The 571402-nt window shown below is 48.1% G+C and overlaps 8 protein-coding genes across 18 annotated transcripts; 4 read left to right on the top strand and 4 right to left on the bottom strand.

The window, feature by feature from the left end:
* Positions 1-12821: 12821 nt before the first annotated feature.
* On the bottom strand, positions 12822-26595 carry TEKT4 (tektin 4). The gene is made up of 6 exons (XM_054212588.1): positions 26062-26595; positions 18554-18624; positions 16892-17035; positions 15782-16004; positions 14541-14695; positions 12822-13038 (listed from the first exon to the last, which is right to left on the bottom strand). Exons 1-6 carry the CDS (start codon positions 26593-26595, stop codon positions 12822-12824), a joined length of 1344 nt encoding a protein of 447 aa, XP_054068563.1.
* Positions 26596-161323: 134728 nt separating this feature from the next.
* Positions 161324-414223, top strand: CACNA1H (calcium voltage-gated channel subunit alpha1 H). Of its 3 annotated transcripts, none has more exons than XM_054211965.1 (35): positions 161324-161683; positions 161970-162262; positions 288543-288654; positions 291698-291831; positions 296601-296698; positions 301910-302069; positions 311375-311690; positions 324431-324523; positions 326443-327232; positions 331401-331813; positions 359523-359674; positions 360702-360887; positions 361557-361674; positions 363279-363434; positions 368030-368120; positions 370289-370497; positions 372216-372650; positions 373349-373449; positions 373845-373968; positions 374111-374179; positions 374289-374473; positions 376656-376782; positions 377397-377522; positions 378233-378322; positions 379187-379379; positions 387389-387540; positions 389508-389617; positions 390773-390906; positions 391485-391555; positions 399670-399748; positions 401865-401986; positions 402472-402810; positions 408877-409060; positions 412028-412206; positions 412815-414223. In XM_054211965.1, the coding sequence occupies exons 2-35, from the start codon at positions 161985-161987 to the stop codon at positions 413991-413993; spliced, it is 7305 nt and encodes a 2434-aa protein (XP_054067940.1). In that variant the 5' UTR covers positions 161324-161683; positions 161970-161984; the 3' UTR covers positions 413994-414223. The 3 variants fall into 3 exon arrangements, with proteins under 3 accessions (XP_054067940.1, XP_054067939.1, XP_054067938.1); XM_054211964.1 differs by having other exon boundaries at positions 379187-379400; positions 402472-402792; XM_054211963.1 differs by having other exon boundaries at positions 379187-379400.
* A 9960-nt stretch (positions 414224-424183) lies between these two features.
* On the top strand, positions 424184-428896 carry B9D1 (B9 domain containing 1). The gene is made up of 7 exons (XM_054213052.1): positions 424184-424281; positions 424572-424640; positions 424753-424864; positions 424934-425030; positions 425481-425543; positions 426764-426831; positions 427018-428896. The coding sequence occupies exons 1-7, from the start codon at positions 424216-424218 to the stop codon at positions 427161-427163; spliced, it is 621 nt and encodes a 206-aa protein (XP_054069027.1). The 5' UTR covers positions 424184-424215; the 3' UTR covers positions 427164-428896.
* A 6781-nt stretch (positions 428897-435677) lies between these two features.
* On the bottom strand, positions 435678-482535 carry EPN2 (epsin 2). Of its 2 annotated transcripts, XM_054211627.1 has the most exons (9): positions 482377-482535; positions 460142-460915; positions 449713-449825; positions 448117-448209; positions 447694-447850; positions 444388-444561; positions 442689-442781; positions 441536-441751; positions 435678-439938 (listed from the first exon to the last, which is right to left on the bottom strand). In XM_054211627.1, exons 2-9 carry the CDS (start codon positions 460734-460736, stop codon positions 439601-439603), a joined length of 1779 nt encoding a protein of 592 aa, XP_054067602.1. In that variant the 5' UTR covers positions 460737-460915; positions 482377-482535; the 3' UTR covers positions 435678-439600. The 2 variants fall into 2 exon arrangements, with proteins under 2 accessions (XP_054067602.1, XP_054067604.1); XM_054211629.1 differs by lacking the exon at positions 442689-442781.
* A 17312-nt stretch (positions 482536-499847) lies between these two features.
* Positions 499848-506262, top strand: GRAP (GRB2 related adaptor protein). The gene is made up of 5 exons (XM_054213247.1): positions 499848-500043; positions 501228-501325; positions 502599-502721; positions 504036-504204; positions 505466-506262. Exons 1-5 carry the CDS (start codon positions 499966-499968, stop codon positions 505649-505651), a joined length of 654 nt encoding a protein of 217 aa, XP_054069222.1. The 5' UTR covers positions 499848-499965; the 3' UTR covers positions 505652-506262.
* Positions 506263-506623: 361 nt separating this feature from the next.
* SLC5A10 (solute carrier family 5 member 10) lies at positions 506624-547291 on the bottom strand. 4 transcript variants are annotated; one of them, XM_054213077.1, is made up of 15 exons: positions 547181-547291; positions 546465-546536; positions 545536-545640; positions 544868-544927; positions 544574-544678; positions 538318-538423; positions 536631-536711; positions 532802-533007; positions 530319-530454; positions 510874-510981; positions 510341-510491; positions 507889-508057; positions 507238-507453; positions 506978-507059; positions 506624-506790 (listed from the first exon to the last, which is right to left on the bottom strand). In XM_054213077.1, exons 1-15 carry the CDS (start codon positions 547289-547291, stop codon positions 506624-506626), a joined length of 1875 nt encoding a protein of 624 aa, XP_054069052.1. The 4 variants fall into 4 exon arrangements, with proteins under 4 accessions (XP_054069052.1, XP_054069053.1, XP_054069054.1 ...); XM_054213078.1 differs by having other exon boundaries at positions 507889-508027; XM_054213079.1 differs by lacking the exon at positions 536631-536711.
* Positions 515084-532697, top strand: FAM83G (family with sequence similarity 83 member G). The gene is made up of 5 exons (XM_054213076.1): positions 515084-515732; positions 522442-522609; positions 526320-526444; positions 527261-528707; positions 532278-532697. The coding sequence occupies exons 1-5, from the start codon at positions 515238-515240 to the stop codon at positions 532695-532697; spliced, it is 2655 nt and encodes an 884-aa protein (XP_054069051.1). The 5' UTR covers positions 515084-515237.
* Positions 547292-549816: 2525 nt separating the features above from the next.
* Positions 549817-571088, bottom strand: PRPSAP2 (phosphoribosyl pyrophosphate synthetase associated protein 2). Of its 5 annotated transcripts, XM_054212552.1 has the most exons (13): positions 567927-571080; positions 566695-566739; positions 562955-566133; positions 562190-562340; positions 561005-561057; positions 560812-560878; positions 559729-559901; positions 558631-558746; positions 555034-555089; positions 552552-552700; positions 551750-551820; positions 551058-551204; positions 549817-550535 (listed from the first exon to the last, which is right to left on the bottom strand). In XM_054212552.1, exons 4-13 carry the CDS (start codon positions 562306-562308, stop codon positions 550377-550379), a joined length of 1110 nt encoding a protein of 369 aa, XP_054068527.1. In that variant the 5' UTR covers positions 562309-562340; positions 562955-566133; positions 566695-566739; positions 567927-571080; the 3' UTR covers positions 549817-550376. The 5 variants fall into 5 exon arrangements, with proteins under 5 accessions (XP_054068527.1, XP_054068525.1, XP_054068524.1 ...); XM_054212550.1 differs by having other exon boundaries at positions 566695-571088; XM_054212549.1 differs by having other exon boundaries at positions 562955-563074; positions 565505-571058.
* Positions 571089-571402: the final 314 nt, after the last annotated feature.

Below are 571402 nucleotides of genomic sequence, written 5' to 3'. Positions count from 1 at the left end.
TTCCAGAAAGCTTTTATTTCAGGTATAAGTGGAGCTGAGCATTCATCAGCGTGAAAAATAATAGCTGAATCGAGTCAGCCTTTAGGCTGGAGGGTAATGAGCCAGGGTCAAACGCTTAGGGAAGCATTGCATCCATTTTGGTGTAATGCTTCTTAAACTTCTCAGAGCTACAGGAATTATTTGGTTCAAACTTAGGGTAAAACTCCATCTCCATCTTTCTTTGTTTCCCTTGAAGCCATTTGCTAAAGAAAAATATTGTTTGTCTAAACCCCACTTTCATTTGCAAGATGATTTTTAGCTTTTTGCACTTACCACGTCACTCTATGAAAAGTGTTAGCGGCGATTTTGATTTCAAGAAATATTTCTTTTTCCTGCTAAATGGAGTGGTTTGAACCTGGGGAAAAAAAAAAAAATGGCTGTGAGCACTCAGAAGTCTCCCTCCCCTACGGTAAAAGCTGACCGGCAGTGCGCAGAGATGGAAAGATAGCGGGCAAGTCAGTAATGAGGATTTGAAGACAGTCTCTACAAAGATCCTATTCTAGACAATCCCAAAGCTGACATTTATTTACATAAAACATATAATTGAAATGTCAGAAGAGAACAATTAAAAGCATCAACTGACATGAATGTCAATGGAAGCCGTACTGTGACTCTCTGCTTTCTGTGGAAGGGGAAAGATGGGTTTGGGCTGGTTTTCCCTTTTCATTCATTTCCCTAATCTCTTTTCAATGCATTGAATGTCGTGATCTACTAAATACAATGTGTGGCAGAAGAAAAAGGTTTTAGCCTCCAACATGTCAATAGACCTTCCTCCAGCAGCGTGGCTAAGGTCTCATACTTGTTAGGCAGGGATGGCTTTTTTAGAGTGTAAATGACATTTTCCCACGTGTTCGCAAAGGACAGGAGGCATCAGGGTGATGATGGTCCATGGGATGCCCTGTCATCTGCAGCCCCGCAGGTGGCCAGGGCAGGGTCTTGCACAGCAGCAGTAGTTAACCGTTTATTAAAAAAAAAATTTGCAAAGTGTTAAAGCCAGAGCTGGGTCCCTCCAAGCAGGATTTCTGCAGCCCGAGGCCAGTGCAAGGGCTGCTCCAGCCCAACCTGGGGCTGCACACCCAGAGAAGGTCCGAGAAGTGGAAGACAAGCAGCTAGGACTGCAGTGAAGAGGGCTGCACGTTCCCTGTGGGATTTTCACCCAGTGGAGGTGTTTTCAGGTTTCTCCTGGATTTTTGCGGTTCCCCCTCAGTTTATTCCCTCCTCCATAGCTGGAAGATCCTCACCTGGTCTCGCTGCAGCTCGTCAGACAAGGTCATGTAAAATAATTGCAGCCTGTACTCAGTCCCTGGTCTCCAGCCCATTTCTTTGCTGTAGAACATCCTTTTATTGTACCTGACCTTCAGGACGCGGTTGCAATTCTATGGCAATGATAACAATATTCAAGAGATGATCCTTTTGGCATTTCTGCTTGGTTTTTCACAGATTTCAGAAAAAAAGAAGGAAAAAAAGAAAAGCCTTTCTTATACCCAGCATCGTGTTTTCCCAAAGAGGCACCTAATGAGACCATTAGCATGAGTGATCTGTTTGTTTGCTGTATCACGTAGCTCCACACCATCGCCCTCCAGTTGTTATTCTGGTTTCCCTTATCGTCACAAGGAGATTTGCACCAGGCTGATCATCAGAGGGCAGTAAATTGGGCCAAAAGCGGATGTTTCTCACAAAACCCTTCGTTCATCGCAGCGTGCGACAAGCTGCAAGGAGAACATGACGGTAATCAGAGCTGGCAGCAAGCAGTGGAAAATGTATTTGTAAGAGCTTCGATTAAACTGTCAGCTGGAATTTTGGAGCAGATGCAAGGCATTTAAACGTAGGCCGTTTAGTGGGGGGAGGCCTAATTCTTTTAATTTAAATGTTGGCGTAGGGGAAAAGCTATGGAATGTATTTACCTCTCAGTGCGTACACACATCTTGTGCTGTGACACAAACAGAGAATTAGGAGGCTGTGTGTATAACCGCAGAGGCTTGCGGCTCGTGTTTCTGAAGGATGCTCTCTTGCATGCATTGAAAAGTTACCCTTTCTTCAGCTCCAGAGTACGGCCACGGGGAAGCATTAGGGTAAGAGGAGGAGGTGACATTTGTGACAAACCCAGGCGGTGGCTCAGCCTGGGCTCGCCCCCAGCCCGTGGACCAGCCTGGGTTCAAGGTTGGAGCGAGGTGTGAACTAAGCTGCGGAAAAACTCGCACCAAGCAATGAGGAAGGTAATTAGAAATCGTAAATGATTTCAGAAGGGTTTAGCCAGGTGGTGTCCCAAGGAAAGGCCAAAATTAGAGATGATGCTTCCAAACATTGGGGCTTGCAGCTGGAGCAAGGCTGATGCCTCTGCAGGGGGGTCCCTGGGCTGCAAGTGGCCAGCGTGGCTGGTATCCCCAAGGCCAGTTGCCTCTTTGCACCCAAAAAAGAATGGTGGGATGCCAATTTAAAGGGTTATATTAGTGGAAATGAACAGTGATGACTACCAACTTGTTGGCACATAAGGTTGGAAATAAGTGTCCTGTTTTGAGCACCCTTAGAACAAATATCCTCTCCCCCTCTGCCTTCACAGATGTGCCCCACGCATCCCAGGCTGGGCACATTAGATCATTCAGTCTGGCCACTACTTTATAAATAAAAAGAGAAATGGGAAGTGTCATCTCCCTGCTAAACAAGGTTAATTCCAAACTTTTCTGCTTTCTCAGTGTATGCGGATTTTTGACGCTGTTTTCACCTTACAGGGAAATCATTAGAAGAAGGACACTGAAATAATCCCCCGTTGCTGCAGCGTTTCACAGGAGGTGCCGTGCCGCTGCCAGCTCTCCTGCTCTCCTCCCTTGGCTGAGCACCTCGGCTGGGCTGCAGCTCCCATGTCTCCCGCCGGATGGGATCTTCAAAATTCAGGAAAGCACTTAATTCCCGGTGATTTCGGTGGGACTTCAGTGCATGGTAAGAACTAAGCCCATGTTAACGGACACTCCAGATAATGCCACATAATGCAGTAAATTTACTTACATTAGAGGGATCCAGCCTAGAAGGGGATGCTGATGTGGATGGGAGACATTTGCTGGGTACCTGGGCTGGCCCAAGGTAAGGAGGGGAGGGCGCAGCACAAGGCACACAGGAAATCGGGATACGGCACTGGCAGAGTCAATTCGAGCTGCATTTGCCGGGTGCCTGCCTGCCCTGTCACAGGCTGCAGCTTGGAAAAGCATCAGATTTGCCTATCGTCAATTCTTTCTTTTATTGAAGGAGACAGCTGGAAACAGTTTTGCACCATCAGCTCCAGAGACACAGAGACCTTGTAAAAACCGTTCTTGCCTGTGAAGCAAACTGAGCGTGTAATAACTACAGTGACCAAACAGCATTGTCACAGCCCGGACGAGGACAGAGTAAGGGGTGCAGGAGGGGGGTGAGGTTTGATCCTTCCCTGCACAGGTTTCAGGCAGGGAGCACAGACCCTGGGGAAGCTTCCATTTTAGACCCACGAATGCCATGAAGCAGGAAGCAAGAATTTGAAATTAATTAAAGATAAGAGCTTGCTTTCTCAGCTTTACCATCTCTCAGCACAAGCTGAGCTGCACAGGCAAAGCTCTGCCCTCCTCTTCTTTGGAAGCTGGTAGATACTTAACACAAGGTCTTATAGCTGCTCACTTGTTTTTACATGAAGCTTTCCACATTTGTTTGGCCAGGGGACTTGAATGAGGCTGGTCTCCTGGGAGGACAAGCCCTGTTTGTGTTATGTGAGCGATGAGGGAGTTCGCTGACTCCCCCGCACGCTGCCTGCAGCCCGTTCCCGAGCAGAGCTGCCACTGAGCAGTTCAGTAGTGACGGTCCATGGAAAGCAAAATTGCCCCTCCTGTGCTTTGGGCAGCTCTCATTAAGTTGCTCTGAGAATATCCTTGTCCTCGGTGCCCCTCAGTCCATCTTCTGCTGTGGAGCCTCCTTGCAAACTCCGCTGTAACCCAGCGCTGTTCCCTGTGCCAGAAATAGCATGAGGATGCTGTCCTGAGAACAAGCAATCCTCTGCTGAAAGCGTAAAAAAGCTGTTTGCTGCATTCGTCGGTCGTGTAGACGCTACAGTGAACCTGCCAGCTCTCTGATTTTTGGCGACAGACTTTGGTCAGCTTTTCAAGGTAACCTACTGCCAGGTTTCCAGACAAGTGACCACTGTGCATGGGCAGAGAAAGTCTTCCCAGACTTTCACAGAAAGTACAGAGCAGTTTTACAACCAAACTGGCCTTCACAAAAATAAATTGGAATTTGCAGACTGAGATAGATGCATGCAGCCCCGCATTAATCTCTTGCACGCTTGAACCCATTCGGATTTTAAAAGCCTCTCCTATGAAGAGCTCATACACTGCAGCAATCATAAAAATGATCCTCTATTTACAAAGCCTGAAGGCAATCCTTAATCATGAGCTCACATCTGAACAAGGCACTCCATCATTATGGGATAAGTGTATGAAATGGAAATACAGCCAAGGACTTCGGTGGATTTCAATTTATTCGACGTGTAATCCCGCTCTGCGGTTCTCAGCGCAGGGGATGCTTCCACATCTGCACGCCAAAAGCTGCCACAGGCAGCTCAGTGTATTGCCCACAGCCAGGACCACACGTGCCATCACCCGGGATGGGCTGTCCCCAGAGCACTGGGGACACTGGGCAGCTCAGGGACCACTGCTGAGTGCTCCGCCTCCACCAGATGTGCCCCACTGGGGACCAAGAACACCCAGTCGCTTGTAAGTGGGTGAAAAAGGACTTTGAGCTGCTTTGGTGGGCTTGTACTGCAGCAGGTAATGTCACTGCCTGGTAGAAGAAATGGTCCCAAAATGAACAGATCGCTCCATATTCCTGAATAGCGATGTCTCTGACCAGCCTTCTCCTCTGGAAAAAGCAGCTACGGATTAAAGTTGTAGCCTCTCCCTTTTGCTCTCTGCATCCCACCTCCCCTGAGCTGCTGAGTAGCCTTGACTCACTTCTGGCTGATTTAATTCCCTCCAGTAATGATTCACCCAGCTAACAGGTTCTCGAAAGGAGCTGGTTAAGGATGGAGAAACTGCAAACATTTCCAAATAAAGAAAAGCTCTTACATTTAGTCTCAGTGGTTTTGTCACTTTCTTCTGCCATTCCATGTCTGGGACGAACCCCATGTTTTTGCTCAATCTGTGAACACAGTTCAAACGAGCTGTCTGATATTTGGAAAAAAACCAACCATCCTGTTGTCCCCCTTTCCATTTTCTCTCCTAAACAGACATGAAATGAAAGACTTGGGTGGTAATTCATGGGCTAGACACTGTGTTGCCACAACACGCAGCTAACGCTGAGCTCCGCAAGAGTCCTGCTGGCTCGAAGCTTGATTGTGCCGTTTCCTCTGTGACTCCTAACGGGTTTTGAAAAATGTCTACGTAGTGAGAATCGCTCCAGCTAAGTGCAGCCACAGCTAAGCAAGAGTTGATTACAGCCCTACAACTGTCAGGGACCATATCTTTTTTCCCTGCCATGCCGATAAACCCTTCACCCTGGCAGCACGGATGGGCAGGAGTGGTCACAGTCCCCCCTGGAGCAAAGCCCCTGCCTTGGAGGAAACTTCTTTCAAACGTCTTGAAAACTCAGAAAGAAAGGTGGGAAGTTCATTAATGCCGCAGCAGCAGAAAGCTCATCATCTAGGCAGGCTTCCACCTGGTGTGCAAGGGGTAACAGAGAGGTTTGCTCGCAGAGAGGGAAAGGTTGCGAGAAGACCAGGTGGCAGCAATCCCGGCTCCCCGTAGCCCCATTTTGCCTCACACCATCCAGGAGGCAAATTCTCACAGATCCAGCAGCCAGGGAGTGTCCGCAGATGGCCCACCTGGGAAGGACATGTTGGCCAAATGCTGCCCAGAGTCCTTTGGGTGCCCAAGGGGCATGGTGGTGGTTCCCCACCTCCTCATCCCGAACTGAACACAACACAACAACATCCCTCTGCCTTCACCCACTCTGCCAGTCTGTCTTCTCCCCAACTGGTGGGTCGGGACTTTTCAACATGTGCATTGATGCCTCTCATCCCTCTGGAGGGGGCCTGGCTTTGATCCAGAGAGCTTTAGGGTAACAATTTTACAGTTCTTGGCTGCTCTCTGCTCCATCCACCTCCTGCCTGTCCTTTGGTGGCAAAGCCAAAAACATGTGACTTGCAGGTTGGGTTCGTTTTGCTGGTACAACGTGTTTTGTTTACAGCTCTCGCAATGCGTATACAGAGACCTAAGAGCTCTTTCTTGATTGCAGCCTGTGACTGATTCATATGGACGGGGGTTACAAGGCTTTATGATCCTTTCCTCAGTTTTACAGATTTGAATTTATCCTTGGGCAAAAACTGGTGTTGTAAAACGCCAAGAATCTTGGCTCAGGAGAGCCCACGTCCTGTACCCTCTCGTCCTGCAATTACCGGGCAGATAATGTTCTCAGCCAGGGAACGTCCATGGGAGCGCGACGTGGCCTGACTAAATGCCAACAGAGCTGATGTAATCGTTCACATGCTGGGGCTGCACTAGTAAAATGTGCTACAGTCTTGTGCACGTCGTATCTATATAATCCCAAACCAAGGAGCAGGAGGGAGAGCTGGGGGAGTGACAGCTCACTGGCTCATTGACATTCTCCTGGAGTCTGGTGACCCATTTCCTGGCTCTCTGTGTTTCCTGATACATAGGCTGGTGGAAAAAGTGTGAAATATTGAAAAGACGAGGGTGAAAGAGTCATTAAAGCTCGGGGAGAGGAAAGCTCCCCGTGCTGCGAAGGGCAGAGGCATTAGCACTGATTTCAATCTGCAAAACCCAGACATTTTCTGTCTGTGGGGCACTTGGAAGTGCTGGTCTTGCTCCAGTTTGTGTAACAACACACGAGGCAGGCTGAGCCGGGAAAGGGATGGATTCCTACAGCCTTGGCTTCTCAGCGCCTCGAGCCTGAATCAGAGCTGTTCGCTGCTGCCTGTGAACCTCCAGCTCTCCATAAGGCATCAGGAACCGCTACCGGCTCCTGTCAGTGCCCACAAGAAAGCCAGGAGGAATAAGCAGGAACTGGGAATATTTAATAATAATAATTAGTAAAATTTGGGTTCGTTTTTTCCAGTAGCAAGTAATGTTCCCTTCCAGGCTACCTGCGTTTCAGCCTTTGCTATTCTGCAGTTTCCTGCTTCCCTGACCACTGAGCAACAGAAACAGGGTGTTTTCTGGACATCGCAGGTGGTTTGGGGCTACTTTAGTTTAAAGAAATTAAAAGCCATTGATCTGAAAGACATCTTTGTCCTTTAGCATGCAAGGTCACTGGCAACATTATGAATTTTGAAAGGATAAAACTATATTTTAAAGAAATAAGTGAAATTTCTCCCCATCTTCAGATTTATTTCCTTTCTGGAAGATTTTTCTTTAAATCTCCCAAATTACCCTATGATGGACATTTCGGTCTTCTTGATTAACTGTGCATGTGAAAAGGTCATTCAATTTTTCTTCCCTGTCATTATGTTTATATCAATCCTCTAAGAATCAGCAATGAAATACTTCACCTTCCTATTTCTTTTAAAAATAAATCTTTTTTTTTACCCTATTTCCCTAGAAGATTTCATCCTTTCTTGCTGCTGTTTTACTTTCGGAGGGGCCGGGCTTGTTGAAACTTTGGTCACACTTGAAGCAGATGTTGGTGCAGCATTTGAGAGGAGCATAGATGTTCTTCCACGGAGACTTGACTTACAGTCCGGCTCCTTTTTCTTTTCATTCTCCAAATAGATAATGAAAGACATTTAAAGAGAAAAGATAAAGTTTATCTCCATAGATGAAGAAGCGTCACAAGCAGAAACATAGCATGTTCGATATGACAGAATCGCAAGGCGTAAGGGAAAGGAGAAAATGGGGGAACCAAAGAGGACTAATTCTCCAGCAACTTGCCACGCTTCCCCATTTCCAAGCAACAGGCTCCAGGCAAACAGGCTAACTCCTGCAACTGTGTCCAAAACCAAGCGTCTCCTAGTGCGGTCTGCATGTTAGGCCAGCTGGGGCACGCTTCCGTAACCCCTGTTTGGAGCTGTTACCATTGTAAGTGTTTGGGCTAAAATCCATCTCTGCAGGAGTGTGTGTTACTGCAGCAGCTCATTTGCCTCACAACACAACAGTAGTATGGATGATGCAAAAGTATAATTTCCCTAATTCCTATCAAAACCCATGCGACTGAAATATTGTCTTAGGAGCCAGGTGTCTAAAAAGGTTTGTCAACATGGGCTTGCTTTAAATAGGAGTTTTCTTACTGCCTAGTCATCCTAAATACTCAGCTTGCTTACTCTTCCCGTCCTTTTTTCTTCTAAATAAAGCTTGCAAGGGACTTTTAGGACTGAAGCGCGTGTGCCTGGCACATGTAACAGGTAGTAGTAAGCAGAGTATCCCCCTATACACATGTTTTTTTGAAAGAAGGATGCGGTAGTGGGGTTGTCCTAGCAACAACTGCATTCATCACCCACAGCACGGTAAGAACAGACTGTTGTTCCCCATTCAGAGAGGAATGCAGCTGGGATGTGATCCTGAGGGGCCGTCACTCCTCCTGAGACAACAGGGACTAGTGGGAATTAAAGGCACTCAGCATCTCAGAGGATGAGCTCTCATTCCGGTGCATCCTGAGTGTTTCGGTCTGGATGAAGACATTAGAAGGCTTGATGCTGGTTCCCCTGACCAGACTAAATGTAGGAGTCCCATTGAACCCTGTCTTCAGGCAAACTTTCCTTGCAGGAACTGGATGCAAAAGCTTTCCATGAGATAAACTAGTTCTCATGCACTTGGTGATGAGCATGTTCCCAGAGAAGGGAGAGCACAAAGCTTCTAGTAACAAAGGAGCTTGGAGTGAGCAGGTGCTGCAAAGTTGTGTGTTGAAGGCAGCCTTCCTTGCAGGCTTTCATAACCCCTCTGCTTAATTGTGGGCTTAAGAATTGGTTTAATGGCTTGAAAGACAACAGATCAAAGTACAGTTTGCTCACAATTGTGGGTTGGTCAAAGTCTGCTTGGGTAGCTGGGCATGTGAAATATTTTTTATCTGTTAACATCATATATATAAACTCTGAACAGAAGGACAAATGACAAATAGCGGATAGCTATTTTCCAAACAAACTTTAAGAAACTTTGAAGATGAATATGTTTATCAAATGCTACTGAGTTACTAAGTAACATCCAATGAAGTTATTAATGGCAAGTCCAGCTCAGGTTGGTTGTTCATGGACATATTGGCCACACTGACCTTTCACTATTCAGCCAGTTCTCCTCATTCCTGTTCAGCTGGGATTTGTTTCTCAGTGCTATGAAGATCATCCTGCCACTTTGGACATGGAAAAGGGGATCTAATATATGGGTCTAATATATGGCCTTGCAAACAACCTGCAATGATCCTGCAAACGACCCTTGCGCAAGGAATTTTTGGATCTGCTTTAAAGGTTCTTCATTGCTCCTGTTCTCAGCCTGCCGTGGACCCAGGGTGCGACCTAGCTATCGGATACCTCCTAGGAACAACACAGGCCACTAATGAGCACTGTACATGGCCATAAAGTTGTTACTGTGACTTTTATTACTGCTAAGACTGATGTTGGGATGCAGTTTACTTCGAGGGGCCAGCAGAACTAAAAGACTACCCAGAAATTACTTGGAAAGATTGCTCAGGAAAAGATCTACTTCTCTGCGTGTTATTTGGTAATTACGCTGCAAATTACCTCAAACAGGATCTTGAAGAACAATAGAAAAAAACGCCCACGTTCAGATCTCTTCTTTAAGACACAGCTGGTGTTACTGGCTGTCCTTGTGGCTATTTACCATGTAGATGGAATTAAAGATCAATATTTGAAGCGGGTATTGTTTGTATCGTGTGTCAGGGGTCCAAAGGCAGAGACGAAGTTTTCTAAAAATTCTCAGCTGGGCATCTCAGCGCTGGTGTCTGCCACTTCGGTACTAATTTTTTTAGTGACCTGTGACAGGGGACAAGAACAAAATTATTAGACAGTCGTTCAAAGCTTCAGACTTAGAGAAAATCTATTATTAATGATAAAAACACCACACAACTATTATCTCCCATTTCTCTGCAACTTTCTTTGTTCCCCTTGCAGAATGTTATCTGCTTTTAAGTAACAAATAAGATTTTAATGGGTCTTCATTCCTGGTTTTTCCCGAAGTCCCTGTACCAGGCATTACGAAGGTATCATTTATCACACCACTAATTCCTTCCTCTACCTATAAGCAGATGAGAAAACTCACAGACTTTCCAGAAATTAAACCTTGTCTTCATAACCTCTCAGGATAATACACAAAAAAAATCCTAATGAAGTCAAGAAAATCCACACTTTTCATACAGATTAGCAGGTAGAGTTCAAGACAATTGGAAGCTACAGCTCACATGAGAGCCAGCTAAAACATCTTTTAGAATATTTCCCGGTAAAGCCTCAGCTTAAAAATGAATTATGAAAAAATAATGCAAAAACATATTTATATGCTAGAGCAGTGGCTTTAATTACTTTTAAAAAATCAATAATGAAAGAAAAAAATAATTACTGAAACTTGAAGCTATTCCATCTGATTCTCACTCTTCTCACTCTTACAACTCGCTTGTATTCATCTATTACCATGTGAATAGGGCAGTGATTACACTCCTACTAACCCTATTAGGTTTACCGGAGCAGAATCTTCCTTGATTGTCCTAAAGCAAGGGCAGACTAATTTAATTCACAAAGGTAAATTAAACTGATAGGCTTTAATTAGGGAAAGCTCCATTTACAACCCAATATGGGGCACAAGGTTATTTGTGCTCAGCACAGTCTCAGGGAAGATGACAGCACTTTTCTTTTCCTCTCTCTAATGCAAAACTCTTGAATTAAAAAAATAATTTTAGGTCCTGGAGACTGCATATTCTCCTCATCCCGTCTGCCATAATCGTAAGCGAAATTCCACTTTGATTCCACTTTTTTTTTTCTTTAGTGGGTGAGTGAGGTAAATCCGAACATGTTGCTCCTTCCTGTACTTTCTGAAAGGTTTCTGTGAATATTCCCATTAGCCTAAAGCCTGTTCACTGTCTTATTTTTCCCTCTGTTTTATGCATACACCTAGAGACGTACATGCGACCAAACAAGCAGCACTGTCTAGAGGATGGGACTAAATGACCAAAACTCTTTTAACACCACAGCTGTGAATATTGGAACACCCTTTAAATTGTTTTATTCTTCTGGTGCAGCTAAAATCAGTTTTAAACACAGCCGTGCAGTGACGTAGCTGCATACAAGTGTGTGATCCACCGATTAGGCTGTAAGGTTTGAGCATGAAGAACAGGCTCTAGAATACGCTCCCGAGAAGAAAGGTGCTGCAAGCGTTTTCAGAAAGGCAGAATGAAGGAGAATGTTTCCAGTCTAAAAAATAATCTTTAGTAACCGTTTCAAGTTCTGTGCACAGAAAAGCATAATAGAGCCACATTTATTTTTTTCGATCGACACGCCGTTTCTAACAAGGATTCAACATCTGGACTATAAAAATATAATCATGAAGAGAAAATCTATTACAAATGCAAAACAAAACTCTCGAACACAGAGCCTGTAACATAGAGGCTGGGGTCAAAAGCCCTCACTGACGCAGCTGGTTTTCAAAGAACTGGTAGTAGCTTTTAGCAGGAGGGCAATTGCCTAATAGTGCTCTGCACATCCTGAGTTAAGATAATACAAATAGCTGCCTGTGAGAAAAACAGATAGGCTAATGGCCTCTCCTGCTCTGGTTAACAGAGCAGGGCTATTCACAGATGTACGTTGGCTAGGGGGTTTTTTGTGTGTGTTTTGCCTTTTTTTTTTTTTTTCATCCTCCTTGATCAGCTCCTTTTTACAAGTGAAAGACCGTAATGCAGGAAACCATAATGGAATTGTGTTCTATGTCATCTTTTCCCCCTTTTTGACACATGTCACCTCTTCAACCAAGTGGCCTACTAAGCTAACGGATGAATGACATTTGTTACATGGCTCTACTGGAGTAGATGAATCTGATGTGTTCTCCATTACGGGTAATAGTTCAAACACATACCTTGCTTCCAGGGAATAGCTGGAACAGATCAAGAGCTCAATTCAACACCCAAGTGCTTAAGTTGAAAGTCACGGTTGCTATTCACAAGCTGTTTAGGTAATTTTTTTTTCTGCAAAAAACCTAAATTTATTGACTTGAAGGTTAAAAACCCGTGGACTCATTTTCAGATTAAATAAGCAGACGTCATGGACTGGGAGTGCTTTTGCCAATAGTCAGATTGTCATCGAACCTGTGCAAACTTTTTTTTAACTAATAATGTTTGAGCAGCTTAAAAGTCTATCATCTGTTTCCTTGCCGATCATGTGATCTTCTGTCAGACAAGCAGTTTTATTGCTCTCATTTCAGGCTGTCCGAAAATGATAGAAAGCTATAAATGTTATACCTACATTTCTGTATATTATTATTATAGCTCACAATAAATATTAACATATTCACTTATTAGGGTGAAAACCCCAAATATCACATACTGTGCAAATTATGTAGATATGATACAGATAAACTCTAGATGTAATGAATTACCTTTGAGCTGTGTTTTAAACTCACTATAAACATCCGTACTCAGACTGAACTTTTAAAGGCACGACTCAAAGCCCACCATGATACATTACTAATGCATTTTAAACCAAATAGAGGAAAATAACAGTGAACACAGTACTTCTGTGTATAATATTATCCATGTATTTTATACGAAAGATTCTAGATCTCATTTTTCTTCCAGACTTCGCATAGTTAGTACAGAGATTACTACTGGTAACCTGCTAATTTAACAACAACAGGGTAGCGAGTGCGCTGGGCCATGCACTTTTGCCTATCGATAAAAATACTGTTTGTTTTCACAGCTATTTCTTTTTCTAAATTCATCCGTGTGTCTTCCAGGTTCCTCAGAGCCTGTTCAGATTCCAGCAGTTTTTTCTTCAGGGAATTAATGGACTCAGTTAGTTCTTCAACTTCACGGATCAACCTGAACAGAATTACATTAAGTAATAAAAAAAATAAGTAGAAGCCAGTCTGTGTTCAAAAAAGACATACGAACTGTAATGAGAATAAAGATCAACAGCTATAGAATCCTAATACTCAACAACGAAGGAGCTCGGAGATACTTGGTCAAAAGCAGAGTTACTTTCACAGCTTCTGTACAGAAGTCTCCCGTGATTTAGGTAGTACCAAGAATGTCCTTTGCCACTGAGCACAGTGGAACCATCCATCCTCACCTTCTCCCACTCTGTAGGACACTTGTACCAAGAATTATAGGATGAAAATTGTTAGGTAAATCACCCAGTTCGACTGGATCAGCATTTTGTCAAGCCTGTTTTGTGATATCTGTTCACTGGTATAAAACTTCAGTATTAAAGATGATGCTTGCGCCAGAGATCAGAAAACAGTCTTTACTTTAAAACCATATAAGCTTTTAAAGATGCAGTAATGCATCATTTTAAAAAAGCAACGAACCATTTGTAAAGCAGCACATCATTCCGACTGAAAGTCAGTGAAGGTTAGGTGCTTTACTGCAATCTACCTGCAGAGGAGGCACATATTTACTTCCTGGGAAAACAAGATCCCTGTGTGCTATGCAAACGGAGTAACTACAAACAGTGTAAATCTGGCAATTAAACACGTGCCCATTCAGCAAAGGACTTGCATGTGTCCCTCAATCCCGTTAAAGGCAATGTACATACTGCAGAGCTTTCACAGGGATGGTTTGCTGAATCAGGACCTTAAGTGAGTGTGCCTGAGATGGTATAAAGCGTTTGGATTAACTATAACTTCTTCCCCACTGTATAAAGAACAGCATATTGGCTTTACATGGTAGGCAGCTTTGCTACAAGGATGTTGTAAGCCTGCAAAAGCTGATTCCCCACTTTTCCTAAGGGTAGGAAAATGTGAAGGAGGAGAATCAATTACAAAGCTTATAATGAGATCAAAACTGGCAAATGTGACATTCAGACCTTTAATTCGAAAGGATTTGTTGATCGCCAGTTTTAAAGAGGATTATTACTGAAAATCAAATGCCACCAGCCCAATGGTTGGTAGTACTGAGGACTTGTCTCAGACTATGAATATGTGCAGCCTATTTACATTCTCAGCACTTGAAGCATAATTCATTCAGCACATAGTCCACCTTGTGGGGAACTGCTAACAGCAAAAGGGTTGCAAATGATTCACATGCTGTCGGTTTTTTCTGGGATCATCTAAATCAAAAAGAAACCACACAGTTCAGAGAAGAAAGAATAGAGAAAAAAAGCAGCGTCGAGTCTATAGATTTTTGATTTGTCAATACATTATGTTAAAACGGTATTTTCCGCACAATGATTTCAGTCAATTGAATTATTTCTGACTTATATCAGAATCAAACCCAGTAATAAAAGCCAGAGGCCGTGTGTTGCTAATAAAAACTGGAAAAGTTGTCTAACCTCACTTCTGGGTAGGATGGACACCTTGGAGGACCTGTTTAATTGTGTTTACCTGAATTGTGCTTCATCTCTGCAGAGGTCTAAGTTGGGCCTAAAAGACCTGTCATACAGCCTTGTTTGAGCAACTTTCATCGGGGCTTCTTTGTCTTTGATAGCTTGTTTGAGAGCAGCAATGTTAGCTTCTTGATATCCAATCTCCTTAAGGATCTAAAGAGCACACCCAAGAAAAAGAACTGTTTTAAAAAAAATACACATTGTCTCTCTGTGTGCTATACATCTGTTCATGGTCCCAGTGAGCCAGTTAGAATCACAGAATCATAGAATCTTCATGGTTGAAAGGACCTTTGAGATCATCAAGTCCAACCATACGCACACAAAAACCCCCTACAGTCTCTGCCACTAGAGCACGCCCTGAAGTGCCAAATCTACACGTTTCTTAAATACCTCTAGGGATGGTGACTCACCCACCTCCCTGGGCAGGCTGTTCCAGTGCCTGACCACTCTTTCAGTAAAGTAATTCTTCCTAATATCTAATCTAAACCTCCCCTGCCGCAGCTTCAGACCATTTCCTCTGGTCCTGTCCTTATTCACCTGGAAGAAGAGGCCAACACCCACCTCTCTGCAACCTCCTTTCAGGTGGTTGTAGAGGGCAATGAGGTCTCCCCTCAGCCTCCTCTTCTCCAAGCTAAACATGCCCAGCTCCCTCAGCCTCTCCTCATATGACCTGGTCTCCAGACCCCTCACCAGCCTGGTAGCTCTCCTCTGGACACGCTCCAGCACTTCAATGTCCCTCTTGTACAGCGGGGCCCAGAACTGAACACAGCACTCGAGGTGAGACCTCACCAGTGCCAAGTACAGGGGCATGGTCACTTCCCTGCTCCTGCTGGCCACGCTGTTCCTGACACAAGCCAGAATGCTGTTGGCCTTCTTGGCCACCTGGGCACACTGCTGGCTCATGTTAAGCTGGCCGTCCACCAGCACCCCCAGGTCCTTTTCTGCCGGGCAGCTTTCCAGCCACTCTTCCCCAAGCCTGTAGCGTTGCTTGGGGTTGTTGTGACCGAAATGCAGGACCTGGCACTTGGACGGTTCTTGGTTCATAGTTTCGATCTCCTATTTGGCCAGAATATAGAAAAAATAAAAGTACAGAAATAGAACAACTCTTATCAGATACTAAGCTGACGTGAAATAGCGTTCTGTATCTGACACAGATTAAGACATTTTTCCTAGAGGATAATTCTGCTTCTCGGAAGAGGCTGTCATAACTGTAGCCAGCATTTCAAGAATAACACTTACTTTTTTCAAATGATGTTCTAGTTCGTGTTTTGTATCGTCCAGCTCCTCACAGTGTTTGGCGAAAGCCTCATTAACAGCAGCACATTGCTTCCTCATGTCCTCAGATGTGTCACGAAGAATATTGTCAATCAAGGCACGAAGATTGATGGAAGCCAGTTTTTCTCGTTCTGCCCTGTAGATGTTGTCATGACTGAACTTGGCCCATGTCTCCGGTGTTGAGGCACTGGAAGAAGAGGTGAATGGTATACAAATAGCAACCTGGATCTTTGGTTCAAGTTGCACTTAAGAAGACAATCTGAAGCTGGTTCTCTCCCTGCAAAAGTGTTGTCAACCTCTATTTGTTTTTGCTGTTGCATGCAGTCTAGGCTTACCACGAAGGAGGAAGACTAATCCTTTATAAAATTAATAAACTCTTGTTCATCTTTTGGGTTCTGATACAGATACATGACACAAAATCATCCAAAGTTCTTCCATCTTTAGCTAATACTACCAAGGCAAAAAAAGTATACATACACTTTTTTGTGCAAGCACAAGCAGTTAAGTTACCAGCAAATAAACACATGAATATATTCAAGCTTTAAAGTCTCTGTCTACTTTGAAACAAAAAGAAACAAGATCTCCGCTTACACTTTGCCATGTTGAGCAGCAGAAGGAACTACATAGCACTTGGGACACTGTGCCATACGAGCACTGCCTGGAAGGGGAGGGGGAAGCAGTGAGATTTATTGCAAGTAATAGTAATCCTCTCTGTGTAGAGGAAGCAGCACAGGCCTTTCCTGAAAGAATGACATGCCTGCCGATGTCAAACAGTAAGTCTTAATAGGATTTAGATCAGGTTTTAAAAGTATAAAGCAAATTATTTCTGAGAAAAGCTAGTACAAACTCAGTCTGCATACAGTGAACCAACTTTGCCATCAGTGGTGTGCCATGCCGAGATGGTAGCACTACCTTTACTATCCATATAGCTATTTTAAAGCTATGACATTGTATGTTCAAAGCAGCAGCAATAACACCTTTAATTCAGAGCAGCGTTACAGCTTTCACTGATGCAAAGGATGTACTGTATCTTGCCAGGATTATTTGTGGAGGATAACGACAGTAACTGCTCACCTCTCTTCAAACTTCACTGAGCTAGGATGGAACTGGATGTTGGTGCTCTGGTTACTGTATTTTCCACATTTATCATCAATGTTGTAGGTTTCAACTTTGTCTGACCAGTCCATTTCACAAAACTCTTTGTGATCTCGATTTAATCTGAAAAGTCATCAGTATCACACATCGTTAGTGCAAAACAATACAATTAACAAAACTATCACAAACATTTGTGAAGCTAGGCTCTGAGCCTTTGTCTTTCAAAGAACAATGAGAACATAAACTTTCATTTTTGTCCTGAAAATCCTAACCAAACACTCGCACAAATATCCGCCTCTGACAGGAAGCCTAATGTGTTAACCACTACCCCAGACCTTCTGTGCTGTTCTGTGCCTGCTGAAGGCTTAGAGCTCTTACAGCCTGAGACAATGGAGTTGTCGGACTTCGGATTTTACATAATAATCCTAAACCACAGAGGATTTCTTCAGTAGCGGCTACAGCTGCAGTTATTATGGGGAGCATAGGTGGGAGGTTCGCCCAACAGAACACTCTTCCCATGGTAACTCATCAGGTAGTGCTAAGAGAAGACCCATCCTCCTCTTTTGCTGCTATATTGAGCCCTACTCAAACTTAAGACCTTCATAAAGTGACCCTGTATCATTCTCTGAGCCCTCTTATCTACCTTTTCAAAGACTGTAGCATGTAGACAGCGTAAATTGTCCTTGGAAGAAACAGGTACAATGATATTCAGAGTTAAAACTGCTGTTTTGTTGTCAATTTAATGAGTCACATGTCACCAAATTAATTAGAATGACTTCAGGTTACAAAAGACAGCGGGTCGTTATCAACTGTTAACACCAGATGTCACTGTCACCTAAGGAATTAAAAAGACTGTGCTGGCCAACAACAGCACTAAGACGACCTTAAAACAATTACAAAAAGCGAAGCCTAAACTCAGTAGATTATTCTCATACTCTAATTGACATAACAGAACTACTTTAAATTATTCTGCATTTATAGACATTCTTTCTAAAAACGATATTTCATTTTATCTGGTGTAATAGCACAAATTGGACCAGATTAAAAAAAATTAAAAAACTAAAATATCAAGGTTTCTGGCAGTTAACTCCTTCATATCGATGCACCTTAGGATTCGGGTAAAATCTTTCCAAAGGGCTTGTTATAAATTAAAAGCAAATATTCCTTTTGAAATGCAACGAACATTCATACTGATACAGAAGATAGAGTGAAGTTTCATATTTTAAGTTCATACTGACATCTGGTGGCAAAAAAACTCATCTTGAAAAGGTCCTTTGATCAGATAAATTATTTTAAAAGCTTCTATACTACAAATAAATCATCAGGTGCAACAAGGTAGAGTGATATCCAGATATGCACTCAAGGTTAGTGTTGGAAAATCGGAGAACCCAATATACATACTGGAAATCAGGGCTGAAAGTCTACCGCATGGCTTTAGGGTATGGCTCTTCTCTTACCGTACCCTTCTTGAAAATCATGACGTTTCATCGCTGAATACCTCTTTTCAGGTTTAACTGAAATTCATGTGGCTCATAAACCTGGCATGGCTACGAGCATATCCACTCGGCGCTGTGCCCCTGTATGTCAGGAATTATTTGGCTATATAAATTAGCTGTTAAGGTATCGTGAAAAATGTCTTACCGCATCTGGTTGCTAGCTTGCATCAAAGTTCTTTTCAAGAGCTCCTGGATATTTCTGATGAGTTCAGCTTCCTAGATAAAAACATTGAGAATTCTGTGATATCCAGTGCAGTACATGCTACCCTGCAGAGCAATTTGATTTCAATGTTGTGGATAAAAACTTAAGTTTTCCACCCTTCACCCACTCTTACCATATTATTGCAAGACAAAATCTTCTGAGGAGTTAGCAGATATGGAGGTAACTCAGCTCTAAGTCTAAGGCAGCAGCAATACTTTGAATATTTCTAAAGCCTGGGGATTCATTATTTTCCTATTGCGTGTATATTCTATGAAAAAAAGATCTATGTTCTATCAGATTAAACAGAATATCTGAATTACTTGCACAGCCTTGAAGTAGGGGAAAAAAGGCACCAGCACCACGCTCAGGAGGAGACCAGAGTCACTGCCTCACACAGACACAAAGTGCCATTTTAACCCTGAGCAGGACAGTCTCTGTCCCGCAGGCACAACCTCAGAGGTCAGAGGCTGATGCCTTGCACAGGGATGTGATGCAGCAGATCAGCTCCTCTGGCAAGACACTGGCTTCCAGAACCTGCTGAGTCCTTGCAGATACCTTCAGAGCCAGCTGCCTTGTTCTGCAGTAAGCGTTTTATCTGTCTGCAAGGCAGAGGCTTCCCATCAGATTCCTGCAGATCTCCAAAAACAGTTTGTCTGAATATACGGTGACAAGGTGCTGTTTAACAGAAAGGAGTGGCAGTATCATAATCTTCTGTTGGTCTGACTCCTTTGAATGCTTTGTATTAACTAAAAATAAAAGTTACAACTCTGATTTAAACAGTCACCGTCTGCTTCAGCAGGTATAGGAAAGCTGTCATAATATTAAACCCAATGACACTTACAGCTTTCATTTTTTTACTAGATCTATTTATTCCAGAGCTCATTTTGCCGCTGATGATGGACAGTATCAAGGACTGCAGAATTATCTCAAATATGCAATGTTGTTCGAGGGGTTAATTTCCGCTTGGTTGCAAGACATGACTCCGCAAAATCACAAAGCTTTGCCTCACCTTGATAAGGGATCCGATGTCTGAAGTTTCAGCTCAAGCTGGTTTTAGCAGGAATGTTCATTTCAACACAAACGTGATCAAACCAAAAAAGACCATACTTTCTAATAATCTCTTGTTGAACAAAAAGTACTGGTGCTCATTTCTGACTGCAATAACGCTGCTTTAGGGATTAACTATCAACGGTCTATGAAGTGACTTTACTGACCTGGTGATTACATATTATTATATAAAAGCCAGTCCCACAAGCATTTTCTTTTTTAAAGAAATTTAATATTTGAGGCTCGATATGAAAAAGAGCTTTTGTATATGAAAATCTCGTAATTATTTTGCTGGTTTACATCAATGACAGTCATCCAATGACAGCTAAGGGAGCATATACTTACTAATAAACTTTATTCCCAGAATACTGCTGGCGCTCGTTTATCCTTGTACTGTTTTTGATAAATAAATGAGTGCGTGTGTCCCTGCAGTGTCAGTTTCTCCATCGTAAGAAACCAACAGGGACCATAAAATAATCATTTTATTCTAAATGGAAAAAGACAATCATGATTGGAAAGAAAATATTATTTTTGAGGCTCTAAAAGAGAATAATTAAAATAATTACATAACTGAAGATATCCTTTTACAAACTGTGAGAACACCAAAACTGACTTTCTGCAGGGAGAAAGTATTACAATAGCTGAGTTGTCAAAGTAAAAATTCAAAAGGATTTCAAAGGGTTAGAAAGATCCAGCACTCGAAATTACATTTGTAGTTACTGATACTATTTTGTGTTTGGTAGTCAGTTTCCATGTAAATAAAGAGACAACCAGTTTCCTGTGAGTAATGTGCACAATTTTAAATGAGAAAAGTCTTCCTTTAGCAATGAAGGTCTCTCACACGGAAAGAGTGAAATAATGCAAAAATAAAGAACTCCCTTGCTGAATGACCTAAAATAAAATTTAAAAATGGATTCCCCATTGAGGAGATACGCATTCATATATGACATTTAAAACTGAAGATACAGTTCTCATAATCAGTGCCAGTCTAAGACTAGTTAAACTGAATAAGCAGGGATAAATGATGATGAATTTTCAATGCTTATCTTCTAAATGATTTCTCATAACTTTTAAAAAAGTAAAGAAGTCAGATTGTGTGGCTGGGAGGAGCTGTGGCACTAGGCTGAAGATGAAGATCCTTTCGTCTGGGTTCCTCGCTCCTAGCTGTGCTGTTAAGACATCGCAGGACAATCCAGCCTGTTGCCTACCCATAGCTGTGGCTGGCTCGTGGATTCAACGTAGGAGAAGGTCCACTCTGCATGAATGTCTGCCAGGTAGCGCTACCTGGTGAGGAGCAGGAGCTGGGAATCTCATACTCCACGGGGAGGACTTACAAAATGCTCTATCTGCTCCTTCACATTTTCTTTGCAGAGTAAATTCCATCAACACCTATGGCAGAGAGAGCTGCAACCGGGAGCACACCTCTCCCGGGCTTTGTGATTTCAGCCATAAAAATGGGGGTGAATCCACATTAAAATCCTGGGGGTAGGTCTGGGTTCTACCAAGTGGCAGAATGGATGACCTTTATTTCATCTGTCCACAGAATTCTGCTGGCCATTCATTTGAAGGCCAAGACTGTATTAAGAGAGTAAAAGCATGTGAAAGAGGTTTAGTAGCTAGTAGCATCTCTGGTTCAGATGACAACATTAACTTAGATTTGCATTTCTTCAGTTCATGAGAGGACTTGGTGGATGAAATGTCTTTTTTTTTCTCCTTATTTTTCCCATCTATGTCTTCATGTGCTGTCTATTAAAATGAAATACTGTCAAATCTGAAGTGATCTTGGCTTCTCTTCAGCTGTCTTCTCCACGGTTAATACCAATAATAAACCTCTGTTGTTATAAATGGTTGTCAATTAACAGGGAGAGAACATTTTATAGTTTAGATGCCATTTATTTTTATTACAGTATTTAATGTTTATGATGCAAAAGTTGGATTTTCCTCAACTCCAGTGATAAAACCATCCCAGTTCACGACTTTGTAAGTGTGTAACTAATGGTGCAAAGAAAATGTTTAAGAGCAGATGTTTGTGCCTTCCATGAATTTACAAATCCTTTTTTTTTTTTTTTTGCAGCCTGTCTTTTTACATCAGTGACTTGCAGATGTCAGGAATGTCTAAATACAGCGCCCAGGGCCAGAATAACACAGTGCGAGAGCAGCTAAGAGGAACTGGTAGAACCCCGTGAGAGAGGCTGTGCAGTCGCCCTTGATTACAAATCCAGCTGCATCCATCCATCAGTAACAACATGACACCAGATGTCCACACATCAGCACAGCAAATAAAAGCAAGTTAGCTTACAGATCTCACCAGATTTAGACCCCCAAACAGCATGTAACGGGAAGACTGTTATTCATTACAGCTGGGAGTGAAAGCAGGTAACAGTCTTCAGAATCTCATCTCTGTGAGTGGCCTTTTCCCTGATGGTCTCCAAGAGTCATTTCAAAATCGACCATCTGCAGATGTTGAAAATAAGCACCGCACTCTTAACTGAGTTGTCTATGTACGGGACTGCCCTATTCTGCACTGGTTCACTTGGCGAAACTACAGATCACAGTGTTTGGAAACGGTATTCTGTTGTTTTCCTTGCCCCATTATTGCAGCTAGCAGGAATACATACATATGTATAGTTTTCCACTTTTTTAAACTTTAATTTTACACAGTTGACAGGATCTTGGCTAATGCCTTTGTCTTCAGCATCGGGGAATAGCTGGGGCTGACTTCATTGTTGAAGCAAACACACCACAAATCAACACTCTGAGTCAAATACAGTTCTAGGGTAAAAAAAAGGCATAAATACAAGTACATCTGCTTATGCCACAGTCGTATCTCTGTTAATGAATCTGGACACCGGACATGCAGAAATAACCTTGAAATGCAGAATATATGCAGTTGAAACATAATCTATTTACAGTATAGCACCATGTGGCAAGTCCTTTGCTAGGGCTTACGTTTTCAATATTAAATGTGTGCACATAAACATACTAAACTGTCATTAAACTGATGCAAAGGGGATTCAGAGGAGATGTCATACAGGTTAGGAAAGTCAAACCTCACACAAAACAGATGCATGTACTGCTTTTTCTGCATTCAGTTATTTTCAATGCAGCAGCGCAAATAAATAAAATTATTCTACTTGAGAGATTATATCTTCTTTTTAGTCATCAAAGATCCTTCTTTATTGGAAAAAAACAATTGTGTCCTTCAGCTTCTCTTTCTTAACCAGAACTGCATAAAGAAAAGATTAATATGCTGTTAAGTGGAGTCAATGAACTTGTGAGTAACAGCTGATTTTACTATGCATGTGAGGAGCTTTCACTTAAATACCCTCATCCCTCATTCCAGCAGTAGCTAGATAGAATCACAGAATCATAGAATCTTCATGGTTGAAAGGACCTTTGAGATCATCGAGTCCAACCATACGCACACAAAAAAACCCCTACAATCTCTGCCACTAGAGCACGCCCTGAAGTGCCAAATCTACACGTTTCTTAAATACCTCTAGGGATGGTGACTCACCCACCTCCCTGGGCAGGCTGTTCCAGTGCCTGACCACTCTTTCAGTAAAGTAATTCTTCCTAATATCTAATCTAAACCTCCCCTGCCGCAGCTTCAGACCATTTCCTCTGGTCCTGTCCTTATTCACCTGGGAGAAGAGGCCAACACCCACCTCTCTGCAACCTCCTTTCAGGTGGTTGTAGAGGGCAATGAGGTCTCCCTTATTAATGGTGGTATCACAACAGATGAACTAAACACGATTCCATGCTGCAAAGCAAATAGGAGAGATGAGTTGGAGCCCAGACTCCTTAAAAAAAATAGATGTTTTGTCAAAAAATAGGAAAACCCCAAATCTTATCTGGATGCATAAAGCCTTCGTCAGAGATAGTTCTGTTTTCTTTGTGAATCATCTGAAGTGATTCCTACTGACCAGATAATAAAAGTGCAATTACATCCAGAGATTCAAAACTGCTTGTGTTTGATGTTGTCTCTTTAAATGTCATCTGCCAAGGGGCTGCTGAAAGGTGGTTATCTTAGCAGGCTGCTCCGGGAACTGGAAAATTTCTTCATTGCTGCAGAAAGTTGAAAGCAGGAACAAAAGCTATGTCCTATGAAAAGCTTTTCCGTGACTATGTGAAAGGCAGTCCCTTGTCCAGATACGCTCTTCCCCCACTTGCAGGTTCCCCCATGCTCCTGTCCATGGGAGCTGGCAGGAACATGGCAAAGATACCAGAGAATGATACCAGCGCGAGCCTGGGCTGCTAGTAGGAGAGGAATAATTTCAAAGGAAGGACAATGCCCTAGAATATCAATTAACTGTGTAATTAAAACTGCAAGGAAAATAATGTCTGTTTCCTCACACAGCTGACTTGTGGAAACTATTTCTTCTTTTTCTCAGTTTTCGCATGGGAAGAGAATAAATTACTCCTGATCTCCCTTGAATTTCTTAAGAGAGTTAAGATTAGAAAGTGACTGGACAAGTAAGCAACATTCAGAAAAAGTATGTCAGTGCTTTAGTGATAAAATTTGCATAAGTCCTCCAAGTAAGCAAATGTCGTAACACAGAGCTACCAGTGAACTGGGCCATTAACTTGGAAATCTGCGCAGTGAACAGTCAGAATTCATGGCAGAGCAGCTCCAAGCATCAAGAATTATTAGTTGGTTTTGGAGAACCGAAGAAATACAACGTACCATCTGATTTCTTGCAGTGAAAGGGGTATGGAGTATATTGCATCTTAAAGAGACGGCAAAGCTATTTGCCGGCTATTTTCTATTTAAAAGCTATTTGCAAACATTCATGCCATAAAATCTATTCCTCTGTGAAAATGGGAAGGATTTCCTCTGATATTATGTAGTCTTCCTTCTGCACTGCAAAGGTCATTGGCATGGCAACAAAATCTTCATTTCTCAAGAGTCCATCTGCTGCTGGTATACACGCCTCATCTGAACTCACATCATTCTTTTTTGATGACATCCCGCTTGGCTGTTGACGGTCTGTCGTCACATGCAGAGAACCACAATTTCAGGTGAAGAATTAGCAGCAGCAGCAGCAGATGGACTTCTGAGCAAGGAACAAACTATTCTCTGAATTCAGGAGAAAAGAAATACAGGAGAGAGATCCTGACAGAAAATGTAAATTGTACATTTCACAGACTTCTCTAAAACATCAGTGGCCAATGAAAATAATTTATTTTCTGTAATCTAAATCTCACAAGAATTCACACACTGAAATATCCTGTACACTAACTCTCACATGTTTATATTTTTGACTGGAACAACCTCTTAAATATTGATTACAATTCAGCAATTGTACACAATTCCTATTAAAAATATTGCTAAATACTATCATCCCATCAACTATATAAGTCTCTCCAATATTTTTCTAACAACAAATATTAATCATCTGGTTTAATCAGTAACTCATCATGAATCAACTTTCACAGTATATTGGAGGCTGCAGGCAAATAATCATTAATTTATTTGTGGGACACTAGAATACGCACCATTCCAGAATGAAAAATAACGCAGAATCTGTTCTCTGTAACACGTGCAGCCAAAATAATTACATTAGGTTTGAAGGCAATGTCCGTGCAATGCTGGATCTCAGTGACAGATAACAAAGTGTAAAGTAAAGAGTCCTCTCTGCGAGGAAAAGGATCAAGCAAATTTCAGGAGTCTCGGGCTTGTTGAAGTCACACTGTCAGAAATACCATCTGTCTGTGCCCCCCTGCTTGCCTGGAGCTGTCATCTCATGCAGGCGTCGCACGACTACATTGTACAGTTCAGAGAGCCGTGCTGCTGTCCTGCAGGACATTTAAAATGATGGTTTGTGTTGAGACACTGTAGTTCAGTGTTGGATCACCACCTTGTTGTAAACCTTGGCAAGACTACAGCATCAGACTCCGTAGTAAAAGCTAATGGCAGAGACTGCCAGATTTGGACCGCCTGAGCATGGAAACAGGCAAGGAGTATTTCACTGGTCACGAATAGTCTGCTCATGGGGTACTGCATTTTTAAAGTGTAACCTGCAGAGATGAGGGGACTTTAAGCCAACTAGAGGCTGGAAGAATTTTAATGCCAGAATAGGGTGCCCATCTTGGTTCAGGAAACCTGTTTTGATTTTGTTTTGATCTGGTCTGAGAGAGGGGATCTGGCCTCCTCTAGTCATACTCGTGATTTTAAATACTTTTTAAACAGAGGAAGAATTTTAAACAATCCTTCTTAAATCTAGGAGTGACATACGAGTCCAGGCTGCCAGGAAGGGGCACTAGGCCTCTGTGCACTGCCAGAAGATACTTTCACGAGCTGCAGTTACCACCTACTGATCAAGCTTTTAACCATTTTAGAGACTAAGGCAGCGCTACGAGAGGGCTGCCAACAACGCTTAACATCCTAACGTCCTGCTCACCTTCAGCAATTCTCTCTCCACCTCATCAGAGACCAGGTCTGGGGCTTGCCTCCTTTCCCGACACTGCAGGTTATCGGTGGCAATGGCATAGGGCACCTCGGTGGCATCGAGCGCCCTTTCCAGCCGCAGCTTCTGGGCTGCCAGCAGGCAGGTCTCAGCATCAAGGTCCTGAATCTCCCTCTGGAGCTCAGCCTTCCAGAAGTGTATGTCTTGCAGGCGCTGGCTCACAGCGGCCGTGGAGTCCTGCTGGGCACGCTGGGCGGCAGCAGCAGCATACTCAGCCAGCTCCTTGGCCTCTGCCCGGCCATGCTCGGCCTGCTCGCAGCCGGCGAAGGCTTTGTGGTACAGCTCAGAGTTGTGCAGGTGCCACTCGGCGGGCAGGTACTTGGCAGTGCGGAAGCCAGCAGTGGCCAGGCCACTGGAGGAGTCGGTCCCCGTGTTCAGCCCCACCTCGTACACCTTCATGGGTAGGTCGGAAGCGGGCACCGTCTGTGGCGCCGGCTCCTTGGTCAGCAGGACCCTGGGCTGGGCCATGGCGCCGGGGCCTCCCGCAGAGTCAGCCATGGCTCCCGGCTGGGCCGCGCCGCGTCGTCCCGTCGCCGGGGCAACGGCAGCAGCCAATGAGGAGGCGGGTCCCCCCATCGCGAAGGGAAACCCGGGGCGGTAGCGGGGGAAAAGCCCGCCCCTCGCCACCGCACGGCGGCAGCCGCCAATCAGAGCGCGGATTCGCCCCGAGGGCACGTTGGATAGGGCAACGCCGGCTGCCCCCAGCCGCCTCCAAGCTGCTTGTTGCTATGGCGACGGGGACAGCCAATGACGAAGGAGCGGGGCTTGGCGGGGGTGTCATGGCGGCGCCGGGCGGCCGCGCTGCCCGGGGTAAGAGGATTTCCCGACACGGGCCCTGGTGCCTGTTGTAACGCTTCTCATTCGTATGTGCGACTGTGTCGGTGAGAACAAAGGTACGCCGCAGCCTCTACGTTGCATCCTTTGTGGCTCCCCTTTGTGCTGAGGAACTTCTTGTTTCCAACCGCCGCCTGTGCGCAGTAACGCCTTTTCCTGGTTGTTTCGGAAATACAAGAGGATCCTGACAGGACTTCAGCCCGATTCCTGCCCAGCGAGCGGTGGAGGCGAGGGGGAAGCCCTGCGTGCCCCTCCACACTTGCCCCCAGCCCAGTGAGCCCTTCGGTCAGGGGTGAGGCCCTGTCGAGGCCTCGGGGCCCTGCGCGGGGCCTGCAGTATCTGCTGGTCTTCGGACATTCAATTTAATACATTTTTGCACCTCACTCCATTTTTATACCCCATCTTCATTCTTAAGGCAATTTGTGTGACTCAGGCCTCGTTATAGATCAGATGCATATGAAATCCAGCTGCAGCAGCACCCCCTATTTAATTTTCACCTGAGGAGATACAGACTTGCATATGCTTGAATATGCTTGACTTATATTAAATTTTGGGGGGTTAGCTGTGCAACAAGGCAAGGAAATGAAAGGAGAGGCTGCGAGGGAGAGGCTTCTCTTGAGAGCCCTTGGAGAAAGGAGGGGAAGGTGCTGGAGAGCACGGGGACAATAGAGGGCACTGTCGTCCTTGCACTGCGACAGATCGTCTGTCTTCAATGTCATTTTGATTTAGAAAATCAAAAGGAAGAAAAAGCCACGTGCACTGCAGCCCGCCCGGTGTCATCCAGGCTAATCGGCTCCTTGGGTGTGGAGGAGAGGGATGCCTGAACTGCGTCGAGATGAGCTCGGCAGGTAACACACACACACCGTGGGCCTGGAGTAATGACTCCCCGGCTGCTGAGAGGTGCCGTTTGCACCACACAAACTTCTGTAGAAAACACTTTGCTTTATAAGAGCTTGCTCTAAACCCACAGAAAGTCAATAGTAATTTTTCGTACGGGGTCTTGCACTCTTTAGAAAGATCAAGTGGTTGTCCCTGATGGAGAGCCTGCATTCGAAAGATGCATCATGCATGGGCTGCCAGCTGCTGCCTGCCAGCCCTGTGCCGCAGCTGGCAGCACATGCCCAGCAAAGGCTCCCTTCCACAGAGACAGTGTTGAAAAAGGACACTCAATCCCAGCAGAGATAAGAAATCCTTCATTTTCCCTTTTGCAAATATTATAATATAATTGGCCCTCCAGTTAAACAGCAGTGGTCGATTATTGCTTTGCCCTGCTGGTCACTGGAATGACACCCTTTGCTTTCCCTTTGCACTTCATTTCTGTTTCCTTTTTCATGCATCTTTCCTCTACCTGTAACTGCCCTATCTGTTCCTTTCCTTACGTCACCCCCAGCCTGTACCTTTCTTTCTCTTTCCTCTGCTTGTGGCCTTCTCTGCATGATGATCTATGCAAATTTTGCATTTTTAAAGTACAATAAGTCTACAGGAAAAGCCCTGCTGAGCTATTCAGAGTGAAAGTCCTTGGTATGGAAAATACATTTTTTGAAAATAAGGGCAGCAACAATTCGCTATTAAATAGCATTTTTCTCTGAAGGTTTCAAAAGAGCTTTTATTAATGTCATCTTATCACAGCCCATTCCGTGTCACCTAAGCAGTTTTGAAGGTGGGTCAGTTAGGACCACGACAGGATGTCGCTGAGGTTGCAAACTTAGCAGATGAGTGCTAGGCCCTAAATATGACTAGTAACTTACAATCTTTTCCAACAGGGAAACACTGCACAAAAATAGGGAAAGTCTTCCTGATCCAGTGCAAGGATTACTTCAGTAAGCAGTTTTAGGGTTGTTATCCCAACTGGTCAATGTTTCCAAAGACCAGACAGATTTTGGAGAGTATACACATCAGGCTGTGTTTTGTTTGGGTTTTTTTTTATTTCGTCACTCAGCCTGCTTTCAAGTGCCCACAGATGCATCATGTCCTAACAGGCTGCATATCACATTGTTAGAAGAAATAAAAGCAAAATCTATTGGCACCTGGAAGATGCAGGAGTTCCCTTCATTATCCAGGACAGACCCAGGGACCCTGTGTTTCAAAGCCATTCTGACAGCCAAGTGATTTAGTATGCCACTGTTAGATATAAATTATTAACAGCTATTCGAGATGTTCTTAGAGCACAAGATGACAAAACATACTGGAATAAAAGAACAGAAATGTTTTTCAGCTCAAATCTTTTGACATGCAATAGATGTAAGATTTCTCGTGGCTGCAATCCTTTTTACAGGAAACTGGTTCCCCTTCCCACAACAAATGCTCCTGTTTATGTCAGGTGCCCCGTGAGCTTTTTGGTCTGCTGATGCTGTTTCTTTTTCCCTTCTTTCTTTCTTTTGTTTGATTTTTTTAAATTAGCATGAGTGGCCAAGGCAATGTTGTCACCTGGATCCAGTCTTCATGTTTGCAACCTAATTCCTTCTGTGCTGCTGTCTGTAGGACAGACTGCAAACTGCTCGGTGGAGTAGTATAGGTCTTGTGTATGGAGAAAGGAAAGGTTTCCTCTCACACCCCAGCGTCTGGGAGGTTCACGTCTTGCCTACAGGACAGAAGTACTGGAAACACTTTGCCCAAAGAAGGTCTGGGTCCTTTAATGTATCCTTCCTCCTTGTAAAGGAAATCAAAAGCTTGAAAATGTGACCCACTGCCATCCATATATCTCTGAAAGCAGAGGCCAGTGCATGATACAGTATTCTGAAAATTTGCTTTTCAAGCTATGTTGATGCTTTGGGGGCTGCACGTGGGGACCTGCTGAAGGGAGGAACCCAACTTTCTTGTTCTAAGCTTAACAAAATCTCAGCACAGAGCAGCTATATCATGGCTGCTTTCTTGTAATTAATATGCATAATTACTAATTAAATGTTGTCCCATCAGCAGAGAAACCAGAAACAAGACCAACAAGACCACCTGCCATATATTTTCTTGGAAGAGGGAGCTTTGTTCTCATATTTAATGTAGGGAAACCTTGCTAAGAACGGAGAAAACATCATAAACCTTCTTTAGTTGGCCAGGTATAAAGAGTTCTATCGCAAACAGGCTACAGACTGATCACCTGGGATAAATACAACTTACTCCCCTTCCCCTCCCAGCTCTGTCCCAATTTCCACGGAGAAAATGGCTAGATGTGCTGACTGGCAGGGAGACGTGGTGCCTCTGCATCAAAAGCAGCGCAGTCACTTTTCATATCTCTGTTGTGAAGTGCCAAAAGATGTTTCCTCTCTCTTAACTAACGTAGTGCGGTGGGCAAAGAGAGCTGAACCACTTTCCTGGGCGTCTGGACTGGCTGTTAGGCTTTGAAGTGCTTGCTGCTAACAAATAACCAGCCATGCACAAAGGCAAGCAATCAGTCCCACAGTCAGGAAATACCATCTAGCATTTAACTGTAATTCAGCATTTTGCAATGAGGGGAAAAAAAAATAGCTGAAATGGAGTGGTAGTACATTAAAGTTTATATGGTACATTAGAGGGGCATTGGCCTGAGCTGCCCATTCTCAGGACAGACTTGCTTAAAAAATTGATCTCCCTTTTTTTCTTCACAATGGACATTCTTATGATGAATTGTCTGCGAAGCAGCCAGGGGTTGCTTTCACTGTATTTTGGATCCCAGACACCAGTCCTGCAGTTCGGACTACTCCCATCACATAAAAATTCACACCAACGACCCTAACCGGTGCACCATTTTACATCCAAGAAACACTGCATCCAAGGATCCTGATTTGCTTTTCTTAGCTCTCTATCAGGCAGATATTCACAAAACCTGTTCAATTTATGTAGTTTTGTCGTATTTGCAGCTGTTTGAATGCTCCAGTTTCTTGAGACATTTAATAGCCCTTGAAACTGTGGGTCTGCCTCTCTGAAATGCAGCTTTTAACCCAGGCTGACCGAGGAGAACTTGCTGGCAAACACTAGCCAGGTCCGAGCCATTAAAGGCACAGAAGCTAGACGCCAGGCTCTTAAATCTCATGGCTTTCATGTCTTCTCTTGGCTCACCTGAGTGCAGCACCTGATTCTCCATGTCCACACTGACCAGGACAAGAAATCTTGGGCTCAAACTGGGCATTGGCAAGGAGGGCTGTGTGAGCTCCAACAAGGAGGGCTGGGGCAGAGGGAGGACAAGGGATGAACCCTGTCTTTCCCAGGGCATATGGCATTGCAAGGAAAAGCCTGTGAATATCATGGGCTGGGAGAGCTGCTTCAGAAGAGCCCTCTGCTTGAAACAGAGGGCCAAATTCTCCTCATGGCGACTCACGTGTTACAATTTGGCTCGGTTTTACTGAGAGTAGTATATCGATATTCTTTATTTAATATAGCATCACTATCCTTTTTATCTGCTGGCTGCATACCCCAGCGATGAGTACCTTAGCAGGGTGATAGATAGAAAACACAGTGCATTCATCTAGATGATAGATAGGGAGAAAATGCGGTGAATTAGTTCAGAGAAGAGAAAATACAGAGAAAATACAGTCAATTATTTTACATAAGGCAGAGTCTGGTACTCACAATCTCTGCCTAAGAGCGACAGAACACATGAATAAAAAGATTAAAGAGTTCGGAAGTGAAATTTTTGTTTTAATATCAACATATGGGCAAAATGTTACATTTCAGCTGAAGAAATAAACATACGCTAGCCTCAGGAGCACTGATGTTCAGCAAAAGACTGAGACCAAAGGTTATCTAAGAACACAGGCATCATTTTTATATTGTCTCATATCATTGAGATTAGAAATATCTCTACTGTTTTGAATCTAATCACCCCCTCCTCGAGTTTGATAGATTCAGATAACATTAATTATTTGTAGCAGTATTAGCATTTCTTTTTAGAAAGCAGTTATTTCACAAACAAAACAAAGCATAAATTGAGCCATTTCATCATGGATGAAAACACCATTTAAAGATTCATTTCCCAGCCTTATATCTTGGAGGCAGACTGTGTTTGATTAGATCCTTCCAGCGGGTGAGATCAGTTTGAGTGACACCTATCTACGCCAGATTGACGCTGTTTTTATTTGCATTTTCCACCATCTTTGGGAGTTTGCACTTTCTCCTTCCTGAAATCCATCTTCATGGGGCAGCATTAGACAAATCATTTTAATTATGCAGGGACTGAAGGCTTTTCAGAAGGTCAGGGACTCCGTGCCGACAGGTTTGATTAAAACCAGACACGGGTAAAGAGACCAGAGTTAGATGGAGAGCGGCGAGCCTGGGCCAAAGGGGAGAGGGAGGGCAAGTAGAGATTGTCTCACCTCCGCGCCCCCCTGACGTGTCCATCTTCCTGGAGGTGGCAAGCCAGGACTGTGTGGCAATGAGAAAAGTGAGGACATTTCTGCTTACACCACAGCAGGCAGGGATGTCAAACTGACAACGCACATTGTAGAAAGACTTGGAGATTGAGGATAATTAGCTAAAATCCCTGCCTTCTCCTCTCCCACCCCAGTCAGAGCTGCCACATCTTCTACAGCAGTAAGGAGCTGATCTGCAAGTTGGGATCTGCTGCCCTCCCATTATGCCAGGCTGGTCAATGAGGAAATTCAGTAGCAGCGTTGGTCCAAATCTGTGCCGTGGTGTGACCTGTTTTGGCAAGGAGCTGCGTGCCGTGTGCTGCCAGCCATGAGGACTGCAAGTGGGAGCTGGCGAGTGCCTGGTCGGGGTCTGGCTTGGCAACACGGGCACCGAGCTGCTGAAACAAAACCGATACCGTCGTTACCCAGTTCTGCCAGGCCCCTTCCTGCTGCTGGCAGCTCCATGTATAGGCATGGGTGGAAATGGCTCTTGTGTTATTTAAAAAGAGAAAGCAGTCTGGTTGTCCAGACCTTCACTGGAATAAACTGGTTTAGTTCCAGTAGGTAAATGAAATTACATTGACGTTTACCAGCTGAAAATCTGATCTCATGCTTATAGCAAGACAAGGCATTGTCTCTTTAAAAACTTCTCAGCTTTTGACTTTCAAATTCCACTTAGCTATTTTCTTTTGATACAATTTTTTCTTATTAGACTCCCTTATGTTCATCCAAACATCATCTTGGTGTCTATTTTTGGAGCATGTCTTCCTTCCACATCAAACACCTGGCACGTGAGTGTGGGTCCCATTGGTAAGTGTGTGGGTGTGGGAGCACAGCACTGAGTCATGATTAAGTCTTTTGAGTTTGTTGAGTCTCCTTCACCAAACTGCCTTCCCACGTGAAGGGTATGGTGCTCTGTCCCCTAGACCTGCATGAACGATGAGTCACACATATTTATTTTTGCTTTCCAACAATTGCTATCAGTCAGGGAAGTGTGTCCTGTGATTCTCCAAAATTGAAATCCATGTGCGGTTGCACCAAGCTCTTCTGCAGAGAGCAAGTCTTGGGCTGTCTTTTTGGTGGTTTTTTTTTTCTCTTTTTCTAATTTATTCTGCTTAAAGGAGCCACGTGGTGATAATCAGACAGTGTACTGCTGACCTTACAGAGTTCAGCAGCCATCTGTTTAAAATGGAGAAGTAAAGAATTTCCAGAGAAGCCTTTTGTTATTCTCTTGGTTCAAGGGAATAACAGGAGTCCTGCTCAGCATGGACAGCAGTTTTACAGCACTAACAAATTCCACAGCTAACAGGAAAACAATCAATTTATCACCCAAGGCCGCTGCTTTCTCTGCATGGAGCCCGGAGGTTTGCTGCGGTTTGGAACGATAGGCCATCAGTTTTAGTTAGCTTCATTTTCCCAGCTTTTTCCAACTTTGTAGTTGAAAACAAAGTCTCCCCTTCAGCTTCATTCTCTTTCTGCAGCCAAAATGTACATCTGCAGGCAAAGCAGAAAGCAGGGATTTTGTTTGAACATGCTCAGGCCTGTTTAGGATTTTGTCTGGTACAAACCAGGGCCTTGATCCTGCACTGAGACGTCCTGGGAAGATCCTTGTTCTGGCACAGAGGCCCATCAGAACCATCCGCTCTCCTTATGGGCTCCATGCGGCCAGCCGGTGCCTGAGATTTACGATGAATGGCTAGAGTCTGTCAACATCATGGGATACATTAGCATGAATTGTGCATAAATGATTGCATAAATTAGCTGAGGACTTTGTATTTTAGCTAAATAATTTCCCTCGTGAGCCTTTCTGTACTTCCTTCAGAGCCCCCTCAATGGTGAGTGTGGTTATCTCCGCGACTACTCCATGGTTTGATCCTGGCAGGCTCAAATAGCAAAACTATGCCAGTTAAAACAGCCAGGGAGATGATGCTAAAGGTTTAATTGTTTTTCTCAGCATGTCTAAACGTGGTGTTAATCATTTGTTAGTAAATAAGGAATGTTCCTCATCTGCTGCATCAGTACTTGAGAGAAATTCACTGAAGCCCCAGTGATGGTGTTAAGTTTTGCCCCACAAAGAAGGGATATTTAAGAAGTGAAGCTGCTACTTTTTTTTTCTTGCAAGATATAAAACGTGCAGATATATAAAAAGTATAAAAGCCCGAGCCTGAAGGTCTTTGCAAATGGAAGTTGGAAAATGTTTGATTTCTTTTTTAAACTTGAGATGAGGTTGCTCTCCATGCTGTTCACATGGGTTTGTGTCTTTGTGATCTGCTGCCAGAGTCTGGACACGTTGCTGCTTTCCATATCTCTGGCAGCACTAATCAAAAGCACAATATGGTCTGAGAATTTCACTTCATACCAGGGAATTAGTCAACAGGAGAGAAAGCTGATAATCTGCACTGTGCAAGTTCTCACCTCCTGCAGCACCTTGCAGTGAGTCACTTGGAAATGGCTTTTGCTGAGCTGCCACACTTTCCTGAGCCGTTGTTTCCTATCAGAAATGTTCAGAGCTCGAAGCCTGTGTGAAAAGGCAGCTTTGAGCAGAGGGGACCTGAGCTAGGTGACAGCAAACGAGCACTCAGGGTGACACGAGAGCGTGACTTAGGCTGTGGTGGCGGGACATGGTGGGGACAACACCACTAAATATTTGCACAAATAATCTCAATTTCAGATTATGGTTGGTACTTTTTCCAGAATTTAAGTCTCAGACTGTCTAACCGAAACAGCAACCCTGCTCAGTTCAACCCGTCTAGCTGTTTACTTTTATTCTCCTTTTCTGAAAAAAAAAAAAAAAAAAAAAAAAAAATGAAGCCCCATAAAACTTCCAGATATGGAGGATGAAGCCCCCAAATGTTCTCAGGAAAACCAGGCCCAGACAGAAACATAAGTGATGGGGAATTAGAAATGAAAAGCTGGAGTGTGAATGTGAAGAGGGATCTGAAAGTAATTTTCTTAAACACATAGAAAAATCTAGAAACCAGGCTTCCTTTTAGGGAGCTGAGCATTACTGATCTATTACTTCAGTGTGCATTTCACTTGCTAGAAGGTATTTAGTATGAAAATTCACAGGGATATGGCAGGACCTTCATAGTCACTAAGTGAAAGAGAGCTTTAATGAAAATGACATTTATATCAGCACTAAAAGCATTTTTTTCCCTGTCTTTTGTGGGTGGCTGATTATATTTGGGTGGCCAGGCTCCAGCTCCATCAGGCCGCTGTCTAGGAGGTGAGAAGCGGTGGGGTTCAATATGCGGTTAAAATTAATGAGTGTTTTGGGTTAAATGACAACTTAAAATTTCTGGAGTGTGTTTATCTTCTAAGATTCTTCTCATCTCAGCCATTGAGTTTATCTTCACAAACTACAAGGAAAATGGAAAATTAATGTCCTTGTCTTAGGAAGGAATTTATTAAAATTTTTAATTTTGAGTAATATTTATAGTATATATTACTCTCTTCTTATTATTAGCAAATCTGACATTAACAGATCTTATGCAAAGCTATTAGTAGTTGGTAAATATTTACTTAGCAGCATCAGGACATTTCAGCTTTCTTTTCTCATGAATCATTTGTTCATAATATCTTTCTATTATTATTCTTGATGCCTAATCAGTCCCCTGAATTGCCAACGCTGTCTCTGCTCCCCGTTTCCTGGCTGACACCAGCAGCTGACTTTCTGGCACATTGTTTTGGGTAGTAAAACTGTGGTTCTAGAAGCCCTGAACACAGAAGACAGTGAATATTCTCCATAACTTCCAGATACTTATGACAAAACATTAATAATATAATGTTCCCTTAGGAAAGAGCAAACAAAAAGTGGTGTGTTTCCATATCAGCTTATTTTCTCAGACGCTCTAAAGCAGGGGCAATCAGAAATGAAGTTATTCAACAAATGCCGGGACCAAACTAACTGTAATTCTTTGGAGAAATGTGGGTGTATCTCTGCTGGGAAAGTGAAAATTACAGATGAGTACATTGGGTTCAGCAAAGCTCAAGGTCTCTTTTCAAACAACAAGTCATGTGTATATGAGCTAACCCAGAATGATGCTATTTGCCTCTCTCCGTCCGCTAATGACACCCAGTCAGCTCCGTCTTGAGTTGGCTCAGCAGCTTGAAAAGCTGCTGTAGATGGCAGGGGAAAAGAACCCGAGTCTTGGATGCTCTGGGGAAGCCAGTGTGCTCCTTCAGGATTTACAAAGCCATGTGGACGACACCGGGCTGTGTTCCCAGTGGGAATGGTGAGAGGCAAGACAGGCCCAATACCAGGCCTGCCTCTGTAATTCACTGGCCCTACATATTCCCTGGAATATATCTTATTTATCATACCTGGCTCGTTTCCTAGGACTGAGTCCAAAACTGCTTCTGATCTTGACTGCTGGAGTATCAGTGTAAATACAGCATGCTGTACGCCCTCCAAGAGCAGTCCCCAGCGAGTTGACTGTGGTTATCCCAGACAACAGCCTGATATTAAGATCCCCCATTATCAATGGTTTGACTTTTAGAAAGCCGTCTACATAAACAAAGCCTATTTAGCTTGTGATTGTGCCCTGGAGAGTGTCCTACAATCACTTTCATTTCCCCTTTTGCCTTCAAGCGAAGAGTCTGTCCTAGCGATGAGAGCAGAGACCAGGAGCCACAGCTTGGATCCGCTCCCAGCTGAGTTACTGCGTTGCTGTGTGGCCCTGGCCATGGCGCGGCATTTTTGTGTTTCAGCCCATTCAACTAAATAATGAATATTCTGTCTGGAAATGGTTGAGAGAGACTCTTGTCCCTACAGAAAACTGCACAAGAACGGCTCAATAAATGGTAATACAAGAGAAATGAAAATTTAATGGAAATTAATTGAAAACAAAACAAAAACCAAACTTAAATTCTTAAGAAAATGTTGTACATGGTTTTGAGATCTTTGCTTATTGATAACAGACACCAATGTTTTTTGCTAACCATCCATAAGATAGATTCTGCTTTTTTCCTCTTTGTTCTCCTATGAAAATTACATTTGACCAGGACTTCCCATGCCAATTTTTGCTTCCACAACAGAAGAGTTTTATATGAAAAAGCATTCTGATAGAAAAGTTTTCTCTCTTCTTTATTATATCATTCTCTTCCATCTTTAACAATGGATCAGTATATTTTACAGTACATAGGTGATATCATTAAGTGTTTGTATCCTTTGTTTATTTTCTGAAGGCCCTAAAGGCTCTTTCTCCATGTGACACGTGCTGGTGAAGAGCATCCTCAGCCCCGCTGGATCTGCGTCCCTGAGTTCGCTCACCTGCTGTTCTGACTGGCAGCGGGTCTCCAAGGCGCCTTCCCTCTTTTAGCAGAGATGGGCTTCTCAAAGTGATACCCATGACTGCTAGCCAGAATTTCATTAGAAGATTTTCTCAAATGAGTGGACAAGTGCCAAATTAACACTTTTCCTGGGACCATCACTATATGTGGGGACCCATTTTGTAGCAAGAGGCTTTGGCAGTTTTTTCCCCTCATTAGCAGTGATAGTTAATTTGCTGTTCCACTTTAGTCACTACTGCTGTCAGATTTGTTTCATCTTCCTGTTATTGCTCTTGTAATGGGCTGAGCCCCACGAGGAACATGCTGTCTCACATGTACCCCTTCCATTTCCCAACCTGGGACATGATGTGCCCGCCTCCCAAGTGGTCTGCAGTGCCTCTGTGCTCACACCTGTGTCTCTTTAGGAAACCCTAGTTATTTTTACAGTCCATTTATTTCTCTCCTAAGGCAAGAGAAAGATTTCAGAGCTGTTAAGTTTGTTTGTAGTGCTCCCGCAGAGGAAGGGGATTTCCCGCTTCACTCCTGGTACACGTCTCCTTCGGATCGCGCAGTTATCATTTCCAGGCAATGCCGCTTTCCCATGTCTGCTCTAACACTTGTGTTTTCTGGCACCTGAAGTCGCAGGAAGGTTTCTGCATGACAGATCTGCCAACCTTGCCGCTGCTTTTGGCTTGGAGCTGCTCTGAAGCAGGTGAAGTGACAGTCTGGACATACCATCGAGAGAGCAGGCAGCGCTGTTGGAGACTCCCTGCCCCTCGGGCATATCCCATTCTGTAAAAGAGAACATGGGACACAGCCTCCCAGATCTGCAGATTTCAAAGCTGAGAATATCACCGCCATAACTCAACTGGGGTTTGTGTCTTCTATTTTTAATTCTTTAATGTAGGGCTTGTTTACATTGGAAAATTAACCTGGACTAACCAAAGGCTGGAATTTAAAGTGGATTCATTCAGCTACATTTGCTTGTATTTGGACGGAATTACAGAGACCTTTACTTGGTTTGTTGTGATTTGTCTCCAAAATGCATTAAGATAAACTAAATTAAGTCCATTATTGTTCAAAAGAAATATTTTATATATGCTCATTCATTTTAAAAGTTCTTAGATTAATTTTGCAGAAAATGTCCCTGTGTAGACACATCAACATTCCTAATAATATTTGGCTGAAATGCAAGATAATAGCAAAGTCCGGGCTCAAATAAAAGGGATGAATCATCTCTAAATCACATGTTACGATATAATAGGATAAAGGACAATTGTTTTGCTGGAGAGAAGCTGCCATGCACAGACCAGCTGTAGGGGCATTTCAGCCTCTGAGACAAGTGCAGCGCGAGTCTGAGGATCATCCCCTGTGCATCCACGGAGGGTAACGCAGCCTGATTTCCAGAGCACGCGTCAACCACAGTTCTCACCGCCACCCTGGATGCTCACCTGCAAATGCAACAGTGGCAGCATTTGATTCATCAGGATTTGTCTCTTGGGACCCCAAAAATGAGCACAGGATTGAATCAGACCTCATCCAGGGACATGAGGGTGAAGGTGTCCTGTCCCCCACTGGACTGGAAGGTACCCAAGTCCCACAGTGTTGTCCAGCATCCTGTAGGCCATCATAAGAGCCACGGAGTTACACGGTTATCCCATGCACACAGCTTTAAAACTGCGGGCACTCTATGGAAGCCAAAAAAAGTTACTTCATGTTTGCATTAGTATATCCCAGAATAGGAGGTGACTTCCTCTGCCAGCAAAAAAAATTAAAGACTGAAATGCCTACCCATTACTTAAGCACACATGGACCTATTTTTATAGCCTTCATCTCCTGTGCCCCTGGAAAAACTGTTCCTTGGAAATTACAGTAATTGTTTTATTCTCTTTGATCTCCACTAATAAAGCTATGGACTATCACTCAGCAGGAGCTGTTTCTCTTAGTTAGAATCTTTCCAATGGTACTTACATTAGAAAGGCTCTGGGGAAATTTCAGTAAATGCACTTGAAAAGAGCTCTGCAAAACTGCTTAGACTTTCTGTAAAAAAATATTTCCCCCGCATTTGCTCAGCACACTTCTCAGCTTGTTTGTTTTTCTCTTTATTGCAGTTATTGTTGGACTGAGGTGAAACCTAGAGAAAAGAGTTGTGACTCCTTGTCAGGAGATCTTACGGCAGCTGGAGAACAGAGCGAAAGATTTCTGAATCCCAGGCAAGTCACTGTAGAAATCACACTTGAGCATAACACTGTCTTGCTGTTCATATTTTACTTTCTGACCTTAGTTAGGAAGATGGAGGGGTGAGGGATATCCATTGGTCTTCCAGCAGGGATCCTTTCATGTCCAAAGCGTGGACCAAAGCGTGACATAAGCGTGACATAAGAGCCCCCAGCATCCCTAGGTACCTCACTCTCGTGGAGATCAGTGTAAATTGGGCCTGCTACATTTAAAAGTCCTAATCCCCAGTTTCATCATGTATGCAGGTGATGGGAACTGTGGCCCTCTGGTATGGTAGCGATGTCATTGCCAAGCACTGAGAGACCTGGTGGGTCGATCCGTTCAGAACTGGTGCTGCATAAGGACAGCAGCGTCTCAGTTCTCCAGCCCCTTGGACAGCAAGTGGCTTGTTTAGGAATTTGGGAAGTTGTTAGATTTTACTTTTTAGTCCTCAGGCTTTAAACACCACAGCCAGAGCTGAAGATCAGCTTGGCAGGTCGGGTCAGCAAGCCAAATATCAGCCTGCCTCTGGCACACACAGGAGTGACAGTCGTGTTGTGCATGGGCAAGTTCTCACACATGGCTCTTGGTGAGCTACAACACACTGCAGTCACTCTGTAGAGCTGACAAATGTATGAATGGTTGTCAGAAGATGCAAAGAGAAACCCAAATGTCAGAACCGCTGGGCACTGATGGAATAAATCTGACCCTTTAAAAGCAATTCTCCATTTCAAATGAAGCAACCAGTGAGTTCCCCAACCTGTGACATCTTTTGGCCTCTTCTTGCTGTTTTAAGATGAAGGTGGCAGTGGCCTTCACACCAAATAGGAAGGGTCTAAAGCATATCCATGTACCTGTCTGTTGCAAAACTGGCAATTGAAAACAAGACTAATTGCACCAGCTGGTCTCTTTTTTTCTTTTTCCCCTCCAGCTAGAAACTGTAAAAGCTCAAAAGACCAACTGCACAACCTTAAAGTCATATTTACTGTGTTTGGCATCCTGCCACAGGCGATGGGAATATGGTTCTGTAGATGTTGCTAGCTGACTGCTGCTTTATACTTAATGATCTCATGGATGTGCAAAGTGAAGAAATATAATCCCCAGTGAAGACAGGGGGCAGGGTTGGTAAGGAATAAAAAGCCTCTTCCTCTAAACTGTTTTTGATCTTTCTATGGGCTGGAAATGAAGAACAGTAATTAAAGCTTAACTGGAAGAGATCAGAAAGCTTTTAAAATTAATAAAACTTGTAACAGGCATCAAGGATGATCATATTTAAAGACTATGCAGGCTGCTGTGTCAGTCAGCTCTCAGAGTGAGCACAAGCTCTCTCTATAGGTGTGCCAGCCCTGGGAGTGCTGGTGTGCACATGGGAGCAGGAGCTGTGCTCCCAGCCACGCTGCGAACAGCACCTTCTTCATCTCCTGCTGGGTTTTCCCTGCTGTAATTTTGCGGACCACACCAGGATTATTCCAGATTTACTCTGGTTTGTCAGGCCTTACCTACAAGGGTGCCAGCAGGTAATGCATGGGAGCCTTATTCCCAACTCAGTCCCTCACCTGGAGCTTGCATTTTATTTTTCACCACACAGTTATTTTTTAATGATGAGACCATCACTACAGGATGTGCCTCCAGCAGCTGATCCTTTACATGAAGAACCTCAAGCTGCATGAATCTGCAACATTGAAAAAAAATAATAAAATAAAGACACATCATTCTCTCCTGATCCTTTAAAGGCAAGGACATCCTGTGTATTATTTGTAAAGATAATAGATCAATTGTTCAGCTTGGCATTTTAATTTAGCCATTGTCCTTTTTAACACAAATGTGCTTTATATCAGGAGAGAGGCAGACAGACTGACCAGTGCCTCAGAGACTTTGAAAGCAGTCATTTTACAACAGTTTTGCTCCATGCTGGTAATATTTTCTCACAGGAGATGAATGTTCTTGTTCTGGTCCTGTAGTGCTCACGCCAGAAGAGCCAGGCTCCCTCTCTGCAGGGACAACAGCTCAGAGCAGGGGACAGAGACCTTCATGGCTACAAGTATCTCAAAGGTCTGTGCCAAATGTCTGTTTTACATTTTCTTTATCCCCCTGTTTGAAGGACTGTGAAACACATAAATAGCTGATGCATGTGGGCACCAACAGCGGGTCTCCTGAAAGGGGCGAGCAAAAGATTCACCACGGACATCAGAGAACTTGCCCAGGAAGAAAACACCTTTCTGCAGTACTCTGACATCTGCTTAGGGCACTGCCACGTGGGGCGCAGATCTCTAGGTTGGGATTTTTTTCCAATTTATAGAAGTCTTGGACAAAATTAATACAGTTTTCTCAGCTCTGGAGCTGACCTTTGGAAGAGTGAAGAGAGGGAGATGTTCCAGCTCTTCCCTTTCACCACCTGGATGCCAATGAGAGCTTAAACTCCTTCTGGATGAAAGCGCCATGCAAGGAAAGGACAGATAGCAGCTGCTATCTCTGGCTATGCTACATCGAGAGAGGAGGATGGGGAGGGAGAGGATGTTTCAGCCCTTGGCTGCCATTTATTCCATCACTAAAAGAAAATGCTGAAATACTTATTAAAAAGAGTACTAAACTACGGCAGAAGAGTGTCTGGGAGATAGGGCTTTTTGGATTAACCCAGCTGATTTTTTTGATTTTTTTTTACTGCAAATGAACTCTCACTGGCTTTCTTTAAAGGTCACCTGTTTTAAAAAAAAACTACTGTGCTGGGAAAACACTTTTAAGTTTCATCTGCTTTGTGTGTGTGCATTTTCTAAGCCCTGGGTTTATATCTTATTGGAAAATGGTCTTGGATCATCTCTGAGTTGGAAATTGTATTTTATTTATCAGGTGCATGTGAGAAAGAGAATTTTTAACCCTTTAGACCCTTTTTTATTGATTGCTCAGCACCATGTTTTTGGATCTCAAACTGTGAACCAAATCCTACCTGCTGCATGTTTTCTTCACCCGACCACCCATCCTCTGCCCACCAGAGGCCCTGAAGCTCCCTTTCTCATCTCCTTGTGTCTCTGCCTTGATGCACTGAAGGGGTTAAACGGGCTCTCTCAGTTTTGCTTGATTGCTTACGAGCTGTTATTACCTCCTCCTGGCACTGTCAATACCAACAGTTGCAGAAGGAGAGGCTGTTTTTCCTGCAACACCCTCCATAGTTGGTGGAGAGGTCTGGAGTTGTCTGAGAGATGCAGACATTTTTGCCTCTTGTGCTCCTGACTATAATCAATCCATAGACTATGGATGTTCGTGGGTAAAGTAAAGCTTTCAAAAATTTGACTGCAAATCTAAAATGTTATCACATCCTTCTACGCTTCAGTATCTCTCTCAAGAAAAAGCTGTGCTGACAAGTAACACCGAGAGGAGAATATTCACGTAGGGATGTACCAGCTCACTTTGCAACCTTAAATCCTTATTAGGGATTAACTTTCTGGCCAAAACCTGTTGCCTGAGGATTACTAACAGACAAATAGATTTTCAAAGGGTGCCCAAGTCAGTTCATATTATCCAGTCCTTGTCCATCCTCAGCCAAACCTTAAAATGCTAATTCTCATGAGATGTCTCAGTTTTAGATGGCTCAGGAAGAAACACAGCAGGACAAATGCCCATGTGAAAAACATCAGTTACTCTTTCTTTTCTCCCAGGAGATCACTATTGCCCCAAACCCATTTGCTTTGCCAGAGCCCTAGGCTAGACCGAGAGTTGCTCCCCTCCGCAGGATGTTTCTTATGCTCTTGTGCAGAATTTTCCCTTAAAAAAAGCCATATGAAGTGGCTTCCCTGAACATATTGCACAAATTATGTTTTTATTGATTACAAAGCAGCACCGGCTCGAAAGGACACTCCCAGGATGCTCCGTATGCACGTATCTCACATAATTCTTTTAAATTTATCAACTTCCATCTTCAAACTAGTTAGATTTTTGCTTCGTTAATCACATTAAAAGGCTGTTCCTGAACCTCATGCCTCTGATGGTTAGAATTACACTTCTGATTTCCATCTTAATTTATTTATAGCCAGCTGATTCATGTTGCCACATAAGTAATACTAGAAATACAAAAATTAAAAAAATGATATTTAACAATCTGTCTAGACTGAGGACAGAGAACAAGTCAAAAATCTCTATTTTTATTATTAACTAAGCATATGATGGTATGTTTTACTAATAGGAATTTGCATTTCAAGAGCAGATGAGCAGCCAATATAGATGTTGGTTTACTGAAACCAAACCACTTCCCAGTCAGTAAGGTCACATACAATTTGTAGCTCAATGGAAATAGAAAACATTGCCGTTAAACCCTGCTCTTCCAAAAGGCCTGGCTCTTCTTTGAAGGCTCGGCTGGCTGTGCTGTCTGGTGAGCGCTCGGGCTCAGGGGCTGCCTATCCGAGCTGAACTGATCCTCCTGCCGTCTCTGCCTCTTTCGACACTCCTATCTCCAAGGCATCAAATTTCCATCATACCACTATTTTTCATTGCATGAGTAGAAATCAGAAAGCCGCTGATTTCACTAAAGGTATCTTCTTTATCGGCTGAGTGTTTTGCCTTGGAGGGGCCAGAAGTTGCCATAAGTGCAGCCTTCTTTATTCATATGCTTATAAGAACAGATCGGCTCTTATATACTGGATGGTACAGCAATAAAATCCATCTTCCTTGCGGAATAAAGTTCATGTTAAAGCCAAATTCCAGATGCACAGAAACTCCTGTTGTCTCCAGGGGATATTGTCCATCCCAGCAACTTGAAAGCCAATAGGCTACATCTGCAACTATTTCATCTTCAAAAGTCTGCCTTACACAAGATTATGCCTATTTGCAGCTACGAGAAGATAGTTACTTGTTATTGTTTCCTAGCAATAGCATGTTAGAAATGTTGAAGAATTTTATTCCACAAAGACACGTTTGAGAGGATGTATTATCCCTCTCCTCTAGAGGAGTAAATGCAGTATAAAACTGCATAGTTTTCTTGCTTTGCCAGCACTAACAAGTTGCAATCAAGCTATCATCATCCATGTGATTCAAAGGGTTTCTTGTTATTTGAACTTCCTCAGGGAATCGTTTACTCCTTGCACTGTTTTGCCATCTCATGGTCCCACCTGCAGCAGTAGGATGTGTCACAAACAGGAGGTGTCATCCACAAACCAGCGCATCGCCAACGGCTCCTTAAACCCGGGTTGGACCTGGCACAGCTCATTGTGCTGGAGCAAGTTGAAAGCTGGTGATGCCCAGCAAGGGCTGGTGGTGGCCAGGCACTGGTTCATCTGGATGTGGAAGAAAACATCACCACATTCATGTTCCCTTTGTTGAGAAGAGGTACCAGCAAAGACTTCTTCTGTGCGTGACTTCTGAGGCGTATGATCTTTGCAGGGCAAGGCTGGCCCTTTGTGCTGCCAGGAGTATCTCTTTGCTGCTTGGCCATATCTCCTTGCAGAGCTTGGTCAGGTGGCTCAGCTGCAGCTTGGGACACAGGCGTGCTCATGGGCTGTTTCAGAGTCCCGGGGAGCACACGAGGGCTGAAGGTTGCTGCTGTGCTGTGTGCCATGCTGCAGGTCACAGGGGCTTAGGAAACCCAATTTTTTCCAAGCCAGCACAGCCAGGCTTGTCCTTCTGCTTGGATTGCCTTAGCATCATGACTGTTGCTTAAAAATCTTTAATGCTTTGCCCCCTGTGCTGAGCCAGCTGGCTTCCCACCTACTCAATGTGCCATTGCTGTGTTTATCATGGTCACGGGCTCTGTACCGCCCTTTTGGCTTATCACCATTGCACGGGAGAATGCAGGGAACAGCTGCCAGGCCCAAGCGTGCAGCCAGCACCCAGGCAGGCATTGAGACTGCCATCTGCTTCCCCACGGGCCCCTGGGTGGGAGCGCTGCTTCACAGGGTGTCACACATGGCCAAGGGCTTATCTCTCTCACTGGCAATACCACGGTCACCTGGCCCACAGGCATGAGTCTAAAAGCTGGCACCCTCCTGCTGGAAAGGCTGCAGCATCTCACACACACTGCATTTTTTTCCTTGGCACGTGTACGTATCTATAATCTGGCACATGTTTCTTTTTCATTTGATAACAAGAGACATCAAAAGATGTATATTGATTTATTGCTTACAGAAATGCACACTGTAGTATGGCTGCAAGATCCCACTGAATCTGCTAAGTCAATAGTTCCAGCCCTGTCGCAATGAGCAAATGGAGAAGGCTGTGAATTAATAACTTCCCTGACCTCCAGCCTCTGTGAGGCCGAACAGCCAACAGAGGAGTTAATCCAGTAATCCATTTTAGCATCTGGAAGGCAGCACACTCCCTGCCTGAGCCTGGACCTACAAAAAAAAAAAAAAAAAAGTGAAGAGAAGGAAAAGCAAACAAATCTTAGGGCTGTGGAGGACTGCAACAGGGGAGGAGAAGGAAGGATTGCAACCCAGCAAGGAAAGCAGCAGGCTCATTCGCAGTCCCTGGCTGCGCGATGCCTTCATCTTGCAAAAGAGGTTTGGGGCTTTATTTTTTCCACCAGGATCAGCTGGGCTTTGTGAGCACTCACTGCTGTTTTTTTGCATTGCTCAATGCTCAGGGGAAACTAAAGCTTCTTGCAGTGACCTCAGACCAAATTGCTTCTCACCTCCAGAATGAAGTCCCTGACCTTTTCCTGCCAGCTCAGCCAAGGGCACGGTGAAGTTCCCGCCTGTCCTAGGACCTCGGAACGCTTCGGCAGCCACACAACTGCCGCCGATTTGGGAATTCTGCTTTCATACGCTATTCTCAGTCACTTTATTACTTTACCAGACTCTAACTAATCAGCTTGAAATTTCCTCTGTAAGATTTAAATTAAAAAAAAAAGAGGAAAGAAACTGGGTAACATATTCCAGCTGCTAAAAAAAGAGAAGAGCGGTTAAAAAATATGTTATATTCCTCATTTTAAAAGCAAGGCAATGCTTTGCTTTGCTGTGAACACTAACAGCCCAGCTTTCAAATCCCAGTGTGAGGCTCAGAGGGGGTCAAGGATTTGCTGTTCTCCCCCCTGTGAAATTTGCCTGTGTTGGGACAGAGCATGAGCTGCTGGCAGACAGCTCTGCGCTGGGCTGGAGCACTCCCCACGGGCAGCAGTCGATTTTGCTCTTTTAAGTTGCACCCCTCAGACCAGCCATTGCTGGGACACGAATAGACACCCCTCCCACTGCACAGCACATAAAAGCACTTAAAGGAGGGGGGGAAATCACCTTTTTGGGGTGACTTCCAATGAGATGCTTAGAAATTGTGGAATAGCCGCTACCACCTCTTCATAAAGCCATCTGCTGAGCATACACAAATGTGAGCTGGTGAATTCAGTATCATAGATTTTATTAAAAATCCAGTCAGTATACGGAGTTGGACAGAAGCTGTTAACAGCATGAATGGACTTTCAGTAGCAGACAGAGCCCAGCTGCTTTAAGGAAAACCCACTCCATGTGCTGGGCATCAACTTGTATTATTTTGATTTTGGATTACGGTACTCTTTAATTAAAGGTCCTGACTTTATAATCCAATCAATCTAGATAAATAACAACTCTCTCTTGCAGATAAAGTTGTAGGCTTATCACTGCCCAACAGCCATATTTTAAAGACGATCCATAAAATTACACAGCAAATCAGCTTACATAGCATCTGGTCGCCACAGCTGCGTGCAGGCAGAGCTCTGCGCTTGTGCTGACAACTGTATTTCAGCGACACCGTGCCATCCTGGGCATATGTCCTACCCAGCCCTTCTTCTATTACCACCATAACAAAGTTACTGCTTCCTCAGCAGTTTTATACTCTCTACTGCTTGTCCCATTCATCCCACGAAACCTCTGTCTCAGAGTTATTGTAATTATAAGGGGGAAGTTTCAGTGCTGGAGGATGAGATGTAATACAATTAGTAGACTATTTTACCCGTTCTTCACCTTTTCCTGCCAAATAGCTTTGTTCTAATGAAGGGTATCAAACAACCATTTAATTGTGATCTAATTGAGCGGTTACTTGTGCCACACAGACATCAAGGAACGGTTAGGGGAATGCTTTTCAGGGATGAGTGGAAAATGCAGCATGCTGGATTAGCATACATATTTGTAAGGGATGAATCGTGCCAGCCCTACCTTTAACGCCTGCTTGTTTGCATGAGCCTCGCTAGACTCAGCCTTTCTCCAGTCCATGTAAAAGTTTAGAGCCAATTACAAAAGCAGCACAGGGGGATGCGACACCTTTCCTTGGGCTGGCTGGGCTCGAGGGGTGCAGGGGAGCGATCAGGACAGGAGCCACTGTGCTGAGGGAGACACTGAAGCAATAATGCAAAGAGCTTAGGACTGATCCCAGACCTTGTTTCCACTCCTGCATGTGGGCAACCCTTTTCCCACACCTTGCAAAACTGCATTTTCTCCATACAGCTTTGCAAGGAATTCGGCAGAGATGAAAGCAAGGGCAAGTCAGGCAGCGGAGGCAGGGCTGAGTATGAAACTCCAGAGGGTATCCGTAGAGATGAGACAAAAGGCCTGTGCAGACCTATCTAAGCTAAACTTGCCCCCAGATAGCACCGCTGTCTCATTTCCTGGAATATATTACCTAGACATAGCTGACAAAAATAAACAGAGGAAAAAAGACCATTCTGTAATGCAATCAAACCTCAATTGCCCATTTGTTTTTGTCCTTTAAAAGAGCTAATAACATGGTAATTGGTGGAGATATCTCCAGGGCTCCGTAAGTGCAAGCAAGAGAGAGATTTCCCCACCATGAAATAGCGGCATATTTTTCTAAAGAAGAGAGGGAGGTATTACCCAAATTAAAGGAATCTGTATAGATTTCTACCTGCTGTCCAAACCAGTGAAACCTTTTTCCTTCGAGTGTTTTGGCTTTTAATGGCTCAGAGATTTTTGGTGTGATCATGGTAGAAAAGCATCCCTGGAATTCACTTCTTGGCAAGGAAGGATCCAAGCCCACAGGAGCGTATCAAGGGTCAAAAATATATGGAAGCAATATCTCCACCATGGCTACTCTTGCTTATATGATATCTAGCTTTGCCCCATGACACACCAAAGTGGGAAGCACTGCTTTTATGTCCCAAACCCTGTAAAGTGAAGAGACAACCAAGTGGAGAATATTCAGGTAAAGCGCATTTTTTCTTTTAAAATAATGTTCCTGAGCTCCCTTGTCTCCCTACTCCTGTCATCAAATTTGCATTCACCTGCTTTAATAACCAGCCATTGTCACCCAAAAGACACGCAAAATTTTGGGACACAAACAGCAAAATTGCTTTCATCTTTCTCAAAATGTCCAAAGCAGACTCTGATTTTTTGAAATATCTGTTCATTTACTGAGCCTTATTTTATTTTGTAATTCTCACATCTCTAGCTGGGGTCCAAAAAATATAGAAACACCTGGAAAACAGGTCCAAAAGTTCAGTTCTTGCATTGTTTGGGATCTGACTTGGAGTTTCTTTTGGCTCTTGCAGACTGAAGGACTCCAGGGGAAAGACGACACCCTGTAGATGAACGGGGCGGCAATCCTGAGAGTTGAAGGTACGTGCCCAAATTCCAGCAAGTGTCTCTGAATCTTAATCTCAAAAGCCTTTGACAAAATCACAGCCTAAAATTGTGGAGGGCTTGAATAATCCCCCCCCCACCAGCAAATGTGTCTGTGAAGCACTGCTGTCTTGCAGTGCCAGTGCCAGGAAGACCCCGAGGTATATGGGAAGCATAAACTTTTAGTTCTCCATTATCTTGCACATTAATTAATATTATTTAGAGCCTGATCTATGCTGCTTTTATCCTTTGCAAAGTACTTATGGTTTCATCAGGATCCAGGAGCTATAGAACAGTAAATTATCATTTTATTGAAGTGATTGGCTTTATCCTAAAGCAGGTTCTTAAAGAACAGGCTTTAAAGGTTAAACTCTGTGCCAGGGTAATATGTATATCACATTCCCGGGTGCCTTTTGTGTTTAAAAATCGACAGTTTCCATCTGTGAAAAGAGGAATTTAGACATGCTGATACTCTGACATTTAAATGTGAGCAGTGGAAGATAAACACAGTCTGACATAAAGTAAATGGGGTGATATTAGGCAAAGTTAAATTTCAAATATTCATGCTCCTGCTTCTACCTGCTGGGGTACCGTGTACCAGAGGAGCATTACCATGCATTAACACTGTCGTGTCTCTGGGGTTCGTTACAGCAGGTCAGCACAACACACTAGCGAGCATGATCTTTTCAAAGCAAAGGCCGTAAGCTCGTTCAAAACCTTTTCTGGTTAGTGATGAGTCTTACATCCCGACTTTGCAGCTAGCAAAGCTAGGCTCAGAAGAGATTTAGGATGCAGGTCTCCATCATGATCTCAGCTGCAAATAGTTTTACAGCAGTTCTGGATTTGCAAGGAGCGACAAGCGCAACTTTTAGCACTAAGCTTCCCTGCTCCAGACTGTGCCTGTACCTGCAACCCAAGCAGGTCGCTGTCTAGACGCAGACACCCGCTGTGCCATTCTCCAGCCGAGGGAAAGTGCAAGTCTGAGTGGCAGTGAATACCTTAGAGGGCTGGCTGTGACGGGCTGTGGACATAAACAAGGTCTGTAGGGAGATGTAGTATCTTTTTTCCTTAAAAAAGAGTGGGTTCCATCACTTGATATAGCAGTTTCTGTAGTAAGTAGTATTTTACAAGTGAAATGCAAGCATGGAAAGATGTTAAATGTGCTAAAAAAGGTGGGCTAGGGAAACAGTAAAGTGGTAAGGGGACAGCTGGATATAACATCCCTTTGGAGTAGTCCCAGCCTGGACTGCTTTTGGCGTTGACACTGTCTTCTACCCAGATGGCCTTGAACTAACCCAGGAAAACTTGCATTTGTGAATATTTTTTAAATCTCTGGCCCCTTCAGTAACCTGATCCCCCACACAACTGTGTGTGACAAAACAGCTCTTTCGGATCTTGTCTGACTTTCTCTCTTCAGAGCCCCAAGGGTGTGTAGGCAGGTTAAATAATGCAAAAGCAGCTGTAATTATGCTGTGCAGTTTCTCTGGAAACATTTGAAAAATATTAGCACATTGTTCTTTTTTTGTTCTTTCCCCCCCTCCCCGCCCCGGCCTCTTTTTAAGGGGTCTAGAACAAATCTAATGGTTTAATGAGATATATGACAACATACGACATGAAAGAGATTTTTAGTGACTTTCATTACCCAAACTCAATTAGAGGAGAGTAATCAGTAAGTCCCCTGCCGTGAGAAGTGTAGAATGAAACCTTGGCAAGATGGGACAGATGCAAGAAGAGAAACTCATCGCGAAACGTGCACAGAGATATTCACTGCACCCCCCAAAGCACACAATGAATGCTGAAACATATAGATTGCAGCATTAGCAACTTGTCTCGACTGTTTTCTTCCTCTAAGCTGGATAATTAAACATAAATAGTCCCTCAATCTATTCTTTTAAAAACTATTATTTTAATGCCGGATAAAGGCCTTTGTTTGCTTGTTTCTTGCGAGGAGGAGGAAGAGAAATAAAGGCTTGTTCAGCTTTTGTTCTCTTTCTTTTGGTCCCACTGTAAGATACTCTTGGATTTCGCTGTGTGTTATAACAGTGCTGTTCGATGCTTGGCCCAGGAATTTCACAAAATCTATGAAATCTAGGTCTGCTGTGGCTGGTTCACACACATAGTGGGGGTCCCAGGCTTAATGTTGGGAGGAGAGGGAGCACGTCGGGTTGTTACATACTTCTCCATTTCTGATCATGCCAGAGTTATCCACTGCAAGCTGCTAAAACCAAAACACATGTTCATTTATCCAACTGAGGCCCAGAGCCCGCATGTTGCAGTGACAGAGGACACAGAAAAACTCCACAGATTTGCGGAAAGTGATGTCACAAGCATTTCTATGGTTGGTGTAGGAACTCAGCAGCTCAAAAGAGGGAACAAAGGTAGCTTTAAACCATCTCTGCTCCTCTTCCTCCTTTCTTCTTGTGTCTTTTGTGCCTGTTCATGTAACACAGGCTGAATAATAACAGGTGGGCAAACCATGTATCTAAAGCTCAGATGATCTCAAAGACAACCGTTTACAGCAATTCTGCATTCCAGATGGGCTGGCCAGTCAAGTGCACCCACGCTGACCCTCCAGTGTCTCTTCTCAAAGGGCTTCTCACATCAAATCCCTTGCAAGGGGCTCTTGGCAGCTGGTTTCCACTCTCCTCTCCTCTCCTCTCCTCTCCTCTCCTCTCCTCTCCTCTCCTCCCCTCTCCTCTCCTTTCCTCCCCTCTCCTCCCCTCTCCTTCCTCATGTCTGTGCCCAGCCTGTGGGATGGTGCTCTCCTGGCCTATTGTTCAGATGCATGGCTTCTTTTGACTCTTCTCCAGTAAACAAGGCAGGGGTGAAGGTTCTGTGCTTCCCTCTTTCCAGTCCCACCCCCATTGGTGTGGCTGAGCTGCCTGCCAGCTCCTATGCTCCAGTTTCATCTCTGCTCTTGCAGATATACCACAGCCTCTTGGACAGTGCACGTTTTGCCATTGCTTTGTTTGGCTATTTGGTGGCTGGAGCTGTGCCTGCCCAGCTGTGCGCTGGCCTCAGATCCAGGGCTCTGTCATAGCAGGCAGCCTGCTTGGCCTGGCCTGTTTTAACTGTTGTTAACTTGTGTCCTCTCCATCTTTCCTTTACTGGATTTTAGCAGACAGCCCCCTCTGGAGAAGCAGCCCATCAGTCCTTCTAGCAGGCTCCTGTCTTGTGCTATGAAGGATGCATTGCAATGATCCCACAATACAAGGATTCCCCGTCAGTCGCCTGTCTTTACATCTTATTCAGCTGTGTGAGCACCAGGGGAAGGCATCAAATCCCCACCTCCTCCAGACCCATTTCAATGCTGCTACAGCTCATTGCATGCTATGGAGTACACTTCCAAAACCGGGGCTGCCCAGGGCTCCTAGGGTTCCGGGAATGCCAGCATTGGGCTGTATGACACAGGAAGAACCGAGGGCCATTAGAGGGATTGTGCCAGTGCATTGGGTCACACGACAGCCAGAGCCCCCAGCACATCTCCTCGCCTGGCAGGCAAGAGCCCACGTTACCACACTGCCAGATCTGTGCTTTCTTACAGCAATCCTCCCAGGCAGCCCCTCGTCCTGCAGGTCTCTGCACTGAAAGAGCTGTGCAAGAGCAAGGGAGAGGCACCACGACAGGGAATGGTACTGGGGGACATCCCCTCCTCTGCCTCTGAAACTGGAGAACTGAGTTTTGGTAGGCTGTTTTCATTCATTAGACACTCCGAACTATTTTGCTGTCTGATGATGGCTGGAGGCTGATGCCTGGCCAGACAGTACAGTCTCCAATTTGTCTCTGGCACACCTCTCTCATAAATCTAATTCTCTTCACGAATGAAAAGCAATACACTACTGCTAACAGAGGTAACCAGGTAAAGTACTTTGAAGAGGCATATGATGAGTGAATTCCCCCAAACAGCTCAGTCAGTGATGGCTATACACGCTGGCTCACACTCAGATATACTACAATTTTACTCATGTTCAAGGATAATCTCCATTAGCAAAATGCATTCATGTCTACAGCATAAATTATTTTAGTGGTTACATGTCAGTCCGCAGTCAGACGGTTTTGCTGGCTTCTGCAGGGTTGGCTCAAGCAGTTTCCCAAATGGGAGTGAAGAGAGATCAATTTAGACATGTCCTTGCATTATTGCAGGAGGGCAATAACACAACATCATGTTGTTCGCCACCACTTCCAGGGAGCAGAATGTAATCCCTGCTACAAATCACTGCTTCTCACTGGGGTAGGGGGAGAAAAAACTGTCAGCTGCTGGGAAATAAATGGCTATTACTTTCTGATCCATTTATGTCTGGAGATTCCTTAAATGCTGTAGATTTAATTCTGCCCAAATGAGGAAAGCACATGCAGGTTACAAGAGAGACAGATAACTATTAATTTAAAATTCCAGGCAAGACTTTTGCTTTTATTACCCTCATTATATTTTAAAGACATTACCAACAGCATATGTAAATTAGCACCTTAGATTATTATCAGGGAAAACCCTACTGCATATATGAATGCATAAATGCAGCCAGCACACTAAGGATATTGTACGTGGTCACTGACATCCATTTAAAGGCTTCCAGATCACTGAATTAGTTTCATGGGGCTGACTGTAACTGGAGTTTGGCTGAGTTGTGCCTTCAAAGTGATCTCAGGGCTCACTGTTGTTGAAAGGGGCAATTCTGGTGCTCCCTCTGTCCCCATACTCTTCCCCCAGGGCTGCCTACAGGCTCCTGCCTCCTCTACAGATCAGACCTTTCACTGGAAAAGCCAGTGAAGTTTTTTGCTAGTTTAGTGAGATGAACCAGCTCAGTGAAAGGTCTCAGGAGTGCAGGATCAGGCATAGGAGGAAGATGCTAGAGCTTCCCTTGGCAGCAGTGAGATATTAGATCAGCTCAGTCGTGATATCAAATTAAGTCTTTCTGTCTGAGTTCTGGGGCCTAATGACCTGTGCAAATACATACAGCCCTCCCTGCCTTTAGCCTGCACCTTGCAGTCTCCCTGCCTACCATGTGGACTTGTAGGAAAGCACAAACTGAAAGCACAGAGACAGGCACACAAGGAGCGTTAGCCCTGCAGAAGGGCATTACAAAGCATCCTGCATTCCCTAAGAAGTGACTTCAACTTTTTCCCGTAATGTTCCTCGACAAGATAATTTAGACATCTTAGCGAGCAATGACATCCATCCCAGCACTCACCCCGCATCCTGGGTTCATCTGACACAGCAGTCTTCCTTCAGGATGTCTAATTCAATAAGTAACAACACAAAAGAGTGGATGCTACGGAAGAAGATGGTATACTCAGCAATGCTGACAGATACAGCAAGACAAAGGGGAGTCTTTTGATGGCAAAGCTGACTATCAGCTGTGCTATGCAAGTTTTTCAGCAAAGAAAAAATACTACTATTCAAAATTTTTACTATAGAACAATCTATTTCCATTAAATTCTTTTGGACTTTTGGAAATTGTTCTAGTGGAATTACATTAATTATTGCATAAAGAACAATGTACAGAAATAATAAGATATTCTTCAGCAAGTATCATATCCTTAAAGCGTTGTGATAGAACGGTCTGCACAACATTGTGGCTGAAGTGCCAAAGGTTAAAAGCTGCAAATGCTGGTCCCAAGTGCAGGATGTTGGGTAAGCCATCTTGGGGCAGAAAGGAGATGAATTGGGTACTTAGGTCTTTTGCTAGCATGTGAGGTGTTTTTTGGATAATATAAATAGAGTGTATTCCTATGACATCTAGCATTCATCTGTCAATGGGATATACTGTGATAAAACTGATGAAATAAAAATCTCTGTGTAAGATATGATTACAACAAAGTGAATTTCATTAGTTTTCCTGGGATTAAACACGGAGCAGCTCCCAAGACCCTGTCCCTGCAGACCTAGCGTGGGCCACGCCATTTGACTACAAGGCAGGCTGCTCCCACGGAGAGCCTAAGCCAGGGGTAGCCCCTGTGCAGCAGGATATTAGCAGGTGAAATACCAAGTGAATGTCCTTCAGTTCATCTCCGAGCAAGTGCTGCTCATGAAGGCACTGCTCACGAAGCTGGTGGTTTAGCAGCACACCCGGCATCTGCTCACTGGCACTGATTGCTGCACAATGACATCTATCTTGAGAGGCGACAGGAAATTTATCTCCCAGCACCTCATCAAATCAAGTGTAATTCCTGACCATTTGCCAAATGGGAGTGATAACTGTGCTAAGTGCCTTGCAGGAGAGTCTTCTCTGAATCACGTGTGTGGATCATGAGCTCCTGTCAGCTGCAGTTATATATGACTTGATTAAGCCCTTGCATAGAGGAGCTCTGCTGACCTGCTGAGAAAGGTCAGAGCTGTCTCTATTGCACTACGGACATTTTCTACACATGGCACATTAACTTCCTGGATATTAAGTAGCTACATCACGCCTTCAGGTTGCCAAACACAGGCCACTTGGCTCCTATTAGCTAATTTCCCCTGGGCTTTGTGATCTAGAAGAATTTGGTACTTTGCTGCTGCCCAAAAACATCTCTCTCCTATTGTACAGGGCTTTTCCCAGAAGTCTTAAGGGGGGGGAAGCTCAATAATAACGTCTTTCACATACTCCTAGGGCCAATCTGTAAGTTCTCTACTCCTCATCCTTTATCCCTGAAAGGGCCCAAAGACAGTCAGTCGATCCATCCCAGCCTTTGCATTCAGGGACTGCAAAGGACTTCGCAAAGCCACTCTGGATAATGGGGGAGGGAAGAAACTTCATCTACCAAGACAGCTGTGCTTTAGCTGCAATGAAACACCTACTTTAAAAATGCTCGTCTGGCCGTGCAGTTTGCCCACTGCTTTATGATTAATCACGGGACTTCAAGCCAAAGTGATTACTTACAATACAGTGCAACATGGCTGACTCTTTGCAAAGCCAGCATACAATGCTTGGAGATTTTCCAAAAGAGGTGAATCCTTTTAAAATGAATGTTGTGTATCTAAAGGGGTGCATGTAAAATTCTCATAAATATATGCACTTACAAAAACTAGTTAGTGCGTTGCCACGAGCTCAGCTTTCCATTGGTGCCCTTAAGCTCTCGCCAGAGACTTGCTAAATAGCACTGAATTCATAGTTGACATTCTCTAGCTATTCCCTTTAGCAACTAGAGGGATGTAAAGACAGTATTGCAAGGTAATCCCAACTAGTTGGTTAATGCATACCTGGCAAGCTCTCAAAGCTAGTCAAGATATAATGAACAGGTGGAAAACATTGGCAGACTGGTATATTTTCTTCCTCTGCGGGAGTACAATGGCAGCATTATCCTTGCAAGGTCTGGTACAATTCCCTTCCACGTGCCTAGGAATCCTTTCTGTAATTGCAATAGGAGCTGGAATGGAGCCTTTGTAGCAAAGCCCAAGGAATAAACACGGGCCCTCATCTTGGGCTTTGTGGGATGGCGGAGCATATGGGGTCCCATTAAGAATGTCATATTCTAGCTTCAGTGTTGCCAAGAAATCCAGGTGATATTTGTTTGCACTTTGGCTTTTGGCTTTTGGATGGGAAGAGCAAATCCAGTCTTTTGAAAACAGTTGGTATTTTTATCTGTCACTTCTACAAGCAGATCTAGCATTTGTCAAAAATATGTAACAAAATACTTATTAAAAATGTCAGGTAAAGTAAGCTTTTCCTTGTTAATGTGGATGGAGACTTACATATATGAGGGAGTGGAGGAGTTGTGTTTTTCAGGGGCAGGTATATTTCAAATATGGTTTTGTTTCTGGTTCTGCTAATTCACCATGCCTTTGGGACATGTTTTCTATATTTCCTTCGTTTCCCATCTTTTCAATTTAGACCATAAAATGTTCAGGGAAAGGATTGCTTTGCCTTGTATGTACTGAATACCCAGTGCTCACCTGAAACTCTTCATGATTACTGTGGATCAAGTATGTAGATCTACTCTTGTGTCGGCAACAAACTGCCAGGGGTTGTACAGCACTGAGCACAAGGGTCCTGCGTCTTGATGAGGTACCCACAAACCATAATCGTGCAAGAGATAAGACTATTTTAAATCTGGATTTTAAGAGGTCAGGATTTGACAATGCTTTGCTATATATCCACAGTAATGGAACAACAAACACTAGTGAAATATTTCAGAGTCCTCGTTTGCATAAAATTAGATGCTTCCCCTTCCCTCCCTGTCAAAACTTCAGTGAAGAGGGAAATCTCTGTGCCTTAGGAAACTTAGCTGCGAGTGCTTTGAGTTATTCTAGCTTTTGTGTTATAGCTTTGTGCCTACAGTCACAATTAATTAATATGTGTATGCATTATCTCCTACCAGGCTGGCTGGAAAAACACTTTCTAGCTTGTTATGTATTTCTGCTTCATTTGCAGTGGCTTCCAGCCTCACAATCCTTCTCTAAATATTATATCTACTGATTTAATTTATTTACAGTTAGTTCAGCTGCCAAACTGATGGAAGATGACAGAGTGGCCTGGTAAAACCAGTGGAGAAGCTAGTCCTCCTAGCAATTACTTACCCATGCCACAACAACACTGAAACATGGGTATCAAGTTTATACAGAGGTGGCATTTAGACCTTAAGGTAATAGTTGCCTTTATAAAGGCAGTGAATTAAATTAGATGATTGACTGGATCAGACTGATAAATGATAGATGATGGTACACAGATTTGGCAGACCGTCCCTGAATTCTCTTTCACAGCTTTAAGTGTCACTGTAAATTGTTTTTAACATAATTTTGAACCTCCAAATCTGGCAATGGGTAATAAATCAGCTTGAATCCATTAGCAACTGGCCTTATGCGTGCATTCTGTCACTCTTTTTTTGTGCCCCTCTGGTTTGAATATAGCTACAATTCTGTGAAATCCAGAAGGAAACTTAGACATGATAGAGAAGGGGAAGCATTTAAGTGACTCAAATACAGTTATGAGAAAAAAAACATGTAAGTGGCAAGAAATAGGCATGAAAATCTGCCAGGAAGACAAAGTCAACAACAATATATTAGGATATTGTTTATTGATAAAGAGCAAAATTTGGAAACTGTTTTGATTCCGAGTTTTTGGCCCATCCTCTTGCCCACATTTTTTTCTTTATCCTGTGCCTCCAGGCTCCAGCTCCCATGCAGTGAAGGCAGGTGATGTACAGTGTGAACTCGCAAATCCCTCACTCCCAGCCCCACACGTTGGCCACATCTCAGAGTCAGAAGTGTGGCACACGCCTCTGAATATCAGCCATGTCCTACTGCAAACCACCTTCACTGGCTTCTGGCTATGGAAAAGCATCCTCCAGTGCAGGTGGAAAGTCATGTCCCAAGAGGTAGCATCTGTGTTCACTAGGACTTGTCTAGCAGAGCTATGATACCCTGGATGAATTCATCTCACCAGCTGCAGGTGCCCAGTTAAAGTCTATCCAAAAGACTCCTCCCAGAGTGTTTGCAGAGAGAAGTAGGTCCATGGAGTAATTAATTTGGCCCTAGAAGGTGTCCAGAACTGGTGGGTTGGATCTCCTTCAGGAGATGTTGATCTTTATGAGCTTCTGTGGAAGCCTCTAGCTAGCTGGCTTAGATGAGACACTTGAGTTACAGATGGCAGAATTTAGGCAAGAAACTGCCAGGTGACATTAAGGCAGGTATGTGGGCAGGTTTTCTGAACTACACAGGCACTGACGGATTCAGATACTCGGTGTGAATTTTAAAAACACCTCCCCATTCAGCACCCATTCCTGCGATTTAGTCTTGCCTGGCTTTGGGGGATTACTCATACTTTTGAAAAACCGTAGATCATACAAAAAAAGGATCCTTCGGTCTGCAGCGATAATCGTTGCTCAGTCTCATACTTGCTATCTGTCCCAGCTTGTTCCAGTGCCTCTGAGTTTTAGGGTAACACCACAGAAAGGATTAGAGATATCCCTTCTCATTACAAAAGTACTAGTAGAATTTCAGGCATCAATCATGCTTGCTCCAGAGTCTCTTTATGCTCTGAAGCTGATTAGCTGTTGAAATAATCCAGCTTTGATGGCAAGCAATGCTTTATTAATACTGCAACTGACTGCTTTGCTCCCATCATTTGCTTTTAATGGATCCCATGCTTCCTTATTCCTCCTTCTGCCTGTGGAGCTCTCAGAAAGGTTTGGTGACTAACCACATGCTTGGATGCACGTTCGTTGCGTCAAAACAAAGCCTAAAATGCAAATGCTGCTGGTTGTGTTCTGGTCTTAGGATCTCCTTCAAAGCGTAAGCATGATCTGACAGTCGTTCTTCTGCAACTAGGCACTACACAGGGATTTGCTGTATTCATCTGCGTAGGGATGTGCTGGGTCCTTCACATGGTCTCCATCTGTTCCATCTTGCAGAAGAAGGACTATCCCCAGTGCTGGTACTCCTCTCTCGTGGACTCCGGAAGGTTCTGTGCCCACAACTTATGATCTCAAGAAGAGATAAGAGGATCAACAATAACCCTACTTCAACTAGAGGGGATTGATTTCTGCAATGGTAATGAGCACACCAGAGAGCCAGAGAGACACAGCTAATAAAGACGCACCAAGCAATTAGCAGCACTAACATGTAGCCCCTCACCAAGCCTTTTCCCTGTCCACACCCCTAGCAATAAGCCACAGGTAAATGAGAGGGATAACATGAAAAGATTAGATCCGCAGCCATTAAAAAAAATCTTTTGTCCTGCATTAAGTTCTTTCATCTTACATGAGTTGCCTCAAAGATTTCCTTTAGATGTAGCAAAATCAGGGTTTTTTTCCTATGTTAGTTAAGTAGCACCTAAATGGCAAAATTTGTTGCTGAACACTAAGCAATAGATGTTAAATGACTTTAAATTAGCCTAAACCATTGCTGCAACTGACAAACTTGCCTTCTCCTGGACCTGCCAGTTGCTGGGCAGGATCTGTTGCAGACCCCAGGTTTCATTTGATGTGGGCAGAACTGGGCCCAGGGAGGGGTTCCCCTTGAAACTTCACTGGACCCTACAATAGTTTTGCCTTCCAGTTGTGAGACATAACAGCACTTCGGTACAGGTTACCGCATCACAGAGGAGGCTCTGCTGTCACCGTCTTATATTTGGGGAAGCTGTGGAGAAAGGTGACTGCCGCTTTGTCAGGCAGACCAGTAGCCATAGTGGGAACCTCCTGGGCTATAGCTCTGCTGTGCTGCCTGTCCTCAAAGCGCTCACCATATCTTTAAATCAGTTCCCTCTTAAACCAAATGACGAATTATGTGTTTAGTGAAAATATTTAATTTAAGAGTCTCAAAACTTTGTCAACATACTTGAGAGTGTTTTGGAGAAATAAAACTACCCAGTGCTATGATGTCTCGTTTATATGTAAATTGTGAAGAAATTAGGGAAAGCAGAGGACTGCCATTACAAACATTACATAGATAACAAATATTTTGTCTATATGCTTTCCTAAAATTGTTTTGTCGTGTTTCAGCTGGGTTTATAAAAAGAAACAAGTGTTTGGGGTGTGTAACTTGCTGGCCTGATTCTCAGAGCTCAGCGTGGCTTCAAAATCAGGTTCCTTTCATGTGCCTCAAAGCTGGGCAGGTAGAATCATCGGTCTTTTTTTTTTAAATATAAGCCTTTGATATTAAATATGTATTCAAACCTCCCACTGATACCAAGAAGAGCTACATGCATATATTCCAAGGTAAAAGAAAGCTCTCAGCTACAGCATGCCCAGTTGTTCTGGTTCTGAAATGAGACATTTTTGCAATGTTAAAAAAAAAGGGGGATGGGGATCGAGAGATCAAACCAGCTCAACACTTCATCTGTGGTGGAACTGGAAGGTGTGTTTGCAGAGGTGAGAGGGGGGTGTGTTCTACGCCAGAAAGACAACCTGTGTAACTCCTGAGGCATGAGTTGCGAGTCTTGGAATAGCTCCTGACGGAGACTAGTGAAATCTGTAGGACACAGATAATATGTGAAAGCACTACCTGAGGGCAATCATACCAGAGAAAAAATGGCCATAGAAAACATGGTGGGTTTGTCAACTGTCACCATCAGTAGCTTTCCAGGGTTGTCTGTCTGAGCAAAACAAACGTTTCCAGATTGCAGGAGTGGAAAACTCATAATAGATTCAGGTTATTGTGCAGGGCGATGCCAGGCTGGGCTATTTTCATTTTCATCTTCAGATGAAATAGAGTAGAGAACAAGTCTCTGCCAATTTAACTTCATCATAATCCTATTCAGTTACTCCTAGTACATATGGGAGGCTGAAGATCGCAGCCGTCAGTGGGGTGATCTGTTGCCAAGAGCAATTGTCTCTTCGTATCTGGTTCCAAAGGCCAGAAAGGTTAGCAAGTCCTTTAAACGATCACTGCAGCATGATGGCTCTGAAGTTAATTTCAGAGATTATAATCACACCAGGGAAATACTCAAAAACTGGGCATGCCTGTAACCTTACTATGCTATTCTGGCATTGCCTCAAAATGGGGCTTGTTATGGTAAGATTCGGTACAGAGCGCACAGATGAGCCGTCCTGCCCTGGGTATACAAAAGAACCCATTATCTCTTAAAAAAAAAAGACAAACAGCTTGAATTGATCGGCTGAGTGACTACCGTCTCACCAATTAACTGTATGCTGGTACCAATCAATCTTTGGCAGAAAGCTGCCAGTTCGTTTCAAGTGTTGCTAACACAGAGGGCCATTTTAGAAAGGTGGTGACACAAATGCACAATCAGAAGTCACTGATTTTTGTTGCAACTGGAATGTGAAACAAGAAGGGTAATGTGCACCCTTAGTTCTGTTCCGAAGAGAGCAGGAGCAAGAGGAAACACATCTCATACCAGGATTTTTTAATATACTGTTAATAAATGGAAAGAAAAATTTTAATGTGGTAAATAAATGGTATAAATGAAAAACCAACATATTCCTACTTAGTGGGAGATCACAAACAATCCTGTAAAGATGCAGTAAACACCAGAAAGGTGAAAAGCAATACAGTGCTGTAACTTTATATATGTATACAGATAGCCATCACTGATTATTTATTAAAACATCTCTTAATCTCTGATTAACATGTTATAAACTATTTATAAGCACCTTTGCAAACACTGGTGCAATCGATGATGATTTGCAATTATTTATCCATTTGTTATAAGAGTTGTCATCATTTTTAACCCTGCATGTGCTATCCATAGATGCAATGTTAACAAAAAAGATGGCCAAAAGAAAAACAAAGGCTAAAGATTGTAAAAGCAAGTAATGAACATACTGTAGTACTATAGGTGAAGGATGTAGGGAAAGAACGCATGTACAGCCTGTCTTTGGACAAAGTTACCAGACACAGGTAATGCCGTTACAGATGCCCAGGTGATGCAAAGCCCCATAAAGCAGTTATGGACCCAAACCCAACCCAAGTCACCCTTGCCCATGATTGTGGCTGCAGGACAAACCCAAGACAAAGTGGCAGGGATCTCTCCAGTGGTGTTCCCCAGGGCTCAGTATTGGGGCAGTTCTGTTTAATATCTCATCAACGATCTGAACGAGGGGATCAAGTGCGCCGTCACTAAGTTTGCAGATGATACCAAGTTGGGTGGGAGTGTTGATCTGCTTGAGGGAAGGAAAGCTCTACAGAAGGATCTGGACAGGTTGGATCAATGAGCCGAGGCCAGTGGTATGAGGTTCAACAAGGCCAAGTGCCGGGTCCTGCACTTGGGTCACAACAACCCCATGCAGTGCTACAGGCTTGGGGCAGAGCGGCTGGAGAGCTGCCCAGCAGAAAAGGACCTGAGGGCGTTGGTCAACAGCCGGCTGAATATGAGCCAGCAGTGTGCCCAGGTGGCCAAGAAGGCAAACAGCATCCTAGCCTGTATCAGCCATAGTGTGGCCAGCAGGACTAGGGAAGTGATCATCCTGCTGTACTTGGCACTGGTGAGGCCCCACCTTGAGTACCATATACAGTTTTGGGCCCCTACTACAGGAAAGACATTGAGGTGCTGGAGCGTGTCCAGAGAAGGGCAACAAAGCTGGTGAGGGGTCTAGAGAACAAGTCTTGTGAGGAGCGGCTGAGGGAGCTGGGGGAGTTCAGCCTGGAGAAAAGGAGGCTGAGGGGAGACCTTCTTGCTCTCTACAACTGCCTGAAAGGAGAGTGTAGTGAGGTGGGGTCGGTCCCTTCTCCCAAGTAACAGGCGATAGGACAAGAGGAAACGGTCTCAAGTAGCACCAGGGGAGGTTTAGATTGGATATTAGGAAAAATTTCTTCACTGAAAGGGTTGTAAAGCATTGGAACAGGCTGCCCAGGGAAATCGTTGCATCTCCATCCCAGGAGGTACTTAAAAGATGTGTAGATGTGGTGCTGAGGGACGTGGTTTAGTGGTGGACTTGGCAGTGCTAGATTAATGGTTGGAGTTGATCATCTTAAAGGTCTTTTCTAACCTAAAGGATTCTATGAATCTATAAAGGATCTAGTATTTGCCTGGGGAATGAAAATACTGCACTTGTGACTTTGGCCTCTGGCTTTCTACATAAGTGAGTCTCAGTTTCTCCTGAATGTCCCTAATGGTATTGATTTCCTTATAAATATTGCCTTAGATTTTTATTTTTATTTAATTCAGGTATATGCTGTGTGTTCTGAAAATCAAGAGTCTGTTACTACCTGCTTTTGCCCCGTGCTCCGGGATTGCATAGATATTACTAATGACCCCAACTATCTCTGGAAAGGCAACAGGTATTTAACAATCCTACACAGGTTATGCGAGTAGCATTTTTCTATTGAAGGGTGGTGATTTTAGTAAGGACTTATATTTTAAAAAAACAATAGAAGACTGTTTTATTCTGGTGATCTTCAGCACAATAAAGTTCTCTGTAACACAGAGGATGTATTAATTATGTAACCTGATCTGGAAAAGTATTAAAGTACTAAATTAAGAATCAGGTGAAGGCAATCCCCACTGAGATGCTGACATAATGTCTAAGCATATTAACACTGGATATCTTACTTTTTCCCCTAATATCTTGAGAGGATCCTATTTCACATTTTCTTTACGTGGAAATGTAGAGTAGGGGAAGTAACAAAGACTGCAGCAGTATCAGCAGGATTCAATTGATCCAACTGGCATGATGAAGAGGCTCTTGTCAAGCCAATGCAGGAGAAATCTTTCTGAGCTATTAGAGAAAAAAAAACCCAAATCAATAGGTGACCCGTAGTTTCAGGTAGCCGAGAACAGGTGATCAAGACAAGTTTGACTCTGGGAGTGTATGCAACCAAGCAGTTCTCAACAGGCCGGAGATTTGTCTCAGTCTTTTTGTTATGTCTTTGAAACCATCGAAGTGTTTAAGCATGAGATGGGTCCTGACCACGTTAATGCGCAAGTCACTGTGGTTATTGGCCAATAGACTGTCCTTGGCCTACTTTGGAGCAGAAGTCACTCACTCACATTCTGGTCACAGCAAGTTATCTCTGTCCAGACAAAAAGGAGTGACCCAGGTGCAGTTTTCCATAAGCAGCACTTAAATCCCTCTGAAGACAACAAGGCAGTTATTCGTGTTTCTCAACGTAATGAGGATCCCACTTAGGTATCGTTTTATCTCAAGTGTTTAAGGGCTTTAGTGAGTCTTTAATAACAGGCAGTCTTTAAATGGGTCTCATAGGGAAGCCTCAATTGCATTCCCCAGTACAGACAGCAAATCCAAAAATCGCTATATTGTTTAAAGCATTTGTAAAGCCCTCACACAAGAGTTTAAATGGTGCACAGGTGATGGAGGGGGCTTTGGACAAAGCTTGAATTTCATCCGCAGGTAACCATAGCATTGACTCTCCCGTGGTGAGGTTTGCCCCTGAGGAGAGCAGCAGCGTGAACAAGGCTGGAGCCCCACTGTACGAGGGTGCAGTAACACGGCTATCTCCTTGCCTGCCTTATTTCTGCTTTCATGGGATGTTTTTTTCTCTTCACACTTTTTTTTTCTTCATTTAATTGTATGTATTTTAAGGAAAACAAAACACTAGTGTGAATCTAATTACAAGGAGTTTATTGACTTGAACCTCATTCACAGCAGACTCCTAACCCCCGTCATCTTTCTGACGAGCCAGACGAGGTTGAGAACTGTTTCTCCCCGTTCTGAGACACTGTGACCCCGATTTGATTTAATTGGTCTCTTGCAATAATTGAGTACTTGCCAAGAGCCAATTTAAAGGTGCTACCATCTGATTTTTTCCCCAATAGAAGGATTAACCCCATTAGCAATGAACTCTGTGCTGCGTGTCCGTAACCTTACAAAAGAACATAATCCTGTCTCACTTCATCAGCTCATTTTTTCTTCTGCAGTAAATACAAATCATTAAGAATCTCCGCATCCTTCATCACCGTTTGGACCTGTTTTTACCCTGGGTGGTCAGAAGCAGGTGATGATCCCAAACAGGGATGGGCCGGGATTTGAACCGCTGGAAAGACTTGCCAATTCCTTCTGGTTTCTCTTTTTAAAATGGCACGGGTATTATTTCATTGCTCCTGGCTTCAGGTTGTGGTTTGATGCTCGGCCCTGAGGGGGGCTGAGAGGCAGCAGGGCAGCCATTTTGCAGGGACACTGCGAGATGTGGATTTCAGTCACCGTTTGGGTTATTTCCTCTCCCTCTGGATTACTGCCTCTTCCTCCCCAGCCTGTCTATGGGACGGGAGAACAAAAACCACGTTTTCCTTTCAAAGTCTCTCAGAAATTGGCTTTGCATGTTTTAAGAGAGCGGGTGTGGAACAGCTCTTTGCTCTGTTCCCCTCAGACCAACCTGAGAAACATCCCCAGCTCCCCACGTCAGCCTGGCGCTGCCTCCGTCCCCGTCAGCAGCTGTCCTCCTCAGTCATGGCTTCGGAGGGTGCCCTGGGGACACCGGTGTGCGGCCGCGATTTGCTTAGGCGGCTCTTTTCCTGTGGCTTAAAAATAAATATTGAGATTTCAGTTGACAGGTTGCTCTCCGGCCAGGTCGCAGCTGGCTGCGCTGCTTAGCGCTGCGGTGCCAGTGGAGCCGGAGGGCCATGGCGAAGGGAGGGAGCGGTAGGGGTGACCCGGCTGTGGGGTTTACTGAGCAAGTTTTTAAACATCTAAGTTGGTTTTTCTAAAAGCTATAAGAAATAATGAATAATTAGGAGAGATGGAGATATTCCAATTTACTAATGAAATTATATGCTTTGTAGATAAGAAGACACATAAGGATGTCACACTGTATAAGGAACAGAAGGTAGATGTCTCCAGCAGGCTAATTTTACACACTATAATGCCTTCCTTATCATTAATAACACCATGCTACATTTAGAAAGCGCTTCTCTCCCCAAAGGACCCCAGACTGCATTATAACTGTCAGCCCAGTCCTGAGGGCAGGTACATTGATACCACTTTTAATAAGAAATTTGTCAGATTCAAGCCAGAAGAGAGTAATGCCTTCTCCCAGGACTGAAAGCAACCTCTGCCAGGGTGGGGGAAAGCAGCAGCTCAGTCCCAACATCTCACAGCCAGTGAGAGGAAGCTGGCTTGGAAAAGGGCTGATGGAAAGGAAAAGCCTTGTGCAGAAGAAGCATGCCGGACTTGCTGCTGGGCTCCTGGGATGGTGGCAGGGCCCTGCGCTTTGCTGGCTCTCGGCTCGTAGGATCAATTAGCAGTTTGGTTGATCTCAGCTTGCCTGTGCTGAGGAAAGGAAGGTGTTGTTGATAAATATTATCTAACAGGAACCTGGTACCGATGAGGATCACACTTGTGATCTGACAGGGGGATGTGAGTGGAGAGGCAGCACATGGGAGGTGACACATGAAGGTCCACCTGCTCTCTGTGATGTGAAGTGCCAGAACCCCCGCTGCGGCCAGCCCGCAAGGAGCTAGAAGTGTGAAGATTTTGTTCTTGAATCCCAAGAATGTCCATTCAGTAAGCTTATTCTCAAATTACAGACTTCTTGTTTGCTGGAGAGGGCATGGGGTCATGAAGTGTGGTTGTGATGCCACCGGGATCTTATGTGGGATTCTGCTGCTTTCAGTACGCCGAAGCTGAGCGGCTACACTGAGTGTGAAAGTCTGCCAAGGTCCAACTGAAATCCTGCCTCTGTTAAACCTGAGCATTTTTGCCATTGATTTTAGTGAGGCCACAGTTTTCACTCCTGGCCCTTTTAGTTATTGGAGCAAAACACAGTAGAAGACCCTAACTACTGCTGGGTGGAAAGAAAAAAATCATGTATTGGTTTTGGCTTGAAAGTTCCAACATTTGCTTGTGAATTTAAAATAGAAAATCTATTTGCCATATGTTCGATTCCAGAGGAACTACGTCTCTGGAGAACCTGCTTCCTTGGGTTGCTTTGGATGGAAGGGGACTGCTTACAAATTTCTTTGCTTTTCCCTCTTCTGTTTTACTTCTCACATTTGCCATTAAACTAGCATTGACATTTCTGTGCCATCTGGCTTTTTTTGTTGGGTTTTTTTTTTTTTTTAAGGGACCGAGGGAAGAAAGATTCAGGGTAAAACCAGAGTTTGTGTTGCTAGACCAGAAGTCAAGGAAGTGAACAGGGGGAACCTACGCTGAAATACTTTGCCAAGGGAGTCCGGGTTTCAAGGGGAGGTTTTAAGTCTTGCAAAAAGGAGAGGAAATCTCCACACGTCTGAAAGGTGAGTTGGTTCTGGCACAGCTAGACATACTCTCCACAACGGCTGCTTCAGCAAAGAGGCACAGTGGTAGACAGCCCAGGAATTGCTGACATGCAGGTTACTGTTTTATTCATCTCTCTAGAGACCAAGAAATATTCAGACAAATGAGGCTGTCCATTTTAAGGACTAGAAGGAAGTCTGAAGTCCCTCTGGACTTGCAACCTCACATGTTTTAAGGTAGAGGTTGGTATGTTTGAAAAAGGCTACCGTGAAGGGAGAGAATTGAACTTGCTGGCTAGGAGATTTCCCCCTGCTCCTATTGGATTCATCGGTTCTCGTTAGGGTTTGGACAAGCCTGGGAGAGGCTATTTCCAATTAGAAGGAGTTCTCAGCCTGGAAAACAATGAAATAGGGTTTCTTGTGAACACTTCATGCAAATAGTTTGTGGCATTCATAATCTTATCACACAGTTTCTTGCAACATCTCACATTTCCCAGACAACTGGGGTTTTTTTCCTAACTTACACCAAACAGCTTAAAAATTCAGTCTGCCCTTGCTGACCTTGTGCAGCTGAGAAAAGAGGTCATGGCTGACATTGTCAGCTGCAGTGATTTCGGACACAGTGTCCGAGTGTTGTGTAAGCAGAAATTTATACTTTTTTAATTTGGTTAGAAGAGTGTGTTAAATGCCCAGAGAAAAAGCCTGCGTTGGACCCTGGCCAACTGGTACACATTCAAAGTGTCTTCGGCAGGGGCAGAGCTGGGGGCTGACATCAGCCTGGCCAGACAAGAGCGTGCATGCATTGACACACAGATCACCCCCTGCCTCACTGCTGGGGTGACAGGAGAAGAAGACAGGTGAGCCATGAATAAGATCGTATATTGATCCTTCACAGCATGTAATTTATGTAAATTGCACTTAATGTATGTAGATAGAACTGACATTTTCTCCTGGACTGTCTATCTCCAAAGTCTTTTGCAGAATGATCAGATTATGACTCTGCATAGCAAGAACATCTCTTCTCAGCCCTGCAGACCAGATATTTGTTTGTCGTCGGTGCGAGCAATTTAGTTACTAATTCCCAGGGTTAATATACAATATCAGGCCATTACACCGCACTGTATCACATTGACTGAATAACATTACATGTGGTTTATATTTAATTTCAACTCCATTACTAATTTTGCTGTGGTGGAGTTACATGACTGAACAGCGCTGTGGATGTTATCTATCTGCTGTGTTTGTATTTCACTGAGTGGCTTCTAGTTCATCCTTTGCCTGTCTTTTTCCCCCCTAACTCCACTATTACTCTTGTGTCCACATAACTATCTCCAGGTAAATATTTGGTAATCGATGTTCTTTGTCTATTACAGGCCAGAATGAGACTTCTTATTCAACTGTTTCACAAGTAATTAAACTACATAACAATGCAGGAATTTAATCTTTTTCTACATATTACTGTTCAGTTGCCGTATAATGCTTCCTGAAGAGATGTTGTGGTCTGAGGCTTAACCTGGTGTTAAGAAAAAGAGCTGTAGACCTACATGGGGCATGGCACTAACCAAGCTCTTTAGGATCTAAAGGACTACACGGAGATTTAGAGGACCTGAATGAATGCCTAGCTGTACGACAGGCTTTTCTTCATGGCCTTGGTCAAGTCACTCAAACTATAAAGTCCTGCAGCAATTTGGGAGCACTTTCAAAAGTGATGTCAACACTTAAGAGTTCACTGAAGCCTCACTGGAAGTCAGTGGGATTCATTACCCTAATCCTTCATAGACAGACATCTGAATTTCATCCATATTTCTGTATTCGTCTCTGGACATAAGGATCTTGCTATCCAAGTTGCATGGGGGCTTGTTGAGCAAGGCTAACAGCAGGTTTGCTGGTAGTGGGCAGGGAAGAGTGGCTGCAAGATGCTCATCCAGGGTCTTCTGCCCACCACTGGCAAGAATGAAACAAGACAAATTTTCCCTGGCAGCACTGAAAAGCCAAACCCTCCCCTGCAGTTCTGGTGCATGAAATCCAGCGAGTGAAATGAAGCGAGCTTGTCTCTCCTATGAAAATCAAACCTAAAATATGTAACAAAGCACAATAAATAGGGAAAAAACAGGGCAAGGGTAAAGTTCTGCAAGCTCAGCACTGCAAGACAGGGATTGGAGGGGGTGTCTGCACTCAGATTAGGCAGTTCTGGGTTTTCAGCCTTTTAAAAGTTCTTTCAGACTTCACAGTCCTAATGAAACCAGTTATTTCTATCTTATCTGAGTCCCTTTTAATTCATGTTGTTTCCAGTCTTCAATGCTAGGGAGAGTGTTTGTACTGGACTGGGCAGGAGCAGGGCAATTGCTGAAAAGGCTCCTGTACGTATTAACAATAATAATGTGCACTTTATAACCGTGGTTAGTACTAAAAGACATTTGACAAACACTGGACTTGGAATGAAAGGCTTTTAAAGCCCCAGCCAAGCTATTTGCAATTAGAACACAGTAATGTACATTCATTTTGTATGTAAGTTGAGCTCACAAAAATCTCCTTTTTTGTCCATTAACAAAACCACAGTATCCCCATGAACAAGTCCCCTTAATCTCACAGCGCATAGTCTGTGATCTTATCCTTAGAAAAGCTGTGCAATGTCATGCAGCTCCAAGAGAAACAAAAGCAAAGTCCAAAGTAAAGTGGACTCTCTCCCAGAATAAATAGCACTGATTTGGGGGCACACCAATATTTGAGGGTTGTTGCAGCTTGAATGGAGTGTACGATGTATTTAGATCCCAGAAAAGTGCAGAGAGCTCAAATTCCTCCTGCTCCTGTATAAAAATGAACAGAAGTCAGAAATAAAGGAGTTGAGCATGAGCAGAGCAGTGACTCCATTACCTCTCCCTGTCTTGAGTGTCTGTTCATGTAGGCTCAAAAATAGAGAGCAAGAGGCAGAGTGCACAGAGAATAAGTGTATCTGGCAAGGCTTACTGCCTGCTTTGCCTTTGTTTCACTGTCCTTATTACAGGATTGATGATTTTTTCTGATCTCAGAAGTATGTATGAAAGATGCAGGAGGCAATCTCTACTCCCCAAGCAGATCACCCTGGAGGGACCAGGGACTGTGTTTAGACAGTCTCCTCGGGCTCCCTCCCACCGGCGCAGGACATGTAAGCCATAAGAGTCCTCCTGGGTTGTGGTGACCAACCCCGGCTGTGTTACATACACCTGGCCATAAATGCATCTGCAGCCTGCTCTCATTATTGCTGTGAAGAGACTCTCCAAAAAGCTGCTCCTCTGATCACTAAAAACTTTCTATTTTCCAAGTCTGTCCTCGTTGGATCTTATGTCCATTAATTCTTCTTACACAAGGTCCACCATGCAGCCATCATAGTACAGGGAACAGTTATACTCTGCCTTGCCTTTCCCTTTTGACATTTCCAGTGTTTTTCTTCTCTTGAAAAGCATGCTGTCCATACTCCCTGGTCATGCAGTAGCAGCTTTGCAGGACTGGAAGCAAATGTTCCAATCTGACTAACTTTCCTGAATGGAGCCTTATTTCATTTTCTGGTGGCTGGGCCACTGTGAAGGCTTAGAGCCAGCCAGAATGAAGCTCTGGGTGATAGAAATCAGGCAAGCTTTCAGCTGTTTAAATACAGTTCGTCCTGCTCTTTTGGATAAGCTGTGTTGACTCCTTTTCATAAACTAATGTGCCTGGATGTAACCAAGTGAAGAGTTGCCCAGGTAGCCTTTGGTCACAGTCATTGTATCCCCAACCCCAGGCTGACCTCCAAGTGTGTGCTTGCAGAGATTGTTACTTCTGTAATAAGTAGCCAAAGACAGATTGCAAAGAAAGCAGAGAAGAACCTGACTCATCCCCCTCCTTAAGCAAAACATCTGTCTTGCTGTTGTCAGATGAAATCAAGTATTTATTTTTGCACATTAGGAAATTTAGAAAAAAAGTCCTTGTGGGGAGGGCTGTCAGCTCCCCGAGGAAGTTATTAGGTTGGACTTAAAGGATTTATGGGAAAAAGTGTTTTAGCTGCCCCCAGAGCACCATACCAGCCCTAGTGTCGTTTCAGCTATTTTATCTGACTGTCCTTACAGGTATTTTGGGTAATTTACCTGCACAGCCAGACTCAGAACTGCTCTTCTGAATGCAACTGCTGTTATCTGTGAAAGCATTTCTCTCAAAAGCAATATTTCATCATTACTGTAAAACATCCCTGCAATTATCGGAGAGAGTGTCTGTGGGAATCTTATGGGAAGCATGGTGATGCCAGAAGCAAGCCCCAAACCCTAAACTTGGTCTCATTAGCGCCTGGTGTGACATGACACCGTCTTACCCCAGCACGAAAGGAATGAAAATTTGGCCTTTACACTGTCATGTGTGCGGGCACTGGATTAGCTCAGATGAGTCTGGCTTCTTAAAGGCACATTGCTTTTGGACGAACAACACTACTTTATTTCCAGTGTAACTCCAAAGAAAGAGTAGGACCCGATGAGGAATTTCCCCTGCGTTGGAGCTAGCTCTTACACTGCCTTCCCTCCAGCCCTTTTCCCACCAGCCACCAGCTCCAGCACTCTGCAGAAGGTTTTCCAGACTCACTGGGAATTTAGGCTTGTGTCGCAGATGATCCCTGTATAACCCACCTGGCAACGAAAGGGCGGCAGCTTTAGAGACATCATAAGGGAAAAAACAGGGAAAGGTGATCTTCAGTTGTCCGTGTGTAATCACATCAAACACCACATTTGTTCAGCAGATCTCCCTGTCATAGTAACGTTGTCAAAGCTGGTAACAATTTACAGGTAACAGAGGTTGGGGGGGTGGGATCTTAATCACAAATATATGTCTTCCTTTTGTAAATTGTGATTTAAAGAATAAAATTATTCATTTGGTTTTAGTCAGCTGTCCCCCTTGTCCTCTGGAAACAGTGAAGAGAAAAAAAAACAGGAATGGGGGGAGGCAATATCTAAAAAAGAAATCAGAAAATGAGAAAACATCCATCAGAATGGAAACATCTGACTTCAGGAGGGAAAAAAAATAACATTTAAAGTTGGAAAATCACCTTGACAAATTTCAACCTTCCGCAGCTCCTGCCTAAGGAAGGAGTTTGCAGGAAATCCTTTGCTCGCTGTTAGGTACATGCACGGAGATGTAAAATCAGTTAAAGACTGTTACCCTTATCTGTTTACTACCCAGAAGTGTTAGCTGCAAAAGGGCTCCATCTGCTTAGACTCGGAGTTGACCTTCCCTAAAGAAAAGGCTTTTAGATATGGAGATTTTGTTTCCAGATTTCTTCTCATTTAATTTTACAGAATGACTTTACCAAATGGGAAGTGCGTACGACGGTTTGACCAAATGAGAAACCCAGGTAGTGATGGCTGTTCTGGCGTCTTGTATTATATAGTGCAGGCGCACACAATGCGGGGGAAGGAAGGTTATCGGTGTTATCAAGACATCACTGACGAGTACAGCAATCACAGCAAAGCCTGACTGACATTTTCAGCAGCTCCTGTACTTAAATGAGCACAGATGTAGATTTGGTAAAAGCACATAAGCAAAGGTAGCTCCAGCTCAAATCTTGGCAGCATTGCAGACAGGTTGACTGACTGTGCCCAGTCGTCTTCAGGCAGGTGGCTTACTTGCTAATTGTATGCAAAACTGTCAAAATTAAAGCCATCCGAAGTTACTAAGAGCAGGATGAAATGTAAAGCTTCCTGTGACATTTATTCAGAGGAGGATATTGTTTTCCGGGGCTGCTTGGTTCACGTATCTCATTTTTGAACGAACTGCGCTGCGCTGTGTCACCCGCTGAGTTAACAATTTGTGACAATTACAGTAATTATTCTGCTAGAGTAGCAATGCCATTGCCCAAATATGTTCGAGGAATGGCTTTACTTAAACGAACAAGAATACCACGAACCTGCAAAAACACCTGTGGACTGAATCATTTAATACTCTGATTCTGCTAATTCACAGTATTGAAATTAAAGGAGCAACAGAAAGCTGTTCATTAGAGGAGCAGTAGAAAAGTAGGAGACGATTGATACTGTGCTAATGAAACAAAAGCTTCGCAGTCACTGTGGGAGAAGTCAGTTGCACAATATGTGAATGTATGTCTTCTCTGCATCCTGGAAATTTCCCAAGGTCAAGAACCAAACGCAAAGGCAGCCCTAAGGCTGGCTCTAGCATAGAGCCAGGAGTAGGGCACTGCCGTTCTTGCATCAGCAGAGTGAGCCTGCACAGTCACACCTTGCTTTGGCTTCCATCCCAACGCCTGGGTTTGTGTCCCGCTGGAGAAGAGCCTGAGTGGAGGCTGTCCACAACTGCCCACCAGACTGTGTGCGCACAGTCCGACTCCTTTTGTATTTCTTATGTCCGCGAAACACTGACTAAGACATTCCTTCAAAGGCAGCAGTGGGAAAGTGCTTCTCTTAATAACCAGATTATTATATGTGCCACTTTTTGTTGTGTAGCACTCTTCCATCCTTATCACAGCACTTTTCCATCTCTGAGCACAGTCTGTATGACTCCTCAGTTGGCAGATGTTTATTCTTGAGGTCATGATCTTTCAGCCAGGATTTTACACAGCGCCTTTTTCTTCCATTCCACCTTTGTATTTTAACAAGAAGTTGTGGCATGAAAAGGAGAGGACGATACTGAATACTCCACTTAATAAATGGAAACTCAGCAAGGGCACTAGAGGATGTGACTACTTCATAACTTCCAAATTATGCTGGATGTGAAGCAGGGAGATTATTCTGGATGGGTCCACTTGATTTCTTGCCAAGGTCAGGACTGTGGCATTCTGATGAGGAAGTGGTTGCTTGAGTTGCTTTGTCAACTATTTACTTCAGGTTTAATGACATCTCATTGTTATTTTTCCTCTGTTCTTGGGTCGTTTGCTGTTTGTCACACTATTTGCAGCTGCGGAGGTCACCCATGAAATTCTATGAAAGGCAGCATATATCCAGAGTTCTGTCAAGGCTGCACCATGTTTTGCCTCTTCATCTTAGTTAGCATTACTTTGCAATTTTAAAGTAATTATTTCTCACCCTCAGTGGTGACTGCCCTCTGATTCCTTGTAGAGTGGGTCCCTTCTGGTCCTGAGCTACAAAAAAAAACAACTGTCAAGAATAGGTTCTGTGAGGAGTCTGTCCTTTACAAGATCCTATTTTTTTTTAACGCCTGTATTTCTCTCCTCTGCAAAATATTAACCAGTTATACTGTGGGTCCCACCTCCATTCTTACGCTAGATTTTAGGTCCTATCTGGCATTGACTGTTTTCATGATAGTGATTTTTATGGAGTTGTAACTTGTTGTAATTTGTGGTTTTTTCATTAAAAATCCAACCCATTTTCAATAGGGAGACAACAAAATGGGGATTCCTGGATCTCTACTGGCTGCTGGTTTATCCCCAAACGAGCAGTGATGTTTGTGGAAGATGCACAAAAAATGCCAGAGAGGGGCACTGCAGCAGTTGGGTGTTGTGGAAGAGGCTGTGGAAGAGTTAAAGCAACACAGTGACAAAGGATTGAAATGAAAGGTGCTATCTTACCACCCGCGAGTTCTCCCTGCCCTTAATCACCAGGCTGCCTGATATTGGCTGAAATTGTCTTGTGTTCCCTCCTGGAGTCTTTCCGTGGACTGAACAGCCAATTGAGAAACATTACAGCCCCGTTTATAGCAGAGCCCTTTTATAAACCTAGAGAAAAAGGGCTGGGAGGGACCCTGAGACATCTCTAGATGACCCTACCCCCTGCCCGAGGGCAGAATCAGCCATCCCTAAGGATGGGAGGAGCCTGATACAAAGAACCCTGGGGACAGATGCCGCAGTGCTCCAGGCAGATCCTGTCACACCTTCCCCCTGGACAGCCGTCATTCCTACACTTTTGCCTAAGTTTTCCATGCACAAGATTCATTATTTCTTGACCTGTGCCCAAGTGACAAGCAGAGCAGATCAGTCTCTTCCTCTCCTCAATGAGAGGCACCAGTAGTTTCTCCTGAGGGGTCCCTCGAGGACCAGCCCTATATTGGCTGCTACTGACTTCACCTATGTGCCCTGATAACAAAACAATGACATCTTGACTTAGCTTGCAGTTTTCCTCTGTGACAGAAAACACAAGTTTGTTTTTCCTAAGTAAATATTTTTTTCATTTCTTTGTCAGGCATGGAATCACTTCCACAGAGTATTTACAATGCCATGCTGTGCATGGCAGAGTGCTCTAAAAGATGTTTTCCTCCAGGCTCCCTGGGAGAGGACTGAACAGTGAGGTTGAGCAGTGCCCTTCCCTGCCCGGGAGCTATCTCCTCCGATGCTCTGTGCACCGCAGGGCAAGTACGGTGTTAGAAGTCACAGCCTTGGAATATTCATTTGTTCTCCACATGGCTGACAAAATATAAATGGGGCAAGAAGTGGGGCTGGATGCAGAACCACACTTTTGTTGCTGAAGAGCTCAGGACTTTCAAACTGATTTCATTCTGCTTGGAATGAAAATGAGAGCGCAGGAATTTCTGGAGAAAAATAAACCATTCAAGACCCTCTCTGCCTCTGACCCTAGCTGCTAACCCAGCGCCCAGCTCACAGATGTCTGAGTCTGTCCAGTGAACCACATCCTCTGCAGAGCTCATCCAGCAGTGCGTCCTTTCTAGGTAGCTTCTTACCTCCTCTGTCTTCTTTCCCACCTGCACCACCGCTGGACCCAGCTCTGCTAAATATTATTGCCCTCATTGCACAGATGGGGAGAGTGAGGCACACCGAACTTGGCCAAGAGAGTCTTCATCCAGATCCCTGTGATGTTTACATGCATTTTCCTAGTCTTTTCACTCTTTTTGTGAAACCTGTGGCCAGGTCACTCAAACCTTCATTCTTCTGCCCCAAGATAATTCAAGTTCCTAGATCAAGAACTGGTCACTGGTCAGGATTTTTTTTTTTTTTGAATTTTTATGAAATGTTAGTTGTTGCGGTCTCTTTCCCTTTAGGAGAGTATAATTTATTAAAGCCAAAATCGTTGATGGGAGCTGATTTGACAAATTTCTCAGTTCAAAATCATTTCCTTCAGGGGGAAGCATTGAAACTGTTGAAAACAAGCATGTCTGTATTTTTAAAACAAAAAATGTTTTGATTTAGGGTTCAAAATAAGTTCAAAATATGTAGGACAAAGGAAAGAGTCCATTTTAGCTTAAAAAAGAAAGGACAAAACCATCTAAATCAAAATGAACCCTACTTTCGTATCACTTACATATAGTGGTTTTATAGCCCCAAATTATTTATTTAACATTTATTTTCATTCTCAGGCCATGAAAAATCTCTAGTTTTGGTACTTATCTTAAGTGGAAAGGGATATTTTTTTAGCGGCTGTAGTTTGGAAAGCTCCTCAGGTCACTAAAGCCATTTCTTCCCCTCTAGCATTCAGAGCTTCTCAGTTTGCAGACTCGTCTCTTCTCATCTGAAATGGGGGAAATCCTTCGTGGGTGTGGAGACAAAAGCCTCGGTGGGTGATACTGGCTCCAGGAGAGGACATGGCACAAGCACCCAGGAGCAGTTCTCCCTCCTGCCCTGCGGCTGTACTTACTTTGCAAGAGTACCTGACCCTGCAGCTTAGCCCATGAGGCTTTGCCCATACATGCAAAGCAACCACGTTTTTGCAGCAGTTTGGACCATGCTGCTGTCACATCTCCAGAACACCAACCCAACGTATGAGACCCCCTAGCTCTTCCGTGTCCATGAAGAGGAGGGAGGATGGGATGCCTTGGCGATGGTCATGGCATCCCAAAGTGGCTGTGTTTGAGTCTGGGGGGGGCGGTGAAAACCCACTCTTGATTCCCCTTTGCAGGGAACAAAAGACAAGCAGACGTTGGTCCTGAATATGGGGAGTAACAAAATAAAAGCTGGGTCATCTGTGGAGAGTTCAGTGCCTGTCACCTCGCCAGACAGGAGGGCACTGGGAGGTGATCTCACTACATCCAGGAAAGGGTGATTTGGAAGTGAGCTAGGGATGAGGCAGCATCGGGGCTCTGACTGCAGAAATGTTCTGGGACTCTTGTCTGTGCTGCAGAAGAGGACGGAATTTGTGCTTGATCCTTGGAGGAGTGGGACAGCCTTTGCATTTGCCTTCACTTTCCCAGTGAGCTCCCCTCAAAGATGTCTCTGGTTTCCTCTGACTTGCCTTTTTTCTTTCAGCATAGCTTGGTATCCACTCCAGGTGTTATCCAGGAGTGATTAAAATGAACCAGATGAGAAGATTTTTCTGATACTGAAATGACTTTGGAACAGGCACCATCAACTTCTGCCTTAATAATACTAATCTGTATTGAGTGTGCAATCCAAGACCTTCCAGGAACAGTCCCACTGACTTGGTGACTTCAATGAGGTTTGAATAAGGCTTGTAAGGCTGGATGAAAAATGTTCCTTTCCACCAAAATGTGGCGTGCTTTGTGTTGTACCATGTCAATAAATCTGCCTCCAAATTAGCCGCATCACTCAGGCTTTCTTCAGATGAAGGATGTGCCTATCTACTTCTTCACTCATTTCCAAATTCCTGGCAGTCCCTGAGAAGGGGAGCAGAGGATGGTGATGCTGGGCAGGTGGCAAGGGAAGCAAAAAGGCTAATTTGGTGTCATAGTTTAGGAACCAATAGTCTATTAAGAAACTGTGAATAAACTTTGCTTCTAAATATTACTTTAAATGTTGCTTTACTTGAATTCAATAAGGACAATGTATTGACCTTCTCAAGGTTAATGGCTCAATGATTTACTAAGAAGAAGCATATGCAAGGCCAAATTGATTCTTGTCTTAATTATTTCTCCGGACAATAGAAAATGTATTTTGATACATTTTCCATGATACCTGGAAAGATATTTCAACTCATCAGGTTGTAGGTGTTCCAGGCAATGACAAGGATGCTGGGAGTGTGCTCATTGCTTAAACTACATTCCTTATACATGAGCATTTCTTCCACTGCAAAAACCCACTAAAAGGAGTAAATTTCCCGTGAAATTAGATGAGGCCTGTTTGTTTCTGCCCTGCCTTACCTCCAATGCAAAATCTTGGCAGTTGAGCAAAAACTCAACACAATCCAATTTATGGAATCAATTGTGACAACTCGCATGGGTCTGAGCTTTACCTCCCCTGAAATCCTTGGCAAAACATCTGCAGCTCCTCGTTAGCGTATGCAAATAGATCTCTGGATATAATCGCTGATAGAGAGGCAGCACTGAGTGAGGGTGTGCCCAGTGCTGGCCTTCAGGGATGGCTCCTCATCCCAGTGCCTTGTCAATACTTGTATCAATGACCTGGAGGAAAATTACTGGAATCATTACTAATAAAGAATGCAGATGACTCCGATTGGGAGAGTGGTAAATAACGACGACAACAAGCCGTAGATGCAAGTGAGCTCGATCACTCAACAAATCAGATGCAATCAAAGTATGTCTCTTTTAATACAGCTAAATATATAGGCATGGGTACCTAGATGAACATATGCATATACTCATGAGAAATCAGTGTGACTTGTAAATGCTCCATATGGGTAAATTATGCATTTTGCAAGCATAAATACTTTATTGCTGACAGACCGGTAGGTTAGTACAGCTTGAAGGAGAATTATCCTGATGTGTTACCAACATAATAAAGACATTGAACTGCCTGCGCAGTGCTCTCTTACACTGTCTCCTGCTGCAGCCCAGTGAGGCTCGAGAGTTCTGACAGTGAAACTGGTTCTGAGTACAGGTTACATGAAGTTGTTACCATCACCTTGAGAGAGCGGGCACTAAGGTTCCAGTTTTCCATGCTTTACCCCTGGGAATTCAGCATTTAGGACAGTAGGGCGGGTGGCAAGTGGGGATTAAATCTTCATGCATGTGCAGGGCACCTTATCAGCTCCATCCAGTGCAACTGTCTTTTTCTAATAATCTTTTTGCTCGTTACAAAATGAAGCCATCCCCTAACTTTCACCAGAACCAGGGAGCTGCTGCGTTTGCAGAGTCCCTTGCAGATGCCTTTCCTATCTGTGGCTCTTTCTTCCCCAGGGCTGTTATTCCCCTCAGTAACAGAAGTGGGTCTCTGGAGTAGTGCTCTCGGTGCTGACAGCTCTCTGATTAATGGCAGTGACAGCTTGGTCTCCCTGTGCGTGCCGGGGAAGGCTGCATAGGGCTTTCCTCTCCCTCCTTTTGGCTCAGCCTTTACCTCTGTGGAAATCTATCCATCACAGCGACCACCTGGCAGGTAAATTCAAAACACGCAAACTCCTGCCAACTGAGCTAAAAAAAAAAAGAGCAACATCAGCACAGCAGAAACTGTATTGTTGGAGGTACGAGGATAAAATGCGGCAAGGCTTGTAGGGAGTGGCAGCATCATTTGTTAGACCAAGTACATACTTGCAGGGGGAAAAGTGGGACAAGCTTTTGGACACAGAACGAAATCTTTAGTCTAAAATCAAAGCAGCCACCTCCCAAGGTGAACAGAGGTTGAGACTGACTGCTCTGAGGTTACATTATGTTCATCTGTTAGGCAGTGTGGGAGAAAATGGGGTTGGTACCTGGAGATCATCTGAGCAAGTGCAGGAATAAAGTCACAAAGCTTCTTTGAACAGAGGCAACTGGATAGTTTTCACTGCCCTGCTGATGGATTAACCAGGGATGGAAAAATTTACAATATATCATTACACTAGCAACTCTGTTAGTCCTTGATTTTTAGCAGCCAGCAGAGTTATGAATTTTAATTGGAAGGTTTAAATGCAGAAGATATCTACCAAGGTCTTGTTGTGCTCTTTGACTCTGGGAAAAAGCATGGAAATCAAAGCTCTGAGAGCTCTGAGGACGTGACAGAGGACAGGGGCTGCGTGCAGTGCACAGAGGGGAGGGGGCTCCCAGCCCTGCTCCTGCCGCTAGCTTGGCTGGTGAGCTGAAAGGACAAACAGGCAGAGGCTTGGAATTAATATTCCCTCCTAACACAATAAAAAAGTTAAACTTTGCAAGCAGAATCCCAGTTCTACCAAGTGGGAACATGGAAATGGGGAGAGAGCAGGAACATCAGGGGCAGAGAGCCAGGCAGACGAGACTGGGATCCAAGAGCCTGAACTCAGCCTGCGCGGGCCCACCGAGCATCCACAGCTCTCCCTGCCGGCATCTGAGGCTAAAAAACGGGGCTGTTCAGAGCTTCGTGCATTTAGAAGACGACACTCAGCGAGCTCGTGTCAAGCCACAACAAACCCAAGGGCTGGGTTTGCATCGGAGCTGCAGGAGCATAGCTGGAAATAAACTTTTTGGCCGTAATGGCTCTACAGCAGAAGCCACCGTTACCGCAAAAGAACGTGCAGCAGGGATAAACCTTACAGTGATTTATTCCTTATTGCCAGGGCCCAGGAAAGAGAGACCGGGGCAGGAGGGGGGGCTGTGAAGTTTGAGGCAGACCATCCTAATCCCCTCTTAGGCAGAAAGCATTAGCACAGCCTTGGAGAGAATTTGTTGGACTCAATGGGGTGTGTCGGGCGAGCAAAGTGCTCGGCAGAGCGGCTGCTCTGCACAGGCCAGTAGCACCCTGATCCTTTGCCATCTCGTAAATAGAGGGAAGGGAAATCAGTTTAATCCAAGCTCAGCGTGTATTGGAATATAACCTAAAGAAAACAGCCTGAAAGCCCAAGAATAAATTAGCAAGGAAAGAAATCTCCTCGTGCTGTGTGCCGTCTGCTGAAACTTCCCACTTTGGAGCTGGAAAAACCCTTTTTGTCTCTCGCTTTGGATCTGTTTCTTCATTTCCTTTTACACACGCAACTGAACTACAGTGTCTGCTGCCCTCACGTCCCAGCCGCCTTCCCCCATGAACATCAAAGCTGGGGCCCACGTGAAAGGGAGCACGCGGTAAACCGGGAAGATCCCTTAATCGAAAGATTTTTCAAAAGCCGGTTAAAAAATTAATTGCAGCCGTGTGATCTCTGTCTGCAGATGCTTCCTAGAGCCACTGAGGCAGTGTCAGGAGGGTAACAAAGAAGAATTCTTTGGGAAGGCTCTAATTCTCAAACTACCAGGGCCTAAGGCAATTTTGGTATTTATCAAAGGACTCAGACTTCCAGTGGAGTTAGGGATTGAAAACCTGGGTTTTCAGTCGATATTTCAAGAGGCAGACCCTGGCTGGTACACAGCAGCAGCTCTGCCCCCCGGCATGACTCCCGGCCAGGCTCTCTCACGAGCTCTGTCCCTCTTATGCATATTTTATGCACATGGTCCCTGTATAAATACTTCACACTCTTTATTTTCTATTACACAATGCTGTCAGGGCAACCGGTCTCCCTTGTGCAGTCAGGTCATTTTGTGCATATTTTCTGATGTCTACAGTGGGGTTAAGCTCTCCCTGGTTCAGGCTCTTTCTCAGCCGGGATGCAAATGCCATGGTTTTACTCTCAATGCAGCCTGTTTGCATGAAAATACTATCTATAGAAGATACTATCTCTAATTTTGCTGCCTAATTTGGGTGCAACTGCCCGACAGGTTTAAAAGTTATTAAAAAGAGACTAATTCTCTTTCTCTCTCATGCACAAACACAGGATAATCACGTAAGCCTTGTTTCCTTGGGAAACCAACTGAAAAAATAGCACTCGCGCAGAAACATACTGTAAGATGTGAAAACAGACCAACAGCCCTTCCAGTTGGGGAACGTGAGAAAAGCCACCGGCGAAGTCCCCTGAGCTAGCAAGGTCAGCGCAAGTAGGCTGCAGCTTCGAAAGGGGAGCCGGCAAGCACCTTTCCGCAGGCTGCAAACGCAGCATATGAATGTGTGAATGCTTCACTAGCTGCTCTCTTTGAGCTCGAATGAAGGCAAAATTGCTGTTAATTAACGCTTCACATAGCAGTATAAATCAGAGTCTGCCATGGCAAAGAGAGGTTCACAAACTGCCAATCGCGTGTGAAAGTAAACTGTGGGGAATGGCAAGTCCCCTCCTCAGCGAGGGGCCGGGAAGCAGCTGCCCCAGCAGATGACCCGTGTGAGCTCCCCGTGTTTGTGTAGCCGTCACCGGTCCTGTGTACACGTCACCTGGAGAATTCCCGTGGGACACCCCAGAGTAAATATGGCCCAGTGCGTTTGGACTGCTGGGAAAACAGCACTGCAGGATTGGCAGAGCCGGTCCATCCACTCTCCTGCAATTGTTTCGTGCCCATGACACAGAGTGATCAAAGAGGAGAAAACCTCCATCTGCGACTCCGCTCCAGTCACAGTTCTCGTGTTGACTAGATAAAACGATTGAGACAGTGAGCACCAGGCTGGATCCCTCTGCTGGGATGCAGCAGTGAGTGATGCTCACAGGGACTGCCCGAGGTGTGAAACTCCTTGAGGGGAGCGTGCCCATTACTATCGCGTTGGTCTTGCTGTAAGGCACCGAACATGCTGTGTAACACGTGCTCATTTTCAGCTGGGTTGTGTTGACCTGGACAAGTCATGCTAAAGCTAAAAGTTTTGACATCGCGCTCCTTGAATTCCGCCTGCCGTGTAATTAATCCCAGTGAGAAAAAAAATAAAATGACTAGCTGCCTGCCAACTGGTGAGGTGAAGCTGCCTCAAAGGGAATCCTTCAAACACCGTGCTCTGGCCTCTTTATTTTCCTTTCATCATTTATTTGGCTATCTCAGTGCTCCGCACACACACGCACACACACCACATCCTGTTCGAATGCACACTGCATCTTCCTCAGGAAAGGATGACAGAAATCACTATCCACGATCAAAGCAAAGGACAGCTTATAAACAAGCTGAGACTGAAAAAAAGGCAAAAGTGTTCCTCAGATGTTTCATCTGCGATGTTGCTTCATTGTGCAAGGGAGTGGGAGGAGCTTCACTGGAGATTGTGTGAGGTCCTGGGATCTGGCTCTCAAGGGGAATTTCAGGCTGAAGCAATACACAGAAGGTCAGCCAGGGCCAGGCCTGCCTGACTGCCAGGAATTGATAAAGAGACACCTTTCCTACCAAAATGAGCACTGAGGAGACACCGTTGCTCATAATAGAAGACGTTGGGAGTAAGTGCCAAGAAAGGTGAAGAACTTTGTAAAGAGCAATGATGTGGGAGAAGCTGGTTTGTGATTTAGGCTGGACATTAAATGAATGTTTCTAACCATGGGAAGAACAAGACTTTAGATTAACCTTCGTGTGGAAATAGGGAGACCAAGATGCCCATCTAGTTTTGTAATAGAGCTTGGTACATTTATGACCAGGGATCTGTGAACTGTGCTTGTGCAGGACTGGTGATTATGTCCAACGGCTGGAATATTTTGCTCGTTGTGTTTCAGTAATAAAAAGCTTTCACCTTTGGCCACATGAGAGATGGGAGGAAGTTGTCAAGGCTTCAAAAGTAGTGTGTAAGTGAGAACTGCAAAATCACTCTTGCAAGGAAGAGGGAAAGATATAGCAAGATCTACATAAGGGCAAATAAAGCACTGTGGACTCTGCACCCCCTAAGCTCTTGATTTAATTGGCTCACAAACATCCTCTCTGGATGCCAGTCATTTCTGAGCTGAGGGCTGGATGCAGCCATGATGGTGGTGAGAAGAAAAGGAAACCTACATCAAACCAGATGTTACCAAGGAGAAAGGGAAGAGAGGTTACCTCCTCCTGAAGTCCTCAGATGCTACCAGCCCAGAAAGAGGTGAGCAGCTGGACAAGTGGCAGGACAGTAAAGAAAACCAAAAGCAGAAGTGGTGTCCTAAAAGGGTCAACAGGACTTCTTGGTGATTAATAGCTCCTTGAACTGAATGGAATAAAGACTAGATGGGCAGTGTCTGTGGCAGACCGGGATAAAGGCCAGGAGGAACTGCAGGTGCACCTCTCTCTGGTCTCCTGAAGACACTCAGCACCTCTAAGGGAGCATAAGGGCACCAAGCGGGTGAAGTATCACCTAGCAGCCAAAACCACTTTGTACCCAAGTAGAGAAAATCTATAAAGGAGAGTGGTGTGGAACCAAATCCTTCATGTCTCCTTCCCACCAGCTGCCTGAGGACAGCAGCACTGCCTGTCTCCCTCGAGGAGCTGCGCTTAGCCCTGCACCATGGGCGAGGAGGCACTCCAGCACTCAAACCATGATGCCTTAAATACACTCATGTAGGGTTACAAGATTAGACCCCAGGAGGATAAAGCGAATAAATCTTGCCAAGAGAACTTGATTGCTTTTATGTGTTGTAATTACAGAGTGAAGCGAAGGAAGGGAAGAGAGTGGCTGTACTTGGGTATATGCTGGGCTGTGAGTAAAGGCACTTGGTTCTGTGCCTCATTAAAAATAGCACATTCAGATTTTCCAGCTAAGTGACGGCTAATTTTGTAGGAAGATGAGTTTGTTCCCATGAGAAGCCCACCAGAGGCACAAGGAAAGGTACAATCCATGTAGGAGAAATCCATCACCCTCCAAGAGAAGCACCACTTAACGTCTTGCCTCCAACAAGCTCTTGGTGGTAGGTAGAACCCTTAGCACCACACATTGGAGTTAAAAACCTGCCTGCTATTTTCACACTGACTGAAATGAAACGCTTCTTGAGGGAAAATGTGGGTCAGCTGCTACGAATCAACAGGGCTCCATGGAAGTCCATGGATTCCTGCTGATTTACCCCAGATGGATAATCCAGCCGGTTCTGATTTGCACCAGTTTTGCCACTTACGTTTTCATTCGTAGTCCTTCCAGGATAGTTTATGTAATCTATTAGGATCCACCCACTGATCTCCAAATAGTTTTCAAAAGCCAAAGGTGCTGTTTGTGTTTTGAGATTGATATCTTGCTGGCAGCATGATTCAGGTTTCCGGCAGCAGGTATGAGGTTTAACTGCAGGAAATGAGCTTATTTTTAGCTGAAGCATTCGCTGGAGGTTTGTGTAAATGGATTTTTGCTGGGTGTCCTGTTTCTTAGGTAATTGAGTATAAAATTTTAACTCTTGCTTTTAATATAGAACCTAGTCTGAGGAAATAGTTACTGGGTGGATCCAGGCAAGTTCATACCCAGATAAATACCTAAGGCTGGGAGGGACGCGTGAACTGACAGTCCCGGAGACTGGCAAATTAGGATGTCCATGAGGTTTCCAAGCAGCAAATGAGTGTTGGGCTAAAGAGAAAAACACTGGTTTTGATTCAGGTTTAACTTCACCCTGTGGAAATTGTCTTCTTTTGATCTTTCTGATGGGACCTTGAAAAACAGATGGAAAAGCCTAAATATTCTTATGGAAATTTTGCGTTCCACAGAGGCTGAATTTCCAGCTCGAAAATCAAAATAAAATCATGATGACAGAAAAACACCAATCAGCCCTAAGCAACTATCCACTTGTCTCCAGAAATCTGGGCCCGTGATTGATTTAAGTATGCGTAGAAATGAACAGCCGGGGGGTTTTAGCCTTTCCTTCTCCTCTGTGGGACCAGGTATCCATTTTGTGAGTGGGTTCAAGCTGTCTGTCTCCTCCCGTCCCTGACATGATAAATTCAGCGTGATTAGAGTGCCAACGCCTCCTCTCTGAGGTCCTCAGTGGGTGCTGCGTGCCCGTGATGGAAGGTCTGAGACCTGCCCAGCTCATTTCACATGGTGCAGGGTTCATCTCCCCAGCCTGCCTGGGGGAAGAAGAGCAGATTAGCACTGAGAAGCAGCTTTTATCGGGGAGCAAAGCGGCAAGAAATGATGTGTCACTTACATCAGCTTTGGGTGCAGATTTCTGTGAGTCCGTAACTTGCTCCCAGCCTGGTATTGCTAGTGCTCAAGCATCCAAAAGGCTTTTCGCTGCTGCTCCTTTTAGGGTGCTTTTGTGGAGGGGGAGGATAGAGGACTGGCAGCGTGTTGGTAGAGATCTGGGAGGGGGAAAGGAGGGTTAAAGCTTGAATCCTATCAAGTTCATTCCTCTGACAGCTCAAGGAAGGGGAAGAGACAACCCACTCCCCTTCTGCACAGCTATTCCAGCGTGCAAAAGCCTAATAAAGAGGATAACGGATTGATTTAACCTTTAAGGGAGGAGAGCGCAGCTGTGCATCGGCTGCTGTGTGTGCACGGTCCCCAGCTCGGCGTGAGCCCGTCCGGCACCCATGCATGCACATCCCCTCATGGTGCACCCATCACGTGCCTCGATCCATGTGAGGGTAGATCTGACACGGTGCAGGAGACATTCGCCCACGCAGATCTCATTAGTTGTCTCGAGCAGAGAAGGAAAGAAACATGACTGGAGAAGTCCTAGCCCTCCTTTCTGTCTCTCTTACGCACCCAGGCAGAGGGAGGGGAGAGAAGGGAGAGAGGGGGCAGAGACAAAATGCTTTGGGGGGAGATAAATGAGTGTGGCTGTGCTACGGCGATGAATTTTTCATCGGTGTGATTGTAACGCAGGGATTAGTGCTCTGGGGAGTTGCTTGGCTGTTGCTGTCAGGTGTTTCTTAGCTATTGATGCACAGGGGGGAAAGGCAAAAGTTGGTTGTGCTGCGCTTTGGGGGGAAGCAGGCAAAGCAAAGGTGTCCGGAGTGGGCTTTGGGGCAATAGCAGGAGGATTTTGAACATCCCAGGTCCAGCTTGCTGCTGCTGACTTCGATCCCGGGGCCAAGCTGTCTGTGACGCTTTCGGTGGGGATAGCTCTGCATCAGGACATTGCTGTACCCCACGGCTCTGGGGGTGCCAGGGCTCTGAGAGGGGGGAAAAAGGCCACGCTGCCCTCCTCCCTGCCCTGACCCTGTCTTTTGTCACAGCAGGGGCTGGATGGCAGTGGGGAGTCCCCAGGGAGCCTGGGACACTAGGATGGTCCCTCGGTGTGTTTCTGTGCCTTTCTCAAGTGCACAGGCTCCGAGAGTCCCACAGGGCTGGCTTCACCCAGGGCATTGTGGTGGCTCCCACAGCAAAATCCAACCCTGCCATGCATTTCTGGCCCATCGTGTTGACTGTGGGCTTAGTGAAGAGGCCACATCTGCTGAAAGCTCTTGAAGCTGTAAGTCTGCCCATATGGTGTTGCTGGAGCAGCAGAAGGGGGGTACATCCAACAGGAGTCCAGGCCAAAATGGATGGCAGCTGGAGATGGAAACCATGGGGGAAACCCAGTGGGGATGAGGATGGACGGAAAAATTCACTCCCTACTAGTGCTTAGTTATTATTCATAATCAGTAAAGAAGAGATGCTGCAAGTATGAAGAGGCTTGCTAAGATGCCGTCTCTTCATAATCTGTGCATATGTATGTCGGTGTAAAGTGTTTTACAGTCAGGCGTGATGCCTTCTCCTCCACTGGCAACTCTTCAGTCTCGCTCAGAAAGCTGTGCCGTAAACTTACAGGAGTTTACAGGGATTCAGTCTGCATTCACAGATCAAACCATTTCTCTGCTTTGCAACCTCACAGCTTCCAAATCTCCTCCCTAACATAAAAGCACACTGTACTGAGCAAGTGCCCGTAGCTGAAAGGAAAAAGCTGGGTGTTCTTTTTTATTTTATTTAATCCACATTAGAGCCAACCCATGGGAAATCCTGTTAAAAGATCAGTGCAGATTTTCTGAGTTGAGGGGAATGTTACATCTCAGTCAGAGACTCCTTTGGATCGGCTGGGCTTCAGGAGGACAGGACCGCTGCAAAAATCCCCGAACAAAAGGCAGAGGGGCCACACACTGATCAACTCGTTGGCCCAGTTCCTTCTTTCCTTAGTATTCTTCAAACAAAAAAAGGAAAAAAAAAAAATCCTTTTCAGCGCAGTGAAAACATTGTGTGCTTCTTGCAATTGCTGATTTTATGTTGTTCGTTTCCTAGGTGCCTTGTTGCTAAGGGGGGAAACACCTGCCCTGGCAAAGGGACAAAAATCAGGTGAGACAGGACTGCTGCCAACTCCGGGGCATCCCCAGGGCTGGGATTTCGTGTGCTGAAATATTGAGGGAGAGCAAATGAAGGTAAAACATCTGAGGAGCCTAAAAGTTGACGGATTAAGCAGGGCACAGACAATGAGAAGGTGAGCTCCAGTCTGCTGAACTGAAATGCACTCTCAGCCGTGCAGGCAGGGATGAAGCAGGTTTTCCTACCAAGTGGTGGCAGCCCCGTGGGGCTGACCAGGTGTCTCACCCCACTGCTTCACGCAGTTGCTTGGTGCATAACATCCTCCCTCCCTTGGGAAACGGAACAAAAGGTAGGCAGGATCATGCCCAGAGTGGTCAGTGTTGGTCTGCAGGTGTCAGCCTGGGGAAAAGCCAGGCAGGTCGGGAGAGGGGGAGGTGGTGATTCCCCAGAGATGTTCTCCTTTTTGCTATCAGAGAGAACACAAGAATGAGCAGGGCTGTGCCAGCCTGAGGGCTTATTCCAGACGTGCCTTCCAAGGAGCTGGGAACAGATCTGGGAGAGGGAATAGGAGGTCCCAGGGCGCACAGTGCGAGATGCTGGATCATGTACCAGGGACCCACCACTACTGGTCTATACTTTTCCCCAGACTCCCGCTGCTGGGCAGGGTTCAAGTGGACCCTTGGTCCGAATCCTTACATCCTTCTGGGAAGATGGAGAAGCTTGTCTGAGCTTCCAGTGGGGAAACTGAGATCTGCATGCTCTCCCCCAGCCTTGTGGTTTGGATGCAGCAGGGGTTCTGTGTGGACTCCGGGTCCATTCCCCTCCCCAGCGCCTGTTGGCAGCTACTTACAGTGAAGAGGCTTTTTCCAGCCACATGCAGGAGCCCTCATGTGCTCCCCCAGCCAAGCCCCGGCCTTGAAGCTGCTGCTGAATACTGAGGCATCAGGGCACATGCCAGAATTCCAATTTATAGCCCGTTCTTTGTGCTGGATGCTTATAAGACCCTTCTATTTCTTTCACTAACAGTGAGCGGGGCAGGGAAAGGGCTGCCTGAGCTCCTCGGTGCTGTTTCCCCTCCAGCCCTGCTCAGCACCTCGCGTTCCCGTGTCCAGCACCACCCTCGCAACCTGCCTGGCTCCAGGTGTTTTCTATTACAGCTGCAAATGCCTTCTGTATTTTTTTTCAACCTTGCTTTTGGGAAAAGAGCTGAAAGATTTCCAAGCGACTTAAATTTGGGAGGCTGGAGTATTTCTTCCTCCTCTTCTTTCCCTCTTATTCTTTGCCTCTAATTCTTTGTCTGCCATCTAAACAATTTTAAATCCTCAGTAGCTGCTTCCCCTGTCTCTTATTTTCCGAGCCTGTGTGCGTGGGGTGGGCTAGCGCAGGGGTGATTAATGGGCACGTGGGACATAGGGCAGGCTAGAGGACAAATAGAAGGCACTGTGTTGTCCCCACCTGCCGGGGACGGCTCCTGCCACATCCCCAGCCCTGTCCTTGACCACATCATGTGGGGCCACCCCACAGACCCAGTATGACACACTTGCCAGGTCGTTGCACAGACCCCTTTTCCAGCGACAGCTGTCCCCTGCTATCAGATGGGAGCCAAAATGCTTTTCCCAGTCATCCAGGGAACATCCCTTGTTTTCCACGCAGGGCCCCATAAGGCTAAAATTAGCAGTGTTTCCCTCTACAAAGCAAGTAATTAGTTCAGGAGAGGGCACAAGGAGAAGCGTGAAAAGAAAGGGAGCTCCCCTTATAAAATATTTACCTCCTCAGCCTCAGCAAGCACCTCCTGAGAAATTTTGGAGAACGGTCTAATTAGGCTCAGAGCTCTGCTTCTGTTTCCTGCGTCTTCTGCCCTCCTCTTCGCTCATCCCTTATTAATGGAGCCTTTGCATGACATAACAGGATGTTTGTTTCCTAAGGGGCTTTTTATCCCTTTGTTCTTGCACAAGAAGGGAAAATACCATTACATCTAACAGAAGGGAGTTTTCTTAAAAGATGTGCAAAAAAGTATTTGTAGGGGGGTTTTTTTAATATATGTGTGTGGGGAGATATATATATATATTTATATACATACACACACACACGCTCCTGAAACACAAGTGAGCCTTTTTTCTGTTGACCTGTAAGCCCTTTTGCTGATACTTACCCTAGACATACCTTACCCTTTTTAACTTAAGGAATTCATTTCTAGCGACACCATAGCTCCATGATAGAGGATCAGTTTCAAAACGAAACACGTAGGGTCTGAAAAAGTATCCAGCGACATCTTATTTGACTTAGACTCTTTCTAATGTCAGAATTCCGTAATTGTTTTATAGAACTCGAATTTGCTTGAAGGGCTTAATGCATTTTTTAGTAGGACTGAGTATTAAAGTAATTGTAGATTTATTGCTCTTAACACTAGGGAAAAGATACACCGTTCCGCTTGGGACCACTTAAGCATATAGTGTTTTAAAGGATACAATTGGGCAGCACAGATTTATTAATATTTGGAGAAGTGTTGATTCACCTCCTTTTTTTTCTTTTTTTCATTTGTACTTTGGGGAAGAAGTGGAAGCGTGGCTCTGCAATGCCTTCCCCGCAGCCTTTAGGGACAGACATTGGCTTGTAAAGTGTAGCAAAAGACTGCTCTGAATTTCTTCATATAGTGAGCAAGCTGCTGAAATAATATTGCCTGGCAAGCCATTATGTATTTTTTATTACAAAGATAGTAAAATATTGAAATGACTTCCGACAGAAAGAGAAGAGCAAAGGAAAACACCCAGGAGAAGTGATTTTATCTCAGAGGCTTTAATTGAATGGTGTAAAACATTTTTATGGCAAAAGAAAGATGATTTATTTTGCTCTTACGATCATCTATACTGTAAAAGAATGCCTCCTTCAAAAAGCTTTCACACTCCTGCTTTTACCTGACATTGTGTATTTGGGGGTTTCTGCTGCATAGATGACTCTTGAGGATAGTTTTATTTTTTTCCTCTCCACCTTTTTTTTTTTTTTTTTTTCTTACCACTGCCTAAAATCTTGTTTGTTTATGTGATTGACTCCGCAATGGCTTTGCATCCCCCGGAGAGAGCAGAGAAAGGCGGTGGTGAGCCTGGCATGCTCATTAGCAAACCTGAGCCTCATCTTTTCCAGGGGCCGAGCCGGAGCCCTGTGCACACCGTGGGACCATGCCGGGGACGAGGGTGGCAGAAGCGTCTCCCGCTGTCCCCAGGAGCCAGTCCCTTCCTTTGCTCCATCGCAGAGACCAGACCTCTAAGAAAGGCATTCACTCGGGGCTGATTTTTGTAGCATTCAGCAAACTCCCCAGTGAATGGGATTTGCCATCTGGCGACAGTTCATTACACAATTTGATTGTTTCCTGGAGAATCCTAGAGATACTGTAATTTAGCAAATGATTCTTGCAAAAGAGCCAGTTAGCCCTGTTTTTGTTCCCTCTGAGTGGCCATGCCCATGGTTGGAAAGCAGATTTCATTTGCAAGTTCAGACTAGACAATCCTTTCCAGCTCCTCGTGTGTGCTGTGCCCAGGGAGGGGACCTTGGTGCCACACGAAGGCTGTGACACCGACTGTGAGCTTGGGGGAGCGGCTGGAGCAAGACGGTCCCATTTGCTGGTGCTGCATGTTGGAGGGCCTGGGATGGGAGCTTCTCTGGGTCATGGGAAGGGAAGAGCTTTGCTGAAACAAGGCGGAAACCAGCCATGCCCTGAGAAACTTTCAGGTCTTTATTTTATCTGTGGTTGCCAGAGGGAGAGGCTCCCTTCTCCAGCTCTCAGTGAGGGCGCAGGGTATCACAGTGTGGGTTTGTGGGGATTACCCAAAAGCAAACACGGCCCAGGAGCAATTCAAAATACAGCAAACACTGTTGATGTGCCCTATGCCAAGGGGATTCAACCACCAAGAAGGATCGGGGTAGACACAAGAACAAGCCCCCTCATTTTCAGGGGGTAGATGGGAGCATGGTGGCTTTGATGATGATGGCCAGTCTGGCTGGTCCCATCTCCTCCCCCTGCCCAGTGAGAAGCAATTTGGGGCTGGAACTTTTCCATGCTGGCCCAGGACGGGGGTGGGGGGAGAAAAGGAGCAGGTAGGTGGCACTTAGTCCCATGTGGAGCCACCCAGCTCCTGCCAGGGACCCCGAGGGGACACATGGGCAGGTTGGTGGGTGTCCCTTGCCCAGTGCCCATCCTTGGGAGCCATGCTGAGCGCTGCCTCTGCTCCGGGGCTCTGGCAGCGCTCACTTCGCTGACACTTTCAAAGAGGGCAGCTGTTCTCCTTTTGCTGAGGCAGCCTCCTATTGCTAAGGCAAGATGATTGCATTTCATACCTTCCCAGCTCTAATTTGCACTTCTTTGGGGAAGATGATAGGACAAGTTACATCAGAGCAGCTGCTGTCTCACTAGGGTTTAAAGGAAAATGAAAGAAAACCCTCTATATTTCTTTTAAATTGTTCTAGTACTTGCGAAGTGTGCCTGGCTGACCTCTTGGAAGGCTGAACATCTGTGTCAACAGAAATGGGGATGTTATAAGTCATCAAGAGGCAAGGCTTTTAGGCTCCTCCTTCCTGCCGTTCTGGTATATGCCCCCAGATGGGGGGCTGCAATAGCATTGCCTGCTCAATTAGTTCCTACCTGGTACCCCAAAGTACCTGGTGCTGCCTCCTGAAAGAGCACAGCTCCTCCTGGGTAGGAGCCAGTGGATCAAGGGACTGTCCCTCCCTAACTGAAGGGACAACCTGGTCTCCGTGACCAGGTCAGGGTTGACCCATCTGCTCAGATGTCATCAGCTCAAAAGCTGTTTCAATTTTATCATCTTGCCTGAAGTGCAAATACGGACGCCACAGATGGTTTCCTTAGCAGCCTGGTGAGGGTGAGTCCCCCCAAGGACTGAAAAAAAAGAATCCCGTGGTGAAATTATACAGAAAAAAATGTGTGCTGACTTTTTAAGAATATGTACGCTACAGAGCAAGTGAAACCACAGGCATTGTTTTGAGTAATTTCTGATTTTTTTTTATTGTTTTCTATTATTTTTTATTTTCCATTGTGCTGGAGCAGACTGCTGACACAGTAGGGAAATCGTGGGGCGCACACGTGATAAGGATTCCCTCACTGTATTTCTATTGGGTTTTTTATTAAACGCCGACATTAAAACTTGTCCATTTAATGTGTTAAATCCTGTCTCAGTGTTTCTATAGAAACCAGCTGGCTGTTCATTACAGCATGAGGAATCCCAGGCTGACCTCATCAGAGTCTCCCTTGGCGGCGTCTCTCCCGCTCTCCGGTCACACTGTTATCTCTGTCACATGCCTCCGGATCCCACCTCCCCTCGTGTCACTGCTCACCCGTAATCCCCTCTTCCATCCCCTGCCACCCAGTTGCCCCCCATCACCCCAAGTATCTGAGGATGGAAGAGGGTTCCCCACACAAAGGGGCCACATAAGACCATATAAGGCTGGCGTTTGCAAAAAAGCTCCATCGCCATGGCAGGAATGATTTGTATTTCCTTTCTTCCTCTGACAGTTCTTTGCCGTTTACTTGATGCTGAAGGAAAGCTACCCTCTTAAAATGCTCCAGGAAGGATTATCATTTAAATATTCCACTGGAGGATTCACGTACATGCATTCTATGACCAATAAAAAGAGAATCCCCTTGACTACATTTGACTTCCAAGTGTAAAATCTGCACATTTTGCAAGCGCGCTGCCTCTTAATTGGCAGGAAGCATCTGCATAAATCATAACACGCCTATTCCTGCCACGGCTCAGCACGTGGATCGGGGACCGCTGCAACGGGCTGAACTGACAGCTGCCATCGCAGCATCCTGCACTTCTCCAGGCACTGTTGTCGCTTGTCTTTCCCCCGTGGTACTTTGATACAGCACGCTGTTTCCCTGCTTTTGGCAATGTGTTTGCCCCGGTGAGCAAAAGGCTCGCTCCTACCAGCCTTTGTGCACAGCAAACTGTTTCCTCCTCCCCATCTCTCTCTATAAAGGAGGCCAGACTCAAAGCTGAAGCAGGAGCAGATCACGCATCCAACATCCCTGCAGCCTGTCCCTGGGGAGGCAGGGACATGAGCTTTTGTGTCTGTGCGTTGTGCAGCATCCCTCCATCCCTCCTTGCAGTGTCTGCAAAGCAAAAGCCCTAATGCAGCGCTGGGGCAGCAGCTGGGGGTGCAGTCCTGGTGCTTCACCCCATCAGAAAGTCCTTGCTTGCTTGACCTGGGCACTGGGGATTCAGAGGAACATGCTATGGATACACACCCAAAATGGGGGGTATTTTAGCGGGATGGGGGCAAGCTCATCACCCTTAGGTGAGCTGGGAGTGCTCCTCTTTGTCCTTGGCACAAAGGGCATGGCCAACCTTGCCGCACAGAAGGCAGCACGTTCCAGAGCAGGTGTCACTCGCTGCCACTGCCTTTCCCCTCTTCAGAGCTTTTACCTGCTTCTTTTAGACCATCTTGTTTTGCCAAAGATTGTTGCAGAGGGCAAAGTAAAGGGCAGCATCCCTCTTTCAAGCCGATTGACAGGATTATTGTCACTTTAGCCTGAGCACTTGGTCGGCCTTTGGGGCCCGACTGGATTCTTTCCTCAATCAGGAGAAGCAGATGAAACAAATCAGGAATACTTAAGAGATGCAACGTGGGATATTTCTTCAGAACATCCATACACCCCCGTTTCCTCAAAAAAGCAGATGAAAGTTCTCTCAGTCCCATCTCCAGGGCCATCTTGAAGCATCTGCTGAACTGTTAAGTCACATTCTTCAACTAATTTTCCCAATTAGCCATCCCCCAACTCTCCCATATTTCCTCCAGCCTACCCACGTGTAACAGACCCAGGACACTCCTACCAGCTTCTGCCTTCACCAGGTGCCCTCGGTTAGTAGTTTTGAGTGTCTCCAGGTCCCTCTCCTATAAAAGGAGAGGCTTAATGGTTTGCTCTCTAGCCTGCAAGAGTGATAATTAGCATCTTCTTCATCTCCAGCCTAGTGTGTGCTTGATGGAGCCACTAGCACCCCAGGCTGCAGCAGGGGGGTTTGGGGTGTGCTCCCTGCTCCAGGCAGGTTGTGTTGGAAGGGATAAGGTTGCCAGCGAGGAGGCAATGCCTGAGGAGAAAGGTAAGCGGGGATCATGGTGGATTGCTAAGGAGCTTGGGTTAACTTGTTTTCTGCTATTGAGATGTCTGGATTTAGGTTAATATTTGGCAATTGAGCTCTGAACTTTGGCAATTGGTGTTTGGTTTTTTTTTTCCTCCCTTTAACCCAGTGCAAGGGGGAAATAAAGTTCTTGTGTGTGTGTCTGGAGACACCTAATTCAAGCAGTATTATCATGATCTGTTAGTCTGGGACAGATCTGCTAGACCCTTACTGCAGACAGGTTGCTAGACAGTGAGAGATACTGAAGGAGACCCCATGAGGGTAGGGCTGCTGCTTGGTGTAGGTGGACGGTGTGTTCTTCTACCTGCATCTGGCCGTCTACCAGCCTTTCTTAGCGTTATTCCCAGTAACGGAAGAGTAAGAATTCCCTTTACCTATTGAACAACCACCTACTCCTATAGTTTAGGAGAGTGGATGAAAAAGGACTTAACAGTAAAGCAAGGGAGACCATAAACACCTGAAGAAGAGTGTTGCATTTTGAAAACCTTTGAGGAATTATCAGCTTTTCCAGTTTTCCTATTCCAGATAAAGTAACAATACTGAAAGCTCTTTGTTGCTTTTTCAATGCCATATACTAACATAAAGCTAGCAGAAAGCATTGGACAGGCACGCAAATGAAGAATGATGCTGAGATCAATACTGAGCTGAGTAATTGCCAGGAGATAGTCAAATGACCTTCCAGAATAAGGAGCGCTTTGTATGATGAAGCCAACCAGGAAGGACAGCTAATATGGATCGGTTGGTACGCAAGACCTAGTTGTCTTAATTGTGCTGAGAGTTATTACTACTGTGAGAGAACAGAATAATGAGAAGGGAAGAAAAATAATATATGGGTAGCCTAGGTATATGGGCAGGGAAGAAAAATGAAAGGCAAGGGATGAAGGGAAATTTTGCAGGGAGGTGACATGTCTCATGGGGTAAATACATATCTAGGTGATACATATTTTGGGGACTCATCTTGACTATGAACATCAACGGTATTTCAAACAATGTGAAAGAAGGTTTAAGAGGGCATAAAAAGCATTGGCCTCTCAAGAAAGGGCAGAAAAACGGTTGAAACTGTAGACTTTAAATACCTCAGCCATGAGATGAGAAGTAAACCAATTGGGAAAGCAGCGCTTCATAATCGAGTGGCAAATTGGAAATAAAGCTGCTTCCTCTGCTGTGATTTAAGGCTGCCTTATCATTCCCTGCTGTAGTAGGGGTTTGTGTGTGCTTGGTGTAATAACGCGAAACTCCCTCCCAGGTTGCACAGGGAGGGACGCGTGCTGTGTGGCTCTGTGGAAATAGGCACATTTAAATGGAGAAAAGCAGAGTTCATAATAACTAAGCCATAAATAAAAGGCTTTCTACGCAGGAGTCCTTTTATCAAGCAAGAGAAATGCAGTGCGCCTCCTTTATCTTGGCTTCTGCCTGCCCTGAAACTTCTAAGGATGCCCTCAGAGCTGAAAGCCACCGTGACCCGCAGAGGAGCAAAGCCAGGGTCCCCTGAACTGCCTTTCCGAGGGGTTTTGTTGGGAGCGCATCACCGAGCATCTGAGCGCTACCTGCTGCCTTCCCGCTCAGCCGCTGCAGAGCTCCACCTGACCTGTGGCACTTGAAAGTCCCTTGATTTTTTTTTTTTTTGGTTTGTGTTTGTTTTTTTTTTTTTTTCAAAAAGGGATTTGCTTTCCTTTTTGTTCCTCTGTGCAGCAAACCCAGCTGTAGAAATGCTGAAAAATTAGCATCTTATCACATCTGCACACATGAAAGCTCTTGGAAATGCTCTCATCAGCAGGCCGTGGGCCAGCCACAGGCGCTAATAGGCAGGAACAGCCAAATACGTTTTGCCCATATTCCACCAACTGTGCTGTAGCAAAATATGCCAGCCTAGTGCCAGTTTTCTCTTGCATTTCAGATCTGCTGGAATCCTGTGCAGAACACCAATCAGCAGAACACGGTAGAGAGCGCAAAAAAAAAAAAATAATCCTGTTTGTGTAAATAGTCCATTAGGCTGCATCACACCAGGCAGTGGTTTTGCTTTTGCAAAAATCCCTGGGTAGTTGGAAACTGCTCACCTGCTGAGCTTCTCCAACTGTGGCCACAGTTATGCAGGCTCTTAACACCCATCTCGATGCCCCTGCGCCTCACATCGTCTCTGACAAAGCTCGTAACACCATAAGCTGAGTCCTGACAGCTGGGTTGTGTGTCCGAGAGCTGGGAGAACTGGTATCTCTAGCCCAAAGCTGTGGTTTGTAAGGTGTTGGTTTCATGGAACACGTAACTTTGATTCTTATCCAGTTTTTAACCTGGATCTACTCCCACCCCTACAAAAGAGTCTCCCAACCCAAATCTGGGTGTGATTTCAGTCTGCTTTCAGCCCGAGCTGTGGCTCCAGCTACCTGCTTGCCTGTAGCCACGTGGGCAATATGATTCACGGGTGAATTGCCTTCCTGCAGCTTTTCCCCGTTTCATGAAGGACAGGCAGGTTGTAACATCTTCCCATTCCTTCTCTGCCCAGGCTGATGCGTGTTTTTTTTAATGTATTGGTCCCTCAGCATCGAGTCTCACAGGTTCTTTAAACACAACATATTTTCTTCCCCTCTTAAGCATTTGCTGTCTAATTTATGAAACAAAACTGATTTTCTACCAAATCCCGTTTGACTCAGAAGAAGGGATGCACAGGAGATGCTCCTGGATTAGGAACCAGAGAGCTCCAGATCTCCCAGTGCTGGATGCTCCTGGGCTGGGATTGAAATTCTTCCCCAGGCTGGCGAGAGGAGAGGATCTAGCACAAGCTGAATGGGAGAAGAAGCCAGGACTTGCCAGGCGCAAGTTGCTCAACATCATCATATTTCAATATTTATAGAATGCTGTTGCCTCTCAAATGTAAAATTGTGCTGTTATCTCCGTATGTGCAGATTTTCTACGAATGCAGATATACTCAATTCATATGAGAACTCTTTCAATCCCTTCCATTATTTTGTTCATGTTCAAAGCAAAGTCTTTAAGAGCTTGTCTTCGTTTTCCTTCTTGCATAATAAGGATGGATAATTTTTTTCTACAGTATGCAAAATCCCAGGCAACGCACCCCGAAAGCACTGCATTTTGGAGGTACCATTTCCTGGGTTTGGGGACTTGAACTCCCCAGAACCATCACCATCTCTTATAACCTGGGAGCTTCACATCTTTACAAATTTGCAGGGTCTAATGATGCCTCTGTCTTGACAGATCTACCACAGGTTAACGAGAATTTCCACCTGAAAAGCTGAGTTTCTGAAAATTACAGTTTCCAAAACTGCGACTACAGGGGAAAGTAAGTTTGGCAGGAAAAAAACGTTACCTTATTGTGCTCTAATCATCATTTCTGCAAATGCTGTCTTCAGGGATGCCTTTAAAAGATGAAAAGGGCCCTTTTTCTCCCCCCAGGTAACATCACTAAAACCAGAAAAGCCTCACCGCTGGAAAAGCATTGCAAGTTTGAAGTGAAATAGGCACCACCCACCCCAAATGCACTTACCTGCCTGCTGATAAGGAACCTGGTGTTTCCTCCCCTGCCCCAGCCAAGGATTTTTCTCATTTTAATGCAAAATTATGCGGATCTGCCCTCTACATTTTGTGATGTGGAAGATGTACCTCCGCTTAATTATTTACCCTGTGAAAACACATTTCACTCCAGGCGAGATGGCTGCTGGCTGGGACAATTTCTCATTTTTTGGCAACCTCAAGACCTATAGGGACCGTATGTTGTACCATATAGATTATGCTATGGCTGTGCAGCCCCAATCAATCTTGCCTTGTGGGAACAGATCTGATTTTTGATAGCGTCCCTGTCCTTGTTTTATCAGGGACTGTCAACAGCATAAAGGAATGCCTTAATAAATAGTGATACATAAATGCTGAAACCCTGTATTTACCACATTCAGTGCGCTTGCAGAGCTGTTCATCATCTAATGTTACTGGTGTTGCATGGCAACCAGTGTTTAAAGGTTTGCTGACTCAAAGAGCCTCTGTACTTTAAAAGGTTTGGGGTATTTATTTGACAACCTCTAACTTCAATGGGTCCTTTTTCATCTTTATGCGTAGCCGACACTTATAATGATTATGAAAACAACTTAATTTTGGTTTCTGTAAAGATAGGCATTTAGTATTTTTTTATTATTATTATTACTACTTTGGAAAAAGACTTGGGCCCGTCAACAAAGAGGACCCAGCATGTTTGTGACTTTCGAGGTGTGTTTTTTATCACCTGCCATTGCGCCATGTCCATCGATGGGGGCCTCAGCGGAGGCACCAGCCCTGATCACCGTCTCACCAAGGTGTTATTTTGGTGATGCTCCACAGGTACCCCGTTGCTGCCCGATGGCTGGACCAGGCAGAGGGAAGGTGGGCGCTGTGGGATGGTGTGGACGGTGATGCCGCGTACCCCTCGGGCAGCCCGGTGTGGGGTCTGCAGCCCGTCCCCTTGGTCGTGGAGCTGGGCTCGGCGCTGAGCTGAGGCGCTGCCGGCCGTGCGGGCTATGGGGGATGCTTTCCCCTTTGTAGCCAGGCTGGAGAAAATGCAGGCAGCAGCCAGGCCTCTGCTCTTCTTTGGTTGTTTGCCTGAAATGGAAATGGCCTTCAGTTTTATTCAGAACAGAGCAGAACCTCACCCCGAGACTGTCGGCATAAAACCGTAATTAGTCGTTAAACACAAACCCAGGCAGGTTTCGGTGGGGTTGAGGTTTCAGAGCATAGGTTTTTATTATAGTGAAAACACCACTGCGTAGCGTATAGAATTACAAATTCCTGATCAAAAGGCACCAAAATCCTGTATAACACCACAGCGTTTTCCAAAAAGTCCTCCAGAGGCCTCTGGCATTCCCAGCATGTGCAGTGCTGTAGGTACGACGCTCAGATGTGTTACAGGGCTTGGCAGCCATTTCGTTTCAGTACGTTGCATTATATTATTAAATCCCAATGCTGTGGCTAGCAATGCATTTATTTGTGTCTATTAATGGAATGAATATTTGATTGATACTAATTTCTGAAGTTTGTCCTTCACTTCTGCGTGAGTTTGCTGAAGGGTATTAGTAGTTTCCCGTCCGTGTATTCAGATATTACGAGAGGGCCAGACTTCAGTGAATCTTTGCTTATTCAGCCTCCTGTTTTGAGTTTCCAGTTTGCAGCATTGAGGGAGTTTTCCATTGGCTTCAGCCAGTTTTAGCTACAGCCTTTGGAGAGAGGCAATAAACTCCATGATTTTTTTTATGCAAGTCGGACTTTAGGGGAGGTGCTCTCTAAGATGGGAGATGAGGCATCTCATCAGGGGAGATGGAGAAGAAGGAAAAATTCTTTCTTTCCTGGAAAGCCACAGGGATGAAGGGCATTTCCTCAGCAGGAAAGCAACAGAGTGATGCACAGCCCGCCATGCGGGTCTGGTGGTAAGGGCTGGGTGGCTCAGGCTGCCAGGGCATGGGGTTGCTCATGGAAAACAACCTTTAGAGAGTATCATGAGTGAAGCTACAGGTGAGAACTCTGCAAAAGTGAGTGAATGCTCTTGTGTGTCTGCCACAGAGGTGCTGCTGCACCTCCCCTGGGAGGCTGAAGTCCCTTCTCTTCCCTCCTGCACACCCTGGCAGAGGCAAGTCCCGGTCAGCTCATGGTCACGCTGCTCCTCCAACCTGCTGAACCCCTCATAGATGAAACAAGGGTTAATCAGTCACCGATGTCTTGTTCATGCCGCTAGAAAATTAAGCAGCAGCCACAGGTTGTGTGTTCTGGGGTGTTTTTTCATTGCATGTTTGTTTTGTAAATGACGTGGCAGCAGAACTTCAAAAAAGAAAAAAAAAAAAAGATGCTGGAAGTCGTGGTAACTGGGAATCTGGGTTCACAGTTGGCCTTTTCAGGCATTGTCGAGGCGTATTTTGCCTCCTGCTGCCAGCTTGATGTGTTGTCAAAGGATGCCATGTTTAATTAATACTATGTGCAAAGGTTGCTGGAGAGGACACTGTGAGCTTTGCTTATTAAAAGGAGATTAGTTTTTCAAAGCAAGTATATTTTAATTAAAGGAAAAGTTACCCTGATGTTCTTCACAGGCAGGGGGAAGCAGTCACATGTGGAATCCTTCTACAGGTGCTTCATTTGTGTGGATTTCACAGCATCTGAACGCTGTGGAGGTTTTCTGCCAATAGTGGGGTTTTTTCCAGATTTCACTCTTCAGTGCTCTTGTTTCACTTATGGTCTGAGGAGGACTCTGTGTACTGGAAACACCTTCCATTGTCTGTATTCTTGACTATCAGAGTGTTCGATGTAGCAGTTGCTGTGAAGCAGCCATGCAGTGCAGGTCCTTCCCCTTACCTGGGTAGTGACTTTTGGCACCACCAGTAGTGGAAAAGCGGCCCAGTATCTCGGACCTTCTCTTGCCCGCGTCATTGCAAGATGCATGTTGAGCTAGAAGAGCATCTCCCATACACAGTTCCCTGCCATGCAAACCAAATGCTCCAGCATGGAGAGGTGCCTCAGCAAACCAGATGCTGCCCGGAAAACTGGAGAAGCCTCCACTCCCCATCCCACGGCTGGCTACTGCCCAGCCCTTCCGTGGTGAATGGCACAGCTGCCCCAAAAAGCCTGGGCACCTCCTTGGCTCCATGCAGGAAAGAGCACTTGACCTTTATTTTTCCTTCAAGCTGACGGGGTCGATCAACATAAATATTTAGGAGTGGCGCACACTTCTAGGGAGCTGATCACAGCTATCATGCTCTGCAGGTTTTCTAGGGTTTCCATTCAAGAGGGTTTTGAAATCACTTCTCCTTCAGACTAATCAGTGGTGTGTCGCCCAATACCGAGGAGCCCTTTGTAAGGCATTGAGATAAATAAAGAAAAAAAGAGGAGCACGGAGGTCAGGAATCTGCCGAGCAGCCTCATCATTATTTTCTTCTTCAGATGCAATATTAGTAGTCCTTTTTGAAAAAAGAAATGACTCTTAATTATGCTGCCCTGTAACACACGGCACTTCTGCATCCTACATACACCTTGACAATACTTCATCGTTAACCCACATAAAAGCACTCAAGCAAATGAAAAGGTTGCTATAGGCAACCTCCTTTCGACATTGCAACATTAATTGTAGGACTCCCTGAGTGGATCAGGGATTCCCTACCCATTAACTAACCACACTGACAAGAAGGCAACAGCAGTTAAAATTAAGGAACTGAGCTGAACTTTGCCTTAAAATGGCAGTAAAAAAAAAAAAGTAAAAAAAATCACGTTTTAGCTATTGCAAACCATAAAGGACTTCAACTGTGTGAAAAGAACAAGGGTTGCTTTTATAGAATGCAATGCAATGAGTAGAAACAGTAATTGAACAAATCTATTCCAATAGAGGCATAATTGATACTTGAAAACTCAAATAATAATCTACTAATCTATGTTACTTGCAATAACTTACAGGAAGGAATTACAATGCTTTCTAAGAGGTAGTCTTGGTCAGGTTCTCATCTCTGAATAAGTCTCTTGCTTTAGAAAAAATAAATTGTATTTTAGAAATTAATGAATTCTACCACTTGAGTTTATCCTCAAGAGTTAACCAAATTCTGCCAAATCTATAAAGTGAACTACATTCTCTTTATTGAGTCTGGCAAAGGATGACATTTATGTTGTGGATGTGCTTTGTGCTTGTCCCTATCAAAATCATCTTGTATTTTACCAAGTTATAATCTTCAGAAAAATTGCCATTTTCATATATTCTGTAAAGGCACACTGGAACATTGCAGAGAAACCCCTGAAGGTCATCTATGCAACGACCCTTGTTGGAAGTCTGCAAGTGGCCGAGAAATTCCTAAGCCTGGGTTAAAAGATGAACCCAGGCAGCAGAACTGAAAGGACCGAGCCTTGCCTCCACCAGCAGCGCTCCTCCTGCTGATGTCCCAAAAGGGAAATGGAGAAAGTGGGTGGACTCATTTCAAGAGGAACAAGAGCTGAATCTGGTGAAGAGGTGGGGGGAACTGTGGGACCAGTGGGAAATGAGACAGGGAGCCTTTGGAGATCTCTGGAAATTACGTCAGTAGTGAATTCAAGGTGGTGGAGAAGCACACGCTTTCTGTGGGTTACTGCTTTCTGCCATACAGCCCACGAGCGCCTGGGTCCTGGACGGGAGCACAAACCGAAAAGCCTGCTCTTACCCCTGAAGTATTTGCTGTTGAAGGTATACTTGTGTGATTCCCAGGGATCTCCTTTCCCATCTGTTTGCAAAATTGGCTTTACACACCTCAGAGGCGCAGGACAAACCACCTGCCTGGACTTGCTGTGAGGCTCCTGAAATCAATTTCTGCTAGGGCAAACTTTTTGTTTTTAAAAATGCATCCCTGGGCAGCTGTAAGCACAGCATACGTGAGAATATCCATTCAGAAGATACTGAACTTCTTCCTTTTAAATGCACTCCCATAGCTGTTGCCAGCAAGAAGGACAAAATTCATTATAAGCCAAATTTCCACAAAGTTCTATAAGCTACTGACAAAACCCATATTTGACAAACCCCCTTTTTTTCGCCTTCATCTTTCTAATTAAAAAGTAAATTTAATCTTACTGGAATTAAAACCGGGATTTCCACCACACCACCACCCCCCTCGCCTGGGATCATTCTGGAATAAGGACACCCACGTTCCTCTTATTCATGTTATGCTGATTGCTAAATCAGCTTATTATTAGCTGCCCCTAGCTTTAATTTCAAAGAGGTGGAGAGGGCGGCTCTGTGCGACGCCGAGGCCAGCCGCAGTGGGTATCTGCAAACCAGGGGCTGTGCTGTCCCTGCTCCTCCCGTTGCTCCTGTAGTCAGTGTTTCGGTGTGCAAGAAGGCGTCTGTCAAACACCCCACCTGCGCAGAGAATATACTGACCTTACAGTGGCCTTCCAGTAGCTGAAGGGGGCCGACGGGAAAGCTGGAGAGAAGCTTTTTACAAGGGCGTGTAGCGATAGGATGAGGGGTAACGGTTTCAAACTGAAAGGGGGGAGATTTAGATTAGGTATCGGGAAGAAATTTTTCACTCTGAGGGTGGTGAGCCCCTGGCCCAGGTTGCCCAGAGAAGCTGTGGCTGCCCCATCCCTGCAGGGGTTCAAGGCCAGGTTGGACGGGGCTTGGAGCCACCTGGTCTGGTGGGAGGTGTCGCTGCCCAGGGCAGGGGGGTTGGAACGAGATGATTTTTAATGTCCCTTCTAACCCGAACCATTCTATGCTTTCTAATATGATGAGCGAGTTTTCATGGGGCAGAAACTCTCCGGTGCTTGGACAACCGTTTCCATGGGCCGGGCAGTGAGATGTTCCCCCTTCCCGGTGCAGGCACAGCCCCTGTCTTCCGCTGATTTCAGCAGTCAACTTCTGTCCCCGGTCCTCCAGCCCCAGACTTAGATGTTCACCCAGAGGAAGAGCAGAGCCACAGCCCAACCAGGCCAGCTGCAAAGCATGTTTCGAGCTCAGCATCATAAATATGGCCTAAACTAAGTCTCATTTTACTTAAGTCAGAAACATTGAAAAAGAATGAAAACTGATTTACTCAAAAGCTTTTTAAAATCTTGTCTTTATTATAAGCTTCTTGGGCGTTCTGCCAGAAAAAATACCACTGATTATTGTTTACGCCCTTGCCCATACTGAAGGTTTCAGCATCAGTAGCTTTTGAGAGATACTGAACTCGCCCAATAATCATCCTAATGGACTGTAGCTTTCAATACTAGTTAAGAACAACTATATATTAGAAAAATCAAACCAAAGTCACAGTGAAGTATATTTGGGCAGAGCGTTTTACTGGAATGAGGGAAAAAAATCACACATCTTTTTCTAATGCTATTCTTTGCGTAGAGTCAAATTGTGAAAGCCTTTCCTTGGCGATCAGCTGTTAGCACAGGTAAGGTTATGCAATTTGCTTGAAGAGTGGAATAAGGCTTGTTTCGGAATAATTGTGGGCATAAACCGCAATGCAGGTCTATCCCTTACGTGTTCAGCTTGGCCGCTTTCTCTCACGTTAGTCACAATAATTACCCCATGGGATTGAATGAGAATCTTTGCAAACTGAGGTACTGTGAAGTGAATAGTAGGCAGGGTGGAAGAATCTGGCTTTTTTTTTTTTCCCCCAATTTTTTCTCAACCCTGTGTCATGAAAACCTCTGAAGAACAAGGAATTAATATTTCCAGATGATGTTTTTGGTGAGGATGGGAAGGGGGGAGGAGAGGATTGGGTGACTAGCCAGAGCAAATAGGTTTGAAAAAGGGAAACATTTTCAAAATGGGAAACATTTTCAAAATGTCACCAGCAAAACAGAGGAAACAAGCAAAAAAACCAAACCTGCCCACAGGAAAAAATAACGGATTTTGGTCAAAAAGTCTCAGCATGAATGAGATACGGTGGATAATATACAGCTTTCCAGTTTTCACTGTTCTCGGGAGAAATGTTATGGGAGCAATAAAAACTAGGACAGCGATCCCACATGTGCCTTGCTTCACAGACAGCATCCAGAAATGCCCAGTTTTCCCATTTTTTTTTCTTGCTTTGGGAGGGCATCCCTGGACACGTGTTCCCGGGGTGGGTCTGTCCCGCTCGGCAGCGCAGAGCTCGTCTTAATCATCTCCCGCCGCATTTCCCCGGGACCTGCTAATGAAAGACAGAGAGAAAAACCCCATCCTGGCAAAATCCACGTGATGAAATATGACTGAGCTAATGTGTACTGCCACCAATTTCCCAACTTAACGCCTGTGAGCAGCCTCACGCGACACATCAGTTGGCAGCACTGTATTAAGTGTTACTTCTTCAAATCGCGCAGCAAAGGGACTTGTCACTTCCATTTCCTTCACGGGTGCAATATTTGCTTTATAATCACGTAAAATAAGGGAAGCAATTTTTGCTTTATTCCATTTAACTGTTAGGCTGGTTACTCGGTGTTTCCACCAGCTTTAGGACTTAGCGGAAGCGTGAGGGCCATGGCAGGAGCAGCTATTTCCCTCGCTCACACGCGCGGCACTGACCCCATCAGCGCTTTAGCAGCTGCCGCAAACATGACATATAATATTTTTTTTTGCTTGTGTGAAGCTCCCTGCCCACCTCATCGCGGGAGGGGGAGAGGGAGAACCGGCTTAGAGCTGGTTCTGTATCCAGAACCAGCTATGTATCTGCAATGAGCCAAGCTTTGAAAAAAATTGCCTTAATTAAAGCCTGGGGAATGCTTTCCCCTCTGCAATTGCTGGCAAAGAGCCTGGGCACAGGCTGGTCCTCAACATGCGGCTCTGAAGCCAGATTCACCCTCTGCAATGGCTGGAAGCCTCCAACTGGGATTGGGTTGGCCTTGCTTAGTGGTTTCTTGCTATTCTGCCTTCTTCGCAACTTTGCCATCGAGAGTGAAATCTCTTGTTTTGCTGGAAGAAACCCCATAACTTCATGGCAAGTGAGTCTGCACAGTCCCAGTGCTTCTCCAGGGGCAGCGGTCTGTTGGGAGGCCGAGCAGCTCACAAGCCCTTGGGTGCTGGCCATCTGAGACCCGACGGGGTGCCCCAGGGCGCAGGGTGTAGGCTCAGCGAGGGTGTCCCAGGGTGCCCGGCTCAGTCAGGCATCGATGGAATCACGTGCCCGAGCGAAGGGATGCTCTTTCCCACCATGACATGTCCCAGCCCGTGGCACCAGGCAAACCCTTCCCCTCCCAGTGCGTTTCCCCGTGCCGAGCTGCGTGCGCTGGGTACTGCAGTCAGGTTCTGATGTCTACACATTTCTCTGACAAAGAAAATATGCAAGTGCTTTTACTTCCTCTGATTGACACGCTATTGCGTGAAACAGCAATGACAGAAGCACGGCTTAGCTCCAGCAACCGACTGCGTAAACAAATCTGTGCCCAGGACGTGTTGTCCATCAAAACCAGCCTTTAACACCAATTTCCCAGCTTTTCCTTGTGCCAAGGCTATTGCAGTAAGAAAGCTGTTGTAACAAACCTTTCTTGACCTGCCAAACTGGGGAGAATTATTATTTAAAAGGAAAAGTAACAGGAACCCCACTGGGCAAAGGGATGGATGATGGGGTTGTGCAGGAAGGACTTCATGGGCATGAGGAGGGCTGAAGCTGTAATCCCTGTGCCAGGGCTAAATTATAACATCTCTGTTATTTTCTGGTTTGATCACTGTTCAACGCAGAAGACGATACTCCCTCAGTTGTTAGCATTTCCTGCTAATGAATTCGTATTTCTCCTCTGGAAGGTGGTAGGTGTTATGGATGCAAGTAGCATTTGATTAAAATGAACATTCAGGCAAGACTTGAACCCAACCTTGGAGGAGTGAGTTTGGAAACCTGAAGCTTAATATGAGCTCTCGCGCAGCTCTATCTGTAAATACCTCTTCTGCCTTCATTCTCTTCACTGACGGGGGCTGGAAGCACTAAAATACCCAAGGAAAAGCTGGTTGCAACCTCTCCAACTTGGCCAGATGTACCAAGCAGGAGGAACTCACCAGAAAAGCTGTTTGCATTCAATTTCCAGCCCAGTTTTGCAAATTCAGGTGGCAGAACCACCATTCAAAGAGCAGCCTGGCAACTTTAGGTGCTCATCTCACACCAAGAGAGAAGGGGGGACAGTCCAACATGTTTGATGTGTTCTAAGAGCACTCACAGACCGAAACACCCAGCAAGCCCCTGTGCTGGCCGCAGTGCAGACGGGGAGATCCCAGTTCACACATGGACTGGGGAGAGGAGTGGACGTGGAGAGGGGAGCCTATTTGCACCCCCTTTTGCAGATGAGATGGGGCTGCAGCAGACTTTAGGGCTGCTCTAACCTGCCCCTGCCATGGGGATGCCAAAGGGCCCCATGTGCAACACTCATCACACCTCCCTTTCATGGTTTACGATGTAGATGCCTTTGACTGCACTAGTCATCCAGACTCCCTGTGAATGGAGAGAAGTAGGCACCCAAGAAGGTGATTCATCTTGTCCTTATGGAGCTGTCTAAAATAGGTCAATGAATCATGCTCTAAAAATGCCTTTTTCTCCTACAGACTAGCAAGACAATTTCAAGGATGAGCTCAGATGTACATGCTGTGGACATCTAAGGATGCATTTGCCATCCTACCTCTCTATTTCTTATTTTTGTGTGGGCTGGCCCAGGGAAGGCTTTTCAGAAGCTTGCCGGGAAGGAGCAGCTTTGCTACAGAGAAAGCTTGTAGGTTCTATGAAGCGTCCTGGTATCACCTATCAGCTGAGTCTGTCCATCCAGCTCCATGGACAGTGACACCTTCCTACAAGGGCACCACAGCTTGGTGGTGCATCTTCAGACTTCCTGCCAGGTATAGACAGTGGCTTGGACTTGCAGACAGTGGGTAGCAGCACCCAGAGGACTTACCGTCTGTACCATTCTCCGAGATGCTGTTGGTTGGGGTAGCACGGCCTGAGGGAAGCAAGTGGACCATTGAATAACCTTCTGCATCCACATGCACACACATATGGAGTTACAGCTTTTATTCTGACCAAGCACGTGAAAGGTTCATTCCTTGGTCAGCCTTTTTCTTCCAGCCAGTCCAACGTCTCTTCCCCCTGCCAAGGGGGCTCCGGATCCGGGCAGCTGCCCCTCAGCTCCCTTGCAGACTCCATTCGGTTCCTGACGCCAATCCTGGCCACGCTTCTGGTGCTGTACCTGACTGGTCAAACCAGATCCATCTTTATCAGTCCCAATCATTCTCACGCTCTGTCACAATCACCATTTATCTCAGCATGCAAATGTGCCGTGCAGATCGCTCTGAGCTTGATGAGCTCCCTCTAATGAATTGCACAGGAAGGGTGGAAACGGATCAGCCCTTTCCATGAACGAGAACAGCCAAGGGCGTCGTAAACAAACAAGAATAATCTGTTTACAGCCCTGTTGCTCCAACCTTTCTGGAAAGCTGTCACTTTGGCTCTTCTGATGTTGCCACCTCACAGCTCAGACTGTGCAGCCTCAGGCATGTGAGTCAGGTCTTCAGCTGGGAGATGTCAGCTGGAGGCAGATCTCAACCTGGCCCTGGATTTCATTGGAACTGCCTTTCCAAAGCCAAACAGGGAACACTTCATATGGTGGCATCCAGATGACGTCATACCTAGGCCATCCCAACATGATCAGACCTCGTTAACAACCAGCATAGTAACGAGGAGAAGATCATTTCGGGGGCTCTCTTGGGCCTGGCAAGTGAGCAGCAGACACTTGGCAATATAATCGATGTGTTCCTCGGCACTTGAAAAAGCTGTAACTGGTGTAAATTATTGTACCTGCGCTGGCTTCAGTGGAGTGTCAGAGCTGAAACCTTATTACAATGTTTATTCATTTATTTTCAGGGTTTAGTCAACCCAGACATCTGTCTTTAACGCGGCATATTAACGATACTGCCAATGGGTTGGAATTTAATTTTATGCATACATGAGAAGCGTAACTTCAGTCGTGCCGCACGCTCCTGATTTACAGACAAAATGAATAGCAGCTCTACCAATTTACAACTGCCTGATGGATGCCGCGATGTCTGTAACGTAAAATTAAATTGAAGGGCATTATCTCCGGGAGGAGGCGAGGCAGGCGGGAAGTGCCTTCCCCCGCGGCCGGCGGTGGGAAGCGGAGAGGGCATCCAGCCGTGGCAGCTCTCCTGCCCGAGCGGAGTCTCCTTTCATGGCTGCTTTATCTTTTCCTTTGCGCATCTTGGAGCGCTCAAGTGCTTGTTTTTAAGAGCTTCAGAACACAATTATGATTAACAGCCCCATTCGCTTGCTCAGCCGGTGTATCTGCTTATCAGGAGAGTCATCTTCTGCAGATGATTATGGGATTACCGCCCGTCGCTGCGCTCTGCACCTTAAACTGCAATGAGCACACCATGGAGGTTTTGAGTCAATCATGTTCTGCAAAGCTTCCAGAGCTTCCCCGGGGCCACCTCACAGTGGGGGACACCAACCCAGCCCCTCCGGTCACCCAGGGCTGTTTCTCTTCCACCTCGGTGCATGGAATAACATGATAATGGGATCCTCAGGGAAGCCAGGCGGGGTTCAACTATGGGAATGTGAAAGCATCTCTACCTTTAATTTTTAATTGTGTCTTATCAGCTGGCATCGGGGAGGATGAAGTTTCCTGAAATTTTAATTGTCAAACCCATTGACCCATTTCCTCTGCGTCCCTGGGTGGCAGCACAGAATACATGTTGGGTTGGCAAGAGGATGTGCTTCATGCCAGGCCTGGGGGTCTGGGGCAGAGAAAAAACCCAAATCCTTTTCCGGGAGGGTATTTGGCCGCTAGCAAGTACAGATCTTGCAAGGGCCGATTGCACTTGGTGGGTCTCTGCAGTTGCAGGGATGCTGACGCAGAGCTGGAGACATTGCCCTGACAGCCAGGGACCTCCTCTTGTCCTGGCAGAAACCTCCCAAGAACGGTTTCCCCTGATGGATCTGGTCCCTCCAGTCAGCCCGGAACCACTGGAGATTTCTCGTGAATCGATGGCACCCCTCTTCCACCCAGCAACTGGAAAAGTACTGAAAAATGGGGGAAATCAGAGAGAAAGGTGTTTTCCCTTAAATCCAAACCAAGCAACCAAACCTTTCCAGAAAGGGTCAGTTTGGGTGAAGCTGTTGGGTGAGAAGTCACAAAGTTCATGTAAGTCTCCTCTATTCCACCCACCCAAAGCATGTTGTGGCAGCTGAGGATCTGCCCTGGGCCACTGAATATTTTAAAGAAGGCTCTGAGCAGCAGGTCTCAGCCCTCCGGGAAGATGGCAGAACCAGAAATCCTTTTTGGAGGGGGGAAACCAGGAGGAAATCCTGCCAGATGAGATTCCTGACATTGCTGTGCAGACTCAGAATGCTCCAATGTTTTGGATAATCACAAGAATTTGGAGCTGGGTGCGGAGGCGGTGCCAAATGGGCTGTGCAGGCCTGGGGAACGGACTCCAGGGCTTTCCCTGGGGATCATTTAATCCGGAGTAGAGAGTCCCGGTACGTAGCTTGTACAACGCGTGTCCTTGACAACACTTGGAAAATTGTGTCAACCTGACACCATGTCGATGCTTCATTTTCATAGTATATACATTATTGTTTAACAGTGAGGAAAATTCTCCTAGAAAGAGAAAAGGGCTTGAAATCCTCTTATATTTGAATATGAATTCAGAGTCATATATAAAATAACATCTTTGTCAATCAGGAGCCATGTTATAGACACAAACCTGACGTCAAATCCAAGCATAACAAGGGAGCTGACTGAATGACAGATTGTGTGGAAGCCTTCCAGAAATGGGCTTTAAAATGCAGTTGGCCAGACACTGCATTCGACAGCGTTTAGAGATGAACTCACCATTTAAAGTTTCAAGTTTCATTTTTAAGGAAAACAACGTGCTCTGTTACCCAGATGGAGGTTTGCTTTGAAAAGATGTCATTAACTTTTAAATCGCCTGATGTCATCCGCCATTGATACATACACACACCTACGCAGGGGGGGCAGGCAAAGAAGCTCACAGCAATCCCCTTCAAGGTGACACATAATGCCTTCACAGAAAAAAAACCAAAACCCACAACCCAAAACACCCAAACCCAGAGAACTCCCAAAAGCTGCTTGGGTATATAAATGCAGTTTTTAACCTGCACACAAAATTCAGTGACAACGCAGCATTTCCCAGGGGAGAGCAATCACGGGAAATGGGAGAAATATAGCCAGCGCAATCCTCAAATTGGGACTTCCTACCAAAAATAAAAATAATAATAAAAAAAAATATTAATCAGATAAAATCCATACTGTGTGGAGCAGCTGGGAAAACATTCATAATTCAAAAAGGCAGATGCTGCCTTGAGCTGCGCGGAGGTACGACCAGGGGAAGGGAGAGCAAAGCGTTGCACGCAGTCGATACAGCGAGAGAGCGAGACTCCAGCTTGGCTACCTCCCCGCCGGCGAGCGACACCGGAGCACGCTTGGCCAAGCAGCAGCAGCAGCGCCGCTATTAATAAGGGTCGCGTTAAGCAGCTTTTCCAGGAAGCAGCACTGTGCGTTGCCCTCTAGATGACAGCAACGCCACCTAACAGCGCACCCTCTACGGAGATGCTCGCTTTTCTCAGCCCACCTTCTACGGAGATGCTCGCTTTTCTCAGCCCACCTCCGGCACTAATGCTTTGTCCGCTTAGCCCTCGTCGCTTCGGAAATTAAGATTTAATGGGGATTCTTAAGGTGGGTTCTTTATGCCAGTTTAATGCTAATCAATTATTCAGGGTATTGTTGAGAGCCAACCTGGAAAAAATAGGCTGGCATTTCAGTACTATGCAAAAAGCACCACTATTATTTGCAAATAGATGCATCTCCTTAGATTCAAAATGACAGCTCATTCCTCTATGTTAAACACCAATTGAGATTATTAAAAACAACTATTGAGCCTTTAGCATCTCTTCAGCATCTCTGCAGTTCCAGCTTGTTAGGGCTCGAAAGAGCAGATATATTTTTAATAATCAGTTGCCATTTAAAATACCGTAACATTCCAATTAGATGGAAATTAAACTTAAATGTCCCAAATAAATTAACTTTGCGCTTAAAGTGTTAATTGAATAAAAATGTTTGTGGCTTTGAAATATTGTTCCTTCAATTCTCGTTTGAATAAAGGTGTGTCACGCAACGTGAAATGTGAGTTTAAATGCTCATTCTTTCCGCTGGGGCTGCGCCTGTGCTCCTCCACAGACTGTTTGCACAGCAAATGAAATTGCCACACACCAAGAAATCAGGCCCATTAACTAAATACTTAACCAAAGAGAAAGTGTTAAAATCTCCTTTCGCCGTAAGACTTTTCCGCAACACTAGATTTTAACCTAAAACGCCCTTCAGCTCCGTATTCTCGCTCTGTGTTTCACTGTGTTTTGGTAGTGCCTGTAGAAGGGAGCCTTCTCTGGTGCCGAGGTCTCAACGCCCAGCCGTTCTGCAACTCGTCTCCAGCCAAATTTTACCTCCTTCCCTTGTAAATATGGATTAACATCCCTCACTGCATCTTCTCGTCATCAAAATAATCTCGCCTACACCTAGCCAGAAGGCAGGCAGACAATAGCAATTCTTTTTTGTGCGATAGACGCGCTCCGCTTCGTGTTGGAGGCTGCTCAACCCAAGTGGACTGAACGTTTAAAAGATGAGGAAAAACTGACACGTACAGAGTAGCTTCACGTTGCTTGAAGGAGGCAAGTCAGAGGCCAAGCTTAAAATAAGGTCTTGGTGCTCACCTGTGAATAGGTAACGGTCGCAGCATCTCAAACTCCATTATTCCTCCTCAGTCCCTCAGGACTTGCACAGGTCTGAAGGAGCCAGAGATACATATTGCATCCTCTGGAACTGGCTGCCAAAAAGGTGACAGTTTCCCCATCCAGGATTGTTTGTTCACCACCACAATTAGCAGAAAGGAGCAGAAAATACAACAGCCCACTTGAAGCGATACACCAAAAGCCAGGGGCTTGACTGCCTCTTTTGTTTGTCTGGGATTATCCTTATTGTTACGTTATAATCCTCTGAGTGCATCTTCTTGCAGAGAGAGGCACTTTCACAATGCCGACACGGAGCCATCAGCAATGATCTATCTGGAGAGCGGGATTAGAGGTCGCATCATTGCAACTAAAGAAATCAACTGAGATTCATTGGATGCCTTGCTGCTCCGCGTTCTTTTTATTGTTATTTTTCATGATTGTCACGCTTTTTTCAAAGCTTCCTGGAAATTCGAGATGGAAAAAGCCTATTAAGACATCCAGCCTCCCTCGCCAGGGGCGGATCAGGAACAAGCGTAGTTTGCCTGGTTCGAGATGTGCCAACCAGCCAAGCTCCCACCACTTCTCCAGCGCCGTCCTGAGCACGGGGGGCGTCTCCTTTATTCCACCTGTGCGCGCCTCTGAGGTTTGGGAAGCGAGCAACCTCGGCGCGGGATCAACTCCTTCAACCCCTTGAGTGAGCCGAGGCCTTGCCGGAGGGCAGCGTGAGGACGTGGGATTTGGCAGGGGAAGAAGGAATATTTGGGGATTGTATTTTTTTGAAGGAGCTGGCTTGCAGCAAAAAATCCGTGCCTGGCTGAACATTTCCCATCAAAACTGGCTTTGGGGGGTACGCGCACTTTTCTCCGTGGAAAAAGAATTCGTGGCCAGCTGTGTTGGAAGTTCACGGTGCCTCCAAAGCACATCAGGCTCTTATTGCCGGACCCCTATTTGGGTCTGAGTGAGGAATAAGGCTAGGCCAGGAGCGCTCATTTCTTTTAATGCACTTTATTTGGCAGCCCAGCAGTTAACAAAGCATAAAATGCTGTACAAGAGGGTAATGCCCTGCTTGCAAAACACTGCCACGTGCAAGGCGTCCCCTTGCTGATAAGGCTGCAGATAAGACTCCGGCAAAGCGGCTCGGTCTTTGTCAGGTGAAACCTGTAAGGTTGTTTTAAATGAGATTATTTTTGTTTTGCATTTCATCTTTTTGCATTTAACGGCGTACGGGTCCGGATCAGTTGCTAAGCAACATCCCCACCGGGCCCTGGGTTTCCTTCCTCCTACAAATGGGAAAAAACCACCACCAACAAAAAAAAATCCCTCTGGGTTCACCGAGACGAGGTGAAATCCTACGATTTAGTGATCTTAATTGCATACCCCCCTCGAAGGGCTTGGTCCCGCTGAGAAGGGAATAAGACACGTAACTCCCATCTCGACGAACAGGGCTTCAAGCGGTGAAAGGAGAATGTACCTCTGGTGGGGAAAGCACCGTAAAGGTGCACGGAAATAGCACAAACCGCCCTGCCGCGAGTAGAAATCAGCGTGGACACCCACGCCCGCCTGCCCGACGAGAACCAGGCCGTTATAATTAGCGCATAACGGGCACGGTAGACTTGGCTTGGCTTGAATAGACTTTTATAACCTCTCTCGCCCGCTGCAGGGCAGCAGGGAGGCTTTCTGGGGGGCTCGGAAGCGGCGTTTTCGCACCTCAGCTCTGAAGGAGGGGTTCTGTGTTAGACTCGCCGCTCCGTTTCTTGGAGACGTGTTTGGTTTTGCCCAAGCCCCGCGCCACATCTCCGCTGTTTGCGGCTCATACGAACTTCAGGCTGTTCCAACAGAGTTTGCTCCCTTAGGACTTTATTTTTTTTTTTTTTTTAAAGCAAAAATTATAGCCGTGAGCAAAAAACTCCAAGTATTTGTGTTATCATATAACGTTTCTAGTGATAAAGAAAGCAGAGACAATAAAGATAAAGAAGCTCAAGACAATCTTCCCACGCCTTTAGCTGTCGGATGCATTTCTAACGGGACTCCTGGTTTCGAAGAGCCTCCCTTCCGCTGCAGCCATCTCCAAAGGCTTTTGAAGTGCTGGAGATCTGCAGCTCCTGTCGTCTTCAAGCGAAGGAGCGACTTTTCCCCCCTCTACAGCCCCAGGACAGACCTCTCCCGGCAGACAAACAACCCTCAAATACCCAAAATCGGAAGCCGGAGGGCCCCGATGCCTTTATCTTGCATCTGACTGTGCAAATGTTAGAAGAGAAAAAGGCTGTTGTAGAAATACCAGATATATCTGTATTCCTTCAGAAAGCTTCCTGGCTAATTAGCAGGACTCAAGGCCGATTAGGCTGAGATGAATGAAGGGCTCCTAAATCTTTTCTTTCCCTGTGGATGGAGCACCCCTGCCCGGCACGGCCACCCTGCTTTGCGTTAGACTTTTTGCCTACGTTTTCCCTAAAGACAGCAGCTTGAGGAGCTCTCCGGGAGCCGAGGGCGATGTGACGATGTGCGGGGCAGGTGGCCCATCCCGTTGCCCAGGCGAATGCGATTTGCACCCCCCTGCATCCCACCGGCCCGGCAGGCGCGAGGCGAGCGGCAGAGAGGAGGAGGGAAGCAGCAGCAGCGCTTTTAACTCGGTGAGTTCAAAATACAGCTATTCGCACGGCCTGATCCCAGCCTCATCACGGTGTCTGCGGGGCGGCCAACGCGTACCGGCACGCTGTGATCTTGCTGCCAGGAAAACAGCCCCGCAAAAACAAAACAAAACAAAACAACACAAAAAAATACAACCAGAAAGGAGCGAAGGTGAAAAGCGGGGAGCGAGGATTTGTTTGTGCTACCGCGCGTACAGCCGGCGGAAGATAAAACCTTTCAGGAGCGCCTTTGATGAAGCTGTTTTCGCAGGAAAACATGACGAATTACAGACTCAGCTGAGAATATTAACTTGTCGCAGGCGGCAGCGCTGGGGCTGCCTGCTCTGGCGGCAGGGGATGGTTTGCGGGCGGCCGGATGGCTCGGGGCTCTCCCAGCAAAGCCGCCTCCATCCCACGAGTGGGACTAATGCCCCCGGATGCCCACAGGGAAGCGGGAAAGGCTTATTTTTTTGTGTTGTTTTGTTTGGGGTGTTAAATGGCTCCCGTCCCACTCCTAGTCCCCCTAAATAATCCCGGTCAGGGAAATTCGGAGGCGCGTGCTGATGTCCGTCCAGCTGGAGACAGCGCCTGCGCTGGACTCAGCTTGCAAAATGATGTTAAACTTTAAGTTTCCCCGAACTGGGCCATTTAACACCCCAATTAGTTAGCAGAAGTATTATTCTTATTAAGATTATCATCCATTATAGTTCGTATTGCAGCCAGGCGGGCTGTCACAGGAGGTGCTGCACTGAGCCCCAGCAGGTAACGTTCCTCTTCCCGCGGTTTTCGCATGCATTAATTATTTCTTTGGTTTTTATAACACACTTGTAGGGTTAGGCTAATAGATGGAAAACAACTCCAGATTGTCTAAAAGTTACAGATATCATTAGGTAATGAATAGGCATAATTTCTTTTAATGATTTTAATTAATTTTCCTTAGTGGCATTTTCAATAACTGCGCCACGTCCACGCTCACTGTTCCTCCCCACCGCTTGGGATTTTTGCCAGTGGCTTCATTACTTTCAGGTTCCTCTCAGCCTGTCTGTCTCAGGAGCGACGGTGCTATCAAAATGAGGACGTGGAGCTGCCATCTGTACGGCAGGAAGCCGTTAGCAGCTCGTCATTTAATAACATACATGGTCTGCAGACACAGAGCCAAGGTTGGCAGGTTCCCCCACGTTCCAGGAATGCAAGCAGGGCAAATTTAGCCACGTTTAGGTTCTTGTAAAACAAGCTTTTACAGCACTTCAAAAAAATAAATGTTTCCATAAAACGTAAGCACAATAGGAAAAAAAAAAGTGTCGTTTTGTTTTTTTTTTTCCTAAGCCAACGTTTTCCTGCCTGTCTTGCAGCTGAGATATTGCCATTTTATGCTAGTGCATGTGGCCAGAGGACGATGCTGAATAGGAACAGATGGGCAATGTATGCAAATCGCTCCAATGAAATGGAGACTAACGAGTTCGCGGTGACCCAGGAATCCCAGCACGGGAAGGCGCGGGGGTGGCAGGGCGCCCGGCGAAGCTTTCCTCGCTGCCACGTGCCGCCTCGCTAATGGATGGATGTGGGAGAAAAAGACTCCTCGGGAGGCTTTGCATGGAACTCATTGGTACCCCAACGTCACTGCGCTGCTCCAGATGCAGCGAGGACCCTCTTGGGTGAAAACCAAAATGAAATGTTAGTGTTCCTCTGGCTTGTGGAGACTGTCACCACTCCCAGCACATGCCAACCACAGGCTTGTAAAGCAGAGCACCCTGCAAGTGCGCTCAGAGGCATCAGGATTTAACCCTGTATGATATTTGTATTAAGAAAAGTCCCATCTTGACAAGCTGAGGGTCAGCATCACCTGTAGAATTGCCTGGTGTTTTTCTTAAAATGCCCAGCTGGGACACCTTGTCCTTGTTCTGCATCGCTGTTGGCAGCCGGTCCCCACCCACCCTGCCCCAGCCCTTTACACGATTCGGCATCTGGCTCCGAGGAGACCGTCCCAGGTCTGAAGCTCCTTCCCAAGGAGTTTGTTCCCCATAGCAGTAGGATGGCAATGGCACTGCTGACTTCCACCTGACACCCTGAGCCAGCTTCTGCTGCAAACAACAGCAATTCCCCCCCCTAATTACAAAGGGAATTTGAGTAGCAAAGAGCTGATAACCTAGAGAAAGCCATAAAGGCTGTCTTATCAGGTGGTGAATCTCCATTTAAATCAGTCGGACCCTGCCAATTTGCATCAGCTGAGGATCTGACCTCCACGTTCATGCCACCAGTGTCAGGACTGAGCTGTACAAAGTGGAGATCGTCTCTACCAAGAGGAAACAATTGTTTTTCAAAAGGCTGTCCATTGATTTAGCCATAAAAGAGAACAAATTTTTAAACTGCATATGAATTGGGACTTTATTATTCCTTATCTACTTTGTGATATGGTTGGTAAATTTGTTTGAGCCAAAATGTTATAAAAATGCACTTTAAAGGCCTAATAAAACTGGAGTTAACATTATGCACAGCTTGAAACCTTGGGAATTGACTATAAGGCAAAGCAAACCTGCTCCAGCTCTCGCTCTAAAAAACTGCTAGAATTAAACAGAGCCTTCAACTTCTCCGCAAGGCAACCTTGTGCGCACAAACAGCCCGTGCTGCCGAGAGGAGCAGGGCCTGGCACGCACGGCTGGCACCACCGGTCCCCTCTCCCAGGGAAGGCTGTCCATGCCCCGCCACCAAAAACGCTGTTCCCAGGAGCACGGAGCCGCCTCCGGCACAACTAACTTTCTGCTGAAAGAGTGCGGGATGGATGCTGGGCCGGAGCACGGGGAAGAAAAGGAGATATAAAGCAGATAAAAGCAAGAATCTCTAAGTGCCCTTGTGATATGGGAATGGGAGTGGAAGGAGCCTGCTGGGCCTTGAAAGCCAGCTCCCTGTTGCTGTGTCCGACAGTTCCCTTCGCATCCCATATTAACCCCCATTATCAGTCTGGTTCGGTTGTTTTTCCCTATCCCCACCACTGAATGGCTGGTCTAGAAATTCCCTTCTGTGGAGAATGAAAACATCCTTTTAGCCTCTAGATAGTTTATACTTATTTGTTCTCATGCCAAAATTGTCCATTAGCTTAAATAGCACTACTGTCTCTAATGTTTACCTCTCCAATGTATTCATAGCGAACAATCATCTCCCTGCCTTTGCTGCATCTGAACATGTCTTTTTTTATGTCTGATACCACAGCAAATGCTTAATGTTCCACTGTTTTCTTTATCGCTATAATTGCTCTGCAGGTTTGAAACGCGCACACTCATCATTCAAACCTCTGGATGAATATCCATCATTATCGTCTTTTCCAATCTTGTCTCTCATGACACGGCTTGCCGGAAAATCTGGCAGCCCTTCCATGGCGAGCTGCGTGACCTCGCAGGAGCTTGTAGGACAGGACATTGGACATCTGGGGCTTCTGCTCCCAATTTCACATGAATCTTTGGTCAGCGTTGAGCATGGAGTCGTGAATGTTTGACCTTTAGAGCAGTTTCCACTTTCAACTAGCGTTTCAGTTGCTACTGTCCTAATACCAGATTAAAACATACCGTGAGAAATAAAAGGTCACTAAATCTGAACCTTTCATCTTTATGCCCAGAGGACCAGAAACAACACGTTGAGTGACACAGTTGCCAAGTTGCTTTTAAACGTCTTTTAGTCCCAAGGAAGCTTTTGGGACCTCCAATATGCCTAAATGATAGAGTTTTATGGGTAAAAATGTTTCTGTCAGCATTTCTCACCGTGTACACAACCTTTGCCATCTCTGTGCACAGGAGGAGCCCCAGCTAAAGAAGGACCCCATGTGCTACCAACAGCTGTAGGGATAAAAACTTGAGAAGCTCAGTTGGAGAGGAAAGGGAACACATGAAACCACACTGTGGGGCTGCCAGGGGGCTGACGATGCCCATTTGGACATTAATGGAGTAGCAATGAGGAGCCCAAGGAAGCAACCAAAGAGGGTGCAGAAGTTGCACCACCATTGTGGGCCAGTTGGACCTCACAGAGGCTGGAGACAGAGACCATCAACAACTGCAGGGGGAAGAGGGCTCAGATAGATAGACTCAGCATTGAATATTTTTTTAAATGTCTGTATTTAGTAACTTTCTTCAGAGCCCTGCGATCCCCCCGTACCATGGGGCTTGATGTCTCCCTCTCCAATGGGGCTGTGAGCACATGACGGGAGGGAACAGAGCCTTGGCTGAAACGCGAGCACAAAGGCCAGGAATGAGTGGAAATACCTCTGGCAACCAAAGGAGCCATTCCCAAGGGCCTGCTTGTGGTGAGGAGATAAAGTTTCTTGCTATATAACAACAATACAAGTATCAAATTGCACAGAGAAAAAGAAATATCCCAGCCCGAACCTGAGCCTGCAAATGAAAATACGGTGAAAATTTAAAGTAGCCTTTGCAAGGTGTCCAAACCAGAGCCACTGGGAATGCAGGCTGGTGAGGAAGCAGCACGGTGCAAACGCTGTGGCCAGTGCTTTGCTTTTCCAGTCTGCCTTCAAGGGCAAAGCAATGTCTTCACGTGCCGGGCCCAGAAGAAAAGCAGTGGGAGGACGTGGAGGATGTTCAGGCAACGATACAACCTCTCCCATCCTTGTAGCATTCGGACATCTCACTTCTGTCTTGCAGACTTTGATCAGAAAGCCAAACCTGGGTTTTTTTGACAGATGCCCACAAAGTCCTTGAAAGCGCTGCTTTCCTTCCCAGTCCTTCCCATGCATTTTTTTCATTAACTTTAAGAAGAGGCCCGGGTAACCTTGAGATACCTCCAGCACTGCCTTCCAGTACATCCCCCATGGCATCGTGCTGGTGTGGAGCCCCTGAACATCAGGTCTTCACGTGCACTGGAGTATCCTGGCACTCACGTCCCAGTCAGGAAGACTCTGCAGCAGGACAGCCGTGATCAAAATATATTCATGACATAAATGCCCCCTTCACGGGTACTCTCTGGCCTCTCTTAAATGTGAAGAGTAACACACTCCGACAGCTGCAGAAATGAGATGAAGAAGAGGAGCTGATCCTCCGCTGCCTTCCCATCGGAAGAGGACGCCGAGACGTCACCACGTGCAGACCCCCAGACAGCGTAGCGCCGTGCGAAGGCAGCCCATCGCACAGCTGATTCACACCAGCTGAGGACATTTGGCCTTAAACTAAGACTCAGGGAAGAAAAGGCTCACTTGCAGATATAACAAGTCTAAAAATGCCAAGCTAATGATCCTTGTGACTCCCACCAAAGAGTCTGCACCGTTGGTAAGATGAAGCACCTTTCATTCGCCCCCAGCTCTTTAGTACAGAAGAGATTTTTGCTGAAACCTGCCACGGCCAGGAATTTCATGCACCCTTTTGCGAGGAGAGCACCATACCTCTGCTGTGATGTGGGAGGACTGCATTTAAAATTAATAAATAATCCTTCAGAGGCAGATTTTCTCCAGCCTCTTTTTGTAACCCGATGGCTTGTACAGCCATTTACACCTACGCAGGGCAAGAGAAAGCAGTGGAGGTAAAACACTGGTAGGAAGGGTGGTTTTGCAGCCGCTTTACATGACTTTAATACCGACAAGAAGGCACTTGGTGATGCTGAGCTGGCCCTTTAGTATTCACAGCCTTTGCTGTTTGTGGGTTCTTGGCTCCAGGCTAATGCATGGACAGTATTTTGGCAGCCTGGGGAGAGTAATGACTGTCCCTCTGCCTGAAAACCACCCAGTCTCTATGCATTGCCCTTAGTTTGCTTGCCAACAACCACTTCAATCTCGAGGTTTCAGGCTACCAGGATTCCAGGTTCATTGCCCACTCTGACCTTGGGCGACCCTCTGCGCCTCAGTTTCCCCACCAGTAAAACAGAAACGGTGCTTCCGTCCTTCTCTGGAGCCCGCTGAGACATGCGGTAGAAAAGCACTGCTTAAGTGCACTTACGATGACAATGGTTTATTTATTATTCCCCCAGGAAGGTGTTCCTCAGCCTGGTACGTCTCTTTGTTAAAAAGCTATTCTTGATATTCAGTATGATTTCTCTCCTTCCCCAATTCCATCCCATTACTCATAGTAATATCCCTTCTCTTGCTTCCTTTCCCAAGGGGAAAGAAGAGGCTTGCATTTTTAAGAAGTAACATTTTGTGGCTTGTTTTTATACCCAATAAACCTTTCCTGAACACAACTGCTGAGCACCTCCAGTGGCTTTGAAAATGATAGTGAAACCCATTCTGTGCAAGCCACTCTGGCCACAAAAGTAATTAACTGGAGGGATTAGAAAAGAACACAATGCACAAAAATTCATTTGCTTCTTTCTTCGTTTTGTTTGAACACAAAAATGATCCACCTCCAAGGTCCTCTAACGTTATTACACATCCTCCTCCGTCTGTTAAAAAGTGGCAAGGACTTTGGATGAATTGTACTGACACTTCTTTAATAAAAATAATATTAAGAGTAAACGTTAATGTATTCCTTAAATAAACCCTCAACTGCTTCCCTTTCTGTTATCTTTTTTAACACGCTTTGCATTCATGTCACCGTGGCTGAGTTTCAAATGCTCACCCTGTAAAACTCAGTGGAGATCAGCAAACTGAACAGACATTTATTTTCCTCTGGGACAACACGTATAAAATTTGCCATGGCAAAAGCAGGACTGTACAGTACAAAATATGCCTCTTAGAGGTCAAAAAGGATCCAATGAGAGATAAATTGCCATACTGAGGAGGAAGGACATTTCTCTTGCCCCTTGATGCTCATCACCAACTTTTCAGCCTTTCTCCAGGACCCTTCCCAGCTTGATCTGCCTCTCAATGAGACGTGAGGCTGCAAGTTGAGGGTCTAATCCTGCCAGCAGGTTCAAAGGGCTGAACTCCTGCTCCCACACTTTCCCAGTGACACAGGGACAGACCACCGTTAGCAATACCCATCACCGTGTATGTGTTGTGTGTAGTGGCGCAGGTTCATAGAATCATAGAATCATGGAATGTGTTGGGTTGGAAGGGACCTTCAAAGGCCATCTAGTCCAACCCCCCTGCAGTCAGCAGGGACATCTTTAACTAGAGCAGATTGCTCAGAGCCTCATCAAGCCCGACCTTGAATGTCTCCAGGGATAGGGCCTCCACCACCTCTCTGGGCAACCTGTTCCACGGAGATGGTCATCTGTAATGGGGGAATTCAACTCATGCATGGGGACTTTCCCAAAGGGCAGGAGAATTCCCAGCTGGGGAAAGTGTTCAGGTCTTCCAACATAACCTAAACAAGATGTGTCTCCCACAGGTCCTGCTCCACGGGGAGAAGCTCGGTTGTGGAGACTACAGGAGATTTGCTGAAAACACTCACGCTTGAAAAATTGTTCGGAGAACCAAATACCAGCTGCAAGTTTCTCACCTAAATCTGGTCAATATTTCGATTACCAAGTCCCACAAGCAAATTACCACGGGCAGGTGATCCTTTCAGGCCTTCTAGTCAAATGCTCTCAGAAGCCAGAGAAACCCGATGCCTTCTTTTTCTCTCTTTTTTCTTTTAATGTGAAATGGCTGTCAAGGAATACTGCATTACTATATTTATTTGGGGTTATTATAGTAGCACCTAAAATCCTGCCAGCAGTAGGACCTGCAGCAGCTTGGGCGTGACTGAGACTCTGTAGTGTCAAGCGCTTTGAAAACACAACCCCTTGCCTGGACCAGCTTAAGGCGTAAATCATTAGGGCAGGCAGCAGAGTGACTGAGAGCGCTCTCAGTTCCTGTCAAGAAAATCGAGGGGAAGTTCTCCACCGTCAATGGGGAGAACCATCGCTGCCTCGGGTACCATATGGCACCAGGGGCTCGGGTCCATTGTCCTTCTTCTACCTCCCACGTGCCCCATCCAGATGCTGCCATTTGATGGCTTTGGAACAGAAGGCAACATATACGGACTTTGGGAAAGTCTGAAATCCAGATATGGTGTCTGGGCTAAGAGGAACACAGGAGTTATTAATGCTTTTTCTCTCCTTTTCTACATACAGTTGGACAGTGGCAGCCTGGGATTATTTTAACTGACTAATGTGCCTGGAAATCCTTTCATTATAGGGAAGAACCTGTATAGGGAAGTGAGTTTGGAAAAACACAGAGACACCTGGGCCATTCCTGCACCCTCCAAATAGTGCAGAGGGGGAAGGGAGACAGGGAGGAGAAGCCAGGAGGGGACGTTACGGAAGGATTAGTGCTCCTCTGAAACAGCAAACAAAATTAAAATGGAAATAGAGAAGGAGGTTGAAAAGTCAGCTGCAAAATGCTGTGCAAGTAAATGTTGTTAAATATTTAAATTTCACAATCAAGCACATTTTTTGTTTATTAAAAAAAAAAAAAAAAGATAGAGAAAGAAAGAGAAATGCCCAGGAGGGCTCCGTGGTTGAGTCATTAAGCAGGATAATGACATTTCCACCTCCCTCCTCCCTTCTACAAATACTTATAAGTGAATTATGTACAATGGAGGAATTTCAATTGCTCATCCGGAGTCGTGCAGGTACGTGATGGACTCATCTCCCTCTCGCAGCTCCAGCCAGGCACCGTTCCGTCCCCCCCGGCAGCAGCAGCTCAAACCTGGGGCACCAAGCTCAGGCCACGTAAAATGACGGAGTTTTACGGGAAGGAGAAAAGCTGCTTGTCCCCACTCAGATTTGCAAGGATTCATTTTAAGATGCTCGTTCAGTATGATCCTGTTAAACCTTGTAGCTTATTCCAATTTATTTCTTTAAGAGACGAACGAAAGTAAGTCACTCTGCAAGAAAGCGTGCCCATTTGGGGCAAGGCCATGATTTATCGTAAGCTGTTTTATTTCAGGAAATTGAACGTATCTACACCCGATCACAAGCAGGTGGGTTCGTGCATCTTCCCATCCCGTGGAAGCAAGTGCTGCGTGTACTTGTTGTCTGATGCAAACCCAGAATAAACCAGGTATATTTTAATCACCAGGAAGGGGCTTTCACCTCCACGAGTATTTCTAAGGAGCTGCCAAGGCCCGAATTGTCATCACTGCCTGGTTGTTGGGAGCTGACGGAGGAAGCACCTTCCAGGAGGGATTTCTGCTCTTTCAACGGTTGTTGTTCATCTCAGCTGAGAATGAAGTTACAAATACATATAAAAATGAGTAATGAACAAGGCTGAAACATCTTGTTTCAATATTTTCAATTAAAACAAAACGCCTGGGGCTGCCCTGAAATTTGTTTTCTCTTTTTATATTCCTGCCATTTCCCAGTGGAGATTTCAGTGGAGCTGATAGGATCGGATAGGCCAGCAGCAACAGGGATTTTTTTTTTTTTTTTTTTTTTTTCCACACAGCTTGACTGTTAATTTGAAATGTTTATTCTGAGGTGCTATAAAAGGCTCCTAATTTTTAGTGTTCTGAAGTTTCCACAAACACCAAGCCGTTCTCAAGTCTCTCAAAGCAGATGCTCAACCCTGAAGAATTCATAGCGAGCAGATCTCCCGCACCACCCTGGCCTGCGCCCACCACGGGTGGGTGTTAGGAAGAGTTGTGCCTTCCCTGGATTCCAACAAAAGCAATAGCAACACTGATATAAGCAAACACTAAAACAAAATTGCTCATAAACAGTGAATTCCTCAACCCAGGCTCCACTCAAATCATCATTTAAATACAAATCTCCAAACCTATCTCCTGCCAAAAAATAAATGCATTTAAACAGTCCTGAGACGTACGTACAATAATGCCTTTTTCACCCACTCTAATGAGCCTGGAATGGAGATAAAACTCAGCAAACATCCCAAATTTCTCTTCCATGCTGATATTAACAAAGACCTGAATCAAAGGAGGGAGAAAGAGTGGAAAAGTGATTTCTCCTTTGAAGATTTTAACACTTTGGGCTGGATCAGAGAAAGGGCTTGAGCAGGGGGGATGGACTTTCACGTCTCCATCCTACCGAAGCGCTGCTTGAACCTGAGAAGCGCCTGAGATCTGCATCACGCTGTTTGACATTAAAGTATTTTAAGCATGGATTTATGGTGGAAAGTTTGGCTTCAAGCCTCCCCGCTGGCCTCCAGACTCCCCGCTGGCCTCCAGACTTAGGTACGCAGGTGCTCACCGTGCAAGGTGACGGTGCAAAGCCATCGAAAGCAAATCCCTCTTTGCCCCAGATCAGGGCTATGGGCCTTCCTACCCCCATGGCACGATGCTCTGCTCTAGTGAACGCCAAAACAGCTCCAGCCTGAGCAGGGGCTCAAGAAGAAATCGCTGGGGTCTCTTCCTGCTACCGTCCCCCTCCGTCCGCCTCTTCTGCTGCAGACAGGTGCTCGGGGCGGGATGGCTTCTATGATTCGATGATCCTCTGACTTTGAAAGGCTCCAAATGGAGGGGGTTTCATCCCAAGCTCCCACTGAACGGGCTCCAGGAATTTGTAGCTGCTTTTGAAAACCCCGCTCTGTGCCTTTTTAGTAATAAAGCTTTTCTTAAAGCAGGTATGTGCCATAAGACATGCAGTGGGAGAGTGGCTAGCACTCAGGAAAGGCTCAGGTGCCCCTAAACATCCCTGGGATTGCTGAGATTACGCCGGGAGCGGGATGTACCAAGGGCTGGAGACCCCACACCACTGGGTGGGCTCTGCACAGCCAGCTCGTTCGGCAAACCCACCTCTCTGTCCCTCCGGTTCCCTCAGGCTCCCTAGGGAAGTAATTTGTTGGGAACTCGGTGAGCAAAGAGCATCCTGACGCCCTGGAGGGAGAAGAGCTGGCTGGGCTGTGCACGCTTCTCCCGTCATCCCTCCTAGGGTAGGAAACGCTCCCTTTCTCTCTGACTACACTTCAGGGTGGTTTTGTGCATTAACATTATTATTTGTGCGTGATGCGGAAAATGTAATCTACAGAATAACTGGCTGCATTTAATAACGTTTTCCGAGCTACACTGGTAACATTATTTTGTTCTGAGTGACAGCTTAGTTGTACAGAGAGAACACTCCGTTCCTTCACTCACCGACACAGAATAAAACCAGGGCGTTTTGCAGGGATCTGGTGGTGCGTGAATGAATTTGTTCCAACCTCTTGAGCATGTCTCCCATGGGCAGTATTTTATTTTCCACACGGAAGCAACTTCTCTCTTTGGAGATGAGCAGGCCACCGACGTAACAGAGCTATCCTGCTCATGACGAGAGAGAACTGCCTGGAGGGGTTGCACGCTGTCAATACAGAAATCAATACAGGAGCGACTCCATCCCATGGGCGGCCGAGCACGGCGACACAGAAGATGTTGCCCGCACGTAGGGATGGATGTGGAACCAATGTTAATGCTTGAGGACAGAGGAGGGCTTCTTTGGGGGGCGTTTGTCACTGAACAGGCATATTCTTGTTGAACTAAAACGTTTGCCACTTTTTGGTGAGATTTCACCTCTGTTGGCTGTCTCAGGGTGGAGTCATTCATTTAGGTCAAGCGGGAGAGGTGAGTGCAAAGGTTGCTGGTACATTTTTGATGCGCTGTGGGACACACAGCATTTACCGTCCATGGGCAAGTCCTCCCATCAGTGTTTCCCATTTAACTCTTCTAAATCTGCCCATTTTCTCTGACCAGGCTGACGCTGGCCCTGTGCATCTCGCGGGAAGAAGCCAACCCATCTGCTGTAGCTGGTGGGCTCAGAGCCAGGGTAGCGACTGTGATTTCAGCACTCATCAGTGCTATAACAATGCCTCCTTTGTTAGCGTTTTCTTAGGGAAAAGCTGCTAAAGGAACTCCAATATTGCATGCCATAGGGGAAAGTTTAGAAACACGGCATAATTAGGAATAGAAAAAGCTTTCTGGCTTTCCTTACATTAGGGATTTGCCACAGTTAGTTTCTCCTGAACCACAGAAATTTACTTCCTGGAACTGAGTGAATGGTAGAAACAATTTTCCACAATGAGGCACACACTTGACACCCCAGGGCTCATAAACAACAATTCTTATACGATAAACCTATTTCCAGGGTCCGCTAACTCCTCCCTCCAGCTGGCAGAGCCCTGATTTTCCATTTTGTGATTGAGATCTTCGGTAAGCTCCTTGGTGCGTGTTACGTGTTAAAGACCCTTTCAATGAAAATGAAGGAATATGGAAGGCAGGAATAGGGGACCTCTGCAAAAAAAAATCCCATATCTGCCTGGAAAGGGGTGCTTGGGCGAGTTGGAGCTGGTCCCCAGACATCAGGATTGCAAATCGTACCGGTCAGGCACTGTGGGAGCTGTGGTTTCCCAGGAGCAGGGACCAGTGGGCTGCTGGGAGAGGTGGGTGGGTATATAAGGGATGGCATGTGGGGCAGGAAGAGGTTTGCAGGTGGTGTGTTGCCTCTGAGGTGGCTGTTTATGGGCTGGCTTGCGCTGTGGAGCAGAGGGATTTCACGTTCACGGCCTTGGAGAAGCAGTGCCTGTTCTTGTCCGGTGTCTTTGCATTAATGGGAAGAAACATTGTTTTGCCTCTTAAATTAGGAGAGCACGAAGAGGATGACGGTGTCCTGAGGGGAAACCCAGGTTGGTGTGGCACCTCCATGGCCAGAGGGGAAGGCGCAACAGGGAGTGGTGAAGAGATGCTTGTAAAAGCTGCCCATGGATGGGAGGTCTGGCTCAGCAGCACCCCCAGGTGTGGGGAGGAAGGGGATTAGAGCCCCAGGTGCCTCTGATCTGGGGCTGGGTGAGGCTGCTTCCCTCCTTCAAAAAGGTTTGATGAAATGCTCAGAGGAGACCTCAAACAAGGGATACTAATGGTGCGTGCACAGGCTCAACGGTGAGAGCTTTCTGTGCGCCTACGGACCCCAAACCTGCACCAAGAAATCTGAGAAGTAATCTGCGTCTGGGATGCTCCAGTTCTTGCCCTCTGGTAAGGGAATTTGGGGGTCTTTGTGGCAGCAGGCTTCCCACGCAAAATGGGTCGCTGCAAATCCCTTCTTTATCCACATCCAAAATACTCCGGCATGAGAATCTTGAGAGAGGCCACAGTTTGGCCATTCCTAGACCTGCCTCTGGTGCTTCCTGCTGCAGCTGGGCTGGAGCCAGGCACTGGGGACACCCACAGTTGTGGTTCACACGTGCTTCAGCTTTCAGCTGTGGTACCTCAGCAAGCCTGAGAAACTCAGGGTTTCCACAAATCCTGCCCGTCAGGTGGCCATACCCAAGCGCTGCTGTGCGTATAGCACCAATCCATGGGCTGGGGTTCTTCATAAAACACTCCTGTGGTCATGTTTGCCTCTGGTTTTCTGCACGTTACCATAAAGACAGATGTTTCTTGCAACACTGGTGAGATGGTGGTGGGCTGCGGTGTCTGGCTGCCCTGTGCTGTGCCCGGGGAGGCTGTAGGTTGTGGCTAGGAGGAAAGTGGCCAAACAAAGAATAGTAGGAGCTCATCTTGCTTGTGGCGTGTAAACACGTTAGGTGTCTCTCCAGGGCACGTTTCTGTCTCGGTGCCTTTGAAAACTGAGAGCCTTTACAAACGGACCCTGCTTACCTCACTCTGAGTGTTTTCCTGGCTTACAGAGCTCACAAATGTGAGAAGCTTAGATTTTTTTTAAGCATTTGCAACCAGTTTTCTTCCTATCATCTGCCAGCTAACTTGGAGCCAGATGTAACCGGGCTCAAAGAGACTGGAGTGCATTTTCCTGTTCAGCATTTGGAAAATGGTTTTGTTCAGGTCACTGATGGCTCTTTGAACAGAGTAAATATTTGACGATGGCTAGTGCTGCAAAAACACATGCTGTGTTCTGGTTGTGAAAAACAATTTTATTAAAAGTGTGCAAGCTACTAATGTATGAGCTGTCTGCTGGACGTGTGTTTCGTTAATGGCCGAAAAGGTCAATGGCAGAACTAGAAAAACAGGAGTCTCCTGAGACTTGAGCTGCCTGGCAATAGCTATGGACCTTCTATTTCAAATGCTAAGGACCACCTCCAGTCACCTGCATACCAGGTTAGCTGGCTCCAGCAGCTTCTCATCCATCACCTCCTGCAGACACTCACCAGCAGAGGACCCAGTGCTCTCTGCCCAGCGGGTACCGGAGCTGGGGCACAGCTCCAGATTGCACTGTACGGTGCACATCAAAGAAGCAGGTTTCTATTATCAGGCTCTTCTCTTGACAGTGGTCTGCTGTGCTCCAAAATTCCCCCAGGATGTTCCTCTGGGACAATGCCGGCGGGGCTTGGAGCAGCAGAGGAGTTCAGTGTTCCTGCTAATGGAGTTCACGCACCTCTAATGCCTTTCCCAGCCTCTCGCGCGACCCCGTTGGTCCTGAGGGGGCTGCGCCAAAACCCTCCCGCTCTGAGCACTGGTCATGAGCACCCCTGTCTGCCATCAGCAGAGCAAGGTGCAGCCCTGGCGCTCCTTCCCTTCCCTTGCCGCTTGGGAAAACCTCTCTGGCCATTGCACAAAGACTCATCAGTGGTGGCAAATAATACGATGTTTCTTCCTTCAAATGTGAACTTGTCTCTCATGAGAAGGTACCCAGGTGCTGTCTGAATGCCTCTTCTGTAGTATGTTAGACAGGCTGTTCTTACCTCACCCTTTGACCCTTTAAAGCTGTTCTAGGTGCCTGTGTCATCTTGATGCTCCCTAGTTTGGGAACAGTATCCTGGTTTTTGAACTGAGGATCTCAGACATCCTTTAGTTTCCCACTACTAAAACACAGTCTAGAAACCAATGAGCAATCAGTCTTCTCTCCTTACTGAACCATCTTGCTGTTTCAAGAGCCTTTCTCCTTTACAACTTTAGAACCAATTTGCTGCAGCTGGAGCTTAATGCTGCATTAAATGAGGTTTAAAGGTAGAGAAAGTGCTAAATGAAGTCTAATCTTTCCCTAGCATATATAAATTTTTTTAAGTAGCTGAGTGTTTGTAGCAAACTGCTTCGCTGGAGACTTTCTCCAGGACCACAGGCACATACGCACTTCAAAGGCTTCTGATATCAGCTGAACACAAGGAGAACTACCTGTGCGGTGGGGGATACCATGACGCTTAAACTTAACCCACTGCTCCAGATTCCAAACCTGGATGGGTGCTGCCTGCTTGAGCCTCGCTAGCCATTGATCCAGCGTCTGTTGCAAAGAGGTTGGTAACCAAGGCGAAATCAGGGGTGTAAGAGCAGAGTAGAAAGACACCCAAGTGTCACTTGCCGTAGCATGCAGTGACACTAGCGTCTACCTGTTGCTTCAGCTGCCTGGAGCGAGTGAAACGTAACCACGGGGATTGCTCTGACTGCACTGGCGTGACGGATTGCCTAAGACTGCCATCCCTTCCAAAAACATTTCTGCTGCATCTCTAATGGTTACAGCAGCCTCTTACCTGTGGCATTTGTCAGTTCCCATGAGATGAGGACACTGTGCTGTTTAGCCCAGGAGCAGGCTTGCTCCTCAGCAGAGAGAACTTCGTTAAACTCTGCTAAACTCTCTCTAAAGCTATTCTGCTGCAGAAACCAGAAGAAATGTTTTGCAGTTGTAAATGGAGCAGTAGCGGATCGGATAGACGGCACACTCCGGCTGCTGGAGAAGAGCAAGCCGCTTCCCAAGGCATAGGGAGAAGAGCCACGTGTCCCCGCGACTTGGGCAGGAGCAGCTCCGGGGAGAACGGCGCAGTGGCGGAGACCCTGATGATGCATAGCAGAAGAGCAAATGATGCTTTCAGAAATTGGTGCGCGCTGAACTGAGGTTGAACCTGAAGAATTGTTCTCGGGAAGGCTTTTTCTGAAAAGCGACCGCAGTCGGAGTCATACGCAGTTCGCAGCCCTACTTGAGGAACGAAGATCCAGCACATCTGTTCCGGGGCTGTGAAGAGCTCACTGCAGCTGGCTGGGGCTTCTTTCCTTTGGGGACTGTCTCCGACTCCCGCTGTCGAGATGCGTGAGAGGGTTTTCATGCAGCCTCCTCTTGCTGCACAAGAGGCGTGCAGAGGTCTATGCCAGGAGGGCCGAGATCCCCCTGGTGTGTCAGTAGCTGGACGGTGGGTTGCTTTCCAGGGAAGAAACCAGCGTTGCGAGGATGCGGGGAGGGGAGACGTGCCTCTTCACACTCACCATGGTGAATGCTCTCTACAAATGATTTTGAAAAAGGCCTTGTGAAGCAATTCCACATAAGCTACAGAGAACTTCATTACAAAAATCTCTGCTTGCACTGAAGTGACTGGTAGCTCGGATGTTATTTTTGCTTGCAACTCCTGGGGACAGTTCTCAGCTTGTAGAAATGAGCGCTGCTTTCATGGGAGCGGCGTGCATCTGTTTTAGGTGACGAGCTGTGTGTAACTGCAGGGTGTAGAGAACCTTGAGAAAGAAAACAACAGCCCTAGACCAACATGGACCAGCATGGGCACGCTGCTTCTGTTCTTTCTGGTAGGATGTCCATGATGGTCTGCCTGCTCATGGAGGATGCTGGGGACTGTAGTCCTTGGCTCCTGAGCTGGCTCTGCTCCTGGCAACCTCCTCCATCAGCCCAGGGGGAAGAACCACGGCTGGAATCATCAGTTTAGTCTTCAATTTCTTTCTCCAGCTGACCACTGACACGAGGAAGGATGTAAGGATTGTTGGCCAAGGTCAATGACTCTGTTATCAGGTCTCATAGCTATCTGGTCTGGAGAAGGCTTGCTTTGTAGAGAGGTGTGGCACTGTTATAAACTGGTCTAACCACTAGCCTTAGTAGCTATTAATCTGTTAGCCTGATACGTGGGGGTTTTATTCTTTCCATTTTAGAGTCTCTCAGACTACAAAGGAATCTGGAACGATTTTATAGCTGAGGCTTTTCTTGTCGCAAGAACAAAGGGTAAGTAGCTATCTCTTTCAGCAGCCTAGAGAGGCTTCTAGCCAAGACCGAGAGATTAAGAGAAGCTACCTGGCAGGCAAGTTGGCTTTTAAAGGGAAAAAGCAGCTTTTAAGCTATCGAGACAAGGGAGAGCTGAACTGAACACACAGGGAGCAGCGAGCAAAGCAGAGGTGTTTAATATGCTTTCCCGGTTGCGAGGGTAATGGAGTAGGAAAGAATTAGCAAACACCCTTTGTTTTGCTTTTTGGACTCTTGTAGGCTAACAAGTAAATGTTATGTAGTACAGGCATGTCCTAATTGCTCTTGATCATTTCAGGCTTACTCGCTGTCTCAGCTATTTCACTCGCAGTGAGGAGTTTACCTCCCTAAGCGACCTCAAAGGCTCCTCTGGCTTCACCGTTATTAGCACATAAATATTTTAGGCAGAAGGGAGCACAAAGACCAGGCACCTTACAGTTGCTGGGATGGATATATTCTCAGAAGTGCCCGAGTAACTTTTCCGTAAGCCTTGTTTGCTTTCATCTGGCTTTGTGCTGCAAAGTCACTTGGATGCTGTCGGGACTTCAGCGCCCAGCTCAGTAATGTCCCGTGCACAAGGTTGGAGGCTCCCTGGGGAAAGCTGGCTCTGGAGTGAAAAATGCAGGTTGTTCAGCATTGTCGTAGCAAAATGCTCCTTTTTTTTTTTTTTTTTTTTTCCTTTCTGTGAGTTCTGATCAGCCGTGACTCTGTTCCTGTGGGGGTTGGAGACTTCTGTTTCAGATAGGTGATTGCGAAGGGAGTTCCCTGACTTTGCAGCACTGTCAGTCTGCAGCCTGGCGGGGCTGGCGTCGGGCTTGGCCGGCCAAGTGAGAAAGCTGGCCCTGCTCGAGAAATCCCCCTGCCCTCTCTCACCATGCTCACTCCGTTTCCCGTGATCCTGAGCTACCAGGATTAGCTGCCGTACGGGGTTAAAGCGCTGCCCCTCCAGCTGATTTCCCTCTTGTAGGAGGGTGCAAGGAAACCAAAGCAGTTGAAATCCAGACAACTGTGTCCTCTTGCTGTTCAGTCACCTTCCAGGATGCTTTTCCTTTTGCCTCCCCTGTCCTGGCTGTGTTCCCACCGGAGCAGGGAGCGCAGAAACGCCGCTGTGCGTTCCTGACCTGTTATCTCTTGCTTTTGGGGTCCTTCTCCCTTGGCTGGGAAAAGGACCCAGTGGAGAAGCCGTCACACTGGAAGTGCCGTGCTGCGGTCGGGTCAACGCTCAGAGATTTCTGTGCAGAGATGGACTGACATAAGCGGGGATGGAGGGGGATCTCTTCGCAACAATGACCCGCGGTTCGACGAAGCCGCTGCGAGGTGGTGTGGCCACTGCAACCCTGCCTCCGAAGAGCACAGCCTGAGCGCTGTGACATTGAAAGCCTGTTGAGAGCAGGGCTTTGAGCAGCAACGCAGGTGTCCCTAAGCTGATGTGAGCGTAAACTCGGTGCTGCACCCAGCGTCTGCCTGATCTTGTCAGAGCTCAGCTTGAGATCTGGCCTGAGGTTACTCCACCTCATACTGGGGGGGGGGGGGGGGGGGGGTGCAGACTTGGGGGAGTGTATCTCGTCTCTGTCCTGTGCTGCCCCTGAGACTTTTGCTGCTGTTAATCCAAGTGACACCGTGGATGCTGCAGACCATCCTTTGGCTTTTCTAGGGCAGTCTTGATTTGTGACAAAACACTTATTTGCTGTCCATTGGTGCCTCGGAAAACAAGCTGTGCCAAGACTGTGGGTACCAATAACCTTCAATCAGGCTGTAATTGCTTGTTGCAGCTCTCAAGAACATAGGTTTGAACTCTTTATTTAAAGAGTTATTGCCTGAGGCAAGCAGACTCCCCCCCACACCCGTCCCTCTTGTGCCTTTGGGGCAGGAGAGGGCAAGGTCTCCAACCCGAACTCCTCAGCGATGAGATAAACCCACATAAGGTACCGCAAACCGCCAGGTGAGACCTGAAAGAAGCTGTCGCATCAATTTATATCAAAACACAACCCTCCTCCCTTCCTCTTCTGGAGAAACCAGGAGTCCTGCTAGACCTGGGGACTTGGGTGGGAGCTACAACAGCCCGTCCCCAAAGAGAAGGGGCCCTTGCTGTTTCTGTGAAACCGCTCTGTTCTTCGGTGCCGGCCCTGACAGGGACCACTGCAAAGCTCTGTTCTGTGCTACCTCCTCTGCTGGCTGAGCAAGGGGGTTGCTGGAGCAACCTGGGCAGCTCTTGTGTCTTGGTGAACTCCAAAATGACTCTTCTCACCCGCTTCACTCAAAAAAAGAAGGGAATAAATCTTGTAGGTAGCTAACTCTGGGGTTCACAAATGGTGAAGTGAAGTCTGTAAGCTGCTCACTGGTGGGTATTTAGGAAATAAAGAAATTGGCTTTTGCTATTACATGAGAATCTTCCGGGGTTTGTGCAATCAGGTCTCCCTTGGCAGCGAGTGCTGCACGGGCTTCTTGCTCTCATGGCCACCTAATTAGACTACTCTGCAAATCGTGTTTGCTTCAGAATCATTTACATTATGTCCAACACGGCTAGTCAGTTTGGGGAACACTTATTAGGATTTAAAACAATAAGCTACTAATTATCTCTTGCTCCGGGGCTGAGTGGGGAATGCAACCTTTTGTCTCTTTCCCTAAATGAGGAAGTGGAGGAGCCGTGCCGGGAGCTGAGCTCTGCTGCCTGCGAAGCCGCCTTACCCTCTCCTGGGACATCCTTTATTTATGCTTTGCTGCTCTCTCTCCTCTGCTGAGCAAGTGGTGGCTCTGATGCCTCTTCCACTGCAGAAATGCTTGCTCAGAAGGAGTCCTGTGCCTCTGAGCAGGAGGAACGAGCACAACAGCCATCCTAACCCAGGAGTCCAGCCTGTCTCGTTAGACGTGTCCACTTTGGACTTGGTACAGCAGGTTGACTCATCTCTGGTCAATGACAAGTCCTCTGGTATCATGTGCTGTGGCCTCCAGACTGCTGCCTAGGTGACTCTGACATGTTTTAAATGGTGCTTCTCTGAGAGTCCAACCCACCTGCTCATGACTGGTTTCTCCCAGCTGTGAAATGAAGCATGGCAGCATGAGGGGCTCTTCTCAGGTAGGGCCCAACCCACCTGTCCTCTGGGCAACCAAAGATCTCTTTGGGAACATCACCTGGGCTCTGTGGGTCCTCCATGCTCCTCTCTGTGCTTTGTAATCCTATGGGAACTGACTTTTGAAATACCTCAACCTTGTGCTCAATATCTGTATTCAGCTTCTACTGGGATAGTCAGAGGCCGAGTCAGCCGCTTCACGCGTTCCAGCACATCCCTTGGGTAGCTATTTGGTGTTTTTTAAGGTGCCGTATCACAAGGCTATTGGTCTTTCTCGTTCACACACCATCAGTTGGGGGCAGCAGAGAAGCGTGTCCGAATCTCTGCAATGACAAGTGTCTCCGGAGTCAAGCCCTGCAGAGCTGGCTGGTGTCCCTACCAGCGTTGCTTGTGACCGTCAGTTAACGTGTCTTTTGGTGGGCAGCAGACTGTAAACGGTCTGATCTAAAGAGCCTGGGTTCTGCAGTAAAACTACAAATCGTGAGTGGTTTAATGTTCTTGCTTCTCTGGGATCCTCACAGTTTGCTAGGTGGACAAAACTCTGATATTTTTTGTGCACTTAAACTGGGGGGGTGGATGTAGGCTCCCGTGACTGACCCGGGGAAAAGCAGGGATCGCAGGAGGAGTGCATCTCACTCATGAAGAAATCAAAGCTCAGAGGCCAGCTGGCATGTCATGAGCACCATCCTGCCTGCAATTTTAGTGACCTGTCCTGGGTGTTTTACTCTTTAGGGTAAACAGTAGCCTTTGGAGCAATCTTCAAAGCCACAAGGAGCTGGTAGCGAACCTTGGCAATGCTGCTAAAGGTACACCGTGCTCTATGGGCCTGAGCATGTGAACTCACTTGCTAATTGGGCTTGTTCCAAAATCGGAGTTAGTTTGATATTAAACTTATTCAAATACTGAGGTATCTTCCATTGAAACAGATTTACGTATGTCGTTCTGTTCTGCCAGTCCGGAATCTCTCAGGATGCTCTTGCTGCAGTCATGTTTCCCCCCTTGCCACAGTCTTTCCAGCTGAAAATGGCAACCCTAAATCCACACAGATTTGTCTCACCTGAGACCATCAAGTGGTGACCTTGTATAGCATAAGAGCAGCGTTGCATGAACACCACGGTCCTGGGAGATGCAATGCTGCTGTTAGATTGCGCTTGGCTGAGGCGACTCCTGGCCCATGTCAAGGATGCACGTTGGCATCTAACACACCTAATAAAAACAACAGGCTTTTTTTTGCATGAAAAGGTCATGGAAATGTGGTAGAGAAGGTGGTGCTTATGTCTTTTCTTATAATGAGGTACGGGTTTACTATGAGCTCAGGAAGGTGCTGTGATTTTGAAAGGAGCAGCAGAAAATCCCCTTTTTACCCCTCATTCTCTTCATTCTCTTCCGCCAAACTGATTTTTGTGTTGCTGAGAGCCTTAGCTGGGTGCCCAAAGAGAGCAGAGAGTCTTTGAGTTGCTCCTTACCGTTGTCTCCTTTTCTTGGTAAAGCCGTAGCTTAGACGTGCTGCTTATTGATCCCCTCCTGGAGCCCGAGAGTTAATGGTGCGTTGTGGCCTGCAGGTGTTGAGCATGGGAGCTCATTTGGTAACGGGGCTTTGTGCTGGAGGAGTTCAGGTAAAGATCATCTAGTTCCAGCCCCCAAGATGTGACTTGCCGCCGGCTTCACAGGGCTGCTGGGCCACCTTACAGCTTGTGATGGACGCGAGCTCCTGCCTCGTGGGCAGCTCTGCCCAGCTCAGGGCTGTGACTGCCCTCATGCAGGAGCAAAGTCTTGCCCCTTGCTGGTTTTAGGAGGGATTGGATGCTTCTCTTGCTGCCTGCGCAGAAAGCCCCCAAATCACCATAAGGACCATCTTGTCCATGAGATGCTTCAGCCAGAGTCAAGATAAGAGCATTACTCATCGTTAGCCCTGTGAAATAGGAGTGGTTGGGGAAACTTCAGCCAGATTGATGTCTTTATTTATGCTGAGTGGTACTTTATACCAGGCTGCTGAAGCAAATCACCATGATTAAATGTCAGAAGCTGCTTTCTTGTAACCTTTGGTAGGAAAACTTTCCTGTCTAGGAGGAGTATTTCAAGGATGAAATACTCTCCAGTGCGGTGTGTGAGTTTAAACCCTCTTGAAATAAAATGCCCTCAGAATAGGCTTTAAATACAAGTTAGATGACATGCAGACAAGTACGTGTCTCCTGTCTGGAAAAAACTTCATCTCAGATGGGTAACTAAGCTCATTTCGTGCTGAAAATCCTTCCTCCACCTGCGACTGGCACGGCTAGGAATTTCTCTGATAGTGATCAGAGATAGAGATCAAAAAGAAAAAGGCAGCTTTGTGGTCCTTTTCTCATTGTCCTTGATGTCCAGAGAAGATGCCTGGTTCTCCCAGCTTCATCTTCCCCTGCCTCACCAGTCAGCAGCTCAGGGGTGCGGAGGCTGCTGTAGATGCAAGAAGTTTCTCTGTGGTTGCGGTGGAGCAATTACAGGCGTAAAGCTCTTCCTGCACCGCTGCGTGGATGCAGATCTGTTAACGCCAAAGGTGCTGACTCGCGCTGGGCTGTCTGACTCTTTGAAGTGGCTGGTGGACCATTCGTGATGCCTCGGCCACAATTTGGGACCCCTGTCCGCAGTGCCACAGGGCTTTGTTGGGGGTGATGAGATCATGCTGCCGTTAGGAGTTGTTGTAAAGTCTGATCAATGAAAAGTGTCCCTGCCTGTCAACCTCATCATCACAGCCCCTGCTGAGCCACTTAAGAAATGGCTGATTTGTGAGCTATTGCTTTGGATTGTCACCTCTTTTTCTCTGCCTTGTTTTTCACCTTGGACATTAGAGACATTAAGCTTTATCACATCCACCCTGGTGAGTCTGTTCCTACATGTAGCACCTCCCTAACATTGTACAAATGTTCTCCAAGTCAGCCAAAATCTCCTTTGCCACTTAACTTTCTGTGATTAACGGCTAATAGGTTACAATTCCTTGGTAACTGGAAATCGTAAATCTACCTTCTCTTGTCCTTTCTGTAGTCTTCCAGGAATCAAAAGCTATATCCTCAGGTACCATAAATCTGCGCACCTGCTTTAGCCCCATGTAGGAAAAGCAAACAGCCCAGTTCCTTACCTATTCTCTGGATCTAAGTAACAAGAAGACTCAAAGCCTGTCTTTACTTTGCAGGTCACGCTTAAAAAATAGCTCTTCTAGTCTCTCCAGGAGACTAATACTTAGGAGAGAGGCACAAAAGCATTGCCACCTTCTAAGGAATTACAAAGACGTAATAGAAGTTGTCTACTGGGGACATCTTATTCCTAGGATTTATGACACATCTGAAGCAAGGTGTCTTATTGGGAAAGAGCTGTCTTAACAGAGGATCCAGTGTGTGGCCCAAAAAGGCCCCTCAAATCTGTCATGTTTGAGTTACAGGCAGTATTTGCTTTAGATGGCTTATTTCCCATTTTTGACCTATTGGTGATGGTGATCGATATTTAAAGATCATTACTTGAGAACAAGTGTAATCGGAGCGTGCCAGGCTGTTTCCAGGAGCAAGGATTGAATAGGGAAGAAAAGACGGTGGAGAAGCAGTGACAAAATGCTGTGGGGAACACCTACATCAGAGGACGTGTTACCTGTCAGTGTGTCTTCAGGCAGGTATATGTCTGTGCAAACCTACCTTGGCCGCCCTCCTTTCCCAGCAAATGATGCTGCAGTGACAATTCCCAGGGCGCTGCGGGGCCAGGGTGTTCCCACGGCACATCTCGCCGAGCCAGCTGCCGACTGCCTTCCTGCCGAGCTCGGACGTGAAAATCCAGGGGGACCTCCCCATGGGTCTGTGAAGGTTTAACTCGTTCAGCTGAGCGACCTCCCTTAGTCTGCAGGACTAATCAGTGAATTTAACCAGAAGCAAAACAAGCCAGGAAGGCAATTAAGCTATTGATTCAAGATGCTGTTGGGAAGGAACCTGCAGTCAGGCTATGCTAATAAAGCGACATGGATTGATCAATTGCTGTCAGTAACTTCGGTTTATGCAGGAGCTTGATGTTTTCTCTTATTCAAGTCCGCTTGGTTTTGAAGCATTTCCTTATTATCCGTTTGTGGGCCCTGGAGTTGTGTGTGGATATTGGGAATCACACCCTGTGTCAGTCAAGGGGGGTGTGTGCGTATGTACAAGTAGTTGCGAAAATATTAGGATCCCAGCATGATTCCAGCGTTGTACAATCACTTATCACTTAATGATTCTGGTCTCCCCACTGCCTCCCCGTTTCCAGGAGGCTCTGCTTGGACAACTGCAGTGTCTGACAAGCTGTAAATCTCGCGTGACTGTCGGAGCGAGGGTTTGTCAGGTTGTCACTGAAGAGCAGAGGGAGAGGCAGCGGATGTCCGCAGCCTTGACGTGGCGTCTGAGTGGCATTGGTGCAGAAGGTGGCAAAGAGAGGAGCACGGACGCTGGCTGAGGAGGAAGGGTAGGTACAAGCCGTGCTGAGATCCTGGGAGTTCCTTGGTTACAACTGCTCCTAAAAGTACCTGCACTAATTCCTTGGGGCTGGAGGATGGGAACAAAGCTGTTTGGGTGTGCAGTCCCTGGGCCAAGTTAAGACCCTCTTGAATTAAAAATAACAAGTCCTGTGGACAATAGGGTGGCCTAATGCCCATAAAGACCTTGAGGGATGCGGGATTTCTCTAGCTTTGGGGGTAAAAAAAAAAAAAAAAAGCCTTTTATTGTCTGTTTTATCACTCATCAGGCTTCTCTTGTTGAGCAAGTCATTGAATCCCCTGGAACCTCAATTCTTTAGGGCTTTGAAGAACCATCACCCTCCCTTCCTAGAGGCCAGCAGCGTGTGCTGAATGCCGAGGCTCTCCTGGGGCAGGGCTTTTCCCCATCTAAGCTGGTGCATTTGTTTGCATGAAAATGCATCATAAAACCACCTTGATTTATACTGCAATGCAACTTTTTGACAGCTGAGCTCTCTGTTTGGACTCTATAAGGTCTTCTCGTACATATTCTGACAGCTGTGAGAGCTGGCATGTCTGTTACTGAATTGAGACTTTTGATGGGAAACCTTAGTGTGGGGCTTTGTTCCAAATTAGGGCTAAAGGGGATTTCTTTTAACAGTAACCTGGGTTTCCTCTGGAGTGGAAACTCTGATGTTCAACCAGTGCTGATGAATAAGTTGTTGGAAGTTCAGCACAGCGGGTCAGGTTTTTTTTTTCAGCATTCACAGGGGTGTAATGCACAGTATTGTAAAGTAAATCCCTTGACTGCTCAAACTAATGTGCTCCAATTCCGCTGGCATTTGGCCTACTATTTCAGAAAGGAAAATGTCACTGCTGACCTAAATAAGATTTGCTTCTAAGAGGCTCTGGGGTGAAAACCTGCCTCCATCAAAATCTAGAGGCAGTCCTTGCGTGGATTATAGCGGAGCTAGCTCCATGTTTTCAATGCAGCTCTGCGCCAATTAAAGGTAATAGGCTTCCAGGATGGTGCAGTCAGTAATGAAGGGTGAGCCTCCAAGTTTCAGAAGTTGTGTTTTTAATGAGCCCCTCGCAACGTGGATGTGTCGTGGAACACCCTGTGTCTGGGCTGGGACTGTGACGGGAACAGGTTTTATTCTGGATTTTCCTACCTGAGCCAGAAAAACCTTGGGAGCAGATGCTGCCTTTCAGCTCTTCCAGCTGAAGTCAGAACCCCCAAATGTGAAAGTGGAGAAAAATTGTGGAATTGATCAGAAAACTAAACAAGGGGAGAAGCAAGGATGAATTTCTCTAATCCTTCTGAGCAAGCATGGGAAGAAACATTCACTCATTTATCATTGCTTAATATAAATATGTCTTTTTCTAGAAGATCTGTTTAGGATAAAATATTCCATACCTTTGCTATGAGGCTTTGTTTCAAAAACTAGTTGGCCCTTTTAAGCGTAGATGTGGGAACCAGGACACCAGGCTCAGCCCTTGACAGGCCAAGCGGAGGACTCGAATATCCCTGTAGATCTCTGGTCCTCTAACACTGCGGCAAGAAAACCTGCTCCAGAGTAGTAAGCAAAAAAGAAATTAGGCTAGGAGGGCTTTTGAAATGTGACTTGTGGAGCAAGAAAGCTTTGGGATTATTTGGTGCGTGTTCTTTCTTAGGCTAAGGCTGTGAAGTTGCGTTTTGATGGGGAAAAAATATACTCCTCTGCCTGAAAGCCAGCTCTTCAGGTCTGGGCACAGTGTCAGGTGGCAAAAGAACGGAGAAAACAAGGACTTTGGGTGCCTTAAAAGAAAAAATACTCAAATAAAATGCTTTTCGGGCACAGTTAAAAGAAAGAAATGGGGAGGGAAAGGGGTAAAAATGGGCCAGACCTTCATTTACCAGAAACGTTTGAGACTTCAATTTGCACCTGTGCAAGCCTGCTGTTGTCTTACAGCTGGTGGCTCTGGTGCCCCTCCTGCTGCTCGGGGGGATGGAATCCCCAAACAGCCAGAGCGCGCGGCTACGTGGAGCGGCAGGGGCATGAAGCACGGAAAGGAAGTAAAAATGAGGCTGGTTTGGGAGGGAAAGCGTGACGGCTCCTCTCCAGGTGTGACAGAAAGGGGCCAGGCACACACCGCTGCACGTAACCCTTTTTATTGGCTGGAACGAGTATTTCTCCTATGTGTGCTGCATTTCCTTTTTTTTTTTTTTTCACCTACCCTATGAATAATGCCTTGACCATTTTAAAAGCTGACATACTAATAAAAGACTATTAAATCCTGCCACTTCCTCTGTAGAGCAGGAATAAGTCAAGATAGACGCGACCGGAGAGAGAGAAAGAAGGCTCCAAATGTGATGGTTTATTAAGCATTTCACCCTCAATATATTTAATAGGTATGAGGCTTCTGTCACTGTCCTACTAACGCTCCTGGAGACCACGGTGGCAATAGAAAGGAGACTTAAAGCAGAGTGAAATGTGTCCCTGGCAAGGCCAGCTGCGTGGGAGGCTTCTCTGGCTGTTGCAATGCCAGAAAAAGGGATGGGGAGCAGCTCAGGCAACTCCAAACCCACGGCCAGCGGCATCGGGAACTCCATTTGGTCCCAGGCGATGCCTTGTCTCACCGCAGGTGGGTCTAATGCTGCAGCTCCTCCGTTCTGTGCCGTCGTTACCTGAAGCAAAAGGATGCCTTGGCCAAGAACCAGAGCCCTTCCGCATCCACAGACTGTGTAGCAGAAGCGGGTACAGCCTTGCAGGTCTCTCACCCCATTTCTTAGGGTCACAAAACGATTGTGCCTCATTTGACCCACTCTTGCCCCCACTGTTTCAAGCACCAGATAAGTGTGGTGAGGCGCCTATCTGTGGAACAGATTTTTTTATTTTTTTTTCTTGTTGCCGGCCTAACGCTTTGCAGATATTTTCTTGTAGCCCTGAAGAAATGATAATGCAGGCCAATAGCAGAGGCAGACGAATTTGCCGGCTAACAAAGATAAATTCAAATCAAATTATGCTCGACTGGCCATCTCGCCGCAACAAGAAGAATTCCACCCTGAACTCCTCAGCCTTGCAGATTATCTGGAATAAACACAAAGTTGCCCAGGGCTGCTAACCCAGCTAAAAAGGTTCTGTGACCCCATTTCAGGTTGAAAACCCTAGTTTGAGAAATGCTGAGCTTTCTGGAAAAATGACAGCCCTGCTTATAGTGGTCTGAGGTGGAGCTCCGCCTAGGAAGATGGAGGCACAGAGCTTTCTCTGAGGTTACGTAAATGCGAAGTTTGGATGAGTGAAGGCGACCGCCTCCATCACCTGCGCCGCGTTGCAGGTGTGCTGCAGGGGAGAGGGAGACATTTTAATTTTGGTTGCTGTGATGAGTTTCTGGCGGTCCTGGGGATTCAGATGCGCTCTGGCTTTTTCCTGCTTGCAAAAGCACTTCAGTGGAAGATGTTGAGGCAGTATTTCTTTATTCCAGCAGTACCAGGTCTTTGCTGTCTCTGCTCCGTTATCCCTTGGAAAGCCTCTGTCTCTGCTGCGTTATCACTTGGAAAGCCATCCAAACATCCCCAGAAGGCAACTGTGGGGAGCTGGAGGGAGGGAGCCCCTTCAATCCCAGGGTCCCCTTCAGGTTTTTTTTTTTATGATTGTAAAAGAAATAGGAGGGTGGAAAATGATGGAAAATAGGTGTGCTTTTTAAATGCATCCTTCCTCCCGCCGTGGAGCAAGAAGAACCTGAAGGGAGAGCACAGGGAGTTAAACTCTACCTGCAGCTCAGGGCATGGGGGGTAACCCCACCTGGCCGGGTCTCTGCTGCCGAAAACCACCGTTCGGAGCATCACTACCAGGGAGAGCAGCTGATGGTTTGAGCTCAGACTTCTCCTGGGGTTTTAATCCTCGCTTAGGCTGACTGGCGCGTGAAGGGGCTGGGGCAGAGCACCACAGAGCCGGCAGGAGGAGGAGAAGCTAGGTCTTAACTGAAACAACCAAAAATCTGATGTCCACCATAGAAAGGTGCATGTTGGGAAGCTCGTATAGGTGGCAGGAGGTCTTTTGCTTTTGTCTCCTGGACTCCTCTCTCTGCTGCCTCTTTCTTCCTCTCCTTTCAACCTCTGGGTTCAGCTGGTGCGGTTCAGGAGATCGCAGGCGCAGAAAGAGGGAGAGACCTCTGGGGTGGCTGGCACTCCTCTTCACCTCCGGATGACCTCTCCAATGTGTTGTGTGGGGTGTTTTTGGTTTTTTTTTTATTCAGCTGAAGTTTTTAAATAGACGTGGCTGAATTATTCATAGTGCATAAATTAGCTGATGGGCACTGTCTTTTTGCGACTGTTCATCACGGACATTTCCTTTTTCAGGCGGGAGGTTCACTGCAGAGAAATTCCAGCCAAATTTGACAGCAGCTTCCAGCAATTTCCTCAGACCACTTGTTTAAGGTAGGGGTTGGCCTTGGTGGTCTGCTCGGGATGTTTTTTTCTCTCCCAGAGGGTGACTTGTGCTCTCGGCTGGATAACGGCACACAGCAAATGCTCTTCCTGCAGGTTTCAAGCAAAAATAGCTATTGTGGACCGAAGAATTTCTTACCTCATCCTTGTGAGAAAAAACAGCTGTAAAAGTGGCTACCAGTAGCAAACGGCCAGGGAGTGCTCTTGGGGAGAGGTAAGAGCACGTGCCCCTGTGCAGAAACTTGACGGTGCTTTTGCAACCTCTACTACGCCACCCTTTTGCAGGTGCACAAAGGAAGCTTGTAGTTATTTCCGTAGCCCTTGGTTTATCAAATTTAAGCAGTTAGTAGAGAAGACTTAAAAAGTTATCGTGTGTGTGTGTCTTGCTCTTGGTTTTTCTCTAATATTCAAAGTTCTCTTAAACTGAATTCCTAGAAAATGTTGTCATTGCCCCCCTCCATCCCTTCAAGTTACCTTCAAATTCTCTCTCCCTTGGTTTTCCCACATTTGGAGACCGGTGTAACCATGCCTGCTGTGAGTCTGCAGACCTTTCCAATGTCTGCTCTTTCTATACCCTGGTAGCTCCAAGGTGTCCCGTGTAAAAGCTCTCAGGAAGATGCAGTTCTCTGTGGGCATTGCGAAGATATAACTGCGAACGCTTGCTGTAAGCATGCTTTAGCTTTTGGGATTCGCTAAGTGATGTCCCGCATTGCCTGTTCCCGGGAGCTACTGGGCACCTGCTGCTCTCAGTGGGGACCGAGGACACGTGGCACTTTGCCGGGCTCCGTCCCCAACGTGCTGGAAGTCAGCACAGAGGCGCTCTCGGCCCCAGCTGCTCCTCTCCTCCCTCCGCCACAAAGCTCTCGGGTTAATTTCTCTGTCTCCTTTTGATTATTTTTTTTTTTCCATCAAATGATCTTGTTGCTGCACTGCCCATACTTGTTAAAGGTCGCAAAATAAATACTGTGCCGCTGTCTTGTGTATCAAAGCTGCTTTCCACGTTAGCTTTTCGTGCGTTTTCAGACCATTAAAACTGTCTTCTTGCTCTTTGCTTTTGTGATCAAAGCATCATTCATGCAGTAATCTCATGCTGAATGTGCTTTATCTCCCCCAGCAACTACTGCCTCCTCCTGCGATGCTGCTTGTGGAGGATGTTTCTTTTCCTCCAAATGCTTTTCCCCTTCTCCCTCCGCTCTGGCTCTGGTTGTGTAGCGCTCCAGTGGACCAGCTGGGGAGGGAAAGAGTTAAATTTTTTAAAAGAGGGAAGGGAAAATGGTAAAATGGACCTTATTTGTTCTATAATGAGACTCCTGGTACCATCGTAAGCAGTTACTGACTGTGTGTCAGTAAGCCTAGCAAACAGAAAATTGTCTTATAAACTGTTTTTAAAGGCTGAAAGGTCATAAAAAGGATTTAGCACTATCGCAGGAGACAACTTTGTTTAAACAGTGTCATTAGTCTCTTTGTAGGCCTTTTTGTAGGGCTTTCTCCCTTGTTCGTTGCTCTCTTCTCTTGTTTGTTTGGTTTTTTTTTTGGGGGGGGGGTTTCCTTTTTCCTTGTTCAATATTGATGTTGTTATAATCTCCTGAAAGCCACCTCCAGGAGCGAGGGGCTGGTGGGGAAGCCCAGGACAGGTCTGTGCTGTGCAGCTGCTGGGAAAACGGGGTCTTCAAGGAAAATGGAAAGGGAAACCCAGATACATAAGGGACAGAAGGTGATGTGCTCGGGGCGAGGATGCTCCTTGTCTTTTTTTGGACCGTGTTTCTCAGTCAGAAACCCCAAAAGCTTTGTGAAAGGACGCGATGTGGCAGAGACCCCCGTGGTGTTCACGGGAGCTTGAACAACCAAAAACCTTCAGAGTTCACATGAACTCCCCCCGTTTTCAATAGCAAACAGTCCAAAAGGTGCAGGAAGCACAGGGGGGTTCAACTGTATGAAAATAATTCAAGTTGGAAGCAGACCTTGGGGTGCTGCAGGCCAGGAAATGGGGGAATCTCTGCAGAGGGATCCTGAAGGGTTGGAGCTGGCAAAAAAAAAAAAAAAATTAAAGAAAAAAAAAAAGAGTATAAGAAGAGTCTGTTGGCAAAGTATTTTCACAGATGTGTCATTCAGGAGTGGTTCATATAACTGAAGAATGGCAAACAGAGTACTCTGTATGAAAAGAGGAGGAAAAGCAATCCCGGCAGCGACTGGCCTTTCACAGTCTGCAAAGCTTTAGACAAATTGTGAAGGAAAGAATAATGGGATGAAAATAGGACCGAGTCCAATCCAGACTTACAAAGGCACATTGAACCTGCTTGTCTTGATAGTTTTTTGGGGTTTTTTTTTTTGTTGGTAGGGGAACTGGCTTCCTCCACAAAAGAAAAATGCATTTCTTCTTCAGCTGGCCTTTGGTTAAGTAATGTTTCAGGGATATTTCAGTGGATGAGGAGAAATGAATCATCTGTGCTAAAAGACAATGCTGGTGCATGAAGCAGTATTAATAGGTGACAAAAAAAAAATAAAATTCAGCCTGGAAAAGAGGTTCTTAGCAGTCAGAAGAGAGGCTTTTGCTGGGGCTGAAGATCCTGTTGGCCATCAGTCTGGGGAGAGCCGAGGGGTGCCATGGTCACAGCCAGGGCTGGAGCAGCGGCGGGGGTCTGTGCGCGGCTGGAGGTCCCTCCATCCCTCCAGGTACCACCAGCGCGATGTCAGAGCCCAAAGGGACGGCGAGGGAGAATTAGCAGGATGGAGCAAAGCAAAAAGCTTCTGGAATGGCACAGGTTTTCACGCAAATCCAATCGAAGTGCCCAAATATTCATAGTGCAAAGCTGAGGCGGTGACCATGGCTGAAATAACCTCCGTAAAGACCGGGGCTGCTTGCTGCAGGCGATGTGTGCTCCTCCGCCAGCTCTGTCCCCCCACAGCCATGGGTGTTTCCATCTGATCTGTGCTTTGCATCAACAGATCTGGGATATTTGCTGTGACGCTGCCAAACTTGGGCATCACCTGATAGGTAACGGGATGAATCACTCAAATATCCCCTTTGCCCTCATTTATTTCGGGGATGTGGTTATATTAGAAGAGTCCTCCTTGGCAGCAAAGTCTGCCGAGCGTTTGGTCGGCGCGAGGTGCCACAGGGCTGCTGGGATGCGGAGGCTCCTGCAGGAACCAGCCTGGCCCAAGGACCATCAGAAATGGCATCACCTCATGACCCGCGACCCTGCGATGCGCAGAAGGAAATTCCCATTTCGATTGCTACTGCTGTGGCTCCTGGAAAATCAGGCTGCCAGCAGAGGGCACACAATATATGAATATGCAGATCGTATATAGGTCCTGATAGTAACTGCCTCCTCATGCTTGTCAGCACAGCCTGAGCTCCTTTTCTGAAAGGAGGAACAGAGGCAGGGAGCAGAGTGACTCGCTCAAGGTTGGAGAACATCAGGAGCAGAATGCGCATCCTGCATGGCAAAACCAGATACTCGCTTAACTCACCACAAGCGGGCTTTGATTTGGTTTCGTTTCCTCCCCTCGGGCTCTATTTTTGGTGTTTGGGGCTGCTTCTTGGGTTTCTCCTTTTGCCTGACTGGAGGGGACCAAGGACCCATGCTGAGGCCTTTAGAGACTAAATTTTCAACGGCCAGTAGGGATTTTTTTGGCTGTTCCCCTGGTTGCCCCAGAGCTGTCCCGGTGGAGAGCTGGAGCCTTGCTTGCATCCCTATCGAAGGAGGGTGCAAGTGTGAGTGTGTAGGGTCAAACAGGAGGATCTGCTGACTTCCTTCATCCTCTGCCAGGATCTAGGGGTCCTTGGCCAGGAGCTAGGATGTGGCGCTTACCCTGGTACCCAAAATATGGATGCTTAACTAACCCTTCTACAACTTGGATGCCTTCATGTCCTCTCTTAGCGCACGCACCAAATTGCTTTTTGCCCTTAGTGGTGAAGGTGTCCCTGAGCTGCGTGTGTTTGTCAGCTCTCACCTCCTTTCTAGACAGCTCGCCTCAAAAAGCAGTTTAGTGCACTTCAACCTTCGCAAATGGAAATTTTCCCCCACCTCCTTCCAGGTCCTTAGGGTTTCCAAATGTCAAGTCGTCAACTGCAAATGCTATTTGAAAATGCTTAGCAAGTTGTAGTCTGTTGGCATCAGTCAGTCACCAAAGATAACCAGCTTGTTTTCTTGCTCTTCTCTTTAATATTCCCTCCCAGCAAAGCTCTGGAGACGTCATTAGGAGCAGTGAGCTCTTTGGAGCCGGGCTAACAACTGCCGAGTAGGTCATTCCTGTGTAAATAATTTGCTTCTCGGTTTCTCTCCACGCCATGAGCGCGGCGAGTCCTGCCTCGGCATCAGTGGCTCAGCGACGGAAAAGGTTCTGGCTCGGAGCGCGTGGAAACGGTGCTGCTCCTTTTGCACCGGCGGGTTCTGGAGGGGAAGCAGCAAGTGGGTGGACCTGGGAGTGACCCCAAAATGTCTCGAGCCATTCTCCAGGGATGGATATGCCAAAAGAGTGGTGAGAGGAGAGGGAGGGAATAATGATGCTTGTGGCTCTACCACACATGGAGCCTCAAAGCTGACACAAATGAAGCTGTGATGGGGGTCTGAGCCCTGTTCTCCCCCCCACCCTGGTCAATACGAGAAGTTGTGCACAATGAAGTGACCATGCTGGGTCAGAAATTGCTTGTGTGGCAGCTCTCAGTGCAGTATAATCAGGCCCTGTCATTAATGTCCTTCTGTTTACTTATCCACCTAGAATTTCTCAGCGGGGTCTAGTTTTCCTTCTCTTCCAACTACAACCGCTCTCCCAGATTCTCTGCATTATTACAAAGATCCACCCCATTAAATAATTTCAGAAAATAACCCTGAAAATTTTACCTCAGCCTTAAAACGAAAGGCTGAAAATGTCCCTGGGAGGTCCTTATACTTGTCATCTGAAAATAATAATTCTAATTAGCTTCCATGCCTGCACTTGGGTCCAGCCTAGTAAATCCTAATGAACAGTAGCTGATTGAAATATATCCGTGTGAGTTATTTAAAGCAATAAGCGTGCTTCGCTCCAAGGGAACGGTTAACGATGTTGGCGGGTCACCGGCAGATCCCCTTGCAATGAAAGAGAAGGGAGGTTGAAAGAGCAGAGGTCTGATGTTTTCCCAGGGGCTCTGGGGAACGTGAAATGCTGACTTGTAGACGGTCATGGAAGCCTTAACTGATAGAAATGTCTCTGTCTGCAAATCTTCAGGGCTTTTGGTGGTTGGTTACCAAGTGATCTGACTCTGCTTGAAACAGCAGCATGGACGAGGTAACTTGGGTTTGAAGTCATCTTAGTGGCACAGTTAGAAACTGGAGGGAGCCAGGACGCGTCCACTTCTCTCCCCATGACAGGCACAGGCCAGGGGAGAACAAACCGCTGTAACTGGCACGATGGGAGTGAGAAAAGTTATTGATTTCAGTGGGATAAGAGGTGGCTTTATTCTTGTGAATTACCCAGATGGCAGCAAATGTGAAAGCAAATCTTTCCGCATTTCAGCTGCTTTGCAAAGGACCTTCCTCCCCACCCCCTTGCAAAATCTACGTTGCACCCCTTGTCCTATAAACCGCCCCCTCTTTTGAATTGACAAATATTCGGCAAACTGGATTTCCCTTAACAGAAGCGAGATTTTGTTGGTAAAAATATCTGCTGTTTGTCCTTCCCTGCCTTAGCGTACAAAGGCTGGAGCAGCTTCAGGTGACACCACCAGTAAGAGGGACTGAAAGGCGACCAGAAGACCCTGGTTGCACCCGGGGGCAGAGCTGCCCAGAGGGACCTGCCTGCAGAAACAGCTCACAGGCCGCGATGCATTTGCTAAATTGGCACCCCTGCACTTAAACACAAAAACTGGGCTCTTCCTCGTGGTGCTGCTGTGCATCCCGACTGTATTACTCAAAATATGTGTTTTCCCATGCATCCTGATGTCTGTTTAGCTGCCTCCACCAAGCTGTTCTTTGTCCTGCGGATATGTTTAACCTATCGCATCTAGCTTGTTTGCACCTTTGTTTACTTGCCTGCCTCCGTAGGTCTATAAATAAGAACACTTTCACATACAGAGCTAATGAAAGGGCAAAGGTGAGCTGGAGTTGGACTTTTAACATTCATTTGTCTTTGGTTTGCAGAAGACTTGTACTCCTCCTAAATTTTTGACCCAGATTGAGCTGCGTGGCTCCCACTCGGGCTAGCCAGAGCCTGGTTTCTATAAGCGTGCTCTGTCTTTTTGAGCTTCATATCCCCTTCTGTGTCTGTCCCCCACATCTCTTGGTTGTAACGTGCGGAAAATGGGTGATGGAAAACTCCAGCCACTGGTCTGTACACGGCCATCAGAGGGTTGCCCCATAAGTGAAACCCTGGAGCGTTTACGCTTGTCCCCAGTTCTAAATTACCCAGCAAGAGGATTTTACATCTTCCCTTTTAGGATTACCTTAAATAATTCCTATTTCCTTAAGTATCAAGACTAGCAAAGCAAAGGGACGGTTGCACAGATTTCAGCTGGCAACCCCTAAGTACTTGGGCGCGTGGAGGATTTGCTCACTGGTTGCTAAAAACCTGCCAGTGCCTTTTCCAGCAGCTCCTCTTTGATGTGGGCAGCACAGGTCCCCGGGAGCAGCCCGGCTGTTCAAACACACGCTCCGCGCGCACCTTTGCCTGGCGGTGTGGGTGTCTCTCTGTTCCTGCTTATCTACAGCTTGTTGCTGTGCACAGCATGTGACACTGATGGAAACGCTGGTTGACAGCAGACAGGGGGAGATCTTTTGGAGCCAGTTTTGTCATCCGTAGGCTTCTTTATGGCAAAAGTATGTCATCCCTAAGGCTATAGCAATTCTGGATTTTCTCAGGAGCTTTATTTGGGCATGACCTCAAAGCTGCATCTCCAGCAGGACTGCCCTGCTAAAATCAGCCCTGGAGTTTGCGGCAGCAGCATGTTGTGTCCGTGTAAGGTTCCCATCCAACCTTGGACCCACGTTCACCTGCATCTGCCTGGGAAACTCTGGGGGTCGGCGAGCAGAAATAACTTTGACTCTGCCTTGCATGTTTCTCCCCTATAGCTGTCACTCAGATCTTCTGGGTCTTGCAAGTCTTGGAGAAGATGATGTAGAGTGGGTGTCCTTTGCCCTCCACCAGGTCGGCAGAGCTCTGCACCCCTCTGTGGCGTTGGCCGTCCATCCCAGCCCGGTACGGTGCCGTGGCTCGGCGGGGGAGGAGAAGGCCAGGTGTTTTAGGCAAGGTTTACAAAGGGGGACGTGACTGCGCCTGGCTGGGGCCCGGCACGTGCAGCTGTTGGGTGTCTACTGCCTGGGATTAAAATAGCCAACATGCTCCTCGTGTCCCACCGCGCTCCGGTTGGCGTGTGTGAAGCAGGGCACTGCAGCAGTGCCCGGGACGCAGCCCCGCGGCGGGGTGGGTGTGGGACAAGCCCTCGCCACGGGCGCCACGGCGGCTCTTTCATGCAGACGTGCTCAGTGGGGCAAGCAGTTGGACGGGCACCTACTGAGCTCTGCGGTACGACTGGTGCCACAGTCCCCGTTATTTTGTATATATATTTTAGGGGGGGCAGTTAACAGATTTTCACGAGAACAGTTTATACTTTTGCCGTGCGTTTGGTCCGACTCTTTCTAAACCAATTACTCGTTTAACTCGGTTTGTGTAAAGAGATTTTGATAGACTGAAATTTTTGGCCTTGCAGCAATAAAATCTTTTTAAACACTGCCCAAGCTGAAATATTTATTTTTGGCTTTGTTAGCTGTCTGAAGTGATGAAAGGATTATTTCGGGCAGCTGTTCCTCACTTCTTTTATCGTCGGCTGCCCCACAGAAAGGGAGGAAAAGATGCTCTCCTGACTTCCAGATGCTCTCTATGGGTTTGCAGTAGTCCGGTGCCTCCTCTCGCTTACCTCCTTGGAGCTGGAGATCGCTTGGGTGTCACCAGCGTCGACTGTCACCTTGCAACGTGCCCTAATATCCAAGGAGGGAGATGCTAATTTTGTAATTAAGTCTTGGGGAGGGCTGGATCTGCTCTTGGCTCTGCCACAGGCTTCCTCTGTGACCCCCCAGGTAAATTCTGGGGGTAAAATGTTGTTGTCTCTCTGAGGATGGTAATACTTTTGTTTTTCTCTGATCTCTGCCTCACCAGGCTGCCAGCTTTTTGAGGAATATGGACTCTCTGTGCCAGGGACTGTACAGACAGCTGCGGGACCGCGATCTCACCAAGATCTGTAGGAGCCACCGTGGAACAGCAAGGTAAACGGGAGCGGGCAGACGGGCGAGGGGACTCGTTGTCCCCCCGCCAAAGCCATGTGGAGACCAAATCCCAGGGCTGTGCGGCGTGGTCCTCAGTGCGTTGTCCTGGCAGTGCTGGATCACGGTGGGCTGCGACAGGAGGAGAGGAGCGGGGCAGCGCTGGCCCCTGCCCGTGTCCGTGCGGTGCCCTGGGCTCGGGCCACAGCACGTGGGTTCGCAGGACGCCGAGCATCACATGGGGACTCCGGCTATGGGAACCCTCAGCCACGGGCTGCGAACTACGGGTTTTTGGGCTTTGATTAAAGACCATAAAGCCACGGCTGTTGCCTTGCCGTGCAGGGTGGCAATGCAATAAATCAGGATAAATCAGCGGAGTGTTAAACGAGCCATGAGTGATTTACAATAAATTGTGTAAAGAACATTATATGACTTTCATAGCACGAGGAAATTACTGCTGGAGAAGGACGCGGCACTGCTTAGTTTTTGTTTGCTGTCGCATTTAGAGTGAGCTCTCGCTCGTCTCCGCACCGTCCTCTGCACGGCAGCGAGCCCGGAGCAGGGCAGGGTGGCCGGTACATCGCTCGGGCTACCTGCACGTGTCCCAGCCGAACGGTTTCCTGCTCAACAGCCAAACCTCTAGAGCAATGCAATTTGGAGAAGTATTTTGCCTCCTTGGGTACACTCCCTTACCTTGCATTTGCTGTACAACAGTTGGCTTTGACGATCAGAAGAGAAATGTCAAACAATTTAGCATGGAGAAGAGGTATCTGCTTGTTTCCCCTCTATGGACACGTAACAGCAGAAGCCTGGGGGTCCCAAATTAAGTTATTTCTCATGCGAAGTATCCTCTAATATATTCAGCCCATACATATTCTGTATATATCCCCAACTACGTCAAGTCCTCTAATACATTCAGCTCTTCGACATTGTTTTCTTGGGTAATTCATTTAAACTATCAGCAGCTATTTAAAAGACTTCTGTCCCCGTAAGATTTGATTCTTAGTGCAACAAAGGTCATTTTGTCCAGTAAATTAGCTAATCTGCACCTTCAGCAGTTTGCCTCGGTGATTTCAAATACTCTGTCACACCATAAATGCATTTACCACCAATATAATCAATTAGAATAATTTTACCTCTGAAGGGCCCTGACCTACAGCAAAGTCCTTTAAATGAAAAAATTCATTTTAAATTATTTTAAAACTGCTGTGGTGCCTCTTTGGTTAAATTGTATTTTATTTATCTTTAATTTTCTGTTGTCCTCTCAAGTAAAAGAGACATAAATTTTCAGCAAGAAATCAGCTTGGTGCAGCCTTTGTGGTTTTAGATCTCCACCAAAACTGTTTTTGATACTGGCAGCAAACTGAAAATTCATTATTTTTGTCTTGTCTTGCCCAGCTAATAAACAAGTGGGAATGCACCAGGCACCAGCAAAAGTGAAACTCCCCTCATTCTCACTGAAGACGACTACAGAGCAATCAATGAAATCAAAGGACATGAAATTCCAGCTCTGTGAAAGGGGAAATCACGGCCAGGGTGAATTCTTGCCGCAAGCAGCGTTAGTCACAATGCAGTCAGGAAATTTGCCTCACCGGGACCTGCAGGGCTGTCAGAAGAGGTGCTGGGAAAGTTGCTGGTACATGGTGCGCAGTTGCTCAAATCGCAAACCTAAGTATGGACCAACACTAATGTCCCAGGGACTTCAAGGGGGCAACAACCTGCACTTGAGGCTCTTCCTTGAGGAGAGATGCTCCAGTCTGTGGGTCCATGAGTGAAAGAGGAGAGGTGCCAGTGAGTCATGTGAAGGCAGGGAAATGAAATATCAAGCCACAAGCTGACATGACTTTGCTGTCTTCTCGCTGAGCAGGTGTCCGCATCGAGGAGACGAGGAGGAGGTGAGGCAAAGTGGGGATGGGGAGACCAAACTTGTCTTCCCCACTCACAGAGTCACAGAACCGTAGGGTTGGAAGGGACCTCTGGAGATCATCTAGTCCAACCCCTGCCAGAGCAGGGTCACCCAGAGTAGGTGGCACAGGAACGCGTCCAGGCGGGGTTTGAATGTCTCCTGAGACGGAGACTCCACCACCTCCCTGGGCAACCTGTGCCAGGGCTCTGCCACCCTCGCAGTAAAGAAGTCCCTCCTCACGTTGAGATGGAGCTTCCTATGGTCAAGTTTGTGCCCATTATCCCTTGTCCACTCAAGGTGGTTTCTTCCAATACGCTTGGGGAACTTTTTCAGGAATGCATGGAATGTTGCTGCCAACCCGGTAGCTCCTCTTCTGCCTTTCTAGGGCTGTTGGCTTAGAACTAACTTCACGTGGAAATTATTTTTATCAAATATTTATTATGGAAATATTCTATTTACAACATGTGCTAAAACCATAAAACATGAGAAGGCAGATCTGAGCAATGTAGTTTTATTTTTTTCCTCAAGGACTCGGAGAATATTTTGCACAGTTATTTTGAACAGTTTTTATATTTAGCAAGTCTAAACATGATATGAGAAGTAAATAAATCAAAGCAGCAAACACAACAGAAAAAAGAGAGAAGCCACAATGCAGTTTTTTGAGCCTGTCCAAAACGCGTGGGTTTGAAATACGCTCACTCAGTGATGTATTTGGAAATGCTGCACATTCAGCCGTGAGACTGGAAACGCAGCGTGAGGTGGGTGAAGGGTTTTGAAGATGGATAGCCTTGCGCTTCTCTAACACAACGCCAGAAGTTGTTAGGGGATGATTCCTCCTGAAAAATTGATGTTTTTCCGGAGGATAAAACATCAGTGGTAGACCTGATCTCAAAAGCATCATATTGGTTGAGGCATCGTCCCAGTTTTCCTCAGGATTTAGGTGGGACTTAAAGCCTTTGTACTCCTTGTGTAGACTTCGTGGTGGATTTCTCCAGGCTTGGCTACAGAGAACCTCAACATTGCTAAGGAATAGGATGGAGGACTGCACATGGCAAAATCTGTGGAGAAGGAAGGGAAAGGATTGAGATGGGAGGAAGGAAAAATGAGAGGAGAAGAAGGAGGGATGAAGGAGCAAAATATTTGGGGTTTTGTCAGGAAAAGAAAAGGTGCGGATTCCCGGTGGGAAGGGAGGAAGGGATTGTCTGGCAATCTGTAGTGAGTGGTTGATGGAGGTACGCTGAGTGCAGTGGAAGAACGAGCCCCGGAGTAGATAAATGTTTTCTTGTACTGAGGAAACGACAAATTATGGGTGAATTTGGAAATCATGAAAGTAAAAATATAATTTTGGCTGGGGACCTATTTATCTATCTATTTAAAAATGCATTTTAACATCATGTATTTTAATTAAAAATACATTTTAGCACCAGCACAGCCAAACTGCCATGGCGCCAATCTCCTTTTTTGGAAATTTCTCCTTAACGTTTTGAATTTATTATAAATTCATTGTTTCTAATACAATTTTTCCCTTCTCTCGTCAATTTATTATCTGTTTTTCATTTCCCTTCTCTTTTGTTAATCTTTCTAAATAACTTTAAAGTGGTCCTCCATCTATTTAGCTAAATGAATTCACTCCACAGATACTCATTATTTTGAGGATGATTTATGCAAGCACTATTAGCTAGATTGTTCCTTGTTTGAAGGTTTTTCTGCAATCAGAAAAACCCAGATTTGAGTCAGCTAGAATTAGATCCAGTAAAAAAAGAAAAAAAAAAAATTATTACATAAACCATTCGGCACCTCTGTCAGGCTTCATATATAAGAGGTCAGCTTAGTAGGCATAAAAACACAAAGAAGGTTTAAACTATGGGGCTGACCTACTGATCTCATCTTAGCCTGGGAAACGCTGTAGTATCAAACCCCGAAAGGCAAATCGGATTTTTAATTTTTTTTTTTTTTTATTATTATCCCCGCCCCCAGCTGATCCTCGCGACTCCGTGGGAAGAGGCTGTGCCTCACGTATGATCACAGACCAGGGCGTTAAGCTGTGCTGCGCCGCTTGGTTTACTGTCTGGGTTTCACCTGAGAGTACGCTACCATGGCACACCCGGCACATTTCATAGACGTTGGCAAAGGCTCCTCTTCGAGCCCCGCTAGCGAGCCGGGCGAGTCGTGCAGGACCCCGCTCTCACCATGCCCGTGACCTTGAGAAATTGTTTGTTTGTTTGTTTGTTTGTTTTCATTTTTTTTATTTAAATCCCGGTGGGGTGTCACCTTGGCAGCGGCTCTCCATCGGGCAGGCCGCGGGGATGGAGGCGCTGCTGCCGCCTCCAGCGGGGGCGATTGGGAGGCTTCCAGCCTTTGAGGGGTTGTAGGCAAGTTCGGAGGAGGAATATTAAATAGAATTGGCTGCTTTACGAAAAACACCTGAGACAACCGGGGATTTTCTTGTGAAGTCCTATCTCGTCTTTCTGTGACAGTTTGCAAATGGCTGCTACGCGCTAAATAACATCAAATGGGGAAGAGCAGGGAGAAGCCAAGTGTTGAGAGATATTAGTTGTTTAGCTTAAATAAGTAAGTTTTAATTAGAATAAATTACTTTGGGTTATAATATGGTGTGATTTATGCTGTTTGCCTGGCTTTCCTTAACATGAGCAGCGAGATTTGCTGAAGCCTTTAGGCCGCAATAATTTTCTTAGTAATTTTCCTAGCAGCTGGTACAGTGCTGCGTTTAGTCTTTTAGTACGAGGAAAATGTCGGTAACACCCTGATGTTTCGGTAGTGTTTTCCCCAAGTCTGGGACTTCTCAGTTCCCCACGTTCTGCCAGCGAGCGCAGGTGCAGGAGAAGTGTCAACCAGAAGATAAGGAGGGGACAACCCTCAGCAGAGACTGCGAATCATCCAGATATGAGCAGTCACTGGCCGGCCTGCCTGGACACAGAAGAAGAATCCAAGAAGGTGTGAGAAGACCCCAGACCAAAAATCACCATTGGACCAAAAGACGCATGAAGAGCGTGTGAGGGGCGGGTGTAGAGATCACAAGGGTATCGTTGCCCGGGGATTTCTGTGTTCAGCATCCCTCTCTGGAGGCACCCAGCCCAGGCTGACCCTGCCGATGAACGTTTCAAGAAAATTACTTATTTTTACAAAATCCGACGCCTGACACTCTGCTGTGGGAAGCCTAGGGTCAAGCTTGAAGGAGGGAGCGCACCCGAGCGTGTGTGTGTGTGAGGAGTGGAAAGGGGCACCCGTGGGCTCCCTGGCGTCGCCCGCTGGGAAGGGACCCTGGTCGGAGCAGTGACAAACTGGGGTGGTGTGCGCGACTCCCTGGATGGGGTGGGAATGCTCGGGCAGCGGCTTCTCCTTCCACAGCGAGGTTAGGTGTCCAAAGTCCCTGTGCTGCCTGTCATGGCCAGAGCAGATCTGGTTTCTGAGCTGTTGAGACTGTCGTGGCTCTGGTAACTTTAGGAGCCCCATGAGTTTATCCTGCTGAGCTCCCACCCCAGGCAGCACCTGGGACGGGTGATGTCTCCCATGACGGGACCCAGCACCTCACTTGTAAGACTGGGACAGGGATCCCAGCTCTCCTCTCCAGCCCATAGGATTTTGGGGGCAGATGTGCACATCTCCAGCCTGTCCACCTTGCCTGCGGACTGGAATACACCCAGGTGGGTGCCAGTGGGGGAAGATTTATTAAGGCCAGCTAAGAGCATTACACATCCCATTATGTCAGCTGTGATTTTGCAACCCATTCAGGGTATGCTGTGTATCCTCAGATTGGTATTGATCTTAAAATTTCTGGTGGTTTATTAATGACAGAAACACTGCGGCCAGATCCTTCGGACTCCTGTAAACCTGAAGAAGTGTTACTGCTGTCGGTGCCATCAGCTGGAGACAAATCTGGAGTAAAAGGAGCAGAATCTGGCCTATTCCTCCCAACGACTGCATGTAGGTTAAGCAGGAACTACGGGAGGAAGCAAACGCTTTTGCCAATAAAATGCTGTCTCTCTTCACTAATGGCCACCTTTGGAATTAATCCTGATCCTTGCAGAAGGAGCCAAAAATTCCCACTGGGGCCAGGGCTGGGCCTATTCTTTGCCAGGCTTCTTCAAAATCCTCCCTTTTACAATAAAAGTCCTTCTCAGCCGCCATCGTTGCGCGGGGTTTATTAATAAGGCTCTTGGCTTTAAATACTCTCCATCAGGCAACAGGTTGAGACCTCGAAAATGTCAGGCTCCCCGCGCTGTGTCTGGCTGCGGAAGGGATTGTCTGCAGCCGCGGCGGCTCTGGGCTTCCACCCAGCTTCTGCCTGGGGAAGGGCAGGAGCCACCAGTGCTCATGGACAGCTGGTGGGGGAAGAGCTCTGAAGATGAGCCCGTTAGTCACGGCAGCAGCATCCCGCTCTCCTGACATGGAGCTGGAGGGGAGGAACGGAGGAAAGTTTATTGCCTGGGCAGCTTCTGCCTTTGGGAGAGGGTCAAGAGGCACCGCTTGCTCTCCAGGCTTGGCCTCTCCTTCTCCCCATTCCCATTTTAGTAAACCTCCTTTTCTTCCTGTAAAGGTCATTTTCCTGAGCCAGATAATTTATGAGTAGAAGATGGTTTGCTCAAGGAGAGCTCCACGAACTCCCATACAAATCTTCCCTTCCCACAGTAATTTACGATTTGCCCTAATTAGCTTGTATAAATGTGTGGAAACTCCAAGTGCAAGCTCTTCTTTGCGCAGTTCACGTTCCTTTTGCAGGCTGTGTCCTGCTTGTCAGAGGCATTGTTTGTTCAATAATAAAATTGCCACATACTGTTAATCACAACCTGCAAACATCTAATAAAACAACCATTGAAAGTGTGTATGTAAAACCATCTCTTCACTAGCCCCATTAGGCTCGGCTTTTTCTGCTTTGAAAGCTGCATGACCTCCCTTTTCAATCAATTCCCAGTTATTAACCATGAAGAATAGCATTGGGAACTGCATTTGCAAATTGAATGTGGTGGTATATAATGAACTCACTCTTTAAAACATTCCAGTTGAGGGGAATGTATCTAGCTAACGTTTTTTAATCTTTCTTCCCCCACCCCCCCCACCCCTCCCCGGAATACATTCGGATATAATTCACAAAATTTGAAATAACTCAAAAGAATAAAACTTCCTAAGCAGAGTTTAAGGGGACGGTGCCTGTAACGACTTTCTATTATCTGTTTATTCCGATCCCTCCAAGCTAAGCCCTTGAGAAGATTAGCTACTCAGCTAAAAATCGCTGCAGTTTAAGAGCCGATCTTTATTTATTAAAATGCTCCGACCTCTAACTTGGGCATATACATTTATTTATTAAAACTAACGAACTAACGCCCCGGTGGCAAGCAGGGTTTCCAGGGGCTGTGGCAGCCTCGCAGCCCGCCCCCCCCCCGTGGGAGCGGCGCCGGGCGCCTTCCCACGCAGCATCCCGCGGGGGGGGGGGAGTACATGGGACGGGCCCTCCCGCCCCCTCAGCGCCCTATTGGGGGTCGGGGGGTGGGGGTGCAGCCCCCCCTTTGTGGGTGCACGGTCACGGAGGTGGAGCTACGGCAAGGAGGGGGGCACAAACCCTGTGTTTCCCCCCCTCTACCGGCTTTGCAAAGTCCTTTCCGCCTGCCCTGGAGGTGGAGGGGGGGAGCGGAGGTGGACCCCCCCTCCCCACCACCTTCTTCCACTCGTGAGAGCGGCTCCCCGAGAGGGCCTGGGCGACCTGCCCTTCGCCGCGCATCGCCCGCAGCCTGAACAAAGGCAGGGGGAAGGCAGGGCCACCGGGGGTGGGGGCCATACAGGCGGCGGCCGCCCCGCTCCTCCGACCCCCCGGGGCTGCCCCGGCTCCTCCCGGCTGCCCGCCCCCGCCCTGCCCCGCCGGGCTCCCAGCCCCCTCCGCCTCCGCTTCTCTCCTCCCCTCTCCTCTCCCTCCTCCCCCGGTAAATCCGAAGTTTCCTGTTAAGCACAGGGCGAAGCTTTTTTGCAAAGCGGCTGCCGAGCTGCCTGTTCCCTCCTTGGGATTACCGTCGGGAGAGGCTCCGCCGGGCTCGGCACGGCTCGGAAAGGGCCCCCGCCCCCGCCGCCACCTCTTCTTCTCCTCCTCCTCCTCCTCCCCAGCCCTCCTCCATCCCCGCCGGCGCCGCACGCCGAGCTCCCCCCCCCCCCCCCCAACTCCTCCCCGCTGGATTTACGGGGTGGTGGCGGTGTGTGTGTGTTCGGGGGAGGGGGGCGAGAAGGATCCGGCGCCCCGATTGCTGCTTGGTCCCATGTGAACTGGAAGGCACGGCTATGCTCCTAGGGACACCGCGCTCCGCCAAACTAAGGTAGGACCTCCCCCCCCGCCCCCCGCCACACACACACACGCATATACACGCCCCCCCATCAATTTTCCATCCCCGAAAATGGAATGGTGGGGGCACCTCGGGGAGGGTGGAAGAAAGGGGGGGAGGAAAGACTCGGCTTCCCCGGGGGGCGGGAGCGGCCGCGCCCGGGAAGGCGGCTCGACCCCCATCGCCCGTCTTTGTTGCGGCTGGAGGTGGGAGCGGTGCCGGGGTGCGCCCCGCCGCCGGGGGGGGCGGCCGCCCCTGACCCCCTGCCCTTGCCCCGCAGGTCCTGGCCGCTACCATGACTGATGGCGAGAGCCGAGAGCCGCTGCCGCGCCCGGCCGGCGGCGAGGTGCGGGTGCCCATCGCCGCGCCGCCCCGCCGCCCCGCCGAGCAGCCGCCGGAGGATGCCGGCTCCGGCTCCGGCCCCGGCGGCTCCCCCGGCCGCGACCCGCCGCCCGACTTGGCCTCCGAGGAGGAGGAGCAGGTGCCTTACCCGGCGCTGGCACCCACCGCCTTCTTCTGCCTCAAGCAAACCACCCGCCCGCGCAGCTGGTGCCTCAGGCTGGTCTGTAACCCATATCCTTTCCCCCGGGGACCCCCGGCCGATTGGGACACCACCCCCCCTCCCTCCGGGAGCCCTCCCCGAGCCCGGAGCACCCCGTCGGGGCTCTCGGTCCCCGAGGCTCACGGCTCCCTCCAGCGCACGGGGATGCCACGAAGCCTCCGGGGTCCCCTGAGTGCGTCCCCCCTGCTCCGTGGTGTCCCGTTCCCCGACCTCGGGGAGGGGGATGTGGGGCTTTGCAGGAGCGGGACGAGCAGAGAGCGTGTCCCCTTCTCGCGTGCTCATCCCGCTGGCTGCAGCTGGGGGGACACACACCAAGGTCCCCTTGGCTCCACCAGCATCATCCGACTGTCCGGTGTGGGGGCGAGAGGGACGGGGCAGGACAAGGTGTCCGGTGGAGGATGCTGAGCCGCAGCCCCCCCCAGCCCCAGGACCCGCAGAGGGGAGAAACCCCTCAACTTCCCTCATGTCTGGGTGGGGCGGGAAGGAGCGAAGTTTAAAGACAACCTGGTATTTATTTTAGCGGCGGTGGGGAATTTCAGACAGGCGCGGACCCCCTGGCTGTTTATATAAGAGAGCTCGGAGTGCATGTGCGTTTTCCCGTCACAGAAAAATGGAGCGGGTTGGAGTTGGTCTGGGGAAGGCACATGCCGCACTCGCCTCGGGTCCCCAAAAACTCCCTTTTGCTTTTGTTCTTTTGTAACTTGCAGGCAGGGAAGGAAGAGGAGAGTCAAGCCTCTAAATCTCCCCCCCTCCCCTGTGTCCTTTACCCAGTTTATTAATGTTAAGTGAAAAAAAAAAAAAAAAGCACCTTGTTCCTCTCAGTTGTGACATCCAGAAAATTGAATTTTACCCGAAATGCTTGTGTGCAAGCAGAGAGTTGTCAGTCTGTCTTGATAATCTTCAGAAAGTGAGCTTTTAGCTTTGCTCTGCACGTCGGCTCAGAAGCATTGCCATCGTGCAGATAATTAATGCTTTTACCTACCCCTGATACCTGCCTGCAGTTTTGCTGCCTATATCCTGCCGCTGCTATTAAAAGCATTATTTATTAATACGGTTATTATTGATCTCGCTTCAGTTAACCAAAGAAACCCGTGTGCATCTGAGATCACTGTTTTCTCCAGCAACACCACCAAGTCGAGCGCTGTCGTTAGGAGGAATTGCACAATCCTCCCCGGAATGCTGCCTTGGTCTGTTATTAGGAGAAATACTTGGAGGGGAAACCCACAATTTTTACGGCCTCGGGTCTCCCCTCGTTTGAACTGGGTTTACATGAACTATTGACTTTGGCAGAGCTATTTCTGCTTTACGCTGGTGCGAGGGGGGAACCGGGCTCCTGTATACGCGCGGGTGGACGGGAGAAGTAAACAAGTAGTTGATCTCCGCAGCGATGCTTTAGCCATATAAATATTCGATGTAAATGATGGTTCCATAAAAAAAAAAAAGTGATATACCTGGTTCTGGAAGGGTTTGGGGAGGGCACTGTGTTCCTGTGACAGCTGAGAGTGAGTCGAGGCAGATCTCATCCCTTTAACGCAGGTTATCGTCCTTCAAAACTTTGGGGGCAGGAGGGAGGGAGAAGCCTTCTCCTTCGGCTGTAGTGGGATCTCGCTCGGGGTTTCGGCATCCCTAAAGCTGGTACTGCTGCCAAATTAACCTGCAATTAACCCCAGGAAAACAAAGCAGCGTCGTCACCTGAGCACGGGAGGTTTGTGTGGAAGAGGGTTCAGGTGTGCTCGTGCCGCCCTGGGGTGAGGCTGTGCTTTCCCTTTTGCCTTTCAGCATCACTCCTCAGAATTCACAGGAGAGCGAGTTCCTTTGCGGAACGTGCCCGCCTGATAGAATATTAGATGGAAATTGCGACGGTTGGTTAATAGCGAGGCAGAAATTTAATAAAACTACATAAGCCCTGTGTTGTAGCATTATTGCTGTCAGAGCCGGTCTGTTTTGGTTGTAGCAGAATAAAGCTCGTGGCATATCGCAGCAGGAGGGACAAGCTCCTTGCTGGGATTTTTTTTTCTTTTCCCCCCTTCTCCCGATGGCCAGTGGTCCCAGGCATCGTAGTGAGAATAATCCTTTGGGATCGGCTCTTAAGTTTCTTGGCGGTTGTGATTTCCGAAGCTGTGTCGAGCAACCTCGGAGCGAGGAGACGCGTGTCTTGCTCAGGAGCTGGGGCTGTGCCCGGGAGCGTGTCGGACCGCAGGCAGCCGGAGGTCGGGCAGCTTTGGGGACGAGTGCCACCGCCACGGGGCTGGGACACTTGGAAAGCAGCTCGGTGGGGAGACTGCTCGAGGAGAAGCGCGGGCGGATCACTGTGACAAGGGCTGAGATTCCCCAAATGCCTGTCCTGCGGGAAGAGTAACTTGAAAGAGAAGGTGGCAACACAAAGGTGGTTTCTGGCCAGTTGTGCAGTTCTGGTGACTCTTCCTGCCCGCCCAGAAGCACGGATCCATAAAGCACAATAATGGGCTTTATATTTGTGTTAAAATCTCCCTCTGTCACAGAAGGAAGAGATGTGACTGTGAAGTTTCCTAAAATCTGAGCCCAAAGAGCTTCACTGAGGTTCTTGCTCACCTGGGAAGCACGAATCCCTTCTGAAAAGCAGCCTCTCTCCCTCAGTGGTGCTTTTTCTTGTCGGGGGAGTTGCCCTTTGCTCTTTTTGGTGTTTATTTTGGGGGGAGGAAGAGATGGGCTCCCTCTGTGCCCCCCAGTGCCCGCGTCCCTCCTCTCCCCATGCTCACGGAGCGTTTCCCGGTGTGGGAGCGCATCCCCGTGCGTCTCCCCTGCGGTGTTTCAGCTCCAAAACTTGTGCAGGCTTCCCCCTGCCGCCGAGCAGAAAGACTTCTCCCCTGTGTCCCCGGGCTGGCCGGAGTCGTCTGTCTGTCCAACATGCCTGGAAAAGCAAAGATGTCCCATCCTGCGCATTCAGGGTCCGGTTCCCGGCGGGTCCCTGTTGATTCTTGGGGGTGGTCCCAAAGGATGCTCCCGGCGAAGGCAGGGACCTGCATCCCGCCGTGCCACGGGGTTTGCACCACAGATTTGGGCACATCAGCATCCAAAACGCCAAATACCAGCGCAGTTTGGGGAGTGCCGGCAAACCCCTCTCAGTACAGATCTCCTGAACCACCAAAGCCGCCCGGCCGCTCCGAATATTTGTCGGTAGCAGAGATAGCCCGGACCTGTGGCCTGGAGCAGGTGGAAATCCTCCGCGGCTGGGCCAAAAGCATGGTTTGCCTCTGCGGCTTAAGCAGGGGGGGGTTACAGCCAGGCTTAGAAATGGCTAAAAAAAGCAGTTGCCTGGTTCTCGGGGGGACAGGTGGGGGGGGGATCAGCTTACGGGGCCGGGAGCCTGCCTGGCCGGAGGCACGCGACCGCCCAAAGGGCTGCGCATCGGAGGGAAAACGGGGGAGTGGGCAGATGTAGTCGATGCACGTTTGTGTTTTTAATAGCTGTACTGCCTTTGGGAATGTTAAGAACAACCTGGAAAAAATCCTGCCCTAAACATCCCCCGCCCCGCATTTGCCTGGTTTTGTATTTATAAAGCCAACGAAGTCGTGCATTCTCAAACAACAGAAAGGGAAGGATCTGCAAGGAGCTGATTTTCAGGCGTGGGAGCAATAGTCGGAGAGTCGTGTCCGTTAAAGTTTGATCAAAGGAGCAGAAAGTGTTGGGTCTGGCTCTGGGTCTGATTTTTCATGGCTGGCTGTTGTCGAGCCGTTTGCTGTGGAGTGTCGTTCTTCAGCTTTCCAAAGTGATGGCCCCAGCACAGGAGTCTCCTGCCCAGCTTCAGGGTTACCTCCGAACCCAAATCCAACCGGAAAGTTACTTGGATGTGACAGTTTAGAGCAAATAAACAGCCCAAATATAGTTCTTATGATACTGGCAATGGTTGAAATTGAATTTTCACTGTCAAGTGGTGTTGTGTTTCCCTCTGATATTACTGCTTTCCATTTAATTGGCCTTTTTAAAAAAAAAAGATAGAGAGATATATATAGATATAGATATATATATATAACTGGAAGCAAACTTACTTATTTCTTCAGTCCTGGATCTCCTACGTGGGTTTATTTATAGAGGTCTGTGGGTGGGACTTTGTGTACTGGGTGTGCACGTTGGGTGCTATAGAGCAGGATTTGGGTTTTCACGATCCTGCCAGGTCCTTTCCCGGCTCTTCCCAAGTGCTGCCATTAATTAACGGCTCTAGAGAAACACGGAGCTATGCCCGTGCGGTGGTTTCTTTAATATTTTAAATTTTTTTTTTTTTTTTTTTGCTGTTGCTAACATTTTGATCGACGAAGCGTTGAGTCGCTTTTGTGTCAATCCCTCAATGTCCCTGTGCCTTGCCGGGGGGGGGCGGGATTTGGAAGCGTCTCCTGGCCCACGTTGGTTCACGCAGGTGGATCCCGGCGATGGGCTGAGGCAGCAGTTGGCAGCCGGCACCATCCACATGCCCGAGGTGGAGGAGTTGGGAGGAATCCCGACTTTGTGTCCCTCACCAGCACCTTGCCTTGCTGCGGGGGGTTTTTATTGTACGACCGGCTGGAGAAATGGGCTGGAACCGGCAACGTAACGTTAATCGTGCAGCGGTGATTAAACTTGCTTCCCATCACGGCGCCGAGTGTCAGCTTTGCAGCACGGCTTTGATAAGGCTCGAGCAACTTTGCTGCTTATTTAGTGATTCATAAAAACACGCAGTGATTCATTATAGGTTGAATTCTCTGTGCCTTAGTCAGAAAAAACCTTCCGCTGATTTATTTTCTCAAGTGGCTACAGGACTTGTTGGTGCCAGCTGATTTCTGTGGGACTTGGCTCTGTTCGCCCGTTTGGGTAGAGTCTCTGCTTGCATCAAATCTGGGTTTTATTTTCTTAATATTTTTTTTTTTTTTTCTGAAGCGCTTCTGGTAGCGCTTGCTAGTTGCCCTTACAAGCACTTTGGGGCAGAACTAACATCCGCAAAAACATCCCGCCTGGTATTTCCAAGCGTTAACTTGGTATAGGTGTCTCTAAGTACGCTTAGATGGTGAAAAACGGTATTTCATGCAAAAATGGTGTTATCTGATCTCTTTCGAATGCCCTGGTCTTCATTCCGTCTCCCTGTTCTTCGTACTGGGCTAAGCTGTTTGCCCGGCGGTGTTATAAATTGCTCTCTGACACGGGGCTTGCAGTTCTCTTCGTTCCTTATTGCACAATTGATGTGTTCTGGCTCCCGTGTCTGTGGGAGCGTTTCCCATTTGGGGTGTAGGGGGGGGTTATACTGAAAGACACGGAGGTGTGGATGTAAGTGACCAGGTCTGGGCTCCCATCAGTTTAACAAACTTTCTTTGATTGCTCTCTGATAAGCGTATATCAGATTTGAGGAGCTTTATCAGAAAGCCTTTGCCTTTTAATCTGTTCTTATTCAGGCTGTATCCTGATGAGTGCAATGGGGAGGGTTTGACCGAATCATAATTTGTCATCTCCGAATATAAATATTGCCGTTAAAATATTTAGTGTGCTGTGGAAAAACCCGTTAGCGGATAAATGTATTTTTGGCCTCATCCTGGGAGCTGCTGAGCATCCACGACGCCCACTGAATCTGGGGAGAGGCGCAGGTGCTGTGCACCCAGCAGCATCTCCCGCTGAATGACAAGCAATTAGGCAACATAAGGAAGAAAAGCCTTGTAAATTTGTAACTCGTCTAAAAATATGTTGTCCACATGTGTGTTATCTCCTTTCATTTCAGCGTTCTGTGTTGGCTCAATACATCTAATCAAGAGTTTAGCCCCCGAGTTTCGTCTTTAATCCCGACCGGCAAGGATGTCGGCTTGTCGTGATCCCTGCATCCCTGGCACCACCAAACCCCATCATCTCTGACCTCTTGTAGGGCACCTACAAGAAAGCTGGGGACTGTCGGCAAGGGCATGTAGCGACAGGACGAGGGGCAATGGTTTAAACTAGAGCAGGGTGGGTTTAGATCAGCCATCGGGAAGAAGTTCTTTGCAATGAGGGTGGTGAGACACTGGCCCAGGTTGCCCAGAGAGGTGGTGGAGGCCCCATCCCTGGAGACACTCAAGGCCAGGCTGGATGAGGCTCTGAGCAACCTGGTCTAGTTGAAGATGTCCCTGCTGACTGCAGGGGGGTTGGGCTAGGTGGCCTTTGAAGGTCCCTTCCAACCCAACACATTCCACGATTCTTCACTGCACCCTGAGTTCCTTAAGCACCGCTCATAGGCTGTACCTCTGTGAAATGCCTTTTATTCCTGTCTTCTAGCCAAACTCGGGAGTATGGAGCCGTGCTGGAAATCCCTGTCCTATGGCAAAACTGCCGGAGTCTGTGATATTTAGGAAAAATGTCAGCGTAAGCGGCAGCGTGGGCGGGGGGGGCCGGGTGGGAGGCTGGTTGCTGAGAGCAAGGTGTTGAGCTCTCTGCAGACTCGAGCCGGCATTAGTCGGCGCGTGGCTCCTGTTTTCAAAATGACTTTTGCAACCAAAAAAAAAAAAAAAAGGCTAGAAAGCTAATTACAAAAATACTTTGGCAGCGGATGAGGTTTTGCCGTAGCTCTTTGCAGCAGGGACTGACGGTGCACAGCAATACCTGTCCGCGTTCAGAGGAGCCAGCGTAGGGAAACCATAAAAAACGGTACGATGCTGGTGCCCGAGAATGGAAATGTGAAATTCTCTGTTGAAATGAAGTTGACTCATAACAACAACAACAAAAAGTCCGTCTGAGCAAAGCGTACAAAGTAAATCAGATGTATAAATAATGAAAATAGGTCTTTGACTTTAATGAAATATTATATTCAGTGAATAGAATCCTATTTAACCCTTCCTCACCCCCAGTTCTGATCTTTCCCTTACGCCGTTGAGACCGACCGTGTCGCTGGCACTGGTTGGAGCCCCCGACACTCCGTTCGTCTCGGTCCCTGTCGCGTTTGTGTTTGAATTCCCAGCCGAGTCTGCAGCTCCTCAGAGTTCTAAGGATTTATCTCGATATTTTCCCAAGTCAGGATTGCAGCAGGTATCTCTGAGCAGGTTTAATTTGCTAACGCACTTAGAAAAGTTTTGTCTACCTAGTTCTTCCCCACGCTTTTACCTAGTTAAAGCTTTTATTGCCAGTGGATTCCAAAGTTAACTCTCTCTGCATCCACATATCCAAATTTGCTATATGCATGGTTTCACTGAAGATAATAGTTAAAATTATTTTAGGATGTCTTTGTGTGTGCTTTTCCTTTTGTACTGATTTTTTTTCTTTTTTTTAAATTGTTCTGTACTGGATATTCCCCTCCAGTGAGAAACCGAGAGATGTCAACTTGTTGCGTCAGATTTTACTAAAGATAACTCGTAATCTCTGCGAAACAGCTACAATTTACTTGTTATTTTCAGACTGTAATTTATAGCCCTTCAGAGCCATTAATTTGCCACTTTTCAAGGCATTTACAAGATGCATCCCAGACTCCACTTTGTAAAGTTTTTCCAGTTGCCTTCAGTTTTCTCACCTCTCAAAATCTGGTGGGAACCGATAGAAGCGGTTGCAAGTTGCCGTTTGTTTACAAGTTTGGGTTTATGTATTGAGTCCATATGTATTTTCTTCCAACGTGTCTGGCTGGCAAATCCCTTAGGAACTTAAAACAACGTTATCGCACAAGTTGAACTGCCCTGATTAATGGGAGCAGAAGATCAGAGCCAATAGCTAATCTCTTCTTTATGCTACAGATGAATTTGATGCAGTGTAACCCCAAGTTGGATATAGATACTTTCTGAATTATCGTACAGCTGTCTCTAAGATGCTTTGCTGTATTTTAGTGAGGTTTTTTGTTGTTTTTTTGTTTTTTTTTTTTTTAAATACAAAAGAAATTTTAGATTTATTCTAATTGAGTTTAAGCTTACCTTTTCCTTGGCTTTTGTTACTTGGTGTTTTGGGGCTGGGGCTGGCTCCCGCGGGGCCGGTCGGCAGCATCCACCCGGGTTTACTTGGATGCAAAACCTCAGCTTTATCTGCCATGCTTTGTCTAAATGACATGTTTGGAGTCACTCCATTAGAGCAACGGGGATCACATTAGTTTACAGTGAACGAACTCTGAATCATGTTTTTCTCTGTGTGCTCGTGCGTCGTCATTTCTTGTTTGTTTGTTTTTTTTAATTTATTTTTATTTTTTTTTTTAAATTGCTTCTGCAGACAAGAAGCATTGAGCTGCCTACTTACAGAGCTCTGATTAATTTTCCACTGGATTATGCACGTAGCTTGTGGTCTGCCGTTTCTTTACGCTGGTGTAAATCAGGAGGAGTGCCCGGGGTACAGCCAAGGCACACGCAGGTGTGTTTTACTTTTCTCACCCATCGCATTGGGAATTCAACCTTGTTGGGCATCCGACCTGCGCAGCAGCAACCTTCGCCACCAGCATTAAAACTCATGCAAGAAATATGTTACCTCTATTTACACAGATGTTTTAAGAGAACTTGAGCTCCGATTTTGCCCTTAATTCTTAAGGTAGCATCTGGCATTTGTGTCCAATCCGTTAATCCAGCCGGCGAAGCAGTCTTGTGATTTTAAGTAAGGTACGCTTTTAACTGAATATTTAGTTGCCTGGGATAGGAGGAGAGTTAGTGCGCGATCTCCCCTAATAGTTAATTCTAAGATAACTTGGGCCAACTTAAAATCATCAGGGTATGTGCTGTACTTCTGAACCAGCAATTAGGAGTCGTCAGCCTGCGCAGAGACAAATTGGAAGTGAATTAGAGGCTGATGAGCTCCGGACAGGGCTTCCAGGGCCGTTCCCAGCCTCCTGCCGCAGGGAAATCTCAGAGCGGTCACTCCAGAGCTGGCCGGCCGGGCCGGGGGCGGAGGAGGGGAGCTTTGACAAGATGCAGCTGTAAAAGACAATTTTCCTCTTTCTTTCCCTTAATAAAAAAATCCGTTCTGAGCGCCGTACCAGGCAGACTAGTTTGGCAATGGATTAAATGCGCAGCTTCGAGATCTAATTTTGCCCATTTCAATTGACAGATGGAAATTGTGTGCTTTCACAATGCTACTAGTATCTCGCAATTTTGCTCAGAAGCAGTGCTTCCGAAAGCCATCCGGAGAAAGAAGATGACTTTGTATGTGTGTACGTCTGTTTGTGGTGGCGGTTCCTTCAGAGGGTGAATTCGAGCTGCCCAACTCCTCCCGGCCCCTTTCCTCCATCCCTGTGGCGCGGGGTAGGAAGAGGATTTGCCTGAATATCTAATATTCTGGTAGATCTTGCCGCAGAAAGTAAACCACAAGTTCTCATACGGGGTGTTTGGGACATCTGTCATGTTCCAGAAGGCTGGAGCGTCACATTAGCTGGGATGTTGGATGAACGTTACAGACAGGGATGTTTTGGGGGGCAGCATCCCCCGGGACCCTCGTGAAGCTTGGCGTACCCAAACTCTTCCATCCCCATCGCTCTCCTCTCTGCTCGCGTGTTTGTTTTGATTTTTTTTTTTTCCTGTTGTTCGATTAAACCCTCTGTGATTTGCGATGGGTACGCGGGTATTCGCGTAGAGATCCGTTCCTGTCTCGGAGGAGCTGCAGCCCAGGCTGCTGCTTGACGTGGATAAGGAGAGAAAGCGTGAACTGACGCCTCCTTCATTGGGGATGGCAGAGAGAGGAAAGGACAAAGAGCTCACCGGGAGGCAAAGCAAACCATGGGTTTTGGTGCCGCAAATAGAAACTTTTTGGGCTTAGGTTTCTGGCACAGCTGATAGGAGAGCAGAGGAACACAGAAATGCGGTATTTGCGCGTACATACTTAATACCTGTATGGTTTTATATATTTTTATGCGTGCCCATGCTGTTGTTTCTAGCAGAATGGACTTCACTTTGTTTGCGGAGGAATGAAACCTATCTCACGGAGGTTGATAGCAAGCAAGTATATGCCTTGGTTGGGTTTGTCCGGGAGGATGCTGTGAGTGTTGGAGGTGCTGACTGAAGTCCTGGGGTGAAATAACGAATCCACGAGATCTTTGTCACTGCCTTTGGGTTTCCACCTGTGGAGGACGCATCAGTTTGGGTTAGGAAAAGAAACCAAGACCCTGTTCTTCAGCCACGTGTTCCAGGTCGGGTAACTTCAATGCCAGCAAAGCTGATGGGTCCAGGAGCGGGAGTTAGCCCTAAACGCATTGTATATCCCCAATCTCTTATTACCAGGCCCTTTTGTAAGTGTGTTTGTGCGGAGCCTGTAATGGTATAATGTACACTGTAATTTTGTTGTTAAATCTGAGCTACTTTGGCATGGTGGGGACTAGGCGGCTTGTAGCGATTGGAACATTATGGCTTATTGAATTTCATAGCCTGGAGGACTGAACCGTACAGAGCAACTCTTGAGGAAGGGAGAAGAAAAAAAAAAATATAAAATGTGTCACCTATTTCTCCTGAATATTTTTTTTTTCGGGATGATATTTACCAGACTTGGGCTTCTGGGCATGGGCAGAGGGGCGGGAGAGATGCCAGTGATGGGAAGCAAACCCTAGGAACGCTGCTGTCCTATTAAGCAGGCTCCCAAGGAAAGAGCTTTGGATCCCTTCCCAAGGGCACTGGTAAATGCCACTTCTGTAAATACGCTGGGATTTCCTTCATCTCGCTTCCCGCGAAGGATTTTAATTTCATCTCTCTCAACATTGGTAACGGAAGAGCAGAAGTTGGAAGGGCGTTCTGGTTCAGACGTCGTCGTGGTGTTTCCCCTGATCCTGAATATTGTTTCTGCAATTCCAAGCGTATGCCCATGCTGTAAACGCTGTTATTGCAGCCACAACCGCTGGCGCGGGTCTCCCGGCTGCTCCACCACAAACCTCCACCTCACAGGGGTTCATAAGGCAACAGCAAAAATCCACTCGACGCCGAATCATGTGTCTCTTACGCGGAGAGGCTCGTGAAGGGCTTGATTGACCACTACGGTCCCTTAAATCTCTTATCAAGGCACAAAGCGAGCGCAGGGTAAGCTTTTGCACATCATTTCGCAGCCGGCTCCTGAGGGCACGGCTCTGCCGGGCAAAAGTTGGTGTAATTTCTGCGTGGTGGCGTTCTTTACTTTTCTGATGAGGATCAGGAAAATGTTCGCTTGCGAGAGTGCGTGCTTTCAGTGTCTGTATGGTCAGGAACTTGCCTGCTCTGGAGAGAAAAAAGTGCGACATCTCATGCAGGCTTTGAAGAAGTTTTCTTATTTCCACTATTAAATACGAACCTGTTCTTGAACTGATAATTTGATATTTAAATGGGGAGCTCTGGACCAGCTGAAGTTGGGAGTAACTCTGTTGTTGAGACCAGGATGAGGGATAAAGAGGGATTTCACAGCTGGGGTCCTGGCCAGATGCTCCTCTCCCATGTCCTAGGCTAACCCCGTTGTTCTGACCCCGTCCCGGTGTTTGTCACACGTACGAGTCCTGCTCTGATGGCTCCTTCTCCAACCTACAGCTTGATGCCCATGTTACGATGAACTGAAATGTTACCCCATTGCTGGAGCAGGGTGTGCTGGGACTGGAAAAAATCAATGCTCAGCCATAGCAAAATGGAAAGTCTTCTTAAGGCTGTATTTATCCTCTTTTTACATTTTTTAAATTTTTTTTTTTTTTTTAAAAAAAAAACATGTCTCTCATTGAAATTTCCCAGGCCCTGCTGAGTCATGGCTGGTTTCTTTGTAGCTCTGTTGAGTTTTTGACAAGTACCTACAAGGCTTTCCCCTGTATGTTTGTCAAGGGATGAAGCTTGCAGAGCTGCTTCTTCTCTGCACGGGCAACCAATTATGGAGCCCATTTGCGTTATTAGCGTTTCCATCGGGGCAGCACTTAGACTGAGCCCAGAGTCGCAGAGCTCAAAGGAGGAGACCATCTGGGGTTGGGATTGCTTCGAAGAAAGTGAGTTGGGTTCTTGCAGAGAGCGAGAAGGGAACCATGCCAAGGAGCAGGGAGGCGACTTGCAAGGGGTCGTGCAGGCGAGAGGTGGAGATGGGGGAGAGGCCACGACTTGGGCACCTCCAATTCTTTGTGAGAAGCATCCTCAAAATAGATCACGTGAGCAGAGCAGAACTTCATCTGAGAAACGGGTGCCGGAGACTAGGACTAATTTATAAAGCCGTGCAGTGCATGCGGTCAGTGCTCGCAAGATGCTCCAGAAGAACCTTTGCTTGAGGAGGGACAGGCAGAGGTTGTGGATGAGGGGAAGGGAATAACTTTCAGCTAAATGGTGTAAAGCTTTGGATGCTACACGGACATCAGCGGCCCCATCTTGCCGTGAGCTTATCTGGTATTTTGCTGTTGCTGCTTATCTGAGACTGGGTTTTGCACATGGGCTCCGTGGGCACAGAGCTTTCACCACGGAAAGATGGTTATTTCTTACTGCGCTTGAGCATTCCCGTAGTCCCGTTGTGACCCAGTGGGACTGTTCATTTCGGTAAGGGCTGTGGAGTTTGCCCTTAAGCAAGACAGGAGGGATCAGTTAGGCAAAATCAGTCCCCTGCCTGCTCCGTATCACTTTGTCCTGATAAGCTGTCAGTTTAGCTCTAAATGCTGTGTTTGAAAGCACATCTCTGCTCTCCAGGATGGGTCGATGTCAGCAGCAGTATTAGTTGAAGGATGGACTTAAGCCACCAGCTCATCACAAGAAAGGGGAGCTACATCTGAGGCACCTTTTCTTGGCAGCCTGTGATCTTTCATAGGTTGGAGAGAAATTCGGTAGGATAAAATATCCTCGGCTACCTCTGAGTCAGCCCTGCAGTTTAATGTCAGCCCTGATACCGGGTTGTAGCAGCGAGGAGCCGGCGGTGGCCATGCGGCTGGGTGGGATGGAGCTGTTTGCTTGCTGGCCAGGCGTGGTCTGACCTGTGTCCATCGGCCTGAGGAAAGGGGGGAAAACGTGAAGGGGACCCCCGAATCCTTCTGCAACCTCTGCTGGGGAAGAGCCAAGGGCAGAGGAAGCACAATCCACCCCTCGAGGTAGTGGTGCTGCTGGAGTCGTGTCAGGGGGTCACTTAAGGACCAAGTTCAAGCTGGCCTTAACCCTGCGTTTCCTGGCTTTTCCTGATGGAAGCCAGACCCGCCGCCTTGTTTGAACACCGGCTTTGCAGCAGGGGTGATGGATTGCAGCGTGAGCTTTACCACCCTTCATCGCTGCTTCCTCTGCTCTTTTGGCCCTTTGTGTTCAGTTCAGTCAGAGTTTATTATAAATAACTTCAGATAGCAAGCTGAAATATCCCGGGCTCGCTTTTTTTTTTTTCTTTTTCCCTTGGCAGTTGCAGAGCATGAATCGGCTTCAAGGCAGTTGAGGTATTTTAACGTAACATTTACAGCCCATATCTATACAAAATGTGACTTGTGTTTATAGGAGTGTGCCTTTAACAGTCTCTTATCAAAACATACGGGACTCTACAGCTGGATGCTGAGGTTCCTCTGAAGCATTCCCCAGACAATACAGTTCCACTTTAGATTGTCTTATGATGTCTGTAGACTTAACCGAGTCTGTTGTTCCACGCAGACGGTTGTGCGTCTTCCCTGTCTGGCCTGCGGCGCTCGCGTCTCCTCCTCCGAGCTCCTTCTGAGAGCCCTTTGAAACTCCTTTATCGCCGAGTCCTCCCTGTGCCCGCGCGTGTCCTTGGCAGGCAAGGCAATGTCACCCCGCAGAAAAGCACATCGCGCAAAACAGGACAAGGTATCAGCAAAACGGAGTGACGGGCTGACAGGGCGGTATGGTCGGGAGCAGGCAGTGGTGAACAGGTCCTGAGAAGCGAGGCTTGACTTTTTCCCTGCTGTAGATCCCGCGGAGGTCTCGTTCCAGAGCAATCGCTCCTTGTTTTGCATGACTTGCCCTCGCCAGAGGCTGGGGTCAGGCTGGGCTCCCTGTCATCGGACCGTGAAACAGGGAGACGCATCCTCCCCCGAAGACGTTGGTGCGTCAAGGAATGCGTTTGGCCCCGTCAGCGTGTCCTGATCCAATCTCACGTTGGATGCTGTCCAGGTTTTCTGCAAATTCAAATGGCTCTTGGTGCAATCCATTACTGAACAACCATTGCTTTGCCTGCCCTAGCGAGACGACCAGACACCCACTGGATGCTCTCTGCCTTAGAATGCCTGGACCAGCATCCTTAAAAAGGGACGCAGTCCTGTTTTGTTTAATAGGGTTGCCAAGAAGAACAAGATCTACTGGGCTCTGGGCTGCTGGTGCATCCCGTGGTATTGATTTCTCTGGTACGCTGGGATGTGCTGCCCTTTCTGGAGGGCTGGAGAGCCAGGAGCCTTCCAAAAGCTTCAGTTTCTCATTCGGAGCCCATCTGAGCTTCCATCCCAAGCTGCTTTAGTCTGTAAATTGGAAAGAAAGTTTGAGCAAAAACTGGCCTTCCCATGGAAGTTCTTGTCCTCTCCAGCCCATAAATTTTAAGGGGAATTGGGCACACCGAATCTCTAGGCAGCTGTGCAGATCTCAGCCTCTTGTGAAATAAATCACCCTTAATCAGTCCTGGAGAAGGCTCCTTGTTTATCCAGGTATCTGGGATGGCCCCTAATGCATGGGTTTATATCCTGTGCCTATTTGACAAAAGGGTGATTGATCCGTTTATTTCCGGATGTTGTTTGGAGAGGGCTGTGGAGAGTTCAGGAGGATAATGCTCTGTCTGAGCAGTATGGCCTAAATTAACTAAGAAAGTCATCTGGCTGTGGGCAGGGTCTGGTTTGCCTTTCTGGTGGGTGGAAGTGCTTTGGTTTATCCAAGTTCACAAGCTGGTGGCCCAGGTCACCCTGCAGCTCCCAGCATAGACCCAGCAGCTCCTACCAGTCTTTGGAAGGGCTGATAATGGATGACTTTCCTGAGCTGCCACTTTTGGACCCAAATCCTTTGGGTCTGATGGGACTACACAGCCCCTCGGGTGCCCCAGTTTCCTAGCAGCGCCTCTTGGGCATCAGGGAGACAGCAGCTTGCTTGCAGCACTTCAAAAATAGAGACGTATGGCTCTTGGGTTTGCTTGGTGTCCAAGCATTGCCCACCTTGATCTTGCTTGTATCTCCTGCCAGTGCTGAGCCTGGATAACTCTCCCACCAGCCTGGCCTGAGTTTTCTAGTTCTGGTGCTGCTTGGCCTCTTTTGGCTGGAGGAACACCCTGGTTGGTGCGTGTTTTTCCACGGGTGCCTGGTGAGCCCCTGCTCCTCAGGTCCTCTCCTGCTGGGTGGGTGACTTGGCACCGATGTCCCCTTGCTGCACAGTGACAGCTTCTCAGGAGCCGTCTGTCCACTAGATGTCAAACCTCTGCTGCAAAAGGGGTGCTCCGGCTCGCAGGGAAGGTTGCAACCACAGATGACGTGTAGGGAGCAAAGTGGGATTTGAAGTTTGACGTGGGCAGATGTCCACCGATTACCTCACTTCCCATCTGGGGAGAGTGTGGGATTTCAGCTGGCTTTCCCTGTTGAAATACTTCAAATTAAAGCAGGATGGGAATGGAATGTGTTTTTTTTTTTTTTTCCCCTCCTTTTTTTTCCTGGAAGTATATGAATTATTTGAAGTGAAATGTTTCGAGGGTTTGGGTGTCCTTCAGCTGAAGGCTTCAGACGTGCTGCCAAAGGGACTTCCAGCTTTAGAAATAAATTTAGAGGGACCTAATTCTAATCTCATGATTTTACTTTTACACCAGTTTTCATGGGAAGCACCTGCTTTAACGTGAATAGCTACTGATCATCACGAGCATAATTTGAAGCGGAACCTCCCCCTTGAGATATTGCTGGACGTTGGTGGGGTCGGAGTATGGTCAGGACCTCTTCTCGTACAGCTTGGATGTCTCTGGTGCCATTGCTTGGTAAAATGATATTTAACAACGTATAGCGGGAACCTGGTACTTCTTTTGTAAAGTCAGGAAGTTTTTCATTGTGTTTTACTTATTTTATTGACTTTTGGATCAAGAGATCCCCACCGGTTGCTGAATACGGGCAAGGTTATTGCTTTACTCTCCCTTGGTTTTGTGTTCTTTTCCTCTTGTCTATTTGCACTGCCAAGGACAAGGAGGTGGAGAAACCTTTGGGCTGACCCAGTTGCGTTCCTTTGGTGGAACCAGTCACGAAGGTATGGACATAGTTTAGGGTGTTGTAGCTGTTCCCCTGTGCGTGTCTGTGCCCTGAAGGCTTGGCTGGGCTCCCGCGCTTGGGTGCCCCAAAGGAGGGAAATTGTAAGTAGTCCAAAGTCTGCTGTGATCCCCCCAGGCCGGGGAGCTGAAAGCATCCATCCAGCCCTTGGCACGTGCTGCTCAACTTGGGTCTCAAAACTCCCATCAATCAGGGTCGCCTTTTTGTCTTAATTAAGAAAAAAAAACCCAAAAGAGATACATACTTGTATGTTCCTTAGTTCGAGTGCAAAGAGAAGATTCCTGTTTGGGATTATTTTTAGTCTCTGAAATTATTCATGAGGCTGCTTTCCCTGATTTATGACAATACCCAGCACATCGCCATGTAAATGGCTTTTAAATGGAATGTTTCAGCAGTTTTATAAGAATTCCTCATGTGAGGGGAAAATAAACAGTTTGTCATTTACCAGACTGTATTTGATTATTAGATTTGTTACTATAAACATTAGGCTACGCTTCCTTAAGCTGAGACTGCTGGGGATATATGACTTCAGAGAGCCATACCGTTAAATAAAAACTAATCTGACGTGAGAAATCAGCACGGGATTGATCAGACCTGTTTCCCTGCTGGACAGGTAGATGTTTATTGGCCAAAAACGAAACTCTGATGTTGAGATTAACGTGACTCCAGTCTTTCAGATCTCATTCAAAGAGCAGACCCGCTAGGAGAGGTGAAGTAAATGGGTTTGGCATCCTGGGGTCCTGGACGAGCACCAGGCTGTGCCACACGTCTGTGGTGCTCCATCTCTGTGCTCGTTACTGGCCTTGTCTGGTGTTTGAAGAAGTCAATGCAAAGTGATGAGCAAGAAAATAAATGTAGAGTGGTACGGTGAAACCTTGCAGTTCTGATGAGGGGACTGGATGGGCAGAGCATCGCTGATGTACGCTGATGCCTTTTGTACGCAGGCACCAGAATGGAAGGACTGTCACGTGAGTGGAAATATAGCTACGGAAATTCATCAATCCATTGCCAAAGGGGTGTAAAATATCTCTCAGGCCCTTGGGGATCAGGCCTGGAGAGTAAAACCTTAACCCGATAACTGCATGGCAGCTTAGGAGCTTCTTAGAGGACTCATCCTTTTCCCTTGAGCTAAAATGCATCCTGCGTGGAAAGGAGTTTTCCATAAGCCCAGTGATTTGGAGGAACATCTTGGCTGTAAGGACCACAAAAAGCATTTGGGAAGTGGCTGGACTTTGGTGTTGGGCTGGCTGAGTTTCCAGGGCACGGTTTGGTGAATGGCAGGTCGTGAAGTGCAGCGTCAGGTGCCTTCAGACCCCGGTGGCTGCAGTTACCGATCTCACGCACCGAGGGGTCTCCTGCACTGGATTTGCAGATGCCGTCCCCATGCGCACATGGCACTGGCATGTCTCTGCTACACTTGGGAGGAAATTACTCCTGCACTGGGACGCAGACAGGCAGCGACACGTGTCCCATCACAAGGCTCCAGGCAGCTCTTTGAACCCCCGAACGTCCCCGCTGCAGTGCACCCTCTCACCGGGAAGCGTGGGGGATGCGAGAGTTACAGGCAGAAACAAGCAGAGAGAAAAATCAACCATGAAATTGGTAATTTTCGAAGCTCTACGAGGGAAGAAAATGCTTGTTGTTAGACACCATGTAATTGCACCGTGCTGCTCTGGGTTACCGGTTTGCTCAGGAATGGTCCTTACGCTTTCTGACTCCGGTCTGCGAGGACCAGGGAAGAGGACAGATGATAACAGTGAGACGTCACCATGGCATGGACCAAGGCTGCACATTTGGGTCCCAGGGTGCGCTGGGCTTATACTCACAAAGGCTGTAACCCCCTTGGCTGTGTTGCTGTGGGTTATTCAAAGGAGGTGGAGATGGACCCTCATCCCGTAGCACAATTCCCGCGTGCACCGTGGCTGGGACAGCAAGTGTCACCGAGCCCCCACTTCTCCTCCCTTGCACATGGATGCAGGACTTGCTTAAGGTGTATGATTTTGGGTGCTCACCTGGGCTGGCTTGTGATAAATCGTATCAGGTCCCTGAATTTTGTGATCACAGCCTCCTTGTTTTGCAGAAGTTCAGTTTTCATTCAGCCCCTCTCCTCCCCCGAAGCCTCCCATGGTAAGCTAAAACATAGTTGATAAGGATTAAAAAACTTGCTTGGAGCCAGACAAACTGCCTCTTCTCCTTGCAAAGGGTGGCTCGTGCCTCCGTGGGCCTCGAGCGCTCCCCTTCTGAGGCGCTACGGCTGACATGGCATTTCCCAGGGTGTGTTTCTGGGTGTCCCTGGGATGGCAATGAGCTGAATGTCCACAATGCTGACGCTTTTGCTGCTGGGCACACAGACAGGATGAGACCTGGAGGATGTACAAAAGGGTAAATGGTCTGAAAAGCCATGGTGGTAGATGAGTGGGTGAGATTAGGGTTAGGGGGGCCTGGAGGCACGTGGCCCTTTTCCCACTGCAACAGGTTTGGCTGCAATTCCCCAGATCCCAAATTCATCCTCCATCCCCATTCCTGAGCAGCGCTCGGGTTGGCAAGGTCACGAGCCAGGGAGGGCATGGCCAGGAGCTCGTGCTTTGTCCGTCACGGGAATTAAACTGGAATTTAGCAGCAGAGCTGAGCCTTATGGGCTCGGCAATAAATCCTTCTGGGAATATGGTGTTTGTCTGGGCTCCACCGGGTGCGCTGTCACGGGGACGGGCCCCTCGGAGGGGATGATGAGATGCAGGACAACCCGGCTGCGGAGCGAGAGCTGCGTGGGGAGGAGGTGCCGTCCCCCAAAGCCACATCTACTCTTGGGCTTTTGCCATCCCCGAGGGACACGCAGCCACGCCGGGGCACCTGCAGCCAGGGGTCGTGGAAAGCAGGAGGAGCAGGGGCTTGGTGCTACCACCGCACCCCAACTGGGATGTCTTCCATCACTTTGGATTGCTTCTATCAGTGCCAGTTCCCTGGCTTAGGCACCGTCCCTGGCTGGGGACGATGCCATCCTTGCTGCTCTGAGGTCCAACGCACATCTCGGTCTCTTACAGAGTACCTGGTCCCTGGCACCGCTCTGCTCGAAGGGATATAAATTGTGATTTTTACATGCGTAGGTTGTTTTGCTGATCCTTTTTCTTTTTATTCTGCCGTGAAAAGCTAACGCTCTGTTGTAAAAATAAATCTCTGGCCTTTTGCTTTCCGAATAGCAAAGGGCCGACGTGTTAATAGGAGGGAGGGATGGGGTGGCGAGCTGCCAGCGGGATGTGCTTCTTCCCTGGGGCTCCGCTTGCCAAGATGCCATCAGCCCGGCTCCGGGAAGGCTTTCCTGCGGCCGCACGTTCTGTCCGGACAGAGTTTTCTCATCTCCAGCCTGATGCAAGTTAATCACACGCAGATGCCTGAGAGCGGGGGATTTACGAGGAGGGAGGTTTTGCTTGGAGCAGGGGGGGCCTGCAGTGCCTGCTCCCATGGGACATCCCATGGCACACACGCTCGCCCTCCCCTCCTCCCACACCCCTGTCGCTGCTCTTCTCACCAAGGGGAACTATTTAATTAGTATTTCTGGGTGCAGAAAAGGCCTTTTTCTCCCCTTGGGCTGCAAATGAGTCTTTTCATGGGCATCTTTTGGTGCGTTTTTCCTATTCTTTTTCAACACAACAGAAGTTTAGAAGTTTTCTTCCCCTTTACTTTTGGCAAGGAAAAAGGCACATCTCTGCATCTTTATCCTTTTTACAACTTTGGATGTTTAGAGCTGTGCTGAAACTGATTCCAGGTTCAGGTGCGTGTTTCCGTGCGTGGTTTGGGTTTGGCGTGGGGGCAGCATGACGTGGGATGCGGCCGTTCCATGAATTCAGAGCCCTTGGTGTTCATCCATAGCGACCCATCACAAAGGGATTATTCCATGTTGGTTTAAGATGAGCAACAAAAGTGTCACAATCCTACTAATGCCCTTCTTAGGCTTGGCTCATTTTGACGTGCACGTGGTGGCAGCCCGTGCACGGCTGCGAAGCGAGCGAGCCGCTGCGGCGAGCTCAGGTTTGCTCTTCCCGAAGGTTGGTTCCCGGCAGCAGCCATTTCTGCTGGTGCGTATTCGCTTCCCGGGAGACTGCAACAGGCTGAGGCTTCTTTTTAAGAAAGTACTGCTTATTACTGCTTAAAAACTTGTTTATCCCCATCTTTCCTTAAAATTAACGGCTCGGTGTGATGCACGCGGTAGCTGCTGATAGGGGTCTGGTGGAGCTTCGCTGGACTGAAGGACCACACCGGGCTTGGTCGGGACTAATAGGGAAAACCGACATATTGACAGTAAAACCAAAAAAAAGCCAGGTTGAAAAATGGGACCTATTCAGTGCCTAATGACCATCTATTATTTCCCTTTCCCCGTACTGTTTTAAAAACAACGTATGAAACTCCTAATGCTCAAAGGATCACTTTCTGCTCTGCAGCTGTGCCGTAGATAATATGCAGCACACGTTCATGCTCAGAAACCCAATAAAACTGGTAATTAGCCCCTGAAACAAATTGGAACAGAAGATACAATTTTATTTTGCATAGTGCCTTTTCTGCAAACTGTGTCTCAAAACACGTTGGAGAGTTAAGTAATGCAGAGCTTAAATAATAAGCGCACTGGGAGAGCAAATTAATAGAAAAGGATGTATATTGCTGCAAAGCGGGGAAAATCGAGGTTGGGAAGAGCCGAGGTCGCTTGTGTGCGGGTACCACGTGGAGCTCAGGTCGAGCCTTGGCTCTCCTTGCGCATTTGCCCCTCCGTGGTTTGGTCCCTGTGGGTCTTAAGGAAGGGATGCGTCTGTCTGAGCGGGCGACGGAGGGCTCCGGGAAGGCAGCGTGGGCTGAGCGAGCTGAGCCGCGAGATGGATGAGGTATGTACAGCAGGCTATAAAATTAAGGAGGGCAATTTTAAGCCAATTTGTTCATCTTTCCCTTTCATGGCTGAAGACGGAGTAGTTATTGCACTGCAGCTCCCTCTTCCACTCCCTCTCTGCCTCATTGACTCAGCAGCTCGCTTTAAATCTCAGCTGAAAGCATAACTTTTTCTGCTTCCCTATAACTCTTCCTCTCTTTCTCCATGCTATTATTTTTAATGCGAACTTTGCAGCTGTATTTAACGCTGGGCAGTGCCGAGGGCATACGGGGTGTGAAATACGGCTGGACTGCAGCGTGCCGCAACGCCGTGGGCAGGAGAGGCAAGGGCTGTTGCCCCTCTTCTCCTTATTCCCCGTCCTTGGAGCCAGGGCTGCTGGTAAATCTTCCAGCTTTTGCTTAACGCCCTGGGGAAACTTGAAGATTGTGTGAAAAAAGTTTGAAAAATATCCATGGGGCTAATCTTGGACGCATTGAAATCACTGACAGTTTGAGCTTTAGGGGTCTGTGCTTTACCTTACTAGAACGGAGCTCAAATTTGGGCCAGGCTGTCTTAGCGTCACAAGAAGAAAGAGGTAAAATCGGGAGAAACCAAAAAAAACAAAAAAAAAGGAGTTTCTGAACCAGGGGCGAGCACCAGTGCTCAGAGAAACCTCGTGTCACGGGCAGAAGAGAGCTGCCACAGATCCCAATGCTTTTGGGATGCTCGCGTGATGATGGTCTCCTTCCTCCCCTGTCCCCGCAGGGGTCAGCCTGTCCCTCCCCTCCGAGCTGTCCCCATGCCTGCTGGGAATTCACACGCCGAGAGTCCATCGCGAGCCTCTTTGGTGGACGTGTCTGCAAGAGCAGCACAACACACCATTGATTTTCCTTGGAGTTAGGCGGTTTCAGAAGTGGACATCGGCCAGCCCACAGCCCGCCTTCGCTAAATCTCCAAGCCTGGTATGAGCTGTACAGTTCTGTTTGTTCTTCTTAAATTGATGTTGCATTTACGATTTCTCAGTTTGTATTTTTTTTTTTTTTTTTTAAGCACATTGACCTGAATGGTTGGTTGCTTTGAGAAAGCCAGGCTGGTTTAGTGAATGGAAATGTGGGTGCCGGTGTCATGGTCCAAGGATAGAAGCAAGCCTTTCCTCAGGCCAAGTGATATATCAATGGGAAAAAAAACCAAACCATACCCGGGTTTTTGGGTTCAGAGTCGCGTCTTGAGCAAGACATGCAACTCGCGACGTGGAAGCTGACGATTTTTGTCCTCGTGCATGGGAGGAGATGTTAGCTCCTGCATGCAAATTCCCCAGGCAGATGCTGAGAAGAACGCCTCCGCGCCTGAATTACAGCAGGGGTTGCAGTAGAAGGGAGCTTTGCTCACAGCAAGCAGAGCTACTGTGTGACTGTTCCCTTCACCGGGCCAATCTCGGCCACTAAAAGTCTGCGGTGACTCCAGTAACTCCATTATTGGGATTAAAGTAGTAGCCTGAGGAAGAAAGAGTGTTTTTCAGGAAGGAAGAAGCAGGTTTTATTGTGGGGTTTACGCCTGACTCAAGATGAGACATGGCACGCTGCTGCAGGGAGGACGTGGTGGTGACCTTGCAGGAGTCTGGGTTTGTGTCAGTTTTGGCAGACTTCGGGCTTTTAAAAGCTATAAACGAATGATGAATGTCAAAGCCAGAAGTTTTAATAGGAGTGAATGATTTTTAGGTGCCTATTTCAGCCAGCCGGGGCTAGTTGGCCTCTGGTTTAATCAAGGGCCATTGAGCACCTTGATGTCTGCAGAAGTTGTTGACTTGCAGAAGTTCAGGGCTGCTGAAAATTGGATACAGAGACTCTTGAGCTAAATACCTCGGGGTCTCCAGCTGGAGAGCTTTGGGCTCATAATGTCATTATTGCCGTTCTTCTAGAAAGATTGTTGGAAGAGATCCGTAACCCTCTTCTGAATGATCTCGAGGTTGGGTGTGTTTCCTCATGCCAGCCACGTATTGAACTGAAGGTACGGCATACATTCATGGCTTTGCTTAAAAAGAAGTGGGAATACTTGGACTTCTTCACATTTAAAACAATCTTAAAGGTGATAATACAGTTTGGTGAGCTGTCCTGCCCTGGAGCAGTCGTTCCTCCGCACACACAGAAGGAATCGTCTTCCCTCATCTCCGCGCGCTTATTTCCTGTTGTTTTGGTGTTCTGGAAAATCTTCCTCGTTGAGATCATTAATGAAGTCAGATATGCGAGAGCTGGGGAGGAATGTGGCTTTCCCTATGTTTTTAGGCCATTTATATACCGAAAGAGGCCTGCAGGGCTTTTATATGCTGAAAGATGAAACCATCTCCTGAAGCCCCACTGTAGAGATTCAGAGTGATTTCGGGGAACCTGGAGCGGTTTTTGCAGTGCTTTTAACTCTTGCTTTAGTCTGATGGGATTTCTTCATCTCATTATGCAGCAGATAAAATACTGTCCTTGAGGAAAGGAACTACTGTTTTATACAAAGTCTTGGAATACCTTGATTTTTCTTTTCTCTAGAAGCCTGCTTATTTAAAGTGAATTTTGGCAGTGGCGATAGGTACCAGAATGGTGGCCTTGACACAGAAGTCTTTATCTTATAGGAAAAAGCACAGCTTGGGTAGAAACGGTGCGCGGCGTCTTATCAGTTTGCCAGGGTGTCTCAAATTCTACCCTTGAGGAGGGAGCATCCGAAAAGGACAGGTCCTCTGCGATTCGAAGTCTGTGCAAATGGAGGTAATTGCAGCATAGGTATCCTGGGAAGCTTAGGTCTTCCAGGCCATGGTAGCGTTACGATACCACAATTTCTAAAGACCTACATTAACCCAACAGCAGTATTTAATAGGACATAACAAGTAGCATTTAAAATCCTTAGTCTAATCCTACCCAGGGTAAGTTGTTTTAAATTCCGCCTGTTATGCCAATTAAACACCAGTATCAGAGTAATACTTTAGGTCCAAGCTATAGACGTTTCTAAAACCATCTTGCAATTCTACACGTCGTTTTTTCCTGCAGAACGTGTTCTGGTAGGTGGTATTTATTGTGTGCCTCAACAGCACGTGCACATCAGAGCTGAGAGAGATGTGGAGACCTGATTGACGGGAGTATTTCACCTTTCTCTGCCGTCTTCTAAAGTGCAAACTCTGTGTCCTGGAGGCCTGAGGGGGTCATTGCTGCCGGTCGCTGGATGTGTGACAGGAGAGAGGAGGACAGTCATCTCCCTTGTCTCTCTTGTAGCAGTGGGTGTCTCACGTTTGCATGTTTCCCTGTAAAGGATCCGGGCTTCCTAACGAGGATGCTGCAAGTCCAGTCCCACCGGGTACCGGGGGCTTCTTGCTCTGCAGAGCATCCCCCGTGGCGCAGAGCATCCCTCGCGATGTTGGGTGGCCCTGCGCACCCGCAGCCCGTGCCGCTTGTCCCCGTCCTGCCTTCATACAGCACAGCCGGACTGTCCGCAGCACCGAGCCAAGCAACTCCCGCCTGAGTCCTATTAATATCTTTCTTCTACAAGTCTCACAGTCTTATTATGGCGAATAATGAAAGCATATTCCCTGACCTTTGCTCCTTCTATCCAAATTGCGTTCTAACAAGTATATGTATTTTTGACCCATCACATGATGGGAAAAAGGACTCCGTCCTGTTCAGGCAGAATGAAAAGAAAGTCAGATTTGAGACCACGTTGAGATGAAGGCTTTCCTGTTGGCAGCTGGGTAATTTGCTGACCGCCGTCTCTCTCTTTTCAGCCCCTGTGTTGTGATGAACTTTAGCAGCATCCCAAGCAGCTGCAGTAAAGGGAGACTCTGAACGAGCTTCTTGCCTTTGTCGTTTAATCGCTACAAGGAAAAACAGTTATGATGCCAGGCTTTACGCTGTCTGGGGCTAGATTTATTAAAATTGAAATAACAAGTAATTTTAGGTTGCGAGCTCTTTGCAGGAAGGACTGTCTTTCTAGTCTGTTTGTGCAACCCCTAGTGTGACGGGATCCCCTTCTGTCTTGGCCTTGGGGGTACGTCCGCATTATGAACATGTCATTGTTCAGTTAATTTGTTTACGGCTGTTGCTGTTCAGAGAATTTTTTTTAATGCTGGAGGATTTTATTTGTAACTTAGGAACCTTGTAACAGCTGTGTGTTAGACGTGCATCCGCTGCTGCGGCATGGAGATTCCCAAAAGGAGGGATCTCCTCGTCCAGAGGAGAGGCTGCAGAGGGAGAAGTTTGGAAGCATTGCCCTAACATTAACAAGTGGAGGCAGACAGCCGTAGGCCTGAATATTTATTGATTTTATCAGATTTCTGTCTTGTATCAGCGGTCTCGCGTGGTGAACACGTTTTGCTCTTTATGCAAACAAAAGAACTCAGATATATATGTGTGTGTATATATATATATGAAATATATGTATCTCCTAAATGTGTTAATCTGCAGTATCTGACAGTTTCTCTGATGTGGGGAGGCTCTTTCAGCCAAAATGTCAGTGTTACCGTTTGGCATCTAGCTGAGAGATTAGGCTGGAGGTCTAGGAAATAAACCCCCTCCTGGAAGTTTGACAGCAGGAGGCTGGGATCTGGTATTTGCATGTGAAATGTATTTGGTTAATATTACCTGAGACTTTTTATTGTAACTGCAGAGGATAAAAACCATGGAGATGGTGTGATTTGTTTGATATTTGTATTAGTTTATCGTAAGAGATTAGATCTCATTTATGTAAAGCAAGCAAACGTGAAAAAATAGAAGCCATACGTTCTTCCCCCAGGCTTGTTCAGTTATTATACTATTATTACAGTTAATTCAATATTATTTGGCTTTGAGAGGAATAGCTGTTGTTATAGAAGTGCTCCAGAACACTTAACACTACAAACACTGCCTAATTGTCCTGTGAGCAGTCTCATTGAAATCCATAGGAAAAAAAAAAAATCGTAGGAATAGGTTTGATATTAGCTCTGTTTTCAGCTATGGATTTGGGACAGGTTTTCAAATGCCAGGGCTCTCGTTTTGAGAAAACACGTGCAGAATATCAGCAAAACGAAGGGACGCAAATGCTTTTCCGCTCCCTTTTCCAGCTGGGTGGTGAGTTGAGCACCAGCTCCGTGCGTTGGAGTATGCTCGGGGTTTGGGGGACGGAAAGAGGCACTGAGGTGTAAAAGCAGACATCTTCCCCCAGGAATATTTGTACTGTAGGGATCAAGTATTGCCATCCCTTAAACTTTTGTTGCTCCGCAAAAGAGAACAACAGATGGAAATGGAGGAAACCTCAATTCGGCTGGGAAAAAAAGGGAATGTTTATGAAAAGAAACGGGAGTTCTTCTATGCTGCCTGACCCCGCGGCGTGTATTCTGCAGGTGCTCACAGGGGATGCTCTTTCTGGTCCGGATGATTTAGCGCTTCCCTTTTGCAGCTCCCGGCAGCGTTACACTACAGGTGTTTCCTCCTTCGCAGTAAATTTGCTGTTACAGCAGAGAAGGTAGAGCTTTTCCGCGGTTTTATCTCATCCCTCTTAACGTTTGCAGCTCCTTGCCTGTCCTCGCCCAAGTCAGACTCGCGCTGACTTGTCTCCCTGACACCTGAACTGGGATGTGCGTAGCACAGCGAGATTTCCTGGAAGTGCTATAAAAACTCCAAGCTGGGGTATTCCCTGCCCAGACAGGGGATTTTTCAGGAGCGAGGGAGCACGTCGTGTTTCCTGGGAAAGCCGTGAGGGAGGGAAGGACGGAGCGGTGCTGGAGTCTGGGTCTTGTTCTCCCTGCTCTGACTTTGCCCATATTTTCCACCTTCTGCTCCTCTCTCGCACGTAGTAACACTTTTTGCAGCCCAGCTGTGTTTTTAGGACGAGGAGGGAATTGCGGTCTCGAATCTGGGGCGAACAAATTTAGCAAGCAGAAAGCGGGTGTCGGTGGCAGGAGGATGAACAGAGGGGACATGGGGGACATGGCAGCACCCGTTGGGGTGGGCAGGAGGAAGAAAGTGTCTGGATTTGAGCCGCATCGGGCCTGCTTTTTTCTCTTTCTTCATTTTAATGGAGAAGTCTTCTTATTTTTACCCTTCGCAGCAGCTCTTGGGCCGCAGCATATCCCTTAGCGTGATGCTGCCCTGCAAATGGGGTCCATCCATCCCAACCGCTTGCTTTTATTTTATATCGTGGGTTAAAAAGGCAAGTTCTGGAGGTGGGCGATGGATGGGGAGGTGTGTGTGGGGGACGGGACGTGGCTGTGCCGCTCCTCGCACGCGTGTGCCTCTTCCCTTCCCGTTGATCAGCCTTCCCGCAGGATTTTCACACCCACGCTCAGAAAGAAGTTTTTTTTCTTTTTTTTTGGGGGGGGGGGGGGGGGGGAGAAGATGGGGGGAGGAGGGAGAATTATTAATGAGTTTGGAGCGGTTGCCATGGGAACCTGTTGCTAATGAATCTCTGGGGTTTCCTCTCCACCTTGAGCCACGTTTCCTGGTAATAGCGTTCCCATGGCAACGAATGTCACTGATACCCTGGCTGGCTCCTGGGCCACCTGGGCAGATAAAGCTCCTTATTATGTCAGCCAAGGGGATTTATATCCTGTAAGCAGCTATCAAACCCCACCGTCCCTTCTCCTATACCTCCTGCAAGTTTGGAGACTTTTTTTTTTTCTTTTTTTTTTTTTTTTCCCCCCCCAAAAACAGTTTTAACATTTCCCCAAGGTTCCAAACCCGATCCCTTTCTCCCTGCTAGCTTTTTTTTTTGCCTAAGACCCGGCATTGCAGCAACCTTTGCCTCCCACGCCGGTGCTTGCTATCTCCTAGGCTGCCTCCTCTTCCTCGCGTCTCCCCTCTGCTGACTCACTGTCTGGCCCCGCGCCGGGGCGAGCCGGTGCCGAGCATTGCGGGAGGAAAGCCTGGGAAAATGGGGGAATTTCTCCCCAGCTCTTTGGTGGTGGGCTCGGTTGCCGAGGGCGGGATAATTAGCAGCCCTGTGGGGTTTTTTTTGGTTGGTTTGTTTGGGTTTTTTTGGTTTTTTTTCAAAGGGTGGTGCTCCCTTTGAGCTGGCGATGCGCGTAGCTGGGATGCTTGGGCTCTCTGTGGGTCTTTGAGCAGTTACACACGTGTAGCTGATGGAGGTTGAGAAGTTAAAATGTGCTTTGTCTGTCTCGTCTCCAGCCCTTGCAAATGGGGCGGGAGCTCCCAGTGTGGGGGGACAGGGGCAGTGCCTGGCATAGGGGCGGTGGCAGAGAGGAACGTCAGGAGAGTCATCGAATGGTTCGGGTTGGAAGGGACCTTAAAGACCATCCAGTTCCCACCCCCCTGCCCTGGGCAGGGACACCTCCCACCAGACCAGGTTGCTCAGAGCCCCGTCCAACCTGGCCTTAAAAACTTCCAGGGATGGGGCTTCCACCACCTCTCTGGGCAACCTGTTCCAGTGTCTCGCCACCCTCATGGTGAAGAACTTCTTCCTAACGTCCAGTCTGAATCGTCCCATCTCTAGTTTTAATCCATTCCCTCTAGTCCTACCATTACCCGACTTCCTAAAAAGTCCCTCCCCAGCTTTCTTGTAGGCCCCCTTGAGATACTGGTAGGACACTATAAGGTCTCCTCAGAGCCTTCTTTTCTCCAGACTGAACAACCCCAGCTCTCCCTCCAACTGCAGCCAAAAGCAGGGCTTGAACCTCCTCATGGAGGGATTTTGGGAACAGTTCAGGGTTCTGATTCCCAGGATTTTCCTGGCAGTCCTTGCGGGGATGTTTGAGTCCCATGTGTAACCGACATGCTGGGTACCCCCAAAACTTTGTGCACCTCCTAAAGGGGACTTTCAGCTGTGAAAATCAGCTGGACCTGGTGCTGCTGTTTTAGCTGATGGGCCGATTGTGGGGGCGGGAAGCGCTGGCACAAGGAGCTGGCTTTTCCAGGACAATGGGGGACAAAGGAGGGTGCCCGAGTGACAGCTCACACAGGGAGCCGGATCCCACTGGGCAGTCGGCTTGTCGGACTGACACCGAATTTTTGTGTGTGTCTACTTGGTCATGGTTCTCTGCAAAAAAACCTATGTCTTTGGTTTACTGTATTAATTACCCGCGCGAGGACTGATGTTGGGTCAGCACCAGCCCCATACAAACTGCGTATGTGAGAAAGGCAGTTTAAGGCAAGAAAAACCACATTTGCATCCCTGTTTAATCCCAACTTTCTGGTACTACTTGTAAATGAGGTGCATTTCATTAACGGAGAATGTGCCTCTGTGTAATTGCCTGGTAGCCGCTGTCCTCCGGAGCACCCAGCAAAGCCTGGCGCCATCAGCTCATTATGTAGCGTAAATTCATTAGGAGAGACCACGGCTCTAATGGCAATCTTTGAGAGAGGTTTGCCTGGGAGTCACGGACGTGGCATTGCTTGGATTGATAAGTCTAGTCAACAGCTTTCCAGCCATCTGAAAGCTGGTTTTCAGCAGGAAAATTGGGCGTTTGAACAAAAACGGAGCAATCGAGAAGACCCGATAATGTACAGTAACAAAACAAAACAAAAAAAAGAAAAAGGTGTTTTTTCTTTAATTTATGGGATGAATGCAACAGGACAAAAAAAATCTCCTCTGTATCAGCAACGTCTCATTGGCAAGCAATGGAAAAGAGTATAATAGATGATTAGTATCTCAGGGGCCTGGCAGTTTATCTACTCATGCCAGCTATCTTCCAGCCACTAGCCCTGGTTGTAAATTGCCGACGAAGGGAGCAGCAGACTGCGTAAGCATTAAGTGCTTTTGCTGTTCAAGGCAGAGCAGACACTGAAATCCATCAGAAGGTCTATTTTTCACCAGGCAGTATTGACTAATCTGTTAAAGCCAAGTCGCCTCTCATCATGGGCTTTAGGCATGATGATATTTTTTCCTCTCATAGCACCTTTCATTCGGGAATTTTTTTTTTTTTTTTTTTGGTAGCACTTTGTAGGCGTGAATAAATCAAACCTCAGGAACTGAGGTGGAAAAACTGAGGCACAAGAGGGATAGAGTACTACGGGAGTGCAAGAACAGGACTGGTAGTGCTGAGAAATGCCAAATCCTTATTCCACAAGCAGACTTTGGCTCCTTAATAAAGTTAGGATTGCAGAGGGCGTTTCTCCCAGGATCGCTATCACTGAGATGAAAGCTATCGAGCATTAACGGTGATCATCTATGTGTGTGCATTCCCAGGTATGAAAGAGCATGGCTAATGATACCTTGTAAAACGATGAATAATTTATCTACTGATTGATGGTAGCTCTGAAGTAGATATGAGATCCTGTACCCATCTCACAGATGAGTAAACTGAAGCTAATTGAGTCTTTGAGAGATCATAAATAAATTGAATGTGTTGTAATACAGGATGTTGCTGTTGATATTGTTTATCTGAAAGAGAAGGTAGGGTCTCGGCAGCATGAAATTACCACGGTGCAGGGAAAGGAAAATTAAGGCAATGCAACCCACCAAGCGATTGGCAGGAGGAGTGACATTTGGCAGAGCGAGTCAGCCTTTGTTCGTCTCTGTCCACGTTCCCTACAGTTAGGTGGAAGTAGTTGTACCATAGTTGCATGCAATGATGTATGATTAGAGGATGGACAGACACACGGACAAAAACTCCTCATGGGAAAGACATGCTCTAGCTCCGTGCCGTTCATTGTCTTGTTTCACCTCGGTGAATGGGTGGTGCAAATACAACGCGTTGCGAGCACCGCACCTTTATTTTCCTTGTGTCATGGTACACAAGGCACCACGGGACCGCCTGGGCCATGGGGGGCTGGGGGGCTGTCACCCTTGTCCCGTGCACCCTGGTGGCGCTCAGAGCTTTGGAAAACCTGCCTCTGAGAATGGAAGATGCGGAAGGAGGTCGGTGTCTTGCTGACGTCCCTTGGAACTGAAATCTTTCCAGTTTGGGTCATCAGTCTTAGGGTGGCGGAGAAAAAGGCCTCAGTGGAAAGCCCATAGTCGCCTTTGATGCCTCTCTGTGTAAAAAAGCCTCTTTCTCCACCAGCTATTTCAGAAGAGCATCAGCTCTGAGAGCCCCTGGGAGGGAAGAGGTTTATGGAGTTTGGAGGAGGACTTTGTGGCCAGACTGACCATCGCCACATGCTTTCCCCATGGTCCACAAAGGGAGTGAGACCTGACAGCTGGTCATCAGCCTGTCTGAACTCAGCCGCACACCCATGCTATCAGGTGTGATTATATCTCTTGAATGCTTTAGTCAGCGGTGTGAAAAAGGTTATTTGAATCCGTGGCACCTCAGGGGAGGATCTGTAGGCAAAAATGATTCCCCTTCATTTCTCCTGGAGGCTGTTCATTGCCTCCTGCCCTCTGGTGTGCACCAGGCGTCTCTCCCCATCCCACGCACTCATCTCTCCTGGCTCTGTGCAGAATTCCTTCAGTATTAAAAAAATCTCATCTCGTCATTAGGCAGGTGTTGGGCCGGTGCTGGAATCTTCTCATCTGCTCTGATGTTCCTACCAGATGCAACGGGTGGAAGAGAGATGATCTCCCTGCTCCCACCCTTTGCAGGAACTCCTGGCTGTGGTGAGGACCACACGGGTGATGGGTGATGTCCTCCCCACCCCTCCTGGGTGTTTGCTGCCGAGCTTTCCACGCACTGCCATAGGAAATGGCAGTGGGGTAGCTGTAAGGAGAAGGGGCTGGTCCCTGCCGCTGAGGTCTCGTCTGCCTCCCCATCCACTGCCGTTACTTGTTATGCCTCACAGATAGGTTTTGGTTGTTCCCAGCGTTCTTCCTCAGAACTGCGCATTGCAAAGAAGCCTTTTTAAAAAGACACTTCCCCTCTTGTTGTTGTTTCGTTGGTTTTGAATGATAAATATTTCATCAAATGCCTGCCTTCTAGCCTGTGCTCTTCAGTGCTTTCCAGTTCAGTATATGCAGTGAGCTAAATAGATTTATTTAGATGAGAAGCACTCAAAAGAGCTGCCTGCTTTTCCAAAGAGAGTTGAGTTTTGGAGTAAATCAGTCATTTTGTGTTTAAATCTGTGGAAGTCCACTTGGAGTCACCGTAAAATGTTTTGATGTCCTGTGGCCATCTCCGGTAGACGCCCTGCTTTCCAAGGGCTTCTCCAAAACGGATGGCTTTGCTAGGGAGCCTGGAATGTTTTGCTGCTTAATTTAGACTGTTTATCTCAAGAGGTCCTGGAGTTCAAAGACTACGAGATGCACTGAAGCTGTTCTCTCTCTCCTAAGCAGCTGCCTTTTCACGGCACCCATCCATGCTGCAGGTTGAACCATCTTGGAATGCCTGTGCAGACCGGAGCACGCTAACCCATCTGCAGTAGGACTTCTACTTCTTAGTACTTTGATAACCCAACCTGACTGATGCTTCTTGCTCCTCTGTTCTTCTGGGACTCCAAAATTTGCACGGAAAACCACACCAGCCAATGCGATGTTGCCGTTCCCTTTGCGTTTGCAACTCCAACTAGTCCGTTGCTGGCTTCCAATCAATGCCCGGAGAAGAAAGGTTGGCTTTGAGGAAGATTTATTGAATCTGGCAGCCTTTCTCCAAGGCTGTCGTTCCAGTTCTGCCATCCTTGACCTTGGATGAGAGGCTGATGGGCAGGACCGCAGGTTGCCAGTTGGCTCATTGGCGTGAGGTCCCCAGCCTGTCAAGCTCAGTAGAAATGCTGATGTTTTCAGTGAGCTTCAGATTTCAATTTAGCGGGTGTGATTTCATCTCACCCGGAGTGTTATAAATCCAGGGTAATTACAGTGGAATTATATCATTGCATGGGAGAGGCTGTTCACAGCTGGTTCTTCTTAATCTGAGGGATTGATTTAGGCTTTATTCACAATTTCTACTAGTATTGTTTAAAGTTTAAAAACACACACAGAAAAAGAAAAAAGCCCGCTGTTCAATTAAAAGAGGATGTAAGTATTGCATTTCGATCAAAGACCAGACCATTATTAAATCCTTCAGTTGCAAGAAAGTAACCATTTCTACACCAAAATGTGAAGTGGTCACGCTCTGATAAATGCCACCTTTTATGAATTTAATTAGAAAACATTTATTTCATCCAGTAATCTTGGAGCGCTGGAAAGGTATGCCAGTTGCCAGGACAACCCTTTTTTTATATATTTTTTTTTTTTTAAATCTTTATTTTTCCTCCCCCCTTTATTTCTCTTATGTCACTTTCGATCACATCAGCTTGAAAGGAGATTTTGTTATTTAGGTATTCAGGCTAGCTTGATTGAAAGGCAGTTTTTTTTGTTTTTTTTTTTTGTTAAAGCTAATGTAGTTTGTGAAGCTCTTCTTGCAGAGTCCCTCTGCGTTTGTGCCCGTCCTCTACGGAAAGTCACAGTGAGATGAGCGGAGCAGGGGGAATGACAGGGAACGCTGCAAAATCGGAGCAGAAGCAAACAAGCGGCATGTCTCCCGTCTTCCCCCAAACGCCTCCGCTTTCCTGCGGATCTCAGCTGTGCAAGTCCTTGAGCTGTCTGCCTGAGTTAGTTTTGTGACACGGGACACGGCGTGAGATCCGGGAGCACACGCGGCAGCAAAACTCCCGTGGCAAAATGGGTGAGGGTGGCTCAGAAAGTCTGTCTGCTTCGGGCCAGTTTCCTGGAAAACCTCTTTTCTCCCACCCATGCTTCCCTCTCCCCACCGAAAAAGTCTGAATTTCGGGTTGGGATTTATTTTTAATTACTTAAGAAGCAATAAACCCGAAAGAAGTCGTGCACGCAAAGCTTTGCTTTCCCGACCAACGCTGATTAAGCCCAACTCGTCATCTTGCAGCGGCTCGGTGCCACCTGCAGCCCTTGCTCAAGCCCCGTGGAAGAAGAGTTATTTGTGGCAGGTCCATCCACCTGCCGTGGGAGCGGGGCGGTTGGTGGGGCTCGATAAATACCAAAAAATCTGAAGTCTTCAGTGCAGCCATCCTAAACCAGGTCAAGCCCTGGAAAGCTGTGTTTGGTCCTTACTAGGGCAGCCCTTGGATCAACACCACAGATTTCCTACGTGTTTGAGAGAAGAGGGTCATCCATCACTCCGCGCGTGGGATGCGGCCGTCGCTGGGGCGAAGCTCGGAGTGTTTTGCAGGGGACAGGTTGACGGATTGATTTACGCCAGCAGAGGAAGAATGATCTCTCCGGTCCACGGGTTCAGAGGCTGTGGGTAGCCAGGGTGAGTTATGCAGGGATTCAGGCAAGGTGCACGGACGAAACACCTTTACATGGAAAAAAACCCTTATTTAATCCACAGTTACGGGGATTTCACTTTGCAGTCATGAGAAGATGAGGTGTGTTGTCTAATTCAGTGCCAGGATTTTTGTACCTCCCCAAATTCTTCTTGACTTTAGGAGGGCAGACTGCAATCCTTCAAGCAGTAACTGTGATTTAACCCCCCTGCAAGGTCAGGTCCTGGCTCTCTCCGGGAGCTCCGGCTGTCACCGTTTCCCCACCAAGCTCGTGAAAGGAGCAGCAGCAGGAAAATTCCTCGCTCGCTGCAGACGGTGGGAGATGCTCCATTAGTATTCATGGGCTGCGGTGTCAATGCTAATGTTGTTTTGTGTTTAGTTTTTGGGGCTTTTTTTGTTTTTTTTTTTGTTTGTTTTTTTTTTTTTAAATGTGAATTGCATGCACACACAAACTTGCAAGGAAATGTTCCAAGCGTATTATTTACATACAAAAATGCAACGGTGTGGTGCGAGGAGATTCAGGTTGGTCTCTACTGGTGTGGGGGTTTTTCTGTCCCCTCCAGTGTAACTGCGGCTTTGGATTACAAAGATATGTGTTTCTTATTCAACTTAGCTGAGAAAAAATGGAAAAAAACTACAGAATATATAAAAGAATTGTAGCTGTGGACTGCAGTGATTTACAGGGAGATAATTTTGTTGATTAGTTTTGGTGCTGTTCCCACGTTACACAATGTCACACAAATCCCAGTGCGCAACCAGCCCAGATGTTTGATTTTTATTGCTTTTACGTAAGATTGGGAATCAGGAACGGGTTCTGATCGCATTTCCTTTTTTGTGAAGTATTTGGGAAGCCCAAATGGTCTCCTGTCAGATGATGTATTGCCTCCGCCTGGGTTAATACCGCTTTGCATCAGGCCTCGTAGACACACTCGATGGAACTGATGTACTTTTCACTCCTTTCTTTCCTAATTTGAAGTAATTACAATAGCTGTGTCATCTTCGATAATGGTACAATGTGGTTGTGTTTAACAAAGCACCGTTGACTCAAAAACTCAACTGAGGTTCATATTTGCTTTTATTGCTAGGCGAGCTGCGAGGAGAAAACGGGTGGAAATGTTGAAAGCAAAGACGCAGGGTTGGCCATGCTGGAGGAGGCTGTGACTCGGGCTTGGTGCTTCCGAGTTGTTTGCATGGGGAAAAGCAGAAGATAATCAGATTTTCAATTCAGACGTCTCAAAACAGAACCGTATGGTTTCTGTTCTTTGCATCTACTTTGGATTTTAAAATTTCCATCAGCCTTGCTTTACAGTAGAGCACTTTTTCACTAAAAAAAAAAAAAGAAAAAAAAATTAAAAAAATTCAAATTTGAAATTAAGCCCTGAGCTGATAACAGTTTACTTTGACCTGCAAAAGCTGGAAGAGGATAAAAGGAGATGGATTACAAAAAGTCTCCCAGGGCTCAGGGCTGGAAATACTGGACCAGTGGGTATCAAAAGACTTGAATTTTGAATCCCGCCTTTGCACAGACTTGCTGTATGATCCTGGGGAAATCACTTACTAACTCCTCCTGGATTTTAGACCCTCTAGAAGAGTCTAAAAGAACTTGGAGCTACTATGATACAAAGCTATATATGTGTCTCCAAAGCTTTATTGATTGCACTGACAAGTCCACTGCGGGTGGGCAGTGCCGTGTCATTGGCTCCTCCGGAAAATCCGTTTGCTGCAGAGGTGACATCTGGACGTGGCACTTGGGGAAGGTATTTGAGAGGTCAGAGCTCTCCTGAAGCGGACGTGACTGGGTGGAGAGGGAGAAGTCTGGCTCTGGGAGGTAAAAGCAGGAGAAAACAAGTGACGGAGCTGAGAGTCGGTGGCCCAAAGGGCTGGTAGACGCGGCTGGGAAGAGCTGAAAGGCAAACCACCATGTGTCCTGGTGGAGGGCGGGAGCATCCTGAGGGACGGCGCTGGGCAGGGATGAGAGGCAGCGGCCAAGCAGAGAGGGTGGCTGGGAAGGACAGACAGATGACAGGCGTGCGGGGCTTGGGATTACAGAGATATTTGTATTTGGATTGTGAAGATATTTGTGACGATCGTGGGCTTTTGTGGGGAAAAAAAGCTGAGCCCGTAGGAGGGCTGAGATCCCCCGCTGGGATCTCGACTCGCCCGTGGTGATCTGGCCCCAGATCAATGGGGATTTTCAGTTCCTTACCCTGGAAGAAGGAACCTCCTACAGATAAGCCCAGTTGGATTTGTGGGTCAATGGCATTACTAGGGATGATCTTGATTGGCATGATCCAGATTTTACAAGTTTTTCACTTCAACTTCTGTCAAAACATATGAATGAGTTGGAACTCAAAGCCTGTCTCCAAAATGCGGAAAATATAATTAAAAAGGGACTTTGCATGTATTTCAGAGAACATTTAAATGCTGAGGGCGTTTCAGTCTTTCATTTCAAATTTAATAGTGCTGAATTGGGTGAGACTAAGAATGTGGAGTTTTTTGTTCCTTGATGGGGGCAAACCTGTTAATGGACTTTGTAAATTGATTTTTGTGTTGTACTTTCTCTAATCAAACAAAAACTAACTATAAAGTCCTTTGACGAACTTCTGCGCGACCGGTGTTTGAATTGGCAGCGCATCCTCCTGTGTTATAGAGCCAGCGTTTGTCGTTTAATGAGAGAAGCCGTAAAACCAAATGTTAATAGAAATATTTTCATGAACTGTTAATTTTATGCAGACCTTCGGCCCAACTAAACTAAAGACCGTGGCTCTTTGTTTGGCTTTTGGGGGCAACCCAGATGTTACAGAAAGATGCCCGAGCGTGGGGACCAGGCACTGAACGCGGCAGGGACCGAGGCTGGTTGAGCCATCTGCTTTTATTGCTCACGAGCAGTAGAAAGAGAACAGGAAAATGTAAAATCACTAAATGGCATGCTGAATTTAAAGCTTTCCCATTTTAAGAGACCTGGAAATGTTTCCTATATGTCTTTCATGGCCAAAATCATGAAACTGGCTTCAAAATGATAACCTAAAAAAACCCCTCAACCTTTCCCACCCCCAAAAGCTAACCCCGGGGAGGGTTTTCACCTCCTGACCTCGAGCTATTAAGATATTAAGATGTTCCTTTTCATCTCTGGCTTTCTGGCTTAGCCTGGCCTGCATCCACTTTTGGGTGAATAAGGCTATGTGGACTGGAGCTTTTTGAAAAAGGAAAGCAAGCCGATTTCTAGACAGACACCTGACTTCAGAAGTTACGCTGCAAAAGAAAAGCCTCAGAAAAGGTTATTCCCATAAAATTATGATAAACGGCTGGGATCCTTTGAAATCCCAGTGCCTGCCGGGCTCCTGCTGGTGCTGTGGTGTATGTGCTGCTGGAGGTGGCTCCGCGCTCCTGAAGTTGTCTGGTGCCGGCAGTGTTCACGAGGTTGTCCCAGGGATTTCAGAAAGATGGTGGCTCGCCAGTCCTCCGCCTTAGAGGGACGGCAGATAAATAAGCCAAATAATTAAGCCAGCAGCTTCTGCCACCCCAGTCGCAGGCTCGTGAGAGGTGTCGGGAACGATGCTGAACGGGATGGTGATTCCAGAGCACTGTGAAAGCAGGAACCTGCTTGTGACGCCAGGTTTTTTTTTATCATCATCATCATTTTTTATTTTAACTCTTCCGCTTAACTCTTTTGCATGCTCTTGACCTACTGTAGTCTTTTGCCCCGAGGCCAGCTGTTGACCTTTAGTGTCTCTAAGCACTGGTTGTCCTGTCCCGATTCCCAGGAGACTTGTGATGTTTTCCCAGTGCACTGGCTGCTCCGCGGTGCTTGTGGCCATTGCCTCTTGTTATCCGGAAGGAATGTCTCCCCGGGTCAGGGGAGAAAAATCTTCTCTCTTAGTTTTGACAGCAAGCCGTTACTGAATTTGATTGCACAGGGCTGGCCAACAGAAGAGAGAGGAAGCCATTGGCGTGCTCAGAAGCAACAAAAAAGAAGTGGTGGTAATGGTTTATAGCTTACTTCAAAATGAGATTAGCAGTTCCTGCTGCCTCTTTGTCCTTCTGGTTTCCCTTATAATTTAATCAATAGCATTGATTGGTCAGTAATGGCATGTGCAATGCTTGGGAGCTTTAGTTTTGGCCGGAAAGCCTGTGATGGAGATGAGGGGCTTGTTGCTGTTTGGTGTGTGCAGGGGGATGGGGAAGCCCCGCTGGAGGAAAGCCACCAGCCCGCTCTTGGAGGTGATGGAGGAGGACGTCTGCTTGCTGCCACCAAACCCTCTTGAGCTTTGTACCTCCACAGTTGCACCCTGGGGGTTCACCATGCACCCCAGTGGGCAAAGGGAATGAGGATGATGGGACGGAGGGTGAAACCCTGAGCTCTGTGGTGGTTGCAGCCACAAAATCTGGAGGGCTTGTAAGCATAGCAGGCGTCTGAGACATGTTCTGGGTACACCTGCACCTCTTGCATCTTCTAAACCCCACGTAGGTGAGGATGTGAAGCACATCTTCAGGTTGGCACCTGCAGGGGACAACGTCCTGGCCAGGGCTTTATTACTGCTTAAGGAAAGGCCAGGCTAAGCTAAGCTCCAGGCTGAGGAGCTAATGGGAAGGAAAAGCAAGTGGAACTGTACAGCCGCTGTTTAATTGATAGCAACGTTGATTTTTCTAACTGACGTTTCAAGAGCAGATATGACAGGCTCTCCACAGAGCCCGTCCCCCACTGTCACTTCTCTCTGCTCGCCCGGTTTGTTTGCTTTCTGCAAGAGAGGATTTTGTCAACCCCTGCCCACGGGCCACGTGGTCCCGCTGCTGGAATTCCGCAGAGGGTTTCCTAATGGCAAATACTTGCTTCGGGAAGGTTCAGACTGAAAAATCAAAGTCTGTTGTATTCCCGCGCAGCAATCGGGTGTTGCCATGCTTTGCATCCGTACCTCGGTGTGGGGGTTTCTCTGACACAGGAAGTCATAGAATTGTTAGGGTTGGAAGGGACCTTAAAGATCATCTAGTTCCAACCCCCCTGCCGTGGGTAGGGACACCTCCCACTAGATCAGGTTGCTCAGAGCTCCATCCAGCCTGGCCTTAAAGACTTCCAGGGATGGGGCTTCCACCACCTCTCTGGGCAACCTGTTCCAGTGTCTCACCACCCTCATGGTGAAGAACTTCCCTCTGGCTCTTGGCCATGTGTCTCATGGGGGTCCTTGGGGACGCGGGGACCTGGCCATGCTCAGCAGCACGGCAAAGCCAGCACTGCACCACCCCATGTTTTCAACAAGCAGCAGCTTTGAGAAGTGGCTTCACGAATGAGAAAAGCCATTACCTCAACTCGGGCAGGGCTGGGACTGACCTGGCTGTGAATGTCAAACTTGGAGCCCTTTTTTGGGGCGGAAAATAGCGGTGTTTGTTTCTAGGAGTCCTGCCACCTTTTTGTTCCCATTCGTTGCCACTTTGCTCATCTCAGTCCTGGCTTTGTGCGGATTTTCTTGGGGATTTTGTTTGGTCTACATCAAGTTCTCAGGCCAAAGACTTGTTCTTCTGAGATGTCTCACCCAAGCTGGAGACCCTGGACCCTGGCAGGCTACAGCAGGGGCTCGGCTGAACGGCAAAGAACTGATCCTCCTCTCACCCATCGCACCAGGTCGGGGGCTTTCAGCCCTGTCTTTGCCCTTTTCGGTAGTTTCTGCAGTGGAATTGGGGTGAAGTAACCCTCATCTCGGGACATCAGGGGACACCCCGGGGTTTGAGACCTTGCTGCAATGAAGAAGTGAGGTTCCTTAGCAAGGAGCGCTCAGGAACCTCTCGTATGGCCCAGCCAGTAGAAAGAGGCAAAGCTTCCCGGTGGATTATGGAGGGATTAACCAGTTTGGGGTTTCCTGATGTGTTTGGGTGCGAAATGCTAATTATTGACTCCTCCCAGCCTTCGTCGCCGCCGCCTCTTGTAGAGCTCATTGGTGCTGAGGGTATAAATCTATTTACTCCAGCCCCGTCTCCTGATTCATTATTTATCGTTCAACATTTACTTTGTAAAACATCTTGGTGTAGTCGGCTGCCAGCGTCGGCTGCCAGAACCAAACAGACCTTTTGATCCCCAATTTGGGGTTTGTCTGTTGAACTGGATCTCAGGGGGGGCAGGGAAGGGGGGGTTCGAGGGGAGGCTGGGAGGGGGAGACGTTAAATGAAGCAGCTGATCTCTGCTTCAGGTTTGTGGGTTTTTTTTTTTTTGTTTTGTTTTTTTTGTTTTTTGCTGCCATCAGTTGTTCCAGTTTTGTAGACGATATCCTCCCAAGGAGTGAGATCAAAGCAAGAGGGAAAATAAATACACGCTGAGACACACGGCGCCGGGGTGGAACTGCCACTTGTTGCGCTCTCCCCTTGGAAACGCCTAAATTGCAGCTTTGCCGTTCCACATACTAATTACCCATTGTTTGATTTTTTGCATTTAATTAGGAAAATAAACCATTTTTTAAAGTTAGAATTTTTTTTTTTTTTGAAAGAAAGGTGATTTTAAAACTTTCTGGAGGCACATTGCTCTATTCTGCAGGCTGGGCTTTGCCTGGGGTGGTTTGGAGAGTTGATCTGTCCCATCCCAAGGACGCTCCCGGGTTTGGAGAGTTGATCTGTCCCATCCCAAGGATGCTCCCGGGTTTGGAGAGTTGATCCGTCCCATTCCAAGGATGCTCCCGTGTATCTGCACCCTGCTCCCCTCCCACAACGGTTGGTGCCGGACCCGCCGGGCGTTTGGGAGTCTTGTTGCATTAATCTTCTCTAAAGTAATAGGATGATTTATTTTCCATTTGCAAAAATATGAAATAATCCATATCCATGTAAGTCTAGACTCTAATCCCTCTTCTTTTTCCCCAGGGTGATTGCATTTGGTGTGGGGTTTGTTTTTTTTAAAGCCTTTTTCCCAGAGTTGCCTGATTTCCATTAAAAATAAGAGTGGCTCAAAAACCGCTCTGTAAATACAAAATGAACATACGCTGGAATTTTTTATTAGGTTTGTCCTTTCCCCATGACTTCATTTTATATTTTTTTTTTTTAAATCTTGAAATTGCCCCCACCATCCTTCATCCAACTTCCTTACCCAAGGATTAAAAATTACAAATCCTTAAAAACCCAGAGGACTCACTGCAGCTTCCTGGCTCACCACCCGGCTCCGTCCCCTCCCATCCCAGGCATCGCATCCTATATAAACTCTTCCATAAACTTAATGGACTGCAAAGGATTCAGATTTCCCTCTCTTGCTAATTTGGGAGCGAGCGAACCGGCCAGGCTCGCACGGGACACGGTACGTCATGGAAAAGGCTGCTTTTACCCCTTGAATGGAGGCAAAAAAAATAAAACAATAAATCAGAGGAACGCGGCCGCTGCCATTAGCGGGCACAATATTTCCAGCAGGCCCTGATTGTCGGAGGGTGCAGTTCTCCGCTTGCGGTGCGGCGGCGGGGGGGGGCATGACAGCAGTGTCTCGTCTGTTGCAGCATCATTGGTTCCCATCAATAAATTAACAGTGGTTGAGATCACTTGATGCTGTTCTGCGTGCCAAAGCGAACGCTGCTCATCCCTCCGTGTAGGTACCAACTCAGACCATCTCGGGTAGCCTCCTGCCCTCTGTAGATGTTGATTTTGACTATCAAAAGGCTTTCGTATTGGTTGTATTTTGTGACAGAACCAGCTGCCCTTTTTTTTTTTTCCCCACTGCATTCATTTAATTGCCAGATGTGGTTTTTGGATTTTATTTTTTTTTTATATTTTTGTTTGGGTTGAGCTTTTTTTTTTTTGGTTCATGAATTTTTATGATTGGAAATACATTCTCCTGTGTAGCAAGCATGAAAGATTTATGTTGGAATAAATGGATCAGCTTGGCATATGTACAGTGGCCGCACAAATTACTCTTTTTAAGCTCGGTGGAGATAATTAAAAGTAGCTGCGTGGGCGTGAGAGAAACAACAGACAAAATTCTGTCTCGGTTGCACCGGGTCACCCCGTTCCCTCCTGCCCAGCTGAGGCTGGTGATCAGGAGCAGATCCAGGGCGTTCTGTGATCTCCTGTTTCATATTAATTAATTAAATTTTGCACTCATGAAAACGCTTACGGCTTTTAATGGGAAAATTGAAGCCGATGTACGGAGCCTCAGTGAGTGACTGAGATTGCGGCACGTTGTCACCAGGGAATTGGTGCTGAACCTTTGAGAGAAATACAGTGACAACAGAGGGTGTAAATGGAATTAGTGGAAGAGAAATTGCTCAGTGGAGATAGCAAGAGGAAGACAGCAGGAGCTGCCCGTAGTCCACCAAGGAGGTGAGGGAAGAGCTGATTTTTGGAAACATTTTGAACCAGTTTGGGTTACGGACAGGTCGCCAGAGGAGATGGGACTGAGAAGGGTGATGGTTTTGCCACGCGCACCAAGCTGATCGCCTCCAAATCTGTGAATGTATTTCTGATCGGTAGGAAACACACAGCAGAGAACAGGTTTGTGGTGGCTTTGGATAAGCAAGAAAACCTCAAATATTGCTTTCTTCTTCCCTGTTTTTTCTTATTCTGTCAAATACAGACTGTGTATGGCTGAAATGATTTTTTAAATTTTTTTTTCTTAGCTTCTTTAGCTTGAAATCCAGATTTGATCTGGTGGTAAAGTAGGCAGCTAAATCCCAGTTTCCCTTTTTTAATTAAAAGTAATATGGTGAGTTGTGTGGCTCTGCGCAGCGGTGAGCAAAGCGATCCCCGCGGTCCCCTCCGGCTGACGAAGCGTCGCCTCTGGAAATCCAACCGGCTTTTCTGAGACATGGGAAAACCCCTCCACAGTGAAACAGTGCAGTAATTTGTTTTTTAATATTGCTCTGTTGCTACACTGGCTAGGAGGGCTCTTCTTGGGCACTGCCGACAGCAGTTTTAGGCTGGGGGAAGTCCATTTTTTTTTAGTAATAATTTAGGACGTGAGTATAAAATTCCATTTTTTTTCCTGCTTTTTGTGTGCATTTGGGGATTTTTGACCTAAGAATAGTTAAGAACAAGGAATGGTCCGGGTGGAGGAGGTCAGATGTTTCTCTCCTCTGCATCCCTCTTGCATGATGTTATCAGTAACCTGCAGCTGATCTGGGATCTCCTGCTCTATAGATCTAAGAGAGCTCTAAAAGTTGTGTTTTCCGTCCATAATTCTGGACTGAAAGTTACGTAATTGAAATAGGAGTTGTGTTTTCTTCTGTATCTTGGCTAGGGAGGCTATTTTGGCTGATACGTTGGGGCTGGTCGTACCTGTTTCAGACCTAAAAGTATGAGCTGCCGTGGTTTAAAGGATTGGGGATGCGTGGGACATCCTTCCTCCTCCAGAACTGGTCCTGTGCCAGGCAAAGGGATCCCGAGATGGCTGCCACATGTTGCCGTGGCCACAGATGGGTCTATCTAGGCCAGTTCCTGAGTGTTTCCGCTCTGCTGGAGAAAACACTTGGAATGCTCAGGAGATTTGGTGGAGCAATGCCTTTGTTTGCCCTCACTCCTTCCTGCAGCCAGGGTTGGAGTTGGTCCTCTCGCTCCTGCCAGGATTCGGCATGGATGATTTGATCGATCTGCAGGACCCGAGTTGCCTGCTCTACTCTAAGCATGGATGAGCTAGAGGAGATGTTCAACCCAAATCTTTGCTCTCACGAGCTTTTTGTGGGGTCCCCCTTTCCCCTCCGAACCCCATGTGAAATGATCTAGCCTGATTTATATCCACGGACTGTGCGATGAAGCAGGTCACCATGCGATTTCTGGTGGGAGAGGGGTTGGATTATATGGAATATCTGGAGAAATGTCAAAAAATCAGGACTTTTTTTCTTTCTCTGATCTGTCCCCACGATCCAGAACTGGGTGAATCCTGGTTCATAGTTTGCAGTTTCAGCTGGTCGGCTGCTGTGTGAGCTGAGCTGGATGGTGTCCAGGAGGTTTCCCCAGTGCGTGGTTCAGTGGTCCATGCCTGTTGCTCCTCCACCGAAGCCCTGACCGGCCTTGCTGTGCCGTGCCTGAAATAAATGATGGGATGGGGGCAAATACGCCTGGAAAGAGCAATGCAAGTCATTTAAACCCTCTTGCCTTTGTTTGAGAAGCAGGGCTGGACTTTGTGCCCCTCTTCTATGAACATCTTTCCTTGAAGTCCTTTGAGCTGGCTTTCCCAACATGTCATTTTAGTCCCCTGTACTTAATGGTTTCTAAATACAGTAGTTTTTTTGTTGGCTTTTTTTCTTACTCTCAGCGAGTCTGGTGGGTTCTTCCAACAGGAGTGGAGCACGTTTCACCCGCTAAACAAAAATAATGTGACATTTGCAATATTTGCGCTGGCACCGTCTGCGCCAGACACTTAGAGCAGCAATTAACACCTGATCCAAAACGTGAATTGGCTGGTTGAGCGCCTTATAAAAATTAAACCGCTTTTTATCTGATCCTCTCCTTCCATTGTCTTCCGCTATGTGGTGGCAGACAAGTATTCAGCGCCGAGAAGAGAATGGTCCCGGGGCAAGGCTGCCATTCAGGGCTGCATCTGGTTTTGATTGCTGCCTCCAGATCATATCCTGCAAGCGCCCGGCACGGACCATGCGGCTCGGAAATTGATGGGTGCTGCCAGTAGCCTGCAGTCGCCGTCTGGGTGGGTCCCCATGGCACCCCGCAGCATCCTTGGTCTCCCCAAAGCTTTGCGCATGCAGAGAAACAGGCTAGGAGTCTTGGCAGAGAATTTTATGAAAATAACAAAATATGTCACAGGGCGGAGGTTTTAATTTATAAAAAACCGTATACATACATTATCTACACATACATTCTACGTGTATATAAATTATATAAATTTATACGATATACAAATACTCTGTTGGAGCTAATCTTTAAAATTAATTGGGTCGGTTTGCCGCACCATGGTATTAAAAAAAAAAATAAATAAAAAGAATTGCAGCCTGGGTTACAGGTATGAGATTTCTGAGTTTTTAGTTCTGGAGATTGCTGGAATAAGGCAGTTGATGTCCGTGATCTTTTCTTCTTGATGAGATACGAGATGAGGCGCAGCCGTTTGGATGCTTGACTGCGGATTGGTACCTGTGCTTATGCTCGTGTGTAGAGAAAGCTCCAGTAAGTGCTGATGTATAGGCAAAGAAAGGGAGCGTGTGTACTTTTGGTGATGCCACTTATCGCCTCTGACCAAGAGAGGTGCCTTTGACGTATGTGAGGAACAGAGGCTGCAATTTAAAGCCCGGAAAGTCCTTTAAAATCAATGCATTCAGCTCCCACTGTGTCAGTAACAACACGCACCGACTACAGTTATTCTGTGTCTAAGGTCAAGTTTAGAGCAAAAAAGAGCCCGAGAGCTATTTATACAGTCCCCACTGACACCGTATCTCACAATTTTTAATGTATTTATCTTCACAGCACCCCGGGGAGGGGGAGTCCTACTGTCCTTTCTTGGCAGGTTGGAGGCTTGAGAGAGTTAGTAATTTATCTGAGGTCGAAAGTAGCGGCGCAGGGAGCGGAGCTGCGCTCTGCGGTCCCGGGCGCAAGGCATTAATCACCAGCCGGCGGTTTTCCCTCTGGAAGCGAAGGTTCCCCAACCTATGGATGGAGTCTGGAGAGTTTCAAAGTGTCGCGGCAGCACTAATAACGAAGTCCGCTGCTAATAAACTCCGCCAGAAATCCGGGTGATTTTTTTGGTTGTTGTTTGCTGAGGAAGACGCGTGAATGGGTGCCCTTGTTCCTGGCCGTGGGTTTTAGGAAGAGGGGGATGTTGGAACGGGATCCATAGATGCGCCTGGGAGCAACCCCAGTCCCCGCTGGCTCGGTGCCCACCTGGCTCCGGGTGCTGGGGACACTCCAAAAGCCACTGCAGAGTGGGATCACGTCACCTGCAGACCCAGCAGGGCTTTGCTGTGTGGCGCTTGCTGTTAACGTTAAAGTTAAAAAAGTTGAAAAAAAATAAAATTAGATGAATTCCTTCCTTTGCAAGGAAATCGTAGTGCCGCAGGTTCCCAGCGCTGCCCACCTGCAAGTGTGGGGAACGCTGGGAGTAAAGGGGCAGCATTAACGGCTTGTAGAGACCCAAAAAAGAGTTTAATAGTGAGCCCCACGCTGGGAAAGCCTGTTAGATGCCCAAATACCTCTGCTTAAAGCTGGCTGTTAGCTACGACAGCAGGAGGGACAAAGTAAAAAAGAACTTGATGAAAGTTTCATTTTTTTTCCCCCCCTCTTCAGTAAAATTCCTCCAAACCCAAATAAATTTCTAATCAAGCCACGTGCTCAAACCTTGTCCTTTCCCTCCACGCGAGGTCTCGAGCTGCAGGAGGTGTTGCCTGGGGGAAGAGCGTCACTGACCACGGCAGGGGTTTGTAAAGAGCGTGGAGATGTCCGGGCTTGCTCCTGTGGAAGGTGAAAAATGCACCGAAGCCTTCCGTGTGCCTGAGGTTTGTCAGGAAATCGTTTCTAATGACTTCACTCCGGCGTCTGCTCTTAACTTCAAGTTTAGACAGTGTTTAGAGGGGAGGACATCTGTAAAGATGAATAACAATGATAATTTAACAAGGAGTCCGGCCAATTTTACTTTTAAATCCAATTTCAACAAGGCAGGCTGTACCACTATAAATGCCAGGGCTATTTATAGTTCAAGCGGAGACCAGGGATGAAGGGAAGATTTAGAAAACTTTGGTATTTCAGCAGCTCGTTATCAGAATGCAGTTTGTAAAGAGGCAGAAGCCATTAATACCGCCTCAGACCACGATGGGACTTATCTGGAGGGAGGTGTTGTGTTTTGAAAGCCCTGTGCTTTGAGAAGGCTGCGGGGCAGAGCCTCCTGGCCGGTGCTCCGGTTCCTTTTCCGAGGAACCAAGGAAACCAAAGGAGGCATCAGCAAGGGCTGGCCGTGTGAGACCTCCTGCCCGTGCACCCTCCACGCGTTGGCTGCCTTCAAGGACAGGGGAGCTCTGGGGTGGGCTTCGGTCACTTGGCCCTGATGTCGTGTAGGATGAGCAGATGCATCCTTGTTTCTCCTATGCCTCAGAAAGGCGATTACAGAGGTCTTATTTGGGGAAAACCACTGCATTTTCTCCTCAGAATGGGCTTTGCCTGGCATTGTTTGGGCTTTTCTTGTTTCCCTCCGATGGGCTGAGGAACCACCGTGAGCCCAAGTACTCGAAAGCATTTGACCTGATCAGTCAATTCAACGTTGAGTCTGGTTTTGGCAGGAATGTGAGACAGCCTGGATCCTAGGGTGAGTTGGGTAAGAGATATTAAACAATGTTCTGCCAAAGCAAATAACGTCGGGCCGTAAGGGAGATGTCTCTGGTTGAGCTGAGGATCTGGAGGCTTCGCAAAGTGGGTCTTTCCATAGCGGTGGAGATGTGCTATGGATTCGCAGTGCAGGATCTGGCCCTGGGCTGCCAGAGTTCACGGACCATGCGAGTAGAGGAGTTTATCCACTCCGATTCGTGCTCCTTCCAAATGATTGACACATTAAAAAGGGAAATTTCTGTTTGTACGTGGATGGATTGCTTTAAAAACCGGAGTGGCAAATGTTGACTTCTCCTTTTGGAGATGTGATCCAGAATAATGCAGGAGAACAGAGGGATGGTCCAGGGAATTGCACGTCACAAGTCTTGACTTTTAAGAGCAAACTCAGTGTTTGGGAATCAGGCAACAGGTTTTTATCAGAGGGAACAGTGTTTCCTTCCATCGGGCAGAGTAAAAGTGACAAGAAAATGAAATCTAGGTAAAGTCATCCAACTTGTGGCACAATCTCCACGTATTTTATTGTGCTGAACTGTCAAGTAATCAAATTACCAGGTGGGAAGAGAGAGGAAGGACATGTTTTCAACCCCACTTGAACCCTCTAATTCTTCCCGGTAGCACTTATGAGGTCGCTCCCAGCTCCATCTTCCTCCACGGGCGGTGATTGCCAGATCTCACTTCTGACTCGGAGGTCGGTCAGGACGCTGAGACATCACAGGAGAGGTTTGCTAGAGAATAGCAAAGAATTGCCCTAATTTGTCTCCGGCTTCTTCCTCAGCAGTTGTCCCCGGAGCCCCATTCCAGCAAGCAGGACCTCGCAGCCTCTGCTCTGCTCCCAGCTCCGGGAACCCACCCAGGACACCAGCCGGCAGCAAACCCCGCCAGCGGGGCCAGGAGGGTTCTTGCGGCTGCCCGGTCCAAAATACTGCTCCCTTCTTGCTTTTTGTTCTCCTTGTGAAATCCATATATGGGGTGTTTCCAGGAGAAACCTCCCAGTAGGGCTCTAATCTAAACAGTGGCAGCATCCCAGAACTTCTGCCTAAATGTGCAACTCCACCCTCCCGCTCGCAGCAGCAGGGAACAGGCTGGAACTCAAATTAAGAGATTATTAGGAATACCGAGCAGTACTCGCTTCATATAAAAACCCCACCTGGAAATTGGCTTTTAAGTAGCTGTGACATTATTAGAAACCTGAAAGGAAGAAACCTCTGTCTACTTGATGTGCAGGAGCCGGTGCGCTTTGAGCGAATATACTGCGTGTTCATATTTAAGGGTTTTCTCTTTTTTTTTTTTCTTTGCTGTACAAAGCTCTGCACCCACCTCCGGTAAATGAAGCTAACTAGCCGTATCTAGTTTTATGCAATGCAACCAGCACCCTGCATCTGCAGAGATTCCATTTTAGCGTTTACGCCGTTAGATTCATAACAAAAGCGTGCCGCATCCAGAATTCACTGAATTTCTCTGGCCAGACCACAAAGGATGCATAGGTGGGGGTGGGGGGAAAGAGGACTATCCCCTCTCCCCCGTGCTTGTGCACCCGCGTGTCGGCAGGGCAGGCTGTATCTGTGCTACCTCCCTGCGGCAGCATCGCTGAACAAAGGGTGAAAGAAGTTTCTGAAAATCATGGCTGTGTTGGTGTAGTGCGGCTGCGAATATTTTCCTGCTGAAACTCAGGCCCGTGGTAGCCTGGGGACCACATTTTGCAGGTCTCCGTCTGCCGCCAGCTGGAAGGAGAGGCCGGGGAGAGCATCCCCATGGACTGACGGTCCCGTAATGCAAATAAGCCATGAAACTGTATTTGGAGATGGATGGCGGTGTTACAGTGGGATGAATGCAGAGCTCTGGTTCATATCCATCAAAGGAAATGCAGAAACAGATTTTATTACTGCAAAAATCTTCTGACTTCATCAAAATTGGGTTTTATCCTTTTGTTTTGGTTTGGGGGTTGTGCTTTTGGGGGGCGGAGCGGCAAGCTGTGGAGAAAAGCAGGCCCTTGGTATGAACGCTTTCATGTAGCAATCCCCCACCATCTAAATACTCGATGGGAAATGTGTGATCAGCCCCAGGAATTTGTCATTTTGAAAACCAGCAGCACCCTCCGCCGTGCTCTGGAGCCACTGACGGTTTTGTGCATCACTGTGAGAACTCCAGGATATTTTATATGTTCACAGCGTATGTGTATCATGAATGAATTCATTTGTCTGGGAGCGAGTCGATGGCAGCAATTAAATTGGCTCCGTAGCTGCCAACGTGTCTCTAACTGGCACGAACCTTGCAGGGCACTGGGACAAAAACTTTAAAGCTTATAGAGAAGAAAGGGGTAGGCATCGCTCTCTGTTGTTCGTGTACCAGGGATGTCCTTGGGGACAGTATGTTTCACATTAAAGCACTTGGAAGGGCTCGAATAAGGTCCTTATTGCCATATTCGATGCCAAACTAGCTGCATGGTGCAGGGCAAGGTTTTCTCAGCCGTGTGTGCCTCCACGTCCCATCGCGTTGTTAATACCACGCAGGGTTTGTGGGGTTTTTGGGGGCTCTCCCAGCCAGTGCCCAAATAATCCCACCCTTATTTTGGGGGTGAGGTAGGGGGATATGTCTGCATGTATACGTGATTGTGTGTGTGTGAATTATAAGGCATATAAATGCCTGTAGGGAGGTGGGAGCCCGCAGAGCCCCTGGGACAGAGGGGACACCCCGGTGCCGTGGGGGGACATCTCCTCCCGGGGCTGGCGGGGATCCCCCCCAGCTCCGCTCTGCTCTCACGGGTCCCACCTGCAGCATCTTTAAATAAATAATGCTAGAGTTGATGCTGTTGATAAGTAACTTTACATGCTGCGGCTCGTCTCCTCGGTAGCTTGATGGGGCTGTGGATATTTCAAGTTTGTTGCCGTGGCAAATGGAATATGGCGGGGGGGGGGGGAACCAAAATAAAAGCCAGGTCCCCTCTGTGTGAGTTGTGGAGACTGAGCTTTTCAGGGCTAACGGTGGCATTGGATGTTTTTCTCACCTGCAGTAGATCGGGACTCACTCTGCTCTGCCCATCCCTCCCAAGGGACAGCGAGAGATCAGGGAGGAAGATCTTCAGCCCACACTGCACCAAAACCAGGGCAAATAATCCAGTGAGGGAACGATAACGCTGGTTCTGTTCCCTTGTCTTCCTGCTGTTGGGTGTTAATTAAAGTAACAGATAAGAATGGGCTGGGAATTGTGGAGACTGTGGCTTTTTCGTAGACTTAAACTTGGCCAGTGATGCCATAATCTTGAATTTGTGACATAGGAATTCACGCCCTGACAGCAGAGAAGGTTCACGGTGTTGTGCCAGAGGCTTTGGGTTTGGATGGGGAGAAGCAGGGAGGCACTTCTAAATAGTTATAAATAGCCCTTTTACCTAATAAGGGCTAGAGAAAAAAAAAATCCCATCCTGATTTTGGCTTCTCTTTCCCCTTGCAGCCAGCCAGCTTGAAATTTCCCATTCATATATATTTCTTAAAAATATTTCTGCAAGATCTTATTTATTTTTTTTCTTCTGTGCCTTAATAAATGTTAAGCACAAACTGCTTTCGCCCCAGCCCGCTTGACATGTGATGTGAACAAAGGTATTAAGGTACCTGATGCAGCAGCAGTGCTGCAGTTTTCCAGGTAACTGGGATTCGGGGCTGGGACCAGCAGCTCCCAAGCTCCTGTGCAGCATCTCCGTCTCACTGTGATCCAGAGAAGCTCATTTATTTTCCTGGTATATCATAGAATCATGGAATGTGTTGGGTTGGAAGGGACCTTCAAAGGCCACCTAGTCCAACCCCCCTGCAGTCAGCAGGGACATCTTCAACTAGACCAGGTTGCTCAGAGCCTCATCCAGCCTGGCCTTGAGTGTCTCCAGGGATGGGGCCTCCACCACCTCTCTGGGCAACCTGGGCCAGTGTCTCACCACCCTCACTGCAAAGAACTTCTTCCCAATGTCTGATCTAAACCCACCCTGCTCTAGTTTAAAACCATTGCCCCTCGTCCTGTCGCTACATGCCCTTGCCAACAGTCCCCAGCTTTCTTGTAGGCCTCTTCAGGTACTGGAAGGGGCTCTAAGGTCTCCCCAGAGCCTTCTCTTCTCCAGGCTGAACAACCCCAACTCTCTCAGCCTGTCCTCATAGGAGAGGTGCTCCAGCCCTTGGGTGATCTTCATTGTCTTCGTTGTTATAAGATCAGGCTATTTTGAAAAATTATGACCTGATGCCAAACCATAGGAGTTTATGGGATTTTTTTGGTCTCTTCGTGAGACTTTGGATTGACCCATGACGTGACTAAAAGCAGGCGTCGAGAGAAAGAGGTGGTTTGCCATGAAAATTCACTGAGTAGGGGTTGATTAGAGCAGGTTGGATGCTGATCCCCAGGCTCGGAGCAGCCGGCTGCCTCTTTGGCAAGCGCTGGGCCTTGGGTGGAGGTAGCCTTTAACCAGTGGACATATGGAAACAAGGATCCTCAAGCTGAATATTTTATTTTATATTTTTTTTAATGATGGTGTTTCATTTAGCTGGCAGCTCTCCCTGCGAGTGGAGCAAAGAGCTGCCACCTTTATTACTTGCAGGAGTAAGGAGGAGGGGAAAAATGCAGCGACTTCGTGCAAATATTGCCAGGCAGCAGAGGCGAGCCAGATGAATTTGTTGTTTATTGAGCTGGGTTGCCTGACAGATATGAAATTCTTCGCGTGAACTGTGTCGGGATTTCTCTGGAGAGCAGCTGTTCCCTTTTCCGCCCCCCCCCACCCCCCCCCCCCCTTTCTCTGCTTCTGTGTGTAGTCACTAAGCGATTTAGGAGGACCTGGGATGGGGGGCTAGAGAGGACATACTGTAAATAAAAAAATTAATGGGATTTGCGTGGCTAGGGGAAAAAAAAAATAATAGCTGCAAAGCCTGGATAAATGAGTTTGTGTTTTATTTTGGGGTTTTTTTAGTAAGTGCTTTCCTGTAGCCAACTGCTTTGCAAAGTGAATGGACCTTCTCTAGCTACCAGTAAATAATGAGATATTCCTTTTGTCTGTTTATTTTAGTTGGGCTGTGTTTTCAAGTGAAGTAAACACTTTTTACAATATCTGGCGCTGTGAAATGTAAAGCGTAGCACGCGTTAGGAAAAATAAATGCCTAAATAAATGCACTAAAGTGGGGTGAGACATGATTTTGAACGTGAGGGAAAGCGCTGACCCACCTGGCGAGATGCTCCTCTGGTCTTCAGCTTCAACGGGAGGTTACGTTGTTAACACCAGTTAGGAACTTGGAAATGAGAAGCATCCCAGCTCAGGAGGGGCTGGAGTCAGCAGTGAGATGCAGGCTGACCCGCGTAAGATGTGCCTTCTCCCCTATTTCAAAGAAATAACGTCCCTGGGAGCAAAGAGCGAATTGAGCATTTGTAGTACCGTAAAAACTCTTCATAAAAAGAGCAGAGATGCTGGCAAAGCTCCCGCGGGGTAAATACGTCCCCATTTGTATCCCCATTTTCCTCCACTGCGTTAAGAAGTTGTGTCCCTTCTTGCAAATACAACGAAGAGCGTGGGAAGACCCAGCAGCAGCCCCTGTGTTGCCGTGAGCTCCGGCACCCCCCGCTTTCAGATGATGTTTTTCAACATCAAGCCATTTTAAATGACCTTTAAGGTTCCTGAAACCCAACAGCTCGGTTCTGCTGTGTGTTTGCGGAGCTCCATGCCCTGGGGTGCATGCTGAGGGTGAGGAGGGCCAGGGGGTTGAACACAGTATAAATAATCGTGCTGCATTATTGGCGTTGCCGTGCAGGGAGGATGGAGGCTCTCCCAAGGTTTGCTCCTCTCTAATAATCTTCGTGGCCACAAAAGTTTTAGCTGTCTTGGGATTTTTTTTTTTTCGCCTGTGGAACAGATAGCAAAGCTTGTTGGACGCTGGTTGTTCCCTAGTCAGCTGATAAAACAAATAGACGGAAATTGTACTGTGCACAGATTCAGGAATTTTTTGTTTGGGTTTGGGGGAGTCTGCGGCTGTTTTGGTTTTGCAGATCACTCCGATTTCACCTGAGAATTAATTTCTGCCTGGTTTTTGCTTACCACAAGCAATTGTGTAGATTATAATTTCCTAAGACAGACTCCTCAACTGATTTTTATTTCCTCTTCCCCCTCTTCAGTACCAGGGGACTATCAGCAATAGTAATTTCCTTTTTGCTGATTTTATTAAAATGTGCTACAATGAATTGCCTCAACACCAAATGGTGTAGATATTTTAGACCGTGCAAGTGCTTCCCAGGCAGAGTCTTTGCTCAGATGGCTCAGCTGCTGTAGGGACAACGCTCTTGCTTGCGTGAAGGGCATTGTCACCATGGGCCAGGAGGCAGATAGCAACAGCAAAACTGTCTAGCTTTGTGGCATGGACGCGGGTGTGCTCTGACCTGGACTTTGCATGGCCAAGACTTGTTATCTTTGGCTGGATAAGAGCAGTTGACCAAAAAGCCAAGGGAGGTGCCCAAATCTGTTGGCCGCGTCTTTCCATGGGAGGGGGCAAAATCCCCAAGCGTTCCATCCACCTCATGTTTAATGGCTTTCAGAGTACGTTTTTTATTCTCGGGGCACAAAACAGTATTTGATGCTGCCCCAAAGCTTTGCCAGTGCGGAGCATGATGCTCCTGGAGAGCACCTGAGCCAGGGCAGAGGTGGTGGACGCCCCTTCGGTGGACTTGATAGGAGCTGGGCAGGTTCAAAGCCAACGTGTCATTCCTCGAGCTGGGACTGTAGAAAGCCTGGAATATCCCAGCCAGGGTCTCTCCTGCTGTATGAAACAATTTATTGTGCCTGTCCCCTTATCCCAAATCACTCTTGTTGAGAGATTAAACCATTGCCATCTTGTAGCGGTAGTTCAACATGGAACGAATCCAAGCAAAGATCTTCCATCTAAAAGATGCTCTGCTCAAAACTCTCTGTTTCCAGAGGGGATGAGCAGAAACTCCTCAAATTGTTGCCGTTTGAGCGTGAGGGAGAGGCCGGGAGTGTGGCCAGCTCGAGCTACACCATTAATTAGCAGAGATCGATGGTACCGTATGAAGCTTCCCAATTCAAATGATATTATCTTCGGGTTGTGTAGGGCTTGTGTGATGGGCTGGTACCAGGCAGCTTTATGACAATTAGAACAGCATACAATATTGCATGGGACAGTGCTTATATCTCTTAACATCAGCGGCTGATGTCCTAAGGAAGAAGATGAAAAGCTGGAAGAGAAGTGTCAAAATCAGTGCTTTTATATTCTGCATCCTCTCTCTGTCTTCATAGGTTGGTAATATCCTACCCAAACCCATAAATCCGATTCCTGGCTATCTGCGGTGGAGAGTTTTCTCCACCCTGTGAAATGTAATTTCAGGCGCTATGTGCCGTGCATAACCTGGCAACCCACCTACACACGCAGCCGAACGGAGGCAAAGTTATCTAATAACAATTGAATATTTGACTTGAAGCAACTTACTTTGCAGCCTTGAACTATTGACTTGCCGTGGTACCTGCGAATTACAAATACAAACAAGAAAAAGCAAATTGGTATCTTAAAAAGTGACTCTGACGTGGGCGATCTGTTCTGCCGTAATGAGGTTTTCTTTTCTATTTCCTACGGCAGCGAAGACAAAGCCACCTGCCTTAAGTCAGGGCTAATACCCATCACTGATGTGGACGTTGCATTTGGTATTATCTGGAACTGGAGAAGGCCCAGCCAGGTCCCCTGGCTTCACATGCAGCCCTCCTGCTCTCCAGAAACCTCACGTCACTTCCCAAAGCCTTCAGAGATGCTGGTGACTGAAGTGAAGCTGACGCTGGGGTGGCGCGTGTTGGCTGCTTCATAATACCCAGGCACGCAATATAAAGTTCAGCCAGGAGCAGGCACTGAAAATAAGTATTTGCTTAAAACTGTCTGGGGATTCCACCCCAAGTTAAAATCTAGTTAAACAACTCCAGTTCTCAGGAGCTGTCGAACGACTAGTTTTGGAAAGGAAAAGCAACAAGAAGAAAACATCTTACAAGCAACTGGCACAACTCTGGCTGAGCTCATGCCTCTTTTTCGGAAGGAAAATTCTTGCGCTATTAGGGATGTTTACACATTGGGATACAGGGAGCATACTGGAGTAATGCAATTCTCCATGTAGTTAGTCACTAAATTAATTCCTGCGTTTCTTTGTCAGAAACTTGGCAACGCATCCCGTCATTGTGAGCAGCGGGGTTAATGAGCACATTCTTCAATATTAATCTTATAATCAAATTCTATTGACTCATCATCTCGTACGCATCCTACAAAAATCTTCCTTCGTGAAAAGCTAGAGGGTTTGTGCTTGGCGGGAGGGAATGGTTCGGTCGGAAAGGCGCCGGCTTTGGGCTCTGCAGTTCGTGCCGGGGTGGGTCCCATCTCCCCTGGGGTACGTGTGCTGTGGGTGCCTCATCGGTACCGATGATTTACGGAATATTTTGGCTATGACGGGATAGATGTCCGCACGCCAGGACTGTTTGCAGCTTTGGTTTCGGAGCTTCCCACTGATAGCGGATTCTGTTGGGGGTAACTCGCTCTTGGGAAGCCAAAATAAAAGGGTTGAGTTGATACATGTCGGTAAACAGAGTTTGGCCATTGAGGTGCCGGGTTTGGATGATTCCTCCTAGAGAGGTGATATTTACGCCTGAAGATAAGCCCAGGCGCCGTGGGTAGGTTTTGGGCTCTCATTTTCCTTTTCCATGGTGGTTTTCCTAAACTGTGTCCATTGGGCCCCAGACAAACTCCTCACTGAACAACCACGGCACTTCCGTGCGGTTTTTCCTTTATTCTTTCATCCCCTCTCCTGTCTTTCACCCTGCTCCGCTTTTCCCAAACCCTCCGAGTTCAAACCCTGGTCGCAGTCAAGTTTGAACAGGGCTGAAACGAGGCCAGACAAACCCGCTCCGTCCCCATTAGAAGACAAGGAACATTTTTGATGTTGAAAAATACATTTGCAGCGTCACTTTGCATTAGGCGCGAAGCCAAAGCCGGTACAGCCTCGCGTCGGTCGGGTCTGAGACATCGCTCGATAGCCGTGTTTATAGCGGATGTACATCTTTTGGCATTTTCAAAGACAAATCAGGTACTGGGCCGTCAGGAATGTCGCCTTTAGTGCTTTTACATATCATTTATCATGTCAGTGAGTAATGGGAGGGCCCCTCTGCCTTGATGTGAATATGGATGCTGAAACGAGTGTTTAAAATGACGGTGTGTGGTGTAACTCAAGGGTTTGGTGTTCAGAGGCTGCTGTCACCAGCGGATCTAAATCCTGCTTTCTGCCTAATGGTTGTTGGAAATAATCTAAGCTCTCAAGGGAATTTAAAACTCAGGAGGGTGAACGGAGAGAGCTAATGAGCGCGGCAGGGTGTGGATGCAAGCGTGGGACCTGCTTTGCTTGGTTGGGACCAAAGGTTGGTGGCAACAGTCACTGCGTAGCCTGGGCATTGGGCATGGGTCATTGTGTCCCCCAAGAGTCCCCAAAGCCCTGAGCAGCCCCAGGGGGTGGGTCAGGGTCTGAGGAGATGCCGTTCCGCCAAGTTATTTTGCCAGGGTGCTGCGTCTTCCAGCATTTCCTGGTGAAGCTCGGTTCAGAAGTGACAAAATCTGCTTTTCCACTCCAAAACTGCCAGCCCTGCTGACCTCATCTGGGCTCGCAGCTGAACGGGATTTTCCCCTCTGTACGTGGTGGCTGCCAAGGGCTGTGTTGGCGCCAGAGCTGACAGCCCTCCGTCCCCTGGCGAGCCCCTCTGCCCGGCATCGTGCCTGCTGCCCCGCACTGCGTCACCCCAGCACAGGGCATCAAACCATTCTCTTGCCGATCTGCCACCCCCTGCGTGGCTGAAGGGGTTGGAAAACAGCAGAAAGGCTCGTTTTTATCCCCAAAGCCAGGGCTGGACACCAAGCACCCGCAGGGAGATGCATCTTTAGGAGGAAGCAGCAGTTCTAGAGCCGTTTCTCAGAGCAGCATCGGGATGGGTCTGCCTGCGGCTGCCCCAGACCAAGATTGTTTGGGCATGATTTGGTGATAATTAATTCCCAGTCCATGCACTTCCAGACCCCCCAGCAGTTCAAACTGGGTCTGGATCCGGTGTGCACATCTGGGGGAATTTCTATCCGACTGACCAGAGCTGTAAATACAGAGTTTGTGTCAGCTTTATACTTTTGTGTTGGCATCTTGCAGACCGCAGAGGACCGAAAATGCCTGATCCAGCATTTATATGATAGGAAAAGCGCTAAAGCCAGAGTTATTGTGTGACAGAAGAGCTTTGGCTCCCCAGGCTGTCATTTTGATGTCTCCTGTCTTTCCTTTCCAAATGGAAAAGCGTGAGCGCGCCCTGAAAAGCTGGGAGGTGCCAGAAAAATGCCGTAGGAAAAAAACCTGCCTTTGCCACCCTCCTGGAGAATTTTTTAAAAAATAATTTGTGAGAATTTTTTATTATTGAGTTTGAGGGGGGTTCTTTGAGGCTGTGAGGAGTATACATGCCCTTGCTCTGCAGCGTGGCTCTTGGGGTGCACCGGGGCATGGCGGGGGGGGGACCCTGGGAGTGGGAGGAAGCAGCAAGTCCCCGCGTTTGCTCCCGCGCAGCTTAAAAGTGGTTAATGGAGGGGAAAGGGAGAAAAATCCAGATGAGAGTATGTCTGTTTGCTGCCGAGCTATAAACTTCTTGAAAATACGGACTTATAAGGCAACACTTAAAAGAATCTCATTTTGAGCCTCGTTGAATTAATGGGTGGTGGGTCTATTTTTAAATAAATTTACAAGAGGAGAAAACTCCCATTTTGTGAAATGGAGCGAAAAGAGAAGTGTTGTGAACCCCATCGTTTTAAACGGAGCGTCCTCGCTTTAGCAGCCCAGCAGCTAGTTATGGAAAGTCGCTGGTTTTCTTGCATTTCCCATCTCTCCCGGTAAAATAAGGGGTCGGGGAAGGAAGTGATGGGCGTGGAACGGGGCAGTGACGCGGAGGGCGATGGTGGCGCGGGGTGGGCACTGGGCCTGGGATGAGCCTCCGATAACCCAGGCGTTAGCCGTGCCGGCTCCCACCGTAGTTGCCGTCTTTGCCCTGTCTCTTAACAGTTGCTTCCAGTTGCAAATGTCAAATTTGGCTTCAAAGGGGGGGTTTGAAGGAGAGAGAGGAGCAGGAAGCTCGTGCCTCGGCGTCTGCGGGTTCATCCGTGAAGGTCTCAGAGATGCGCGCGTATTTCATTGATGAATTTATGTTAGTTGTACTGTATTGGGTAAGAAGAAACTTAAGCCTATGCCTGAGTTTAAGTACAGGTATGACTCCCACCTTCAGGAATCACCTATGGTAATTAGCTGGCATTAACGAGCAATGGGCAGGAAAAGCGGTGCGTGCAGATGGGTCATCAGAGCAGGGCCAGGCTCTCCGAGGCAGCTCATGGGGAGGCTGGGCTGGAAAAGCTCTTTCCCCACCCTGATTTGGGCTCGCTTTGAGCCACCCCCAGATCCTCCCGCCTCAGCTCAGCGAAACAGCAGCTCTCGGCTGCGGAGGAAGCGAAGGGGCCATTTCTGCGTTGTCCCACCCGCTGGCCCCTCCCGGGTAAAGGTGGGAGAGCCGGCTGTTACCATCTACAGTACATCATTTGGGTCTTACTGTTTTCCCAAAGGAAGACTGGCGGAGGCGAAAGCGGGCTTGGATCTTAGAATTTCAAAATATCTAAAATGTTTTTTTTCTGTTTCGACTTCTCCAGTTGCCCTTCCAGGGGCACAGAAAGTCTCGTGCAGCAGCGTTTCTCCCGCTGCGGTGTGATGTGCCGGGGCGGCTGGAGGAAGGCGCAGAGAAGGGAACGTTACGGGATGGGAAAGTTGCATCCCCAGCATGTTTTTTTGGCCACTGTGAAATTGCAGGTGATAATGCCCTCACCCCCAATGCCAAAGCTGGCTCCAAGCTCCGCCTGAGCTGCCTTTGCAGTCGGAGCAGCCCCGGTTTGCTCCCTTTGGGATGCCCGCTGCACATCAGGTGACTGCGGTGACTGCGGGTCCAACCTCAGTGGCCACGGCAGGAGACAGTGAGGCATCAGCCAGCAGCAAGGCTTGCACCGGGAGGGAGTTTCTTGGATATAATTCCTGGATGTTTGGAGGCGCAGTTCACGTTACTGCAGCCTTGTCCCGGGGAAGCATCTCTCCGTCCCCATCCTGCTCTCCGCAGGGAAGGGCTCTCTCTAACCCCGCAAAGCGCCCAGACTCAGGCAGCCCAGGCGGTGCGGCCCGGAGGTGGTCGCTGCATGTGTGGGGCTGAGCTCGGCTAACCAACGGCCCCCTAAAAGCCGCCGTGGGGCTGCCAACCCAAAATGCAGAGAGGTTTTTCTCCTCGTCGCCGCTGACATCTGCACAGACATCCTACACCCCAGCGCGGCTCGAGCTCAAGACACTGGAGCTCTCCCGGGCAGAGGAACCCGATAGGAGAGTTTAATCCTTGGCTGCGACAGTGAAAATATCAAGGTCAAATGTGCACCGTCACGAAGGTTTCGGTTTTCCCCCCCACTCCTCTAACCTTTCCTTTTATACGAGATAGATATGTCAGCATGCCTCCTCCCCAGCTGGTGGGGCTCAGCTGATGTTTCGGTCCCCCTTGCACGTGTGATGGTCGGGTGGGGTGAAGCCTCCTCTCCTCCATCCCCCCAGCCGGGCATCGCCGCTCCCCACGATGGTCTCCAAAGGCATGTGCTTGGGATGGGGGGGGGGGATGCAGCAGTGTTGGGCCACCCGGCTCCCCCTTTGCACGGCCAAGAAACTCTTGCGGAGGCTGGGGAGAGGCTGGAGCACAGGGGACTCCTGCGTGCCGGGGTCTCCAGCTGCATCCCATCACGGCCAGAAACAATGGAGCAATCCCAAAGGGTCTGCGTAGCCCTTGCCAAGGGTGAATGCTCGGCAGCGGAGAGGGGCTGCGCTGCGTCGGCAGAGCCTTGCTCTCCTACGGAGCGTTACGAGCTGCCCTGTCCCTTGCTACGTGCCTGCTTCCAGCCGTGGCTTTGCAGGGGGATGGTATCCTGGGCAGGGACAGCTGCGCCATGGGAGGTTTGGCACGTCGCCATCGGTCCCGACAGGAGGAATGCGTCCTCCTTCTCCTCCTCGGAATGCCGGGCGGGCCACACTTCCCGCTCCCACCCCAGCGGGGAGCCCCCGTCACCCACAATCCCAACGTGGGACTGGGGGCAGGTGGATTTGAAGCCACCAAGGTCCTGCCAAACCCCCCTGGGGCGTCCCCAAGCCCCTTCTGTGGGGTCTCCGTTGGGAAAGCCCGCAGCCACCTCTGAAGCCACGAAAGCCATCGTGGCTACCTGTTCGGATGCCATTGCCTGTGCTGACACTTGTTCTGTCTGAGGCCGAAAGCGGAGGTTTTGCACAAGGTGGTACTTTTACTCTCGGTCTGTGGTCAGGGAGGAGGAGCAGGAGCTGGAGGGGGTTTGGCCTTTGGAGTTTTTCTGCGTTTTTAGGTAGTGGTTTGAATGCATGAAACCATCTCTCTTTGAAACCATTCCCTTTCCCAAGGAAAGCGGTAGCATATGCTGCTCTTTCGCTGGTGTAAAGCCTGGTGTGAGGGTGGTTTGCCCCCACCCAGGTGTGCCTGGACATGGGGAGACGGGACACCGGGCTCCATGTCACCCCGGTGCTGCCCCCGTGCTCGCCCTCTCCTTAGTGCGGCACCAGCAGGCGTTTCCACCCGCCGAATGATCCAGATGTATTTGTAATTTAATAGGATTTAGGAAGGCAGTGGGGAGCGTACGCGCCCGGGATGTGGGAAATCTATTGGTGTTGAACGGGAGGAGATTCTGTTGAGCAAACCTGGTCACCGGGCTGCAGGGCGGTGAATCAGCCGCAGCACGGCGGGGAGGGGAGAAGGGGGTGCGGGATGCGAGGCTCATGTTTGCAGCTGAGACAGGGGCAGCTTGGATGGGAAGCACCTCTCCTGGGTACGCCATCCCCCCGAACCCCACGTCCTCTGTGAAGGCACTGCCTTGGGGCCTCTGGTCGGTTCCTCAGGGCTGTGACGTGCTGCGGGGTCCCCTGCGGCCACCGGGATGGCTGAGCATTGCCATACGCTCACCGTAACGTTTTGCTTTTCTTTATGCGTTTGCCAGCAGTTGAAATAGCAGTTCATCACACCAACAGCTCGTTTAGCATCGCCCCACGGTTGCACGTCTCATCCAGGTACGTTAACCACGCTGCACTGGCGCGTAATTATTCTCCATCAGGTAGTGAACTTCCTGGTTAAATGAATTAGGAGTAATTATAGGTATCACGGTGTAATTGCGATGTGGCTGCTGTTTGCAGGATGACTAATTGCCGTACCCCGTGCCGCGGCTCTGCCGTGTGTACACACACGCCGGGGTCGGGGAGCTTGCGTCTCGCTTCACCTCTCGCACTCGGAAGCGGTGGGGTTCAGCTGGCTGTTCCACCGTGGGGAAGCAGCGCAGCGACTCGTCTTGATGGTGGGAATACGGACTTTTTCCAAGAGCTTCCTTTCTCCCGTGTCTTCTGCCTGCTTTGGGGCTTGGGTCTGGGTTCAACGCCCGGGGACCGGCTGGGCTGGGGGAGGCTGGCTGCCGGTCCTTGCCCTCACCGGCATCTCCACCTCTGCCCAGCTGTGGAGGAGCAGGGACCCCACGCAGGAAAGGCACAGTTCTGGCTTTAACCTCAGCCCAAAATATCTCCCTGATGTTTGCACGAGTTGTATTTGTGCTCGTGGGGTGATGCACTGGAAGAGCATTTTCGGGCTGAGGGGTTTCTCCCAGCAGCGAAGAAAATCGCAGTCCTAATTCCTTGGGTGAATTCATGTTTTGCTGTGTGTCGCTCCGTCCCGTCTCCCCGTGCCCCGACCCGCTGTCCTCCCCCTGCCAGCCGGGATGTGCGTCGCACCAGAAATGATGCTGAGTCTGTAGCTGCCATTTGCTGCTTGCTATAATTATCCTACCTGAGTTTTCCGTGACTTGGAGCCAAAAGTTTGCTGCTGAGCTTGGCTCGCTGGGAGCCGTGTGTTGGTGGGACGGGGATGACGTGAGCTCAGGTCACGAGTCCTGGTGCAGGAGAGCAGTGGCTGCAGCTCAGGAGACAGCTGTTTAAGTGATGCACAACATCTGGCCTGGCTAAAGAGAACAAATAATCACATTGTAATCGGCCAACCTGTGAAATACCTGCTTCTGTTGGGAGAGTGCTCTTTAGGGAAAGGAAAAATGTCGCTGGGGTTATTTTTGCGCCCGGGTCCACTGCGCTTTGCCGCGCTCTCCCTTCTGCTTCCTCGGACCGCTGGTAACATCCAGTAGCCAGCAAGCTTAATCACAAGAAAACGTTTTCTATAGATCTTTCAGAATATCTACTTCAGCCTGAATTTCAAATAAACATTGCCATGTTTGGAAATCTCCCTGGTGTGTCCCCCCCCTTTCCCCCCCCCCCCCCCCCCCTCTCTGCGTGAACTTTTGCTGAAGGGTGACTCATCATAATCCCTTCCCTAACAACAGAAATACCAGGCGGAGCTGCCTTTTGGGATCTGGAGGGTCTGCGCTTGGGTTTGGGATCCAACAAAAGACAAGCCACTCGCACGCCCTCGGCCACCAGATGGATTTTCCCCATTTTTCAACTCCCCCCCCCCCCCCAATTTTCCAGTTTTGCTGCACCGTTTGAGCTCCTTCGCAAGCAGCAGGAACGATGCCCTGGGATGGATGTGCTGTGCTGATGCCGATGCGCTCCCCGGTGCTTCCAGAGCAGGGGGCATCTTTCCCTTGGGAGCTCATTAAACACGGCCCAAGGCACGACCAGGATGTATTTATTCCCCCCTCCCTGCCCTCTCTCCTCTGCGCAGTGGATTTAAATGTAAATGTTAACTTATGGCTTTAATCCTCCCGGGCAGTGGCTTTGGGAGGTGGATGAGCATAAAAATTAGCGGAGGCTATTCTGCTCGTTGCCCGGGCTCTTCAATTAATGCTCTGCAAAATTGCACTTTGATGAGGGATAACTTTAAAGGTATAATTATAGCGGTGCAACAATTAGCTAGGCTGGCGTGGATGTGAGTATTTCCAATTTACAGCCAACAAAAAGCTCACTCTTCGGCAACAATCGATAGGTACAAATCTATGAACTCCGGCGCATCAAAGGGCACCGAATCAGTCAAATACATCCCCAAACCCCTTATTTGTTTCTCAAAAAAAAAAAAAAAAAAAAAAAGAGAGAGAGAAATGAAATGCTGCCGACCCACCGGTGATGAAGGCGTGTTTCCTTCGGCAGTGGGCTTCTTAATTAAGTTACGTGTTAAGTGTTAGAAAAATCCGACATTTAGGACTGCAGGGAGCATTTCCAGGGGAGCTGGTTTAGTTAAACCTTGACAGCAGCGCCCCAGGATGAAACCGATCCCAGCAAAGCGCAGGTGGCAGGGACGCTTCCCGAGGCCTATTTACCTTTTGATAAAAGTCACTAAAAATTACCCCAAAAGCCCAGAACAAGAGCACCGATTTGTTACGCACGCAATACGCAGTCAATTTTATCTGAATTAAATCACTTCCCTCCTCTTCCCTGGCGCCGTCCCCATCCCCGCTTCATCTTCTAAGGATGGTTCATTAGAAAACTGCTTTTCTTTTTGGGGTGTTTTGCGCAAACACACCCATGCGTGTCGAGAGACCTGGCCCGCAGCACGGCTTTAATGCTTCTCTGCTCCCTGGAAAATACCCAGCGAGGAGAAAAATGTGGAAAAGGGAAGAAAGAAAGAAACGCTGTGCCGCCTTTACCATAGCTTATATTTCTTAATTTATTTTGCAAGACAGAATATCCAAAAATTCCAGCTGCCAACTTTTTCTCTTTGATGGCCTCGTAAATCCTTTAAATTAAAATTCAGCGTTTTCCCCCAAATTGAAGTTAAAATCTATTGATTTAGTTGAGCGGATGAAGCGCAGTGTCTATTTGGATGTATGTCCGAACACTCTACTTAAAACCATTTGGGGAAAGGCCTTTAAATGAAATCGTTTTGTGTTCATCCTTCCTGTTTCTTGGTGATTCTCTGCTCAGTGGTAACACCGAGCTCTCCAGGTGGAAAACTCCATTGCTGCCTGGAAAATCATAGCTCCAAATGTAGGCAATTGCAGAGATATACATAAAATAAATGGCTTTGCAAGAAGTGCGTGAGACTACCTCCGGTTCCGATGCACAACAGCACAAGGCCTTTTATCAAAATTCAGCTTTGTATTTAGGCTTGTGAGGTTAAATTTATCTTTGGGAAGGGGAAAAACCCTTCCCACAGGACTTGCAAAATACTGACTACGAGAGCACGGCTGCCAGCTGCACGGGGAATCGAGAGGTGGTCCTGAAATTGGGGCTGAAAGGGGTTTTTTGCAGGGATTTTGCGGGCAGCTGGGAGGAATTGTCATGAATTCCTCATTCGGTAATCGAGAAAAGTGGCCGGCCTGGTGAGCGCGGGGATGGAGGATGCTTCCGTCGAGCCGCTGCCAAAACGGCCGCTGCCGGAGGTGCTGCTGTCATGGGAGAGGATTTTCCACGTGTGTGTTCATTTCCCTGGGCTTTGCCAGCTGCGGAGACCTGCTGGGCTCTTGCAGAAGGACTTGCCCAGCGCTGGCAGAGCCGTACGTAGCCACCGAGCCCCAAAAAATAGGTGGGCTCAGCGCTAAAATACAGGGCTTGTAACTGCTGCCTGTCTTTGGGTTCGTCTCGGTTTTTTGGGGGGTGATTCCTGGCTGTCACCTCGTCCCGGCGCATTCCCTAATTGCTCGCCTGGCTCCCTACGGTTGTTTTAAGATTAGCTCCTCTGTCAAAACCTGACACGCTGGAAAAGCGTTGGTTGTTTTAGTTCCTTTCTTAATTTCTCTGGGCTGGTTTCAGCCAGGCAGTCGTCTGTTAGTCAGATCCGAGACTGGAAGGGAAACAAGAATTTGTGTCTCCCGAGGCGGCGGGCGGGAGGGAGGGAGCCCTGGGAGCTCCCGGCCGAGCCTCGCGTCTCCCGTGTCCCCGCCTGCACCCCATCCCCATCCTCGCCCCCGCCAAAAGGGTGGGCTCCTTCCTCCGCCCACAGCCAGTTTTTCATCAGAATTTAAAAAAAAAAAAAAAAAAAAAAAAGAAAGAAGAATTATTTCGATTAAGTTGCATTTTCCAATGGGAATCATAGCAGCACAAACAAAGAAGATCCCAATTTGTTTTCATCCGTGCCAGTCCTGGTGCCCCCGCCCCGTCCTGTTGAGATTGATTCGTGTTTGCTTTTACGCCCATAAATAGCCCTGCTGAATGCGTGGGGACCGAACGCACGTGCCCGTGAGGTGGGGAGGGGGCTCCGCAGGAGCGGTGATCACAAACCAGGGCACTAACACAGGACTCACATGAATCGCGTGGCAGCTCTGATTTCCATGAGCTTTTACCTTTCCCTGCCTCGATTTGCGGTGAAGGGGATGGTGGTGGTGTAACTTAAAAAAAAAAAAAGAAAAACGCGGCGATATTTCATTTTTAGATCTTTTCTCCCACTTTTCCCCTCACTTCCTCATTATTTAAGGACTAGAACCTATAAATATGCATATGGAGGTATATACATACGCAGATATATGCGTATCCGTATGGATGTGCGTCTTGCTGGGTATATATCTCCCCCCACTCCCGAGCTGGGTCAAAACTATATTGTCCTCTGAGTTCAAAATGCCATGGCTTTTTTCCCAGTGGATTTGGCATTCCTCTCGGAGCCAGCGGGATGTTATAGGCAGGGAGCCACAAATAATACGAAAAAGCAAAGCCAGGACCGGGACTTTGTTTTTGGGCTTTGCTTATAGATCATTGCCATGGAGGAGGCTGCAGCACAGGGATGCAGCGGTTTCGGGGGGATGGAGAGATAACGGGAGCGGGGGGGGGGGCGTTTCGGAGCCGGGCTCTTAATTTAATTTTCCCAATTGCTCCAGTGATTGCACTTCACCTGCCCCCGTGCTGACAGGTCGAGAGCAAGTGCGTACCTCCCTTTCCAGAGCAATTAGAAACCTTCTGGGAACGTATTTAATTGGGCTCTAAATAAAATGGGAACTTCATAGATTGTTATGCATATGTGGCTTTTTTTTTTTTCTTTTTTTTCTTTTATACCTTGTCAGCAGCTTGCAACTATGGTAACAACACAAAGATGAAACAGAAACTTGATTAAATCAATACATCAGACAAGTATCTAACATACACTCAACTTCTTCACCCCCGAACAGACAAAACTGCTGAAGAGCGAGATTGCGCTAGACTGTAGGGTGGGTTTTCTCCCCCCGGCCCCGGCAGATCGCTTGGGATCACTATATTTATTTTTCCAACTCTTGCTTTTTCATTTTTCCCCCCTTTTTAACAAAATTGGGCCTGTCGTTTAGATTGCAATGTTTTGCATACTTTGAAAGTCACAGGGCAGAGAAGAAACGTGAAATACGAGTTGTTTGGTTTTGTTCAATTTTTTTTTTTTTTTTTTTTTGGTGCTTGGGAAACTAGATGATGGTCCTTCAAGCAATTTAAACACGGTGTTTTTGCAAAGCTCTACCTGTGCGAGGAGGAGCACGCAGGACTTGGTCCCAAGTCCCTTTGCAGGGATTTTTCACGTCGCAAAGCGGGTGGGAACGCCGCATCCACCCTTTATGCTGTATTTCCCCGGAGTCTTTGCACGAGGGGCACAAAGTGCTTTGAAAATACCTCTCCAGCCCCGCGATAAACGTGTCGGGGAGGGTGTCAGGGATTTCCGAGGTGGGGGCTGTGCAGCCCCGTTCCTCCAGCCTGCGGTGAAGAGGTGCTGCCCCTCCAGCCGCAGCTCCCGGGATGCTCCGCGGATGCTGTTGTTCCAGTTTCACCCCGTGACTCAGCCGTTGAAGCAGGAATTGCATTCGGCCCTCTGCTTCCCATCCCGATGGCATGCGTAAACAATTACTGTCATCTTAAACCTCCCTTTTAATTTGTAAAAGCCCACTTTTAGTGGGGCTTGACTTTCCCGGGCTGACAGGCGGATAAACGCCGGGGAGAGCCAGCCGGGATGCGCACGGCAAGGACGGAAGCCCGGTGCGGCGTTCCTCGCGTGCCGGGCTGGGGAGAGGGATAAATCCAGCCAGCAAATATCGCTCCATACTTAGCCCATGCTCTGGTGCAGAAGGAATGCAGGATGCGGCCCACAGGACCGATGAACAAAGCAAAGCACCAGAGTTTGTGAACCCTTAAAATAAACACGTGGGTTCTTGGTTGATTTTTTCTTTTTCTTTTTTTTCTTTTTTCTTTTTTTTTTTTTTTTTTTTTCAGCACGCGAACTAATTTTTACTGAGTTTAATTATTTTCACGGAGAAATTTGAACTGACAAGGGTATGCAACTGCAAGGAGCCTTAGCAACCCGAGTAACAAAGAATCTCGGATGAATGTAATTCCTGCTCTGTTTCTACCGGGAGACTAAATAAGAAGTGCCGAGAAGCAGACTTCTCACTTGCTAGAAGCAGACAGGATTGGGGCCCCAAATTGAAAGCACGCTCTTAAATCATGTTAATGGCCCTGGGATGTGGTTCCTCATTCAAGCTCCATTGTCAGCCATGGGAAGGCTCCTTCTCTGGGTTGGGCTGGAGACAGTTTGTTCCTGTTTGGTAGAACCAGCTGGTAAAATCACAGCCAGTTCCCAAAATCGCCTATTTAAAAAATTGCCGCCGGCAAGTTGCACTCCTGGCCTCTCCTGCGCCCACCCCCTGGGAGCAAACTCAGCCGGTGTCTCCTCTTGGGCTTCTCCTGCCTGTCCAGCCGCAGACGGGGAGCATCCTCATCCCTCCATCCTTACGGGGGCAGATGGAGAAGAACCAACCCCTTGCCAACCCCATTGCGGGTCCCGCTGCGTTGCCCTGCAGCTCAGGGGGAGAGGTGCTCGAGGAGCCGCGGGGTCTGCACGGTTGGGTGATGCTCGTGTGAAACCTCACTGGGGTTGTTGAGATTTTGTGTTGCTGTAAGCGAGGCGGCAGTTTGCATCGTAGCGGATCGGGGTCTTCCCTCTGCCTTAACGCTGTAGTTGGCTCCAGAAATGTGAATGCTCCCGTGCCCTCTGCCGGGCTGAGATGAGTGTCTCGCTTGCTCGTGCCTTTTCTCTTTGGATGCTTACATGAAGTTAGAGACAATTTGGGGGTTCTCTGAATCACAGGCTGTTGTAGAATAAGGGAGTCATAGAACGGTTTGGGTCAGAAGGGACCTTTAAAGATCACGTAGTCCAAACCCCCACCACAGGCAGGGACGTTTTCCATTAGATCAGGTTGTTCAAAGCCCTGACCAACCAGGCCTTGAACACTTCCAGGGATGGGACATCCACCATTTTGCTGGGCAACCTGGTCCAGTGTCTTCCCACCCTCACCGTAAAGAATTTATTTCTTATATCTAATCTAAATCTCCCCTTTTTTAGTTTAAAAACATTAGCCCTTGTCCTATTGCTATAGGCCCTGGTAAAAAGGCTCTCTCCGTCATCCATTATGGTTAGAGAGTCATGATTTTAGAAGTGCTGTTCCCGTGGTATCTGTGAGCAAAACTGCCTCAGATGATGTGATCTCCTTGGTAGTGGCTGGCATAAGGTTAAATCTCTTTTATACATTTGTATTCTTGTGAAACATGGTTTTTAAAGTCTCAGTAAATGCATTCGGGCAGTCTCTTTAAATAACCAGGGATGATAAAACGTTATCGGTGGAAAGGCCATCTGTTCCCCTTGCATTGTCAGAGGAGTGGAAGCGCAGCTTCTCTCCACGCATCCCTTCCTCCCTCCAGCCCTCCCGGGGTCTCCAGCTCAGGCACCGGTGTCTGTCGTACCCATTTTTAGGCCTCTTCTTTCGGCATGCTTTTTCCAGCTATTTGTGTGCCCCAAACCCAGGTCTCCTTGGAGGAAAGGTCGCGCTCTCTGCAGCTGGCTGAGGTACCCAGAGCTCTTCCTCCCTTTGAATTTCTCTGTCGTTTGACACCGCTCACGTGTGTGTGTTTGGCCCAGACCAGGGGGACCAGTTAACCTTAATCAAGGAAGGCAAATGAAAGGCTGGGAAATAATCTTGTTGAAGTGTTTAGATTTAAAGATCTGACATTAGAGAGAGTAAATGTCAAATTGAGTTTAAACAACAGAATAACACTTGAAGGGCCAAATTTTTCTCTGGTGTATATGGCTGCGGATCCACTTACTTCCCACAAAGAATGTGGCTGTGTTTCTAAGCAAGCCTTGCGTTCCTCTTCTGAATCGTGGGGCTGCTGAAGGTCACGGCAGCCACCCGCTAACTGACCTGCGGAGCTCCAGCCCCTTGGCCGCGGGGGCTCTCCGCGGCCCAGGCAGATGCCGGCAGGAGCTGCTGCCTCTCACGTCTCCCACGTGCTGTCAGACCAGCAAGGAGCTTTTTTTTGCTCTTCCTTATCCTATAATCTTCCTTTCATTTGGATAGCCCCATATTTTCCCTGCTGTTTCCACCATACCTTGCTTTCTGTGTTGTCTGGGTCCTTGTCCAGTGCGTTTTCCACCAGCCAGGGTCCCCCTCAAGCGGTCCAGGATCTCCAGTGTCATTTCCCACCCGCCCTCACCCTTTGAGCATGAGCAGGGATGAGCTGCAAATTGAAAGCCCCCATTTTGAATCTATTCGTGTTTCTCCTGAAGGGCTTTTGGTTCCCATGCAGATGCTGTGCTCAGGAAACGATGTTTAATCATCTCTTGATTGAACAGAAAACCAGCGAATGTGCTCGCATTTGGGTTTTTCTCAGAAGCTGTTAGACAACCGATCAAATGATGAGAAACCTCATTTGGCTCAGTGGGAGCATGGTCTTCAGTTGGGAACTTATTTATGAGGTCCTCTAATGAAGACAGATGATGCTTATGGCACCTGGAATAGAAAGCACAGCTTGTAATTGAGAATGCAGGAAGGTAGAGGTTGTATTGTTAAGTACAAGCCCCAAGAAAGCACCTGAAGAGATATCGGGACCCTGATGCTGCCTTCAGGTGCACGTGCTTGAGATTATTTCCAAATGCTTTCAACCAGAATTATTCCATGTAGCCGTACCCACCAGGAGCCTGTGGAAGGCAGCGGTCCTTGCAGCTCTACGGAGGGTGAGTGGCAGGAGCAGCATGGAAGGAACATTAATTAAAGAGCGCTTATGAAGTAATTGGCATTAAACATCACTGGAGCCGCCTTGCTGAAGAGTTGTAATTATTGCAGAACACGGTTGCCGGAGGCTATACACAAAATATGTTGTCAGAGAGCGCAGGCGCGGCCCAGAGAAATAGCACATGGATGGCTCGTCTGGTGGGATGGAGAGTGGGTGAGATAGCACCCAGCGGGCTCCGGGGTGCTGCCGCTGCTGCTCACCTCGCTGGGCTGCTCCTGAGGCCACCAAAGCCTGCCATGACAGCAAAGTAATGTCCTTACATCTCCCTAATGACCAAGTTCTCGTGGGCAGAGGTGGGGGGCACAGCTCACGGGGCTTTCCTTTGGCTCTCTGTGGCCAACGGATGTTGAGGAATGGGAGAAAATCCATGGGATCTTGTTAAGAAGACAGCAGGGAAGGCTCAGGAGGGTTTGGTTCTGAGAGCTTGACAAAGCGGTGGCAGGGAACCTATGAAAGGTGCAGACATGTTGGGAAAATATTAATATTGCTGGTCGGGAGGGGGGGGTTGTGTGTGTGGATCACAAGGATGAGCTTGACTGGATGAACTGAAGATGCAGTAGGACAGTGCGTGACTATCAGATAAAATCATAACCTTGTCAAAAGGGGGGGCTGGGCATAGTCCAAACTGCAACGGATTTTCGGCTCTGTTTGTGCGTTCTCTTTTTGGAGGCAGGTGGTTTGTTTTTCCAAGGGTTATGTTTTGTGGTTGGGATTCCCTGAAGAAATTTAGGGATGGCTTAAATTTCGCACACCCCTCTCAGCCCAGTAAATCCGTATTGGATTCTCCATCATCTGAAGTCAGGCAGCCGGCTGGACGGGCAGCTCTGGCTGACATTTGTAGCCTTGTGGTAGGTCTCTTAGGATGCTGAGGGAGATGGTTCTTCTGTGACTGCAGTTAGCACGGAATAAAAAATTTGGTTTGCATAAAGAGAAGACCACCATCGTAAGAGCGGGCTGGTTCTGGTTAGCTCACCGGTGGCTCTGCAGCACCCTGCTCCCCGGCACTTCATTTCTCCGTGGCCGCTTTCAGAATAACGTGTTATTAGGGAATAACAACACACGACTCAGCGCGAATCAGGCTGTCGACGTTCGCAAATTAGGTTCTGCAAGCTTATAATTTGGGATGATTTAACAGCAACGTGCTGTCCTCCAGGAGCAGCGCTCACGTCACGTGCGCCGGATTCCCACTCCCGTATTATCTTCCAGGGCTTTCCCCTGCCGCGGCTCCCCGTCCCCCGTCCCTTCGCCAGGCAATTACTCAGCTGTTTCTCAGCTGTTCCTTGTAGCGTGTTGCTGTCGGGGATGAGAAGGCAGTACCGCTGCTCCGTGGGTAGAGGTATCGCTTCTATTTTTTTCCCTTTCTTTATGGCTGGGATAAGCTGCCCCCAAGGTGCCGGAACAGCTGTGCGTCGGGGACAGCCGAGTGCCGGGCGTAGCCATGCCCGGCTCCGGAGGGAGCGGTGAATTGAAGGGCTCGAGGTGGTTATTTATGTTTCCTGAGCCTGTCATTGCTCGTGTTCGTAAGAGACTGATTCCCCAGCTTTAGAAAATGAGGCTCTTCAGAGGTGTGTAATTAGGGAAGGGCCGGTAAAATAAAACTGATCTCCTTAGGCTCAAGTCCTAACAAATCCTCGTGCTCCCTGAGCGGTTGCTGGTTTTCACGCTCTGTTCGGCCCGAGGCTGATGAATGAGGACCTGCTTCCCTTCCTCACCCCTTTAATCTACCGGGAAGCCCGTTTGCAGTTACTGTTAGATTTGTTTTTAACTGGCGTTTCTCTTTTTTTTCCCATATCTGAGGGCATCCCACCCTCGGCCGCACACGCTAACAGCCTGTTATTCCTGCTGCTTATCAGGCTGTGCCCCTGCGGCTCCACGAGTCGATGCTTTTCTTTTCCTGATGGAGACACAAACCTGGGTTTTTCTGAGAGGATTCTTGATATCGCAAGGTTTTCCAAAACCTGCAACCTCCTTATCCTCTGCGAGGGGGAACAGGGATAAAGCCGTGGCACAAGGGGGATGCTCCGCCTTGGGAAGGAGATAGTGTCACTTGGGCACGCCTCACGAGTTGGTCTTAGTTTGATTTTGAGGCAGTAAAGCCTTGTTTAACCAGAGAAAGAAAAGCATCAGCAATAATTATTGTCATCTGGCTGTACGCGAGATTTTAATTAAATACCCATCGTTATTCCTATTAGTTGCTTTTACAAACCTGGCACCTGCGGAGCGGCTTTCACGTGCTCTCAGGAGGAAAAACTTCATCAGGCTGGACCCACTTGTTTTTTCCCGGCTTCTCTTGTTAGTTCATTTGTCTTCAAAGGCTGCTGTCAGCGCTTCTCCCTGCCGGCACTGAAGGTGCTCACCCGTGTTTCTGGAGCTCCTGGGAGATTCAAGCAGAGCCACAAGGTTCTCTGTCCCATTTGCGTCTTCCAAGCCCTGTACCCCAGCGCAAAGCCCTTTGCTTCTCTCGCTCTGCAGCTTTGTGCGTGGTTTCACGGGTGCCTCCCTGGGACCTCTGCCTGGTGGTGCTCAGCTGGCCAGGGCACGGGCAGGGCGATGGCAGTGGAGACCTGGCAGCAGAGGGAGTTGCTGGGCAGGGTCCACCCTTGGTCTTGGTCCATCTCTTCGTGTTTTGAGGTTGTCTTTCTGCTCCAGTGCCCTTTGGGAAAAGAGGTCCCAATATCTTGAAAGCAAAAATTACTCCATTCTCCCTTGGTCCTTTCACATCCCCTCTCCTGAACACCACTGAGATGTGAAACCTCAGAAGCAGGACCCTGCAGCCCCGTGCCCTCATGTCCATATCAAGGCAAGGGATCATGGATTAATACCCAAAATCTGAACCCGACCAATGTATCCATAGACGTGTAATACCTTAAACAGCTTTGCGACCTAAGGAAACAACTGGAAAGTAATGTGTTAATAACGTTCTGCCGTTTCCTAATCTTGCTTGCTGGATCCTTTTCCATGTTTCTCCTGACCTCAGAGTTATGCTCGTTCATTCGTTGTGTGGTGTGGCCGATCGCAGCTCCCTGCCGCAGCCTGCGTTTCTCCCAGGCTTGGTGGGAGAGGTTTCGGCACTGAATTGTTTCCCAATGCGCCCGTTGAGTTTCTCTTAAGGAAAAAGTGATGCTGGGGGGTCCTGAAAAAAATTCCTAGTTTCAAAATAACAAATCGATTTGTGGAAGACACATTGTGTTTGTGCATGTTTCCTGAGCTGTGCAGAGGGAACCGCTCGACTTGGCTTTGCCTGCTTTGCGTGTTCGTGGGAAACAAAAACGTGTGTGTGTGTGTGTGTAAGGAGAGGAACCCAAACTCATGCCTCCGAAGCGCCAGTTGCTTTTCACAGATCCAGCCGTCTGTTGATTATCACAAGAGCGAGTTGTTATCTCGCTGTTACGTGTGGAGTTCGGAGAGTAAAGGGAGCGTAAGTTGTGCGGCGCCTTGTAGCGTTCCCACCCTCGGCGGTGGCTGGAGGGAGCTGCTCACCCAACGTGTCGTGGCATTTGCTGACGTTTTCCCTCGCTATGGCTTAGGGCAAGATGTGCTTTTTTCTTGGATGGGGAAATCAGGGTTTTCCTGGGGATTTATGGTGGATTTGGCTTTGGTGACCCATCTTCATGACCCTTAGATGGAGCATCTTCATGACCCTTAGATGGAGCATCTTCATGGCCCTTTAATGGGGCATCCTTGTGACCCAAGAGGTCCCTCCTTGTCCTGTCATCGCCACTATGCCCCAGCCGCAGTGGTGGGGGAGAGCTGGAGCATCTGAACCCCCTGGGGAGATGGCTGGTGGAGCTCAGTAAAGCAGCAGCTGCCCCTGGGGCCAGCTCGCTGCCGTCACTGAGAGGCACAGCCCATGTAATCCACACTGTCCCCTGAACTCCAGTTTCTTTCCCACATCCGCAGCTGCTGCGAGAGTTGTGCTTGCTCGGGGCTTTTCCAGCGCGCTGCATTTTTATGCGGTGTTCAGTTTTTCCGAGCTGCTTCAGCCTAGAATTTTTTCTTTATTTGCATATAAAGTGAGTGTCGGCTCCTGGAGCCACCCTGCGCCTCAGAGAACTCTTGATCCCCCTCATCGCGATGCCCCAGACAGGACAGAGTTGGTCACGGTGGTTTTTCTTCTGGCAGAAATTTGCAGCTCAAAGGAAAAAAGTCGATGGAATGAACATTTCATGTTTTCAGGAAAAAAAAGGTTGTCTGTAGGAAACCTGAGCCTCCAAACATGACAAAAAACCAACTGAAAATGGCTTCACCTTTTTAAATGGGAAACGGGGAAGAGGGAACTCTACAAGGATGGTTTTGTTTCATTCACGAGCCCACTTTCTCCTTGTTCGGAAAAAAATTCCCTCAGATAATTTATGACCTTTGCTATGGTGGGAGCGGAGCTACTGAAGGACAATCCCCCACATAATAGGGAAAGAGGGGAAATAAGGCGGCAAATAATGAAATATGTCAGTTTATCGTATGTCATAGGACAGCCAGAAGAAGTCTGTCCTGAAGACTTAGGTACGCAGGTGGGCTATATATGTAATTGAGGTTTGTGGCCCACAATGTAACCAAAATGCAGAAGATTCCCTGGCCTGCCACTGTGCCGGGTTCTCCCAGGCTGGCATTTCGAAGGGGGAAATTATTCATCCATCGCTGCTGCTGCTTTTCTGCCACCGAGCACATTCGCATTCCCGGTGTCGCACACGGAGATAACTGAAAAGCTGTTCTGGGCTTGTTTAGCAAAATGAAATTGTATCTCCTTCAGCCTTTAAGGAAAAGTCATGTCACCAGTCAAGTATAAAGAATTGCTGACCCTTGTTGCTGAGATAAGGGTATAATATCAGGCTTTTTTCTTCCCTCTTCTCCCTGCTCGATAGACGTTAGGAGTGTGCCTGCCTAAAGACACAAATCAAAGCCCATCGCTTTTACCTTGAGTGAGATAATGCCGTCAAGAACAGAAAGACGCAGAAGCGCGGCTGGTTTGCAGAAGCTGGTGGGACCCCATCCCAACGTCTCCGGCACCGGGACCCCTGTGCATGGCGGGAGCCGCCCTGCTGGGGCGGCTGCCCGAGACATCCAGATTGAAGCCCAGTGCTCGGGTGGAGGGTGGCTAAATCCCGGCTCCTGCGGTTTTCCGCCTGCTGGGTTCTGCTGCCATTCCAGCGGGTGGAAAGAATTCCCTGAGCCTGGCGGGAGCTGCTTTTATCTGCGCAGATACCGGGGCCCCTTTTGGAAACTCCACTGGGCAGAGGAAGATAATATAATAAGAATGTGACAGTGAGAAGGAAAGGTAAAGCAATGAGAAAAGACGACGCCTGACAGCCCGGGATGGAAAGAGATACTTACAGGAGGAGATAATTCCTATCTTTATGCCCAGGGAGGTTTCTGTCCATTAGTCACTTTAACATTAATAAGAGTTGTGTGGCCAAGTCCTAAAGAGTGGCTTATTATGAAGAGTGCAGCCCACTATAAAACATGTCATCCGGAGTGATAGACTTGCCTCGCAGCTCCGTTATCCCAGAAATGTGATGATAGAGAGAAATGAGGGCTGCAGCCTGCTGCAGCTGCTCCCCGGGGAGAGCCGGCTGGCTCGCGCTCGGCTGCCGGTGGCACTCCGCTGCCCCGTGCTCTCTGCTCGCACCCCGGGCCACCTCGCTGACATTAGCCCCGCTGCTGGCTACGTTTTGGAAGAAGCTATGGCGCTCTGCGGCATGACTGGAGAAGTGGGAATTTTGAATTCTTCATCCCAGGACTTGGATGCTGAAAGGGCCGTTGTGGAGTAGGATGAAGACCTCTGTGCTGTTGGGCTCACTTGCTCAAGCTCATTATCTCTGGTAGCACCCAGCCGTCACCCTCCGACAGCCCGATGAGCTGGTGCCCTCCATCCAAGTCCTGCAGACCACTCGCTGCACACATCCATGGGGCTCATTAGTTCCCTTAGAGGGGACAGGAGAAGTCAAAAGCCAGGTCGTGCTATAGGTGCTGGACTTCACTTTGCACGTGTGCACAGTCAAGTGAGACACAAGGCTGTTTGGTGGGTCTCTGCTCCGGCTTCCTGCCTTTACCAGGACCAGCAACTCATCTACTACGTGTTCCTGTCCAGCCTGCTCTAGGTGAACCTGCTTTGCCAGGGGGGGTGGACCAGATAATCTCCGAAGGTCCCTTCCAACCTCTACCATTCTGTGATTCTGTTGCTGAAATGCCTCTTGGAGAGAAACCTCACTGCTGCCCATGCCGCCTTTGGCTCGGGGGAAGCTGCTATCGGGTGCGGAGGGCAAGGTCCAAGCTGCGCTGGCAAGCTGGCTTCCAGCGCCGTCGGTGACGGTGACATTCCTGAATTAATAAGAGCGTTTCAAGTCCACGCTCTGTGTGGTTGCCAGCCTTGGGAGTTTTGCCAGCTCTGTTTTAATAACGATGCCAGGCCGTTTTATTGCAGAATTATTCAGAGGAGAAAGCTGGGCAAGGAGAGGAGGCCATGGAGCCATTTTGCGTTGGGAAGGCCTGTCGCATGGTGAGCTTGGGGGGGAATGGGACACTCTGACAGCAATAGCAGATTTTATTCAGCCCTTTCAGCTGTGGGTCTCCCAGTGCTTCATGAAGGAAATAAGCATCGTTGCTTTCGCTTTTCCCAGCGGATAGAATTGAGCAGGAGACTTTCATTGAATGGTTTGAGGGGACGGGCCCGTGTCGGCCGCTTTTGAATGGACTCGCCAACAGGGCCAAGTGGAGGAGAACAGAATTTGGGGGACGGGAGGCAGTGGGTGAGTTGGGTTGGCGTTGAAGAAATAAAACAAGGGGCTGCCTGTGAGTGGAAGGCGGATGATCCCTGATTATCTGGGCTTGTTCTCAGTGCTTTGGAGTCAATAGCTCATTCCTCGCCATGCGAGGGTGGAGCAAGACAGACGTGTGTTTCGTTTAACAACCATAAAAGAGGAGCCAAGAGGGAGAGTCCACAGCCGGATGCTTTCCAAGGTGACGACCGCCTCCTCCAGCAGTTTATGGGGTGATTTGATGGTGCAAAGAGCCACCTGATAAGGCTCAGGCGAGGCTCGCCTGAAGGATGCTCAGGTGCCCGCCGGCGGCTCTTGCCCGCGCACCTTTGGGGGAGACCCGCAGCGGCAGCAGCCGCCTCATCTCACCCACGTACGCAGGTTGCCCTTTCCAATTTGGCAGCTGCCAGGTACTTTTTAAATGCTTCAGCGGTGTTCCCTTGGTAACACTTGCAGATGCGGATCGCAACGTGTGTGGGAGAAATATTGAACTCTACATCCAGCCACTTAATTACACGGTGAGCACCGTCCCGTTAGCGCATTAAATGCACGGCTATTGCTATTTCTCAAATGCTGATGTTATTTTTAGCTCTGACACGTTGCAAGGATCAAGTAACGGGCAGGATCGGGTGCTCTCAACGCGGTGCCGGGGAATTCGCACGGGGGAACCCTTGGGATTTACCGTGTAAGTTAAGACCGGCCCCGGCTGCCAAGGATGAGGCTGGATTTCCCCAGCCGTCCCGATCGGCTGTCACTATGTGCCTGGTGGGCTTGGATTTGCTCCGGTGTTGGGATGGATCGGTCCCGGTGTCTGCTGTGGCTCTGCCCGGTGTTGGGGGGTCCACCCAGCATCACTTGCAGTGAACTTGGTGCCACCTCCAACATGTGCCTGTGGGTGCAACAAGGCTCCTCTCCCGCTGCTCCGGGCAGCATTCCCCATCCTGAGGAATGACCGACACAACGTGCAAAATTACTTATGCCAAAGGCTTGAAAGCAAAGGGGGGAAAAAAAAAAAAAAAGAACTTCGTGTTCAATCCATGGCAATCTGGGTTCATTATAGCTCCCTGCCAGCTCTGGTCTCCTTCTACCAGCCGCTTGTTTTATTAATTTGTCCATCTGCTTTGAGGGAAAGTGAGTGAAGTGGTACAGGGGGTTTTCTCTTCCCTTTTTCAGTCCAGGAAACAGAAGGAAAAAAAAATCAGCTGGGAAATCTAGGCCATCCCATTGTGGCTCGATCTGGGTCTTGAAACCATCAAGCTGAGCTTATTCGAAAGTGGTCATTTCTTTCTCGGTCTCACTCTTTTGATTTTATTTTTATTTTATTTTATTCAGTCATCTGGAACAAGCAGGCACAGAGGGGAGGTGAAAGCAGGGAACGCTGATAATAGTTCTTCAGCAGCAAGTTGGGCACAAAATAGCTTTATCTGTGGGTTTTGTCCTTTTTTTGCTCCCATTTGCAGCAGATGAAAGGCTTTCGCAGAGGGGCCAGGGCAGGCGGGCGCGGGCGCCGTAGGAAGGCTGGTTATCCCCGGGCTTTGCAAAGAGGATGTGCTGGCAGGAGCTGTGCCGTGTGAGCCAAGCGACCCACCCCGATAGTTGATGTATTGCTGGAAATCTCTGTCCTTTCTGCACATGGAGCATCGTGGGGAGGTCATTGGCGATTGCTCCCGTGTGCCTTCCTCCGACCTCGGCTGCGGGGCAGCGGTGCTGGCATCCACCCCGCTCCTGTGCCCACCGCGGCCCCAGTAGCATGCCTAGTCTTAGCATAAACACATCAGTAAGTTGAAGGCTTGCGTGTTCAGACTGTGGGGTTTTTTTGGCCCACATATCCCAGCCGACAGCCACCCTGCCTTGGCTTTTTACCCCCAGAGGGTTTCCGTTGGGTTTTGCTGCCTGCAAACCCAGAACTTGCTGCTTTGATGCAAACTCGTTCCCTGCAGTCTCTGAATCCGGCACTCGCAACCTCTGGCTCGTTCAGTTTAATCCTGTCATTAACCCAAAACTTCGCAGTTCCCTGCTGTCGCGGCGCGCGGGATGCTCAGAGGTGGGCACCGCAGTCGGCGCGGGATGCCTGCTCATGGTTTCCCACGGGAGAGAGAGACGCGCATCCCCTGTGCTCCGCGTATTGCCTTATGCCCTCTCCTGCCTTAATTCACCTTCTTCTGTCTGAACCTTTCTTTAAACCCGTCATGTGGATTTTTCCTCCTTCCCCCAGCCTGTCTGTTATCCCTGCAAGGTCTCACAAGGTGGCAGTGTTATTGCTAGTCCGCCAGCCGGTTGCTTGCTGTTTGTTCAGCGCAGTAAATACACGCGTTTAAAGTCAGCTTTGATATCGGTTGCGATGCTGTGGAATGTGTTTTATAATATCGGAGGAAACATTGGGCGCAGGTGGCCGAGAGCAGCCCGGCCCCGTGCCCACCACAGAGGGTTTGTCCCGCAGCATCCGCTGGAGAACATGGGACACGGGACATCGCCAGTGCCTCCGGGGACCGGGAGCCACTTGAAAGAGCAGACATTAAAGCAGCCAGAAATATTTTCATCAACTAGGAAGCAAAAACTCGTCTGCGCCGCCATAGCAAGGTCCCCGACCATTAACGCAGGCAATCTTTGGTGCTGTTGTCTGGTTTCTATGTTCTTTTGTTTCCCTGGTTTTCCGAAGGGGCTGGTGAGCAGCAACCGCAGCAACAGAAGTGCACTTCGGTGAGCGCAGGCGACGTGTTTGCTCAGAGCGCGTTGCCTGGGGCTGCTGCTGGCTCCCCCGCGGGGAGAAACGGGTTTGGGGAAGCAAAATGGAGACGGGGATGGGATGTGCGAGGCCGGGACCGTGCCGCTCTTTGCGTTAGCACCGCAGGTCAGCGCTTGGCAGAGGTGGAGGTCAGCCCGGAGTAGGGGGTGCAGGCAGAGCTGCCCCAGGGTCTGCCCCGCGGCTTCCCGCGCCCACCACAGTAACTCGGTACCAACGTGGAAATCCATTATTAACAGGCGGAACCAGAGACAAATATCAGCTCAGGCTCTGGGAGCTAAGAGAAAGCCCAAACTCTGCCCATGTTTTCCATAAACTGCCCCTGTCCCTCTGCTGCTCCCCGGTGCTTTGAAGCAAAGCCCTGGGCTAGAGGACGGGCACAAGGGCATTTTCCTGGGCAGTATTTCCTGCATTTATCTGCTTTGCCTCCCACATTGCTGTCTCGTCAATGCTTGGATTTCCTACTGCGTGGGCGCAAGGGGCTCTCAGAGCCAAAGCCCCAGGAATACCAGGGGGGTTCGGTGGCAGACGTGGGACATCAGAGTGGGAGGGAGCTGAGATGCGTCGAACGCGGAGGCTGCGTTGCTGCTGGACGCACAAACGCCATCCCAGCGCTGCCATGTGGCCGGGCAAGTCCTTCCGCTCCTCCTGCGCCATTGGAGACCCCTGTAAAATCCCAAGGGGGAGAGCAGTAAATCCCAGCTGGTGCGGAGCTGCGTGCGTCACCGGATGGGGTGTCCTCTCTGCCACCCCAAATCTGGGCGAGAGGGCGCATCACGCAACGGCGAGCTTTGCTCCAGCGTTGCTGCTGGTGAAATCAGAGCCAAAGGTGCTCTGGTGGGTCCCCCTTTTGCTGGTCACCCCAAACCACGCATCAGGCAGCACCCGGCGGTGGGGAGCTGGGCCGTGCACCCTCAGCTGCCTGCACGCTGCCGCTCCCCGGCGATAACGAGCTTTATGGCTCGCAAATGTGACTTCCCATCTCTGCGGCTCCATCTGCATCGCTTATTGATGGAGCAGAGATGAGGTAGCCGGGCACCACCGTTATTTACTTTATTGAAAAGCTTCTGTGTGTCTCTGTTGCTATAGTATGGCAGGATTACGGTTTCAGAAAGCGCTTAGCTTATCGTGTGCCCGGCCAGGCAGATTTTAGCCTAAAATGCTTAACGTTGCGCACGTGCTTAAGTGCTTGGCTGAACGGGAACCCATAGGATTGTGTAAGCGCTGAAATGTTTTAGGTAGAAATCGTCACAAACGCTGAGCTGATCTCCAAATCCTCACTCTTGCTGAATATCGATGGAAGTAAGTGCCATCTTGAATGGCTGAGCCTGCGCCGCGGTGTGGTTGGGGGTCCATCGGAAGGGCTGGAGAGGGGTTTATTAATTGTACAAGCTCCATCAGGCAGCAGAGGCAGAAGAGATGGGGGCTGTGGGACTCCCCTGCGAACCCGCGTTAAAACAAGCAGGGCCAGAGCTCGGTGGTGGCAGCGATGCTCTGCTCAGCGGCCGCAGGCACGCACACATCTGCCGGCCAGAGCTCTTGGCTCTTCTCTGAGTTTCTCGTCTCTTTGGTGTGAAAGCAGCTTGTGAAACCCAGGGGACTCCTCGCGAGCGAAGGGGTGACCGGGATCTCTGAACAACAAACGCTTTTCTGAAGAGCGAGCTCTAGGCTTTGTAGTTTGCACCCTATCCCCCCCGCTCTTCCCATGGGTGAGGGGGGACGGATTTAGAGCACCGCCCCCCAACATTCCCGCCGGAGCAATGGCCACACGAGGCATAGGCAGATGAAGGGCTCGACCCAAAGCATTAGAGTCCCTGTGAGGAGCAGGGAATTGGACTTCTTGATAGGACAAGGGGTAATGGTTTTAAACTAAAAGAGAGTAGATTCAGACTAGATATAAGGAAGACATTTTTTGCAATGAGGGTGGAGAAACACTGGCCCATGTTGCCCAGAGAGGTGGGAGATGCCCCATTCCTGGAAACATTCAAGGTTAGGTTGGTTGGGGCTCTGAACAACTTGAACTAGTTGAAGATGTCCCTGCTCATTGCAGGGGGGTTGGACTAGATGGCCTTTAAAGGTCCCTTCCACCCCAAACCATTCTATGATCCTTTTTGGGCCCCTTCCAACTTGACATATTCTATGATATACAAGAAGGAATTTAATACCTTCTCCTTTTATACTGAAGAATTAAAAAATCCTCTCTCTGCGGGTTCCCATCATTTAGCAGCATCCAGAGGAGCAGGTCTTGTCTTCGGCATCGTGCTGCGATGCTGCGGTCATTGGGGCGAGCCTTCGGGGAAGAGCCCGGTGCCGCTGCCCGGCTGCAGCGAGGACCGGAGCACTTCACTCCTGCCCGTCATGTAAACAACCGGGGACCCCGAGAGCAGGATTAAATTGCGATGGAGTTGGGCATTCTCCAAGCCTCAGCTTTAGGCTTATATCCCAGCCATATGGCCAAGGACGCCACTAACTTCCCTCCAGCCTCCCTGCAGGAGGCATCCTGCGATGCCTCGCGTGCCTCGCCGTAGGGCTTTCAGCGTCGTTACGCTCGTTGCTGATAAGAGTAATATATAATATTGATGTAGATCATCTGGCAGTCTTAAAGTGCTTTTAAATTGATGATCTGAGCATCAGAACAAGTGTTGGTTGTAAAATGAAACCGCTGCCGTGCTGCGGTATTGCAGGCACAGGCTGAGCCAAGATCTTGAAGTAAAAGGCAATTTTGGGGACTGCAGGACCAGTGAGAGTTTTTTCATCAACCTCTTTTGAATAAAATTGGTTTGTTTGCCCTCAATTAATATATATGCTTTTCCAAAATACGTCAATTAAAAAAAATCGTGAAGGGGACGTAAACGCTTTTGCTTCTCTGAATTTGGGGTATTTCAAAGCTTTCCATTAAGAATTTGAAGGTTTTTGTTGGGAATTTTCTGCAGAGGGTTTTTTGCCCGCATTTCTTCGTGCTGTTTCGTAGCATGTTAGAAGTGGCAGAGCACAGAGTCCGACTGTTTTGTTATTGCCCAAAGATAAGGTGTTGCTCCAAACCGTTTCAGTCTGTCCCCTATGGCATCTACCCATAATGATTTTTAAAAAGTAAATAAAAAAAATAATGCTTCAGTTCGTGCATCAGTAGCACATGTCAGTAGTGACTAATTCCATATTGCTATTAGCACTGCACCAGGGAACTACGGAAACCTCGTCAAAATAACCTACAAAACTACAAGGGAAAAAAAAGAAATAATTGACATTTCTGGCTTCCTGGCTTTTTTTCACTCTGCTGTGTTTTTTCAGAAATGCTTTTGGCATTGGCCAAAATGCATTGGCCACAGCCCCTCGCTGGGGACCGCAAGGGCTGTGTGATTCGAGGTGTCCTGGGAGCGGGGCGCAGGCTCGAGGAGAAGGTGGTGGTAATTTGGGATGCTGGTGGTATTTCTGTTGGGGCGGGAAGGGCGATCCATCCTGGGCAAATGCTGAGTACGGTGTTTGCCCGTATGCCCCTTTGGAGCAGGGCACAGGAAAGGAGGCAGGCAAGTGAAAATCCAAGCTTGACCAAAATTTTCAATTTTGGCGGAGGAGACAAGAGTTCAGGTTTGCAAACTCAGCCCATAGCAAGAAAATAGGACATTCCTAATTACCGATCTGGAAATGTATCCCTAAAAGATGCGACACCATGAGCCCAGCTTTGTGGCAAGGAAAATCTGTGATTTAAATTCTAATTCCAAAGGCGCTGGATAAAAAACAGGAAATCTGGAAATGGAGGAGGGCACAGGGAGGTCTGAGGAACACGGGGCACAAAGTGTCTTCAGGAAGATTAAACCCAATATTGCTGCTTTAGCTTTCGGAGGATTGCGCAAGAGAATTGTTATGAAAATATGGAGCTAATAATTCTATTATCCTCTAATATTAAATGCAAACAAAAGCCTGTTATGGTTTTGTATCTGACAGAACTTTGGGATCTGGGCTGTAAAGTCCGGCGCACGTGGGTTCCTGCTGCAAATTCATCATCTCTCGAGGTGCCTTTGTCAGGGCTGGAGGAATTTTTCTCCGTCTGGTCTTGCTCACCCAGGGAAGGGACGGGACCAGTGACATGAGGACAGGCTGGGTGTCACCTGTAGTGACCTGGGAACGTCGGGTGCGTGGCTTGACCCAGCGATGCTCCGTGTCTTTGGTGTCGTTACTGGTTGTGGCTGGGGCATCGCAGGCTGCTCCCAGCCCCGCTCATGCAGGAGGGTTTTTTGTAGGGCATTAATTGTCCCCTTGTCCTCGTCAGCCGGGGCCCGGGGGAGATGTCACACGACCTGTACATCTTTGTGCAGACACGGGGAAAATTTTGGCTTGGCACAGGTCTGGCTTTCCAGGGGGTATTTCTGCAACGTAGAGCTCAATGAGTAGAAATATAAGCTCAGGGGCATCAAGCACGAGCAGAGGGAGCCAGCAAATCAGGCTTTGTCCTTTGCTCTGCCTTGAAACAGTGAGAAAACCTCCCCGCGGTTCATCTTTGGCTCCGTCTCGGCATCTCCCTGTAGCATGGACATCCCCTGTCTCATTAACCTGGCCAGGAGCTCAGCAAGGACAGCTTTCCCAAAGCTGTAGGAGGTGGATGATGCTTCGCCCTGAAGCTTTCTCTGCACATGTGGTCATGTCAGGAAACCTCCCTCCAGTGCCCGAGAGCCCATCAGGGTGGCAGGTCCCAAAGAAAGTTTCCAGAGCAACTCTTGGAGCTTCACAGCATGGCATGGAGGCACCCGGGCCACCCGCCTGTAGCAGAAGAGCCAGCTCCCGGCGCCGTGCACAAAACCATATGGACGAAGCAGCATTTCTCTCCCACGCTTCTCCCCAAGAGGCCCTTCTGAGAGATGACATTTTTTCTTTAATCCCCTGATTTTTTTCCGGGGTCTGAAATTAATGTGTGAAGCCCGCAAATGAGGATGCTTTTTTATTCTCCCTTCCTTTTTATTTTTTTCTTTCACTAAAGGCTCCGGCGTGGGGATGTGATTCAAGGAATGGGCTGCTCGGCGTATTTTAGTCATTTGGGTATCCAGAAAAAGGCAACCTAATGGCTTCTCTGCGCGGGGCGGGCTCACTCAATGCCCCATTAAGTGGATCTCTAGGAAAAGACCAGAGATGAGGGGAAATAATGTCAGCACTGCATCCCAGCCTCGCAGGGGTGGGATGCAACTGCGTGTGTCACCTCCAGCCAAGGCTTGGCATCCTAAATCCCCCGACAGTTTGAAAACGTCACCCTTCGTCTTCATCCTGTCCGTCAAGTTTCCTTTTACCAGGGAATGGCCCCAAAAAGTGACGAAGGGTGCTGGATTATGAGACTTTCCAGGGTGTAGCGTTGTATGGAGGACGAACGTCCCTGGAAGTATATAAACTTCTGCTGCTTCATCCCTTGCCTGCTAAGTCCCAAAGCTTGTTACATCCAAAGGTTTTTAGCAATGTTTAATGTCTTAAGCGTTGACCCAAATTACCTGCTATCTGTCCTATAAGTGATTAGAAACGCTGCAGCGTGGGGAAAGATCGTCTCTTCCACAAGCCTTCCCATGGCCCGACAGTTCCGCGTTTGCAAGTTTTATTGGTTTAGAGTGCATTTGATAGCAACAATTTGACTTTTACTTATTGTAATGCTTTTTTTGTAAGCAGATTGGTTTGGTTTTTGAGTTTGTTTTTAAAAGCCTTATTCATCCCTAATCCAGAATAATACTATCTCCGTGGCTTTTAACATGATTAAATAAGGACAGCCTATGACGACACTGGGCAATTCGGTTTCCCAAAGTGTATTGGATTTAGCACCGAGTGAGGCTGCTGGGCCATAAAAGGAAGAATTTTGGTGGGCTGGTTTGGGCAGTCCTTAGTTCAACCCCCCATGTTCTCCCTGAAGGTCACTGTAGTGCAAGTGCTCCGTAATTAAAGGGTGGAAAAGGAGAGCCTTTTTCAATCGGTTTTAGCCCCGTCTCTGGGTCTGTTACGCTAAGCTGCGCCGCGTTCCCCGCCCGTGATGCGGGAGCTCTTAACGTCACAGGATTTCCTTAAAAGCTTGTTGGTGAGCACTGGTGGGAGAAGGAGTGAGGTGACCTCTGCATTGCCATGGCCGTGGAGTTGTCCACCATTCAGTAACGGCTCTGCAAAGCTCTTGGGATCATCGCATCTCCTGTCCTCCCTCCATCACCCTCATGCACGTGCCCCGCTCGGGAAGGGAGATGCGGAAGCATCCAGGCAGGACCCGGGAGCGATTAGTTCCCTGTGTGATCTTGTGCCAGTCACTCAACCTCATTATGTCCCGCTTCCTTTGTGCTTAACCAGCGGATAATCTCTGGCAAAGTAGCTTTCCATAAGGTGCTATAGGATAAACCCGTTGGCGGTTCCGGGGTCCTCGGCGGTGCTGCGCTGCAGGGATGTGCCAGCGGCTGAGCCCACGGCATGGATGGGCAATGAATCCGCTGAGCATGCCAGAAACCTGTAAATACGGCAGAGAAAAGAAGTTACTAGGGAAAATAAAGTGCCTGCTTCTTATTATTGGCACTCCTCGTGATAGCAGGGTGCTGTAAAAGTAAGTTGCGATTCACAGGCAAGGGGAAGCCACAGGCCAAAATCCTCTACTGGTGGAAAGTAATCTAGGGATTGGGCTTCTTATGTCTGCTTGCGTAAACTCACACGTCTCTCTTGATACAATCTTAAAGCTCTTCAAATCCAAATGCCTCAGGTATCTGTAAAAATGTGCAATTTTTCAGGTCTTTTTTTTACCCCAATCCTGCCAATCCCTAAAAAAGATGGTGCTTGCCTTCAGCTGCAAGGCATCAGGTGAGGGTGTGTGTGTCTTCCAGGCTTGGGACCAGGACTCTCAACCCGCGTCCCCAAAGCTCACTGTCAGTTTGGAACCAGAGACATGACTCCCATCAAACCATGTCTCATTGCCGTGTCTGCCACCAGCTCACAAAACCAAAGGGAAATATTGTGGCACGTCTTCAGCTTCCTATTTTCCTGGCTCCCTGGAAGATGGTTCGTAATTATGGGGCAGTTTCTCCATGTCTGTGGTGTCATTAGTAGCTGTCAGAGATAATGGAAGGTGATGGTGGTGGGATGAAAGCAAAGCCACTTCTTCTTCTCTGAGTGGAGTTGCCCTTTAGGTAAATGATAGTCCCTTCCACAGCAATTAGTGCTTTCTGAAGTGTGTTTGATTAAATTAGATATCCCTCTTCCAAAAGTAGGAATAATTAATCTATCAGTGACTTGAGTGCTGGCAACTTTGTCGCTTTGCTGTCAACTTTCAAAGACATCTCCGAGTAGTTGGGGAAGGGAGAAATTATTTTCAAGTCCTTATTTATATAAATTCTGATTCTGCCCATTGGGGCCTTTTCTCTTGAACATATGTTTGATTTTTGAAGCCTTGGCTTAGCGTGCGGTCAGGTGGATGGCACATCATTGAGCGCTGAAATGAGGCATATGTCTTGTGTTTTGTTGAACCGAGACCACATCTCGTGGTTGGTAGGTCTGGACACTAGATTCCCTTTTTTAGCAGAAATAGAGGGGTTGCGGGGAAGCATGAAAAGAAAGTCTTCCCGGCGAGCAAAGTGCAGGACGGGTCCCTGCGCCCATTCATCTCCCAGCGTTTCTGAGCCGGGAAACGCCAGTGGCTGCCAACGGTGGGAGGATGCTGGCCCCAGTCCAGGAGCTCGTTTCAGAGCTTCGTCACCGCCGTGGCCGCAGAAGCCGCTCCTGGCACCGAAACGGCGCCATGGGCTGCCAGGACCCTACCGGCAGGGCAGCCTCGGTGGCCTTGGCCAAGGCTACATGGCGGTGACCACCATGCACGCCAACCTCCACGTGCCCCAGGGATGTGCCGGTTTGCCTCGGCACTGCTTTGTGTGCCAGGCTCCGTCAGCAGCCGGGGCTTTGCTCTCTGCCCTCCCTACAGGGGCTCTGCCGGCGAGGTCCGCTCATGGCACACCGGTCTGCTGACAACGAGGGAAGTAGGCATGAAGTATAATTAAATTGAAAGCATATTTAAACTGTTTTCTGAGCACTACTTATGAAGGAGCATGGATATTCAGAGCATATTAAACTGTCAAATTTAATAAATCTTAAGCAGCATGGCCGTAGGCCAACACCAATGCATATTTTTTTGCAGCACCATTTAATTAAGAGTGAGTATTGTTCTTTAAGCTTATTCATTGTTCATCTGTAGCAGAGTGCACAGTAAGAGCCATGGAAATGAGTTGGTTCAATAAATTAGACCTGGCTGCCGTTTTTTTTTTTTTCATTCGGTAGCGTTGAATCTTAACGCAGAAAAAGGAAACACCAGGGAAAAGATAAGGGCATTACAGGGAGAACATAGCCGCGGTGACGCGATGGAGGACTGGGTGCTGCTCGCTCCATCCAAACACAGTCTGATCACCAGGGCCGCGTTTAACACGTTCATCGAGATGAGTTAAAACGGCAACAGGTCCGGGCTGGAGCAGGCCTTAAAATCGGTCATTGCTTTTATTCCCGTGACACAGCCGGCTGGTGACATGCTCTGCCGTGAGCCAGGAGGAGTGTGCTGAGCTGGAGCGTAGCTGTTAGAACTTCTCGTGGCCTCCTTTGGACCCGCTCCAACAGGTCCGTGTCCTTGAGAAATGCGTACAGCTAACGATGCCCCGTAGTGCCAGTTGGCTAACAGCGCCGCAGTCCACCCGTCCTCGGCCAAAACGACAATCAGGCAGGTCGCTTGGTCGCTTTGGGTCTTGCCTGGAAGCCACAGGACCTCGGGTCAGCGCCCACTGGGGCAAGACACGGGGCGAAAGTCCCTGGGCAGCCGCAGCCTTGGCCAGGGGCCGGGAATACGGGGTGTGCTGCGGGAGAGCTCTGGCCCTCCTGCTAGCCCAACATGGAAATTTACTCCGGTTTTGCTGGAACTGCTCAAAGATCTTAATGAATTTTGAAGCCCTGCAGTTTGAGGAACCTGGCGCAGCAAATCCATCCGTGTAATTAAACGGCACAATCCGGCCAGGCGCGGGGGCTGATAAGTGCCTGAGACCAAGGACCGCAGTTGCAGCCCTATTTCCTATGGCTAATGCCAAATCTGGCCCCTTGCAGAACGGACATCCCTGCGTGGTTCGAGAGCTGGACAGGGAGGAGGCAGCTGCTGCGTTGGGGCAGAGTTCCTTAATTTTCCTAAGGCACTTCGAGCTCTGGTGAAGTCCTGCTGAAGCCCAAAACTCCTGTAAATGGCATTTGAACTGTGCTCTACAAGGCTGCTGATAGCAGGTTTGGGGACACAAGGGTGGCTTTTGCTATTTAGGTCTGCCAGCGAGGCTCTTTTTCACCCATTCCCATCCTTCTGAGGTCTCTACAAATTAGAGTGATTGCTGTAACACTCCAGATGTTGCTCTTTGGGGGGAAAAAAAAAAAAAGAGTGAAGTCAGAATAATTTACTAAGGAACTTCAAATGCAAACAAGGGAAGCTTTCCCAAGATCAGGCAAAATAAAACATTAAAATTCACACCCGCCGCTTCTGTCACACTTTCTTAGGCTCTGAGAACGAGGAGGCCAACATTTGGCAATGTCAGCCATTTGGAGCTGTCAGCCTGTAACCTTCAATTTAGATGAAACACCAGAGACATGGAAGTCCCCTTCTCCGTGTCGCCTCCTCCCAACCCTAACAAAACCCAGGGGCTCCTGCCCTTTTGTCCTTCCCAAATTTTAGGACCGATGAGAGCAGGGAGGCTGCAGTGTTGCCATTTCCCCTCCCGTGTGCTGCATTTGAGACCCTCGTCCCACAATTTCGAAGAAACTCCAGACAGTGAGTGCCAGGCTCTAATAATCTCTGCCAATTCCGAGATGAGATGTCCTTCTGTGGCGTTGGGGCACAGCGTGTCCCCTCCTGCCCGTGGGGCTTCAGCTCCCCTGCGCTTCAGGTTGTCATTTGCAAATCTGTTTTCAAAAGCTCGTTGAGCCCTTGTAGTTTGCAACTGGATCCCCCCCCGATGGGGGGGGACGGGGCACGCGGCAGGAGAGATGCTGAACATGGTGCGAAGCCACAAACCGTGTTTGAAAGGTTTTCTCGGTGGTGAAACGTTCCATTTTCATGAAAATCGGCTGCTTTTAGTGAGGTACAGGGAACAGCAAGAACACAGACAGGGTCGGGCTTTGGGTGCTCACCGCAGCCACGCTCAGCATCTCAGGGTGCAAAGCCCCTTTGCTGCATCCGACTCTGTCTCTATCTGCGCGGGCGTTAATTTTTGCGGCTGAGCTTTAATTGAGTTGGTGATGCGCTGTGGAGGGGGAACAAAAAAAAAAAAAAAAAAAAAAAACCAAACAAACCAAAAGGGGAAGAAAAAACTGTCACTTAAAGATGACAAGTGATTAGGCAGTGATGGGTAGATTGTCAGAAGCGATTAAGCAGAAGATGGGCAGTGCCAGCGCACGGGGATGTGGGGGCCGCGCGGTGGGACGCAGGGCACAGTGCAGGCAGGGGAAGGCGCCGCGTTGATAAAACCAAATGAGGTGACGGGGGAAATCCTCCTCTTGCGGTTAGTCACTTTTAATTGCTAAGACGTTTCCAGAATTACATGTTCTGTTGCCAATAACCTCCCCAGAAGTTTGCGAAAATGCTATTTTAAAGCGTGTTCTCCACCCCCAACCTCCCAGCCCGGCTTTTGGAGAAGACCTTGAAATGGAGCGTAGCATATGCTTCCCTCCTTACGCTGCGGACGGGGTGTATTTCTGGCACCATTCAATGTCAAAACACTCCCAGTATTTTTAGTAAAATTTGCTCAGTAGGCACGAGCTTCTTGCAAACCAAGGAAAAACAGAGCTCCCTTGCAAATATTCTTGGGATTCCTTGAAAGGGTACCAGCCTCTTGCTTTCCTCACGCCACGATGGAGCAATCCCGCTTTAATTAAGGAAATAACGAGGGTAGAAACGCAGCGAGAGCAGCAGACGGGATTGCTTCAGCCAGGCCCGCGGGTTTGCGGGGTTTATAGACGGTTTAATTTACGCCCTATTCATGAGCATCGTAGACAAGTGGCTTTGAGAGGTTTCTTTGGGTTTTCTGCGACCGATCAGATCTTAAACGCAAAGATTTTCCATGTCTGAGGAGGAAGAGGTCTGGAGGCCTTTGCAGTGACTCTGACCTGGAATGCAAATATTTTTCGGTTCAACCTCTGTCTCCAGCTGGAGAGACAGAGCAAACAAACAAGCAAACAGATTAAAGCAATGCGAAGGGCAGATAAGAGCTGCGGAGAGGGAGAGACCAAAGTCATTCCCTTCTGATGCTGCTGCTGATAAAACATCTCAAGTAGGACAACGTGAGGACTCGGTGGGTTCAGCTTCAGCCGCTGTGTGTACCATTGGTTTTGGAGACTGCTTTTCCCTGTGGTTGGGCCAGATCCGCTGTCTTTTCGGCGCAGAAGGGATTATCTTGCTGGTTGGTTTTTAAATGCATGGCGTACGCTGGTTTTTTGAACCAGTAGCGTGGTGCCCAAGGAGGTCTGAGCACGTAGCCTGTGTTTTCTGGAGACTAGAAAGAGGGAGACGGACTTTGAAATGCTGATCCGGCCCAGGCACAGCAGACGCCTGACCCACACCGACTGTCTTGCAGTGATTTAGTCCAAGTCTGTTCTTACTGTTTCGAGCTATTTCTTCAAATCAGAGGGAAACAACAGAAAACCCCATTCTTCCCTGACCACCCCCGTGCCCCAAAACAACCACAGCTCCTTTGGCACTTACTTTCTGCGGCTTCAAAATGTTCTTCCCCACCGTGGCCTTCATCTCAGCTATAATATGCTGCGTTCAGTTGGTAGGGAAAAAACTTCAGATTTTTCCCTTACTTTTAATCCTTCAAGGGACTGTTGAGTCACGATTCAAAGTAGACTTGTATTTCTGTGGTTTGTGAAAGATGCAACTTTGTCATTGCAAAACAACTGTGTGGAGAATGTGAAAACAGAATAAATCATGAGGTGGATAAAGGAAGGGGTGGGATGCTTTTATCTATTTACTTAGATGTTGTCCCGAAGTATTAACATTTTATGTCACTCACATTCACTTTCAAATCTGCAAGACAAGGAAGTTGCACTGAAGGGGATGAGAAGAGATAATGCAGTGGAACACAGTTAATTATTAATATTCATATTTCAAAAGATTTTATGGTGGCTGTGGAGGGCTCTGGGCCACGTGTTTATCTCGGCAACGTTTTCTGCTTCGTGCCTGCAAACTGTGGGGTGCAAAAGTCAGGTTTTGCAGAGCAGGGCTCTGCATTTGGTCTTGTGCTAAATCCACGTTGGCAAATTGAACTTGAGGCTTTTAATGAGAGCGACGGAGAGCTTGAGTTGGTCACTGAGGTATCAGGCACGTGTACGCAGGGCAACGGATCCCTGGGCAAAAGCTCCTGAGCCAGGACTCCTCTTCCATGGTGCAGCCACATCTTCTTCGCAGTCCCTCACCAGGGTTTCTGGGTTGATGGAAACCGTCACCGTCCTGGTGACGATAAGGGGGGCAACGTGACCTTCAGGGCCAGCTCTTGTGAGATCCAGGATTTGAGCAGTTTGTCCTTCTTCTATCCTCTTCTCTTTGTGGTCTCCAGGGTTTCAAGAAGCATAGGCAGATATTTATGTTTCATTGCCAGTGGGTATCTCCTAAGCTCCCCTCCATGAGCCATCGCTGTGTCCTTATAAAAGACGGGAAAGCGAGATAAATTGTTACCGCTTAGCTCCCGGAGCCTTCAGCAAATTTATCTCCGACTGCTCTAGCGAGGCATGGGAGATGAGAAGAGGATACATATGCACATGCCCTTGCTGTCACTGCTACGCTGCAAATGCAGTTTCATCAAATCCTAATTTCATTCATATTCTGACACTTTGATTGAGCTGTTCGCCGGTGCTGTCCAGGGCTGCCACATTAGCGGGGGTTAATATAGATTTGGAGGCAGTTCTGCGTTTGCTGCTCCGCAGGATTGATGGGCTCTGCCGTGAAGCGAGGTGAAAGGGATGCTCCTCCATCAGCCTTCCCCAGGCATCGTTTTCCAGCCTCCCTCCGTGGGTTGTTTCAGCAAGCCGGGGGATCTGATTCACGCGTACGCCAGCTCACTGGCATCGCGGCGGGGGGGGGGGGCAAACACACGGGGTCAGGTTCTGCACCAGGCTGGAAACCCCCAAACGTGACGTTCGTCAAAACCATCCATCCGTGAGTCGACAAAGCTGGGCTAGAAACACGGGGGCCGGGAGGTCCCACTCTGCCAGCGTTTGCTCTTCACTCGGTTTGTGACTTAACCTCAACCAGATAATATAAATACAGAAAATTCAGTGCACGTAGGATTTCTGGGTCTACGTTTTTGTTCGATTTTAATATGAGGGTCTTTCATGCCGCCGGGCATCCCCAGCCCTCAGACTTGACACCACATTTTAGCAAAGTGCCTGCGGTGCGAGTTGGATGTCATGTGCAAAAGCGGCTTCTTTTGTCCGGGTAAATTGGGACTGTTCCTCGCAGCCGCCCCTCGGCCCCGGGCAAGAAACACGGGGACATTTCCAGCACGTGCTGGAAGTCGGGAGGCTCCCACCCGAGGAACCTCAGCACAATTCCTGACTGCGGAAAAGCTCCGGCAAGAAATTTCTTCTACTGTATTCCTCCCATTTCGGGCCGTACAAATATCACATCAGCCTGCTGGTGCTCCATACTTCCCTAACCAATTACCAGGGCGCTAATTAGCGAAGGCAGCGCTGCTGCTGAAACTGAAAGCTGTCTGACGCTGGTCGTTACCGGCGGTGCCTCCTGCGCAGATCGGTGCCAGACCAGTGCGCCCTTGGCTGAATCGTGCTCCTTGCTACCCTGTCGTTTGCTGGGACAACTGTCTCCAGGAGACCTGTTTCTGAGGGAATAACACATGACTTTTAGTTCCCAGATGAAGCAGGGCAAGTTTGGTGCTGTAATACCCGATAGAGCGTTTTTTAAGTCCCAGAGAGACCATATGTGATGCTTTGGTGCCGTGCAGGTCCTGTGCTGGGCTATGACTGATTGCTGGTTAATGATTTCACAATTAACATCTGGCTTTTTTATGACCCTTCCTTGTCTGTAAGTCCCGCTCGGCCGCGCTGGGAAACCTCTCGCCGGTGCCGGTGTCTCCATGCACACGGAGAACCGGCTTACTTATTTCTAAACAGCAAATGACAGCCCGGCTCAGGAGCTGCTCTTCTCAGCTGTGAAAGCCGTTTGCATCATTTTAATGCCTTTTCTTTCCCTGGTTTGATTGCCCCGTGTAGAAACCCTTCCTGCAAGGAAAAGCAAACGGCAACAGAAATGGCCAGGGGTCCCCAGAAGCGGCGGGGCTGCCTTCTCCGTCGGGTGGGCTCGGCCGTCAGGGCCAAATTACGGGTGCCGCTTCGGTCCTCTTCGCTCGGGGAACGAAACAGCATTAAAATGCCATTTGGCATCCGGGCTCAGACACGGCCCACCCCTCCCTCCAAAGGCAAAATGCCCTCCTCAGAGAAATGATGGAGGGAAAGAAGTTTTGCAACGCGGAAGCGGCTCTGATGAGTCTCCTGCCCGGTGTCTCCCTTCGCTTCCCTGAACCCTCTCTCCGTCTCTCAGCGCAAATGGCTTGGAGCCAATTGCTACCGTCTGCAGGTATTTCCCGTTTCTCTTTCGCGCGGAAGGCAGCCGTCAGCGTTTCAGCCAGCTCCCCTGCTCTTACAAATTGTTTGTTTGTTTTCAGAGGAGTTTGCGATAAAGACTCATAAAAACTCGGGTTACAAAATAGCTGGAAATTTGGCTTGCTCCTCTCTCGCCCCGGCCAAAGGAAGACGCTGCAATTCTCCGGATAATTGAATTGAAAATGACCCGAGTGCTGGGACTTTCCTGGGTGATCCTGGCAGGGAGGCAATGCCCGTGCCCCGCCTCACCCTCCCTTCGCTCTGGCCCCGTCCTCTCCAAGGAGCTGCAAAAATTGGTGTTGTCCTCTTGGAACACCCAGCCAACAGTTACGGGGGCGGCCTGGGGATCGGAGAGACCTTGGAGATAAACGCCAGGAGCTTTTTTTGTTTTTAAAAGCTCTTAACTGTTGTCGGTGTAATCTTACGGTTCTCCGAAATCTAAAAGGTCAGAAGTTGGCTCCCGAGCGGTGGTTGGGATAAAGAGCAACCGGCCCAGCACAGGATGTCGGTGGCCACGGGGTTTGTCCCTTCTGTGCAAGTGGCCTTCGTAGACAAATTTTCCAGAGAGGGAAAAAGCGCCACAAATCAGCAGAATGAAACCGGGATGAAATGGTTGGGATCTGACGGAAAATTCCCACCGAAGTATCTCACGATTCCCAGTCACCGACTGATGGGAATCTTTTTACTTTCATCTTGCTCTTTTTGCAGCCCAGATTTTGTTATTGTTACCGAAACGGCCGTCTTCGGTGGAAACTTGTTTTGCCAAATAAGAAACGGGGGAAAGGAGAAAAGTTTGAGCAGGGAAATGTCAGTGGACTCTGCTGCTTGTTCTCGCTGCGTCTGCAGGTCCCTCTTAGCAAACAGGGGCGGAGGGACGCACCAGCCATTAATTTCAAGAACTCGAACCCAGTTTTGATTTCCCAGAAGGAGATGAGAACCTCGAGGTAGGACCAGGTCCAGCGGCACGGGCAGCGCCTGCAGCTGAGCTGCGACGCAGCAGCAGCGTTTGGGATGTCCCTGAGAGAAAGGCACAGCAGGTCTTTTAAGTGAAGTGAAGTGATTTGTTTCCTCAGGCTTGCTAAAAATAATAAATGATAAAAACGATCTAGTAGAATGATGAATTGTCATCAGTAAAGCGAGGAGGAGCTGTGTCTGGCGACTGCCCGGGTGGCTCCTGGGAGCTCGGCTCGGGGGACTCTGCACAGGGGCGAGCAGAGCCCCTGTTTGCACCCTGGTCTTTATAGGCGTATCCCAAATTTGCCTCTGGAAAGGAAGTAAAATCGGTTGCTTGTGCAGGATTCATTCGCGGGCCAGGGGCCTTTGTGGGAGTAAAAAGCTTGAGAGGAGCAGGGCTGTCTGCAACCAGTCCCTGCAGTGGGAATTTTTGGTTTCCAGGTGAGGTGGGAGCCTGTTCTCCCCTGCTTCATCCAGGCCGGGCTGCAGCTCCGTCGGGATGCGGGGATGGTTCCTGATGGATTCCCTCAGCTCCAAACACAACCGTCATTGCCCGCTGCCCGCGCTGCAGGGCTCGGACGTGCCAGGCTCCTTACGCAGAAAAAAAAAACCCAAAACTTTGGAGTTTCACCTGGTGAAAACCTATCCGGAAGTAACTTTCTTGCGCAACTGGTGGCTCAGCCTTCCCTGCGCAGCCTCTCCTTTCCCAGCTCTTGGGATGCCGCAGGTTTCCCTTCCTGACCGTGTTTTATCGTCCGTGGGGTTTTCCTGCTCCTGCTCGAGCTGGGGTCCCGTGGGGCTGAGCCCCCCTTGCTGCCAGCTCCCCGGGGGGTGCAGCCTTGCCTAAGTGTTTGCAGGCTGAAGGTGTCGAACGGGCTGAAATGAATTCCTTAAAGCTGCACGTGGTTATGCTCAGCAGCGTTACAAGCTCTGATATGTGTTTTTATTGCAGCTTATTAAAGCATCAGTGGCTGAGAGTTTATTTTTGATGTATTTTATTGCATGATGATTTACAATAAGCTCTTAAAGAATGCACAGTCATTGCTTCTAATAATCATTTAATACATATTCATAAAGCGTTTCTAAATGGTACCTTCATTCAGAATGTTTTATCGGAAGCGACACACAGGCTGGAGTCTCCCGAGCTGCGCAAGACCCACACGAGGTGTGATAAAGCGAAATAGTTTTTTTGCTCCTCTCACGGTGCAGTGCTGTAACCCTCCAGGTAACCTTTCACTTCTTCGGAGATGCAGTTCTCCAGGCCAAAAAAAAAAAAAAAAAAAGGGAAAAAATGGGAAGAAAAAGGCTGTGTTTAAGGTGTCTCAGGGGTCAGGCAGCTTCAGCCAGGGCTTTGCATTGAGACCTGGGGCAGCTGGTTTGGGGGGGGGCGAAACCCATCGGCTGGATGCCCTAGAGAGCTAGAATAACTTCAGGCAGAGTTAAAATAACTTGGGTTTGGTTTGGTTATTTAAGTGCTTGCTTGACGGTTGAGTGCGCGAGTGTTAGTGCTGGCAATAGGATCCCCAAGCCTGGCACGGTCGTTTGTCTGTCTGGAAACGGAGTCTCTAATCACAGCGAGAATCCCTGAGACTCTGTAACAGGAGAAACCCCTGGAGAAAGCCCTTACAATACAGACAGGTTGCCTTGCTACCCGGACGTCAGGAGACGGGATCACACTTTGTCTGAAACCCTGGTGTAACCCCAAAATGGGGTTTCTCATTGTGGCAGCAATGGATCACCACTTGGTCCTGGTGGTGATCGTCGTTCGTCGTAATGTTGACTTTATCATATGTTTGGACAAATCCAGGGAGAAGAGTTGGGCTAAATGACTTTGATGGTCTGGTACAAGACTGGTAAAGGTGGGGACAAGGGGGAAGGTCAGAACTTTTAGGGGTAAATTGCTGAAGTTTAAGCAACTATGGTATCTAGGCTTTACTTACTTTTTCTTACCAGTCGAGCTCAAAGCACTTTGAAAAAAGAAGTCGTTTACTTCCTCCTGGTTCTAGAGATGGGGAAACGGAGGCGCAAAATGGCAAAGTGTTTTTCCCAAACCTGACTCTAAGGCAGAGCCCCATCGGCTGCGTCCTGAGCTGGTCCTGTGCCCGTCGACTCCAATTCTCCGTACAGAGAAAAGCAGCAGCGCCGGGCGGAGGAAAACGCACTTCGGACAGGGTTACATGGGCAGGTGCTCCGTCTGGGAAAAATTAAGTTGGTTAGACGCGAGGTTTCTTTATGAAATGAATGAATGAGAAGCGGAGGAGAAATTCGCAGCGAAATAATGGGTGTTCGACGCTTTGCTCACCCCGAACGGAGCTCCTGCGTTTTCCTCTTTGAATCTGGGCACGGTGCCGTGCCGGGGTGCTGGATTAACGTGTGCTGGGCGAGTACTTCCAGTAGCTTTGTGGAACGTCGGCGTGTGATCTGAATGTCTGCGGCCACCGCCAGTCTCCGGATAGAGGGGACTTTCTTTGCTTTAGCTATCCTGCTCTGCCTGGTGTGCTAATAGGGAATAATGAAACCTTTAATTGGATGCTGGGGAAAGATTTGTCCTTGGAGCTCCTACCTCTCTCGGTAGAGAGGGTTTTTATCCTTTTTGCCGGTGTTCCTTTGCAGGGGAATGGTGGATTGCTGTCAGTTTGGGTGTTTCGGTCCAGGTGGGAAGGATCTCCCAGGGCTGCTGCGGGACTCAGCATCCGCCCCCAGCCCCGGTTCCTGGTGCCAGCTCAGACCTGGATCCCGGGAGGCTGCCGTTTGCATTTTGTGCCAGCTTTGTCACCCCGCACTGAAACCCTGGGGGCCTGAGCAGCCGAGCTTCTTGCCTTTATCTGCACAGAGCCGTGGGCTCCTTTCCTCGAGCGGGGAGCCCCAAGCGCAGCAATTTGCTCCTTCCCCCAACGCACCGACACCTCCGCTGGCGAGAGCGACGTGCATTCGCACGTACAGAAGCAAGGCTTGTGTGCAAATACCGCTGGCAGTTGTGTAGCGTGGAGCCATTAACATTTAGGAAGCTGTGATTATATAAGAAAACAAGAAAATAAATCAGCAGATACTTTGTCTTCCTGCTTAAATGTCCATCGTGGGATCCAGCGGAATGGTTTTGCTTAAAAGGCGCATCGAGTGCTGGTTTGAGCAGGGGCTGCTCTTGGGTGGTTAATCACAAAGGCAGTAATTGACTGTCATACCGCTTTCTTTCGCATTTTTATTCTCATTATTCATCGCCCAAGAGAGGGGGGGGGGAAGAGACAACAGCCAGAGAGAATAGAGCCGAGCGCTGCTGTAGGGCTCCCCGGGAGCCAGCGTGGGTGTCACCTCCTCCGCGTGGCTTAGTGCCACCCAGGGGGACGCAGCCACACGGGGAGCCGCGCAGCGGCAGGGCGGCTGCATGCGGGTGGACGGTGCCGATGTGCCTCTCCGCGATGGGCAGGGGAGATTTTCTCCATCAATTCTTTGGTTAAATATTTGCCGACAGTTTGTTGGGTGAGGAAGCGCAATTCCCAAATTTAAGTCTGTTGCAATTAATGAATTCTAATCCGCAAGCAAATGCTTTTTTTTTCTTCTTGGTTTTTTTTGTTGTTGTTGTTGGTTTTTTTAAGTTAAATACATTTCTCCACGTACCTTAGAGCTAGAGCATCTTCTGAATTTTCAGCCTTGCCCTTTCCGAAGCAGGTTGTAAAGCTCTGCACCCCACGTCTGCTCCGGTCCCGATCACCCACACTATGGCCTAGAGCTTTCCCTTCCTCTGCAAGCTCTTTCTCTCCCGTTTTTCCCCAAAATCCTTCTTCCCTCCCGCTGCAGACCCCACTGGATGGGCTGCCCCGTTGTCCCTGTCCTGGCTGCCCTCCCGCAGGGACCAGCCCCGGCGCGGTGCCCTGCGGTACCAGGGGACTGGTGGGGACTGAGCCGCTTTCTCAGAGATAATTTGAGGGAAGAAAGGCACAATTAGATGCACATTTCAGCCCTTCGTGACGGTCAACTAATTGAGAGGGGAATTGAGAGTTATTTTTACTCAGTGCAGAATCTGGAGACGGCAAAATATTTTTCTTTCTGGAAAAGTTGTTTGGCTGTTCAGAACAGCCCAGCGAATTTCGCTGTCGCCGCAGCCCCGCGACGGCCACCACGAGGCACCCATTATCCAACGCAGTCAGGAGGGGAACAATACTAAAAATTACAGCTCTCAGCACCGAACCGTCCTGACCCGAGGAGAGGGATCCTTTCCAGCAGCCGGGAACCATCAGGTCACGGCGGGGACCGAGGGCTACCGCGAGGCTGTCGTGCCGAGTCTGGTGTTACAGACAGTGCAACATCTTGGGTGGCGGAAAGCGGATTGCGGGATCTAACTCATGGATAGAAGGGGTGGCAAGTTCCCTTCCAAGGCTGAGAAGTTTCTGCTGCTTATAGCCAGATAACGAGCAATTTTTTAAAAGAATTCTGGTTTTCTCGCTGGGGATGGCACTATTATTGTATGGTTTGGTTTTTGCTTGCAAACAGACTGAGAGCTTCCTAATGGTTTCATGGTGAAAAGTGGGTTTAACAAGAGCATCTGCTTATTGGCAATGGTGTCCTGTGCGCGGTATGAAGCTGTAGGAGAACTGGACACAACTGGGCTGTGGAGTGAAGCCATTGAGAGGCAGAGGTGCACAGGAGATGTTGAGCTCCTGGTCCCCAAACTGGTATTTACAATGAGAAACATGGAACCCTCCGGTCCTGAGGTTAAAATCAAAAGAATATCGCCGTTCTCCCCTTGTTCAGTGTGTGGAGAAGGGGACAGAAGTCTTCTAGGGGACAGGTTTGCTTCAATAGCAGCGGTTGAACTCAAGGAAACACTGTAGGAGGTCAGTGGAGCGAGTCTCCCAGATGATTTTGAGAATCTGTGCTGCACTCAAGATTCTACAGATGCGGGTAACTTCGTAACTGGGGAACTCTGTCTTTGCTGTCAACAGAAATAGCGGATTCTTCCTGGTGCAGGTGCTGAGCCGCTGGCACGATGGGAGGTAGTAGGATGTAGAAATGCATCACCCCGGGGCAGGGTGAGGGATGCAACGCACTGCGCCCGTCTCATTTACCACCCATGAGCAGGACTGCCATGGACCAGCGGGAGAGAGAGGAGATTGCCTTGTAGCATCACACCCAACCGCAGAGAAGTCTCTTGGGTACAACACAGGGCGAGTCTGGGACATCCTATCCAGAGTCTCTCAATGAGAACAGGTAGAGAAAGCAATCATGTTGAAACCACAGGGGTGCAAGATCTAGGCTCATTAGGGCTGCAATTAACTACACTAAATGAGTTGTGGTACCACCAGTTCTTAAGGGTTTTCATCGGGTTAAGAGCGCTGCAGCTCGGTCTCTTAAGCAGGTTGGATGTGTGCTGATGGCTGGAGCTTCCAGGAAATCCCCAGACGAGGAGACACACAAGGAAAACTTAAGAAGAACCTGAAGTGCCAGTGTTTGCACCTTCAAATGTCCTCTTTTTTGGGAGAAGTGAGGCCAATGAAAGTTCTCTGGGCAGCTCAGAAAGCAGCACGGCCGACTCGGGGCTGGAGGTCAGACGTTGCATTAGCTCCTTAAGGGACAACTCAGGCACCGTCTCTCTCTGCCGGCACTCTCTAAACCTTTGACCCGTTCAGTCACACCAAATGTTAAAAAGGCCCAGAATTAACCCAGAGAAACGGATTTAGGTATTTCCCTGGATTTATTATGCACGTTTAATGACTTGAACATCAAGTACATTGGTATTAAACCCATGAGACAAGTTCTCCCGGAGGCGCATTGCAAAGTCTTTTCATAAGAATTGCCCACGCTGCTTCATGTGAGTGTCTTCTCTCATTTTTCCCAGCCTGTCTGTGCTTGGAAATGAATTGCTACCTGTCTTACGTTTGGTTTTATATCCACGTCACGACGGAAAATTCTCTCATGCAAGAAAAGGAGGTTGGCACATACAGCCCAGAACACCTCCAGAAGAGTTCAGCCCAAGGTGGGAATCACTGCATTGGGCTTCTATTAATTGCTTTCCAGCTTCTGTGCTGAGCCTGGAAACATTTCTGCAGCTGTGTGCTTCCTATGATGCCTTTAGCTTTTATTTGAACACCATGTTTTATCTTTGTTCTGTTATTGAATGGGAGAAACACCAGATGTGGGCTGTTTTTCGCTCAGCCCTGCCGTCCTGCCTACACAAGATGCCAACTTCTCGTTGCCACAGAATTGCCCGATTAAAGCTGAAAGCCCTGGGTTCATTCGCTATTGGAAAATAAACCCAAGGTAGTACTTTTTAGAAGACGAAAATTGAGACGAAGAAAACTGCACGGGCAGAACTTGAGAAATTCGGGTTAATCATCTGCGTGCCGCCAATTACCGTCATTATATGCTTCCTTGGTCCTGACTTTGCCTCTGAAATATGTGTAAATAATACCATGGGTGATCTCCTGGGAGTTCCCCTCCTGCCCCATCGCTCGCTGCCGGCCCCATCCCTCTCCCTGCCCTCAGGCGCCATCGCATCCTCCCCATCCTCCCCTCCTGGTGCGTCAGGCTCGCCCTCCATTTACTGCCCTGCCCGCTCTTCCAGCCCGGGCGCAATCCGCACGAGAAAGGCACGTTTAAGTGCTTTGCTGGACTGGGGCCAGAGCTGGTGGAGTTTACAGCCGTGCTTGACCCAAGTACTGCACCCTGAACGCCGTCGATCACTGCTGCAGCTTAACGTCAAAATGTCCGTCACCGCTCTGAGCAAAAAGCCTCTTCCCTGCAGCACCCTCAGGAGGAAAACACAGAAAGGAAACGGTTCAAATCCAGATGATTTCCACCAAAATTTAAAGCCCGGTTCGCAGATGCTCTCGGCAGCCTTCACTCGCTCTGGCTGGCAGCTGTCGCTCTCCATTGCAAACATCCCCTGAATTTTATAACCATTTAGCCCGAGTGAAAAGCAGCTCGCAGCCAAAAAAGCCTCCGCAAGCTCATTTCAGCATCCAGGTCAATATTTGTTCTCCTTTGGCTCGCTGCGATCCTGCCCGGGTCGGGAGGAGTCTCTCCACAGACAGCAGCGGGCTGGGGGTCAGACCCCAAACACCCCGGGCAGTCGGTGTTCCCCCGGGGAGCCCCCGCCGGGACCCCGACACCCCCGCGCTGCTTCTGCTTTGAGCCCCGGTCTGACATCCGAGAGCCTCTCCCGGCCCTGCTTTCCCAGCCGGCTCCTCTCCGCTGGCTGTAAGGCTTGGAAAGGGCCCGGCTTGGGCACGTGTGCTCCCAGAAAAACGCGCTTGGGATTTCCCACACGGGGAAGCGGATGGAGTAAGTCGGAGCATCCTCGGTGCTGTGCCCAGCCCGGAGCCTCTCTGCCCACTGCAGGCATTGCGGGTCTTCTTCATGTCTGTGCGCACTGAAAAAAATCCGAGAGGTTGAGTTTTCAGCGTTTTCCCCAAAGCTTTGCTAACATCCTTGAGCATCCCAGGGCTGTGAGCGTTTTTTCCCGGTGATTTGCCGACGTGCTCTTTTGAAAGCTGTAAGTGGTGCTGGGGAGGGGCCTCGTTAATTCTGAAGTGTGTTTCTTAGACGGGGAACCAGATGAGTAATTGTCTCTCAAGGAAAGACCACAGTTTGCTGCAATCTTTCCAAAGAGCTTTAACTGATCTTTTTTCCTCTATTAGCAAGACATTGCTGAATAATTGTCCTCTTGGAGACCTGGTGCTTCGGGAGATAAGCTGGTGGGCTGCAGCTCTGTTTCCCCAGCCCAAACTCCGCCGTTCCCTGCGGGCACATCCCTCCCTGGGGGCTTGCACGGGTCGGCGCTGGGGACACGGCCACTGCCCTACTCGGGTCAGGCCCGCGGCTGATGAGCCGTTGGATATAATCGCATCCTCTGGTCCTGTAAGTCTTCTTCAGGCCAGTGAAATCCAGCGCAGAGAGCGGCATCGTGCCCTTCCCCGTTGCATCGTGGCTACCAGCAGCACCTGAACTTGCCCATGGGCAGCCCTCAGAAACCTCCTGCGTTTGCCAATGTCGCCAGTTTTCTCCAGATAACTAGAGAGGGAGGTAATGAATTTCAGCTGTTTACCTCTTTAAAAAACTCATTTCTGTTTAGACATAATTATCGAGCCACTTGTGAGAAAGGCACCATTGATTGCGGAGCTGAATTAGCATTTCGTTGCGTTGGCTCTGACAACCGCCTGCACCGATACGAGAGCACTTCATGAACATTAACTCATTGAAAGCGTAAATTGCAATTCCTTTTTCATTTTCCAGCATGGGACCCGGCTGGGCAAAGCTTTCCTTGTGGCTTCTCCGAGCGTCTCCCTTGCCGGTACATCACGGGAGAGCTGGGGCTGCCGGCAGGTGGAAGGGGGGCAGCGAGGCCTCCTTGGTTTTGGGAGGAATTTCGGGTGCTCCCAGCTCCAGGCAGCGATGCTGCGGGGTGAGGATTGCGAGGACAGGTTAGAAACGTGGCTGTGGTGGCGGTGACACCACCTCGGGGCAGTAAAGACACTGCAAATCAGGGATTTTTCAGGTTTGCTGTTATGGACCTGCCCTGCTGCAGGCAGCCCGGGCAGGGTGGGATCGCTGCCCTCGGCATCAGTGGGTACCAAATTTGGCGAAACGGCTGGAGGAGCATCACTGCCCGGTGCGGGAGCCGGCAGTGGGATGGCAGGGGCAGGTCCCTTCACCCCTCCCTCATTGTGCCCTCACCCAAGCCGCTGCACCCGCGTTGATTTCCACTAGTTACAAAATACGACTGCTAATCTTTCCCTCCTTTGCAAAACTTATTAAAGCCCAAGGATGTAAAGGTTTATACAGCAGCAGAGTAATATTATTAGTTTAATCTCCAATTTTATGAAAAACAAGCCTGGTTTTAATAAAACCCCAGCCCTTCCCAGCTAGCCCCCGGTGCCAGCATCAACCCAAGGTAAGCAATTGAGAGACCTTGGGCTGGCCAAGGTTAACGCCGGCCGTGGTTATCTCCTCAAGAGCTGCGCTTCCCAAGATGGGGTGGGCACTGCCGGTCCAGATGTGGGGCACGGCTGGACTGATGTGCTTCCACCCCTGACGCTGCATTGGGATCCGCTGCACCATCAAGGCACAATCCCACAGCTCTTAAATTGCTCCTGGAGCCAGTCGGTCTTTTTCGAGCGGGTTTAATCCCAAAGGATATATCGTCCGTCTGTCGTTGCAGCCATCGGTGCCCCGTTTTGCAACGGCGGAGAGGGCGCAGAGGGCTCCCCGTGCTCGAGCGCCCCGAGAAATCCATCACCGCTTTACCCCTTCCTTTATTAACAGAGGGGTTGCGGGTAGCTGCAAGCAGGCTCCAGCGTGCACAAAGCAGAGCCCAAGTGAGTCGCTTTATAGAAAGCCTCACGATAAATACTGTGCTCTTTTTTTCTAACTCTTTGCAGAAGCTCCTGCCCATCGCCTTGCCTGCTGTGGCAGATTTTCCCTTTAACCTTGCAGGGACTTGGGGGGGGGTCAGTGCCTTGGGAAGGACTTTGCAGTGGAAAGCAGCGTTGGCACGCGTTCGTCACGGGGCATCTCTGCTGTTCATTTTAGCGCAGTTCGGGAAAATTAAGAAAAGACAGTAATAATTTGGCCGCCCCGGCACACTTGGCTTGAAGTTTTCCCATTCCCATTCGGAACGGTTGGGAAGCGAGGCGCTGCGATGCGGAGATCCTCTCAAAACAGAGGGTCCAGGCGCCCCACCTTGCAGCAGACTGGGTTAACTTCCCTGTATTTTTTTCAGGTTTTTTCCCTTCTTTTGTCCCTCAGCGGGTTGTGCGGCTCAGGAACGAGCTGCTCTTACTTTGTCCCTCGCTCAGGCTTGAAACGTGTCGTGGCTTGGGCCGGGCTGGCCACGAACCAGGACAAAACGTGTCAGTTTTACCGGGATGGAGAGCGGAGCGGTGCCTGCGCTGGGCGCTGCTGGCCCCTGGGGCAGTTTTGCTGCGAAACGCTGACTTTCCAGGTGAAATTCAATAGGGGTTCAGTTGGTTTGGGTTTTTTTTTGCAATACCAAGCTGGACTTTTTAGGGCTTGCACCCAAGCAGATATTCAGGTGTTTGCCCATTGCCAAAGCACCCGGGGCTCGTGCATGGGTCAGGATTTGGGAATGGCTTTGCTGGTCCATCCTAGGGCAGCCCCAGGCTTCCATCGCCTCCCGGCCCGGAGGAGCCACTGTGCGGAGATGCCACATCCCCATCATCAGCACCATTTTCCTCTCACCCCCTTCCTCTCCATCCCACATTCCCAAGAGCCGTATCCCGAGTAATGCCGGCCCTAACCCCTCCCAACCCTCCGCTGCAGGAGCGGAGCTGCTCTGCGCAGCCCCTGACAGCGTGAGCCCTGGGCGATCCCAGCGTTTGTGAGGGTTTTGCCCCAGTTTGGGCCAACGAGCCCGGCCTGCCAGCATCCCCCCGAGCACCGCCCTGAGGAAAGACCTACCCAGCCCCTCAGCTGGTCCTCTCTGCCAGGTGCAGCCATCAGTACCCATCACAAAGGGTCAGGGGGCTTAACGGAACGTGAGGCAGCTGGCTGCTCTCCAACCTGGCCTGCTCAGGAGGGAGAGGGAGAAGCTGCACCGATGTTTCTCGTGGTTGCAAGCTCAAATTTCTTTGCTCGTCCCTGCCCTGGGCTCCGCTTCTCGGGTTTGCAGCCAGCGCCGGGACCCCTGCGAGGGACAGGGGGGGTCTCCGCACCCAGACGGGAGCATCCTCCCGGGGAGCCCTGCCAATGCCAGGGGGTCTCCAGACCATGAGAGCACTCGGGTCTGCCGAGCTGAGGTAGGAGAGCTTGGGGACGAGGGTGAAAAGTGGGGGGACAAGGGGGTTAAAGCTTTTCATCACCTCTCCCAGAGCTGCCTTCCGAGTGCCTTCTCTGCAGCTCCCACTCCTCCCGGGGCTCGTTTCTCATCTCTCAGAATAAAGCTGTTTTGTTTGGGTGGCAAACACTGCAGGGGGAATTTTTAAAAAGCTTTTTTTTTTTTTTTTTATTGCTGTGTGAAGAAAAAAAAAAGGCAGCCCAATAACTTTTCTATTAATATCAAGCTTTGTAAGTCTTTTGTTTGGTTGGTTTGTTTACAAAATCTCTCATTTTGGATCTAAACTACTTGACAGTGTCCCTTTGAATATGTGTTAAAATAGATCTGGGTTTCATTCCGCGCATTTTGGAGGAGGATATGAAGCAATTTCACTTGTCAGCCATGAGCGGGAGATGGATGGGGCCATTCCCCGACGGGTCGCCATCCGGGGAGGGGGAGCGGGAGGCTCGGGAGGAGCCGTGTCGCCGCTCGGTGGGGGAGGGTCTGACTGGGTGATAGGTTTTAAATGGAAAAATAATGTAGAAAGAAGAGCCTGGTTGGGGACCCAGGTGAGTTACGCACTGACCGCACTCCTTGCCTGCCACGCTGCCTGCGTCTGTCTGAAGGGCTCTCCAGCCTGCACAGATATTCGGGGATTGCGGCCTGGGGCTGGATGAAGCTGGAGTGGAAAGTCCATCTCCAGCAGCATCCTTACCTCGAGGCCGGCTGGACCGTGCCAAGGGGAGGGAAGGATCAGGCCCTCGGTGGGACGCGTGCCCACAGGGGAGAAATGTGAGCATCGTTTTTTTGCTCACTGCTGTCAGCCAGGCTTTTGTGGAGCGGCTTCCCAGACACAGACCTGACCCCCCCCCAATACCATGGGCCCCCCGTGGTGCCGCCGCAGCCCCCGTGCTCAGCGCTTCCTCCCCACCTGTAGCTCTGGGATAGGTGGGAGATGGACTTGGCTCGTGCAGCATCTGCTGTCACCCGGCCGGCTGTCCTAGCTGGCCGTGCCAGCTTTTGCAAGCCAGAAAAAGATAACTCTGAGATAACGCAGCAATGCGTCTCCCTTCCTTCAGGATGCCGCTGGAGCCCCAGGCCGACCCGATTCTCCGTATTCCCCTCACCCCATCCTGCACCATACCCTCAGGGTCCGCGTCTCCTTCCCGCTCCCTTTGCCTCTGTCCCTCTTGACCCTGTTGCTTCCTTAGTAGTGTGGGTGTTAATCAGCGTTACGGTAATGAGGAGCCTCAGCAGTGCTCCCAGTGTCGGGATGCAAAGGATTCACGGTCCCCATTCCGGGCACACCACGGTCCCGCCTGCGGCGCTGAGCGGCACGGAGCAGCATTAGCAGATGCAATATGGGGCTCTGCTCATCAACGCAGGGGTTAAAAGGAAGAAAAAGAGAAGAAAAGAAAAAAAAAAAAAGAAGCCCCAAAAAACTAATCCACAAAACCGAAACTATTTTGCACCAAAACTTTAAAAAAAAAAAAAAAAAAAAAAAGTAGTAATAATTTGAGGCAGCAGAAAAATCTAGCTCTCCGTCAAACTCGGCCGGGCAAAGGGGTGGTGGTGGAGGTCTGGGCTAGAGACTGCACGTCTGAACCTTTGTGTGGCCTGAAAAATCTGCTGAGAATTGGCTCGTGTTCCCTCAGTTTGACAGGGATGGCCAGCGCTCCTTCTTTTTTTCTGTCAGCTGCATCTTAAGATCCACTGTTTGTTTATTTTGATAATATTCCAGTTGGAGGCAGAAGCAAGAGAGAGCAGAGGCGAGCAGGGAGAAAAATTAAGGCTGTTAGGGGCTTTTCCTGGCTTGCGAGAGCCCGGCTGTGCTGGCGTGGCCGGCTGGGACAGCTGTTAGGGTCACGGCTGGTTGCAGACGGCTGCAAAAGTCACTTCCAGGGACCTTTGCCCCTTCCCGTTGCAGCATCCTCATCCCAGAGCCACCGGGCGTCCCCTTGCCGTGGCCCTCTGGTCCCCACTGTGGGATTTCAGCCCCTGGCCGGGCGGGAGCAAGCATCCGGAGGACTGTGCACGTGGAGATTGGTTGAAGCTCCCAGGATTTGGCTTGTTGGCCTTTGCACTTGAGCAGAATTACCAGTTTTTTAGCATTTTTCTAGCATGGTCCAGTTGTCAGGCATGGAGCGGTAAGTCCCGCTCTCACCAGGATGCTGGCACAGCTCCCAGCCTTGATCCCTAGCAAAGGTGGGGTTCGGACGCTGCGTTGCTTTTATTGTGCTGGAGACTGGCTTGTCTTCAGGGCAGATAAAGACATTTGCAGACGTGCCTGGAAATCAGCTTCTAACCTAGAGATTCCCTCCCATGGCCAGATACTTTCTGCAAGGAAAAAAAGAGTCGAGATTTCCAACGCAACCACTGCGGCTGGGTAAAACGTGTTTCCTGGCTCCCCGGTTTTTCCATCAGTCAGAGCAATAGGACGGTCCAAGCCAGAGGCAGCACGACCTGGGGCAAGGCAACGCTTGTTTCTGCATCGTCTGGTGTTTTTAGGCACCGCTTATAGGAGCATCGAATAAGTCTGACCCCAGTGAGAGCCAGCGGTGGGTCCCATGTAGAGGGACCTGGGCACCGTTGTGAGGACAATAACCAGGCACTTGCATGTTGGTTTTGTCATGGGTGATGCAATGCATACATCACCATGGACGGGAATAACTGGACTTCTTCCTGTCCCCCTCTTCCATGCCCTTTGTGGTAGCTGGTCGGGAGAGAGAGGCAGTGGGTATTTCCCATTGAGCCTGGAGATGACCAGCGAGCTTTGCCAAAATGCTGATAGTGAGACGTTTTCATCAGAGCAGGCTGTAGAGCAGAGAAATGGAGGAATCGATAGACTTTTCATGTTGACATAGTTACTAAATGCATGCGTGATCGATGAGCGCGGCGTAGCTGGAGGTACTGGGACTGGAGGATCCAGACCTGGAGGTGGATGCTTTATATCCCATAACCTCAAGACGTTTGTTATAAAATCATCCCACTCCTCAGTTTTACTATATTAACACGCCGTTCATCCCTTCAAAACCTGCCGAAGCTCCGGGTTCAGCTCCAACAAGCTGTGCTGAAATACAGGGACCTGCGATGGCTAAAGGAGCCGGGACCTGCTGGTCCCAGTGCCATTGCTGCCTGCAATTGTCCCCCTGATTTCTGTAGCCGGTCCCTGTGGGGCAGCCCGCAGGCTCCTGGGAGGACAGGTGGGGCCATTTCCTCGGTTTTTTTGGGTTAGGCGCATCTGGGACCCGTTGTCGTCTCAGAAGTGCTGCATCCGAAATGTGCCTCGTTTCCTTTGCCATTAAGGGCTGCGTTTGTCATCCCAGCACAGGCTACGGCTCAGCTAAAAGGGAATAAAACTGGAGAGTTGTGCCAAGGAAGAAAAGCACATAGAGAGCATGAAAGAGCATTTTGGGTGAGACGCATGTAAATGCATTACTCACGCAAAGAAGCCATTAAAGATCGTAAGGCTCTCGGATACCACAACAGCGAGGCTGGTAAGTCCCTGGATAGAAAACCCACAAAGAACGTCTTTGTGAAAGGAGGGGGAATGTATTTATATTTGCCTTATAACTGTTAAACCGCAGGGAGAGCAGATGATATGTCACAGCTCTCGGATGAATTCAGCCATCCAGAAATGCGTGTCCCCCTGTGTCAGCCCCAGGGAAGGGCTAAGGACCGATGCAGCCCTGGGAGGCGACGGGAAATGTTTGTCCAGGCATCCAAACCTGCATCAGGGACAAATGTGGCTTGTTCACCAGGAACAAACCCTCAGGAGGGATTTCCAGTTGGTTTCGCTCCAGGCTGGCAGCTCCCTAGTAAAGTCCTTTTCTCGGCGGCGCTGCGGGTGTTGCTGGCCGAGGGTGCGCAGGGCACCGCGCAAGGGACCGCGTGACATCCCTGGGACGCAGCGGTTCAGGTTCAGCTCCCATCTGGGGCAAAGGTTCAGGTTTCAGCTGCTCTCTTATCATTTCCCTGGGGTTTCTTCAAGCTTGGTTAGGTGCCGGTGGGATGTATCCAGACCCCACCATTCTCCAGCCAGCCCAGGACAGGAAAGCAGGGAGGAAGCACGGAAGCCTCCAGCCAAACGCAAGTTTGTCAGAGGAAACCTAAACACCCGACGTCAATGCTACTATAGCGATACGAGGGTTTGGGGGACGGTGAGAGGGTTCAGAGAGGAAGGGGAACTCCAACGTCCCTCAAACCGCACTGTGCCGCTTCCATGACCAGCAGCATCCTGCACTGGGATGCTGCGATGTGTCTCCTCTGGCACCGTAATGTCCTCGGCTGCTCGGGGCCCCCGCGCTGCTGCCTGGCGTCCCCATCACCTGCCTGAACCCAGAGCACTTCCCGTGACAAAGCAGGTCACTTCAGTCATTAAGGTCCTTTGCCTCCTGAGACTGTTGTAATTTGGGGGGTTATTACATTGCAAACGTGGGACACGGAGTTATTTAAAGCAGTAAGTAGAAAATTACTAGCTGATAACACAGCGCAGTTTAAATTCGAGCTCATTTAAATGTCAGTCTAAACTGGCCCTTGAATCAAAGCTGCTTAAATTATTCTGAAAAATAATTGCCTCTATTCATCACAAGAATGTGCCACGGATCCAAGTACAACATGAAGGGTTTGATTGGAGATTTGATTTTATTTTATCCCCCCCCCCCCCTTTTTTTATTCAGTATTGCGTTAAAAAAAAACAAAACAACCCTCTTTGCTCTCCCAGTAATACTCTGTTTTAACGGTGCGGGTCCATCCATCAAATTGTGGTACTGAGATAGGTAAGTTTTATCTGTCCGTGATGGATGTTGCTGCTTATGCAAATCTATCACGAGACCCTGGCTGCGGCAGCGCTTGGCTCTTTGGGAACAGGACTTCAGTTTCCTGCAGATTAATTAAAATATGCAGCTGTCCTGACTGAGAAGAGGACATGGAGGTTTCCGTGGGGCTGACCTTGGGCTTCCAGTGTCGGCACGGTCATTCCTAAAACTTGGTGGTGTAGCAGATACATCTCTTGGGTACGGAGGATGAGCAGGCAGGGAATGCAGAGTGATGGAAGGTACCAAAATCCCATCGACTTACAATGGTTGCAATTATTATTGTCCTTTATTTTTGCTTCTTGTTGCCTCAGTTAGCTCCGTGCGTGCCTGGGTCCGCGGAGAGCCCGGATCGGGATCCGCGGGGAGCTCAGCAAGCCTCGAGGGACAGGGACCCATCTGTCAGAGATGCTGCTGCATCAGGGCTGGTCACACCCCAGGGACAGGGGAGACCCAGGTAGACCTTGGGGTTGGCTGAACCACTGCAAACGCCCGTCCGTGCTCTTTCACTCACTCAAAATTGGACGGAACCTCTTTCATTTTGGATGCGCTGAGGTGTTTGGCAGAGGCTGAAAGCCTTCCCGAGGCCAGTTATGTCTGTCCAGAGCCGGCGCAGAGACCCATCGAGCCGAGATAACTTTGCTGGCGCAGCTCAAGCAGGAGTTGAGAGTTACAGTGAAAACATCTGAGCATCATCAGTTAGGTTAAAAGGGCGTTTCTTGCGCGCACCAGCCACGCTTCTTGGACCTATTTTTCTTCTCCAGCGCAGCACATGGCGGGAGCAGATGTTATAGGCAATAAGTCAGAAACATTTTGCCGTTTTGAAACCACCCTGCAAGCCCTGAGCTGGCGATGCTGCCGTCTGCCAGCTCCTCCGGCGGGTTACCCTTTCCTCAGCCCCCGCGCGCTCGATGCCGAGCCAGACAGTGGCTGCCTTTCCTTCGCACTCAATTGCACTTGCGAAGTGTTTTCTCCCCTCTCCTTCCCGAGTAACTCCGGGAAGGATCATTAGAAATGTAATGGTGTAAATCCATCCAGGAGCCGGCCCTGGAACGGCCCCGCTGGGCTGGCCAGGACGGTGGTGGGTGCCCGTGTCCTGCGCCTTTCCCTTCCCTGAGAGCAGCTGGGGATTGTCCGTGGGGATCGCGGGGGCGGCAGGCGCTGGTCGGGATGGATTTTGTGCCCAGATAAAGTGCAAACACAGGGAGAGAACATGGGCAGCCCCTGCCCACAGCCACAGGATGGAACCCAGAAGCTCTCAGAGCTCTGGACTGGGGTAAAATGAGTTTCTTCCTCTACACAAACTTCACGCCCCATGTGCATCCCTGATTTTTACCTTTGTATTGGCATTTCCCAATTACTCAACGCTTTCTGGCTGGACGGCATTTGGAATTACTGTTTATTGACCCTGGGGACCACAGTGTTGACATTATTGCTACCAAGTGACATTTACACGGACACCAACGTCATATTGATATCAATAATGGCAGCCAAGTCCGGGACGCAGCATTAATGATGTAAAGCAAGAAGGGCAGCTTCTGTTATTGATGCTGATACTGTTTAAAAAAAAAAAAAAAAAAAAAAAAAAAAGGCAAACCAGCCAGTTTTAACTTCGATTGACCAAATTTCTGGCAAATCCATTGCTGGGCTGTGAGAGCTGGTCTTGCTGAGCGGCCGGGGCTCGGGGACCTGCCGGGTGGCGATCCCGGCTGCAAACCCAGGGGAGCCAGCCCAGCCGCGCTCGCTGCCTCCCTTCCTATCGGGTTCTCCTGCCCCGATGTTGACAGAATTGATTTTCGCCGTATGTGAGCAGAGGAGCAGGTTTGTTCTGGTGTGCCGGAGCCGTTCGCTGCTCGTTCCTGGTGTTTGCTCGGTGATTCATCCCGTTCCGCCCCAGGACTCCGCTGGGGTGTGAGCCCTGGGCTGGGTCATTGTTCCTCCCCACGTCGTACCACGCTTGGCCTTTGCTCATCCTATCCCGCAGACCATTTGCTTTGCCGTTATTATGGCCGTTACGATTGTTATTATTTCTCTCTCTGTGCAAAGAGTGGTCTGGCTTTATCCAAAAGCCTGTGAGGTTCAGCCTGAAGCAGCTCAGCTGGACCCCACCGGAGGATGCGGATGCAGCCGTGCACCGAAAATGCTGGGTCATCAGGCAGCCGGTGTTGGGGCAGGTTTTGAGGGTGTCACTGGTTAAATCACCCGCAGGGTGAGAGCCGGGCGAGGACGGGCAGGGCAGGAGTCAGAGCAGCGTCGTTAAAGCAGGATGTCCCTCCTCAGCTGTTCAATGCTTCATACCCGGCTGTGGGGAGAGCCCCAGCGCTTGTGTAATTCATGCTCCGAGTTTGTGCCTTGTTTGTCATCGGAGCAATCATTACTGTTAACGGCGGCTGGTTCTCTTGCCCGACACGGACACCGGCCACGTGGGGAACCGCCACGAGCGTGGCTGGAAACGGGCAGAGATGGGGCAAATTCAAGCTAAGAAGTCCCCCGCTGGCTCCTCGGGGCTGATCTCGTTTGACTGCAAATATTTAGAAATCCCGGATAAAGGCTATGGGGGCACGCTGAATTTAAAAAGGCAACAAAACTTTAATGCGAGTGACCCAATTTTAACATGAAACACTCGAGTGGAGCGAGATAAGATCAGGCTGATGGAAACGTCCCTCTCTCTGGGTGCAGTTTGGTTCATTACGACAGGGATCCATGCTGATAGAAAATGAAATATTTAAGACTTTTGAAAACACCTCGGGCTACTCTTGACGCTGTGACGAGATCGATCCTGGCTGCGGGCTGCCGCGGGGAGGCCACCCCCTCCGCTGCGTGTCACCGCGTCTCGGCCGGGACCCCGATGGCACAACCGGCTGGGGCTGGTTTATGGAGGGGAAATGTCACTGAAATGCAGCAAATCAGTTTTTTAAAAAAAAAAAAAAAAAAAAAAAAACTTGACCTTTTTTTAAAATGCAGCTGAATTGTCGTAGAAACAAGAAAAAAAACCTCCATGGCTGCTCTCTAAGGCCTTGCGAGCACCAGCCCTGAACGCCATGATGGGATGGTAACCGTGTGTAAAACACCTGAGGCGTCTAAGGCAGGGAAGAAAAACACATTTTTTCCTCTTTCCTGAGAATCGGGTTAAAAATTCATCCTGAAATTATTGCAGCGTGGGGCATTTCAGCACAAAGTGTGTATCTAGGAGCCTGTGCCGGGGAAACACAGGCCCTTTCCCAGGGGGGGCACGGTGGTGTTGGGCTCGCTGGTCCCTCGAGAGGTTTTTCTGGTCCTCTTATCATCTGAAGACCAGTTCACGCTATCCCCAGGGTTCCTGGGGCACGTTGCATCTGTAATCCCACGCAGTTCTTCAGCTGAAGCGAAGGACAAAGGCGAGAAAAAGTACAGCTCTGTCTCTTCCAGCGTCTTTTATCTTTCGGCCTTTTGTTTGCCCTTGGAAACCTGGAGGAGCATTTGGGTTTGGATGAGGTTGGGTCGAGGCATCCACCCCCCGCGTGGTGTCTGCCCATGCAGCTGCACGGGGGTTTGCGACCCCCGTTTTGAAGGGTAGGAGAGACCTGTACCCGCTGCGAGGGCGTCACTCGGATCGGTTGATCCGATAATCCCTAGAGTGAGATCCATATCCCCACAAGTGGTATTTCCATGGGAAATACTAGCTGTCATCCTGCTAATGCAAACACAGCCTGAGGTCCTGCTGTCCCTGCCCGGGTGATGCCGGTTATTCTGGCCTGGGAGGTGGCTCGGGGGGCTCAGGATGGGGTGCAGTTTCTCCCTGACGCCCACCCCAATTTGGGCGACTCGCACGGGGCTGCGTTTTGTCTCCTTTGGCTTGTGCCGCACTGCGTGGGTGCAAATTGGGCTTGCGAGCCGGAGCGCTGGCCCTCGCAAAGCATCCCCCCCAACCTCCTTCCCTGCTGATATTTCCCATCTGTAAAAGGGGATTTTTCTTACCCACCGCACGGCGCTTCTGCAAAGTTTAATTTATTTGCTTGCTTTTTCTTGGAGAGCCCTTTTTCCCTGGCTGGATAGATGAGGCAGAGAAGACGAAGTCATCCTCTTCTCTTTATTTGGAGGATTCCAGCTGAGTTGGGCTTCCCAAGGGTTGCGCTGTTGCGGCGGCGAGCTGGTGGAGCAATTTAGCCGAGCGCAGGCTGGGAACGGCGTGCATTTTGCTAGAGGCACGTGTAGGGAAAAGGCAAACGGGATGCAAAGGTGATGTGTTTCCAGGGGAACTGCAGCCCTGGAGCAGCTTCATCTTTGCACTGACCTTCCTCAGAAGGGGCTGCTGCGATGTTTGTCACCTGCGTGGTCCCCCGCGGGTGACAGCTCTTAACACCGAGGGCACAGGGGAATGCTGCGTCCCCTCCTCAGCCCAGCTAATTCATCAGGATACTGGTGTAAATGAGAGAAACTGTGCTTGGTCCAGACCTGCCGACGCACCAGCTGCGTGAGGCCAGCGGTATTTGCTCTAAACCCGCCTGCGTGTCTCCCGGTGGGAAAAGCACGTGTGCGTTTACCCACAGACAGAAAACAAAGACCAGAAAAGCGGAATAAACCCCAAAAGCGCTGCCCCCTCGCTTCATACGCTGCGTGAGCCGAACTCAGCGAGGGCACGACCGGTGGCAGGCGGATTGTGACCCACGTCTCTTCTCCCCGCAGCCCCCTCCCGCGCTGCCCACCACGGAGCAAAGCTGGCACGGGAGATATTTAGGGCTCAACCTCCCGCCCGGGCTTCACCGCCCCAGCAGCATCGTTTCAGGAAGCCAAGCTGCAGCCCCGAGTTGCCATGACACTGAGCCGCCCCCGAGGATGCGGCTGCGGCTCTCTGCCCTCCCTGACCTGTTTCCCCGAGTATTTGGCGTCTCACCCACGCGCCCGTCTCTCTCAAGCAATTACCTGCTCTGATTGCCCACCCTCGCATGTCACCGCTTCGATAGGTGCTTATATGTATTTTAATCAAGTGAGTCACGCAGGCGGAGGGGACTAGGCAAAACACTGTTTCTGTCCTTGTCTCCTTGCTGGGTAAACGATGGCTGGGAATTTAGTGAGCATGAAGCGCTCTCATTTGGGTGGATTTAGGGGATTTGGTGGCTGAATGGGTTGTGATGTGTTTAGACACCACTTGAGTTTATTTTGGGTGAAGTGGTAGGGACTGGCTCTCTGGCCATGGCCCTGAGATCTCCATGCCCCATCGCCAATCAGGAACAGCACCTTTGAATTAAAAATGCTTTGAATTACTGAGGGTTTTTGTCACGGTGCGTGGAAATGGCAGGAAGAGCGGCTTTCCTGGATGGTCTGAACCCGCCACTCAAGGGCTTCAGAGCAGTCTTCACAGGCAGGAAAACCGTGATAACCCCGACTCCTCTGGCACCGTCCGGCTGCGGGGTTCCAGCTGCAGAACTTAAACCACGTAAGATGGTGTTTTCCATCATATAATAGAAATGAAAATTCAGAGGGCAGCCGCCGAGCCGGCCCGGCGCAGCACGGCTCTGCCAAAGTCCATTTATGTCACTTTAATCAATACAACCTTGTTTCCTCCCGGGGCATCTTGGAGCAGTTAAGGATGCCTTAACGACATGCTAAATCCATTTGCTATCATCACTCCGGGCGCTAACAGGCGCTAATTTCACACGGGCAGGGGAGGCGATATTTCCAGGGTGATGCGTGCCGGCGGGCTGACGTGGGGAGGTTTTCCCCGTGGGTTTGGGCGTAGCGATGGTTTGCGTTGCCTTGATTTCCCTGCTGAGCTTGTTCGGGAGGGACCAGATCTGCCGGGACGGGTTTGTGCTGGGGGAGGCACGTGGCAGGGAACAGCAACGGTAGCGCTCGGGTTTTACGGATCCTGGTTTTATGCTTGAAAAGCCCCAAGAACAGGGGGGATTAGTGTTGCATCGACTGCGCCGCATCGGGAAGCAGCGCGAGCATGTGCACCCCTCGAGGTGCTTTTGTGCCTGTATCATCCTATTAGTTTGAAGTTTAATCCCCAATAGCTGCGACTTGCTGCATCCCCCGTCTCGTCACAGCCTCACAAAGCTGTGACAACAGGCAGGGAAAATGAAGCTGTCTGACAAATGACACATGACAAGGAGTTGGAGTTAACTGCTTTTAAATTCATTGTGGCTCCAAAAGATTGAGCAAGGTGAATGATTTAAGGTGCATAATGAGATGGATTTAGCCTCTTTTTTACTGCCGTTGAATGAGCTGTGAACAAGCTTTGATCTCTGCGTTACAGTCCTTACCGGGATTTGTCAGTAAGGGGGCGTTATTTGAGGACCGCTGGCCATTTGCAATGGCTCGGTTGCACACTAGCGACTTTTCCCTGGCACAACAAATGCCACCTTCTCCATGATTTCAGAGCAAATACCTTTGGTGCTGCCCAGAGTGCCAAAACCAAAGAGGAGGTGTTCAAAGGGCACGTGGGCAACCTGGGCACGGAAGGCATCCGTTAGAATCATAGAATCATAGAATGTGTTGGGATGGAAGGGACCTTCAAAGGCCACCTAGTCCAACCCCCCTGCAGTCAGCAGGGACATCTTCAACTAGACCAGGTTGCTCAGAGCCTCATCCAGCCCGGCCTTGAGTGTCTCCAGGGATGGGGCCTCCACCACCTCTCTGGGCAACCTGGGCCAGTGTCTCACCACCCTCATTGCAAAGAACTTCTTCCCAATGTCTGATCTAGACCCACGCTGCTCTAGTTTAAACCATTGCCCCTCGTCCTGTCGCTACACGCCCTTGCCAACAGTCCCCAGCTTTCTTGTAGGCCTCTTCAGGTACTGGAAGGGGCTCTAAGGTCTCCCCAGAGCCTTCTCTTCTCCTGGCTGAACAACAATCCATTGTGCAGCAGGTCTCAGGTTTGCGGAGTTCTGGGCTCGTGCAAGGGTCTCGGGAGCCGGGGGAAGGTTTCTGCGTTGCGTGATGATGAACATCACAACAGGGAAGTCTTCCAGGATTGGGATGCCCCGGCCGTAGCACTTACGGCACATCCGGGAGGCCCAGGGCTGCAACCTGCCGTGCTTCAGCCAAAGATGATCTAGAGGGGCCAGATCCAGGAGCTCTGCCCCAAGATCAGCTCCTCGATCTCTGGCTGTGCGAGGCAAAGGGAAGTATTCACATTTTGGGGGAGAAAGGCACATCCTGCAGCAGCCCGGCAGAGCGGCCTGTTGCTCAAGGTCCATTTAGGGCTGGTACCGGATTGGAGTCCCGTTATGGTTATTTTATAGCAAACTAGTGGGTTGCAAATATTCCAGTAACTCAGGCTAATCCTTTCTTAAACAAGAATTCTCTGCAGTCAGCCCCATCTCCAAAGACATGTGCCAACTTGGTGTCTTTCGGGCTGAAATATTACTTCTGGTCTGCGTGTTTGTGGTGCTGTTGGGGAGATAGATATTTCTGAAGTGCAGCTGCCTCATTTTGTTTTACAATTCATAAGCAAACGAACCCGAATGATCCAGTGCAGTATGGGCACTAAAAATAGCTTTAATCAATCAACTTTTTAAAAATAAGAATGTTCCTTAAAATTATGCCAGCACCAGCCAGCGCTGCCTCTTGGGAATTTTATTCTGACTCATTTTTCTTCCAGTTCTGTTCTTTCTTTTTCTTTCTTTTTCTTTTTTTTTTTTTCTTTTCCCCCCCTGCTCTTATTTACCAAACATCGTTGAGTTTGGGCTGTTTTCTGTTACTTAGAATACAGGATGAGGTGAATATTGCAGACTTTTAAAGCTATTTTTGGCACTGGTGGCATGAGGGGATGGGAAGCGTTGTTGCTGTAATTTGCCGGTATTTGGGCAGCACCTCTAAATACTGGTAAAACAGTCACCTAGGTACTTTTAATTCAGTATTTCTACGCCGGAGCAGCTTCCCAACCATGCCCAAACCTTGCCGGGTGGCCCATATATCAGTCAGAGATGGACACAGAGATGCGGTGGCAGTGGGACAAGGCAGCAGCCGTGGCCACCCCGTCCCCTGCTCTTCCCCCGTCCCCATCACCTTCTCCTGCAAGTGCTTCGATGCTCCACAGCTTTGCAGGAGCCCTGCTGCCGTCTCGTCCTGGAGGATGACCAAGCTGGTGGGCATCCTGGTGGCCTCGGGGGCCTGCTGGACCACTCGGGCGGAGGATAGAGCCCCTCTCCCGCCTCCACAAGCCTCTCCTCCTGCAGCCGCTTGCACTCTTGCCGCTGCCGGAGGACAGGTGCCGCGTTGGATGGTTTACAAGCCTGTCCTCAGGTTTCCAACCGGCCTCATTTCTAAAGGCGAATAAGGCAGTGCTTTTGCAAAGGGGCAATTACACGCCCGAGTCCTGCTGCTCTCCGATGAGCGGTACGTACCCAGCTCACCAAGAGCGCTCTGAAAATCCCAGTCTCTCGGATGTGTGTGTGTGTATATGTGTGTGTGTGTATATTTAGTGCATTAGTCACATCTTAGACTATAAAAACTGAAACTTCAGTTGGCTGCTTCTTCTGTAAACATATGTTCTCCTTGTAACTATAACTTGGCTTTTCTTGCTTTGTGTTATTCCTCCGCATTGTGGGCAGTACGTACAGATCTGATAACGGTAACAATCACAATACCGCCAAATCCAAGCGTTTATAATAATGGGTTAAGTCTCCAAAATCCGCTGACTGGCTTATAAATAATAAGATTATGTGAAAATAGTAAGCGCCATGGTCTTGTCTTGCTGCTTTTCAGTTGCTGGGCGGTTGGGCTTTTGGCTCCTGCCTCTCTCCAACGCGAGCACGGAGAGGTGAGGGCTGGGGAGGGGAACTTTTAAATGAAGCTGAGACTGATCCCCCTGAAGGACCCGGGAATTTGAAGCAGCGTGTCCTTCATCACGAGGCACGGGATGAAAGCAAAGGAGTTTGTGACACAGCGGTAATACAGTCCCGGCATTTTTTTGCTGTGTTTATTGCAGAAATATTTTTAGAATTAGAGTGACGGATGGTAGGGATTATCCCCTTGAAAATGGGGAGGCACGGACTGGCCGAATCGCCTAACGGAGGAGAGCGGTTGCGTTACGGTACGTCTGAGGCTGACCTGGACCCACGTCACTGGAGGTTTCTGTGCGTTACTTGGAGTGGGGAAATGACCGACGCAAAGTGAACGAGACACGGCACAGGGCTGCAGACAGGGCAGCCTACTCTGTACCTGTGCAATTTTAAATTAGATATTGAAAACCTAGCTTTCTAACAAGACCAGCACTGTCTTTTTTTAGGTCTTTTCATTTTTATATTCAAGAAGACCTTCGGATTTTTAAAGAAAATATTACGGTTTGACCTGCAGGCCAAGAAATCCCCGTACAGCATTGCGCAAATGTATAAGGACCTGAAGTCTTCTAGAAACAGGAACTATCCACGTTGTTTTGCTGGCCAAAATACATGAAACAGAGATCCATGTTGCATCATTGTAGTTAATTTTACATTTCTTTTTGGGCCAAGAATCGGAGGTTTACGGCGGGAAGGAGCTGGGGGACGCTGGGTTTGGGTTTGGCGTTTTTCAGTTCAGCAGAGTCATTCTTTTCTTCTGCCTGCAACCATCCATGTCATGGTGTGCAAACCATCTCCGGAGGAGACGGAGCCGTCAGGCCTGGCTGGGGCTGGTCTTCCAGTTTCATTAGATCCGTGCCTAAACCAGTTGAGCTAAACCAGTGCAAAGCTGCGAGCTCAGTGACGACGCAGCTGATTCCTGCTTTTTGCTTAAGTTTGTTCTGTTGCCATAAATTTAAAAGATCTCTTTTTAAGTTAAATGTGAGGGTCTGAAGGACAGAGTGCTAAAGTTCTCCCTCTGGATTTCGTCCGTGTGACCCGTGGGCAGGTCCTCTGCATGCCACCAGATGGAGATGAGGTGGTGACACCGGGGTCGCCCCGTTCCTCTGCTCCTCGGTTTGGGGCCCGAGGTCAGCAATGCAAAATGTCACGGGTGAACTGCTTTAAAAAGGGAGAGAGGAAAAGAAAAAGTTAAATCGGAGGCCAATTGCAAACTTGTCTTCAGGAAGCACTTGCTGCATTAAGAAAACTTGTTGATGCTACGAAATGCCGCAGCACTGCAGGCATCCTCGGTGTGCTCGGCTCTGCATCCTGAGGTGCAAGGCGACTCTGATGGCCCACTCCGCTCTGGACCCACCAGAGAGCAATTTTAAAGATTTTTTATTTTTTTTTCCCTGTGTGTGCTAGCTGGATTCCTTAATTCATCAGTAATGTCCTTAGGAGATGAGAGTCTTGCTGTGTCACTGCCTCGGTGACAGAGGAGCCCTGCCGAACCGCACTGCCGGTGGCAGAGGACAGGGGCTGCTGACAGAGGCAGGAGGTGCCGGGAGCTCTCCCTCTGGGCAGGACACGCACAGCTCCTACAGCTCCTATTTTTGGTTGCCTGCTCCTCAGACACATCGCCTGGCCCTGATACCAGTGGCTATAGGTGATGTGGAGCCCATGAGCGGCCACCCAACCTCAGCTCTCTACGTTGTGCTCCTGCCATTTGGTTTTACTGCTGGAAACACTCGAGCTTCTCTTGAGCAACAGCTTCAACACACCCTTGAATTCCCATCTCTCTTTTTAAATCGAGTCAAGGCCTTGCCAGCTAAACTGGCACGGCAGAGGTCGGCGGGAAAAGCAAGTCTTGCCCATGCTGAGGCATCTTCTGGTGACCAGAGCTCTTCATCCTCAAGCCACTGGTCCTTCCCTGGAGGCGATTTCAGTAAAACAGTGTGAAAAGCTGCCCAAGAGCATCAGCACCAGGAGAGCATCAGCACTAACAGCAGGTGGGGACAACAACATTTTGGGGCAGAGCCTGGTTTTTGTGTTGCTATTTCTAAACTCGGGGCTAGATTTTAGTGGAAGAGGCTGTTTTGATCCCGCAGCGCGGGGCTGTGCGGCCGGGAGCAGCCCCCCCGGGCAGGCAGGGCTCTGCCGCTCCCCAGCTCCCACCCGAAGGGCACCGGGGGATTTGAGCTCGGCCCAGATACGCTGGAGATGTCATTACCCGGGAATTTGTGGCAGAGGAAGAAACATTAAGCAAATCTTTTGCAATTATCTGTGCCTCCAGCGGTTAGTCTAGATCTCCCCTTTGCATCTTTTTCTTTTTAAATCTCCTGGTCGCAAAGTTGGCTGCTTTTAAATTGGGTGGTGCTTCGGTGGCCTCCAGAGCAGCAGTTTCCATGGTAACTCAGAAGTACACGTTTTTGCACAGTCACGGTTTTAGCGGGTCGCAGCCACCGCTGCTGCCGGAGGACCCCGCGCCAGTCCTGTCCCGAGCCAGTGCCACTGGGGGTGCGAGCAGGAGCCCCGTATGGCGGAGTTTGGTGTTACCATCCCTCACCTTCCTTGACCTCCTGGTTACAAAAAAGCCAGGCAGGGTGCGCGGCAATGCTGCAGGGGCACCCACGAGGCCATTCTGTGCTGTGGGACTTCTGTCTCCAGCCACATCTTTGCTGGCACAAGCCCGGTGTTGGGCTGCTCTTGGACTTTTCTCACCTTTTCCTCTCTCTTTTTCTCTTCTGGGTGTTTTCCCGTCATTATCAGAATGGGGCTTTTCTTTCTTGATGGGCACTTCAGACTGGTCCGGGCTCCGTGGGAAGGATGCTGCGATAAGATGCCCTCTACAACCCCACCCTGCAAAGCAGCATCACCTCCCACTGCCCAGGGGTTTGGTTTGGGGCATCTCCACGTGGCTGCTGAAGGTCGTATGGCTTTGGGGGGGCTCTGGGAAAGCAGCCGGAGAGGGGTTAAAGCACAGCTTTTGGGGTTTCTCCAGAGCCAGGAGCAAGGAAAGGGAGAGTGAACTGAAATTCGCTTGAATATCTGTGCAGCGGAGGGAGGGAGGATTAGTCCCGTTAGGGCAGAGCACTCGGGGTAGTCCCGCTTTCGAATTAGGGATTTCACTGTCATTAATCTGATGTGAAAATAAATAGGGCAGGAGCTTAATGCCTTTGAGGGAGCCGTAGGCACGGGAGGAGAAGGTGGGCTGGAGGGGCTGAGCAGGGACAGGACCGTTCAGCTCAGACCCCTCCAGCCGCATCCCCTCGGGAAGGGTTTGGGGATGAGGGAGGACAGGAGCATCCCTGGGAAAGGCCTGAGCCCTGAGCAGGGGCTTCCTCCCCCCTCCTCCGGTCCGTTCTCTGGCCAAAGCAAAACTGTTCCCTACAGTGGATCTTTCTTCCACTTTTTCCAGCCTTTTTTTTCAAAGATAACACAAGTTTTCCTTTGTCTCTTTTCTTTCTACATGCGGTATCGTTGCCATTTTCCGTCTCGCAGCTGTGGCTGACCCTTGCTGACTGAGCTGACAGCCTCTAAATGTCTGTGGCCACAAAGCTAAGGGAGAGCCTTTCTTTTTTCTGTTAGAAAATTAAAACAACTCTTCTGGCGTCCTGAAAGACACTGAATTTGTCTTTGGCATTAAATGGACCGTGGTGGCGCTGCCTGTCTTTAAGGAATCGGGGCATTCATTTTAACTCCACTGACAATTCTTCTCATGCAGGTGGTTATTTAACCAGAAAAACCACAATTAGATCATTTAGAAGAAAGAACGAAAAAAGTTTTTTTTAGAGATGTGGTGAGCAGAGCGCCTGAACAAAGGTCCAGGGTAACTCAGCAGAATCGGGGCTTTACGCCACGAACATCTTCAGCCTTAGGCCTCGGTCACTCCACTGAAATCATGAATCAGGGGCAGATGCCGGATCCAGAGGGCAGGCAGGTTTTCTGCTTGGAAAATTTTCTTTTTGAAATGTTTGTCATTTTGTATCATGATGAGCAGCAAACAGGCACCAGCCCAGAAGCCAGAAAAGCACAGGGGGTTGGGAGGCCCTGGCATCCATCGGGGTTTCCCCATGCTCCCGAGGACTCCCTTCGGCAACGGGCTGTGCCTCTGCCTTTCTGGGGACAGACTCTTCCATGTTTTACGCAAAAAAGTCTGCCTTAATTGAATGTTGCCATCAAAACTGGTCCACGCCAACGATTCACTTTTGACCAGTCAGTGTTTTCTAATGGAAAGCAAAATCTAATTCTTGATCGGTTCTGCTAGAAACAGATCTCAGGGGTAGAAACAAGGGCTCAGGCAGTGGGGAGCAGGACGGAGAACAGTAACGCAACCAGCAACCCTTGGTGGATGGCGGATTCAAAAGCTTTATCGCTCCTGTGGCAGGGAAAAGCCTAGGTTGTACGATTCCCCGTTGCTGGAGCAGCAGGGGATGAAGCCGGCAGTGGGGCAGGATGGAGGAGCAAGGCTGGAGCAACCAGGTACAGGACCAATGTGCTCCCCTCCTCCGGGGGGAAGCAGGAGACCTAATTCATCGGCACAGTTATATTTTTATTTCTTTTTAACATTTCCAAATCCACGTGGTTTTATTTTTTTACTTTAAAGGCAAAAAAAAAAATAAATCTCCAAATATAATAAGTGAAATGAATGCAACTGCAGGCACCCTGGGAATGGCGCGGGAGCCGTGTTTACAGGGAGTTCCACATGAATCCCATCAAGCAATGCAAATATCGTAAGTAGGATGTGGCCACGGGTTGGGCTTTGTTTGGGTCTGATGCGGGCTGTTTTCTCTGCGGAGCAGGATTACCACTCTGCTTCTAATTAGGCAAAAGGGAAGGGGATCCAGAGAGCCCCTAAAGATGTCAAAAATCAGAAAGAAGGCATTGAAGGGAGGGAGAAATTAAAAAAAAAAAAAAAATAATGTTGGTATTTCAGCGATGCCCAAGTCCTCTGGGGCTGTAGCCAGGAGCTTTGCCTGCTCCAGCTCCTTCTGCATCGCTGACAGGGTGACCTGGGTTTTTATTTCATTTGTTTATTTGATATCATGCATTTCCATTTCAGACAGGTGGGTTTCCAAGTCTGACGTGTTTGGTCTCCAGCTCCGAGGTGCTCCTAGCTCTGAATTAAAGCCCTCTCTAAAACGAGAAGTGGTTTGGGTTCAGCTTTTAGGGAAGCTGCAGGACCTTACCCACTGATTTCTCTTTTTTGCTTTTAACCTGGATAAATGAGAGCGTGTGTGCAAAAGTAGTTTGAGATTGCAGCCCTGCACTTACCTGATCTTATGCTGAACTGCTAAAATGCCAGATAAAATACTTATAAAAGCAGCAGGGATAAATATGTTAGGTAGTTTTGTTCAGGTTTCCAGAGCAGGGGAATTGTTGTTATCAGAAAATAAGACAATGTCTATGTGCATCTTTCTCGGTGATCCCTTGCTCACGTACGCTTGTGTGTTTGAAAGCATAAAGGTTTCTTCATACACAGATGTTTCCAATTATTTTCCTAAGAACAGTTCTCTCATTCATGCTTAATTTGTGAAACTCCTGTTTACTTCCCCCAGATCTTTTTTTAATTATTTTTAATAGTCATACCAGCCGCAGTAATTGTAAGCTCCGAGCCTATTTTGCACCGATGCAAATCACCAATTACTACTTTGAAACTGGTTAATGTTAGTGCAGTTGAGCACTGGTCGGTCCTGGAAGAGAATATGGTCTTTTTTTTTGGTGACCAGAGACATCCAACCTTGAGCTCTTTCCATTCCTTTCGAAGCCTGTGCTGTGCGTCCTGGTTTACATCCCATATCACAACGTGCCACCGTCCTTGTCCCTACCAGCTTGTGCCATCAACTTGGCTTTGCTTTGCCTTCATCCTTGGAGTGATCTAGAACTATAGCTCCTTGAGACTTAGAAACCAGTAGGAAGGAGATAGCCTGCATTCAGCACCCATTCCCGTGGGTCGAGACGGAAACAAGGAGAGCAGCCTCACTGGTTGGAGCAAGGAACCAGGTACAAGGGGGGTTTCTGGTGGTGTCTGAATTAATTTATCTTTCTTTGTCTCGCTTTCTCAAGCTTGTTAGTGAAAGAGTTAATGCTAGCGGACGTGTGGGATGATTCACTGGTAAAACCCTTTGAGATCTGGAGATGAAAGTTGCTGTGGGAGGAGGACAGAGGCGGCTGTGCTCTCGGCTGCCCCTGGGCATGCATGAAGTAGAGAAGAGGATGGCAATGTGGAGGACTTGAGATGGAAAGCACCTGAGATGGAAAGCGTAGCCATCGGCCTGGTTGTGCCTCTCTGACTTTGCTGTGTGTAGGAAATGAAAGGCATCCTTTGTCCCTTCATCTCAACAGGAGTACCCTTTCTAAGGCCCTCTCCTCAGTTGCCAAAAACTTTAAACCTTAGTAAATCGGTGATGTTTTTCAGTGTTTTCTTCTGTGCTTTTGGGAGGAGTGGAGGCTGTTTGATGTGTAAATGGTGCGGTGCTTCAGCTTCCCCCCTCCCGATGGATGGCCGCTGAAGCCGTGCTTTCCTTAACGCTCTCCTCTCACCTGGTTCGAGCACGTCAGCATGCTGGTCATCCTCCTGAACTGCGTCACCCTGGGCATGTTCCAGCCCTGTGAGGACGTGGAATGCCAGTCGGAGCGGTGCACCATCCTGGAGGTAAGGATCCCATGCTGCCTGCTTGCCTGGGACATGTTGGGTGCGGTGGGGTGGGGTGGCCATCCTGGGAGCTGGGACCCCCATCTTGTCCCTTTTCCCCAGGATCCAGCCGTGAGAGCCCTTCCCATAGGGATGTTTTTTCCAATGCAAAGTCTGTCCTCCGAGGAGACCTGCTGCCATGGCCCTAGGTGACACCCGAAGGCTGGCTGGACTTACTCCAGCAAGATCCTTTCTCTGCACAACCAGTAAGGGTAGGGGGGCCCCAAACTGGACATCCAGCTCCCACTGGAGGCATTGAACACTTTTTAATTACAGGATGGCCAATGCCACGGGGAACCTCTTGCTTGCAGTCAGTCGGTTCCACCTGAGCCAGGTCACTGCCAGCATCTCTTGGATTACTGCAGTCTGGCCTGTGCAGTATGGCACCAGCGACTGCCATTCCCTTCTTCATGAACAAAAAAGCACGGGACGGGCCCGTGCCTGCTCTGCTCCGTAGTGGAGCCTACCAGCTGAAGTGCAGCATTGCCAAGTGCCGAGATAACTGACCTTTGGGAAATGCATACTCATAACAAAGCTCGCAGACCCTTGTTGGCCACCCCAAGCTTAGTGGGGCATCACGCATGTCACTTCTTCCTTCGCTGTGTCCTGGCAATCCCCTTGCTGCCATATGCCCGCAGGATTCGTTTTGGAAGCACATCCCGGCAGCATCTGGTGTGTGGGCTGCACCTTGGCGCTGGGCTTCCTGCAGCAACTCAGTTCTCGGGCTCGGAACCAGCTTTCCTTGTTTCTAATGCATTACATCAACCTAGGCAGGGACTACTGACATGTGGTAGCGTAACGGGCTTGGTTCGTTCGAGTCCTGCACGGATCTGCTGCTTTACTTCCCTTTGAGCGTTTCAGCCGTATGGGAAGGCCAGTGGGATCCTTCCAACAAGCCTCTCCTGCCTCTTTCAGAGCTTGATCCAGAACTGCCTGCAAATGCCAGGAATCGCAGAGTTTATCATCAAACCCTCTTTCAACCTTAAAAGAGGATCTGTTAAATGCAGAGCCAAGTAAACCAGATGAATCGAGAAGCCGCTAGAGGTTTGTTGTGGAATGAGATCAATTTTGGAGAAACTGTTGCCACCAGAGGCATCCAGCACAGGGATCATCTCAGAGGGTCAGGCTCAGGGTTGGTGTGAAGCGGCATCCAGAGGTGGCTCGTCCATCTCCTTCACCAGAAAATGTCACGCCGCAGGCAGCTGTGGGCTAAGCTGCCCCCAGAGAGTCCATCAGAAAGTGTCCGATCTCTCCTGAAAGGTTACGCTGCCGTTTTTCTGCCTGTATTTGCCCACATGGGCCTTTGTTTGAACGATGTCCATCCCTGCCAAAATGTCCAGGCAGACAAAGGGAATCCTGCCTGGACGAGGAGGTGACATTATTGGATGCTCGTTATTTGCTTCCTTTTATTCATAATTTAATCAGGTTGCAATCGCGTGGTTTGCGTGGTCTGTTCTCCCCAGAACAGACACACATACAGTCTGCGAGGAGCCCAGGCACTGAATTTGGTTTCTAATACCAGCTGAATGATCACAACATATTGAGTATATTTGCAAAAACCAAAAGTATTATCCTGAAGGGTTTGCAGGCAGAAAAGGGCTGCAAATAAAGCCATCGTTATCCCTCACCCTGTCACAGCTTGCAGGAGGGAATGGAAGCCAGAACATGAGGTAGAAAAGCCTGAACTTCTTTGTGGAGGCGTTTGGATGCCAGTTATTAAATGAACTGAAATAATGGAGCAAAACTTCTGTGTAGTTTATCAAGGGAAAGGTTGGTTGATAAAGCCAACAGCCAGAGAAGATGGTGCTCACACACCGCCGCGCAGGGGTACATGGATGCGCAGTGGGAACTTGGCTCCCATGTGGATGCTTTGTTAATTTTACCGTTAATCCACCCAGGCCTCAATGTGGAAGTGCCAGAGACACAATACCAAACAGTACGGTCATGAAGAGAGTGGTTTGGACAGCAGCAGTCATGTCTGTAGATCGAGAAGTTCCTGTGCTTTATCAATTCTGTCATTCAAAACAACAAAGTCTCTGCGCATGGTTTAAAAGCAATCTGTATCTCCTGATGTTCTGAGTTTACAGGCGTTTACAACAGAGCCCATTTCATGGTATCTTCACGTACACCCACATTTCATGCGTGTACTTGTAGTCCCCAGGAAGGCTGGAGAAATCACAGCTGTCCAAGTCCCCGCTACTCTACAGAAGTCACTCTTTAAGTAAAGGCCGAGGCATGTTCTATAGGGCAGCAATGGTTTAATTTGTGTACCTTTATTTTCTCTTCTTGTTTTCACAGTAATCTAAACCCCAAAATTTTGACCTTCATCTAGAGGCTCCTGCGCTGGGCACACGGACTTGCCAGCAGGATGCCCTGAGCCTCTGCACCACGAGGAACCGCTCCAGTCATTCCTCACGTGCAGCAGAACTGCCCTTAGAGTTACTGGTTCAGCCTCTGCTTGATGTGCACATTGACGCCCAGCTGTGTCTGGGTCTGTGGGTAGGAACCTGGTCCTTTTGGGAGTCCATGAAGGCATCAGAGGTGAAGCACATCCCCCTGTGTTAGATGGGACAAATTCTTTCTAAGAGGTATGAGCCGCCCAGTCTGGAAACTCGACTTCCACTGCAAGTTGCTGAGACCTCACAAACCTAATCACAAGTTGCTGTTGAATGTATAGGCTTTAAATGCCAAGAAAAATATTATCCAGCCTCTACAACAGTGATGTCTTTGTACCTCTGTCAGTAGATTAATAGACGCTGCTAACGCTTCCCAGGCAGTGGGCTGACCCAGGAGCTGTGCTGAGGGGTTACCATCACCCCTCAGGTATTGCAGGTTTTATTTCAGAGTTTGGTAGGTGGCACTTTGGTACCAGTGCTTTGCCTTGCGGCGTCTGCCGGGGTCTACAGAGTCCCGCAGCAGTGGGAGCGCTCATGTCTCTGCCTTCCTTTTCCCTGATAAGAGAGCACAGCAGAACTGACTGTAATAATCTTTTACTGGTCTCCAGGCATTTGACGACTTCATTTTCGCTTTCTTTGCGGTGGAGATGGTCATCAAGATGGTGGCTCTGGGGATCTTTGGGCAGAAGTGTTACCTTGGAGATACGTGGAATCGCCTGGACTTCTTCATCGTGATGGCGGGGTCAGTAACAAAACCTCATAAATTTGCTCTTTGCGGTGAAAGCAAGAAAACCCCAGAGCCGAGTCTGTAGGTTGTCCTGGCTGGTTTTCATTACGTCTTGTGAAAGCTGCCAGGCTCAAGCTAAGGTAGAGTCTCCTAAGTCTCATTGGGTTTCACCTCCGGCAACCACGCTGGATTGTGGGGTGGGGTATGAATGCCAGGGCAAACGCCATTGGGTTTTCAGTAGTAATCCTTGTGCTATGTCATCTCTGTCAAATCAAGTGCACGCTGATCTACTTCTTGGGATGGCCGGTACGTCCCAGTGCTTGTGGTTAAGGTCGCTGTCTCCGGAACGGGTGGAAAAGCAGACAGCAGCTCAACCCCGCCTCTGCTATGTGGCACCAGGAGAGTGAGGCGGAGAGGCAGAAATTGGCCAAACAGGGAGAATCTAGCCCAAAAATCTGGTTCAGAAGGTTGAAATCCCAGTGGAAGAAGCTGGCCAGAAGTTGACCCAAATTGTGCACCAAGTGTGTGCAAATGCTTCCTGAACATCCCTCTTGGTTTACATTTTGGTACTGTCTCCCACAGCCGCTTATTTATGCGGGTTGTGTTAATAAACAGATATAAGGAAGATCTGGGTGCTTTTGACACCAGTTCCCTCATCCCCATAGAGAAAAACCGAGTCGACTAAAAGCTTGGCAAGTCTAAAACTTTTTTCTATAAATAAATGGATTTTAGAACCCCCAGGCTCTCTTACCTGCTTAAGTATAGCCTAGAAAGGGATAGACTGTTTAATTACAGAGCTCTGCCTTATTTCTGAATGCCTGGGTTTATAATGCCCAGCCTGGGGTTAATTAGAACATTCCTGTAATATGTTGGGGCATTTTTACCCTTACATTAGCAACGCACAATCTTCACTGCGCTAATGGAGTTTTGTTTTGCTCCGTGTTATTTGTCTGGAATACAATTAGGAAAGGCCTTACTGGTTTGAATAAAACATGAGCTCTCTTGAGCGGAGCTTCCTTTGAACCTGTGTGCAGTTTCAGCCCAGGAAAGAACAGCAGGGACGACAAAAGAAGCAGTTAATTATTTTTTCTTTCCAAAGCTGCTGGAGCGTTTGAGAAGTAGTAGGGGAAGAGCAAGGCTGTGGTTGCAGGGGGAAGTCGGGATCAGAAATCTGCCATCCATAACCAACGTGCCGACAGTGTTTCCCCACGCTGAACCTGCAGGATGAGCTTTCCTGATGGGTGAGCAGAAGTCACCCGTATCATCAAACAGATCATCCCAGCGAAGCGGCAGAATAAAACAGCACATGCAGGCAGAAAGGCTGAACCTTCCGCTCGTACCTCAGAGTCAGGTTTGGCACCAGGATCTTTGTTCACGTAGCACCTGGGACGAGGGGGAAGGTGGCTGGTGAGTCAACATGGTAATTTTCCAGGGCATTTCCCCACCCTCCGTGGCTGGCATATGTTTGAGAGGAACGAAAACAGCAAAAGCACCGGGATACCCCGACGGGAAGCCCTGCTGCCGGTCTGGCGTTACTCAGCCTGAAGATGAGAAGAGCAACAGCCCCTTCTCTGGCTGATCGTGGGCCACCTCCAGATGATTTTGGTGTATTCGAGCCGTACCTGTGACATTATTTTCCGTCTCTCAGAAGAGAGGCTGGTGTGGGAGCTGGTCTGGCCAGTAATGCTGGTAGAGGGCAAGGAGAAGCTGTGTGATGGCTGGGGTTCTTCACCTCTCCCACCTTTTGATCCTAAAACCGGAGGTGTTTTTAGCAGGGAGCACACTAGTGGAATAACAAGAGTCGCTTTTTCCAGCAAGCGAATGGATGCGGTGAAGGTATTAGGAGGCTTTTTCTGATAAGAAGGGAAACAAGTGACAGGCAGCGCTGCCTGTTTTGTTTGTGGCATTCGGTCTCCTCAAATAAGCTGATTCTGCTTCCCAGCAAGTGTACCAAAGAGAGTGGAGGGTGAGCAGGGAAACTACAAAATAAACATATCTTCTGCCTCTAGCAACAGATTGTGTCTGAAGTTTGTTCCAGCACCGAAAGCCCTTTCATGTTTTGCTCGCCTGAGAAATGTACCCTGGAAAATTTCAGACTGAATGGAGCTTACAACCTTTCAATCTGTCCAGAAGCCAAGTTGAAAGCATTTCCCGAGCATCAAAAATGTTGCCCACAAGAGCTGAAACCAGAGAGGTGTCTTGTGCACCCAGTCCCTGGAGACGTTGCAGGCTCTTAGACATCTTTAACTTGACAGCTGAAGGACTGGAAACCGTTCGTGGTAGAAAACATCGCAAAGCCTTGTGCCTCCTTTTTTTTCCAGTACTCAGAAGCTGTAGGGAAACACCTACCAAGTGCCAGTCCACCCAGACCTCCGGTCCTTTCATACCCAAGATGTCCTGCTCCAGCAGGCTTCTGCCGCGCATTTCCAGCGTATTCTTGGCTTACAAGTGTGATACGAGAACAGGACCTCAAGCTTGGCCTTGACAAAGAAACCTTTGACTTTTTCATGAAGGTTTCAAATGTTTGCACTGCTTGTAGGAAATCCAATCTGGAATCCATCAAGTGGTTCGGGTTGGCTTTGGTGGGCAATGTAGAACCCCCTGAGACTTACTTTCAAATCCTAAATGGAGTATCATGGAATCGCAAAGTATCGGGGTCAGAAAGTCTGTTTCCTAGGCCAAATCCTGGATTATTCATCTTTTATCAGCCCCATTGAAACTCCAAGGGCCAAGTAAAAGTGAGGCCCCGGGAGTTGGCCCTTGAACACGCTAATAGTTGCATGTGGTCTCTGGAGAACAAAACCAGCTCCCACTGGAGCATTTCATACTCCTTTCACGTGCTATTAGTAGTTCAAAAACTGCATCAGTTACACTAAAATCCACTTACTCAGCCACCCGATAAATTGTGAGTGTGCTGTATTGGGACCATGCCAGCGAGTAGATTCAGGCTTCGGCACTATTCACTTCAGGGACTTTAAACAATGCTTTGTCTATTCCTGCAAGGTCTGTTTAGAGCAGACACCTGGTGCTGGCTCCAGGCCCCTTGACGCAGGTGTGAACGGGCATTTCCGATGGTTTTCCCACTGTGTGGTCCTTCGTGCGGCTCCAGGCTGCTTCCCACTGCTCTGCTCTGGCTGCTTAATGAACACGCGTTAGATTTAAAACCTGGTTTTGTGCCGTGCTGAGTTTTAACGCTATTCATCATGTTCGGCTCAATTCCTACATACAAGCTTTAAGGTGGTTTTAATTTATAAAGACTCGCTAACTACTTCAGGAAAAAAAAAATGTCCCTGGCAGGTTATCACTAAAAACCAGCTCAAAATCACCAGGGTCTCTGCACGGCAAATGAAGGCTAACGGGCCAAAGTCACTTCAGTGCAATGGCAGTGATATCGCAGGGTTACACCAAACCGCTTCAGGACGAAGACAAAAAAGAGAAGCAAATATCAGAACATCTAGAGATTCCTAATTAAACTTTGTAGAGCACAGCAGGGCACCAAATATGAAGTGCAAGGCTCTGTCAGAGCACAGCATGGGCACACAGGCAATGACGCCCCTGAGCAAGGCTGGCCTGAAACCAAACCTCCCTCTGCAGTTGCCTTCAGGATTCAACGGATTTCAATCCATTCGGCTGTTGCTTCAGTCCGTTCGGCTGTTGCTTCTTGATGGCACGTAACAATTTTGGTCCATCCTGGCTGCAGGGTGCTTCAATTGAAAAACCCCTCTTTCCACTGAAGCTTCTGAAGCGCCTGGTTGCAGCAGTTCAGCTCGTATTTGCCTTCCTGCTCCCATATCTGTTTGTTTATTTAAAAACAAAACACAACACAAAACAAAAGCTCTTTCTCCATGGGATCCAGCAGCTTACTCGCAGGGTTGCTTTTGATGCCGTTATGTTATTTGAACAGGCGTGGTGAGAGATTTGTGACATATTTACAAGCGCTTCCCTGTAGTCAAACTCATAAATTGTAATTACAGCCATGCTAACTAGCCATAGCCCCATTAAAAAAACAACACTACACACATTTGCCACTCATTGCTATAAAAGAGCAAGAAAACTGACTTACTTAACGTCCTTCCCAGCCTGGGAGAGAAATGTTTATATGAAATGGAGATGAAGCATGAAAAAGAAAATGTTCCCTATTCTTAATAATAAAATGGAAACCAAGCTACTTTAATGTATGTCGTTTGTCGGCTTGGTTATTCACATTTTTGTCATAGGGGGAGAGATAAGCTGGCGTGAAAATACGCTGGGGTGCTCGTAGGGGGTATAATATCAGAAACATCTTATTGACTTTGAGCTGCGTGGAGCTGTGCAGTAATCTCCCCGGGAAGGCTGCGGATGCGCCGCCGGCCGGAGCGCAATAAGCTAATGGAAAGGGAGAGCAGCACGGTTCAGGGAGCTGAGCAGATAGCTGGGGGCTCCCCCTCTGCTCCGAATTCTGTGGCCCCAACTTTGGAGCTCCTTGTTGGGCCAAGTCCTGCTTTCTGAGGTGTTACCTGTCCCTGCAGCCCGGGAGCACGTCTGCCTGCCGGCCCCTGCACCATCGCTGCTCATGTGGGTATTTTCAGTCTCTCAGAGGCTGAAATATCTCTTATATTCCCTACTGACAGCATGATGCACATTATGAGCCGCAAACACAGAGCGGGTGGTTTTGCAAGCCTGGGCTCTGGCTCCCAGAGCGCGCAGGCAGCGGCAGCCCCCCACCCTCACGCGGCAGCCCCCCACCCTCACGCCCAGACACTGAGCATCCCACGTCCTGACACCTTTCTTCTTTTCCCCTGCAGCATGATGGAGTATTCTCTGGACGGACACAACGTGAGCTTGTCTGCGATACGCACCGTCCGGGTACTTCGGCCGCTACGAGCCATTAACAGGGTCCCAAGTAAGTGACGCTTTCGTCGGCACTGGGCTGCCCGGCTGCAGCTCGGGCTCTGCCTGGCTCTGGGAAAACCAGGGGGATGAACCCACCCCAGCTGGCTCTCTGCGTGCTAAGCCTTGCAGTAGAAGTCTACTCTCCTGCTGCTGAGAGCAAATTCATTTATTTTAATTTATAATGGCAAGTTAGAGATCATTCATTATGGTTATCAGTGTTCGTAAAGGGCAAGGGAGTAGATTTTATACCGGGGGGGGGGGCCCAAATTTTCGTGGCTGTTTTCCAACGTTTTTTGTGAACCCTCTGAGGCGAGTAACTCTCTGCTCCTAGCGCAAAGTAAATAACCAAGTTCCTATAAAGAAAGGGGAGAGGTCAGTGCTAAGAAGGATCTTCTTGCCCCGGATGGGTTCGTTTTCTCCTCTCAGCTATTTAAGGTCTTTCTGTTTCATTGTGTTCAGGATTAGAAGCGCAGCAGCCTCCGTTGCTGGTGAAATGCCGCAGAGGGTTTGCTGTCATGTAGAACAAAATTGGGTTCATCCATGATAGAAAGTTCAAGTGGCCCCTAAATCCATTTTCAAGTGGCTTCAGCTGCTTGTCTTCTAAATCCAATTTGAAAGACGAACCAACAAGTTGAAATAATTTCCTGCCAGAATCGGCCGTCTGCTGAGCAATCCGTTGCAAGGTACTAATTTCATAGCGCTTTCATCATTTTTCAACCAAAATCCACTCAATTCAAAATGGAACGGCATTATATGGAAATCACAGAGGTTCCTTGCCAAAAAAAAAAAAAAAATGCATTTCCTGTTCTTTTTAAAAGCACGTTTGAATGACACAGCCCCGCCGCCGGTCCTCGCTGAACATCCTGCCTGGATTATTTGCCCATTGTGTCGGCACATCTAGGGACAGCAAAACAAACTCCCCCAGAAGGGTTTCGGTTCCAGCACCTCAGATGAATACGCAAGGGAACAGATGGGTGTTTACGCACAGGAGTCTTTGAAGTTTCTCTCTGAGCTCAAATTCTTCAGGATTTTTTCTTTTTTTTTTTTTTTAGAAAAAAAAAAAATCGTAAATTTGACAGTGACATCATTAGAAGTTAAAAACAAGACAAAAAGAAATGAGAGGCTAAAAGGGACCACAAAACCCTCCGGAGGGTTGTTTTCCTAAGGAGGTTTTGTTACTAGGGTTTCAGAGCAGCTCGAAAGCACAACACGGTTTTCCTCGGGGATTTTGAGCACTCTGGCCTCGCTGGGATGGGGAGGAGCGGAGGGACACTGGCACGTGCTCGGCGCGGAGCCCTGCTGAGGTTTCAGGCTGGGGCGAGGATCAGGCTCGCTCGGAAGTTATTTAAACCCACGAAGCCCTTCGTAGCTCTCCCTTGAAATGGTGGGAGTCTCAAGCTGGGATTCAGCTGGGTTGAGAAGAGAAGCCGGGGAAATTTGAGGATTTACATGCATATTAAACCAAGGCCCAGAGATCCAAACGCCTCCAAGTCTAGGTGAAATTTTGATCTAGGTCCAGCTTGTGTTTTTCTTCCTTCGGAGTCTGATATTGAAGCTTCGAAGTAAGCCTTTTAGGCTGTCTTCTCTTACATTTGCCACTTGGATTTTTTTAAATTTTTTTTTCAAAAGACAGACGATAGAAAATATTGAAATTTTTGTTACTGGTATGTGAGATTAAATCCAAAGAGCTCAAGCCACGTTTGGAGATGAGCTGCCCGGCTTGACGAGCCGCTAGGCTGGTCTTACAGCACTACCAGTGTCTTGAACAAGTGCCAGGGCAGGATTAGTATTCTTAGAAATATCTCAGTTCCTGGAGGGCAGCTAATCACAGACTTTATTTGTTTATGAGACACTAACTCCATCCACTTTTAACATCGGTACTTTTACTATTTCCGACTGATACCTGATATAATCCAGGGTCTGCAGAGAATGGATAGTGACAACCCTCTATTTTGTTGTATTTTTGCAGTTTCCTGCAATAACAGAGTTGCATTTCTAGTCTTTCATCCATGAGGATGCTACAGCTTAAAGGGGGGATTACCTCGGCCGTCCACCGCATCCCAGCCAGCAGCGTGGCAGCAGGTCCCACTCAGCCCCATCCATGCTGTCCCCAAGGCTGGGACAGTGACGCTCCCCCGGCCACCGCACCGCTGGCAGGAGCGGGGTTTTTGGCTTAGTGACAGTCGCAAAGGGACATCGAGCAGATACGAATTACGGCTGGGTCAGAAAAGATGAGCCTGGTGTTCAGTTGCAGGCACGGGGGAAGCAGGGGCCCATGAGAAATAGCCTGGCGATTTATCCCTCTGATGCCTGGGCACTTTCCTGGGTTCCGGCCAGTGCTATTAGCTCTAACGCTTCCAGGCACAATAAATTCACCCGCAAGATTATTTCATTTTTATTTTATTTGTTAAGAAAAGAAAGGAGAACCCCGGCCAATAAAAACATCATCTCTATTAGAAATTATTCCTTGAAAATGGCTGGAAAAATACAATTATATGTTTGGCAGGGGCTGTAGTTAGGAGGTTTTTTTAGTAGTGGTCACTGTTTTTTTCAAATCCATTTCACTGCTTTATTTTTATTTTTCTACTATGTGGTTTAAGCCAGGCATCACGTCGAATGGGAACGAAAAGAAATCCTGATCCTCGTTACAGCCTAACCGATGCTCGTGCTTTTTTTCCCAGGGCACACTTGACATTCTGCTGAGAGCCCAGAGCACCCTTAGCGGATAGCGAACAGATGGATTCAATCTCCAGAATGGTGCCACTAAACAACCCAAAATACCAAAAGTAGCTGAGCAGAAAAAAGTTTTCTGGCACAGGGAGATAAATTTTAACCATTTTTGGAAAAAAAAAGAGCAAGGATATTAGTGAGAGGGGGGTGGGGGGCAGGGGGAAGAAAAGCTCAGCATCTTCTTTCCAGTGGGAATTAAGTAAGTCTTTTCTGCTTTTCCAAAGATAGATTTGCAAGGGAAGTCTGAAGGGCAGTGCTGTGGGATGTGCTCCTGGGGGCTTGCAATGACAGCACATGTTGGGAACAAGCGTTACGAAATCAAGCCCCCATTTGCCTCCAGCTCTGGGTTTCCCCCTGCGCGTGGAGCCGAGGCCAGTGCTGTCCCCGCGGCTGGCACCGGCCTTGCGGTTAGAGGGGATGGCAGGGATGCTGGCCGGCATCCCGCACCACCCGTGGCGCTCGCCGACGCAGCCTGGCTGCCAACGCTGTGTCCCTTCCCTGCAGGGTGGCATTGGCGCCGGGGCGGCACGGGGACAGGGTTTGGAGGGCAGGCGGCGGGGCTGGCACGGGGCTGGGCGCCAGGATTGCGGCTCCTCCGGAGAGGCATCCGCTGCCGGCGCCAGCAGCAGGGAGCCACACCGGAGCCAAGATGCAGCTGGGCATGGAGACCTTGAAAGGCTCTTGCCCTGGGATGCAGAGGTTATTACTCACACCTAATTATTTATTAGCGCAGACTTCTTGGCCGGGGCGGTTTATCCACTCGTGCTGTGCTGACAAGGTATTGTCGGCTCCGGCCCTGCTTGGCTGGGTTGCGTTTCCGCTGGCAGAGTGACACAAGGAAGCGGATAAAGCGGCGTGGCGGGGCTCCGGCTCCTGCTAGCGCTGCCTGCCATGGCCTGGGAGATGCCTGGTCGGACGGGCACTGCTCTCCTGGAGACCCTGCTCCTCCCAGCACCCATCTCTGGGGTCTACAGAGGCCAGGCTGCAGCCCAGCATCGTCACTGAATTAGCGGGAGAGGCATCAGGAATGACTTGGGAGCCAACGTGGAAACTGGTGGGGGAAGAGAGACTGCGTCAGTGTAAATGCCACTCTGTGTTCCAATGGGATGACTAATGGAGAGCAGCATCCTGCTAGGGGAAATGGAGGGAGAAGAAGCTCCACACAGGCAGGCAGGAAAAGGTGTTTGCGGAGCAGCTTTTTAGCGGGATAAAATGCCTCCAGAGGCGGTACTGTCACCTTACCCAGCTGCTGCATTGATTTCCACCATGTCTTAAACTTGAGCCCTGCTCTCTGCTGAGCCCCGGGCTCCCAAGGCTCGGTTTCTGGTTTTCTTCTTTTCTATAATTTAACATTTGCCTTTGTCTCTTCCTCTTTTCATTAGTTCTCCTCTCATCAATTATCAGCTGTTGAGATGATGGCTGGTCGGTGTCTCAGAGGTTCATTTAACCTCTATTGAACTGCTGAGCTGCAAGTCGTTATTCCCTTTTTATTCCTGTTTTATGCTTGAGTTTGAAGGTGCCCTGATGAGCGAGACAGGGCAGTCCCCAGGTGCCAGCCCAGTCCCTGCCTCCTTGCCCAGTTTCCCCTGGGCAGCGATGCTGGGAGCATGCTGGACGGAGATGCAAGGGGTTAGCTGAGGCTCTGCAAGGTTGACTCATTCCTCAAGCTTCTTATTTAAGAAGATGGAAGATCTTGCACAGAAATCAGCATTTCCCTGGCAGCAGAGGTACTGGGGGAGCCCCTGCTCTGCACACAAGTTCATAGGGAGCCTTGCAGAGGTGCGGGACCGGCTGGGGAGGTCTCCCAGCAGCCTGCACGGGGGGAAGGAAAGGGAAGGGAACAAAGCTGAGAGCTTTGCTTAGAGGAAGAAACATTTGCATCCTGCTTTCCCCCCTCAAAAGAGTAAAAATTTCTCCTGCCTCCCCTGCTTGGCAGTCCTGCAAGCTTTGGTGCATGAATGGCTCTCAGCTGCCGGTGGTGGCCAGCAAGGAGAGAAGCCCTCCATGGAAGAGGAGTTCCAGAGAGTCCCAGAGAGCAGCTGCAGCCATCATCCTACACAAGGCTCTGTATTGTTTCGGGGAACAATTTGTGTGATTCATGAGAGATGTTCAATATGTTTATAAATATATATTTTGACAATTTCTCAGGAGGCTGATGGTTTGCAGGGGTGTTTCTCCAGGAAAGACTGTCTTGCAGCTTTGCCCGTGTTTGCTTGTTGTTGAGTCCCGTGTTACCGAAAACATCTGAAAATCCCACTCTTAAGTCCACCCTTTGGAGATACGCTGTTTGTTCCCATGTGCTGCTAAGCCTTTTGCATTCTTTACCTTCCTTTTCAGCCTTAAGGTTTAGGAGAAAACATAAACATCCCAGTTCCTCCGCCCAGGATGCACTGGCTGCATGACCAAGTCTGAGAGCAGCTGGGATCGATGTGGCATTTGCCCTCCCCCTGTCAAAGGGCTTCTCTAACCTGTTTTCTCCTTCTCCCCACAGGTATGCGAATACTCGTCACCCTGCTGTTAGATACTCTGCCTATGTTAGGCAACGTCCTCCTCTTGTGCTTCTTTGTCTTCTTCATCTTTGGGATTGTCGGTGTGCAGCTCTGGGCAGGGCTGCTGAGAAACAGGTGTTTCCTAGACAAGAATTTTGCAATGTAAGTACAGGAAAAAAAAACCACTCCATCTTTTCTTCCTTTCTTCCTCTTCCCTGCCGGAGAAATCCCAGTGGTCAGCAAGTTTAGCGTCCAGCCGGGGTGCAGCCAGGGCTGGATCCAGCAGCACGTGGATGAGAGCGTGACGTGACCGTGCCGCACAGCTGCAATGGCAACTCTTAACAGGGCTGTCATCTTGATTCGCAAGGTTGTTGGCTTCAGGACTCCGAGTCTGGCCATGTACTTTTTTTATGGAAAACCCCCACTTGTCAGCAAGTTGCCGAGGGTTTGGAGTGGCTTTCTCCTGTTTTTCCTCTGCACCTGAAGGACAAGGATGTTAGTGGTTTGGATTATCTCTGTCTGAGGAAGCTGAGATCCCTGACTCTGGGAATTTAAGGCTTTGGAACAAACAAAAGCATTACAGCTCTCTTAAAATTGCCAGTTCCCAAAACTGTACAGGTCTGGGAGGTCATCTAGCACACCACACCACCTGGCAGGGGGTTGATGAGATGTTCTGCATGCTGGTACAGACAGCACCATGGAGATGCTGCTGAAACGCACAAATAAATCTTTGTAGGTGTATTAAGATAAGAAGCTTCACGTGAAAGGCATTAAAGACATTTGTACAGCGCTCTCAGTCCGCCACAGGCATCAGGGATGGGCAGCACATTTGATTGCCTGCTCTTTTCAATGCAAACTTAAGATTTCGTTCTTCTAAGCTAGGCAGTTGCATGGACCAGCATCCCTGCCAGGTGCTGAGTGTGCTAATTGGCCTTAATTGGCCTGATGAACCCCACCTTGGAGCCAGACCCTACCCATGGCCCAGGAGCTCTATTTAAGATCAGCCTGTGGCTCCCAGTCCCGGTTTGGGCTGTGCTTGTCTCCAGCTCTGTCTTTGTTCCTGGTTTCTTTGGCTCCTACTTGAGTTCCCTGGATGGGTTTTGGATCTGGTTGGTTGCTTTGCCACATGTGGGGCTTTGAATGGACCCTGCTGCCAGCCCTGAGCTCTGCCTGCTGCGTTCAGACTCTCTCCGTGCGTGTGCTGCTGGCACTGGGATGATCCTTGGCTCCTGGCTCATCCCCTGTCATGGGACGTGCCCCTGCTCTTGCTGCTGCCCAGCAATCCCTCAGCGTGATCCAGAGCTCGGGCTATTCTGCGCTTGCCCCTTCAAGGGTGCAATGTAAGGACACGCCTTAAAACCCATCAGCACAGCAAAAAGATCAAAACCAAGTGTAGCCTGCAAGCTTCCACAGAAAAGGGTGGTATGCCTGGGAAAATCCTTCTGAAGGGCTCCTGTCAAAGACTGCTGGAGATGTCAGTGGCTCAGAGGTGAGGAAATGCCTGAGACCAGCTCATCAGGGCAACCCTAGCTCTGTACGAGAAGATAGAGCCTGTAATTATATCTCTTTGTAATCACCTGCTGTCTCCAGCTTGTACTGTGACTGGAAGACAAGCAGACATTATCCCTCAGCCCTACCCCGGGTCCTGTTCTTGCCTCTCACTGATTAGTCCTGTGGCTTTCAGCTCTCTGAGCCTTTCTCTGTGCTGCGGACCATCTCTGATGGCACTTACTCATCCCATCAGAGATGCTGAAAGGCAGAAAATCGATGACTCTGCTCTGTGTGCGCGCTTCTGCTCCTGCATCCTGATGCTCCAACCTCACAAGCTCTCTCCTGCACCCACAGCAGGTATTTGCTGGTCACCAAGACCCTGCGTCATTCAGAGTTACCCCTGAGCTGCCATTAAAAAGCCCAAGAGTGGTGTTAAAGCTGTTCTCGGGTGGCCCCATTGCATAGGGCAGGCAGCGTGTGCAGGCAGTGCTTTGAGCACAAGGAGTGCAGAGCTGTAATTAGCTTCAGCGAGTCCCTCTCATCTCTTTGACCAGGTTTCTAAAATGCTGTGTGATTTCCTGCAAAGTGGAGCTTTTAAAATTAACCACCAGGGAAACGTTTGCTAAGTAGAGATATTAAGCAGCCCAGGGAAAGCAGGCTGTTACGCAATGGCCATTAGCAGCATCAAAGGCATCACAGGATTTTCTTATCAGGGTCCTGGTCCGGGTCACTGAAGGCAAAATCAGGCTCCTTTTGCTAAGCCTCAGGACCTGTGTTTGAAGAGAGAGGAGGTTTGGGAGAAATCTGCTCCTTCCCACTTTACCGCAGCTCCGCACTGGTTCCTGGGTGCCTCCCAGCAGCAGGTGGTGGTGAATTTGGGTGTCTGTGGGGGATCCACTGCCTGTGCCTAAGTCCTGTCGCTTGACGCTGTGTGCTCAGGGATGTGGGTTGCTCTGGTTCCATCACCCAGACTGAAGCTGCTGTCTAGGTCTGTGTTTTGCTGGGTTAGCTTTGGACCTGAGAAACCATTCCTTCCCTTTCCAGCTAGAAGCTGTCCCAGGTTGATTTGAGCTTGGTGTGACAGTTGTGGGGAATCCAGATGAAACTATTTCCGTCTTTTCTGTTATTCCTGAATCCATAGTTCCAGGCATCAGGATGTAGTTCACCCCTGCAGTGGTCTTTAACGCCCCAACAGCAAGTTTTATAGGGAGAAAAGGCATGGAGTGACTTTGGTGTGGCAGTAACAGGGAAAGCACTTCAGGGTTGCAACATTCTGCTATTGGGCTAAAATATACAGCAGAAGGGCTAAAATATACATACAGAAGGGCTAAAATATACAGCACCGGGCCCAAACTAGCAGGTCCTGCTGACTAGTAGCAAGATGCCACCTGCCTGCAAAAAGTGTGGAGATATAGGCAAAGTCAAGCCCAGGGTTGGACTGGAGAGGGTCCATCACTCTGTGTCCTCATGCTCCATCCCTGTGCCGAGCTGCCGTGCTCGGCACCGGTGCTGGAGAGCCGTGACTATCCGTCCCCTTCCAGGGAGAGCTGCCAGAACAAAACCAACAAAAACACCTTCACGCAGGGGATGCAGGATTAAAGTTAAGCTCTGGTTTTGATGAGAAATAAACAGAATAGAGCTCTGTGGGGAAGGGGGAATGAGATTCTGGTCATTTAGTTTTGTCTGTCAAGTCCCACTAAATCCCACTGCTGTTGTCCTCAACCTAAAATAATGTTTACTGGCTGTTCAGCAGGCTCTGAAGGGTGGACAGATGTTCTGTGCACCTGGGTTGGGGCTGAGCAGATGACGGTCCTGGTTCAGCTTTTCCTTACAGCCCCGCAAAGGGGAAGACCTGAGTTATTGGGAGGACTCACCTTGGCAGTGGTGTCAAACCCTCCCAGATGGAAACAGCTTTAAAGCGAGGATGAGCATCTGAACACAATCCAGGGTGCCAGGCAAGGAAAGGTCATAGCCCCAAAGGTTTTCTGGAGTAAAGCAAGTGTAAGCGAGCTCAGAGACGGGTGCTTCAAATATAGTTTCTTACTGCTGCATGCTTCTTTGCGCACTCGCTGCCTGCAGCTTTCCGGGGCATTCAACTTTACAGCAGGCATCAGTTGGAAGAAGTGACTTTGATTTTGCCATCATTCTTCCTGTAGAAACCTGTTCTTTTAAATCCCCCTTGGAAGTTGGCTGCTTTAAGAAACTATTTTTAAACATAGTACATTCTGATAAAAATTTGGGGACTTCTTTGAGGTGCACTGGAAATATCTGCTTTGTCTCTCTCTTTGAAAATTGCACCGTTGCGATGCAAAACCATGCTGGAAGGAGGTTGTTTTATTAAGGACTCACTTTTAGTAGTGACTTTGAAGGAATCACAGGTAGTTGCTGGGCTGTTGCAGTAGTGAGTTGGCAAGGTATAAACTGGAGTGGGTCACTGCTGTTCAGGACATGTGAGAAGCTGTCACTCCCCGGCCAGCCCTGGAGACCAGAGCGGTGCTTCAGAGGTCTCTGTGGCTCAGACACTTGTTCAAGCCCCCGAGGAGCTCGCTGGCCAGACTGCGCTTCCCCTGGCATTGCACGGCAGTGGGGAACAGCAATGCCAGGATGGTCTCCGCTGCTACGTGAGAGACTGCAGGAGATCCCTGACAGTGGGAGCTGGAGGTGGAATTTCACAAGGGCTTTTCGGTTGGTCTGGTTTGAGAGAGGAAGGTTCGACATGCATGCGTGGGAAGGGCAAGGGAAGCCAGCAGTTTATCTGTAACATCTCCAGGATGTGTGTCTCCCCCACGCAGCCCCTTTGGCTCCCTCCTGCCATCATGAGCTGCTGTCGCTGTAAATAAAGGAATTGGGTCACCCCCAGCTCGTCTGGGTTGTTGCTGTGGAGCTGCTCCTTGCTTGTGCGTTGTTATGCAGGGGAGCATTTTCCCCCTCCTGGAGCCTTTCAAGGAACTCGGCAGGTTGGAAGTAGGAGAGGGGAGAGAGCTGTGAAGTGCTCTGTATTTATCTAATGCTGCAGGACAGTTATAATGTGAGCACTTCAGTCTTAATTAACTCCGTACCTGCTTGGCATTGTACCGCCTTTGGCTCCTTGGCTTTTGTAGAGCTGCAAGAAGGCACAGACGGCCAAGGCCGACAGCTCTGAGTTTGTCTGAAAGGTACTTCTGAATTCTGCTTAATTGCTCCTCCTGGCATCACTCTGTGCTGCAACACTAGGTTGTCAGCAGGATTTCCTCCAGAGAGCAACCTCCTCTGGAGGGAATGGATCCTGCTTGGTGCTGAGTTTCCTCCATCTTTTCCCTTTCCTCCTTTGCCAAGAAGGTTGGATCAGATGATCCTTGAGGTCCCTTCCAACCTGGTATTCTATGATTCCTCTGCTCCTTGGAAAGCTGTAGCAGGATTGCGCTCAGTGCACACACGCTGTACTCCAGCAGCTGTGGATGATGTCCTGCATGGAATGGTTGGGCTGGGAGGACTGAGCACGGGGGAAGATGGAGCAGAGAATAATTGTTCAGCCTCCTTTGACATGGGAGAGGATGAACTTTCCTGCCCCGCTGTTGTCCTTCCTGCACATGAACATGCCCAGGGACGGAGAAAGGAAAATACAGTGCAAAGCTGCTGCAAGCCCAGAGAAAGATGCGTACTGGGCAGCTGGCCGAGAAAGGGGTGTTAATCCTTTCTAATGTGATAACAAGATCCATTCTGGGGCTTAGTTTCTCATGTCTTTTCCCCAGAGCACATGGGTCTTGTGATTAGTGGATTCATTACCATTAATAAGTTATTTGGACTATGCCTGTTGGCAAGTAACAAGGAAATCAGATTGACCTTTCCTGCATGTGGAGGTAGATGGTCTTGGCAGAGCTAATTCATTTATTTTGTGGATACTGGGGATTCCCTCATTCTGCAACGCTGTTGTTTCTCATCCTTGCTCTCCTTCCTTCTTTCCCCTTTGTGGTTTTGCCAAGAGGGTCATCAAGCAGAGGAACTAGAAAAAGGTCTTAAATTTGCAGTGCTTGCTGTCAGTTGATGTGTCCCTTCCCCGCTGTACTCAGTGATGGCAGAGCATCATGCAGGTCCCTCCCAGCCAGACGGATGCTCGTGGTGTCTCTGTGCCCAGGGCAGATATGGAAGAGGGAAGGGCTTGAGAAGGGTTGGGCAGAAATTGGCCCCCATGTGACTGTGGCCTGTCATAGGGGGACTTTCTTTCAGTTTGTAAGGATTTTGGGGACAGTTGCAAAAATGAGCAAGGCAGAGAAAAGGGAGGATAAAAACAGTTAGGCAGCAGCAGAACCAAATAAAGCTTCATCCACCCTTCACAGTCAAGCTGCGCTTTGTTTTCCTTGTTTTATTTTCCTCCCACAGCCACCAAAGTGTGTCGTTCTCTTGGTTCTCCAGGGGGTTTGTGCCCAGATCTTTTCTGCGCGGTTTATTAGATGACAGCCCCGGGCGCTGTGTCTGCAGGCAGTATTTCTCCTTCAGCCCAAGGCTTCCTAAACGGTGACTCATGGGAGACACGCAGCCTCTCAAATCTGTATATGTAGCTCGTCAAGGGCCTTTCCAGTTGCAGTGTGAATAGCGAAGCGTTGCACGGGAGGGGCGTTGGTTCTGTAGGTCCCCATCTTGATTGTGTTCCTTCCCTCCGACGAAACCGGGTGCATGGACTCCGGCAGAGTTGGCTGGCACGCTGCTCCCTGGCTAGTTGTATTCCCGTCCAGCCTGCCCAGCTGGGGTGAGCATTATCAGGAGATCAGCGATCAGCTCGGGGGGCCCAAATAAAGATGATTAGTTTGGGACAATGAACATGTATCAGAGTCGTGCAGCTGGGAGGGCAGGCAGCTGCCGAGTCGTGTGTAGCGCTGGACATTGTGTATATCGTGCCGTTGTGGTGGGAGAGGCAGCTCGCAGGGGAGCTCGGCTGTGAGGTCGGAGCGAGCATCATGCTGATGCATCAGCCGTTCTGTCTGAGCATTTCTTCCATGGTCAGTGTTGTTGGCACGGGCATGTGTGTGTCTGCGTCTAAACACGAAACTGCTCGCAGGAAAGGAGCTTGTGCAGCCATAGCTGCTAATTACACAGTCATCCCTCCAGATGGTCCCTCTCCCTCTGCAAGTCCAGCTTTGCTCTGGGCAGAATCCTAATTACACTGGCCCAGGAGCTGCGGTGCGCTGAGCCTTCCCGTCCTGCCCGCTGCCAAAAGGTGTTTGTGATCAGGAAACTCCTGCTGCTGGTGGTGTGCTGGTGCGTTGCGTCCTGGGTGGTGAAGGAAATAAGTTTTTGCTGAGTTTCACAGCTCTACCTGGCTTTGTTTTTTCCTGGATGATCAGTTGTAGTTTGGAAGAGTGTGTCGCTGGAGCGGCACATCCAGATCAAAGAGCCTTGGTCAGCACTGTTTGATGGGAAACGAGAAGGAACAAGGGGTGTTCTCAAGATCATATAGGGTTGTTGCAGGGCTGGAGTTCAATATGTAGTTTTAGGGTTGCAGGTTACTGTCTGAAACTTGCCTCTGTGGCTGTCTCTGCAAGCACCAGGTTTGGGCTTTGACCTGCCCAGACAAACAAAGTTCTGAGGTTGCATGACTTGTCACATCAGGGATTTGAGAACTGCAGAGATCTGCTGAACCAGAGATGGAGGTCGGGGTGCATTGATGAGAAGGTGCCAAATGAGACTTCTCCTGCCATCATCTTAGGGACTTAGAGAAGCTCTTTGCCTGTAACCCACAAAATCCTCTTTCAAGAGAGGTGAAGTCAGCCCCAGGGAAGCCAGTCACATCCCAGAGTCCTGTGGCCGTGCTACTTTGCGGTATCAGGCAGTGAAGAGCGTAGTCCAGGCTTGTTCTGGGCTGTGGGGGTATTAGACCCCCGTCACCACCACAGCGTGTGGGAAGCCCTGATCCCAGTGTCCCATTTGAAAGACTTCAGAGCTACTGAGTTCCTTGGGAGGAGCCTAATGAGACATGCACCCATGGCCTCTCAAACCTCGAGGTTTTAGAAGAAAATGTCCTTCCTGAGGCTGGTGGGGCTGGGATGGCTCTGCCCTGGGCTGTGTTGTGTCTCATGGAGGTGCAGAGCCCTCCCAGCACCTCCCCGGGCGAGCAGGCTGAGACAGGCACTGTGGCTGCAAGCAGAGATGTCCCAGGTGTGTGGGGTCCCCACCACATTTCTTTGAGGGTGCAGGAGCCCTTTGCGTCTGAACTGAGCCCCTCTCAGCGTACCCGCTATGGCCAAAACAGAGCTGCCAGGGCTCTGCCTGCCACTTGTGAGTGAGCAGAAGTCACTTCTTGGGTGTCTCTTCTCCTCCTCACTCTGTTTCTTCTCTCAGGTTCCCCGGCTGTCTTTGCCTACGGTCTGTAGCACTCCCAGACTCATCCCTGCGCCTCGGTGCATTTTAATCCTTCACAGGCCTCCGCAATATCCCCCTCTGCGCGACAAACTCTGCTGGTTGTAGTATCTGATCTTCTAGCAAACACCATGCTAGCGTAGCACTCAGCCTTTCCTTCAGCTTGTTTTATATGGAAATTTCCTCCAAGTGAAACCAATTCGCGGGAGGGGAAAGGGAAGGCCTTTAGTCAGTCCTGGAGGAAAAATATTTCAAGTTTCTTCCTTGTCTCTTGAATCTAAGGTATAGAAATGGGGAGGAAGATATTACAGTTTTTGTCTAGAGGTGTGGGAGCACTGCAGTGGGAGGAGAATAACTGGTGAACACATTTAATCACCAGCAAGCAATGCCCAATTCCTCTGACATGCTGCTCTTGCCTGTCCTGAAGCTGGATGAACCCTCAACACCCACCTCAAGTAAATCACTAATGGAGGAGAACCAAATTCCCCAGGAAAGTTGTTCAGGGTTATTTTCCCCTCAGCTCTGCCCTGCAGCGATTGCTCTCTCCTTAAAGTGCAGTTGCTGAGTGACTCCTGCTTGACTCAAGGGTTTTGGGGAGCAATTTCAAGCAATTGGCTGGAATAACACTAGTTTGGCACTCAGTAAAGCCAAATTTATTCAATCGTTAGGTACATTTAGAAACAGATAAAAATACAGCTGTCCTGTCTTGAAGAATTACCTGCTTATCTTCTACCCACATCTCACTTGCTCGTATAATTTGTGTGTTGCCTTTTCCCTTATCTCCTGACTGATTATACAGCGTCTTAGATCCCTGCAGCTCGGAACACGGCAGATAAAGCTGGCTCTAGGATTTTGCACCTTCTCATTTTGAGGAGTGCTTCAGCGTGCGAGTGCCGGTGGGTCTCACTAACAGTAATCAAACAGCATTAAACGTCCTGGGCTCTTGGTTGCTGGCTGATCTGCCCCAGAGCACGGCTCGAGAAAAGGCATGTCCCTGCCACGCTGCAATTAGAGCACTTGCTTATCTTAGCTGTAACAGAGCCATATACTTTATCCAGGCCAATTAAATCAGATATGCAGTAAGCATACAATTCCTATTAATGTGGGCTTTTTCTTTTCTTATGTAAGTACGGAAGGAATCTGAGATGGCCTGTGGCTGGTCCTCTCCTTGTTGAAGTTCAGTTCACTCATCCCGGAGAGGTGCTGAGGGGCAGATTTATTGGAAAGCTGCTTTCCCACTAGCTTTTCTGAAGCATGTTCTGAGCATCAGAAGAGCTACCTTAAAATCCTTAGACGGAGACAAAAAGTTCCCTAGCTCTTTGGGAAGCACCTGGCCTGCTGGGATTTTTCTCTCTGTTACCCTCTCATTTCAACTTTCAAGTGCCCTGTTGGCTTGGGAAAGCTCAGGCTGATCTTTAACTGGAAGATCACTGGTGCCTTACAGGATGCTGTGAGCAAAAAGCTTTGTAGACAAAGGTAGGGGCCGATATCTCAACCGCGACTTGCTGTCCCCGGTCTGATAGGGCTGAAGGGCGAAGGAGAAATAACACACTCAAACCAAGGATAGGAACCAGCCCCTCCTGCGGCAGATGAAACAAAGGGTGCATCATTTGTTCTCATCCTTCTCTTTCTTCCCTCTCCAGGACATACAACCTTACTTTCCTGCATCCGTACTACCGGACAGACGAAGCAGAGGAGAATCCATTCATCTGCTCATCGCATCGTGAAAACGGCATGCAGAAATGCTCCAACATCCCAAACAGGAAGGAGTACAAGGTGGAGTGCACCTTGAGCATGGACTCCTACACCCCAAGTTTATACAACCCTGACTTCAGCAGCAGGAACGCCTGCATAAACTGGAACCAGTATTACAACGTATGCATGGCAGGGGACGTAAACCCACACAACGGAGCTATCAATTTTGATAATATCGGATATGCCTGGATAGCTATTTTTCAGGTAGGATTCTCCTAAAGATTTTTCTGTTTCTTTTTGTTTGTCATCTTTTGCTTGGAAAGATTTTGATAGGCGCGTCAGAGGAGAAAGGAATTGGCTTGCATCTGGAAATACAGTCACACCAAGTAAATGAATCAGACAATAACCTGCACAACTGTCGCAAGAGAGCGTTTGGAGAGAACAACCACTTTTTCAGTGCATTTTAGAAGAAGGGGAAAATACTTCTTGAGGCAGACAAAAGTAAGATTTGCAAGCGCTAGCACTGCAAATCAGACCTGGATAAATCCCAGGGATTTTTGAGAGTTAGGGTCTTTATTGCTGTAGTACCGGGAAATGGAGAGTGTTGTCCACGTCCTTAAGCAAGATTTAGTATCATTCTAAAATGTAGGAACTAGCCTGATGGCATGGTTTGGGCTTGATCGTAGAATTGCAGGGTTATACTGGTTAGCATGGTACGCTGGAGGGAGGAAGAAATAATCCTAATGGTCCGTTCTGGCTGGAATACTGGTGAAGAGATACTACTCGTGTGGAATTTGAGTCTCTCTTGATCCGCACCTGTACAGCTCTTCAGTAGAGACCAAAGAGCTCCTAGCTCAGACTGGGGGAGCCTTTACAGGTGACAAAAACACTCCAGCAACTGAAGCGTTTTCAAAGCATTTGTAGCTCTGGAACACTGGGTAGCTCACCTCCACAGTTCAGAGGGTACAGTCTCTTAGGGCTAGCCTATTTTAAATGATCCGTGCACTGTTTTCCGTTTTTAATTTGCACTTCCTGTTTTTAATACAAATTTCCTTACGCTTTTGGCTAGATGCTGCGTTTTGTTTAGTCCTCCTGAAGTGTAGGTGACATCTGTTCCTAAAAGAGAAAAAAATTATCCTTTTAGTTTTGTTAATGATGAATAACTACTCATTCAGAGCTCTAAATTTCATTTATGAATTTCCTTCCAGTTTCATATTATAGTATGAACTTAATAACTTCCAGTTTTCATCTGGGAGTTGTAAAGGGGTGATTGCTTGCTCTGAGCATCTAGTTTGCTCTCATGCTGTCACAGTAGCACGCCTTGAATCACACTGCTCCTGGTGTCAGAGGCTCAAAACCAAATCCAGAAGGGTTCAGACAGATCCCAAGTCTCTACTAAGCTATGTCTTTAGAAATGCTTTGGTTCTCTTCTGGAATTAGTATGTCAAGAGAGGAGCTGCTATAATAATTTTGAATATTCCTGACTGGTAGCGAGTGTTGCATATAAAGGAAAGAGGGAAATCAAAGCGAGAATAGTAGGTAGGTCTCTGGCTGCATTTGCATTCTCCTTTTTCTGTTCTTGCGTAGTTCTTTGACAGGGCTTGATGGATGTTCCCAGGAGGTCCCGTCTGGCTCCCACCATGGGGCAGCAATGTTCTTGCCAGAGAAAGGGCAGAGGGCAGCGCGTTGCGGCGTGCCTGTGCCTAGTGCATTGAAAATGAGCAGGTGCTTCTCGAGGGGTCCTGCTTCCTTTTTACTTCCTGAGCCTTTCTGCAAGGCTGCGAGCTTTCATTTCATGTTGCTATTTAATTTCCTTGGCCTGAAAAGGTACGGTTTTAAGCCAGGAAGAACAAACCAGCCACAGCAGAGGCTTCAACTGATTCCTCTGGGCAGAGCAGAGTGTCTGGCAAAGCTGGATATTGTATCCATAGATCATTTTGGCAGCTGCCAGGAGGTTTATGATTGGTTTTAGTGCTGTTTAGGCCATCCAAATGTTAAAGACTATTTCAGCCAAAAACCCTTCTTACATCTTTATTCCTTTTAGAAGTAAGGACTGGCTTGTAGAAGCTGAAAAGGCTATAACTGCAGGTAAAGAAGCAGCTGTTGGGGAGTAAGGTGCTTGCTTAACTTTGATATGGAAAGAGTAAATCATTACTGCAAGAGGTTGGATGTTAAATCAAAACAATTGCTGTAAGCAGAGAACATTTAACAAGTAAAGCTATTGAGTTGTACTCTCATTACATTTGATAGTTGAAGATGGGTAGCACCAGGACAGCAGTTAGATGAGGCCTCAAAGTAAGTAGTGCAGAAAGTAGAACTGATGGTTTTAGTAGCTCAGGAGCTTCCCTGTGAATTGGTATTGAATTACTGGGCAGAAAGCACTCTGCTGTCTTCTGGATGAGACAGGTCCAATTGTCCTGATCCCTTCTGGGGAATAATGAATACATGGTACTTTGCAAGAATTATAACGGTGGTCTGAACCTCAAGGTCTGGCAAGCCTCCAGTTTGCATAATGGAGAGGGCTGGAGAGAGCATCCCTCATGATTTATCCCAAATGAGTTGGAAATCTAGCATGGTTTAAGAGCTGTCAGAAGGGAGGCTGGTGAAATGAGCCCCACAGGTGAGATTTGGAAGGAAGCTTCCAAGTGCAGTGACTGCAAGTCGTGCCCAGGAGTTTCCAAGGGCACAGTTTGATACTGTGCAGGCTGCGAACAAACCAAACCAAAAGCATACTTTGACAGGAAAATCTGAAGATCTCTACTCCAAAACGTCCTTGCGAACGGTGCACCAAGGCAGGAGACTGGCGGTATGGCCAAGCTCTTTCAGCTGCCAGAATTTGGCTTGAAGCAGCCAAGCTGAAAGACGTTTAACTTCATGGTAGCGATCCTGAACTTGCAAGTAACTTGGCACGTGGCAACGGGGCGTACCAAACAATGAAATGCATTGTTGACCTTCTAAGCAGAAGGGTAAGTCAGAGGCATCAAACATGAGAACCAACCTAGCGTAAATAATAAAATCTTAAAGCAATAAAGAGGGTGGCTGTATCCACGGGTGTTTGAAAGGATAATAATTCTTTATGTAATCCTGCAAATGATTCATGTTTTGATTCCCCTCATTTGTTGTGTAATAGGCTAATTCATGTATATATTTGTTACAAAGGCACGTTCAATGGCAAATTATGTGAACTAATTAGCTTATTACAGAATAAATGAAAGGAGATGGAACCTAAATTAACTGTGAGGTTTGGCATGATATTAAGATCCCTTTATTGCACATGAATTTCAGCCACAACAATAAGAGCAGTAATTACAGGTATTGTTGTCACACTGCAAATGATGAATTACCCACCTAACCAAAGTCCAATTTAATTTGAATTACTGACAGTCTCAGTGGAGCAACCAAAATACTGCCACCTTCCTAACCAACAGTCTCGGAGTGGCCAGACCTGAACGCAGAGACCCATTAAAACAAAAGGGGGTTGTGTGCCTGGTAGATACACAGTTTGGGAAGCAGAGATGATTTTAGGCTCTTTTGCAAACCACAGAACCATTGCTTGGATGATTTCATGTCTGACTTCCAGAAAAGTGAGGCCTATAATTGCACTTTACATCAGGAGGCAATGCTTTTGGCAAAACTAGCGTGGCAAAGCTGAAGGAGCGATAACATTCAGCTAGGCAGAACCAAGATGAGATCAAGGGAACAAGCTGTTCCTCCATATCTCCTTCCAGGATGCAGTTGGAAGGACCCAATTTAAGAGAGCAAACGTACAGGAAAAGGAAATAGGCATCCAAGAGGGAAGTGTGGCAGGTCAGAGGGGCTCTGACACCGCTGGTGCTGGCTGAGTTACCTTGTCTATGGCCTCTTCTTCACATGTTGTATTTCAGAAGTACCTGCATTTTTTTAAAGGGCTTCCTTAATGAAAGACACTCTTGAAATTAGGCCTCGGGTGCAGCTCTCAGATTCACGATTCTCATTCTGGCTTATGTTATTCCGAGTGCATATTGTTTCTGTGAGATTTTTGCTTAAGAAGACATCTCGGTTAACAAGTTAATCAAGTCATACAAGCAACACATCTCTGGCCCATCATCAGCAGGCCCTAGCGAGGGAATTCTCAGAGGAGACAGTTTTGCATTCAGCAGCCCCCTTGCTGCTGTCAGGAAGGGGCGGGGGGGGGGAAAGCCTGGTTGTGTTCATGAGAGCTGAAGACAGCCCAGCAGGCACACGACATGATAAGAATGCCCAAGAAAGGAAGAGCTGAATCACCTTCTGAAGAAAGATGTCTGGAAATAGTGCAGCATTAAAGGAAATGTCAGCAGCAGCAAGAGTTCAAGGTGTTATCTCGATAGCGTGCTTAGATGGAGAACTTCTCTTTGCACGTGGCCTCACCAAAGCTAGGAGTATGTTACAGCCACGAAGGTGTGGGTGACCAGCTCAGAAGAGAGAACAAGTTTGGGGTGGGAAAGTGGGGGAATTGATGCCACCCACTTCTTCCTTCATTTGTCCTTCTGTGGACACTTTACTCCTCACGCGATGGCAGGCTGCCTGAGCAGGTACGACAGCTGGCAGTGACAGCCGTATGCTGCAGGCCACCTGCAGAAACAGCCCTTTTGTTTGGATGTGAAGTTACCTCTTCTGTGCTCTAGCTTGTCAAAAAAGCCCCTGGGAGCTTGTGTAAGCTATCTCAATCCAATCAAGGATTTAGTCATTTTGACCCTGCACTATGTGCTGATGAGGAGCTTGTTTTGCCTCCGTGTTGCTGACTCTGCTTCTGCCAGGATCTGCACCCTTGCGAGCTAAGCCTGTAGATGGGCCAGCTGAGAAGGTTCAGAGCTTGGGGGGAGATTTCAGGTTTGGGAAGAGGAAGGAGGTTCATTTGTCTCATTTCATCATTGTTTGGTGCCCTGATCTGTTCCACAGCTGTTGCCCACCTCACATGTTTTTCGGCCTCTCTACATCATGGTTGAAATCCTTCCCTGAGGATTTTCTCCTTGCCTGGAAATCTTTCAGCTAAATCTGTAATGGGAGCTATACCTTCCATTCAAAATAAAGGAAAAACCGCATGTACTTCTTCTATGGCCAAATGCAAGAATGAGCTTGGAGTCCCTCCTCGTCCATGTTGTCACTCAGTTAAGAAGAGATCTCGTTTGAGGAGACGAGACCTGAAGCTCTAACATTGCTTTCCCTTAGAGTAATCAAAAACCTCCACCCTGGAACCTCCTGGCAGGGTTATTCCTCTTGGTTCCTACCCACGCATCTTTTTAGCTGGGCTGTCGCTCAGATGGATATTAACAGCAACCTTTTGGGGGCCTGTTTCTCTTGCTTTGTTGCTGGGACCTCAGAGTACCTCAACCAAGTTCTTCACAAAATGACAGCTCAGGAATGGTTACCCCAATGTCTCAAGAGTATTGTACCCGAGATGCTACTACTACACTTGCTTGCCTGTCTGCTGCAACCTCTCTTCTTCCACTTTCAGAGGCCTTAAATATTTTAGGGAACAACAGAAGGCACACTGAAGCAGAAGGAAGTGAAAGAGCCTCAGGCCTCCAACTGCAATCGTATTTGTGTGTGCAACATGTAGTTTTGTGGGCCGTGTTTTTCAGAAGCAGCTGTCACACTGGGTGCCCATGTTTTCAGAGTTTGAGTAGATAGTTTTTTGGCCAAAAGGACTATTTTTTTTTAAACTGGAGATATGTGTCAACAATGCTTATCTGTGCTGAATTTGGCAAGAGGAGAGTTCTAAGCTGTTCATTTCCACTGTTTCAAGGTGATGCTTTGTCACTAGACTTGAATTTGTTTTGGATCACCAAAAATATTTCACTTTAAATGATGGGGTTTGAGTTTTGTTGGTGTTGCCTTTTTTTTTTTTTTTAATTTGGTCGGCCAAATAAACATCACTTTCTGCATTTGAAGAGCTTTCATGCTGAATGCCCAATCTAAAAATACCCAGCCCCTTTAAAGCATCTCAGACTGCGCTTCCAAGAGGATTAGATGCTTTTGAAAAATCTCCATCTAGAAGGCTAGAAGGAATCATTCTGTATACTCAAGTCAGAGAGGCCATCCTGATTCCAGGTCTGGGCCCGCTAAACTATTTGAGGTATTGGAGGGACCCAACACGGCACAGAAGCCTGCTGAAAACTCTGTAGCTTTGGATGGGTTTCATCCTACCTCGACCACAGATTCTTTTATTCAGCGCAGAAAGAGGGGTGCCTGCAGCAAGCCATGGCCTAATCTGGAATCCAGCTAGGTGATGAAAAAGCCACTGGTCTTGAGGTGCATCAACCATTCTTACAGGGAAATCTTACTTGGGTTTGATTGCCCCAAGCCTTGCTCCATGATCAGTTGCTGCAATTGCACCTTGCACTGTGAGTTATGTGTAGCATAGGGGAGTCTTAGGTTCAGCTCCTTTACCCTGACGTCCCCACACAGACCGCGTTGAGTTGGCAGATCCATCCAGGAGAAGACGACACCCACCCCACCCCCCCAACTCTGATTAGTGTGAATGGGTAAAGCTTAGGCACCTGAAATATGTTTTGTGTCACAGTCTTGCACAGAGGGCTAGTTGTGCTTGAAGCTGTGCACCCTTTGTCCCTCATAGTCTCAAATATAGTTTGCAACAAGGTGTTAGAATGTGAATAACAGAAATCCTTGCTTTTTGCGTTGGGGCCAGTACCCCAAACTGCTGCTGTGCTCCAGACGGTGGTGTCTGGAGAAGCGCTGTCATTCATATGATTGCTGTACGGTACACTCATCTGTAAGCAAGGATCTCAGGCTGGCTTTGGTTGCTTCTCATTGCAGACTCTTCATCTTTCAGCTTTGCTCTGCTATGAAACGCTGACTTATGGCGCTCTCTATGATAATGGACTCATTATTGCTGAAGCTAAACAGTTAAATGCATTCCCTGTGCAGAAGATATTTTACACAAACAATGAAGGCAGAGGATAATTATCACAGTAAATCAGACCTCATGAATATGGACTGAGATGTGATTTGTTGTAAGCAGCAGTCATCTGAAATCAGTGATGTTTTTGCTATCGGATGGGGATCTTGCGTTATTTAGTGTGAAACGGAGACGGCAACTAACCTTCCTTTTGCAGCAAAAGTTGTTGAGTTTTTATGCCATTTTTAAGCCCGTAGATTCACAAGGTTTTGGGTCACTAAAAACAGTATCACTAAAAACATGTCCAACTTTATCGCAGGCTGGCTGCGCTCTGCTTTTCGGGATCCCCGGTGCGGGATCAGCTGGTAACGCTGAGCAGAGCTCGCAAATTTGAGAGGTCACGAATTGAAAACAAATGCAAGATTGCAGTTTCCTTTTATTTTCTATTTAGCAAGGGCCACTTTTCAGAGCAGATGCATCCTTTGCAAGACTCTCGATTTATAAAGAAATGGCTGAAGTTGCTTTGCAAAGTAAGCAAGCCCTCAAAGTGAAAGGAAAAGCATCTGTTCAAAGGACATTAGTCAGAATATAATAAAACCTGTTTTTCTGACCATGAGGTTACTTAACAACATGTGTCATGAGGAAATAATTAAAATTGTGAAGCTGGCTTCGAAAACAGTGATTTGATTAGCTGCCAAGCACTCTGCATACGGAAAAGGAATACTCCATTATTCACTGGTCAGTGCTTGCTAGCCAAATCAATATGCCCGAGAGGGCAGAATACATAGATAAGAGGCTCTCAGAAATGAATACTGAAGGCCTTATAAAACTTACGGAGGCCATCATAGTAATTAATAGCTCTCACAATTTATATCATTGGATCTTGTCTCGATGAGGTTTATAAAAATAAAAAACCCCTTGAAGTAGGGCCAGGGAAATGATGAGATAAAAAGAAAATAAAACCAAATAATCCTGGCGGTCTTCAGAATTGCTGTTCAGTATAATTGATCTTGATGCAGATAATGCCCATCTTGTCCCCAAAGAACCTGAGTTAGGCCAAAGAAAAAGAGGCTGAATGCAAATTATAGACGTCAGTTAAGATGAACGCCTCAAATGGTTTGGAAGTGCTTGGGTTTCTCTATGTCTCTATATTGTCTCTGGCTTTGGCCAGGCACTGAGTTGAACAAGCACCTGCAATTCTGAAATCAACCACCAAGGAAATTTCTGTTTGCCAGAGCTATGCTTTTTAGGGGTCTTGATTAAAGCGTGAGATGCTGATTTTGATTCCCGTGCTTGGGGAGGTTGTCTCTACAAAGGAAGTTTGGTCAAGTAATCCTGGAAGTGACGTCTTGCCATGAGAAAGATGAGGCCTCGGGGCCAGGTTGGAGCTTTGTATGCTGTGCATTGAGTTCTTAAGATCTTTTTGGCTTTGCTTCACGCAGTAATTTTCCAAACTTTCCTCAATTGATTAGTGGCACCTCAAGGTTGATTTCTATCTGCAGCAGTCCATCTGGCATTAGCCATTGGTGCTTTCTAATACACAGAAACCAATTCAGTATTTGACTTTACTAATTAAAGTAGTTTGGGTGTTGAGGTTTTTTGCCTGGATGATTTTTATTTTTTTTTTACTTAACTGACGCTAAGGCAAAAAATAACCTACTCTTGGATTATAGCCAAGAACTCGCAAAAATTTTGGCAGAGCTCAAAGGCAAGGATTTTTATGATGAAAACTTTTGACATAATAAAAGACATTGTTCTGCAGAGACCTTTGAGGTGACCTCAGAAAAAACAATATAAACCTCCTGTCTCCCTGGGGACAACGAGGAGGTCTGAGTTAATTGCCAGCTTCTTGAATCTGCATCTCTCTTGTGATTTTCACTCTGGAGTTTTAGATTGATTCTGATTAGCTTAACTAGAAGACCTGATTCTCTCCCCAGTTATGCTACCATAAATCAAACGAGCATCTTCGTTACAACTGATGAAATTATTGTGGCATGAGCAAACCAGGAGGATCAGAATCACAGAAGAGAAGACAAAAAAAAATAAGTATCTGATTGTCCACTCTCATCCTGCTCATGTTAGTATGGTGATCGGGGAGTGCCTGACTGGGGACTGCATGAATGGTGTCCAAGCCAAAGACCAACGAAGTCAAAATCTATCCTTATATTCCCCTGAGTGTGCTTTCTGTTAAATCCCTGCGCTGATGGGAGAGAGGATCAGACGCGAGGCTCAGGGCTTTAGTACTCAGGCTCGTAGGTATTAATGGGAGGCAAATGATTTATCCTATCCCTGCCCATGCTGTGTAAGAGGTAAAAGACTGAATGCTTAGGCAAGGAGAATCAGACCGAGCGTCATACAGGGTCTCCCATGGGTTAGAGGACAGCTCTGTTCTCTGCCCCGAGTCTCAGTCCTTCGAAGGCAAAAATAATTTCCCCATGCTGAGAGGGCGGCATCTCCTTTCCCACTGGGTCTGCAGCATGTGATTGCAGTTGGCAGCACCCTCCAGGACAACCTTGCCAATCATCTTAATTGAATCTTTCATCTATTTCCCTGCAGCTGCAAATTCTAGTGTGTCACGTATCTTGCACATCTTTTTCGTCAGAGTAGAATTAGGAAACGTGTTTCTTGCCGTCTTATCGCTGTTGATAAATAATTGTATGTTGCATTTATTGGGAGCTTTGAACTGGTACATTTGGAGACACTGTTTAATATGTCTGTCTGTGAACAACCATGGCTTGAACAGAAATTAATTACTGAGAATGGAGTGCTGAGATTGGAAAGCACAAGAAAGGTGCTCCAGGTCCTTGGAAGACATCTATAAAGGGCGTGAAGGGCCAAATGCTGGAGCTGCAGTCAACTGGATTAATCAGATTGGAAAATGAAGAGAGGAGGAAGTCATTTCTGCTTAGCGAAGTGGGTGATATTGCATTCAGGGTGCCCCAAGGGAGGAACAGTAGGCAAAGCAATGCTGAAAAAAATATATCCGTGTTCTTGGGAGAACAGCTAGAGTTGCTAGCTTTCCCTCTGAGTTCATCTGGTCTGAGAGTAAGTGTGTAGGATCAAACTGTGCATTGCAGCAGTGAAGCTTGCACCAGTGCAGATGCCTTTGACTCGGTTCCAAAAATAGTTAAAGAGTTTTGTTCATGGCGTATAGACCAGCTGTTGGCAAATTCAAATGGTCTGGCTCCCATTTGCACCAAGGCCTTGCCGGGGATATGCAATGAGATCTTGGAGTAGGTAAAAATGTACTTGTAAAGTCATTTGGAGCACTTTTAAAGGACAGCAGGAAAAGAAGTCCGCAGCATGGCCAGAATCAGTCTGTAAAAATCACAGACGCTGTTTCAGTCCAGACAGGTGGCTATGCATGTGTGTTGTCCTGCATTTCTCCAGAGCTATTTGTTTAAAAAAAGAAGACAGATGTCTGTGAGCACGCTCTCTTACAGGATTGCTAGTACGTTCTAATCCTCGGCAGCTCAGGAATCCTTCCTGTAGGTACTGCTGCATTTATACTGGGTGATGAGTCCAAAAATGAATCCACAAAGATGTCAAACAGGAGAACAAAAGCCTAGTGGTCTATTTATCCCTCCTGTGTCCCTTTGGTTTACAAGCGAGTAGTAAATAATGTAAATTCTAATTACATCTTAAATATTATGAGATCCGGATGAGCGTTTTCAGCCCTCCAGAGGAGAAATGTGGTGTGTCGATTGATTCTTGCTGAAAATGCTGTCTAGCACGCAAGAAAAATACCTCTATAAATGGTGGTTGGCCCTCACTCTTGTCTCAGCAGCTGTTTCCCAGGTGGGGAGCTGGCAGCGCCTGCAGAAGCCCAACAGCAGCCCTCAGGTAACTCCTTTTGTAGAGGAGGTTCTGTGTTTATTCATTTTAATGCATTCTATTTGAGGATTGTGGACCAAATGCAAATTCGGTGCAGAGGTGTATCCAATACATTTGGAGTCCCTGGGCTCATTTTTCATCCCTGAGTGTAAATGGATGGAGCACCTGCTGTGCCAGCTGTGGCAGCCTGACTCTGAAATACCCACCCAAACAGAGGGGAAGAAAGGCAGAGAACTTTGAATGGCACAAAGGAGACCATTTCTTAGGTAGTTGGCAGTGATTTGGTTTAGCCTTGTGTCACCTCCCAACTTGATCCCTCCAGTTTCCCCATGAACAGGCATCGAGTGCAGGAGGTGATCGGCGGCTGCGCACAGCCTGCACAGGCAAGGGATGCAGCCGAGAAGAACTTTGCTCTCTATAAATGTTTCAACCGTGTTAAAGGAAAGGCAGCAAAGGGCAGTTTGAGTTTGATTGCTTGTCCATTTCACACCGCTGAACAGACTGATTACTGCCTGTGTCTGCCCAGACAGCTTAACCCCTTCTCAGGCTCCAGGGTGTATAACAGCAGCTGCATCCACGCAAAAAAAAAGTGTCTGCTGCTGAACATCACAGGTTGATTTCTGGGGTTCATGTTGACCAAAAGCATTCTTTTTGCTTATGTTAAACCCATGCCACTGGAAGCATAGCGTTGCTGTCTGATACCCATACATCACTAACCAGCAGCGAGGATGCGATATGAAAGAATATCTAAGGCATGTAATGAGGAATAGGAGAGGTGGGTGCAGTTTGTGTAAATGCAGCCAGCATGTCATCAGACACGATTGCTCAAAGTCTTTAGCAATGCTGAAAGAGTAAAACAGCTGCAGAGACAATTTTTACCTGCTCCTTGGCAGATCATGTTTATTGGGTTTAGCGTGGAGCTGTACTCTCTGGCTTCTTCTCACCCAGCTGCATGGTGGGTGTTAAGTTACGCGTGCTTCAACATGGGAAGTGGGTTTGAAAACTTGCCGGTAAGACATCGCCACGTTTGATTTTAGGGTGAGAGGAATCAAGGGTAAGTAGTGTTTCTCTTCCAGCACCCATGAGCTGACACAAGGTGCTCTGACAGTCTCAGGGAAACTGTGAGTACTGATGGTTGTGTGTACAGCAATGCTCTCCCCCTTGCAGGTGTGGCGATATACCAAAGATCCATATCTAGGAGCTTCTTCCAGCTCCTTGAAAAAAAAAAAAAAACAGGAGAAAAGTGGCAAGGATTCATGTCTGACTTCCCTGCAAGTGTTTTGTCCTGATGCTCCAGGTGTGACAAGAACATTGGGGTTTTTTTTCACTGCCTCAACAGCAAGTGCTTTATGGATCAGCTTTTCTGTACACGCCGTACAGAAGATCCTCCACACCAATGAGGCTTCATCCTTTTCTTGTTCACAGCAAGCTAATTCACAGTTCCTTCAGTGCAAACATGGTTTAAATCAGGAATGATGCCACTGAAATTGGAGGCAGGCAGCAATTCTTGGTTTATTCTGGGACCACCAAGGCTCACATTAGGCGTAGCAAATAGGGTACGTCAGCGCAAGTAAATTCAGACAGGAGCTTTGATTTTGTTGGAAATTGGGCTGAAATTTCAGCTCTAGGACTAGTAGCAAGATAGCACTAGAAGTTTGGTATGTTTTATCTAAATAAAATGTGTAAATTACATGGCAGAATTCGCTTTGCTCTGCACACAGCCTGTGTGGTGTTAATTAAATCCTCAGCTTCTTTTTTAGTGGAAGGAAGATAGAGAAAATGAGTATGAAATCAATTCTACATTTAATTAAGGTAACTCTCTTCCATTCAGATGCTTTCCCACTATGATGTTGGTGATGCAGTTGTAATGGTGAGCCAATAGGAATCACAAAGAAATTGGTTTTACAGAAACTTAGGAATTTTATGGATAGCATTACAAAACCTGGACCCTAAGGTAAAAACCCAGATCTCTGCACAGAGAGGCTTTTGCTTTGTTTGTAATCTCTCCTTGGAATTCCTTTGCATTGGCTCAGAACCAGTGTTTTGGATGTTTCATTGTAATGTTTTATCATTTTAATCGTGCCAGATTCCTGTAAAAACTTCAGGCCGGTCCTTTGGTCACACACTGCTGCTGTCCTAAGCCAACTGGGAAAAGAAGTGCAGCAGGTCTACGTGGATGGATCATGAGAGACGGCTGTGGAGTGATGAATACCAGGCACTATCAGAAGATGGATGTTTACTAACTTTTTGGTTGACTCCTGTTCTTACACTTTCTTTCTCTGTCTTCCTGTAGGTTATAACCCTGGAAGGATGGGTTGACATCATGTATTATGTGATGGATGCACATTCTTTTTACAATTTTATATATTTTATATTGCTTATAATAGTAAGTATGAACTGTGAGATGCTCCCATTCCCTGTCCTTGTGGGGTAAGGTTGTTCCCTGGGCTTTTCACAGAGGAGAGCTTTTCACAGCCAGGGTTCAGGGTGGGAGACTTTCCTCCCGCCATAAAGCATCATTATGCAGGTTGTGATTAGTGCTGTAGATTATTGGCTACAACAGTCCTTTTTAGTGTCACATGTAATGCATAGTCACAGCTTGTCAGGCCATATGGTCTTCCCTCCCTCTTACTCTCCCAGTCTCGGTCTTGTCACCTTGATGCGTCCTAACTGTGGTGCCTTGGCCAAGCGACTGCTAATCAGAGCAAAAAGTGGAGAGGCTGTAGCTTTTCTTCCTTCAGCCTCTTCAATGTGCCAGAGGACGCCGCATTTCAGTGAAGGGCCCTCAAACTGTTGAACTTCACCTGAGCCCTTTAAATAACAGTAGTAATAGCAGCGCACCTTTCTGAGGTCTTACGGTACCGTCATTCCTAAAAACAAAGTATTACTCGCTGGAGGTTGCCTTCAGAAGCTGCCATCCCCTGTTAGCAATGTTCAGCCTTGGCACAACCTTCTCCAGGGTCTACATCTGTGGAAAAGTTAAGCATTTAAGACAGGAGGATAGCAGAGGGAAAAGTACCATGTAGATGTCAGGCAGGACAGCGGGCGGAGGCACTTCAAAGTGCTTTTGCGGCTGGATATCCTTCATATATAACCCCATCTTCATCCGTGTGGTTTTTAAGGCCTTGGGAAGTCAAACCCCCACAGCTCCCGGTCAAACCACCAGTGGGAAAGGCATGGATCAGAGCAGTGTGGGAGTTTCCCAGTAATGGATAGCATTCTAAAGCCAGTGATTTTTGAGCCTTTAGCATTGAGCCATGCGTATTTGAGATTTAAGCTCCACTCTTTTGAGCCTTTTCTACATATGGATCCTCGCAGAAAAGCCAGAAGGTGACTAATCTCCAAGTTACTTGGAGCTGGGAACGGCACCCTTGCTGCTTCTCAAACAGTATCCAGGCTGATATTACAAACCATCTCGCAACGGCTTCCCCTGAGGATTCATCAGACAATGGCACAGATTAAATCCATACGTTTCCTACTGAGCACAGCACAGAGGTTTGGCCATGCAGGCAGTGGCACTTTCTTGACGTCAGTCCCTTTCACGTCTAAGGGCACTGATTCTCTGATGGGAATATTTGACATTTTCCTTCGGCTGATTTATGAACTCAAGTGGTGAAAAAGCAGTTTGTGGACTCAACAGCTGCGGGAAGGATGTAGTCTTAGGTCACTTCACATTCTTGTTCTTGGGACTTCATTCTGAAAACCTGGTATCACCCAAGAACACATCAACTCAACTAGACAATAAATCAGGCCTTTCTAGGAGCACTAAAGCTCCTGGGGACGTGTTTCTCTGTGTCAGAGAGATACAAGAGTACAAAGTCACAGATGCATGGACCCTGACTGTGCTCTTCAAAATGAGGGTACACTGTGATAGGGTGTGAAGTGATAGACGAAGAGAAGAGGCAGTTTCAGTACAGCACAAATTGGACTTCAGACCATCTTTCCTCGCAGGTTGGCTGGGTGTTTCCTAGTGATCTGTTTGGTGGTGGTAACTGATTGCGTTGTTTTTCATACACCCTGCATTAGTAGCAAATGTCATCACTGTTGAGGGAGAGAAAGTGGTGAAGGCTATTGTTAACAGCTTCCTTTGCCATTGCCAAAATAATTTAACATGGCTTAGGAGCAAACTTAGCAGCTCAGGCACATGTTGACATGACATTTGGTGAGCAGACCCTGAAATTTGGCACGTTTGGAAATCTCAGGATTTTTAAGAACCACACTTCAAGTCCAGACAGCATGTGAGGGTGAAGAGTGTGTCTTGCTTTGTAAAGTCCCTACTAATTCCTTACCCTGTGTTTTCTCCAGGTTGGTTCCTTCTTCATGATTAACTTGTGCCTGGTTGTGATAGCAACACAGTTTTCTGAAACAAAGCAGCGGGAGAACCAGCTGATGCAGGAGCAGCGGGCCCGTTATCTCTCCAACGACAGCACAATTGCCAGCTTCTCGGAGCCAGGTAGCTGCTACGAGGAGCTGCTCAAGTACATCTGCCACATCTTCAGGAAGGTGAAACGGCGGACAATACGTCTGTACAATAACTGGCAGAGTAAGCGCCGGAAAAAAGTTAACCCAAACAGCACCACAAATGGGCAAAGCCACCGAGGCAAAAAGCGCATCACCTCCATACACCACCTCATCCACCATCACCATCACCACCACCATCACCACTATCACATCAGCAATGGGAGCCCTCGGGGGCCACGGTCCAACCCTGAGATCTGCGACCTGGAACTCAAGGTCATGAAACCTGGAGGTCAATTGATGCTTCCTTCTCCATCGCCCAACTTGCAGAGCCCTGCTCCTCCTCCAGATTCGGAGTCTGTGCACAGCATTTACCATGCAGACTGTCATGTTGAAGGACCACAAGTGAACTGTAAGTCTTCCAATGCCCCTGCAAGCATTAAGCTGACTGCCGGACTCTCCAACCATGGCAACATGAATTATCCTACCATCCTGCCTTCTCCAACTAGCAAAGCCAGTTCTATTCCGGTTCCCAAAGGAAAGAAGAATGGCAATTCACCTGTGGCCGTGGCTAATAGCCCCGTAAATTTGGGCACGGATTCTTATGGGAAGCTGCAGCAACTGGTAGGAGAGCATGGTAAGGACAAACAAGCTGGGGTTTTTTGCTTAGGAAAACTGGGTAAAGGGCAAACTACTCAAGAGTTAAGGTGTTAATGGTAGCCATGTGAGGCGGCTGGAGATGGAGGCTTTTTTGGAATGCTATTTGAACTCAGTGCTGAAACCAGAGGTCGGACAGGTTGAGGGACTGAGAGCTCTGTTCCTTCTACCCTTGTATTTGCAGACATTGGGTAAAGCAAGATGCAGGATGGTCCAGGCCAGTGGGTTCAGGCCACTGCTGGAGGCTTCTTTCCTGTGGTTACAAAGCATGTGTTTTTGAGCTCCTCTCACGTCCTTAGTGATATCCTGGAGGTTCTCCCTCTGTTCCCACACAAGAACAGATCTGTGCAGCCCCCGGAATTACAGCTCTGGTGAATGACAGACCTGCCAGCTGCAGCCCTGCAGCAGAGAAGCTCCAGCTGCTGGGAGATGGTACCTTGACAGGGAAGAGCAGGTAGAAGCTGGTGGAGAAGAATAAGGTATAGGAAACATAAGTTTAAAACAGGGAGGCACTGAAAGAACTCAAAACAGACACTTCTAGAAACCCCTAGTTCTGCTCTGATGGGCCCCTGAGTGTCTGAATTTCTTTTTGGCAAGAAGAAGCAGTAGGTTTGGAGGAAGGCCCATGGCCACTGCAGAGCCTTGCTCTGTGCTAGTTCTCAGAAAATGCAAATGCATGTGAGGGCAGGAGTGTCGCAGAGCTACAGGTCTCAGGCTTTCCCTCTCGTCTTTCCCCATGTGCAGAAGAAATGTAGGACTGAGCGTTACTGCAGCTTTGGAGCTCTATTCAGTCTTAATGAATGAGGAACATCTTGGGGACTCTTTTGGACCCCTATCCCATCCGTGTCTCTGTAGACTCCAGCCACACCAGCACTGCTAGTTAGTGTAGTTTTATCTCCCTTCGTGTATAAATCACCCACTGCTGGAGTAGTAATTGCATGCAACACTTGGGTTTCTATTTTGCAAAATGTTTCCAGACCTCATGGCTGGAGCTAAGGGCTGAAAAATAGTCTTAAGCCTTCAAACAGTAAAAAGTCAAAAAGGTCTAGCTTCTATTTTTCGACCTCTTTAAGCCAAACTCGTCATCTGTTTTTTTCAATGCCTGTGTTTTCCAAAACTGTTTATCTGCGTGTGCATGGACACAAATGTTTATCCTAGTGATGTATGTGCAGAAAAAATACCAAGCCTAGCCTGGGGGGGGGGGTCGGTCACAGTAAAGGTTGCTTGCCAAATAGGTTGGGTGGCTTGTCTTTGTTAGTTTGTTTTTTTTTTTTCAAGCGACCATACAAAAGGGTAAAGCGGATTGTTTATAGAAATTGCATTCGGCGTACATTTCTGTACGCTTGGGAGCTTAGCAGGAGGGCAGAAGAGGGCAAGGTTAGTTGCAACGTTCTTCCGTTGTTAAGCGAGGGCTTTATATGAATCACGGGTACATCTTTAACTATGCAAGTTAATGAAGGTTATTATGAGAATGTGTATTTACCTTGAGATAAAAGCCTAGGCCGCACAGAAGTCTGGAACTAGGAAAGCAAGGCCGAGCAGAAGAGCTGTTTCTTGAACGGCAGTGCCCAAGTCAGAGGTTTTGTTCTTCATGCTTGCAAGGGGATCTGCTGCTGGGGTCCTCTTCAGGAAAAGAAAGACCCAGATCTCAGTCCCAACTGTGACATACCAGGGACACTTCAATGACTTAGGAGATTTTCACATAGCCTGTGGAGGTTCTTCGAAAGCTGGAGGTTAGATGGAGTTGCTATTAATAATGCAATTATAGTATCCTCTTTTTACAGAGGCATTTCAGCCCAGAGGATGCCAAAATGCTTTAAACAAATATCCTGAAATTGGTTTGTCTCTTTCAGAAGTGTGGTCATATCTAAGGGAAGGGGGTGGATGCCGCAGCTCTTGGCTGGTGAGCAGCAGCAGCTTATCTGGCACCCTGAGGAGCACAGGGGCTGGGAAGGGAAGCAAGTCGGCCGGTCCAGCTGGAGACCCTGTCCCACAATTTGTCAGGGCCCAGCTCTTCCCCTGCACGGCTCCGGCTCTTTCCAGGCTCTCCTTCCCACTCTTGCCGCAGCCCCTCCTGCCGTACCAACAGGGCCGAGTCAGATTCACTTCTGCACCACAACCATCTTCATGCAGATGATGGATGTGTCTTACAGGTTTCAGGAGGATCTTTAAGTGCCAAACAAGCCAGCTCCTGAGGGTGTAGCTCTGCCAGGCACAGCTCCCAGCTCATGTTTCTCCATCCCAGCCTACAATTAGCAAAGGAGCCATGTTAAGTCCCTACCCTGTGCTCGACGGGAAAGGTGAGACCCTCCTGGCCTCAGCCTCTCTGGGCAAACAAAGAGCTATTTCACTTAATTCTCTCCCCGCTCTTACAAGTCAACAAGCAGATTCTGTTCACTGCAAGACTTGTGCAAGGAGAGCACACAAGTGATAATTGAGAGCATTAAGGAGGCATTAGCAGCCAGGGCACTCACAGCCCCAGCTGGAAACAAGGTTGGTGTCTGCTGGGAAAGATGCAATTGTGGGAGAGAGTATTCTCTTCCCTTCTTTTGTTGTGGAATTGAACAGCATAAAGTACAGCCTGTTCCTCCGTGTTCTCGTGCCCTGCAATGCTGTGAGGTTATTTTAGCAGGCAGCCAAGGAGACTCTGGTATTTTGAAGACATCTGCGGCGCCAGTGTTTTTCATATAATTTTTAACGCTTTGATAGCATTAAGGATGTCTGGCAAGCCCCCACTACCTCTGCTATCTGCGCTACTGTGGCCACACTGCAGTCGTTCCTCATCAAACCCATCCCGATCAGAAACGCCGTGCTAATGTGCGGTGCTGCACTGGTGCTGCTTGTGGGTTGAGTAAGGGGGTAAATATTTCTGATCTTCCTGGTGTCTTTGACATAATGCCCAGGAGGAGAACAGCCCTCTCCTGCAAGGCTGTTTTGAAGGCCAGTGATATCTGAGTGACATTCAGGCAAGTAAAATATATTTTGACCCTTGTCACAACCCAGTTTTCAAGCTAATGGGGTGTTTTATTTCATTTGTTGCTGCCTTCTCTTTAAAGGCGTCCTCAAGTGTCAACAAGGAGTAGCTGAAATCAGCAGCATTACTGCTGGGTGAGCTCCAAGCTCCTGGGCCCAGAGCCAGGAGCATCCACTGCCTCTTGCTTGGACTCCCCAAAACCTCTCCAAGTGTCCCCATCCAACCTCCAGTCAGGGATGTGTCACAAAGGAAAACTGTCCCCTCACCTTATTTCCCTGAACCTCAAGGAAAGTTGTCGTTGATGCATTTTCGTTGAACGGCATTTTGTAGGAAGGATCCCATGCTCGCAGTATTGCCTTCCTGTTGGGTTTTTTCTGTCATTACTATCTGGTTCCTAAATATGAGTAAACTAAGAATTTAGTTTCTAAATAAGAGGAAATAAAATCTGGTTCCCGTTCCACCTGAATCATCCTTGTTATGCTTGTCCGTATCACCTCCGTACCTGGGCTCTGTGAGGGCAGCCAGCATTTCTCCTCACACCACGAAACATGTGGCAATGTGTTTGATTTTAAAACACCCTGAACACTCTGTGCCTCAAGCAAAGAATTCACCTGAGCTTTATTAAAGGCTGAAGGAGGGATGAAGGAGACCGAAGGGACTACGTGACTCTCCGAGCTGTGATCCATGGTCTGTAGCAACCTTTGGTCCATTTCTCCCTCTCCCTCCTCATTATCAGCTAAATGGAAGCCCTATCTAAATTGGGTGTAGCAGCTTGATAGCGCTCAGATCACCGCTAATGATGTTAGCCTGGTCAGATATAATCAAAAATAATTGAAAGTGAGAGGTGTGCCGGTCAGTCTTCTCCCAGCAGCAGAGCATAAAATGGCTGCCACGCTGCGTGGAGAGGGGCCCCTTGACCCCGTGTCCATGGAGGGGGCTAGAGGGTGGGTGTCAGGGCTGGGGGAGAGGAGGACAGAGAGGAAGAATGAGGCAAAGTGAGAGCCGCTTGGTAAGATGGACGGCTAGAAGGCTGTATTGGAGTATTACATTTATTTGAGGACGCGGCAGAAGCTGCTCTGCCCTGGACAGGCCCAGCGCCGCCCGAGCGGGGACACGGGGCTGTCCGCCATGTTGAGGGTGTGAGGGGGCTCACGGTGTACCTCTCCCCTTGCAGGTCTGCGGCGGACGCCCAGCCGGCTGTCGGGGCTGAGCGCAGCCTGCCCGCTGCCCAGCCCGCCGGGCGGCACCCTGACCTGCGAGCTGCAGGACTGTCCCTTCTGTGCCAGCCTCCTGGAGGACCCCGAGTTTGCCTTCAGCGAGTCCGACAGCTGCGACTCCGACAGCAATGGCGTCTACGAGTTCACCCAGGACCTGCAGCACGGCGACCACAGAGACCAGCTCCAGCAGCAGCGGGGCAGGAGGAGGAGGAAGAAGAAGAAACCCAAGGAGAGGAACAAGGTCACCCGCCTGTGGAAGGCTTTCGGCAGCAAGCTGAAGAGGATCGTGGAGAGCAAGTATTTCAACCGGGGGATTATGATAGCCATTCTCATCAACACGCTGAGCATGGGCATCGAGTACCACGAGCAGGTGAGTGCGGGACTGGCCTGAAGAGCCCTGAGGGTTTCTGGTTTCAGGTGCTCACGGCATGGCGGCTTGCATGGTGGCTTGGGGTGACTGTCAAAGCCATGCCAGAGGAGGGAGCAAGTGGTTTTCATGCAAATTGGAAGCAGCAGATGGGGCCGAGGGCCTGATCCTGCAGACGTGTGATGAGCAGGAGCATCCTTCCGTGTGTGAAAAGCCTGGAAGGTGGCTGACAGCGCTGCGGAGGTGTGGGGAGTTTAAATGTGTGTTAGGACTCAGCAGCTCAGAGCCTGACAGCTTAAGTTGTTTGCTGCGAATTATTCATACAAGCGTGAATTGTTGTGGTGGAAATACCCCTTTTGTCTGATGGTGGTGGTGCACAGCGGACCTTGTAGTGCAAATAACCCACGCAGAAGCTTCTTCTTTGATCCTGGTCCTTTAAATAGAGACTTAAACTGTCAGGCAATGCTAAAAGCAACAAAGAAGAAAAAAGTTAGTTTCTCCCTGAAGGCTCCAAAACCTTTAATTTGATCTCATAGGGTGCAAGTAGGTCTTTCTTTTAAGTGTTTGGAGGGAGGAAAGAGAAATCATGCTGTTCCCAGTCTGAACATGGTGATGGCAGAAAGCAGTGCTGGCAGCTGAGGACAGCTTGTCCTTGTTGGCTGATGGGAGCTTGAGGGGCCGTGCAATGGGAGAGGGACGTGAGTCATCTGAGTATCTCCAGTTGGTCACTCTGGGGAAAGCTATGCTTTTCTGGGCTTTTCTTTCTGGGAAAAACTGGTTACTTTCAACCATTTTCTCGAGACGTGCTCTGGAATGTCTCGTGCTGCATCTATATCAGGTGCAGAAAACACTTCCCAGCGAGGCCAGGAGGTCCCCACACAGATTTTCTATGAGGTCGGTGGTCCGACGTTCATCAAGTGCTCCCCCAAAATCTCCACCGCAGGATCAGGACCAGGTCAAGGTTATTTATAAAGCGATATAGTCTGTCTGCTCAGGAGTGAAAAGGCAGGGTATCATAGTACATCCAAAGGCAGGACAAGAGGCTCTGCATTTTCTTCTCTGTCATTCCCCAGGATTAAGTTCTGCTCAGCACCATGGCAAACAACCCTCCGAGTGCTGCTACTTTATTTTTTTCTCCACTTAGGTGCTTTAAACCCCCATATTCCGTGATATCTGAGGCGTATTTTCTTTCAGAAAAGCAACTACTCGGCTAAAACACACGAACCTCAGCCCTGCAACAGTAAATTAGTTCACACTTATAAGCAGAGAGTGTCCAAACTCAACAAGGAAATAGCTGTCGCTGTCAGCTTTCTGTCTGGTTAGTTGTTCCACAACAAGTTTTAAAATTAGGAAATACACCTTGTCAGTTGCCTTTGAATAGACTATTCATTCCTCACAGCGGCTGCGTTTCTGCACGGATACTTTTTTGTCAGGCGGATGCAGCTTTGTCAGTCCTTGGATATTGCCATGACGGGTGCTGGGGGAAAACCGTAGGCAGGCTGCGGTGAGAGAGCCCAGGGATCGCATGGAGTCTGTCCACAATCACTCGTATAAAGGTAAATTGTGATAATTACATCCTTGCTGCTAACAAAGGAGAACTGTAGCCAGCAGGTTTATATTGGATTTTACCTTGTAAAAGATTTGCTCTAAACCATCTCAAAGCCAATGGCAATAAAGATTCTGAAGCTTTTGGCTACGGAGCATCAGACTCCCGCCAGCTTTGCTCGCAAGCACTGCCCAGTGTGAGCCCAATAAAAAGGGAGGAATTTTGTAGTGAAACCTGTAAAAGTTCCTCCACGTGCCTGACTGCAAAGTGTCTCTGGTATGCGGTGGGGATAACGAGCTGTGGAGCTGTCAGAACCCAGCTTTGAAACACCTCACCCAAGCCCTCTCCTATCAACAGAGTGACCTCCAGGGCATCGCCAGAGGCTGAGAGGTGATCCGAAAGTAATAGAAAATGGCTCTAGGCTCCCGGCCTGTTTGGCTTGAAAGTCTGGGCCTTCTGTGAGCAAAGTGGGGTGATTTCAGAACCCACAGCCCTCCTTGTGTGAGAATTGGCTGCAAGACTCGGGGTGGGGGGCTGGCTTTGTGCGGAGATAAGGAGGAGATGCCTGAGCGAAGCTGTCACGAACCCACAGCATGGTGTTGGGACAGAGGGAAGGTGAGAATGGCTCGTTTTGGGTATGCCATGATTCTTGCCAGGAAAAAGAGTTTAATCACAGCTTTCTAGTTACTGAGTGATTGATGCTGCCAAGTCACTCTGCATCTCTGCTCAGAGCAGGTATTACAAGGTGAGAAGGTGTGAGCCTTCCCTCGGCTGTTAATCAGGCGTGGGTGTTGCCATCATCTCCTTCTCCATCCTCCCAAGGGCAAACCTGGAGGCCATTCCCTGAGTCATAAGGATTTAGGAGCTGCCTACAAGGATAGCTACTCTGGCTCTCCTCTGCTTTCCTCACTCCCCCCAAGCTGTTGAGTGTTACCCAGAGGGCAGGGTTCAGGGGCTCCTGTTGGGGATGCCTCCTCTGCTCTGTGTCTGCTGACAGCAGCATGGGCAGGGTACGCCATGCAAAACATCACCTGCTATGGAGACGTTTGCTCTGGGTGGAACAGCTTCAGCAGGTTTCCTGGTCTCAACTCTTGACACTTGTTTCCAGCCATTGACCAGTTTTATTGAACTGGGCTGCAATCAGTGCAGCAGCCACAGGGAAGGCCTCCCCAAACCTCATTGTCTGTAACGGAACGCCCAGTCCATTTTATAAAATATTATTAATGGCTGCTTGCTTTTCTTTTCCGGCTTCTCAGACTTCACAGTCACTGGTGGCTTTGAAAATAGATGGGCACACCATATACGTTCTTATTTCAGAGTGCTATTCAAAGCCAAGGCATCAATCCTCTGTGTGTGTGGGAGGGGTGGAGGGTACTGAACAACATATGGCATGGAAGATAGAGCAGTACTAGTCCTTGGTGTGTTATCTCGCCTTTTATCCCGGGACATAGCAGCACTCTGCAGAGAAGTCTCACGGAGCCCTCTTGAGGCAATCGAGCATTATTGTCCATATCTTCTGGATGAGGAAATCAAGGTTGCAAGGTGCCAGGCTGGAGGCAAAACCCAGTGGGCTTTACTGCTGGCCCTTATTGTAGCCACAGGGCAAGGGGGCACGTGTGCTGTAGCAGCACGTTGGAAACACCCTTTGACAAGACAGGAAGGTGATCTGTGTCTCTACTGCCGCAGTCCTGGATGCTACCTCCAGATGAATGAGACTTGTCCATATCCAAATCCCCTCAAGGCTCCAATATGTGTTTTTATGGGAATTTGAAGCTCACAGCGCTCTGCTCACATGGTTACTCTGGCTGCTTTTGGCTAACATAGCCGGCACCACCTCAGTTAATGCATGTAGCCCACATGATACCCTTTAAGGCAAGGATCCTGTCCTGTGGCTAAGGGCATGACTGCTGTAGCAGCTAGCTGACTCACGGGAAAGATGAGGAGATGCTAGAACTGCTTTGCCCAGAGCTGTCCTTTAGCAGTCCCGTTCTTCTCAGAGGCAGACTGAAGATTTCATGGCAGCACAGCCGGCTTGCGGCAAGAGATCCGGGTAGCAGGAGGCAGCTGATGATGGGAAGCGAGTTTCTTTGGGACTTCAGTCATTAGCAGCAATCGGATCCTCCCGCACAACGCATCCGCGGGGTTAACAGCCAGCTCTGTCTCCAACTGCCACGTTGTACCTGGCTGGTAATTAGGAGGTTACAGGATGCTGTTAGTTAGCAGCAGCGCAACTTGTATTTCAAAGGTTAATTGGCTGGTTTGGAGTTCCTTTTTTTTTCCCTCTTCTTGTGCTTTATTTATTTATTTGTCTATCTCCAGCACGAGTAAGCACTCCCACAGATAAGGAAAGCCAAGTATAAAGGAGGAAGCAATCCTTGCATTAATCTTCCAGGCAATTTCAATACATTGGATGATTTTGTTATGCATTCATTGCAGCCGACAATTCTCCAGAGCATCTGAGAACATGCCATGGCACTGCAGCAACCAAGCAGGAACAGCACGCTCCAAAAGCATGACCTCTGCCCTGCCTTTGGGGCAGTGGGGAGAGGTGCTTGGCACAAGCAGGTACTGTTCCAGGAGCTGGATTTCCAAGTGCCTCTCTGCCACTGAAAGCTGATACCTTTTTGTCCCAGAGTCAGCTCCTGTGTGTGCTTCACTGACTGGTCCGAAGAAATAAGTGCTACTTCTTTGGTCCGCCTAGATTCCCAGCTCTCCGGTTGTCCAGTAGAATGGCAGAGTCCTGTTCATTTTTCCACAAGAGATGCTGGCGTTATCCCTGCCTGATATTCATCCTTGAGACCGTCTGGTTTAAGTTGTGAGGAGAGACCCCCACTTGGCTTCCCAGAGGAATCTGCAGAAGTAGCTGTTGGTACTTGTAATGATTCCACATAAACGGCTCGATTTACATCAAATGGCACTAGAAACGCTATTTTAGATTCACTTCTCAGAAGAGAAGTACAAATTAGTATTTGTTCCAAGCTATTGCTGTTCAAAGAGCATTTAATTGCTTTTCTGATCCCTCATCCATGGCATGTTTCGTTCAGAGCAGCTGTCTTCAGAGTAGGTTGGAGCTGACCTTGCTGGGTACCCAGTGGTCCATTGCTTACCAGCGTAAGAGAAGTATTGGTTTTGAGTAGCGCTTTTTATTGTTGTGGAGTAAAAGTAATTCTGTGTGATTTAAGGTAGCAACTAGCCTCTCTAGTGACGTTCTATTTTAGCATTTGTCAATTTTGGCTTGAAAAATTGGTTTGGCTTGAAAAATCAGTTTGGCCTGGAAAGCTCAGCACTTACTCAGAAAGCAGAGGAGAATCTTTCAGCAGTGTTTGAAGCAAATTGCTTAAATTCCTTTTGAGTTGTGAGTCAACAAAATATTATCCTGATCTGAGATTCTCACTTTCAGCTAGCAAAACTTGTTCACTCTTACAACTTTTTGTGTGATCCAGTCTTAAGAACTCACACGCTGGTTGGACTTGAAGCAAACAGATTCCCCCAGCCCACCTCAGGATGTGAAAATTCAGCCTAGTGTTTTTGTGCTTGTTGCATAAATGATGTGAGACTCATTCTGCCCTAAGTGGTCCTTTTGTTTGACGTGTTTGGCCTTTGTCAGCTGCACACCAAGCTGTCCCTCCTTGCTCCCCCTCCAAGGTCCCAGCAGTAAGCGCGGGGTGGACGGCTGTCCCCATGGGCTGGTTTGGTAGGGGAGCTGTATTGGTTGAGAACACATGCTGGGTCTCCTGAGGAGAGTGACAGAAATTTGACTCATTCAACAAACACCTTGTGATAAGCTGAATCCTGTCCCCACCTCTTGGGAGAGAAGCGAAGGGCTTTGTCTGGAGACATTGGGTAAGAAAGATGTTTCCCATCCTCTTTTGTGCCCTGAGATCATGACACCTTTTTAGTGCTCTCCAGGCCCCCTTTTTGCAGACAGCCACTCTGTCAGGACATTAACAAACCTGGTAACAGTTTGGGGATCCCTTCTGCACAGTTCAGGCTGCAGGGCTTCTGATGAGAGCCAGCAGCAGCTCATACGTGGAGCATTTACACCTGGCAAGGTGTCGTTCCCATGTTAGAGGGAATCAAGGGTCAGAGGCAAGATAGCATAAATGGATGGCAAATGTTCACAGTTAAAAGCCAGGTGGCCCGGCCCAGGGCTAGATCCCTGGCTGCTGGACCTTAGCAGCTTTTATGGCAAAGGGTGTAAATCACATCCTTCCATGGGGAGCCTACCTTAAGTGGTATTCATGGAGCCTTCTCTCTCTCTTACTCTCTTCTGTAATTTAACTGCTCTGTTTTCGTTCTGCTGGATTGTATGTTCTTGGTATATTTTTTTTTACTATATAAGGGAAAGCATACTAGAGATCCGTCCATTCCTCTGCCTCCTACCAGACAGGAACAGCACCTCTCCAATGCAGAAACTGAGTGTAATAACTCATTCGAGTGCTGACATACAGAGCGGTCAGGGGAGAGTGAGGAGAACAAGAGAGCTAGTCATGGCGAGGGGAGTTTGCAGTCTGATCTGGTTCCTATAGATGTGCTCATTAGTCTAGGGAATAATATTAGGCTATTCCCTGTGGAATTGTAGGCACGTTTTACCACCACCAGTGGTTCAGTTCCTTCCCCTCACTTACGCCATTAGTTGTTCTCTGTGGTGAGGGATTGGCCATATAAATCACATCTGCTCTCTGCGAAGATGACAGACTTCCTAAGCAGGTGATAGTAACATGCTGCCCAGCGTAAGCTGTTGCATGGAGACTGGAGATCCGCGCAGCACCAGTAAGAGACCCACACCGTGTAGCCACGGTGTGTGGGACCCACCAGATGCGTTTCTTCCATCTGGGTCATGCAGCGAGTCAGCTGAGACAGTCGTGGTGCCCTCCAAGGCTTCTGAGACTGAATCCATGAAACCCCTCTGCTTCATAAACATACATGATGGCAATGGGTGGTTATATATAGAATGTAGACAGATTGTTTGCATTTCAACTGACAGGTAAAATAAACCAAGTGTAATATAGCCCCGAGAATGAAAGCAGAGTGCACTTGCCAGCTGCATTTCATCACAAAAATGTGCGTAAATCACGGCCATGGGCGGCCAGCTTCAAATGTTATGCTGACAATGGCTCTAATGTGCTCCAAGGCAGGGAGGCTTGACACAGCTGGACAGTGGGGCGTTCGCTTTCTGCAAAGGGAAACTGCAATGAGAGAGGGCCTAATGAAGAAGGTGGCTTTCACAAACAAAGAGTGTGGCACTGCACCGAGCCTGTGCCTTCCTGCTGGCTGTCAGCTGAATGCTTTTCATCTGGGAGTGGGTTTGGTGAGAGGGAGGTTGGCTTTGATCAGGTAAGCGGGCCTCGGGGTGAGCACGCTCCATGCTCCAAAGCAGACCTACCTGGTAGTCCCTTGCCTGAGCAATGACAAGATACAAGTTGGAGGAAAAGCTCAGTGTCTGGTTCGTGGCAGCTGTGATCAGCAACCCCAGAGAGAGATCGTGGTGCCTGCAGGCAACACGCAGAGCCCCAGTCAGGTCCCTCCGAGCAGCCCACGTGGCTTTGGTACTGCACATGGCAGCAGCTTGCTGTTCTTCATGAAAGGCAGCTGAGCTACAGGGACAAGAGCAGGGGTAGCAGAGGAGCAAATGCAAACAGCTGAGACAGCCAAACCAACCGATAGGGGCACAAAAACATGCTTAGGCATCATTGGCAAGGCTTGGAGAGGAACGTGCCCTGGAGTGGCAGGAAGCAAGAAGTGGCTTGGATTGTCTGAGGAGCTCTGGGGAGGATTCAACTGCTGGTCAACCAGGAACAACACCTCCTATGTCAGCTGAGGCCGTCTTTTTGTTTCCTTACGTTTTCCCAGTCTGTCTGCATCCATCTTTTGTCGTCTTGGATTTTTTTGTTGCACAAGACAAGGATTGCATTTTGTGTTCCGTGTACATCACCCCGCCATGTGGGGCTCCTGGGCAGGGCCTGCTGGATGTTATTATAAGTAATAATAATAGTGGGAATGGGAACAGAGCACTGCACCTCTCCCTGCACCAGTTTTTATGCCTGGAGGTTGCAGGTAGAGTCTGTGAAACTGAGTTTACAGCCTAAATTCAAACCAAATGCAACAGGATTGTAACACGAGAGGGTTTGCAGATAAGAGGATGGGGAGGGCGGTACATGATAGTGCTGTGCCACGGAGTAATGGTGCCTATAGATTAGTGGTTCCCAACTGTTAGGAGGCAAAGGAAATAGTCATGTTTAATTTAATACTTTCATGTATTTCCAGCCACTCCCTGTGGATGATTGCTTTCTATGCAGACCCGGAAAATACAAAAAGGCTTGAAAATAGATTTAACTGAGAAAATGTCAGGAAGGTGTAGAGAAGACAATCGTGCTACACCTAAGAGTGAAGCGGGGTTAGTATTTGGCAGTACATACAAAACGATGGCAACTTGGTGAGCTCTGGGTGGAGATTCAGTGGCATTGCTAAGGCGTCCTCTACACCGCCCTTCTCTGGACCTCAGTGGTGAGAGGCAGAGCCAGCTGTCCCCATCGGCAGGCAAAGGATTAAAGATGCTCAGGATAGCAATCTGGCTCCTTACAGCAGAGGAGAAGAATCACTGCAAGGAAAGAAACAGGTATGTTTACTGCTGCTGTCAACCCAAGTCATGAATTTTCCTTCAGGTTTTAACCAGGGTTTTCCAGCTGGGATAGTGAGATTTTCCAGAATTATGAATGAAGCTTTAGCTGTCTCCTTGAAACCTCCTTCTGGATCTTTTGTGACAAGATGAGGATGCTTTTTTTATAAATGCTTTTGAGAGGTGGGGGGACAAAGCTGCATCTGAAAGGAGTGAGACTCTTACTTGAAAATGAGGGAGATTTGGCATGCCTGCATGCATTCTTTTAAAGCTCTATTTTTGTTTGCTCTGTCTGGTTTACAGCCTTAAGGACAGCCTGACTCCCAATTTGGGAAAAACACTCTGTGCACAGGCCTTGTAGCATCACTGGTAAAGCTTGCTAGAGCAGGGAGTCTGCCACCGAGGAGGATGGGGCAGGAAGACCACTTGGCTTCTTTTCCCCAATGAAGGCATTTCTCGAGAGTTTTCTCTCCTGCCTGATGCCTGTATAAATTAATACCTCCTCTGGCCCCGTCTTGTCCTTGTCACACGCACAGACAAATCCAAAACTTCTTACTGTAGTGCCCCCAGAGAAAGCAGCAGAAAAAGAAGTGCTTTATTTTTTTTATATACTCCAAAGGGAATTGACTTTGCTGCCGACAGGCGGATCCTGTAGTTCTCTCACTCTTGGCATGACTATACATGGGCTTGTCTGTGCTTTAAAGTTGGTTTGGATTGAGGTGGTTTATGAAGCCGGAGTGTGCTGGTTGCTTCTAGGAGCTCTACCTGGAGCTTGCTGATGGGACCACCAGGGGCACAAAGCCCTGGCGCTGTGTTCCCCAGGAACGCCTTGCTCTCAGCTATCCAGAGTCTAGGCAGAAACTTCACAGCTCCAACCTGCCCCAAATCCAATCAATAAGAGGAAATAAATCGAACCACGGGGAGTTGCTCGATATGGGAAAGAATCAGAGTTTTCCTTTTGTTCGTGAAGGGTTCAGAGGCAAAACATCAACCCTGTCAGGATCGTTTGTCCCCGGTCACTGCTGTCTGGGAGTGCAAACAGTTTAAAGTCATTTGTGTAAATTAGTTTCAGCCAGAGAGTCTGAAAGCAGCGTGGGTTGCCGGGCAATTATCTCCTTGCAAATGGCCTGTGTTATGGGGGCCATATTGCAGAAGATCTCTCACTTGCGCTGAGGTTTCTTGAAGCTGCCAGAACAAGAGTTCAGCATCTTGAATGTCTTTAAAGCAGAACTACTAATACGGTAGGTTGGAGTGCTGGCAGGTATCAGCTGATATGTGTGCCAAAGTACAAGGGACTGAACTGCAGAGCGGCTGAACTGCAGCGCGTGGAAGTGCAGGGGGACGAAATGCCAGAAATGCCAGTTTACGCTGAGGACTGTTAGGAGCTGCGAATGCCTCTGAGAGCCCCTAGAGTCAGAGGTGAGTGGGGGGACGGCTCCCCCCTTCCTCTGAGGCCAACGTAACCCACCAAAACACTTTTCAGTGCTCAAAAGAGCATTCCTGTTCCTCTTGTCCCCACTCTTCTTTCTCTAGCTGTGTCCCCTCTTTAAGGTGCCGCTGGGTTCTCCTAAGATTCAGGCTGAATTATGTTATTTGTATTCCTTCCTTCCCGCTGCCAGAGCAGCAGCATGTACAGATACCCCCAAAGTAGCAGGAATCACTCCCTTGCTCTGGCGTGGGGAGTTTGATGGCTGAGCACGTTCCTCTCCTCCTTCCTTTCTCATGCCCAGATTCTCCCTGTTCCTGAGACTAAGTTTAACCTGTGAGTGAGTGAGGGATGGGCAGGCTGGGACCAGCAGACAGATGCTGACCCTGCAGCTAACGGTGGAGCGGATGTTTCCCACCTGAGCTTTCAGCAGACCGTTTGGATTTCAGAAATGATTTAATGCTATGGGTTTCCTCCCACACCTTTCCCCCCGCCCCTTGCTAGTCAGTGTGTAATAGCAGAAGGTTTCATACGTATTTGATTTTTTTTAACTATAGCATGAATCTGAATGCTGTATTTATGGCTGCAGCTGTCACTCCTCTGAAAACATGCAGTGAAATGAAGGTTAACAAGTTTGGGCTCTTGGGAAAGCGTGTCAAACAGCACTGCAGAAGGCTTTGTGTCATCACATTGGGGTGAAGAACAGATATTTTCTGAGGTTCTCCAGTCCAGGGTTATTTATCATCATCTGAAGCAAATACTTTTCTAATTGTATATCCTTGTTTGAAATTCTCGAAACCCCAAATCAAATTCTTTTCGCTTGTACGATATACAAAGAAAGTACAGGATACACAGCCTGAGGGGATGGTTTAATAGTTTAAGAATCAGGTTGGCACTAGCCAGACTTGATGCAGCCATATGTTCAAATCCCAGGGGTGACCGCTCACCAGGAGGTAGACGATGCTCCCTACCATTTATTGTGTGTTCACTTAAAAACAGATGTCCCAATTACTGTGGTTGCAGGAAGAGAGATTCTGCCTCTCTTCCAAAGAGCAAGGGCACACTGTGCTGTTTAGCATCCCCCCCCTCCCCCCCGCCACATTTGCACTGTTTCTGTGTTCTTCCTTACTCCTGCGTGTGCACGGTCAGGTTGATTTTAATGGAGATTTGCTTAAATAAGACAAAATAGCCTTTGGCCTTTCTTTAAACAGCACTTTGGTCTGAGAAGTATCAAATATACTTGGGAATAGCGTACGTGGTATAGAAGGGTTTGTTATAGCCTTGGGGCTTGTGGCTGTGTCCCTCTAGGGTCTCTGCACTCAGTTTGGGCTCTCTGTGGCTCAGGGTAGTTGTGTCAACACAAGATGTGACATTTTAGCCCTGACTATGGGTGTTTCTGTGTCCGATTCAGTGCCTGGGAAAAGCAGAGTGGGGACAAAAAGGGACCTAGCATGGGTGTTGAGGGAGTCAGGCTCCAGTGCAGACCCAGAGCGCTCTGATCCAGAAGGACCATACGGATGGGATGGGATGTGATGTGAAAGCTCTGTCTTAACGATGCAAATGGTGAAGCCATCAAGATTGATGGGGCTGGGGTGTGGGAGAGTTCAGACATATTTCTAGTAATCGCATCCTTCCTGTTGTGTGTTGTTTTTGTTTCTACGACTTTAAAATAGACTGTGTAGGAAGTTGCAAGCTTTGGACTCCTCTGCCCGGTTTTGCAGATTAAGGAGATAGAGCTGCTCTGAGAGGCAGCCAAACGCAGCTTCAGTGCACTTCTGAGAAACCTCTTAACGCATCAGGATGGCTTCTGCCTTGCACATCCTCACGTCCCTCCCTCTCCCTGTCGCGTTCACACCGTAAGGAAATCGGGCAGGCTGTTCTCTCCTGTATTAATGCCCCATTGCCTGCAGTTAATTAAACTCTGCATGATACCCAATGCAGCGTGTCAGTTTGGTTAATGCCTGTCAGCCAAAGCGGTAACTTACCCCTATTACCTGTGGCTCTGAGTAAGCAGTTGTATTCTGTGTCTCTAATTCACTCCTCATGCTCCTCTCGCCCAGCGTTTGCTGCTCACCCAAGTTTTTGCCGTGCCAAATTCGGCACCCACAAGGTGCCGTTACAATTTTTTAGCATCTCCATAGAAACCACTTTGGAGTTGCAGAGTGCAGGGTTTGTGCAAATTTAAAAAGAAACCGATGTAATGGTTCAGTTGGATCAGGTTTTAGACTGCCAGTCGCTTGGAAGGAGTGTGTGTTTCAACGATAAAGTTGGGAAGAAAAGCAGCAGAAGTTCTCAAAGGTAAAGATGCAACAATTTTCTGCCCTATGAGCCCCAGATAAAGCTTTTATGATAGCACAAAGTTTATCTGAAGGTTGTTTGGAGGGAGACACAGTCGCATTTTTTTACTCTTCCACAGAAACCTAGGTAAATTTCTTGCCTGGGAGGACACCTGTTTATGTGCAAAGCTGCTTTTTTATGTGCGAGCTCCCTTCTTCACTCGGTTAACACAACTGCCTCTCAGTCTGACCTCTCTTAAAAGGTTTAAATGCATATAGATTAATATACTGTTGATGTCTGGGCTAACGAAGTCCTGTGCCTCCTCTGCTTAATTTTCCAGTTTATAGATAAAGGCTCAGCACTGCTCAGGAGCAGCCGGGTTTGGACCTAGGGTGACAGAAAAGTTAATTCTGGGTTGGGTAGCAGAGAGGCAGGTGTGAACAGAGGATCCTTCTGTGTAGTAATTTGTGCTTCTCCGTCTCTAGCACAACCACCTAAGGCAACTTTTAGACAGGGCTGAACTCAGAAATTTAAAAAAAACATCATTAGACAGCAAAGGAGGAAACTCCTTGCTGTGCTCAGATGTCCAAATGTCGCGGTGGTTTAGCAGCACCCGTCCAGGTCCACGGTCACCAAGGCAATAGCTCATTGCCATGGAAACACTCGCCACCTTCTCAAGCAAGAGCATTTGAGCAAGTCCCGATGTTTAGCAAATAATTGCTTGAGATCCCCTGTGTATCCCACCCCTGGACACGTTTGGGGACTAAGAAATAAAATAATTTGACAGCTCTCACTGTGATCTATCTGTTTTGGAAACCCATGAGGAGGATTTCCATCAGGGCAAAAACATTTGCGAGCTCAGTTGCTTTCTCAACGGCTCACTGTTTGCACATGGTTGTTTTAGCTTTACTTACCAGTTTATTGAAGGCACTATGCTGGAGATTGCATCTAAATTCTCTTTCCCTCCCACTCTCTACAAATAAAAGCTTGTGTTGCCTGTTTCGTATGAGAACTGACATAGCTGTTTGGAGGATATGGATCGGTTTGGCTCATTCTTGGGTTTGCCTCTTTAGCAGGGGGCGGTTGGCCCTGCTCCCAGGGCAGGGAGCTGGATCAAAGCCCTTGGGCGGCTGGTGTAGCCGTGAGCTCTGGTTAGAGCAGAGGGTTGGAGCAGCCCTTCCTGTGCGCCCGTTCCTCGTGGCAGGAGAAACATCACTTCTGCTGGTCAGAGCCGTCTCAGGGATGTGAGAAGCTGCCAGGAGGAAAACTGGAATGTGGCATGGAGGATTTTTTGTTTGTTTGAGCTGTGGCTGTCTGACAGATTTTCCCTAGGTGAATGCATGATGTGGGCAGCAGGTTGGCAGAGCCATGCAATTCCATAGGGCTGCGGAGTGGATAGGTGCTGCCCCAGTGCTGCCATGGGGGAGCAGGCGGTACAGCGAGCCAGAACTCACCTCCTCTGCCTGGGGGGTTTCTCCCGACATGGTTTGGTGTGGGATCAGGATGGGGGCATCGTGGCAAGGCTGCACAGAGGACGGCATGGCCCGCACGGAGCACGAGGGCCAGGCACAGCCTGGTGTCACGTGGGAGGAGGAAGGGAATGGGCTTCCCGTCCCTTCACCTGAACCAGGCATCTTCTGTAGAGAAATTGCTGCAAGATGATACATCAGGAGGAGCGTGCTGCTTTTTTTACCTTTGCTTTTCTCTGCCTCGCAGCTCCCCTTGAAATGACAGCAGCGCATAATTGCATCGCTTTGGCGTTCACGGCATCAGTGCTGATGATTTGAGAGGTGTTATTATTGTTGCCATTAGCAGTATAATTAGTGTTAGCATAACAGTCCCCTTTGCCCAACGCACCAAGGCTGAACTAACAACCTCGAAAACCAAATACATCCACTCCACCAGCTTGGGGAGAGAGTCTCTGCGCTCAGGTGTTCAGCAGTTCTACATCTTCTGCAGCTTGTTATTGCAGCCTCGTAGTAGTAGTGAATTAGAATAATTTTAATTAGTACTACTGTTATTAGGGCTAATATCATCGATTTCATTATTTTAGCAGTGATTTTACTTCAGTGTATAAAAATCAGAATGACTAAACTTTTTATTCTGAATCATTTTGTTCCCGTAACAATAGAAACATACTGCAAATCCAGGGCGGGCTTGGGAATAAGGCATATTTCATGCAAAAGGAATGAGAAAAATGCAATGGAAAGTCACCTCCTCATTTTTAAATCCTGTTTTCCAGATTTTTTTGTTCTTCCCCCAATATTAGAAATAAATATTACAAGAGGGACACATTGCAAAGCCAGCACAGTTATTTTCCATGAATTTTGTTCCTTGATCATCTCTGAATATTGGCGGTGGTTTAATATAATTTAATTTCATTGGGGTATTTTTGTCAAGAATGTAAAAATGTGGAAGCATTGGGCCATCTGCAAACTCAGTGGTGGTTCCACTGAAATCGAGGAATTCTGCCAGGTCAAAATCCAATAGCCGTCTGCAAGATACAAACGGCTGATGTGAGGAGGAACAAGAGTTGCTGAGCTCTCCTCCTGGTTTGTGCTCACATTCAGTAATTCCAAGCTTTCACTTCGTACAACCTCCAAGTGATGCTACCGTGCTGAAGGGCAGCTCTGTCTTGTACTTCGTTTCTGACCTCTTTTGTCCTTTCTTGCCTTAGCAAAGCAAAGTGCTGTTGTCTCAGGGAGCGAGAGGGATGACGGTGATTGTAGTTGTTACTTTTAAATTTCTGAGTTTGAACGCCTGTGTTGCGCACACTTAAAAGCTAAAATGGGGTAATGAGCTCCCGGGAGCAGCTCATTCCCTTTGTCTCCAGGAGAAATGGTGGAATTGTGTTGCTCACCACTGTCCGCCTGCTCTGATGTAGACCGTAATCGGAGATACACCTGAAAGATCAAGACCCAAAAGCCTTCCTTGCCAGTTGTTATAGCACGTGCTGCAGTCTGCTGGCAAATACAGATTCTGGGTTTGTACCTTTTCATCTTTGCGTTTTCTTTTTGATCGTTGTGGACGGTTTTAATTGCCACATTAGTCTGATGCTCGTGGCTAAGAAGAATGTATCAATAATTCACTTGCAAGAACAGCGTGGCAGCTCTAAAGTTCCCATCTGCCTGCTTTGGCTGCAGGCTAGAGCACCCTGGGCTGTTCGCAGCATTGTGTTCTCAGGGACAAAAATAAGCTTGTAACAATTGCTGGGTTGCTTTAGGTTTGCTACAGGGGAGGAAAGGTGGATTTCCCTTGAACTTATTCTCCTGGCTCCTAGCCTATCTTTGATGCAGAGCAGAGAGGAGTCGCTGCCTGTAGTACAGATGTGGATTTGCAGATAATCACTTCCATGCCGATGAAGCTTTTGAATCTTAAGCTCTTCGTGAGTGTTTCTGGAAGCTGCGTAGAAACTGTATCAAAACTGAGTCTACCAAGTCCTATCCTGTCTTGGAGGACAAAAGGGCTTGAGGTTTCCCCGGCTGTGTTGTCCCCATAGGATATCCCTGAGCTTCATCGGCTTGTGATAAAAGTGGTGAGATGTAGTTACTCACCCTGGCAGTGGCTTGGATCCTAAGAACCCAAGGGATCTTCTCGGTCCAGTGTCACAAAAATCACAGTAGATAGAACTCAACTCACTTAATTCATTCTCTTGCTCTAAGGCAGGATTAACTCTTCCTATATCAGAGTTGTAAGTGGCTTCATATTTTTTAAGACAACCCCAGAAGGTGAATATCCTTGGTTAATGAAAGTCTCTGCACATCCCAAAGGGAATCCCATGCCCAAATGCCTAATAAATGTTTAGGACCACGTGAGAGACTAGGCATTAGTCTAGGAGTTAGGAAAAGAGCTTGGGAGTCCTGACATTTGGCATCTCATTGTAGACACTTAACCTTCCCTTGGTGACCCAAGAATGAAAGCTCATGTAGGCAACACCCCGCTGTCCTGTAAGATACACCACCACATTTTCTCATGATGTCCACCCAACGTTTTTGTTTTCTTCTTCTGCCCCAAGATCCTTGAACCTCAGAAAAACTTTCCTAATCTTCTTACGTCTTTCCTTCTTCCACTTAGCGCTCAGAGGTTAATTACAGTAGATTGCTCAAATTTTTCTGAGGAATTAGCCTCTCCTTGAACAAATTTCAGTTCAGCTCAAATTTCCCTGTCAGCCCACTTTTCCGTTCCCTCTCCTTGGGCTTAAAAGATAACTAAGTCGAGGTCTTGGTTAGATACAGACTAAACATATTCCCCATCTTGTTCTTCCCGTCAGCAGTCCTCTATAATGTTTTCTTGATGTGCCTCATCTCCTAATACCAGTACACAGCCCGCAAATCACGAATGCGCGTTTTTCAAAGGGACTCTCCATAAAGATCTATTAGCAAGGGATGAGTAATGGTTTGACAAAATAGATTTAAGTGGCCCCTTCTGAATCATCTTGGCAGTAATAGAGAGAGTGTGTCCATTTTTTGATTAAATATTTCCAGTGCCATTAGCTCGGGTGAAGTAAACAACTTCTATTGAGTTTGCCTGCTAATGACAACCCAAAGGCCTTTGATCTCTCTGTTATCAGAGAGCAAGCCTGTTGCTCGGGTGTGGATAAAGATCGTATAATCATTGCTAAAGGTGCCTCTTGCAGCAGAATCAAAGAGTTTGGAAACAGTTCTTTATTCTCTCAATGTTCGTGCTTCTGCCACCTTTAATGGACGTTGTCAGAGCTGCCTGTGATGGGCATCCTGTAACCTCTGTGCACAGGTAGAAATATGCAATCATCGTTTGGCTGCAAGACTTTAGCAAAGAAAATCAACAATTAACCTTGATTTCTTGTGCTGACTCCTCGAGGCCGGGCCTCTGCGTTCATTTTTGTCTGAAAGGGGCTGTAGCATATTTCCATGTTCTTTGTGTCTATCCTTTTATAGCACGTCTCGCAATACTGTATGCTTTTTCTTAAATACTCCATCTCTTGAAATCTTGTGACTCAGTTTATATCTAAAAGGAAAAGTTAGACCATAGCTGCTCTTTCTAGTTAATGGTATGGAATACAAGATATTTTCAGCCTAATTATAAAAAAGGAAATTAAAAAAAAAAAAAGAAAATAAATCAGTATGTATGATGCATTATTTTTTTACAAATGTGTGCTTTGTGATTAGCCAGCAAAGCTGATTTCAGGCATTAGGCTGATGGTGCTTGACCATTTGTTGTTGACTTCAGCACAGATAGTGGTCAAGAAAAAGAAGGTTTGCAATGGGCAAGAATTGTGCAAATACAATTTCTTGTGTGAGTGTAATTTTTTTATGGCGAGGGATAAGCCAAATACATTGGATGAGAGTCAACATAGGCCTTGCTAAGAGATGTCACGCCTCGCGGATCTGCTGGTTCTTTGAAGGACTCCACCAGCATATGGATGGGAATGATTCAGTCTGTATAATTTCCTTGGATTTTTGCCAGAGGCTCTTACATGAACTAAGCCAATGTGGGGTGGGATGGCAGTCTGCTTGCAGAGAGAAACCTGCTCATATTTAGCAGCTGCTTAGGGGAAGAAGGAAGAGGTACACGTAACAGGTCCATTTCTGAAATGTTGGGAAGTTGCCAGAGGCATCTCCTCATGTGCTGTGGGACACCTGCTCTCCTGCGTACTCCTAAACGATGTACCAGCCACGGCATTGCTGAGAGTGAAGGGGTGATCGTGGCTCCCCTTGGCATCCAACGCTGGAGGAATGATTAGGCATTCGCTGTCCTCAGTTCAGGCATATTTCCATTTTTCTTCTTTTTCAGTGAAACTAATCAGTGTATTAGTACTGACAGGGATGACCGGTTCGCAGAGTCCACACTCGAGCTTCTCTCCCCAGGTGAGCTATTACAGTGCTCTTGGTGTATTGCTGGAGGCATTCATCCTTGGTTGTTATCTGGAGAGTTGTCCTCCTCCTCCTGTGGCTTCTTGTTTAATAACTAAACCTGAGCACTTCTGCCCTTGTTTGGGGGGTTATTTTATAGGGTTTGGGTTTTTTTTCATTTTAAGGCTTATTTTTTCAGCCATCTGTCAGAACAAGTGATCCTCCATCAAGATATAATCCAGCTGATTGGCCTACTTTTCAAGACTAGTAGCTTTAGTTTTGTATGCTACTGCTGATAGCATTTCAGAGTGCCCAGGTCCTTTCCTCCTGAGGGTGGAGAAGACGGCAATTGATCTAATCCAGCGTGGCATTTATGCCACTTGAAATGAAATTGCATTTTGCTGAATGAAACTGAGAAAATGGGAAAGTAATACTGCAAATATGTTGTGCCATGTGGGACCTTCTGCCTGGGAAGCTTCTGAAGGAAGCTACAGTGGAGTTGATTATCCCAGAGAACAAACTCTCTGATCCGTAGCTCTTGTTGCAAGAGACAGAAGTGTGGTGGCCAAGGTTTCTTCCTTAGAAAACACTCCCAGCCAGGAGTCAGTACCAAGTGAACTTGAAGGATTCACACAAAAATCCCAGACAGTACATGACTTTGATATATGATCATTGGTGGATACCATTAACTCTAGTGGTGGGGTATTTTTTAATGCCGGAGTACAACGCGCTTGTATGCAGCTTGCTGCATTCCTCCACTGATGCCCTATTTGCAGCTCCAGAAAGGAGCAGAGCATTTTGCATTTGACTGGCCCTCTGCAGTTGGGGAAGTAATTATTAACAGTGACTTTCATGCTACAGCAGAGAGGTAAAAGCAATTCCATAGAGCATTAGGAGATCAAGTAGGTCAATTGAAAGGAGGAAAAATTACCATCGGCTATCTTCAATTAAATTGTTATCGCTCCACATGAAGGATCCCATTTAGAGGAAGGCATAAAACCTGAGAGTAGAGGTGACTGAGAGAATAAATTCTCCATTTTTAATTCCAAAGCCAGAGAGTGAACATTCATCAGTAGGCATGAGGAGGAGATCTCTCTCTCCTGTTTCTAGCCTACTTTTAAGTAGAGCTCATTTAGGAATCTCTCAGCAAAACATTTTTTTCATCAGAAAGCACAAACTCATCAAAGCCACAGCTTTTAGTGGAGACATTAATGACAGTTAAACCCTTCCTGAGAAGGGCTTTTGGTTCTGAGAGGTTGTGGTGTCTGGCTGTCAAACGCAGGGCAGAAGGCACCTCAGAATAGCAAACATCTTGGTGACCAGGGCAGCCTTCTAGGAGCTGGGGCATCCTGGTTCAAGTCCCTGGTCCCTTTCCAAGGCCAGAGAGCATAAATAACTTTCCCATGCACATGAGCTTCATGCTCATGTGCATGGGAAAGCACCATCTGAACCATTTTTCTTAGTAAGAGAAGTTACATCGAGGCAAATTCCATGGTTTGAACCATAGTCTAGACTGAGTAAACTGGTTTGAAGTTGATTTTAAGACAGTAGGAGTCCTATGTTGTAGTAAATAAACTACATCAAAATGGTTTACAAAGGAAATATTTTCAAATGTAGAAATTGAACGGCCCACATGCATTATTATTACATTTTTTTTAAGGGCAGGGAATGCAGAGGAGGAAAGAAGCCAGGTATTAAATTGCTTGGGGTTTTTTTTGGTTGGTTGGTTTGGTGGTTTGTTTACTTACCTTAGAAATATCAGAATTATTCCATGTGGTCTTTGACAAGCAAAAAAAGGGGAGAAAAATAAAGGTCAAAATGTAGCCTTCACATTTGCTAGCAGTCTTCCGAGATGTCACCTACATTCCCTGACAGCTCTCTGCTTTGGCTGCAAGCTTCTGGCTCTTTAAACTCCCTCAAAGAGGACCTTTCCCCAAAGTGCTTCAGAGTCATTAGCATGAAATAGCTGTAAATAAAACCAAGCATATAGCTTGCAGAGTTTAGGGCAGCCTTGCCTCTTCTGCACGTAACTGCTCCAGTATTCGAGTCCCTGACTATGAGATGTTGCAGCTTCTCTCCTTCACCTGTTTCTGGGTCAGGGGATGTTTGTGTTTGTTATTGCAGTTTAGCCACGCTACGCGCTTACATGTCACTACTGGTGTGGGAAGCTTGTTCCGTGTCCCAGCCCAGCCAGGGCTGCCTTTATTGACAGAGCCTGCAGGCGCTCCCAAAGCACTTGAGCCTGGACACTCGTGCTCTTATTCAGGTGTGAAATTCCCCGTCTGCCTGGAGTGCCTGGAGCTGCTCGTTTCCTGGGGTTTCAAGCAGGCGCCGTTATTTTCAGTAAGGTGGTTGCCAGTGCTCAGCCTGCGCACCAGCTGGGCAGAAGCTTGGGGAGGGACACACAGGCCCCTCTCTAATTAACTGCATTGTTTCTGCATCCCAGTGTAAATCTGCAGTGATATCCGTGCTGTTCGTGTCCCAGCTGTGTAGAGCAGGGAGTGTTCAGGGGGAGGCAGGACAGAATTCCTCTGCCTGGGACTGAGGGAAGACACCAGCCCCCAGGTGCTCTCATGCTGGATGGCTGATTACATTGTTCTGGACGGGATAAATAATTAATAGCTTCACGGGTGCTTGAGGTGACAGATTCTGCTATACGGTCCATTAAGCATTTAAGAAACTTCAGCTTGGGCCTGTCCCATGCCGTCTGGTTGCTGGGCTGACTTCGGAGGGGTCTGAGCTTGTGTCCAGGAGGGCAAAAGCTGCCGATGTTTTCATGTCCTTTGGCCAAAATTTGCTCTGTAGCAAAATGCCTGTGATGTGACTGTTAGTTATAGCTCCTGGTCCAAGAGCAGAACGTGCCTGAGGAGACTAGGGCTCCTCTTTAGTTGAATTTGCTGTAGGAAAAGGTATGGGCAAGAAATTGGCGTTCGATGTGAGTTTTCCGAGGAGTGAGTGTGCAAGAAATACAGCTCAGGGTTTCAAATACAAAGTTTGAGCTTGTAAGAGTGCAAGGAGTTGGGGATCATTCTAGATGCAGGTGAGCTGTGGTGCGTGGGGAGGAGGGGACCACTGGGAGCCATGAGGACTGGGATAAACCACCTGCCTTCAAGGAGAGGAAAGAAAGGAGACGGGCTGTGGGTTAGAGATCCCTGCGCTTTCTCGATGGGTTAAACCCAGCTTCCAACAGTCCCATGCATTTTTATCCAACCCTTCATCTTATATTCGGCAGGCACGCGGATCCAGGGTTGCAGACTGATGCTCACTGCCCGGCGCACTGGGAGTCTGCCTGTAATATTAGTATTAGACACACAGGCCACACATGGTCTGTTTTTTTAGAAGAAGTTAGAGGAATATTTTTTAATTTTGAGCTCTCTTTAGCAATTTCATTGATTTGCTCCCCTCCCGTGGTGCCAGTGCTTGAAACTCATTTAAGCTATTTTCCACCATTTTTGAACAATATTTCGTATTAAAAAAGTCTAATCCCTCCCAAACCATCACTTTAATCTGTCCCAGAAAACTGGCTTTCATCTCACGATTGCTTTCACAGTGGCACGTAAACCCTACAAATGTAATATGGAGCCCAGTAATCCATCAGTTAAACAGATTAGTTATGTAGGAGGCTGTATGGCTCAGTGAGTAAAGCAAGCAGGCTTTAATCTCCCTCCGCAGAGGAAAAGCCAGCTCAAGTATAGCTCCCTGCTCTGCATTTGATGTGCACTGGAGATGCAAAGGGCTTCCTTCTGGCTTGCAGACCTTGTGGCAGGGATGGACCTTGGAGGGTGGCTGGTTGCGGTGATTTGGTGACTCTTAGATGAGTGAGCACAGATGTCCAGCATGAGATGAAAAAGTGAAGTGCAAGGCAGAGCTGCCGAGAGGGACCACCTTCCCCCTCCACTGTGAGAGGAGAGTTGCACTGTGGATGGTATCTCTTTGCATGTTTTATCTGGGACTGTCCCCTTATTGCATCATGACTGAGGCTCCGGGTGTCCTGGTATCACCTGTGTATCTGTGCAGCATGCAGAGATGCCACTCGGAAAAGCCTTCAGTGGAAAAGTAGAAACTCTTGACTTCCCACCCTGACCCTGCCTGTGGCTTACTGTGTGAAATGGATCTTGAAAATCCCCATAATTAGGTTTCCTTTCAATAGGGTGGAGCAGAGCCTTCACACGCCCTCACCATAGATCAGGCAGAGCCACAGCTGACATCGCTGCCCGGTCTCTGGATGGCAGGAGCCTGAATTTGGAAGGAGAAGCAGGCTGGGCACAAATGCCGGAGGAAGAATAAGTCCTTGAAGCTAGACCTGTTCATTCTGGATGTTGTTCTGTGCTTGGCTGTTTCTACCTCTTTGTTAGGAAGTACCAGGAGCAGTCCCTCCTTTAGTCCTCGCGCACAGCTCGCAAATGCCTTTGCCACCTATGGGTATGCTAAAAAGTAAAGTTGCTTAATGCTGCGTGAGTTATCCAGAATTGCACTAATTGCCATGGTTTGTGTTCATTAATCCAAAAAGTTGTGCGTTTTGGATTTTCCCTCCCTCGTCCACCTCTTTGTAATTAGCCTGAATGCCTTCTCCCCAGTTCCCTGCCTCTGTTACGCATTCCCTTTGGTTTTTAATTCCATGAAATGGGGATGATGCCAGAGACCGCAGACAGGTGAAATCCGTTGCAATGGAATAGCTGGTAATTGGAAAATGACAACCCCTCAAAAATGGGGTGAGGAGAGAAAATACGGAGAGTCCGGAAGCAAAGCGCAAATTGACAGTTCATTATGTCTGCTCTTCCTGGTCAGAGTCTCTGCAGACCGAACTTAAAAATATAAAGCAGAAAAGCCAACATAAACAAGTGCTCAAAATCCCATTGACAGCTTTAGGCGCAGGACTAGAGAAAAAACAACACAAGTGCAAAGGATGTTTATGAGACTAAATGTTCTGGATTTGTTTACCACTCCTCTGCGGCTCTGCCAGCCTCAGCTCTCCCTGTTCAGGAGGAGTCGAACGGCTGCTTTGGGCTCGGGGGCGGGGGGGTGGAATTTCTGAAGCAAAGCACATCTTTTACACTGGAAACTTCCTTCCCTGTTCGTTCAGCGGGAGGGACCAGGTGCCTAACAGCCCTTTTCTCCAGTGTGATGCAGGTATGATTATTTCTACTCGGTATCAGAGCAAAAAGGTGCCCTAGCCAAGGCATGGTGCCATCCTGCTGGTGATTGAACCTAAGCTCTGTAAAATAGGTGGTTGTGGATGCAGCAATCAAAAAAGACAAGGTAGAAGACAGGCGAGAGGAAAAAGAGAGGCACAAAGAGATAGTGACTTCCTTGAAGAACTGCAGAAATTCAGTTGCACAAAGAGAACCTAAGGCTGCAAAGTCCTACTTCTGTTCTTCATCCTCTGCTTGTAGGAGCCATCAATAATTTGACCGTTATGGGTTGCTCTTTTGTTGAATTTCTCCTGATCCAGGAAGGCTCTGGGGTTGCGCTTCATCTTGCTAAAACCAGAAGTATCAGATTCTCAGAAAGAGACTAGTCTTCCAAGGTTTTCAGACCCAAACTATTTAGAAAAGGATTTTTTGTCTGTTTATCTGAACTCAGAATGAACTGCTGAAACGTTTGAGGTTTGTCCCTCATAAAAACATGGTTTTGAATTCACTGAAATATTTCACAGCATAAATATGGCCTTCAAAGTGAGCAGAGGTGGTTGTGCTTTCCTGGGACATGTTTTGCCTGGAGTCAAGGCTAACTGTTACTTTAAACTCATATTCAAGGCTGCCGAAATCTTACCAGTTGATCCCGTGCAGTTTCTGCCCTTCTCTCGAATGGTGGGAAACTTACTCCTGCAGCCGAAGTATGAGGATTCATTTCAATCTAAAATCTATAAAATTTGTACTTGGATCTGAAGCTTTCTTCGAACGTTGCCTGGGACCTGCCAGTGGGACTTGTGGGTTAAACCATTCTCTATGCTCATTTTTGCTGACCGTCTCCAGCATGGCAGTTTCCATTCCAGCCTCCATGGCTGGCACTGTGGAGCCTTGTACCAGCAGGACAGCATTGACTACCATCTCCCACATTGCATCCGCCACAGGGATTCCTGGGCGTTTTGTGGCCTCGTGCAGTGCCACCTGGTTGCCATTTGGCCGTGCTCCATTTGGCCTGGCCTGTCTCTGAAAACCTGGACCAATGTAAAGGTCAGTCATCGAAGCAGCAAAAGATGTGGAGAAGATCCAAAGCTGATGAGGAGTCATGCTCTCTCACTGTCACTTGAAAAAGGAAGTTTTCACTGCTGCAGTTTGGAGCCCTATGGTGGGCAAGTAGTTTCCCCTGTCAGAGTTGTTAAGCTTCGCAAAGTATTTGCCAAAAAGCAAAAAATACCACTTTAGAACTGCTCTGTTCGAAGTGCATCATTTTGATGACAACTTTTGCTAACCATTCCTTGCTAGAAAGGAAGTTGCATTTCGTGACACAACCACATCTCAAGCAAAAAGCCTGAAATTTCCTTTTCTGGGAAGGTCAAAACAAGACATTGCAGCAATTTTAAAGCTTTGTTGCAACTTCATTTTCTTCCAGCCAGGAAGTTTGACAAAAATAATCCTTGCCATGAAAAGTTTTGTTTTCAGCAAATCAACATTTTGTTTTTCCCAGAGAAAAAGGCTCCTGGAAAAATGCCTGCTGTGGGGTTGGCTTCCATTTGAACAAAACAACAGTGTCTCCTAGTGGCTGACTCCAGGGGAATGGCCAAATCCATCTTGTCTTACAAGTGCCTCTTCCTTGACCCTCCCCTAGGTCTTTGCTCATCAGGGAGTGAGAGAAGTGGGAAATGAATTGTGCTCTAAGCAACAAACCATTTCGTAAGCCATAAAAATATCTATGGCAGGCCGTTTTCTAGGCTCCAGTTGGTGTTGAAAGAAGGTAATTACATCTGAAGGCTGTATCACTGGATGCTTGGCTCATCTGCTGTTCGGCTTCCACTCTAATAATACAAAAGCTCACATCAGCAGCTTAGCCAGCATGCAGGGCTATCCATCCTTGTCTTTGCCCAATGGGTCCTGCCTCCGTGTCGCTGCAGGATTGTGTGCCAAACGGCTCACGTTACAGCAGTCCTTGTCATCGAATTAGTTCTGCCTCACCACCAAATGTGATCACTAAAGGATAATGAAGATCTCTTGTCTGAAGCACGATTGGCTTTGCGGTGTCAGCCTGCTGTCCGTCAACCTCGCCTGCGCGTCCCCCCCGTCACCTTGATCTGCTGGATCAGCTCCTCATCACAGCTATCGATGATCTCATCTGGGCCACCTCCCTGTCCTCTCCTTTCCCCCTTCCTTGTGCCCTCCCTCCCTCGCGCTGAGAGATGGCTGCGGCTTTTCTTCTGCACTCTCTGAACTCATAGATGAAGCAAAAGTTACGGTACTGGCGAGTAAGCAATAAGGACACCCAGTTGTCAAAGGAAATCGGCAGATTGATTCAAGCAATGATATCTGTAGATTAACTGACTGCAATGCTGGATGTCCAAAGGGCCGCAGAAATATCTTGGGGTTGGCATGGAAAACATGGGATTTTAGAGAATAGCAACTTAAGAATTATTTTTATTTGCCTGAGGGTGGTTTTAAGTTTGTTCAGCTTAGGCTTTTCAGGCTGGACACTGACTTTTTTGGTAATGACTCCTGAGGTTGTCTTGTCGTACTGGCATAACTCCAGGATTAGGGATTTTAAAATGATCACCAGCTATCCCAGTTTTCATGATAAAATTGTGACTCTTGGCAGCACATCTGGCAGCAGCAAGGTGAACTCAGAGAACTCTGAAGTAAGTTTTACTTCAGCAGATGAGGCTGCTGCCGGATTGCAGACAACAAGGCCCTGTAGGTCGCAGTGGGCAGGTTCTCTAGCAGTTTCCCAGCAGAGAGTGCTACAGAACAACTCTGTCCTTTCAAAGCTGCCCAAGCTGCAGCTTCCTTGCTGATTATTGTTAATTAATTTCCCAGCCTCAAAACGTTAACGAGCCGGCCTCGGCCTGCCATGAACATCCTGTCCCATGGAGCCCTCGGTGTCCTGCCTGGAGGGATGCAAAAATTTAGCAAGTTATTTTGCTTCTCGTTCAGGATGCCCTTGCGTAACCCTGGCTGAGGGGAGACTGAACATGCCAGCCGTACGCTGCTCCTGACAAACAGCTCGAGGACGCTGCAAGCGTGGTGTCCTGTCACCACTGGGGTTTGCAGGGGGACAGGCACCTGGGAGCCCCTGGGGCTATTTCAGGCTCAGTCTCTGCTGGGGGAGCTGGTTCGATGCCATCCTAGAGCAGCCCTTTTCTTCAGCTGTGTTTTCATTGCAAAGGGAAGACCCCTGCCCAGGTTGTTTTGGCATCGTCACGGAAGGGAGTAGCATGGGGGAGAGCGGACGTTAGGGAGAGAATCGCCGTCCTTGCAGCAAGGAAGGCGTGAGGAGGGCAGCCCGGTGATCGTGGTGTTCAGGTGCGCTGCGCAGCCATCTGGGCCACCCCTTGCTCAAGACTAAAGAAGTGAAAATTGCACGGTCCTTCCCCTGGTGTCCCTTAGTAATTAGTGTATATGGATTATAATCATGAGGACTGAGGCTCTTAGTGCTCATTCTCCTGGACAAATGGTTGAGCGAAAGACAGTCTATTGCATAAAGTAATTTAGCCTATGAATGATGGTTCATTAGCAGCCCACAGACTGTCGCTGCCTATAGTAGGGGGTGTGTGGGCTCTTCCTGCATTCGAGTTAACTCTTTCACCCTCTTACTCAGTTGCCAAGGATTGAGTTTGCAGAGCATGGAGTTGCTTAATGCCATAGTATTACAACGGTCTTCTCCCTTCAGAGCCTCAAATAATGCAACAACATCCCCAAGAAACTGCCAACTTTTAACACAGCGTCTAATGACGGATGGGGAATAAAGGAAGCTATTATCAGTCAGGAGATGAGTCAGATATGAAAATAACACCTTTTTCTAGACAATATTATTACACTGAGGAAATGAAAAAGACTCATTTTCTTTTGCAAAGGAACAGGCCTTGAGCATTAGAAATGCGCATTGCAGAGCCTGGTGCTGTTTGAGGGAGTACCTCCAGTAAGTGAGCAAACCTCATCCCACCTTGGCATCGGTCCCTGCTGTGGCACGTTTTGGAGCCAGAGTGCTGGGCAGACATCGCTGTGCTTCCCAGGAAAGGAACATCTAAGGCTGTGTCTGAAAAGCGAGATTGTAGCCCAAGGTAATTTGGTGCTGGTGATAGAGGAGGAGCATGGAAAAATCAGTTCTTGGATGTCTGCATGCAGACTTGTACGCTCAGAGAAACCCACGCTGATCCTGGAGGCAGTCCTGACACTCAGGGCCATACTGCTGTCATTTAAACAAAATCTGCTGTACGTTACTAACCAGGACTTCAGAAGGAAAAATCATCATGGGGTTTTTGGGGGACAATATCCAAAGGGAGATAAATATCTCAAGGGAGATAAAACTGTTGATCCTACTGACTTTCACTGGTATTTTTTTTTTCCTAATTCTTTTAAGAGATCTCTGCAAGAAAAGGGCTCTGTTTGTATGTGAGTAGGGCTGTATTGTGTTGACGGTGCTCTTGCTTTGGATATAGCAGTATCCATAAAGCTCTGCTGGGGTTAGTGAAACAAAAACAGCCTGACATTGCAAGTTGAAATCGAAGCCCTACAAGCCATGCTAGCCATTTGCCTGGATAATTGTAACTTGCAGCAGTGAACAAGCCCTCTCCTTTGCATAGCTCTAGGTTTTTGGGCCCCTGTATTGGCTACAATTGTTCTGCAACTGCTCCAGAAATGGTCTGGGATTCTGTGTTTCCAGTAATACTCACAGGGACTGTCCATGAGACTTGTCTGCTGTTCCCCTCAGACGCTTATCTGCCTCCATGGCTGTCTGGAAGGAACATGGGAAGATGTAGCATTTGTGCGTCATTAGCACAAATCCCAGAGCGGGAGGAACATACCAGCCTCTAGCCATTTCCTCTGTGCATGTGTTTGACCATGTTGCTTTTTGCCCCGTAGCCAGATGAGTTGACCAACGCCTTGGAGATCAGTAATATCGTCTTCACAAGCATGTTTGCCCTGGAGATGCTCCTGAAACTCCTTGCCTTTGGCCTCTTCGGCTACATCAAGAACCCGTACAACATCTTTGATGGGATCATAGTTGTCATCAGGTCACTGCTAGTTCTTTCTCCACTGTGGCTTTTCTGCCAAGGGCTCAGATGCGTTGGGGAGTGGGATGGGGAACAGGAATGACGTGGCGTGTGTTAATCCAGGGCTCGCTGGTTATGATGGGCTATAATTATGCTGGCCTTTTAGATTCCTGTCATTAGAAGGGCCGTCCAAAGTAAATGGACCTGGCAGATGGAGAACAAAGTCTATTTACGCCACACATCTGGCACCGTGGTCAATTTTCCATTGAAGTGCAGAATGGCTGGTCCTGGGAAAGGAGTACTGTGAGTGTCCATATCCCAGCAGCATGCCATGCATCTCCTGAATTAACACATAACTCAGGCCGGAATAGGGCAAACAGGAGGGTAAGAGAGGGCACTGTTCTGCTGTCCTCTCCCAGGGGAACACTATCCCAAGTCTAAACTGGGGATTTCACAACTTGTGTGTGAGAAGCTTGTACAGCACCTCTCTGTGCTGGGATTCTTTCTAGCAGTGCTGTTCAGCCCTTAATTAGTAATTTGGGGCAGAGAAGTCAAGGCAGATGCAGAAGGTGTAAACCAGGATAGTGCTCTTGGCTTCAGTTGGCCCGTCCCTTTGATTCAGAGAAGTGAGGAGCAATAGAGGCTCAGAACAAAGGCCAGGCGGTGGCCTGATCAAACCAACCCACCCCATCAAATGTAAATCCCTCTGGATATTAGCTTGTACAAAATTGTGATCCATATTCAGTGGCTAGGCTTGTGATTGATTGTACCGATGCAGACTAGCAGGAGACATGCTGTGTTGTGAAGAGCTGCAGAAAGTAAGGGAATCAAAGAATCAAGAAACCAGCTATAGAGGGTGTAGTTTGTGCATGGGCTCGTGCGTCTGTACAACTGGGAAGTGAAGGTGTTTTTCAGAAGTAAGAAAGTAGCAGGCAAATAAACTACACCTTTAGGGCTTAAGTGGTGTGATCCTCTTAGAAACCAGCCTGCTCAGGGCTTTCACAGTGCAGTACTGCTCTTTATAGTTCTCCTTCTGATGTTCCTGCAGTGTCTGGGAGATCATCGGCCAGTCGGACGGCGGCCTCTCTGTGCTACGAACTTTTCGGCTGCTCCGGGTGCTGAAACTGGTGCGTTTCATGCCCGCCCTCCGTCGCCAGCTGGTGGTCCTGATGAAGACAATGGACAACGTAGCCACCTTCTGCATGTTGCTCATGCTTTTCATCTTTATCTTCAGGTACCAGAGGCTGCAGCTCTTCTACGATTAATTGTTCCGCTTGCTTAAGTAATATGTAGATTAGAATAATGAGACACTGCATTTGCTGGGCTGCCTACATGATAGAAGTGCTCACAATAGACTGACAAGCAGACGCTCAACAGATTATTTACCTCTTTTCAGTCTCAGTTTTTCATGCAATACTGTAATTCTGTAGGCGAATGAAGTGCGCAAACAGGCAACAATTGCTCTGGAGTTCCTGGGAGGCTCATTTAGCTGTGTCTCAGGAAGCTGTCAGTAACTGGACTCTGCCAGTGTTATATTTGAGATGGAGGTTGTACGGGCTCCAAGACTTCTGTCTGTTTGACCCTATAATGCTCCTCAGGATCCTATTCTGGGGAACCAGATGGAATAGCGAGCTGGCGATATGGTTTGGTATTTCCTAGACAAAGGACATCCCTGTTTTGACTTCAGTGTAAACAATTGTAATGAAACATGACACGGAAGAACCAAATGGCAGGGTTTGATCGGTGACCATGGCTGTGGTAGAGCGGAGCTCTTTGTCCTGGGAGATAACAGTGGCACACAAAACACTGGGAGGAAAAAGTGTCCCAAAAATCACTGCAATCCTCCCTGCAACTGTATTTCACACAATAATGTTTCTTCCATCTCCCTTCTTTCCCATTCTAGCATTCTCGGCATGCATCTTTTTGGATGCAAGTTCAGCCTGAAAACCGATACGGGAGACACAGTTCCAGATAGAAAGAATTTTGATTCCTTACTTTGGGCCATTGTGACCGTATTTCAGGTAAGTTCTGGACCCTCTGGGAAGTTGTCATGTAGTCCACCTGGACAAGTTATTTCACTTTTTTTAAAAAAACTATTCCAGTAGGTGTCAAATTTGGACTGAAACAGCACTGTAGAGTTATTAGGGCAAAGTGATTGTGTTTCTGAGTTAGCTGGTTTCTCTAAGCCGTGATAGAGAAGCAATCCACAGTGCATATATGTTGTCAGTAACAGTAAAGTCTAAGGCGGCCTGGAAATGCACCCTTATTTTCCTTTCATATAGTCAGTAAGATCAAGACCCACAGTCTACTGTCCCATCCTGTTCCTATTCCGTAGATCTCTGTCTCCTTACATGCCTTCACTGTCCCAAAAATGCACTTTGCAAATAATTTCATTTAACTGGGAGTGACAAATACTGTTGCAAATCAGAGCTGGAGTTGCTGAGAAAGTCTTCATATAAAAAGTTGTGTTTCCTTTGTAGACGAGATCTGTTATGTGCTTGAAATTACTGGCATATTGCACAATGGAGCAATAAGCTGCTATTTCCAGGGCATTCTAAATATAAAGATTAGTCTTTTCTGTTTAAAAGCTCGGTCCTTAGACTCCAAGCGGAGTACAGCGTAAACAATGTTAAGCTAAGTTTCTAGTGTAGAGTAGGTGTTCACCGCAGTATCGTTCAAGGTACAGACCAGTCTAGAGTCTTCACCGTGAAGAACTTCTTTCAAAGCTTGCCTTCTTACAGAGGAACAAGGAGAAATCAGCATTAATCTCACAGGTTAATATTTTTCTGTTACCAACGTAAGTACAGATTTCTGTATTTATTGTGACGATCCCTTGGGAAATAGAGTTGGCACGGAGCACAAGGGCTCAGCCCTGCATCCCATGAAGGTTAATGAGTGGCATGACTCAGTGCAGCTGACTGCATTCCTATGCCCAAAGCTACTTTGTTTTCAAGGGGGTTAGAGGCCATTTTCATTGTAAGCATTAATTAATGGACAGCATGAATCCGTCACTGATTTTTCATAGACCCCTGGATTTTTGAGCTCCAGGAAAGCTAGGAGAGTGGGAGTCCCTGAGGAAGGTCCCGTGGAGCAAGGCCTTGCAAAGATGCGTATTTTTTTGCCCAACTTGTCAGTGCTTTTCCCTGATGGAAACCGCTTTGCTTCCCTGAGTTTCTTGAGCCACCCCATGTCATTTATCTCACCAACTATCATGTCCCCTACCCTTTCCTTCAGTTCCAGATGCCTCATAGAGAGCAACCCGGAAGGAGAAAACAGCTCTGGCCTCAGGTCTGTTATCTTCTGATGGTTATCAAAGGAGGCAATACTGCCACCAAATAACAGGACTCCTTTACGTTACCATGTCTAGGATCTGAACTAGTCATCTCTATGGGCAGCGGTGTGCTAGATCCTCCTGCAGACAGGGGAGGTTTGGCCAGGAGAGAGCTCTTGCGTGCAAAGATCTAAATAAAGGAATGTTTTGCTGTCTCATCTCATGAGACCTGCTAATGATTATGCTCAGAAAAGGTCAAAAGGAGAGGAAGAAATGGATGAGTCCGTATTTGAATGCAACTGCTGGGCATGACAGGAGTGGAGTAATAGAGTCTTCCCCTTCACGTCTCTGCAGATACTGACTCAAGAAGACTGGAATGTGGTCCTGTACAATGGGATGGCATCTACATCCTCATGGGCAGCACTCTACTTTGTGGCCCTGATGACCTTCGGCAATTATGTGCTCTTCAATCTTCTTGTTGCCATTCTGGTAGAAGGCTTCCAGGCTGAGGTAAGATATCTGAGCAGAGGGAGGGAGAAAACTGAGAAGCAAGAGTGGAGGGATGAATCCACATCAGTGCAAACATCTAGCCATGCAAGCAGCCCTAAATTTAAACTTAAGGGGGTGTAGATGAGCTGGGTTGGGCATGAGACACTCTTCTGAATCTGTCTTTGTAAATAAGGCCCACTGGACTTGGCATGAGACTTGGGAGACCAACACTTTGGTTGATCTGCTATAGGGTCTCTTGTATGACCTAGAGGAAGTAATCAAGGATGGATTTAACTCACTTAATCTCCCATACGTCCCATGTTTTGCATGTCTTTATGGTGGGCCTTAGGCCTTCAATGTATCTAGCCAACAGTAGTGGTGGGGACCAGGTAGGATGTCAACTGGCTCTCGGTCCAGGCCTTTCCTTGTGACTCTGTCCCTTATGTGTTATTTGAGGCTAGTAGCACAGCTGTTCAAAAGCTGTGTTGCAAGGTTACAAACATTAAATTTTGAGATACTTAGGATGGTGTAGGACATGTGAATGCTAAAGAGATTTTTACTTACACCTGAAAATAATGTCTCTATCAGGTCAACAAGCAGGGAATTTATGATGAACTGCAGGCATCTCATCTCACATGGAAAGGATTAGAGAAATTATTTTATTTCTCAGTCAAAAGTGATATGCGATGTCCTGATTGGAACTAGGCAGAAACCTTAGCAGCTGTGCAGGCAGTCCTGTGCCACATGATTCAGAGCAGCTGGCTACACTGGTGTAAGTGGTATAGTACTGGTGTGAGTCGGGGGCCCCTGCATCCTCCCAAGTCTTCCTCCCCCTTGGCAAGTCTGCTCCAGATCTGCTTTCAGCATCCCGAGAGTGTGAAACCCCCCATCCCCTGCCCTATCCTGCTCTTCTCCATCTTCCTTTCAGATCACAGCAAGGCGATTTGGGGGAGATTTTAAGTGAGGATGATCTGTTTCAGTTATAAATATAACGATGTATGTGCACATATGTATTATCCAGAAAAAAATTACTTTTTTTTGAAGTCCTAGTGCAAATGGAAATGATTTTGAGACTTACCAAAAATCATCCAGTCCCAGTTAAAGCTAAGAATAGTGGCATTGAAAGGTCTTACCTCGCACTTTGGGATTTTTTAATTATTACATTTTTTATTTCTGCAACCATCAAGAAGGAAAAGTTTGCTTAGTGCTGGATTGGCTTCAGTTACACACAGACTTCAGAAAGAAAATGAGAGAATGGCTTCAGTTTTCACCGCCCTAGCTCCCAAGGGAAAGAGGAGAAAGAAATTATTTTTATAGTTGGTTTGGTTTTTTTTACTTTTCATTTTTTCTCCAGAAATGGTATCATGCTCTCATTTGCTGTGTTTATGTGTTTAGATCACTCTTAGACAAACCACTGACCATGGAATATCATTGAAATATTCATGGACCAAAAATTCCCTTCTCCCAAGCCAGCACAGCCACATTTAGGTCTTTCAAGCATGTCGGCGTAGATTCATTATTAAAACATCCCTCCTAGCTTCCTCGCAGCACTAGCAGAGGAAAATTAATTGAAACAACAGGAGCCAAGCCCCAGTTTGGAAAAAACCAACCCTGATCTACGTTGCTTAGGGCTATTTCATGGATGCTGAGGGTGATGAGTGCCACCTGCACACACAGAGAAGACACAAGTAGTCCAGCTCTTGCTTCCAAAATGAACAGCTCAGCACTGCATTAGTGGGCATCTTGATGTCAGATGCATGCTCTGAAGATCCAGCACAGCTGACCAAGAAGGTCCTTTTCTAAGAACTAGCCTGTCCTCCATGTCTCAGTGACCAGACCTCATGCTGACACTTTATTTCTAAATTCATGTAGTTTTCTCAGCGTCAGCAATCTGGGCATCTCCTGGCTTTGCTCTGGATACTGTAACACCTTTGCCATATTCCTGTTCTAGTGCAACCTACCTGCTGTTGGACATTTTAGCCGCTAACCTAGTAAGACCAAAGCAAAGGCATTGCCAGTATTTCTACAGGCTTTGCAGTAGCTGCTGTCTTCCAACCCAGAAGGAATTTTCCTTTGGCAGAATTGTAGCTGTACCCAGAGCGGTTGTGCTAGACCTCAATTCTGATAGAAAATGACACAGCCCATAGCAGAAAAGAATCTGTGCTGAAGTAATAGATTTTCCTGAATTGAATGCAGGAGCAACCAATACAGTTGGCCATACGGTAGCTCAGAGGATTCAGTGGCCAGATGTGTCAGATATCCTGATTTCACCAACCAGTGGAAAAAGAGGACATGCCAGGGAAACCCAAAGGGATGATAACGAGCATGTGTCACCTGACTGACTGGAAACTGCTCCCGCTCAAGCAATCTTGCATTTAGGCACAGAGAGCCCTTGTACAGCAGTGTGCATCCTTTGTTACTGATTGCTTTAAGGCAGAAGAAAGTTTTCTCCACTCGACAACCTGGCATCTTGCAGGTACCTTTGTATGGTACCAATCCCGGTCCTTACCTGCCCTCTTGGAGGTCGAATCACCTGCTCATGTGAAGCCAGAAGTGGGCAGCCTCATGCAATACTCTCTGAGTGCATGATTACAGACCCAGCCGAATGGCTGTCATTTTCTTGCTGACTTAATGGCTCCTTTTGGAGCTGTTACGGACCATGATTTAAATGTGTGTAAGGGGTAGTTTTCAAAGCTTGTATTATTCACTCAGTGCTGCCTCAGAAAAGGCCGGCAACCACAGACATGACATTTGCAGGGCACGTTTTGCTCTCCACTTCCATTTATTATAAATCCTGACATTAAGCCTATGGTCTTGTCAGTTGTCTCATAGTGAGGTATTAGCTGTGTTACTGAAAACTCTTCTCAGGGCTCCGTTTCGGCTACCAGGGCTCGATTCAAGCCTTGCACTTATAAATGCATAACTTAGCTCTGGTTGTAAACCAAAGATGTTTAAAGTCCCCTTGGACTACTCTCAGGAAGAAGTATCGGTGGAGCTGAGTTTTCTTTTGTCATTCCTGGTTCTGTTGGTGTGTTGGGAATATGGCAGAAATTCTTGTTTTGACCTCTTTGACTTTGTCCTCTCACAGGGTGATGCTCTTAGCAGTTATAAAAGGCTGAGGTGCACTTCTCCTCCCTTTGCTCAGGTGTTTCTTTTACTTAGATGGAGAGTGACTCCTGGGAGACTTGTGCAGCTAAGAAGGTGCACAGTAGAGCTTCTCTAAGCTCTGAACCATCAGCAACATTTCAGCAAGGACACTAAAAATTGTACTGTGAATCACAACACACAGTCTCTCCTTGATCTCAGCTTCTGATCTGTCTGTGGCGCAAGTTTGGCAGGAGTATCCCTAGAAGAGAATAGGCTTAAATGGCCACAAACCCATTTTTAGTGCGTTTGTGCTTAGGACAAGCAGCCAGACTTCAAACAGGACCATAACTGCATATTTGTGCTCACATTGCTCCCGTGTCATTTTGACATCTACCCAAGAACTGCTCTGGAAGAGCAGACAAACCTTCCAAAATTATGCAAATCTTTCATCTACTCTGCGCTAGTGCTTCTGCTCCAAAACAGAGAAGATGAATAAGGGAGCTTAAGCCTTTCAGTCATTCTGTCTGTGCCAGTTAGCAATACATCACAGATGAAATTAAGTTCACTGCCGCTTCAGCACCATGTCTCTAGAAACCACGGTGATTTGTTCAGGCATCAGTTAAGGAACTGTGCTCCTTTTTCTGGGATCAGCTGCTTTAATCCAACCATTTGCTACCAATTTGCACGGCTTTTCTGCAATCTTGATGGATCAAGCCCGAGTCACGCCGACAGCCTGCTGGAATCTGTCCTCTGCAGACCTCCCCCAGCAGAGGAGAACCTGACAGTAGCTCTTCTGTCCCAGGCTTGTACATTATTTAGGCTGATCATTTTTGGTAGCAGAGGGAAAAATAACTGGACTTCCAGGAGGAAAGCCAGTCTGAGGGTGGTTGGCTGTTCTCTGTCCGGAGATGATGCTGTGCTGCTAGGCAAGCTGGCCTCATTCCCTTCTGCCTCAGCTTCAATGTTGCCAAGAGATTTCCCCATACAATCTCAATTACCAACCGGCGTGAAGAAAGCAAATCAGGGCTGGGTTTTCAGATCTAAGTCAAATTTACAGTGCTGTCAAATAAAGAAGAAAAACCCTTCAACATCCTTTGACATCAAAACCGAAGTGCTTTCAGCTGGGATCATGGAGAGTGCAAATATGGAACCCCACAATGCTAATTTTTCTCAGTCAGTCCTCTGATTACAGCTGCACTTTTGCATCCTCCCCTGGGATACACTGTTCAGTGAGGCTGGGCACAGTGTAGGAAACACAACGACATTGCAGGAATAGTAGTCACAGTCACAACATCATCCTTTCCATCCAAGTACAAAAATGAATCAAAACAAGGAAGAGGGAATTAGCTGGGGTCATTCCCCAGGGCAGCATCAGAGGGAATTTGGCGTTCTGCCCTCCAAGTTTTGGGGCCACACTTAAACTAACCATGGGGAGCTGAAGTATCTCTGAGCTGCTAAGTAATCCAAATGGCCTTTGTGCTAAAGTTTAAATGAATTGGGTCGGTTAATTATCCTTCGCATCTCTGCAGGGTGATGCCAATAGGTCAGACACAGATGAGGACAAAACATCTGCCAACTTCGATGATGATTTTGAGAAGCTTAAAGACCTCCGAGCAACAGGTAGGATTGTGTCTCTATGTTTTGCTAAGAATGAGAGCTACAACTCTGCTTCCATGGTCATCTTTTCATAGAAACTTATGGGGGAAAGTGGAAGAATCCATTTTATTTGGCAATTAATCTGATACCTACGTTAACAGAGCAGCTATGCAAAAAGTGCTGGGAAAGCCAAATGAGCATTGATATTTCCTTTAAGTAGATGTTTTTCTAATTTAAACTATACTAAAATATTTAGGTATGTCTCATCGTTTCTTCTGTATCATTACCACAGAATGGTTTGCTGACAGCAATATTCTCACACTGTTTCTCAGCAGCTTTTCATATCAATCATGTTCTCATCTGTTCTTTTTGGTTTCTCACACAAATGCGTTTCGGTGAGGTTTGATTGATGGAGATGTTACTGTTCATTTGTGTTACAGGAGGGCCTGGCAATTGATTTGAGGTAAGGCCACATTGTACTAGTGTGCTATAAACATGGAATAGTAGGTGACAGCCTGCGCTCTGTAGAGTTTGCAACCAGGTAGGAGACAGGAAGGGATCACATATTTTAACAGAGTGAATAGCATGATGGCAAACAGGAGCCACTTTAGTTCCTCTGTACTTTGATTCTCGGCTTGGGCTCGTGTTTAGGATTACTTCAAATGCATCTAAACCAGGATTCATTTTAGCTAAGGAAATTATATTGATTGTGGTAAGCAGATGGAATTCAGCTGAGGAAAGGGCAGAAGTAATTTGTTGGGGAAGCTGAGACAGAGCTGGATCACAGCAAGGTGATGGAGCTGCTCAGCCTGCAGAATAAGCAACAAATTCCAAACACCAAGCGATCAAATGAATGTCCATTGCAAATAGTTGGCAAGGAGCCCACAGCACCAACTATGAACCAGCTTTGCACCAACTATTTGCTGAGCAGCTTCAAATAATGAGAGAATTCTAGGAAAAAGAAATATTGTCACCTCTTCTCAGGTAATACAGGAATAGAAAAGAGGGCTGAACTTGCCATCAGTCAAAGTCTGTGAGTAATTGTGTGCCTCCATAAGCCTCATAGGTGCCAACCGGTGACTAAACAGCATAAGGACATTAACAATTCTATTACAATGCCGTTGGTCTGTAAACAGATACGCTGGCAAGAGTGTATTGCAGATTAGCAAATTTTGAGCTGGATCTTCCACTCCTCAAAGTGAATGGCAGTGTTCCCATGGACTTCAGTGGTGCAGATCAGGTATTTGTGCACAAGCCGGCAACTAAATAGATGATACAAGAGAAGCACACTGCATTACAAAAGCAGCTAGTGGAAGAAAAATAGCAAGGATAATGCACTCGCTTGGATTTCTCACTGCAGCCTTGTGCTTCTTCCCTGCTGGTCGCAGATGCTCCCATCCTTCCACCTCCTTAAGACTGATTCTGCAGTTATTAAACCAGAACCCACTAAGTCCAATAGAACGGGAGCTAGTTCAAGTTTAGTTTTGTGTTTGAAATTAGGCTTTTGGTTTTGAGTGTTACAGCACTCCACAGGGCTGGAGGTGTTAGGCCTGGTTTGTCTTCAATGTCAAGACGGTTTTTGCAGTCTGTACTTCCCATACGGCTAAAATAGATGCTTTCTGCAGTCACCACAGAGATGTGCCATTAGATTTCTCCATTACAGGAGGTTTATTCTTCTAGATGGGTAGATGTGTAAAAGCAATTTCCATTTCCTGTCCCCTGAACAGCTGTCTAAAGACAATGACTAATGTTTGCTTAGTGCCTTCCCCATGAAGGAACTTGGAGCACATCAGAACTGCATAAAAACCTCCGTGCAAGACTGCGTGACAGGGAGAAGAGATTAACTTCCTAGGGTAAATTTAGCCAGTTCTCAATGTCCTTTCCCTGGAAACTGTATCCCAGTCCCCCAGAACTGTAACTCTACTCTCTAAATCCCAAGAAACAGCGAGCAAAAGAAGCTTTCTTTGGAGGGCAATGAGTTCCAAGTCCAAGCAGGGCTGAAGGCCTCTTAAAAGGTTGTGACGTTTGCCTTGTGCCTTTCAACGTGCTGGGGGTGTTCGTATTGCCCACAACATTTCATCTCCATTTGGCAGAGTTCCTAGAAGACCCAAGGAGCAATGTCCATTTTGGAGAGTGATTTCTGTAGCTGTAGCCGAGCATTCAGCTCATATTTTCTCTCCCCTTCTCTCCAGAGATGAAGATGTACTCACTTGCCGTCACCCCAAATGGACACCTGGAGGGCAGGGGAAGCATGCCACCTCCTATAATCATGCGCACTGCTGCCACACCAATGCCCACTCCAAAGTGTTCCCCGCACATGGATTCAGTGCACACTTTTGTGGACTCAAGGAGAGGGAGTAATGCTTCGCTAGACCCCTTGAGCTACGATCAGAAGTCCTTGGTAGGTTCCTATTGCTAACAGCTCTCTCTCGGGTGCCTGCAAGCAGCACAGGTGATATATATGTGTGTGTGTGTGTGTGTGTGTGCACACGCACGTGTTGCTGGGAAGTAAAAAGGAGGGTGACAGAGGTGAGAAGTATGTGGAAAGGCAGAAGGAGAACAGAGTCAAGAGTGAGAAATGAACCGGTTTGCTATGCTGGGGAGGGCAGTGACAACATGACAGTCAAGGACAGTGAGTATATGAAAAGGGGAGACAGTGACATACTGGGATTCAGTGTTTTCCTGCCTAGTATCTGATGGGAAGTCCATGCCAAGACATCTTGCTGGAGTGATGCAACCTGAGACAAGTTGTAGGTTCATGCAGTTATTCCAGCAAACCCCTTTGAGAAGGAGCAGGCATCTTTTGCCAACCACACTGGCCATTTTTTGGTGTCTTCAAGAAGCTGGCAAGTGTTCCTGTGGGGATGAGGGCTGTTTCCCCCCACAGTGTTTTAGAGTTGCATCTTGGATCCACCTTGTGTCAAGGGAAATAAAGGATTTGTCCTTACCAGCACAGCAGCTGAGCTCCAGTTACAGAACAGCAGCCCCATTGGAGGGAAAAGAGAAGAAACAAGGTATGAGCTGACTGATTGCCACCAGGCACAGCTCATGGAGCAGAGGTCTGGCTGGAGCTGACTGCTTTGGCAACTGGTTGCATTTTGCCTGCAACAGGGGAGTGAGAGGGCAGCTCTGCGAAAACAGAGGGAGCAGAGTTAATAGACAAAGTGGATTTCTGCTGCTGCTTATCTATCCCATTCCTCTGCTCTGTAACTGCAATATCATGTTCAAATCAAGGCAGCGGACCGTGAAGGCACTTCACACAGAGACAGAGCCACTATCCCCTTTGGTAAGCTGCTTAGTCAAGGTAATGCTTTTGAAAAGAAAATAGAGATGACTGTTGTTTGCCTTGGGGTTTCATGGGATTGTGAGTTGCTGGAGAGAGTTGTTCATCGTATGAATCCTTTCTCTGAAAGCACATCAGTGCCACCAGCCAAAGGAAGACGAAGCAGTCCGAGGAGAGCTGGCCGACACTGAGAAGGAGGAGGAAGGCAGTTTGCCTTGTTTTGTGCTGGGAGGAAGCCATGGAGGGAAAAGGAGTTTTCCTTCTAGCTTTTTTGCTCTGACCTTAAGTGCTCTCATCCCGGCAACTACCTACCAGCCAAAGTGCACTGATACACTGATCACTGCCAGAAATTTGCTGTAAGAGAAACATTTGTTCCACCTCCTTATGCAACAAATTGAAGAGAAAGTAATGCAAATAGGGTCACAATTTCCAAAAGACACATGGGTGACTCAGGTGCCAGAGCCCCTTTGGAAGCCAGGGAAGTTGTGGGCTGAAACATCTTGAACATGAGGAAAGAAAATGCCGCTTCAGCAATAGTGTCTTTGGGTTCAAGTCTTTATGCACGGTTAATGTTGCCAGGACAGTAGGAAGTCATGCAGCACAGAGGATTGGTAGCTGTGCTACAGGTGTAGTTCAAAGAGTACCTTCATTGTGGGATTAGCTGGGTATTTGGCTCCCATCTCAAGGCATTGGCATGATGAAATCGGAGCAGTGAGGAAAGCTGGGAAGGGGAAGACATGACTTGCAACAAGAAGGGTCTTCTAGTCTGGGCAAAATGCCATATCCTTTGGCTTCCTCCTGCAAACAAACCCTCAAATGTCTTTCTCCTCTCTCAGTCCAGCCTCCGCAGCTCCCCTTGTGCCAACTGGGGCACCAGCAGCAACTGGGGAAGCCGACGCTCAAGCTGGAATAGCTTGGGCAGAGCCCCAAGCCTCAAGAAGAAAAACCAGTCAGGAGAAAGAGAGTCCTTGCTCTCCGGGGAGGGGAAAGGCAGCACAGACGATGACTCTGACGACGCCAAGTCCAGCACGGTCAGCCGGCCCTCGTTGCACCGCCGGGCAGAGTCCCTGGACTGCCGCAGCTCCCTGGACCTGCCTGAGCTGCTCCAGTTGCCCACCATGCGCCACTCGCTCAGTGTCAGCCCCATGGCAGTTCTGCCTGCTGAATACCAAGACTGCAACGGCAAGATGGTTCACGTCCCCAGCGAGTTCTTCTTGCGTGTCGACGGCCACAAAGAGGATGCCATGGACTATGAGGATGACATGGAGGATGTGAGTTAAGGGGGAAATTGGGTGCTCATGCATTAAGTGGCTTTTCCACCCCAAGAAGGCTGATTAAAAATCAGGGTTTGAAATGTGTTACTGCCTAATGGCTGGTGTAGACAAAATGAATCCAGATCCAAGCGATGGGCATACAGATCCAAAGGATGGGCATCCACTTCCCAAAAGGTGCTAGTGGGTTGGGCTGTTACATTGCAGTGGTCTCTAACGAGGCAGAACTGCAAGGGGTGGTGCATGCATTTGCCTAGTTTTTGGACTGGTTGAGGTTGTCCCCCTGGCCCAAGATGCCTCCAAAACTGAGCTGTAGACACAAAAGCTGTCTAATGTCTTTGCTCACGAGAGCTGTTTGGCATCTCAAAGGCTTGAAAGCCTAGAAAGAGTGTTCTCTATTTAACATTTTGGTCACTTGAGGCCTTTTTGGTTTTGACACAACTTTGGATCTCAAAATGATACCTGCCTAGAAAGTCTTGCTTTGTTATGTTCATATCTCACTGCACAGCAGCCCCTTTCTTCCACCCCTTTCCCTCCCTATTTTGTTTGACAAATGTGACAATGCCTGCCCAAAAGCTGTGACTCCCTACACTCACTATGAAGTGCCATGTACTGCCCCCTTTCACAAAAGGACTGTGAAAGTTGAAGAGGCAGGAAAATAAAAGAGGAAGAAAAGGTGTTTCTTCTTTCCTATCCAGAGTTACTGCTACCGAATTCGTAAAGTCCTGGAGCCCTACAAACCACAGTGGTGCAAGAGTCATGAAGACTGGTCCCTCTACTTGTTTTCCCCACAGAATCGGTAAGAAATACCAGTGAAATGCCAGCCCACCATGTTTTTGTGGTAATGGAATACTCCGTTTCTAGCTAGCCTTCCCTTGAGAAAAATCTCTCTTTGATGCAGAAGCACTGAGAGTTTTAGAAATCCAATTCATGATTTTTAGGTAACTTTTCCTGTTATATGTGGGCAGAATTGTTGCCTGGTTCACTCCATGGGTGGTTTAACCAGCATTAATAATAGGTGTTTTGACATCTTGTGTACTGCATTGATAATAACAGCTGAAGCTTGTGGAGACACGAGCTCGCCACCTGGGCTGATGCTGGTGCCACAGCTGCTGAAGGCTTTTGAGGATGTGTCGGGTGGGTGGTGCTGACCCAAACATCTGAAGGATATTTTTCTCTCTACCATTTCTTCAGGTTCCGAATGATGTGCCAGAAGGTCATTGCCCACAAAATGTTTGATCATGTGGTGCTGGTCTTCATATTTCTCAACTGCATCACTATAGCACTGGAGCGACCAGACATAGACCCACACAGCACAGTGAGTACCTGAGTCATTTTCTTCCTTGATGCAGCATCCAGATTTTGGTCTTATCAGGGCAAGACCCTGCAAGATGAAAGATTTTTTTATTTTCCAACATCTTTAAATAATTTGCCTCTTTTTGTTGTTCTGTGTTTTACAGGAAAGGATATTCCTAAGTGTTTCTAATTACATCTTCACTGCAATCTTTGTGGCTGAAATGATGGTTAAGGTAACTACATCTTCATCCCATGGCTCACAATGAGTCCTGGCAAAGACCAGGACATCACATAGTTGTGATCTGGGTGAAGATTTAAATGTGTCTCTTCTCCTGGCTGCAGGTGGTAGCTCTTGGCTTTTTCTCTGGGGAGAACACCTATCTGCAGAGCAGCTGGAATGTCCTGGATGGAGTCCTGGTCTTTGTATCTATCATTGACATTATTGTCTCCATGGCATCGGCAGGCGGAGCTAAGATCCTGGGTGTCCTTCGCGTTTTGAGGCTTCTGCGGACCTTGAGACCTCTCCGGTACATTCACCAATAGAGTGGCTTAGTTTGCTTTGTGTTGATAGATGAGGAGTTTGAAAAAGTGCACATGATCCATCAAGGTCTTGCTTAATAACACAAAAAGCTGAAACACAGTATGAGTAGAATCATCTTTGGGAAGCTCTTATCTAGTGAAACTGTTTGAAAACAGTGAAATTAGTTATAATATAATTCATCCTCACCAGCACGGAAAAGAGCGGATGGAGTTTGGAGTGAGAGGTGTTATCGTGCTTAAGCAGTTAGCGCAGTGAATGCCTCCTCCACGCTGCATTTTTATCACCGTTTTACAAATCAGTCTAGCTCCTTGTTAACCTGCACAACCTCACAGTCATTCCCAAGCAGAGAGGTCGCATTGGCTGGGAGAGAATTTACAGTTGAACAGGTGCTGAGAATAATTCGATAAGCTCCAGCATCTATACCTGCTCTCCCGTGCCTGCATATCTAACATTACTGCAAAACAATTTAGCTCTCAGCTAGGCAAAAGACGGGAAGACACTTTCAGTATTTGAGAAAAGGAATAAAGAGAATTTGTATTTTGTTTACGATTATGCAATAACAAAGAGCGTTAATGCTTGGGGGATTTTTATCAGCTCATGCCTCCTGTTCAGTTTCCATTCTGCTTGGCAAGAAACACAAGCCTTTTTTCATGAAATTTCAGGGGAAATAAGATAGGCACCTCCAGAGACCTGTAGGCTTTCTGATGAAAAGCTGCTTGCTTATGAGAGTAATAGGAAGAGGCAATCTTATTTAGGCCCATGACCACAAGAACAACAGCTGTTTGTCTGCTGCTCTGTATTTCCTTAGTGACAAGTAAGTTCGTGTTTCTGTCTTCTCTCTTTCTCCCACCCTCTGTTCTGCTGGTGGCATCAGGGTCCCCTTGCAGTGCCAGGCGCCACTCTGGGTCACCCTGGACAAGCCTTGGCCTGGCAGCACTTCGGGGCACCTGTCTAACACGCATATCTAGGAACAGAAATCAGGGCATAAGCGATTCATAAGTAAACGTAAGGGGGGAAAAAAGGGAATTGGTCTTGGAGAATAACTAGGCCAGATCCTATTAATAGAGAGGAATTCATCACCTCTCACGACGGCTTCATTTATCACAGCCTCTTCTAGGATTACTCCGGGGACCATTCCTAACACTTTGTAGGTGCAGTTCAGGCTGACACATTATTTGCTGCTGAACAAGACCCTATTGAAATGCTTTGTCCCTGCAGCATACAACTCTCCTCTTTTTTTCTGTGTTTGGCAGGCATAAAAGCATCATTAGCCGTGCAAGCTCAAGCTACCTGCAAGGACTCATACCCTCTGCCCTCTGCAGGCCCCTCCTAAAAAAAGCTTTGATGTTCTTCAGTCAAAACACCCACCTTCCCAGAAAAGCTTGCTTGGGCTAGTTACACTTACGTACGCAAACACATTTTTCAGGCACCCATGGGAAAACCATTCTCCAGGCACTCATACAGGAAAGGAAAACGCTTGTTCTCCGTAATACCCAAAAGCTGCTTTAGGCAGTGCTTAGAGCATGCCTGGCCTCTCACGGCCTCACAGCAAGCAGGCGAGCTGCTCTTTAACGGGATGACCCTTTGGCTGTGGAGCTGTTGATCGCAAGTTCCTGTTGCCTAACAGTCAGTTCAGGAGCTAATTAGGAAACAGACTGAAATTACTCTGTTTGAAAAGTTGTCATGGGGCCCAGGCCAGTAGGGCAGGTAAGCACTTAGGCCTGTAGAAGAGAGGACAAGACATGCCCTCTTGTACCTCTGTGAAGCTCTTTACGCCTGTTGTGTTAGGAAGCAGGCTCCTGCCTGGGGTGTGCCCCTCTGCTTGGATCGGAGACACCTCAGAGGGGATCAGCTGTCTGGACGGAGGTACAAGTAGCCCTGTAGTGGGAACCTCCGGTATTCTGCCCGTATTCCCTCCTCACCATTACTTGTAAGCAGTTGCCCGACACCCTGCTGACAAGGTGTCTTACCCTTTTTGAATTCCACCTAATGTGACTCTGAATGTTCAGGTTGTCCAAACAAGTCACTAATTGTCTCTGAATGCTGCCTGCAGATAGAGGAGAGTTGTGTTAGCTTTACTGTAGCCCAAGCAGAGGAGGAAAAGCAACCATATAATAACAGGGCATGCATAAAAATTAAAAGCTTTATTGTTTTGCCATTTTTTCCAGAGTCATCAGCAGAGCCCCAGGTCTGAAGCTGGTGGTAGAAACCTTGATCTCCTCCTTGAGGCCTATTGGGAATATTGTTCTCATCTGCTGTGCTTTCTTCATTATCTTTGGGATTTTAGGGGTCCAGGTAGAGTATTTCCCTCACCACGACCATCTGTAAGTGACTACTGCAAAAGAGAAGCTGTTTTTCTCACCGCCCTGGGGTTCTGGTGGAAGTAATGAGCTTAAGTCTCTCCAAAGGAAGATCTCAGTTAGGTGTTAGGAAAGAAGAGCCAGGCCCCAGAAGAAATGCTCCAGGGTGGGGTTGGCATCTGCTCCTTGGAATGTTCTCAGGATTAGGAGATCAGACCTCTGTGATGAACAACACAGCACCAGCTAAGCCTGCCGGAGGGCAAGGGAAGGGAAAGACCAGTTCCCAAGATCTCTTGCGGCTCTGTGTGCTAGATGTATATAGTATCTCTTCCTCAGAGGGGAGATTGTCATCCTCCCAACGAGACCGGGCAGGCCTGCAGGATCACCTTCCTTCTGTGTCTGAGGCAATACACCACAATGTCTCAGGGCCTGGGGTTTCACCAGAGCTGTTTTCCTGCCGCGTGTGTTAAGACAGGTATCTGAGCTGGAAGGAATGCAATTTGAACTTGGCAAACCACTCTTCTAGGGGAAAGAAAGATAAATCGGGACAGACTTTTCAATGCTGCTTCTTTTTTGTTTTTTTCTTTTTTTGTTGCTTCCGAAATGCAGCTTTTTAAAGGCAAGTTCTACTACTGTGATGGTCCTGATGTAAAAAACATCACTACGAAGACTGACTGCACTAACGCACGCTACAAATGGGTTCGCCGGAAGTACAATTTTGACAATTTGGGACAGGTAAAGTCCTTATTGCAGGGATTTTCTGTACCAGTTTAATGGATGAGCACTTGAAATGTATTCCTTGAGGAGTGTGCAGAGCCTTCATCGTAGGAAGTTTCCAAGAACGACATAGGCATTCATCTATATGAATCAACCCTAACTGGGTAAAATGGATCAGGTCCCCTCTGGATCTCTTGCAGCTGGACTTCCTAGGGTTATACAATTCCTTATTTATAGGAGAGTGTTGTCTTAAAGCCAGTGTTTTTGCATGCAGTCTGTCATGTATGGACCTCAACTGTCACTTTTAGTCTCGACTTCTAGCTGTTATGTTTGCAAATTAAAGAAATAAGGTGCTTTATACTGGCTGATAAGCAAGACAGCCCATAGTAGGAGCTGAGATATGTTATTGCTCTTTAAAACTTCATGACATTGGGCCAGCCTGACATAGTGATTTTTAATCAGGCTGTGGTGATAGAAAGCCTGACGTGTCTGAGCCAAGGTCAGCCTGTATGTGAGGGAAAAGGAGCGTTAACGACCATAGTTTGCTCACTTTTAAGTCACATATGGAAATAGGTAAAAGCAAGCCACAATATGTTGCGTTTCTCCACCAACTTCAGGCAGACGATACGTTGGAGCTGTGGATTGGTTTTGCTGAGCATTGTCTGTTGTTAGTTTCTTTTCTGGGAGCTAAAATGCAAGACCGATCTCTTCTGTTTGTTTTCTTGTAGGCCCTCATGTCCTTGTTTGTCCTCTCCTCCAAAGATGGCTGGGTGAACATCATGTATGATGGTTTGGATGCCGTGGGTATTGACCAACAGGTAAATGTACTGTGGAGTTCAGATGTGTTGCTCTCAGAAGTCTCACGCCTGGATGACTCTGGTGTTTGTCCCAGGAAAAGAGCAGAGCTGTAAGACCTTCTTGAGGTCCTGACTGCCCATTGTGCTGCCAAGGTTTTCCATCCTCCGCTGAGTAGCTTTTACAGTGGCTGCACCCCATGTAGTACACAAACAAACACTGACGGGGTTTTTGATTAGGTTGGTGGTACGTGAGGAGGGCCACATGTGCCATTGCACTGCAACTTCACGGAAGGCATGATGGATAAGAGCAAACTCGCACAAGATGGGAAACAACCTGAAACGTTGTGAAAGAGACATTGTTAAGTTTGTGTGTTATGTGGCATTTGCAAAGGAAAGTCAAGAATCTTAGATGAGTGGTACCCCATCGTACCTACAGTAAAACTTTGTACTTAATTTTCCCCTGCTCCTGAAGATCTCATAACAACTGAGAAACGTTAACCGTAAGCCCACTTCTCAAAAAAAAAAAAAGCTGGAGTCTGTCTTTAAAGTCTTTAACTAAAGTGATGTCACAGGTGAGATGATGCACATCCACTGCGATTTATTTTAAGCTGTGTGAAATAAACGCCCAAATAATTAAATCCTGTAAGCCAACTTACAGAGGCTAGGGTGGGTTTTACAACAAAAGTAAAATTCTAGTTGGTGAGAAAGTGCATGAGAGGAAACTGGTTTGGGAAAAATCTCCTCACTCCTCCTAGCCCTCTCCTCCTCCCCACAAAAGTGTACTGTGCTGTCTTATTGCTACAGAGTGACCAGTATCCTGACTTATACACATCTTGTCTATGCCAATTCTCTTCTCACTTGTTTTGTAATTCCTCACCTCACCAGCCCATCCAGAACCATAACCCTTGGATGCTTCTCTACTTCATCTCCTTCCTGCTCATCGTCAGCTTCTTCGTGCTCAACATGTTTGTGGGAGTGGTGGTGGAGAACTTTCACAAGTGCCGACAACACCAGGAGGCGGAGGAGGCCCGGCGTCGGGAGGAGAAGCGGCTGAGACGCTTGGAGAAAAAGCGCAGGAGTAAGGAGATATACCTGTCTGGTCGGTAGACTGCGTTACAAACCAAAATCTTTCTGAGCCCTGCCTGCTCCCAAAGCAAGACTTTCATTTTTCTTTGGTTTTGTTTCCATGGGATTCAAGAGGCTGTTTTGCTTCATTACCTCTTTGGCGGTACCTTAAGTCTTGGGTTGCCAACACCCTGGAATTGTCCTCTACAAGCCCGATGTAAAGCATTACCTGTTTACTTGGCTGGGGAGAAAATCCTCCTCCAAGCAGAGTCCTCTCCCACTCTCTGCAAGGCAAAGGGTGTCCCAAGCACCGAGCGGGAGCTTACGGTGTGACTGAGGGATGCAGTGAGTAAACAGCTGCGATGCTTACTGTGTGCGTGAAGGCCAGTCCCGAGGGTAGCCCTGTGGCTTAATGTGCCGCTTGCATCTGATGATGGTGGTGGTTTGATTTATTAATTCTTTTCTTAGACGAAATAATTGCGATGCTTTTTAGAGTCCTAGCGCATGGCCCCGCATGCCACAAACATGCTGCATGAGGGCATGAACAAACCGACAGCCCCGGGGAGAGGAATGGAGCCCCAAGACGGGGCTGTCCAGAATATTCTCTGGAAGATGTCCATTACAAGAGATGCTTGCCCCATCGCAGGCTGGGGGAGCCCTTCGCTGCTGAGCAATATGCTGGGACTCAGTTTGTCCTTGCAAACAGTCCACATGGAAATACTGGCCAGATGGAAGGTCATTAGGGTGCAACAGAAGGCCTTTAGCTGAAATCTGCTTCTTGGTCGATCTAGTAGGGACCATCAAACCAGACCAGAAAAATACCTGAGCTTGTGCTCTTTTCCTGACCCAAACCTTCCCAGGGGTTCTCGTGTATTAATTCTCACTTCCGCTGCTCCTTGGCAGGCTCCGCCAGGGACAAGCTGCCTATAGCATCTGGTGGGTATTCCCAGGGAAACTGCCAGGAAACCAGCCACGCTGACTTCCCAGCCAGTTTTAGTGGACAGGAATAGCCTGTATTAGATGCTGGCAAGCATTTTTTAGAAGTAAGTGAGGGAACATGGCTTGGCCACTGTGATCAAAGATCAGTTTAGTCAGGGATAAGGTTTGAGTACTTCTGGCCCTGCTTGCCTCAGCAATCCTGTGGCTCTTTGCCTAGCACTGTGCTGCCCTGTGTAATCTCCTGTAAGGACCTAATATCTCATTGTGACAAATGGCTAGTTGTCTCCCAAACATCAGGCCATAAGTAGCCGTTTTCAGCTGGGAAAACTGCAGTTAGATGGAATAGCCTTGTGCCTGGCTCCACGGACATAGCAGACAGAGGCTTTGCTAGTAGAAACCCCAGCCACTTTCCTCCGCCCATCCACACTTGAAGGGCAGGCAGCTGTATCCCCCGCAGCTCCTCTCCTGCTCTTGTGGTCCTCTATATTGGAGCCATGGGAGACCTCAGCACTAAATGTCTGTGCCAAGGTCTCCACAGGGCCTTAACGACAGACTGACCTGATACCACAGTGAAGGCCAAGCCCATTTCATTTTAGTTGGTTGTGAGTTAAGTAGCTGGGTTAGAATGAAATCTAGATCAAGCTAGCTAGCCGCAAACAGACATTAAATCTCTTCAGAGATTTAGAAGGATTCAAATGCAGCTTCATTTCCCTTTTTGCATTTTGGTTTTTGAGTTTGAGGTTGCAGCTAGGATTAGAAGTGGAAATCCTGAAGGCAGCATTTCCAGCACAACAAAAAAAAATCAGTTTCAGGCTCTCAAGAGTCCCCTTGCTGGTGCAGTATTTCTACCCCAAGGTGCTGACCCAAGAAGACGTTCAGATATACTTAAACTTTATACAAAAAAAAAAAGAAAAAGAAGATTATTAAAGAACATTAAGCATCCTTAGAGAAAATAGACTGGGGCACAGGTAAGGAGGGGTAGCTTAACCACAGCCAGTTGCTGTTGCTGATTAGTAAGCAAATCTTATTACAAGCCTGTCTGGGGCTCACTTCTTAGACACCAAAAAGAGCCAGTCCCTGTCAAAGTGGTGGACACTGTTACATATTGCCCCTCTTTATCCAGCTATCTCGAAGGATAGAGTCAGGGAGACATTTCAGACTGCAGACCCAAGCATTGCACAGATGTGGGTTGTAACATTTCACTGAGAGCACACAGGGAGGAGGACGGCTTTCTGGAAGGTGATCAAGTCCAATAGAGCAACTGAGAGGCTAAACGTTTGGCCATGTGCTGGGCTTCCAGGAGGTTACCTCGGATCGTCGGGCTCCGAGGTCTCCTACCTGCCTCTGTTCACATGGACAGCTTGGCATCCAAATTTGAGTTGTTGACAAGGTGAAATCAAACATCTGATACACATTTTGGAAGATTACTATTTACATTTTAATGGATTTTTTTTTTTTTATTTAAATGGGAGCAGTTTTCACCTCCTTGGTAATTTAGAAGATTGTGGATTTGGTGAAAAAATGTGGCAGACTCAGAAAGATGTGAGATGTGGTTGGTGCCGTGCGTGGCAGAGTCTCTGTGGGGCAGTGTCTGCGTGCACGGGCAGGCGTGGGACACTGCACGGTGACGGCCAGCTTTCCACATGCCCCAGTGCCGTGTGTCTCACCCATAGAGAAGAGCAAGTGAGAGGCCAGTCCCCATGGGGCGGGATGGGCACAAGAGACAGTGATTCTGCAGAAGAGCAAGGAGGCTACATTGGAAAGGCTAGCGGAGAGCCCTGCTTTTACTTCAATTGTCATTTCTAGCATTTGGCCTAAAGTCACCATAAAGGCAGGAAGAATTAGGGCTGTTAACATGAGTAAAATCCAGTACAGCTAACAGATGTGCTATCTGAGCAACACCCATCCATCTGGACTTGCCCTGTCTGCCTGGCATCTTGTCTTTGCGTCCCGTCTCCTGTCTGTAATGTGCTCTGTGTGTAGCCACCATGAGTGTTTCTGTGTATTGAGGTCTTTGGACATCTGTAGGTACCTACGCACACAGAAAAGACACCATTGAGCTGCAGTAGGCTTGGGCTCAGGCCTGGGAATGGGTTAAGCCTCAGTTTATCAGTGCCTGGACAGTCCCATCCAAGGAGGCCATGGGTACAAATCCCAGGCTCTGCAGGCTGGGTCCAGGATTTGGACCCTGTGTGCAGAGCTGTGAGCCTGGCAGAGGGATTGCTCTGTGGAGGACACAGCCCTGCAGGAGAACATGGCTCCTCCATTGGCCCCCATGTGGCTGGGATGGGAAATCATCATGTGTCTGTTTTGGGGGTAATTTTCAGGCCTTTTAGGCACCTGGAGGAAGGTACCTCTCAGCCCACATTGCTGCTGTCAAGCAGCACCTCAGACCTTTCCAAAAAGTTTCTGAGGGCCACTTTCACGAAGGGATTGGGACAGGGTGATACCCCACACCCCTTGTCATTGTGTCTTGACTCCAACTGCTCCTGTGACAAGTATCACTTGAGGCACTGGCAACGGAGCTCATGGACCCAACATATCAGCAAGGCACTGCTGTCGTGACAGCAGCAGCGGCCGCAGGGTCCAGCCTTCATGACGGGGCTGCAATAAACTGAGCTGAGGCCAGGGCCAGCACTGAAAGAAGGCGCTGGGTTCACCAGTTAACTCTGCTCACGTGAGAAAAGAGGGCAGGGGATTGAATATACCATAGAAATGCATTTGATATATATTTTAAAGGCAGAACTGCACAGCGTTGTTTTTCGTCTGAAGGTAAAAATTCAAGACAAACTAGAATATTTTTCTGATGCAACCACTACCTCCATCCACTGTATCTACTATGTAAATAAGTGTAGTGTAATTTAATAATCCTGCAGCTCCTAACCTTTTAATGAGGTTTTCAGAAGACACAGACCGAAACCAGCCTCCCCAGATTAAGGTTTTTGATTAAAACCACATGGATCGTCTTGATCTCCTCTGTGTTCAGCATACGGGGCCAAATCCAACCCGCCTGTATCTGCTGTGAAGGCAGCAGCTGCTGGGCCGCTGAGCAGAGCACGATGTCAGGTCAAACACAGGCAGTCCCTGGGTTTCAAAGGCTGCAAGCGGGGTCTGGGTGACACTGTGGGCCGAAAGCAGCGCAGGCAACGCTGGAAAAACTCAAAATGCCTGATACAGCCCAGAGAGGTCCTAGCTGGGGAGCAGAGAGTGCCTTTCAGTAGTGTCACCAAGTCACTGGTCCCTGGGAAGACCGTGAAAAGTGATAAAAGGCAAATGCTTTTTTCCTCATTTCCACTCTGTAGGAGAGGAGCGTGGCCACAGCTGTGTTTCTCTGAGGCATTTCCCAGAGCTGAATGTCTGGGTATTGTAGAAGGAAGAGGCCAGTTTTGTTTTAAGACCCAGCAGAGATGCCTTTCAGAGTACTGACTGTAAGCCTTGCTCTCTAGGGGTGAGCGATCGTGGGCAGCACACAGTGGTAGTTAAGTCAGTCCATCCTCTCAATGCCAGAACCATCACTGTATCCAGCAGAAACATTTGAGCTGTAACTAAAATTTTGGGCACTGCAGATCCGAGTGTTTAGTATTTCCAACTAGGGAATTATAAAACCGTCTTGCTTATTTTTCCAGGCAGCTGCAGGTATAGAGCTACTCTGTGCCAAGCATGCATATAAACCCATTAGGGCTTTCTAATGTTTCATGCAGAGGAGAATAATGGAGGAGCTGTAGCTAGCAATTGTAATGCCAACCTAAATGCTTTTAAGCTAGGAGACAGTGCTTCATTAATTTTCACGTCAGCAGAATCACAAGCAAAGAAGTTTAAATACTCTTCAGAGAGGTGAGATTCAAGCATTAGCCAACATCCAGAAGTGGGGGCGAGAAAGGACTGTGGTTTTCCTTTTGCTTATATTTGATGGTTGCTCCTTTCCTTCCTGCATTTCCACCAATTCAAACCATGAGCTCAGCTGAGGGGATACTTGTCTGTGTTTGATAAAAGTCTGCTAGTTGTCTGGTTGGACTCTCATCCCAGAAACCGTTTCCCTGGAGAAACCAGGCACAGGTTGCATTTTGCCAACTGTGATTAATGATGCACTAGATCTCCTCCCTTTGCTGTGCCCACGTCCCCATGGTCCACTGTTCTCCTCATGCAGGTTGTGTTGCAGACTCCACGTCTGTGGTTGAGCACGCTGTAGCAGTAGGTGTGTGCAGTGAACACTTACACCCAAACTGAGGGGAATAACATAGTATATTCTCACTAAGAGGTAAAAATGCGTGTCTGATCTGAAAGGAGGCCAGAACCCCTTGCTGTGCTGTTGACTGAAGTAAAACTCCTGTTCCTAAAGGGACCGGGAATGAGCAGTGACCCAGCAGAGCTGGGGGCCTCTGAAACACAGCCGCCCTCCTGCTTGGAGCGGGTCAGAGCTGCACTGAAGCTGTGTTGCTGATCTCTCACTGCTTTCACCCTGCTGCAACCCCTCTGCCTTCACAGGATCACCCCAGCCTAACACCAACATCGCTGAGAGCAGAAGCTGGCCTGTCCTTCCTGCACACCCCTGCTCACCACCGTTAGCCTCGCATGAGCGGTATCTCCTCTAATGGACATTGCATGGGTTACTGCACTGAGCATGACAGTGTTGTTGCATGTGTTTCGAAGCGTTGTCAACTTTATCCCAGACTGTCCTTGTATGTGTCCCCCCAGGAGAAGTTTCTTTTTCGTCTGTTAACCTGGCTTTAGGGATGTAGTGCATCCTAAACGAGTATAAGGCATTTCCTAGAGCTCCCTCATCCCAGTTCAAGTTAAACCTGTCCCAAGTTTTCTGAGGAACCAGTTGACCAGGCATAGCCAGCGCTGAGCAGTGGCAGAGTGTACAGACACAGATCTCTGAGATGCTTTCACGCAACAAAACAGACCCACCTTCATGGCTGGGTGGTTCCTCCTTACTATTTGTATTTCCAGCCCATGTAAAGAGAGAGCTGTGTTGCTGACAGGCAGCCTACAAGGTTTTCTGTTCAGCAGCTTTACAGTGAAAAATGTCTTCTTGTGATTATGCTTTAGAATTAGATAAGTAGTTTATAAAACATAATAAACATCAGATTTTTTTACTGAATAGTTAATGGCTCCATTTGGGCAGGTTAAAGAGTAGTTGCCATCACCTGCAGCCTCTTCTCCTTATGTGCTGCTATCCAGTGTATTCGCACACTGCCCATCACTGCAAACGTTCTGAGATCCATTAATCAACCATTAGTCATTAATAAATAGTCCCTTAATATAACATTTAATTATTTGGGGTATTCTCGGACTTCCCAACAAATTGGTTTTTTGCATTCCCAAGAAGACATTTCAAACAAAAAAAAAAAAAAGTGTGTCGTAATTCTGAATACACATGAAAGCACATTGTACAGACTTAAGTAAACATTATACTGCAATGCTTTTATTATTATTTTTTAGACACATTGGAAGATTAGCCAAGCTCAGTAGCAAAGACCTCCCTACCAGTCCAAGATGACCAGTAGGACTAAGGCACATGAAAGCAACAGAAAAATGTATTCAAAAACGATTGTGTTTGCTTTCACCTTGTTTTTCCACACCCATTAGCAGAAAAAATAAGTCTAGGTGACCCTGGTCAGAAGGAAATGTTTTTCAAATGCCTCCGCTCCACTTGTAACTACCAGAAAAAATATCAGTTGAAAGAGAGCAACAGATGCGGTTTCCCTTTATCCAATTTATTTTAGGATTTTGGACTCTAATCTGGCATCAGCTGCACTACTGGAAAAAAAAACACACACCCCCCCCCATTTCAAGAGTCACTCCATTTGAAAGATATTAGCAGTATGAGAGGAGTGGAAGATGTATTTCAGGGAGGCACTGAGTACTTTTGGACTTCTTTCCCTCCTTATTTTTAAGGTGAAGAAACTCCTTCTTCCCAGCTCCTCATGCATTTAAAGCAGAATTTGCTGAAACATTTGCAAAAAGAGCCTCCCTGTTAAGAACAATCTTGCTCTGACTTAGTATGACCTAACGTGTCTCTTCCACTTGCAAAATCTACAGTAATGCTGACTTTGGCCTTAAGTACACTTTTTGAATATTTACATTTCTTAAGTTTGAAAAGAATTTGACTCCATCTGAGTGCCCACAGCCATCTTGTGGTCACAGTCTAATTTAAGAGAGACACACACAGTAAATACAACTGAGTCACAGGGCAGCGTCCAAACACTCTCCCTGGAACAGCCCCAGGAACTTGCTCATGTGCAGAAATTTCCCCATTTCAAGGAGAAGAAAGGAGGAGTCACAACCAGAGGCAGAGATATAAAATTCATGCCGTCATAGCCTGAATGATTTTTTTAGATGGAACCATGCCCTGGTTATTATATTTCCAGAGGAGCTTGTGCTGATAGTCTTCGTAGAGACAAATGCTGAACTCCCCCCCGCTCCATTGCTGTTGATGCTCTCCTGTGTGCTACTAACCCTCACGCATGTGCCCTACTTTGCCACAGGCATTGCTATGTTTTCTTTAGACCTTTAAAATACACCAAAAGTCTTCTGTCACAGAAGCTGAGCTCAGATTGTGTTCTTCTCTTACGTGGAATATACCTGACATCAGCGGGATTAGGAGAGGTGCCTATCAGAGACCTGCACTAAGCCTTTCCTCTAAACTGGAGTTGAAGCTTTGCTGGGTTTGAAGCTTTTCTCTTGGCTTTGGGTCTCATTTCCATCCTGCTTCTCACCCTTTCTGGTTTGTGACAAGAGTCCCATTAAGTGCAGAGGTTGTCCTCTAGCCTGAGACAGAGCAGGAAAGACAGAGAGCACCTGGGAGAAAAAAGGACCTGGTTGTCAAAGCTGTGGAGGTCCCTTCTGCAGGCACAAGAGGTTTGGCTCAGCGTGGTAACGCTACTGCAGTTCTTGAAGGCCTCGCTGCTAGGTAGAACTTGGCCATTTCACGTGGCTTGCTTGAATCGGTTCTCCCATGGGGTTTGCCCTGCATCTGGGCGTGTGTAAGATATGACCCACAGGGCACGTTGCAATGGCTGCCAACCGTGCAGCAGGGCCTGCATTCATTGCGTTGCCTTTCTTTCTCTTTTTCTACAGAAGCCCAACGTAGGCCTTACTATGCTGACTATTCACCAGCACGGAAGTACATTCACACCCTCTGCACCAGCCACTATCTCGACCTCTTCATCACATTCATCATTGGGGTCAATGTCATCACTATGTCGATGGAGCACTACAACCAGCCAAAGGTAAGAGCCACCCAGCAACATGTTGGCTGTGAAACACAGCAGCATGGGGTAGCAGAGGACCTGAGGACCATTCAGGCTTCCCTTGGGATACCATTGACCAGTCTGCAGCTGGCCCTGCTTCCCTGGGAGCATTCCCTGTTGTTTGAAAGCCTCAGCAGGCTCCAGACTCAGCATTGCAATCCGTCTAACTTCTAGGCCAGATGGGAGTCACTTGCCTCAGCCAAAAGTTTGATTTCCATGTTCTTGCATAAAAAAAACCAGAATAAGGCTAATGGAGAGTGAACTAAACTTCAACAAGGAAAAAAACAGTCCAAATATTTCCTGATCACAGACATGACTGACCCTCAAACTGTAAACCTTTCTAGAGTTTTAGAATATTCCACTAACAGATAGAAACATGAAGTTAACGCATGCAGAGCAACTTTTCTTTTCCTCAACGAGTTTAGAATAAACCAACTCTTAAATACAACCCTTCTTTTCTTTATGTATCATACAATCGTTCTTTCCCAAGAAAACCTTTGGCATAAATCATATAGCCTGTCTATTTGCCGCATGTGTTAATCTTCCATCACATTATCATTCATGGAGCTCTGGGCTTGGTGTTTACATTTCTAGTATCGCATGGTCTGCCGGATAACCTGCAAATGCCTCCTGGAAGCTAAGCCAGAGGGGCACCAAGCCTGTGTGTTTTACGCCAGCTGATTCCGTGCTGTTCTGCCCCCATAATTCCTTTGCATAACAGCCTTTGTTTCACATGTAAATGTTATGTATCCAAATTAGGTCGTATTTATACTTGGTTTACATTCATGTAAAACATACTGTTGTAAGTCTGAATGCAAGCCATCACAAAAGATAAGAGAATTCAGGCTCAGGCAGCGTGCTTCAGATGAAATAGTAAATTGTCCCACATACTTTTAAGTTGCCATTTTATTTTAGACACTGGAACAAAAATAGGGATAGTGGTGCGTTGAGGAATGCCAACAGATGAAAAAATTTCCGCTCTTATTCCCAAAAAATCAGTGCGTGGTCATGCCACATAGCTGGGGTCAGCAAAGCACAGTCATCACACAAATGTGAGGAGGAAAGCTTTCCTGCGTCCTGAGGCTTCCTCTGTCAACAAAGCAGGCATTGCTTTGCAGACTCCTCTATTGCATCTTATTTCCAATTGTGTCTGTTTTGATGTTGACTGTTACCATTTTTTTATTGTGAGAGACCTATACTACATTTAACGAAATTCCCTTTCCCTCCCTCCTCTCCCCAAATCCCTACCCAACCGGAGCTGTTTCACTCTGCAGCTATCTATTTTAAGGTCCTAGCAAGATTCTTTTGCTATTATTGGCCTACGGTTCCAATGAAATCCATTGTAAACACTCATCAGTGTAAAGTATAAACACTGCAGATTCCTAACTTCCGAGAGCAGCTCTATAGAGAGCGTGAACATTGCACCAAATATGGACATACTTTGCCCCGCTCTAGAGATGTGACATTCTTCAAGAAGGCAAGATTTAATCCATCTCCAACGTTATTTATTTTTCTGAGGGTTTTAAGCAAAGCCATTGTCCTAAGGATTGCCATGCTGGAACAAAGAAATGATCCATCAAGTCTTTTATTCTACCCAAGACTAGAGAGTTTAGAAGAAGTGAAGTTTATTAGGGGAAGGGGTAAGATTTTCTCTCTGTCCCAGAGTCTGAACAATTTATGCATTGAAGCTGGGGGATTGATAGCTCTTGTCATTTTTAGCACAACTAGTATTAGTGCTTATGAGGTTTTTGCTTGCATCAATGTCTAATTCTTTATTTGAATTTTGGGGTGTGATTTAGTGCAGTTTTGTAACTGAGCTCTGCAAGCCATTATGACTTTACTGCTTACATCTGTGTGCCTATGCCATCTTTGTGCCTGCCAGTCCCTCTGCAGGGGCTCTAGGAGAGGATAGCGTGGGCTGGTCTAACTGGTGTCTCTCTTTTCAGTCCCTGGATGAAGCTCTGAAGTACTGCAACTATGTGTTCACCATAGTTTTTGTGTTCGAGGCAGTTCTGAAGTTGGTGGCATTTGGTTTTCGAAGGTTCTTTAAGGACAGGTGAGAATATTTTAAACTCCTGTGCATTTGGAATAGAGCTGTATTGACCTAGTTTCAAAGCCAGATGCTGGGTAAATGTAGCGTCACTATGATAGTACTACATGCTGTGTGCAAGGAAGAGCAAAGGGCTGTCTCTCCATGGGGGCAAACTTTATAGTGTAGGAACTAAAAATTCTAAGAACTACTGGTACTACTTTGCAGAGGGAATTCAGGAAATATTACAAAATTCTAGATACGTTCTTTCCCCCAGTATCTGCCTCCCTCAGGTCTGACTGGCTCAGCTTAGAGGTCAGAAGCAACCTGTTGGTATCAGTCCAGTCCTCAAAAGAGTAGTTTTGGCAACCTAAGGTCACAAGAGTCCCTAAAAACAAGTCTCCTTTGAAGTCCAAACCACCCCTTTGGTAGTCTGCTGGCTTTGTAAAGCCTTTGGCAAAGACAGTGGTAATTGTGCCTTCAGATCCCAGCTGCAGAGAGCTACGGATCTTACTCTGCCTCACATTTAGCCGGAAGCAAATATACCTGAGAGCGCATTGTGGTCTGGCGACTTGCTGGGGAGCAGGGTAAGATTGGACACTTTTCCACAAAATCAGCTTGTTTGCCTCATTTATCCTGACTGAGTGGTTGGAGGCTCCTATGAGCAATATAGGAATTGCTCCTATATAGGAATTATAGGAATTATGAGGGAAATTGCGTAGCAAAGGCCCTCAGCCGCTTCAAATCTTACTGTCTTTCTGGTGCTGGTGTGGAAGGCCCTCTCAAGTGTTAGGCTGTAAATCAGTGAAGATACTCAAGTGGAGTAATTCAAGAAACAGGTGACATAACATAGCAGCTGTATTGCACTACATTAAAGGTCCCTCTAGCCTAGTATCATGTCCCTCTGAGTGGCTCCAAGTGGATAGCAGGGGGACGATAGGGACTGGGAAGTAGACAGGGACACTTCGCAGTCACAGGCTACAGCAGCCTGTGGCTCAGAGGCCGTCTTGTGCCATCTGCAGTGAGTTGATTTCCTACCACATAGAAGATCATGAACCCAGATACGAGAGAGGAGAGGCATTTGGGATTTACTTGTGCTTGTTATTAACAGATAATTCTCTACTCTTGGGTGTCTGTCCATGTATGATTAATTCTTCTGTCCTTCCTCTCTTTGTCTGTTAGGTGGAATCAGCTGGATTTGGCCATAGTTCTCTTATCAATTGTGGGAATCACGCTGGAGGAAATTGAGATGAACGCTGCGCTGCCCATCAACCCCACAATAATACGCATCATGCGGGTGCTGAGAATAGCAAGAGGTACGGCCTGCTCCATAGGTGTCCAACCCTCACTCCAGACATGTCAGGAAATGGTTTGGCCGTTTATTCTTCTAGTCCTGCTGTTTTTCAGTTTGACTTGGAACAGTTAGGTGATGAGGCTGCAAAACATCATTTCAGAGACAAACAAGGTGGGGTTTCATGAGTGTTTCCAGTGGCATCTTAGATTGGTCTCTAATTCAAACCTGGGATCGCAGACCTTTTATATTGATGCCAGGTAACAGCGGGAAGCTGTGGAAAAGGGAAGATCGGAGATGGAGATGATGCTCTTCACTGATGAAGTGTCTCCCCATCACTTTCCCATTTCCCTGCTAGGGCACGCTGGGGTTCTGGCTTTTGATCTGTTTTACTGATGTCCTTAACATTAATTGGTGTGGGAAGCAGTCAGGACATTCGGATGTTCTGTGGGCCGTGCCAGGATGCAGTGAGCTTGCCATCTGTATGAATAGATGCAAGAGAGATGTAAACCCTCCCTACAAGATCTGAAGCTAGGTTTCCTTTATGGCTTTTGCTTGAAATATTTCCCAGCCCTGCTGACCAGGATTTGATTCTCATTGTAGTGCTGAAACTGCTTAAAATGGCCACCGGGATGCGAGCTCTCCTGGACACAGTGGTACAAGCACTTCCCCAGGTAAGCCCCCAGACTTCATCCACGCCCAGCTTGTTCCCCTTGGTGGACTATGCCTTTTGGGCCTGGAGACAGCTCTCCATCATGTTTGGTGGGCACTAGAAGCCACCTGAGAAGGATATCAGCTTTGTCTGCTGCCACCAGTGCCTTGGTAGCAGAGTTTTGCATGGCACATCCTGCTCACATAGTGTGTGTTAGATGGGAGAACCAGAATGATGGAAAAAGAGTTAACAGAGAGCCAATTGCTATAGGTAGAGCTTTTATAAAGCGTAGATTTCACTGGCAAGTTCAGGAAACAGAAGGATAGGCAGAGAAAGCTGTTGGTGAAAGCACTGCAAGTAGGCAGCCTCCAGCTCGGTAGTTTTCTTTGTGAGACAGGAGCAACCATGTTTATTGGCAGCTCGCAGACTTTAAAAGGCAAATAGGGAGGATGTTTCTGAGTGTTAAAAGCTTGAAGCGGGGTTTCAGATCACCATATTCTCATGAGCTTCAAGAGGAACAATGATCCTGCCAGTCTTAATGACATTTGATAGGATCCTTCAAATGTTCGGTTGCTGGGACCCCTTTTTTATGGATCCATGTATTTGAAAAGCAGACACTGTGTAGACATCTCTTCCAGAATATGAGTGGCCATATGAGAATCAGGAGAACTAGTACATGTAATAACCCAAATATACCCCTCTGAGTTAGTTGCTAAGTACAAAGAAGCCCATGATCTATTCAAAATGAACTGAAAAACAAGGGGAATTTCTTTTTCTTGGAAAGACCCATTTACTTTTCATCACTGCCATAAAGATGTTTCTAAGCTGAGACATTTGCCCCTTGGTATTCATATTTCCTTTTCAGTGATGGATTTTGGCTGAGACTAAAGCATGGAATTTACCAACCTGACCCCTGTTTTGGCATTTCAAGAAAGCATTTGATTTGTGTCTTTTTTTTTTTTTTTTTCGAAAGCATTGTGATTACAGAGCATATTTTCTCTTTCCCCGTGTTTTCTCTCCCCCCCCCAAACAATAGGAGGGCTGCAGGCCAGGCTTTTTATTTCCTTGGGGTTTTTTTGCAGTTTACATTCAAAAGAAAGTCTCTTTTAAAGGGAAATGCCCAGGGATATTCCAAGCAGATCTTGCGCAGATAAAAATGCCATTTTGTCATCCAGTGAAATCCAGAAAATGAGAAGGGAAGGTTGGGAAGACCTCTCCAACACCAATCATTCTTCATAAAGCTACAGCTTTCATTTCAAAGGCAGGGGAACAGTTCCTACCCCAATTAATGTAGCAGCCTAAAACCACAGCTGGAAAATCGTCATTGAATATGTCTGCTAAGTGACAAGAAAAATGAATTTGATGTTTATTCATTAAGGTTTTGGGGAAATTCTTTGCCTTGTGTATGTAGAATGTCCATTTATGGGCTTACCATGACAAGGTATTGTCATTGCATTGCAATACACTTTCTTTCTCTCTCTTTTGATGATTTTCATCAGCTTCTTATTTGTTTTTATTCAGCAGCAGATATAGCTTGAGTAACACTCACAGAACCAACTATCCTCAGACTTGGGGAAATCTTAGCATTTTGATTCAAGTTTGAAGCAGTCACAGTACAGGCTTAGTCTCCTCTTCTGGAACTTCAGACTGATGTTGAGCTGCTGTTTTCGATGCAGGAAGACTTCCTACCCTGCTGCATCCTCCTTGTCTGGTAATCTCATGTCTACCAGTTCAGAGATCATCTTCTCCACCATGTCTCTGAAAAAAATGAGATGGACTAGAAGAGAACAAATAAGGAGAGGCAAAAGAGGCAGAAAGAATGGTCAGGGAAAGATCTCAAAATGGCACCTTCTTTGCCCACCACCTCTATGCCCTCGTAGTCCCAGGAAATGTTTGGGATGGTGTGAATCGATCATCACGTTCCTGCCATAGGCCACCTGTGCTTGTGCAGCGCTGGCTCTTTTACCCACTGCTGTGCAGTCTCGAGGCAGTATCTGCTTTTTGAACAGGAATCCAAGTTTTCCTGTTTCACAGCTGGTTGACCAAGAGGTTGAACTAGTAGTGGGGCCGTGGTCACCTGGAAAGGCACTGCCAGCCTCAGCTCTGAAGATGCACCCTCATGGCATACCCTTTTGGAGGACGAACAAAATCTGTCATGGACTTCAAAACATGAAGTGCTAAAATCAGCTACACTGGTGTAAATTTGAAACAGATCGATCCACTGTTTTAAACGGAGCGGCTAAAAAGAGTCAGGCTAGCGTGACCAGCATTGACTTCATCACTTAGACACTGCCAGTCCTAATTAAGCCAGTTCAGTGCTGCCATTCACAGACCAGAAACTCCCCTGTGATCGCAGAGGCCTGCTTCTCGCATGACACAAACCACACAGTTCTGCACTGAACCTCAGCAAGTCTTTTAAAAGCCACCTGGTCTTGCTTTAAGGATGCAAAGTGTTAGGGAATCAGCCATCCCCTATTGATGAAATACATTCTTCCGGTATATGTTTACTCTTTCTGCTAAAAAAATCTGCTGTTTTAAGTCTGAATTAGCCAAGTTTGTTTTTTCATTGCATGTAATTTTGCTTTTTTTCTTCTAGAACTTCTCCTTTTTGGAGCAATAAGAGATAAAATAATCTCTTGTAGTCTGGCAAACAGAAGAACATTGAAATCCTTTAATGGCTCAGTATGAAGCAGGTTTTCAAGACCTGTTTCAAATGTTTTCCTCTTCTTTATGAGCTCTGGACCCATTAAGGCTATGTAATGAATTATAGCACTTTTATGCTTCTGCTGAATATTCCCTTGCTTATACATCTGGTGGCTGCATCGGTTTTGTAAGCAATGTCTGCTCCATAAGACTCCTATTTGATGATAATCCTTTAGTCCTTTTCACATCCCCTGCTTCCCAAAGTACAATTCTCCCTTTCTGTCGCATGCCCTGCACTTCGCTTTTGGATTTCTAACTTTACATTTGGCTGGGTTGAAATGCTCATTGTGTAAGTGAATCCACCATACTGAGCAGCCCAGCTCAGCCTGCACAGCACTTCTAATACCACTTGCCAGTAAGAAAACCTGCAGTCAGTGCTAAGCTGCCAGTGCTCTTCCTGATAGAGAGGACAAAGTGGAATCCAGTCCAGTTGTCATCCTGGCTCTGCAGAGTCAACAATAGTAAAGTGTGGAACTTTCCTATCAGAAGATCTGAGTTCTTTTTCCTTCTTCTTTCTAACGTGGTCTGTGGATGGCACATTAATTAAATGCAGAACTGTACAGTATACCTCCTCTTTGTCTTCAAAGCTTGGAACTCCCCCCAATGGACTCTGTGCCAAGAAATAAGTGAAGAACTCCTCGTTCTGTCAGTGCCCTGAAGGACAGAGTCTGTAGTTTGCTCCTCTCCAGGAGTTTAACTCTTCATGGAGCTATAATTCCTGTGCTTATCTCACCTTCAGCTCTTGAAGAGGTTATCTAGCGTTCTGTAACAACAGTTACGAGACGTAAACAATAGCCTACTTTTGCCGGACGCTGAAAACCCACAGTGATTGTGAATCTCACAGAGCAAGAATAGAAACGTCTTACCAGCAAACGTTGCAGATGCGACAGATTCTGGAAGATAAGGGGGTGCTACGCTGCACACTGGAAAGAAGTGCAGAGATGCCTGAGAGATTTGAGTTGTGAAGCAGAAATCGTTAGGTAAAGAAACCACCATTCTGCTGGCTGTTAGCACTGGTCTCCGTGGGGCTGAGTGGATACACTGAAAGGGAAACTCATTGAGTTCAGCTGGTGGCCTTGTGGTTGCACCAATGAGATGACTTTAGCCTCCAAGGTTGTCTGTCTGTCCATTTCCACTAGTCCTGGAATTCACACAGATGGCCTACGTTTTCCAAGCAGACAAATGTGTTCATTTTCTCTTGGGTCTAGTGCATAAATTAGACTGTTTTCCTGCTGCCAGGCTTATTGCTTTGGCTGGAGAGTGCTGGAAGGAAGATGAGTAGGACTCGTGTCCTTGGGAAGGATTGGCAGGGACTTAGTTTTATGCAAAATTGCTCTTGACAGGCATCCCAGGGAGCTGTGTGCGTTGCCTGCATGGACAACTGAAATGCCAAGGTGTGGGCCAGTGATGCAGAAATAATTGATGTCAGAGCAGGAAGAGGCACAAGAGCAACTGTAGTGTGCTTCAGCCAGCCATTGCAGGAGTGGGGCAGCAGAAGACATGTATTTCACAAGTGCGTCTCCCAGAGCAGGGAGAGTAGAGGCCGGCAGGATCTAGAGGGAATTGGGTAGAATCACACAGCTGACAGTGCAAGAGGAGTGATGGTGCCCAAGTGGCCGGTCTCCTGTGGTACATGATCAATGCAACACATTCGCATATGAAGCTAACACAACCTGGCATGGTCGCTTTGCATCCCAGTTGCCTGCAGATATGGGCTTCTTACTTAGCGGCATAGGTCAGAGGTTGAACTCTGATGGGGCGTGCAGTGGTGCTTAACAGTCTCACATAAATTGAGGCAAATAAACTAATGGCGATGTCCACAAGAGCTAAAGTAGAGACAGCCTCCCCAGGTCATGCAGGGGCAGTGGGAGAAGGGGTTTGCTGGGTGTGTGGAGAGGACGGTCACTTTCCTTGACGCTGAGTAGGGTTATTCCTGGGCTTTCGCAGTGGTAGATCACAGATCCAGCTGGGATGTGTTGTGGTGAAGGCACTGTGTGCCTCTGTCCCAGGCACACAGACAGTTTTGCCAGCAGTATAAGACAGCCAGGATGCCAGAAAGTGAAGGTCTAGGAGGAATCGCAGATACTCACCAGTGTCTGCCTTCTCTTATACCTTCTCTGAGGTACTTTAGGGCACCAAGAACATCTTGGAGATGTTCTTCATCTCTGCTTCATTCCCTACAGGCCACAGGCTCCCCTCAACACTGGAGCCACAGCAAATGATGGATAGCCCCTGGCTGCCAGACAGGCCTTATCTGTAGTTTTCTCTGCCCAGCCAAAGGCTTCAGCCCAAGTCAGGGGGAGTCTGACAGATAAAGAGAGCATGGGCTGACCTGTTCAGTGCTGCTAGAGCAGAACCACTTCTCAGAGCCTGCCTGGGTGACCGGCTGCCAAAGATGAGGTTACTGACCAGAGCTGGATCTCTGTCCCTGATGCAGAGCCCGGCACAGGCATCCCAGCCTTTGGCTGCTGGAGAAAAGTGCCTGGATGTGCTCCTGCCCCCTCCCGTTCCTCCCAGCAGCATGATTCATGCACGATCTTTTTCTTATCTGGTCTCAGTAGATCTCAAAGTGCTTTAGAGACATTAATTACCTATCCGCAAGGGTATTACAAATGGGAACGTTGAGTTACAGGAGAGGAATGACTCACTCGAGGTCACAGACACACATCCAGTCTGCCTTCTCCGCTACTCAGCAGCCGCTGGCTGACCTCGCCGTCGTCACCTCAGCCCATCTCTGAGAACATGCCTTGGGTCCTTCTCTGTGCTCAGGGTTAGTGAAGGACATGGGCTGAAGAGGACCTTCCTTTCCTTTCCTGAGGGACACGTGCCTGGGAGTCATGGGCTAGCACTGACAAAATACTAAATCTGGCACTGCTCAGCCACATGCTCTTGAGTATCAAGCGTTTGTGGGCTGCAGAGAAAATCATGCGCTCTCCAACCTCACAAGCCACCAACTGCCTGCACATATCCATGTGGATGCTACATCTGCAGGGGGTGGTCACAGCAGCAGGTTGTTCTTGTGCACATTAGGAGCAACCTGTTTCTTAGCTGACACTCCAGAGCAGCTCTGGATGTCTAGATACAAGTTGGGACGGAGTTTAACGGTAAAGGTCATACCGTCATCCATCCCAGAATCTTTGACTTGCTGCCGTCTCCTACATCTCTCTTTTATGTAGTCATGTTCCCACATCTGTCAGACATTCAGTCACTTCCCAAGAGATCCTGTGCATCGGCTGAGCTTTGGAACTGCCCCTGTGTCTGCTCTCAGCGAAGGGCACGTGCAACCTTAGCCACCAGCAAATAGCGCATTAGCAAACATGCTTCTGTTAGCATTTTTCGAGCATGCCTATGGCTGGGATGCCTTGAGCCTATACAGCAAACGCATGAGTGTAAACTGGTCTTTGAAGGACTAGTTGTGAGACGTGTTGGTTCAGTAATGTAATTAGTCACGATCTTAAATATGGGATCCCTTACAAATGCACATTAGATCGTAGGCAAATTGTTTATGAGCAAATGTCAGCTCATAACATGCTTTGCATGTTGAGAGATAGATTAGTTTTGACTGATAACCTGGTAATAACTTTGATGTTAGCCTAAATGCTTTGGAATTTCATCAATGCCAGAAGTTTGCAGGCTGATTTATTAGGCATTAAAATAGCAGTAAAATGTTCAAGCTTATAGGCTGCTTTGAAAAAATTCCAAGACCCTCTTCTGCAGTGCTGCAACATCAGGCTTTAATTTACACTCGACCTAGAAAACTTGTTTATCACTTTTATTTTTCTTCTCTTTAATTATTTGCTCATTTGCCTCCCTGGCAGCATGTGTGTGCATTTGCTTGTGGGCCTGTTTTCCTGTGTTTTCTAATTTGCAGTCATTTTGCAGACTGCCTTCTAATGTCTTACAAACCACCAGTGGTCCAGCAGACATAAGTTAGGAAACATTATTCCAGGAGACAGTACATGCAGATGAAATAATCCAGAGCAGCCATCCACATCACCGTATTATCTCTATCATTCCCTGGAGTATGGTAATAACGTTAGTGGAATTGTAAAGATCCATGCGTAGTAGCCAGTTTAGGCTTCATAGCAATTACAGTCTCCACTGGGTGATTTGACTATTCCCACTTCTTTACTACAAAAAAAACTCTACTTCATAAGCGATAGCTGTGTTAATTTTATGATAACACGCATCATACTGATACCTTTTCTAATGAAATTAAGCAGCGTGGTCAAAATACCCAGCAACGCTGTGGCTGTGCTGCCTCAGAGAAGAAAGCTCTCTCAAACTGTAGAGTTCACTAGAAGATACCTTGGAGATCATGAATCCCTCAGCCTGACTACCTGAATCACCACCTAGTTCATTTTTATTTAGAGATAAAATGATGCTTGTGACACTGTGTCTAATTGGAGAACTCAATCATGCTCCCTCTGTTACCAGACGATACACACAGGCATTCAAAAGTGGCAGGAAAGATAAATGTGACCAGAGTTAGTTGCGGGTAAAATGCAGGTGGTTAGCTGGTCAGGTTACTCTGCCTTTGTGTTCTCTGCCTGAATCACAAAAAAATCTGCTCTTTGAGATGTTTTAAAGGCTTTGACCCAATATAGCGATTGACTCAAGTGCAGATAAGTCTGTGATGCCACTGTCATCGAGAGCCTCTGTGTTCCCTTTAGCATCATTGCACTTCTATTAGCATCCCCTTCCGCCACCTTGCAGTGCGTGTTCATACCTAATAGTAGCACACCACGCAGAGTTTGAACTGCAAGGTGCCTGCATTTAAGTGTTGGTATGTGGAACAAGGCTTTTTCTTTTGAGACATTGAAAGCTAAAATTCAGGTAGTCATTGTTGAGAAATATCTGTAAAGTGGCAAGGCTAGGAGAGCTTTACGTCTTACTGGAGCATATGTTCCTTTTCTGAAAGCCCTCCGGGCCAGCGAAACCTTTGAAAACAAGGCGATTCCTCTTGTGGCTTGAGACGTGTCTTGTCACTGTCTTGAAACCCTCAGCCTTCGTGCTCTGTCTCAAACCTGGCAAACAGAAGGGAAAGGCTCTTAAAACTCATACCAGAGCACCAGGTCACTTAAACTACCAATGCACTGAAGTGCAGTGCTAAGTGTCGCTGGGGCTACAGCTACGGGTTGGCCGAGTTACAGATGAAGGCAGCATCCCGGGTAAGTGGAAGGGTGATGGAGAGGCACCAGCCAGAGAGACTGCTTTGCACCTGGGAGCATCTCCTCCTTCCCCCACACGGGAGACTTCTCTGGGTCTATTAAAGCAGAATGTTGAAAGGAGACCAGATTGTTGGAAGCCAGAGGAGATGATACTTAGCCGCTGGTCACCAGTCCCTCTTTTTCTTGTGTTTAAAATGTGATGGAGCAATTTTATTCATGACCTCAACTTGCCTGACCCTTGTTCTGCTTTCTCCTTGTGTAGGTAGGGAACCTTGGCCTACTTTTTATGCTCCTGTTTTTTATCTATGCTGCCCTGGGAGTGGAATTGTTTGGCAAGCTAGGTGAGTAATGTGCCTGACGTGATTTATTTCATCCGGTTGATGTTTATTTGGTATCTAGCTGTTTCCTTTCTTCTCTCTCTCATTCTTGGGCCTTCCTTAGCTTCACAGCTCATGGTCTGAAGATTAAAGTTTTCTCTTGATCTCAGGGTCACAGATGACACATGAGGATGTAATACAGAACCTGTCTAACGTGCACACACACACACATTTAGAGATTTGTCCAACACCCTCCTTGGCTGTACAGGAACTGTTTAAATATAATTGTCCAGCATGGATATGTTCACAAAGATGGAAGCTTGCTACTTAAGACAGAACATGAGTCTGCAAAGCTGGATGGTAGTCAGATTCGTGCTGGAGAGATGCCACCATAAACATGTCCCTCCTCGGAGCTTCCACCACACTCCATTAGTTTTCTGCGCTTGGCTGACATTGCTCTTCCAGCTGCCCAAATCTTGTCTGTCCATTGTTCTTCTCAGCGTCACCTTCCCCTTTCTACATAAATCAGAAAGCATCCACTGGTTCCTGATTGTCCAGCATCATCTATTTCTCCAGTTTGAGAATACTGCGTTAGCTGATCATGAATGTGTCCACCACTAAAAAGAAAATCAGGTGGAGTCCGAGAGAAAACACTGTAGCCCTACCCTGCCCAGCTTAGCCAGGCCAAGGCAGTCACTGCCTTTAAACACACTGTTGAAAGGAGATGTGTCTGCCTTCTCAATGTTTGCATCCCAATTAGGGCTTCAAGAGCATCAGAAGGGCCCTTACTCCACGGTGATTTTATGGCTGCCATTAATCCCCTTTATGAGTCCAGCCCTCTGCTCGGATTACAAATGCCCGAAAGCAGAATATTTCTTTCAACCAAAGACAAATTATTTTTCAGTCTTCAACAAATTCTGGAAAAAAAATAGTTCTGCATCTACCCCAAATTAAATACTGCGGGGGTTTTATTACATATCTAGATATATAGTTATGTATTGCTTCAGCCACAAAGGTGAAAAATGTCCTATTCACAGAGGCACCTTCTGCTGCTCTGAATCCTTTTTGTGTTTCCACGCACACACCTTGCCAATGCCAGCCCCAGGTAACCACAGCGTGTGGTCAGTGACTGGGAAAGCCCCGGTCTCGTCTGGGGCAAACTGCAGGCAGTCAGCACACCACTTCCCATCCTGATTTAACTGGGAAATACTTTCACTTCTTTCACGCGATCGCTGCTGGTCCATCTCAGCCCTGAGAACCACCAGCGCGTGCTCCCCCAAGACTAGTCATTTGTAGGGTTTTTTCGCTTTCTTGGTTTTCCTTCCTATTTGCCTCTGAAATAAATAACCAATAGCGAAACGCCCTAGCAAGAGACATTGCTGTCTGTCCTAATGAATATTTAATGAGCCTGTGTTTTATGGAAAAAGCGAGGTTTCATATGTTCAATTTACCTTCATTAGTATATTAATTCTCAGGGGAAAAATGTCAAATTGCTTCACTTTATCTCAGTGAAATATCTCTCATGGCATATATACCCTGTGAAAAATAATCAAGACAAGGACATAATCAAAAGGATAACAGACAAAGGATACTGTAGAGCAGCATTTGTTGAGACAGCCCAGCAAGTCTGCTTATTTCCACCTCCTTTTATATCTCTTTGTGTTGGCTCTGCCTGTTGGGGTAAAGTCAAGAGAATCACAGAAATGTCGGTGGCAGAGGCCTCTGGAGGCCCCCACCCAGCCTCACACTTGAAGCCCCATTACTAGCTCAGAGTTCCTGTGGCTTTGCCTAGCGAAATCTTGAAATCTTCCAACAAAAACCTCTGCGGTGACCTCTCCCAGGGCTGTTGTTGGGCCCTCCAGATGAAAACAACTTTCCTAATGTCCAGCCTGGACCTCCTAAGCCACAGTGTGTTGCTCTCCATTATAGCCTCCACTGAGAAGAGCTTGGCCACATGATCTCTGCAGCTGCCCTTCCGTAGTTGCAGGCCACCGTGAGATCACCGCTTAGCAGTCCTCCCTGATGCCGTGTTATCAGTGTGGCCTATCTCAGGGTCTCACCACCAGGTTTGGGGGGCTGCTCTGAATAAGCACTGGCAAACATGACTTCACTGACGTCCTTCTGCATCTCTCTCCTGCAGACTGCAGTGAAGAAAATCCTTGTGAAGGTCTGAGCCGGCACGCAACTTTCACCAACTTCGGCATGGCCTTTCTCACCCTCTTCAGGGTGTCAACAGGAGACAACTGGAATGGTATCATGAAGGTGTGTGCGACCTCTGGGTACTTTCTTCTGTCCGTAGATATGTAGATTTCAGAGAAATTTAGGCACCTCTTGTGTGAAAACAAAGAAGGTTTCCTTTTAAAACATGAAAATTAAACTTTCCCGTTTAAAAGTCAAGTGCATTTTCAAGGGATAATTTGTCCTAAGTCTCGTCCAACCTGAAACTTCATTCTTTTTAACATATTTATAATACTTTGTGAAAATTATGCCGGTTCTTATGGCTGAGAGGAATAACCATGTATTCTGTGCTCTCTGCCTTTGGGATGTAACACCATCCTCCTCTTTGTAGTTGGTGTAATTCATGCTGTCCATATTTTCTCCTATCCATTTTGTTGTACCTATTGTGTCTAGGATGTGTAATTACATGCTTTTCAGTCCTCAGCAGGTTATATTTCATGTTTCTGTATTTTGAGCCCAAGCAGAGCCCCAGCCCTTATTAATCCCTCACCTCTGCCCCTCTGTTGCAGGACACTCTCCGGGAATGCACTCGGGAAGACAAGCACTGCCTCAGTTACCTGCCTGTTATCTCTCCTGTCTACTTCGTCACCTTTGTCCTCATCGCACAGTTCGTCCTAGTCAATGTAGTGGTGGCAGTGCTGATGAAGCATCTGGAGGAGAGCAACAAGGAGGCCAAGGAGGATGCTGAGATGGATGCTGAGATCGAGTTGGAGATGTCCAGAGGAGCAACCACCTCGGCCACCAGCGGGAGCAGGGGAGGCGCGGTGGCCCCGGAGAGCAGAGCACCCTACAGAAGTCAGGAGACCATGAAGTCCGAATCAGCGGTGCAAGTGAAACACCAAGCCCTGGTAATAGTTCACACAGTGCGTCTTCTGCTCTTCTTGGGCTCAGGGTAGGGAGGGGACTGTTCTTACCAGTCACTGCTGTCTGATCATCAGGCAGTCAGATCCCGAGGGACACAGAGCCAAAGAGGCAGGAGACAAGGCAGCGTGGGAGGAAAGCAGCTTTCCCAGGTCCCCCTACAGCAGAGATGTCACAGCCGCCTCCACATCTCCAGTCATCTCAGGAGGGCTCCCTGAGGTGGAAGGCTGCTTGAAACGCGTTCTCCAGGGCTATCGCTGTCCTGACTGTTGTTCTGGGGGAGGGATGAAAGTCCATCTCTTGCCATTTCCAGTTCATTCAGAGGTCCCTGTCCAGCCACAGGTCCTTGTCTTGCTCTCCCAGCCAACGCGTTGGTCCTTGTCGTTTTAGCATGGCAGCAGCACCAGGGAGCAGTCTCATAAAGCCGTGGGAGTGCTGGCACTGTCAGCCCTGACACATACAGCAAGGGACAGCATAAAGTCCCTTCACACAGACACAGAAATACCGCTCAGATTCTTTTTAATCCCACTTAGGGATTTCCAGAGGAGCCTCAAGCAAATCATAGTGTGCGGCTCAGGAGGGCTTGTCTGGCACCGGTGTAAGCACGCAGCTTCCCGCTGTCTCGTGCTCTGCTTAGGGCATGGCTGACTTGGACCCTGGGAATTGTCAGACCCCCTCAGCAAGAAGCTGGAGGTTTCATGTTGATTTTCCAGACGCTGCCTGCTTTCTGATCTCTATTAGTGCTCCAGAAAAATAGGGCAATCAGAAGTCAGGGGGGAAGGAGGGGCAGGAGATAATTGTCTCATCTCATGTCAGCAGCATATGATGAAGAGTGAATACGAAATTGCTTTGTCACCGTGATCACAAATAAATCTACTGCAAAATCAGTGGGGGATTTGAGATTAAATTACATTAAATTAGATTTTTGTAAAATGTATCAGGCTCTATTAAGTCAAGTAAAAGGAAATTTAGTTACACAGCAATGGGGAATTCACTATTTGAATGTAGTTCCTAATAGACATTTCTGCAGGAAAACGCACCATAAACGCCCAGGTTGCTTTTCTCATTGGGGGAAGAGAGGGAACATCCTTTCACATAGGCTGCGATTGCAAACTGAGTTCATTTTCCTTGGGCTTTCCTCATCTTTCAATACCTCGCGAGCACATCAGGAGCCATGCAAAGCCTCCTCTTAGCCCTAGGAAAGCCATAGCGAGAAGTGACATTCCCCAGAGGGAAAACAGCGAGAGTGGGGAGCTGGCTGCAGTTTTCCGCCCCCCCCACCCCGCAGAGGAGATTGCTCGAAGGCAGGTGAGGATTTGCAAGCCCAGGCACCCCTCCCCTGCACAGTAGGGAGGCAGAGGCACCGCGGTGGGGCTGGGTTGTGGTGATGCCCTCACTCACATCTCGGAGGCGCAGGCTCCTCTGGGCAGGCGTGGATGGCTGGCAGCTCGGTACTGCGCTCCCTGATAGCTGCACTGAAAATATTAACTACATAGAGCTCTGTATGACTAATCCTGCCACTGATGGTGGCATGGGCACCCTGGAAAGTGTTGCAAGATGCTCTGTATTTTTACTTGCCGTTTGTGCCAGTTTTTTCAGCCCACATTGCCTTTTCTATTCCTTCCTGCTCTGGATGAACGGGGCAACAAGGAAATGCCACAGGGCAAATGTCTTCGAGCGTTAAGACCCGGCCTTGCTCTGCTACTGATCTTTTCTATCTCCCCAATTTGAAGGAGGCGCTGAGCTGTGAGAGTGTGTCTTTAGCCATCCCAGACTCAGACACGCTGGAGGGGGCAGAGGCTCCCATGATGGAAATCCCGTCCTTCTGCTCTGTATCCCACCATGTCCTGACACCTTCCCACAAAACCCCAGGCCACGAGGCTGAGGTGAATGACGTCGTGCCGTTGCTTCTGCGTTGTGGCATTGTGCTTTGGTGCTGTGCAGCTAGCGGTGGTGTCTGAATTGTCCTAAACCTGTCGCTTCACAGCCACAAGAGTCGTTTCCATCCTCTGTCCTTTGTACTGCCTTTGCGTGTGCAGGGGCTGGGCAAAGAACGTGCCAGCAGCCTTGTGTGGGACACGAATGAAATAATACTCTTCTTCGCTGAAAAAGTCTCACATTTGATGTGCGATGTGATGTGTGAGCAGTCTGTCTTCAAGTGATATATCGAGAGCTGGAGGCAGGCAGAGTCCTTTGCGGAGAAAACACAGCCCATTTTGGTTTCCTTACTGTTACTGTAAGAACCTGTTTATGATACGGTATTGAGGAAACAAAGACATAAGTAGATCAACACCTTAGGCTTTCAGCAGGCAGCAGAGCTGTGGATTCAGGAGATGCTCTGGGCACATCACCCAGCAGACCAGAAGGGCTGTAGTCCCCTCTGCTCAGTCCCTCGCCATTGCACCATGAACCAGTGCCCAGGTCACGTCACATAAAGACCCTGCACGGTTTGCCCTGCTGCAGCACGGGGCCCGCCTCAGGGGGAATGAGCTCCAGATGTCCTCCGGTGGGCATGAGAACATGCGAACCACTGTCAGTGATGAAGATGCACACGCTGCAGTGGGGAGCAGCACACTTGCTGTCGTCACAGAACTTCCAGTGGCCACCCAGAATTAATCCGCTTTAGATTTGGGCCATTTCCCACTTTATTACCTGACCTCTATCATGACTGTCAAGGCACCTTCTAGTGGCAAGTATCTTGCAGCACCTCCAAGCAAATTCTGGGCTCAGATTAAGCTCTTGATGACCAAGTGGTTTCCCCTGTGCAAGATGAATGATATGAAGGTATAATCCTCAATCTTCTCCGCAGGGTATCCATTAGCTCGGCACCTGGAAGCTGCAGAGCCTGAAAGGGAGATCACGGGGAAGCATCTTTCAGTGACAGGCAAAATTTGGGACTTTGTAAATGCAACCGCAAGGGGTCCTGAGTTTCTGCTGGCAGAGCTGAGAGTTTGTTACCTCCACGGGGAAGGACAGCACAACCCCGGATGCCACCGGAGCTGGCCTGTGCAGGGATGCCAGCGTTGGCAGGCACGGACAGGGAGTTACCTCTTGCCCTTGTTGTGCCTCTGCCTTCCCCACCGCACAGGCTGCGGGAAATGGCTAAACTCCCTCGCAGCGGTGGAGACACGCGCCTTCGGAGAGGGATCAGGAGGAGCCCTTCCTCTGGGAATTTTGCCCACGACTTATTTGTAGGCTCTTGGCTCCAGGCCTCTGAGAAGTTACAGTGTTCCCTCTTCCAGAGTATCCTGCCAGTCACCTTTGCTTACAAGAGTATCTGCTGGCCATTTAATCACCCAGGAAGGGTCATGTCCTGTGGAGGTATTTGCAGGATTATTTCTTCTTGGGCTGCCTCCGCAGCAGAGCAAAATCAGAGCTCCAACAGACTATTGATTCCCAGACACAAGAGGCAGGAGTTGTGCTCACTGATTAAAGATGCTTAACTGAGCCTCTGAGCTCCATTATCATGAGCCTCTACGGTCAATTTAATGCCTTTCTACTTGGCTAGAGAGGGGTCCCACAGCAAGTAGGCTCCCATCTTGCACGTCTCTGTCACGGAATCACAGAATCACAGAATGGTTCAGGTTGGAAGGGACCTTTAAGATCATCCAGTTCCAACCCCCCTGCCCTGGGCAGGGACACCTCCCACCAGACCAGGTTGCTCAAAGCCCCGTCCAACCTGATCTTGAAGCCCTCCAGGGATGGGGCAGCCACAGCTTCTCTGGGCAACCTGGGCCAGGGGCTCACCACCCTCACAGCAAAGAATTTCTTCCTGATATCCAATCTAAATCTACGCTCCTTTAGTTTGAAGCCGTTACCCCGTGTCCTATCATTACACTCCCTGATAATGAGTCCCTCCCCATCTCTCCTATAGGCTCCCTTTAGGGAGTGGAAGGGGCTCTAAGGTCTCCCCGGAGACTTCTCTTCTCCAGGCTGAACAACCCCAACTCTCTCAGGCTGTCCTCATAGCAGAGGTGCTCCAGCCCTCTGATCTGGGATCCTCCCAAGCTCTCAGGGTTCCTGCAGGCAGGGTTCACCATACACAGTCTCAGCAGCGCTGGTCGAGTTTGGGCTTTCATGGGTTTTGAAGGAGCCACATTGATTTCCAGGGCATGGGATCAGGTTCCTGAGAGCATCAGGCGTTCCCCACCAGAGAAGGACAGCAGTGCCTGTGGTGGTGTGTCTCCAAACCTTCTGAGCTGTCGAGAGCAGCTCACCAGGTGTGAGCCAACAAGCTTCCTGTCCATGTTTCATATTTCAGGAACTTATTAGAGTGGCTTTGAAGCCATTTGAAATGTGCCCACATCCCTAAGTCAATAGGGTCACAATAGCTGAAACTTTAAAAATTGCCGTTGTTTATGTCAAGAGGGGATTTCTGTTCATTTGTCCCAGCCAGAGAAGACAAATACAAAATCCCGTAAAGACAAACTGAGATTTAATAGCCAGATACAGTGATCCTTCTGTTAGACTACTGAGAAAGTGGAGCAAGACCTTTTGTTCTCTGTGTGGCACCGGGGCGTTAACAATCGCCCGCCTGCGTTCAGCTCAGGTGTTGTGATGCTGATAGCTTATTAGCCATGCTGGCCAGAGGCCAGCTGGCACAGCCACGCTGCTGGTGCATTAATATATCAGCTGTGAGCCCTGGGTTGCACGCGGAGGGCTGCTGGGCAAGGCGGCAGTCAGCGCTGGGTGCCAACTACCTGTAAATGACTGCTGCTCATCCCCCCCCCATCTTCTCAGCCGAGCTCAACAGGGTAAAAGCACCGAGTAATTTGTCTCGGGATGTGTCTCTTTAGGGATCTGAGGAAATAAATTTGTAAGCCAGAAGTGTATGGGAAAAAACGGATTTAACCAGATCCTTGGTGACCGCCAAACTATCCAGTGAGGGATCTCAGGCCCAGATTTTGCTAGCAGAGAGGGAAAACAGCCCGGCAGAGCAAAGCAAAATACATTTAATTTAAGACATGCAGCTGGGAAAATGTTTTCAATCAGTCACTGGGAGGCTGACACTAAAGGAAAACCAGAGCGATTAGTCGTACTTTAGATAACGTGGTAAATTGTGAGGGGAATGTGTCTAGGACCAAATCCTCGGGGCCAGGAGCCAGGTTGCAGGTCCTGTTCCAAGGGTTCCCGCTCCCCCAACACTTGGCCAAGTCGTGGCACCACCTCTCACAGCTGCTCCGTGGACATGGCACAGACATCATCTGAGTCCCTAAAGCTTCCTAAGACCCCAGGATAAATTTGCCATAAGGTACTGCAGTGAAGAGGGCCTCAGAGAAGTGGTGAGGGGTCAGCTTTAAGGTTTGTGACATGCTCTGTCTGGGCACTTCCAACCAGAACCATTTGCAGGCAGAGAGAAACACAGAGAAATCCCTTTTCTACCCTAGAACAGGCTCCACACCCACATACGTGCTGCCATGATGTCTTCTCCTTCCCTCTGCCTCCCGCCATGTGGCTGTCTTCTTCTGGGGTCAGTGGTGCCCGAAATGCTCCATGTTGTAGGAGAGATGCCGCAGGGTTTGCAGTGGCGTTAATGTGTACGTTTAAATGTCTGCCTGTATGTGTGTTTTGGGGAGGTGATATATGAATTTCCAGAAGCGCTTGGTGCCCTCGGTCAGCATGTCCGAGGACTGGCCAGTTTGGCCCATCTGTCCTAGAACAGCTTTGAGAAGAAGGGCATCACCACCCACGCTGGGCTGAAAGCATCCCTGGATAAATCAAAGCAGAACAGTGTGAGACATGCTGGCTTTCTCATGTCTTTAGAGGGTGGGCCCCATTTTCCTGGACCTTACTTTTTCTCCGCGGTGTCCAAGAGTCAGCTTAGTGGTGGGTCATTGATGCCTGATTTTACTCCAGCCGCAACTTGAGCTCTTTACACAGCTAGCACGGCGTAGCTTTGGTGTCCCGTTGCAGTCACCAGGGCTGCAGGCTCTGTGAGAAGCCAAGAGGAACATTTGCATAAGGTTTTAAAACAAAAAGCAGACGAGGAGATTGCTGTAAATTCACCACCAAGATGCTGAATGACCCCGTCTCCCTGTCTCCTTGCTTTGCAGGGCGGCACAGCCTCTCTGAGGCCACAGGACTCTCAAAACCTGCTGACGGTCCGCAAGATCTCCGTTTCCCGTATGCACTCCTTGCCCAACGACAGCTACATGTTCCGGCCAGTGATGCCAGCGAAAGCCCCTTTCCCCCTCCACGAGGTGGAGATGGAAACGTATCCCTGCAAATCCCAAAGAGGTACGGCTCGCGGAGTTTTCCCTTCCTCCTCCTAGTCAAAACCATGGGGCAGGAGGTACACGTGGTGTTTAGATGGGGAGTAAGCAACCCATGCCAAACGTGGGCTGAGCCCGGGCTTGCTTGCTTCGGTTTGATACCGTCGATAGTTTCCCACATGTTGCACAATTTCACATTTTCATCACATCACTGCATTTTCTCAGGAGAAAGCTGGTGGCTCGGGTGTTCGCCTGGGGAGAAGTAAGTGGGGCTCCCAAGCAGTGTCGGAGGTGTAGAGGACAGGCTGTTAGCTGAGGAAAAGGGAAGGAGCGGCACATTTCTTCTGAAGCGATCAGCCCTGACACGACTACGAATCAATAAAATCAACATGAATAAAAGCCGGAGTCGGCATTACTTCCTGACAGAGCTCCTTTACAGCTATTGTTTCAGTCTCGGAGCAGTATCTTTTTAGCACGGTACATTGAGTTCAGAGATGCAGAAGTTTCTTTGGGAGCATAAAGATTAGAAACCACTCTCCAGTGCCTCCCTAGCCTGGCCTTATAATGAATCGTGTGGAGAGACCCCGCCGTCAGGGAATCACGAGCTACACAGAGCCTTTGAGTCTCCGTTTACCCAACTGCAGCCAAATACATTTCCCCTAAAAAGCCTTTCTCTCTTTTTTGTTGTGCGTGTTGGTTTGAAGGGGAAATCAATAAGAAAGAAAAGATCTGCCTCCCTAAAAGCACATGTGCTTCTTGAGTGGCTCCAAAGAACTTACCAGCCTGGTTTCCTTTGATCCAACGTTGTTGGAAATGCAAGAACTGCTTGGACAGATGAGTAGTGGGTTTGCAAACCCTGGTGTGGGGCTGGCGAGACCTGCTCTGATTTGCTTGCGTGAAGTAACTCTGTATTTGTTCAAACTCTCTGGATACCAGTTAATGTTCTCTGCTCAGTATTTATTATTATTTCACCTGCAAATTCTTTGCTAAGCAAAGAAAACAGAGGTTGAGTTTCACGGCTGGACTACTGGGGATGGTTTTCATCTCTGTAGTGAGTGTAAATCAGGATTTATACCAGTATAAAACTGCTGTGATGTTGGCAGGGGTGGGTAGAACTGAGCAAGAATTTTCTCCTGGGTCCCAAATATCTCTCCAAGAGCACTTGAGCGATGGATGTGACAGGGGCTTACTTTTTACCTGCTCTGGTAGATGCATCCAACCAGCGTCACCCAGAGCTCTGCTGCTTCAGAGCTGACCAAACCCTGATGTAAGTCACAGTCCCGTGAGTTACGTGTGAGTAAAACTGAGCAGACAGATAGAGAATCGCGTCAGCATTTGTGATTTCATGGACTTCTCAATGTCAGTTCAGGATGTCTGGTCTTCTCCCAGTGCTTCGGTGACTACACAGTGAAAATACTGTGAGGTGACCAGATCTTGCGTTACTTTGCTCTTAATGCAGTTTCCTGATTTACTAGAAAAACAAGAGGGAAAAAAAACGTAGAAATCCAGAGATATTCAGTGTTCCCGCATACGCAGTTTAGAGGGGTTTTTGGTTTCCTATACAAGAGCTAGATGGAAAGTTTCCAACAGAAGGAAATTCCAAGTAAGGACAGGGAGGAGAGCGTAGGGTTTTCATTTTATGACCATGTTTGTGACAGATTTTATGACGAAGTTTTTCTGCATCATAAAAAACATTTCTTAAAGCCTGGATTAGCACGTGAACGGCGCAGACTCAATCTGAAACTCTGGCTGTAGGAGACCCCAAAAAAGAACTGGGGAGAAGTGGGGTGGGGTGGGGGGTGGGAAGCTCGCTGCTCTGCTGCTTCTGTGGTGTTCTGGAGAAAAGCTCCAAAAGAAAAATGATTAAACACTAACTTTTCTTTCCTCCCAACAACAAATCTCCTTCTGAAATGCAACTGCAATCTGTCTGGATAGCTTTTGTCATGGGTTCAAGTTCCCTGACCTCTGGGTGAGATCTCTTGAAGTGATGGATAGCTGTGTTTTTAACATGGAGCGGCAATGTAGAAACAGACATTGGGTTTCAGGCTAATGAGGACAATAAATCCTGCGGCCAAAAAAATACAAAAGCAAAAGATCTTTCAAATGACGCAGAACTGCAGTAAAGCAGCACCACGAAGGGGCTGGGGAGGAGGGTTTGCCTTTAGACTCAGCCAGGGGACTGGGAGCCTTCAGGAAGAGAGTGATTCCGGCCTGATACATGAGCTCTGGGACTCTCGCAGCACTTGAAGCTGTCTCCATGCTGCTGATCGGACCGTGGTCAGCCAAGGTCTGCCTCGTGGACCTGGTCGCGGTAGTGTTTGGGCTGTAGGGAATGGGAAAACTGCCCTGTGTACGCCAGCCGTGTCTCCTCCCGGAGAAGTGGGTGGCAGGGTGCCCACTGGCTGTACAGGGCTGTAGGTCGGACCTGTAAGTGGAGCTCTGGAGGCTCGGAGGGAGCGGAGCAGAGCCGCTCTTGCCTCCGTGTGGCAGAGCAGCGTACGGTTGCAAGCCTGTCCCTGGCAGCACTGCAAAGACAACCCAGGCCTCCCGACTCAGAGGATCCAGCACAGCCACCAGACTGCCCTGATCCATGTTCTCCAAACAGGCAACATCCTTTTACAAATCCACCCGAAGCGATGCTACCAGGAAAGCGGCAATGGCAGGATTTCAGATGCAACCCCACCTCCTGCCCTGTGGCATGCAGAGCCACATGCGATGCTGCTGAATTGCAGAGGCTTCACCTGCAACCTCCCTGCCACCCGTGAGGACATACGGCCTAGTATTCAAAGCAGGAGTCAGGACAAGGGACACCTGGTTTTTAATCCTGCCCAAGGCTTATGCTGAGGCTTAGGATTTCAGCCAGACTAGATGGGCTTTTCCTTTCCCCTCCTGCGTTTACTCCCCTCCTGGGGTCTGTGGGCACCAGTTCTGCTCAGACCTTCACAGCCCCCATGCCGGCGGCGGTGGTGACAGCTCTCTCTCTGTTTCCTAGGGTCCATCACTTCCATCCGCTCCCAGCCCGTGGGAACGTGTTCCTCTCTGAGAGTCCCAACGGAGTCCCTCCAGCTGGCAGTCCGTTCTCCCAACCATGAAGGCCGCCACCGCTGGAAGATCCTTCCCCCTCATGTCACACCTCGATCTCCTACTCTCAACAAGCTGCTGTGCAGACAGGTGAGAGGCCAAGAGCCTGCAGAGGTAAACTGCAGTCATCGTAGTCATCTGGGTCCTTCCCTTCTTTTCCAGTCCTCTCTTGAGTTTCTTTTCTTGGAGCTGAGAGAATTCCCTTTTAGAACAAAATGGTTTTAGTGGCATAAATTTTAATATACTCCACTCTCAGCAAGTGACATACAAGGGAAGGTTCTTTTTACCTACTTTCACCTTCGTGGCTGTACTATTCTATGAAGGAATAGCTAAAGCATAGAGAGAAGATGCCCGGTTCAGTTTTACCAGTGCTGTGAGACACGTGCAGTCAGCTCTACACGACGTCACTTTAGACAGGTTCCACTGACTCAGGATTTGGTGTTAGAGCAAGAGCAAGACCATGTGGAAAGACCCAGCAGATACAAGCCCTGCACCCGTAGGCTCTGGGTCTCTGCTAGCAAAGCTGCAGCCTCTTGTACAGGGAGGGTCTGACGGGGCTGGCACGACGGGGCAGGGATGGGGGGTGCAGGGTGTGTTAGACCCACCAACCGTTCTGCCACGTGCCGTGTTTCGTCACGGGAAGTGCTGCTGGGCCAGCAGACCCGCAAGGCTCTTGCCACATCTTTCTCTCCTTCCAGGAGGCCATTCAAACAGAGTCCGTGGACGGTCAGACTCCGGACCGCAAGGACAGCCTGCAAGCAGAGCCTGGAGAGACGCTACCGTCAGCAAAGCAGCCCCAGAGCACCTTCACCCCCAGCCCGCTCCATTCCACGGCCGCCTCCCTCCCGGGCACTCCCCCGCGCTCCCCCCCGTCCTCCCCGCATCGGCACCCCAGCACACTCACACGGAAGCACACTTGCGGCCAGCACGGCGTCCCCAGCCGGCCGCCCAGCCCTGGCGGCAGCCCTCCCAACCCTGAGGGCAGCCTCTTCGAGTCCTCCGACCTGGCTGACGAGGAGGTCCGTCACATCAACAGCTCGGCCAAAGACTGGGGAGGGGAGCACTCGGACGCTGGGAGCCGCTCGACTTCGCCGTTCATCTCCCCGGCCCCGTCTCCGGTGCCCCTCAAGAACTGCAGCACAACCAGCCTCTCCAGGAGCAGCAGCAAGGAGAAGGACTTGAAGAAGTTTTACAGCATCGATACGAAGGGCTTCCTCAACAAGCCCAGCTGGGCAGACGACCAAAGGCGACACTCCATTGAGATCTGCCCCTCCATCAGCGATGGGGACTGTAGCTTTGAGGACCCTGCTGAGGAAAAGCAGCGGTCCCCTGCCCACATCCAGATGGAGTCCGAGTACATCCATGGAGCCCGGAGGAAGAAGAAGATGAGCCCGCCCTGCATTTCTATAGATCCTCCCATGGAGGACGACGGCGGGGCGGCCTCGCGCACCAAACCCTCCGAGAACAGCATGCTGCGGCGAAGGACCCCATCCTGCGAGTTCCCAGCTTACAGAGAGTCCCTGGAGCTCGCGGAGAACCAGCCCGGGGAGCCGGCCTCCAAAGCGGAGCGCCGGGGCCAGCCCCCGTGCCGCGGGGAGCACCTGACCATCCCCAACTTCTCCTTTGAGCAGTTGGACGGCAGCTCCTTGAGCAGCCTCTCGGATCTCCTGGACAGCGGTCAGTCCATGCCGGGCTCCGTGGACTCCCGGCCGGACCCCGCCGCCTCCGAACTGAAAAAGACGGATCACTTAAAAACTCAATGGAGCAACGCGGAGAAAAGCAAAGAGCTCCTGGGCATTGCTAAGAGCCCCCTCCAGAAGCAGGACTTGGTCCCGGTGACTGTTGCAACAGAAGAAGACATCGATGACCCAGTATAGCTTTCTGGGAGGGGGGAGCGGGGGGGTCTCAAGGGCTTGACACCAATGTGGGTTTCCAAACCGAAGGGACTGAGTGGCCACAGGGATGGGGGTGGCTGCTCGCTGGGTTTTTTTTCCTTTCTCGCAGTCACTTGTTCTTAAGCGCTGTGGAGGTTTGCAGAAAAAAAAAAAAAAAAACCAAAAAAAAAAACCAAAAAAACAAAAAAAGAAAAACACACGAAAAAAAAGAATTAAAAGAAAAAGAAACCAAACAAACGGCTGGACGAAACGGTGATGGGGTTTCGGGGCGGGGGGAACAGATTTGCGAAGCGGTTTGGGGGTTTCTTTTCTAAAGGGAAGGTGGAGCGGATGCAGGGGGTTGCTTCGTTCCTCCCACCCGCCTCCGTGGCCTCAATCACATTGATTCGGGTGCGAGGTGGTGGCGGTTGGGATTTGGGGGATTCTCTTTGGGTTTCGTTGTTTTGTTGGGTTTGTTTGTTTTTTTTTTTTTAAAGATGCTCAACTTTTAACAAGGCACCTTTTAGAGATGTCACGTTACGCGGGAGTGCCCAGGAGATGGGAGCTGTACATTGTCTGTATATCAGCAGTTATATAAATAGAAATAATGTATTTGTGAGATACAAAACAAGGAAAAAAGACAAAAAAAATATATATACCCACAAAAACTCTCTCTTCATAATGCACATATTTTTATAGAGAAACGATACTGTTTTTTGCATTACATGTGACTCCGCAACTGGGTGGTGTTTCCTCGGGTTTTATGTGGAACTAATTATTACGGCCATTCGTTTTCCAAATGTTTCTCCTTTCCTCGCTTTCATTTCTTTCTCCCTCCCTCCACCATCATCCCACCAGCTTCTTTTCACAGCCGACGCTTTAGACGCCTCTCTCATTTTCCTTTTGTACTTTAGAGGTTGTCCTAACTGCAGAAAAAAAACCAAAATCACTACTGAATTGTAGCCAGTGCAATAATAAGTTATTCATTCTTCTTGTCTGTACAACTGTCCTGTTGCTTTTTTTTTTCGTTTTTTTTTCCTTTTTTGAACTGAAATTCAGGTTAAATGTCGCAATAATCTGAACTGACGTGCACAAACACGGTTTCTTGTGTTACAGAGGAAAAAAAAAAAAAGATGAAAAAAAGGAAAAAGTTAAATTTACAGAGAGATTAAAAAAAAAAACAAAACAAATAAATAGTAAATTATTTAAGAAATGTATTTTGTTTACTGCAGTTCGAAGTAAATTATTGATACAGTATGTAAAGGTATAAAGAGCTGTCTTAGGTGATGTTCTTTGTGAGCATTGAAGCTAATGGTTTGTCCTCCTCATAGCAGAGCGCTCTCGAAGCCTCGGTGGCAGCCGTATCCCTCCCGTTTGCACTCTTGCCGTCGGTCTTCCCTCCGCACCCCCCGCACCCGCACGTGGACGCGCTCACCAGCTCCGACTGAGAAGCCTCTAGAGGAATTCAGGTCACCTGTTAACACCACGTTTTCTTTTTTTTTTTTTTTTTTGCAGTTTTTGGGGTTGATTTTTCGTTTTTAGCCTCCGGTCCTTGCCCCCCCCGCCCCTCTCCCAGCCCCTCATCCAGGCCCTCTCACCGCGGGACAGCTTCGCCATGGAAAGCTGATAAATAAGAGCAGCAACGAGTCCGTCGCGAGGCTGCGCCGTCAGCCCGGGCAGCGGCAGCGAAAAGACGTACAGGGGGGGGAAAAAAAAAAAAATAATTAAATTAAAACAATCGTTCTCGTTTGGTTCGTTCCATGCCGCCTCATATTTATGCATTCACATATATCTTCTGTTATTTATGCATTCATTACTCAAAAGGAAATGTATCTTGTTTCACATGTATTAAACTGTATAAACTGGAAGCGTGGCCTGACTTTGTGCCGCGGGGCAGGGTGGCGCCGGGATGCCGAGCTCTGCTCCAGCGCCGGCAGGCTCCGCTGCCCCCAGCCCATCCCAAAGGTCTCCATCCCACTCCCGGAGCTCGGCATCCCCTAAAAAAACCTCTTTCCTCTGGGCTGAAGGCCCTGGGTCTGAACCGGCCCCTTCCCCACCGGCGTTTGGAGCTGGTCCCAGCTCCCGCTCGGCTACAACGGCGCCGCTCAGCGAATTCCTCACCTCGCGCAGGAGCCTCCATATGTCGAGCGGCTTCGTGCCGGCTGCCGCCGAGCACCTGCGCCGCTGTAATTAAGAGTCATTTAGGATTATTGTAAATAATTATTCCGTCTCGGTGGGATAGCAAGGAATTCCAGAAAAGCACCATAGATGTAATTATTAATAGTGCTTTGGGGATGATGGCAAACTCCTTTTGTTGCGGTTTAAGCAGCAGACTGGGGAGGAGGGAGGTGAATTCCCCTGCGCTTCGCTGAATCCTGCCTGGAGGCGCATGGGACACCCCAGGATGTCCCTCGGCGTCGGGGCAGGGGCGGGGCTGCACCCCCAGCTGCTCGTGGTGTTACTGCTGTGATTATTTCACTTTGCTGGGAAAGGCAGCGTCCCCCATTCCCAAACCCCCTTCCCAGTGTCCCAGAGCTGGAGGAAAAGCCCCTCGCTGCAGGATAGGGCGGCTGGCGGCCAATCCTGGTAACTCCCTGCGTGGTGACGGAGAGGTGGCTCACGGAACAAGTCAGAAGGGCTTGAGGCCACGGCAGCGTGTTGGGGGTGAGAGCGGAGATTTGCTCCTGGTCCTGGCTCTGCCCAGGCTCCCATCAGGCTCCCAAGCCACGGGCCGGCACCTGTGTGAGCTGCCGAATACTGGGGGCATCGAGATCCAGGTACCAAAGCCTCGATTTTGCAGCAGGATCCACAGCTTGGAGCGCGTTAAATGAGGCCCCAGCAGGCTAAAAAGCAGCCAAGGGGCTGTTTTATTTTACGCCAGCAGAACTGTAAAGGGAGGAAAAGAAGAGGCGCTCCCGCCGCTTGTCACCTAGCCAGGATCAGGATCAGGATCAGGATGGAGCGGGAGGGGCCAGCGAGTGCCGGGGGTGGGTTTTATGGTATGAAAGAGGTAACGTAAAGAAGTAATTCGTTACAACCAACACGTTTCATGGAGAAGGAGCTTTGAGCAACCTGTGGGCAACTGTAGGAAAGTTGGGGGGGGAGGGGGCAGAGGAGGGAAAGTCTCCCATTTTTTAAATTTCAATTATAAAACCTTTTTTTTTTTTTTCTTCTTTTTTTTTTTCCAAAGGAATAAATTTAGAAGGTGTTTGTTCCTGCCTGCTCTGGAGTGGGGACAAAAAGAAAAGAGCCTTTTCCCACCGCCTTCCCGAAGCATCTTTCCAAATTCCCAGGGGTCTGAGGCTCTGCAGAGGGGCGTGAGCTGCATCCATGACCCATCTTCGGCAGACGGATGAGCCGTGGGAATGACGGTGCTGCCCCACGCTGCCGGAGCAGAGGTGTCTCTCCAAACCGAGCCTCTCTGCCACTTGTCACCTTCCCGACCAGGGGTTTCCAGCCAAGGAAAGAAAAATCCAATTTGAGGCAGGAACCTCTGCTGTTAAAAGCTTTTTTGGCAAACTTGTGCTTTATTACTCTAAAAATAAGCCTAAACCAGAGCATTTAATTCCAAGCAGGGGTGTGAAGCACAGAGGGTTGCAAAAAGGCTTTCCCCGCCCACGGTTACAGCTTGTGGTGGCTTCAGAAATGCTGGGGTTGGGCTGCTCTGGGAATTGTCCCTTTCCCGGGACCCTTTCCCCTGCTGAGAACAGGGGATCCCCCAGGCAAAAATCTGGGAACTAAACACGTCAGAGCCATGAAGAGATCGGCTCAGGCAGCACGGAGAGGACACACCGTGGTCTTCACTGTCCCGATCCACACCACGACAGCTCTGCTCTCAGGTACAAAACGCCTCGGCTCAGGGCCATCAGCAGAGCAAAATAACCTTTTCTTTCTTATTTCTGAGCTCAGTCGAAGCACAGGCAGCTTGCCAAGACTGGGATACGGTCGCCCTCCCACAACATCCCTCCTGCAAGATGTGGGACACCGAGACATTCCCCCATACGCCAGGCAGGAGCTCCAGCTGGGAAGTGCAGGTTCAGAGCTGCTTTGGCCAAAAGGAGAAGGGATTTAATGGGCTTTTGCTGCCTCTGAACAGCTGGGGAGGCTCACGGCCTCCCAGGGACCCGACCTCCCCGGCGCAGCTTCCCCGCCGCCACGGCCTCCCAGTTGCAGCTGCCTGCGGGACGCAGCCGTCCCCCAGGATGGCCCGGGCACTCGCCGAGAGCATCCCTGGGGACATGGGCCAGGCTCTTGCAAAAGTGGGAGGGAAAGACAAGGCTGGAGCCTGTTACTGAGAGCAATCAGTGAAGACAAGGTGTCCTTTATAGTCATTTACAGCCCACATCGTCTCCGAGGCTATGAGACTTTGCACACGGTGGCCGCAGGGCAGGGGACTTGCCTGTCCCCTCTGACAAAGCCACACATTCCCAAACCCCACGAAGCTCAGCAGGTCCCGGAACGACTCCTTCCATCAGCCTGCAGGAACACGGGGAGCACCAAGCTCCCATTGAATTTTCTAAGAGCAGACAGTGACCATGACTTGCTCCCTGATGTCTCTTTTGAGGACCATCACCTGGACATACAGGTACAAAGTCCTGAGCTCCTGGAGCTGGGTCCTCAGCCCAAGCCTGGCCATGACCATCCGCACAGAAAAACAGTTTAACATCACCCGGTGCTAATTTTCCTGCTGATTGAATCTCTGCAATGTTAAGTAATTTCCACCAGGCTGTCTGGGAGGGCTGCATTGCTTAAGATCAGAAGTGAAAAGCAGCGGGTAAATGCAAGTCATTATTATTTAACTGGATCGATTTCTACTTTGCATTTTTAATGACAATTCAGTCGTGTCCATTTGTCAGCCGGACTCTGCCCCACCGCTCCCCGTTTCAGCAAAACCACAACCCGCGGGGACGGCAGCGCTGCGTCGGGCCGGGCTCGCACGGAGCTGCTTCGGCAGCCTTTGAGAAGCGGGGATCAAACGAGGATTAAAACCCACTTCGTTGAGGAAGGGGCAGAGGAAACCAGCACAAAGCGACTGTAAGAGCCGTCAGACGGTCTCTGTTTCAAGGTTAAATCTCGGATGGCATCAATCTGAAATTCCCTTTGTCAGGCCGGGAAGAAAAAAAAGCATTAAGAAAAAACCACCACCAATTCTGAATCCATCCCCAGTGCTATTAGCTACAACCTTTAATCTGTCAGTGTTGCGAGATCATACAGGTTGCATGAATACTAATAAGCGTTTGATATTTGTACAAGCTTTCTTAGGAGGAATAATTAAATTGACTTTATCCATTAAACCTTCCCTATTAAGCTTTAAATACAGGCCTGTGTTTTAATGGCTGGGACCATCTCGTCTTCCATACGAGGGGGCTTAATTAGACAATTTAGTGCAGCCGGCCAGAGCCGCAGCACCACCAGCACAGTCTGAGGGGCTGAAACCTACAGATGCCCATCCGCTGCAATCCTGCTGGGGCCCTGGAATAGCTCAAGCTCACACCAGGTGGGGGCTCGATCCTCTGCCAGCAAAATGGTGTTACGCAGGCGGCCCCGCTTCCCCCACGAGGGGTTTTAGCCCCTTCAGTGGGGCCAGCCCCAGCGCGAGCTCTCTCTGCCAGGAGGGTGCAGAGGGGTTGCTCGGGGCTGTGGGACCTTCAGCGGCACAGAGGGGTCCCTGCTTCGACCCCGATGCACGCAGCAATGTCACCAGGAGGGTTTCACACCCAGGCCGGGGCTGTGAGCAGGCTGGGCTGCTCCTCGTGCCAGGCCCCTTCACGTGTGTTCCCTCTCTTGTAGGTCAGGGTTGGGGTTTTTTTCCCAGCTGTGACCATCGGACTATTGAGCGAAAAAAAAAAATAAATCTGTTCATGGTGAAAGAGAGAAAAACACCAGCAACCCTCATTATGTCACACCACGGGAAAGAAAACAGGTTAATTATTTGAATATTTGATTGAAAACCCTCGGAACAGCTCATTTTTGATTCCCCTTCGCCCCACACGGAGGAACGAGCGGGTCTCCCACCCGAGTCATCCCCCCGAGAACGCAGCCACCGCCGGGGCGGACGACGAGCAGGAGGGCTTCGCGAAGGAAGGAGCTCACTTCCCTTCCCCTCGTCTCCCCAGAGCCCGATTATTGCTCTTATTCCTTACGCCCTTATCGAATCCGATGGCCCCGCTGGGAACCAGCTGCTCCGGTCCTCATCGCCCTCTCCCCCTTCCTGCCTGCACGTTAATTTATTCTGACTGGCTCAGACCGAGGCATTAATTAATTTTCCTCATTAACCAAAAAAAAAAAAAAAAAAAAAAAAAAAAATCTCACAAATGGTAACAAGTTCCAATACAAATTAATTCTTCATAGAAGACCAGGCATTTCACAGCTTGCTGGCAGCGACACCTCCCGTTCCCAGCGGTGCTCTGCCTGGCGCAGGGCTGGTGCCCACACGGGCAGGGGGGGTGTCAGAGCCGGCCCCCAACCTGCTAAATTACCCAGCGTAACGAGGGGGAGCAGAATATTAGATATTGAAATGTCGTCTTTGGCTTTTTGCCCTGCGGGGATATTGGTAAAACATGCCTGAGCTGAGGATGGAGCGAGTCTCCTCGGGTTCACACCTGGCCGGGGTTACAAAGCGTGGTGTGTCCCCCTCTGTCCCAGCAAAGCCACCTCCCCGCTGTGCCCAGGGTGACGGGGACCCTCCTGGTGCAGCCACAACCCCCTCGGGCCTTGTTTCCCGGCTGGCTCGCAGTGTTCAGACACGTAACACAAAAGTTCGCCCCAGCTGTCTTCGCCCAATCACTTTCCCACCAAAATAAATCTCCAGGTGAACATATTCAGCGAGAATTACAGCAAGAATATGCTCCTCTGATACGTCGTTTGATGTTAGGAGAATATCCTTCTCCCGTGCCGTTTGATTTGAGCAGCAGGTGGGAAGAGCGCTGGGAACAGAAGTAAAAGGCTGTTAAGACAAAGGGCAGGGAAGCTCTCCGCAGCCTCCTCGCAGAGATAAAATGCAGGCAGGGATGAGTCAGGCTGGCAACGTTGTGCAAACAGTCTAAAAATAAAAACGGTTTATTGCAGATTAATGACACCATAAAATGTATTTCACTGGCCATTTAGCAGGTGTTGATCGTAAATATTTGGGATTAAAAATAAACTTTTCTGTTGTGCCACTGTATTGTCGTTTCTGTCTCACCCACCTTCCCCGAGCGCCTGTTGGAAGCAATGAATCAGCCGCGGGGTTGGTTTAATCATACTTGAAAATGTAATGGTGACAAAGTACCTGCTTTCTGGGTATCTCCCTGCAGCACAGGGCTTTTAAGCGCTCTCTCTCCTCAGCAGCAGCGAGCAGCTTTGCTACTGCTATTGCAATTACGCCAAAGGAGCCCAGAGACCAGGTGATGGGCAACAGGGATGGTAGGAGATACACACCACCGGCTCTACCGCCCTCCATCACGGGGCTACTGCCTGCCTCCCAGGAGGAGGAGAGCCTCCACCGGCTCCCCCAGTCCCAAGGGCTAGAGCAGCCATCGCCCACACAAGTGCGGAGTCAATCCCTATGGAAACAGCGACAGCACAAAACGCCTCCAAGAGCACCACGGTGCTCCAGCCTCCCCAGAAGCCCATCACCCCAGGAGCAAGGCAGCTGCTCGGCTCTGGGAGTCAGATCAAGGTACATCGGCTTCATTCGGAAGCTCTTAGTGACAGAGTTCCAAGCAATTTGGATATTTCCAACCCCTGGCTCTTTCTGGGAATGAAGAAAACATAATTCTCTTAGCTGTTTCACATGCCTTGTGCACGGAGGTAGGTACAGTGCGCTCGCCAGACCAGGAATTGTTGTTTTGGAGCTGGGAACCCAACATGGGCACAGCATCTGCAACAGAAGACAAGTCAGCCAGCAGAAGGCCAGTGCCCTTCCTCCCTGCGAGGATGGCTGCGGCCCCAAGCCCCCCAGGGAGGCTTCCCATTAGTCCCTTCACATCTCACAGGAGCAGGGCAAGTCTGAGAGAAGAGGTGAATATTTTACGCGGCCAAGAGAAATAGCAACATCGTTAAGTAACACCCATGGATTCACCACCATGCACAGGCTTTCATTACGCTTGGAAATCAAACTCTCAGATGGATCATTAATTAAGTTTTCCAGCAGGGTAAAACTGCTTCCTTGCTTGGGATTTCATTCTACTCGCAAAGATTAAAAATACAGCTAATTAGAACAAGACTGGCATGCAAGGGAGGAAAGAAAAAAAGGTCTCCTTACGACTGGGAGGGGACAGAGTCCTTCCACAAGCAAGTACGGATGAGTCATAGCTGCTGAATAACCCTGCTGCCTTCTCTCTGTCATGGGGAAGGTCTCCCAGTGCTGATATTAACTCCTCCAGCAGCTGTGTATTACTTGCCAGGCAAGAAAAAAAAAAATTCTTAAATTGGCTCTTAGCTAGCTCTGAGGTAGCGGGTAGCCAAGTAAAGTGTTAATTAAACAGCCTTGCTAGCTGCATCGGACAGCTGGTCGAGAACTGTTTTATTTTCTCCCCTGATAATTTTCCGTTCAAACGAATTATTTTCTCTGAAGCATTTCTGAGGGGCATCCAATCTCTCCCATCCCTTCTGCTTTTCTCCCACTCTTCTCTTGGCCAAATTTGTTTGCTGAATATTAAAAAAAAACAAAACAAAACAAAACAAAAACCAAACAAAAAACAACCAAAACCAATCAAACAAATAAAACCTGAAAAATCAAGTTGAAATAGATATTGACAGAGAATACGTCTACTAGAATATGGAAGGTATCTTCCATACATTACAAAGTGTAATGGTAGTTTACTTTCAGTCTAACATAAACCACACCACCCCTTTGGACAGAAGAGGCGGGATCCTGGGGTGTCCCTTTGCATTAAGGAAAGACACCTGCAAAGAACGGCCCACTGTGTGGCCCTGTAGCGAGCCAAAGCAGCAAAGCCATCTCCACCAGGTCTGCCAGAAGGGAGATAAAATAGAGCTAGCGGACGCGGACAAGGACTGAGGTGTTTTCCCAGCCATCCTAGTCTGTAACTCTGCTCAGCCCATGTGACAAAGGTCTCTCACTTGTTGCAGCCACAGCACAGGAAACCCAAATGGGCACTGAGACGGGGCTTCCTTCATTCCTCCCATCCTTCCCCAGAGGGCCTGGCAGCAATCAAATGCCCTCCGGATCACTCTCAATGAGGGGAGCATCGTCCAGGCTGCAGGAAGGAGGTGAAGGGATGACCTGCAGCAGATGGTAGATGGGCCACAAGCCTCCATGGCGCCGACGAGCGCATGGGTGGCGAAGATTCCACAGCCCAGCTGGGCCAGCACCATCCTGTCGCCGCCTCTGTGGGGAAACAGCAAGACCTGGTCAGCAGATTTCAATGGTTCCAGCTCTGCAGAGCCTCAGCACATTCGTCTGCCTTGATTACGTGCAAAATTCACCCCTACTTTTAATTAGAGCAGGATAATTAAACCAGAACAATCCCATTTCCTCCCTTTCCCACTGGATGTGCCAGACAACGGTTATGGCGGCATGGCTTGCTCCCGTAAGGCCGGAGCAATAATCGCCTTGCTGTGGTACACTAATGACCCCAACGGCCTCTCCCTCTGCTCACACCAGCCTGGCTCGCGAGGCCAACCCTCTGGAGACTCCAAAAGGCACCATTTCTCACTGATCCCAAATGCCTTTTTTCCCTGGAAAACATCTCATGGCTCTGGCCCTCACCCGGCAGCGGAGGCAGACGCTTCGGCCCGGCCAGCAGCAACATCTAGTGGCCACGTCCTCGGCGCCTGCTGCTGCCAGTCCCTGCCCGCACTTTAAAAAGAGCTTAATGGGGCTGATAACATTACAAAGCAATAAATCCAGAAAGTTCAAAATATGAGGCGTTATGAAGAATAAACGGGGAGAGCGGCCGGCAGGCCTCAGCTCCGGCCCCTCAGGCCTGGTGGGGGTGAGGGGGCGGCAGGGCCAGGCCGCGGTGAGGGAAGCAGCGCTGCCGGCCCGCCCCGGGGGGGTACGGCTGGCCCCGGCGGGGGCTGCCCGCGTTTTGGGGGTGGCTGCCCGCGTTTTGGGGACGATCCGCCCGCCTTTGGGAAGCGACAGGAGGCCGCCGGCAGCGGGCGCTCCGCGAAGCGCCGTCCGCCGAGGAAGGCTGTCCCCGCCGCCGCGCCGTCCGTAGCCATGGCAACGGCCGGAGCGCGGCCCCTGGCAACGGGGCGGGCCGCGCCCGACGCCATGGCGGCCGCCGGCAGCCCCAGCGTCTTCCTGCTGGCGGTCAACGGGCAGATCGAGAGCGCTCAGGTGAGCAGGCCGCCACGGGCAGTGTGGGGGGGGTCCCGCCGGCCCCCAGAGGAGCGGGAAGCCCCGTCCCCCCGCGACACAGCCCGGCTTGGGCCTCGGCAGCGCAGCCCTGTCTCCGCCCGGGTGCCGGTCCGGCGGGCTGGGCCTCAGGCCCCCGAACCCAGCCCGGCCTCAGCCCCCGCCGCGGGCTGGCTCCTAGTCGTGGTGGTGCAGGCTGCCCTCAGCCCGGTGACTTGGGCTGGCCCCCAGTGCCGGTAATTCTCCATCAACGCAGCCTTTCTCCCCCGCAGTTCCCCGGATTTGACGACCTGTACTGCAAGTTCTGCTTCGTCTACGGCCAAGACTGGGTTCCCACAGCGGTAAGACCCCATTGGGCACCTCTGAAACCCAGCCTGCCTGCCAGGCCCGCCAGCAGCATGTCTGTAACAGGTTTAGCACAGGCCCCTGTCCCATGACCCATTCTCCCCACAGGGCCTGGAGGAGGGCATCTCCCAGATCACCTCCAAGAGCGACGTCGCGCCCACCACACTCGTCTGGAACTTCCCCATCGACATTACCTTCAAGAGCACCAACCCGTCTGGCTGTGAGTGCTGGGAGTGGTGGGATCCAGCTCGCAGTCCAGGCCCCCCTCTCACACCCGCTTCGTTTGCAGGGCCACAGATTGTAGTGAGCGTCTACGGACCTGACTTCTTTGGAAACGATGTGGTCAGAGGTTATGGAGCTGTTCATGTTCCCTTCACACCTGGAAGGTGAGGTGACAACCTGTTGTTCAGGACTGAAACGGAGATTTTTTTTCCAGTTACTATGTTGTTTCAGAAACAAAAATGTTCCCATATGTCCTTATCGTGTCCTCTCTGTTCGTTACAAAGAGCATGGATTTTCTAGCAGCAGCCCCTGGTTATCAAATAATTTCTGGTAGTCCTGTAGACAATTCTGTAAAGTCAAAACTGGTATGTAGAAAGTGCAGTACGTTCGTTCTTCCCATCACTCTCAGCACATGTTAAGCTTTTGTTCCTGCTCCTGGAAATGGAGGAAGATAAGCTCTTCCTATGCAAACAAACCCTTTCTTTGTAGAAGGGAAAGTATTTTTACTTTGAGATGTTTGGTGGCCTGATATGGCTTTATAACTATAAAAAGTCTTGCCAGTGCTGTTTGGTTCATTCCTTAAGTAAGTTCTGTGCCTCTCATGTTTGTTTTAGGCATACAAGAACCATCGCTATGTTTGTTCCAGAGTCTACATCTACGCTGCAGAAGTTTACAAGGTAATAATTAAATACTTTTTAAAAAAAAAAAAAAAAAAGTCCTTCTTGCTGTTAATCACAAAGGTATATCCAGCTACTGACTGGTGCATATGCGTGAATACTTTGTATCATAACCAGATAGTTTTGAGTTTTACAGGTAAAATCACATTTTTAGGTGTCTAGGTTTTCTGAAGAGTTTTCTTAAAACTCCCTGCTTGCAGTAATGCTAACTCATCTGTTTTTCATCTTCACATTTGAACGCTGTCGGTTTGGAACAGAACTAATTCAGCAGAGCAGACTGATACACGAGTTCTTGTACTGAGTGGCAGCTCCATGTTCCACAGGCTGATTCATGTCAGTGATGTGACTTGCAGAGGTGCTAATTTCGACTAATTTTACAGAGCGTTTTAGTTGTCACTGGACTCTAAGGAGCTGTGCTGCAGTCCATCCCTAAATCTTACTGTAGCTAGGGGCTTTGCTTGAAGGATAGCCACGTTAAAAGCAACCTGGAAAGTAAAGGCAGAACGGGGAAAAACAATTCCTAGTTCTATCTTTTCTTCCATCTAGAATGCCTTTGCTGTAACCTTTGTCTTGTTTACACACACACCCCCCTTCTGAAGTAGCAGTCTTTACCCAGAAACTGAAGGTATTAAGGTTTTTTCTTTCCTTTGTATTAAGTACAGTCTGGACGATCTGTGAGCTGATAGTTCAGTTGTGGATTGCCCGTACCAAGGGAGCCAGCCTTGTGGTACTTGAGCACTTTGAGTCACAGTCAGCGTGGGAACCTCTGTACCCAACAGCCAGGATTCAACTGCTTGACTTTTCTTCTGTTTGTGATACCCCTTTTTGTAGAATCTGCGCTCTAATTTATATACTTTTGTATTACGTGCCCCTCTGATGTATTCAAAGTGTCCAAGCCTCTCTGTTACGCTGTGTAATCAAGAGTTTTAAAAACATCTTTGCCATAGAAAAATTCTGTCTAGACCAGAAATAACTCGGATTTAACATAATGTGTATGAAATTGGTTTCCTTTTTCTCCTCAGAGAGACAAAACTTGTCTTTGATCAAAGTAGATCAGCAATAAAATGAATCAGTCTTCAAAACTCTCTACTACAAACAGAAGCTGGGAGTCTCATTAACACCCCCCCCCTTTGATTTTTTAACGTGCATATAATGAACTATATCAAATCTAAACACTAGTGAATGTATCCAATTAATTCTTTTCTGTTTTCTTCTCCAAGCTGGTTCACAGGGAGACGTCCAGAATTTACTGACCCCAGAGTGGTAGCCCAGGGAGAAGGAAGAGAAGGTAAGTCCCAGGGAGCTCTGCCTGTAGCCCTCGTGCGACAGCAGGCCACAGCTCGGCCATCCACCTTCTGTTAAAAAAAGGACTATTTGTTCCTGCTGAGGACAGTCCTACCTGGATATGTGGGGAGTTCAACAGCCATTCAAACACCTCTTTTAACCAGTTTTATTCACGTCTTATTTCTTCTAGTAACGAGGGTGCGATCTCAAGGCTTTGTGACCATTTCCTTCAACGTAGTGACCAAAGATATGAAGAAGTTGGGCTACGACGTGAGCCCGAGTGACATGCAGAGCCCTTCTCTGCTGCCTGTTACAGAAGGGATTCCCAAGTATTGAACTCGGGCGGGGGATGTTCAAAAGCTCACAGAGAAGTTAAGCACTTTGGGGCTTTTTGTGGCAAAGGGAAATGAGTATCTGCCTAAACTGGGAACATTTCACTTGAGACCATTATCCCAAAAGAAACACAAGCCCATGAGGCTTTGGAATAATTACCCAAGTATAATTCTTGCAGTAAGCATACCGGTTGAAGTATTATGTAAATTAATGTAATCAGATGAAAGTTCGCATTTTTATGAGTAATATCAGACTATCTTAAAATAAGATCTGTAACAAAATATTTTTATAACAGCCTTTTGTACACTCTTTATATACTTAAAGAATAGGAGAGTTTATAGTTGTAGCAGTTTTCCTGTGTTTAGAAGATCATTGCAAACCCAGTTCTTCTTACTAATGTTTTTTTTTGGTAGAAATGGGAAATTGAAATTATTGCACCTTCCAAAAAGGAGGGAACATGGAAAAACTCCAGCGAAATGCACACACACTTCCCTGTGCCATGTGCTTCCCTCTGCAAAAGCAACAGCAGTTTTCTTTATAATCCCACATCATCCTTTAGAGTTTGTGCCACTAATTAAAATAGCTCACGCACAGTAGAAACAAACCTTCCCACATTTTTCTGTGAAGGAACCTGGGCTTTTGCATTTAGAACAAGATGATGACTCTTCCATTTCCAGGTTTTATTTCTGTGTCAATCTTCTGGAAGAAAAAGAAAAGGACAGCCAGTTTATTTTAGAGGCGTTAGAGAGACCACGGTGTTAAAACATATCCTTGCTGCATGGTTTTAACTTCCGGTAGAACAAATTGCATGGTAAGTGCAGATGTTGAGTAAAAAAAAAAAAATAAACTTTAGAGAAAGGCTCGGCAAAGAAAGTAGAGTCTCAGTAAGCCAGCTGCTACGTGTGCAGTCCTCAGCAGCGTTTAGCTCCGCGTCGGGTGCCAGAGACACAGGACAGCGGGGACGTTCTCCTCCCTTCAGCAGGTCCCTCCAGCCAGTACATAACACAGCGAATGTACCTCGGCTTTCCTTAGCTGGTTTTCTTATCAAAAGAAAGGCAGTAGAAAAGCAGCATAGCGATGTTCATGCCTGCCGTACTCAGGTTTTCTTTCCCACTGTGTAACCTCAGAGAAGGACCAAAAAGATGTTGGTTGTTATTAGTGTGTGACGGGAGCTCCAAAGCCAATGCGCTGTCCTTCGATGGCCGCAGCGTAAGGGCACAGAGCTGGCCTGGGCCTGAAGAGCTTCTCTGATGTCGTACCATGGCCTTTTGCTGAATCCCCCTCTAAGCTAATGTTAGCGCTCTTCTTTTAGGCTGAATAAACACAGTTTTCTAAATACATTGATTTGTCTTTCTACTGCTAGGGGGTTTATTTGTTTGTGCCAGAATGGATGTTTCTAAGCCCTAAATCATCCAGGATCTGGTATTCTTACAGGTACAAAAGAGAAAGTAGTGTATGCTCCAATGATATGACTAATTGCTTAGTCATTTTCATATTTAAATTTGGGCATGTAATCTCTTGTGTTTGACTGCAAATACCAAGCGATGACTGTGAGAACGACTTAACATGATGCCACCCTGTAAGTGAACTACCAAGACCTTGAAACTGTAGAAATACAAGTAATAACAGACAGTGTTGAACTGCGGAGCCTCCAGGACATATCAAACAAAGCGCCCAGTTAGCGAGAGTTACTATTTCCTGCTGAGCGGTGTGACTGAATAAATATAATTTCTGAAAAGATAATGTGATCACTGTAATTTTGTTGTGAGCGTTAGCTTCTTCTATACTATTTATAAATACTTTCCCAAACATGGTTACAGGCCATTTTTCATCTTTTACTTTTTTCCTATCTTATTTTTGTTGGTTTTGCACTTCCAGTAAGCTCCTCCACCAGTTGTTTTGGCAACTGTTTTAATCTCTGAACTGAGTCATGTTGGAATCCAAATTAATAAGTATTTCCTGTTGGCTCAGAGGAGATGCAAGGAATTTTGTTTCCTTTTCGAAAGTATTTGGGAAGCAGTTAGCTACAGTAGCAGGATAAATATCTGTGTTTGAAGCGCTTGAAAGGCAAACATTAAACCTACTGCTGCTTAAATACCATTTTTCCCTTGAGCACAGTTACCTGCCCCCATTCCAATTAGAGCAAAACTGCGCAACAGAGATTCTACTCATGAGAAACCTGTTAAACCCAGATAAAGCCCAAACTTGGTGCCCACGGGGGTGCAGTGAATTTATTGGCACTACCAATGTGCCGTGAATTTGTGTGGCGCTACCACCCATCGCCTGAACTGCTCCGCTTTCAAAGGAGTCCTTGGATGCTTACCACGCTGCGAGCCATCAAAACCCACACCTGCGTGCACACAGCTTCACCCTTCCCAGCCAAGCTGCAAAGAAGAAGAAAACCGTGAAAAAGCAAGGGTTTAAAAAATAAATAAATAAACACCCTCAAACTCCATAAATCCGTATTTAAGACATGTGACTAAGCAGATCCCACACTACCTGCATTATTAGAGCTTTTTGCCTATTGTCTCGGGGTTTGGCTGAGGGTTTTTTGGGGTTTTTTTTGACTCCTCAGTGTCCCGAGCACGTTAAGAACCTCACGTACCTTCTTCAAGGCCTTAAGAACATGCTTAGTTTGTGAGCGCTTCACTGCGGGAGCTTTTCGGTCTGACACACTTTCTTCCTTACACAAGGGCACGTGTGGGGGTGATGTTTTTGGCGTGTGCTTCCCGAGTTCGATGCCGTTCCTTTGTTCCAAGAAGCAACTGTTGATCTCTCTCAGAAACATACTCTTCTCCCAGAGACAGGCTTGCTGCTGCCCTTGGAATTTTTCTGGAAAACTGTCTGTGGTTTAAGTCTTTGGCGCTCCGGCGTGGCGGAGAGTTGGCAGCTGTTTCACCCTGGAGAGAATCTCTGCTCTCATGACAGAGGAGTAAAGATAGACACCACGCTGTGCTGCAAGACCAGGTGACATTAACACGGACGGGATTTATGACCCGTAAGTGTTCCTCGCAGTTCATGTTAAAGGCTAAAAGAACCCATGCTTTAAGAACAGACAAAACCCCGAAAAACCCAGCCTTGCTGTAGCGGAGGCTCAATGTAATTTCCTTTCGCCCACTCTCCAGACGGCTGCAGCCACCCTGCTCGTTTACCAGTTAATCATTCTCCCTTTTACTCAAAGCCGGACCGGAGTTCCCAGCCCCCTGCAGCACAGATGGCAGCGTGGGGCTGTCAGCTGGCGCTGCGGCTCCCGTTCTGTCACGCTTAAGTCTCTCCCAGACAGTGAAATTGGCCATTAACCTCCTAATTCAAAATGGTCAGGAAAAAAAAAAAGTTAAAAAAAATAAAAAAATCTTTATTCAGAACATGTGTCTCGACACAGGATGAGGCTACAAGGCCGTCAAAACAGAGCGAGACCTGCTAGAGGCCAATGAAGCCTGTGAGAGAGTTGAGGACTTTGCAGAAGCCCTTCTCCTCTCCAGAGGAGCTTTGGAGAGCGCTGCCCAGCAGGACCAGGCTCACTTCATGGGAGGGTTTTCCTGCCACCACCCTGGAAGCCACCCGGGAGGGAGACAGCCAAGGGCGTAGACTGAACAGCAGCTTGGGAATCAAACCCTCCAGAAAACCAAAAATCATTTGGATAGTCTTTAGGAACTGGTATTTGCAGCCCTTTCTACCAAAACTAGAAACAGCAGCATCAGCTCCTGCCCTCTTGTGGCAGTTTTCAGCCTTTAGGAAGAAGTTGGAGGTTGCTAATAACAATTAGCTAACAAGATTGCATGAAGGACACCCAAGGTTTTCCTGGTCCTAGGTGGAAAAATTGCTCAATGCAATAGTGCCGGCTGCCCTGCCGCTGCCCCTTGTCCTGAGAGCACGGGGCAAACGCTGCCCAGGGCCACGAGCCACCCCCAGCTGGCTTGTGAGGAGTGGGCCCGAGCCAGAAATCTGTGCTTCAGTGAGCGCTCAAGAAACCGTCTTTGTCCCGAGGCGAGCGAGGCTGTTTTACACAGCAGCATTGCAGCAGCTAGAAGTTATCTCCAGCTGAAAATAAGAGTCTTGCAGATGGATTAATGCTGACAGCAACTGCTGCCCAGCAGCTGTGACGGTTTAAGAGCAGGAGCCTCCTTTGAAATACTCCAAAGGAAGAAGAAAAAAAAAAAAAAAAGCCAACAAAACCACAGAAGAGGCAGATCTGAAGAAAATTTGAGCTTCAGGTCCAACTCTACCTGGGGCTCATCAGTGTCAGCATTTCAGCCCATCGCAAACCAGCCCCGGGATGACTCGTCTGTGCCAAGGCCACTGGAGCACCACGCCAGGACCCGCTGCCTGCAGAGATGGTGGGGGCTAAACACCCTGGATCCACGCTCCCGGACATGGGAACCCCGAGCAGGAACACAGCAAAGGCGGCCTGTCCCGCATCCCCGCAAGGGATGTCCAGCCCCTTTCCTCCTCTGGCCATTCACCCACGGCGGGTGCAATGCAGAGGGGATCCCCACAGTTTTTTCCATCAGCTTGGGAGTCCTCTGGGAAGCACAGGTGGGTGAGCTCAAACCCCAGGAGCTGAGGCACTCGTGGGCGTTTGCAAAACCAGAGAAACCTCCACACTTGGAGCACAGGGAAAAAAAAAAACCAACACAAAACCACAGCTCCCAGCAGCCTGCAGAGAGCACCCAGCACCCTCCACTGCAGCGTAACAGAGGCTGCGGAGCACAGGGACAGCGGGTTATGAGGGCCAAGCTTGAGACAACGAATTTCCAGTGCCTGGCCATCTTCAGGGCAGCACAAATCCTGTTAGGAACCATTGCTGGGCCACCAAAACCAGGCCTGAGCCCCCAGGAGGGAGGCTGCAGAGAAGCAAGGGTGCCCGTTCTCACAACGGAGTGCAAGCAATTCGGTCCCTTGTCCTTCAGAGGGAAGATCGGCAGAAGCATCTAACTGCTGTAGGCTTCTATTTTTATACCCCTATTCAGGCCAAGATATTTAAGTCCTTAAATTCACCTCGGAGAATATCACTACATTTAGTGCCAGAATTGCTAATGAAGACATTAAAAAAAGCAAAAAAAAAACCCACCCCACCGCCGTCACCCAACACAACCCGAGCCAGCCCACGGTTTCCTAGGCCGTACGTGCTGCTACACCAAGGCAGAACCGGCTCCCTTCAGCTTGGTTAAACCACCAAATTTCATTCCCTGGCCAAAAAGCCCTTCAAGAAGAACACAGACCTCATGGCCTGATTTTCACAGGTTCCACGTTCCCACCCTGGTGGGGCACAAGGAAGCCGCCTGATGATTTTTCCGTCTTAGAAATTATGAGGAGTGGTTCAGCCACAGCGCTCTGGGGAATCGCACATGGGTTAGTGAGAACCTGGCTGGTGGGACAAGTCCACGCTGAGTCAGCATCCCATGGAAGCCGTTCAGCCCTGGCCTCCCTCCACTCTAGCAGCCGGGCATGGAGTTGTTCTGCAGCCCCCGCCTACCTCAGCTGTGCAGCGTGACCCCACAGGCCGTCACGGAGGCCGGGAGAGGACGTGGTTTCACAAAGGGGCTGTTGGGCAGATGTATCGGTGACCATAAACGCAACGTCTTTGCTCCAGGAAGGTCTCTGCTGCCAGGAACAGGACCTGGGCTGGAGGGAGCTCTGATGTGATCTACAGCAGCTCCGGCGGCCAGTGTTCGTTAAACAGAGTTTAAAACCACGATGCCGTACATGCTTGTGGGGATCTCCCAGAGCATCTTTAAGCTTTCAAACTGCAGAGCTGGCACCACTGACATCCCACAAGAGTTCACATCAGGCAGCGGCAGGCAGGGAGCTGGAAGACAAACTCCACCTTCACTACTGCTTTATTGCGGCTATTTGAAATGTCATCGATTTTCTTTCACCTGAGAATGGGAACACAGTTGCTCAACTAGCAGCACAAGCGTTGAGAACAGATCGGGTAATGTGCCCAGGCTGCTTTTTTTAAGCATTTGCTGAACAGCCACAGATGATTTTTTAATACCTGCTCCCTCCCCCCCCAGCATTTCATCCGCCTCCAGCAGCACAGGCCGCCGTCGTCCCTCCGCACACCGATGCGTCATGGCTATCTGTGCGCTGCACACAGCAGCTCTCTGCCGGCCAGGATGTTCAGGTGCTTTAAAAACACTTTGTACTTCAACAGCATCCTTGACCGGAGTTCCAATGCATCTCACAGCTAACAATTCTGCTGGTCACCAGTTTACTTATGAATCAAGTTTGCACCAGCAGCCTCAGGAGAGGTTTTACCCTCATCTCCTCAAAGAGATATTTACTAAATCCCCAGGGCCCCACCGCTCACTCCGGGCTCGGTACAGCTCCGGGCTCCCCCCAGCAAAGCCGGAGGACACACTATCTCCCCCCATGGTATCACCACGCTCCCCCATTCATAATTTACGATTTCAACCTCTGCAAACCACTGGGTTGTGTTACACTGGTAGGACGCCAATCCCCTATTAATCACCAGACTGCAGCCAATTAACTGCCCTAATGGGTAATCGGCAGGGACATCCGAAGCACCAAAGGGAACTCACTGAAACCCCGAGTCTTCAACAATCACAGGGTACAATCGACTGACAGCAAAACACAAAGAGCCAGGATCGCTACCACCATGTACAACACGGGCTCTTTGCCATTTATAATCCTGAGCTCCCAAACAAACTTCTGCCTTTATGAAATCCGTGTTCAGGTGTGTCCCAGCTCCCAAGAGAAGGGAGGAGATTACCTGGAAGGTGGATGGCAGCTAACTTTGAGAAAGCTGGTTTTTAACGTGAGGGGCAGTACAAATCACACTGGTTCTCCGAAACGCAGGTTGCAGGCCGTCGCAGAAGTCTTGCCAGAGCCAGCGCACGAGCCGGCCCAAACTATTTTCTCACAGTTCGATGAAAACGAGCGGAAGAGCAGAGTTGCGCCACTCGGCCCCGGACAAACACGAGGTAACGGGCAATGTACGTATTCAGCAAAAATACTTTGGCAACACCGGTGCGGATGAGGGCAAGCCTCTAGATAATACTTTATCCAGACAGCTCTTTTCCTCCGCAAAAGCAGGCAAATACCACCTCACTTCAGCGAAGAGGAAGAGGAAACGCGGGCCGGGGGAGAGCAGCCTGCCCAAGGCCAGAGGAAGGCTCAGCCGCAGCCAGGTCTCTCTCACAACGGGCTTTATCAGCTCAGACCCCCGCACAACTGCCTGCAGTTTTCAGCTCCTTTTTACGAGTATTATAGAGTCATCACAACATTTTCCACTTTGAGCCCTTCCTCAGTCTTTCCTGTAGCGAGCAGCTTTATTTTAAAACGTGCAATTTCAAGAGGCCAGAGTAAAAACAGCGGAGAACTGGTCACATAGAAAAAGAGAGAGCGGGCAGGGGAGCAACGCACACGCGCGCGCAGAAGAGCCCTGCTGCACGGGAGCAGAGAGCATCCTTCTGTGAAAAGGAGAGGTACAAAAAGCAACAGGTACCTGGGCTGCCCCCCTTGGCAAAAAGAGGTTTTTCTCTGTTCCTTACCAAACACAGAAGCAAAATGAACTGAAGACCTGACCGGAGGCGGCCTCGCTCTGCGGGGAACCCGGGGTGTTACTGAGGCGGTGGGTTTCTACACCACCACAGAGCTTTGTACCACAGACGTGAAACCAAAACAGATGCTTTTTTTCCCCCCAAGGCCACCTTTCCGACAGCCAGGTCTCCAGCACCACTGCACTTTCAGCATTAAGAAATTAAGTATTTGATTAGCGATCAGTCTGATTGGCAGCGAACCATAACTACAGGAAACCTGGAGGGGCTCTGGAGAGGTAGCTCTTGAAATAGCCTGCTAATGAAGTGCCCTTCAATTTAAACCATCCAGAATTAGAAGCTGAAATCACTTCCCAGCTGGAGGCAGGCTGGCTGCTACCCCATCTGCAAGGCCACTTGATCGATGGGACAGAGCCAAGGCCGTGGGAAGGGCGAGACTGAACTCCAGCAAAAATGGGAAGCGAGGACTCCCAAAGTCAGTTTTGTCACAGTTCCCCAACCCTTATTCCATGAGCAACGGCTTTAAAAGTCACGCCTTCCCCAGACTTCTGTCTTGACATAAAGAGGGAAGCCTCCACCGAGACAGGACTTGATCATCCCTCCAAAAGCGCTGTTTAAAGGGTAACGTGGTTTAAAGAAGCAATTCAGTCACCTGCAACACAACAAGTCTTCATTTTTATTGAGTTAGTAAGGTCTCAACTGATTCTGATTTAAGTGATCTATAAGAAACCCTCCTTTCTCATAGCCAGAGCAGGCCTGCCCCAGGAAAGCGATGAATGCATCGAAGAAATCACATTGACAATGTACAAGAAGCATTACTCTCAATAACGGTTAGATTTCTCCTAGCACCTAGGACTTTTAGCACAAACCTTAAATCATCTCAACCAATCCATCAACTTTCTGGAAAAACTAAATCAAGCATGGCAGCGACAGGTTTTTTTTGAATGGGGTTATAAACACTATGCAGAGTCTCGAAAAAGCAACACGGCTGGAATATAAGCAATACAATTTTAATTCTGACCAGTCACCTACAAACCCCTTGTCTTTCCACTGTTCTGATGGCATTATTAAATATCACATTTGTGACATCGCTCGGGAAAAATGACACAACGATACAGACATTATGATACAATAGTACAAATGATAAATTATTTATACAGTAAATAATGTCAATAGTCAGCACAAATTCATAAAAAGCAGCCGGCTCCCAGTATTATGAAAACAGTTTGGTAAATATTTAAATTGTAACACTTGTAAAGGAAGCGAGTCTTGTGAGATTCTGCTGTGAAAAATAAACCATATATTTCTCCACCATTTGTGCAATATTAATACATACAGTACACATTAGAAACTGTAACAGCAAAAGGGAAGATGGATAACAATAGTTGTCTTAGCTACGGGACTTCAAAGAGACTGTAAACACCACAACCCACCATGGTTTTCCTTCCCTGTCCCCTCAATGTAGTTTAGTTTCTATATAGTATAAAACTGAATAAATAACTGAGCTTATTTTGGGTTTAAAATTACGCCAAGATTTTTTTTTTATTTTTTTTTTTACAAAATATTTAACACTTTATCTTTGGTCAATTTGACCAGTAAGGCTATTTTGGGATACTAACATTTTAAAAATCAAAAAGCACTTTTAGTATTTGCAAGTGAGAGAAGAAGGGGAAGAGGGAAATGCGTTTGGAAGCCAGAGCAGATGAGATCGGATATGCACACGTCCTCCGTGCAAAAAGAAGCGGGAGGGCAAGGAGGGAGGAAGAATTATTCTGGAGAGCAGTTAAATTATCACAAAAAAGGAGATTTACTACCATTCTGGGCAAAACTGAAGCTTCACCTGGCTAGGACGGCAACCACTGGTGAGCGTCACTAGCTACAGCACCGCACACCCGCAGGGCACCGGAGGGACGGACACGTCCCCAGCCCAGGAACCGAGCAGATTTACCGAACCAGCTGCTTTTCCTCTTGAATTTGGCTCCTGCCACAACCCCCAGGTCAGCCTGGGAATCTCAGCACGGTTCATCCTTAGCCTAATGCTTTACAGCACCCCAGTCTGGGCTGAGCGCTCTTCAGCATGCCTTGTCCTGGTTTATTGTGCGATATATGTCTATATATATATATATATATATATAATGTAAAAGTAATACAGCTCTTACAGAAGTGGCTTGGTAAAAGCAATAATTTGCCATTCAGCAGTTTCATTAAGCTAGGGCTCCCTACCAGACCAACAGCACATTTTTATCAATTCATGGTGACAGATCACGACTCTGAACTGTAGATGACTTCATCATTTTAAATACTTACTATCAACCCCATCTTGTCTCCAAAAACAGTTACCTAGTGTTTAACGAGAGGATGCGGTGAGAACTTTTTGGCTGAATAGACAGTGCCCCATCTAACTGTTGTAAATGCATTCAGGTGACAGACTAAGGGAAAAACATCAAGTGACCGCAATTCCACTGTTTGTAAAATTAAATTGGAAAAAGAATGACGGATAAATCTTGCCACAGATCAATTGGAAAGCACTTCCCTCCCCCACCCACCCCCCATCTGCAAGAATCACACCCTTCCTGGTCTACACTTTTCAATAACTTCAACAACAACAAAAAGTAAAGTATTTTTCCTTACTCTGAAAGGCAACATGAATGGTTTTTTGTTTTCTTTTCTTTTAAAGACATACTGGGTGCAGACAGTAATTCTCTTTCCTCCCATATAAAAACAAGAGCAGATGAATATTCCGAATCCTACTTGCAAATTCAACAGTACTCAAGAGGATAGAACAATCTGCATAGAAACATCCACACATTTAGCATTCCGTATACTAATAGAGCTACACTGACCTACACAGCTAAAATCCGTGATTGTACCCTAGATTTGATAGTCTTTCAGCCTCCCCTACTCACCAAAAGATATAACCCGGTCCCTTCCAAGTTAGCCAGCCCCTCTCTCTCCTGCGGCACACGACCCTAGACTGGCACAAGTCCCACACAGCATCGTTACACCACAACACACAACTCTGGCAATTTCTTTCAGCTTCTTTGTTTTGTGTTTTGTTGTTTTGTGTTTGTTTTTTTTTCCCCTCCTAATTAGGGAAAAGGCCACCAAGATGCATCAGTTCATTCACAGAGATGCCCTCAAGGCAGTAGCAAGCACTGGGACATCCCTTTCCACGTGCTCCGCCGACGTTCGCGTTGCTCGTGAAAGCGGAGCTCGGAAACGTCGCCGTCTTTGAGAAGGCGCCAGGTTTCCACCAGAAACACCGGCTGAAACCTGAGCGTGGTTTAGTGCCGAGGAGTCCAGACATGCAGGTTAAAATGTATAGTTCAGCTTACAATTAATAGTTGTAAATGGAACCAGTTATTAATATGGAGTGCACCTTTCATTAAGAAAAATTAGTCGATAAAACTAATGAGTCATGTTTGTACATAACAATTTTTAACATCTCAAGTAGTATTACAAGAAAAAACGGCCTCTCTTCCGATCTTCATAAAGGCTAAACGTCTGTCCATTTTGGTAATCGGAAAACGGGAACAAATCAAGGGAAAGGCGACTTTAGTGTTTTTTCTTTTTAATGTAGTCTTAAATCATGTTATGCTCAAATTCAATTCATCTAAAAATAATTAGTCACGAGAATTTGTTTTGATTTGCATTATGAATACTTCATTTAAAAGTAAATATTTTAGTGTTAATCTTCCCTTTTAAACTCTCTTTACAGAAACAAAGAGCTAAAACCATAAATAAGAGGGCATTAAAACCATAGAATTGACATTTGCCAATATCTTAATTTTTCAGCCAGACTTGATAAATCTATCAAAACCAGACAGTTAAATAAGAACCACATTATAAAAATTAGCAAAAAAAGGACTATTAGGTAACTCTGCAAACTCAAATATGAAACTGTACTAAACAAAATATGTGCAAAAGTATACAAGAGTAACTGCATATAGCAAGGTTAAGCCTGAATTAGTTTTAAAGCTTGCCCCGGTGAAATTGAATTCAAAGTTGTCCCGCTGTATTTCTCTTTTTTTTTTTTCTTTTTCTTTCAACTCACATTGTAAGTCAAATAAAAACAAAATACACATGATAACTTCCAAACGAAGCTGGTACTGGACAAGCACAGAGCAGGACACTCACTCAGCACGAGTGCAGCATGCCACTCACAGAGAGTTCCTCAGGAGTCCTTAGAGTAGTGTACAAATTCAACACTGCATACGACAGCACACGTTATACTCGACAACTTGAGAATGTTCTTGGGGTTTTTTTTGTCTGTGGTTTTTGTGTTTTGTTGTTGTTTTTTTTTTTCTTTTGAGACAAGCTTGCTTTCTCAGTCAAACCTCTGATAGGAAAGCAGTGCGATTTTGCGTTGCAATGTTTAATGCATAAAAACCAGCCACCTGGGCCCTCCGAATCGTTCTCTTCTAAGAGTAAGGACTATGGGTGAACCAACAGTCTAGAACTGTGTATAGTTATGTGCAAAACATTCACTAGCACTCTGAATCTCAGGTCTATCATATGCGCACAGGAAGTGACAGATGCAGGTAAATAGTAATTTCAGGATCCAGCACATCATCTGACATCTACAAAATAGCCAACGGGGTTTAAAATGGCAGGTTCTCCCTAGAAAGTGTATTGAAATGATTAACAAAGTAACAAAATGGGCAGAATCTAACTTTGGTGAAAAGTCTGAACATTTCACATAATGCTCAACAAGCCAAAGTAAGGTACCATCTGTAGCAAAGACTAGATTTAGATTAACTGGTAAGTAGAGACAACTCTTCAAAGATCATAACTGTAAACTGCAAATCTACTTCCAAGTCTCTTACACACCGTTCAGTCCACACAGGCCACGTTCATTTCGCTGTAAAGACTTCAGCCTGGAAACACTATGAAAAGAAAGTTCCTTTAATTGGGTCTTTATAGGAGAAAAGGGTTAGTTGTATTTGTAGACTGGGATGCTGACGGCGGGATTCCTGTACTGTGAAGAGGTTGGGTCATTGATCCTGCAATGCTCACGTTCAGCCCCTGGCCCATCCTTGTTATAGACGCCACAGTGCCCATAGCTGGTATCGGTGCCATTCCCACAGGCACTGGGGCCATGGAAGACAGAGGTATTGGCTCCATGCTTATCGGTGGCACAGCACTGAAAGAAGGGCTGGTTCCCATCACAGGACTCGCTCTCATCTGATTTAGAGTGAGGGGCTGAGGCTGATTCACTTGGAAGGGGTTGATTGGAGTCGGTGCTGTAGCGGCACCTAGTTTTGAGAGAAGAAGGGGGAAGAGAGAAAGAGATCGCACCTCCATAAACACGAGGTTTTGGAGATCGTCTTTTCTGGCAAAGAACACGCCTTCTTGTACATCCCCATCTGCTCCCAACCCCAAAACACCCCGTGGAGAAACCTGTGTGGATGCCATTCAGCAAACTGGGGTTGCACTGGTGCACAAGTATAGTCCATTTCCTTGAACCTATCAATGCCACAAAACATCCCTTTGCTGATCAACAGTTTCCATTTCTGACAGGCATCACTGGAGAGACACGTTCTAAATTTGGTTACCCGGAACATGCCTAACCATGACATCCAGATCGCTAATTATTTTTTAAAATGCTGCTTAAAATTTGCATTACGCAAGAGAACTGCAGGCTCTCTGTACTCCTTTACTGCAATCTGGCTTGCACAGATTTGTGCGTTTGCTTCAAGCTCTCACCCAGTCAGCTCCATTTAGAAGCTGTACATGCTTCTGGCACTGAGTTTTGACAAGAATTCATAAAGTAAACAAGTTGTTTCCGAATTACAGCGGTGCTAGAAAAAGCAGAGAATAACTTTCCCAGCGTTTGAGGTTCTTTGGACTGCTGCCAACACTACAAATTCCTTTTACCGTATATGTATAGTGTTATTTGGATGGCCCAGTGACCCCTTATAAACTTTTTGTAGTAACCGGTAATGGCAGATACACAGACTTCCTCTTGCTAAACACTGCCAAGGCTGTTCAGAATTACTGGCTTTTTCCTACCCAAGGAGTTTAATAAACTGTCTTTTTTTATTGCTTTTTTTCATTGGAAGAGTGAAGAAAATAAATACTGAAATAGTATTTTAAAGCATTTCACCATCCTAGCGTCACAGAAAAGTTTCAGTTCATACAAATGGCTTTTATAAAATTCATACATCTCCCATGTGCTTATTGTCACCATTTAAGTCTGCTATAAGTAACGGCTCACTTCTATCGGGGCCAATTTACAAGAGAACTGCAACAGTCTATTTTTTTCAGAACACACTTAGATTGTGTTTTGATCAAACGTAGTTTACCATGCTAGCCTAAAGACAGGCTTAACCCAGTAAATTATACTGCAGACTTTGCCATCTGGAACCCCTGGTTGCAGTCTGAGATGCTACCGTGCCTGCTGTACCACAAGCAGAAGGGCCATTCGTACCAGCTTCCACAAAACCTACTGGCTACTACCCTCCCAAGGGACTGTCTGGTGGCACACGTTCACATCTTACCTGTTTTGACAGTCAATCAGCTTTAGCTCAGCCCTTTTTAATAACCCAAAGCCTTCTTCTAACACAGATCATTTTGAGAGAGCAAGTGCAAAAGTGGAAGAAAAACTGCTCGAACAAAGCTCAGGAGCAGATCAGCTGCAAGAGTAGAAACTGTGCTTTCAGGGTCCAGCAGTTCGCCTTGTAACCATGATGCCTCACCCTCCTTCTCTCAGTCATGATCTGTTGGCCAAAGTAATCAATAAAAACAAGCCCAAACCACCCTACGTTAAATCAAATAGGACTGAGTTATGCAGTCTTCCTATAAGAAGGTAAAAGCTAAAATAGAAAACTGAAGGAACGTGCAGAAACAGACCTGGTGCCAAGAATGGATTCAGTGAAGTAACAGGTTGTGGCGGCTTAGACACCAGTGAATCCAGGTTCACCAAAGCAGCATTGGGGCCCAAAAAAGACTCGGGGGTTTTCCGAGCTGCACTTTGTTTGCCTGATGTCCCGCTTGAGTGCTGGGAATCAAAGAGATCAGGACTTGTGGTACCGCTATGCTGAGACGGCAAAGTGGAACCTGATTCAGCTGAAACACAAAGAGAAAAATAAAACTTAGCTTATTAATCTACACAGTCAAGCAAAGAAAACCCTGAAGTCTCTGACAACAGAAATGTTTTAAAATCTAATGTTTGTATTAGTCAGATTTAAATGTTTCAGTACATGTTACACCCTTGTAGCATGCAAGCAGATAAGTGTTCTTTAGAAGAGTATGAAGAAGCTACAGTTAGAGTTGCAGTGCTCCACTGAAGGCGCTACCTGATTTGCCCTGATGAAAATTCTCACAGCTCTACTGCAACAGATGGGACTAAGAGCCTCCAAGGAAAACATACTCAACAGCCTTGGCTTCTGCCCTTACACTACGCCACTGCTGCACCCTTCCTACCTAGATTCCACCCAGGTTTTCTCTTTTGTGCTAAAGAAGCCTAGCCCAACTTTGAATTAGTCACCATTCTTTCAGACAGAACCATCCAGAAAGTACACAATATCAAAGCACTTAAGCGGTAAGGTCTGGCAGTTTTTATTTTAGTGACTAATGACCAAGTAAAAAATAAATTTAAGCATTCAGAGAAGTGTATTTTCTCATCTTCCTACTATTGTTACACACTAGAATTTACACATTTGAGAAATTCAGTCAACATTGTTCTGTTTAACTCTCTGAGCATGATCCATACTCCAAACACGCTGGATACTGAAAATTTAGAAGTCAAATTTCTGGGTCAATGCAACAAAAGATTACAGAGTGAAATTCTATGGCTTATAATGCAGAAGGCTCATTCCCCATAAGTTCATGCACAGGCAAAAATGTTAACAACAAGCTTTTACTGCTGCATTATCACCAGCTTTCATTTTTTCCTTTGTGAAAGTCAATTTTATTTATTTTTTTGAAATAAAATTTAAGAATCAAGACATTTGTTGCTGAGACTATCACCCAAATTGCCACATGCTAAGAATCTGATTCATACCTGGCTTTTTGGAAGTTCGAAGTGTGTCAAATTCAGAAAAATCATCTTTAACTGTACCATTCAAATTACTGAAGAGGTCAAAAGATGTACTTCCTGTTCAAAACAACAAGACAGCCCTGTCATTAACAGATCTTCGGTTGCTTCACACACCTGATCCTACTGAACGCAACTTCCAAGCCATTCATGTTACCAAGAAGCCGCTCTGTCAGGTTCCAGGACAGCAGTTCAGATCAGCCTGAGTGCTCCTACTCTTACCTAGGATCAAGGATAATGGCAGAAAACTGTCCTTTCTTACAGTATTCACCAACTAATTCAGAATAATGTGTGTTTAAATCACAATGTAAGGCACACCTTAGCATGCTGGGTTTTTATTGAGTGTCTGCACTAGATAGATGTGTAGGCAGGCATATATTGCTGCGGAAGAAGAGAACAGCAAGAGATTTACAGCCTATACTATAAAGCATGTTAATCACCCCTCAAGTAAAACACACTTCTGAAGACAGTTCCAAAGACAAAGGCATCATTGCTATAACTTAAGTGATGATTTGACTTACGCTTCTCAAGTTAAAAGGAGCAGGAATGCAACAGAAAAGGTTATCTACGCCATGTAGAGATGGAAAGGCCCTGTTAGCTGAAGCACCAGAACTTGCCCAGAGTTTGCAACAAATGAAAACACAACATTTTCAAATTGTGGACACACCCTTACCTCAAAAGGGAGAAAGAAAAACATAACTAAACGAACAGCAACCACAGCCCTGAAAAGCTTTGAAGTTTGCCTTTTTTTTTTTTTTTAAATTAGTTGAAATGTTTTTCAAATTTAACCTTCAACACGTTATGGACTTAGCTCCATAAAGTGAACAAAAAGACAAAACCCCAAGAATGAAGATTGCGCATAACAACAATACTTCTTATCAAGAACAAAGACTCGCCATGGTTAAAGAATCATTCTCATAATGATCCAGTTATTGCCCTTTGCCCAGTGAAAAGCTGATTAGACAACTTTTCGCAGTACTCAGACTCCTTTGTTTATTATGTACTGAGATGAATGACTAGCAGAAAATGCATTTAGGATGCATTTAGCCACAGTGCCAACATGAAAATACCAGGTATTAAGATTCATCAAGGTTGCATTAGTTACAGAGCATGAATAGACAATTACATCAGCACCTCCTGTATCTTGCTACACAAGGGCTTAGGGATAGCTTTCACACCCTCAGTCTGAAGTAACAAACCTTCATTTGCACCTCTAAAAGTCTCCTCAGAGCATGGAGCTGCTCGGCCTGTCAATCTACATCTGCAGAGACATCCATCTGCATAGCTATTTATCATGATGAAAGGTAAAATTATAGTATCATTCATTTCCAGAAATTAAGTCCTTGACTAATTAAAGATAAAACACATTTAAAAACTCAACAGCAGCAGAAGTTCTAAGTGCTCAGCATGCATGCACACATACCAATAAAAGAATGTCGAAGGGACAGAGCAGGGAGAAGCAAAAAGAATTCAGAGCTCTAAGTCACAATAATTACATTTGAAGATTGTTTTGCTGCTAGCTATTACAACTCCCATTTATTTTACAGACCTGTATTGCAAACTGTTCAGCGCACAGCTTCTTTGAATCAAGTTAATGCAAGAAAATAATTTGGATTTCACCTTCATTACTCAAATAATATGGGTATGGGATGAGACCGTTTCTCACCAGAAGTAGAGAGAGGTTTGTTTGCAGGTGCTGGTCCCCAAGGATCCACAGAAGATTTTGCTGCAGTAGAGGATGGCTGAGCAGGAGCCCAAGGGTCAACATTTTTGGGCAGAGACTGAGCTGTGGATCCTGCTGGTGCTGCCCAAGGGTCAACAGAAGCAGCTGGTTTGGCACCTGCAAAAAGAACCATCAGGAACACAAGTCAGTACAGTTCCACCTTGGAAAGCTTTCCCTGCAGATTACTCTCTCTTATGAGCCATTACTGCCAACTAATAATAAACATAAATAGGTGAAGCAGTTCATCATTAGGAATACCGAAAGTCTCAGTGTCTGTGTCATACATACTGAACAAGCAGCACAAGTCAATTCTGTGCAACACAGATGAATAAAACAAATCTCCCACTTCAAACTGAATTAAAAAATCTGTAGTTCCAACAAGAAAATAAACTTGCCTTTGTTACAGACACTGCCACCACAACAGACAATCCCTGACTGAAAGTGACCTAAATCACAGGGTATATTTACAAACTCATGATGGGAAAGAAGGTTTCCAAAAAGCCTACATATAAAAGATACAAAATATAGAACATTAAGACTTGAACAAAGAAAAGTCAGTCTGTAAGATTCAAAGGGAACAGTTTTCCAACTCTTTTACCATATTGTTTTCATAAAAATATAATCAGCTTCCCTGAGCTAGTTGTGCTTTTTTTATTCCTGTTTGTAAGCATTCCTCCTGACACAGATCTAAGCTGTCCACTGATAGCTCTTCCTATATATTTTTTTTTCAGCCCAATGCCTCTATGTTCAGGATTCCCATTTTTATTGGAAGACACTGACAACTCTTCACTCCTAGAAATTAAGATTACCAAACTGCTTGTACATCAACAGGTTGTGCACAAGGTTAGGGCTTCCTCGTGGAAAATGACAAAATAAGGCTGTAAAGGGAGAAGGAAAGAGAAAGAAACTTGCCTCACTACAGACAATTTCCTGCCAGGCTTTTCTTCTTCCTCACCAACCTACTAATTTATAGCTTTTCAGATTAGGTGACCTCTTCTTCTTTCTACCATTAAATGGAACTATTTTGGCTTATCAAACCCCAGGACCACTGGAGCAAATCACATTTCGGATTTGCAGGGGACCAGGTCTGTGTTGGAAGCTATCGCTCTTGCTTTGTTCTTCTGACGTCCATCCCTGCTGCTCCTCCCCAGCCATCAGAGTACAGAAATGGGAACCCAGTACTTTAAATGCACATCCTGTACAACTCTACGGTGATCAATTACCTTTGTGTCAGATAGTACATGCAAATACATTTCCTCTTCCCAATGAAACCTCTCAACCAGTCACTGTTTAATCACTAAATAACTGTATAATCCAAGAGTAGGACAGAATTATCCATGTGGTACATGGCTATTATCTTTAACCGCCATGTGGGTTTCAAGTTACAACTGAATTATTGTTTTATTTTTCAAAACTATCTACAGACCCCCTTGGCATCACAATGTTCTTAAAAGCCAATCCAATGCTACACACAGTGGCACAAATTCCAATTTGCAACGTTGGTCTTTGTTTCATCAACAGGCGGCACAGTCTTGCTGCAGCTTCAGACCAGGAAATGCTAAAGTTCTCCAAATAAGTCCAACTATTCCCACACCGGTACTTAGATTTCCTTTATCTACCCTTAGTGCTGAATTACGAGCAATGCCACACAAGAAATGCTAACGACAGCACTTCCTGTCAACGGAAGCTTTCAAAAAAATGTCTTTTCTTTCATAAAGAGAGCACACAAAATTAGAGCACTTGGGAAGATACCTTCCCGTAGCTTCCATTATCACTACCAAAATGCCAAAGCACATGCAAGCTTTGAGAAATACAATTTAATGAGCTGCTCTTATTAGCAGTAAAAGTCATAAATCTTACATCTTCAATAATATCCTTGGGAGCCAAGTAACCAGCAAGCTGGAACAAGGGGGTGTTCTATGGCATTAATAAAGTTTAGAGACACTGAGAGGAAACGCTACAGCTGCAACTGATGCAAGGAAAATCTTGTCAGAAGATGATATATCGAGCACAAGATTTGAAGAAGGTGGATTTTGTTTGTTTTTTAACCACAGAAAAATACACTGAACAGCCTTAGGGCCCAAAACTTGGACTTTTTCTGATTTCATGCTTGTAGTTTTATCACCAAAAAAGAAACACTTAGAACAATGAACTGTAATTGTCCCAGCAGCTATGTAGGTGCCTTTAATGCCACTATGAGGAAGAAAAAAAAAATGCATTTAGTTATTAAGCTTCAAAATTTTCATCAGGAATCTTGATGGTGATGGGCTGAATGCCGATGCAAATTACTTTGAAGCACTTTATAGTAGAGGTTGTTGATTCACCAGCCTGAAACAAAATTGACCGAACTAAGCCGTTAGTCTTCAGGAAAAAGCTTCCATTTGCACAGAACCCCTGTCCCTCAAAAAAGAAAAAAAAAAATCCAAAGACAACAAAAAGCAGATCCAGCTCCAATTCCACAGACGTAGCAAGTTTAACACGTACTGTGAGGAACCATCAACTTTCTTATGCGAAGGAGAAACTCCTTGGACAGACTTTGGCTAACCTAGAAAACACTACACAGGCAGCAAAACACACACACAAAAGCAAACAAGAAAAAAAGTGGACTTAATTGCTCTTTAAGATGTGAAGCACTGGATCTTTCACTTCAGAAACAGACTCCATGGATTTAGCATCGAAAGCTTAAGAAACATGGTGAATATTTTAAATGGTAACCTCATATTTTTTTGTTAGGTATAAAAAAATCTCCATTTAAACAATTTAATCCATTTGGTTCTGATGGTATACACATCACATGTCACTAGGAGCAATTAAAGACATGGTAATTCAGATCTATGGCCTTCCCAACCATAGCACCCTGCCCAGCACTATATTAAATACTAGCAAGAGTCTAAATCCATGACACTGGACACAACCAGCAGTCAAAGCATGAGCATCCCCTCAGTCTGAGACAAGTCGGTTTTGTTGTACAAAGACGACAGAAGCTTCACTCTTCTCCTCCATCTTAAGATTCAAAATGCACACACAAAAACCCAGCTGCTTAAAAAGCAGGAACAAAGTGCAACATGTATTTGTTTCTGCTTGGAAATGAGTTAGGGCAATGCTAGTTCTAGAGTACAGGAAACAATCAAAATGGACTAACAGACCATCGTTATCAAGCATGACGTCGTACACTGAGAAACTCTGAAAAGCTCAACATTAAAACCCAAAAACTTTTAAATAAGCATTCCTCTGGCAGATTATTCTTACCAAATGATTGCCACGGGTCAGAGGCAGTAGCTGCAACTGTGGATCCTCCCCAGGGATCAGTTTGGTTTGCAACAGCAGGAGGTCCCCAAGGCTCCGTTTTCTGCGGGGCCGGTGCCGAGGAGGGCAGGGCATCCATTAGGTCCAACAAAGTGGTATGCTGAGGGCAGGAATAATCTGAGCTTTAATCAAGAGCATTACCAATCTGAAGTACAAACCCATGAGAGTGAAGAAGCAATTTTTTTTTTTTCCTTTTACACACCTGCATTGACTAGTAGTTTGAAATTTAACCCACATGGAAGAAGTTTTAAGCTATACAACAAAGCAATCCCAAAAGCATAAAAGAGCTCAGTATTAAGCTATTTTGTGTTACTGTATTTCAGCTTTTGGCAGCATAACCGGGAATTTCTTAGTCGAAGGCACTACCTCCTTCTTTTTGGGAATTTTAATTGTGTCTCTGCGACTCTCCTCCAGAGCCATCTGTAATCTCAGATCATCTCCGCGTCTGAGGCGCTCCTCCTGCAAAGGAAATCAACACTGTTGATATAGACCATTAGCCTAGACTCTGCTGCTTGCTCCCTCCAGGTGTCTACCCCCTTGGCAGGACACTGCCAGGGAAGGCCTGGGCAGTCCTCCCTGCCACCCTAGGAGCAATGCGCACCACAGGCACGCGCAGTGGGATTGCCAGGATTATTTGCTGTCACTTGTCCGTAACACAAGTGGAGTAAAAAAAATTTCTTGCCTCAAACAGAGGTCAGGAGCACCCTGACCCTTTTAACACCAGTGTAACAGTGTGATCATAACAACATCCATTTTGCTGACTGAAATTTACCCTCGCGTTGTTTTACTCCTAATGGGAAAGGTATAAATGAAACATTCTTTCCAAAAATTCAGTTACAACGCTAGAAACATCACAGAACTTACAAGTAAGTATCCCATCTCTAAATTACTGTAATGTTCTTGAGCATTCAAAACATCACAGAAGGATGCAGTGATTTAAATTTCTATTTTCCTGGCTTTTGTCAGCTTCCCTCCACACCTGAAGCAACTGTTATAAAGAACGCTAAGTGAATTAATCCAGCCAACTCCATGCATACATCTGTTAACTACCATGTTAGTGGTACATTCAACTACTTTAAATATCTTTGCTTGCATCATGTCTTTCAGAAGTTGACTAATTCCCCAGCTGGTATTTCCCTTGTGATTTTTTAGGCTATTTCAACTGATAGATTCTGATTTTTATTTTCTTTATTGCTCAATAATGACAAAGTTTACCAGTTGGTAGTTTCCCTTTCCAAGCACAAGGATACCAATGCCTAACCTACAGCAGTAAGGTAAAATCACAGGAAGCCTCTAAAACATGAGACACTCATCAGGCTGATTTGAATTTTCACTCATAGCTGAGATTCAACAACTTTGTTATATATTAATATGCAGTAAAATCTATCGACAATTACAGCGTTTACTCCAAATTCAGAATGACCCTCCTAAGAATTATCACAGTAACGTAACCTGTGTGACAGATCAGGAGCCAAGTCATTGTAAACCACGTTCTTTATAAATTCTACTACTTTGTGTCAGGTCACCTTTCTGTTCCAGACAATCTCACCGAACGAGCAGATCATTCAAGATTTCATGGTAATCAGAATTCACTAACATTTCTTATGCTGGCCCAAATAATGAAGGTTTTCAGGACTAGTCATATTTTCAGTTCTTCCTAACTGAAAACATCTTCAGTAATGTGATGATTAACATCCTCCCACACAAAGTCTTCTTGCAAAGTGACTGTTGTCTTCCACTAGTCTCAACAGCTCGGAGGCTGCAGTTACTTTAAAAAGATTTTAATAAAAAAAAAAAAAAAAAAAAAAAAAAAAAAAAAAGCAACATCTTCCAAAATGGCCTTTCTCTCCCCCTATTCCACCTGGAGCAAAGCCAAGCTGCCATTGAAAAAAAACAAAAAACAGGATTGTAGTCTCAACTATCAAAGCATAGACACTGTGGAAAACCTACACGGGAACTGACCTGCTCCGCCACTTCCCGGCTCATCGCCAGCGCCAGCTGCAGTTGGAGCTCCTCTTCACCACTCGTCTGAGGCCGGGCCTGCTCGAGCTCCGAGGAAACTCGAGGGGACGTAGCTGTTGGAGACAAAAAACCAGCAAATTTAACAATCAAAAAGATATAACAGGTTTGATTATTGTTCTCACCAGACCACCCCACTTTCACACAGCCATTCTCAAAGGTCCCCAGCGCAGCAACAGGTCCCTCACTGGCCACCATCAGCTCCCTCAACCCTCAGAGATAAAGTTCGTACCAAGGCTGAGGTTAACAACCAGAACAATTAAGCAGGGAGAACTTTGCAACACAGTTCAATTCTTTTAAAGGAAAAACTTCCCTGGAAAACAAAGGCTTTTTGTGTTAGTGCGGCTGTCATATCAAAAAGTATCACCAACAAATGCTAGAGACCCTGTCTCAGTGTATCAGAGCTTCCGCAGGCAGGCCACTGACTTAAAAAAACCTACAGAATTAATCGTTCAAGAAAACATTTGTTGATGTTTCTTACATCGTCCAATGTCAGTAAGAATTTGCTGGGAGTTGGCCAATACCAGGGTAAAACTGGATACCACCCACTTTTCTGTAAAATAATACAGTCTTAATGGGACAAATAAAGAACTATTCTTAACTGCCAGGCAGGCTCAGAGAACAACAAGCCAGCTATTCATACTCAAAATTTACAAAAATACTGTACCATTCTCTGTTAAAAAAAAAAAAGTTTGGTATATATGTTGGAGGGCAGTTTGTTTTTTGTTGTTGGTTGGTCTTTCTTTGGATGAAGACCTCTATTAGCTAAATAGCAGCTGGTAATCTCCCTCACTCCTCCTCGAATAACAGTCAAGCTTGACAGCTAAAACACACAATTTCTCAACACACAAGCATTCTTTAACTGATGTTTTCACTACAGTAGCAGGCAGATATTCCCATCCAAATGGGACAATACTAATAGGTTTATCACCATACAGTAATTAAACAATTTTTGTCGTCCCCCCCCCTCAGAATTCTCTAGCATCCAAATCATTTACACAGAAATTTTATCTTACCTTGTCAAGGAAGTTAGCATTTAATGGTTGGAATGATAATTAGTCTGGCAAAATATACATTGACATTTAATAAAGAGGACCTATATTTTTAAGCTCTGATGTCAAACTCAAAGAAACCACGTTTCCTCTTAATAGGCCAGCTAGGCATATAAAAATCAGATTGCCAAACTGTAATTTAAAAAAATAACAAAACAAAACACTTTTTCAGTCACTACTTCAATCCTCCAAGTACTGCAGTCTTGTCTCCCCTTAACTTTTAGGCCAAATTGACTTTTTAAAACCAAAAGCGTAACCTTGTCTCTCTCATCCAGCAGGCCAGAAGGAAGGTGACTCTCTCTAAATGAGGAATGATCTTTCCTTTCCACCATAACCCAACGTGCCATCCCATCCCACGCCATTTCTAAAGGGACAAATTAATTTACCACCCAGAATGATTCCTTCCACGTTGAGCTGATCCTAAAGCTTTCAAGCCAAACAAATAAGCTCCGAACTTCACACTTACAAAGATGTTACACATACCTTAATTCTATTGCTTTTTCAAACCCTTTCTCATATAAAGTCTCTAAATTTAGCCTGCTTCACAAGTCCTTTTTGCTCCAACAGTCACAGGCAGGCTCTCCAATATATTATATGGATTATTACAGACTTTAAAGTAGGAATAAACGAGACATCAGATAAAAGGATGCCTGACGGCATGGAAAATACAGCCTTAAAGCGTTTGTGAAGTTTGTAAAGAATATTCTTAAATACGAAAATAAAGAGAACTAAAAAGAAAACAGGTTAAAACTCCACATGAGGTCACCAAAAGGTATCTCGTAACAGAAAAAACTGAGATCCTTCTCTGATTTGTCAGTCAAAAAGAAAAGCAGCAAAGTTAGTCTATATGGAGTCAGCAAAGTATTTTATGATGGTAAATAGGACGTTACTGTTAAACAGAAGGTAGTTTAAGAACTGAAACAGGAAAAGAACAACCTGAAGAAGAGATTACATCATACTGCCTACCACCAAGGAAGTTTACTAACAGTTTCTCAAGAACTGGCTTTAAGATCCGTCTTAAGAAAAATGATGTAGTAAATAAATGCGGGAGGTTATGGGAATATGCAAAGATAATGCTAAGAAAAATCGTCAAACTAGAAGGAGAAACAGGAATATTAAAAAATACAGATGACCAAGAAGGGAAAAATAGAAATGGTATGACACAGAGAAAGAAAATAATTTCTTTGATAACCATCTTATACAAATTGAGGGCATCAACTGCAAGTGACAGAGATGTGGAGAGCTTTCTTTAGTACCAAAATACGTAACTCACAGCCCCTAACCTAATACAATTATTAACAGTAGCACTACTGCATGAAAGCATTAGTCAGAATTCATCTAACAAATTAAATGCAACTGTAGTCATTCAAATCCGAGGCAGATGATTTCAAAACAGAATGGATGTGGAAACGCTTCCCTTTTGAGCATAGAGAATATTTTATGTGTTTATCTTTGCAAAAAGAAGATCAAGCAGTTTATGGTTGCTAAATACATCAGGCTTGCAAATACTGTGGAGTGAGAAAAGCTATTTAAGATAAAGGGGCAAGAACTAATGGTGTAAATTGACCATGAATAAATTTGAGATACAAATAGAAAGACGTGTCTGGAAGCAGGAATTGTAGAAAGAAAGAGTCATAACTGGTTTCAAAAGAGCTGGATAAGCATACAAATGGGACAGCAACATAGTTGCCTGAGAACAGAGGGCAACTGGAATTATGATCAGGAAGGTACTTTCTGGTCTTCTGTTTCTTTAGCTGCAATTGTGGGGAAGAACGCGATTTCCTGCACTTTTTGCACAGGAGTTTTTCCATCTCTGTTGGCATACCTACATTCTGTAACAACTCAGAAGCTGATAGTAGAATGACTTGAAAATGATGTGAAATGGGTTACTTTAACTCTGTTGGTTTTCCTCCCATTTCCACACGTAGGACTACTTACCAAAAGCGCTCACCAGTTTCAGCTTTTAACAGCATGCAGCGGTTTTACACTAAAGCGCTGCAAGAAGCAGGGATCACATCCTACTCCAAGCGTCTCGCTCACCCTCCCATGGTGGGTCCTGGCCTTCCAGCCGCGCACGGGAACGGCAGGCTGGCTTTGGCAGAGAGCTACATTACCTCACAGCTCCCAACAGAGACCAGCATTCAGCAGCTCCAGGATCTGAACACAGATAATAAGGGGTCTCACAGATATAGCTTATTTCTTTCCACTTTTAGGCCTCTCAGCAATTCATTCTACTTGGTTTTATTAACTCTAAATGGCACTTTAGAGCTCCTTTTACAAAAAAAGGAAAAATTTGTCCATTTGAAATTCTACCTTGGGCCTCACATTAAAAAACATTGATAAAAATGTTGCTATTTTACATTTAAACTTCTGCATTGGTTATAAAACCATCTATATTAAATAGTTGCCAGCATATTTTCTGAAACAGCGTTAAGGGAAAGTCAATCCACTGTTCTTGGTAGTTATCTGACATGTTTTACCTAGCAACTTCACTCCTAAATTTCTGCAGTATTATAACTTCCCTTCTATATTGGCCTCATCCTGCATTAACGTTTTAGTTGCAAGGATCTAGCATAAAGGTTATTGCCTCAGTAACAGTATCGCTGCCACACAAAGAATCTCTTATCCCACAGCACATGACAGTTAACTCAGATGTTTATGTAAGATGGGACTCAATAGATCAATTCTGACCTGCTAAACCCTGCTTTTGTTGCTGCTTTGAGAATTTGGAGATCCCAACCTCTCTAGGCTGCCCAGAAGCAACCGCGAGGGAATCTGCTGCAGTGGGGAGACGTGCCATCGGGCTGTCTTCTCAACAAGGCTCTAGCTGCAGCGCAAGGAAGTAATTTCCAACCTCAGTTAATCACTAAAGCAGGATTCCACTCCACCATCTGTCTCTAGAACAGGCTATGACGTCTTTCATACATACTCATTGGTAATTTACTATATTTTGTCTATATTAAAAGCCCTCTGTAGACATCTATAGGTTTGGTTAAGTTAGTGAGTTAAAGCTCCTATACAGTACACAGCTAAAACGCAGTCATTCCCTGCATTGATAATAAAAATCAGACTGGGTATTTGCATTCAGAAGCATACGCTTGGTTTTTTTGTTTTGGTTTGGGAGTTTTTTTGGTTGTGGGTTTTTTGGTTTTTTATGTCGGTCTAGACCAAGTGATGGCACAGAGCACCATGGAAAATAAGCCTCAGTTTTTTAATTTGCAGGTGGCATTCTTAAGAACAGAATTCGGTTCTTAGTAACATTTATTCAGAAAGAAAAGCTGCTTCCTCACTCAATCAGTACATCTACAAAATCAAGTCTGACTTGAAGAATTAGACTAATATCAAGGTAAGAACTTAGAATCTGATAGCAATTCACTTGGGAACCAAGCAGAGAACCCATTTGTTAGTCTTCAAATGAAAGACTATTCAAATAAAGGTGGGATACTTTCAAAAAGCCAATCTAACCTCTCAAATTATGAAAGGGTACGTGCAAACTGCTTAATCTAGAAGGAATTGTGTAATGCACCTTTCCATTGGGAATTAAAGAGATCTTTCATATACAACACAAAAATTAAATAGCACCTATTAATGCAACAAGGTGGAGCTGATCACCCTACTGCATGATTCCTACTTGCACTGAAGCAGACAGAGCACTCATGAAATTCATTTAATACTGAACAAATCCTTAAGGCTTGTTGCAGTTAAAGAGCATTTTTTTTCTCTCAGGTGATCCCTACACTCATCTTAATAGACATCTTAATAGACATAGCTAGATAATTTATTGCAACTACAGAAGCCTGACTATACCAACAGCATCTCCCACCTTTACTTAGAGCAACAGAAAAACAAAAGTACGACAAGAGGATTAAATCAAGTCGACAAGTGACATCTATCAGATAACACAGGAGTCTACCAAATTCCTTCCACACCTCAAACCACAGAAATTATTCAGGCAGCTCATCCAAATTCGGTGCTGGATGATATGCCATGTATTCCCTGACTAAGATGGAAGGCCAGAGACGTATTCCAACCTGCAAAGATGTAGAACACATTATAAGACAACTTTTAAAAGCAGCATTCTGGACTTCCTATAATGTCAAACCCAAATTAGTAATTGCTCTGAATTATTATCTACTCCAAGCAAAAGGGGAGACAAAGCTGAAATAGATGAGTGAACACAAATTTGCTGATGCTTCACAAAACTGTTTTTAAATAAATGAGTCAACTTACTGTGAATTATCACTGGAAATATTACAACTCATCATTTCACCTAAAGAAAACTGCTCCCAAAATCTTTACGGGTGAAGTTAACAGACGTGGCATTTCACAAGATCCATAAAAGCCTTTTTTGGTCCATCTTTCGCCAATCTTTTATCAAATAGGCTGTATGTATAATGAATGGGATTTCTCAGCCAAGCAGCCTACCTCCGGGCAAAGTGCTCCTCTAAAATCAGGTCACACTGTGCACATTGCGTTGTTCTCTACTCTGCCGCGTTTGTGTAAATGAAATCAGGACATTAGAACACACACCAGTCTTGCTCTGCCAACATTTCTAAATGCAACCCAAACCCAAGGCACCAGATGGCCAAAGGAAAGGACATGTGTACAACCTGAAATAACATAGGTAGGTCCTGGTTTAGGCATAATAGGATTGGACCTCTTTAAAAGGCGGAGCTTCGGTAAACTTTGTTTTAAACCATGAAGGTAGCACAGGGAGTGGGCCTATGTTTTCCTGGGATCCTTCAAACTTGAAATTCATTCAAACGCAGTACCTGCTGGAGGCAGGGGTGCAAAGGAACTGGCTGTGTCAGTCACTTCCCTCCAGGCAGAGGATTTTTCCATCATTTTTCCGATTCCCGTAACCACCCTAGCCATAAGGAGCTGCAGCAAATACCCTGCTTGCTTTCCGAGCAACCACAGCTTAACTTTGACAATCCTGGATAGGTCTGCTAGAGACAACACAACTGCCCTGCCCTCAAGATGGTTGAGAAAGAACAGGGAAAGCACAGTTCCTACGCGCCAGCCCTGTCTCCTAAAAGCTTCTGCAGGCCTGAGGTGCTTGAGTACAACGTTTCACAGGTACACTGAATTGTCTGCCACACAGCAGTGACTGTGGGTTACGCTTCTGCCATGCTGCTGCCGCCATGCTGACGGCTCCAGTGTGACAACAGAGTAATATTCCTGTGTAAGCCTGCGCTGAAAGAATACTTTTAAAAGATGGTTATTAGATGAAGGACTTTATCGAGACCAGTAACTCTAACTAATGCACTCCCAAGCTGGAAACAGCACCACAGTTTAGACTTAAGAGGTCTATATTAAGAACACCCTACTTTTCCCCATGCAGCCATAAATCCAGAATCCTATTTAAGTGGTCATTGGCACCTGTACATGAAACAAGGCGAGGAACAAGAGGCCTAGTTTTCAAAACAGTGTGACTGGATTCTAGCAAAAAGACAGTGTTTAGACACAAAGCCATATGAGGAGTGGGGAAATACTGCTCCAAAAGATTTCAATGATTGACCTTACATTCCTTCCTCTTCCCAGTAGGTTTAGTTTCAGCACCACCACAAGAACATTTCCTTAACATGAAATAAAACCTGCTATCGGATTTCACGCAATTTACATACAATTTACACATTTTTCCAAAATAAATACTTATACGTATTTTGTCATGCAATATGTATTAGCTCCTAACCTGAACTTTAATTACCCCTGGGTTAAAGCTGGAAGATAGCCAAGTGTCCCCAGTGCGCCAGAAATTGCTACAAGATGGTGGTTGGGAGGAGCTTTATTTTTGCTTTTAGCTTTACACTATCTCACTTAGCTTCCATTTACAGACTACGAGACTAGATAGTAAAAACATACTAATGCTTTTACAAATGTTGGCATCAACAGTCAGTAATATTCACATGCCATAACGTACTCTCAAGAATTATACAAGCTTTACAGCACAGAGATCTTCAGGGCCAACAGAGTCATTAAGGCAAAGCTTTGGGGGAAAGGATTTTGTTAAAAACTATCATGCTTTACCATTTCAATTTCCACACTGAAATGACTGTGGAAAGGACTGTTAAGAGATTAGATGAAAATATCTGCAAGGAAACAGGGAAAACGTCCTTGTTTACCAGTGTGTCTTGCCTGTAGCAGTGAGAGACGATGGCACATCAGTCAAGATCCTTTTCCATCTTGAATTGTCTCACACTATACAGGCTATCAATACTGCTTTTATTTTTTCGTAAGGGATAAATGTGGGATGCAAAGGCCAGCAACTCTACAAGAAAAGCCTTTCTGGCTCAACATCAAATACAAAACCCAATTCTTACATGCACTCTCAGATACAAGCATACACTATGCTTAAGAAGCTAGAGAAGAGCAGTAGTTTGAGCATTGCAGTGTTTACAGTTAATGCTGTACAGTGAAGTTAATTCAACATTCTGAAGAAACTCAATGAAAAAATGGTTCACTGACTTCCCCAATAGTGCACTTTCAGTAACTGACAGAAGGGGGAAGAGATCCCTCACGCACAATCCTGACACATTATCCACTGGAAGTTACTTGTTCCCCTAGTGATCTGTACTGGAGAAATTATTAAGCTCTTTCAACCAGCTCAGGCTTCTTTCGCTCTGAAAAAGAAGTATTAGAAAGGAAAGATTTTATAGCCAAACAATCTTTTCAAGTAAAGGGAATGCATTCAGCTACAAATTCTCAAAATCTGCAATCCCCACCCATTGCATCGAGCAAGGAGAAGTAAAATTGTTAATACCAAAACGCTGAGATAAAACATTTTATTTATCTATGTTGGTAAAAAGGCTGTTACACTCCCCAAACTTTATTTATATTTGAATGTTACTAAGACATGCTAAATATTTAGCAAAGAAGATGGATGTATATATTTTAAATAGGCAAATCTCATGCTATAGATTGCAAATCTAAATAGCTCTGATCTCCTCTTCAAAGGCTCAAAGGAATGAAAGAGAATTCTACCAGAATATATACTACAGCAACCGCATCTTAAAACTGTTATAAGGAGAGTATTTCCCAGGAGCTAAGCATAACTTAATTCCTTTTACATATTTTACTGAATCCATATTTTCAGAACAAGAGAAGGGTATCGTTACAGAATAAAAGAAAACATGACGGATACAATCTCTTTCACTTTAAATAATGAAAAGCATCTTTTCCATTAAATTCAGAAGGCACAAAAATAACCCTACATTTATGTAACAGATTAAATGTCTGGATTTTGATGAAACTCCTTCCTCAATTCCTAGGATAAAGAACAAAGCTCTCTACAGAAATTTTTCCATTATCAGAAGCACTTAGCACAGCTGTTTTGGAAGGTGCTGGTTTGCTTTGCTATACTCAATTAAACCATACAAGAAACATATTAAAGCTTCAAAAGATACAGATCATAAAAACTAACAACCATCTGTATTTTTGCTGATAGATAATTAAGTCCGATAGAGTCTACAACAGAGGAAGACCCTAAAGAAAAAGAGAAGCCTGAGATTTCTAAAGCTTCTTAGGTACATGCGTATGGGGGAGGAGAAAAAAAGATTAAGAAATCATTACCTCAAAACCAATCCTGCAAATAGAGACATGCAGCAAAGTCATACACAGGCAAATGGGAGTATGCAGCAAATCAACACTTTGTACCGAAAGAATAACCAAACTTGCTTCTTGACATCTAGTCCTCCATCAAAATTCTTAAAACGTCCAAGGAACAACAATTCAGAAACACACCCTGCGTTGCTCAATCCTGCTGTATGGAATTGTTTGAAGCCTCTGGTAGCATTTAACATGACAAACAATAGTTACATGCACTAATTAAAGTTAAGAGCTGGTGAAGAAATAACCCTGTGGAACAAACCAAAGGTGTGCTCAGCATACCTTAGTGACTACTATTGCAGTCCATCAGCATAAGTTAAAAACACCAATATTTCAAGCTATCTCTTAATTTAAGAGTTTTTGTTGTAGTCAACAGAGGTCTACATACCTCAAAACCAAAATGTTACTGTTGTGATAACAATATACATGGTGTCTTTAAAAAGTCACACTGAATCAATGCTCAAGTATGGTTATTACAGAAAAACTAAGATGTCTGTTATTCCACTGATAATTCAGAGACAAGATAAAAATTCTCATACCTGGAAACCTTCATGCACTTTTTTTGAACTCTGCATCCTAAAAATATTTCCTTTTAAAAGAAAATATTTTTTCCTGCTCTTCTCTATAGCTTTAAATGGACAGAGATTTTCTTCATCCTGGCTTGATTCTTCCTGCTACCTCCTACTGCCTTCCACAGAAAATGCCTGTATATGTCAGGGGCACTGACACCATTTGCGTATTTATAATCAGAGAAGCACTTTGGGACACAGGACACGACAAACTTAAGATTCTTAGAACTGGTGCTCAATCGATTCACCACACTGGCTGAGTTACAGTCCTCCACACACTATAAGCATTCATTTAAAGAAAAGATTTTCCTTCAGAATTAGACCACAACCACTGACATTCCAGCCAAAGCAGCTTTCATCAGATCATTACTTATATTAAGAAGGACTCAGTGCCAAACCAGGCCTCTTCCAAACATGACAGGGAGTCCCCCCAAGCAGTGGTATAAAGAATCCATTCTTCCCACATCATTGTATTTTTTTAAAGAATGAAATATAGTATTTTGTACCGATACTTGCATACCAAATGCTGATAGTAGAAATATTTAAACACCGACATATTCAGAGTTACTCGACCAAGAACTGCTGAGCAAGCAATAAAGGAAATCAAATACCAATATTCTTCCTAAAATAAAATAGCGGCAACATAAAGTATCTAACAAAGTGATCCAGGAAATACTCTGTATTTCTAATTTTTTCTTGAATTATACTTAACAAAAAAAACCCTCAACACAACAAATTTTCTAGCACTCCTTTTAAAACTAGAAACAAACCAAAAATTCCATTAAAAATCTCCCCACTGAGACCGGGCGCCTATCACACCAAACACTGGAACACATTCGCAAACGCAGCTTGACAATGCTACCTTTGGGAATTGACAGTAAACAACTGCTTTTTAAATTGATTTACGTCAGCACACACATCCTCTACAAAACAAATATTTAACCAGTCATTTGAAGACATTACTGCCACGGAGCAGACCTACAAAGACTCAACCATTGCAAAAAGCCCCTTGCAGTCAGCGTATTAATCATCCTAATAGGCACCACTTACTCTCATGCCTAACGGCAAATCAGAAAACAACAATTTCTCAAAAGAAAAAGGAAAAAAACCAAACTTCTTTTATGTGTGTTTGCTCATACTTACAGCCATGGTAAGATGCTGGGGATCCTCCAGACTTTCCATATTCTTGCTCTGAGTAGCTGGTGGATAGGTTTGGCTGACTGGAGCCTCGGCCGAAGGTGATCTGATTGCTACCCACTCCAGTGGCCACCTGAGCCATGCGTTCTTTGGTCTTCAGGGCTTGGGCCCTCTCTGTCTTGAGTCGCTCATCATCCTTCAGAAGAGATACTAGCTGCTTGGACTTCTCCCTCACATTGATGCCCTGGTCCTTACCATCTCGATCAATATACTGAAAATCTTTCAACGTCTGGATAGCAAAAATATTCTCTTTACACTGCTGCGCCACTCTCTCAGAACCAGTTTTAATCAGGTAATCTAACAGAGTAAGGGCCTTGTATACATGTCGCCAGTTCTTGCCGTGGTCATTCAGTCGTTTCCAGATCATGCTCATAATTTCAGAAAAGGCCACAACATTGTAAGTCAGATCTGCTATTTCAGTCATTAATGAACTGGAGGGACCCCAGGGGTCATTAGAGGTCGCTTCCCGAACTTTTATTTCGGCCTCTGAATAATTGTTCACAATGTTCTTCATCTGCCGTCTAATAGACGAAGTCGTCATTTTTATTTCCCTTTTTAACAAGACAGATTCCAGAACACAAACAAAAAAGGGCTATATTTGCTCTTCTATGAACGTTTCTGAATTGCAAAGGCTCCGTATCAGTGGCTTATTTGTAACACGTTCCACTACAATCATTTCCTCTCTTCAAGAGAATGACATGAGAAAACGAAAAGCATAACCTGGGTAAGGAAAGAAAACAAAGCATGTTAGTTGCGTCTCTAATTAATCCTACATGGAAAGCAATCTTATAGACACCTTTGAGAAATTTTGCTAGAGTTAACTGATTAATTTTCTCCCTCAATTTCTTCAGGACATCTGATTTTGAAAACAACTCGCTCTTCTCACAAGTAATATTAAACACCAAAGATTAAAAACCTGAACTGCTGAACAAGACAAAAGCAAGGAAACAACCATGCTGATGCAAATGCAAAATTTGAAAAGCAAAACAGAAACAAAGTCCAAGAAAGGACTTATGGATTTAGTTTCCAACAAGGTAAAACCTACCTAGAATTTTTAATTACAGAAATTACAATGCTAGCTTGCAGAGCTGAGACAAAACTGCATTGGAAATTTCCTCCTTAGAAGCCATTAGCTTCCCTTAGCAGTTTGCTACCATTGCTGTAGGAATCTGCATACTGAGAGAATAAGCAAACTTCCTAAAAATTAACCAAGAGATTTCTGAAACCTCAGGTAAGTTTAAAGCAGGCTCAGTTTCAGGGCAGAGATCTTGAACAGTGCTCTGCCTTCAGGTGAGGCCTAGGGAAGAGAACCGAGCACCAGAACGACGCATTCCAACTGAAGGTGACCTTTAATGCTAAGCAGATTAGAGGGGAACTTTTTTTTCCAAATGTATTTACTTTGCACATTTGACGACTCTCATCAGATCTCCAGTTTCTGCTCTGTGTGTCTTTCACACATCACAGAAGAATTTTTAATTATATGAAAATGGAATTGTAAAACCAAAATGACTGGCAAGAAAACCCAAGGACAAGCTCTGAAGCGGGAAAGCTGCTTCAGTTATTTATTTAAGGTCAGTGTTTCAAGTAAACAGAGGCCTATTAAGCTTTAGAATACATTACTCGAGTAAACTGGCAGATTTTGCTATTACATTAACACAGAATAGCCTTTGATATTCACCAGTTGCGTGAACACTAAGCACTAATTCTGTAACAGAACTTGCCACATTAATAGAGCTCGTGCATTCAAGATGTCCTCTAACAAGGTTTCTCCAAACACTCCCAAGAAGCAACAGTATCACTTACAACAGACGGGGAGAGAAGGAAAGCACGGATTTCAAGACTAATGTCGTTATCATTCTTCAAGTTACTACTGTGCCATTAAGAACAAAAACAGAATTAAGTGTCAACTTGGACAACATGCAGCTCTGTAATGACTTTCTCAGCATAAAGGCATATACCCTTCATAGAAAACCATTCAGGACAAGTTAAACTACCACAGAACAGGCCTATTAAGTTACTGTATTTTATTTTGTTTCACTAAAGTTAATTTTTGACAGAATAAAACACCATTATGGCATCATGCAAAATCAACTTTAAATGAGATGAACACTAAACTTCAGGTAAACTGCATCACCCTGCTGTTTTCCCCAATATTTAAAACCAGCTGTAGAAGAGTTGATCTATTGTCAGACGGCTACTAGCAACGGAAATAAAAAGGGGCATCTTCTCCTGGGGCATTCACAGGTTTGTGCATTTGTGCATGATAAACCCAGAATGTGAAAAGGATGATCCTATATAAACATTCACGGGTGCTCATGACTGCTGCTTCACTCCAGAAGTTAACATTGTTCAAACGTGCTGGCTCACCTGCCCTTGTGATCGGTCACTCTCTAGTGCATTACGCTCAAAAAGCTGAGACACCAGTTAAAAGAAATTAACCTCCCGCCAAACAGACACACATCCCGCTTATTTAACCCAAACCATTTTTTTTGTCAATAATGGATTAAGGCACATTCACAGACAAACTGTAACAAGTTATCCAAAGGAGGTGGCAGCAGCTGGTAGAAAGATGGTCACAAAGAACTGAGAGCAGGCTGCAGGCAATAACCTTTAGCTGGTAAAACCGGAGCCAGCAGAGGATACACATGCCAACCTAAACATGAACACAGCTATACTGACGACATGGACCCCAGATCAGAAAAATGCAACACCCCGGTAAGGACTGAGCATGAAAATCAAAACATGAAAAATCAAAAACATGAGAACTACGAAACCTCCGAAACCAGTTAGATAAGATGTCCACCAAGCCCAACATCCTCAGACACAAATCCTCATGTAAAGAGTAAAGAACATACATATTCCCTTGCTTTATATTATCCGCAGCTTCGGTATCTTAAATTCAACCTGTGGTGGAGGCTCTCCAGCCAGCGATGGGCACGGTTTTTCTACCAACTGCTTTTTTGAAGCCACTTGTATTTCCCGTTTCACCCTCAGAAGTACGCAACAGCCGTGCAGTGATCACACTGCACAAACAAGTGCTTCAACTTATTTTAAACTTGGACACTTATTCCCTGAGCTGTAGGCAGAGGGCATGCTTCTAAACAAAGAGCAAGCCACCCTCAGCTTCTTTATGTCACTCATGATTTTATAGAAACCGGCCATCTTCTGAACTGAGGATCATCTCCTGAAATTCAGTCCCTGTATTTAGCAGCTGCTCCATATCTCCCCCCCCATCATCCCTGATGTCTTTCCATCTATTACACTTCTATTTCTTGATATACACACAGTTCCAAGCACTCTACATTTCAGACTTGGCAGTAATACGCAACATAGTAATTTACTGCTTAGGATTTCCCATTCTTTATCAAATACTTTCTAAAAGTCTGTTTGCCTTCTGGTAGCTGTGCCTTGTGCGCATGAAACCAGGGTCATTTCCTCTCCTTGCACAAATGCATCGAGGCTACTTCATCTGCCATTTTATCACTCAGCTGATACCAGTCTTTCTCCCTCCCTTTCAAGTCAAGATTCATTTCAAATTTGACTGCTTTGGTTCAATTTGGCCATCTTATTATTTAGAAGAGATTTGAAAAAGGGAATATTTGCAAGAGCACTTATCTCTGGCAGGACACTTCACTGGGAATAACCCTTCACTGTGAGAACCAACCATTTACTCCTAACCCCGTTTCCTGTCTTTTAACCCACTGTAAATCTATGAAAAACATTGTTGTCTTATGACTGTTTAGTTTCTTTTAAAGGCCAGGGATGAGAGACCTTACAAAAATATCTTTAAAAGTCAAGTAATACAAGCAATTGCCTCACCTATGGGTACCTCCCCAATCAAAAAAAAAAAAAAAAAAAAAAAGAGATGTTTGCTTTATTACTTGTTACAACTTCACAAGCTTTTGGGAAAAAAAAAAATCATTGTAATACCACACATGATATACGGAGAAGTAAATTTTACAGTACGTGGGAACACCACCTAGCCCTAAACACCACCAACTTTGGCCAATGAAATAAATACCTGAAGAATTAAATCACAATCACAACATAAGCAGGCACATGGACAATCAGGGTGCAATTTCACATGCCACCCCAAGCTAATGGTAAGCCAGTACCAAACCCAGTGGCCTCCCAACCCTCCGGCCACTTCCCCTTTCTCTCTCTTGCCTCAAATCTAGCAATTACACAACAGCACAGTAAAACCAATCAACTTAAAATCTTGTAGAAAATCAGCTTTTTAGCACTAGTTTGTTTTCTGTCAAATCAGAGAGCTGATCAGGCTGCGCAGCGACACGGTGACAAGCTTTGCTGCAAGGCAGACCGTGAGAAGAGCAAGACCCATCCAACTCTGGCCTCACTTTTGGAGGAGCCAATTAAACATAACATAAAGCTGTAAAGCTCCAAAAAAAAGCACCAGAAAGTGAAGAGCCTTCATTACGACCAACTACACTACACACACCAGGAACCTGCACACCTGGTTTCAGAGAAGAAACCAAACGATGTCAGGACACAAGGCCCCGCTGTGCTCTCCATACGGGCTGTAGCAAAATGAAGGAAAAACATTCGTGGTTTTGCTGCAAAGCATGGGCAAGAAGCAGAATAAAAATGACAGCCTCACCGAGAGCAGAAATGGTTTGGAGAGAGCCCTATATTTGGGAAACACTTAGGTTTATGTTTGGGATTTATTAGTTAAATTACCAACAAAGCTAGACCCCTAAAGCACATGAGCTCGAAGCACATACGTGTGCAGGAGGCCCCATTTCTGGCAGCCCCATTCCCCAGCCTGGAAGCTTTGCGAGGGTGAAGCTCCCAAAGAAGGCTACTAGCAGAGAGTAAGTCTGGAGTAGTGTTTTGGAAAAACAAACGCAGAGCAAACATTTCAAGAAGATAATACATTGGATTAAGTGAAATGAACATTTTTCACTCTTCAGAAAATTAAAGATTTTGCTGGCGTGATTCTTTACCTTCACATCTTTGATTCACGGAAACAAAGGCATTTAACAAGAATCACAATAATGTCTATTTTTTCCTTTTCTTGATGGAAAGACATGTTTTCTAATCCTTTTCTACTTTTAACCCACTTAAGACAATTTACTCTAAACTTCATTTCACTCTATTAAAAACACAAAGGATGACTGGGGTGGAAAGATGATGGATTTTTTTTATTCCCCCTCCCAATCTAGTTGTTGAGATAACTATTTTAGCAGCAGCAGTAACCCTCACTGAGAACTCTGTATGCCCTTCAATATTTGCTTCACAAACTCTCTGCTTCTACACCACATTTTACTTAATTATTACAGGTCGTGGAACACCATAACAGCCTACCTTATGGTTAAAGAGATCAAAAAGCCAAATATGCCTACTGCATAAAAGTAAGAAACCATTTCTAACGCATGATCAAATACTCACATAGAAAGTTCAGACTTTTTTTTTTTTTTCCAGAGACCTCAGTGAATTAACTTCTCACAACAAACCACAAGGAAGTACAATGCACTTGCAACTTCAGCAAAAATCTGAGTTTGCATTTTTAACAGTACAGTTGCAAAGAAAGCAGAAAGTAAGACTAGTTGATTAAAGCTGCTATTCCTTTCTAACAACCGGAAAAAGGTGATCAGCTTGAAAAGAATTTCTTCACACGGTTAAGCAGGGGGAGAGGGAGCTGTTAGTCTTATTCACTTTGGGTGAGCCTTCATCATTTTCTCTCCCTCGTCCCTACAAGCCGTTTTCTCTGTTTTATAAGCAGCTTGTCATCTTTAAATAGATAGAAAAGCAAACGTAGAATGCTGTAGACAAGAGGGTGAAGCTGACCTGTGCTATCAAGGGCAACCCCATGGGAATACCCCATTTCTTTTTTTCTATTCCAATAATTTTATTACACAAATAGCCCCGATGGATTCTCATGGTGCTTTTTTAGATAGACTGTGCAGACAGAAAGGAATTCTTGTCTGAACTTCAACAGCTCTCTCTCACAAGAGATTAAATTCAGTAAATGAAATCTACATGAGGAAACCATCTTTAATTTGCTAAGACTAACACAGAAATGAGGCCAAGCCACAAAGTCCTTAATAAACTTAGTTCAAAGAAACAGCCATACAAATCCACCTATATACAGGCTTTCAGCAGAATCCATTCAGATCTTTGGAACGTAAAACTCAAACCAGGGTTTGTCTGTACTGATAAAACGCCCTTCATAGCAAGCCTGAAGGTAAATATATACATAGTCCAGCTAAGTATGCATCAGAAATATATGAAAAGCCTTCAATATCAAGTGGGCAACAAAAAGTGTGAAAATTAACATTAACAGAATCAGCTCACCGGAAATTTGCATACAATTTTAATTAACAGTATTACAGACAATATATATGTTAAATTAGACATTTACTGTCAGTAACATGCATAAAAAGTGAAGTTTTGATAAGAGTTATTAATTCAGTCATTCTGTGATTTTGAGACAGTCTCTACAGACATTTTAATTAAGTAAAAATATCCCCCCTTTCACGAAATACATGGAAAGATAACTACAAATTTATATCCAAAGACTCATACAGCAATTACACAGAGATTTTTGTGGTCATCACCAGAAAATACACTCAAACAGCTCGAGCAGGTTCCCTTATTCAGTTCACAGGAGAGTCCTCAAAGCTATGCTGGCAACTAAGAGACCAAAACACCGCAACGCTGGGGGCACAGGCAGGCTATCTCAAGCCAGCCGTGCTACTGAACAGCTCTGTGTTATGAAAGCCCACCCTCAGTATCAAGGGATCCAGACAGTACCATGTGGGATACTTCCACCCCACTATAATTTCAAAGGAACATGAGTAAAATATAAAGCCTTAAGGAGCCACCAAAATCCTCTCCTACCCAAGACGTTCTGAAGCAGCTGCTATGAGAAGTTCCAATGTGTCTAAAGCCAAAGCACGTTCAAACCCTCTAGGGTTTGAACACACACAAATAGCTAGAGATCTGTCCTCCTTGCTATGAGGATGGAGTGATAGAGGCAGGGGATCCTCGGGGACCTGTATTCCAGGATAAATCGGAGAACCCAGGGCCTGGAGAGAGCTTCTTGCCAGTCTGCAAAGAACCAGGCTAAGAGGAAAGCGGTGCCAGATGCTGACTAAGGAAGAAGTTCCCCCAGACAGACAGACACTGACACCGCACCTGCACAGAGCAAAAAGCGCACACTCAAACACAACCCCAATCGTTACAATAAGTCAGCTTCTATTTTTGGCAAAGAAGAAGGATTCCCATTGCCTGCCACTGTAAATTCACATCCTAGTTTTCTTGTGATAGTTCGTTATGTGTACAAATGTGTTTTGTTTTCTACAAACAGGAACCAGAAATCTTTGACAAAAATTTAGCACAAGCCTTATTTAAAATTCAGGAATATAATAATCCAGAAAAAAATTATAGTAAAGACATTTTTCTTATACTAGATCCCACGCTGCTAGAGAAATTTTCAAACTTAGTTAATTCTCTTTTGCTTTTTTTCCCCCTATTCATAAATAATTCTTACAGAATAACTGGATGACCAGAGGCCATCATTACACTGTCTATGATATAATATCCTACTGTAATACAAATATTATTCCCAAAACCAAACAGGAAGAGGGGCAAGTATACATTGTGGCCATTTGGAGAAGAGCACTAAGAGAAGCGAAGAAGCTTGGCACTATACATAAAAGCCAACAAGTACCACACTTATTAGCTCTCTCTCGCTATTGTACAGCGGAGAAAACAGCAATTCATGTGAATAAAACAGTAAAATGAAGACACTGAAATTACCATCAATGCCCTTCCTCAACCTTCAAAGTTATTTAGGAAATGAGTTACAAATACAGATTGGCAAGTGGTTTAAAGAACAGGGTTAACTCCAGAAGAAAGGTTTAATTTCCATTTTTCACGGCTTAAATGCTTGTCTTCTTCAGTGTAATTTCTGAGAAGAGGAAATGGTTCAAAATTAAAAGTTTTGGAAGCTTTCCACTCCCTTTTACAAATGAGAGAACAAGGTCAGCTTTCAGAGACAGCAGGTGGCCAAATTATTTCTTTATTTAAAGAGTTAATGCTGAAAGATAATTCTCCTTCAAATTTATGCATATTCATGAATCCCAAGGTTAGATTCTACACTGATTTTACAGTCATGCCTCAGACTCACAGAGAAAAACTAACTCCAGCTTGTGTGGCCATTTAGCTGTAAAAGAGATTTACAGACACAAATTTGTTTAAGTTCTCTCTAGAACACCTTTTCTTACTACATGTCTACTTAAATTACCAGGGCAGTATTTGAGATCAATGGAGAGCTTATCTCATTACTCACAGAGTCTAAGAAAGCAGGGGAAGGAGCAGAAATGTAACTTCTGTCTCGCAGCCAAGAACACGGCAGTGCTACCTGGCCACTTTACTGGGGGACCCACCAAGCCAGAGTTGCTGCTGCTTTGACATTCGCAATTACATTTGACTTCACAGCCCATAAGGCAGCTGGAATTATTGACACTGTGGGAAGCAACTGCAAATATGCTCTGAAGAGCTGCGAAAGGGGACAGCCTCTCTAAGAGCCATGCAGATCACCACAAACAATCCAAATCCGACCTAGACTGGAGGTCTAATTTTAGGATTACAAGCTTTGACAACATCTCTTTAAAAGTAACACATTCCTCCCCCTATGGCTGGGTCAAGTGTCATCAGCAGTACTACCCGCATTTTACGCAGCAGATCTCAGGGTTTTTTTTCACTAGTAATACAGCAAGTACCGGATGTGTAATGAATAACTCGATATTGCAGAATTACAAAACTGCGTAAGGTCAAGCCATTACGCACTGAACCAGAAATTCTAAATGCAAATTAATCCAACACGGCAGTGAAAATACCTACCCAAACTCTCACAAGGAATTTGTTCTCTGGGGATTACCTACTTGAATGAAAGCACTTAGTCTTTTATTCTCACAAATAGAATAGGAAAAAAAAAATGAAAAATAAAAAAGGTATACAGTGTGTGCCTTAAGAAGGTAACACTCTGAAATAAATACAGTTTCCTGGGAATATTTGAGAAGCATTTTCAACTGAATTAATGACAGCAGGAGACTCTTCTCTCCTTCTGTATTTTCATCTTGGAAGGGAGGAAGATATCTGATATTCTTGCCAGACGATGTGTCTAAGAATCTATTACTAATTAGAAAAGCCCAGCCTTGTCACTTAGGCTGCTTACTGGGTGACAGGCACCTGCCAAAGGGAAGCCATTATATCTTCTTTCCCAAGAGCTCAGAGCCCTGATAGATCAGCTTGAACACAGGAGGAACTGCAAATAACACAACCTAAATCTTTCAAGACCACAAAGTGTTAGCTACATTCCTTAAGCCACAGTGTTTTCTTACGCAATTGCAATTTTTAAAATTCAAAGCTGACAAGAACTACTATATTCATATATATCTGCGCTCACGCATCATTGATACATGTACCATTGATATTTTGGGAAGGTACCTGCTACTTACAATTACTCAATGATTTCATTAACTAAATTCAGTTTGCACTTTATTATTATGAAGCAGACGTCACCGTGTGCAGTTTCTCCTATCCACCTACACACCACAGACATGAAACCACATTAATACATTCAGTAGGCCAAAGGCAAATCTTCATCATGACAAAGATCAGAGGGAAGAAAAAAAAAAAAAAAAGGTTAACCCTCCATGTTACTACTGGTAAAAGCTGAGAGACTAATTAATGCTTTTACTTTATGACGTGAATTTCTAATAAAAAGGATTGTTCAAGGAACAGTGCAAGATCTGCAAAGCCATATCCGTCTATACATGCAAAACACTACTAGTTTCTTCAATTTAAATTGTTAAGTGTATCTGGCTGCTAGCACAAACTACAAGCCTGCAAAAAAAAAAAAAAAAAAAAGGAGACTGATTTAATATCCTACCTGCATTTATTGATGGCCATTCACAGCATAAAACATCAAGTGCTATCCCTCACAGCCACCATACTTGCACACTCATCACACATGATCTTAAAATAACTATTATAACTGGTAACAATTAATATAAGGTTGCTTTAACCCTCAGAAATTAAGCTACGTGCAGTTGTATACTCATGACTAATTAGGTCGCTATAAAATTGTAAAGCATGAAACATATATCCTAAAATCCTCTATGCACCCCACTGGAGGAATGTTTTGGCCAAACCCCAGGTTTTACACTAGCCTTTACTGTCAGCAATCGGGCTCAGAGAGGAACTGAGGATGTGGCTTCACGTTACACTCGATTCTCAGCTGGCTGAGGGCTGCTGAAGGCAGGTCCGGCTCCTACCCACTCTGCCTCACACGCCACCTCCCTGCCCCTCACGCCAGATCTCGAGATAGAATCAGTTCAGTGAGCTGGTACAACAAACCGGGGGAGGCAAGGGGGAGATGGATAGCTGGGTTTTCTGACACATCAGGTCACGGAACCAATTAATCCCAAGGTCACTCTAATTACTTTGAAGTACACCACAAATACAGGAAGCAACATTCATTTCAACAGCAATCTACAGTTACATTTCAGAAGGCAAAACGTAAGGCTGCACCTTGAACGCTCAAATTGGTGGTAAAGTCAGAGACGACGGTCTAGATTTGGGGTTTGCTTTCAGCAGGTAACAGCGCAAGAACTGCAACTGGGTTTTCTGGGAAATCTCCTTTTATTACATAGCTGCTAGTAACAGTAACACATTCATTTTGTTTCATGTTGAAGACAGCCCCAGAAAAGAAGAAAATTTGGTCCTCTACTCTTTCAAAATTGGATAACATCTTAAGATAGCTGTCTGCGCACTCGCTGTTCAGCTTTCCCTCTTATTCCTCCATATCTTTTACCTTTTCATACTGTGCACACCACACAGTTTCCAAAATGTTTTCCAAAACAACCCTACCTCTCTTCTCTCTTCCTAACAGAGCTGTCTAACATCACCACCTCAGCAGGAAAAGCAATTCCATCCAAAGGAGCACTGCTGAGCAGAAAGTACGTGCAACCAGAGGAGAGGACGAAACAACCCTGCCATCAGCAGCCTGGATTTAGACTGGGTTTTGCTTACCATGAAACAGCACTCAAAAATACTGCTAGTCACTTTGGTCTACTTCTGTGCTGCCCCAGTTCCTGATTTTGAGCTATATTTTCAAGTTCATCAACCACACCACAAAAAAAAAAGCCCAAACACAACACATATGATGTAAGGATTTTCCCTCATTATCCGACTTAAAACTTTCCAATTCCTTGATTCAGGTACTAGCAAGAATCATCCCTATACACAAATGCAAAGATTTGTTACTATTTTGGTTTATTTTATTTTGACGATTTTTTTTGGAATTAAGAAAAAAAAGTCTGGCTTGAAGATGCCAGTGAATCCCACATTCTCCCATGCAGATACACAGAAATTTTCAGCTGTCATCATAACAATTCCTCTATCCTTCTGAACCTATCCTTCAGCAGTAATATTCTACCTACTCTCTTATCTATTCTGGATATTTAGACGGAAAATTATTTGAGTGGGAGATAGCTTGCTCTTCTCAAAGAGGATGACAAAGACTTGTTACTAAAAAGCATCTGTGCCTGTTCCATTATTAAAGGTCATTTTCTTCCAGTGGGCTCTTACAGAGAACACGTTATACCCTCTTAGCTTTGATACTCTGCAGTCAGCAACTCTGTGTATGTCCTCAAGACTCCATATACACTGTAAGGAGTCCAACTGTAGAAGACAATACCTACCACGTGTAATCCAAAATTCAAGCCTCTGATATTTCTGAAGCAGCAGATTATAGCTTGAGACGTTAGGAAAAAAAAAAAAAAAGGGCAAGTAAATCCCGTGTAGTACTACTACTATTTGTACCTCCCATAGCTGCCCGATATGCCTGCACTGTTGATTATTCTTTTAACCACTGTTTTAAAGCAAGTCATTAAAAACATTCTCTCTCTTTAGATTTATAAACAGAACAAGAAAGCGACTTAAAAATTCGCCCACTCCACTTTCTCATAATTTTTCAAGAGCATTCCATCTAGTCCAAATGCACAGAAGAAATTCTAGCCCATTAACATCCATCAGCTAACAGAAGGGTAATGAATTCATCAATATTGCTAAAATGCGTGGGTACGGTATCATGCTGAATCATTTAGTAACTACATTTGCAGCAAGATGAGCTCAAACAACCTGCCTCACAGTGTCAGCAACCATCTTCCTGAAGGAGGAAAAATGAATGTATTAAGATCACCCTCAATTTTGTTATCCTTCTTGACGAGGTTGGTAGTGTCTCTACACACCAGTATTTCCATCCCAATCAAACCCCATCTGATGTTGCTCCCCTCTGGACATCAGCTTTCTTAGCCAAGCCACCTGCACATTTGCAAGAAGCTTTCATTGCCCATTGTTCTGCTAACGACGTAAGGACCTGGCTTTTTCCTGCTCATTAACGTCCAGGTCAAATATGGTAAGTCTTGAATTAAGTTTTCAATTTGCAAAAAAAAAGAAAAACCCAGAAATCCCCACACATTGTTCCCTCAACACCAGGCTACTGCAATTACTACAGTCCCAGAGACTTGACTCTGATTTTTTCTATTACCTATTTACAAAGCTATGGAGGGACCACTTACTTCCTCCAGCAAGAAGTCTTCCTAACAGTGAAATGTTCTAAACATAAGAAAAGCTAAAAATGACGAAAATCAGTCAGTCATAAGAGAAAACACATTATGAACTAACGTGAAAGCATAGCTACCAAAAAAAGCCCACACTTGTGGCTGGGACTACAGGCAGAGTGTCATGGGGTAAAAGAGGAGGGCTGAAACCGTATTATGGAGTACAACGGTATTAAGTTATTGTTCTCATAACAGTGAAAGGAAAAGGTATTTGTTATTTTAAAAAAAATTAAAAAATCAGACTTAATAATATAAAGAAAAAAAATTATCCTTAAAGTGTAGATTAGAAAGTACTCTGCTTGTTTTGCCTTGTTCAGGTATGCCGAGTCTGGTCTTCTCTGCTTCACTGCAGTTTTTAAAATGATAGTAAGTACACTGCACTTTTGTTTACGCTTTCAGTTATAATGGTATCTAGTCTAATTAAGACCAAGAATGAAAAGGTTTTTGTTAAGGTAGCCTTTATAAACCGAGTACAATTAATTCAACTCTCAATACCTTAGCTTCCTTAATACAGATAATGTCTTAGAATACATACACTTACACATGTGTCTACATATCCTTAACTCCCACAGCTTAATTCAATTAATACTATTAAATCTTTAATGCTTAGCTTCAAAGGCTTTTTTAAATTTTTAATAGCTCTCATAGGTTAGCACGAATGTTTTAAGTCTTTCTACTATATTTTAAATAAACTCCACTCTTCTTTTTCCACTTTGATGTTTGCCTGACAACCCTATACCCTGTGAAGCTGCTGGAACTTTGTTTTCTGTGAAATGATGGCATTACAAACTCAAAAAGATATGTTAATCACTGAACTGTAATCAGGGATTTTTTTTCCTCTCACCTGCCCTCTGGGCTGGGAGTTGGCAATAGAACCGCTTTAATCCAAACAATGTAGAAACCCATGAGGAGAGAGGATGCAACTGTGAGGGAGGGGGCTCTTATTTGCATCTGTTTAGCATGTAAGCAGCAGGCGGGGCTTAATTCTCTTTTACTCTGGTTTCCCATGAAAGGAGAAAATGCAAGAGTCACCACATTTTATTAAAACAGTTAAAATAGGAGTTTTGACAAAAGACTATTCTGGTTACAGGGAAGCTCCAGCCTTACGGCATTTAAAGACGCATCCGTTTCACACATCTGATAGGCAATGGATGTGTTTTTAACTGTAAAGCTTCGAGCTTTGCCTGTACCAACAGCATTACATTATAGATTTGATCAGCTAAAGTTCCGGTTTATATATACACGCATCTACACAGACACACACACACACACGTAACTTACCAGTTCTGCTACCTGGAAGAAGTTCTACTGTGAGCACGTTGTGCCAATACCAAGGCAACTTACACCAGTGTGTTTCTCCCCTTCTCTTACCCTCACTACCTCAAGATCCCTACCCACCTTCCACATCTCAATTTCTCAACTTAGAATTTGTGAGACAAAAGAGAGAAAGTTTTGATGGCATATTTCAGGCCATAAACTGAGAAAAAAACAAGGGTGAAAAAAAACCAACCAACAAGCACAGACTTTCTTCTTCCTTTAACGTTTATTTTTCTTCTGAGTAAGAAAATAAAATGCTTTCTTAAAATAAAACTAAAAATCAGCATTTCCAGGGACAGGAAAAGACACTATAGTATTATATTCACTATCCAAATTGACCAAAAAAAATAAAATATTTAAAAATCTGGCTCTGTCCCAAGGCATCCGGAATCCAGACACAATTTTGTGCCAGTACATACATAACAAAAATATTTCTGCATTCAGGATGTTCCAGCATGTTTCTTGCATTTACACCTGGAAAGCTAACAGTACTAAAAAATGACGTGTCGTGTTCAGCATCGACTGTAAGCCAATGACCAGTCCCAGATCAACAGATCCCTCACATGTTCAAAGTGAAATACGTGCTTACATACTTTGCTTCATCTCGACCATAAACTGCAGAACCGAAAAGCCCTCATAAAGCATATTAAAACCAGTATAATGAAGACAACCTGCAAAAGTATCCTGCTGTTCTTCACCTCTTCAACATTTCAGCAGCCTGCAACATCAGCAGAGAGTTCCCACCACGCAGAACACTCCCCAGCATCATACATCTTCAGTTCTAGAACACGTTCTGTCTTTTAAAGCCAATGTAAATACTCTCTTGGAGGCATCATATGTTTTTATTATTGTAAAATTATATATATGCAGACACTATTAGTTGGCAGATAGACACCAAAATGTCAATTATACTATTCAGCGTGCTTAAACCAGCAGCCTAGGAAAAAGGAGATTATTCACTAGGTAGTCAAATGTAAAAAGAAGCCAGACATTTCAGTCTGTCTCAGTGTTTCACAAAGGGGTCAGCGATTTGTAAATTTTAAATGTAACACTTAAGCAGTTTTGCAGACTAAAACACCCTCACATCCTTTGATGATATACCTCAGTGCTTCTCTGCAATAAAACAGTTTAAAAGTGATTTTGCTGTCACACAAGCTTTTATACTTCAGCTTCTCTAAAATTTAAGAATTCTGAAAGCCAAGTAAAACCAATTATAAACATTTCTGTATTTTACTTCCTTATTAAATCTGCTCAAGTGAACCAGTAAACTATATAAATACAAATATCTTTCAGAGGAGCCACCCAGGTACCAATCTTTTAAAATCTTCAGAAGACAGTTGCTTTGCTGAAAAAGTATAAAAAAGCATGGGCTACACAATTACAGTCCAGTGCAATGACAGTCTTCCTGTTCTTCTGAGTAGCATGTAGAAATTTCTGCTTTAAAAATATACATAAGTTGTAGAAATTCTCAAAAACTACAATTACAATATTAAATATTGATTTCTGATCTGCATTTGCATACTTCTAAGAAAAGTACTTGCTGCCACCTATGCTATTTATCGAAAAACATTCCAACAGAGGCATTACCTTCACTGAGAAATACTCTCCTAAATTGGTAGACAAAGTTTAACTTAATGAACTCTGCTCAACAACAGCAGCAAAAAAATAGTAACACTTCTCATCAGCAATAAGCATTCCAAGCCCTTAAATAAATAAACAAACAAATAAAATCACTGCAAGAAGCAATCATAAAACCATGCAATAAGCCAGTATGGGCTCAGAAGGCAAATATTTCATTGGATAACAGAACAGATGCGAGTCTTACGCTTCCAAATGGTCATATAGAAAGAGGTTTTTATCAAATGATGAAATACCTGGGCAGGGGCGTTTCAAAGGTTCACCGGACCTTCCCTATATCTGAATATTGCTGGTAATGCATGATTCAGATCTCCCTCCAAACAGACATTACTAGTCACATTCCAGCAATGTCACAAAATGGTAGGATGTTTCACTGATTAATTAACTAACTGAATAATTAAAAACATTAAAGTTCTGTTTTTCAAATAATAATTGAAGTGCTTTCCTTTACATATACCACATGACAAACTACACTCTGCTTGACCATCCATCAGAGAACAGGCAGGCGTGTTGAAATATTTCAATGTAGAACTGAAGGATAAGGATTAATTAATGATCTTAGATTTTGGCTGATTTCATAGGTTTGGATCAAACATCTATGCCTTATTGCTGTTGTCACAAGCCTCATCCCTGTCCAAACAGAGCTGAAAGTTAGTAGAAAGGCAGCTGCAGCGGCAATTGGGTCAACAGATTTGGCCGAAGAAATCCTCACTACTAAAAGAAAAAAATAAATAAAAATCAGGAGAATGACAAAACTAAAATGCTGCTTGGGGCTTGTTCACCCAGTTAGTGACACACGACTAGCCGCTTGAGAACAGATTTCCTACCTACAAGGAAACATGTTTGAGGGAGTCTTCATGCCTGCATCTCAGGGGAGGAAGTTACCTTTAAAAATACTTTGTTTTGCTGTTCCCTAAGGAATATTAGAACTGTAAATATCAGTTATTTTAGTGGGTTTTGTCCATGAGGTCCTACAAACAAAGGTTTTATTTGTGAACTGTACAACCCTTACACCAGTGAGCAATTACTCATGCGATTAGTCCCAATGAAGTCAGAAGAACTGTTTGGGAAAGAAATTGCTTGCCAACCTAAGGGTTGCACAATCAGGGGAAAAAAAAACAAAAACAAAAACACAGAGGGGGATAAATTGCATCTGACAAAAACTACAATCAAGAAATAGCTGGTGACAGATTGTTATTTAAGTACAAGGAAGTGATTTAAACAGTCAGGAGCAGTTGTAATAAGATTATACGATTCTCTATTAAGATTCTTAAAATGTCTTTGTTCTAGCAAAGCTATGAAAAGACCATTGCCCTTGTAAAGGTTCAGAAACTACTAAATTGATCTTAAATCTAGAAATTAATAAGATTTCAAAGCACACAAAGAAAAAAATGTAAAAGAACATCCCTAACATCATTAGCACCATTGTCGCCCATGCTGACATTTTTAACTAGCAGGACTACAACGTATATTGTATCATTTCTCGGTGGCAAAACTCAACCAAAAAGAACAGACCCAACAGACAGACATACAAAGCTTGCTCTGCTTGGGTTTTTGCTTTTAAATAATGAAAACTAGCCGTTTGATTTTAGAAGACATTACATTATGTAAGTGACATCCTCAGAACTGCAGGAAAGTCTCTATAAGGTTATCCTGCAGGGAGATTAAATCAATGTCTGGCTGTTGAATTTCTCTAGAGGAACAGATGTGGCGTTTCAGCCATGACCCCCAGACTCCACCATCTATCTTTAAGTAGTCAGTTCTAGAACGACAGGCCCAAAAATGGGCCATGAGTATAACTACTGCAACACTGAAAAACAAACAAGGCAAGCGAGTCTTCTGATTTCAATCTTGAAGAACGGACATAAAACATCTCTAGGTAAGGTGCCTGGCATGTCTTTAAACTAATAACCAGCTCTGAGCTTTAAAAAAAAAAAAAATTATTAGCTGATCTGTAAAAGTATAGTTCATCTAGTTCTGCACTATAAGCATAAAGGAGCAAATGATTCACAGATTAATATTTTACTGTAAGTGATAAAATCAGAAATTTCCATCAAAAAAGAACATCCACCAAAAGATTGGATCTAAAGGTGATCAAATCCATGCCATATGAAACCTGTATGTGACCAGTCTGGAGAGAGGAACCAGAACTGCTATTCAAATAAGCATGAGAACAGACATCTACATGTGCAAAGTAAAAGGTAATGATGAGGGCAAGAAAGAAGGAGGAGACAGAAGTCTAAAACACAAAAGACAGGTTTGTACCACGTCTACAGAAGCAGACTGCATGTAAGTGTTCTCCTGCCTGGGTCACCCTTTAAAACTATTCTACTTCTCATGCCTTGTACATTTAGTATTCGTTATATGGTTACATGACAGAAGACTCACAACTGTAGACAAAATTAATAAAACAGCACTCAGAGGAAAGACAGCAGCAGTCAACAGTGTAGAAGAAAACTGCAGAGGTCTCATGCAAAAATTTCAATTACTTTAGGCAGCTCGGAGAGATCCACTCCTAACCGTGGAAAGAGACTTATTACTTGAAAATAAACTGTATGCATCAGGACAATGAAACATGCTGAGCTTGAGACTCTTGAGAACTTTACCCAGCCACCTCCACCATAAAACTTAGATAAGGGGAGCCTCCAACGCAGAGACTTATGCAGTTCTGGGCTGGGACTGGTTTCACCCAGTCCTACTGCTAAAGCCGTCTGCACTCACGCTGCCAGAGGGGACCTGTTGGTGCCTGAGCTCTCCTCTGCTCCGTACTCATGTTTCCCCACCTGGAAAGAGCTGGCTTCGGCGAGTCGGGGTGCAAGCCAAGGCACAGGCAGCACGAACAGACTGAGTCTGACCTTGAACACAAGCTCAGAGGCATTTATGTTAACAGCCCTGGCTGACATGAAAACAGATATACACGCTATTAACAATTAACACGGCACAGGGCATTGTTTCTGAGATTGATTTTTAAGTTCAATTTTTGTAACAATACCAAAAAAAGAGGTAAAAAATATCTATACAGAAGAAAAGCCTTTCACTAAGCATAGTGATTCAAAGTAGTATTTCCATATAAAAATGCACATTAGTGAATTACAAAACAAATTCTGGTAAATACCTCCACTTGCTGGTGACATTACAAGTAGAAAACAAAAAATACTTTAATACTAATTTTCTAACTAGTATAATCATTCCTACAAACTCCACTATTAGATATTTACACACATTTAACAACTTCTGGTAACTCTGAACATATATTCAACAGTTTGAAGGAACTCAGTAATTTAAGCTACTCACTCATTAAGAACAGCCTACAACCACCCATTACCCACAAAACACATCTTAGAACTGTTCGATCCAAGTATTTTGCCTTTTATCAATAGTTTGGAGCACTGTCATAAAATCAACAAAATCCCAAATCTGAGGAAAACCAGAGACAAAACTGTTATTTGCAAAATGATAAATAAGCAATACCAGCTTTTCCGTAGCTTTCTACCTCCTGCACCACTCACCGAGAGGCTCAGTTGTGGCAGCCACCTAGTTCTAAATTCTGAAGCTTACGGTCTCTGAATTCACTTATTCTGACACACAGGCATTCTAAATTCCCCTCACCCGCCCAGAACAGGAAGGCAACCATGTAACAGCCACCTAAACTGATTAATTCTGGGACTTTTTATTGTCTACTATTCAGCGCATACCAGTATGTAACCAAACTGAAGGATACTAATGCTAGCGGACCTACAATCAGACTAGCAGGTTTTATTCTAGAGGACAGCATACATGTTGTTCTCCTCCATGGTGTCTCATGCCTTCTTAATGAGCAGCCAGGCTACTGAAATACACAAAAAAAACCCGCTGTTCTTTGAAGCACTTAAGACAGCAGGATACTAGTACCTTTCGATACTTTCCCTGCACAGATCAGAGCAAGGCAAAGTGGAAAAAGAACATTACAGACGTTCACACAAACCAGGCACCTTTCATTTTCTATTAGCCAGATCCCAAGAGACAATTTAGCGCTTTGCAAATACAGCACTGGAAGACTGGGAAGTTGCTTCCTGAGTACCAGTCATTAAATAAAGATTTTAGAATAACTTATAGTCTTCTAGACCAGGTAAAACCAATAGTCATTTCCCCATCCTACATATGAGACCTAAGAAAAGCAAGATCATGAATATCATAACTACTCTGGAATGCATTTCTACTAAAACAGATTATCATTTAATGATTTCTCTCTCAAAAAAAAAAAAAAAAAACCAGAAAACCCAAAACACCAATTTCTGCATCAAGGAAGACTATCAGCATTTTTATGAAGTAACAAACTAGGCCTTTGGCATTTCACAGCAGTGATCCAAGATTTGAGGCTTCTTAAAAGCTCCAAGTTTTAAAGCAATCAAATGGCTGACAGCTGGAACAAAATTAGCATGATTAACCAGTTATGTAAATAATGATGCGGTCAGTACAAGCTGAATTCATTTATGCTCATTGCATTATACAGCACTGCTTGCACTGGACATCAGATGTTTGTCAACTATTCATTAAAAATGACTGTAAGAATAAAAGACGTGAAAAACAACATGAACATTACCATCCAGGCTACGCAACAGCCAGGTCTCAGATATCTCTTCTCCTATTAGGACAGGACCACCAGGCAACTCGCAGATAGGACTTTTCTTGCCCAAGTATTATCCAATGATACTTAGCTCCTACCTAGGCAACAGGTCAATTATTTTTTTATAAAGCGAGAGGTCCGTCCTGTTAGTATCTCACTATATTTCATTTCTTAAAGGCAGATATTAGCTTTCATTTGTCAGCAAATATAAAAGTCAAGCTACCATGTAGGAGAACCGTTGTCACAGCAGGATGACATCACATAGTTACTTTATGGCATCAAGGAAGTTACAGTCAGCACCCATAAATCAAACTTCCTGAAGTTTAACTTGCAGTAAATTCGGCCTTATCAGAATTCTTGAGGAATGCATACTCATGGTTCATTTGTACTTGATAATTTTTGATAACATAGTTAAATATTTAATATATGGAAGATTATCTTTGAAACTCTAGCTAGCTAGTTTACCATTACCTCAAGTTCATAAAAGAAAATTTATCAAAAGTTTTGATTCTTCACAATAAAACACTATATATGAGTTTGTTGGAAAATAATGTATCCAAGAATCAGCCAAGGCAAACATATTTAGAAGTACTTCCTAAATACGCTGTATTTTGCTAAAGATATCATTACTATATAATCATATTTTTTTAATCAAAAATCATTCTAACATCCCTTATTTTACATCCTAACAATCTACTTTTCTATGACCTTGTCTCGCACAAAACACAGCAACACACTGGAATTATGCAAGAGTTCCATATTACCATAAACCATGTCTTTCAGTGGAGAGAATAATAAAACTTAATCTTGTGGCCTGATTTGCATTTTGAACTCCTACAGTCAGCCTCTACAGTCTGTAACACCCGCAACACACCTTAACCTGAACAAGTATTTTAGGCCTCCTGTTGAAAATGTATGTATATGTAGATCATTCAGGATATTTTCTTAGTAGATTAAGAAAAAGAAATGTCTCCAATCGATGTAAATGTTAAATATAACTTAGCTGTTCAGATCATTGATGATGCCATACTTAAGAAGGGGGAGGGGGGAAGCATTACATACCCCTTGGACAAATAAAACTGAGACGAAATGTTATCGATAAGCCTTATGGCTTTAAAATAGGAAACCTCCGTTGTGGGTAACCTGTGATAATTCTTGTTTCAATATACTTCACAACAATAATGCTTAATATAATGCAGCACCCTGACTACCCAAGACCAATCTGTAGCATGTACTGCAGGTAAAGACTGAAAAAAAATGTATATATTAAAAAAAAAAATCCTTTACAAAATAATTAAAAGCACTACTACCTATCTTCCAAACTGACAACGTTACTGGAAGAATAAAACAAATCCCACACCACCACGATGAAGGTTAATAACGCAGAGACGAGGTGACGGACACCGCGGAGCCCCCCGCCGGGCCAGGCCGCCGCCACCCCCCTCCACCAGTCCCATCGACTTCCAGGGAGGCGGCCGGCCCCATCGCCCAGCACGGGAAGAAGCCAGGCCCGAACTTTCGACCGGAGGCGAAAACCCTTCCGGCGGCTGCCGGCCCCGAGCGGGACGGACCCCGCACCCCGAGAGGCGAAGGGCCGGGGCGATGGTGTGTCCCCTCCCCGCCCCGGCCCGGCGGGTCCCGGCAGCTCCGCTCCCTGCTCCCGCCGCCGGGCTGCCATGATGGGCAGTAACTGTTGCTGCCCACCCCACGGAGACAACAAAGGCCACCCCGGCCCCCCGCCGGGGCTGCCCCGGCCCCACGGCCCTCAGCCACCGCCCCAGCCCCGCAGCCAGCCACCGGGCCCGCTCCCTCCCCAGGGGAAGCCCCGGGGGGGGCCCCTTCCCGCGCCCACCCCGCACCCCGCTGCTGAGGGGAAAGGCGGAGGGAGGGGGGGGAGGCTCTTCCGCCGCCGTCCATCCGTCTGTCCCCCTTCCCGCACCCAAGCGCCCCACGGCTCCCGGACTGACCTGGCGCTGCGTGCGGGAGGAGCGGGGAAGGGGCCGCGGGAGGCGCGGAGGGGGTGTCCCGGTGCCCGGCCGCCGCCGCCGCCGCCTCTCGCTGGGTTTGACACCCACACGCACCATCCAACATGGCGGCGGCCGGGGGGAGGTGGCGGAGGAGGCGGAACCGGCGGCCGCGCGCGCCCCCGAGGCGCGGCCCCGGCCCGGGCGCGGCGAAGGGCGAGGGAGGGGAGCAGGAGCGGTGGCCTCCGCCCGGGTAGCGCGGTCCGTCCCCGTCCGCGCCGCGGGGGCAGCTCCCTCCCCTCACGCCTCACAGCCGGGCCGGGGCTCTTCGCAACCGAGGCCCGGTCTCCTCACAGCCGGCTCAGTCTCCTCACAGCCGGGCCCGCGGCCCTCCCGGCCGAGGAGGGTTAGGGGCAGGCACCAGTGGGGATTGAGGCAGGACCAGCCGCTGGGCAGTGCCCCAGCTCCTGCTCGGGCCCGTTGCCACATCTGGTGGAAGGAAAACACTCGGGAATCCGAAGGGAGCCCCCTCCTCGCTCTTGTCTCCAAGGGGAAACCATTGTGCGGGGGGGGAAGCCCCGCTTTGCAGGGATCCCCCCCAAAAAGCAGGGCGCTGGGCGGGCTGCCAGGCCCCGAAGCAGCTGCCATCACCTCATGCTGTGCGGTTACTGCACCATTCCCCCTCCTGACAAAGACACCAATACAAAATAATGACGTTTACGGATTGGGGGACACTTTTGGGTGGCAGGAGGGAGCTTTCTGGTGGCCACGCTGGGTGATCTTCTAGAAGGGCAGCTCGGTGAAGCCACACGGGCGTGAACTCGGCAGGTGGAGCCGGGCAGTCTGGGTGGGTGGGAGCGCACGTCCTTCCCCTCTGGGGATAATGACTAAACCGGTGTCCGGGATCACAGGTTGGAGGAGGTTCGTGGTCTCATGGCAGTTCTCCCTGGATATATTTGTTCCAATCGTAAAACCATGAGACAATTCAAGGAAATGGGACATCGCTGGTCGGGAGACTGTCGCGGTTGGTGCGGGTCAGGAGAGAAGCTGGCTCGCAGGACTCTGCTCGCGTTACAGCTGGCTCTGGGTAGTGCTACTGGTCATTTAAAACCCAAATTCCTGAGGAATCTTGCCTTACTAAAGCATAACAAAACAAAGGAAACTCAGAGCAAAATCCAGGTTATAAGATAGCGCTTTTCAAGCGAAAGGAAGGTCAGGTTGAGCGCTGCAAACTTACGGCCCAGCCTTTTCTCCTGTGGAGCCAGTAGCAAAATTCCCACTGACCTCAATAGGAGACGGATTGAGGTTGAAACACAGAAGAACGGGGACTGCAGCGAAACACCCGAGTAAGCTGCATTAAAAGCAACTTGTTTAGAAATGCTGCAGGTTCAAATGCTTTGAATACCATCTGGTAACTGGGAAGCCAAGTCTTCTGCAGTTAGCTGCGATGCTGGCTTAGCTGTTAACCTTGAGCTAGGAAGAATTAAATTCTGGTGGGAAAAAAAATAAAGGATCAGCATGCATCTGACTATCAGCAGGAGCTGAAAGAATACTTCCCTCTTTTCTTCTTTAGAAGAAAATGGCAATGATGGAAACCTAATGTTTCTGTGTGCGTTCATTAATCCTAATGATTAGGTGCTGACAGCTCTAAAGAACGAGAAGAAAGCTCTTGTGTAAAATAAAATGGGAAGAACAAGATTGTTCCTGCTGCCTTCTTTCCTGCCCACCCGCTTCCCAGGTCTGGGCAGACAACTCTCCGAAGCAGGAGGCGGCTTCCTCTCCGTTCCCAGCTCCATCCCAGGTGTCTCCGTCTACAGCATAAGTGTAGGAATCAACAAACCCAGCAAAGAGCTCCTGCAGCTGGCACGCCTGTATCAACAAAACTGTATTTCCTATCAACCAGATCAAGCTACTTGGTGCAAGCAAAACAAGCCAGCCAAGTAAAATTACACTTTTTTTTATTACTCCTGCGTTAATGCCTTAAATGACAGTGTTCCTGGAGCGCTGGCCGGGTACCCAACTGATACAGCTGCACCAGCAGAGATTTGCCCAGGCTGCAAAGGACATCCCCAGTGACAGGGGACTTGTGGCAGTGGACCTATGGCCCTTGTTTCACATTAGCAACAGGATGTCGCTGCTGTTTATATTGCAATTTTAAATCCAGGATCTAACATAGAAAACTTTCCACCCCAGTGCTGCCCCCTCCCTCTTTCCAGGCGGCTGTACCACACCGTGGATGTTGACCCGAGCCGCTCTGTCAAATTGTTCCCAGCCCACAACATTTCAGCTGCATTGGCAGAGACAGAGTTCAAGGCCACTATTTGCAGTAGGAGTTCGGCACCGGAAACTGATAGCCGCGGCACCTCCCCGGTAGCCACGCCGGCAGCAGAGCAGTCCACGCAGAGAAGGCAGATGGTGGCAGTAGATCCAGCAAGTGGGAGTAGAGGGGCTGTTGCATGGCAAGGAGCAGAAGGATGACGAGCAGCGCTGCAGCGCCATGTCTGGTATGCAAGAGACTCTCCCAGCAAAGACGAGGCAGATGCAGCCTGCCCTGGCTCTGCCCGGCCACGGCTGCCCTCCCAACTAACCTAGCGAAGAGCGGCTGCCAGGAAGCCACAGGAGGGCCTGTTCCACAGCCATAATGTGAATATCGCCCACACAGCGACTACCGCCACGTGGGGCTGAGCACACCACTAATTAGCTAATGAGTTTGTTCCAAATGTCTGGCCACGGCGTGAGCGACAACAGGAACAGCACTTGAAAAGCACCAAACAATGACAAGTACATTTGTCTCTTCTCGCTGACCCCAGCCCCGCATTAACAAATAGGTCACAAACAACGGTGCTTTACAGTGATCTAATCCTCCAGCCATATGTCGGCTGACCGAAAAAATACAGGGGAAAAAAAAAAAAAAAAGCTGCACAGAGAACGTCAAAAGGCCCAGCAAAATTTCTAAGGAAAACTTGATAAATATATCCCTGCAGTTTGAAATTTGATTTCCTCACTCTATTGTTTCTCATTTCCTGAGAGCTGGCTTGGTGGATCACATTTTCTGCTTCTGTCTCCAGTGCTTGTAACCAAACGAGCCTGAATCTCATTACCCTGATGCATGGCTCTAGCTGTATGCAATCCGATCTCTAAATCACAGTCATTTTCACTCCATTACCGGTTTTCCTTCCCACTCCTAACCTATAGGTCTTCAAAGGAATCAATTCAAAAATAGAGACAAGCATCATCTAATGAAGGCGTGTTTAATATTCAGCACTTATGTCCATATTAAGTAGCCAAGTAAGAACCTGCCTCGTGTCTCAGGAGGTTGGGCACCCTCCACTCACACGAACTCCAGTAGGAGCTGGCGTTTCTCAGCCTCCCTGGGAAGCCACACGCTTCCACACAGGGTAAATAGTGACTTAAGTCCTTCAACGCCCAATTTTGGAAATCTGCTAATTAAATGAGAATCTGGGCAAATGTGATCATTATTGCCCTCAGAGCCAAAGCAGCGAGACATTTCTCAACAAGCACAGGCCCGCTTCTGAATTTTCTGAGCCATCTGCATGTTGCTGACAGTGATACAGAATATATTCAGATTCTTACAAAGTGATGTTCACCCCAGGTTATTCCCTCCCGGATTCATGAACATTTCATTGAAATATGCAAGGTCTGAGTTACACTCTTATCTGCTTTGATTAGACACATGGATCTACAGGGTCTGCAGCCCTACCACACATAAAGGATTTGTCTACAAGCTGAGGAGAGACAAAATAAAAGTTTAGTTCCCATCATATTTAACTTGAAGTTATTTCTTCAAATGCCCTTAAATAAGTGTAGTTACAAGGAGTGAAAAAAAAAAAAAATCAGAAAGATGATGAATGGGGGAGAGTACAGCCCAGTAAGCCTGTGCCTGAGTTCAGCTGGAATCGACCCAAGTTTAATCAGAATGGAGCATGCTTACGGTCAGCATGAGGGTTTTAGTTTCATTTGTGATGCAGGCAAACTTGAAGAACTGTTTCCAGTGCAAATGTTCCTTTTGACATGTTCAAAATTAATACACCTCTAATATACAGGCTTTGAAAACAGACCTTTCCTGAACACGTTAGCAGATTCATGAAAAGAGGAGAGAGAATGCAACCCCAGCACATTCTGCCTTTCTCAAAATGAATATGCACTGACAGTGCAAGAGGCAGTGACGTTTGAAATGTGCTTAGTTCTGGTAATTACCAAGTGTTGTGTTTCTTTAGAAGTTAGAGCCATTCTCATCTGCGGGCACCTTCCCTCATTCCTTTCTCCTTACTGCTCCGTAGGTGCAGTTTCTCCCCATGCCACATCGAGAAGCCACGGCTACTGCATTGCTTACATTAAATCCCACTGAAGCCTTAGGGTGAAATTCCACAACAGTTTTAATTGACCCAAGTCAGAGGGTTGTGGTTCCTGCCCTTCCTCCACCACCCCCAGCCACCCGTTCCCATTCCCTCCCTACCACCAACACCAGCATACACCATCTGTGGTGAAGACTAATCACTTTTTTTGGGGGGGAGGGTTACTTCTCAACCAGTTTAGCTCCCCAAACCAGCTCCCTGGAAGGTCAGATGAGCACCCACATCAGCAGAAAGGAGGGGACAGGACCACTGCAGGGCCCCACTGACCGATGAGGGGGTATTTTTCTTGTTTAATAAAATACAATCAGCACATTTGACCTATAGAGCCTGGCTTTGCTGCCTGTTCCCAGGCTGGGAGCACTCATCCGTTGGGACCGTCTGCATAGTTTTGAGTGGCAGACTCAGGCCCAGAGTATCTGTAGTGAAGATGGGCTCATTCAGTGTTACCATCTGGTTCCCCAAAGCAAGTTGCCAAGTCAGAATCTGTAAGCCCATGCTGGAGGACAAGGGTTCCCTTGCGGTTGGTACAGTTTGTACTATCCCTCTCGACTTCCTCCTTGCCATGATGAGAGGACTTCCTGCCAGGAAGGAGCTGATGGACAACATCACCCATTGCAGTTCCTCTTCATCATTCCTGCAGCCACCCAAAGAATGTCACCCAAAGAGTCAGGCCCTCCCTTTTGCCCCGGGCCCAGACCAATCAAGGCTTCATAACAACAGCCAAACCACAGGTGACTTGTGTTGTTGCACAAGGATCTCACGTGGACAGGAATTATCCTCACTCCTCCCAGCTGTTTCTCACCTTGAGGGAAACCGCCCTGTGGGGCTCACGATGAGGAGCTGTGCTCCTGGCTCTGTAGCATCATCTGGAAGCTGGGTCTCCTCTCCTCCTGGTGGGCTGGGACAGTGGTTGAGGCTGGTCCTATCTGGCTGGAGAGGGAGGCAAAAGACTTTGTAGACTAATAGGAGAGGGAGGGGAAAAGTGAAGTGTACCTAAAACCAAGCAGCCAACCAGTGGTCACTGCTGTCAGAGGACATGGAACGCTGCAGTACAAAGAGTTTCACATTTAAGCACAAAAATTCAAGGCCCATGAGAAAAGCACCACTTTGCCCACAGGAGGTAAGTGCAGTGATTAATCTACCGCTTAGCTACCTGGGGTGAATCAGGGGTACCAAGACTGAAATCAGCATTATCACACCAGTGTGGTGCTCATAAACATGGAGACTTGGGGCATCATATGGTCAGCAGGAGCTTCCTTCATGTGTGCTCTGCTCCTGAGGCACCCAACAATAAGTCATGCCTGGCAGCACAGGCTGTCTGGAGAGCTGCGTCTGTTTATAACCCTGGGAACAAAGCTGTATAGCTACAATGTATGGCTACGACCATTTTTATCTCAAAAAATCCATAGTATCGCTCTTGGTCACAGGAGCAAGATGGGAGCCCCGAAGCAGACCAAGTACTGGAAGCCACAGGCATTTTGAGCTCTGTCTCTTTTAAACCAAGGGACTGGTTTAAACCAAGGGACCTCACTGCTGCCATGTCCCCAGGTTACAGCTGGATACCCATCACTGATTATCACAGCTGAAAAGCTGGTAGTTTTTCCCTTTCACAGATGAAAACTGAGGGCTATTTGGTCTGTGTTTGCACAGCACCCAGCCAGTCGCTTAATTACTTGGCCCAGTTTTTAGGTTTCTGATTCCCACTTCTGCAAGTGACTTCCTCCATTCCCAGGCTCACAAATCCAGTTGCAACTTTCACATCTGCCTTCACAGTCGTGACTCCAAGCTAGTTGCTGCTGCCCCATCAAAAAGAGCATTTCGTCCTCAACAGGGCTTCCCAGGTGTTTTCATAATGCAAAAAACCCAAAATAATAGTGCAGAGCTGTAAATACATGGTCCCTGTGTAATCAACAGGCAGATTAAAAAATTCACCAGCTGGGCTGGAAGAAATTCATGACAAGCCATCAGGACCCCACAGAGCAAACAAACAGCAGGCAAGAATTTCTCAGGAACATGTTCAATTTTGACCAAGCTGCACCACGGATCAGTCCTGCTGGACAACTGCTGTGTGAGCTCCTCAAAGCCATAAGGCTTCCTTGGTTGAAGAAAAATGTCCATCTTAAACAACAGCAGGTTTCAGTAGCCATTTGGGCATCTTGGCTAGTCAAACAGGTTATAATTGGCTGTAATTAATACTCCTACAAGCTTCCACATTCTTATGTACTGAATGAGGTGAAGAAATACAGGATCGCTCCCTGACCTTGCGAACGTTAGAGGAAGTCAAAGGAACCTGTTCCCTTCTGATCTTTAGAAATCAAACATCTCTGGGATCAGAGAAGGTAAAAGGCAAACATCAGTGCTGCTGGGAACTGGCTGCGCACAGCCCGGTTTCTTCTGGGGCACAAACCACAATGGCCTCAGCCTCAATCAAAAATAACTGCAAAGCAAGTTGCTAGAGACAGTAGGTTTCCTCCATCCCTCAAGAAGCCTCTTTTCATGCTTGCATGTCGCTCGGTCTATTGGGGGAGGTGAGGGGGTGCAAAGCATGGTGCAGCCACAATAGGTTTTAGCAATACTGAAAGTGGCCTTTGGCGAGATGCGTAAACCGAATAACCCAATCAGTAAGGGTGAAAGCCAAATAAGCCTAAACTGCCTGATGTATTGAAAAAACCCCCCATCTGTCACCAGTGGGATGGAAGAACAGTTCGTGACACCTACACAGCTAGGCTTAAAAGTGTTTCACACTCAGCAGGATCTTAACCACTGGGAAAGGAACGGCTGTGCCATACAGAGGATTTCCTCTGCTGAAGCCACCAATCTGACCCTCAAAAGAAAATTGACACATGCTTCCATGCAAACACCCTGTGCGTCTTGCTCTATTATTCTGCTTGCAATCCTCCATCACAGGCATGTTGTGAGAAGCAGGCCTGCATCAGCTTTTCCAGCTTGCGCTTGGTTATCAAGAGAAAGAAACATGAGACCCCAGTGTTTTCCCTCCAGCCATGGCAAAACCTCCCGTTTTGCTCTGAGGTCAGAGCCTGGGGGCAGCCAGGAAACCGGAGAAGCTGTCATACATGGGTGCTTCTTTCGAGACACATCTTGCAGACACAGCTCTGGTTCAGGAGGTGTCCAAGCCCCATGCTGCTGGGTCCTAGGAGAACATAACAAGAAAATACGTGGCTGCTTACCTATTTCCAATACTTGTCCTCCAGCTTTCACTGTGGACCACTACTGGTGTTGGGATTCTGTTTTTTAAGCAGGATGGATGCTCTTATCTTCCCACTTGCTGGCTCCCAGCTCTCCACTTCAAACCTGCATGTATATCATCTTTGAGAGCAGAGGCCAAGCGCAGCACTCACGTGCTGTTTGTCAGCGCTCCTGAACAGGCTGTCACAGGTTTCTCCTGAAAGCTCCATCTCTGTTTGCCTTTCCCCAGACTCTCCATTAACTGGCATGTTTTACACCCTCAAGGTTGAAGCCTCTACTAAGCCTTGTAGGCAGGTGGCATGCTTTTTAAGCCCTCAGCACCCAGAGGTGCTCGGAGCCCGTCCTACACACATAGATTTAAACATATGCTAAAATGATTTACTGAATCAATAAGTGTCTCTGCCCTGGGGAGCCAAGAACAGTGCAGCTGCAAACCACTGGAGGCTGCATTGCTGATCCCAGCTGAGGGAGCAGCGAGCAGATATCAGGTTGGGCTGCAGACCTCGAGTTAATCCCCTGGTCTCCAAGAGGGAGAAAATAGGTGCCCAGGCTGGACAGAGGCTGTAGCCATTTCCTGAGCTGGTTTGAGGGTCTCCCAGGAGTGACTCCAGCCCTTTGTGCCCTGTGCACTCAGTCTTGGCTGTCCCTGCTGCTCTGCAGGTCACCTGAGCTCCTCCAGCCATCTCAAAGCGCCTCCTCTTCCACCACCAGCAAGGGCAGCAACCAACCCCACTCTCCTGCACGCTGCCCTCTGCTCTGCCTGGTCCACTTGGAGCTGGAGCTTGGCCAAGATCAATCTCTTACCCTAATTGCTCATCTGAGCCCTTACAAGGAGTCAGGTGCCCCATGGTGCCTCCAACCCCATGCTCCCAGGCAAGCCCAGAGAGGCCAAAATCCCAGTCCCTACAGGTGGGAGGGGAACAGAGCCATTCAGCATGATGCACCGAGGACCCCCCTCCCAAACACTCCTCCAACGCAGCAGGACACCATCATGTAACATTAATATAACAAGACAACATGTGGACATAACACACCATTACATCCTGCTGCCACCTAATCGTTAGCTCCACAAGCTGACAAGGTGCTCAGACAGGCAAAGCCTGTAATGACCAAGACTGACAGCCCTCCACAGCTCCCCGGCAAAACACAAAATCCGGCAAAACCCAAACCCACTTCCTCTTTCAGCCTGAGAGAGGAAGAGAGAGAAGGAAGGAGGGAAGGAAGACAACAAATCTGCATTTCAGATGCTTGCTGCCACCTGATGAGCTGAGAGGAGCACACATAACAGTATTTTGCTGTTTACTTTGCTAGATATTGCAAATGCATCTATATGTATGCACGTGCCTACCTACATGGCAAGGCTTCTACTACCCAGGCTGATGTTAGTGCCGTACATCACTCAACATACAAGCCCTGCAGGAGCCACGTTGCAGCGTGAGTCCAGCCACGTTCCTTTGCCATCAACTTCACAGGGAGGTGGCCCAGGTGCCCAGTTTCCTGGGAATCTCATGAATTCTTCCATCCAAACAAGTGCTGCCATTTCCAGCACCGCGGGAATATTTCTAAAGGAAGCAGTGCCTTGACTTTCCATTTAAAGTGAAGAATTGCCTTGTAGGAGTGCTGCATTTGCTACAAGAGGCAGAAAGCAAGAGTGTGCATCTTGGAGGTATCCCCTGGGCAGTTTTTCTTTAAAACAGTCAGGCCAAATCCTGGTCTCATTTACACAGGCAGTTATCTGGAGAGGCTTTAGTGAAATTACCCTGAATTTCCACAGCTGATGTGTCAGAAATTGCAATCCAACACAGCCCCAGGGAAGAATCCATCAGTTTTATTGTGGCCTCCCAAAAATCTTCACTCACTCTTTCCTCTTGCCTTGCACAGGCAAAAGCAGCACTCAGGAAAACGGCAGGAGAGACTGCTGTGCCACCAGAGCAACGGCAGCAGCTTTATTTAGCTTGGTTTTCTGAAGAAGGGAAGCAGATGCAGTAGCACTGTGTGGGCAGGGACAGGCAAGGCCACACGTGTGAATTCCCTCTTGTAACCTTCGAGGCTGTTTGCTCATTTCAGACCAAGCTGATGACAGGCTGGGTAGAGTTTTCACAGCTACTTCATTTCTAAACATTTCCTGAAGATGAGCAGCTGGGGAGGGGAGAGAGGTTATATTAAGGAGGAACAACTCAACCCTATATCAGACTTCAGAGAATCCACACAGACCTGCCACCTCAAGGCTCAGCTCTATAGGAAAAAAGACTGCACTGGACACTGTGGCAGCAGAAATAAATCAGAGTGAAAGCAGAGCCGGGAGCCCTGGGAGCCCATGGGGACTCCTGAGTGCATCTCTCCTTCCCTGCAGAAACAGGCGGTGCGGAGCAGCCGGAGCATCCGGGGAATCTGCAGCTGCACCTGCATCCGTCACCAGCCAGACACAGAGGGCTTCAGTGCTCCATCTTCCCTCCGCTTCCTCCCTCTTGTCTTCCCCATCTCTCCCCTGAATAGGCAGTTTCAGGAGGAGCACAGTGCCCGGATTCTCTCGGGTTTCACAGCGTATCCGGCGCTCCATGCATTATCCCGGCGGGCCCCGCTCCAGCGGCCTGCCTGCCTCCTCCCCGCTGCCCGGCGCATCGCCAGCCTGGCCGGGATGCAGCAACACGCACATCCTCAGCCCAAGGAAGCGGCAGACGAGCAAGCCTCCTCCCTCCAGCCGCTGGCCCTCCACCCCAGGCTGTCCCCACAGCTGACTCACGCCATCTGCCCTGACACTGGCCAAAAACCTGCCACACAGGGCTCCTCTTCAGCACACCCGCTCCCCTCAGCGCCAGGAGCTCAGCCAAAGGGAGCCAAACGCACCATGGCCAAGTCCCAAGTCACCAGTGGTTCCCCACATCCCTTCCTGATGAGTGTCCCCTGGGCATGGCCCCCAGAGCGGCCCAGCAGTGACAAGGCACCTGCCTAAATCAGCCCCCCACACTCCTCCGTCCAGCTACAACGGGGACGAGCTGGCCAAGGAGCAGGGTGGGTACGGTGCCGAAGGAGGAACCACAGATGCTCTTGCCACACTCACAGAGGAAGGCATGACGTGAGCTCTGGCTTAATTGGTTATTAATAACTTCTTTGTTAACCAGCCAGCCCTAAGGAGGAACCAAAATTCAACCGCTGCTCTGGTGGAGAGCTCAGCCACCCCTCCGCAAGTGATCATTCACAATTTCTCCCTACATCGTTTTTGTTCTCAGAAGTTGCAGACCTCCCCAGTGAGTCACAGCGGTGACAGCATGGTCCCCTCACCTACGCACACGTCGCAAGGCTTCTTGGTTGGTTTTTTTTCTTTTTAAATCCTAGAAAAATAACAGATGTCACTGTTGAGGGGGAGCTTCTCAGAATCTGTTCAAGCACCAGGCTGTGTCTGGATATGACCAAACTCATGGTTCCCCTAAAGCAAGCTATTTGTGAGCTGCAGAGCTCCCCTGCCCATGCGTTGTTACTTCTGCTGCCCCATGCTGCCTGCTCAGGGTGAGGAACCTTCCTCCATGGCAAACACTGACAGCAAATAGCCTCCACACCCAAAGCCCACAGGTCCCTGCCCAATTTCTTTGGAGCTTCCAGTTAAAGGGACCTTTCTGATTTCTCTCCCATGGAAATTAAAGCAGTGATGTGACCCTCTCCACCTCCATGCTATGTTCACAGCATGGTGGGCTTCCAGCCCCAACTGTCTGGGGATGGCTCCTGAAGACCCACAAGAGATGACAGGGAAACCCCCACCCCTATACATGCTGCAGCACCAATCTACCAAGTTAATGTTGGTATGGGGACCTCGCCTTCCCCATAACCCATGCAGGCAGCCTAACACCAAGGAGGAAGATTGGAGGCCAGATGCCACAGCGGTTTCTCACCCCAGAAGCCTCCATCAGACATTTCCAGAGCAGCACTCAGCCGCTTAAAGCCTGGGTTGACTTGATTCAGAGCACCCAGCAGGTCTCAGAGTTACCCTGAGATACGTCAGTAACCACAGTAAAGTCCCAGGACAGAAACCAAGGGCCAGCATACCACAGCCATGGAGCACACAGCAAGATCTGCTTCCAGCCAGGCACTGTGTGCATGGTGCAGGTAGAGTTACATGGCTCAGTTCTCTCCAGGTCACACACACAAGGAAGACACAGCCAGCTAGAGGCAGAAGACCTTATAAACAGAGGGATTGTCCACCTCCTGCTCTTGGGGTGTTCCAGACTCCCAAGGGGAACCACTGCAGGAAACAGCAGGACCATCTGGACAGCAGGAGCATCTCCAGGACACAGCCACAGCAGAGGACACACCACCTCCCCAGCCAAGCCTAGCTAGTGGCCTCCATTTTCTTTTATAAGGCCCAGGGAGCTGACTAGCCTTCAGCTGTTGCTGGCCCTGATGATTAACTCATTAACAGTTAACATCTCTGTAAATGATCCTCACGTGGGTCCCCATCACAACCACGGCCCTGAATCAAAACAGAGGCAGTGCCTGTCCCCAGAGCCAGACACCAGCACTGCTCACATCCATCAGCCCAGAACTGAGTCCCAGGGGCCCTGCGGGAAGGGTTCAATGTCAGTGTCCCTAAGGCTGCTGCTTGTTGTATCTGGACTCTACCTCCTCACCAAAATGGTGTTTGGCCCTTTCCCAGGAGGCTGGTCCTAGCCACCACACAAGGCTGCACACCCCTTGAGGAGGCTCTTTGGGATGACCTTCCTCCTCAGTGACCCATTCCTGCAGGTTGGGGGTTGAATTCCACACCTGAGACTTCCAGATTTCTGGTCCTTTCCCAGATTCATCATCAGGCCCAAGGGCTAAAAGTGAGGTCCCACCATCGGCCTCCTGTCCTCAGGCTTCCCCCACATAAGCTGAGGAGCACAGTCCCGCTTCCATCCCACCTACACCACAGGCAAGCGGGACCTACTCTGATTTACTAGCCCAGAAACCCCAATACCAGTCCCAACCACCCGTGGTGACCCTGAGGAGATGCAGCTCCATGTCTGGCGGCCACTGGTGCCTCAAGAGGCTTCTAGTGGCCATGTTGGACTGAGTGTGGCCAACTGTCTCTGGGTCTGCTGGGTGCCCCTGCTGTAAATGTTTTCCTGTGGGTCCTGTGGGACGATGAGAGGTTCAGAGGGGTCTGATCCTCCCAGCGCTGCTGTGCTCTGTACTCATTTACACCAGGGTGTAACAGTGACGCAAGATCCCCGTGGGAGCTGGGCTTTACTGAGAAGTAGAGTTACGCACAAGGACAAGTCTGATGCTCAGGAGTTACCCATGTGGCCTCTGCTACAGGGGGAAAGTGCTGACTCTGAAATCCTCTTTACAGGCACTGACGTGGCATTTTCTAACCCAGGATGTTGCTTCCTCTCCGTGTGGGGCCTCAGCGGGGCACCCGCTTCCTTGAGAGGCAGAAGATCCCCGTCGCATCCTGTGCCCTGGGCATGGGTCAGTACCGGTCCCCAGGCGATGTGACACCTCCGCGCGGTGCATTCACCAGCAGCGCTGGCTGCCAACCCGTGTGCCTGGCTTTATCCACACGCAGCACCCCAGGCATGAGCTTAAAGCCGGGCTGAATCCCTGCAGCCACCCCCGGGGCAGCCGCGGGGTGCATCGCCCTGTCACCTTGCTCTCCGTGCCGCAGCGCTGGTGGCATCCCGGGGGAGCAGCCAGTTCCCAACAAGCAGCCTGGGGCCAGCGTTCCCATCCTGGCCCCGCTCGCTGTGCCTGTGCAGGGCATTTATTCTGGTCTCCAGGGGCTTGCTGGGGGCAGCTGGTGGCCAGTGTGATGGATCACCCATTCTCCTCCCTTCTTCACCTGATCTTCCCTCCCTCTTCCTCTCCATCACCTCATCTTTCCAGCTCCATCCCCAGCCAAAAGCAAACCCGGCAGCGCTGCGTCGGCAGCACCGGAGCTGCCTTCCCGATGAGACAAGAGGAGTTGCCCCACGCCTGGCGCACAGGCTGTGTGCGTGGGGGTGAGGACAGCATGGTGGCCACCGCGGCCAGCCTGACGTACACTTGCACAGCTTCTTGGCTCGCCAGGCAGCTCTCTGCTGCTGGGGACAGGCAGAGCTGGAGGGGAACGGGCTGCAGGGTTTCTTCTCAGGAAAACTGCCCATAGTGTCACACCCGTCCCCTTTGTGGCTCGTTGGGGCGGTGTCGTGCTGTGGGTTTCCTTTTGCAGCAGTGCGAGGGGAAGCGTGGCGTGTGTTGGGCTGTGCTGCATTGCCGACCTCTGGGCGCAGCGTTGCATGAAGGGGCAGCATCCCTCCCTCTGCCCGCTCGTTGCCAGGAGCAAAGACCCCCTGTACACACCGGGGTCCGCGGTATGAGCCAGCTCACAATGTCCAGCCATGCCACCATCCAGGCCCAGCCTACTGCCCCTCCATGGGAGGCAAAGCCACGCGCGAGACACCCCCTCCTCTCCTGTCGTCCCCAAACAGCACCGTGGGCCACAGCTCAGCAAGGAGCTGTGGAGGGCACCGGTTGGAGAGGAGCTGGGGAGCCCGGGATCGCCTCCTTAACAAAGCTCCCCAGGCCCACAGCGGAAGGGGAAGAGGCTCCCCTCCCTCCTCTTCCTCCCTCCTGCGTGGGGATTTTGCAGGCAGGTAAACACAGGATGTTGATGAAACAGGGCTCGGCAGATTGGGCAACCCGGGAGGCGGCAGGAGCTTCCAGGCAGATCCCAGCATCCGACACATAGCCCAGGGGCGGCCGTGCGGAGGGGAAGGGTGATGCCAGAGCCGGCTGCACCCTCCTCTGCCTGTCCCCAGGGTCATGAAATTCCCCCGTGTGGAGGGAGAGGCAGCGTGGGCTGGTGGTCAAACCCGGGACAGGGTGGGCTCCCCTTGGGTGAGCCACCGCACGTCCTCAGCCCTTGGGAACTCCTTGCAAGCCGGGCTGATGCTCACAGTGTGCAGCACTGAGCACCTTGCTCCAGGCTGCAGGCTTTGATGCCCAACCAGCGTGGCACCTCCTGCGTCCCTCTGAACACTGGGCACAGGCAGGGCACAGGGATGGGGCTACATCCCCCAGAATCCCACCCTGCTGGGCATCGGCTCAGCACCCGCTGCTCGTGGCTGTCACTGCAGGGACAGGCTCTTCCCTGCTCCGGTACAGCGTGTGCTATACAAAATACGGCTACTTGACAAGGCACAAGAGGGAAGATGGGAGGAAAAAAAAAAAACAACCTTGTTTTTGATTTTTCTTGGATGTCTCAGTCCGGTGGTTAGTCAGCCTTTGGCTCCCGGACTGAGCCTTGCAGGGCTCTGCAGCACAGCCTCATGGCTGGCATACGGGTATCACGGGGGTCCCAGGTGTCTTCTGAGGGCTCTGGTGAGCATGGGACGGGGCAGATTCGGGGCTGCTCATGAGGAGAAGGGTTTTCCCAGGGAATAAAGCAGCCGGAGGACAAGAAGTGATGGGCACCTCTGGTTTTGCAGTACCAGGATGGCCCCTTCGATGGGTTGCCTGGAGGCAGCAGGGTGCTGCGCGGGTACCGACCACCACGCTGGGCTCTGCTCCTCTCCTGGGATCGGGGCACCCCATCCCGTTCCATGGCAGTGAGTCAGGATGGGGCACCCAGAAACTGGCTGAATGCAGGAGCGTTTCGCTCCCAACACAGAAATGGGGCTGCAGACGGCTCCAGCATCCAGCCCAGCTCGCTCCTGGGGTGCGGGTGCTGCTGTCACCCCTGCAGTGACCACTGCACTCAGCCAGCAGCCAGGGACAGCCAGCCACCAGTGGGCCATGAGCGAGCCACTGGCAAGCAGAAGGGATGCAGTCCCTGGGCAGTGACAGTGTCCAGGGCAGCAGGAAGGATCCACGGATGGGAAGGAGGGATGAGGAGCGGGATGTGGTGCTGGAGGTGGCCGGACAGGGATGCCAAAGGGGCTGCCGGATCCATTAGAGCATGAGAGGAGGGACATGTGGCACTGTCCCCAGTGTCCCCAGTGTCCCCCTGGATACTGCTGCCATCTGCTGGCAGGACCCAATCCTGCTCCGGTCCTGAGTCCGGCCACTGCTCCAAGGCCTGGGGACCCTGCTGTCACCCCACTATCCTGCACCCAGGTCCCTGGCACACAGTGTCACCATGCATGGCTCTGGGCCAGACACCCCAAGGTGACCCCCAAGCCTTCCTGCTGCCAGCCCAAGGAAACCGGGCCCCAAAACTGCTGACGGTGTCCATCCGAGGCATGGCAGGTCGTCACCACACACTAACCTCCTCCCTGGGCTGCAGAATTCTCCCATGCCGACCCCCTCCCAGTGCTCAGACACCTCCGTGCCCAGCTCACCCCCCACACACTGCTTTGTTGTACACCCTTTGAAATCAGGCCCCCTGCCCGGGCGCCCAGCATTGTCTGATTTGCGCTGGTGGATGCAGGGACAGGATTGGGCCCTTGGCCAGCAGTGGGGTCAGAGCAGCGGCTCTGCTGGGGCTGGTTTCTCCAGGGAGCGTCCGGCTCCGCTTCTCGCCGAGGCTGGCAAGCGGCAGAGGAAGCTCACCCCGAGATAGCCATCTTCCCGCTGCCATCCTGTCCCCTGGGTCTCGCCGGGCTGCAGAGATTTGCTGAGTCCCATCCTCCTCGTGACAGGCGTGCACATACCCAGCCTATTCCCACGCCCCCCCCCCCGCCCTCCCCGGCGTTCCCACCGTTTCTACTTCCCCCGGGACCAGCAGGTCCCAGGGCCGTGCTGGGGATAACCATTGTGGACAGGGGCCTTGCCAGGTGAGGGGACACCCAGGGCCACCCTGCACATCCCTCTCTGCTTCCTATAGGCACCAAGACCCTGAAAATGGCCGTGGTGGGGCGTTACATGGCGTTTGCTTTTCAGCAGCACTTGGGAAGCAGGGTTTAGGTTTGGAGGAGGTGAATTGCCGAGCCGGTATCCCCGCAGAGTCCCTGTGAGCACTCCAGCTCATCCCTTCCTGGGGCAGATGGCAGTGGCGTCCTGCACCTTGCTGGAAAATGCCCAAGTCCATGGGCAGGGATTGAGCTGCAGCTGTCCCCGCTTTAATTCCTCGCAGCAAAGCAAAACCAGCATCCGGCGGATTTTCTGTGCGCTTCATGCCACAGCCCACACACATGATGAGAAGGCTGCAGAGCGTTGGGGACCTTCCTGTTGGGAATGCCCTGTGTGCGAGCCCTGCGGACTTAGTGCCTGACGCCCACGAGAGCTGCAGCAAGTCGTTTAAGTCTAAAAGGGAATTTTTCTTCCCGAGCCCTGCAAAAAGAGATGGAAAAAATCAAGCCCCAAAGGGCTACAACCAAAAAAAGCAGGTAACAGCTATGCTGAAACCTCGCTGTTGGGAGCTGGGACCTGGCACGTGGCTTTCAGCCTGATTTCCGTGGCTTTCAGCCTGATTTCCAAAGAAACCAGGTGTGTGCATCCATCCCACCTCCCTGCGCCTCTGCCCATCCCACCCTCCATGATTTTTTTTGGCCAAAACAACCATTCCCACCAAGCCACTTTTCAACAGCTGTGCCAGCAGCTCAGCCTTTACAAGACATCAGAGACTCCCCCATCAGCACGCCCAACCTGCTGGCCATGCTGTCAGACACACTTCACCCACATCCTCAACTTGCGCATCCGTCCTATCGCCATCCTGCTTCCTTCCAAAATCCTGTGGCCACCCAACACCGCTGCCCGTGGTCCACCGCAGAGGTGATGCCGAATCGTGCCACCAGCTGATGCACCCAGGTTCTTTTGCAGATGGGACCCCCTGGCAGCCAGGTGGGCTGGCATGGCTCCCCCCCCAACCCTGGGCTCCCAGCACATCTGGGCAGCTGTGCCCGCCGGCAGCGTCCCGCGTGGCGCTCACCGTTTCGCCCCAGCAGCGCGCTGACATCAGCGCGGCTTCCTGCCCGCCAGCACCGCCGCGCCGTGCGCTCGCCCCAAACACCCACAGCCCTACGCCGCGGGGCGGCGAGCCCCACGAAGCCCCGCACCCCTGGCACAGCGAGCCCCCGGGACCCCTTGTCATCACTGCCCGGTGACAGCCAGCGCCATGGAGTCGGTGGCTCTGTACAGCTTCCAGGCGACGGAGAAGGACGAGCTGCCCTTTCAGAAAGGGGACACCCTGAAGGTACGGCGGGCACCGGCGGGTCACCAGCCATGGGGTTCACCAGCCATGGTGGGGTTAGACATTGCTGGTTTGGGGGACAGAATCAGCACATGGCATGGGGCGACACCGTCGCTTTCATTGCACCTGGCTTTGTTGCCTCTTTGGGGCTTTCTGTGCGGGAGAAGGCGCCGTTCCTGAGGTTTTCGGGGTGCGGAGCAGCATCCCCAGCAGCAGTGGGTTTCACTTGCCTGTGCCACCAGCCACATCTCCAGAGAGGTCCCAGCTGGGATGAGGCACATGGCCTCCCTGGCCATCAGTGCCACCACCTGTGCTCTGTGGCAGCCCCCCAGGGCTGGAACATATTTTCCCTACCCCACAGAGGTACTGGGGGCCGCAGGGACCCGGCAGCAGGGACCATGTGCCCAAATCCCCACGCAGGCGCTGGCATCGGGACGGGCTCTCGGATGCCACCTTGGCATCCCAAAAAGCTTCAGGGGGGGCTCAAAACATCCCCAGGGGACTGCACCCTGCCACGCTGCCTGTCCACTTGCCCTTCTCTGTGGGGCTGATGCTGAGATGCCGGCAGCTCCTCCCGGACCCCCGGCATCCAGCAGCCCCCCATGTGTGCAGCCAGCCCCAGGGAGGGCGAGGGCATGACCCGGCTGTACCCCAGGGTCCCAAACCCACCGTGCCCGTCCCCTGCCTCCCCAGCGTGTTTTCCCCGGCGCTGTGCCCCCGGGGTTTCGGATCCTGTTTGCACAGCTGTGCCGGCCCCCGGGCCCCTGCGTGGGAGGCTGGAAAATGGTGTCGCGCGGAAGCGGGTGTCAGCACCCCCTGCTTGCACCGGGGCGCTTCCTCCCACGGAGAAACCCAGCTGCCACCACCCCGGGGGGACGCGGGGGTCTGGCTGCCACCCCGGCTCCTCCAGGGACAGATTTTACCCCCTTCCCTGGCCGGGGGTTTGAGGCACCCCCCAGCTGCCAGCACCCGTGGTGAGCCAGACCGACCATGAGCTGAGGAGGGCTGGGGGGAGCAGCCAGCTCTGTACGGGTGCTCCCAAACAGCCCCAAACCATGCTGCCTTTGTCGGAGCCCCCTTGTCCCCAGGTTTCGGTGGGGGACATGGGGTCTTGGGGGTCCCACTCGACCCCTCTCCCAGGGGGATGGTGGCCAGGCTGATGCCTCCCTGCTCCTCTCCCACCTTAGATCCTCAACATGGAGGATGACCAGAACTGGTACAAGGCCGAGCTGTACGGCTGCGAGGGCTTCGTCCCCAAAAACTACATCAAGGTCAAGCCGCACCCGTAAGTACCAGCCCACCACGGGAGATAGGGGGGACTCAAAGCCCCACTTTTTGGGTAGCACCCACCAGTGCCAGGACATCCTCTCCCACCACTCAGGCAGCAAGCCCAAAGGTGCATTCCGATGCCCAAAGATCTGCCACAAGCCAGAGCAGTCCCACACACGGGGAAACTGAGTCACAGAGCGATGGGGTCTGCCTACTGGGCCAGTCTGCCATTGCCACCACAGCCAGACAGCATGGGAGGCAGCAGCACGCCCATGTGCCCCCGACACACAGAAATTCATCCCTCACACCAGGCTGCCCGCTAAATAAATGATAATTGGGGAACAACAAAGCGTTATGGGATTACGACTGCATTAGACACAATCCTATTACTGTGTTATTAAAGCCCAGCATAATCCATCCCTGTTTTAACCTGTGTTTTATGTATCATTATCCCCTGGTAAATCACATTTAAATGCCATAGCAAAACCTGCCCCGGGCTGTGGCTGGGGAGCAGGAACGTGTGGGCTCAGGGCAGCCCAGGGCTGATCCCATTGCCTCTCCGGCTTCGGTTAACAAGCCGGGATGGGCGAGACGCAGCCTCTTCCATACAGCACCTGGAGGGCTGGCACTGGTAGACGTTCTGTGCCGAAGTCTGTGGCTGATCATTCACGGGGCAATTTTAACAGGTAGCAGAGGGTCTCCATGACCCAGAGATGCGAAATACACGGACACAGCCTTGGCAGGGACGGGTGACGGGGACTCTGCTCCCCACCTCGTTTCAGCAGCTGCTGGCAATGCAGGCAGGGAGGGTTTCATCCTGGCACGGAGGGTTTTCTGCTCTGCAAACACCCGCCCCCGTAGCACCTGGCAGGGCTGTCCCCACAGGGGGCCATGGGACGCGGGGGAGAGTGGGGGGACAGGCAGCAAAGTGGGGGACGAGGCACGTGACGTGACGAGCCAGGTGACAGGATGCGGTCGTGGCTGTCGGTGATGCTGCACGAACCCTGCATGGAAGAGGCAGCGCACAGGGACGGGGACGCGTCTGCATGCGCAGCACCCTGTGGTCCCTCCCTCTGCAAAAGTGCTGTGATAAATGGGGGGGGATGGAAAGGGAAGGGAGAAACCACTGCAGGGGGGTCCCAGCCCTGTGGGGAGCCCAACGGGGACCCTGCTCCTGCCCCCCAACCGGAGCTCTCGGTGCCTCCATCCTGTGGGGTGGGGATGCGGCACTGGGGGTGTCCCCAGGTGCCGAGGGGTGCCCACACGGCTGATCCCGGTGCCCCTCGCAGGTGGTACGCGGGCAGGATCTCCCGGCACCTGGCAGAAGAGCGGCTCCTCAAGTGCAAGCACCTGGGAGCTTTCCTGATCCGCGACAGCGAGAGCTCCCCAGGGGAATTCTCCATCTCCGTCAAGTAAGTGGCCGTGGGATGCAGAGGGACACACAGCGGGATGGACAGAGGTCCCCCACAGCCCCCTGCTTTGGGGACCGAAGGCACCAGGCCACCCTCCCTGCCGCGGTGCTGGCGAAGGCGCGAGCACCCTGCCCTGCCCAGGACACCTCGAAGGGGCTGGGGGCTGCGGAGATGTACCCCCCCTTCATCCAGGCGTAGCTTTGCACAGGGCATTCCCGCTTCCTCCCCTCTGCGGCCCCGTGCTCTGCCATGGTCCCTGCCGCTTTCTGCTCCCTGCCTGCACTGCTGGGCTGCATCGCTGCCTCGCCCGGGGTCCCTCGCTGGGGTGCCCATAAATACAGCCATGTGGGTAACGACAGGGCTGGGACCAAGCTGCAAACACGGCCCAGGGGACGTGGCCTGGAAGAAAAAGTCGCCCAGAGCATCCCCAGGGACGAAGGGCCGCAACATCCCAATGCCGCGGGGCCAGTGATTTTGGCATGGGCGGCCAGGGCTGTATGAAGGCAGCGTGCCAACGGGCAGAGCCTGCCCCCAGGCCTCTCACCCCATCGCTGCCCCTTGCCTGCCCGGGGCCAGGGTAGCAGGAGCCAGCCCCAGGCCAGCCAGGCACTTTCTCACGCTGCTAATCTCTAATTAAGCGTTTAAGGAGGTTCTTGCCCATAATGAAAGGGAGCCGTGTTCTGCCATGCGTCACCAGCGTGGCCGGGTCCCTGCCCCTGCCTGGGGACCTGGCAGCAGTGGGTGCCTGCAGCAGCCACAACCTGCCACCCCCCAGGTACACGCCGAGGGGGTGCCACCATGCGGGGCTGGTGAGGGAAACCCAGCCTGCCCCAAACTCCTGCGGCCTGGGGGTCCCCGGGGGCACAGGGGATTCGGGAGCCCCAGCCCAGCCTTGCAGTCTCCTCCCGGTACCTGCTGAGCTGAGAGCTGCAGCTCTCACCACACTTTCCTCAGATGTGGCCCCCTGTTTGCTCCATGGACAAAGCCACCTGCCCTGCCCGTGGCCCACGGCCATCCCACTGTGCCAAGGCCAGGCACCGAGCTTCAGCTACATGTGGGATGAGTTGTGGCAGGTCTCAGCTGTGGGTCTGTGTAGCTAGCTTGCCAGGAACTGTTGCCCACTGCCTTGCCAGTGGGGCCAGGAGTGACCCCAGTGCCACCATCACCCCTGGCCATGGCAGGATGGGTGTAGTGGGACCCTCACAGCCTGATTAGCCCAACGAGCAGCCCCTGGGCTTTCCCCATGATGCTGGGAGGGGGTCTGGGTACTGCCAGTATCCCGGAGACAGGATAACGTCCATCCTTCTCCCACAGCTATGGGCAGCACGTCCAGCACTTCAAGGTGCTCAGGGAGAGGAATGGCAAATATTTCCTCTGGGAGGAAAAGTTCAACTCCCTCAATGAGCTGGTGGATTTCTACAGGACAACCACTATCGCCAAAAAGCAGCAGATCTTCCTCCGGGACGAGGACCAGACCCAGGAGGTACCGTCAGGGGATGGGGCCATGGGGACGTGCAGGGCTGGGGCTGGGGTGACAGCACGGCCAGCAGCGAGGATAGGCTGGGAGCCCGTGTCTGATCCCCTTTGGGATCCCCCATCGTTCCTCTGGTACCAGGGCTGCCACCACCCATGGACCATGGGGAAACCGAGGCACGGGATGGTCCTGTGGGTCAGCAGCAGCGCCATGGTCTCACTTCACCCCAGACTGTGCTCATAAGGACGCGTCATGGGGCTGCAACTCCTGGGGGACGGGGATTTCCTCCTGCCTCAACTTTTCCTGCTCCTCCCTTGCTGCCACGGGACACTGGCAATGGCCAAGAAAGAGCAGAGAGGGACAAAACCGAGGAAAAAAACGGCCCAGCTCCGAGCAGAGGCAGGGTCCAGAACCCCTGGCACAGGCTCCCCCACAGCCCTCAGACAAAGCACCCCGGGCATCTGGTCCCTGACCCCTGTGTGAGCCCCCTCGAGGCTCAGCTCCCCCTCAGCTGCTACATCCCTGCAGAGGGGGACAAGGACATCACGGGAGCCCCACGCTCAGGCTCGACTTGAGGCGGTGTCGAGCAGGAGAGGGTGCAACAAACAGCCCAAGACAGGCAGCGCTGCGAGGAAGCCGTCATGGTGGAGAAAATCTACTGGCACAGCTTGGCAGGGCAGGGCACAGCAGCTTGCCCCAGGCCCACACCACCATCCCTCGGGCCAGGGATGATGCCCAGGGCGGGTGGCAGAGCCCGACCAGCTTGGGACAGGGCACAGCCAGCTCCTGGTGAGCTCTGGCAAAGCAGAGCCCTGGGGTGGTGGTTGTGGAAGTGGCGAAACTGGGCCCTGCAAGCTGGGCTGGGGGTGACTCCGGCACCCAGAGACGCCTGTGAAGGACCCGGGAAGGAGAGGGGTGTCAGCTGCCTCCGAGGTGTAGGGGTCCCCTGGGCACCCCTCTCAGCTCTCCCAGGCAGCAGGAACAGGGAGTTCTGTGCCCTGGGGTGCTCCCCTGCACCCCAGGATCGGCCATAAACCCAGGGCTGTCCCCAGTACTCCAGCTCTTCCCATGGCAGGGTTTCCCTGTCTCCCATGGGCACCCCAGGTACCCCCATACCCTCTATGCTCTGGACCCCCAGGCTGGTCCTCTCCACGTGGTGGCATGGCATCCCGGTCACGCTGGGGACTCAGGCAGTGCAACCTGATGCAGAGGGGCTGGCAAATGGTGGCACCTCTCCCCCCGCCAACCCCTGCCCTCGACTTTCCTCCAGGTGAGGAGACCCAAATTCGTGCAAGCCCAGTTCGACTTCTCAGCCCATGATGGCTCCCAGCTGCCCTTCCTCCGCGGGGACATCATCGAGGTCCTGGACTGCCCCGACCCCAACTGGTGGCAGGGGAAGATCTACGGCCGTGTCGGCCTCTTCCCCCGCAACTACGTCCACCCCATCCGCAAGTGAGCTGCCGCCGGCGCTGCGGGCGAGCGGGGAGGACCATGGCCCCCGCTGCCCCCCACTCACCGGAGCTGCTTTGTGCCTGCTTCGTCCCCACGGATGGTGCCCGTCCCCACGCTGGGCTGCCGACGCACGAGGTCCCGGTGCCACGGTGCTGTGCTGGAGGTAGAGGCCAGGCTGGCGGTGATCCCCACCCAGGGGATGCCCGGCCCTGGCACCCTGAGACATCAGCTCCCCGACCCAGGAGACCTCCATCGCCCCCAGCCCAGGCATCGCCTCTCGCTGCGGGCCAGCAGCGGTGGTCCCTGGGGAGCACCAGGGCCATAAAAACTTTTCCAGAGCCATGACCTGTCAGGGTGGCAGCAAGGGGAGGAAGAGTACATGTGCCCCCAACCTTCTTTCCTCTCCAGACCCTGTAAGCAAAGCCCCGGCTCCAAGGAGGGCTGTAGGTGGCCGGGATGCGGCCAGGTAACACCACGGAGGGGTGCCAGGGCTCAGGGCGCCAGGGAAGGCTGGTCCGGGGCAATTCAGTCCTGCAGGTGCTGTTCATAGCTGCAAAATGTGGCTTGGTTTTTTTTTTTTTAATTATTTTTTGTTTAGAGACAGTAAAATGTGTTTGGGTGACACCCTTGAGTATGGACGCTCTGTTCCCACCACAACCACAGCGGTCCCATGGCCGCATTCGCACACCTGCTGTTTTGCTGTGGTTTTGCTTCCACACTTTGCAGCCCCCACTCACACACCCCAATACCTCTCCCCAGACCCCTCCCAGGGACTCACTGCCCCCACAGATGCCCCCACACCTCACAGCCCCCCGGGATGCACTCAGGGACAGGGTGCTGAGAACACCCATCTCATCATACCAGTGGATTTAAACATCCCATGTCCCGAAGATGACAAATAAAAACTATCACCTGAATCCCCCTTTCTGCCCACCCCCCCAGCCCCTTCCCCCACTGCCCAGGGGTTGGCAGGCCACTAGGCAAAATAGGCATAGCAGAAAATATTGATGCACATCAGGACAACGGCGTTGATGCCGCAGACACGCGCCCAGAAGGGGGGCTCCATGGCATCCCTGAGGGCTGTGGACGGGGATCCCTCGGCCTTTGCTGGCTGCTGGGTGCCCAGGGTGGCTGAGCAGGAACCTGGCACAGAAAGATGGCGAGCGTGGGGGACAGGGTGCCGTGGGGACCGGCCACCTCCTGGCAGGTGGCACGGCCCCGGGGAAACTGAGGCACAGGGCATCCATGCCGTCCTGCTGCCCGTTACAGGCAGGGAGTGGGGGGCACTGAGGATGCCTCCCCTGTCAGACACCCCCAAGGACACACTCACCATCAAAGTGACCCTGGGATGTGCCGTCCACGGAGGGCTGGGGTGGCTCCCGTGAGAGGGTCCACCAGGTGAGATCCTTTAGCTGGAAACCAGGGCGAGATTTGGTGACAAACCATCCCCGGGCTGGACTCCTCATGGGGACCCCCCTGGCTGAGCTCGGGGTGCACCTGGGTGACACCGAAGTCTCTGGCCAAGGAGGTCAGGTTGGTGGACGCAGCCGTGGGGGCTGCAGGGTGAGGGGTCCCAGGTGCCCTGTTCACCTTGGCTGGAGGTGGCGGGGGGGTCAGCAGGCTGCCCCCCACCGCGACGGCCCCCGTGGCAGCGCAGAGCAGCACGGCGAAGTGCAGGTAGTGGATGTCGGCGAGCAGCCAGGGCCGCCGGTCGGGGACCCCGCAGCGGGGGACGGGGTATGCCAGCTCCAGCCCCATCCTGGCCAGCCCCAGCGCCAGCCCCGCCATCAGGCCCCAGAAAGCTCCCTGCAAAGCAAAGGTCCACAGGGGGTGGCCGGAGGGGGAGAGCCACCCCATGGGGGAACAAACACCCCCAGAGAGCCACTCTCTCCGGCCAGCCCTGGGAGAGGGTCGAACGGCCCCTGCGTGTTGGGACAGCACCTTGCACCCCGGCCGGCCGAGTCCTGTCACAGACCTGCACCCCCTCAGCAGGGGATGTCTCCTGCCAGCCCCGCTGACTGTCCCATGCTTGGTGGCACCTACCGCCTCTTCCTCCTCCTTCTCACACCAGCTCCCCACGGAAATGCCAGTCGGGCTCGGTTCCTCTCCCCAGCCCCTCCAGCATCGCCTCCAACTTTCCTCCTCCTGACCCCCCAAACCCCGCTGGGTCCCAGGGAGCAGGTTGGGTAGGAAGGTGTTGGCACCACCCCGTGTGTCCTCAAGCCATCCCCAGGCGTCTACCTGCTCGTTTGCTCGAGGCCAGAAGACAGCCAGGACGAAGACGGCAGTGACAGGAGGAGCCAGGTAGCTGGTGACAGCCTGGATGTAGACGTAGAGCTGGCCGCCGCTGGAGCTCTGCAGGATGGGGATCCAGACCACGCTGAGGGCCACCAGCACCACCGTGACCACCCTGCGAGCAGCAGCGATGCAGTGCGGGGTGATGCTCCTGTCCCACCCGCACCTCCTGGCACTAGCAGCACCACCGTGGCGGTGGGGGCTCCCTGGGGCCAGGGGTTGGGTCCCAGTGCCGGTGCAGAAGAGCTGGCCAGGGGATGCAGGAGGATCTGTGGGAGGATGCTTGTGGCCGAGTGACACCCCCGGGGCCACAGAGGATGTTAATTACGCCAGTGCTGGCTCTATCCTGGACACACGAGCACTCCCCAGGACCCTGCCCAGCTCTGGGGGCTGCTAAATTGGGCACCCCCATGGGGAAACCTGGCCAATGGGCTACAAAAAGCCCCCAGACATGGAGGCTGGGTGCTCTGGCCAGATCTGGGTGATGTTCTCAGCACCCCGTGTTCATCCAAAGCACCCAGCTGAGAGCCGGGGATGTGGGCTGAGCTGCCCCATGCTCAGCTCCCCCCAGCCAGGCTGCGGTGTAGGGATGCATCTGTCCCCCAACACCACTCCGTCCCCATCCTCACCCAAAACCCAGCTGCCCCCTGCAGCATCACCCTCCTCCAAAGCAAGAGGCGTTGGCCAGAGCCCAGTTTTTCGGGCCCAATCTGAGAGGCAGGCTGGACAAGGCACGTCCCGAGAGCTGCTGTATTTATAGCTCAGCCCAGCTTGTTTACAGCTTCGCAGAATTACCTACATCTCCATCTGCTCATCCCGAAAAGCAGAAGTAGGAAAAAACAAAAGGAAAAAAAAAAAAGCAATGAAAGCATCTTTAGATGGACTCTCCCCTGCCCACCTGGCGCGCTGGAAAGAGGAAGCAGCTCGAGCCCAAAACACAGACCCTGACCCAAGGGGTAGGAGAAAAACCTCGCGTTCGGTACATCTTTAAGCCACAGATGATGCTAAAAGGTCATGGGAAAAATGGAGGAGTGTCTGAGCGTGGTGGTGAGCCAGGGGGGCGCCGGGCGGCCATGGGCCCCTCCGCAAGTCGGGATCCAGGCAGGGATGGACTGCAGAGACCCGGCACAGCCTGCCCTGGGGAGCTCGGGGGGGGATTCGGGGAGGATTGGGTGTTCTCGTCACCATGCCGTCAGCTCGGCACAGAGCACGCATCAACCACCAGCGGGGATTTCCAGCCCCACGGCACGGCCACGGAAGGAGCTCAAACCCCCAGGTCCAGGAACCGGGAACTCCCTCTGCTCCCACAAGCAAGTCTCTTCCCGCCCCATGCCGAGACGGACCCTGCAACCGGGGGGTGGCTGGGACCCCCCAAAGGCTGCTCAGAAATAACCCTGAGCCACACGTGCTAGCAGGTAGGAAAACCTCAAACTTGCAGCTTAAAGAGGTTTTTTTTTTCCCCCGTCTAGAACGTTTATCATTTGTTATATACCTGCGGAGCCGTACAGCGGCGGCGATTTGCAGCGCCCTGTTCCCACTAATCGCCTGATGCGCTAATGAATTACTGTGGATCAAATGCAGCAGCGACTCCCGCCCCGGGCGGGCAAAGCCCTTCGCAAACACTTATTAACCATCCTCGGGAAAGCTCTCCGGCATTATTACACCCCGTGTCACCGGCACTGAAGCCAGTGCCAGGGAGGGGCAAGGCAGTCCCGAGACAAGCACCTCAGTTCCTACGGGGGAGCTGCGCGGGACTGCGGTTCCCTGGGATCGTAGCCATCCCCTTCCCACCCTCCGGAGGTGGAAGATGCTAAGAAATAGCTGCTCCCGGAGCCGCCGGACCAGCCAACCTTCCCCGCAGCCCCAGCGCAGCCCAGCCAGAGCCCTGACCCAGATTTTCTCCTTGTTATTGTCTGCCCCGCGCCCCGGACACTCCCTCGCACCCCGGCACCGCGCCGGGCATTCCCCAGCGCTGACTCCGCCGCCCCGAGCGCAGCACCGCGGGCGGGTTCCCGGGCTCCCCGTCGTCCCCCGGGAGCAGCCGGGGCATGTGTGGGCAGCGCTGCCCTTTGCCACCCGGCGAAGGTCCCACACACGCTTTGCTTGCGACCTCGGCGGGAAGCAGCCACCGGCATCCCCCGGGGAAGGGGCTGGGGGCAGCACGGGAGAGGCTTCGCACTGGGCACAGCCCTGCCCCTCCAAACGCCCCGAACGCCCCGTCTGCCTTTCCAGCGCTTTCATACATAAAATAATCCAAGGGCTTGTTTTCCTTTCATAAACCAGGCTGAGCGCAGGCACTTTGCAAGCTCCCGGGCAGCAAAGGCAGATCACAGAGGGCTGGACCAGCCCCACCGGTCTCCCTGAAACCCAAGGTCTCCCCAAAACCCACGCTCCCTACCTGCCCACCAAGAGCAGCTCTCGCTCGCCAGCCCCCGGCCTCAGCTTCCTCCAGACATCCATGGTGAAGAGGGTGCTGCTGCTGTTGAATATGGAGGTCAGGGATGACATGAGCGCGGCCATCATCACCGCGATCATCAGACCCCGCAGGCCTGGGGAAGAGAGGGACCATTAGGGAGCGGCCAAACTAGGGGGATGGGATGGGATGGGATGGGATGGGATAGCCCCGATACTTCAACCTTCCCCTCCACAAGAACACGCTGGGGTCTCCCCTGGGGCAAGGACGGGGTTTGGGGACACCCAGCCGCACCCCAGGATGCTGGGGCACTGTGCTGCCCCACAGAGCCACCCACATTCCCTGACCTCGCTTCTGGAGTCGCCCTGGGAGGGGCTGCATGGACCATCCCACACATGAACCCATCCAGACCATCCACCGGGTCCCCCCGGACATCCGAGCCGTGATAGGCTTCACAGGCAGCCCTGGGGTGCAGCAAATCCTGGTGCAGATCGAGGTGCCCCCTCCCACCCACCTACCGCTGGGCATCAGCTCGACCACTAGCTTGGGGTAAGCGATGTTGGAGCAGCCCACGGCGGCCCCGCACACGCGGGTGCACTCCTCGGGGTCCACGCAGGCCACGGCATCTGGGGGACAGAGAAGGTGACATGCCAGGACCTCTCGCAGGGCAGGGGCCAGCCCAGCAACCCTTCCCTCCCCCTGCACCCCCTCTCACCAGGCTGGATATTGGCCCTTCCTTACGGCTACAGTGCCCAGACCTTGGCAGAGGACCAGACAGAGAAGCAGGGAGCACATCCCGCATGGACATCCACCGTTGTCTCCCCCCAGCCCTGTTCTCCCCCATCAGCCATAACCCAGGCAGGATCCAGCCCAGCAGCATCACCCTCGCCTCCCACTGCCTTGCGCCCAGCCCAGCTCCGCTCGGACCTACCCCCACCGAGCCCTCCCCACGTTAAAGCCAGCGACAGCTGCCCCAGGGGGACCTCCAGAGCCAGGAGGGGCCCCACCGTGACTCGGGGCTTCATAGAGAAGTGGCAGAGGCGCACGGGCAGGCGCTGCCCGTCCCCGCTCACAGGGCCAGGCGGGTTCGTGCACCGTTGCGGCAATTACCTCCGCATGGGCAGCACCCAGCAGCTCCCTGGGACGCACGTGGCAGCTCGCCAGGACCATCAACACCCAATTACTTCTCTGTCTCAATGAGCGCTCAACCCTTTTTTTTATTTTATTGTTACGTTCATAAAATATTGAAATGGATGGAAATTAATGTCAGGCATAAATATGGATGGGCCGCTTGGCTCTACGGCCTTGCATCCTCCCACTGAAGAGCACGGGGAGGAGCACGGGTGATAGCTGCACGCGACCGGGAGCATCACCCCGGTCCTCCTCCATGGTGACCCCCACCAAAGCCCCCAGCCCCCCAGCGGCAGCGGCTGGGGAAGGGAAACACCGGCTGGTAACACCTCGGGGCTTTCAGTAGAGGAGTGTGGGATGCGATGGGGATGTGCAACACAGGGTGCAGGCAGCAGACCACAGGCAATGCTCAGCACATCCCAAGGACGCTGAAAAAGCCCAGCCTGGGCCACTTTTCCCCAGGGTTAGAGTCAGTGCCAGGGCTCCAGTGACTCCGTCCTCCAGCAGCTGTGAGTAAAGCTGCCGTCACCGCTCCGTGCCTCAGTTTCCCCCTCTCTAAAACACCACGTTGTGAGCGGCTCCATGCAAATGGCTGGCGGGTGGTGGGTGGAAGATGCTCCAGAGGGCAAAGCAGCGTCTGGGTGTTACAGCCCAGCCAAAACACCAGCCTGAGGGCTCGGCTCTGCCGCCGAACCCCTTGGTGGGACCCAGGAACGTGCGGGAAGAGGGAGCCAAGCCCAGCGGGGGAGCCGGACCCCCCGAGCCGGGAGCAGAGCCCAGCGTCGAACCCCGCTTCCTCACTTTGTCATTAGGCCCTCTGCTAGAGATGGGAAATTAATTAGGAGCTTGTAATTAATGCTTCCAGCTGCAGCCGGGAGGAGCCGGTGCCTGTGCTGGGCGCTACCTGTTCGGCTGGGTCAGCCCGGGGCGGCCGAGCGGGGACAACTGCGATGGCGGGGACGGACCTGCTTGGCCACGGTGACCTGTCCCTGCGAGCAGGCAGGGGATTACAAAGAAGCTGCAATTCAGGTGCTGAATTCACCACGTGGGGTGAAGACACCTGGGTCCCCCGTCCCCAGTCCCTGGGGGGTCCCCCAGGGACTGGGGACGGGGGACCCAGGTGTCTTCACCCCACGTGGGGGTCAAGCGATGCTCCAGGTGGGGGCTCTGTGGTCCCAATTCCCCCCTCCAACGTGGCCGGAGGAGCCAGCACATCGCACAAGCAATGGGATGCCGTTTTTACGCCGCGGCGTAATAAATCATAAAAGCGCACACACACACCCCGCTAAAGAGACCATAAATCTCCTTACACAATAAAAACAGAGCCGGGGCAGCAGGCGGCGGCTGAGGCGGGTACGACCGCAGCACGCTTCGGCCACGCCACGCACACCCGCGCTTGATGCGCCGGCCCCGATTCAGGGCATCTCCCAAATTACCAGGCCTGGGCCACGCCAGGGGGGACAACGGCCAGGGACGAGGTCTCGGAGTGCCCCTCCGCCCCCCCGGGTGCTCGGCTCTGTCACGTTTGCTGTCGCAGGTGCAACTCCATCAGCGAAGGGGCCACCACTGCTTGCTCAGCAGGGCTGGGATTTCACCCAAAATACCCAGTTTTGCCTCCAGCGTCCTCAGCTTCTGCTGCACCCCTCGCTGCCCACGTCATGGCATGTAGGTGACATCCCACCACCGGGAAATCCCCGCAGGGTCAGCGCAGCCTTTCTACAAAGCCATCCGCTCCATCCAAAACACCTCCTGAGGCAATATTTGGTGGAAGCTGAACGCCTCCTTCCTCCTCGTGTCCTGATCCCAACACACAGCTGTCACATCCCTCCATCCCCATGTCTCCGGTCCCCGTTGCCACGTCCTGCAAGCGACAGACCGGAGCTGGACACCACCCAGCTTTGAGAAAGCCTCACTGGAGTTTTTCCCCTTTCTGCACGTTTCCGACTCATTTTTCCTCCCAAATCCTCCCTGAGCTCGGCGCTTCGCCACACCACAAGCCCTGGCTGGGGACAGGACAGCCGGGATGCTGCATGGCCACCGTGTCTGCAGAGAGGAGCGCTTTGATGGCCGAGCACCCGGGCAGACGGGTGGCTTCGCCCTGGGAGCCTGACTCAAGCGGGGCTCTCATTTACACGGCTGCAAATCCAGATGAGCTGCTCCAACGTGAGGGAGCGAGACGCAGCCCCTGGCACTTCCCTTTTTTCGCCTCGGTGCAAGAATCTGACCCCGATTCTTGAAATTCGTCTTTTATCTCAGTTTCCGAGTAGAAAGCTACGTGTTTCTGGCTTGTGAGCACCAACTGACGAAGCCAGGGTGGAGTTTTTTGCCCACCTCCCAGCTATTAATGCGATCTGCCAGAGCAAGGCCGAGTGCCGTGACGGCATCCCTGCTGCAAACCTTGTGCCAAAGCAGAGGAGGGTTTAGGACAGGACCGGACAGGACAGGACAGAATATTTCAGTTGGAAGGGACCTACAACGATCATCTAGTCCCACTGCCTGACCACTTCGGGGCTGACCAAAACTTAAAGCATGTTATTAAGGGCATTGTCCAAATGCCTCTTAAACACTGACGGGCTTGGGGTATTGACCACCTCTCTTGGAAGCCTGTCCCAGCGTTTGACCACCCTCTCGATAAAGAAACGCTTCCTAATGTCCCGTCTAAACCTCTCCTGGCGCAGCTTTGAACCGTTACGGTAGCTCTGACCCGGTGCTGCCCCCCGGGACCCCCCTGGGCTCCAAGCTCCCGCAGTGGCACAGGGGTCCTTGCGCTCGGCGCAGGAGGGATTAACCACGAGGCAGAGCTTCTTCCCCGGAAAGTATTGACTTACCAGCCGGGACATCGGGAAAGGGAGAGATTTCAGGGGAGAGACGCTTGGGTTTTTTTAAGACAAACACCCAAACTCCTCCTCAGCCGCCCACCGCCCTCCCGCACCGGCGTGGTCCAGGGGGGCTGCGGGGCCGGGCAGAGGTGTGAGGACGGCATCAGCCGAAAGAGTTAACGTGCAGGCAGGGCCGGGAATGCGTGAAGGCAGCATGTGACTGCAGGTGGGGCAGGGCGGAGCAATGAATCACTCTTTTGCTTTTCCTCTTTTCACTTCTTGCTGTTACCTGTCCGGTCCCGGCACTGCGCGCTGGCAGGAACCCGAAATAATCGACCTGCCAGCCAGGGCGATGCACAAGAGCCTGACGGAGACGTTCGCTGCCGCAAAACCCACCGGCTGACCCAGTTCTCCAGGAACGATAACCAAGGACGGTGTTTGGGCTGAGAAATCCTGCTTTTCTCTGCCTTTTATTAAGCCACGGGTTTTTGTTGGTTCGTTTTCCACTTTTTATTTCATCCGGTATTATCGTTGTCTTGAAAGAGCGGAGGATGAGAAGAGCGTGGAGCCGGAGGTAGAGCACCTTCCCAGCGGTGCACGTGCGCCCGGGGCCGTCTGTGCCCCATCGCAAAGCCCCGGCCGTGGGAAATTCCAGGTTTTCCTTGCCCGGAGCCCTCTCTCCACGTGAAGCCGGGAGCAAACAAGAAACCAAATCCTCCTCCCCGGCGGAGAAGAGCTCCAGCCTGGCAGGAGCCGGCGGAGAAGGGAGAGGCGTGTTTCCCCAGCTGCGCATTGAGGCGGGGAGGGTGAAGCAAAGCAAATTGTGTATTTAAAGACTGGGGAATAATTAATTCCTTACTTATTGTCGACATCCGGCGCTCGCTGGGGGCACAGAGCTCCCTTGGGAGAGGGTAGCAGCGTGCGCGGTCACCATGGCTTTCTCCCAGGTGCAGTGCCTGGACGACAGCCACGTCAACTGGAGGTCCAGCGAGTCCAAGCCCGAGTTCTTCTACAGCGAGGAGCAACGCCTAGCCCTGGAGGCACTGGCCTCCCGCGGCCCTGATGCCTTCTACGAGGTCCTGAAGAAGGAGAACATCAGGGATTTCCTCTCCGAACTGGAGCTAAAGAAGATCCTGGACACATTGGAGACGTACGACCCCGGCTCCGAGTACATCCCACGCCATGGCAGCAGCACGGGGGAGAGCGAAGGCGATCGCAACAGCCAAGAGGACGAGCAGGACGTGGCCCCCTCCCTGGAGTACTGGCCCCAGAGGTCCGACCGCTCCATCCCCCAGCTAGACCTCGGCTGGCCCGAGACCATCGCCTACCGCGGGGTCACCCGTGCCACCGTCTACATGCAGCCGCCCATCGAGGGGCAAGCGCACATCAAGGAGGTGGTGCGGAAGATGATCTGCCAGGCTCAGAAGGTGAGGTGCGCGCGGGGACGCAGCAGGATTTGCCCCGGGCTGTTCTGCCAAGGGTAGATCCTAAGGTCCTGCTCAGCCAGGTAATCCCTGTCCCACAGTGAGCTCTGCCCAGGCAAAGGCATCAGGGTCAAGGGTTGGGGTTTTTCCGTGTTCGTTCAGTGTAATCAATATTTGGCGATCAGATCTTGCTGAAGATGCTGTTAGCCTGGTCCAATTGTACCTGGGAGCAACATGATTGCCATGATCCGTACGGCAGCATCATTAATCCCAGGGTCCCTGCAGGGCTGTGGGGAAAACCACCGGGCAGAAAAGCTTCCCAGCTGCAAGCCCACGGTCCCAGGCATCCCGCGATCGTTATTCCCAGAGCCCTGTGTGACTGCATGTGGCAACACGCAGGAACCGGAGGAGGCAAATGCCGCCCTGGGGCAAAGCGGCCAAAGCCACTGGTCTGGCGCTGACATATACGAGGGTCAAGCTTGGCCTGAGCTTGCCACGGTGCTCCAAGCAGGCCTCCTCCTGGCTTTAAGAGGAAAACGATGAGCTGATGTGCAGGACAAGGCTGGGGAGATGCCAAGGGGTAGCACATCTTACGGCAGCCCACTCTCTTTGGGGTTGGGGTTTGGGTTGAGACTTGTCCTCCCTGTGGCATCAAACAAAGGAGCTGGGGCAGATGAGCGATGGGGTCAGGCTGGTGTCATGGGCAAGAGGAGCAGGGAAGGAGGGAGATGATGGCTTGTGTTGAAGGCCAGAGTCGGTGGGAAGAGGTTGCTGGTATTTCCCAGTCGCCCAGTTCCAACCGGGAAGTGCAGGAGGGGTCAGTACCTGCTGATTTCATGGTGCTGGTGGTTGTAAGTCCTTTTAGCTCTCTCTGTCCACTCCCTGGAGAAATCCAGCTCCGAGGCAGGAGCATCCCAACCCCTGGGACGCTCCAGTGGGAAAATGGAGACTGCTCAGGTGGCTGTGGAGCAGGAGGAACAGGCTGGGATGCGTTGGGTCCACCTGGGTCTGGAGACCCCCATGCTGGGACCAGGGATGGTGCTGGGGTTTGCAGACCCGGGCAGGAGAGAGGGAAGCCTGGCGGCATGCAGCCGTCAGAGCCTCTCCGGGACCAGGGGGAGCACAAAGAGCCCCATCTCAGGCAGGAAAACCGATCTCCCAGCGTGTCCGAGCCAGCCGGCTCACAGGGACAGCTGATGCAGGGAATTGGGGCTGCCTGATGCAGACAGGAGCCATCTCTGGCCACTGTCAAAAGTCAAGGTGACCTGTCCTTACCTGTGATGCTTTCCCCACCAAAGGGCTTTGCAGCGAGGGCAAAGGGAAGGGAGGGCCGAAGTCCCGTGGGATGGAGGATGGGAGAACTCCCCCACTACAAATAATGTCTCATCTTTGGGTCTTTCCGGCTGCGTCTCACCCAGGCTTGCAGCTCCTGCCTGGCTTTGCCTACTCACCGCTTCCCGCCTGCCCCCCCACAAATGACATCTCCTGAGTCATCCTACCACCCTCCTCCTGCTCAGCAGAGCCCGGCGGTTGAGTCAGGCAGCTGCCAGGCCCTGCTGCCTGCGCCATCTCCACCTCTCCTTGGAGCCTTGCCAAGCCGCAGGGACGTGGCCCCGCGGTTGATGCTGCCACGCTTCTCACTGGTTCCTTGATGTCCCACGAGTAGGGCTGGGCTCTGCCTCCTGGTCTCGGTGGTCTCTGATGGTGGGATGAGATGTGGTGACACCACTGGTGGCATGCAGGAGCCTGCTTGGAGCTTACGGCACCCCAGGAAACGTAGAGATGGGCACATGCTTCAAACCTGCAGTCTGCAGGGTCTGGGGATGGCAGGAGTTAGAGGATCTGACAAGCGGGGTCCTTCCAGAGGTCTCCCACCCCATATACACGGACCACAGTTACTGCAGCTTGACCTGCCCTCACGCAGCTGAGCCCAGGTGACCACTGGTGTGGGTGCTCCTAAGCGTGGGGATGCTGGGCTAGACCACCCTCCTCTGCACCCAGAGATTTCGGCTGAGGCTTAAGGTCTTCACGGCAGCTCAGAGATGAAAGAGTTTGGCTGAGGAAGCCGAGAGTGGACAAAGGGATGGTCTGGCTGCCACTCCATCAGATGTCGTGTAGGTTGGAGACACGCTTGTCCTTCCTGCAGCTTCCCTTGGGCCACCCTGTGGAAATCCCTGCCAAATTGTCCCATCCTGCCAGACAACGGCAGTGCTCTTCATCTGACTCTGAAGGAGCATGAAGGGCTTGGGAGAGCTTCGGTAATGCATCCCAGAGGGTGACCCTTGCTCCTGCCACTGGCAAAGATACTTGGTCTGAAATGCTCTCCGACACCAAACACCGCCACGTGGCTTGCTGTCTCATGGCTAGAAGAGCAAAGTTCACCCAAGAGACAGTCTGGCCGAGGAAAGTTCAGAGCCCATGTGAGCGCTGCTGGTGCCGGGTAGGCTCACGGCCGCTCAGGGCTGGGGCGAGGAAGCCAAGAGCTGAGATGTGAGGCCCCTTTGATGGGGCAGAGGAACCTACTTGCTTGCAGGAACAAGGCCAAACGCTGCTGAGTTCAGAGCTTCTGCTGTACTCTGCAGAGAGGTGAACCCAGGCGAGCTGGAGCAGGAGATGCAAACGATCCCCTCCTCTTTCTGGGAATAAATGGGAGAGAAGAGAGGCAGGATCCTGCAGCCATGTCCCTGCTCTCCCAGAATATCCCCAGCTTTGTGGCCAACGAACAGAGGTAGTCAGGGAGGTGGTGCACCACCAGGCTTCACCCTGGAGACCTTCACCAGGCTTGGCCGACTCTCCCTCCATGCAGATCCCCTCGGGCTGCAAAGCCCACAGGATGGGTAGGGAGGAAGATGTCCCTCCTCTCTTCTGCCCTAGATTTTGGCTCCATCTGACCAGAAACCAGAGCAGGCTGAAAACACTGACCTTGGCCAAAAGCCACCAGAGACAGCAGTGAGCCTGACCTCCTCTCTGCGCTTGAGGTTCCACATTGGGGTTGCGGTGATATAATTACCCTCAGCAACTTCCAGCAAAGGTTGGGAGGCCCTATTAATTACTGTTTACAAAACCTTCTGCCATTCCTGGATGAAAGGGTCGACAGGGGAGAGCAATTATTAATGTTACTTGTCCCACCTCTCCCTCATCCCAACACGCTTCCTCTAATTGTGCCTTGGTGCCTGCCTAATTTATTAAATGCCCACGTGGTGTGCCCCAAAAGTCATTATCTGATGATTCAGAGTGAGCTAATAAAGAGCTGTAATTTCCTCTATAAAACATGATCCTGCAGTTTTTGCACCCATCAAAGCCATTCAGAAGGATCCCAACACCATTTGCCCAGTGTCCGAGGGGACGCGATGCTCACCGCTCCAAGGGGTGTCGGGATCAGGCACCTTGCACATCCATCGCATCCAATGGATCTTGGCAGCTCCTGGGACTCCGGGAAGAAAAGTGTCACCTGCTCGGGCACGGGGAGCATCTGGCTGTGATTTGTGGCTGGTCTTCTCCGCACCCTCTGGACGAATGGCAAAAGGATGGCGAAGTTTCCTGGGATGTCACAGCAGCCAAGCAGCTATGGGAAGAGATGTGGCTCTCCTACTGTCAAGAACCTCCCCGACACCGAGCACGCCGACACCAAGCATTGCCCTGGTAGAGGTAACAGGGACAAGGCTGCCAAGCTCGCTTCCCAGAGCGGGACGGCACGATTTCCTCCAGACACTCCCATTCCCCAGGCTGGGAAGTAAATACCACGCAGGATTTCACTTCTCCGGAGCAGACAGACCTCCATTCTTTGCAGATTAAACCCTGCAACCTGGGTTTGGCATGGACCCAACCGGTCCCAGCCGAGGTTCGAGCGTGGGCAGCCTGGTGGCAGATTTCGCCCCTGTGATCCCTGGGCAGTCACGGCATCGGGAGTGCTGCCAGCGCCGTCCTCGCTCTCCCGGCCCGTTCCGTGCCAGGGCAGCACGTTGGCACGCTGGCATGAGATCCCAGTGACAAACCGAGGCCGAGCCTGTCCTGCAGGCAAGACGCGGTGGGGAGGGAAGCAGAAGTGCTGAGTGGCGACAGGATGCACCAGCCGAGCAGGAGGAATCGGGTTGAAAATGTGGGCAAGCGGGTGAGAGCCGGGCTGCCTCCCCGCTGCCTGAGCCAGCCGCCCTGGGCGACTGCCTGCAGCATGCCGCCTGCTCGCCATCCCTGCGCGAGCCGTGCTTGGGATGGAGGATGTCACCGTGCCCTGCCTGCGTCCCTGCAAAGTGTCTTCCCATCTCCAGAGCCATAGCAGCAAGCCAAGGCCTTGGGAATGCTGGAACAGCGGTGGGAAAATGCCATTTTCCTCCCAAAATGAAGGCCAAAACTATTATCCTCAACCTCCCCTGGAGAAAACACAGCGCGTGAGCAAAGCGACGTGACCATGGACACAGGGAGCGTCGGTGTCAGAGACAGGAGCAAAAACGTCTGCCACCAAACCCACTTCCTCGAGCCAGGGAGACACCGTCCTGGCTTAGGTGTCCCTCACCGGCGACTCATGGCAGACAGCACAGCTCCTCCCCGATTACTTGCTGTAAATGGAAAAGCCAAGCCCTGGGCTTTAAGAGTAGCTTTGAACTTGTCCCACTTTACATCGTTGGCGAGACGAGCGCAGCCCTCGCTGGGCAGCCTATGCAAAGTGGAGTTCTACCTCAGTTTCCCCACCGGTACAACAAGGATGTGCAAAACACATGAGTGGGCGACACAAGGGAGTGAGGATTTTTCCTTTCATGGCAAAGCCTGTTGCCAGCCCCTCAGGTGAGGACAAATGGGAATTCAGTTAAAATCAAGTGGCAGAGCTGTAATGTCCCCTCTCGCTCGGCTCGCTGGCACCTCCCGAAACACTCGTGCATGGCCAGGATTGGGGAGGTCGGGGTGGCATCGGAGACGGCGCGGTCTGGGGCTCCCCACGCAGCCTCGCTCCTCGCCCCATCGCCTGCAGAAAGGGAAGGGAAGGGAAGAGTGTCATAGTGCACAATCCTGCTCTTAATTAGAGCTCTCCATCTCCTGTAGCGCAAAACTAATTAAAAGGCAGCTTGGTGCTTTGAGAGCCCAAGACTGGACGTGCCTGAGTGTGCAAGCACCCGGCACCGTCCCGATCCCTTCCCTCAGGAGGGAGGAGCATCCCGGGGTCTCCCTGTGTCACCCCATGGTGTGCTGGTGTCCTCCCCGGCTCGGCCACGAGCCATGGCTAGCAGAGCCCTCCTAGAAGGGCAAAGAGCTGAGAGGCGCACGGCCTCGGGGCAAATACCCACCTCCCCCTGACTCAGGGCACCTTCCGGGAACAGCCGCAGAGACGGGGGCACCGACGGCTTTCCAAGCATGGGACGATGACGTGCCAGTGCCCTGACGACAAGCCGCTTTCCTGCGTGTCTGTTGCCACACGGTGTGGGATGGGGGTGGGGGGGCAGACGCGGCTGCGGGGCTATTGCAGCCCCCGGGGGCTGCACCGAGATGCTCGTCTGGGCTGCAGGCAGCTGCCTGCACGTCTGCCTGCACGTCTCGCGCTGCGCCGCTGCTGCTCACCGTTGTGTCATGGACGATGCTGTCTCCAAGAAGGAGAAATCCACGGGCGTGGAGTGAACTTTGGTGCTTAGGCAGCCATGCCGGCAAAATCCCAGCGTGGCTGGACGCGGCACAGACTCATCTTTCTGTCACATGCGGGACTCGCCCCGGCCCCGCCATGGCAGCAAACGCCCTGGGTACAAAGGCAGCTCCGGTTCACAAAGAACGGTGACGCCACTGAACGCTAATCCCTACTGTCACTGCACAGGGTGCTGGCACCGTCATTCCGGCTCTGCTCCGCTTTCGTACAGCCCGGGAGGAAGGAGGGATGCTCGCAGGGGGTTGTGCAGCAGAAGCGGCACCCGAAGGGCTCCCGGCTGTGTAAGGACCGGGCAGCAAGACCGAGAGAGACGTCAGCAGCACCGATGATGGAAACACTGCCTGTCCCCGGAGCTCTGCTCCGGCCTCATGGTTCAGAGCTGACTTTGAAGGCAGCCACATCGCTGCAGGTTGTAGGAGCTGGGAGCTGCAAACTCCTGGCTGCTTTTAAGCAACCCCCTCAGCTCACACCAGGCCTGGTTTTTAAAAGGTATTAAAAGTCATTTCACCTCCTGAATGTGCCTCAGGCATATCCAAATGCTTTCTACCAAGCTAAGAACCGTTTTTAGCTATTTTTTTAAGACTCTTCCTTTCAGTACAAGCATGCACGATATCCCCAGAGACGGCAACCACCGCATGCAGCGTGCCCTCGGACAGACGGACACATCATTGCGGCGCAGGTTCCCCCTCCTGGTGCTCCCCATGCTGGGGCCGCGGGCAGCGCCAATAGCAAAGGGACACCAAACTTCTCAGCCAGAAACCGGACTTTGAAATTTGTGATGTTTGTTAAAGGCAAGAAAGTTAGATTCACCCTCAGAAACCAATTTTTCACGAGTATATTATGCTACAGGCCACCACCAGAGACCAAACCCGCCATAGTGACAGCAGAGGAATGGGACGGGGGGGGTGTCCTGCTTTCCACCCTCGGGCTGGCTGGACCAGGGGAAGCCTGGGCTCCCCTGCACCAATCCCAGCCTCCTAGAGAGAGGACATATTGCTTCGGCTCTCGCCCAAGCACCGGCTGCATCTCAGGGTTGTCACCCTGCCATGCTACCTAGACTCATCTCTCGTCTCCCCTCTCCAGGTCATCGCGGTGGTCATGGACATGTTCACCGATGTAGACATCTTCAAGGACCTCCTGGACGCGGGCTTCAAGAGAAAAGTGGGAGTCTACATCATTTTAGATGAGACCAACGTGAAGCACTTCCTTCAGATGTGCGAGCGAGCCCAGATGCACACTGGACACTTGAAGGTAAGGATGATCCGAAGGGTCCAGGGTTGGGTGACCTTCTCCATGGCAGGGAGATAATCAGAGCTGTCAGTTCTGCTCCCTCCTGTCTTGGGGCTTCCCAACCGCCAAACTTTGGGCAGAGCTGGATGAGTTTAGTCCATTTTTCCTGTAGCCAAAGCTGAAGGTTGTGCCCAAATCCATGAGCAGCAGGATGGAGGGGTACGGGTGAGACATGGGAATGTGGATTTCCCCCCAGCAGAGCTGGATGCAGAAAGCCCGGGGGGGCTGCTGGTACCCACCCAGAGCTGGCTTTGGGGCAGAGGGGTGTTTCGGGGAGCTGCGGCCCCACAAGGGTGGGCACAACTGAAGCAAAACCCAGGGCAAACCTCCGTGCTCAGCTCCTCCTGGTGAACAAGCTGGTGAGAGCGAAGGTGCGAGAGGCAGGATGCTCTGCCAGGGCCAGATCCGTGCTGTCACCAGCCCCACGCCTGCTCCTGCCCCAAAGGCAGGACCAGCAGAAGCAACCACTGGCCGTTCCCTTGCTTTCGGGCTTTCTCACAAGTCAAAGGCTGGAACTCAAAAAAAAAAAAAAAAAAAAAAAAAAAAAGAAATCAATTTTCCCTTTTTCCGGGGCCTCCACCCCAGCACGGGGCTGGGAGCGGAGCAGGGAGGCACCCACGCTGCCTGCGGCCCCAACAGCTGCCAAGGATGCCCTCACCGCTCTTGCCCGAACCGGGCGGCCATGACACCGTCCCCAGCTGGCAACGTACCGGCGGGAGTGATGTGCCCGCACACGCCACCTTCACCCAGCCCCGGAGGCGCTGGAGGCTGTGCGTGACGTTGCTCCCAGTGCACGAATCCTGTTTGAAATGAGGGAAGACGAAGAGGCACAGGGGATGCTCGGCAGTGTGAGGGCTCGGTCCCCAGCCCAAAGTGCCCCAAACCCCTTACACGTCCCTGTGTGCGCAGGGGGTGCAGAGAAAACCACCGTGCACCGTGTTCATGCAAAGGTGGAGGCAGATGAAGGGTCGGAGGAGAGAGCGGGGGGTTCTATCAGCGTCAGGAGCAGCAGCGGGAGCGGGGACCCTCCCCCCAGCCACAGGACAGAGTCCCGGGCTCTCACAATGCTCCCATCGCCGGCATCGGATGCAAACACGTTGGAGCAGCCCCACAATTTCACTTCAGGGCTTGCAGACACCCCTCTCCCGGCTGTACTTCACCCGCCAGCTGCGAGTCGCTCGGCCTCGCCTGTTGCTTGGCAGAAAAAAAAAAAAAAAATGATGTTTCTGCGCCTGACGTCACCCGGCCGCACGCGCTGGCTGCCAAATGGCTGGCGGGGAGGCCCGTGTCCGGGCAGGCTCGCCAAATTTGCTTACGGTGAGGGCGAACCCCCCCAGCTGAGCAGGAACACGTAGGAGCCACAACACCCTGGTGCCGAGCTGGAGCAGGGCCAGGATGCACAGGGGGGCTCGGAGACCCCTATCCCAGGTAGCCAAAAGCACCGGCTGGCCGAGGCTCCCGCCTTCCCCAGCCACCGAGCCCGCCAGCCCTGCTTAATTGCTGCTCACGGCAATTAAAGCAGACTTAGCTGAGCTTTTACCCACGTCCAAACTTCCCGGCGAGTCTGGTATCCTGCAGACTGCTGCTGCTCCGAGACCAGAAAAGCCAGAGCTGACGCACACCGGTGTTTTCATGCATGAACAGCCCGGTGGCAGGACTGGAAAAGCAGGAGAACATCTGCAGAGCTCGGCAAATGTCTAGAAGTTGGGATTTGCCGCACATTGCAGCCGATTTGCTGGCAGGGGATGCAGCAGGGCAAGAGGCTGTGAGGAAAGTAGGGCAGTGTCTGGGAGCTGCTTCGTAAGCCAGGAGACGCTAACGAAACGTACGTCGTTATCTCCGTGCCTTTCGCGCTTCGCAATTAGCGAGCCGGCTTGGGCAAGGCGGTCGCTTCGTTGAGCAACGGCGAGTGTTTGGGGAGTGATTCACCCCGTCCCGGGCTGGGCAGCCGGCCACGGCGCTGGGCGCTCGCTTGCTGCGCGCTCGTCTTTGGAGAGATTAAATAAACAGATCTTACTTAACAGCAGCGATACGCCGGGAGCGAGGAGGAAGGGAAAGGTAACCGGCACCTTGCTGCCGGGGAGCTTCGTTCCTGCTGGGTGTTACCCCGAGAAAAAAAACCACGGCTGCTTCGTGCCTTTGCGCAGAAGTTCGGTTCCGAGTGGGAGAGATCGACGCCCTGGGAGAGCTGCGAGATGGGGACGCCCGAGATGGTGACAGGCAGAGGGCTCAGCCTTGGGGACAAGCGTTACCCGCTGCGTTCCACTCTCCGCAGCCCCATAGGTAGGGACAACACAGGACAGGGATGGGAATTGCCACCCCCACCAGCTTGCCAGCCAGCCCCCAGCATCCCCAGTGCTGCCCACGGACGGCCACTGGGGTGCTCAGTACTGTCCTACCCCAACCACGCCAGGCAAAAAGGCGAATGCTAGAAAAAAAAAAAAATCAAATGCACAAAAAAACCCTCAAACTTCTCTATTCAGTGCGTAGAACCTGCCTGGAAACCCAGTCAGGGAAGCCTTTGCTTTTGCATCACGCTGAAACCAGCATTGAATCAGCGTCCCTCCTGCCAGGCCTGTGGGAACGGGGACCAGGGGTCCCCAAGCTCGGCTCGCACCCAGGCTTAGGGCTGTGCCAGATCTCGGTCTACAGGGAGAGAGGAGACCTCAGGGAAGCAGATGAGGAAGGCTGGAGGTGGGGAAGACAAATACTTTTGGTGCCTTTTTTTTTTTTTTTTTAAAAAAAAGAAGCAAAAAAAAAACAACCGTGGAGGGCATGACCTAGTGACGACACGGTGCCTTTAGCAATGGCATTACCAACATCCCGGCAGGAACAGGAGGAATGCAGGTGCTTTCATAAGAAAATATTTTCTCCCCACCCAAAGGAGACCGTTTGCAGTGAGAGATGCTATCTGCTCGGCTGCAAAAATGTGCTGGTGCCCTCCACGGAGACGCACCGAAGCATGAGCCAGACAGAAGACAAAAACTGTTTTCTCAGAGCTAGGGCTGCCCCTTCGGACCCAGGCACCCCTCTCCCGGGCCACCTCTGCAGGGACCCGCTGCAGGACATCCCCTTTGGCCCTCATCCCTGGGTTTTGTTTCCTGGGGTTGAAAGGATGGTGCCCGACAGTCTTTTTTTCCCTCACCCACCCCTAAAAACAGGACTAGACACTCAGATTTAGGAGCGCAGCAAGGGGGAAGCCTGGTGGAGGACAAACCCCCTGCCATCAGGTCCACGTGTGCTGTCCAAGGGTCACCACCTCCTCTTAAAACTCCTTGTACATCTCCCACTGGGAAGGAGGTGAAGAATCACCTCTCACATCACGGTATTTGCATAGATCGCAGGAGATGGAAAGTGTTTGGCAGCAGTATCACACGCTGCTCACCCACGGACACAGGCAGCGCCGAGTTCAAGAGGTAGAAAACACTGCCCGACACATGGGCAAAGCAGGAAATTCTTGAAGCCAACTCCGTGGTTTGCTGCGTTGCCTCCGGCAAGTTATTTTATCTTTCCATCCCTGTGGCCTCCTCTGAGCTGGCCATGAAGAGCGTTTCCCACTCCTCGGAGCAACTGTGGAGCATCCATGGGGGCATCGATGGAGGGGTGAACGATGCTCTGAAGACCAGCCCTTTGATCCTGCTCTCACTCACGCCTCTGCCTTTGCTTTGCAGAACCTGAGAGTCCGGAGCACAGGGGGAACAGAGTTTTTCACACGCTCGGCCACCAAGTTCAAAGGGGCTTTGGCCCAGAAGTTCATGTTTGTGGACGGGGACCGGGCCATGTGCGGATCCTACAGGTAATCGGCAGCATCTCCTCTTGCCCACCCTACGGATGAGTTGGTCAAAGAGCAACGCAGACCCACAAGGTCCAAGTCCTGGTCCCTGCCCAGCATGGCCCCAGGACCCTGTCCCAGATTTGCTCCCCTCCTCCTTAACTAGGAGATGATTTTGCAAGGCCAGCCTGAGGTTTGGAGTGAACCCAAGGGGTCCCCATTGCCCCAGAGCCAGGCCTAGGACACCCCTCCTTCTTGGAGGTGGTGGGACACACCAAGTGCTTTGCCAATGGATGCAATGAGCACAAGGAAAGACAAAAGCACCAAACCGCAGCCAGTCCTAGCTCTCACGTTGACCTCAGCTTTTTCAATTCAATATTTCCTACCAACAGTATTTTCCAACTTGTCCAAATGAAAACTTACTTTGATAGAAATAGATCAGTCTCAGTAAGCTTTTCAGCTCTAAAAGACAAGTTTCATAAACATGGAACCGAAACATTTCCTACTTTGTGGCCACAACAAAAAAATACGTCTATTTATGAGTTGCTTTTCCTAACTAACCCAAACGGAGAAAGGAAAAGCGGCCAAAACTAAAGTGAAAAACCAACTGGCCCAACAGCAAATACCTTTTATTTTTACTTCAAGTTGCAGTGAGCTCATGACTTCAACCCTTCATTCTAATTTGGGATGAGAGCTATTTCTTCAATCTCATTATTAATGTTTACAGTGAGATCATGTCCCTGCTAGCACCATCAATCCCCCGGGGAAAGCCAGGGTTAGGGAGAGGCGTGTTATTTACCAGCTAGTGCTCAGAGAGTTTCCAATGTGTTTCTGTTCCAGCTTCACTTGGTCCGCGGCAAGGACGGACCGAAATGTCATCACGGTTCTCTCGGGTCAAGTGGTGGAGGCATTCGACAAGCAGTTCCAGGAGCTCTACCTCATGTCCAAGGGGGTGAGCCTCAAGTCCATCTCCATGGGTGAAGAGCCTGAACCTGAGCCCGTAACGCTGCCCTCTGTCGTGCCGGTGACCCCCGCCAATGCTGTGGTGAAGAAGCTGATAAACCCTAAATACGCCCTGGTGAAGGCCAAGAGTGCCGACCAGATCAGCAAGACTTCATCTGAGAACCAGGACAAAAACCAGAAGACAGACAACAAAGGCAAAGCCCTGCCCGAGGGCCAGGCAGGTGACAGGCACGGCGAGGGGGCAGACCTCTCCCTGCTCATCCACCCCGGCCTCCTGAATCTGGAGAAAGCCAACATGTTCGATTATCTGCCCACCTGGGTCGAGCCCGACCCTGAGCCTGGGAGCGAAGTCTTGGGTTACATCAACATTATTGACCCCAAGATAAAGAATGTGAAGCTCTCGCAGATGAACCGCATCAAAGTCTGTGATGTCTCCCAGGCCAGCGCCCAGCACCGGCAGATGCTGAAGAACAGGGAGATGGAGGCCAAGAAAAACTCAGACCAAGAGCCACCTCTGGTGTCCCCCTGCCAAAGGCAGATCCCACAGACTCCCATGGAAGCTCCTGCAGCCCCTGCTACCAGCCCCATTGAAGGTACCAGCTGGACAACGAAGCAAGCAGGAACATTTGCCCCTTCACCATTGGGCCACCACTGGAAGCCACCAGAGGAGACACTGGAGGGCATCAAGCCTCCGCTTCCAAAGCCAAGGACCATCCCTGTCGGTGTCCTTGTAACCAAAGTCATTACATCCTGTGACAGCGGCACTGCCCCAGAGGGTGACACACAACCACTGCCGACTGACCATGTGGGTGTGAAGCAGGAACTGGAGGAGAACCCCAATGGAGCTTCAATGGAGACCTGCCATCTCCAGCCAGACTGGCTGGTGGCAGGGCCACAGGAAGACAAAGGGCCTCCCTGCACCCACAATGGACTGGGAGAGGAAGAAGAAGAAGAAGAAGAGGAGTACATCACTCTCAGTGATCAGGAGAGCTACTCCAGCAGCTCTGCTGACCACAGCTACCGCCGCTCCAATGCCTCCTCCATCTCAGATGAGTACTTCGAGGTGAGGGATCGCTACGGGCCGCTTCGGCGAACCAACTCAGATGTCACCCACAATGGGGAGATCCTTCCCATACAGAGGAAGCTCAGTGACCCTCACATCAGCCGGGGCACCTTCCTCAGCCCCCTGGGGAGCCTTCCATCCCTGAAGCATGTCCGCGTGGAGGACGTGACCAAGAGGAGGAGCAACGCTGTGGAGATTAGGTGTGTGCTGCCCCGCACCATCCTGGATGGCAACAGCTCCTACCCCAGCAGTGCCGCACAGGTAGGACTTTTTGTTATAACCGTCCCTACGTTTCTCCACCCTACAAAGGCTGCAAACCTGGAAGTGACCCAGCCACCTCAGCCAAGGCGTGGTGTCATCCCTAGCTTTGGTGTCGCGTCCTAGATGCTGAGATCAGATCTTCCCATACGGGAGAATAACACCCTACACGCAGCGACGGTTGGAGTCAGCCAAGAGGTGCTCTTGGTCGGGAAGGTGATGGCCATGCCACAGCTCTCGGTTTCTGGGAGTGCAATGGCAACGGCTGCTAAAGGGGAGGGTTTTGGGAATTAAAGTTTATTCCATGGCATCAGGCTGTCCCACAGCCATCAGCGGTGGCATCATGCCCAGCCAGGGACAGGCTGTGTGTGCAGGCGTGTCCTTCTCAGGCGTGTTTTCTAGCTCCTTGCAAAGGTGATTAGCATCAAAGTAAAAGCACTCGGACACATAATTAGGCAGAGCAAGACAGCGGAGAAACAGGGACAGCAACCTCTGTGGGCGAGCGTTGCAGTCAGCAGCTTCGTGGCTGATCCACGAGTGACGCCAGACCTTGTCACCCCACAGGGTGCACGCCAGCATCCCAGCCACGGTGGGAGCATCACCCCATCCAGGCAAAGGGTTTGCAGGGTCAATGCCCTATTTCCACACAAGCGCTGCAGACTTCTGCACCCCTACACCAAGCTTTTTGGTTTCTCAAGGCTCCCCACCCATTGTTTTCGGGGCATTGAAATCCTCAGGGCTAAATCAGCAGCTGAAATCACCGAAGCCACCTGAGGTTACCCCAGCTGAGCATCTAATCTGTGCTTACAGGGAATTAAATTTACTATCCCCGAGTCCACTTGCTTCTCCCTTCCCAGCCAGTGACACGGAGCACGGATTTACTCCTCGCACATCAAATATTCCCTCGCACCCTGTGGAGCAAGTAGCGCTGAGCCCTTTGATGCTCTGTGACCCAGGTCCCGGGTCCCACCTTGCTCAGAGTGGCCAGGTACGCTGGTGTTCCTGCAATAACTTGTTCTGGCCCTTTGATGAAAGGCAGATAATTAACAAACCATCAGGGTTAGGAAAGCCAGCACTCAGCTGATGGAAATGTGCAGAGAATAGTTTCTCCCATGCATAAAAATAATAAACCAAAGTAATCCTTGATTAACTCTCTAGAAACCTCAATCAGACAGGAATCACCGTCAGCCCCCACCAAACAATTTTATTCTGGGTCCATGTTTTTTATGCGCTGGCCCACAGCCCAGCATAGCCCAAAACGCAGGCGGAGACTCACTTAGGGCAAACATCATGGTTTCCATCACATTGAGAACACAGGACTCAAGTTATCCCTGGAGCATTGCCTTGCCTAAATTCATGCAGCCCTGCTCACACCCGGCTGCACGGTTAATAGAGGACAGTAGCATTGGCTGATGTGTGGCAGGCACAAGGAGAGCACCAGGGACACTCAGGTCCTCTCCTGTCCCTCTCCCTCCTGCAGAACCTCCAGGTCTGTGCAGAGAAGTGGTTTCCAGACACATCCCCCTCCCATTCATTGCTTACTGACAGGCAAAATACCCACCCTCCATCCTCCCATCCTCCACCTGCTCCATGTCCGCATGGTGGGGCCCTTACCTGGGTACAAGACCCTGCTGATCATCCCTGGCATGATGATAACGAACAGGGGCAGCATCTTCAGGTAGCTGGCCAAGATGGAGCCGGCCTTGGCGTGACTCAGGTTCTTGGCAGAGAGCGACCGCTGGACGATGACCTGTGGGAGAGCCGGGCTGGATGGCTGAGTGGCCACCAACACCTCCTAGTCCACATCAACCTCCTCCTTGCCAAACTGCATCTCAAGCATCCCCAAACTCTGGAGCTCTCGGGCATCGGACCCAAACACAATGTAGATGTGTACCCAACCCACAGGCTGGGTTTCTCTCCAGACCAGCAATGGGTTGGTGTTGTGCCATAGCACCGCAAAAGCCCAGTGCAACCACAGCAGCATGTCCTCCTGCCAGTATCAACCATTCCCCACCACCATCCTCTCCCCTCTTGCCCCTTCTATTCAATCTCCTCTCCGAAGAGTGCCCACAATAAGAGAGACACTGAGTCCAGCCTTCTTCTGCCACAACTCCGCCACCCACACTGCTCAAGCCATCACACCTCAAAGCCCTGGCCAAACCATGTCCATCCATGATACAGCCAACCCTTGGGCTTTGAGGCAACCTCTCTTAAAGAGGCAACATCCGTAAGAAATGCCAACTTTAAAAGAGCCCAGATTCTCCCCAAGGCCTTACGGAGAAGTGCTCAGCATCCAGTGAGATTCAGCGCTCCAGACCAAGCACTGGCTCATGCCGTGGTGGGCAGTGGGGACCAGGTGCCAGTTCCTGGGGTGGGATGTTCAGGGAAGCTGTGATTTGACTTCTGCCCAAGAGCCAGAGCATGTCAGGAGCCACAGAATCCACCAGTCAGCTCCGTCACCATGTGCATCACATCAGGCACATGATGACCTCAAAGGCAGAGGAGCTAAATTGCCCTTAGTCCTCTGCACCTGAAGACATCTCACACCTTAGCACTGATTTTCAGCAACATAGTTAAATCAATCTAGCATTACCTAAGCTAAACTGCTTTAATACGGCCCTGCTGGTCAAAGCAGGAGGTGCCTGCCTGAGGACCGGAGAGTCCATTGGGATATTCAGACTAAATGACTGAACACCGAGATGATGCCAACAGCTCAGTGGAGATGCAGTGCTGGCGGCACGGCGGGGGTCGCGGCCGAGGCAGGGCAGGTCGGTGCAGCCGGCTCTGCAGCCTCCCAGCCCCAGCTCGTCCTGCCATCAGCACCTGCGCTCGCTAGATCCAATCTCGCCCGGGTACGTCTGCACGGGGTGCAATCACACCTCCAGATTGCGGCGCAGACACACCCAAAGAGGAAGATAAATATCTGGTGACCACAGCCGTGCGTTAAGGCCTTACCCAGTCCAGAATTAAGATTAATGGTGCTCAGACCCAATCCAAACGTGTCTCTCATCCCAGCTAATCAGAGCCACCCCCGTAGTGGTGTTGCAGCTCACTGTTGCCTCCTGATCCCACCTCCTCTCACAACCCTCCATCCTTTCATCTAATCTTGGTAGCCACCTAATCCCACAGGTTGAGTCTGGGTGACTGAATGCTCTTTGGACCTGAAATGAGCACTTAGGTGATTAAGACGGGTGTTCAGGCTGCAGCTGGAGAAAAGGTGTTGAGTTGCCGCGGGCATCCTTGGTCCTGGATCTGCAGACAGCCATGACTTGACTCGGGACAGCCTCTGCGCTGCTGGGGCTGCTCAGGAAGCAGCTGCTGAGATGCTGCCATGTGCAGGACAGTGCATTGCCAGAGCGAGAAACCAGAGGAGCAGCAATGGTTAAGACCTGAGGCAGTCTTGAACTGCCACGGGGTCTCAGAAGAATTTGGGCAAGAGACACACCAAGTGGCAGAGGGACATGTCCATGAGGACCAAGTCCGCGGCACAAATGCATGAAGGGGTTCTGTGCAGGGGAACAACATCCTCATAGCAGCAGCAGCTCATCTCTTTTTCTGTTCTTTAACAAACAGGGGACACACATCTACCGCTACCGACCCAGGAACCCCACAGACAGAGAACAAGGCAAGGAGGTCTCCTGCTCCCCGACGCATGAGAAACCCCCTGGGGCCACCAAATACAGAGGGGAAGGAGCCGAACCCAAAAAGACCATTGCAGGCAGCCAGCCCTACTGGCAGAGCAAAGCCTTCAGCTCCAGCAAGCCCACGCAGCCCGGCCGCCTCTCACCAAGCAACCCCAGAGCATCAAGCAAACGTTTAACCTCCCTGCCGGAAAGCCAGAAGACAACCGAGGAGATGAGGACACCCCTCGGCATCCCGCTCTCCAAACTGTCCCAGTCCAAGCACCTCAAGAACAGGGTTGCGGGAGCCCCTGGTGCTTCTATTGACTCCAAAAAGAAGCCCCCTGAGACCACCGGCCAGAAGGACCACTAGGCACCGATGCAGGTGGACTTCCAGGGCGAGAGTGGTAGCAGAGCGTGCCTGGACCCCAGGCAACGCCATGTTACATGGGGCAGGGGAATCTTGTTTACATTTACCTGGTCGGTGCACCAGTACCACGTGGCCATGATAGACAGCCCGAAAGTCATCCCGGTCCACGGCAGATCTCCAGAGACTGGGTGTCGGAAAAGGTGCATTGCATCCGCTCTGGGCAGGTGGCAGGTAGTGTTGGGAACAATCTTGGATGGCACAGCTTTTAAATAGGCCTCTTCCAGGTTGGGGTAACCTCCGATCTCGTTAAAAGCTAGAAAGCATCGTCGGGGGAGGCTGGTTAGAGTCGAGCAAAACCCGGTTGCTTCTGAGTTCAGCTGGCAAAATGCTCACCAACTTGTTAACCCAGAAGTGCTGCCCAGAGAGGGAGGGCTTATTCGTGTTCGTGTTTTCTTCTAGTTATTTAAGAGACTCTTCTTTTAACGTTTTGCACAGCAGGTCCCATTATGGTCCTACCCTCCCTTTGGAGGGTGACCCGTGTGCCGGGATAAAGGCTCCTCAAGGGACCCACCTCTTTTAATCTCGTACTGTAAAAGCAACCTGTTTGTTAAAGCTCCCTGGTCCCAGAGCAAGGGAAACTCACCTAGGACTATTAAAATGCAAGATTAGCTAGCCTTTGACTTGGTATACTACAGTTCAAGGTGCCTTGGCAAAAATCTCCAGCCAAATGTTTTCTACCCCTCTGAGCGTTTCCCCAGCACCCTCCCCCCGCCCCAGTTCCATCCCCAAAACTTCAGCAACCAGTGGGAGAAAAAAACAAAAAACACCAAAACAAAACCCTCCCTGCTGTATTTTTCCTAGGAAATGGACTCCTCAGCCTGAGCCCTGCTGAGGAGTACGTGCCATGAACAAGCCCTAGCAAGCGAGCCTCCGAGCCCTTGGCAGCCGCCTTGGCTCTCCTCCCGCCCGCGCCGCAGCCACCAGCCCCGGGCTCTGCCCTGGCCCCCCACCGCCGCCCCGCTCCTGGGGGGCATGCACAGGCTGAACGCTCCTTGCAGCTCCCCCAGTACCTCCAGCAGGAGAATTTTGGAGCCAGAGGCATCGCTTTTCGGAGGAGGGAGGGATGGGAGGCACCTGCCCCACTCCCCCCACACGTCACGGCCACCCAAGCAGCAGCTATGGAGGAGATAAGCAGGGAGTGTGTTGGCACTTCCATGCCCACAGCAGCTGCTGGTGCTCAGGAGAGGAGGCTGTGGGGCCCCCATTGGGCTCATGAGGGGCAGACTCAAAGCAAGTCCCATGAGCATCCCTTGGTGGATTCCCCCCCACTCAGTCCGGTCTGGGTCTCACACCCTGGCATCTCTTCCACCCCCACCCATGGGCTGCGGTCGGACCCTCAGCTCAGCCCCCTCCAACGCAGCAGCGTGGGGTGGGAACGTGCTCCTGAGAAATCACCCTCTTGCCGGACCGTGCCCATGAGCCGTCTTTAGACCGAGAGCAAATCCCTCAGGCATCGAGTGCTGGACACTGGGATTGCCATCAAGAGCCAGACTGAGCAAATCCCAGTTTCCAAGACACCCCCCCTGCTCCGTCATCCCCTCCTGCCTGAGGACAGCCCTCTCCCTGCAGCCCTGTCATTTCCAGTAATGACCCGCAGCCCTGTCCCCATCCCAGGGCATCCCTCTGACCTGAGACTTTTGGGGACTTTGCAAAGGGGCATCATCCACCGTGGCCCCCTGCCCCAGCTTTGCAAACCAGCCCCCCGTCTTTCACGGGGCGTCAGCACTTGTAAACTCCTCCCGCTCTTGTGCAAGCATCCCTGGCCCCCCTCCAGCGCTTGGTTTATCCAGGCACCGGCTACTCCCAAGCTTTGCATGGGCGTTGAGCACCAACAAAGGCTCTCCAGAGGCAGAGGCTGAAAGCAGAGATTCGCGCCCGGGGGTGCGGGGCTGCTCCCTTCCCAAAGGTGTTCGCCGGCAAGTCGTGACACCTACTCTTGCTGGGACGGAAGAGCAGGGCAAAAACCTCGGGGCAGGGGGAGCTCAGCCTGCAGACGCTGGGCTGCAGCCTGTGGGCTCCGCCGGGACTAATATCCCCGCTGTGAACATTGAATGGGGTGCAGGATGGCACAGTCTTCCTTACCCGTGGTGCCGGAGCAGAGCAGAGCCACCGCCGGCACCGCCACCCACTGAAACAGCCACCAAGCCCTCTATTAATCGATCTGCCTACAACCCCTCGGCCTGCACCCGCTTGTTGTCCAACTGGAGGCTGCTCTGCCCAGCATCCCGGGGAGGATTTGCACACCCCTCCTGCTCTCCCTCGGGAGATGCGACCTCGGAGCCAAGCAATACGCTTTTCCATCCCTTCAGCAGCAGCGGGGAGGCAACGGTCTGGGCAGAGCGGACCCAGAGCAGCCGCAGCTTCACAGATGGGCGTTAGCATCACTGCTGCAGCTGCCACGGTCTGAAGATACGAACAAGATAAAACATGGAGAGTATCCTTTATTAGAGCTTGACAAGAGCTGGAGAAAACCGAGGACCCTTAAGGCGTCCCAGCCTCCAGACCAGCCTCCAGGTCCTTGGGTCTCCTGCAACCCATGGAAAAAAACTGTGTGACCAGCAGCTTGTCTCCTGGCTCCCCTGGATCAGTCCCTCTCCCAAGCACCCTCACCTCCCTGCACGCACCCTGCCGGGATTTGCAGGTTGGCAAAGCCAAAAAAAGCTGGGCTCTGCAGTCGCTGGAGGGGATTTTCCAGGCTTTGCCTGCCTGTTCTCCTCAGTCTGGCTCTGCGCTGCTGCACCCAGCCAAGCTCGCCAGACACAAGCCTGAGAGCGCCCCATGGCCAACTACAGCTTCAGACAACCATCAGCAACGTCCAAGCACCTCATCTAACACAAAGGCTGCGGCCACCGCTCCCATCTGCTCAGAGAGGCAACGCAACGTGCTCCTCTGCCTGGTGCAGCTCCTTGCTCCTGCTGGGGTATTTGGTATTATTGTTACTTCTCTGGGAAGTATCTGTCCTTTCATTTGTTTTTTTTGTAAATACACTTTGCTGCGTACAGGGCTTGCCCAGGAGCAAGCTCCGCTTTTGCACAGGGGAGCAGCCGCGGGACCGGGCTGGCTGCAGGTCTGGAGCTGCTCCCACCTCCACAGCTGAGCTCCCGGGCAGCGTTGGGTCAAAGCCTTTCCTACCCGCCCGCCTAAGCAGAATTCTCCAGGAGACGGTGGAAACCATCTCAGGAGTGCCTCCGGAAATCATCCTCTGTAGTTAAACGCCTGCCTTTGAAGCTGGGACCTGACTTTTTGCCTCCTACTCCTCAGGGCCAAGAGCCCCGGTGGCAGAGCAGGGCTGATGAAAGCTCCCAGCCTCACAAGGGTGCTCTGCGGCTAAATGTACGGAGACACAACACTGCTGAGTGTTCAGGAAGGGCTGGTGATGCTCCAACCAGGAGGAAGGCATGGCACCATGCTCTGCATCCCCAGGCAGTGCCCTGCAGCGGCGCCTCAACCCGGCACCACCTTCTGCCACGCACGTCCCCGTGCGGTGGGATCCGGTTTGAAGACCCCACTGCAACGCCGCTGCAGGTTTTCCAGAGCAAAACTGGAAACGCTGCTTCGCTGCCAGACCCTTGATCAGTCTCTCCGAGTGCATGGACTAGAGGCAAACACGCGGAGCACCAATCGCCAAAGGAATGTCACCAGTGCTGGGGACGGTTCCACATGGAGGACCAGGGGGATGCTTCATGGCATCTTCACCCAGAGGAATGGCACGTAGGGGAAGAACAGTGGCAGAGGGGACACAGGGGAACCACAGACCTGCTGGGCATCTCGGCCGCTGGATTGCTCAAACTGAGTCTTTTTATTTATTTCCAAGACCACCCAAGTGGGGAGAGAATGTCCCCATGGAAGGGGAAACCGTGCTGCCCCAGCTCTCACCTTTCACCGCCAGCATGATGGCTCCGAGGACCATGATGAGTGTCTGCAGCGCATCAGTGTAGATGACAGCCGCCAGCCCCCCTGCACAAGAGCAGAGCAGAGCACAGTGTCGGGAGTGCCACCGGCTTCGGGTTTGGTTGTGAAGTCCCAATAAAGCTGCCCGTGCTCACGGGGACGTGCCTGTCACCAGCCTTGTCCTGCCGACACCGCTGTGATGGGGTGCAGTGGGAGCGTGAAGGGGGAGCAGCTCCTCGGTGGGTCCCCTGCAGATGGGGTGGGGGAAGCAGCCGATAGCCACGGGGGCTGTGATCCCACCCGGGGCAGGGAAAGGGAGGTGAGGGATGGTGGGACCAGGGAGATGTGGCGCCGCGTCCCCACGCAGTCAGGAGGACACCAGCCAGCCCCAGCTCTTTGGATGCTCCAGCAAGCAGACACATTTAGGACATTGATCTCATCATTCATCCCACCTCTCCCTAACACCAAGCCAGTCCCTCCCCCTTCGTACACCCCTCAGCTCTCCTCCCAACCCTACAGTTTTGTTTTTCCAGCGAGATCCCCCTTGGCCAGCCAGCAGCATTTCTCCCTTTCCATCCCAAGCTCTCCCTCCAGACCTGCTGCCAACCCAGGACCTCCTTCCCTAGCCAGGGAGCAATTACTCAGCAGATGAACAAAAGCATTAAAAAAAGTAGAGGAGCCAGAGAAAAATGGGTCAGAAATTGAACCAGTTTCAACCCCAGTCACTGACTCACGTCCCGGGAATTCAGGGCTGCACCCTCCCTGGGATACGGAGGGATGTTCTCAGGATGAGGGTGACGCAGCGGTCACACCCTCTGCCTGAGCTCACGCCGAAATGCCTTACTTCACAACAAGCCTTGTGGGCAGGAAAAAAACCCCGAGATGGGATTTGCTTAAAACCAAACTCTTGCAAAATCCACCGTGTTTCGTACGGACTTAAGCTGTTTCCCGTTCTGATGGCTGGGACGAGATAGCGAGGGAGAATTTAGTGCCGGGTGTCTCCACCGGCACTAGCAGGGGAGGGAACGTCCCAGCCAAAATAATAACCGAAAGGGTTATTATTGGCACGCAAATACATGGTCCTGTGGTCCGAGAGCTAGGAACCCATAATTTCCAACTCCAGCTCCGAACCCTCATCACCTCCGTATCACAAAAGAACTGTATGGATTCACCCTGCACAAAAATAGCTGGTCCCACGCCAGGGAAGCGTGGGCAAGAAATATTCCCGAAAGCTTTGCAGAAGGAGGGCAGCAAGTCACGTTGCGGGCAGGGCAAGTGGTAGGGAAATGAGCCGGGTAAAGGGCTCTCAGATTGTAGATTCCATAGTAATCGTCCTGTAATAGGAGAAGCCCTGATTATTGCTGTTACAAATAGGTACACACACAAGAAAGCACTTAACTACATGGCGGAGGAGGAGTTATTACAAATGAAAAGTCGTAATGACAAAGGAGAGGTCATGCATTGAGTCATTGCCTAAGCTGACACTCAAGAAGGATGCTCAGATACTGGCTGGATAGGGCGGGGAATATGAACCCCATTAGTATAAATCCCTAATGACCTTCCAGGAGGAAAAAAAAAAAAAGAAAATCAAAATAAAATAAAAGCAGGAGTGAAAGTGGTGTGGTTCAACCAAAGGAGAAAAGTTGAGGCCGGGAGAGGCTGAGCAACCTACCCGCAATGGTGTAGAGCCCCGTGACCACCAGCATCAGGACGGTGGAGAGGTAAAGGTCCCAGCCCAGGCAGACTTGCACGAAGAGGGCCCCCGAGTACAGGTCCGTCTGTGCGTGGAAGAAGAAACACAGGGGCTGGGAGAAGTGGCATCCAGGTGGCTAGACAGCACCCAAGGGCTGTTGCAAGAGCAGGACAGCAGGGAAATAGTCAACACCATGGGTACAGCAAGGACGTTGCACTACACACGCCAGGAGGACACTTCCCAAAGCCAGCGCTGGAACCCGGGGTCCCACGCAGGTGGCAATGTCACCGCTGCGGATGGGTGTCACAGGCCACCTTCCCCCAGCCCCCAAAGAGCAGAGCAGGCAGCTCCAGCAGTCATTTGCAACCGGGCCCAGTCAGATGCAGGCAGTGGGACAGGACATAAGGGCCAGAGATGGGGTGCCTTGGGGCATCAGTGCTGCCACCACCTTTGAGACCAAAGCAGGGAGCTAGAGATACTCAGACCTTCACAGGATCAGACCCTGACCTGAGCTACCTTCATGCCACCCTGAGTACCTCCAGTTCCCTCTGCCGATGGTGATGCCTTGCTCTCCAGGTGGCATCTCACCATGCTGTCTGCAGAGTCCTGGAGATGGGGCACCTGGTATGAACCTGGAGGGTTGGGGGCTGCACTCCCCCAAAAAAATGGCACCCCTGGGTGCTCCTTGGAGGCCTCCCAAGCTGCCCCTCCATCCAGTCCAGCACACCTCTGACGTTTCCGCACCCCAACAGCCCCCACAGGGCTGATGCACAGGGGTGGCTGTAGCTGGTATTTCATGTTCTGCTTGGCAGGATTCGCCCTCCTGGCACCCGCGCTGCCAGCAAGGAGGCTGCCAAGGACCCGCTCCCTCCTCCCCAGTTGCACCTCAACAGTCCGGGCCGTCAGACCGGTCGGGAGGGAGGCAGCGAGCCTAAAAACGCTGCTGAGGGCAGGAGGGGATCTCCTCGCAGGCGCAGGGACTTTTCAAGGTGTTTGCTGGTACCTGCAATGCCTTTAGTGATGGATGGGGCAATTCTGCGCCACGTCGCTCAAGCCTATTAGTGGTGCTCAGGTGGGTGGCTGGTAGGGAAGGACAGGGTGCTGCCCTCATCCTTGGGGGCCACAGCAGTGTTTCAACCTTGACAGCCACTCCATGGTGAGGACCATACACGGGCAACCCCAGCAGAGAGCACAAGACCACCAGGATTGCCATTCCTGAGCCTTGCCCCAACACCAAACCACTTCTTTGTTGAACATCTCTGGGAAAACATCTCCTGGTTTTGCAAAAGGGGGGAAGCCAAGGCATGGGTAAATGGCAGAAGTTGCTTTTGGCCCCAAACAAACAGCAGCCCAGAGGTCCTGCACCCCAGCACGGACCAGCACAAGCGCGTCCTCCAACGCATTCCCTGACCTTTGCAGCCCCCCTTGCAAGGCCCCTGGGAGAGGCTCAGGGTTTCTGCTTGGCCACGGAAGGACAGACCGACTCCACATCCAACATGTTGTCCATCCACACATGCACAAGCCACAGCATCTCCTGTGTCCGTGTCGCATCCCACAGGGACGCCAGGAGCGTGCCTCTGCCCAGGGGAGTCAGCGCAGGCCTGGAGCTCACTCAGCCGCCAGACTCCCTCGAGATGATTGACACCCCAAAAGTGGCCACCATTTCCCACACAGGGAGGTCTGGTCACGGTATCGTGAAAATGAGACCTAAAGCAGAGACTCAGAGGGGCCTGGGGCACCTCCTCCAACAAAGCAGCAATGCTGCGAGAGAAAAGGACCAGGCACAGCAGGCAGTGCCCATGCCACCACTACCACATCTCCACCCACAGCTGAGATCCAGCCATCCCCACTGCTCAGCTGAGATATCTTCACAAAAACCTTATTTGGAGAAGGAAACAAGGCCAGAAGGGGCAGGAAAAGGCAAGACGAGCTGACTCCACACCCTTGCCTGGAGCTGTGACGGCTTCCCACAGCCAAGGCATCAGCTCTGATTTGACATCTGTCTTCACACACCTCCCAGAAACCATCCCCCAAACAACAGGGCTGTCTTGCCTGGTCATGCGGGAGCAGTCGCTTGGGATTAGTAACATGGAGGACTGGTGTTATTTCCCATATCGCACCTCCTTCCCTCAGCTCTGCCCTTCCTCCTCCCAGCACTGACCATCATCATGTGATGGAGAGGGGCTACACAGGATCTCACAATGGAAAAACCAAGGCACGTGCCACCTACCAGGGCTCCATCAGCCATGAAATCCAGTTGGTGAGCACACATCCAGCTTCAGCACAACATGAAAGCCCGTTCCCTAGCAGATGAGCCCACACCGTTAGGCATGTTGATTAAATCACAAATCAAATCTACCAGAAGAGCACTTACACCATGATCTTGAGGATCCCAATTCAGGGACTCTTCCATGACATCTGGACCAGGCTTTATACCAGTCATGCCTGGCATTCCCAAGGGAGGTACTACTTGTCCTCAGCTGCACTTGGGCTTGGCCATATCTCCGGGATTGCTCTTGCCAGCACCGAGAGGCAATTCAACCCTGGAATGTCCCGCTGAAGAGGAACCAACTCACAGGCAACCATGTGCCTCTACTAGTGGCCTCCTCTGATGCCTTTCCACCACAAATGCAATCCAACCACAGCCTGATACCAGTGAGACCACCAAGCTGCCCTACAAGAAGACAGCTAAGCCATTCAGGCACTGCAAGCTTCAACTACAAGGCAGAAAAGCCCCAAACAAAGGCCCTCAACCATCTCCTCCCAACACAACCTGAAGCGGGAACCCAGAATATTTTGAGCCTCCCAAGCACAGTTCCAGCCAAGCATCCTTGGTGTCTTCTGGAGCTCCCAGTGTCCCTTGGAGGGATCCGTCCCTTGTCACATCAACACCTGCCAGAAAGTCGTCTACCCCCGTGACTGCCTGCTTCTCCAGCAACCCTTCTCCAGAACCCAGCTGCAAAGACTCAGACCTGGACAAGGTGTTTCATAACTGCTTCTCCTGGCTTTCTCAATGCTTAATCGTTTTTGCAGTCGTCTGCAAATGAGCCTAAACCTTTGCTATGAGGAAGCAGAGGTATCTCCACCTCCCTTCCTGGTAATTCTGCTAGGGTGGGAAAAAATAAAAGCACATGTGACTGGGTCATTAATAAGACATCCCAAATACAAAAACAAGCTAATTAAAACCAGGCATGACCTATTCATAAAACAAGTCTTTTCAACTGTAAAAGGAGAGGACAAGCCTTTGAAGTCAGGCCTCGTAATCCAGTGAGATCCCTGCCTCCACCAGTGACCTCACTTGGAAACTCGTTCTTACCCAACATGGTTAATGCCTTCCCAATGAAAGCTGGCTTTAGAAACAACTTGGATTTAACAATTGGCGAAGCCAAAGCCTCAGCAGAACAAGTTACCCAGGGTACAGAGGAGTCTCCAGGGGCTCTTCGCCAAGGCTAGGACACCTGTGCAACTCCCCACATGATCCTAGACGTGGGGGACACCATCTCTCAGCAGGACTTTGGGCTGCCCTGCTGCACCCTGCCATGAAACGTGGAGGGTTGGGGTTCACCAAAGGGTAAATGCCAGGCAAAGAAGGACTGTCATCCCCCCTGCCCCAAAAGAAGAACCAAGGGAGCAGCAGTGACGCCGTGTCTCACTCAGGAGAACCTGGAGTGGAGATTCATGCACAAATCCAACGTCTGCAGGGAGAGGAGGCAGGAAAAGACCAGCAAGTACCAGGCTTTGAGGCAGCCCCCAGTGAGGACCAAAGGAAACCCCCGCCGGGCGACAGAGCTGCCTAATTGCCCTGAGTTTCGCACCCTCCTCCCACGCCCCTGGCTGTGGACACCACCAGGGACAGGACATCGGGCCAGTCTGGCAACGCCCCACATGTCCACAGACATTCATCCCAACCCACTGCTGGAAACAACCATTGTTTGTGAGATTTACCATGAATGGAGCCAGATGCCAAGATAATCCCCTTATTAGGCTGATGCCTCTTGTGTTGCATCCTGCATGACTCAGAGATCAGAGAAAGCTCAGCAGACCAAAGAAACTATAGCAGTGGCTGAGAAAAGGCACAGGAAGAGGTATTTGGGAGTGTCCACCAAGCTCCAAACACAAGGACGTGCTGAGAAGGGCCAGGAGAACCGCGGAGATTCCCATCGGTGCAGGCACTGCGCAGAGGTCATCTACAGGTTCGTCTGGTGTTAGGCAAGGTCTCCCGAGCTAAGAATGAACTTGTAGGACATCCATCCCTTCTGGGCAAAGCCATGGAGAGACTGGAAACCAAAGGGACCAAGCACATCCCCATGGCATGGTAGGGCACTGTTTTGTAAGAGAAGAGGGGACGTCTGTGGTAGTCTGGAAAGAGATTCAAAACCAACCAGCCCTCAAACTACTGGTGATTTCGTTCTTCAAATTCCAACCAGCAAGAACAAACTACCCCACCAGAAATCCTATCCCAGCTTCCAACCTCTCCTTTTCAACCCCAGCAGGGATTCACGCAGATCCCAGGAACCAGCACCACAGACACAGATGCTCCAGCATCTCCCTCGAGCTCCTCCCAGGTCTTCATCGGGACCAGGAGAGAGAGTTGTCTCCTGAGCAGCACAATGGAGTGGAACAACAGTTTACTGGACGTGAGGACAATTAGGGGACATTAAAGCGTCACTGCCCAATCTTGCAAACTGAACTGGTGCTCCGGGAGCCACCAGGCTGATTTCAGGAGAAATGCCATAGGATTTTCAATGCCATAAATGATAAGAGTATAAAGAATATCAGTTTTATGGGAAGAATGCCTTCCAGCACGACAGGACATGGTTTTGCGCGGGGGAAATACAGGTGGCAGCTGCAGCGACAGAGTCACCAGCACCACCTCTGCCACGCTGAACGCCCTGCGACAGCAGGAACGCGGGAAGGGATGCCATCTCCTGCAACCTGCCTTGAAAACCCGAAGCATAGTGCCTTGGCCGAGGTCACAGAGCAGCTCACGGGAAGGAGACGGGGTCTCCTGGAGCTGGGGACATCGCATCACGCAGCGCTGGGGTCTGTCCAAGGCGGGGGCAGCCTCTCCCTCCGCCTTAAGCGCTGACGGAGGTATGGGATGAGAGCTGTTCGTGAGCTGCTGCGTCCTCCACATCCCTCGGAGGGAAACCCAGAGGATCCCCCCACAGCTCAGCCCGGGGCCTGGTGCTGCGAAGCCCCCGGGGAGGAGGCAGAAACTCCGCGGAGGGAGCGATGGTGCCTCCAGCCAAGCTGGTGTTTGCCAAGCAGGGAGCTGGCGAGCGCAGAGGCAGGCACTGAGCGCCTCGCCGTGGGGAAACGCTCCGGCATCGGCCCTCCTGCCACGCAAACAGCCGCTTCTTGCGGCCAGCCACATGCCAAAGCACATTTCTTTTAGCCGGCAAAATGCAGAAGCCTCAGCAGACCCCGTCTCAGATCCGCCTGCTCCATCGGATCCGTGCAGGATTGCTCCCTCCGGTGTGTTTTCTGCTCCAGATAATTTCTGAGCTGTTTGCTCTTGATCTCTGTCTCGCTGTCTCCAGCCCCCCAGGGCTGTCTGTGCCCGGCTTTCTCCTGCTCGCCTGGTGTCACAGGCTCTTTAGCTGTTTTACCTCGGATAAACTCTTCCTGCGGTTACCAAGCGGGCAGCGGGAGCTGGGGCTGCACACAGGGAACTGTGAATGAGGCCAAAATGGGAGTAAAACATCCCTGTGGAAAAGTCCCTGAAAAATCAGGGACTTTCTGTACAGGCTTGGGCACCTTATAGGTGCAGCAAGGCTTCTTTTCCTCAGCAAACCCCTGTGCCCTAAAGCAAGGAATGCATTCCCAATTCAGTCCCCGGCTCTGCCGGGTCCCTCGGGGAGTGCTGGAAAGCATCACTGCTGGAGTGCGGAGGAAAAACCCGGCCGATGCAACCCAGCCCCCACGCACGTTTCATCCCCAACCTCTGCTACAAGGCAAGTGCTCCATGAATTCGGGAATCCTGACAGTGATCCACACATCCATCAGGGCCACCCAGACACGAACATCGCTGCTGGATCTACCTACAAATGCACGGGGTGTTGCAAGTGGCATCTCCCCATGAATTCCCACCTCCTGTCCTGCTCCCCCCGGCGCATTCTGCAGCAGCTGCTCTCCCCCAACTTGGCTACACGAGGTTTGAGCCCCAAAATAACCTTTCACTTGCTGGAAATCAGCCGTGGATCTGTCACAGAGTTGAGGGGGAGCTACTCACAGAGATTTTGGTGAAAATGGAGAGCAGGAGCGACAGGCCGGAGAGGTACATCCGGATCCTCTCCCCTCCAAACCTTCGCTGGAGATACTCGGGCATCGTGACAATCTGCCGGAGCAAAAGAGAGCGATCACTGCCCTGTCCAGGCCCCCTCCTCCGGGGATGGTCCCGGGAAAGACAAGGGGACAGTTGTATTCCCAGAGCAGGGCTTGGAAGTCTCAAAGGACGGCGGTGACAGCTCTCCAGGGAGCAGGGGACCTGGCTGGGGCCACGTTCCTCGCAGCAGGCTCTACGTACCCCAGATGAGATGTAGACCGGCACAAACACCCAGGCCAGTGCCAGAAGAGCGTAAGTCGCCTGTTGGGAAGGAGGAACATGGCACAGACGGAAAAACCGCTGATCCTGCTGCAGCTCAACATCAATTGCAATGCTAGACCCCATCCACCGCTCCTGACCTGGCTCTGGCTCACCCTCAACTGCACATTTACATCCCCAAATGGCTTCAGACAGCAGGCACAGGTGCATGAGGTCATGGTGGAGACCCTCTAGCATCCCCACCAGCAGGAGCCCACTCCCCTCAGCCCTTCAGCTCCTGTCCAGACATTTCCCACTAACTCCTTGAGCACCAAGCAAGCCAAATGCTGTATTTTTGCTGCAGAACCCAAGGACTTTGGAAGTGACGGGTGGGGAAGCAGGGAATGGGTGACCTATTCGGCTGGACTAGGAAACTCTGCACTGAAACGTCCTTCTCCCTGAGCACATGGACCCGCGTTGACTCCAAACCCACTGTATGTGCACTAGATGTGAGCCGGAGAAGCTGACTTAGCAGGGTTGCGTTAATTACCCCCTGCACAACTCCTCCCAAGCCTTTCGAGACATTGTGTGAAGCTGCTGTGAAATGGGCCATCTGCTGCCATGTGGCTTGAGAAACTCAATTTTTCTTAGTAACGTGACACATTTCTTACGTTCCACTCGAAGCCGGTGACAGCGATTCCCCCAGCAGCACCAGTCCCGGCCAGCCCGATGAAGAGCCCTGAGCCTTCGCTGCTGGCGAAGAGAGAGGCACCGATCTGCGGAGGAGCAGAGGAGGTGCTGTGGGTGCCCGGGCACCGGCTCCCCGCAGCTCGGCCCAGCAGTCGTGCCAGCTGGACCAGCTTCGGTGCTTCCCCAGCCCCGAGGGATAACTCAGGGAGAAGAGGCAGCAAAAATAACATCTGAACAGGAGCAGCAGAGCACAGACCTCCCCAACATTCTAAAAGCAAAGTGTGGCCAAAGATAAACCATGTGTGATGTGGGACATTTACATATTTTGCAAGAAAAACCCTTAACAGGCTCCAATTTTGAACCCCAGCAACCAGCGCTCCCGCGCATTCAGCTCATCTGGGCATCCCTGGTGGGTTCTGGATGGACTTTCTTGTCTTCAGGAGGATGACGGGGGGTCACAGGTTGCTGCATTTGCCACAGTGGCCACACACCCTGCCTGGAGGTGGCCCTGTGTCCATGGGAAGGACCTACAACCCATTTGTCAAGATCATACTGCAATAAGAGGAGGGAGAAAAGAAAGATGGGACACCCATGTCTTGTTGGAACCATAAGGAGCACACAGGGATGGTGGAGATAGATGTCTGACTCTAAGAACCCCTCTCTAAGTTCAGAGCAGCCTATGAGGAGGCTCAACAGGCCAGGTGGGCTCCAGCACCCTTCATGCAATGAGAAAGGAAACGGGTCCAAGGACACAAATCCTGGTAGGAGGAGGTCTACAGGGTGGGGGAAAGCGTGGGCAGGCGGTGGGGAAAGCAGGGGCGCAGGAGAGGGAATTTGGTGGGAGGAACAGTGGTGCCCGATGTCCCTGCTGTCCCAGGTTGTCACAAGAAGGACAGAGGTCTCTACTTACTGGCCACCATGCCATGTCTCTGCCAGCAAGGAAATAGCCACTGACGGTGTTCCTGTTCACCCTGCATGAAGACTGGGAGGAGAAAAGATGAGCACAGAGCACCCTTTCCCCACAAACCCAGACAAGAAACCAAGAACCAAGTCTCCCAGACAAGAAGCCAAGAGACAGGAGACTCTGGATAATTAATGGGAGCTCTACAACTCGAGCTTAATTACACAAAACGGTGGCTGCACCCCGAGTACCTGGAGCCATGAATAGCAAAGGAGGCACCCCGAGAGGGGGAAGCATGGAGGATGCGCCCCTCCCGAGCAGACAGGTTGGCTAATAAGGCCCAGCTTTGGCTACGATTTTTCTGCAAGGCAGATGAAATGGCTTTGTCTGAAACCGCGGGCAGCTCAGGGCTTTTGCTTTTAAGCAGGACATTTGTCTCAACACCCTTTAATAGACAAGCGGCAGAGCTGCTTACGCCCAGCAGACAGGTGGCCACGGGAGAGGTTTGTGCCGCGGTTAATTCCACCCCGTTCTCGGGCTGTGGGAGTCCTTCCACAGGGGGTGAACGGGGCGGAGGCTTCGTACAACCCAACAGAGCAAATGCAGCACAACACACGAAATACAGAACGAGTGCGAACGACAAGAAGAAAATAATAGAGGCTTTCAAAGTATTCCACACTACTCAAAACAGAAAGCAGAAAGGGAACAAGAGAAAACACTCTTACCCATATTCCCACTGCAACGTTTAAGGAAAAATAAACCACTACAACAACAAGGTCAGCAACGCTGAACCGCTGCGCGGGGGCGAAGGATCCCACAGTGGAGTTGCCCTCCATCATTCCTCTGCCTCCTTCATCCTCGGCCAAAGCCTCACGCGGGCAGCCACTGAATCAGTAACTCGTTAGCGGCTTGAGGGCATTGATCATTAAACAAGCCGGCAGTAGGAGCTTCGCTTCTGAAGGCCTTTGGGTTGGCAGCCTGGTTGTCCACCGCCTCCCTCCCCTCCCGGTTTCCCCACCGCCCTCCCTGCTGGCACCCAAGGGACGCACGGTCCAGGGACAGCACCTTTGATTTCAGTGTCACAAAGGAGCAGCTACTTAATCCCCTTTTCCTCGGGCTTTTCTGCTTCTTCCGCATCAATCTTGAAGAAGCTGCAGGCTCCTGTCCCAGCTGCTCCCGCAATTAATGCATTTCTGCAGCACAGACTCTCCGGGCGCAGGATCCCAGCAACCTCTTGCGGAGGCGCCTTAAATCTAGATATTGCTGGTCAAGAAACTGCCAAGGCTTTTGTCTTCTAGAAGCTGTAAACCAAACCCCAATATTTTTCTTGCAGATCCTATGAGTCTGGGAAGAATTTGCATCATCTTCTGCCTAGTTAATTACTGCAGAAATTGCTGAATGAAGCAGGTTTTTTTTTTTAAGAGTTCTTTACATGTGAAGGATCCCAGAGAAATACCTCTAAGAATAGCTGGCGTTTCTGGTGATCTGGTATTTTTGCTTCTGGGAAAAGCAGGTAAAGATCAGGTAGCTCTGCTGTAAAGAAAGGGGTATGAGTGAAGCTGCACGCACTTTGCTCCCTTCCAACCACTCCAGCACTATGAAAAGCCGAAGGACCAGCAATCCAGGCTTACGACTGCGACCGCTCCCAAATTCTTGAGTCCTAATCAATACAGTAATTGCACTGCACAAAATTAGGCAAAGTTGGGGGTTTTCTACATGCTCAAGCAATGATCGAACACTGGAGTTATGTGAACATCCAAGGTGGACCCTCGGCACACCAGCAAGGGCCGACCAGCAGAAACGCGCACAGAAGAGGTGAAGTTATTCCTCCAGAGGCCGACACGAAACAAGCAGCAGGAAACAGCCGTTGAATTTAATGGTTTGGGGGTATTTAGTAATGATACAGTTTGCTGCACTGGATGCTTGGCTGGCTCATTTTCAAGCAGCAGCACACTTTCCAACCATGTCTCGCAAGGGCTCACTAATAAAATAAACACACTGCAACTAATATGCCCATCGCCGAGACAAGTCAGCCTATTCCTCCTCTCTCTGAACTAGCCGCTGATGCACGCAGGAGCAGGTCTACACACCTGGGAAAGGAACTGAAGTTCTCCCTCACCGCTCAGCTGGAATTTAACCTACATTAACACATTCAAAGTACGGCCAAGTGTTAATACGTCAGCTTGGTGTATCTATTAACATCGCCGCACTGTTTAATAACCTGCTGTCATTAAAGTACAACCAGGTACAGCCTTGCATTTTGTCATTTCATAGAGAATGCACCCCTCCGGACAGGAGCGCAAAAATCAAACAGAATAATCTTATGAAAAACAATCTCACGGGATGAAGAATTACCAGCATTATCTAAAATGTGCAGTTGCTTAAATAAAATCACCATCTCGTTTGCTGAATGTACAAGATCAAGTACTGCCGATCTTTCAGCAATACGTAGGTCTTCTAGCCACAGTCCAGGCCTCCATTGCGCCCAGCACTGTGCCAAGACAGACAAGGGAAGGAAAAAAACTCTGGTTTTATCCTTAAAAACGAACAAACCTTCCAAAGCCCTTGGAAGTTTGTCTCAAGCGGAGAGAAATGGTGTCAACAAAGGTTAGTTTTCACTTCTGGTTTTGAACATGCCAAAAGTTTTATTTTATACTTATTTGTAGGACATTCTGATGGAGCGAGATTAGAGCAAACCCCTAAATGCTCATTAATTCCACCCCCGTTTTTCCTGCAGCAGGTCTGTGAGACTGGACGCTGAGTGTGGCAGCTGGCCGGCCAGTCCACCCACACGTCCCTAAGGTTGAGAAAACGAACCTGAACGAATTAAGCTCTGCACTACGGCCGTACTTTTTACCACATCCACGCATTCAGGCCAGGCTACAAACCTCTGAAAAAACAGTTTAGCTGTGATGAGATGATTGGGGTTTTACCAGCCCCCAACAATATTCCCAAATTCTCCCAAGTCCCTGTTGTTCCCCAACATCCAGCCATAGATTTAGCTCCCTCCCACATTCCCCAAAGCAAACTAACTGCCAAATTATAAGCAATTTCAAAACCTTTGTGATAAGCACCTGCAAGCGGATGGTGAAAGGTTTGATTTTGCGTTTTACAAACGACAATCAGTATCAGTATTGGGAAAAGCAGCCTCTCCTCCTCGTCTGCAGGTGTTTCACTGTAACAACAAGCAAAATGCATGTTACTCCCCTTACTGCCAGCAAGCCTGAATCCTGTTCATATTCCAAAGCAACACATTAGCATAAAAGAATCAATTCACCTCTTGATTTCTCTCAGTAAGGTAATACCTGCCCATCATTTTTACGGGGACACGCTGCAGAAGACAAGTGACTGGTACACGAACTTTTTTAGAAAGCTCACGCAAAACAAGTCTTTATTCTTCATCGCAGAAAATAAATACAGGTGCATATTTCATATGCTTTTCTATAAAAGCACTCCTACAAAATCACTTAACTGCATACAACAGTACAACCTTTTTGGCTTTTAAAATGCAAATATTATACAGTCACTTCATTTTATTATCTTTTAAAGCACTTGCAGCAAGCAGCTTTGGAAAAGGAATGCTTAATTTAGAAGCCAAATTCTTGCCTCAAGTGTTTTGTGGGTTTTTTGTTTTGTTGTTGGGGGGTTTTTTTGTTGTTGGTTTTTTTTTTTTAATGTATATAGTGCAACTAACCTAAAAGCAACTAGAACAGTTTTTTGTAAAATGTTTATTCCCCACCCACCCCACCCCAAAAGACAAAACCCTGCAAAGAAAAACACAACTCTTAAAAACCGTTCTACCTTAAACCAAGAGAAAACAAAAAGTGGCTCAATAGAAATATTAAGGTAAGCATGACGCTTCACAGCTCATTATCTGTTTGCTTCCAGTTTGGCCCGGGTGCTTCTTTCAAATAAAAAGCATTAATCATCCAGTCCTATATTTCTGAAAAGGTACGACATGGACTCCCCGTTATGGATCCTGCGAATGGCTTCTGAGAGGATCATGCTGATGTCCACAGTCTTGATTTTAGGACACTGGAGTTTTTGTATTTCATGTGGAATTGTATTTGTAACAACCACCTACAGAAAGAAAAAATGATCAGAAATACATGGCTCCATTATGTTTTCCACCTCCCATACCAGAACTGCGACAGGGAATGTCCACCCACCAGATCCTATGAAACCACCCTTGGTGATAAAAGAACGAGATTTTACATTACTGTCAGGGTCAAAATCTTAGGAAATGCCATGCATTGCTATAGGATTGCACGTATCCATGGATACTAATGGCACTGTCCATCCTCCCTTTCGTTCTGCCACGGGTACAAAGGAAGGTACGAAAATATTCCCCATGCTGAAGGCAAAAGTCTGCTAGTACCGGCAGTCCTTCATCTCACTACTTCCCTAGTTTCCCATTGCTATAGTTTAGAGATGCGTAGATGCTACTATTCCAGCAGACAACTCCACGGTAAGAAAGCCTGTACCCAGAAACCTCCCAGCTAAATTCTTAATGGCAGCATATTTTAAGAATCAAGTCAGGAGAAAATTCCTTGCTTAAAAAACCCCAAATCATTTGATTAGAAATTTAGAATCCCTACTTACTTCATCGATTGCAGATTCCTCGATCAGCCTGGGAGCATCTGATGATAACAGGCCATGTGTGGCCATCACAAAGATCTTATAAGCCCCCCTTTCCTTGAGGGTCTCAGCTGCAGCAAGAAAGCTGTCAACGTCATCTATAATGTCATCCTGTCAAAGTAAGATCACATCAGTGGAGATTCACTGTGTCCTCAGACAGATCAACAAGGCACACTCAGATTGACATTACCTCTTTTTCAAGTATAAAAATTTACAGACAACACAAAACGGACATTTTTATAAATGCTCGTCTGCCCTCTAACCTAGCCAAACACAACTCAAATGGAAAAAGCCTTCTCGGATCCGATTCCCAGATCCAAACCAAGCTGGAAGGGCCTGGGGCAGCAGCGTCCAACTCCTGTAACTTGTAACTCCTTTAACACCTCACCTTCAGAGGCAAGCACTTAAATCAGAATTCTATCTGGCCTAATCATGGAAACAAGGTCCAAATGCTGCTTTTCAGCATGGATCACTTCATAGCTCACAGAGTCAGCTTCAGTAAGTGTGCAGAATACTGCCTCATGGTATAAAAAGTGCAGTATCAAAAGCCCACCATCACCCAAACTTTAGTTGGTGACACAGCAGAAAATCTACTTGATTTCTGCAACTTGAACATATTTAATGTAATTTATCAAAAGCTATGGCATCTCACTTACCACGATGATAGCTATTCTTCCTCCTACGTCTCCAACAACTGTGATGGGCGGTTTTTCCTTGGGAATCAGCACTGATTAATGGCAAATTTTTTTAGAAGCGGAGAAAGGAGAAAGAAAGAAAAAGTTTATACAATTTACGTCAAGTGTGGAAATGTCTGTTTGGCATGGGTCATCACTGTTACAGAGAGAAGTGAAGCAACAACTATTTCAACCATGACAGCATTACTGTGAAAAAAACCAGCAGGATTTCAATACATAATTATTTTTCTTAAGCTTAGCCAAAGTATTAACTACATTCATTTCCACCCAAATTCTTAACCAATTCAATCAATTCTTAATTTTAGTACAGAGAACAGAGTGGCTTGCAGACACAACCAGTTCAATCACCCTGCTGAGATCCAAGCTCGGTTTATACAATGAAGTTTTGCCGATGCAGCTATAGATGACATCCACCTTCAGCAAGGCTACTCTGTCAAGGCCCATGACACAGAGCTACACTCAAAGCCGGTGTCAGCTCAGCTTATTAGCTCTGTCCCCCAGAAAAATTCCAACAGAAAAAGTAAACGGGAAAAAAGTGGAGCCTTTCTTCCAGGGGTTCTTCTGTCTACCTGTAATGACACAGCCCCTCCTACACAGGGGACAGACCTCATGTACAACCTGGCACTAAAACCACAGATGAAGGGCACCAAAAAGAAATCTTTTTTTCCCCCATGCTCCTTTTTGATAGTCCATCACTTCCAGCCCTATCCCCCAAACCCACAAAAGATGATAGGTAAACACTTTCACACACAAACTTACTTACTGGGTATCTCCAAACTGGGGTGAATAGCAGCTACATTTTTGGCTGTAGGTGGTGAGTGTCGACCATCCACCATGTCAGACTCAGCATCTTGAGCTTCTCCATGAATCACAGCAATTCCCAACCGTAAGCGCTCAGCAAATGATTGTGCTCTGTAGGGAAAGGGTTAAAAAAAACAGAAATATATTCAATTTAAAAATTTCCATTTTAGTTCTAAAGTTTCAGAGGAAAAATTGAATGATTGTAAAATTTTAGGAAAACACACAGAAGAAAACACTTGTCCCTTAGCATCTTTTCACCAGGCTTGCAAGAGTCAGAATAATCTTGAAAGTACCCATACTGGCCTTGAAGCAACAGGATAAATGCTGCAAGTCACAGAATTCTGATATCTCCCTTCTGTTTTGCCCAACAGTCATAAAAATATTTCTTAGCCTTCAGCACTCTTGAGATCTCATGCTTTGCCAGGTCCCATCTAACAGTAACCAAGAATAGCCTAGATGTCTGGATTGTCTATGTTTAATAGGAAAAAAAATATTCACATGAAAAGAGAAAACAAGTGTTCATCTATTTATTTTTAGCAAGATGTGCTCTAAATAAGACAATATCCCTGACCTTCTGACCTTAGATATCCTACAGAAGAGAGAATCCAGACAATCATTTTGCCTGTCAAACCACACTTCAAAGTTAAACAGTCTGGATTTTTGCAAGCTTACAAAAAGTTTCCTCACCATGCAATATTCCATCGACTAAAATTAGAGATTTATGTAAAGAAGTGTAAAGTGAGCTGGGGCAGTGGGGAAAGCAGAGAGTCAGTAATTTCACAGACAGTGCTTGTGTCTCAGATACTGGTGGCAGCAAGTAAAAATTAGCAGATTGATCCTAGCTCACCTCGCACACCCAAGAGTTCGGTGCCTAGCCTGAGCCAGTCATCTACTCTCCTTCTGGTCAAAGTGAGCCTGGCACGTCCAAAGTGAGTCACTTTGCTCTAACCTTAGCATCTAAGACCTGTGTCCTGAATGACCTCCTTTACGCTTAAGCCTTGTTTCACTACCCAAACAACCAGAAGTCCAGAGAATAATTTTCCCATTGTGATGCTCTATTTAATTAAAAATGAAGAATCTTCTGCCCTGTGGTTATCATAGTTAGGATATTTTTCCAAGTAGTTAACTACAGATAAATTATGATTCCAAACATTAAGAGTTATGACTTAGAAGCCATAATCCTATCAACAAAACAATAATAATTACTTTAAAATGCAATATTAAACTGAATAAAGTACAAAGTAACAGTAACATGATTCATTTATTTTCCAGTGAGCTCAGAAACCACAGAAACATTCTGAACTCCGTCAAGCAAAGGTTCTCTTCCACACATAGACACTCATCTGAAAAGTGTTCTCCTCAATTAGGCTGAAGCATTCAATCACCCTTTTCCAAATACAATGTACCTGCTCAGATACTGCTCTTCAGATGTACATATGAAGAAGCGAAACAATACAGCTTTGGGATCCTCTCCTACACAAATCAGTTATGTGTGCAACTTATCTGCCTGATTAGTTAAAGGTATGCATGACTATTTGCTGGCATGCACAATTACTTGACGAGCATGAAAATGGTTCAACAAATGCCTACTCCCAAGAGGCAATACTGACACCAAGTAAAAGAAATGGTCAAAGACAAGCAAATGTAATGTAACTGGCCCAAACAGAAGAAATCACATATAAAGTACTGCTGGAAAACAAAGATGACAAAAGTTGTTCCCTTCACCATACTTGTACAAATTAAAGCATTTCTGATTTGCTATATAAAATAGCAAAAAACTGTCTTACAATGAATATCATGATTCATTGGCATGAAAGTCGAGGTAACTTTTCAACAAATTATTAGTTTGTCACCACAGCAAATACAGTGTCTCTTAAACCATCCACCAACTCTTACACCACCTGCTGAGAGCAGTGTAATTCCAAACAGTTTAAGAATAATCAACCAAAAAGATTCACGGATTAAGAACAGTCATTCAGCCAACAAGGACTTCACAATGAAAATCATCTCAAACATCAAACCCTGTTTCACCATGCTCGATGCTAAGCCATCTGTATTTAGGAACTGATCAACCATGTTTGAAGTTATGACCACGTTAAGTAATTACTCTGGATTAATGGTGCTATACATCCAGGCATTGTTCCCCATTTACAGCAGGAAATTTAAAATGTAAATGCACACAAATATAATGTGATTAAATACCTTCTTTATCCTAAGCACTGTATGGATTTACCTCATCCTTTTATTTGTTTGGTTTTTACTCTCCTTAGATTTATTATGATTATAGAGATGATGTAAAAACTACACATCTGACAGTTGTAGAATTGGGAGGGATTTAAAGGCTGCATCTTTTAATTATTGGATACCTGTCCTTCACTTGATCTTAAGAACAAAATCACAATAGAGATTTCCTGCTCTAACACAAGAGAGCAGATCTTACCCACCTCTTTGCAGATGCAGGTGATTTGGCCACAATTACAGCATTCCTGTAGTCTGGTATCTGTAGTAAATAACAGATAGCAATGTCTACTTCATATCTTTTGACAAATTTAAACTCAGTAAGAATCAGAGAACTTTATTTTGCCAGAATTTTAAGCATTGAACATTTTACCTAACGTAAGAAAGCAACCTCAAGAATCCATGGTACACGATCGGAGTTCACAGCTCAGTAAAAACAGGTATTTAGAAAATTCAGATTTGAACTTAAAACTGTACTTTTCATAAACACCATGTTATATTACAGATTACACAAAAGTTACTGCTTTAGAAGAACATCAGGGTTACACAGACAAATGTTAAAAGAAACAGAAAACCATCAAAATTAAAGTTTCCTGTTCAACTTAAATTGTCCTGTGTGTACACATGGCAGTCTTTAATCACTTGAAAACATAGAATTTCATCAATTTCCTACTTTTAGGGGTTGATTTTCAGAGTACACTAAAAATAAGTAACGCCTCTCTATCACATCATACTGACTCTTTGTACGGACCATCAAAAAGGACAAAAATTCTGCATTCACTGCACTGATCCTGGAGTCACAGTCTAATACTGCTGCCAACTGTCTTCTATGCACTAGAGGATGCTGCTGCAAATGCCAACAGCAGCAAAGTTGCTGCAAACTTGCAGCAAACACCAAGAAGACTGGGTTTCATTTCAAGGTGTGATGGGTACATCAGTCAGTCTTCACATGCACAGCCTACTCCAAAGTCTGCTGCCTCTGCCCTGCCCCATTCTCATAACTGGCTTTTCACTCCAGACTCCTCCTCTTCATTTAGCCAACATTTCAGTCCCCATCTCTCAAAAGTTTCTTATCCTAGTCTCCATTTTCCCTGCAAACAGTGACTCCACATCAGACGCATCTTCCCTTGTCCACATCTTCTCGAGCATTCCACCATTTGCACTTCCAGTCCTCCTTTCCAACAGCAGTTTATGCTCCCTCGAAGATCTCATCTTACGCCCTTCCTTGCAAACTTTCTTTACCGTGCTGCCCCAGGACGATCTGTCTGCAGCACACAGAGAACCTGTCTGTCCTTCTACCAGTTGCCATAACAATAGTCCACAACCACACTCAGTTGTAATAGCAAAAGCAGATCCAATCCTCAGAATCCCAGTATTAAGGGATGGAAGACTGATTACTAAATACCTGGAAATTGATCTGTTAAAGTTGTAACTTCACAACTTTGGGGAGATGACACACCCTGACGTGCAGTTCATCACTTTGCTGTCAGATGTCAAATATGAGTTCCAGAACATAGAAATACTTGGGTTTTTTCAAACACAAGCAAGGTAAGTTCTGCCACAATCTTATCCTCAAACATACAAACCACGCTGGATGAATATTTGCAAAAGCACTCTACCTGAAATAGGCATGGGAAATCAAAAATTAAGTTCTAAATTTGGGCATGGGCCTAACCAACTGAAAACAAGAACTTTTCTGAAGACATGTCAGGCAATGTTAATAATCCATAATGCTACTAACTCCACCTATAATACTGGGAATTCAGCATGTTCTGTCCTTTACAAACACATAGTTATACAACAGGCTACGAAGATTAACATGATGGAAGGTATGGACAAGGCAGGGCCTGTCACTTGACATAATAAAGGCTTTGATCTTGTTCAAACATCGTTGCCTCATTCCTCCCCTGCCAAAATATCAAATTTGCTCTCAGCTTTTTAAAAATGAAGTCAGAAAGCCAGAAATGCCATCCAAAAGATCGTTACAAGGAGTTGTTGATGTCTTACTAAGAGCTACGTCACTCTTAAGATTAACATGTATGCATAGGAAAGTGGAAAGACACTAAGCATTGAACATTTGCTAAGCACACAAAGGAAAATGACCAAATATTTTGAAACTATGTTAATTTCACTGACTGGACTGTCTTCATCCCAGAACACCAAGTAATTCTCTTCACACTAATGCATAAATTCCCGACAGGGAACAACTACAAGCCCTCATCCTCTTAACTTTCAGTTAAATGCTTTTTAAGTGATCTCCATTCTTAACAACGTGGACTGTGTTTCACGCTACCCAATATACGCCATCACAACTCCCATTTGAAACATTTTTCATGCTTTGGCATTCACAATGCAGAATATACAGCAAACTGCTGCCACCAGGAACTTGAGATGAATACTAAATTCTTCCTGAGCAGCGCTGGATGAAACTTTTAAGAAAAGATACTATAAATGACCTGGGTGGTGAAGGTACATGCCAATATAGATCCCATGTGATCAGATACATTCAGTCAATTCTAGTTTTAGAAAGTCACCTCACAGAAAAGGAAACGAAGAAATGAAAAACTAAAAGTATCTTCTAAGACCATTCTACACATACTTCAGCAGATCCCTACAAATGTCCATTTGTTAGACCACAGGCAGCAGTACCAGACTCAAAGCTGCAACAATTTTTGTAAATCCCTAAGAGCTCCTGTATCACCATGTGCTTCAATGTTCAAGCAACATCACAGGCCCAACTTGTCTTGTTCCCCATATTTGGTTTTCTCTTTCTGGCTTTCTGCTTTTTTTTTTCTTTTTTAACTTATGAAGTGCTTATCATGTACAATACTTCTCTCCTGGTATACAAGATGAATAACTGTGGCAAAGCCAGAGCCTGGAGTTTTGTTCTATAGTCCTCTTTGACTCTATTACCAAATGAAATGATAATGATAGATTTAAATGGTGACTGATTCCCCAAACCTATTTTAACACTGTCATAACTAAATCACACTGGTTCGGTTTTGAGTATTTTTTGTTGGGTTGTTTGGTTTTTTTGGGTTTGTTTTTTTTTTTTTAATTGAGGCACTCATATCTCTATAAAAAGAAATAGCTTGGATTCAAAAGTAAGAGTGAGATAAACCTTCTCTCTCACAAGGAAGAAAGCATTTAGTCAGAGGCATAATATTCATCTTATACCTACAATTATCATTTGCACAATTCATATATACTAATCTACCAGCAGCACTTCTCAAAGCACTTATAAAAATAAGATGGAGAAATGGACACATAGAACATCAGAAGTTAAGCTCCTCATGTCAAGACATGCTGAACAAACAGCAGGTGAAGATTTCCACACAAGACGTCATCTGTTCTTCCTTTCAGAGCATGATCAATAGGCTCTGTTCACAATTTAACTTCCAAAGTGTTTTCATAATGTGATATAAATTACACCTACACAAGCAGTCCATCCTATAAATGTCAAGGAAATTGGAAATAGGAAAGGAAGAGGATAACAAGAGGAAGAAAATCCTCTTTTTAAAAAAAAACAAGCAAAACACTAGTTATGGCAATATACCTACGAAGACAGAACAGCATCACCGCATGGGTAAGAAAACGCCAGCTCTTTGTGAAAGGAAAACTTAAGGCCATGGAGAAGAAAAGAACCAACTGTCCCAACATCACGCCCCCTGCCCCAACATGACCTATCCCCCTTTAAAATTATGTTTGAAGAGTTAGTCTTTTCAAAGGAATTTGTTTCAGAAGCCTTGAGACGTGACAAAAAATAATTTAAAAAAGAAACTGTAATAGCAGGCCTTTCTCACCTCTTCTTGGATGTACTGTAGTAAAAATGGAGATGCTCTCAAGTTATCAACTGGAATATTGAAGAAGCCCTGTATTTCCTTCTGATGTAAATCCATGGTAATAAGATGAGTTAGTCCTTTAAAAAAAAAATAGAGACATACACAGAAGCACAATCAAGAAAAGTAAGAGAGAATAACACACACACTCTTTAGTCTGATAGTAAGTTTAGCTTAAGTTTGTCTAGAACAAAATCTCTAAGCTGCATTAGAACAAGAACAGTATACTTAGTGAAAAGTACACAGCATATTAACTAATATCCCTCTTAGGTACACCAGCATTATCATGTTTCGAGATTTTTACAGTATCCTTTTAAAAAGAACCTCAGAACACTCTACATAATTGACTCAGTAGTGCCACACTGAGGCGGGTATGATCTTTCTCCATTTGACATGTGACAAAATGGAAACACTAATAAGATAAATTGTCCTATGCCACATAGCAAGACCCTGGCACAGATAACATTAGAGTTCTGAACTCCTGAAAAATGGGCTCAAATTCTAATCATCAAAACACTTCTCTCAAAATAAGAAATCAGATCACGCTTTGTTCATTGTAACTGCCCATTTTTCCCAGGGACAGGAGGAAAAAGACAGAAGAAGAAAAGAAAATGTGTTGAAGGCTGTGAAAATTAATAATCTCATTCTCCCACATCATCTCAAATGCCAAGGACAGCTACAAAGTGCATTCATCCAATAGGTAAAAATCAGGCTAGAAATGAAAAAGCGCAACCGTTCAAGAGTGCTGGAAAGGCAAGGAACTGTACTATGAGAGATGGATACCATGGTCCAAACCAGCCGAGTCCAGTAGACTTCATCTTGCCAGCTCAGTAGGACACAACACAAAATGGCTGTTACAAGTTTTTTTTTTTTTTTTATGAAGTCATCATTTGGAAACATTTCTAATTACATTCTCCTTTCTATGTGGGTTTTAAACTCACAAAAAACTCAGCAGTTATTTTTAAACAAAGTCCCAACTTGTGCACAGACCTCTCTAAACCTGAAAGCTGACAGCAGGAGCCCCCATTGCCCTGATTATTTCATAACAGCCTGCATTCTTACCAGCTTTGCACATCATTGAAGCCAGTAATTTAGAGACAATGGAGCCTCTTTTCCTCATCTTGCACTGCTTGCTGTACGGGAAGTAAGGAATCACTCCAATAATGCTTTTGGCACAGGAGGTTTTACAAGCGTACACCATGATCAGGAGTTCCATGATCGTAGTATTCACGTCCCTGCAATAAGAAGTATCTATTTCTGTATCTTGTGCATAAAAATACTGTATTCAACACAATATTTATATCCACTCCAGGAACTTCACTCCAGGATAGCAGAGAGTATGGTGACCGAGCAATCTTCATTAAGAATCCAGCTGAGCACCTCAGGATGGCAAGTGCCCTGGACCCAGTATTTTAATTCTTCACTATAATTACACTTCAGTATTTTTTTCACTTGGCTACTTGGGCAATTCAGCAGGTTTTGTTATACCATGCTGCTGTAACAAAGTAGTCCATAATTTATCTCCAACATCTCTTTCTATTGCACACAAAACAAAATAAATGTATTTTTCAATATAGATCAGCTTTTCTAAGACTTTACAACATATTCCTCTATTGTTCAAGCCAACAGCAGGCTAAATATTTCACAATTACCATTTCTCTTCTGCCCTAAATTAAAAGATTGAGAGGGTATCTTTTTAGATGGTCATCAACTAAGAGACCTACTAAAGTCTTAGCATTTGTAAAGTTCTTTTCACGTTAAAAAAATAACTGTTTTATGAATCATGGGACACATTGCCTAGGATATGCTCTTCCTACATTTAGAATTTTGTAATGGTGCTGGAGACTGGTAGCTGGAAAGGAAAGAATTTAAAGAGAATGACGTAAGACAAAGAACGCAGAGACCCAGGGGAAAGTTTCATTGACATATTCACTGAAAATGAAAATAACAGAGGTTAGCTTATACTGAGGTTTTCTTTGTGCATATATCAAAAAAAACCATGAAACCACGCCAAAAAAACACAGAGAAGCCTCTATCTAAGCTTATTATACTGTATCATATACATAAAATGCGAATTAAAATTAAACCAGAAGCATTCCTTTGTCCATGTCAAAATGATAGCAGTGTCTTTAAACAGTTACTCACTTTGAAACTGTTTGGATGATAAATACATCCTTTCCTCTCACAGACTCCTGAATCTGCACTCTTGTTTCTGCCAAGAAGAGAAATATGTAATATTTGTAACAGCAAAACTCAACAGAGTCTAAGAAAAAAAGGGTAGCCAACACATGCACATCAAAGTTAGGTAACTTTCCAGTTTTACCAATTAAATGCTCACCTCTGTTTGGCTCTTGATAAACCTGAACCTTCCCCATCTCAACTCCTAAGCGCCTGCAGGAGCAGAAGAAAAGAAAAACAGAAGTCAATATGGGAAAACGAAGGGCTAAACAAATGCAAAGCCCATACAACACAACAGTTACTGAAAAGGCTGTATTTCATAGAAGAAAACCAAGAAAAGAAAACCCCAAACCATAAAACCAGTAATTATAGTGGAAACTTCTTAACAAAGCATCTACAATTTCCAGAAGCTGCACTGCAGGCTAAGCTGAACTCATTTTCAAGCCAAGCTCAGAAGAACAAACAACAGAAAAAAAACATGCTTGATACTAGATTATGTAACAATTTCTAATTTTTCATATATATTTCTATATACGTTATTTATGTTGCCATATATATGTATACACACATGGCAACACACACATGCACAACGCTTAAAAGCCCACTTTTAAATCATTCTATATAGAAAACATGTCAATGTAGAGGGAATAGGAAATATTAGCGAGCTCCATTCGATAAATAATGGTAGACTAATGACTGCTATGTTTATTTCACTTCAGTGAAAACCCCAATCACTAAAAGGAGACAAGCAAGTATGCTATGCGCTTAATGCCCAAGTCCTTATAATGCACAACTTCAGTTCCTTTGCACTCTCCTTTCTCCATCTAACTTTGGGTACCCAATCCTCAGGAAGAAACCCACAATGTGCAATACTCCTGGTAATGTTATGCATCCTAATACTGCTATAGCAGCATGGTAAAAATTTCCTTAAGTCATAAAAGCACTGCTGAAGCTATTCATGCATGTAAAGCTAAACAAATGTCCCCATCTAAAATATACACTGAACAGCAGCTTTGCCTTTCAAGAAAACTCCGCTACAAGAAGAATGAGAAAATGATGAAAACTTCTGCCATGATTATTTAACATTATCCAAATGTTGCTTTTCCTACATGTTCTCTACAACATACTGCAGTCAATCACAACCTGCCACCAAACAATTTAAACACAAGTTATTTTCCTTGTTATTGATCTGTTGAAACACACTGTGCAATACAGTACACTAGACCTTGTTGCACAATGTGACAGCTTTCCTAGGTAACTTTCCTTAAACAGAGAAGTCAGCCTTTAGGAAAGTCCCATCGTAACAACACCAAGATCCTCAGCTGCCCTGCAGGATTTTACTTACTCAGCAATCCTCTTCGACAGTTCCATGCACGACGAATTGGAATTAGCTGAAAACAGCACCAGTCCACCCTTGGTTATATTCATGATGGCCCCAATTTCAGTTGATGGCACACAAAACATCAAACCGAAGTTGTTTTTCCGCTTCTAAAAGACTACAAGAGATCAAAGGTCTGTTAAAACCACACCGTTAAAAACAAAAAAGAAACAAATTTTCTCTGTTTAGAAAGCAAAGAGTTTCCCATAAGCCTGAATTTTCCAGTATCCTTAATATTTCTTACCACCACTTTAATAGTACCACAAATACATCCTTACAGAACATTGTGACCCACAAGCCACACTGTCTACTGGCCTAGCTCAGCATACCTAATGAGATGGCACAAAGAAGGGGACTTCAGCCTGCCCTGCCTTCCTTCTCCTGCCCCCAAACTTTACATATCCTTCAGCAGAATGCCTCCCTGGAGGCCTTCAAAGATCCCCTAGACAACCTCCTAACTTCAACAGGTTTTTTTCCTTGGGTTTTTTTCTTATTTGAAATGTTTTCCTATGGCTATCATCTAGTAACACAGATTCTCTTTGCCATCAGCTTGTCCAGTTCATTTTCCAGAGCTGAGCAACGATTATTGCCTTTTTCAAGATCACAAAGCCAGTCAGAGGTAATATTGAGCTAAACAGAGCTCCTGGGTCCTGGCTCTAGTAAATTGCCTAGAAGAGCCTATTTCCATAGCTGCCTATCTTTTCATCGCTTTGCAATAAATTATAAACTTACAAATAAGGATGAAATGTAAGGAAGAGTTCAATAAAGCTGGTAGCTGTAAATAATGACCTCTCGCACAATGCATCCACTTGGTGAAGCAGTTGTTGGCATTCTTTGATACTAATATTTCTCCTGTGAAAACAGGAGAAAAATATCAAGAGGAAATCTATACAATTTTTCTTTCCAAATAAAGGCACAAACCACTAATTCGCCAAGGATTTGATGGGAATCCATCTTGACACTTTTTATTCTTCTGTGTAACATCACATTTTCATTACTTCTTCTAACATAACTTTTTGTTCAGGCAAGAAAAATAAAAAATCACATTGACCTGCAGCCACTGATAAACCAAAGTAGCATTCAACTGAAAAAGTACTGGGCTACAGCACTTCACTTCTGCTGTATAAATAGTCCAATCCTTCATCATCCACTTGAGCATTATGTAGGGGACTGAAAATATCAAATACGAGTGGCATAATTCAAAATAAAGTAAATAGAAGTTAGGATAAATCAACAACTTCTTTCCTGGAAAACTTCTCCCTGCTGAGAAACAGAATTATCTAAATGTCGCACGTAATCTCTTCCAAAAAATTCATGGTATATCAAGTACTCTGAAAGAGCACCTACAAGAAAAACAAGTTTTCATACTTAGAACAGCAGCTACGTAGCCCTCTAAAGAAACTCATTCAGCCCACTTTTGCAACTAGACTACTCTTGCTCAGTTTGACCTCGTCACAGAAACTGTACCTGGTTCACTCTCTATAGAGAGCCAAAGTCAAGTCAGGAACTTTCTAACAACAAATCTCTTCATGGAACATCTGTGCCATGCTCAACTGCTGTGAATGAAAACCTGCCTGGCATCAAAACTTCTGAACTGTGCAGAAAGAGAGCGCAAATAGCAGCAACTTCAATACCAGAATTTGGTCACCCAGCTGTTTTGACTCCGCTAGAACCTGGCGTGTCCCACTATACCACCAAAGCAATACCCCGTCCCTTTCAGCCTTTGCCTTCAAAGGGGAAGAATTTTTTTTTAAAATCCCAGAAGGCAGTATGGTTACAGACATCAAGTCTAAAGCTCAACTACATCCCTCCCAAACTAAGTACTCAACAATTTAAGGAGAACTAAAAACCTATTTCTTAGGTAGTGCTTCTTCCTTTGTTCTGCTCTACACTTACTCCCAGCTGTTAACTAACGGCCATCATCTGTCAAATATTCATAAGAGTGTTAAAGATACATCTTAAATCCAACAATGTGAGCATATACTAGAAACGCCTTTAGGTCTCTAAGAACACCTGAAAACACCCTGCTTGTGTGATTAGATAGAAACAACATAGCGACAACTTTCAGTGTTACTAAAAATATTCACATGGTGTTTCGAAGACACAGGGCTTTTTTTCCCCCCCAACTGTGTTACCTTCTTCTCCATGGACTAGGGAAATGAGGAGAGTTAAGAGATCTGCTGAAAGACAAGAGTTGTTGGTTCCCGATTACTGTTCAGGGTGCATTTTACACCACAATAAGATACTAATATATTCACAAGCAACACTGAACATAGCTCTCCACATAGCCACGTCAAGGACTTTCTTGCAGATGTACTTCAGCAGCAACAAGTGGACTACAGGTGCATGTGGTGGAGAGGGAAGTTGCATTTGTAGAGTAATATTGATGTATCAGCCTTGAAAGGTGTTGGGATGACACAAGCTCACAAAACTTTATTAGATGTGTAAAGACATGACTCCACAAGGGTACATGGGACCATAACCCTCTGGCTTGAGGTGGACTTATCTTCCAAGACTGCATCAGATTTGGGAGAACACATGCAGCACAGAGTAGGCTGCAGCCCACAAAGTCCCACCCTTTCTTTTGGGCTGCACACAATTACACAGACGCATCATGATGAACACAACAATTACTGGACTGCATACACATGACGCCCTGCTCCCACTGGCTTTACACCTCCATGAACTGAGCATGTCCACACAGAAAGCAACAGAGGCAAGAATAACTGTATGGGATAACCATGGTGCTAAAGAATTGAGGGAGGAGAGGGGAAACTGAACCCTCTCTCCCATCTCCCCACAGGCAACTTCCCTGGCCCAGAAGGGCCCTCCATACTAACCCGAGCTAAACAGCTGAAGGTCGACCCTTCCACCCCACACCTCCCTACAGTCCTTCAGCTGCTCCAGGTGGGTTACACACGCCCTGGGGAGGGGAAGCCCGCCCAGGCACCCCAGGGTACCTGAGGATCCCTTCCCTCCTCCCAGGGGAGAGGCCTGGGCACGCCGCAGCCCTCAGCGTGGAAGCGAGCACGCCGCTCCCCTTCACCTGCCGGGCTGGCGGAGGGCGAGGAGCCCCCGGCAGTTCAGGAAAGGGGCCGCCCAGGAGAGGGCCCCCCTTCCACAGGGCCACTCAGGGGAGGGCGACGAAGCCCCTTCCTCAGGTGGCGGCACCCTGTGTGGGGAAAGGGAGAGGGCGCTGGGGAAGGGGGGATGTCCTGCCCTTACACAGCCGGCTTGGAAGTGGGCTGAGCGGGCGGGCCTGCCCCTTTCTGAAGGCCTTACCTGCCGGCTCCGGCCCCCCGGCCCCGGGAGAAGGCAGCCCGGCCGGAGGGGAGGGGGAGAGGCAGAGGCAGCGGCGGAGCTCAGCCCCTCCGGTTGTCCGCTGGCAAGATGGCGGCGCCGCGCGAGGGAGGGAGGGAGGGAGGGAGGGGAAGGGAGGGCGCGCGAGGGGCGGGCGCGCGGCGACGCCCTCTCCCCCCCCCCCCTTCCCGCCCCGTCCTCGCGGCGCGGCTGAGGGGAGCCGCCGCCGGCGCCATTTTACCCCCGCGATGCTGGGGGGGACCTGGGGCGGGGGGCGATACTTGAGGACCCCAGTACCGAGGCCGGATTTCAGCTTCCCCCACCACGACCCCCCCTCAAAAAAAAAAAAAAAAAGTGAGCGCGATGGGTGGGTAACGGCGCCCACGAGGGTTGTAAGAGCTCCCATGTAAAGGGGGAGCAGATAAACCAGCAGATGTCCACACGGTGCCAGGTTTGGGAGCTCCCGCACCTGCATCCCTGTCAGAGGGACAGACGGACGGCCACCATGCTGCTCTGGGCACCACCACCACAGCTGTGCGTCCTCGACATCCTTGCCAGGCACTCGGCTTTTGCCATCGGATCAAGCAGTGTTTGTAGAGAAGGAAGCTTTTCTGGAAAGTAAATAAAAGAAAAAAACGAAACAGCCAAAACAATTAGTGGTGTCTCAGTTCCCTTATACTGTCAAGAGCATATGCTATTTGTCCGGAGTCCCCTATCGGGGCCCTCCTTGCAATGTCCACTTTAACTTATGCACGAAGATGCATTTGGCATCTGCAAGGTGCTGATTTTAGTCACCCTCTAAAGCCCAGTTTTATCACAGGACAGCAACCGTGACAAAAAGTTGTGTCCTTTCACTGCTTTGACAAAGGTACAGCCATCCTGCACAGATTCAGGAGGATGAAGGTCTTGCCAGGGCTCCCCCTCTAAGTAAATAAACAAGTACCACGTTTTCCGGCTAGCTAGAAGCTCTTTTAAAGTACACTTTTCAGTATGCCCAAGATCAACAGCATTTTATGGATCGGACTTTTAGCATAAAGGTACAAATCAGGTTGTTTCTGCTGCAGCTTTTCCTCACAAAAAAGCAATTAAACTTAATTATTGCTGGACCACGGGGTGCATTGGAGCAAAGCCTTGAGCACCCCAGCAGATACTTCTGTCTGTGCTGGCCTTACCGTGAAAGGGGAAGAAAAGCTGTCGGGACTGCTCATCAAATGTGCCTGCAAAAGGATGACATTTAGATTCATATTTTGAAACTGCAGTTTCTGCCATTATGAGCTGTGTTTTCCAGTTCAAATACCCAGGGGCCAGCGTTTCCCCCCGTATTTCGCAACATCTGATTATTGCTTCTTGCATTCTGACACTCCATCAATTGTCTCCTTTCCCTCCCCAGCCCCTCTCTTTCAACAGACCCGGAGCTGGGGAAGGGAGAGCAATTTAACCTGGAGCCGCACAGCGGCTGCCAGATGTAGAGCTCTCCACTGGCAACGCTCACACAAAGCAAAGACATCTGTCTGAAATACACGAGCAGAGAGGCCATGGGCCTGTTTGTACCCTCACAGGGATGGTATCCTGCAGCAATGATCCTCTGCCTTTCCGAGGGTCTCTTCCAAATTACACTTAAGCATAAGAGAATAGAAGTCTCCTACCACCTCTGTTCAGTCTGTATTTTTTCTGCTTACAGGCTGGTGCTTCCACAGTTGATTCAGAGTCATTGACCCTAGTACATTCCGGTTTTGGTTTGTTTTGGGGATTTTAGGACAAAGGGGAAGTGGGTTTTGAGCTTTTTGTTCGCCTCTTCACAGAGCGGCAGAGATTTCTCCCTCAGCATCAGCGTTCATCACAGGATTTCACCACAGGCTGGTATGGCAGAGCAGTTTAAGGCAGAACAGCTAGAAACAACACATGGTGAAGCACTGACCCATAATGCAATTAGCAGCCTTCCCCAGAAGCATTTTTCAATACCCCAGGGCACCCAGAATTTGCTGACTATTTGATTCATGCTGCCCCAAATTCCTGACATCGCTTAAGCAAACCACAGGACCAGGAACAGAAAGATTTTGTCTTCTGATCCTTTTTATAAGGCTACTGCCTTTGTTTTCTTAGAGCAAATCAATTTATTTCCCCGCCTCTGTTTTCCTGGTCAGAGGAATGCAAGTTTAAAGCTCAGCTCCCAGGGGGGAGAGATTTGTTAATTTTACAATATGCTATCCAAATGCTAAGAGTTTAACAAATAGTTGCTGCAAAACGAGCACCCGGATTTTGTTTCATTTATTCCATTAGCAGTCATCTAAGGAATTCTGAAAAACTGCTGGGTGTGAATACACCGACTTGCAGAGATTTGTTGTTCTTAATCCAGATGCAACCCTGGCAAGCAGAGATGTGAGAAAAAAAAAAACCAACAAACCAGCCAAGGTGAAGGGCACTGCTCATCCAGTGCTGGGCAGGACGACAGCCTGCATCCATCACCTGAGAAAAGACAAACGCTACTGTCATCCAATCTCCTGAGCTCCATCCATCACTGCTCAGCCAGGTTGGCTTTTTTCCTTTTGTTTTGGGGTTGGTTTTTTTTTTTTTTTGAAAAAAATTGGATGTTAAAACTCACCTACCAAACCACCTGACAGCGAGAATTATCAGACATGGTACACCAAAGAAAACTTTTGATTTGAGCCTAACAGAGCACTGTGAATAGTTTTGATCTCTACCAGCAGTTGGTCCTACGACGCATCCCAAAAGCGTCCTCTACCCTACACAGCCCCTCTGAGCCCACTGGGAGGTTCTGCGGCACACAGGCACCTCCGCACTGAGCACAGCCTCAAGGCCACCACCTCCTGCCCCTGCCTTCAGCTTTGCTGCCTTGGGAGAGACTGCGTCGGATTTCCAGAAGATGCTGGCTTAGATATTACCCAGCTAGGGAGGCAGAATTCAAAACGGCTATAAATGCATTTCTGAATCAAGGGAAAGAAGAGTAATTTTGTCATTTCTTAGGAGTGGTCTGGAAAATAGAATTCCCTACATCTGGGAGCCAAAGTGCCTTAAAAAGGCCCCGGAGCAAACAACATGTCTTATCTATGTGAAGGGCTATGTAAGTAGAGAGCCCTCTGTTATTGTTTTATCAAATATTACTGCCTAGCCATGGCTTGTCTGTCTGCAGGAAACAGGCACTGACTCATTTTGTTACAGCCCTGTTCCTCCTGAGTCACAAAGCTTTGACTGAAAGACTCACTGGGTTCAGTTTGTTTTCCTGTTTCTAACCATGCTGTCAGTTCGGGGTCAGTCTGCAATGACTAACAGATCTGCTACATCAGCTTCAGCATGGGGTTATCTCCAACCAGCCTTCAAACACAGAGACAAGATGCTTGTTGGAATACACAGCATTTAACAGATCACTGGACAGACAAATGTCTCAAGCTGGATGAGAGGGCGAGGGTTCGAACAAACATTGCCCTGAAACAAGAACCAGCAGTAGCACCTTTCGTTTTGTTCGCAGATTCTCTTTGCTTTGCTGTGTTTGTGTGCAGCTCTGTCCTGCAAAGTCTGCGTAACATCCAGTTAACATCTATCACCTTCTGTTTACAGATGTGGTTTGCCCGTCGAGTCGCATTTAGAGAAAAGCAGTTGAATGGGGCAGTGAAGTCATGTCATTTCAAGGACTTTGAACAGGTACACAGTGAGTGCCAAGCAACCTGTTCCTCTCCGTCCTACCTACTGGGTCCTAGCCTGACTTGCCAGTTACTGCCCTAAGCTACAGCTCCTCTACAAACAGAAAGCGCTCAAGTGTGCATCGTGCCCCATACAGGCATTTAGTGAACATACAGGAATGGCTTGAGTTAGTCACGTCACTACAGAGTGGGCTTGCAAATTGAAGCAGAATACCGTATGTGAGAAGATTCTGTGCTTTGCATACACAGCTGCACAGGGATAGACTGAGGGGTGTAAAGTAAGATGTGGCACCAACCCTACCCAGTACAGCTAAGCAGAAGCTGGGAGAGGTACAGGGAAGGACCAAAGTGCAACCAGCAAAGAGCACCCTGATCCCTTCTCAGTTTGGTGCCAATCAGGACTGACCCCAGATGGGCAATAGCAGGTTAACTCCAGTGCTGGGTGGGACCCTCACCTGGCTGCTACACCAGGAAAGGCTGGGGAGACCTGGGTAAGGCTTGGCCTGCACCACTTAATAATACTGTTACCAATAGCTCTCCTTCACACCAATACCAGTCCTCTAACTTGCCATATTGTTTCCTGCCTGATTTCAGCAAGCTCTGGAAGAGGTTCTGCTGTCAGACCTCTGTGTGCTGTCTTTTGCTTGAGCTTATCTAACAAGTCCATTACCCAAGAGTGGCACACAAAAATTTTACTCACCAGAAAAGTTTCACCAGAGGGAAGGCATAGGGACTGCTAGGTTTCACAGAGGCTTTTATTGTCTCGTTAAGTTCCCCTTAATGAAAACTTCCTCACCTGCTGCAGTCTCCCTCCCATTTGTTCGCACCCACCATCATGCTGCTGGTACTTTCAAAGCTCTCTCAGATCCCACTTCTCCCTCCCTCTTTCCTCTTAACTATTCTGAGCACAGTTTCTCTTTCCATACTCTTGTTCAGGTCCCAGGGAGAAAATACCTTGTCCTCTTGAGCTACTCCTGGACACATCTTCCTTGGCTGTTTTTCTCCCTGATGCCCCTGCAGCTTCTCCCAGCTCCAGAATTACCTGCTGTACTTTCTCCTCCAAAGCAAGGCAGCGACAGCTCTTGTTGAGATCCCTGACTTATGTGCTTGCTAAAACGGTGTAGAGCTGCCAGGCATAGCAATAATCCTCAGCTGTCGAGGACCTGCTGCGCGCTCCAGTTCACCCCAGGCTTTAACTCCTTGAGATTCTTGATGCATCTTCGTCTAAGATCCTGTCTTCATTACAGAAGCAGGTGTGTCACAAGACCCAGTTACACCATGGTTGTCCCTCAGCGTGGTTAAAACACCACAGTTATTTTCTCTTGCACTAAAGAAGTAAGAACATCTTACCATCCTGCTATACCCTAGTCTGACCAAAACGGTAACCCTGATCCAGTGCCATTTAGGCCTGTGACTGAATCAGGACAGGACACAACCAGGCTGTAACGGGATTCTGCCAATTCTCTTTCCAGCACACAGAGGTCTGTCATCCTGCATCCAAACTGGCCCCATGACATAATTCTTCCCATCTACACCAGCTAGTGAAGTATCACCGTCCCTTGCTACTTTCCTTGGAGGGCAGCTCTGGACCACAGCTCTGGCCAGCGCAGTTTCTGCACTCAGAAGGCACAGTCTGTGTCAAAACCTCTAGTCAAATATCACCTGCCAAGTCTTCCTGAGCTCTTCACCAAGATGTTTTGGTGATTCCATATTTACCTTGCCCAACACCAAAGTATTAACGACCTCATCAGACTGCTCACCCTGGTCTGCTAATTCATACCAAACACTCTATCAAAACTTGCTTATTCTCTCAGCTAAGGCTCCCCCGTGCACAGCCTGAACCCTGCACGCCCCAATGGCTCTGCTCATCTCAGCCCATCCCAGTTTGTAGGAGCGGGGCTGTCGGATCGGCCCCTCTGCGGAACCAATGAGGGCCTCACACCAGCGGGGCAGGGGGGTCAGCACCTTTCTCAATGACTGCAAATACTGCGGGGTTCAGGCTGTTCCACCCATCCGATCGCATCTGAAAGAGCCTTGAGAGCAAAGCTGCGTCAGAGGGGGGCACAGCTGCCAAAAGAGCCGTTCAACCTCTTTGGATTGTTTGCATGCCTTTGGAAAAAAAATTCCCTTCTTTTTTTTCATTCAAGCTTTTCTAGATAAGCGCATGACAAACGCAAGTGTCAGAGAGAATGAACAGCCTGCCTCCTAGTTGGGAATGAGG

The sequence above is a fragment of the Rissa tridactyla genome, chromosome 8, assembly GCF_028500815.1.
Source record: "Rissa tridactyla isolate bRisTri1 chromosome 8, bRisTri1.patW.cur.20221130, whole genome shotgun sequence".
In the NCBI taxonomy this organism is placed as follows: domain Eukaryota; kingdom Metazoa; phylum Chordata; class Aves; order Charadriiformes; family Laridae; genus Rissa; species Rissa tridactyla.
This window is presented reverse-complemented; position numbering and strand designations above follow the sequence as displayed.

What these genes read in the sequence shown, in the direction of transcription:
- FAM83G (XM_054213076.1), top strand. Translation starts at nt 515,238, where the DNA reads ATGGCTTTCTCCCAGGTGCAGTGCCTGGACGACAGCCACGTCAACTGG. An exon ending in GCCATGTGCGGATCCTACAG is followed by an intron (nt 526,445 to 527,260) that starts GTAATCGGCAGC and finishes TTTCTGTTCCAG; the next exon opens with CTTCACTTGGTCCGCGGCAA. An exon ending in ACCCCAGCAGTGCCGCACAG is followed by an intron (nt 528,708 to 532,277) that starts GTAGGACTTTTT and finishes TTTAACAAACAG; the next exon opens with GGGACACACATCTACCGCTA.
- PRPSAP2 (XM_054212550.1), bottom strand. Translation starts at nt 562,308, where the DNA reads ATGTTTTGTGTGCCATCAACTGAAATTGGGGCCATCATGAATATAACC. An exon ending in TTCAATGATGTGCAAAGCTG is followed by an intron (nt 558,747 to 559,728) that starts GTAAGAATGCAG and finishes TTTTTTTTAAAG; the next exon opens with GACTAACTCATCTTATTACC. An exon ending in CCCCAGTTTGGAGATACCCA is followed by an intron (nt 551,821 to 552,551) that starts GTAAGTAAGTTT and finishes GCCATTAATCAG; the next exon opens with TGCTGATTCCCAAGGAAAAA.
- CACNA1H (XM_054211963.1), top strand. Translation starts at nt 161,985, where the DNA reads ATGACTGATGGCGAGAGCCGAGAGCCGCTGCCGCGCCCGGCCGGCGGC. An exon ending in TAGAAGGCTTCCAGGCTGAG is followed by an intron (nt 363,435 to 368,029) that starts GTAAGATATCTG and finishes GCATCTCTGCAG; the next exon opens with GGTGATGCCAATAGGTCAGA. An exon ending in TGGTACAAGCACTTCCCCAG is followed by an intron (nt 391,556 to 399,669) that starts GTAAGCCCCCAG and finishes CTCCTTGTGTAG; the next exon opens with GTAGGGAACCTTGGCCTACT.
- EPN2 (XM_054211627.1), bottom strand. Translation starts at nt 460,736, where the DNA reads ATGACGACTTCGTCTATTAGACGGCAGATGAAGAACATTGTGAACAAT. An exon ending in AAATTCCCAAAAAGAAGGAG is followed by an intron (nt 447,851 to 448,116) that starts GTAGTGCCTTCG and finishes TCCTGCCCTCAG; the next exon opens with CATACCACTTTGTTGGACCT. An exon ending in CAAACCTCTCTCTACTTCTG is followed by an intron (nt 442,782 to 444,387) that starts GTGAGAAACGGT and finishes TGTTTTGAACAG; the next exon opens with GAAGTACATCTTTTGACCTC.
- B9D1 (XM_054213052.1), top strand. Translation starts at nt 424,216, where the DNA reads ATGGCGGCCGCCGGCAGCCCCAGCGTCTTCCTGCTGGCGGTCAACGGG. An exon ending in GGCAGATCGAGAGCGCTCAG is followed by an intron (nt 424,282 to 424,571) that starts GTGAGCAGGCCG and finishes TCTCCCCCGCAG; the next exon opens with TTCCCCGGATTTGACGACCT. An exon ending in GTTCCCTTCACACCTGGAAG is followed by an intron (nt 425,031 to 425,480) that starts GTGAGGTGACAA and finishes TGTTTGTTTTAG; the next exon opens with GCATACAAGAACCATCGCTA.
- GRAP (XM_054213247.1), top strand. Translation starts at nt 499,966, where the DNA reads ATGGAGTCGGTGGCTCTGTACAGCTTCCAGGCGACGGAGAAGGACGAG. An exon ending in AGAAAGGGGACACCCTGAAG is followed by an intron (nt 500,044 to 501,227) that starts GTACGGCGGGCA and finishes CTCCCACCTTAG; the next exon opens with ATCCTCAACATGGAGGATGA. An exon ending in GAATTCTCCATCTCCGTCAA is followed by an intron (nt 502,722 to 504,035) that starts GTAAGTGGCCGT and finishes CTTCTCCCACAG; the next exon opens with CTATGGGCAGCACGTCCAGC.
- SLC5A10 (XM_054213077.1), bottom strand. Translation starts at nt 547,291, where the DNA reads ATGGAGGGCAACTCCACTGTGGGATCCTTCGCCCCCGCGCAGCGGTTC. An exon ending in CAGCAGGGTCTTGTACCCAG is followed by an intron (nt 510,982 to 530,318) that starts GTAAGGGCCCCA and finishes TCTGTCCCCCAG; the next exon opens with ATGCCGTGGCCTGCGTGGAC. An exon ending in CCCCGCCACCTCCAGCCAAG is followed by an intron (nt 507,060 to 507,237) that starts GTGAACAGGGCA and finishes CCTGGTTTCCAG; the next exon opens with CTAAAGGATCTCACCTGGTG.
- TEKT4 (XM_054212588.1), bottom strand. Translation starts at nt 26,595, where the DNA reads ATGGCCCAGCCCAGGGTCCTGCTGACCAAGGAGCCGGCGCCACAGACG. An exon ending in TAGAACATCATTTGAAAAAA is followed by an intron (nt 14,696 to 15,781) that starts GTAAGTGTTATT and finishes TGTGCTCTTTAG; the next exon opens with ATCCTTAAGGAGATTGGATA. An exon ending in AGAGATGAAGCACAATTCAG is followed by an intron (nt 13,039 to 14,540) that starts GTAAACACAATT and finishes AATTCTGTTCAG; the next exon opens with GTTGATCCGTGAAGTTGAAG.